At 44.4% G+C, this 576,716-nt stretch overlaps 4 protein-coding genes across 16 annotated transcripts; 2 read left to right on the top strand and 2 right to left on the bottom strand.

Moving 5' to 3' along the window:
- Positions 1-125,876: 125,876 nt before the first annotated feature.
- KCND3 (potassium voltage-gated channel subfamily D member 3) lies at positions 125,877-353,633 on the top strand. Of its 2 annotated transcripts, XM_059081789.2 has the most exons (8): positions 125,976-126,139; positions 132,860-134,037; positions 337,101-337,263; positions 348,772-348,873; positions 349,207-349,296; positions 350,733-350,789; positions 352,004-352,251; positions 352,987-353,633. In XM_059081789.2, exons 2-8 carry the CDS (start codon positions 132,932-132,934, stop codon positions 353,186-353,188), a joined length of 1,968 nt encoding a protein of 655 aa, XP_058937772.1. In that variant the 5' UTR covers positions 125,976-126,139; positions 132,860-132,931; the 3' UTR covers positions 353,189-353,633. The 2 variants fall into 2 exon arrangements, with proteins under 2 accessions (XP_066897972.1, XP_058937772.1); XM_067041871.1 differs by lacking the exon at positions 350,733-350,789 and having other exon boundaries at positions 125,877-126,139.
- Positions 353,634-361,907: 8,274 nt separating this feature from the next.
- On the bottom strand, positions 361,908-372,064 carry DDX20 (DEAD-box helicase 20). Its single transcript, XM_059081746.2, has 11 exons — positions 371,523-372,064; positions 370,690-370,784; positions 369,745-369,913; positions 369,056-369,170; positions 368,789-368,931; positions 368,519-368,657; positions 368,310-368,368; positions 366,967-367,049; positions 366,513-366,618; positions 366,279-366,380; positions 361,908-363,438 (listed from the first exon to the last, which is right to left on the bottom strand). The coding sequence occupies exons 1-11, from the start codon at positions 371,821-371,823 to the stop codon at positions 362,276-362,278; spliced, it is 2,475 nt and encodes an 824-aa protein (XP_058937729.1). The 5' UTR covers positions 371,824-372,064; the 3' UTR covers positions 361,908-362,275.
- A 12,736-nt stretch (positions 372,065-384,800) lies between these two features.
- INKA2 (inka box actin regulator 2) lies at positions 384,801-396,801 on the top strand. Its single transcript, XM_059081934.2, has 2 exons — positions 384,801-385,036; positions 395,499-396,801. Exons 1-2 carry the CDS (start codon positions 384,980-384,982, stop codon positions 396,339-396,341), a joined length of 900 nt encoding a protein of 299 aa, XP_058937917.1. The 5' UTR covers positions 384,801-384,979; the 3' UTR covers positions 396,342-396,801.
- Positions 396,802-406,039: 9,238 nt separating this feature from the next.
- On the bottom strand, positions 406,040-487,100 carry RAP1A (RAP1A, member of RAS oncogene family). 12 transcript variants are annotated; one of them, XM_067041768.1, is made up of 9 exons: positions 486,943-487,100; positions 478,865-478,958; positions 431,480-431,563; positions 428,175-428,243; positions 426,185-426,241; positions 423,247-423,387; positions 421,646-421,789; positions 416,532-416,647; positions 406,040-410,070 (listed from the first exon to the last, which is right to left on the bottom strand). In XM_067041768.1, exons 3-8 carry the CDS (start codon positions 431,534-431,536, stop codon positions 416,561-416,563), a joined length of 555 nt encoding a protein of 184 aa, XP_066897869.1. In that variant the 5' UTR covers positions 431,537-431,563; positions 478,865-478,958; positions 486,943-487,100; the 3' UTR covers positions 406,040-410,070; positions 416,532-416,560. The 12 variants fall into 12 exon arrangements, with proteins under 12 accessions (XP_066897869.1, XP_066897893.1, XP_066897936.1 ...); XM_067041792.1 differs by having other exon boundaries at positions 478,869-478,958; positions 486,943-487,095; XM_067041835.1 differs by having other exon boundaries at positions 431,533-431,563; positions 486,943-487,054.
- Positions 487,101-576,716: the final 89,616 nt, after the last annotated feature.

The raw sequence follows: 576,716 nt of genomic DNA, 5'->3' as shown, positions 1-576,716 counted from the left end.
GGGAGGATCAGCATCCTCCCGTATAGATGTCCAGCAGATTCCATTTTACCTGCTCCCTGGACCTCACCATTCATACCTAAATCTCAGTAAAATGATGGGCTTTCATTTTTATAACTACCATGCTGGTCACAGGTTAAGTGTTTGCATACAAGTATGACACGTAAGATCAGGTTAAAATATTAGGAATCTGTACATGTAACTATTTAAATGCTCAGGATACTAACCTCTCTCTATGCCTTTTTCCACCCTCAACCCCAAAAGCCCTTACACCAAGCAGCTGTTACTAATAACTGCTGTTTCCAGAGTTTTGAAAGGATAGGGCACTCTGCTAGGCATTTTACAGATAACATTTCATTTCACCTTCACAATAATCCTATTGGGTAAATTGTTTTTGTCAGTCACAAGAAGGAGATGTTTGAAGCCCAGAGGGCTGAGTGGTGATTTGCACCATGTCATTCAGTCAGAAAGTGACAAACTCAAGCTTCGATTCACGTCTGCAGATTTTATATCCCGTTCTCTTCCCACAACCACAACTCTACCTTTTAGGCAAATTAATAAATGAACAAATGCTAACTGAACACCAAATATGTACCAAGCTCTGAGCTAGGAAGTTTCACATAATATTCTCATCCACCTGAAAACAATCTTGTTTTACGAGGGAGGAAAATGAAATCCTGGTTTGTTAACAATGGACAGAACTGAGATTTGGATCCTGTTTGACTAAAAGATCTTTGTTTTTCTTTCCTTTTTTCTGTTTCTTTTCCCCCCTCCCTCCCTCCCTTCCTTCCTTCCTTCCCTCATTCCTCAATTCATCTTTTTTTTTTTTTTTTTTTTTTTGCGGTCCGCGGGCCTCTCACTGTTGTGCTCTCTGGTCTCTCCCGTTGCGGAGCACAGGCTCCAGACGCGCAGGATCAGCGGCCATGGCTCATGGGCCCAGCCGCTCTGCGGCATGTGGGATCTTCCCGGACCGGGGCACGAACCCGTGTCCCCTGCATCAGCCGGCGGACTCTCAACCACTGCGCCACAAGGGAAGCCCCCTCAATTAATCTTGTATCAATTTGGCTAAGGTTAGAATCTTATCTTAGTATTATTAAGAGATAACTTATGCATTGTGCCTAGCACAGTATTTGGCACAGGGAGGCACTTTAATGTTAATTCCCACCCCACCCAACCTTCACATCACCTAGAGAAGTTTTATCACTACTTCCTCTCTGCTCCTCAGCGAGTAGAAAAGGGACAGCTCTTTTCTAGCTGTACAAGGGACAGAGAGCTCTCTCCCCAACTTGGCTGGTATTTCCTCTGCCTGGAGAGCTAAGCCTTGCAGATGGTATAGCTGGGCCCTTTCAGGGACACTTAGAAGAGCTGAGGCATCTTGTCAGTACTGAACTCCTTTCTGCTACTTTCTGAAGGATTAATGAAAAGGGAAACTTTGCAGGATCTCCATACTCAGGCTTTGTTTTCCCTTCTTTCTTGTTTTGCAAAGAAAGGCCCCTGCTCGGCTTTTAAGCCCATGGAAAACTTAACAAACACTTGCTGCAAACCACCTTGCTTTTTACCCGCATTAAATAGCCTCTCCCACTCTGGAGATTTGCTTTCCAATCCCTGCAAACGAGCAGCAGAGGAGGCAGGATATTGCATCTCATTAAGTTTCTTTGCTGTGTCAGTCCTCTTTCCCAGAGGGGGATGTAATACTCTCTTCATAATATGCAGCCCCTCTCACAAGTTGGCAGCTTTCTTCTCTCAACTTATATTCTTGGCTAAGAATGTGTTCACAGGGATTTCAAAAAAGCCTAACCAAATACCTGTTTACCGACTTTCTCAGAGCATTTCTGAGATGCACCAGGATGTGTCTGCTTCCTCTTGCTAATGATGTTCAGGCTGAGCACCTTCTCCAGCACTTGGCAGTGGGGGAGTGCAGCTCTGCCCTACTTCATTTGCCCCGGCCTGACCCTCACTCTCTGGTCTGTGTCCTGTCCCCATCAGAGTTGGTGATTTCCACCAGTCTTTGGCCCAGATGCCTCCTATGAATCTCCTCCCCAGATCAAGACACAATGTGGGAGATAGCCTCATCCACCAGAGGGCAGACAGCAGAAGCAAGAAGAACTACAATCCTGCAGCCTATGGAACGAAAACCACATTCACAGGAAGATAGACAAGATGAAAAGGCAGAGGGCTATGTACCAGATGAAGGAACAAGATAAAACCCCAGAAAAACAACTAAATCAAGTGGAAATAGGCAACCTTCCAGAAAAATAATTCAGAATAATGATAGTGAAGATGATTCAGGGCCTTGGAAAAAGAATGGAGGCAAAGATTGAGAAGATGCAAGAAATGTTTAACAAAGATCTAGAAGAATTAAAGAACAAACAGAGATGAACAATACAAGAAATGAAATGAAAAATACACTACAAGGAATCAATAGCAGAATAACTGAGGCAGAAGAACGGATAAGTGACCTGGAAGACAGAATGGTGGAATTCACTGCTGTGGAACAGAATAAAGAAAAAAGAATGAAAAGAGATGAAGACAGCTTAAGAGACCTCTGGGACAACATTAAACACAACAACATTCACATTATAGGGGTCCCAGAAGGAGAAGAGAGAGAGAAAGGACTCAATAAAATATTTGAAGAGATTATAGTTGAAAACTTCCCTAACATGGGAATGGAAACAGCCACCCAAGTCCAGGAAGCACAGAGAGTCCCATACAGGATAAACCCAAGGAGAAGCATGCCGATGCACATAGTATGCAATTGGCAAAAGTTAAAGACAAAGAAAAATTATTGAATGCAGCAAGGGAAAAATGGCAAATAACATACAAGGGAACTCCCATTAGGTTAACAGCTGATTTCTCAGCAGAAACTATACAAGCCAGAAGGGAGTAGCATGACATACTAAAAGTGATGAAAAGAAAGAACCTACAACCAAGATTACTCTACTCAGCAAGGATCTCATTCAGATTCAATGGAGAAATCAAAAGCTTTACAGACAAGCAAAAGCTAAGAGAATTCAGCACCACAAAACCAGCTCTACAACAAATGCTAAGGGAATTTCTCTAAGTGGGAAACACAAGAGAAGAAAAGGACCTACAAAAACAAACCCAAAACAATTAAGAAAATGGTCATAGGAACATACATATCAATAATTACCTTAAAAGTGAATGGATTAAATGCTCCAACCAAAAGACACAGGCTTGCTGAATGGATACAACAACAAGAACCAAATATATGCTATCTACAAGAGACCCACTTCAGACCTAGGGACACATACAGACTGAAAGTGAGGGGATGGAAAAAGATATTCCATGAAAATGGAAATCAAAAGAAAGCTGGAGGAGCAATACTTGTATCAGATAAAATAGATTTTAAAATAAAGAATATTCCAAGAGACAAGGAAGGACACTACATAATGATCAAGGGATCATTCAAGAAGATATAATAATTATAAATATATATGTACTCAACATAGGAACACTTCATTACATAAGGCAAATGCTAACAGCTCTAAAAGAGGAAATCGACAGTAACACAATAATAGTGGGGGACTTTAACACCTCACTCACATCAATGGACAGATCATCCAAACAGAAAATTAACACAAACTTTAAATGACACAATAGACCAGATAGATTTAATTGATATTTATAGGACATTCCTCTGAAAACAGCAGATTACACTTTCTTCTCAAGTGCACATGGAACATTCTCCAGGATAGATCACATCTTGGGTCACAAATCAAGCCTCAGTAAATTTAAGAAAACTGAAATCATATCAAGCATCTTTTCTGACCACAACACTATGAGATTAGACATCAATTACAGGGAAAAAACGTAAAAGCACAAACACATGGAGGCTAAACAATACATTACTAAATAACCAAGAGATCACTGAAGAAATCAAAGAGGAAATCAAAAAATACCTAGAGAGAAATGACAATGAAAACATGATGACCCAAAACCTATGGGATGCAGCAAAAGCAGTTCTAAGAGGGAAGTTTATAGCAATACAAGCCTACCTTGAGAAACAAGAAAAATCTCAAATAAACAATCTAACCTTACACTTAAAGGAACTAGAGAAAGAAGAACAAACAAAACCCAAAGTTAGTAGAAGGAAAGAAATCATAAAGATCAGAGCAGAAATAAATGAAATAGAAACAAAGAAAACAATAGCAAAGATCAATAAAACTAAAAGCTGATAAAGATAAACCAGATTGATAAACCATTAGCCAGACTTATCAAGAAAAAGAGGGAGAGCACTCAAATCAATAAAATTAGAAATGAAAAAGGAGAAGTTACAACAGACACCGCAGAAATTCAAAGCATCCTAAGAGACTACTACAAGCAACTCTATGCCAATAAAATGGACAACGTGGAAGAAATGGACAAATTCTTAGAAAGATATAAACTTCCAAGTCTGAACCATGGAGAAATAGAAAATATCAGCAGACCAATCACAAGTAATGAAATTGAAACTGTGCTTAAAAATCTTCCAACAAACAAAAGTCCAGTGTCAGATGACTTCACAGGTGAATTCTATCAAACATTTAGAGAAGAGCTAACACCCATCCTTCTCAAACTCTTCCAAAAAATTGCAGAGGAAAGAACACTCCCAAACTCATTCTATGAGGCCACCATCACCCTGATACCAAAACCAGACAAAGAGACTACAAAAAAGGATTACAGACCAATATCACTGATGAATATAGATGCAAAAATCCTCAACAAATATTAGCAAACAGAATCCAACAACACATTAAAAGGATCATATACCATGATCAAGTGAGATTTATCTCCGGGATACAAGGATTCTTCAATACATGCAAATCAATGTGATACACCATATTAACAAAGTGAAGAATAAAAATCATATGATCATCTCAATAGATGCAAAAAAAAAGCTTTTGACAAAATTAAACACCCATTTATGATAAAAAACCCTCCAGAAGGTAAGCATAGAGGGAACTTACTTCAACATAATAAAGGCCATATATGACAAACCCACAGCCAACATAGTTCTCAATGGTGAAAAACTGAAACTATTTCCACTAAGATCAGGAACAAGACAAGGTTGCCCACTCTCACCACTATTATTCAACATAGTTTTGGAAGTCTTAGCCATGGCAATCAGAGAAGAAAAGAAATAAAAAGAATACAAATTGGAAAAGAAGAAGTAAAACTGTCACTGTTTGCAGATGACATGATACTATACTAGAGAATCCTAAAGATGCCACCAGAAAACTACTAGAGCTAATCAATGAATTTGGTAAAGTTGCAGGATACAAAATTAATGCACAGAAATCTCTTGCATTCCTATACACTAATGATGAAAAAATCTGAAAGATAAATTAAGGAAGCACTCCCATTTAACATTGCAACAAAAAGAATAAAATACCTAGGAATAAACCTACCTAGAGAGACAAAAGACCTGTATACAGAAAACTATAAGACACTGATGAAAGAAATTAAAGATGATACCAACAGATGGAGAGATATACTATGTTCTGGACTGGAAGAATCAATTCTGTGAAAATGAATATACTACCCAAAGCAATCTACAGATTCAGTGCAATCCCTATCAAATTACCAATAACATTTTTTACAGAACTAGAACAAAGAATCTCAAAACAGTCTTGAGGGAAAAAAACAGAGCTGGAGGAATCAGATTCCCTGACTTCAGACTATACTTCAAAGCTACAATAATGAAGACAATATGATACTGGCACAAAAACAGAAATATAGATCAATGGAACAGGATAGAAAGCCCAGAGATAAACCCATGCACCTATGGTCAACTAATCTATGACAAAGGAGGCAAAGATATACTATGGAGAAAAGACAGCCTCTTCAATAAATGGTGCTGGGAAAACTGGACAGCTACACATAAAATAATGAAATTAGAACACCCCCTAACACCATACACAAAAATAAACTCAAAATGGATTAAAGACCTAAATGTAAGACCAGACACTACAAAACTTGTAGAGGAAAACATAGGAAGAACACTCTTTGACATAAATCACAGCAAGATCTTTTTGATCCACCTCCTAGAGTAATGGAAATAAAAACAAAAATAAACAAATGGGACCTAATGAAACTTAGAAGCTTTTGCAAAGCAAAGGAAATTACAAACAAAGTGAAAAGACACCCCTCAGAATGGGAGAAAATATTTGCAAATGAATCAACGGACAAAGGATTAATCTCCAAAATATACAAACAGCTCATGCAGCTCAATATTAAAAAAACAAACAGCCCAATCCAAAAATGGGCAGAAGACCTAAATAGACATTTCTCCAAAGAAGACAAACAGATGGCCAAGAAGCACATGAAAAGCAACTCAACATCACTAATTATTAGAGAAATGCAAATCAAAAGCACAATGAGGTATCACTTCACACCAGTTAGAATGGGCATCATCAGAAAATCTACAAAGAACAAATGCTGGAGAGGGTGTGGAGAAAAGGGAACCCTCTTGCACTATTGGTGAGAGTGTAAATTGATATAGCTACTATGGAGAACAGTATGGAGATTCCTTAAAAAACTAAAAATAGAATTACCATATGACCCAGCAATCCCACTACTGGTCATATACCCAGAGAAAACCATAATTCAAAAAGACACATGCACCCCAATGTTCATTGCAGCACTATTTACAATAGCCAGGTCATGGAAGCAACTTAAATGCCTGTCGGTAGACGAATGGATAAAGAAGATGTGGTACATATATACAATGGAATATTACTCAGCCATAAAAAGGAACGAAATTGAGTCAGTTGTAGAGACGTGGATGAATCTAGAGACTGTCATACAGAGTGAAGTAAGTTAGAAAGAGAAAAACAAATATTGTATGTTAATGAATATATATGGAACCTAGAAAAATGGTACAGATGAACTGGTTTGCAGGGCAGAAATTGAGACACAGATGTAGAGAACAAACATATGGACACCAAGGGGAGAAAGTGGTGGGGGGTGAGGGTGGTGGTATGATGAATTGGGAGATTGGGATTGACATGTATACACTAATATGTATAAAATGGATAACTAATATGAACCTGCTGTATAAAAAGGTAAATAAAATAAAATTCAAAAATTCCAAAAAATAAAGACCCAATGTGGATCTCCACACTTGACTTTGGAATCTCACCAGCTCTTTGTCCAATCCTTTGGGCACCTCTGGCCTTGCCATTCCCCCAGCACTGTTCTATATGTCTTTGTTGAGAATGTAAAAAGGTCTTTTCTGATGTGGGTCTCCCAAGTTCTGAGACTGATCGGTTTTGATGAATTTTATGATGCTAAGTATTGGAATCTGGTTTTGGGATGTCCCCAGGAGTAATAAAATAATTCACTTATATAGCTCAGGCACTCTTCTAAGTGCTTTATTCATTTAATCCTATAATAACTCTATAATATAGGTAATATTATTCTCCCTATCTTAAAGATGAGGAAACTGAGACACAGAGAGATTAAATTACTTTCCCAATGCCACATAAACTAGGAAGTGATAAAGCTAAGACTATAATCCAGTCACTCTCATGCTTTTAACCATGATATCAAACTTCTCTGAGCCAGTGGGTACCTGAGGTTAAGCTGAGCATGGGTCCTGGAGAAGGCAGTCTCAGATTTGCTTTGCCTGGCCTTTAGGGCCCATGCATGAACCCCCTCCACTCTCATGTCAACATCCTCATTTTTCCTCACTCCCATTGCAGAGATTCTGCTCCTCATCCACCATTACAACTACACCACTCCCTCGGCCATTCTGTGTTTGTTAAACTGCCACCTCTTGCCTTGAATGCCTTCTTCCTCTACCCCAATTGAAATCCTACCTTGCTTTCCTTCCAAAATCATTTCTAAATCTTATCTGCCTCAGGAAGACATTCTTGTTTTACTCCATCCTTCCCATTTCCTGATTCAAATTCATTTGTTGCTCTTCTTGGGGGATCAAGAGGAAAGCCAACTGAGTGTTTTCTAAGTAGATGACACTGGAGACCTCACCAGAGAGAAGCTTGATCCAAGGTGGGACATCCTCTTTAAAGCCCCAGAAGTCTATTCTTCTACCACCTCATTCACTGCTCCATTCTTCTATGAATGAGGCATTGTGTTAAGATTGGGGGGATGCTAATTTAATAAGATTCAGTCTTTTCCCTAGACATACTTGCAGACTAGCATTGGGTTGATGTATAGATACATAAATAATTACAATGCAAGAAGCAAGTTGCCAGTGTCTCAACAGAGACATCTAGTGCTTGAAGGTCCTGAGATGGAAGAGACCACCTAGGTGGGAGCAGAGAAGGAAGGCCAAATGGCAGAGGTAGCATTTGAGTTTGACTTTGAGGGATGTGTTCGTTTTACAGACAAGATTTTCAAGGCTAAGGGACAATATAAAAATGGCAATGCAGTTGGAATATTTGGGATTGGATAAGGGAATCTATGTGAATTAACATGAAAAATAAGACTGGAAATTTAAATTGTGGTCAAAATAGAAAGAACTTTATGTATTAGAGAGCATACTTAAAAATCACAGCTATTAGAGAATAAAGAGTTGGGATTTTATACTGCACGCAAAGGTGGAGAGGGAAACAATCAGAAATCACCCTCTTAGCCATGTAGAAGAGTTGAGGTGTTATATAGCTATTGTAGAGACCAACAGGCCTTTGTAGAAATCTAGGAAGGGGATCATGGCCTAAGCAAAGGCAATGTCAGTGGGAATGGACAGGAAAGGATGAATGTGAGAGGCCTTTCACCAGTAGATTAAACAAGATTTTCCATCGGACTAGATACAGAAAGGAAAGGAGTAAAGAAGAGTCCAGGACAATAGCAGATTTAGGCAATTAGGAAGAAATGGAGATTTTGATAGATGAGAGTGGGATGGAAAAGACTGATAATGAGATCATTTGGCACCTGTTGAGATCTGTGCCAAAAGAACCTCTAGTAGAGTTGTTGGCACACAATTTGGGATTGTGACAAAAGTTGGGGCAGTGTAGTCTGGTGATATCTGTCAGAGAGGGGAACTTGGAGCCATTAAGGGTTTGTATGTCTGCTGCTACTTTCTACCCAAGCCAAGGACAGATAGTTCCTGATCTACTTCTTATTCAGGTGAAAGCCTATGTGGTCCACAAGCACCACTGCCTCAGTTTAATGATTTATCTTTTCTTCCAAGGTCAGCCTGACCTCTCTGTCAGGATTCTGGACCACAGGGGAAGATGCTCCTGGATAGAGGTACTGATACGTGGTCTTTCCTCCAGCTCCCATTCACACTGTTTTTCTTAATGTTACTCACAGAAAGACTTTTCCAATGTATCAGAAAAAAAAAATACCTGCCTAATTGCTCTCTGTTTTTTATTAACTAAATCCAGAACCCTGCCTCTTCACCAGAAAAAAAGTGTAGAATTAGGAAGATCTGTTTGTCTCTCCATTGACATTGCTGATCTCGACACTGATTGGAGTTAGTGAGAGACTTCATCTTTAAGCTATTGTCCCATAATAAGGTAAAAATAATATTGATTTTCTAAACTTGCTCTGTTGGGAATAAATTTTTGACAAATGTTCATCCTTGCTGAGCCTTACTCACTCCTCTGCCTTTCTAGAAGAGTCTTTCCATGTTTTTGGCAACTTTGAGGAGTGTCACTAAATTGTCTAGGAGTGGAGGAGAACCAGATTGGGAAAGAAAGAGGAAACATGGTGGGGGGAAACCTACCAATTTTCTTTTCAACAATAATTGTAAACATTTTAGAGTTAGCCATTATTCATGAAGAACACTCACAGATATTAGTTCTTTTGATCCTCAACCTATGAGGAGAAATGATCAGTTCAGTCCAAAAGAATTTACTGACCATCTACTATTAGAAGCCAGAAAATTAAAAGCTCAGGAAACATGAAAGCAAATAAGACACAGAATAAGACCCATAAAGAGCCCATAGCCCCAGTAGGAAAGACAGATAAGTAATAAGAAAAAAATGCAATCCCATGAGATAAATAAAATAGTTCAAATATGTACAAGGTTTAGAACTAGAACAAAGACTCATCTCTCTGGTATAAGGCAGAGAGTCCACAAAGGATGGGCTTCTTAGTAAGATTTCTTTTTTTAACATCTTTATTGGAGTATAATTGCTTTACAATGGTGTGTTTGTTTCTGCTTTATAACAAAGTGAATCAGCTATACATATACATATATCCCCATATCTCTTCCCTCTTGCATCTCCTTCCCTCCCACCCTCCCTATCCCACCCTCCTTATCCCAACCCTTCCTATCCCATCCCTCTAGGTGGTCACAAACCACCTAGCTGATCTCCCTGTGCTATGCAGCTGCTTCTGACTAGCTATATAATTTACATTTGGCAGTATGTATAAGTCCATGCTACTCTCTCACTTCATCCCAGCTTACCCTCCCCCCTCCCCTTGTCCTCAAGTCCATTCTCTGAGTGTTTATTCCTATCCTGCCCCTAGGTTCTTTTTTTTTAGATTCAATATGTATGTGTTAGCATACAGTATTTACTTTTCTCTTTCTGACATACTTCACTCAGTATGACAGTCTCTAGGTCCATCCACCTTACTACAAATAACTCAGTTTCATTCCTTTTTATGGCTGAGTAATATTCCATGGTATAGATGTACCACATCTTCTTTATCCATTCATCTGTTGAGGGACACTTAGGTTGCTTCCATGTCCTGGTTATTTTAAATAGTGCTTCAGTGAACATTGCGGTACATGAATCTTTTTGAATTATGGTTTTCTCAGGGTCTATGCCCAGTAGTGGGATTTCTGGGTCGAATGGTAGTTCTATTTTTAGTTTTTTAAGGAACATCCATACTGTTCTCCATAGTGGCTGTAACAATTTACATTCCAACCAACAGTGTAGGAGGGTTCCCTTTTCTCCACACCCTCTCCAGCATTTATTGTTTGTGAATTTTTTTGATGATGGCCATTCTGACCGGTGTGAGATGATACCTCATTGTAGTTTTGATTTGCATTTCCCTAATGATTAGTGACGTTGAGCAGCCTTTCAGGTGTTTGTTGGCAATCTGTTAGAAAGATTTTGAAAACAGAAAAGAAAAATTAGAGGAAATTCCAGACAGAGGATACACAGGTGCAAAGACATGTAACAGCATGGTGTATTTATAGGATTATGAAGAGTCTTGTCTTGCTGGAAGAAAAAAAGTTGGAGGGAAGTGTTTCAGGATGGGTAGGAGGGTCAAGTGGTTTTCAGGAGAGGTAGACAGGAGCTAACCATAATTCCATGAAGTACCTTGTAGGACAAACTAAAGAGCTTGGCTTTTATCTTGAGAGTCAAAGGAAAGACAATAGAGATGCTAAAAAGTGAAACCAATGTTACATTTGCAGGTTCTGGGAGGAAAATATGAGTTTTGTTTGAGATTATTAAATTTGAAGTTCTTATCTAAATTAATTATATATATATGTATATATTTGTGTGTGTGTGTAAATGTTAAAGTATACAAAAAGAATATTTGGGCTTGGGACTCAGAAGATGGTTTGGGGAGGAAATAGGGGAAACATCAATCACATGGATGGCAGCTGAAGCAAGTGTAGATGATGAGCTCCCCCATGGAGAGTGCATGGAGTCAAAGGTAGAGCTCTGGACAGCACCTGGGACATAAGCATTCAAAAGGTAGGCAGAGAAAGAGAAGTCCATGAGAGAGATCAAGAAGAAATGTCCCAAGCATTAGAGGATGACAAAGATAAAGTGGGGACAGGAAAGTCAAAGCAAATTTCAAGAAGAGCTGCAGTCATCGGAGTTGACTATAGAGAAGTCAAGCAAATTACAGACTGGAAAGAGTCCCCTGGATTTAGCAAATATAAGGATCTATCAATGGGAACAGTAAGAACCTCAGTGGAGGACTGGTAGGTGGAAACCCAAATGAGAGATGAGAAAATGGAGGTAGAAATCGGAGTCTACTCTTTGAAAAAACTGAACTGTGAAGAGAGGTGGAGGTGAGGGAAACAATGAATCAAGGGTGTTTTTATTTGTTTATTTTAAGGTATGAGAGACTTGACTATGACTTGATATGAGAGACTTGTTTGTGTGACTGTAGGAAGGAGCCAGTCTTAAAAGAGAAGATAAAGATAAAAGAAAGAGATGACTTAATTGAAGGAACAAGTCTCCTGTTTCCTGAGGAAACAAGGGAGTGTGGGTTGGGATAAGATGCAGAGCACAGAAGGAGGTATGGCCTTGGGCAGGAGGAAGGGCAGCTCTTCCTCCAAGGAAGGTGGGAAAGTGAGAAGGCCATTGACAAGACAAAAGCTAAGGAAGTGGAAGAAGAAACAGGAAAGGAAATGAAATCAATTGTTTTGAGGTTAACATGAGCTGATTGGGTGAAATCACAACTTTTTGACCCAGCATTACTATGATGGAAATCTCTGTACAACAAAATCTTTCCAAATTCTGGCTTGTAGCTTGCATATAAGACAAAACCAAATCCTGTGGTCAAAGAATATGGATGATTCTTGGAGGTAGTATCAAGGTAGCACTTCCATTATTGCCAATAATGGAAGTGCTTCAAAAGGAAAGTATGAATGATTTTCAAATAAGAGCTAGTTTGGTAATTATTGTGTAGGTAGATGACCCTAACACTGCATCTCTTAACTTTTCCCCAATCTCCTTCATAGCTCAGTTAAAAATTAACCCTGATTAAATATGTTACCCCAAAAGCCAATTGAACACAGTCTAACACTCCATGGATCAATAATTGGAAATTTCCCTCGCAACACACACACACACACACATTGTAGCTGTTCCCTGACCTTCACAGATCTCCTATTCCCAGTGGAGGCTCTTTCTAGAGATCAAATCTATTTTGAACAATGAGAAATTAATTTGGCACAACCAGAGGATATCTCAATTTATATTGATTTCCTTCCCAAAGGGTTAGGGGGGTTCTGTATCCTCCTGGAAAATGTCACCAATTCCAAGCCAGAGGGTGAAGTTAGTTTGACTTTGTTACCCTCTCTCACTGTTTCTTTTTTTGGCATCTAGATTCTCTTCTCTCCTTCAGGATGCTACCTCCTGATCTCTACCTTTCGCTTGCCATGAAAACTCACTTTCAGTATAGGATCTGAAATTACCTTAGTCATTTGCACCTTAATGTAAGTCTAAGGAACTGTGTTTACATTCTAGGGGACATGGTTACATAACGACTTCCTTTTAAATTGTAGGCCTTGATCTCTGTTAGAAGGATTGGACATTCAGAAGCAGGAGACAGTTCTGGGGACCAAAACTTTTCTTAGCACATGAGCATCTCCTCTAACTATGTTTATGGCTGATTTTGCCTGGAACTGTGGCTCCTACCTATGATGGGGCAAATGGAGGTCACTGGGGTCACTCACATCCCAACTGTAAACATGAAAGCTCAGCCACTGTGACCACTTGTCCTTCCTTTATCCTGCTCTTGTTCTGACCTCCCAAATCTTCCAGAACTAAGGCAGAGCTCCCACGCACTTTTCTGGGGTGAGAGCTCAGCAATGATCAGAACCTTTGAAGATTCCTCTCTCTATCATCTTGCTAGTTTTCCTTCTTCACAGTTCTTTGTTAATGGAAAATGGATGTAATATAGCATAAATACATGGAAACAAATACAATTCTTTGTTAGCAGAAACATGATCTTATTTTATTGCTTTCTCGAAAACCCTCATGAGCACCCTTTTCTTCTGTCTCCTCATGGAAGCCAGTGGCTATTGGATGACTCTGGCCCTTTAACTGTTCCTGAGCACCTCTGGATGCCTATAATTCAGGTGTTGGGACAGTGTCTTTGTGTAGACTGTTTTATTCAAGCTTCATCTTCAGGCAAACAACTGTGTCTTGGAAAAGTCCCTATCTCTAACCTTGTTCCATGCATACTTCACCAAAGGATGAGAAATTGGAGTTGGCACCATGTGGATTATGTATGTAGGTAAAATCCCACCAAGCTGCTCGTGTTGTACTACAAGCACTTCCTATTCTGCTACTCTGGCCCTAGGAAAACCAATTGCACTCGACACAAGAATCAGTTGCCCCTGAGAGCACGATTCCTTTAAAATTTTCAGAGACTCCAGTGGAAAGACCATGGATCTTTGAGGTCTGAGTCCAGCTCCTGGGATGTTGTGACTCAGCATTCCTCAGATAAAAGTTTCACCAAACACTAAAACCAACATTTGAAAGAGAATCTTGGTTATATTGAAACTTTACTTTGCCCTCAAATATTACTTGTGTCTGTTATTGAAGGAGACTCTAGCACTAGAGCAGCCAAAAATGATGGGGGAAGCTGCACCAAAAGGGGGGAACTTGGAGAAGGACACTCACACAGTGAAGTAAAGTTTTTTGTATATTTTTTCCTGATTATAGAAGCAGTGTATTGATATATGCCCACTGAGGAAATTTTGGAAGTAAAGAAAGACATGAAGAAGAAAATTAAAATTACTCATCATTCCATCTACCCAGAACATTCTGGTGTATTTCCTTTAATCCATTTGTATATTTTACAAAATGGAAGTATATCACATGTATAATTTTATATCCTGATTTTTACAAGTTATATTATATTATGAATTAACCAGTTTGATTATAAAGCCTCAAATTCATCAGGGTATAAACCTGGAATATTTTAATTGTTACTACCATGCTATGTCAGATTTTCTTCTCCCACTGGGGAGAAGGCAGCCTTGACAACAGCTTGATCTGACTCTATAACTTTCAGTCACATTTGGTTATTAAAACTGTCTAATTTCCATTATTAAGCCTAATATTTCACATTAAAAATTTCAATCTCATATTTGATTGATTCAAAACCCCTATCCCCAAGGGACTGGCTAGATGTGCAGTGTGTACTGGAAAGGATAGTACAGAGGGACAGAGGGCAGAGTCTGTTCCTTCCCATATATCCCCTCTCTCTTCTCTGCCCTTACGCCTCCTGTATAGGGATATATGCAGGGGAGAAAAAGGAAAAAAACTTCCTATGTGACTGCCTTTGGCAAGTTGCTGCCCCTTCCTACTGGTCATCAGCACTATTCCAGCTCTTTGTCATCTGGTCAATATAGATGGGCAGGGAACCCAACATTCCTATGAGGGGTCTATCCCCCATGGTACCCCTTTTGCCTCCAAGTTCAACATACCTACCATGCTCATACACCTTCCATGGTCCTACTGTGTGGTGTTTGAGCATAGGAGATATCTGGAGGGCACTCAAGGAAGTAGTTCTTTCCCCCTCATCCACTGGCAATACCACAATACTCACCCTCAACCCCACCCTCAGTGCTCTCCTCCCAGCTATGGCAGAACCTAGGACTGAGACGTCAGGCCCTCCTTCTTGGATATGTCTCCAATAGTTATAAACCATTCTCTTGGGACCCACTCTTTTAGCTTGAAGGTGGTGATGTTACATTTTCTCCATCTCTTCTTCCATGAGGAGGCAAAGAGTGGATAAACTCTCTGGACAAACTATACTCCTTAAAAAAGGTGACTCTTTTATTTTTCCATGATAAAAAGCCACCAAATCAGTTCAACTATTTTCAGTTCTGTCAGTATGGGGAGTCTCAAGATTAAGGATCAGATCTCCGTTAAATTCAGCCCCTATAATATTTAATTATTTTGTTTTCAACAGTTTTCTGTCTCTGCTTTAAACTGCACTATTCCCAAAGTAAAGTTCTCAATCAGTACCATCTTATCATTACAATGGCACTTTGTAAACATCTTTTTATGGCTGTGTTTCATTCCATTTTATGGATTACCACATACTTAAAACATTTAACTTGTGTGTATATGTGTGTGTGTGTGTGTAAATATAGTTGATACTTGAATAACACAGGCTTGAACTGTGCAAGTCCACTTATACATGATTTTTTTTTTCTATAGTAAATACTACAGTACTACAGGATTTGCGGTTGGTTGAATCTGCAATGTGGAACCTCAGATTCCAAGGAACTGCATATAAGGAGGACTGACTATAAGTTATGCATGGATTTTCAACTGTAAGGAGTATCTGCATGCCTAAACCCCCCTGCCTCCCACCCCCGTGTTGTTCAATGATCAACGTGTGCACACACACACATATTTGGAATGAGAAGATTAAGATTATAGGCCTGGCCACATAATTTACTGGTAGACCACAGAATTTATGAGCATTCTTAGTTGTAAGCAACAGAAACTAACTCTGGCTAATTAATCTAAAAAGATACTGAGTAATATACAACATCAAAGAGTTGAACAATTAGATCATAGGAAATTAGTTTAGATGCTGGGAAGCTTCAGGGATCTGGATAGCAGAAATGAATGGAGATATCTTTTTAGGGTACTGCCAGTACTATGACTCAGACCCAACTACTTTCAAGTCATATAGTACTCAACTCAAGATTTTGATTCCCAGGAAATAGAATCTGATTGACTTCACTTGGTTTCATATGATCAAACAGCAAGGACAGGAGGGCCGGTGAGGGACTTTGACTTACAGTACCAAAATGACAAAGGGGAGAGAAAGGGGATACTGATATTAAAATACATGGAAAGAGATCCTGAACAGGCCATATTTTTATAATACAGTATTTTTATATTATAAGCAATGCTATAATGAACATCTTTGTTCACATTTTGTATAATTTTCTTAGGATTATAGCTAACAGTTATTAAACACATTTTATATGTTGGCATTTTATTAAGCACTTTAAAAGCTTTATCTTATTTAGTTCTCATAGGATATAAGTACTATTACTATTGGTAGATTGATATACAGAGTTTATTTGTTTATTCAACAATAATGTTGAGCCCCTACATATGCTAGGCACTGTTCTCAGTGTTCTCATTCATCCCTACCTGCTCTGACAGTGGTGCACTGCATCAGTACTGACATTTGCCTTATGACAGTCGTGGCTGGCTGGAAGCAGGACAGGGCAATCTCCCCCTCTCCTCTGCAGGTTGAGCAAATCCCTAGGATGTCAATACACTAGACTCAGGCCCCAGGTGCTCTCTTCTTTCCAGGAATAGAGTAAAAAGTTAGGCTATGGCAAAAGTTATCAGAAAAAGATCCAAGAGCCTCTTGCATTGTGTCAACGTCCTTGAATAGCCAGAAAAATATAAGTACTTTCCAAAGTGCTGAAACTAGCAGCAGTCACATGTATGCACAAAGGATTAGTGACCCTGTATTTGATTATCACTTGATTTTCTGAAGAGTCAGCAGTATAGATGTATTATCTTCCAATCACAGTTTAATTAAAAGAGAAAACTGAGTTCCTGAATTTCCACCCTTTCTCTTGTCCCTGGGACAGGATGTTATTAAGCTGCAGAAGTAGCATTCATGTTATCTGTGGAGAGACTCATACTTCCTGGAGGAGGGGGGAGTAGGAAGTAGGAAAGGGCCCTTAAGATATCTGAATCCTTGGTTAGTATTGTGTTAGTCATAGGTGTGTTAGGGGTGAAAGAAAGTGGGAGGAATGACACAGGAACTAGATACTCTGGGTAATCTTTTCTTTCTATTTACTCAACAGCAATGCTTTGTCTTCTACTAGGAAAACAGTAGGATTTGGACAAGAGACAGACATAATAGCAATTAAAAACTTGGGTATAGAGTCTTATCATCTTTAGTTTGATTTCCATAACCCATATAGGGATCACCTAGGGTTGGGTGTGGCTCCAAGCAAAAGAAAACCAAACAGTCATGGGCTAACCAGGGGGTTCATTTTTCCTCACATAAGTCTAGAGGTAGGCAGTGCAGGGCTGATGATGCAGGGCTCAAGAATGTCATATAAGGCCCAGGTTCCTTTTATCTTCCTGATATGGTTCCTTATCATATGGTTTTCATCCTTGGGGTTGCAATATGGGTGCTGCAGCTCCAGGCTTCATATCTATGTTCCAGGCAGGAAGAATATGTGAGGGGCATGGTAGATAAATCTGTCTCTTAAAAAAATGTTTCCATAGGTTCACCCAGGAACTTTGACCTACATCTTTTTGAGCAGACTCTCTTACTGCAAGAGAAAGTAAAAGATGGTATTTTAGTTTTCTAATCTCTATAGTAGAGGAAGGCAAGGGAGGAGCTGGTTGTAAATGCCTCATTAACAGTGTGACCTAGAAAATCACTTTTAAGCATGCCTGTATGAAATGAGGATGATGTTTCCTACCTTGTAGAATGGAGATAATGTATGACAAATCCTTATCACAGTGCCTGGCATGTCATAAGCTCTCTACAAACTTTTAAGAAAGAAACAGTATGCTATATCTATGTTCATAGACCATGGAGAGAAAGAAATATACAATTCAGAATAGGGTCACAGCCTCTCACCCTAGGATTTCTCACTTAGCTCAGAGCTCAGCTGAATTCTGGGAACTTATAATCCCTGTTGATAGCAGCTAGCAAGGATGAAGAGACTACCAGCAATCTCAATCCCCTCTGCAGTGTTTGTTACTATACACAGAATATTTAAGAATGCACCCAATTTGGCATGATGTTTGTGCCGATCTATCTCACTATCATAATCGTGCCCCTGAAGAGCTGCAAGTAAATCAAAATTTGGTTAATGCCTATGGATGTGGAACTGGTGGATCTGGAGGTGTGATCTGGCTCTGCCACTGACTACCATTGTGACCTTGAGGTAAACCTCAAGGACTTCAGTTTACTTACCTGTAAATTGAGGACATAACAACTCTTACCCACTACAGAAGATTTTGGAGATCAAATGAGGCAATATATGCTAAATCCCTTTGTAAAATATAGGTATGCAAATAAAAAACAGCTTTAAAACGTATGGATGCAGCTGGAGTGTGCATGGAATAAGGCGGGGGCTTGGTGACTCTCATCTGTGAGAAGACTCTTTCTTCTGTTAGTATATTCATCAGAAGAGGCTCAACCATTCCCATCACCTCCAGACTCTGGGCGCAAGGGCCCAGACTCGGCGAAAACACCAAGTGGACAGTTTGTATTCAACCCCCTCCTCCCATTCTGTGACCACCCTTCTGCTGCCCCAGGACATCTGTGTTCTCCGACTCTCCCCAGCATACCAACCTCAGCTCCTGTGTGCTTGGCAAGAGGACAAGTATGGCTACAGGAACAGGTAAGAGAAAACTGATTTTGTTGAGCCCTAACATATGCTGGGCACTCTGCTGGGTGTTTTATATATCTTATATATTTTAAGTTTCAGTACCCTCTTTTCAAATATATATTTATACACATATACATAATTTTTTTAAATGAGAAAAATCAAGCTCTTTTTAGAAAAGGTTAAGCAACTTGCCCATGGTTACAAAGCTAGTAAGTGACCAAGTGAGATTGAAATCTAGCTCTTCAGCTAAAAAGATCAGAAAGCATAAACTGAGGAACAGTTTGCCCAGTTTGTTATTTTAGAGTTGCCGATTCTAAGGGTTAAAGCACTGAGGTGACTTGCCCAGGGTCACACAATGACATTAGCAGGGCTAGAACTGGATTCCAGATGGCTGAATGGCCAAACTAATAATTTTCCTACTGTGTGATCATGCAGTGCTGACATCAGCTGAGGGATGGGATTGGAGTCTCAAGGGCACCAGGGCCACTTACCCACCAGAAATCACAGGCTGGGAGGTGGTTCCTATCAGACTAAATATTGACAGAGACTCTTTTGCTCCCTTTGAAAATACATGTCTTCAGAGAGAGCCCTACTTAGCCTTGCTTCAGCTTTCAATGAGGATCTGGGGCAGGGGGTATGGGGGGAGGAGGTGGAGAGAAAGGGGACTAGAAGAGAAATGAAAAGCAAGAGAGAGCAAAACAAGGCAGGGAAAAAAATCAATGTCTGCTTGCAAGCAGGTGGGAGCTGTGGTTGTGATGAATATTTACTGGGTAGCGGTCTAATGATTTTAGAAATGTTTTTCTGACTGTACTGATTGCTTGTGGGATTGTTTTTCAAGAAATAAAATACATTAAAACTCAGTCATTAAGAGCTTAAAGGAGGAGGGAACACAGGCTCCAAGCACATTAGCACACCCTGTATTTAAGTAAGGGCCTCATTCCTAATGCATTTTTAATTTATTCTGTTTTGTAAAATAAAACTTTAAACTTCTCCTTGTACTATCAAATTTGTAATCACCTCCAGAGCCCGTCCCTAGCCACTGGAGCTCTAGTGAGCTGCGGGGTGGTCACAGCTGAGTTGAAGTCCAAGTGCCCTCCTGCCCTGAGCTTCCAGGTGGCTCTGCCCAGCTCAGCTCTTTGCAGGAGCTCAGCCCAGTTTCTTCTTGCAGGGGAAGTCGTCCAGCACTGTGGGGTTGCTGCCGGAGAGGGGAGGATAGAATTTCAGGCTGAAGATAGAGCACAAAAGCTTAGTCCATTAGAAAATCTGTGGGTATAGGGAGAAAGTGAGACCCCGGGTTGAGGGAACTCTAATGTAGGAATTCACCTTCTCTGAAGACTTTGGAGACCTAGGAGAGCTCCCTGCCTGAGAAGAAAGAAAGGGGGGCACAGACTCCAGAAACCTAAAATGCATTAGCTCATCTAGTCATCTCAACAGCCCTAGGAAGTAGGCATTCATTTCCTTATTAGCCTGATGGGAGAACACGGCTTGGAATAGCTAAGTCACTTGTTCAAGGTCAGACTGTCTGATAGGAGGTGACAGGGTTTACCTTCTGATTCGGGTTAGGTTGACTCCAGAGCCAGGCTTGGGGTAGGAGTGGGGGGGAGTGGAAGGAATAATAAGGATCAGATAAGGATCCCTTTCAGTTAATAGAGTGAATTTCGAGCTAGAGCTAAAACTTGCTTTACCTCCTAAAGAAGACAGGAAAGCTGCTTGCCTGAAGTACAGCTGACCAAGACAATTTGGACTTCTCTTTTTACCTTTCTTCCTTGCCTAGTTTCTTCCTATAAACCTGCTCCCTCTTTCTTTCAAGTCTTCTCAAATGTCTCCTTGTCAGTGAGGTCTTCTCGGACCACTCACACAAAAAAGCCTTCCTACCACCACCCTCCACAGAGGGTAAACAAGTAAAGCTGAATGCTATTGCCATCACAATCCCACTAAAGCAGGCCTGCTTCTTTAGCCTAAGGGAAGATGAGTCATTTCACAAAGATCCAAGTTTATTTTTCTAAATTACCACTTGTTTTGAGCCATTAAAGACAGCCCCTTGCTGCTCACTGTTTCCCAAACTGCACCCTGCTCCAGACGCTCTGGATTTTCTTCATCTTCATCACTGAGGCTGATGTTTCCCTTGATTCCAGAGGACTTCATCATGTGGTTCCCTAAATTATGTATTCAATCAACAAACAATTACTGAGAGCCTGTCATAAAATAAAATAAAGTCAAATAAAATATATCTTTGTACAAAAAAAAAATTACTTGTTTATTTGTTTATTTTCACTCTCCCCAATTAGACTGTGAGCTCTGTGTGGACAAAGATTTCATCTTTTTTGTTATGTCTAAGAGAGTGTCTGGCATCTAGTAAATGCTCAGTAAATAATTGCTGAATAAATAAATGAAATTCCTAACTCTTGGACCCATCTCTTTCACTACAAGAACTGGTGGCAATTTGTGGGTGACAGTAACTGAGCTGTACCAACTTGAGAAGATTGTACCAGAAGTTGATACTTCAAGGACAAACACCCTCAAAGTAATCATACGTTCTCTGAATTCACAAGATGCCTCAAGGATGAGCCAAACTAATTCTCTCAGTTTAGAAAGGAGGAAGCAGCCCAGAGAGGTAAAGCGATGAGCCCAAAGTCACACGGCTTGTCCACCCAGGGCTTCTTATGCCCAATCAGATTCTCTCTCTCAGATTCACCAAGCAAGTTGCCACTGGGGTTAGGACCCTAATCTCTGATGGCATCTGAGGCATTTTCAGAGATCTGCACATCCTCCAGTCTTTTTGGGAAGCCTGGGTCAGTTCTCCAGTTGAGATAGGTTGTCAGGTTACGAGGGGTGAGGGGCTGAGACCCTTGCTGAACCAGGCAAAAATATCCAGGCACTGCAGCTGTAGGCCTGCTCTTCATATCTGCTTGCTAACGCTACCTTACAGCTCACACACCTGGCTGGCTGTGACCACAGGTACCTAGGAAGCTGTCTTCTTGGTATGATTTCTAAGGCTCTTGGAAAGACCTCTTACTCCATAACTGCTTTTCCATAGAGGCTGAAGATCATTCAAGAGAATACAAATTCTGCTGCAACCATGATGAGAGCAAGGCACCTTCCTTCCTCTGGGAGAAGGAGGAACACACTGACTTGAAGTCACTCAAAGTGATTAGAAGATCACATAGTGATTCTCTAGGAAGGGACAGGTAAGCATGTTACACTGTAGAGGGACGGGAAGACACTTCTCTCCCACTACAAACCTGCTGCTCACCCTGGCTCCCCCGTGCTCCCTCTCCTGCCTCTCCAGACAGTCTGCTGCTCTATCTCCCCTCCCCACCTTGGTTGCCCAAGACAGGGTGGTGACCCAGGAGACACCTGGGAAGAGATTTCTGGATTTGCAATTAACTATGAGGAAGAAACACATTTATTAAACATTTACATGTGTCCAACATTATGTTGGCTGATTCCACATAGTTTTTCAACTACAGAAGGTAAATGAGATAATTCAAATTAAAAGATGAGAAATCGTAGGCTCGGAACAGTACATAAACTTGAGCTGGTGGACTCCGACCTGGCCAATCCAGGCAGCTCTGATCCTTAAGCAAAGAGACTGCCTCTTTACCAAACTGACCACAGTGACTGGGTGGTATGGTGGCCCAGTAGAGCCACTCTATTCTGGACAGTCTCCCAGGGAGTCACCCCAGTGAGCATCCTTCAAGGAGCCAATCTGCAGGCCACAGGGAGGAGCATTGCCAAGAAAATTCTCTGAAGCAAAAGCAATGACCACCCCCAGCTTGTTGCTGTCAGGGTGATGCATGAGGCCAGCTCAGGGCACTGCAAAACCACCCTCTGATCTGTGGAAGATGCATACAAATGGGTTAGATTACCAGGCTAAGTTAATTGCTGGGTTTTTAAAAAAAATCTTTATTGGAGTATAATTGCTTTACAATGGTGTGTTAGTTTCTGCTTTACAACAAAGTGAATCAGTTATACATATACATATGTTCCCATATCTCTTCCCTCTTGCATCTCCCTCCCTCCCACCCTCCCTATCCCACCCCTCTAGGTGGTCACAAACCACCTAGCTGATCTCCATGTGCCATGCAACTGCTTCCCACTAGCTATCCACCCTACATTTGGTAGTGTATATATATCCATGCCACTCTCTCACTTCATCACAGCTCACCTTTCCCCCTCCCCATATCCTCAAGTCCATGCTCTAGTAGGTCTATGTTTTATTTCCATCCTACCCCTAGTCTCTTCATGACATTTTTTTCCTTATATTCCATATATATGTGTTAGCATACGGTATTTGTTTTTCTCCTTCTGACTTACTTCACTCTGTATGACAGACTCCAGGTCCATCCACCTCACTAAAAATAACTCAGTTTCGTTTCTTTTTATGGCTGAGTAATATTCCATTGTATATATGTGCCACATCTTCTTTATCCATTCATCCAATGATGGACACTTAGGGTGCTTCCATGTCCTGGCTATTGTAAATAGCACTGCAATGAACATTGTGGTACATGACTCTTTTTGAATTATGGTTTTCTCGGGGTATATACCCAGTAGTGGGATTGCCGGGTCATATGGTAGTTCTATTTGTAGTTTTTTAATGAACCTCCGTACTGTTCTCCATAGTGGCGGTATCAATTTACATTCCCACCAACAGTGCAAGAGTGTTCCCTTTTCTCCACACCCTCTCCAGCATTTATTGTTTCTAGATTTTTTGATGTTGGCCATTCTGACTGGTGTGAGATGATATCTCATTGTAGTTTTGATTTGCATTTCTCTAGTGATTAATGATGTTGAGCATTCTTTCATGTGTTTGTTGGCAATCTGTATATCTTCTTTAGAGAAATGTCTATTTAGTTCTTCTGCCCATTTTTGGATTGGGTTGTTTGTTTTTTTGTTATTGAGGTGCATGAGTTGCTTATAAATTTTGGAGATTAATCCTTTGTCAGTTGCTTCATTTGCAAATATTTTCTCCCATTCTGAGGATTGTCTTTTGGTCTTGTTTATGGTTTCCTTTGCTGTGCAAAAGCTTTTAAGTTTCATTACGTCCCATTTGGTTTATTTTTGTTTTTATTTCCATTTCTCTAGGAGGTGGGTAAAAAAGGATCTTGCTGTGATTTATGTCATAGAGTGTTCTGCCTATGTTTTCCTCTAAGGGTTTGATAGTGTCTGGCCTTACATTTAGGTCTTTAACCCATTTTGAGTTTATTTTTGTGTATGGTGTTAGGGAGTGTTCTAATTTCACACTTTTACATGTACCTGTCGAGTTTCCCCAGCCCCACTTATTGAAGAGGCTGTCTTTTCTCCACTGCATACTCTTGCCTCCTTTATCAAAGATAAGGTGACCATATGTGTGTGGGTTTATCTCTGGGCTTTCTATCCTGTTCCATTGATCTATATTTCTGTTTTTGTACCAGCACCATACTCTCTTGATTACTGTAACTTTGTAGTATAGTCTGAAGTCAGGCAGCCTGATTCCTCCAGCTCCATTTTTCATTCTCAAGATTGCTTTGGCTATTCGGGGTCTCTTGTGTTTCCATGCAAATTGTGAAATTTTTTGTTCTAGTTCTGAAAAAAATGCCAGTGGTAGTTTGATAGGGATTGCATTGAATCTGTAGATTGCTTTGGGTAGTAGAGTCATTTTCACAATGTTGATTCTTCCAATCCAATGGAAATCAGGAGAAAGCTGGAGTAGCAATTCACATATCAGACAAAGTAGACTTTAAAATAAAGACTATTACAAGACACAAAGAAGGACACTACATAATGATCAAGGGATCGATCCATGAAGAAGATATAACAATTGTCAATATTTATGCACCTAACATAGGAGCACCTCAATATATAAGGCAAATACTAACAGCCATAAAAGGGGAAGTTGACAGTAACACAATCATAGTAGGGGACTTTAACACCCCACTTTCACCAATGGACATATCATCCAAAATGAAAATAAATAAGGAAACACAAGTTTTAAATGATACATTAAACAAGATAGACTTAATTGATATTTATAGGACATTCCATCTGAAAAGAACAGAATACACATTTTTCTCAAGTGCTGATGGAACGTTCTCCAGGATAGATCATATCTTGGGTCACAAATCTAGCCTTGGTAAATTTAAGAAAATTGAAATCATATCAATTATCTTTTCTGGCCACAACACTATGAGACTAGATATCAATTACAGGAAAAGGTCTGTAAAAAATACAAAAACATGGAGGCTAAATGATACACTACTTAATAACGAAGTGATCACTGAAGAAATCAAAGAGGAAATCAAAAAATACCTAGAAACAAATGACAATGGAGACACGATGACCCAAAACCTATGGGGTACAGCAAAAGCAGTTCTAAGAGGGAAGTTTATAGCAATACAATCCTACCTTAAGAAACAGGAAACATCTCAAATAAACAACCTAACCTGCACCTAAAACAGTTAGAGAAAGAAGAACAAAAAACCCCTAAATTTAGCGGAAGGAAAGAAATCATAAAGATCAGACCAGAAATAAATGAAAAAGAAATGAAGGAGGGCTTCCCTGGTGGCGCAGTGGTTGAGAGTCCGCCTGCCAATGCGGGGGACATGGGTTCGTGCCCCGGTCCGGGAGGATCCCACATGCCGCGGAGCGGCTGGGCCCGTGAGCCATGGCCGCGGAGCCTGTGCGTCCGGAGCCTGTGCTCCGCAACGGGAGAAGCCACAACAGTGAGAGGCCCGCGTACCACCAAAAAAAAAAAAAAAAAAAAAAAAAAAAAGAAATGAAGGAAATGGTAGCAAAGATAAGTAAAACTAAAAGCTGGTTTTTTGAGAAGATAAACAAAGATAAACCATTAGCCAGACTCATCAAGAAAAAAAGGGAGAAGACTCAAATCAACAGAAGTAGAAATGAAAAAGGCGAAGTAACAACTGATGCTGCAGAAATATAAGGGATCATGAGAGATTACTACAAGCAACTATATGCCAATAAAATGGACAACCTGGAAGAAATGGACAAATTCTTAGAAAAGCACAACCTTCCAAGACTGAACCAGGAAGAAATAGAAAATATAAACACCAATCACAAGCACTGAAATTGAGACTGTGATTAAAAATCTTCCAACAAACAAAAGCCCAGGACCAGATGGCTTCACAGTCGAATTCTATCAAACATTTAGAGAAGAACTAACACCTATCCTTCTCAAACTCTTTCAAAAGACAGCAGAGGGAGGAACACTCCCAAACTCATTCTATGAGGCCACCATCACCCTGATACCAAAACCAGACAAAGACGTCACAAAGAAAGAAAACTACAGGCCAATATCACTGATGAACATAGATGCAAAAATCCTCAACAAAATACTAGCAAACAGAATCCAACAGCACATTAAAAGGATCATACACCATGATCAAGTGGGGTTTATTCCAGGAATGCAAGGATTCTTCAATATACGCAAATCAATCAACGTGATACACCATATCAACAAACTGAAGGAGAAAAACCATATGATCATCTCAGTAGATGCAGAGAAAGCTTTTGACAAAATTCAACACCCATTTATGATCAAAACCCTGCAGAAAGTAGGCATAGAGGGAACTTTCCTCAACATAATAAAAGCCATATATGACAAACCCACAGCCAACATCGTCCTCAATGGTGAAAAACTGAAACCATTTCCACTAAGATCAGGAACAAGACAAGGTTGCCCACTCTCACCACTCTTTTTTTTTTTTTTTTTTTTTTTTGTGGTACGCGGGCCTCTCACTGTTGTGGCCTCTCCCGTTGCGGAGCACAGGCTCCGGATGCACACGCTAGTGGCCATGGCTCACGGGCCCAGCCGCTCCGCGGCATGTGGGATCTTCCCGGACCGGGGCACGAACCCGTGTCCCCTGCATCAGCAGGCGGATTCTCAACCACTGCGCCACCAGGGAAGCCCTCACCACTCTTATTCAACATAGTTTTGGAAGTTCTAGCCACAGCAATCATAGAAGAAAAAGGAATCCTAATAGGAAAAGAAGAAGTAAAGGTGTCACTGTTTGCAGATGATATGATACTATACATAGAGAATCCTAAAGATGCCACCAGAAAACTACTAGAGCTAATCAATGAATTTGGTAAAGTAGCAGGATACAAAATTAATGCACAGAAATCTCTGGCATTCTTATACACTAATGATGAAAAATCTGAGAGCAAAATTAAGAAAACACTCCCATTTACTTACCACTGTAACAAAAAGAATGAAATATCTAGGAATAAACCTACCTAAGGAGACAAAAGACCTGTATGCAGAAAATTATAAGACACTGATGAAAGAAATTAAAGATGACACAAATAGATGGAGAGATAATTGCTGTTTTTAATCTTCATTATTAAGGAGAAATCAGTGGGTAGACCCTCAGAGTTTCTTTTCCCCACACCAGGAGAGGAACATCAGACTCAATGGGGCTAAGTCCAGTACTAGTGGCCTTGTCCTCTTGCCTCAGCACCATCTGGACTTTTCTCCTAGGGTAAGGCAAGAAGCTTACTCCTCATTTTTCATGAAAAAAATCTTTTCTATTTCTCTTGATAGACCTCCCCTTCCCGCTACCTCTTGTATTTTTCATCTTGGCTCACTTTATTTTCAGGATACCGATACCAACAAATCACTTTTTATTTCCCAAGGCAACTTGCTGAACACAAGTTTGTTGATAAAATAACCCACAAGCACACGATGTTGATGGTAATTGGGTGAGGAAAAGAGCCTCCACTAACAGTCAGCTCTGGGACCTGTGCTGGCCCTCTGGGAAATGCAGCCTGTTAGAATGTCAGGCCTCTCAGATCGGGAGTCTAGCCTTGTTAGTCCAATTGCTCCACCAAAGGAAGAAAATCATAAATTTGGAAAAATACAACTTATAGTAGAGACAACCAGGGAAGGATGACTAGAGGACATTGTATGGCAATGAGTAAGGAAGTTCTGGGGTGTAGTAGGAAGTAGTTATGAGAGAATGAGGGACTTAATGAGATCAAAAAGAAAGTCCTTGATGAACTCAACTCAGATTGAAAAGTAATAATAGAATACCCAGGTCAAGTGAATCTATCTGTAAATCAGCTTGTCTATTTTTCGGGCTCTGTGTAATGTTACCTCTAATTCAGCAGAGTCAGCCAGGATTCCCCTTTATTCTGAGAGAGTACTGAGGAGGGGGATGTCCTGGAATCACAAGAAACTATCTGGTCTAATGGTCTAGTTCCTCTTGAGAGAAAATGAAGGTCCATGGAGACGAAGTGGTTTGTATGTCATAGAACTATCCTGTGGCAAAGATGGAGCTGGAGTCTGGGTTCCTGAACTTTAAGTTTGGATACGTTAAATGCATCCACCTATTCATGTACTCATCCATCCATCATCCATCCATCCTCCATCCATTCATCCTCCATCCATCAATCCACCCATCCACCTACCCATCCATCCATTCTTCTATCCATCCTTCCATCCACCCATCCATCCATCTATCCGTCCATCCATTCATCTATCCATCCATCCAACAACCCAAGAATCCTTTCCTAAACTTAAAGAGCTAGAGTTCTAATGTGCTCTGAATCAAGATTTATGATTGGATTGTTGTTATTTTATATTTGGCACTAAATTATGTTTATAATCTCCTGACCACTTATTCAGTGTGAGCCCAGGGCACCTCCCAAAAGGAACTTCTACCCATAAAAAGATTGGATAAATAAAATGTGGTCTATCCATACAATGAAATATTTCTTAGGCATAAAAAGGAATGAAGTTCTGATCCATGTTATAATGTGGGTGAACCTTGAAAACATTATGCTAAATGAAAGAAGTCAGATATGAAAGATTATATATTGTATGATTCCACTTATATGATATATTCAGAGTAGGTAAATCCATAGAGATAGAATACACATTGGTCGTTGCCAAGGGATAGGGGGAGAAGAGAATGAGGAAGGACTGTTTAATGGGTACAGGATTTTCTTTTGGGGTGATAAAACACATTCTGGAACTTACTGTAGCAGGTGGTTGCACAACATTGTGAGTGTACTGAATGCCACTGAAATGTACGCTTTAAAATGGTTAATCTTATGTTATGTGAGTTTCACCTCTAATTTTTAAAAAAGGACTTTTTATTCTTAGGCTCTGGGCTGGAGTGGGGAGCAGGCACGAGAAAGCAGTACGTCTCCCAGGCTACAACGAGGAAGCGTTATGTGACCACTTCTGTACCTCACAAACAGGGTCACTGATTTCCCTACAGAAAGGGCACCCTAAAACCAAAAAGGCCTGCCTCTACACGATCCTGACATCTGTGGGCCCTGTGGCCTAGACCCCAGCAGAGGGATTTTGTGGGCTCTTCCCAGCATGTGCCCAAAGCTCCCATCATAGCCTCACCAGAGGGAAGGCTGCAGTAAGCAAAGCGAGGAGGGGGCCACAGACCCTGAATTTAAAACAGAAATCTGAATTTTAAGACTCTCAACAGCTTTAGTTGCTGTCGCTATTTTAATAGATTTTTATCTCTTATGCATTCAGTTTTTATCATTGTCACCAGCACATGGGGAAAATTTCAACATGCCTGTTAAAAGTGTCAAGTTTATTAGACACTCACTCAAAGCTCAGTTAATTTTGTTGTTTGGCTCTCTACTCCGCCCTACTTTTATTTAATTAATTTATTTCTTGGTGCGTGTGCATGGCTAATCTAAACATATGGCCAAATTCTCCACTGGTTTTAAAATACTTTAATGAATTCTGCAGTGGCTTGTAACAGGAATCAGTGCTGATGGGGGGGGAGGGGATACCGGTTAGTACTGCCCAGGATGACATCTGCTGGGCCTGCTCCTGGTGAGAACAATTCTCTCCTCTCCAGTCCTATAAACGGCAAGGCTCTTGGCTTTGAGATTTTGGTTTCCATTTTCTTTTTGTTTGGGAGAATTACTTCCTCTTCCTGACAAATTGTCTCTTCAGAGAGTTCAAATGAGTCATTATTGACCTTGGGCCTCCAGAGAGGCTCTCTAATCTACACATTCATCCTCTTTGGATGGTGACTTCTTCCTCATTGTTTTCCCTGGTATAGGGTTAAAAAACAAAAACAAAAGCAAAAAAAAACCACTGAGAGTGAAGAGGCTCAGGAAGTGCTGTTTTCCTGCTTTGGCTCAACTGCCAAAGGATGCATTAAATACTTCTGGGTGCCAAAGGATCAGCCAGCTTGTGCAGGCATGGAAAAAGATCCAGTGGTCAGCTGTCACACCTGTCACTCCTTCACCAGTCAGGGTCAGAGACAGCTGGGGGTGCACCAGGCATCTTTCTCAAGAAGCTTTCTAAGCATTTAAGTCCGCCCACTGTAAGGCTGATAGCTCTGATATCTGCCCTGCATCCTGCAAAGGCCAAGCAATCCTTAGTGCATTAGTGTGGAATAGTGAACTCCCAAGACAAGCTACAGGAGAGGAAGTCGGTGACTTTAAGATGATTCATCAGATGCCAATTCTCTATTATAGGGTCTCCCTGGAAATCATGGTAAACACACTTATTTTATTTTATTTTTAAAGCTTTTTATTTTATATTGGAGTAGAGCCGATTAACAATGTTGTGATAGTTTCAGGTGCACAGCAAAGGGATTCCGTCATGCATATACATGTATCCATTCAAACACCTTATTTTATATTCCATGTCAGATAATGCTAATATCTGAAATATTTCAAGTTCTGACTCTGCTATCTATTGTTTATGCTGGATTTCACTCATAGTGCTCTGCTTCCTTGTATGTTTTATAATTTTTGATGGTAACTTTATATACCTTGAAACTTCATCTGGGGAAGTTCTGAAGCCTCAAGTGAAATTACCTTCTTCCAGAGAAAATTTGTGTTGGTATTTGCCAGGCTCTTGGGAGCTATACTAAACCAATGACATTTGAAATTAAAATTTCTGCCTAAAGATTTGGACCACAAACTCAAATGAATAGTTTTGAATCTCAGGGGAGAATTTTTTCCCTCTTATCAACATTAAGTTAAGACTTACAAGTCTCCTTACTTTTCTCTTCCATATAGTGGGTTTATTTTATTTTAAAATAATTTTTATTTTAAAATAGTTTTATATTTACAGAATAGTTTCAAAAACAATACAGAGAGTTCTCATATACCCTGTACCCGTTTTCCCTTTTTGTTAACATATTTGTATGGTAGGGACTTTTGTCAAAATTAATGAACCAATATTGATAGATTATTAATAACTAAAGTTCATGTTTTATTTATATTATCTTAGTTTTTACCTATTGTCCTTCTTTTGTTCCAGGATCTCATCCAGGATACCATATTACATTTAGTCATCAATGTCTCTTTAGCCTCCTTTGTCTGTGATGGTTTCTCAGATTTTCCTTGTTTTTGATGATCTTAACCTTTTTGAAGAGTACTGGTCAGGTATTTTGTAGAATGTTCCTCTATTGGGATTTGCCTGATGTTTTTTTTTCATGTTTAACCTGGAGTTTTGGGTTTGGAAGAGGAAGACCATGGAATGGTTTTATTTTTCATTCATTCTTTCACTTAGGCTATAGCCCTTTGTGGTCTCACTTTTATGCAGTCTTTCTAGGTAGATTGCTCACCATGGGTGAGTCCTAGACTGTATCTCCTGATTGCTGAGTCCTCAGCAGCCACCCAGACAGAAGCTTAGAGTCCCCACGGGGTGGCAGATATTCTGACTTAGGTTCTTGCTTCCCTCCCAGGAAGGTGATTTTCACTTTGGTTTTGGCCAAAGTGACCCTCAGAATCCTCACTTTTAAAAAACTAGTTCAGCAATTCACATAGTAAAGTGTTCTTATATAATTTATACAGGTTTTGATGCTGTTTTCACTGCGAGAGTTACTCAGGAGCTCATACTGCTGGAACTGAAAGTTGAGAGAAGTCTGATCCTACATAAAGCTTCAGCCTCATCTCTCAGCAATCTCACTTTCCATTTACTCAATGAAAGTCTACTGAGCGTGTATTAGGGGCCAGCAGTTTGTTAGGCACCAGAGAACAATTGATTTACAGCCTCTGTCTTTATGCAGCTGACAGTCTAGCAGGCAAGCAGCATGTGCTGGAGCAGCACAGTGGAGAAGCCATAGGGACAACGTGGGTGGAGAACAGAGAACAAGGCAGAGAATGCTGAGAGAGAGCACGCCAGAGCAATAGGGAGGGATCAGGCCAGGAAAGCCTTGTAGGCCATGCTAGAAATGTTAGATTTGGTCCTAAGAGCACTGGGAAGCCACTGAGGATGTTTGGATCCCATAGTGTGACAATGACTCAAGGGGCTTTTAAAAAGACCTCTCTGGGTTCTGGAGAGGGTATATTGGACTTTGGGTTGAAAGACTAGTGACAGGGCTGTTACAGCAGCCCAGATGACATAGTGGAAATGGTAAAAGTGGACTTGAAGAGAAATATTTAGGAAGTAGAATGTACAGGACTTGCTGATGGTTTGAAAGTGGGGAATCAAGAACAGAGAGGATCAAGGATGATGCCCAGGTCTCTGAATAGAGCAACTGGAAGGGCAGTGGCATCACTACTCAAGAAGAGAACTCTAGGGACAGGAGTGCAGGTTTGTTGGGGAACCAGGGTGTTCAGCTAGTAACACATTTACTCTAAGGTGCCTTTGAGGCATCTAGAAGGAGGCATGATATAGGTGGAGGTTGAGGTCAACAACGCAGAGACGTGGTCTGAGCCAGTCACAGAAATGTGTGAATCCTGCTGAGGTCCTGGGGCTGAGGGAATGGGAGGAGGAGAGACGGGTGAGTCAGAGTGAAGGGCAGGGGATGGAACACTCGCCCAGAGAGGGGGCACAGGGGACCGGGCTTCATAGGACTCTTCCTCATGGTCTCTCCAAATGCTGAGAGAGTGTGCATTTTTGTCTCAAATGTACATGACATGATATGACTTACAAAGCCCTTGCTGGGATGTGATCTTGCTGGAAGCTGGTCTTTTTTTCCTCCTGTTGGCACCAATCTTCTTTCTGCCTGGCTTTCTCTGCTATAGTCATAGTATTTCTCCTTTTAGTCCAATTCACCATAAACCTTCTTGCCTCAGGACCTGTGCCTTAGGAAACTAAGGCCACAAGAAATTAAGAGAGCTCCTCAGGCAGAGCCATGTAGCCTGGATCTGATGCCAAACCTTGTGGCCTTTCTATTATACCTGGGAGCACCCTTGAATACTCTTCCCTTTAGCAAGGTGAGCTGATCAACTGCTGAATTTAGACAATTGGCTCCTTCAGGGAGAGGCTGAGAACTGGTGTGGAGGGTTGGGTTGGGGGGATGGAGTGGGACCCCTGGCATTGCCAAAGTCTGGGCAAGGTGGGAGGGGTGATAGGAGGCCATGGGTCGGGCCTAGGGATGAAGAGTATGTATCTTCATGTGTGTGGGGAGTTGGCGGGTAGGGGTGGAGGAGGGGTGGGCTGGGTGATATAGGACAGATAGTCAGAGGTCTCCAGAGACAAAATTTGTCTCACTGATCCTTTCTCATGGACAGAGTGCACCAGGTCAGAAGGTACCTGTGCCATGAGTCAGGTCCAAGGACCTGGGAAGCAGCCTTGACTAGATAGGGTAGACACTCAAAGCAGGGAATCAAGGCCAAATGCTCTGCTGGAAGTGTTTCCCACATTGAATTCCACTCTGATGGAATCACGTGATCTACTTAAGCATTTAGGTGTATCACACCTGACAAAAGGCCTTCTGAGCAATTGTGGAAAGTGGGTCTGTATTCCCTGGGTGGTCCCCCCTGCAGCTCACAGAAGAGGCTGGGCAGGAAGTGAGCTCTGCAAACACAGGGCAAATGCCTGCCTCCATCCTATCCTCCCATCCTCATGAGACCCACCATTCTGACCCCTCAGAGTCTAGGCTGGTCCATTCACTCAAGAGATACTTGTTGAGCAGCTGTTATATGTCAGGCACTATGGGATACAGAGATGATCCAAACATGAGTCTTTCCCTCTGGGAGACCAGAAGAAGGAATAAGACAAGACCCCAGTGGAGGTCACAGAATAGAATGTGAGAGGCACCAAGAAAGGAGATACAGGGGAGCGCCAAAGAAGTTTCAGAAAATTTCAGACCCTCTCCCCCTCCCTCCTTTTGTTCAACAAGTAGTTCTTGTACTTTCTTGGGCACAAATGTATGGTGAACAAAAGTGTGGGCTTGGCCAGACTGCCTACAATTTATTCCTAGCTCCTTCTCCCACCACGTCTAGCTGAGTGACAACAGGTAAGTTACTTATTGTCCCCATGCCTCAGTCTTCTCATTTGGAAATTGAAGATAATAATAGGATCGACCCCATGGGATTAATGTGAGGATTAAATGAGTTAATACATGTCAAGTGTTTAGAATGTTTCCTGGCACATAGCCACCCTCAGAGCCTCATGTGAGCTAAGACGATGACAGCTGTGACAACAGTGATGCTGGTGGCGTGACAGGCATGACCACGGGTGCAGCCAGGAGCACAGTGGATAGATAGGTAAGGTCCACGTTCCCATTGTTTCCAGACTGAGGCAAAGGAAGGAGAGAGGAATGGGAAGCAGGGAAAGTCTTCACAGAGAATCTGGTTTTGAACTGAACAGGCTCTGGAGCCATATGATGGAGTCCCAGCATGTTTCAAGCCAGAGCAAATGTTTGGAGGTGGAAAGGAGGAAGTAATTGTACAGAGAGTGGTACCTGGGATCCTGTCAAAGTATCATGCAGAAATAGGCCAAGGTGTTAGGAACTTACTCCATAGCCCACGCCTGTCCCTTCCTTAGTCCCTTTTCACACAGCGGGGACAGACTATTAGTGATACAGTCAAAGAGCCAATTCTTCATCTGGGACAACTGGTTTAGGACTCACCCTCGTCCAAGTCAGCAAGCATCAGCTTAGCTTGGAGGTAACACACTCTGAAAGTGACTGACCCTGCACCCCACCCCGCCAAGCCCAACAAAGAAGGGAACCCGGAGCCCCTGCAGCAACTCCCCACACCCACACCCCCTTTCCTGCGGGCTGTCTGAGGCAAGAAGCCCCTCTTCTCCACGTGAACTGTCTGGCTCCACCTGGGCTGCCCCATCCAGCAGGAGAAGGCCTGGATTTCTCAACCTCTAAAGGCCTAGCCTCTCTACTGTGGCCTGGGTTTGGGATGGCAGCAGGCTGTGGGCTCACGCTGGACTGTATAGGCACCCTGGCTTCACCGTGTGCTGTCTTAAGCAAGCCTCTTTGAGCTTCAGTTGGCTCTGTAGAAAACAGAGATGATAATAACACCGCACAGGCCAGCTCTGAATGTCAAATGAATAAACACATATGGAGAACGTGGTGCTGAATAGATGCTCAGTCCATGCCACTTTCTTTCCCTTCCTCTGGGGTCTCAGCCTCCTGTAAGGCTAAACTTGCCACCTAAATCACCCTTCACTTTCAGACCTGGACATCAGTGGGGTTCTCGGTAAAGAAAGAAAACAGCCAGCCATTACATCATCTCTCCTTCTCCCTCCAGGAGGCCTGCCAGGGTGGTTGCGGAGGTGTGTCGGGGTAAGATCTACCTGGGGTGAAATGGCCAAGTGGGGAACACAGAGCCCTACCTCTCCCCTCTGGGGCCCAGGCCCAGGTTTGTTTGTTCTACTCTTCCTTGGAATCAGGAGGAGATCTAGATGGTTATTTAACCTTGAGGATTAGCTGATTGGAGGGTTTACTCTGCTACCCCTCCCAAGGGCACTTCCGTTCAATAGAGCAAACCATTCCAAGGTGAAGTAAACACCAGTGTGGGTTCTGAAGGCTTTCTTGTGGAAGGGCATTTGGGATCAGGAGGGCACAGAGGACTGTCTGGGTCTCCTGAGGGTCCCTGGGGTCGAGGACTTCCTACACCTGGAAAGGGGGCTGCCAAGTGTCCTGCCCTCTGACTTCCAGCCCCATCTCCTCCAGACCTACTTCCTGCCTCGAGGACCTCCCAGACCTCCCACCCCAGGGAAGTAGCTGCCCGGAGCCCAGCAGCTGCCCTCTGAAATTTACAGCCAACTTTGCATCCAGGCACATTGCTCACAGGCCGCTCCTGCCCAGGGGCCAAGCCCAGCAGAGATACTGAGGCAGACCCATTGCCGGGAGACAGGTGACTCCTTTATCAGTGGCTTCGGCTCAAGGACTCCCCAGTGGCTTTTCCAAACCATCCTTAGACTGCTTGGCAGTCCACCTGACCAGGTGGACTCTCTCTCTCTCTCATTCTCTTGAGGTCAGATTATATCACCATCTGAAAGCTCTCCTTAACTCACTCCACTATCACCATGGCTTTCTTTCATATAAGCATTTTCCCTAACAAAATCCTTCCACCTTTAATCTCAGGAGACCCAGACTAACACAAGCCCCCATCCCTTTTCCAGCAAAGTCCTGTTAATGCTGTATATCTAAACCCAACCATCTGGGCTTCCCTGGTGGCGCAGTGGTTGAGAGTCCGCCTGCCGATGCAGGGGATACGGGTTCGTGCCCCGGTACGGGAGGATCCCACATGCCGCGGAGCGGCTGGGCCCGTGGGCCATGGCCGCTGAGCCTGCGCGTCCGGAGCCTGTGCCCCGCAACGGGAGAGGCCACAACAGTGAGAGGCCCGCGTAACACAAAAAAAAAAAAAAAAAAAAAAAAAAAAAAAAAAAAAAAAGTAAACCCAACCATCTTTAAACACATCTGGACAACATTCACCAGTAGCTGGGCCTGATTGAAAGTCTCTGACCAGGTATAACTAGGAGGTAACATCTTCTAGAGTATTTGCAAGGGTCTCAGCCAAAAAACAGGTACAGTAGAAGAATGTTTATCCAGCATGTCCAGACCTCACCTACCTTTGATAAATAACATTTCAGCAGTTTAGAAATTTCTACAGCACACAATGCTCTAAAATCCCAAAGAAAAATAAAACCGAACATATTTTGGCCTATGTTATCTCATTTAAGATGTGATACAAAGTATGATGGGAAATAAAATAATTCGATGGGTGTATGTGCTTTGTCAAACCTATTACATAATATAAACATATGGTATAAGTGGATGAAACATCATTTGAGAATAATACCATGCTCCCAGTTGTGAGCCCCCAAGAGGCCTCCTGCTATATGGTTTCTTCCAAGGGAACCAGAGGTTGAGTCTAGAAGCAGTTGGAAGGTCAACATGAGTGAGGGTCAGGCTTCTAGGATGGAAGCCAGAGATGGTCTTGGGGAGGGCAGGGCAGTAGGCGGGGACATGTAACTGAGCCCAGAGCAGCCCCTAGACACAGAGCTGCAGCCCCAGCCCCTGTTTCTCTGGCTCCCGTGCTCTGTGGAGCAGCCAGCAGGTGAATAGATGCCTCCAGAGGCCAGACAGTAAAGACCAGAACCAAAGGCCATCTCTTCCTCAGAGCCCCTGATCTCCCAGCTATAGGTGCTCCAAGCTGCCCCCAGTTCACTACCTGGGCCTTGCATGTCAGGGGCCACTCTCTCTTGTTCTGTGGCTCTTTAGATCTGGCTTTTCTCTGATGCTCAACACCTCCTCAAGAGCCAGGACTATGACTGGGCCATCACTCAGGGCTCAGCACCATGACTCCTGGGGAGGGGCACACAGCACACAGGCAAGCCCAAACCTAGCACACAATGCAAAATCTTCGTGACAGCTCTCTCTGGATTTGCACCTGCTGCCACTGGCCCTTGTTCTGCATTTTGGAAACCCGGAGAAAACTTTAATATCATGAATAGAATGTTATTTGGTCTTATAAGTTGTATTTTTTTTCTTCCAGCTTTGTGTTGTAATATATTGTCTGGTGAATCCTTGGATATGGATGACATTCAGACCCATTCAGACTAATGAATTGTTGTTTGCAAATGATACAGTTGCATCTGGTTTAGTGAGTGGGTCCTATCTTAATAGACTCTTAAGATGGACATTTGATTCTTCAGCAGGGAGAATGGTACTGACAGCCTTCCATTTCTGTTTTTTGCTTTTGCTCCTGGAGGCTTCTTGGCCCTGTACCAAAGCTCAGGAAACTCAGTGATGAAGTCTGGCTTTGGGTAATTGTTGGAAAAGTCTGCCCTCCAGTTAGCACGCTGGCACTTGGGATGGAATCCTAAGAAAATGTACTCCCTCTCTCTCTCCTGCAACAACCTGGAGATGCAGATGGGTGATGAGCTGCCTATGCTTCTAAATGTTGAGATTCCATCAAGAACTTAAGTACAAGAACCTATTACTTTATGAAACAGGACTGCTCTAAAAAGTTACATATAAATCTGATTGTGTTCAGGAGGAGAGATGGGCAGATTTGGTCAAATTGGATTTTAAATGTATTAGAGGCTCTGAGTATTTGAGAGAACCCTAGGGTGATGCTTAGAAGAGAGAGGAATCTTACAGAGAGAAATAACCAACACTGAAAATTCTACTTGGTTCGTTTGCTCATTCATTTAACCACAAAATGAACCTTTGTAGGACACCAACTATGTGCTCGGCATTATTCCAGTGACTAGTGAGACAAAGACAAATGAGCCACCTGCTGTATTTTTTAAGGCAGGGAATGTGCTCAAGACACAGTAGAGCCTGAGTCCCAGAACGCTTATGTTTATGCCAGGCATGAGCATCCATTAGAACAGACCAAAGCACTGTCGTCAGGCTCGACCAGCTTGTCCCCCTGCTAGGCAACAGCCCACCGATAAGTCCCTGAACTGGCAATTCCTCCTCCTGAGGTCTGACGGAGCCGTGTCCCTCTCCTTCTGTTGACTTCACCTTGCCTTTATGATAGCAGTGACATAAAAAACGCATGGAGAAGAAGTACTAGGGAGGCCTTGATGCAAGAGAGACCACTGTGGCATCATTCAGTGGAAAGTTATTTCAAGCACAGGGGGCAGGAAGAGCTCACGTTCTTTTCAAAAGCACAGTCTTTTCTTTCAGCCCCTGAAGAGGTTTGTGTCCCTCTTCCTTACCTGCCCCTTCTCCCTATCACCTCTCCACTACTTCTTCCTACCGCCTCCAACCTGTGGCTCCAGGAAAATCAGGTGTCTCTGAGGTCAACTGTCCAGGGCCATGAAGAAAGCATATGAAAGTGATCCTACTGGGAATTACAGCTGGAGGCTGCTTGACATATGTCTGCCTCACAGCTCATGGGAGATAGCTGTGTTAAGCCATGACAACAGCGCTCCAGGCCACCGGGCAGCAAATGAATTTCGGTTCCGCTTTCATTTCTAACGAACGGCCATGCCTATGCCACATGCATCAGCAGGAGACGATTCTGCCACATTAACAGCCTTGCTTAATGGCTGCCTTCCTGCTTATCACACATCGTCCTGATTAAATTGTTATATAAAGAGAAATGTTTTTGCAAGAAATATCTGTCAGGAATTTCAATCAGGTTCCAAGGCCACCATTGCTGAGTCACGGTCCTTTCCTTTTCAGTTAATGAGGTTTTCGTAGGCCCTGGCAGCGGTGGCCTTTGGGGAGAAGAACTGATCGGTTTCAGGAGCACAGAGAGAAGGGAAGAATAGAAATGTAAACACCAGTGATCAGGTGGGAGGTTTCCAGGCTTAGCTGGGAGTCTGGGAACAAGTCAGAGGTCCCTCGAACTCTCCTGGCCTCATTCCTGGGTCTGTGAATGAAGTCCCTTCTCTGTGCTGGGAAGGGGGAGAAATATGTGAGCCATGGGGGGGCCCTGCTCTGCTCACTCTGTGTCCCCTCCAGCCTTTTCCCTTCACTGGCCAAGCCAGATGTGGGACGTTCAGAAGGAAGGCAGAGGCCCAGGGTCGGGGAGCCGGGCGCTGTGTGCTTGCAGGCATTCCAGATCTCCGTAAGCATGTATTCAGTGTTACTATGCATCGGGTCCTCTTCCAGGTACTTTATGAGTTGTAACCTGTGTAATCCTCACAAGGACCCAATGAGGCCGGCATTGTCATCTCCATTTTACAAACATGCAAAGGGAGGCAACAAAGGGGTGAAATGAGTTGACCGATTCACATAGCTGAGCAGGGACAGAGCTGGCATTTGCCCTGGAGCCACGCCCTGGACCTGGAGTGTCATGGGGTGGCGAGCACTTTTGAGCACCCACCTACTCAACTGTGTGCTGAGTACGTTACGGGGCATTGGAAGCTGAAGGTGATTAGACGTGGTTCTTGCCTGAAAAGAATTGATGATGCAGTTGGGGAAGGAAAACACACCTGCCAAGTGGCTCAAAAACAATTAAAAAGGATAACCTTAATAGTCAAGCAAACAAACCAAAAATAAAAATAAAAAAGAAAGAAATTATACACGTATCTGAGTACCTCTGATCTCAGAAAGCAAAAAGGCGTGCTCCTCTCCAGGCCAGACTTAAAAGGTGTCAAAAGCCTGATGTTGGGCTGTGGCTAGGGAAAGGGTTTGCACCAGCTTTGTGATGAGAAGGGATGTGCAGCTAATCCAGGGTGGCTTCCTGGGTGTGGTGAGTGCCTTGTCAAGCCCTGAAGACACTGATAGATGTGGATGGGCGTAGGAAAGGGAAGAGTTAGCTCATTGTCATCTCCTTCCAACCCCTCCCAGGAGCCAGGGGAAGCAGCTATAGACCAGGCTCACTGAAGGGGGATCATCCATGCCTGGTGGAGGCTCCACGGAGAGTGTCAGTGACAAGGCTGCAGAAGGAGGGGACCCCACCTAACTGCTCACTGGCTGTGATGGGTTATCAAGTTGATGATGTTATACTCTGGCCACATGGCATAGAAGCTGAGCATTTTGACTCAGTATGAAATATCCTATGCCTTCAGAAGGGGAAGAAGAGAAATGAATAAACTTTCTAAGAAACTAATTAACCCAAGGACAATTCATACTGTTGTTCTAATCCAGATATTGGACTTACCGGATATCGGACACCCAGTTTAGAGACAGCCCATCAGGACACAAAGTAGACCAATTTAATCATCTTTCTCTGGCAGATAATGAAGCTGTTTCATTTTATTTTAGTTTATATCATGTTGGGCTCTCCAGGCCCAGTGAGCAAAGGGCTGGCATCTTGCCAGACAGAAACGGGGTGTGGGGAATTCGTCTCTGGAAGCAAGGAGGCGTCTCACCACTCCTTGGTCACGGTATAAAAACTCCATGGTAAAAAATGTGTTGTAGCAGAGGGGGTGGGAGTGGGCTTACACAATCTTCAAAAGGCAAAGAGAAACTTGGGCTGAAGGGCAGCCCATAGCCTTGGTACCAGTCAGTAAGAAAGGAGATGACTTGCTGTGTCACTGGATCACATCCTCACTGGGCACAGTGTTTCCTCAGATAGCCTGACTCAACCGTTGAAGCCATTGTGGATTCTGGGAGGTTGCAGCCTCCCGCTGGGGAGGGCAAGTGGCTCTGTCTGTCGCACAAAAGGGTCCCGAGGTCCAGAGCTCAGGACCGGCCCTGCCGTTCTCTCACACTCCTGGCCCTTGAGCTGGACAGTCCCAGCACCCCGTCTCTGCATTGTCTCTTATATACCTCACCACGGAGCCCTGCCAGGTATCTCCGGCCCTCCCGACCTGCTGTCACTTCATAGTACCTCTGCAACCCCAGAGCTTGAAGCCTCAGTTTTCTTATCCAACAAATGGGAACAATAAAACCTATCTCATAGGCTGCTGGGAGAATTCCGTGAGATAGCGCCCAGCCTGCTCTGTAGGGAACCCACCACATGTGCTCAGGATCGGCTGGGCTTTTAGGTAGTGACCATGGTCATGCCCAGTGACATCTGCCTCCCACCTAGATCCCCGCCCTGCAAACTCCCTCATGCCAATGCCCGACTAACCTTCTCAAACCCTCACTTTTGTCGTTTGTGCTTAAGTAGCTACAACCCCTACTGAATGCCCATGAGATCAAGTCCAAATTCCCCCGCCTGGCATCCAACACTCCCATCCATTATCCCCACCTCACCTTGCCAGCCTCCTCTCTCACAACCACACAATTTGAGGCTGTTGCACTTATCAGCCTGGGTTGTTTACTGTTTTCCCCGCACACCAACCTATTCTTGCAATTTAAGAGGAAAGCAATTAATGCAGTAGGCTCTAAATTTTTACTGAATACATTGATAATGATAATGGAAAAAATAGATAATATTTGTATTTGACTTTACATTTAGTAGAATATCTATACACATATATGTATGTAGATATCTGTATACATATGTATAACTATATACAATTTCACAACTAGGTGGGTTCAGGTTAACTTTTACCGAGCATCTACCAGAATATGAATCTGAAATAGAAGGACATCAGGCTCTGTGGCAGGTCCAGATGTTCTGGGGTCAGCACTTCCTTCTGGTACATGACATCATTTCCCACGCATGAAACCATCTACTGGTCCCATGGGTTTGGCCAGCCCTGTCTGCTCACACAAAACACAGATGCCAAGACACAGACCGTTGCTCATGGAGGCCCAAGTGCACAGAGTTAATGTGGAATAAATTACTCCACCGAGGTGTGTAGCTTCCATGTGGCCTGTTCTATCCAGCCGGATTACAACTCCTTGAAGCTTTGCATCTATTACCCTTCACAGGCTGCCGGGCAGCTTCTAATGAAACACACGGTTGCTTTCCATTTGCCCTGATTCCTTGGCCCTCGTCCCCTCCGTGGCCATTGGGCTGTGCTCCTTTCAACCCAGGCCCCTCCCTTTGCCCTCCTTTTTAACTACCCCCAGGTCTCTGGCTCTTTCATCCTGGCATCACCTGCAGTCAGGGTTAGGAGGGAGCTTGGCTTGGTGTTCACAGCATCTGTTTCCACCTGGCAGCACTAGTTCAGAATATGTAGCTGTCAGGTTCAAGGGGAATTTGCCCAGTAGTCCACAGAGCGGTTCAATCTTTGGCAAGTTGGGGAGAGAGAAAAGACTGAACTACAGTGAACTGGCCTTAATGCAACAGTTCTCTTCTCCTAGGTGACTCGCCAGTATGGGCAGGGAAAGTGAAGGCCGCAGCTCCAGCAATTGTGCAGGTGGTTCCCTGGGAGTGCCATGGTGGGAACCACCTGCACAGCACACAGAGGGTCACGACTGCTATGTCAGAGCAAGCTAGAGAACAGAGATGCCCAGCATGGAGCCGGACGGACTCGAGGGTGACCTTGGACCTGTCCTCTAACCTCTCTGAGCTTCGGTTGCTTCTTCTGTAAAGTTAGAATGACTTCACAAGGCTGTTGTGAGGAAATGCATGTGAAAGAGCAGAGCTCAACACTGAGTACCCAACCATTGCTCAAAAGTTTTTATTTGTACCTTTGACAGTCCTTGCCCTGTCCATATCATGGGATTGTTGGGAGGATTTTAAAAGTGCTTTGTAAATTGCAAAGTGTATACAAACAGGAGGTACTGCTGTGTCAGGATGGGGTCTGCAAACTTATTCTGTGAAGGACCAGACAATAAATATTTTAGACTTTGTGGGCCCTGTTTTCCCTGTCACAACTACTCAGCTCTGCCAGTGTAGCACGAAAGCAGCCACAGACAATAGGTAAAAGTACCAATAAAACTTTATTTATAAAACAGGAAGCAAGTCTGTGTTAGCCTGTGGGCCATAGCTCAGCAGCCCTGTGTTAGAAGATGGGTTGGGGACCAGGCTCCCTTGGGCTATGTGATTGAGGCCCGCTCCTTACCTCTTTCTTTTGCTGTTCAATGTGGAGCATTTGATGTGGATCCATAGAGAATCCCAATCCTAAGGAGCCCCATCTCCCAGCAGGAAACTTGGATCTAGGAAAAGAGCACAAGAGTTACATTCCACCCACCTCCCCTTGTCTCGTGAGTCTGGGGGAGGGACTCCAGGGTCAAATGGTCCAGTCACTTGCCCTGGCAGGAGTCCTTCTGGAGCAGGGCTTGCACAGTCAAATGCCCACAAGCAAAGTGGGTAATAAAAATGAGTGAAGGCTCTGAGTGCCACTCAGTCTATCTTCTGCTTCCCCACTTCTGGTTGAAGTGTGGGATGGAAGTGTTTCTCTGCTATAAGAGAAAACAGCAGAGCAAGCATGATAATAAGTGGCCACTGACACTCAAGGTCAGAGGCCATGGGGAGTGTTGAAGACTCAGGTGAACTGACCAAGTAATGGCCCATGTGAAGGGCTATGGGAACTGCTCAGCTCCCACTAAACGTTGCCATTGAGGAATTGGGGGCCAGTGTTAACGCATCTTCCAGTTTTCAGGACAAGCTGTAAATCCAAATTTTTCTTGCAAAATCTCCCAATTTTGAATATTGAATGCATTAAAACAAACTATAGGGCCAAAGAAAACAGATCTGGAACATCTAAGGAGATCATTTTGTGCTTCTAAGTTTCTAGATCTGGAGAAATGAAAGCTTTAAGGCCTGCTCTAGAGAATGCAGGGCTGTGCAAGGAAAGGTTTCTGGAGAAGCCTAGACGTGTTCTATATCCAGGATTTCTTAGCCTCAGCAGTTGGATATTTGGGGCCAGATAATTCTTTTTTCTTGGGGACTGTCCTGTGTATTTTAGGATGTCTAGCAGCATCCCTGGCCTCTACACACTAATGCCAGTTGCACTTCCCATCCCAAGTAATAACAACCAAAACTGCGCCCAGACTTTTGTCCCCTGAGGGGCAAAATCACCTGGGTTGAAAACCACTCCAGAGAGATGGCAAGGGGACAGCACTAAGAGGCAGGCCTGCCAAGGGATAGCGCTTCAGCAGCGATTAGTGGGCAAATGTTTCTAAATTAGCAAATTATAATTTAGACCTGAATCTCCATTATTGCCTGAGGCTTGAGGAAAATTGTTGACCATTTAAAATTAATTGGAACCTGCTGTGAATCAGTGGAGGGTGAAAAGCAGAAAAGGTCTGAATAATGAACTGGGTTGGAGTGATGGGGCAGAGGGGCAGGGAAGGTGGGGCAACAGCTGGTGACAGAGGGCCGAGGAGCCACGGCTGGCTGGGAGCAGGGAGTTCTGCCAGGGAATCCTACGGCCACGCTATGGACCCTGAAGGGAGACCAGTGTTCAGGCTTCTAAGGCCTGGGGCCGAAGCCCAACCAAGTGCCATGGGGAACATGACCTGGCAGGGACAGACACAGGTAGAACAAACCCCTGAAAATAGGAAGGGATGGTTCTTGAGGTCGACGGCACTTTCCTAAAGTATTCAAACACCTTGGTGCTGTGCTTTACGAAAATGACTGGAGTGGGTGAATAAATTCCCTCTCCTTAGACTCAGAAAACCATAATAAATGCAGGTGATTCCTCGGACCAAAGACTAAAGGACAAAGTGTCATCAGGGTTAAGCCCTGGTTATAGGCAATGGAGGCCTAAACAACATGGGGGAAGAAATGCAAGCATTTGAGGGAGAGACCATGCTCTGATGGAGGTGGGGAGGGGTTGAGGGGGCAGGCCTGGAGGCGGAGGCAGGAGTGTCTTTGAGAAGGAGGAAGGGGCTGAGGAGGGTCCCCTGGAGAAAAAGTCAAGGGCAGAGGGAAGTCTTTAGTCAGAGGAGCAGGCCTGGGGAGTCTGGAAGGAAGGGCGGGGTTGGAGGAGGGCATTTCTATTAGGATGAGCTGTCATCTCAAGACTCCTCTGAATTTTGATCTTAAGTGAGCCCTTAGTAAATCAGGGTTTCTTTTTTTGAGTTTTTTTCATGGACACTTGAGGTCAAAAGAATACAGCCTAGGTTGCCAAACTAGAAACGTCCCTGAGATCCTGGCTGCGGGCCACCAAGGGCCCCCCAGGGAGAGGGGAGTGGTCTGAGCCCTGGCTGTGTTTCTGGGACCTCAGTAGCCAAGGCTGCCCTCAGAAGCGGGAGATGAAAACCCACATTCCAATGATCTTACCAGGCAGGGCAATGGTCAGCAGTCCCATTTTATGGATTAAAAAAAACCAAGGTGCTGAGAAGTACCGAGTCACTCAAAGCCACCCAACCAGGAAGTTGCAGGTCTGGAGAGGAGCCCCAGGGTCCCGACTCTTGCTCTAGGCTCCTTTGCACATTTCATGGTGGTTGTTTCAAGAGAATAGTGCCTGTGGATGCAGAGTTAGACGAGAGGAGAGGATCCGAGTTCAGGATTCTCTGTGTGGAGTAGCTTGGATGGTATGCGGGCCCGTGGTCTGCCTGGGACGCTTCAGCAGGAGGACATGAGCACTGCTCTGAATCTCAAGACAAGCCCCCACCCCCTGCCTATCTGCCCCAGCCTCCAATACTCACTTGCTGGCCCTGTTTGCTTCTGATGAGGTGGGCATGGTCTTCAATAATGCCACGGTGTGGCCACCACCTAACACAGAGGAGGCCTGTCACCCCAAAATAACCAGAAAAGCAGACAGAGGGAAGCAGATAAGCATTCAAAATCATTTATTTATAGCACGGAGCATGAAGCTGTCAAAGAGACTAGAGGCAAGAGACAGCCACAGCACCCTTTGAGGGGCAGCTGGGGGCCTCTCTCATCCCACGGGGCTGCCTCAGAACGTGTCTCTAGATCTGGCCTAGTCTGGTGGGTCTTCTGAGAAGCGGAAGACAAGGAGAGGTACCAGGGTGAGACACCATGACCTCAGTGAAGTGTTAGATTTAGAGGGCTTCAGCCGGAGCTTTTAGGGAGGTGCCAAGACCCCTATCACTGGAGGGGTTCATGCAGAGGCTGGAACCCCATTCTGGTTGTGCTGGTAGAATCCCTGCATGGGCCTGGGAGATTTGAGAGGATCAGTGATTTCTAACTCCTGGCTATAGTTGAGAAAGACAAATTTTCGCTGCCTCGTGCCCCATTCCTTCTGGGCGGGAGAGATACCTGTGTCTTGAGCCCTCTTTCTGCCCACTCTTTTCTCCTTAGCTGCACCCCTTGCATTCCACGGTGTAGAAGTCAGTCTAAAGTCTGGATCAGATACTGTGCACTAGACAACCTCTAAGTCCCCTTCCAACTCTGTCTGCGATTTCGGAATGTTCCAACCTAACACTACAGTCTTTAGAAAAGAAACATCCAAAAATTGTGTTGCGGAAACAATTATTTTAAAGAGACAAAGGGATGAGAAGCCAGAGAGTTTCAGACTTGTATAACAGAATTATTTCTGCAGGAATTTCAATAAGAAAGGTGCTTGTATAGCTCTAAGTGTGTATTTTCTGAACTGAAAACCAAAAATAATACACTGGCTGATCAAAACTGACAGCACCAGACTTAAAAGTCACTGAATCCTGAACAACATGCACAATCTGACCCAAATCAGCAAAATTCTATCTAGACCACCAAGTGAATGGTAGCCTGGTTGTCAGCCACAGAAAGTCAGCAAATGCCTCCAAGGCCGGTGGACTAGCTGGCTGCTGAGACAGAACAGTCATGCGATTCTGCACTGCTAACCACCGATTCCTTCCCTCACTCAGGATGATTGCTCCTGATGGCAATCAAGGTAAAACCGATAGTGGTTTGTGGAGGCAATTGCAATCCCTCATTCATCAGTCATGTTGCATCTGATTTATTCCATGAAAACTTGTAAAGTGGGGGAGCACGAACCCTGCAAAGACTGTGTGTTTACGCCATGGCCTGCCTGCCCACAGGTCTATGTCATGGACTCCCTGTGTGCCTGGAGCAGTGCCAAGGGAAACAACAGACTTTGAAGACAGAGACTTCTCAAGGAGCTGAAACTGCTTTGGGGAGGAAGGATGATTAGGTAACTCTTTTTCCCTGCATTAAAAAATGATTTGTTAGAACCTAGGGGCAGGACAGGAATAAAGATGCAGATGTAGAGAATGGACTTGAGGAGGAGGAAGAGTAAGCTGTGACGAAGTGAGAGAGTGGCATGGACATATATACACTACCAAATGTAAAATAGATAGCTAGTGGGAAGCAGCCACATAGCACAGGGAGATCAGCTCGGTGTTTTGTGACCAACTCGAGGAGTAGGATAGGGAGGGTGGGAGGGAGATGCAAGAGGGAGGAAATATGGGGATATATGTATATGTATAGCTGATTCACTTTGTTATACAGCAGAAACAAACAGCATTGTAAAGCAATTTTACTCCAATAAAGATGTTAAAAAAAACCCAAAAAACTAGCCCTTCATACAAAAGTGATGTCATTGGTATATTTGAATTCACTTCTTCATATATTAAATAAGAGCAAGTAAAAAAAAGATTTGTTTTGAAATAATTTCAAACTTACTGCAAAGCTATAAGTACAGCAGAATGAATTCCTGTATCATACACGTTCACCCAGATTCCATCGTTAACGCTTCACTGCATTTGTTCCTGTCCCACTCCCTGATTTATGGTATGTTGATTTAGGTGTTTTTCCAATCACTCGAAACTGAGCTGGAGACAGGATGTCCTATTGCTCTTAAATACCTCAGCATGTATTTCCCAAAACCCAGGACATTCTCCACATGACCACCATACAGCCTTGCAAATCAGAAAATCAGCATTGATACAATATCACCACCCAGTTCCCAGACTCAATTCTGATTTCCCCGACTGTCCCGACAACAACGATTTGCCTGCAGGTCCAGGTTGCCATCAAGGAGCAGGCAGTGCATTTGGTTGTCATTTCTCTTCAGTCTCCCCTATCTGGGACATTTCCTCAGGCTTCCTGGCTTTCATGTCCTCGATGATTTTAAAGTACAGGCTTTACATTCTCTAGGATATCCCACCTAAGTGATTTGATGTTTCTTTCTGGTAGAGTTTCTGGTCAGGATTTCCGGGCAGGAATATTGAGGAAATGACACCATGCTCTTTTCAGTGCATCACATAGGGGGGCACACGATGTCCATCTGTCTCAAGACTGGTTGACTCTCTGGTCATGCTGCCAAGTTCTCCACCTTAAAGTCACCATTTTCTCCTTTGCAATTCAGTAGTATTACCTATGACGTCAGTATCCTGTTCCTCATTTGAGCTCTGCCCACCAGCTGTAGCCTCCATTGATGACTCCCGTCTGAATCAAACATTATGGAGGTTGCCAAATGGTGATTTTCTATGTCCGTGATCCCATCCTCATTTATTTGGCATTATACTTCAATGAGCTTTTCCTTCTCTCTTATGTGTTTGTTTGTTTGTTTATTATTTATTTATATCTGTGTGGACTTACAGACTCCTATTTTGCTCAATGGGTTGTATATCTTACTATTATTAATTGTTTTGATGCTGGAATTGTCCCAGAATTAGCCAGTGGGCTGATCCATTTGTCCTTTTTATGTGTTCCAATCACTCTTTGAGCATCTCTTCACTCTCTGGCACAAAATATGCTGCAGGATCATCTTGTAATTTTGTCCCAGCCTAGAATCAATAGTTTCTCTAAAGAGTACTGATTCCTTTTAGTGGTGGATGGTATTTAGACACCACTAAAGATTTGACTATGTGATGTGCTCATTGCTGCTATACACACACACACACACACACACACACACACACACACACATCCATAACTATTTGTGTATTTGTATATAAAAAACATGAGCTCATACTCATTCTTCTAATTCCAACCGAAAGCTACAGTTTATTCTAGCCTCCTCCCTTTACATGTTTTTAGTGCCATCTCCAAAAGTGAGAAACCTGGTTCTCATTATTCTTAATATATGCATTTATGCACTCAATCAATTTACTTATTTGCTAAATGGATCCCATCTCCCAAATATGCTGACCATCTCTTGTGCCTGCTACTCACACCCAACCTACATTATTACTTCACATCCTTTGCATACTGAGGGGACACTGCCCAAGGTGCCTCTTCATGGCTGCCCTATCTGTCTGCCTCCACCCTAACCACCATGTGGCAGGCTCACCTCTAACTGTTCTGTGCTGCGAAGGGGAGGGACAAGGATAAAGGAAGGGAAAATGGGAAGGGCTGATTGTGCCTTTAAACTTGTCTAGTACTTGAGCTTGCAGAGCCTTGAAAACTTTACTGTTTACAAAGTCCTTTTATATACATTATGTCACCTAAACCTATTTCATAGTTAAGGAGACAAAAAATTGTCTCAAACGTTAACGACTATGTTGCACAATTTGTAAATGGCTGAACCAAACTAAAACCAGGATCTCTGATTCATTCCACCCCATAACAGAAGAGGTCATGACACCAGCATGCTAACCATCAAGTCCTAGAGTGTGTGGCATTAGTTTGTGTTTGTCGCCTGTTCCACAGTATGGATCGTCTGCTTCACTTGTTTTGGTTTTATTTTTTCATCACAAAATCTTGGCATCCATGAGTTGTGCAGAATACTGAATGCAGGTAATGGATGTAAGCATGAAAAACATGAAAGGGAACCAAGAAAGCTAACTGTGGCAGTAACATCCTAAGGAGATCCCCAGGGAGTTATGCATTTGCACAGCCCCCTCCCGTTGAGTGCAAGCAAGATGCGTGACCTGCTTCTAGCCACTTTAATATGGCAAAGGTGCTGGATGTCACTCCTGAGATCACATCTCTACCTATATAAAACAGACTGGAGTGAAGTACTCCTCTGCTGCCCTTGAGGAAGGAAGCCACCATTGTGAGAGGCTGTGAGAGGGCCATATGGCAAGGAACCATGGGCAGCATCTCGAAGCCAGCCTCTGATGACAGCCAGCAAGAAAACAAGGACTTCAGTATTACATCTGCAACGCCCTGAAGTCTGTCTGTCACATGAGCTTGGAAGAGGCTCCCAGCTTCAGAAAGGAACACAGCCCAGCTGATACCTTGATTGTATAACAAATTATCACAAACTGAGTGATATATATACACTACCATATGTTACATATATTTGTATACATCACTCAGTTTGTGGTAATTTGTCATGCAGCAATAGAAAACAAATATACTAACCACTTCTCACTGAATATTAATGACAAGATACAATTAGATACTTTATAGCTTCAGTGGTGAGGTTACGTGGGTTTAGGGATACGTTGGTGTATAAACTTGTTCCAAATGTATCTGGTAGGTAAGAATAGTTATTTGACCAGATCTGTGTCAAGGTTATCCTGGGGGGAAATCCCCTAGACTTTAGAATGTAATCACTTAATGGGTGCTTATTATATGTATCTCATGCATTAGAGGGGTAGTATAGTATAGTGGTTAAGAGCATAGATTGTGGAAACAGCCTGGATTTAAATCCCAGCTCAGCTACTTCCTGGTTGTGTTCTGGTTACCTATTGCTGCAGAGAAAACTACCCGAAAACTTAATGGCTTCAAATAGCTGCTATTTTATTTGCTTATAATTCTATGGATAAGAATTTGGGAAGGGTTCAGCTTGGTGGTTATTTTCTTCTGGGAAGTATTGGCTGAGGTTATATCTTAAGTAGCTTAGCCAGTAGCTAAGCTGAGTCAGAAGTTCCTAGAAAAATGTACTCATATGTCTGGCAGCTCAGTGCTCCTCCAGGGGTATCTCTTTCTACAGGTGGTGAGCTTGGGTTTCCTCACAGCCTGGTGATCTCAGTGTGGTTGGAATTCTACCAAGGCAGTTGGCTTCCATGAGGGAATGCTCCAAGAGGTCAAAAGTGAAAGCCCCAGATCTCTTAAAGGCTGGCCTCAGAGATCACCATTGCAGCTCATTCTATTGGTCAAAGCCATTCACAGGCTTTGGGTAGGGTGGTGGTGGGGAATAGGCTCCACCTTTCCATAGGGTGACTGGTAATGAATTTGTAGCCATCTTTAACCCAATACAATTTGGTTAAGCAAATTATTTTTCTCTTTTCCATAAATCATGTATTTACCTCATAAATTATTTTATGAGTATTTACCTCATAAAGTTGTGATAATTAAATGATGTAATATATACAAGTTGCTTATTACAGTGCCTGGACATAATAACTGCTAAATAAGTGATTGTTATTATTACTAGGTTTATACGAAAACATAGGCAACAGTAGGAAAAATAGACAAATGGGATGACATCAAACTAAAAAGTCTCTGTGTAGCCAAGGAAACAATCAATAGGATGAAAAGGCAACCTACAGAATGAGAGAAAATATTTGCAAACCATATATCTGATAAGGGGTTAGACTCCCAAATATACAAGGAACTCCTACAACTCAACAGCAAACACAAATAACGTTATTACAAAGTGGACAAAGGACTTTAACAGACATTTCTCTAAAGAAGACATACAAATGCCAACAAATATATGAAAAGATACTCAATGCCATGAATTAACAGGGAAACACAAATCAAAACTACAATGTGATATCATCTCACACCTGTTAGGATGGCTATTATTTAAAAAATAAAAGGTAACAAGTGTTGGAGGTTGTAGGGAGATTGGAACTCTTGTGTATTATTGATGGCAGTGTAAAATGGTGGAGCAGCTATGAAAAGCAGTATGGAGATTTCTCAAAAAATTAAAAATAGAACTACCATAAGATCCAACAATCCCACTTTGGTATATATCCAAAAGAACTGAAATCAGGATATTGAAGAGGTGGCTGCACTCCCGTGGTCATGTAGCACTATTCACTATAGCCAAGATAAGGAAACAACGTAAGTATCCAATGACAAATGGATAGATAAAGAAAATGTGGTGTATACATATGATGGACTATCATTCAGCCTTAAAAAAAGAAGAAAATCCTGCCTTTTATAACAGCATGGATGAACCTGGAGGACATTATGCTAAGTGAATAAGCTAGTCACAGGGGAACAAACACTGCATGATTTCACTCAGGTAGAGAGATCTAAAATAGTCAGTCATAGAGGAAGAGAATATGATAGTGGTTGCCAGAGGTGGGGGTGGGGATGGAAATGGGGAGTTGTCCAAGGAGGAATAAAGTTCCAGTTTTGCTAGGGGAACAAGTTTTAGAGATCTGCTGTGCAACATAGTGCCTGTAGTTAACAGTACGGTAACATGCACTTCAAAATATGTTAAGAGGATAGATCTTATGTTGAGTGTCCTTACAACAAACAAAAAAACAACCAAAGAGACACAGGGAAACTTTGGGAGGTGTTGCTTATGTCTATTACCTTGATTGTGGTGATGGTATCATGAGTGTTTGCATATGTCCAGATTTGTAAAATTATACACATTAAATATGTGCAGTTCTTTGCAAATCAATTATAGCTCAACAAAACTGTTAAAAATTGATTTACATAAAACTGCTATTTCCCAATACATCTTTATCCTTCACAGCCCTCATTTGGCATGGCACTTTGGATAACTTGAACTATATGAAGTTGGCTGATATTGGATCACCTTGACATACAAAGATGATATTTCATATGGCTCAACCTAATAGTATGTGCTCAATAAATGTTTATTGAATGAATGATAAGGACTTGTATTTATTTTTACATTTTTACTTAATCAGTTGAATTGACCAGCCTAGATCTCTCTTTGAAAACCAGACTTAAATATCCAATTCCCTTCTCAACATTTCCTCCTGGGTGTCTAATAGATTTCTCAAAGTTGATTGCCCAAAATGAAACTCTTACCCCAGTACCCATCTTGAACTCCTTCCTATTTCATCTCTTCTTCCTCATCTCATTAAATGGTATCAGTATTCTGGTAAAAAAAAATAGAGAGGTATTCTTGAATTTCTCTCTTTTCCTCACAGCCAATTCACAAGCAAGTCTTGTTGGGCTTCTTCTAAAGGATTCCTCAAATCTGCCACTGCCAGTTCCACTCTAGTACAAAGCTCCATCACTTCTTACCTGTCTCCCTATTGATTCTTCTGATTCCATTCTTGGTCCTCCAGCTCCTATAGTCTCTTCTACTCTCAGAACCCTAGGTGATGTTTAAAAATGAAAACCAGGTCATGACACTGCTCTCCCACGACCTGGTCCTGACCACATCTCCAGCCCCCTCTTCTACAGGCTCCCTCTCACCTACTCAAGTCTTGTCACACTGGCTTCCTGGTGTTCTTTAAACATGCCAGCTCCTTCCCTCTGCAGGGCTCTCCTGCCTGGGACACTCTTTCCCCATACAGTGCCATGGCTAATTACTCACTTCATCCATGTCTCTGCTCAGCTCTCAGCTCCCAGAGAGACCCCTCCAACCCTCAATAGCCTCCCTGACTACAGGGGGAGGAGACTTGCCTCTGACTTACTTATCACTCTCCCCTTGGTGTCCAGTGCATGCCTGGCACATGGTAGACACTCAATAAAAGATTAATGAATTAATTAATAAATTGCAAATGGATGAGAGACATGGGAAGCTGGGGATGGAGGAGGCGTTTCAAAAGCTATCAATATGTGATTTCCAAATGTGACACATTGTTAACAAGGAAAAAATAGAACCAGTCAGTCCCGTGGCAGCACAGAGGAGGGTGTTCTTGGAAAGCTTCATGGCAGAGGTGGCATTTGAGACGGTCCCTAAAGGGCCAGGCAGGGTTTCTATAGCCATGAAAGGGCAGGTAAGAAATCGGTGGGTGTGGAGGAACCCCAGAGCTTTGCTGTATGGCCTGAATGCAGTGTACCCAGTGGAAACCGGGCCAGCAGAGCGTCCTGGAGCACCAGTTAAGAAGTGGGGCACTTTGCTCTTTGATCAGTGGAGACCCCTGAATATCTAAAAATTTAAAAAGGAAACAAGCATTCATTGAGAACTTCCTAAGCAGCAGGCATCAAGCTAGGCAATTTCACATTTGATAGTCATCTCCTTGTATTATATTTAAAAAATGACCCAGGGGCTTCCCTGGTGGCGCAGTGGTTGAGAGTCCGCCTGCCGATGCAGGGGACGCGGGTTCGTGCCCCGGTCCGGGAAGATCCCACATGCCGCGAAGTGGCTGGGCCCGTGAGCCGTGGCCGCTGAGCCTGCGTGTCCGGAGCCTGTGCTCCGCAGCGGGAGAGGCCACAGCAGTGAGAGGCCTGCATACCGCAAAAAAAAAAAAAAAAAAAAAATGACCCAGAATCACATAAAATAGTATCTGTGAGAGGTAACTGTAGCAGCAGTGTGCAGGATTGGTTGGTAGGGAGAGGCTTGTAGAAAGGGAGATGCAAGAGGGAAGAGATATGGGAACATATGTATATGTATAACTGATTCACTTTGTTGTAAAGCAGAAACTAACGCACCATTGTAAAACAGTTATACTCCAATAAAGATGTTAAAAAAAAAGTCAGGTTAATTGAGATACAATTTATATACAATAAAATTTACCCTTTTATTTTTTTTATTTTTTTATTTATTTATTTTTTTGTGGTACGCGGGCCTCTCACTGTTGTGGCCTCTCCCATTGCGGGGCACAGGCTCCGGACGCACAGGCTCAGCGGCCATGGCTCACGGGCCCAGCCGCTCCGCGGCATGTGGGATCTTCCCGGACCGGGGCACGAACCCGTGTCCCCTGCATCGGCAGGCGGATTCTCAACCACTGCGCCACCAGGGAAGCCCAAAATTTACCCTTTTAAAGTAAAAACAAACAAACAAAAAACAACAACAAAAAAAGAAGAAAGAAAAATAGACCAGTCAGGAAGCAAAAAGTGATGGGGAACCTACCAGGAAACATCACAAAGGAGGTAGTTAATATACACAATTGATTATATGAATACATTGTGTGTGTTTACATACTTATTTTGATTATCTTTTTCATGTCCATTGACATCCAAGATGAGTAATTTAGCAAAAGTTTAGAAAATCAAACAGTATAGAAAGCTCTGAAATAAAAGTATTTTTCTCCCTCGGCCCCTCCTACCAGTTTCTCTTCCCAAGCTAAGCACAGTTATCACTTTCCAATGACTCTGTGATAAGAAGGAAGTGATGCTATGGCTGCTATGTGGTGACAGAGAATTGGGCAGGGTGAAGCAGAGTGAAAGATGCCTCTGAGATTTCCATCTTGAGTGACTTTGGGATGGCGTGCCTTTGTCTGAGCTAGAGAATCCATGGGCAGAGCTGCTCCCCTTGTGTGAGAGTCAGTGAAGGAATGCATTCTGCGCTGCTCATTCTTTCTCTTGGCATACGGACTCTCGCCCTGTAAAGCTGGCATGATCAGAAAAAGGGCCATTCCTTTCTCCTCACCGTGCCCAGCCGCCACACTCTGTGTCTCGAGAATCAAGACAGATTGGAATCTAGAGAAGGGACCAAGACCTCCAGGGAGTACGTGCCATCCTGCAGCCCACTCCCAACTCTCCTGCTTCTTGCATTCCTGTCCTATGGCAGCAGGAAAGCTGCTGGTAGACAAAAGGACCTCAGAAAAGTGAATGACAATGCCTTATTTCACTTTTTCTTTCTAAAGAAAGCCCCTTACATTAAGAAAGTCATAACTTCTGCCTACCCACAAATACCCCCTCAGCTATCAGCCATATATACAATATATACAATATATACAACTGACCCTTGAACAAAACGGGTTTGAACTGTGTGGGTCCACTTATATGCTACTTTTGTTCAATAAATATTAAAAATAGATGTGTAGAACATTATGTACAAGACTTGTATTGAAGTGGATAGCCTCAGCTTACATTGACATAAGTGAATGATATTTAATATAAATTAATAATGTTAGTTATCTTATAGTTTTATAAATTTGCTTTCAAAGAATTACATTACCATGCAGTCTCTCTCTCTCTCTCTCTCTCTCTCTCTCTCTCTCTCATGATTGGAGAGACTGAACATCAGCTTATCAACACAGGTAAGTGTTTTTTTTAAAAAAAATAATGTAACAATGTTTTCAATACTGTTTTATGAATATGACTGTAATACTGTATGCCATGAAAATTTTATATCTATTCAGTCATTAATGTAGATGCTAGGCTACCATGAAGCAATTTTATTGATCACACTAAAGCAATTATATCTCAGCTTCTTTATTATCAATGCATGAATTGTCTTACCTGTGAATAAATATGAATTTCTTTTTAACATTCTCTTTTCTTTTTTTTTGCAGTACACGGGCCTCTCACTGCTGTGGCCTCTCTCGCTGCGGAGCACAGACTCTGGACGCGCAGGCCCAGCAGCCACGGCCCACGGGCCCAGCCACTCCGCGGCATGCAGGATCCTCCCAGACCAGGGCACGAACCTGAGACCCCTGCACCGGCAGGCAGACCCCCAACCACTGTGCCACCAGGGAAGCCCTCTCTTTTCATTTTTAATGTCTAGTATTAGTAACATGTATAACATCTACAGCATTTTGTATCATGTGAGAGAATATTAATGAGGTACAGACAGATAATTCAGCTTTTTAAACAGAAGACATAAAATTATTGTATCAATAAATACAGTACAGTACTATAAATGTATTTTCTATTCCTTTCTTTTTTTTAACATCTTTATTGGAGTATAATTGCTTCACAATGTCACGTCAGTTTCTGCTGTATAACAAAGTGAATCAGCTATACGTATACATATATATCCCCATATCCCCTCCCTCTTGATCTCCCTCCCATCTTCCCTATCCCAGCCCTCTAGGTGGACACAAAGCACCAAGCTGATCTCCCTGTGCTATGTGGCTGCTTCCCACTAGCTATCTATTTTACATTTGGTAGTGTACATATGTCCATGCCACTGTCTCACTTTGTCCCATCTTACCCCTCCCCCTCCCCATGTCCTCAAATCCATTCTCTACGTCTGCATCTGACTTACTTCACTCTGTATAACAGACGTTAGGTCCATCTGCCTCACTACAAATAGCTTAGTTTCATTTCTTTTTATGGCTGAGTAATATTCCATTGTATATATGTGCCACATCTTCTTTATCCATTCATCTGTTGATGAACACTTAGGTTGCTTCCATGTCCTGGCTATTGTAAATAGTGCTGCAGTGAACACTGGGGTGCATGTGTTTTTTTGAATTATGGTTTTCTCAGGGTATATGTCCAGTAGTGGGATTGCTGGGTTGTATTTCTAAGAATTTGTCCATTTCTTCCAGGTTGTCCATTTTATTGGCATAGAGTTGCTTGTAGTAATCTCCCATGATCCTTTGTATTTCTGCAGTGTCAGTTATTACTTCTCCATTTTCATTTCTAATTCTGTTGATCTGAGTCTTCTCCCTTTTATTTTGATGAGTCTGTCTTATGGTTTATCAATTTTGTTTATCTCCTCAAAGAAACAGCTTTTGGTTTTATTGATCTGTGCTATTGTTTCCTTCATTTCTTTTTCATTTATTTCTGATCTGATCTTTATGATATCTTTCCTTCTGCTAACTTTGGGGTTTTTTGTCCTTCTTTCTCTAATTGCTTTAGGTGTAAGGTTAGGTTATTTGAGATGTTTCTTGTTTCTTAAGGTAGGATTGTATTGCTGTAAACTTCCCTCTTAGAACAGCTTTTGCTGCATCCCATAAGTTTTGGGTCATCGTGTTTTCATTATCATTTGTTTCTAGGTATTTTTTGATTTCCTCTTTGATTTATTCAGTGATCTCTTGGTTATTTAGTAGCGTATTGTTTAGTCTTCATGTGTTTGTATTTTTACATTTTTTCCCCTGTAATTGATATCTAGTCTCATAGCATTGTGGTCAGAAAAGATACTTGATATGATTTCAATTTCCTTAAATTTACCAAGGCTTGATTTGTGACCCAAGATATGATCTATCCTGGAGAATGTTCCATGAGCACTTGAGAAGAATGTGTATTCTGTTGTTTTTTGGATGGAATGTCCTATAAATATCAATTAAGTCCATCTTGTTTAATGTATCATTTAAAGCTTGTGTTTCCTTATTTATTTTCATTTTGGATGATCTGTCCATTGTTAAAAGTGGGGTGTTAAAGTCCCCTACTATTATTATGTTACTGTTGATTTCCCCTTTTATGGCTGTTAGCATTTGCCTTATGTGTTGTATGTATCTTGGGTACATAAATATTTACAATTGTTGTATCTTCTTCTTGGCTTGATCCCTTGATCATTATGTAGTGTCCTTCTTTGTGTCTTGTAATAGTCTTTACTTTAAAGCCTATTTTGTCTGATGTGAGAATTGAGTTGTATATGCCAGCTTTCTTTTGATTTCCATTTCTATGGAATATCTTTTTCCATCCCCTCACTTTCAGTCTGAATGTGTCCCTCGGACTGAAGTGGATGTCTTGTAGACAGCATATATACAGGTCTTCTTTTTGTATCCATTCAGCCAGTCTATGTCTTTTGGTTGGAGTATTTAATCCATTTACATTTAAGGTAGCTATTGATATGTATGTTCTTATTAACATTTTCTTAATTGTTTGGGGTTTGTTTTTGTAGGTCTTTTCCTCCTTTTGTGTTTCCTGCCTAGAGAAGTTCCTTTAGCATTTGTTGCAAAGTTGGTTTGGTGGTGCTGAATTCTCTTAACTTTTGCTTGTCTGTAAAGGTTTTAATTTCTCCGTAGAATCTGAATGAGATCCGTGCTGGGTAGAGTAATCTTGGTTGTAGGTTTTTCCCTTTCATCACTTTTTTTTTTTTTTTTAATTATTTATTTTTGTCTGTCTTCAGTCTTTGTTGCTGTGTGCTGGCTTTCTCTAGGTGCTGCAAGCAGGGGCTACTCTTTGTTGTGGTGCGCGGGCTTGTCATTGAGGTGGCTTCTTTTTTGAGGAGCACAGGCTCTAGGTGTGCGGGCTTCCATAGTTGCAGCATGCTGGCTCAGTAGTTGTGACTTGAGGGCTCTAGAGAGCAGACTCAATAGTTGTGGCACATGGACTTAGTTGCTCCACAGCATGTGGGATCTTCCTGGCCCAGGGCTCAAACCTGTGTCCCCTGCATTGGCAGGCAGATTCTTAACCACTGCACCACGAGGGAAGCCCTCTTTCATCACTTTAAATATGTCCTGCCACTCCCTTCTAGCTTGCAGAGTTTCTGCTGAAAGATCAGCTGTTAACCTTATGGGGATTCCCTTATATGTTATTTGTTGCTTTTCCCTTGTTGCTTTTAATATTTTTTCTTTGTATTTAATTTTTGATAGTTTGATTAATATGTGTCGTGGCATGTTTCTCCTTGGATTTATCTTGTAGGGACTCTCTGTCTGTGCTTCCTGGACTTGATTGACTCTTTCCTTTCCCATATTAGGGAAGTTTTCAACTATAATCTCTTCAAATATTTTCTCAGTCCCTTTCTTTTTATCTTCCTTTTCTGGGACCCCTATAATTTGAATGTTGGTGCATTTAATGTTGTCCCAGAGGTCTCTAAGACTGTCCTCAATTCTTTTCATTCTTTTTTCTTTATTCTGCTCTGTGCTAGTTATTTCCATTATTTTTATCTTCCAGGCCACTTATTCATTCTTCTGTCTCAGTTATTATGCTTTTGATTCCTTCTAGAGAAGTTTTAAGTTCATTTATTGTGTTGTTCATCATTGTTTGTTTGCTGTTTAATTCCTCTAGGCCCTTGTTAAACGTTTCTTTTATTTTCTTCATTCTATTTCCAAGATTATGGATCATCTTTACTATCATTATCCTGAATTCTTTTTCAGGTAGACTGCCTATTTCCTCTTCATTTGTTTGGTCTGGTGGGTTTTTATCTTGCTCCTTCATCTGCTGTGTATTTCTGTCTTCTCATTTTGCTTAACTTGCTCTGTTTGGGGTCTCCTTTTTGTAGGCTGCAGGTTCGTAGTTCCCATGTTTTGGTGTCTGCCCCCAGTGGGTAAGGTTGGTTCAGTGACTTGTGTTGGCTTCCTGGTGGAGGGGACTGTTGTTTGTGTTCTGGTGGATGAGGCTGGATTTTGTCTTTCTGATGGGCAGGACCACGTCCAGTGATGTGTTTTGGGGTGTCTGTGAACTTATTGTGATTTTAAGCAGCCTATCTTCTAATGGGTGGGGTTGTGTTTCTGTCTTGCTGGTTGTTTGGCATGGGGTGTCCAGCACTGGATCTTGCTGGTCTTTGAGTGGAACTGTGTCTTAGCATTGAGACGGACACCTCTGGGGAGAGCTCTTGCCGATTGATATTATGTGGGACCAGGAGGTCTCTGGTGGTCCAATGTCTTGAACTTGACTTTCCCACCTCAGAGGCACAGGCTTGACACTGAGCCAGATCACCAAAACCCTGTCAGCCACATGGCTGAGAAGAAAAGGGAGGAAAAAAAGAAAGAAAAAAAAAAAAACAGTAAAATAAAATAAATTAAATAAGTAAAATTAAAAAGGTATTTTTTAAAAAAAGAAGAGAGCAACCAAACCAATAAACAAATCCACCAATGATAACAAGTGCTGAAAACTAAGATAAACATAAAAATCAGAAACTAGTCAGTTGCATACAGCAAACCCCAAGTCTACAGTTGCTCCCACAGTCCACTGCCTCAATTTTGGGATGATTTGTTGTCTATTCAGGTATTCCACAGATGCAGGGTACATCAAGTTGATTGTGGAGATTTAATCCGCTGCTCCTGAGCCTACATGGAGAAATTTCCCTTTCTCTTATTCGTTCGCACAGCTCCCGGGGTTCAGCTTTGGATTTGGCCCCGCTTCTGGGTGTAGGTCTCCTGAGGGCATCTTTTCTTCACTCAGACAGGACAGAGTTAAAGGAGCAGCTGTTTAGGGGGCTCTGGCTCACTCAGGCTGGGGAGAGGGAGGGGTACGGAATGTGGGGTGAGCCTGCGGTGGCGGAGGCTGGTAACACGTTGCAACAGTCTGAGGCGTGCCATGTGTTTTCCTGGGGAAGTTGTCCCTGGATCACGGGACCCTGGCAGTGGCGGGCTGCACAGGCTCCTGGAAGGGGAGGTGTGGATAGTGACCTGTGCTTGCACACAGGCTTCCTGGTGGCTGCAGCAGTAGCCTTAGTGTTTCATGCCCATCTCTGGGGTCCTCGCTGATAGCCACAGTTCTCACCCATCTCTGGAGCTTGTTTAGGTGGTGCTCTGAATCTCCTCTCCTTGTGCACCCCAAAACAATGGTCTCTTGATTCTTCTGCAGGTCCAGACTTTTTCCCAGACTCCCTCCTGGTTAGTTGTGGTGCACTAGACCCTGTCAGGCTGTGTTCACACAGCCAACCCCAGTCGTCTCCCTGGGATCTGACCTCTTAAGCCCGAGCCTCAGCTCCCAGCCCCCACCCGCCCCGACGGGTGAGCAGACAAGCCTCTCGGGCTGGTGAGTGTTGGTCGGCACCGGTCATCTGTGCGGGAACCTCTCCGTTTTGCCCTCTGCACCCTTGTTGCTGCTCTGTCCTCTGTAGCTCCGAAGCTTCCCCTCTGCCCCCCCCCATCTCCACCAGTGAAGGGCCTTCCTAGTGTGTGGAAACTTTTCCTCCTTCACAGCTCCCTCCCAGAGGTGCAGGTCCCTTCCCTATTCTTTTGTCTCTGTTTTTTCTTTTTTCTTTTGCCCTACCCAGGTACCTGGGGAGTCTTGCCTTTTGGGAAGTCTGAGGTCTTCTGCCAGCATTCAGTATGAGTTCTGTAGGAGTTGTTCCACATGTAGATGTATTTTTGAAGTATTTGTGGGGAGGCAGGTGATTTCCATGCCTTACTCCTCTGCCATTTTGAAGGTCCACTCTCTATTCCTTTCTTAATAACATTTTCTTTTCTCTAGCTTACTTTATTGTAAGAATGCAGTATATAGTATATAAAACACACAAAATATGTGTTAATCAACTATGTTCTCAGTAAGGCTTCCAGTCAACAGTAGGTTATTAATAAAGTTTTTGGAGAGTCAAGTTATGTGTGGGTTTTCGACTGCATGTTGTTGAAGGGTCAACTGTATTTATAAAATACACACACACACACACACACACACACACACACACACACACACACATTATATTAGTCAGGGTTCTCCAGAGAAACAGAACAAATAGGATGTGTGTGCTTATTTATTTATTTAACATGAGGAATTGGCTCACTCATTCATGGAGGCTGACAAGTCCCCAGATCTGCAGTCAGCAAGCTGGGACCTAGGAGAGTCAATAGTGTAGTTCCAGTTTGAAGGCTGGCAAACTTGGGACCCAAGGAAAGCCAATGCTTCAGTTGGAGTCTGAAGGCAGGAAAAGACTGATGTCCCAGCTTAAACATTCAGGCAGGAAAAGTTTCAACTTACTTGAGGGAGTGTCAGCCTTTTTGGTCTATTCAGGCCTTCAACTGCTTGGACGAGACCCCCCCCACATTAGGAGAGCAATCTGCTTTACTCAGTCTACCAATAGCATGTTAATCACAACCAAAAACACCCTCACAGTCATACCCAGAATTATGTTTAAGTAAATATCTTGGCACCCCATGGCCCAGTCAAACTGACACATAAAATTAACCATCACACATATTCACACACACACACACACACACACACACATATGTATGTATGCATTCATATTTGTACTTTCTTTTCACATGGCCCATAGCAATGGAACATAAAAACCTTTGTTTTCTTATCAGTTTAGGCTGAAATTCTAGTTTGTCTTATGAAAACACTCTTTTATAAACACTGGTAGAATATCTTGTGTTCAGACTGGTTTCAAACTTATACCTTAAATTTTTGTTTTATCAAGGGATTCATTCTCATCAGGGATCTTAGCATGCTGAGTGGTATTTGCTCAGCTAAGTGTCCTTTTTCCTGATAGCAGTGAGATGCTCAGGGAATTGGAGGACCAAGAGGGACCATCTGTCCAGTAGTGGAGGTTGCTCCACCTTGCTGTCATGATCCCTTTGCCCAGGGATTGAGGATGTGGGAAGCCTAATTCATCCAAGATGTATTTATTGAGCACCTACTATGTGCCAGACATTGTTCTAGGCACTAAGGGTGCATGAGTGAACAAAACTAGGTCTCTGTCCTTTTGAAACATGTATTCTAGCTGGGATGGTGGTGAGGAGGTAACAATAGCAACTTAGACAAATGAATATGTAATGTTTCTAGTGGTGATAGACATAGTCAAAAATGGAGTATAAGGGGGATGGAGAGTAATGGCAGAGTGAGGGGAAGCTGATTTTCACAGGTAATCATGCTGATCTTTCTCTCATACAGAGAGAACTGAAGAAAATGAGCAAGAAAACCATGAGCTCATCCAGGATAAGAGTTTACTAGGCAGAAGGAACAGCAAGTGCAAATGCCCTGAGGCAGAGTTATGCTGGGCATGTCTGAGGATCATCAAAGAGGTCTATGTGGCTGGAATGAAGTGAGTGAGAGAGTGGTAGATGTGAGATCAGAGAGATGGTGGAGGATCAGATACATAGAGCCTTGTAAGCCTTGGTTAAAACACAGGATTCCACATTGAGTGAGATGGGAAACCATTGGAGAGTTTCAAGCACAGCCTAGACGTAACATGATTTGGAGTTTAAAAGGATTGCTGTTTGAGGGTACACTGAAGGTCAACAAGAGTGAGAGCAGGAAGACCAGATAGGAGGCTATCTCAATGACACAGATGAGAGATGATGGAGGCTTGGAACACGGGGAAGTAGTAACCGGGTGAGAAGTCAGTGAACTGTTGGAAACCAACTCTCCAGAAAAAGTAAAAAATAAAAGCTCTGATTTTTAGAATTGGCTGATTTCCATGTATAACTCTTCCCACCATGGCTGACTTCAGATAACTTATGACTTAACAGCCGTTTAAAAAATTGCATGAATATTTAGCAATCAGCTCTCGGCACATCACTATGGGAAGTGTTGGGTATTTTGAGGGTGGATGTAACAGGGTGGATGATAGATTCAATGTGCGTTGTGAAAAAAAAGGAGAGGTTCAGAATGGCTTCAGGATTTGGGGCCTGAACAACTGGAGGGGTAGAGCTGTTCTTTATGGAGCTGGAGAGGAATACAGGAGGTCAGGTTAAAGTAGGAATATCAGGAGATCTGTTTTGGATATGCTATGTTTAGATGCCGTCCAAATAAAGACGTGTAGCAGGCAGAGTCTAGGGGAGAAGTCTGGGCAGCATATGAAGGGAAATATACTCCCTTTTTGGAAAGGGCTCCCTGTGCCTGGTTTCTGCACAGTGGATTCCTATCCACAGCATATGCCTGCACTGGGAACCACCAGGATCTTTGGTTTGGAGTTTCCAGCTGTGCCTGGGAGTTCTATCAACGGACCACCGGAGAGAGTAGACAGCAAAAGCAGCAAATGCCTCAGTTCAGGGAGTGCCCAGCATGGGGCTAGAAACTATGCAAATCAGGGGCCCTCAACCCTCAGGCTGTGGACTGGTACCGGTCCTCCACCTGCTAGGAACCAGGCCGCACAGCGGGAGGTGGGCAGTGGGAAAAGCTTCATCTACTGCTCCCCATCGCTCCCCACCGCTCCCCATCACTTGCATTACCACCTGAATAAACCCCCTACATCCGTGGAAAAATCGTCTTCCATGAAACCGGTCCCTGGTGCCAAAGGTTGGGGACCGCTGATGTAAATGACACCCAGGTCCTGCCCTCACGAAGTTTAGTGTGTATTCGGGGAGATAAAAAAGAGCAGGATATAAGACATTCTATTAAAGGTCTAGGTTGTGCTGAACCTACTCTTAATTTTTTACACTATTAGAGGGTGAGGAGAGAGAGAGAGAGAGAGAGAGAGAGACAGAGACTGTGTAGTCATCTGGACTCAAACTGAGCCCCAAGGGATGGGAAGCATTTTCCCAGGGAGGTGAAGAAAGAGACCCTAGGCTGTGGGTCTATAGGAGCAAAGAAGGCCAGGCCAGTGGAGAATATACATGCTCAGGGATAATGGTAATACTCATAACAACAACATTTATTGAGCATTAAAAACATCCTGGGCATGTGTTTTTCTAATTACATTACATATATTAAACCATTTAATCCTCAGAATAACTTTAAGAGGTAGATACAATTATCATCCCCATTTTACAGATGAGAAAACTGAAGTATTAAGGTCCTAGTAAGTAATGGGGAGGGAATTCTAATCCAGGCAGACTGACTCCACAGCCCTCATTCTTAGCCAGTGGGTTAAATGGAAAATAGAGGTGGCCTGGATGGAGCCCCAAGTTTGGCTGTGCTCAGGGGCCAGATGGGGTGGGAGAGCAGAGGAGGCTGTCCAGGGTCCCCAGGGATTCCTCTCAAGGAGATTCATCTTCTCAAATCCATTCTATGACTTTGAGCTCGGAATCATCATTTTTTAAAAACCGCCCATTATTCAAAAGAAGAAATGAATTTGCTCAGTTTTATTCCTCATTCTTGGATAACATACAGAAGCCACTTAGAGATTAATATTAACACTGTACATCAATGTCGGCCCTGCTCTAAGTGGCGCACGTCACGGTTCAGCCGTCTGCAAACTCTAAATGTTAGATGAGCTTGATTCTTCTCATCAGTGGAAGTCAGAAAAGTCATTGAGAAGCCCTTCCCTCTTCAGCTCAGAATTTCTGCAAGAGGGTGAGTCTCAGGACTGTCTAGTTGTAGGGATGACAAAGAACCTATCCCCACCCCTGTCACCCTGTGTGGCCACAAACATTAGTCCTGCAGCCTGGCAAAATCTGTCGCATCTCTCATGTCTCGGCTCATCCCCCAGATGTGCCAGTCCTCCCTAGAACTCTCAGTCCTTAAAAAGATGAAGTAGTGGTTTCAAGGATCTTGAGGTCGACTGACATCTCTAGCCAAGCTGCCACTCCCCCGCCCCCCACCAAGCCCCGGCCATGCTGCCGATGCTGGTTGCTATACTCCCTCTTTTATCTTGCCCTCCTTTCCTGCTCTTTCCCTGTTGCTCTCTCTCTGACCTTCCAGTGGCTGCTACCTCTGGTCCATCCCTCTTATCGGTCCAGCTCTTCTTTGGGCTACTCATTTCCCACTCTGCCCCTACTTTTCTCTGCTTCGGGCATTGCTCTCCGTGGCCTAGAACCGCTTCTTCTCTCTTATGTTATAGATTTTTTTTTAAAAAATTGAGGTATAATTTACTACAGTAAAATACACAGATCTTAATGAACAGCTTGATGCATTTTCATATATGTATACACCTGTGTAACCACCACCCAGATCAAGATATAGAATATCTCCAGCAGGACAGCAGACTCCCCAGGACCTCTTCCATCATTGAATGGGTGACCACTGTTCTGATTCTTGTCACCTTTCTTACATTTCCTCTAAAAGGAATTGTATAAGATAATGTTTCTAGATCCTTAACCATGGCACTGCTGAAAGGAGGAAACATACAAGAGGGGACCTGGGTGGGGATCTGACTCACGCTGCCTCGTCCTTCTTCTTGGAAGCCCTCAAGAGGAACTTGTGTGTGGAGTTGCCCTGGCCCACACTGGCCTGGCTCATGCTGAGCCAGGAAGGGTGAGCTGGGTTCCTGAGCCTCTAGATACCCACCTCTGGTCCTCTGTGGGCTGGGTACTGCTCCAGGAAATGTTCTGTTACATCTCTGACAAAGCCCCATGGATCCGTGCCCATCCCAGATGGCCCCAGCTTCCCTTCTATGTCACCATAGAGTGTTAGGTATGGAAAGCAATCTAAAAGATCTTCCTTTTTTTTTTTTCTTTTTTTAAAAATGAGAAATTCAGACCCACAGAGAGGCTCAGCTGGGACTAGAAATCAGGTCTAAACCTGTCCTATGCTCCTTCTCCTACAACATTTTACCTCCAAGCTTTGTCACCTAGATTTTTAGGCAGTTCTGTTAAGCCCCCTCTTCCTCCCCTGGCACTTTCTGCTGATCTCCAGAGTGTATTTCCCACCATGGCCAGTTTAGCTGCTGTAGGTATACAGGTATATAGCTATACCTATTCTCAGGTAGGGCACAGGAATGATAGCTATACCTAGCGAAAAATTACTTTATTGTAGGGGAGCAATATTTACCACCCCAAAATGTGTCTCTTTGGCATGAGGATTATTTTGAGGTGAAAACAATCAAGGCTCAAAAGGCTCAAGAAGAACTTTGATCATCCCCTTAACTGCCTAAAAGAATTTAGATAGAGGACAGGTTCCAGGGAAGCTATCACCATAGATAACTATACAATTGACCCTTGAACAACACAGGTTTGAACTGTGTGGGCTCACTTGTATGCAGACTTTTTTCAGTAGTAAAAACTACAGTATGACATAATCCACGGTTGGTTGAATTCAAGGATGTGGAACCACTGACACGGAGGAAACACAGATGGGGAGGGCTGACTCTAAGTTATATGAGGACTTTCTACCACAAGGAGGATCAGCACCCCTAACCCCACTCATTGTTCAAGGGTCTACAGCAACATGAACTAGGTGTGTAGACAGGGAAGAACGTAGCAAGTCTGTTTGTTAGAATTCCTCTCTGTGTTCCATTATCTCTGCAGGGCCCAGCAAACATTTATTTACTGAACATTTGGTGTTCCATCCCCACTTGCCTTCCCCATCCTGAAGTCTCAAACCACTAACCCCAGCATCTTTTTTTGTCTTTAGCTGAAGATGGTATTTAAGGTGAGGATTTCAGCCATTTTGGTGAGTTACTCAGTTTTCCTGGATCTCTCCCTTGTGTACATGTTATTAAATTTTTGTTTGGTTTTCTCCTGTTAACCCATCTCATATCAATTCAGTTCGTAGGCCAGCCAGAAGGACCTAGAAGGGCAGAGGAAGCTTTCTTCCTCCCAACACCTTCCTATCATTGAAACCTGGACTTCCTTTTCTTAGGACCACGTCCTTTGCCCACAGGGAGAGAGCAGGCTCAGAGGCAAACATCCCTGGGAGGGGAAACACAGCCACTTCACACTATTGGCTAGTGATGGCCTTTCATTCACTTTTCTCCCCCCAAAAAAGATGTATAAGGCTTACTATTTGTTGACACAGAATCTTGACTCGGAGTGAGTTTGAAGAGGAGGGGAGGGACAAGCCAGATGGCCCTGGGGTCACATCATGAAAGGGGACAGAGGCACAGGCAGCATCCAGGCAGAGTTGCTCCCAGTGCCCAGAATAGGCCCTTTCCTACAGCCTCCTTCAGACCCGGATGAACAGAGTTATTGTCCTAGAGACCTGTAGACCCAGTGATGCACCGTGAGGGCTGGGGTCCAGGGTCTGCGAACAGGAACCCCACACAGAGCTGCCCTCCACCCAGCACCCCCTCCTCCCACCTGTCCTCTGGGATCTCCTGGTCTGATGGGGAAGATGATCTTGCCACCAAGGAGTGTCCACGTGGGAGTGAGAACCCTCATCCAAGAGTGAGCAACCTTGGGCCGTGTAGAGCAGGTGCACACAGCACAAACCAGCAGAGCCCCAAGCACTTGGGTGCATTAGCTCAAATGTGCCCAGGCGTGTGCTGGGGCCACAGGGTAGGAAAAGCCTGAAGGAGTGTTTTCTTCCACCCCCACTGGTATTCGAGTCAGGGGCTGGGCTGACAAGCCCGAGGCTAATCCAGCTATCTCCCTCTCGCAGAGAAAGCCTCCAGGGAAAAGCCCTGCCATGGTCCCTGTATGGCTGCTGAGATGAGATCAGGTGTGACCTGCTCCCCCATCTCTCCAGTGGCCTCCCCATCCCTGTCCCACCCCACCTTCACCATCTGGCTCTTCCTGCTCAGCAGAATCCTTGGCAGAAGTTTTGTCTATTCCGTCATGCCTACTCTGGTGGCCCCCAACTCCTGCAGGCATCTGGAGGATCATCACTTGTCCCTCGCTGGCTCCTGAGACTAACTCAGTGGGAATAAAAGGTGAAACAGCCCCCATACCTTTGGCTACCCCAGATCCCATGGTGATGAAGAAGTGGAGCTGAGGCTCCCATCTCCATCTCTGATTCTAAGTCTTGGGATCTTTCCTGGATGAAGAAGGTGGAGCCCTGGTGAGCAGTCAGGAGTGGGGGAGACACTCTGATCTAGAGCTTAGGGGGGCCCGCAAATGCCAAGACACTGTCCTCTGTGGACCTCAAGGTCATGTACCTGGCTCTGGGTATCGTCTTCTCTTTGGCTCCCTTTGGCCTCGCTGCATGGGGCAGCCAAGCTGATTTGGAGAGGTTTGTGTGTGAAAGGGAGTGGAGGTCAGTGGGACTGAAGGGAGCTGTGAGAAGAGAGGTTCAAGTGTAGATAAAAGTGAGCAAGGGAGAGATGAAGTAGCTCCTGCAGGGAGAGGAAATCTGGGGAAGGAGCAGAGGGAGGGGAAAGGAGGATGCTTGGGAAGTTTTGGCATATCACATGCCATGTAATCCCCTCTGTCTCCCCATCAAATTTTTTGGGGAAAACTACACTTCTCATCAATGTTTCTGGAGGTGCTTCTGTGGTGTGCATGTGTGTGTGTATTGGACTCATGTAGGGGCCACAGATGAGCAGGGTGGTCAGAGCAGGTCGGTCCAGGGCCACGTAAGTTTCCACGTGAGGCTGTCAGCTTCTCCTGTCCCCTGCCATAGTCCTGCCCCACACTCAGCCTCTACCCTCCTCCTGCCCAGGACTTGAGAAGACACCTGCCTGTGATCTTGTCCCTTGGGACAGCATCTGACACACTCCTCTGGAGGTTTCAAGGTGAGATGAGGCCTGGGAAGAAACCCGAAAGATGTTGCAAGTCACTTACAAGTACGGATTTTAAAGGAGGGGCAGGGCGTGCCACAGAGATGAGAAAGGAGGAAGACCGTTCCTGGACTTGGTTGGCTTTGCTGATTTCTCATCAGCTTTGAAGGTGAGGTGGAAGAAAAGAGGATTTTCTCCAGCCTCCTTTTTCCAATAAGCACTGGAACCACTCAGAGGTGAACCTTTATTGACCCCATCTCCGGGGGGGTAGGGGGGGTGGGGGGTGGGGCTGGAGGAGCATTCCCTGGGGCCAGGGCTTTAGCTTTCCATCTCTCAGAGGCCCAGGCCTGTGTCCTCACCCTCTCTGCTGCTCTCCCCTTAAACCTGGACTCCAACTGCCTGAGGTAGAGAAAGGAGTGGGAGTCAGGCTCCAGGGCCAGGTCTGAGGGGCTGTAAGTTGGAGGGACTCCCAGCTCCCGTTGTGTCTTCTCTCCGCCTTGGCCTGAGGCCAGAGAGGAAGCTAGGAGGGATCAAGAAAGCCCTGGAGCTGAGGGCGTCTCACAATGGTGGAAAAAGGAAACCACAGTTTTAATTATCCCCCCAATTAGGGGGTTTCTTTGTACTTTTATGTCTATTCTTAGCTCCAAAAGTTTGTTAAAGTTTTGGACAAAATGCAGAAGTGAGTCAAGGCTCTGTAGAAACTGCGAGACCAGTTTCTATATGCAGAGAGCTGCCTTGCTGGGCTCATCCTCTTCTGAGAGTGACCCCAACCAATGACTGATGGAGTTGGGCAGAAACGCCCAGACATTTCAGCCCAGCTGCAGGAGGTCTTATCTTCATGGCTTCCTGTGGGGTCAGCCAAGGAGATCATCAGTATGGTGTGAAGATCGACCTCTCCCTCCACTGCCTCCTGCTTGCTCCCTCCAAGCCCCGGGCCCTCCCACTGCTGTTGATCCCAAAAGGTCCCCCTTCAACACACATCCCGCACACTGAACTCCACCTCTGAGTTTGCTTCCCAGAGAGCCTAACCAGCCACATAATATCGTCGGGATTGATAATAAGTGCAAGAAAGGAAATGAACAAGGCTATGTGGGAGAGTGACCACAGGGGGAACTGAGTGGGGCTGGGGATCTACTGTGCGTAGGACGGCTGGGACGTGGAGGAACTGCCCTAGTGAAGAGCAGCAACAAAAGCTTCCAGGTAGAGGAGACAGAGACTCCAGGGTATCAGGTGCACACCCGGTGTTCTCCTACGTGAGAGTGTAGATGGAGGGGTTGTAGAGGGCTCCCCGGTACAGGGGATCTGTGAGTAGAGGCTTGAAGGTGAATTGGTTATTACTGGATGTAAAAGACAGGGGAAAACATGCTAGTCCAAGAAACAACATAGACAAAGCTGCTGAGGTGAGAAGACTCCATCATGGCTGGTAGGTGAGATGCATCAGCGAGACTGCAGGAAAATGGGGCTGGAAAAATAGGTTGGATCCAGAGTTCCTGACAGCTACCTCAGTGTGTGTGTGTGTGTGTGTGTGTGTGTGTGTGTGTGTGTGTGTGTGTGTGTGTGTGTGTTGAAGGACGTGTTCTGAGACAAAAACAGGGAGCCCTGTTGAGCTGGGATTGAATGAAGAGAGACTGGAGCCTGGGAGACCAGTTGGAGGGCCCAGCAGGAGTTTTGGTAAAATCCAATGACAGCTCGACTAGACAATGGCATGGGCCATGGAAAAGGAAATAGATTTGAAAAATGTTTTGCAGGACTCAGATAGAAGGTGGATGATTGGGGCTGAGGGGAGAAGGAGAAAATGAACACTGGTTTTTCTGGTTTGGGTGGTGGTTTACCTGATGGCTGCCAAGGCTGGAGGCACAGAAAAGGAAGCAGCTTTGAGTGGCAGAGGGGAGAAAGGGATGGTTAGAGGGGAACTCGGAGCAGAAAGGAGGGCTAGAGATAAGACCAGTGCTCCTTCATCTTAGTGACACGTGAGGCAGTGAAGGCAGGTGGGGTCCCTGGAAGAGCTGAGAAGAGAGAAGATCATGCAGACCTAGGGCGGGGAGCAGAAGAGCCAGCTAAGAAAGTCTGACCCATGGTGGTCAGTAGTGCCACAGGGGAAGCCTGGGGAGGAAAGCCAGGAGAAGGAGGCAGGGACAGTAAAATGCAGCTGCTGCAGAGGGGCAAGTAGCATCGAACAGGAAAGAAATTGCACTGGAGACAGCAAATAAGAAGTCACTGGTGACCTCAATGATAGTAGTGACAAAACAATAGGCTGGGGACGGGGGAGGCAGATTGTAAATAATTGAAGGTTGAATGGAAGGTAAAAAGTAGACATGATAAGATAAATTACTCTTCTGAATGAACATTAATTGAGCAGCTACAAAGTGCTGGAGAATGTGTTAGATACTTTTTATCCACATAAATTAACCCATCCTCACAATAAGCCTGCAAAGTGAGTAAGATTTTCATCCTCACCATTTTTCTGCTAGAAGAGACAAGCTCAGAGGGGTTAAGAAACTTGTTAAATGTCACTCAGCTCTAATACCTGGTTAAAACTCATTTCTTGACTCTCAGTCTTGTGTTCTTTTCACTGTACCAGGCTACCTTTCCTTTAAGACAAAAGGAAAGGAAGGCCATGAGTTGGTGGCTTGGGAGGAAAGCAGGATCAAAGAATGGTGTTTTGATTTTTAGGGTGGAAGATATTTAACATGTGAATAAGTTTTTGGGGAGGAGCCAGAGGTATAGTGACAAAAGAGCAGGAAACTGTCATTATTACTATTTCTATTAATATAACTCTAACTGTTACTATTACAGAGGCGGGAGGGAATGGAATCCAGTGCGTGGGGATAAGTGTGGAAAAGAGTCAGACCCATCCTTCTCCGAAATGGAGGGCAGCAGGCATGAGTGCAGGATACACAGATGTGCTTTGAGGCCCAAGGGTTGAAATCAGGGGAAGTTTGCTTCTGACGGTCTCGGCCTCCTTAGAGACGTAGGAGGTGAGGTCTCTTGCTGAGTCCTGGTCAGCAAATGCACTTGTTCAGGACAGGTAACTAACTATTCAGAGTAGCTTAAGCACAAGTGGGGATTTAGTGGGAGGTAAACAGCCCAGGAAGGACGGCTGGGCCTCTTGCGCAGGCCCTCATCATCTCTCCAGGACCACATGGAGTCCTGTCTCTACTTCTCTCTGCACCTGCCTCTCTCTGGTTTTCTCTGCTGCTCCACAATTGTTTAGCCCTGGAGTCCACCGTGGACTAATCAGAGCCTCTGTGTCCTGGCTCCAAATTTTCAGGAGGTGGAATCTAATCGGTTCTCAACTTTGGACAGGTATCCTTGGTCCAATCAGAGATGGACAGGGTTTGGGGTCTCCTGAACCCAGGAAATTTGCTAGACTCAAAGTGGTGAAGGATGAATGTAACCATAAAGGGCCCCAAACTAGAAAGAAGGATTGTCAAAGACGAAAAGGAGGTTGAAGGTCTAAAGCTGCCAACATGCTCCTCGCCAAAGTACTGCCAAGTAGCCATCCAAGCCAGCTGAAGGTGGAAAACCCTAACACAACAGAGCTTGTCAACATAGACGCGAGGTTTTTCTCTAGCAATTTTCAGAAGGTTGGGAGCAGAAGTGGAAAAATCTTTTTTTCTTTTCTTTTTTTTTGTTGTAGGCAGACCTCTCACTGCTGTAGCCTCTCCCGTTGCGGAGCACAGGCTCCGGACGCGCAGGCTCAGCGGCCATGGCTCACGGGCCCAGCCGCTCCGCGGCATGTGGGATCTTCCCAGACCGGCGCATTGGCAGGTGGACTCTCAACCACTGCACCACCAGGGAAGCCCAGAAGTGGGAAAATCTTGATGCTCCATTGTCTCACAGTTGGAGGACACTAGGGAGGGGATGGGCAGGAAAGGTAAGATGGCAAGAGAATTGGGGCTGGTGACAGAGTAGCAGGAATGGCCTAATCAGTGCTGGCTCTGTTGGGAGATGGGTGGGCTGGGGAAATAGGGGATGGTCTACGGCTGACATCAGGGAGATGGTGAAGAACAGGTCTGAGGAGCACAGGAGGTGGGAGAGAGGTCAGCTGGGTTCTATGTATCATCAGGACCCCCGGGACCTTTCTCCCAGTCTTCACTCTCCATTCTTACTCTCCACTCTAGACAAGAGGCTGATTTACTGGGCTCCCCTCCCTTGCTTTGAGAAGCATTGTTGATATACAGCTTGGACCCAATAAAGGATTCCTCCGGGCCCTGAGAGCTATGTAACACAAGGAGAGAGGAACAAGATCATTATCACTTTGTAATACCCTCAGCGGCACAGAGACAATCCATCACCCAGAGAAAACAGTCGCTTCCCTGCCCTCCTCCCATCAAGGAGAGTTGACACGATTTCCTGTTTGATGTCCTTACTCGCCTTCAGAAGAACAGCTCCAGGGCCCTGACTTTCTCCAACTGGCTGACACCGACCATCCGATTATGTCCCTCAGAGCGTGAGAGGCTGATGAATAGAAAGTTCCCCGGTTGAGGGAAAGTCAAAAGCATGGAGGCTGTAGAGCATGAGGCAGGAGCAACTGAGAGCAGCTCATGGAGGGAGAGGTCTGCTCTGGGCTCCTGACTCAGCCTCCAGGCTCCCATGGGAAGCAGGCTGATCCACAGCAAGAGGAGGGTATTAGAACTGACTGGACGGGCAAGCACAGCTAGCTCCGGAAGCCCATTCTCCAGAGATTTTGGAGGCAGGGAAAGGTCTAGACTCTCTTCTAGTAGATTCTAAGTTCCCTGAGGGCAGGGTTTGTGTCTGACACGTGCACCCTCCCTGGCAGGGGGCCGGCGCCTGCCCAAGTGGTGCTTAATGTTAACATGGAGCAAATGAATGAAGCATGGTCTCTTGGGCTGTGATGCTCTCAGTGGCAGATCTGCCTCAAAGGCAGGATAATAGACTAAAGGACCTCTGAATCCTCTCCCCATCCTCTGCTTTTGGGCTGAGGACTCTCCATCCTGTGCTAGAGACGTGCGTCGGAGGGAAAGGGTCTGTTCTATAGGCTAGGGCCATGGGCTTAGGGCTCCCAAGGTAAAACTCCTTGTCACTGGTCCGGAGTGCTCAACCCAAAGGACACCCTCTTGGAAGGAGTATCTACAGTGAAATTGCCCTTTCTTAGGGTTAAATGAGGAGCAATAGCCTAAGTCCAACTGGGACAAATTGGGCCTACTTTGGGAAGATAGTCCCTGACTAGGTCAAGGTTCTAGTGTTTTCCATTCCTTCACTCATCATACATTCATTCATTTCAAAAATTTTACTGAGGAGGTTTCTATGTGCCAAGTACTGTTCAGGGTATCAGAAAAACAATGATGAATAAGATACAAAGGGCTCCTTTCCTCAAGGAACTTTCAGTAAGGTCTTGAGACTTGTTTGGATACAAAACTAGAAACTCACTCAAAACTACATAAAATGATAAAAGGGAATTTGTTGGAATGATGCAGGTGTAACTTATGCCAGTTAAAGTTAAGTACAACTGAGATCCAAGAAAGGAACTAGGACATGCAGAATCAGCCCCCAGGGTTGCTCTGGAGGCTCTCAGGATGAATGAAGTCTCTTTTCTCTGTAGCCCTGCACACTCTGCTTCAGTACCGCCATGGCAGAAAGTGGTTGCCCCAGCCCTGCCCTTGCAAGATACTTCATTTCCAGAACCCAAAACCAGCCCCTTCAGTCTCAGTCCTAATATTTGGTCCCTTAAGTTCAGTTATCCACCTCTAGTTCAATCAACTATGGCTGGGGAGGCAAAGGACTGGTGGTTCCAAAGGGCAGGTGGAGTGGGTGTGGATAAAGGGGGTGGGGAGATCCATCTCCCCACTAGATCTCTAATTCAATCTATGTAAGTGGTGGGAGCGACTTTGCTGAGACTTGCTCACTCTCCCTGCTCCATCAGAGTAGAAGCCTGGGACCACCTAAACCAGATAAAGACACTGAGAAGGAAGCCCCACCAAAGCAAAATGAGGCCTCTTTCTCCTGCCTTTCAGCCTGGGGAACTGTTCCATAATTAAGGGGAAAAAATGATAAGGATGTCCTCATACTTCATCCTTATTGCAATTGAATTAACAGCATAACACATCATGTTTTATTATAACTTTATAATAATTACAGTTATTACTGAATTCATGTATATAGAAAAGGCAGAAATACCATCACTGTATTAATTCGTGAGGCCCTTCAGAGGGATTTATTGAGCAATAAGTGAATTCCAACCACTTGTCATGAAGCAGAAGCTTTTCCAAACACAGGACTCTATTAGCTACTGTAAAACTCAAACAGCTCACTTCTCATGGGACCAGACATTCTGCCCCAATTATTGTCTTCTCCTCCAGGCAGTCTGCCCTGATTCAGAGGTTGTATTTAGAACTTCTTTTTCTGAGTTGAACTAACAACCACACTCCCCTAGCATGTCTCAAAGGCTGCAAATGTCAGCCTGAAGGTTGAGATAAACCTTTTCCATTTGCACAGGGCTTTATAGTTTTCCAAATATGATTACAGATATGACCTTTCTGCTTAAAAGGTCAAACAGAAAACTCTTATGAAAATAGAGATATATGGGCATCAGGGTCAACAGTAGACTTTGTCCTTGGTGGCTTTTTTTTCAGTAAGGAGGGGACAGATTGATGTAATGCCAAAGCCCAGGCTATTTTTAAGAAATGAGTAAACCCTTGGCAATGACCACATGCAGTCAAGAGAAGCCTGTGGGCACTTGCTGGTTAAAGCTATAGAAATAAGTGGCAAAGGAGAGGCAGAGGTAGAGTTGGGGTGGTAGAAGGGGGTGGTGGTGAGGAGCCTAAAATTTGCTCAGAGGAAAGAAGACTTGGAAGAATTCAGAAGACCATCAACCATCAGAAAGTCTCTCTTGTGTCAGTAGAAATGGACTAGTGCTCTGGGCTCAGGAAGAAGGACCAGATGGGCCAGAGCTGGGATCTGAAAGGAGGAGACTCAGGGCAGATTCTTTTTGCCCCAAGGCACAACTTTCTGGTGGGGAGACCGGTCCAGCAGCCAACAGGGCAGCCTCAGTAGTGATGGGCTTCCTGAAGTCTGGGAGGCTGGTTCATAAGTCTACTCAGCTCTTACTTATGTAGTACTTATTATGTAAAGGCAGTGAGGACAACGCAGACCTCTGGGAGATCACAGTCAAGGGGGGGGGGATGTTGGATAAACATCCAACATCCAACATGTTGGATAAACAACAGCCCAAAGTGCAGTGACAAGATGTGAAACAGGCTACAAAAGGAGGGGAAAGGGGGATCATGGAAAGGAAGGGAGGAAAGAAGGAGGGACCTTGATACTGAGTGTCCACCAAGTGCCAGATGGGTTCAGACATCTCAGTCTAGCCTTAGGATTCTGAAGGTAGATGCTATTTCCCTCCATTTTTATAGATGAAGAAAACGAGGTTCAGTGAGGTTCAGTGGGTTATCCAAAGTCATTGGGTCAGCACATACTTTTGAATGCCTGCTTTGTAAGTGATCCCACAGGGAATGGAGCCCAGTCTGGCAGATGGAAGTGGATGGAGATGGTGCAGGGCTGTGGAGGACGTTCCCCTGCTGGATGGTGTTCAACCCACGTGGCCACTGAGGTTTCATCAGCCCTGAGATCCCACGCGTGTGTGTGCCTGGGTCAGTTCGATCGCACATGGACTCAGGATCCCAATGGCGAGAGAATTTTAAGGTACAGAAGATCAATCACTTATCCAAAGCTGGATTCCCTCTTCAACACCTTTGTGGAGCTGTCATGCAGCCTGCCCGTGAGCACCTTCAGTGATTGGGGTTCACTGTCTCCACAGAAGTCACCTTCCCTGGGCAACCCTCACAAGAGGAAGCCCTTTCTTACATCAAACCCAACTCTCTCTCATCTCGGAACACACCCACCATGCTGGGACTCTCTCCCACATGGCGCCCTTTCCATAGGCCTTCAAAACCAAAAAGCTCTCTGAATCCAAAAGAATGACTGGACTTTGTTGGTGTAATTTCAGGCCTAAGAAGTCCCTTTCTGGTTTACTCTTCTGAAATTCAAAGATAGAGAAACAGGGAACCCCTCACCTCACCCCACTATTCTGCTGAATGGGATCAGAAGCTGTCCTCTGTCTTCAGAGCCCAGTGGACCAGCCAGTCCTAGCAGGAAACATCAGCCCCAGGGTTGTCTGCGTTCCCACAGAGGCTCTTCCCATTGCCATCATGTCTGCTGGCTACTGGGTTTCATGGTTCTGCCTGGAATACCCTTCTGATCACAGCCCACTCATCACTAGGCTCTGGGTAATTAGCAGGTGACTGATGGAAGAGGTCCCCCTTTCATTGTGTGTGGTGCTAGAGAGCGATACCCCCTCTGACTCCTACCCCTGCTGCACGGCTAAATCTGCTCCTGCTGTAAATCCCTCTGTCAGAACAAGGGAAATGGACCCCACACCAGCTTGGGGCATCAAACTGCAGGTGTGCTAGCTCTTTCATGTGACCCCCTCCAAGGCCCTATGATCAGAGTGAAGTGGGAAGAGCACGAGTATAGGGTCCAGAGATCTGGCTTCTGTTGTTTTCTCTATCATTATCGGCTGTGTGTTTTGGGGCAAGTCTCTGCCCTCTCTGAGTCTCAGGTCTTTCATCTCTCAAATGAGGGTCTGGGGCTCTAAATAACCCTTAAAGTGCTTTCCGAGTCTAACGTGTGATGATTCTAGGGGTATCCCAGGATTATGCACAGATCAGGCTGAAGCTCCAGGCCTGTGTTGCAAAACCAGGGTATCACTCACACATCAGGAAGAGCTCAGACGTGATGACCTCCAGGCTTCTGCCAGTTCCAGAAGTCTGTAAAGCACTCCCCCAGAGCACTGGGAGACTACCAGAATGCCTGGTCCCTGGGCAGAGACCTGGGTTTCACTCCCCTTGTCTGCAGCACTCAATCCAACAGCGCCAACTTTGCTGGAGGGGCAGGTCTATGTACTGGCAGTAGATGGTACCACTGGGGTGCTGGGGTGTTTGCGGATGGGGGTTGTGGTGGTGGTGGTAGAACCAGGGTGATTGGTAATGAGGGAGGGATAATAATAGCAACAACAATAATCGCTAAGTATCTATGACATGTGTGATAATATTTTCCAAAAACCCTTCATAGAAGTTTCTTTTTCTTTCTTAGGCTCCGGACACGCAGGCTCAGTGCCCATGGCTCACGGGCCTAGCTGCTCTGCGGCACGTGGGATCTTCCCGGACCGGGGCACGAACCCGTGTCCCCTGTATCGGTAGGCGGACTCTCAACCACTGCGCCACCAGGGAAGCCCCACAGAAGTTTTTTTACTTACAGAGAGCACAAGTAATTTCTTCCAGATGCTTTGTTTCTTACTCTGGATGCTATTTGCAGAAGTGTGATCAATGTATGAAAATTCATTCAACTGAATACTTAGGACAGTAGAATTTCATATATACATATATATATATATTCAAAAATATATATATATATTTCTTGGAAAACGTTACTTTATTTAATCCTCACAGTTACGTATAATACAGACACTGCTATCCTCACTTTACAAAGGACAACCTTGAGGCAGGCACAGAACAGTTAAGGAACTTGTCCAAAGCCACACCATAGGACTCGGCAATGCTGGGCCTATGGTTGAGACCCACTGGCTTCAAAGCTGGCGCTCTCTCCACCATCCCACCCTGCTCCCCACTGAAGCGTGTTCTGGAAGGTGATTCCCCCTCACTCTCAACTGCCCCCCCAGCCACACCTGCACAGGCACCTGCGCACAAAACCAATCCTAAACCTGAGCTGGAGGGCAGGGGTGGGAGGAGGGGAGAGGGGGAGAGCTGGATGGTTCTAAAGATCAATAAGCACAACTCCGTCCTCAAAGAAGCCTCCACATCCCTGAGGAAGGCAGATAGGGCACAATAACAGGAAGCAGTGCGTGCAGGGGACGGGGTCAGCGTCAAGCACCAGCCTGGCACGGAACCCACCAGCCTCCGAGTTTTGACTGCTCTGAGGGGAAGCTGCTTCCACAGCCCCCTGGTGGAGGGAGGTCAGATCTGGGGCTTGGTCTCTTTTAACCTCTTTCTGCTCAGGGCTGCTGCCTAAGCGGCCGATGGGCTTTGCCTTCCTGCCAGCATCGCAGGCTGGAGTGACCGGATTAATTCGGCTTTATTAATAGGCGAGCACCTCATGAATTGTAATTAAGCTGATGCGCATCTGGTGGCAGCGGTGGCTGAGGGTGAGAAGAAGCGATTCCAAGAGGCTCTGAGGCACCGTTAAATACAAATTCCCGGCACTGGATCATTAGGACCCCGTTTGTGTGCCTTTGTTACACAGCCTGCCCTGTTAAACAGGTGCTCCAGTGCCTGAAATCCTGATTTACTAAATAACCATGTCTTGAGCCTGCTAGGTGCTCTCCTCTCTGAGTGACACATTTGTGGGTGAGAGTGCAGAGGGTAGGACAGCCCATTGCCCAGCTCTCCCAAGAAGCCAGGAGGCAAAAGGGTGCTGTAGGGGAAGGGACCGAAGTTTGGGGGACAATCACATAGAAAGGCTGCTTCTTGAAACAGTGAATGTCGTGCTGCAAACACACACACACACGAGCACACACACGCAGCATACCCTCTCTGTCTCTGTCCCTCCTCCTGGCCCCCTCCTGAGCTGAACAAGGCAAGAGGTCTTTTTGTACCAAGGGGCTACAGGGGCCTTGCTGGCAGACAGCCGACGAGGCAGAACAGACACAGTCAGAGCTGGGCCAAAACCCCACGCAGGGGAGATGGAGAAGACAGGTCACTCAGCAGAGAGAGAGGGCTCTGGAACCAAGTGTTTAGACAGGGGAAGGCATATTTAGCTTATGGGAAAACAGAGTGTGGAATGAAAAAGTGGATGATGGAAAAAGAGCTGAACAGTGAAACCCTACCCTGTTGCTTGCAGCCCTGGAAGAGCATGACAGAGGTGGAGATAAACTCTCCTTGGGCCTTTTCTAAACCCATTCTGATTTTCCGTTTGGCCTCAAAGAAATAACCCAGAATCACTCTTTTGCCTTTTGAAATTTTAGGATGTTTTAAGTTTACCTCCATTCTGCCCTGCTGTGTTTCTCTGTGTACCTGCAACACAGCCTGCCAGATGTGGCCGAGCGTGCACTATTCTGTGCACCTCCCTCTTTCCACAGGATCTCAGGGGTCTATGTAGCCAAGCAGTCACCCCAGGCAGAGAAAGAGTGAAGTGAAACGTTGGGGGTGGCATGAAAGTGTGTGCCAACCTCAAAGGCCAGTGTGTTTTAATTAGTATAATTAATGATGGCACTGGCTCATTACCTGATGGAATTAATGGGGATCATTTGTCTCCCTAAAACAGCCTTTCCATATGGTGGATACGCTCGGGGAGATGGGGAGATAGCGCACATTCTCCACCCTGGGGAAGGATTCCTGAGCCTCCACTGGGGTCTGGCTGTTCTCTGGGAGTCTTTCCCCTGTCTCTCCCTCCTGCCCAGGGGTTTTACCGCCATTCCAGAGCCTAGTTTCACTTCACTTCAGACTAAACAATTGATATCTAAGCACAGATATGTTCGGAGATTTAAAACATAACAGCTGTGGGGCCTCCTTCTGACCTAAGTCTCCCGTTTCTCCCTCATTGTCACATGACCAAAGGTCACACTGGACCCAGCTTCAGACTGGGCTGGTCACATCCAAACGGCCCTCCAGTAGCTCTCTGGGACCCATCTTAACAGTCTGTTGCTGCTAAGGCCAACTCAGGATTAAGCTAGAGGCAAAGCAATTAGACTCAGTGATGTCAGATCCCACTTGGAGACACACGGCTATCTCTCCCCCTCCAACCTTGATGCCTCAGTTCCAAGCACATCTCCCTTTGTGCTGTAAAGCATTACCTTCTATGGCCAGAATCTGAACTCTACCTTCCTTATCTGGGAGCAGAGTCAGAGTGCCTGGGCCTAGCTCCTTTCTGAGAAATCCAGAAAATACTATACTGCCTGGAATCCCTCACCTCTGGAGCTCACAGCTGTGTGCAGCCGTTCACAGGGAGATACTGAAACTCTTGACCTCTTCCAGGGAATGTGATGGGCAGATAGGAACAAGGGCCCTGTGGGAAGGCAGGCAAAGTCCGTAAGTCACCTACCAAAGCATTCAACTGGCCCTGCATATTTCAAGCCGTAAAAGGGTCGGCCACCCAGGAAGGAATGCCTACCACAGAGCTTGGCCACAAGGCTGTGGTCCTAAAATTATTCTGGCACATTGCAGGTCACATTTACAGCACAAAACATTGTCCATACGGATGCGTTTCTGGAGCTACCTTTCAGACTTTTGTGTTGTATGTGTTGATTTCCGTATGAATGTGTTTTCTGTGACAATGTGTGCCTTCTGGTACTACACGAGTCTGTGCCATGGGTACATCTGTGCACAGCGACATCTGACTGTCGCTGGAAATGTGTGTGCACCTATGGCTACTGCATGGCTTTCTGTGTTGATGGCTATTTTTGTCTTATTTTGAGTCTATGTGTGTGGCTTTCTGTCTGAGTCTCTGTGAGTGAGTGACAAATGCAAACAGCAAGGACAAGACATCTTGATGAGTCAAGAATAAATCCCCATTTTCCTTTCACTGCATTATAGAGTTCAGGAGATTGAACACTGATTCAATTCATCCACTAAAGGGATATCACCCCCTATGGAGTACAGTAACATACTATAGTAACATAGTAATATCCACTAATATAACAAAGTAATATCCACTGTGGAGTATTCACTAATACTCTCTAGTGCCATCATTCTGGAATCCTGGTTTATCCCAGCAGCGGTATTGTGATGGCAGAGGTAACCAGGGAGTACACTATGTATGTGCTTACGATGGAGTTGGGAAGGGTATGTTGTGGTGCTTATTAGAGCAGAAGTTGTCCCTGTGGACCATTTCATGCATGAACTGCAGAGAGCCTGGGGCCTGTAAGGTCCAGAGCAGCTCCAGGAGAAAGCAGAGGCACAGGGCCTGTGTGTGTGTGTGTTTGTGTGTATGTGTGGGTGTGTGTATGTGTGTTAAGATAATCAAGGCCACCACATTGTCCAACTCCAGGGGCACCATTTGCTGTGTCTTCTATGGACTTCTGAGAGGCACCATTCACACCACATGCAGTGCAAAAGATACCCCCTGGATCTGTGCAACCGAGAGGCCTGGGCAGGATGGTAGATGCAGGGTTCCTTCCCATCACACCCCTCTTCCCAGTCCTGGCATCTCAACTGGCTCAGCTCCCTCCCTGAGCCAGTATTGCTGCCCACCCCTGCCCCCAACCCCCAGCCCCTTCCTTGCTAGAGCTCTTTGAGCAGAAGCTGGGGCAGGAGAGGCCCAGACACATTCCCAATGGCTGGGCTCCCTGTGGGATGGGAGCACAGCCAGAAACCAAGTCTTCTTCCCTTGGAAAGTTGCAGTGACTTGTAAGCAAAAGTCTCTTGTTGCTCAATAAGGAAAGAAATCAGATGGAAAGGAGAGGGAAGAAGTCACCAAAAAACAAACAAACAAAAAAATTTAAGAACGGATTTTTGCTTTGAAAAGGTCAGCAGTGAAAACCTGCTTCCTTGCCAACACAAAGTGGGTTCTGGTGTTCAGCAGCCTTCTCTCAATCGATACGACACGGATCACCTCATAAAATGGTGTCAAGGCAACAGGGGCTGGGGTGAAGGCCACTGGAGGGAGGAGTGCCTGCCACCAGCTCCAAGCTCCCTCAGAGCAACATGTAGGCTGAGCCTCTGCTTCCCCAACCTGCCCCCATCCAAGCTCTTTCCCTGCCCCTTCAGAGCCAAAGGCCCCTCACTTCTCACTTTCAGGGGCACAGCTCCATGGATAGCCATCCTTGCTTATTGATTTGAGTTTGGGAGCGTCCTTTCTTGAGCAGCCTGGGTCCCTGTAGTCAGGCCACCCACCTCAGTCTCCCAAGATGCAGGCCACTGCTGAGTAGAGTGTAAGTGGCACGGTTGGCCCCCAAGAAGAACTGGAACTCCGGGGAAGGGGGGGAACGGAGCATTTCACAATTGGTCAATGGAACCACTGGCATGTTGCCTTCTTTCCATAAGACATAGAGGTGGAGCTGAGGGAGGGAGAAGTTGGGGGTGGGGATAGCTGTGACCTTCATCCTGACATCCTCTGTGCATATGCTGGGCCTGTACACGGGCCATCTGGTAAACCCTGTGCACCCTCAGAAGATATACAGCTTAGACATCTTCAGCCAGCCTTAGCCATAGGGTACAGGGCAGATGGTCCATGGGCTAGGGAGTGTGAGGGACAGGAAAGGGAAACAGTGACACTTTCAAAGAATGGAGGATGCTGTTAACATGTCAGTCCAATTATGGTAATGTGCTGGGGTAATTGGCCCTCCAAGGGTGCAGGAGATGCACACAAGTACAGTAATTGCAGGTTCACTTTGCTCTGCATTCTTCATCCTGCTTTGGTGACTAATTATTAGTATTTAGCAAGTGGATATTGTCATCTTCAAAGCAGGTACAGCTGTGGCTGAGGCACTGTAGCTGGGGCCAGCTAAAGGTCAGTTTCTGCTTGGGGATAATTAATTTGTCTTTTATGGATCTGAAATGTGCTCCAAGCTTGTCTCTTCTATTTTTGCTTCCAAACAAACAAACAAATGAACAAAGGGAAGGCGAATATACTTTGTGGTTATTTCAAGTGCCCTTTCCGTTAAAAGGCCAGAATTGACAAATAGGGGTGAACAACTGGAGGGAGTCAAGCACCTCTTTCCTCTCTAGAGAAAGAACCAGAAATTGATCCCCTAGGCAAAATCCACATGAATAAGGAAGCCAACTGGTCTGGGGTGAACATCAAGACGTATGTACTGTCTATAAGCTCTGATATCCTATTTGTTTGTTTGTTTATTATGGCTTATATATTGAACACTAGGACACTCTGTTCCTAAAAGGATTAATGTTTTGGAAACCCAGAAGGAAAAGGAATAAAACTAGTGAATAGCTATTGAGCACCTTCTGTATGTCAGATGCTCATTTTCCTCATGCATGTAAAATACTTTGTTTAATCTTCACAACAGCCCTAGGAAATATGTGCCATTATTATCACCATTTTACAGTTGAGAAAGTGAGGTTCAGAGAACTTAAGTATGTTACTCCAAGCTAAGTATCATCTGACACCTAATCTCTGGGCTGTCAGATGCCCAACAAAGCCCCGTTACCCAGTGTGGTGTTAGGTTTAGTTCTCTGGCCTCTGCAAGAGTAGCCTTCACTGACTTTGCTTTATGGAGGACCAAGAGCCTAGGCATTTTAATCTGCATCAGCAGAGCTTCTGGTATACCTCAGGAAGCCCAAAGTTCGATTGTGTTATTCCATTGATGTGATACATGGTAGAATTTCATCAGAGACAAAATAGAAATCAGTGTAGTTGGAGATGGAAAGGAAATGATCCATCCCTAAGTCCTACCTCTTCATTGAGTCTCCTCAACAACCCTGGCCTCAGAGCCCTTTCCCTATTTCAGCTGCCTCATGTCCCACTGGGGCACTGGTTCAGTTAGATTTCCACTCATTTTCATGAGCAATCTTGCATTGCTCTCAAATCGTATCATATCTATTTGTCTCTCCAACAAGGATCCAAATGTATTTAGGTCAGAGAACTGGCCAAATGTGCTTTTGTGCCTCCTGGGTCACTCGGCTCTGCCCTGGGCACAGGGTAGGTACTCAATAACTCTTGATTGAATCAAATTGAGAGGCAGGGGTGGACAAGGCTCCTCTGATAGTTTGGTTGGCAACGGAAGATCCCTCATTTTTTCACATTGGTTGGACAAATCGAGGATAATTTAGGAAAGGAAGGTGTGACCCTCTCAGATGCATATATTCTGAATTCGGAAAAGTGTATTAGATACTTTGGGAAATTTCTTTTCTTTTTTTTTTTAACACTTTTATTGGAGTATAATTGCTTTACATTGTTGTGTTAGTTTCTGCTGTATAACAAAGTGAATTAGCTAGATGTATACTTATATCCCCATATCCCCTCCCTCTTGCTTCTCTCTCCCACCCTCCCTACCCCACCCCTCTAAGTGGTCACAAAGCACCTAGCTGATCTCCCTGTGCTGTGAGGCTGCTTCCTGCTAGCTATCTATTTTACATTTGGCAGTATATATATGTCCATGCCACTCTCTCACCTCATCCCAGCTTACCCTTCCAACTCTCTGTGTCCTTAAGTCCACTCTCTACATCTGCATCTTTATTCCTGTCCTGTCCCTAGGTTCAGCAGAGCAATTTTTTTCTTTTAGATTCCATATATATGTGTTAGCATATGGTATTTGTTTTTCTCTTTCTGACTTACTTCACTCTGTGTGACAGTCTCTAGGTCCATCCACCTTACTACAAATAGCTCAATTTCATTTCTTTTTATGGCTGAGTAATATTCCACTGTATATATGTGCCACATCTTCTTTATCCATTCATCTTTCGATGGACACTTAGGTTGCTTCCATGTCCTGGCTATTGTAAATAATGCTGCAATGAACATTCTGGTACATGACTCTTTTTGAATGATGGTTTTCTCAGGGTATATGCCCAGTAGTGGGATTGCGGGGTCATATGGTAGTTCTATTTTTCATTTTTTAAGGAACCTCCATACTGTTCTCCATAGTGGCTCTATCCATTTACATTCCCACCAACAGTCCAAGAGGGTTCCCTTTTCTCCACACCCTCTCCAGCATTTATTGTTTGTAGATTTTTTTGATTATGGCCATTCTGACTAGTGTGAGGTGATATATCATTGTAGTTTTGATTTGCATTTCTCTGATGATTAGTGATGTTGAGCATCCTCTCATGTGTTTGTTGGCAATCTGTATATCTTCTTGGAGAAATGTGTATTTTTAGGGCTTCTGCCCATTTGGTTATTGGGTTTTTTGTTTTTTTGATATAGAGCTGCATGAGCTAGGAAGTTTCTTAAGATTCACTTGCCTTGCAAAATGGAATTCCAATCATATCATTCTAGGAAGAGGCTGGCAAGATGAAAGAAGCATATAGGAGGACTTGCAGGACACGGGAGTAGGTACTTTAGGAGTTCAGGTTTGTGTCCAGGGTTTGCAGCTATGGCAGGGCAACACAATTTTATTCTGTGGTTTTGCTGCAGCCTACATATTGATGCAGCCAAATGAAATTTCCCTCTCTGCAACCTGACCTCCTTCTTACTGTGAAATGATCTCATTTCAAGGCTAACCACAAGAGGTTTGGCTGGGCACCCAGCATGCCGTGTGCCTGGCATTTGCAAATCTTCATGCAAAGTGCAAAGTTTTTTTTTTTTTTTTAAGACAGTAAATAAATCCTGTCCAGAGAAATCTTGGAAAGGTCTGCTCCCAGCCACAAAGTGAAAAGAAAAGCAATCTCTCTCCCCACCCTCACAACCATTATCTGCCAATCTTCTCGAATGTTAAGGCTTAACTCACTTTTAATTTTAGATCAGGAACAATCTGATTTGGGGCCAAGGTCTTTTTTCACTGTCCTTCAAAATGTATTCAGCTGTGGTGTTTTTCCACCTCTGGCTGCTCTGTTTCAGTTTCTTGAGTGCCAAACACTGAAACCCCACCAAGAATTAGCCCTACTGTCATAATGCAGTGGGACTATACTCTGTAAAGAACATCTCCCTCCTGCCTGTAGCAGGAAGCCCAACAATTATGAGAGAGAGAGAGAGAGAGACAAAAAGAGAGAGAGAGAGAGAAGTGGTTCATCACCTGCCCAGGTTTGGGGGATGCTTATTGTCTCCTTGGCAAAATGTGGTAATGTCCACACCACCGCCCAGGAAAATGACCAACCAGGAGGCAGAGTTTCCAGACATTCAGGTCACTACTTCCCACTTCTTCTCAGCTTAATCTTTCTGTGCCTCCTTCCCCAATCCCTACAATCACCACAGAGAAGAGCAGCCCCCCTCACAGACTAAGCTCTTCCCTGGTCAGTGCCATCTTGCTCCAGTCACTGGTCCCAACAGTGGACCATGAGACATGCAGTGGACACATTCCTCCCAAGCACTGCAAAGGGACTAGGCATGGGGCAGGAGTAGATGCTGATACCTGGACTTTAGGTTCCATTGGCAGAAACCAAGTGTCCCACTCAGCCTGGTTTGTGAAAACTTAGCTCTGTCTCCTGAGGTGTTATGCTTCCAGATTGAAACTCCACCCAGGATGAGATGTGCAGACATGGTAGGAGATGAGACACATAAGACCCAGTTTTCCTAAGCTGACTGTACCTTCCTGTAGACATCAACATTCAACCTACTTGACAGGACCTCGAGCCTCTGATTTTGTTCCTTCCAGGTCTTCCCCAACTCAGTGGGTGGATCTGATTCTAGACTTTGACCCATTCCACACTCCTCCATCTGCAGTTATGTGACCAGAACCCAAAATATGATGATGGAAGGCTCCTGTTCAACAGCATGACCTGGGCACTGTCTTGGCCTCTCACACTGGATGGAGCCTTCTTGACAATAGAATTCTCTCTGGAGAAAAATTCCTAAAAGTTGGGTAAAAACAGATGAAATGGCTGTAGGAAACCTGATACTCACCATCAATGTGTTCTCTCTTCAAGCCTCTGACTAGGGGAATGTGTCAGAGGATGAGAGGAGGAGGGTGAGGAGTTAACAGGGAGAGGATGGAAGTCAGAAGAGCTTAATTCGAAGCCATTGGTGGGCCCCTTGGGATCCCAGGCTCTGAAAAGTCTAGCAAAGTGACAAAATATTTATGTTTTTCACTCCCCTTAGCCACAGCCTTCCTTGGGAACATCTGACACGGTTGTTGGTGAACAGGCATATCCGGTGTGCAGCCATACAGGCTGGCAAGGTGCTAAGGAGAGCAGCAGAGCAGCTGATGGAAGAAACTTCTCTTACAGATGAAGCACGTTCCTACCTGCATCCCTGCCTGGCACCGCACTGCTTGCAGAAGGGAGGATCCGCCTCTGGAAAGAGAGGAATGTCTCTGGGCTACATTAATGAAATGCCCTGAACCCAGCCTGCATGCTGTTTGGGAGGTGGGGCGGTGTGGGCAAAATGGGATTATAGGGGCAGGAGACTTGCTTTCCTAAAAATCTGACCATATTTGGGTTTGAATCAATGCAATGGAGTCTTTGGAGGAACCTCAGTAACTTGTCTTGCTTCAAAGAGGTGATTTAGGATTCAAGCCATAGGGGACCCTTGCTCCAGTCCTTATTGCAGGCCCACAGCCCTCTCCTCTGGAGACATTGTTGGGAGTGAAACAAAGTGATCGTCCTCAATCCTGATCTTCATTTGGACTGACATGTTATCCCACACAGACCCCTTCCTCTTTTCCCTCATCAAACTTCATTAGACTCAACATAAAGTAGTAGAAATGGCACCAGGACAAAAAGAGATGTGGAAAATTGCGTCTGTTCTAGCCCCTCACAGCTGACTGTAGGCAAGTTGCCCTTCTCTGCTGGATTAGACCTCCACCTCTGTTTCATGGTTCTGTGCTTTCCAAGACTCCATCCCTAAATCTTGATTCTGGGCTCAGCTGTAGTCAATATTCTACCTTCCAAAATATCTTCCAAAAATATCTTCTCTGGCTAGAACTTTGGTTAGGACACCTTACTTGATAGTGTGGCTCCAGAGTTCTTCCATGGGCCACAAAGCTTTATCCTGAGGTTTGCCCCAATGAATCTTTGGGTTCTTCTTTCCTCCTATGCCTTAGTCCACCCCTTCCTTTCTTCTTGGATATGAGATTCCAAGATCCCTAAGATACTCTTTACATTCTCTACCTTTTGCTTTTTTAAAGGAAAATGTTTCTTCCATGCATTTAACAAATATTTATTATGTGCATTTTATACAGTAGGTCATGCAATAGTCAGCTATTATTGCAATAATGCTATGTAAGAAAGTACCCCAAAATATCAGTGTCTCTCAACAAGAAGCACTTGTTTCTCTTGCTCAAAGAGCTAAAGGTTGGCTGGGAAGGCTTTTCTTCAGGATTCAGTGTTGGGTTCAGGTCTGCTTCACACATTCTTATTCCAGGTCTCAGGAAGAAAAACAACAGCTACATGGGGAAGATCTCCTCATGACAGGGAAAAGTGGCCCCAAGAAATCAAGCCAAATCACGCAAGCACATTTAAAGGCCCTGGTGAGACATAGTGCACTTTATTTCCACTGACACACCATTAGCCAAAGTGAGTCAGGGCCAAGTTGAAAAGTAGTGAGGTATGGAAACATACCCTAGTCACAATTTAGCCATGGCAAGTGCAGGAAAAGAAGGAATAATTGTAAGCAAACAATACAATATAATACAGAACAGTTTCCACTTCCATAAAGCTCCCAGTCTAATGTCGGAGACAGATATTAAACATGAAAACAAGTAAATGAGTATATAATAAACTGGGATAAATGCTCTAAAGAAAGTGAATAACATGAGGGGTCTACTTTTAGAGTGGGTGGTCTGAGAAGTCCTCTGTGAAGCGGTGGCCTTGAAACTGAGGTGTGAAGGATGAAAAGGAGTCTGTATGCAGAGAGGGCAGAGTTCTCCAGTGGGAGCGGCCTGTGCAAAGGCCCCGAGGAAGCAACCACCTGATGTGGTTGAAAAACTAGAGTTAGATCCAGTGTGGCTGGAGTGGAGGGAAGGAGGAGGAAATAGTGTGAGCTAAGACTGAAGATGCCTGCAGGGGCCAGACCCTGCGGGGCCCTGACTTGTTACCGCTCTCCCTCAAATCTACCAACTATTGCCTCACCATTTCTTTAATGCTCCTAAGGAAAACAGCAACACCTCCTCCTTGAAGCCTCCTTAAGTTGATCCATGTGGCTAAGTCATTTTATGTTTCACTGAACAAAACCAAAAACAACACAAGACAAAAACCCTTCAGTCTGCATGTTGCAGGGGCTTGTGCTGGGCCTAGATTTGAGGCTGGGGAACTGGTGAAATCTCCTGTCCTGAGCAAATGAGGATGGGATGAGTCTCTTGGGAAAATCCTCCCCCTAGGAAGAGAGAGCGGGGCCTGACAGGTGATACCTGACAATGTTATAAGAAGGTACATTTCTAAATCCAGCTTTTTAGCTAGCCCTCTAATCTGCCCCTGGCACAAGGGAACATTTTGGAGTGAAGGAGAAATTCTATATCATAATTAGGGTGGTATCACATAGGTTTGTCATTTGTCGAGACCCTTTGAACTATATACTTAAAACGGTTACATTTTATTGTAATGTAAATTATACCTCAGTAAGCAGATTTTAAAGGTAAAAAATAAAACAAAATGGAAATAATATATAGAAAACAAAACAAAGTAAAACCCTGATCCTGGCGCACCTCCATGTTTTCCTGCAGAGATGGCAGAAATAAAAAGAGAAAAAGCTTTCAAGGCACTCTATGATACTAGAGCACAAACAGCTTTCTCTACTTTGGGGCCTTTTAATAGGAACACCAAAGGGGAGGGGAGACACTCTCCCACCTTGTCACAGGGCCCTGGGCTACTTTAAGACCTTGAGGACTCAAGGTGGTGGCCCCCACAGAGTGGAGGTTGGGGGCACTGCAGAGGGTTGGTGGTCCCATCTGGTAGACGTTACAGGACCTACTGGAGGAGTAGAGATCCTGCCCAGCAGCAGTGACAGCGACATTCAGCAGTATGGAGATGGGCACGGTGGCAAATGTGGGCCCTGACCCAGAGGCGCCCGGGAGAAAAGGCCATATCCATGGCGGTGTTGTCCAGTAGGAGGACAACACCAGACACAAGTGTGAACCAGAGAGATAATGTTAAGTTTTCTAGTAACTACAGTTAAAAAACTAAAACAAACAACAAAAAAGGTGAAATTAATTTATAGTTAGTTTACAATTTAGTTGTAATTAATTTAACTCGGTATTTCCAAAATATGATAATTTCAACATGTAATCAGTATGAAAAAGATATTACTGAGACACTTTACATTTTATGTACTAAGTCTTTGAAATCCAGTGTGTATTTTGCGCTCAGTGCACCTCAGTTGGAATTGGCTGCGTTTCAAGTGCCCAACAGCCAGCTCTGGAAGGCGCTGGTCTATGTGAACAGCAGTGCCCGGGTGACCGAATTAATCGTGAGTGTGTGAGGGCTCTCCCCACCCCCACTCCATTCAAGAAGAAAGCCAGCAACTCTGAGAGACTCCAGCAATACCGGGCAGTAGGAAGCCACAGGGGCCGAGGTCCCCCCGTGAGCCTGAGAGAGCCGAGCTGTTTCTTGAAGGAGAGAGCACTTGGACCCATGGGCTTGATAGGCTCTGGGAGCTCAGATTACAAATGTATGTTTAAAAGTCATATTCTGGTATAAGCTTAAATTTGTTTTTAACTCTGAGCATCACAAATAACTCAGCTGCATCTTGCCAATCCTCTTGACCTTTGGGCTTCTGTTAACCTGTAGTATGAATGCTGCACATGGGGACCTCTTTTTCATTCAAGCCACCTGTCATTCTTTCTCATTCTGTTTGCTTTTTCCTCCCATCCTAGCCCAACTAGCAGAATAGACTATCTCAAAGCTTATTTCTGTAATTTGTATTATTAAAAAAATTGGTGTACTCAATCAGTTTCCAACTGTACATACCCTCCCGTCTCCTTTTAGCCCCTCCCCCCTCACCTTGTCCAGGACCAAGTTTCACCTGGTTGAGAACCACTTGCAAAATCAGAAAGTAGCATTTCACAGCTTAGAGGGGATCAAAACAGTCACTTAACTCTCTATTAAATGAGTTACATCTACAAAGCTTTAGAACAATGCCTGGCACAGAATAAGTTCTCAGAGAGTGTTGGCTACTAACTACTAGTAGTATCTTAGCAAATGAGCAGTTCTGTTCAACAGTTATTTCTTGGGTGCCTGTTCTGTTCCAGGCACTGTTCTAGGGTGCCTGGGAACAAAAGGGAACAAAATAGATCCCTACCCTCAGAGAACTGACATCCTAGCTGGGAAGATAAACAAAGAACAATAATCATCACAAATATGTAGATTGAATAGAACATAAGAGGGTAGTAATGTTGTGAATAAACATACCAAGTAGGGCAGGTTAAGGGGGTGGGAAGTACAGGGAAGGAGCAGGTGGTGTATCACATGGAGTCCATGCTAGTCAGTCCCCATAGAGAAAACATGACCCGAGCCAAGGCTTATCGTGTGGAACAACCAATAGAAAGGCTTTAAAGCTGGGGTGTCTGATGTATTTGAGGGAGAGCAAGTAGGCTGGTGTGGGTGGAGCACAGAGGGTGAGGGCAGAAGTAACGAGCAATAGAAAAAAATCAGAATTAACAAAGGGAGCAGGGGGTCCATCAGGCTGAGGGATGGGAGCCATTCCAGAGCTTGGGCTGAGGAGTGACAGGACTACATTTCCATCGAAATAGATCACCTTGGCTGCCTTTTTGAGAACAGATTGTAGGGGATGGAGGCAAGGGTAGGAGGAGGGTTACCAGCAAGGACGCTACTGTAGTAATCCAGGCAAGAGATGGTGTTGGCTTGGACCAAGGACTAGTAGTGGAGCAGCCAGAAGTGGTATCACATACAGACCTGGTCATCAACTCACCAGAGTTTCCAACTCATTCAGAGTTTCCCAACTCTGAATCTCACTGCCCAACAGGCACACAGGATGTTTCCCATTGTTTGTACTCTCCTGAGCAATAACTATTAGCCGTTGGCATCTAAACCAAGTTTGAGGTACAGCTTCAAGGAACTCATCAAGAAAACTTATCGGTTATATTCAGATTACTAGCAAATTTCAAGCAAATGTATCTGTAATGGAAGTGTTAATGGAGCAAGTAGAAATTTTGGAGGAAAGGAAATCACAGGTTTTCAGCAGAACAATAGCACTAGGAGAGGGAGGAGAGAAGGAGGGGGAGAGGGAGAGGAGAGCAGGGGGAGGGGAGGGAGGCAGAGAGAGAAAGGCAGGGAGGGGAGAGGGGACGGGAAGAGAGATGGAGAAGGAGGAAGGGAGACAGACTAGAGAACAAGATTCATGTAAGTGCTTCATCAGCCCAGGAGAGGAATAATCTGCTCGCGCCTGAGAAGTGTCTTAAGTCGGAAACTTGAATGGACATGGCAATCTTGGACCCAGTCTGGAACTGTGACTGAGAAATAATGAGTCAGGGTGAGCAGAAAGAAAGCTTTTACTCAAGCTTAAGGGAAAGAAATCAGGTTAGATGAAAATACATAGTTAAGCATTAATAAAGGTAATACATTGCACTTATTTTACTAGTATGTTTTTGAAGTATTCGTTTAAAGTTGAAAAGTTTACTTTTTGGTACTTCCCTGGTGGCGCAGTGGTTAAGAATCCGCCTGCCAATGCAGGGCACATGGGTTTGATCCCTTGTCCAAGAAGATCCCACATGCTGCGGAGCAGCTAAGCCCGTGCGCCACAACTGTTGAGCCTGAGCTCTAGAGCCCGCAAGCCATAGCTACTGAGCCCACGGGCCACAACCACTGAAGCCCGCGCGCCTAGAGCCTGTGCTCCACATCAAGAGAAGCCACCACAGTGAGAAGCCCGTGCACCACAACAAAGAGAGTCCCCTGCTAGCTGCATCTAGAGAAAGCCTGCGCACAGCAAAGGAGACCCAATGCAGTGGAAAAAAAAAAAAAAAGTTTACTTTTTAAGACACTCTTATTTCTTAACGCTATTGTTAAGCTTTTTTCAAAAAGAAGTTTTCTTTCAGGGGAGGAAGAAAGAAGCATAATTGTGGCATAGTGGAAGAGCACCTGACATCACATTTCTGGGTTTTTAGCTACTTTCTGTGATTAATTATTTGTGCGACCTCAGACAAGTCATTTCTACTCTCTGAGCCCCAGTTTTCTCTTCTGTGAAATGAGACCATAGGATTAAACAGTCATCTCTGGCTCTAAAATTGTGTATATTTTTAATTGAGTGGAAAATGCATTCATTTCCTCCTCAGTTAGCACCCTTAATGGGCTGCCTGACAGCATGAAGGCCAAGGTCAAGGTCTTAAGCAAAGCATTCCTCCTCATACTGACTGTGGGCAAGCAGTCAGAGGGGCTCTTGAGGGCTGGGTTTGCAAACCAAACCCAAAATATGACAATGAGTGGCCCAATCAGAGGGACAAGGAGTCAAACACACACTCTGCCTACCTTTCACAACTCAGGTGAGCCTGGCCAGGGCCCCTCCCCGGAAAGGTGTCCATCTCTCACTTAAATATTCATATAACTATTTGTGAGATCCTACCCTGTGACACCATGAGGAGGCCACACTGTGTCTTCAAGCTTTAATTGCACATTTAAAATCCCATCTCTCTCAATTGTCGACTGTCACTAACAGAGCACACACGTGTGCCAAGCCATGTGCTGCATGCCAGGACCCAGCTGTGAGCAAAGACTAGTGCAATCCCCGCCTGGTGATACTCACAGTCTCATGGGGAAAGCAGACGTTAAACAACAGCTATGAATAATTTATGACAAGATTCTGAGCATGCAAAGTGCTGCAAAAAGAAATATTGGAGATATAAAAGCATTTAGAGAGAAGCCTACTTTAGTCCCCTAGGCTGAAGAAGTGACATTTAAGTTGACCCCTCAAGGATGAGTTGGAGTTAGGTGACAAGAGAGAGGAGTATTCTGGACTGAGGGGCCAGCTGTGACAAAAGGAAACACCTCCCCTCTCTCGGACTATCCCCACTTCCCACCACAGTGTTTACCTGAGGTTCCAGCTGGGATTCAGAGGGATAATGACACTTATTCATTTTCATATTCATTCATTCTTAGCTATTATGATTCTGTTATATGCTGGGAGGTAACATTGAACAAGCAGACGCCCTCCAAAAAAAAAAAACCAGCTTCTCTAATGGCACTTATTTCCTGGAGCAGACAGACAAATGTATAAGTAAAATATAATGTTGATACACATGGAATAGAAAATATATGGAGTGTCAGTTCTGGGGGTAGAGGTACAGTGCTGTATAGGAGGTGGTCAGAGAAGGCTTTAGTGAAAAAGGCCTAAAAAAGTAGAGGGGGTGAACCTTATACTCAGGGGAAAAGCATTCCTTGCGGAGGGAATAGCAATTGCAAAGGCCTTGAGGTAAGACTGTGTCTAGCAGACCTGAGGAAAAGCAAGGAGGCCAGAGCAGCCAGAACAAGGTACCCAAGCAATGGGACGAGGCCAGAGAGGCCACGGGGCCAGGCTTTGTAGGGCCTTGGAGGTCGCTGTGAGGATTCGGGCTTTTCCCTGTGTGAGAACTTTAGCAGGGGAGTGACACGATCTGACACACATTTTAGAAGGATCACTCTGACTGCTGTTGAGAAAAGACTTTAGGGGCTGGTACAATGCGGACCCACTAAGAGACTGGTGGCAGGGACCAGGATAGGGGGACTGAGGTCCTGAGAAGTGTTGGGTTCGGGTTATAGGCTAGAACCAATAAGGTAGAGCCAATAATATTTAATGATGGATCAGATGTGGGGTATAAAAGAAAGAGGGAGTGAAGAGGACACCAAGGATTTTGGTCAGGGTATGTGGCAAAATGGAGTTGCCACTTACCAAGATGGAGAAACAGTAGAAGCAGCAGGCTTAGTGGGAGAAATGAGGAGTTTGGGGACAAGTGAAGTTTGCTATCTCCATTAGACATCACTGAGAGTTCAGGGAAGAGGTCTGGAAGGAAAGGAAAGCAAGGCAAGAGTTGTCAGATATTTAGAGCCAGAAGACTAGAGGAGATCACCTACAGAGTGAGGGTAGATTGGAGAAGAGAGGGGTCCCTGGAGCCCTCCAACACTGAGGAAGACCCTGCAAAGGAACACTGTAAAAGAAGCCATGACAAAGTTATCTTGAGTGGGTCGATCGTCGTTCTCTACCCAGCTCTTTCCCCAATCCCCCTGCCCCCAGCCTCCTCTACATTCAGTGCCTGACACGTGGACACACACACATTCACATACACTAAACACAATTTCCTGTCTCATTGTATTCCGTGCCTTTGAGAAGAGCTGGAAGAATGTGGACCGCCTTTCCCAGCTGTGTGGCATGAGGGTCAGGTTTGGACACAGGCAGGAAAGCTGTCTCTCAGGAGGTCAGCGCTGTGTACTGCTATTTTCAAATCCCTTTCCTATTGTTGATTCTACTGATCACTGATAACACTGCTATGTCCATGGGAACATTTCAAAGAGAAGACATTTCCTGTGTAAACTCATAGCAATATGAACTTGAAATATAGTGTTTGATTTTGAAAACCAGAAAAACTATGGAACCCTCACATCAAAAGGATGAGTCATCTTATCCATGCTCGCACCTCTGGGGACACCTGAGCCTATCCCAGGTGAGCAGGTTGCTGTCTACTCTGTTCTTGGGATCTCAAGGAGGGGTCAAGCAGGAAATCCCTGGTGGACTTGATCATGTGCCACATCCCAGCCATTGACCATAGTCATAGCCATCTTCAATTTCATGGAATTCTTCCTTATCTTTCAGCTAAGGTTTTTTGTTGTGGGTTAAGGACAATTTCGCTTGCCTTGTCCTCTAATAAGAAGAACCTGTTGAATGGTGACTGGCCATTCAGTCATCTTCCCACCTGGCAGGCTGGCCATCCACGGTGGGACATTATATAGGACATCACCTGCTCTCTTGTGTCCCGAGGTCCTCAGGGTCCCAGCAGCACACATAGTAGGCAGGTTAAAGGGCTACTGGCAGTTTTGCCCTCAGTGGTCTTATTTGCTGATATGGTGAGGATTGCCCAAGGCAATAGCAAGTGGGGCCGTTCCTTAAGAAAGCTGGGGAGGACTGGGAAGGGGAGGGGGGATGCCTAACCCATTGTGGAGAAGCCACAAACATATGTGCCCCAGATGAACCCCAGAGGGTGGAGAAGCCAAATAAATACAATCTATTATTAGATGAAAGTCAGACACAGCAAAAAAGGGCAGCCAGTTTGCTAACAAGGACTCCTCATTCTGAGGTTCTATTAGAGCCCCCATTTTGTATAACCACCATATGTCTATATAAAGCAGGGGATTTGGGAAGCAGTGAACAGCTGATGGAAGTGTCAATAACCCAATTTGTGGTACGTTAGAATGTTACACTTGTTTATCGGCTTTTAACAAGACGAGACATTGATGTTAACACAATGGGAGGGAAGTTGCCTGGACCAATAGTATCCCTTGCTGAAAATTAATTTAAACCTTCTTTTCTTTATGCCAGAAATGGTGGAAGTAATTCATTTCCAAAGTGTTGAAATGCCACTGAAAATGAGCTAGGGTAATAGGGAAGAGTCATCAGCAGCTGAACAAAATCCCAATTTAGCTTTCTTTTGGTAACCTCTCGTAAATGAGACACCATGAAATAATATGCTTTATGGCAGGGAAGAAAACAACAGGGCCTATTTAATTTGGGGGATGGGGAGGGTTGCAGGGCTGGAAAGGGAAAGTTTCATAGACGGATTTTTGGAAAACCATGACAGCTGCTGTCGCCATCGCCAAGTTCATAGCCACTCTGTGCTGGCGGAAAAATAACAGTTTGTGTTTTGGACCTGTTGGCTTGAAGAGTCCAGGGTCTTGGAAAAACCAACTCTTTTATCAAGGTTCAGTGAAATCAGGGTTCAGATCATTTACAAGATTTCTGATCCCTGCCCTGGTATCTGGTTGAAGGTGGGCCCAGCATTATTCACCTCTCTGGTTCCTGCTTCCCATTTAGTTGTCACGTGGAACATATGACCTGAAATCATAGTGCTTTCCATTTTCTACTCCTTGCTGTGTGTTCCTTCAGCCTCTTTATTTTCCCAGGAAAAAATATCAGATGTGACAACTACAACTCATGAGGACATAACCTCATGAAATTAATCATTTGGTTCAGAGCAAACTTTGTCTTTCCAGTCGTTACGTGCCCACATTCTACCCAGGGGAAGATGGAGAGGGAGTCAGGGGGCTAAGTTACTCTGGGCTGACTAGGTCCTCCTTCAGAGGGTCCTGTATCATCTCATCCATCCCCCAAATCCCAGGCAGAACGCTCTGAACCCACCCTGAGATAGGGAGAGGAAGACATCTGCAAAAGCTCCAAGGGCCAGAGCACAATTCTGACATCTGGCTGGGTTTATGCAGGCTGGGTCACTAGCTCCTCTCTATTCAGGTGCTTTGTGACTTTGCAGTTCTTCCCATAAAGAAGTGGAGTATGTTTCCCCACTACTTAACTTTGTCTTTGGCCATGTGGCAATGTGCCAGTTCTGAGCCTAGGTTTTCAGAGGCATTGAATGGTTCTACTTACCTTCAGGCGCCTCTGCCATCTCCACTGGTCCAAGAAGGAGGATGAGAGATACATGTTGCAGAGCTGAATCCCAGCTGCCCAGCCAAGTCTGGCCAAGATCAGCTGACTGCAGATCTCCCACACATCTATGAGCTAAACAACCGCTTGCTATTGTACACCGCTGAGTTTTGGAATAGCCTTTTATACAGCAATAGCAAATAATAATGTCCCATTAAACCAGAAAAGAGATTCTTATATACAAGTAGACTAATTCCCTGGAGGGAAAGACTGACCTTTACTTGAGGAATTATAACATTGAGAACATCAGTGTATGTTTCCCAGGTTGATGGCCTTCTCGGAGTGGAGGGCCACTGCACAATCACCAAGGCCTCTATCAGTCTCTGGACCACTAGTCAAAAGCCTCAGCTTCAATGGAGAAGCCCTGGATGTTCCCCATCCCCTTCTAGGGTCCTAGTACCATTTGTCCCATCCTCCCACTATCTCAAATGAGAGAAACAACCTTCTATCTATTAGGGACCCATTCCAAGCAATGGTTTCAGAACCTCCCTTAGACTCCTAATGACATTCATGATAGGGGCAGGCTTCCAGATTAAAACTTCCAGGACCCAAGGGCCAGAGGTATATGAGATTCCTTGTTTAGGGACAGCCAGCTGCCCAGAGAACCTCCTTCCATGCCATCCAACACACTGACAAAGCTGAGAGCTCAGGTCAGCATTCCCACTGGTCCTGGAGAGGTGATATATCTCTGTCAAAGCCTTCACAATGTAAGCACAGGTGCCAGCATCTTGGATGTGAGCTGTCTGGGGATAAAATACCTGGATTATTTATTTTTCTGCTCATGAAAGGCCAGTGATTCTTATGTTTCCTCTAAGCAAGGTTGGCATAGAGCACAGAGCCTCGTTTTTCCTGCTGTTTATATAAATGGACTTACCCTGCTCAGGCTCCCTGCTGCAAATGTGTGATAAAGGATTATAAAGGTGATGGAAATAGTAATCACGTCTGTTTTCAGACAGAGCCTTCCCCCAGGGGGTCCTAAATAGCTGTGTTCTTATTCATACCTACAAGGAAAGGGAACCCAGGGGGCACTTTCATAGATGGGGCAATAGGCCCCCAGAAAGGGTCAGATAGCAAGTTGCCTCGGGGTTACCCAGCTCATCAGCTTCCAGCTTTGATGCGGGCTTGGGGGCAGGGGGAGGTCTGTCAAAACAGAGCTCACAGCCCGTGGACAAACACGTCACCGCATCACCCAGACTGGGCTTGAAATTGGGATATATCCATTGTGGGTGAGCAGCTTAGGGGCAAACCTAGCTGTTGGCTACGGGAGGGGGCAGCCCAGAAAGCAGAGAATTATTCGGAAAAGATGCCATAGGAGCTAGACAGCCATCCTAACTGGTGCTTGGCATCAGGGAGGTCCAGCGGATGGTTTCTAGTTGAACAGAGCACAGCAGAGAGGACCTAGAAACAGGCGATGTGTGATGGTTCAGGCTGGAAGTGCTGGGATCTCAGCCTTAGGTAGGGCTCTAGGACAGGGCTGGACTCCCAGAGAGGAAGGACCCGGAAGAGCACGGCAGGGCCCAGGCCCAGAAGACCTAGGGGCGGGGCAGGGTATCACGAGAGTCGAGCCTGGAGCTCAAACTGGGCAGAAGTCTCACCACAGCTGAGTCAAAGGCCGAGCAGCCAGCTCAATTGGCGCCGAGTCACCAAAACCACTTGTTAGGCTCATTCTGTGGAAGTAAAGGTCTGGTTTCAGTGACCAGGGAAAGAGCGTGGATGCTCGGAGGGTGGTGAGGGAGGTGGGACAGCACCTCGAAAGGTCATTCAAGTTCAGGCTTCTGGGGGTCATGCAGACTTTAGACCAATTCCAACCAGAATTTTACCTTCCATATGGAATCACAGGATAGAACCAGTTAGGTGTCAGGACAGAAGACTGAGCAAGTTCTAGCCCAGGTTGCACCACTGCCGCACCCTGGGATGTGAGCTGAAAAGCTTCCCTTGCCTGGCCTCAGTTCCCCCTCCTCCAGTAGAGACTCGTACCTGCCCGTCTCCCTCCCTCACAACACTGTGCTGAAGAGCACATGAAATAGCATATAAAGTCACCTTGGAAAAATAGAATAGTAAGAGGTCGTCAGTATTATTATTAATCTGACATGTGTAGTATCTTCTCTCAAAATCAAATTTCCCAAGGCTGATTTGCCGGTTTGTGAACTAGCCAGTCCTTTCACTCCTTTGCCCTAGTCCCCCACTCCCAGATACTTCCTCATCCATCATTCCGCAGCAGAGGTTTCATCGATCTTAGAGCCATAGCACTTCAGAACGTTGGGGAGCTAGGGATCATCTGATGAACCATGTATTTTAGAGATGTGGGCACTAATGCACACCTGGGAGATGTCACCTGCTCCAGGGCATGTGGCTAGTTAATGGCTGAGTCAGAAAGCACAGTGTCTGGCACAAAGTGGGAACTCAGTTTACAGTAGCCTTTATTGTTATTCCAACTATATCATGCTTTCAGTAAGCAACACATTTGCTACTCATCAATCACTTTGACGAAAAGTTTGGGACAGGAAATAGTGATGGTTGAAGAAGAGGGATGTCATAATTAATATTACTGAGGGCATTTTTAGATTATTTAAGGTCACCTTGCATGCCTCCTCTTCCAGGAAGCCAAAGCTTCCTGGAGCTCTTCCCATGTTCTCATGGTACCTCCTTACATCTTGTCCTTACTTCATATGCCTAAATCAAAAGAGCTTCTTTACTTGTCTCTATCTCCTTCTAGACTGCTGGTTCCTTGAAGTTAGGAACTGTGGCTTTCTCGAAGCTGAATCCACAATGTTTAATGTACAATATGTGAAGTTGTGGATTTTATTATAGTTCAGGAGTCTGATGTTTCTTAGGTGTTTCTGATTTCTCTGGGCTCATGGGCCCAGAGAGTCTTGGACCAAGAACCAAAAAAATATTGTTCTCATCTTGGTTGTTTTATTTACAGTTTATATGACTTTAGTTAAGTCACGTATTCTCTTTAAGCTCCAGTTTTGTCATCTCTAAAATAAACGGGCTATCTATGAAAAGTAATTTGTCAATAACTATCAAATTTACAAATGGATAAAGCCTTTGGCCAAACAATTCATCTTCTAGAAACTTAAGATATACTCACATATATCTTACAGATATACTTTCCCACAGGTTATTCATTCCAGCATTATTTTTAAAATTAAAGATTGGAAAGACTTAAATGGGCTTGTTAAATAAATTAATTTATAGAATAGAATACTATGCAGCCACAAAAAGAATGATGTAAGTCTAATATATACTGATATTAAGTAATCTCCAAAATATATTATTAAATGAAAAAAAAATGCTAGGGGCTTAACAGTGTGTAAAGCAAGCTTTCCATTTGTGTAAAGGAGGGAGATTATACATGTGCATTTGCTTGTCTGTCTGTAAAATACCTCTGGTTTTTCAGAGAACCATTTCTCTGAAGGTCCTTCAGAGAACTGGTGACCATTGGTTGTACCAGGGGAGGAATGTGGATGACTATGGAGAGAGGGGAGGGGCTTTCCTTGCAGTGGTTGCGAGTCCACCTGCCGATGCAGGGGTCGCGGGTTCGTGCCGCGGTCCGGGAAGATCCCACATGCCGCTGAGCGGCTGGGCCCGTGAGCCATGGCCGCTGAGCCTGCGCGTCCGGAGCCTGTGCTCCGCAACGGGAGAGGCCACAGCGGTAAGAGGCCCGCGTACCACAAAAAAAAAAAAAAAAAAAAAAAAAAAAAAGAATATCAAAAGAATGAAAAAAGAATAAAGGTCCCAACCGATTCACGTAACTGTTGTGAGAAGCATATGGTGGTACTCTTGCTCCCAAGCCTGGTTGACCCCTCGCCTCTGAATTTGAAATGGATGTTTTCCAACCAAGATCTTGCTCTGATCACCCATGGCAGATTCACAGCACAGCCTTCCAGTAACATTTAGGTAAAATATTTCTACTCTGCATTACCAGAACTCTGGTGAGGTATAGAAGGGGCAAGGCTCTCCCAGGAGGGTCTAGGACCAGAGTCTAGGAGCCCCGGCATACCAGGGTCTGAGGTCAGCTGGGCTGCAACTCTCTCCTTCCTATCTCATAGTGAACAAACCCATATGGGCTTTATAGCCTCAAAACATACACAGGTTATGGCAACCTGGAGCTCAGGAAGGACCCAGGACATATTGTTTCTGTGGCTAGAAGGGTTTCCTTTGTCTCTTTTATCTTGTTGCTGGTTCTCTTTCTAAGGTTTTATTGCTTTTAGAGTTGGGAGGGAGATTCCACCTGAGGCAAGGTAACTGTGAGCTACTGACCAGAACCAGCTATATTGCTGGTAACTGACTATCTGACTATGATCAGACATATGAAGGACAGTGAAAAGAACCATTGACTCTAAATCCCTTCCCCAGGGACGCCTGGAATCGCACCATTAGCCATTTACATATTAATCGTGGTCATCAATGCGCAGATCCTCTCCTTAAACTGAAATTTTCCTGGCAAGGGTAATATCTTTGGAAGAATTCACTTAAAAGAACATTCATTCGTTGATCCAATGATTTTTGAATGTTTATTCATGCCAGACCTTATATCAAGTACCTTCTATCAAGTACAATGATAACACTGTCTGAGTGCTTATTACATGGCAGGCACTCTTCTAAGCTCTTTGTATGAATTTGCATTGAATTCTTGTAACAAATTTGAGGAAGGTAATGTTGCTATCTCCATTTGTTGGATGAGGAAATGGAAGAGATAAGTAACTTGTCTGAGATCCCAGAGCAGGTGAGTGAACTGGCATGTAAACTTTCTATCTAACAGACATGTTTCTAAGGAGAGTCAATAGCTAGGAGTTGAGCTGTCTCCCTGTGGGGTGGAGGGTGGAGAGAGATGATACAGATGAGGTACCTGACAGTCTTCAGGCTAATTCCTTCCTGGTGACGTTGGCAAGAACTTAAGGGGAGACTAATCAAAAGAGCAGTAAATTGCATGGACACCAGCCAGGGTGACTGGTGAGCCCAGTAAACAGAAGAGGCTAGCTTAGGGCAAGGGCCTGGGCTGAATTAAGATCCGCGGGCTGCACCTCTGCACAAGTTTTACCTCAAACCAACGTGAGACCTAGGGCCCAAGCATCCCAGGAACCAAGGGAAATGAGGGATATAAATCTATCTCTGGCAGCAGTGTGGAAGTTGAGAGAGCTAGCAAGGAATGCCACCTGATCCAAGGGATCCAGCTACACAAGAAGACAGCCAGCGTGGGCTGCAAAGTCACAACAAGATTGGCCTGCAAAATCCTGAACCGTATTCCAAAGTTGAGCTCAGCCATGCGGAGCGGCGTGGGGAACAGGAGGCCTTGGGGCCTAGCTGAGTGTCCCCAGTCTCTTCCTAAGTGGCTCTGAGCTGGGTTGACTTCCAGGCCAGAGACTCACCCAGCACATTGAATTCAGGCTGGTCTTGGTCTCCAGACTTGCTCCCTTCTCATGCAGATTCAGGATATGCTACCGGAAGCAGCAGCGGAGAGGGTCCCTGCCTGAAGCGCTCCCTGGGACACAGAACTGAGTCCTGAATAATAACTTAATTCACTTTCCAAATTCTCTGCCTGCTCCCCACCCCCCAAAGAGGAAGCCGTGTGCTTACAAGGAAAGTCAGTCTCCCTCCCTCTGGACAGGATCTTCTAGGAATTGGGAGGCCGGAACCATGGAAGCGGGAAGAGGGTGGACTGCGGCTAAAACAGAGTCACCTGTCACCAAGTCTCACCATCAGAACCCGGCCACTCATCTGGGATCTGGGAGCGGAGGGGGAAGACGAGCTGTAGTCTGTTCTTGAGGAAAATGAAGTCTGTTTTTTTCCTCCCTGATTAGCATTTTTATTGCGTCCCTCCTATTTGCTCTGCCTGCTCATAATTAAATACTGCCCATGGTATCTCGTCTATCTTGATAATATTCTCCTGGACACCGATGAATCGGATTTTCATTATGGACTGCTCCACTGATAGAAAATAAGACTTCAATTCTGTATGTCCCTTGGCAGGATGGGTCAGCCCCGGGGGGTGCCTAGCATTGAGGTCAGGAGCCTCCTTGTAGTACCTCAGGGTCTTGCTCTGAGATCTTGGAAGGAAAATGAAAAAAGCACCAGGTGCTCTTGTCCTCAGAGCAGCCCTCATGGGAAATGAGGCGGGGCATAAGGCAGCTGCTGTTGTTCTGCTTAGGAAAGCATGAGGTCCGGAGGCTGGCAATGACTCTGGAAGGTTAGAAGGGAGGGATGGGGGAGACGGATGAGGCTTTCTAGGAGGGAGACTAGACTTTGGCCAGGACTCCAAACAAATCCCTGAGGCTTATCCTAATCCCTATACTCCTCTCGTCCCCTTCGTGTGACCCATAGTCTTGGTTACAGTTGTGGTCCTTCAGGCCACCCTCCTCTGTGTCATCACACCCCGAGCCTTCCTTGGCCTCCCTTCTTTTGTCAGCCCTCTAGTTTCCCTCCTTTTCCCCATCCCTGTGTCCTCAGTAACGTCCATCCCATTTCCAAGGAGCTTCCTGACATTCTCCACTTTTTTCTCCACCTCTGTTCTTTAACCAAAGGTCTGTTTCTCCTCCTGTCCAATTGGGGCCATGATCAGGAGTGGATGAATTTGCATTTGAACCTTCTCAAGCGTAGAGCTATCAATCTAGACCAGAGATTCCATGGATCTCAAAGTGTGGTCCCCAGACCAGCAGCAGCAATTTGCTTTTCGGGTCCTGTTAGAAATGCAAATTCCCAGGGCTCAGACCTCAGACCTAGTGAATTAGAAACCCTGGGGGTGGAGCCCAGCGATCCCTGGTTTTTTTTTTTTTTTAACATCTTTATTGGAGTATAATTGATTTACGATGGTGTGTTAGTTTCTGCTTTATAACAAAGTGAATCAGTTATACATATACATATGTTCCCATATCTCTTCCCTCTTGCATCACCCTCCCTCCCACCCTCCCTATCCCACCCCTCTAGGTGGTCACAAAGCACCGAGCTGATCTCCCTGTGCTATGCGGCTGCTTCCCACTAGCTATCCACCCTACGTTTGGTAGTGTGTATATGTCCATGCCATTCTCACACCCCGTCACAGCTTACCCTTCCCCCTCCCCATATCCTCAAGTCCTTGCTCTAGTAGGTCTGTGTCTTTATTCCCGTCTTACCCCTAGGTTCTTCATGACCTTTTTTTTTCCCCTTAGATTCCATATATATGTGTTAGCATACGGTATTTGTTTTTCTCTTTCTGTTTTAATCAGCCCTCTGTGCCACACTCAAGTTTGAGAGCCACTGCTCTAGACCAACTTTCTCTCAGCAGCGTGTTCTCTGAAACCCACGCCATCTTTGTACTTGCCTTCCACCAACCGTGGACTCCAGGTGACTCCGCCGCCGTCCAGAGGATACTGCTGCCCTGCCTCTGACCGCGCTCCTGCGAGCTGTGTTCACCTTCTCTCACATCCTCGCTGCTCTGCGCCTTCTCCCTGAGCAATGTCATCTTCCCTCGCAACTTCAGCTGTCAGCTCCGTGCTGATGATTCCCACATGCACATTTCTAATGAGTAGCTCTCTCCCAAGTGCTAGAAATATACTTCCTTTTGCCTATCAGGCATTGACCTTCACCCTACCAAACACCTTACCCACTCGTCCCAGACAGAGCTCCTCCAAACTGATGTCTTGGGTTCCTTATTTCAGTCTATTCCCTACCCGACTCTACACACAGAGACGTCTCTGACTCTTCCATTTCCTTCAGCACTCGTCCCTCCCTCCAACTCCCCCCGCAAGCAATCAGTCACTGGGGCCCACAGGTTCTGCTGCTAGGCCTTCTTGGCTGGGTCTGTCTCCATGGCTAGTTCAACAGCCCAGTTCAGGCTCCACCCCCCACCCACCCCCCCAGCTCCCACTTCTTCCTTCCCTTCTCACTGCTGCCGGAGCTGTTTTGCTAAAACACAAGACTCACCATGATGGTCCCTCCTGGCCTACAGGATGCAACCTGACTGGGCTTTCCACCATCCGGCTCCTCCTGCTGGGCTCCCTGCTGCTCTCCCAGCTCAGCCTGCACTCCCACCACTAGACGTTGCTCATTTTCACACCTCTGTGCATTTGCTCACGCTCTTGTCTTTGCATGGAATGACTTTCCGTCTCCAGAGCTTCTTCTCACCCGTAAACTTGCAACTCAACGCACCCACTTTGTGTGCACTCTTCCCAGACACCCCTTGCCTCTTCCCCCTGCTCTGGTCTCCAGAGCATATTACTCTTGACCTTCTGATAGCCACACCCTTTGCATTGCTCATTTGTCATCCTCCCTGGACTGTGATCCTTTCCCCCAAAATCTCTGCTGTACCTCAGTCATCATCGTCTTTCTAGTCCAGAGCATGATTCCCGGCACATAGTTGGAGCTACATCAATATTTGTTTTGCTTGCTTGATCCAGCTATTACTTAAAAGACTGAGACCTGCAAACACACGATCACACATCATCCATTCCAACCTTTTTGCCCCACTCCCCTATCATCCAAGCAGAGTGGAGGGGTCACGGGCAGGGTCTGTCATTCCCACACACTCCCCAGGCAGCTCTGTGACATTGGTTTCTGCCCTTTTCATTTATCTTCTATGTCAAAATTTCTCCTGCATGAGAATGGTGGAGAAAATGAGCACCATTTACCCCTCAGGTTCCACCTAGGGATGGTCCCATTCTGCTTTCAGCTCAGTCTGATGAACTTTCTCCAGCAGAGAAAGGAGGAAATGAGTATCTCCCACAATCCTGACCTGGCTGGCCATTCTTCTGAAATCTCAGAGTGGTAGCCACATGGAAATGTGCTGTCAGGGGGCATTTCCCATGACTCTGGATTTTAAGCTACACCCAGAAAGACCCCCATGCCCAGAGACAAGCAGCAGTGCCTAGAATATAGTCAGCACTCAGGAGTTGTTTGTTGAATGAGTAATAAAAAGCAGAGGAACAGAATATGCTCTCAGAGTCCTTCCTCCCCGCACCCCCAGGGTTGCCAGCTCCTGCCTTTGCAGCCTGTCTAATTCCAGAGTATTTATGCAGAAATGAGTGAGGTAGCAAAGAGGAAGATGGAAAGAGACTTGAAAAGAACATTTTCCCAAGATTCTCTCCTCTGTTCACCTCTGAGGAGGACCTCTGGATCAGGAAAAACACACAGGTTCCCAGGTCACCAAGCCCTCTTCATTCTTGGCCTCAGCGCTGGGCTGGTGCCCTTCCAGGCTACAGGCAGAAAGAGGTAGACAGACTAGCTTGGAGACAACTTTAAGTGAATTCAATTACCATAGCAACCAAAACCACCAGAATGGAGATTAGGCTCCAGAGAGCAGTGATCCAAGCATCCAAGACAGGCAGCAATCCAAAGGCCATTGCTTGTGAGACCAGGGGCCAGGGTTGGGGGGAAGGGACACCCCAGCTCATCTACCCAATACCTCCTATTCACCTGCACTTTCTGGGACTCCTCAGAGCTCTAACCTCCCAAGGAGCAGGCATTCATCCCTGCTGGGAGCTGGAGAGACCTGGAAGGGGTGTGTGGTTAGAGGAATGAGCAGGTGCTGGCCTTCTGCAAGCCTCTTATTTTCTACTGTGTCCTTCCATGGATGGGCAGGGTGCCAGCCTCACTTCTGTACTTCTCTGCAGAGTAAGATTTAAGAGTAGGAGCTCTGAAGTCAGACTATTTGGTTTTAAGTCCCAGCTCAGCTAACGATCTTGAGCAAATTGCTGAACTTTTCTGTGCCTTGTTCTTTTCATCTGATAAATGGGCACGACAGCAGCTGCTCACAGGAATGCTATAAGGACTAAAAAACAAGAATGCTTATAAAGTGTTAGCACAGTGTGTAACACATATTAAACACCAGGTAAGAGTTTGTTGTCATTGTGTCATTGCTGTTATCAATTTCATGATGATGATGATGATGCCGGCTCCAGTCCCTCCTGGCCCTTGTTTATTTTCTTGCTATGAGCACTTTGCCAGTTCGAGGGACCAGCCTGAGGCAGGGAGAGAAGATTTCCAGGATGCTGACAAACTGGGTCATAGTGGTTAGTTCCCTCTTGCTCCAAAAGCCATCAGAAACCCAGAGGGATTGTATGGGCTGCCTGGCAAATGACCAAAGGGCTTGCTCTCTGGGGAATTTATCTGGGCCCATCAGCTGTGGTCAGCCAGTTGTGGTCAGCCTGGAAAATCTCGGTTAGGACAGAACCACAGGTGGTCTCATTCACCTACTCATTTGGCCCCAAAGATGTTTAACCAGTCTGTGATCTTCAGCCCAAAAGAATTGTTGCCTTTCCTGAAGGTGGAACCCTCATCTATAAAATAGGAATAAAAATAAAGGCCGATTTCAGAGAAATAGCAGACCTGTTCCCCAATAGCTGAGGGCAGATGTAGGCACTGCCTTTATGCCCCTCACCGCACGTGTGCATGGACTTTATTTCCCATATGTCCAGAGGGCAGAGATGATCCTCTTCAGTGATGCAAAGAATTTGGGACCCGGCTGGGGAAGGTGTGTCTAGTCCACCTCCAGGGATGTGCCCGTTCATTCCACAAGCATTTTTGAGCACTAGTGATGGTCAGACCTTGGGAAGCCAAGATGAATAAGACTCAGGAGTTCAGCTTGGTGGTGAAGAAAGACCTCCAAGAAACATACCAGGAGGTGCTGCTGGACAGCGGAAGAGTGGTGAGGATGTTCAGGGCAGTGCGGCTGAGCATCAGAGAGGACTGGCATCTGGATCGGACTGGAAGGAGGAATACATTTTGCCCAGTGGAGAAGGAGGAAGGACTCTGCAGGCAGAGAGAACAGCAGGTGCAAAGAGGGAGTGTGAAAGGGCCTGGTGTGTCTGGGGGAGGTGAGAAGTTTAGGGATGATAAAGCGTATGCGTGTGTGTGTGTGTGTGTGTGTGTGTGTTTTGCGTGCATGCGTGTTAGGAAACGATAAGGGGGTGGAAAGAAGTATGCCAGGAGATGAGACCCAAGAGTTCATCTCTCCTCTTATCTCTCAAGAGATCAGCAGTTCTGTCAACCCCTAGGTACTGTGGCCTGCTGTGCTGGGCTTTGTTCAGCCTTATTCTGAAAACGAATTCCCCTACAACCAAAGGAGCTGTTGAGCTTGTTTTGGGGAAACCCCAGCCTGTTTTTTAGGGTCTGCATTGCTCAAAGGTCTTCAATGGCCCCAGTTGTCAGCTTCCTCCAGCCCAGCATAAACAGTGCTGTCTGGAAAGAACCCTGAGAGAGAACTCTGACCTCCCTCTCCCTCCAGGAAGGGCTGCACCTACACCCTCAGCTGGTTCTGCTTTGCATCCCCCTGCCCCAGACTGGCACAATAATCTGGCCAGGCAGCACAGCCTGTTCTGGGGCCCTCTTTTGCTGCTCCACATCCAACCAATCAGAGTCCTGATAATTTTTACCTCCAGCATATTTCTCTCATGCCCCCTCTTCTCCATCCATCCACTGCTGCCCTAGCCAAGGCCCTCATCATCTCTCTCCTGGAATACTGTAATTGCCGGCTAATTGGTCCCCCTGCTTCCCATCTGGTCTTCCTCAAATCCATCCTCCACACTGCTAGGCCAAAGTAGATTTTTCTAACATAGATCTGACTGTACTATGCCTCTGCCTGGAGCCCTTCACTGGCTCCCTGCAGCCTGCAGGATAGAGTCCAGCTGAGCTTGTTCACATCCTGGTGTCTTTGCTGCCCGGTGTTTGCTTCCTCCTCTCGGTCATTTGGCTGATTCCTTGTCCTCTTTCCAGACTCAGCTCAGATGTCATCTCCTCCAAAGCATCTTCTCTGAGCCCTCAGGCTGGACCAACTGCTTCCCTAGTTCTCCGTGCACATCCCAGTCACACCACATACTAGCTCTCTCACTAGGCAGCTTTGTGAAGCTCACCTCCAATTCTTCATCTGAGAGATGGGAATAGTAATAGACTTATCGCATGAGATTGCTTTGAGAGTTTGCAAATCTAGCTTCTCTTCACCCCTCAGGCTTCAGTGATCACCACATGAGGTTTAGTAAGCCTAAATATGAGTGCAGAGCTCACACCCACTGTTCATCTTTCTCTTTAAACCATGAGCTCTGAGAAGATAGAGACTGTGCCTACTTTGCTCACCACCATATGCCCAGACAGTAATTAGTACGTGTTAAATGAAGTGATTGAGGAGCCTGATTCCTCCAGCTCCGTTTTTCTTTCTCAAGATTGCTTTGGCTATTCGGGGTCTTTTGTGTTTCCATACAAATTGTAAAATTTTTTGTTCTAATTCTGTGAAGAATGCCATTGGTAATTCGATAGGTATTGCATTGAATCCTTAGATGGCTTTGAGTAGTATAGTCGTTTTCCAATATTGATTCTTCCAATCCAAGAACATGGTATATCTCTCCATCTATTTGTGTCATCTTTGATTTCTCTCATCAGTGTCTTATAGTTTTCTGAGTACAGATCTTTTGCCTCTTTAGGTAGGTTTATTCCTAGGTATTTTATTCTTTTTGTTGCGATGGTAAATGGAATTGTTTCATTAATTTCTCTTTCTGATCTTTTGTTGTTAGTGTATAGGAATGTAAGAGGTTTCTGTGCATTACTTAATTTTGTATCCTTCAACTTTACCAAATTCATTGATTAGCTCTAGTAGTTTTCTGGTGGCCTCTTTAGGATTTTCTATGTATAGTATCATGTCATCTGCAAACAGTGACAGCTTTATTTCTTCTTTTCCAATTTGTATTCCTTTTATTTATTTTACTTCAGATTGCTGTGGCTAAGACTTCCAAAACTACGTTGAATGAGTGGTGAGAGTGGATATGCTTGTTTTGTTCCTGATCTTAGAGGAAATGCTTTCAGTTTTTCACCATTGAGGATGATGGTTGCTGTGGGTTTGTTGTATATGGTCTCTATTATGTTGAGGTTGGTTCCCTCTATGCTCATTTTCTGGAGAGTTTTTATCATAAATGGGTGCTGGATTGTGTCAAAAGCTTTTTCTGCATCTATTGAGATGACCATATGGTTTTCATTCTTTAATTTGTTGATATGGTGTATCACATTGATTTCTGTATATTGAAGAATCCTTGCATTCCTGGAATAAACCCCACTTGACCATGGTGTATGATCCTTTTAATGTGCTGTTGGATTCTCTCTACTAGTATTTTGTTGAGGATCTTTGCATCTATGTTCATCATTGATATTGGTCTGTAATTGTCTTTTTTTGTGATATCTTGGTCTGGTTTTGGTATCAGGGTGATGGTGGCCTTGTAGAATGAATTTGTGAGTATTCCTCCCTCTGCAATTTTTTTGGAAGAGTTTGAGAAGGATGGGTGTTAGCTCTTCTCTATACGTTTGATAGAATTTGCCTGTGAAGCCATCTGGTCTTTGACTTTTGTTTGTTGGAAGATTTTTCATTACAGTTTCAAATTCATTACTTGTGATTGGTCTGTTTATATTTTCTAATTCTTCCTGGTTCAATCTTGGAAAATTGTACCTTTCCAAGAATTTGTCCGTTTCTTCCAGGTTGTCCATTTTATTGGCATATAGTTGCTTGTAGTAATCTCTTCTGAAGTGTCAGCTGTCCCTGACTTCAAACTATACTACAAAGCTAGAGTAATCAAGACAGTATGGTACTGGCACAAAAACAGAAATATAGATCAATTGTACAGAATAGAAAGCCCAGAGATAAACCCATGCACCTATGGTCACCTAATCTATGACAAAGGAGGCAAGAATATACAATGGAGAAAAGACAGCCTCTTCAACAAGTGGTGATGGGAAAACTGGACAGCTACATATGAAAGAATGAAATTAGAATGCTTCCTAACACCATACACAAAAATAAACTCAAAATGGATTAAAGACCTAAATGTAAGACCAGACACTACAAAACCCTTAGAGGAAAACATAGGAAAAACACTCTGACATAAACCACAGCAAGATCTTTTTTGACCCACCTCCTAGAGTAATGAAAATAAAACCAAAAATAAACAAATAGGACCCAATGAAACTTAAAAGCTTTTGCACAACAAAGGAAATCATAAATAAGATGAAAAGACAACCCTCAGAATGGGAGAAAATATTTGCATATGAAGCAACAGACAAAGGATTAATCTCCAAAATATGCAAACAGCTCATGCAGCTCAATATCAAAAAACCAAACAACCCAATCAAAAAATGGGCAGAAGACCTAAATAGACATCTCTCCAAAGAAGATATACAGATGGCCAAGAGGCACATGAAAAGATGATCAACATCACTAATTATTAGAGAAATGCAAATTAAAACTATAGTGAGGTATCACCTCACACCAGTCACAATGGCCATCATCAAAAAATCTGTAAACAATAAATGCTGGAGAGGGTGTGGAAAAAAGGAAACTCTCTTGCACTGTTGGTGGGAATGTAAATTGATACAGCTACTGTGGAGAACAGTATGGAGGTTCCTTAAAAAACTAAAAATGGAACTACCATATGACCCAACAATCCCACTACTGGGCATATACCTTAAGAAAACCATAATTCAAATGGACCCATGTACCCCAATGTTCATTGCAGCACTATTTACAATAGCCAGGACATGGAAACAACCTAAATGTCTGAAGGCAGATGAATGGATAAAGAAGATATGGTATATATATACAGTGGAATAGTACTCAGTTATAAAAAGGGATGAAATTGGGTCATTTGTAGAGTTGTTGATGGACCTAGAATCTGTCATACAGAGTGAAGTAAGTCAGAAAGAGAAAAACAAATATCGTATATTAACGTATCTTCGTGGAATCTAGAAAAATGGTACAGATAAACCTATTTGCAGGGCGAGAATAGAGGTGCAGATGTAGAGAATGAACATGTGGACACCAAGGGGAAGGGGAGATGGGACAAACTGGGAGATTAGGATTGACATACATACACTGCCATGTGTAAAATAGATAGCTAGTGGGAACCTAGTATAAAGCACAGGAAGCTCAGCTCGGTGCTCTGTGATGGCCCAGATGGGTGGGATTGCAGGCGGGGGTGGGGGGGGGGGAGGTCCAAGAGGGAGGGGATATATGTATACATGTAGCTGATTCACTTCATTTGTACAGCAGAAACTAACACAACATTGTAAAGCAATTATATTCCAATTTAAAAAAATTGAAGTTTTTGTTGAACTAATGTCAGTGGATAAAGACCTATCAGTTCAATTAAAATGTCTATTGAATGCCAAGCTCTAGGCTAGGGCTCCCCTCTTAATACTTAGGTGGGACGGGGGTGCAGATAAGCACACTCACCCCATGTGTCCTGGGCAAGATTGCACCTTGAGTTGGGAGTTCAACTCAACTCATTAACATTTGACGTGGGTGGAATGGGAAGTAAAAGGAATTTCCTAGGGAAAACCAGTCCGTAACTCGCATCTCCTCACTTCCCTCAACACCATCCCACTGCTGAAAGCAGCACTGTAACCCGCTAAGAAGGCTGTCCTGTGTTTCCTATTTTGTCCATTTCAAGAATTTGTAGCTAAGAGAGAGCCGTCTAATACTGAACCTGGCTGGCAAAACGGAGGCAGGCATGCGATGTTGACAGCTTACCACTCTGGGGATTCCAGTTGGTCTGGATGGGAGAAGTGTCCCAGGAAGAAAGGGTATTCACTCTTTGGTCAACAAAGGACAAGGAGTTTTGTAATTTTTTAAAGCGTGTGTGTGTGTGTGTGTGTGTGTGTGTGTGTGTGTGTGTGTGTGTGTGGTTTTGTTTTGTTTTGTTTTGTTTTGTTCTGTTTTTTGTTTTTTTCACCCTGAGCCCGTCCGTCTCCATTCTTTATGACTCCGGGCAGGATTTAACACATACACTTAAAAAAATGGAAGAATAACTTCTTAAATTTTCAGTAAATGTATTGTTCAATAGATTTGATTTACTAGTTATGAGCCATAGAAGAGCCGCTATGGCGATTTATCGTGACGTCTCAGCTGTTGGAGTCCACTGCTTCTATCCGCTCTAATCCCCATAAAAATAATCCAGTGAAGGGAAGACCCACGGTGCATCTTGGCACCAGCTTGGATTTTAACTGCCAACCCTAGTAGTGTATCAGGGTCCCCTTCCAGATGATGAGACCATGACAGGTGGGGGAGGGGTGGGGCATGTCCCATGGATTTAGTGTCATTTGTTCTGAGTCGTTAGTTGGGGTCAAGGAGCAGAGGTCTCCGGGCATTGCAGCTTGTGAGAGATTTATAGGGCTCCACTTGCCTCCCTGGTGACTCTGCAGAGGAATTAAATGGAGGGAAAACCTGTGTGTGTGTGTGTGTGTGTGTGTGTGTGTGTGTGTGTGTGCGCGCGCGCGCGCTGAGGAAAAGGAAGGACCAAGACTCATAATTCAGAGGGATTCAGAAGGGTCAGCCTCTTGGGGAAAAGCTCTGCAAGACAGTCTCTGCTTTGGATTCCTAAAGCATCTGAAAGCATTTCCTTCCTGTTCTCCAGGGAAGACTTGGAAAGGTGGGAGGTTCTATAGCTGGTCGGGGGCGGGGGTGGGGGGTGGGGGGGAGGGTTGGCCAAGGGAGAGAGACAGGGGAAGACTGTTCCAGGCTGAGGGGCAGGTAAGGCCTCCAGGGAGAAGTGTTTCCAAGCTTAGCCCTCCACGTAGGCTCAGCTAAGCATAGGTGGGGAAGCAGGATAGAGTTCCCGCGGGAGGAATAGTCTGAGCAAACACTGGGGTTTAGAGAGCTGTCGCACTTCCAAAACAGCGGGAATACAAGTGCAAAGGGTCCAGGAGCAGAAAGTGGAAAAGCGGAAAACACGAGGCCTCGACAACAACATCAGACAGATGAAGCTATGTCTGCTTAATTCAGAGGGCAACGGGGATTCCTAGAAGGATTTCAACCAAAGGGCAACGTGTTTGGACTTGTGTTTAGAAAAAAATCACTCTGACTGCTGTGAGGACAATGGATTAAAGAACTAGCCTCCTTGGTTGGGCTTCCATTTCTGGAAAACTCCCTGCCTATCCTTAGCCTAGGCCAAGAAGCACATCCCTGGGTCGCCTGCTAGTCTCCTGGTGTCTGATGCTCAGCAGCTGCTCGGGTGCTGGGCTGAGAATGAGATGCTACCCCTGCTCTCAGAAGACACAGTCCAATGAGACAGGCAGGGCTCATCCTGTTTGAGGAAGTCAGAGCAAAGCATGTTACCGTTGAGTACAGGAGGGTCACAGATTTAGCCGGTGGGTTAACTGGGGGGAGGCAGGAGCAAACAAACGCCCAAGGTCTGGGTGAGGAGAGAAGCCTGTCATTCCTGAGGAAACCTGCTTTCTGGCTAGACCACACTCTGTCGTCTCATGAGCAGCACCCCTAGCTTTTCTGTGGGGGTCTGGGGAGAGATGCATTGTGAAAGCTGAGTGTATCTAAGACCAGAACTTTCTGTGACAATGGAAATCTTCTCTATCTGTACTGTCCAGTGTGGTAGCCATTAGTTACATGTGGCTGTGGAGCACTTGAAATGTGACCAATACTATGAAAAAACAGATTTTTAAATTTTAATTAATTTTAGTTTTAATTTAAATAGCCCCACATGTTTAATGGCTACCATATTAGCAGAGATCTAAGATGTGAGATCCTTGTAGACAGTTCCACCAGACGCTGAGCACGTGAGAGAATTCTTGTAAGCGAGTCTTGTTTCTTGTGTCTGGGGGCAGTGTGGTAGAACTCAGGGCCTTGAATGCTGGCATAGTCAGACTTAATGTTTAAATCCTATCTGTTCCACTGTATCGGTCAGGGTAGGCTTACTACTTTAACATACAAACCCAAGGTTCAGTGGCTTAACATAATAAAAGTTTTTTTTTTCACTCATTTCATAGACAAATGAAGGCTAGGAAGGCTCTCTACCCCACACAGTCATCCAGAGACCCAAGATCCTTCCTTCTGGTGGCTCCACCCTCCTCTAGGTCCTTAATATTCTCTGCATTCAGCCAGTGGGTGGAGAAAGGAAGAGCGCACGTAGGATTGCTCTGGATGCTTTTTATGGGTCTGACTTATACTACTTTGGCCAGAACTTAGTTACACAGCCAAACCTAACTTCAAGGGATCCTGGGAAATGTAAGGTAGCTACGCCTATGAAAAAGAGGAACTGAATTTGATTAGCATCTAGTCAGTCTCTGCCACAGGTAACTACTAGATGTGTGACCTTAGGCCTTAGTTTTCTTATCTGTAAGATGAGAGTAAAGTAAAAATTGGTGAAGGCAAAATGAAATAATCCATGTGAAAAATGTTAAATCCATTTGGGATTCATGACTATAATTCTTGCCTCTCAGTTTGGGTCTCATTTTAGTTATTGAGCAGCAGCTCTGCTGACACCTAAAAGCTTGCACATGGAAGCATCACTGCAAGGCATTTTATGCATGCTCCTTTCTCCCCAAGGAGCAGGTCAGACTTTGGAGAGAATTCAGTGGCCCTTGTGCTTGTCAAACCCAAGGACTACCCCTCAGACACAGATGCAAGTACTGGCCAAACGATCTTAGCATCATGGGGGTAGGAGGAAGAGATCTTATCCCCTGGAGAGATGGATTTTGATGGCTGTAGGAGGGTGCAATTACTGAAATATTTATAGATGGAACTACATGACATCTGGAATTTGCTTCAAAATTATTAAGGAGTGGTGATGAGTAGGGGTATAGATAAAACGTGATTGGCCTTGAGTTGGTAATTATCAAAGCTAAGTGGTGGGTTCATGGGAGATATATTATACAATTCTCTCTTCTTTTGTGTATGTCTGAAATTTTCCATAATGAAGAACATTTTAAGGGCCATGAAGATCCTTCTTTAACAGGCTTTGCAGAGAAATCCAGAAACCTCTTATGACCTTGCAGTATGGGGACAGTAGCTGGACTGTGTTTATTTATTTGTTGACTCATCAAAGCAATTACCAGTTTTGCACCTGGGTCTCCCACAAACCCAGTGAGGCAGAAACACCCAGCCCCAGCCTTGAGCTCTGAAGAAGAAATGAACTTGAGCCTGAGTATCATAGATATGCAGAGCTGCAAGGGCTTTGGCACTCATGAACTGTGTCTGTTTACCAAGAAGATGTTGGTATAAAAAACTGGTATACAGATCCTCTCATCAGAACACTTGCAAAGGCTACAGATTTGATTTTCTAGCTGCAAAATTCAGAAACAGCCCACCTGGTTGCTTATAGTTGTATCAATGTGGCCCATTTTATGAATGGACAGTGATTCTGTGGAGTTGGGAAGCCTCCTGTCCCTCCAAAACATACCCCATTACTTGGATGGAGCCTCAAATCCCACTCACTCTATTTCATGACCTTGGCTTTCATAATCCTGTTAAAATGTGAATACTGTATCTCTGGACAGGATAGTCAATTACACATTAGTTTAAATGATTTATCAGTTCTTGCTGATGATGAGGGAATGGAGAGAAATAGGCACTTGAAACTCAAGGCTGAAGAAATGGGGTGCCGCAGAATGGAAGGAGAAGCCAATAGAAAAAAGTGTTTAGAAAGAAATTTCTCTGATTTCATACATTTCCTGGAGTCTTGGTATGAAGAATAACCACATGGAAAGAACCTGAGTGACCTGTCTGAACGTCTTCACAAACAAGCACTGGAGAGAGCTGTGCCTTAGACTTAAAAGCTCTAGTTTCAAACATGTGTAAAGTCAACTACAAGATTATTATAACAGCCAATACTTTACTTATAAATGCATATGAAACATGTTATATGAATTATCGAACTCAATCCTCATGAATGCTGTGAGTCAAGATGATCACTATAGTCCATTTTACAGGTGAGGTAACTGAGGATCAGAGAAGTAAAGTAACTTGACCAGGGTCACACAGCTTGTAAATTAGAGCCAAGATTTGAAGCCAGATCTATCCTGAGCCCATGTTCTCACCTTCATTGTCATAGGTTTCCTGAGGTGGTTTACACACAATTTTATACTTAAAGTTCAGCAAGCTTTGGTCTTGGCATCTCTTTGTGCCAAGCCTAGGTTTTGGCCATCGGGTTTTTGTTAAAGTTATTTATTTATTTATTGGCTGCGTTGGGTCTTCGCTGCTGTGCGCGGAGGCTTTCTCTAGTTGCGGCAAGTGGGGGCTACTCTTCGTTGCGGTGCACGGGCTTCTCATTGCAGTGGCTTCTCTTGTTGCGGAGCATGGGCTCTAGGCACGCGGGCTTTAGTAGCTGTGGTGCGCGGGCTTAGTTGCTCAGCGGCATGTGGTATCTTCCCGGACCAGGGATCGAACCTGTGTCCCCTGCATTGGCAGGCGGATTCTTAACCACTGTACCATCAGGAAAACCCTGGCTAACGGGTTTTTTTTTTTTTTTTGTGGTACGCGGGCCTCTCACTGTTGTGGCCTCTCCCATTGCGGAGCGTAGGCTCCGGACGCGCAGGCTCAGCGGCCATGGCTCACGGGCCCAGCCGCTCTGCGGCATGTGGGATCTTCCCAGACCGGGGCACGAACCCGCGTCCCCTGCATCGGCAGGCGGATTCTCAACCACTGCGCCACCAGGGAAGCCCTCTAACGGGTTTTTGACAAGCCTTCTCGCCGAGTTTTATGGTGAGCACAGTCACAGCTGCAGGCAACCCAGATACATTTCCAACTGATGGCATCTTGGCTGTTCCCAAGGTGGTGATATTCTAGGGATGTGATTGACATTCTTCCAGAAAGGAAAGAAAAGACTTCCCTAAAAACCAATCTGGTTCAAGAGCAGAACACTGGCCTGGTCTCTGCGGACAGCGTCGACTGAGGTTCTCTTTGTAGATCTGAAAAGGCTGGAGGAGGGGGGCTTTGGGGCTCTTTTCATCTAGGACCAGTCAAAAATCGAACACCCTCATGCTTTCTCTCTGTCCTCATGACAGTGCTTCAGCTCAATCAGATAGAATCTGGAGACTGAGCAGTTGACAAATTTATCACATATTCTCAGTTACACACAATCAAGGGAACCATGGGAATGAAAGTTAAAATAAATCCCTAATGCAAAGTTCTTGAGCATCTGCAATGTGCCAAGCACTGAGCTAGCACATTCAGAGATGGCTAAGATGTGGTCCTTCCTTAAACAGCTTAAAAGTCAGAGAGGGAGGCCACCATGCAAACAATCAAGGTAATAAGATAATAAGAACTACATTTGAAGTATGCAGGAAGGACTGTGGGAGCCCAAATGGGGAATGCTTAGTTCCTTCTGAGGTGTGGAGCTGAAATTTACCAATACGTCTTATGTGACCTTTGGGCTGGTTATTGAAGGTCTGGGGCTGAGTGGAAGTTTGCTAGGAAGACAATAGGAAATAGGAAGCGGTGGACGGCATCTATGGAAGACAGTACAGCATGTACGAAGGCACGAGAGTGTGAAAAGATGTGATTTGGTCAAGTAGCAGAGAAAAGGGCTGCATGCTGGAAAGAAAAATGTGAGCAGAAGAAGGTAAGACCAGAAAGGAAGAGCAGGAGATGACAGGGTCAGAACAGGGTTTTTTAGAGGAAACGATCTTTTGCAGAAGGCTGAAGGGGAGTGGTGAAATGAAGCTGAGGGGTGCCTGTGCACAAGGATGGAGATGCACAGTAGATAGTTAGGGGTCAGGGAGAGCTCAGGAAGCAACGTTCAGCACCTGAATGAGCTTGAAACCAGGGCCTCCTGTCAACTCTCCAGGGAAATGGGCAGATGGAGATGCAGAGAAGGTGAAGGACAGAACTGTGGGAAACATCAGCACACAAGCCAAAGGAGCCACCAGGGAAGAAGAGAACAGTCCCTGCACCTATGATCTGCACCTTCAGCCTCTACCAAACCTCCTCCAAATTGTCACCAGCAAGAAACTGAACAGATGAGTAGTACTTTTTTCCTTCCAGTGCCTGTGTCCCCTTCTCCTATTTGCTTTTCTTCTCCCCTCCCTTCCTCTTCCTTCGTGTAGCATCTCCCTCTGAGGGAGGTCCTGATGAGCAGAAGCCCTCCCCGCCGGGCTATGCCCCACCACGATCTGCCTGGGTCGGAGCTGGTCCCCTGGAAGGACTGACTTGTCGAGCCAACTTTGACGACTTCTCATTTGCCATCACTGGTCTAAGCATCTTGGCTAATGCGATGACCACCCAGGCAACTGCTGGCCTCCCAAATGGGGTTAGTGCTGCAGGGAGTAAGGCTCCCTCCACTCCCTCAGGAAGGACCAGAAGCATCGACGGTTGTAGGAGTTCAGCCATCAGGCCCACCAGTGTTGACAGTACATCCTGGCCTGGCCAAGCTGGGCAATCTGGGCTGATACCCACAGGTGAAGCCCTGGTGTTCTGAGACCGGGCAAAACTCCTCAGCATTTATGCCACCACCACCCAACTCACCTTGGAAAATGAGAGAAAGCCAAGACATTACCAGCCTTTGGCATTCCTCAGGAAGATTTTACCCTGAAGAAAACTCAGAGGGTCCAACCCTAGCCTGGACACACTGAGCCCCTACCCCATACCCAACCTACAGAGGACATGGTGGAAGAGGCCAACAGAGCCAGGTCAAAGGCGTCCTCTTAGGGCAGACCCTCTATCTGACTGAGGGGGCCACTCTGCTCTCAGAGGAGCAAAAATGCAGCAGTCTGGGGAGTGGCAAGAGGGAGGGTTCAGAGCTTCACGCTAGGTGTGCGGCCTGAGATGCATGTTCAGTTTTCCCATCTATAAAATGGCGATAATATCTACGGTACGGGATTATTGGAGAACTAGCAAGGAGTCCAGAATATGGCGGCTCCTCAACTTAATGCTGATATGTTAAGCCTGATACAATCCAAGGATTTGCAATGCTGCTTTGGATCCCTTGGACAGCCTTCCTATGCTTGGTCCTTTAGAACTCCCCCTCCTGTTAGTGGCTTCCTGAATCCCCAGCTGTGGGACCTTGAGGAAGCCACTTAACCTCTCTGTACCTTGATTAGCTGCCCAGGAACTGAGGCAAAATAAACTCTGATGGCCACTGAGTAAATGCTCATATGCCCAGCTGTGGGAATAGGGGGTAGGAGTCAATGGCAGAATCAAAGCCAGAGCACCCCAAGCCCAAGGGAGACTCAGAATGAAGGGCCACCCCTACTAAGTCCCTCACTGCAGCTCCGGTTTCAGAAAGTTTTGCTTTACATAGTTAGGTAAATAAGGGAGGCTGCATCCATATGGGTACCAAGGGTCCTTACTTACTTCTCCAGCATAAAATTTCCCCCGGGAAATGCCCCATGGGCTTCTGACATGATCCAGCCCCTTCCTTATTCCCATTCCTGTGGTTCTTCCTCTATTCCTCATCAGAGGTCTCCCTCTTTGGGGCTGGGAATCAACTACCTCAACCAGGTGAACTTGACCCATCCTGGGCTGTGGCCTGGCATCGTTATTATTATATGCACGGAGGTGTGTGTCTTCCTGTGTCTGTGTGTCCCGTACAGCAGTTCTACCTTCCTCTCCAGGCAGATTTCTTCACACTTCCTGTTGGCACCACTCCCGCCTTAAACAGCAACAACAACCAACAGTTATATTGTACTTCCTATGTTCCGGGCACCGTTCTAAGTGCTTTACCCGTGATAATTAGTTATCTTCACCAGACCCTATAACGTAGATAGTACTATTTATTGCTATTTTAGAGATGAGGAAATCAAGGCACAGAGAGGTTAAGTAGCTTCCCCAAGATCACACAGCTAGTAAATAACAGAGGCAGGTTCAAACCCAGGCAGTCTGACTTCAAAGTCTGTTTTTTACCTCCAAGATCCACAGCACCCTGAATACAGAAAGCCGGCAACCCTCAGAGGTGCAGTCCCACCCTCCAAATTCCTACCTCATCATGGGGCAAATTGGTGTAGTAGTCTAGCCACAAGCAGTGAGGATAGGGACAACCCTTACGGACACTCTGAGGCACAGCTTCTAAGAGCGAGCCTGAGCGGAGCAGCCCTGGGAAATCCCCGAACAGACACACCAGCCCCGGCAAGTCAGCAAACTTGGAGGCTGCGGACTTGGCATTGGGCTACCTCTTACCCCCACAGTCCACACGGTGACAAGCTCTGCAAATAGCGGCCAGAGCCACGGGACTAAAGAAGAATCCTCATGTGTGCACAGCTTGGAAAGGACACACACACACAGAGCACAGTCATCCATAGGAGCACCATCTTTAAATAGAAAAGATAGCCTGAAATACACCCTGAGCTCACGTGTGTGCGCTCTCTCTCTCTCTCTCTCTCTCTCTCTGTCTCTCTCTCTGTCTCTCTCTGTCTCTCTCTCTCTCTCTCTCTCCAACACACACACAGCCAGGGCCAGCAGATTGACTGAACAAATGCCTTAGCTGTACTGGTGGCAAGGGAAAGAATTCTAGTGCCCTGGCAGCTCCTAACTTTCAGTTCCTATTTAAAATATCTGAATTGGGAGCATCGACAAGCTCCCAAATTAGCTTTTTAAATAGAAGCTGAGAGTTAAAGGAAAAGCGGCCGTGTCATGGGGGAAAAGCAATTGAGAATCCTGGCCAGGCCAGAGGCAGAGAGGGGAAAGGCGAGGCCAGGCAGTGCTGGAAAGATGCAGTGGAGGGCAGGGAGCCCATGGGAGGGCAGCATCTCCAGGCAGTGGCTCCTTCAGCCGCCAGAGTCAAGGGGCCTCCCTTACTGCCCATCACTTGCTCTCGCTCTGATTTTCCAAGTCACCTGGTTGTGAGAAGAGATGGTAAATAAAAGCCACACGGGCCTAGACTAGAAATTTAAGTCTTTCATATTTTCCTTCTAGATCTTCTCAACAGAAAGAAGCGTAGAGTCTATAGCTACTTTACTTAAATGATGAGATGTGAGCCTGGGAGGAATGGGGCCAGGTGTGTGTGTGTGTTGGGGGAGGGGGAGGGGGATTCTGAATCAATGCCCCGTCTTCAAACAGGGCTGACCAGGCACAGGAGAGAGCACAATTGTCCCGTAAGTATACCTCTCTGGAGGAGGACGATGCCCCCCAGTCTAACTGTTCCTGGAAACCTCCAAGCTTTGGGGCAGACTCAGCCCTTGAGCTACCTGCAAGATGCAAAACAAAGATGGAAATGCACAAGAGTTCAAACCTGGGCAGAAATAAAGTACCAGGTTTTAACTCTCCCAAGTTGGACATGGGGGTGGAGGGCTGAAGGAAACTGCCCTTCCCGGGACCTGTCCACCCAGAGCCTGAGGAACTCCCAGGGGTCAGAGCAGTTGTGAGAAAATGAGCTCTTCCTCGAGGGATGGGAGCAGGGAGGTGGGAGCAGTGCCAAGGCCTTCCCTGAATTCTTCCCCTGTCTGCCAGGGAGCGGCACTGTTGTTAATCATTATTACTGTATGCAAATCAGTATGCAAATCCCACACCACTCCGGGACTCCTGGCAAATGCTAATAGAGCCCACGCCCAGCTCTTGAAGGGCCAGTGTACACCTTTCAGAACGACTAGCTGAAGGGGGTTTTGGGGAGAGTGGGTGAATGAGGGGCTCAGGCCACACTGACTCACCCCCCACCCCTTAATCTAGAAAAGGGCCAAGGGTTCTCAAAAGCCAGAAGCCCCGTTTGGACTCGGAGATGTTCTTTCCCAGCCCCCTTCAAGAACACCCTTCCCTTCACCGCACACTTTGCTTTTCCCTCGGTCTCTGTCTCACACCCAGAACTGTGGTCGCTCAAGCCCTGCGTTCCGGTCCCTGCTGAGGCACACAGCCGCCTCACCTCCGGAGCGCCCGGCGATTCCGGGTACCCAGGCCGAGATCTCTGGATTCCGGACACAATGAAAGCTGGAGTCACGCGGATTGGCAAGGTTCGCGGGGACTGAACCCTCTGCGTACATTGGCCGAGAGTGTAGGAGTCTGGGCCGTATACCACTCTCTCCGGATGCTCCAGGGCTCCATCCGCCCGGCCCTCTAGGCACGTGCCGACTGCCGGCTCCCCATCCTGGGCCAAGGCATCGGGCAGTGGGGAATCCATGGGTTTCGGAGAGGGACCGAGGGACTGAGCGGACTTGGGTTGAGAGTTCACGCTCCCAAGGCCAGACTTTTGGGTCTGGGTACTGAGTACACGTGGAAGGATAAGAGGGCAAATCCCTACCTTCGGGTCGTGCCCTTCGCGCTCTGGAAGGAAAGCGGCTCTTACATGGGGCAAGGGCATTGTGTGTCCCCCCGAGACCTCTCCAGCCCCGGCCACGGAGCTCCGAGCCGCGGCGAGCCACGAAGCTTGCGCGGTGTCGGACTCCACCTCCCCAGGTGGCAGGGCTCGGCCGCAAGCAAGTGCTGGTGTCGCGTGGACAGTCGGTGAGAGACACCCAGCTGGGTCCACACACACCCCACGCGCGCACACACTGGGGCTCCCTTCCACCTCTCCCCGGGTCCCCAGCACACACGCCCCCGAGCTCACACTCACGCCTTCTCCCCGCTCCGCCCCCACCCCCAGGCCGCGCTCACCTTGCCACGCTCACCCCCGGCCCACCCTCGCTGGCACACGCGGTAACACCCGCGTCGGCACACTCCACCACCTCCAGGCACACCCTAGGATTCCTCCAGTGGCCTGGGGAGACGCACCAGGCTCTGCCTCGTCTCCCTGCCCCCCACCCTCGCTTACGCGCGCCCCTCTACACACACACACACGCACACACACACACACACACCCTCTCACGGGGAGTCACTCCCCCTAGCACGCCCTCGCCCTGGGCACCCTCCCGCGGCGAGCCTCCGGGTCCTCCTCATCTCTCCCTCCGCTGCCTGGCGGCCCCGCGCTCTCGAGCTCGGCCTGGAGCCGGTCGGCCGCCGGGAATCGGTAGCGAGACGAGGGCGCAGCCTCGCCGCCTCCCCCGGACTCTCCTCTCCGCCCCGCCCGCGCCGCGCCCCCACCGCCTCCCGCTTCGGGAGAGGGACCTCGCCAGGCAGCCGGTGGCCCGCCGGGCTCCTCTCCGCGCGGCGCCAGCAGCGGCGGGGGCAGGGCGCGAGCGAGGGAGCCCGCGAGCCCGCGAGCCCGAGAGCGGAGCGGCGAGGCGGGGAGGGAACGCGCTGCTGAGCCGGGGCTGGAGCGGCGGCGGCGGCGGAGGGAGGGCCCCACGGACAGACAGACGCACGAGCGGACCGAGCCAGGGAGGGAGCGAGAGAGACTTCGCCGACGAGGAGGAGCGGCGCGAGCCGCGGCTGCTGGGCGCTTCCCCGCGCTGCTGGGTGCTCGGCGTCTCCGCGGCCCCCGGCTCCCGGCCTCAGCTTCCTCACGCGCGCGAGGCGCGGGGTGCGGGGCCCGGGGCTCGCTTCGCCGAAGGTAAGAGGGACGCGACCGAGCCTTCAGGAGCCAGGAAGTGCGAGGAGCGCTGCTCCCACGCCTGTTGCTCCGGCTGCCCACGCGGCACCCTCCCACTCCTGCACCCGGGTGGGTGGGCGCTGGGGCGCCGGAAGGATTGGGGGTGGGGCTGGCTGGGGGAGCAGGCAGCCGGCCCGGGGGCGTCGGTTCCCTTGGGCTGCGGAGCCACCTCCGGGGCAGCTAGGCGCTGTGAGGTTTGGAGGTGGGGTTGCGAACCTCTGCCCTCCTTCCACTGGCCTGCCTTCCCTCGGGGGTGCCAGAGGCAGCGCCACTGGATCCGGCGGCAGGTGGCGACGGCTCGCTCGGTCCCCCGTTCCTTGTGAGGGGAGAAGGAGAGAAATGGCTGAGGGTGGAAGCAGGGAGCAGTTTGGGGCGCTTCAGAAAGTTCTCCAGCCGGGCGATCCGGCGGTGTGCCTACCAGAGGCTGGGGGCCCGCACATCTGGTCCTGTCCGACGCTGCTTCCACCTTGCGAGCTCGGGGAAGGGTCTCTGAGTGACACCGTGGGCCAACGCGGCCCGGGGGAGGCCGTTCCGAAAGACTCACTTTGCGAGATGTTTACACTGGGGATGAGGCTCTGAAGGGACTGGGCAGAGAAGTTACCTGGAATCAACTAAATTCCTGCACTTGCTTAGTGTTGACATTTGAACCGAGTCCAAGATGTTCTGCTTTTATCCCGGGCAGCCGTGATATGTCAGCAACAGGCTGAGGTTCTGGACCTGGAATCTGATAGCAAAGAGAAGGCTCGGTTGTATTTCTTAGGAGAGGGTGCCTGAACTTTCTCGCGATCCTAGGTGCAATGCGATCTATTTAAGACCTGGTTGCTATGTGGTGCATGGTGTATTTTGCATCAATTTACAGTGACGGTTAGGTTTACGCCTTTTTAAACCATTACTTCAAGGAAACCTGGATATTTAATGTCTGTAGAAAGGGAGCCTGGGCCAGCACAAATTCAGTGCAAAACATGTGTATCTTTTCCCTTGTGGACATGTTGGCACAGGGGTGGGAATAGATGTGTTTATTTTTCCTTGTCTCTACTTGAATGCAATAAAATGCAAGTACACAAGGGACCCCCAGAGGAAGAAAGATTAGTGGCTTGTTCCCTTTCGCTGTTGAAGAGGCTGGAGGAAAACACAAGACTTCAGGAAAGTGCCCTGGCCAGCCTAGGAGTGGCAGTGCAGGAAAAGAGGAGCTCTGTGTGTGTCCCAGGCCTGTACCCCAAGATCCCCAGCTTGGCACTCTGTCAATTTCATGCCTGCTTATGCAAACCCTGTGGGCACAGGAGAATGCCCCCTGGATTGTCAGGACCTTGTCCTCCCCCAGACTGGCCCTATTCTGGGCTGAGCGATGTCGTAAAATTGTGGAAAGTAAAAGTTTCCAGAGCCTCTCCACACCCAGCTCTCTGCCGAGGTCACTGAAGGGCAGACCTTGGTGACATGACGTTTTTGTTGCTTTTGCCTGTGCTCAGGTTAGGTGTCAATCCCCAGGACAGGCTTCCTGGTCACTTTGCCCATGCTTGGCCCTCTACCTCCTCCAGAGAAGTTGGTTAACAGGGCTGCCTTTTTATAGCAGGTGAATGTGTTTCCCTTTTCCAGGATTTTTTTTTTTTTTGCCTGTGTCATTTCAGCACTCACCTGTTTTAAATGTCTCTTCCCCATCCTCTCCCCACCCCCATCTTTCCCACTGTCAAACTCTTCTGCCAAAAACAAAAATAGCTTCAGATTTTTCATTTGTAAGGCATCCACGTCCTAGTAAAACCTTGGCATTTGAGGCCTGTGCAGTGCCATTGGCTGGAAATGGGGCCGCACTGTTATGCCTGTTGCAGGAATTCATACCCAGGTCGGCTCCAGGAAATGTTGGTGCCCATCAGGGGGTGAGCGCTGTGGTGATGGCCTTGGAGAAGCCCTGCTTGAGCCGGGTCACGCTGACAGGGTTTGTGTGGAGGGTATGGCTGGTATGGCCGTAGGCATGGTATCTGGTGGGGACACTTTTCCTCCACTTCAAAACTCACACACACACACACACACACACACACACACACACACATACACACTCACACAGAAAGTAGTAATGGGGTAATTCCTCCCTTTTTGGTACCTTTTACCAGGGGAACAGGGCTCGAAGCTCTGGAGACAGCCTAGCTCTTCCCTGGCCTTCTTTGGGAAGATTGTCCTGGATTAATGCATGGCGTCAAAGTTTGGCCTTGGGACCAGAGGCTTTTATGATAGATAGAGGGGGATTGTTCTTCCTACCCCAGCTCTCAATTATTCATCTGAGAGCAGTTTGTAAAATACCCAGGGCCCTTGGAGAAGAGGAGATTGGCATGGGGTGGAGAGCGTAAGGTGATGGGGCTCCGCTCGGTAGAGGAAGGTAGCAGGCAGTGAGGCTTGGGAGTCAGGGTGAAACAGCACTGGACACCACCCTCTCAGGGTGTACAGCTGCATATATGGCCCAAGCAGGGTGCTACAGGGTACCTCTTGGCTCAGTGGTCTCTTACTCTTTGCCACTGGAACCCCTCAAGTTCCTGCCATTCTGAACTCCATTCTGGGATAAAGCGGGAATGTTAAGAGTCAGAGGTCCAGGGCCCAGGGTCTGGAGCCTGGCCCTCTTTACCCTCCAGGGGGGTGGCCAGGGGTTCTGTGGATGAACTGGCCCTTTGATTGCCTTGAGTTCTAAGCAGTGCAGGTTGTGTGCCCTTTTCTGGGCACTAGCCTCATCAGGCAGTCCCAGAACGGCCCTCTAAAAGGAGGCTCAGACTAACTCTGTCCCCACAGCAACAAACCCAGATGCTCTACTTCTTGCTTTGCAGGGGCGACTGCCATGGAGAGGTCTCAGCGAGACCTGAGCTACAAGCTTGATGTCCTGGATCCAGTAGAATCAAGGGTTATTTGAACTAAAGATCTCCTTGTCACTTTCTTGTCCAGTTATCTCATTTGAGAGATGAGGGTTGTGAGGCCCAGAGGGTAATGGTGGCTTGCTTCCACAAGTTCAGGAGAGAATTGGAACTGGAGGGCAGGGCATCCAGACCCCATGCTTTCTGCTGCCTGGGGACAGGGTGAGGGGAGTATACATCCTGCTCTCTTCCATGGGAACATCAGTATCTGACTACACCTAGGTCAAGAAAGCCATGTGGCAGTGAGCTGATTGGTGGCCTATTGGAAAATCGTCAACTCCCATACACATGGAGCATAGTCACTTTGAAGGAGTCTCAGCTCCTTCTCTGAAACTTGTCAGCATAAATGCCCATGTCATAGGATTTTTGTGGCATTAATTAACTGTTGCTGTAAAAGTGCTTAAACCAGTGCCCACTGCATGGTCAGTGATCAGTAAATGTTGGCTAAATCTGAATTGGAATTATCTTGTCACCAATGTTTAAATTGTAGGCTTGCTTCCCAAACTCCCCTTGCTCCTTAGAAAACCTAGCTAAGTGTGTGCTTAGGGACCAGAAATTCTCCCAGTAACCTAAAGGAAATACAGGGCGTTATAAGGGTAAATTTCTTGAAGAAAGATATAAAATGCACAGGATGTGTTCCCAAGTCTTCTATCAGCAGCATCAGTGGCCTGCGGATTACTCACTGCCATGGATGAATGATCCCCGTGTTCTTTCCTCAGTTCCCATAATCAAGAACTCATCAGGCCTGTGTTGTTTTACTCTTCTCTGAGTGGTGACATTTAGAGGAATGTCATTGTCATTCCTGATGTCTACTGTGACACCTGAATCAACCTCCCTTTATGAGGAAGCAGAGGGACCTGTGAATATGCTCCTTAGCATGAAGAGGGGGAAACTGAGGCAGAGATTGGCTCCTTGGGAAAACTTCACTGAGAGCCACAGGGAGTCAGAGGCACTTAAATTGGGTTCATTTTATTCAGATCTATCTTCAGAGTTTACTGAGTGTTTGGAGAGAGAATGCCCACCCTTGAAAACTCCTGATAGGCACGGCATGGAGTAAAATCGATGGACTGCAAATGACATCTATATAATCTGGGTTCCCACCTACCATCAGTAGGTTGAGCACTGACTACACTACCTCCTGAGTTGTCATGTAAATGTTGAGGTATCATGGCCTTTACCCTTAAGGAGCTTAGTGTGGGATGGGGAAAGCAGGGAAGAGACATGGCTATACCCTTGAACTCCACGTTGAAACTGCCTGGGTTTAAATCTCTCTGCCTAATTATTACATCCTTTAGCCAGTTATACCTCCTCATCCTTCATCTTCCTCACCTGCAAAATGGGGACGACAGTGGTGTCTGCCCCCTAGGGGTGTTGATGGGGTGGGCTGAGGTGGTCCATGTAAGCATGCAGTACTGGGCTGGCTGGCAGTCAGCCCTCAGTAAACATCAGCTGCTATTCTTCTTACAGGAAGACCTTGAGAAGCGGTGTAGCACAGCACATGGCGTGGGGTCATACTGCCAGCGGTGGGACCCCCATTCTGCCCCTTTCCAGCTGGCAGACTGCTGAATTTCAGACTTCTTCCTGGGGTTGCTGTGAGGATTACATGAGATGATCCACAGGAGACAGTGCAGTGCCTGGCATAGAGTCAGTGCTCAATTAGTGTTGGCCATGATGATTAATAAGACACGCAGAGAGTGTCTGTAATCCAGGCGAGAGGGTGATAGGTGCTAGGGAAGAGGGGCAAACAAAGTGCCGAGAGCCCAAAGGAGGAGAGAATTTCAGAGTGGGGAGAGGAAGGCGCGTCACAGAGAGAGTGAGGCACAGGTGGGATTCTCACAGGAGGGCTGGGTGAAGGGGAAGGATATTCCCAACAGAAGGGAAGAGTGCCCACAGACAGAACCCACAAGGGCTGTGCATGAGCCCGTCTGTGGTCTAGGATGGGTGCACGGGACATGGGGCTGGAATGATAAACCAGGATCCGTTTTTGGAAATGCCAGAATGCCGCCAAAGAGTTCGGACTTGATTTTGTAGGCTGTGGGGAAATCTTGCTTAAGGAGATTACCCTGAGCAGAATGGATTTACTGGGAATGGGAGAAACAGGGTCGGGGAGGTGGGGAGATGAGAGACAGGCAGGCCAGTGGGAAGGAGGCCTGAGGGAAGTGAGGCCTTAATGAGGGCAGTAGAGCTCCTGTCTCATCTGGCAACTCTTTGGGTGGAACAGTGAGGAAGATGGCCAAGGCGACAGGCCCGGGCTTAGGGATGCTGTGAACAAAAGGTGAAGAGCAGCTTTTTTGCAGGGAGGTAGACTCAGCTGACACCTGTCCAGTTTTGGAGGCATCCAGGTGGGAAAGTCCGCGGTGGCTCAGGTATGAGAGGGGGTAGAGATCTGGAAAACCTAGAAGAGTTGGGAGTCAGGAGAAGCAAGCAGGGTTACAAGGAAAATTGAAGATCAAATCCCATTACAAGACTCACCCTCTGCCTCATTTCTTTAAACCAGCTGAATTCCAGAGGGTCCAAATAATTCTGAGTCAGGATTCGTTCTGCGTGATCAGTTTAGGATTTGGGAAAATGAGTGTCAACCCCAAACAATTTGCCGTTGCTGTTACGTGTGTTTCTGTGTCACCACATGTCTCCCCACAGATGGTATACATTTGGGATTGCAGAGTCATTTCACTATCATCTTTAAAAAGCCAGATTTGGGAAGGTAAATCTGTTTCCCAAAGCCAAATATAATTCTCTGCGCCACTGTTCCCTCCATCCACGCAGGTGATGGGGAAGTGTGTACTCAGCGTGGCTCAGAGAGCGGTGAGTGAAGGGCCGAGGTGGCCCAGCTCTGGAGGAATCTCTGAGGGTGGAGAGAGGCCAGGTGAAAGAGGCTGGCTTGGGAAAGAGTATTGTTATATAACCCGAGGGAGTTATGGCTGGTGGACAGATGGAGACGGGAGGCGAGGAGTCTGGAGATGGCAATAAGCATGGATCAGCTTCCTCTGGGAGGGAGAGGGACAATGCATGGAAGGCAGGTGAACCAAGAATCCAAGAGTCCTTTGCAAGGTGGGGGAGGAACCCCAGCCTCACAACCTCTGCCACACCTTTCTATTATGGCTCTGAGGGCGTGGTTGGACACGAGGTTGCTGGATGTCCCGGAGTAGCACTCCACCAGAGTCAGCCTTCTCCATGGGACTCGGGGACAGAACTCCACCAAATCCTGGGTCTACTGTGGTCACCTGCCATCTCAGAGAATTGTCCAGACCTGGGCAGCCCCAGCCTCCTCACCCACGAAGAGTGGAAAGAATGTGTTTACCTGATCTCCCTCATCCACATGCCATTCCTGATTACCCTAGTAGGTGAAGAGAGAAATAAAAATTAGCATGTTTATCCCACTTTTAAATTCATTTAATGAGAACTCATTTACCCTCTCCCAATTTAAATTCATAATAATGGCATAACCTTTCAGAGCTAATGATTACCCACGTCTTCCCAGATCTTTCTGCTAAAGACGCTTTCCCTCCAAATGCTCCTGAACCCTCTTGGAACTTGACAATTTGTCAGGCCGTCCACAAATTCCAGTGATCCCACACTGCTGCATGGCCCGGTGGGTGCTAGGTGCTCTCCCGGCGAAGGGAGGGGAAAGAATCAAGGCCCCTCTCTTTGGTGGTGACTTCAGTTCCATTAATTTGCCTTCCAGACTTCTGCTCTTTCACTTACTGATGACCCTTCCCTGTGTCCCATTTCCCACCCGGGGGGCCAATCAGGGACTCACTGGTTCTCCGCTCTCTCCTCCTGTCTCCAGGGGTCGCTGAAGTAACTCTCAAGCTGGTGTGCGGGGTGGCGGAGCAGTGGCCGCCCAAGAGCTGGAGTCACCATGGCGGCCGGAGTCGCAGCCTGGCTGCCTTTCGCGCGGGCTGCGGCCATCGGGTGGATGCCGGTGGCCAACTGCCCCATGCCCCTCGCCCCGGCAGACAAGAACAAGCGGCAGGATGAACTGATCGTCCTCAACGTGAGCGGGCGGAGGTTCCAGACGTGGCGGACCACGCTGGAGCGCTACCCGGACACACTGCTGGGCAGCACGGAGAAGGAGTTCTTCTTCAACGAGGACACCAAGGAGTACTTCTTCGACCGGGACCCAGAAGTGTTCCGCTGCGTCCTCAACTTCTATCGCACAGGCAAGCTGCACTACCCCCGCTACGAGTGCATCTCCGCCTACGACGACGAGCTGGCTTTCTATGGCATCCTGCCCGAGATCATTGGCGACTGCTGTTACGAGGAGTACAAGGACCGCAAGAGGGAGAACGCCGAGCGGCTCATGGACGACAACGACTCGGAGAACAACCAGGAGTCCATGCCCTCCCTCAGCTTCCGCCAGACCATGTGGCGGGCCTTCGAGAACCCGCACACCAGCACGCTGGCCTTGGTCTTCTACTACGTGACTGGCTTCTTCATTGCCGTCTCGGTCATCACCAACGTGGTGGAGACGGTGCCGTGTGGCACGGTGCCCGGGAGCAAGGAGCTGCCGTGTGGCGAGCGCTACTCGGTGGCCTTCTTTTGTCTGGACACCGCCTGCGTCATGATCTTCACGGTGGAGTACCTCCTCCGGCTCTTCGCGGCGCCCAGCCGCTACCGCTTCATCCGCAGCGTGATGAGCATCATCGACGTGGTGGCCATCATGCCCTACTACATCGGCCTGGTAATGACCAACAATGAGGACGTGTCGGGCGCCTTCGTCACGCTTCGGGTCTTCCGCGTCTTCAGGATCTTCAAGTTCTCCCGCCACTCCCAGGGCTTGCGGATCCTGGGCTACACCCTGAAGAGCTGTGCCTCTGAGCTCGGCTTCCTCCTCTTCTCCCTCACCATGGCCATCATCATCTTTGCCACTGTGATGTTTTATGCCGAGAAGGGCTCCTCCGCCAGCAAGTTCACGAGCATCCCGGCCTCTTTTTGGTACACCATCGTCACCATGACCACACTGGGGTAAGTCCTGCTCTGTTGGCCTGGAGAAGGGCGGAGGTTGGATTGACGATGACGCTTTGGATGGTATCAGGATTGGGCAGAGGAGGATGGAGTCGCTTCTCCAAGTTGTAAGAGCAAGGGAAGCCCCTCCTCAGAAGAGGAAGGCACGTGAATGATTTGTTTGGGGAGGACAGAAGTCTCGGAATTGAGTTTTCTTTTTGGGGGGGCAAGTATTTTACAAAAACATGGAAAATTAAATCACCATTTATTTTTTTCAGCCATGCCTTCTGTGTATGTGTGTGTGGTGAGGGAGAGGTGAGTGGTGATTGCTGCATGCTTATATGCATCTTGTGCTTGCAAGGGCTGCCTTGAGGAGAAAAACAGCGTAGCAGGAAGGAAGAAGACAGTGAGAAGTTCAGCGAGTGTTGTCAGGAGGGTACAGATTTCCATTAACAGGAGACACCTAGAACACTCTTATTGGATCCTTCCTGCATTTCTCCTTTGTCGTGTGTTTGCAGGCTGTTTTCTCTTTTGCCTTACTTTTCTTCTCTGCTGCTACAGATGCTCAAGGGTTCAGTAGCTCTGAACAGACTTTCTCTAAGGGACTCTGAACTTGGCTTTTCTGCAAAGTGGGGCACCTGGTTTGTTTTTTCTCACTGAAGGAACGGCAGTCTTGCTTTCTCAGCCTGACTCTGTGATGGAATGATCCGGCCTTCCTGGGAGGTTGTGAGATGGTCTGAATGGATCATGTGGTCAGTCACAGTGGCAGCAGTATCATCGGGGGAGGGAGTGGCACGCAGCGAGGTCCCAGGTGACTGTCTCTTCCATCTCCCCGAGGTCCCCTCTGCAGCTGAGGTCACCAAAATGTATTTGCGGTACTGGGATGTGAAGATTTCCATCAGAGGATGGGGAGTGAGGAAGCAGATTACAATCTTCACCCTAACAGGAGTGGGGCCAATGAAAGCAGCTTTACGGAGACGTGTATTTCTTAGGGGTTGCTGCTTCAGCCATTGCAACTCGTTGAGGCTAATGCAGAACCCCTTCACGATTCATATGCTGAGTCTATATTTGCTTAGGCCAGGAAGCGTTATATTGCTGATGGAGAATTCATGAAGCTTTTTATTTGGTGTTTGACAATTCGGTTCGTGGCGTCTTGGTGATTTGATTTTTTTTTTTTTTTTTCCTGGCTGAAACCCTGTGGCACTGGTATCGGTTTTTCCGTAGCACTGCATGTGCTTATTGGAAATGACTGAGCAGGTGATGGGACCTTTTAAAATGATTACATTTGTCATTCTGCCACATGGGAGGGAGTAGCAAGGGGGAGGGCGAGCGGTGTCACTGTCCACGATGGGGGCATTCCATTCACCTCTGTCCGTCTGACAGAGGCCACCCTGCCCCTTCCTCCCTTTCCAACACACACGCAGCCTCCAAATAGCTGCTTCCACCCAGATGGGCAAGAAAGTCTGGTCCTTTGACCTTGCCTCTCTTGGCTCAGGGGGCGGATGTGGCTTCCTGGCACAGTGGAATATTTAGGGATTAAAATGGGCTAGAGAGCTGGCCACGTGTCAGGAGAAGGAGGCACATTTGCTGCTTCTCTGCTAACCTGGCCATCCCTTCGTTTTCCTGAAAGGGACCGCTCCCACGGCCAGGACCTCCATGGTCTCGCTCTGACATGGCTCTGACTGTCCAGTGCCCTCAAGCGCCCCTTGGTGGGACTCATGGCACCAGAGTGATGCCTCAGGACCACCAAGGGGAGAAAACAGGACAGACGGATGGGTGTCAGAGTTACAGTGCAACCATTTCAGAGGAGGTCAGTGGAAACTTCAGTGACCACCTGCCCATTACTTTTTATTAGTATAACAACATATGTGTGTCAACGTATGTGTCAGCAGTGTGCTGAGCACTTTGCATATGTTATCTCTTTAAGTCTTCACAATAGCCTTGCAAGGTAGGAAAAATTCTATATGACTTTGAAGATGCAGCAGGTGAGGCTCAGAGAGGTTAAATAAATACCTGTAGTCACACAGCTGCTCAGGGGCAGTGCTGCTTTGCAAATACCAGTCTGGCTGTATCCAGGACCCTTTCTGTTCTCATTCCCCCCTCTACTTGTTTCCATACCATCAGGGCCCGTAGGTGGAAATCAGCCCTTCAGAGTTATTTTTTTTTATTATGGCCTCAGGGTGTCACAGTCTCTTCTAGTCATATCACTATTGAAGAAAGAAAGCATCAGTGCCGTGAGTAACTACAGACACCTCACTAGGCACACAGGGAATTTATAAATAAAACATTCCCTTCTGGCCAATTTAAGTTCTGCCTTGGAAATTAATGGCTGCTTTCATGGCAAAATCCAGTGTTTTACTGTCATTGGGGAGACCAGTGATTTCCTTTAGCCTTCACTCTGTAGAATCAAGGTCGAGTCCAATGTCAGGGGGTGGACAGTCATGGCCTCACATTTATTTTCGGGAATGCAGGAGGGGCAAAGCAAGAAGACTCCGCCAGAGAGTGAGACAAAGAGGAAGGGCAGGATACCTGCGTGGGAGGAAGCATGCTCCCCCTGACCATGGGCACTGTGGACTCCTCACCTTTCCCTTCCCCATGCGTCAAGACGTCTAGCCTCGGCGAGGAAAGACTCACGGGCAAGAACAAGAAAAGAAGCCTTTTAGTTATAGCTTCCTTAACCTCAGTTAAGTAACGGGAAAGCAGGCTTTTTCTTCCCTCCACCCTGGCTCATGTGGCCCAATGCTGGATTGGGCTGCTTTGACTTTGACCTGAGCTGTCAGTGGGAACCATCACCAGGCTCACTGCTCGGCCATACACAGCAGGTGTTTGGCAGAATACTTTTAAATGGATGGGTCAATGCGAATGGGGCTCCTTTTCCATTTGCTTTGTCTGATACTGTTCTCAGTCCCTTCCAGACCCCCCTGTCCTCTCTCTAGGGTGGACCCAAGATTTGTGTCTGCCCCAGCCCTGGCCCCAGGGAGAGAGGACGGCAGCCTTCACCTGGTGTGTGGTCCCCCCGACTGGGGTGCTCTGCTGCATTGTGGGGTTCTTCTTGCCCTTATTGGAGGTCTTACGCACCAGAACCTGGAAACCTTTCCTCTCCTCAACTGGTTTCTGTCCTGAGCTCATTTACTGGCTAGTTGTAAGCTTGTTCGACCACTCCAGAAAGCCTGTCTTTTGCTTACTCTTCACTGGCATTTGAGCCCCAAGTGGCTGTGCAATACCAAGGGCCAGTGTTCTGCCACATTCCATGTTCTGTCCGGCCGCTTCCAACAATTCCCAGCAGACTCCTAGTTCTTCCAGCCTCCAGACCTTCCCCGCCCAAACCTTCCCTTGCTTCCTATTTCCAGTCTGGAGAGACTGTCTTGAGTTCCTTTGCAGAGCACGGCTGACTGACTGGCCGGGGGCTGATGTGTGGAGTGAAGGAGTTCGCTCTTCTTGGCTCTGGTTGCCATCTCTGCCTGCTTTCCCAGGACCCGCTGATGAGTTACTCAGGTGTCCTCCAGGGAGGGATCTCCTGGAGCCAATTATTCCTATTTATTTAATTTCTCAAAATATCTTAAGCACACAGAACAATAACAGCCCAGCTGCCATCAATGCTTGAGGATGGCTTTCCTTTGCCACCTCCTTTGCTAGTGGGAAAGACACCTGTGCCCAGCCCAGGGTTCCCTTGTGCCCCCTTGACAGCTGAGCTCCCAAATTCACCATTAAAGGATTAATTTCCGTGCTCATAATGGATGCTATAAATAAAATAAATCCTCAATTATCTCAGTTAACAGAGGGAAGGGATAATACAGAACTCCCAATGTTAAATAAGACCAGCATATCTAGTTTGGGAATGTATTATACGCCATAGACTTTTTCAAAGCAGATTTTCCCTCTTCATTTTATTTGACTTTGCTTGACATCACCATTGGGCGGACTGCCTGAGCCAGTCTGTGGGTGAAGCTCACATGGGACGTGGGGAAGAGGGGAGGAAAGCTTTGTGAGCAAGCATCCACAGGGCCATAGAGGACCAGCTCCAGGCCTGGATGGGGTGAGGCCACTCTCGGATATCTTAGGGAGGGGGAGTTTGACCTGGGAAGGGCAGGGAGCAGTGGCACAGCGGAGCAGCGTCACTCTTGATGAGGTGGCCCGCTGCTGCCCGGTTGGCTTGGCTATGTAACTGAGACCGGCAGCCTGTCTTCACCCCGTGTCCTGAGATGAGAGAGCTTTTGACAGTGTCCAAAAATCACTTTAACGAAAACAGAATCGATTTTTTACTTCTTCCAAGCAAAAGCAGCCTCCAGGTGATTTGCATTTCCCTTTAAAGCATAATCCTGGAAGGGTCCTTCCTGAAGTTTCTGGAGACTGGGAGCCGGCCCTTGGAGAGCAATACAGGCACTCCACAGAGTGGGGTACTTGATCAGTCTCCCCCAGTGGAGACAACCAGAGGTGTGGTTTTGTTAACCCTTCAATTCCTGAAATTCTGGCTGCACCATCATCCACTGCCTCTGGGGGACCCGCAACCCTCCTCCCACCTTCCAAATGCCTTGGTGTGGGACACTGGCCAAACGGTGCCCACCTCTGATGGTGGTGGGTCCCTGCCCAGGGAGATCTGATCAGAGTGCACTTACTGGGAATAAATGACCTCCGGGTCTTTTCTTGGTTTGACATTTCTTAACCAAAAGTTTTCTGGTACTGAAATTCCTAAGAGTAGAAACCCTCATCCCAACAAGGAATCGTTCATTCATTCAACATTTACTGAGTGGCTACTGTGTACCGGGCAGCATGGAGGCTCTGAGAATACACAGGCACTATGATGGCATGTCAGCCCTACATAAGGTACAGACAAAATGAACTGAATGAGACTCAGTTCTCTTCCTTTGAACCCAAACAGGAGACGGTGGGAAGGGCAGTAGACCAAGGATCAGAAAAGAGGCTTTTACTCACACTCTTTCCGTCAGCCAGAGACTACCCCTCACTCTGCTCTGTGTCTGGCTAACCCCTGGCATCCTTCGGGACAGCCCACATCGTCTCCTCCAGGAGAACTTCCCAGCCCTCCAGGAGCTCCATGCCCCTCCTCCTGCCTCCCACTGCAGCCCCTGCATACTTCTGTCTTGCCAGTTGCCACATTTTATTCACTTTATTTGTTTATGTGTCTTTCCCCCGGGATATGAGCTCCTCAAGGGCAGGTCTCTATTCCAAAGATCATGGTATGATCCATGCCTAGCACAGGGTCTGATATGTATTAGGCCTCAATATATACCTGTTCAACCAAACAGGTTTGTACCCCAGCTTACCCATCTTCAACGTTCTCACCTGTTAACCATCTCCTGTCCATTGTGAGAACCAATGAAAGTGCTATCTGAATGTTGGTTATATGGTCATGTCCGACAGGATATTTGTGGGTGGGCGGAGATGGGGAGACCAAACAGAGCATTCTCTTGTTCTGACGTCAGCCTAGCAGAGGTGGGGCTTTCCTGCAAGGGAAGTTTAGGCCTTTGTCTTTCACTATTGGCTACTTGGCCAGGCTTCCCGCTGCAGACTCTGGCGCAGGGAGGAGCACAAAGAGAGCCATAGATAAGCCCCCCTACCCATGAAGTATCCCTCCATTCGATTATTTGAGTAGCTACTAGGCTCTGGGGATACAGCATCAAAGAAAACAACCCCTGACCCAGTGGAGCTTACATTCTAATGGAGGCAAACAGACAGTAAATAGAAAAATACATACATACATATGTGTATCCTATCAGGCAGCAATTCATCCTGCAGAGAAAAATAAAGCATGATGTGAGAAATTGGGGGTGCTGAGTGTGAGACGGGGTGGAGCAAGGGAGAGTTGCTATTTTAGATGAGGAGGTTAAGGCAGGCCTCTCAGATGAGGTTACATTTGAGCAGAGATCTGAAGGAATGTGGGTTTCTTGGGGAAGAGCATTCCAGGCAGAGGGAATAGCAAATGCAAAGGCCATTAGGCAGGAGAGGCCTTGGTGCACTCTTCTTGGAAGGGCAAGAAGGCGCTTATGGTCCAGCCCCAAGAGCAGGTAGCAGGAAGCAGCTCATGCAGGGCCCTTATGATCACCTCAAGGACTTGGCCCTTTGCCTTTCACGAATCTGCTTAGAATGGGAAGCCACTGGAGAGTTTTGAGTAGACCTGACTCATGTCTTAAAAGGATCACTCTGGGTACTGGGTAGTGAAAATATTCTATGGGAGAAGCTACCACGATAATCCGGGCAGGAGATGTTGGTGGCTGCGATCTAGGGTGGTGGTGGCAGCAGAGAGGGGAGAAGGGAGAGATTCCACATTTATTTGAAGGTAGAGGCCACAGGACACACATGCTGGTCCTGCTGTCAGCCTGCCAGCTGAAAGCTTCACCAGCTCCCATGGCAGAGAACTGGCCTGAAGACACATTCCTAAAGACCTCCACCGCTGGGAGAAACATTTCACAAGAAGAGGCCTCAAGGGCCTGCAGGATAGCTCCCAGACTCTGGCGCAGAACGGACAGGCCCCATGGGCCGAGCTGGAGCCTATGGCCAGCTGAGAGCAGGGCTGGACTGGACTGGCAGCTAGCATGAGCCTCTGCACCTGATTGAGGTTGTCTTCAACCCAGGCAGAATTTCCCTAGCACCTGCCAAGGGCTGGGCACCACCATGCGGGGACAATGTTGGCTCAGAAACTGAAAGGGGGAGGCCAGTCTCAGAGTCAGCAGCTGTGGTAGCTGCCGGCACAGAGGGGCAAGCAGAGGGCTTCAGGGCTACGGAGGAGGGAGAGATGAATTCCCACGGGTGGGATGTGAGCTTTGACGTTCTTCACACCAGAGTCACCACATTAGATTTGTTCTTCCGATCCAACAGTTCAAATTGCTGCCATTTTCGGAAAGGGATTTCCACGCTGATGCCCATTTCACAGCTCTCTTTGGAATCTCTCAAAATCGATCTCTCTCTCTCTCTGCTTGGTTTTGTTTGGGTTTCCCTCTTTAAACATACCCATAAACACAAACATGATTCTTCCTGAGGAGCAGCAATTATTCTGCCTGAAAATAGTGTAAATAAAAGGCGTCCTGGCCCTCCCTCTCTCCAGGGGAGGGGCAGAACCTCTTGGTAACTACATGAGGATTTTTGTCTCTCTCACCCGGGCAGGAGCGCCTGTCCCAGGCCACGCAGGGCTCTTGGCCACATGCCATCATGGCCGGGAGCTACTCCCGGGCAAGGAGAGGAACGGAGACTTCTCTGTGTGTCCCCCCATGCCCTCCCTGTCCTCACACAGGTGGTCCCCTCCAGGAAGCTGACACTCTAGTCACATCTTAAGTGTTCATCCTTTGTGATGACCAAGTCAGTTTTTCTTTCCTGGGAAGTGGGGACCAGGCCCTTAGCAATCTCTTTTGGAAGGAGTGTATAGTCGTGAATTCAAACCAACTTTGAATGGGGACTTGTTTGTGACGAGGAGGAAGGAGTTACCACAATGCCTTCAAGAACCCATAGTTCTCGACCAGAAGGCTCACGTACTGTGGCCTCCAGGTCAAGGCCAGTGCTCCTGCCTCTGTCCAGCCTGCTTTTCTCAGACCAGAACGTAGGCCTCTTCTCCCCAGCCCCAGCTCTCTCCACCCAGCTCAATGCAAATGATGGGTTGGTGGGAAGGGGCTTGCTGGGGAGGGAAGATAACTCAGCCTTCGCTGACCATGGTTGGATAGAGGGAGATTGCATCTAGCTCATGTAATCATATTCCGGGTGTCAGGACTCGAATGCGTGTCATTCAACTGAATCAGAAAAATCGTTTTAATATAAGTGCCACCTCACACACAAGCTAGTTGATGGAGAAATGGATGGGGCTGGGGACGCCTCCTTTGTAATGCGATGCCGTAAAATCCCATCACCTTCATTATTTCCCACCGAGCCAACACATCATAATGCCCATGAGTGGCAGAACAGCTTGAATTTAATATACAGAAAGTCCAATCAAACAATAAATGGATGGAACTATATAAAGAAACCATTTTCTGGGAGGCTGGCTCCATTCTCTGGGATTCAGCTCCCTGACACATGAAATGTGCATCAATTTTCCCCAACTAATGCAGCTGCTGAATCACCACATTTGATATTTGTTTGCTTCAGGAGGAGAAGAGGGGAACTTTCCCCCCTACATTATCTAACTATCAATGCAAAATTGCAAATCTCATTTTCTTTGATTTGCATCCAGTGGTTCCCGGTGGCACAGCAAGGCACCCTCCTGTTACCAGCAAGACTGGAAGCACAGCCCTCCCTCCATCCCAGAACATTACTCAGTCCCAGGGGCACTTTGTCATCATCTTTAAACAAAATCCAACTCCGGACCCAGAGTGGGCTGTTAGGGGGCTGGGACGTCTCTACCCTTGCAATCATCTGAAAGAAACTGGCCAAACCCCTGGCCATGCTGACAGACCCCAAGTTCCTGTGATGCCCTAATCGTCCAGTCTTGCCTTCAAGGTTGTATAGAGCAGATGTTTCCTTCTGGACCAGATTCCTCCCACCAGCACAGTCCTCCATCTCCCCTTCCATCCCTGTTACCCAGCCAGTTATTGAGAGGCTGTAAACGCAAATAGCAACCCGATCAGCCAAACAAAATTAAAAAGGCAAATCAGCTCCTTAAAAATCATACAGTACATGTCAAAGACTGATGGAAATCATGTTTTTATGCTTCTGGTGTGGGATTCTCTCCAACGCTGTTTTTCCAATGGGATGGATAACTGAGAGTTAACCATAATTACAGGCTTATAGCTGCTGAGAAGTATCATTAGTTTATTTTTACTTCTTCCTGGGCACGCATATTTAAACAGGAAAAAAAAAAAAACCTTAGGAGGATTCAAGTAAACTGAATGATATCCAAACCATGGACAGCATAAATCTCGATTCAGTTCAACAAACATTACTGAGCACCTAGTGTCTGTGAAGCACCCTATTAGGCAGTGTTGAGGATACCAAAATAAATGAGACCGAGGGGCACTGTTCCCAAGAAGTTTACAATATAGGAGGGGATTGGAGTATGTTTCTGACTGTACAGGAGAGGATGGGGCATGTGTTGAAATGATCAAGAAATGTTCGGCACAGAAGAAAAGCTAAATAAGTATTTGTTGATGAACAAATGATTGGCTTCACGGAAAGGTGAAGTTTCAGCTGGACTGACAGTAGGCAGGATTTTGATATGTGGAAATGGGAATTCCAACTAAGTTGCAAAAGGACATGGTGCTTAGGGAGCTTAACTAATGTGCTGGTTTGCTAGTGTTTAGGGTATATGAGGAGCATGGCTAGAGACAAGCAGGAATAAAAGTTTTGCTGAAGGCACAGAGGATCTAAAATACTAGGCTAAAGGATTTATTTGGTAGGCATAGGGAGCAACTAAAGGCATCACATTGATTAGGAAGGTTTATCCAGCAGCTGACTTCTTGATGAACGTGGAGCCCTTAGACAGGGTGCTGTCAGCCAGGAGACGGATCCAGGGAAGAGGTAAAGAAGGCCTGCCCTAGGACAGTCACGGTGGAAAAGGAGAGAAAAGACATCCAGGAGAAGGTGAAGTCCAAAGTAACTCTGGAACCGTAAGACTGGACAAGTAGAAATAAGGAGTTGGCAAACATTTAGGAGGAACAGGTGGGCGGGAGGTCAAGGGCAAGGCAGAGACAATGAGCTTGCCTGTGGGTCTGTGGTGTTTGCAGGTAACCCTGAGTGTCCTTGAAGTGGCCGGCAGGCAGGTGGAAATGTGGGTCTGAAGCCGAGCAGAGAGAAGCGGGCTAAAGCAGGTTTCGAAATCATCAGCTGAAGCAGGAAAAATAGATGAGATTGCCCGGGAAAACATGAAAGGAAGGAATAGGACAGGGCCTGGGGAACACTTCCTGCCCCAGGCCCTGCTTCTCTGGCACCTGCCCCCTTTAGGAGTGGTGGTGCGACCTGTGAGCAGCTTTGCCGATGCTTCCATTCAGCCTCTCTCTTTGGCCCGTGGAAGTTCCCTTTCACACCGGGTTTCTGCTGGAGCTAAAAGGTCATATTGGTTTCCTGAGTAAAACAAGGCTTTTCTTTTTAGTCTCCTACCATGGTAATTAAAATAAACAGCACCGACCCAGGAAATCGAAATTGGTTTACGGGCTTTGCTAAAAAATAATAAAAACAGGATCCTTACATTGGCATGTGGATGGGAGATGGGGTCTAAATGGTCACAGACCAACAAACATCCCTTGCCTGGCCAAGGAGGATGTTGACTCCGAGTGGTGCAACCTCCATGGGTGACACTGTCTGGCCTTGCAGTGCCAGGCCCCCGGGCGGAATTTCCAGGCACTGCAGACACTGTTTGTCCCACCCATTCCCTCCTTCTTCTTAGAGAGAAACATCCGACGCACTCCTGGCATCACTGGGTGTGTCCTCTGGCCTGCTGCCTCTTGGAGACATCTCTCTTGGGCCCTTGGTAAGCACACAGGGAAAGCGATGGTTCAGGAATTCGGCAAATTTGTATTGGGCTGTCTTTGTGAGCATGGCATATTCCTGGTTGCCAGGAGGGGCTACAAAGAAAGAAAGGGGACGAGGATTAAATCCTAGGAGATGGGAGTTAGGTTCCCTTCCTATATATGAGAAGACTGAGACGTTGAGAGTGTAGGCCACTGGCCCGAGCTCCCACGGTATAGTAGCATTACTAGATTCAAACCAAGGTCTTCTGACTCCTTCGGAGCCTGCTGCTTCATAAGAAGCTTCAGTCTAGTAACAGAGGTGACTTGTGTGCACACAGAGCTGTATTTCTGGGTTCAACAAGGTGAGCGGTATGAGTAAAGGGCAGAAAAGTGTGAGGGAAAGGTAGAGGAGGCAGGAACCAGGGAAGGCTTCTTGGAGGAGGTGGCATTTCAGCTGGTCCTTGGAAGCTTGTGGTGGAAAAGTTCAGTGCGTTCCTTCATTTGATCATTTATTGAACAAATATTGTGAGTCTCCACGTGCCAGGCAGTGTGCTTGGGCCGAGGCTGTATTCACGAACAGAACAGGCAAATTCTCAGGGGCTGGCACTCTAGTAGGAGCAGCAAACAATAGTCAAATGAATGTATAAAGTGAGAATGAAATAAAGTAAAAACCAGGAAAAAAAGAGATGAGCCTGGTAAGGGGAGAGAGAATGAGGCCATCAGCCTGACCCCAAGGAGAGACGAGGGGTCCCAACATGAGGGTAGAGGAGCAGTGACTCTAGCCTCTCCTAAAGTGAAAGCTCTGTCCACAGTTGATTAGGAGTCAGTGAGAGGCTGGCCCCAGGACAGAAATCATGATTCAAGAGCTGTGTTTGAGTCTCTTTAGGGTTGTTATCCAGAAGGTGAGGAGACAAAAATGAATAGCAATAGAGTCACCCTGACACGTGAGAGACCACTGTCCCTCATCATCAACAACAACAACAATGATCATAGCTAATATTATCAAGCTTTTATGACGTTCCAGGTATGGTGCTAACTATAAGTCATTTACATGGGCTTCCTCATTTAACCCTTCCTGATAACCTCCCCTTAACCACAGCAGAGCGAGATTACTGTTATCTGTGTTCTGTCCCTGAGAAAAGCGAGGCCTGCTCTCTGGTGAATGGAGAAGCCAGGTTTCAGACCTGAGCTGCTCTGACCAGCGTCTGCTCTTAACCTATCACTAACCACCCATATTTCCATCGGAGAGGCGTTTGAGACCTCTCCCTCCCCAGGCTCCGTCTTGGGTAGAGGGAGGTAGACACAGCGTCCCCAGCCTCCTAATGTGCCAGCACCAAAGACCCTTGGTCCTGTTGGCAAAGGTCATAAGAGTGAAGAGTGGACACAGGATGGTGAGGAAGGAGAGGTGAGAGTCACAGAGATGGGGCCAGCAGGATCGAGGGGATCCAGGCTGGTCTGAATCAACAGAGACAGGAACAGCGCATGCATGGGCAGGGGGTGAGTTCATCAACAGGCAACAGGCATCAACAGCATACTGGTGGAAAGGAGGGAAGACAAAAAAAGAAGGAGGTGGGAAATTTTAGTGTTGCAGCAGAGTCTGTGCAAAAGAAGAAATATGTAAGGGAGAGGGAAAGTTGTAAATATGCATACTGTGTAAATTTCCTATGTAAATATCTCAGAATAAAAGTCTAAAAGTCTCACGCCATCTCCCTCTCGGTGGAGATTCTGGTCCCTGGTGCCTTTGTTGCCCACGTCCTACGTCTGGAAGTTGGCAGCATTCCCTCTCTCCAACCGCAGACCTTGGGGCATAACTCAGCCTTTCAGCTGGCCGCCTCCGCAGCCCACTAGAGAGATCACAGCTCAGCGCAGCAGGGAGCTGGAGTCCAGTCCCCACAGTTTTGGAATGGAGGGAAGCAGCGCTGTTAGGGGAGCCTGTCAGAACCCGGTGACAGAGCGCAGGCTGCCCTGTCCTCCAGGCCCCTCACAGTGATCTGTGGCCAGGAGCTGGGGCAGGTGGGGAATCGGGTGAGGAGCCTCCGGAGGCCCATCATCCCTGGAGGGGTCATGGGCGCTCCCTCGCCCCCGCCGACCCTGAGGAATCGCAGTACCAGGTGTGACTCTTCCTTTGTCATCTCTGACCCTCCCTCCCCGCTCTGTTGGCTCGTCTGATGTTGTGGTGTTGCACTCCTTCAGCCTTTTTCATGCTTTCTCTGCACCAGATATGGAGAAGAGCAGTTTGCCATATGTGACCCTACATTTGTTTTTTTTTTTTCTTTTTTCCCTTCATCCCTGGCCTGTTTCTCTTCTGCCTCCAGAAGCTGCTAGACATTTTCCCGAGACTTCTGTACCTGAGGGCTTGCATCTCTGTCTTCTGAGCCAAAGCCCCCTCCCCTCTTCGGCAGAAGCGTCTCTCCAGGCTGGCAAAAGGCCAGTGTGTTGATTAATAAAACATTTTCCTGCAGCCTGACAGGCAGGCTCTGAGTTTGGGCAGGGCTTAGAGAGAGATGATGAAGAGTTATACCCACCACCAATTCCACATACTGTGTTTGACTTCCTTAATATTTCCATATAAGGTCAGCTTCTCATCTAAGGAGCAGAGACTGCTGTGTCCAGGCTCTGATTTAGGTGTTTACGCTGGTTCACGTGGATTAACCGGACCCTTCTGCTGGGATTGGGCTCTATAGAACAATGGGACGACCACTGAACTAGGAGTCAGGAGATGTGGGTTTGGGGGCCAGCTTCAGCAGGCTGTGTGATCTTGGGCAAGTCACTTCCTCCCTCTGGTCCTCAGCATCCTCTTCTCAATTCTGAAGGGTTGGATTTAGTGAGTTCTCACCTCCTAACCAGTTTCACAAGCTGTCAGTCTCTCCCAAATCAAAGGAAAACTGATTGTTAGCCCAGTGGCCTGGATGATCCACAGCCCGGAGAACCAGCCCCTCGATGCTAGGGCACTGGGGACCTTCCCATTTCCATTTCTTCATCTCCAAAGAGGGCGAAGTGAAAAGAGTCCTTGGCCAGAGTGACCACCAGAAATGCAAGTCTGCAGAGGGACCTGGGAGGTTCTGCTTGGAGATTCCCCCATAGGGCTCCAGGGTTCCTGATGAGAAGCACAGATCCAGGTCAGCAGCCCTCGGCCACACAGCATTGTGTTTAGAGAGAGCAGGGAATCGTGAATTCAGATCCCTGGATAGGCTCGATAAGTTGAATGAGGGGAAGGTGTAAGACATTAACCCTGGGACGTCAGAGAGCTACATAAGCCCCACGAATCCTAGTTTGCTGTCCCTCTTCAGAGCCGGATTCCCTTCAACAGCCTCCCCAGCAGATGGCAACGAATCTGCCTGAACATTCAGGGATGGGAGTTTACCCTTTTGACTGGTGCGCATTCCGTTTTGGGGAGGGTCAGTGATCACAACCCTCCTCTGTGTATTAAACCCAAGACTACTTCCTCTATGCCCCCAAATGATGAGGGCTTTTGAGAACCCAGAAGATTCTGTTAGGAAATAGTTCTGGAAGGCAAGTATACTTATGATCAGGGACGCCACCATGGGACTTGGTGGCAAGAAGACCCTGGGACATCTGTCCTGGCACAGACTTAGGATGACTCAGGCACAGCCCTGGCAGATCCAAGCCCTTGGGGAGAGGTGGAGGCTTCCTGGGTGAGTCAGCTCCTCACCAGCCCCTTGGAGAGCCTGCACAGCATGGATGGGCAGGTTCTGGGGCAAATAGAGTCCCCATCCCTTCTCTGGTCTCCCACCACCCCATCCCTACTGACACTCCACCAGGGGCTGGTTTCCTACATGCCGCATCCCCACCCCCAACTTCTTTCTTCCCTGTTATCCCGTTGGCCTGTAAATGATCCTTCCCTTCTCCAATCCCATTATTTTATAATATGAGTTCCCCAGAGGAATGCAGGGGAATCTCAGTATTGCTAGTAGCATCCGTGTGGGCAGCGTGGCTTACATTACTTTGAGTTATTTGAATGAGACCAACCATTAAGTGATCACAGAGGACTGGGGAGAGGGTGAGCCTATGGACTCTCTCCAGCTGTGGGCATCTCACTGGCTGGCTTTCCGACGTGCAGAGAGGATGAGGATGGAAGGGCCGACCAGCGGTAGGGTGCTGGCCCTGAAGGGAAGTTTGGTGGAAATGGGCCAGGTTAGTGAGTATTCTTCTAGGGAGGCTTCCTCACTTCTGTCACCAGCCTCTGAAAGCATAGGCGGCCCTTGCTCGTCAGAGTTAAGCGCCGTGGTCCAGGTCCCAGCTCCCAGCAGAGTGCCAGGGACACAGAAGGGGCTCAGCGGTCAGGTTCTGGCCCATCGCTGTCCCTTCACGTCCTGCCCGTTCACTCACACGGAGTGAGAAGCACCCGCACACATGTGGCTCAAACAACCTGAAGGACTGGACAGTGAGTCAAGTGCGGGGGTTGCGTGTTTCACGGCATGTAGTGAGAGAGGATGTGCTCAAACTTGGGGTGGGGTCTGTAGCTCTGGGACATTTCCTATCCGGATAGGGCAGAGCCGAGAGGATCATAAGATCTGTTTGACCTGGAGATATCATGGAAGAGATAGAACTTCCAGGAGTGTGTAAATCACGTGAGAAAGTTGGCTTGGAGGGCTGGAAAGGGAAAGCATTCCAGGCAAACAGTGAAAGTTGGAGGAGAGACTCAGAAACAGACTCTATGCTCATGCTGTGTGTGTGTGTGTGTGTGTGTACGTGTGTGTGTGTGTGAGCACACCCTTCTGTGCCTGAAAGCCTGCTGGCAGTGAGGGGTGGGGAGGGAGGAGGGCGTCCTCAGTGTAACCCTGGGCCATTGCAGAGATGGGGGAACCTCCAGGTCCTTGTTCTCTGTTTGCCATCCAGAATCCCTCCATTTTTAGAAAGTTTGCCTGCTGAAAGGTGACCCTTTCCCGCACATCAGAAGCATCAGCCTGGACCAGGACTGGGGCTTCTGGTCCTTAGATGAGGCCCTCACCCACAGCTTTTCCCTAAAAAGCAACTCTGTACCTGGAGAAATCCAGAGACAATTGATGGAGTTCTTGTCTCAATGAATTTGACTACCCTGGGGACCTCATATAATAGTGAAGGCGTTTGATCATTAACTTTAAAAAAATTGTGAAATACATCAAACGTGCAAAGAACAAAAATCTTGCCATCTTTCAAGCAGCATCTATAAAACTTCCTTATGTCCATTGATGTGAGTGCCTCTCATTGGTATGGCAGCATTATTTAATGAAACTTAAGTAATAAAGGTAACTTTATTTTAAAGGGGGAGGGTTGTGTCTTCACATAGGTATATATATTTTCATTGTAAAAAAAAAAAAGAGTTTAAGATCTTTTTTTTCATGTTAATTATTTAAAATTAAACCAGAGACCAGAGACCCGTTTGTTTAAAATTAAACCTGAACCAGAGCGAGTCAGCAGTCCTGGATTTATAGTTCTGTTTACACAAAAATGTGTTGGGGGCAGTGGGGAGCGCAAGCCTCCAACTGCAGATGCCGGTTTGAATCTGCTATTGCCCATTTCCTTTCTTCATTCAACAAATGTTCCTGTTGTGCTGACCGTGTGTGCCTGTTCTCGGGGTGATGAAAAGCTCACCAGGCATGGTCACCAGGCACAGAAAATGAATCAGACGGGCTGCAATGGCACCTATAATTATGCTCCTTGGCACAGTTAAGGCCCATGCACTTTGGGCATTGGGGGGAAATGTGAAGGAAGCAGCCGTCTCCAGGACTTGACACAAGGGGTTCCTCTCTCAGTAGTGGCAGTCCCACCCCATCCCAGAGAATCAGGGATGGGGTGGGACTTTTCCCAACTTTACAAGAGCAAGAGTCTGTCCTGTTCTCAATCCTAGGCCTGTGTCCACCTCCTAATGACAGCTAGAAGTTTTTTAAAAATTTAATTTATTTTTTATACATCAGGTTCTCATTAGTTATCCATTTTATACATATTAGTTTATATAGGCCAAGCCCAATCTCCCAATTCATCACACCACCATCACCACCCCCCTGCCTCTTTCCCCCCTTGGTGTCCATATGTTTACTCTCTGCATCTCTGTGTCAATTTCTGCCCTGCAAACTGCTTCATCTGTACCATTTTTCTAGGTTCCACATATATGCGTTAATATACGATATTTATTTTTCTCTTTCTGACTTACTTCACTCTGTATGATAGTCTCTAGATCCATCCACATCTCTACAAATGACCCAATTTCATTCCTTTTTATGGCTGAGTAATATTCCATGGTATATATGTACCACATCTTGTTTATCCATTCGTCTCTTTTTTTTTTTTTTGCGGTATGCGGGCCTCTCACTTTTGTGGCCTCTCCCGTTGCGGAGCACAGGCTCCGGACACGCAGGCTCAGTGGCCATGTCTCACGGGCCTAGCTGCTCTGCAGCATGTGGGATCTCCCTGGACTGGGGCACAAACCAGTGTCCCCTGCATCGGCAGGCGGACTCTCAACCACTGTGCCACCAGGGAAGCCCTATCCATTCGTCTATTGATGGGCATTTAGGTTGCTTCCATTTCCTGGCTATTATAAATAGTGCTGCAATGAATATTGGGGTGCATGTTTCTTTTTAAATTATGGTTTTCTCTGGGTATATGCCCAGTAGTGGGATTGCTGGGTCATATGGTAATTCTATTTTTAGTATTTTAAGGAACCTCCATACTGTTCTCCATAGTGGCTGTATCAATTTACATTCCCACCAACAGTGCAAGAGCGTTCCCTTTTCTCCACACCCTCTCCAGCATTTGTTGTTTGTAGATTTTCTGATGATGCCCATTCTAACTGGTGTGAGGTGATACCTCATTGTAGTTTTGATTTGCATTTCTCTAATAATTAGTGATGTTGAGCAGCTTATCATGTGCTTCTTGGCCATCTGTATATCTTCTTTGGAGAAATGTCTATTTAGGTCTTCTGCCCATTTTGGGGTTGGGTTGGTTGTTTTTTTAATATTGAGCTGCATGAGCTGTTTATATATTTTGGAGATTAATCCTTTGTCCATTGATTCATTTGCAAATATTTTCTCCCATTCTGTGGGTTGCTTTTCCATCTTGTTTATGGTTTCCTTTGCTTTGCAAAAGGTTTGAAGTTTCATTAGGTCCCATTTGTTTATTTTTGTTTTTATTTCCATTACTCTAGGAGGTGGATCAAAAAAGATCTTGCTGTGATTTATGTCAAAGTGTGTTCTTCCTATGTTTTCCTCTAAGAGTTTGATAGTGTATGGTGTACATTTAGGTATTTAATCTATTTTGAATTTATTTTTGTGTATGGTGTTAGGGAGTGTTCTAATTTCATTCTTTTACATGTAGCTCTCCAGTTTTCCCAGCACCACTTATTGAAGAGACTGCCATTTCTCCATTGTATATCCTTACCTCCTTTGTCATAGATTAGTTGACCATATATGCATGGGTTTATCTCTGGACTTTCTATCCAGTTCCATTGATCTATAATTCTGTTTTTGTGCCAGTACCATATTGTCTTGATTACTGTAGCTTTGTAGTATAGTCTGAAGTCAGGGAGTCTGGTTCCTCCAGCACCGTTTTTATCCCTCAAGACAGCTTTGGATGTTCAGGGTCTTTTGTGTCTCCATTCAAATTTTAAGATATTTTGTTCTAGTTCTGTAAAAAATGCCATTGGTAATATGATAGGGATTGCATTGAATCTGTAGATTGCTTTGGTAGTATAATCATTTTCACAATATTGATTCTTCCAATCCAAGAACATGGTATATCTCTCCATCTGTTTGTATCATCTTTAATTTCTTTCATCAGTGTCTTATAGTTTTCTGAGTACAGGTCTTTTATCTCCCTAGGTAGGCTAATTCCTAGGTATTTTACTCTTTTTGTTGCAATGGTAAATGGGAGTGTTTCCTTAATTTCTCCTTCAGATTTTTCATCATTAGTGTATAGGAATGCAAGAGACTTCTGGGCATTAATTTTGTATCCTACAACTTTACCAAATTCACTGATTAGCTCTAGTAGTTTTCTGGTGGCATCTTTAGGGTTCTCTATGCATAGTGTCATGTCATCTGCAAACAGTGACAGGTTTACTTCTTCTTTTCCAATTTGTATTCCTTTTATTTCTTTTTCTTCTCTGATTGCCATGGCTAGGACTTCCAAAATTATGTTGAATAATAGTAGTGAGAGTGGACATCCTTGTCTTGTTCCTGACCTTAGAGGAAGTGCATTCAGTTTTTCACCATTGAGAATGATATTTGCTGTGGGTTTGTCATATATGGCCTTTATTATGTTGAGATAGGTTCCCTCTCTGCCCACTTTCTGGAGAGTTTTTATCATAAATGGGTGTTGAATTTTGTCAAAAGCTTTTTCTGCATCCATGGAGATGTTCATATGGTTTTTATTCTTCAGTTTGTTAATTTGGTGTATCACATTGGTTGATTTGCGTATATTGAAGAATCCTTGCATCCCTGGGATAAATCCCACTTGATCCTGTTGTATGATCCTTTTAATGTGTTGTTGGATTCTGTTTGCTAGTATTTTGTTGAGGATTTTTGCATCTATATTCATGAGGGATATTGGTCTGCAATTTTCTTTTTTTTGTAATATCTTTGTTTGGTTTTGGTATCAGGGTGATGTTGGCCTCATAGAATGAGTTTGGGAGTCTTCCTTCCTCTGCAATTTTTTGGAAGAGTTTGAGAAGGATGGGTGTTAGCTTTTCTCTAAATGTTTGATAGAATTCACCTGTGAAGCCATCTGACACTGGACTTTTGTTTGTTGGAAGATTTTTAATCACAGTTTCAATTTCATTACTTGTGATTGGTCTGCTGATATTTTCTATTTCTCCATGGTTCAGTCTTGGAAGTTTATATCTTTCTAAGAATTTGTCCATTTCTTCCAGGTTGTCCATTTTAGTGGCATAGAGCTGCTTGTAGTAGCCTCTTCGAATACTTTGTATTTCTGCGGTGTCTGTTGTAACTTCTCCTTTTTCATTTCTAATTTTATTGATTTGAATTCTCTCCCTCTTTTTCTTGATGAGTCTGGCTAAAGGTTTATCAATTTTGTTTATCTTCTCAAAGAACCAGCTTTTAGTTTTATTGATCTTTGCTATTGTTTTCTTTGTTTCTATTTCTGCTCTGATCTTTATGATTTCTTTCCTTCTACTAACTTTGGGTTTTGTTTGTTCTTCTTTCTCTAGTTCCTTTAGGTGTAATGTTAGATTGTTTATTTGAGATATTTCTTATTTCTTGAGGTAGGCTTGTATTGCTATAAACTTCCCTCTTAGAAATGCTTTTGCTGCATCCCATAGGTTTTGGATCATCGTGTTTTCATTGTCATTTGTCTCTAGGTATTTTTTGATTTCTTCTTTGATTTCTTCACTGATCTCTTGGTTATTTAGTAATGTATTGTTTAGCTTCCATGTGTTTGTGTTTTTTTACATTTTTTTCCCTGTAATTGATTTCTAATTTCATAGCGTTGTGGTCAGAAAAGATGCTTGATATGATTTCAATTTCCTTAAATTTACTGAGGCTTGATTTGTGGCTCAAGATGTGATCTAGCCTGGAGAATGTTCCATGTACACTTGAGAAGAAAGTGTAATCTGCTGTTTTGGGATGGAATGTCCTATAAATATCAATTAAATCTCTGTGGTCTATTGTGTCATTTAAAACTTGTGTTAATTTTCTGTTTGGATGATCTGTCCATTGGTGTAAGTGAGGCTTTAAAGTGCCCCATTATCATTGTGTTACTGTAGATTTCCTCTTTTATAGCTGTTAGCCATTGCCTTATGTATTGGGCCGCTCCTATGTTGGGTGCATATATATTTATAATTGTTATATCTTCTTCTTGGATTGATCCTTTGACCATTATGCAGTGTCCTTCCTTGTCTTTTGTAACATTCTTTACTTTAAAGTCTATTTTATCTGATATGAGTATTGCTACTCCAGCTTTCTTTTGATTTCCATTTGCATGGAATATCTTTTTCCATCCCCTCACTTTCAGTCTGTATGTGTCCCTAGTTCTGAGGTGGGTCTCTTGTAGACAGCATATATATGGGTCTTGTTTTTGTATCCATTTAGCGAGCCTGTGTCTTTTTGTTGGAACATGTTAGGGAAGTTTTCAACTATAATCTCTTCAAATATTTTCTCGGGTCCTTCTCTCTCTTTTCTCCTTTTGGGACCCCTATAATGTGAATGTTGTTGCATTTAATGTTGTCCTAGAGGTCTCTTCGGCTATCTTCATTTCTTTTCATTCTTTTTTCTTTACTCTGTTCCACAGCAGTGAATTCCACCATTCTGTCTTCCAGGTCACTTATCCATTCTTCTGCCTCAATTGTTCTGCTATTGATTCCTTCTAGTGTAGTTTTCATTTCAGTTATTGTATTGTTCATCTCTGTTTGTTTGTTCTTTAATTCTTCTAGGTCTTTGTTAAACATTTCTTGCATCTTCTCGATCTTTGCCTCCGTTCTTTTTCTGAGGTCCTGGATCATCTTCACTATCATTATTCTGAATTCTTTTTCTGGAAGTTTGCCTATCTCCACTGCATTTAGTTGTTTTTCTGGGGTTTTATCTTGTTCCTTCATCTGATACATAACCCTCTGCCTTTTCATCTCATCTATCTTTCTGTGAATGTGGTTTTAGTTCCACAGGCTGCAACACTGTAGTTCTTGCTTCTGCTGTCTGCCCTCTGGTGGATGAGGCTATCTAAGAGGCTTGTGCAAGTTTCCTGATGGGAGGGACTGGTGGTGGGTAGAGCTGGCTGTTGCTCTGGTGGGCAGAGCTCAGTAAAACTTTAATCCACTTGTCTTCTGATGGGTATGGCTGGGTTCCCTTCCTGTTGGTTGTTTGGCCTGAGGTGACCCAACATTGGAGCCTACCCGGGGTCTTTCGTGGGGCTAATGGAGGCCTCTGGGGTGGCTCACACCAAGAAGTACTTCCCAGAACTTCTGCTGACAGTGTCCTTGTCCTAATGGTGAGACACAGCCCCCCACCCCCCCCGCAGGAGACTCTCCAGCACTAGCAGGTAGGTCTGGTTCAGTCTCCCTGGGGTCACTGCTCCTTCCCCTGGGTCCCAATGTGCACACTACTTTGTGTGTGCCCTTCAAGAGTGGAGTCTCTGTTTTCCCCAGTCCTGTCGAAGTCCTGCAGTCAAATCCCACTAGCCTTCAAAGTCTGATTCTCTAGGAATTCCTCCTCCCATTGCCGACACCCAGGTTGGGAAGCCTGACATGGGGCTCAGAAACTTCACGCCAGTGGGTGGACTTCTGCGGTATAAGTGTTCTACAGTCTGTGAGTCACCCACCCAGCAGTTATGAGATTTGATTTTATTGTGATTGCTCCCCTCCTACCGTCTCATTGTGGCTTCTTCTTTGTCTTTGGATGTGGGGTATCTTTCTGGGTAAGTTCCAGTGTCTTCCTGTCAATGATTGTTCAGCAGTTAACTGTGATCAACAGCTAGAATTTTGACAATATAATCTTCAATTCTGTCTCAGAAAAACCCCACTCAATTTGTGCCTCCTTCCTTGCTCCAGGTTTTAGATTCTTTTCCTTTAGATCTGTTCTTCCCAGTGTGGTCACCTGGCCGTGCCTTTGACCTTGCTCCACTGGGGCTGGCCAGGCTGCTTCAGAAAGGAGGTTACTCACCAGCGTCTCTTCTCCCACCCACCTCACCTGACCGCCCTGGGGCCTGAGGAGATCTGCACCTGCCTGCGTGCAGGTAACCCATTCTTTCCCACCTGTGTACCATGGCGCCCAGGCTGGGAAACTCTACTTTAGCATCCTTAGTTTCACCTCCACCTGGGGCCGTCGGGGTCCCAGCTGGGCCCAACCCCAGTGAGGCCTTTATGCTCTGAGCAGCCCTGTCACCCCCATCAGGCTCAGCTGGCATGATGTTTCCTGGTCTTTGTTGAATGTGTCCCCAGCTCGGCCACTTTCTTAGGGCATGACCAAACAGCAGTCTGCCTGTGAACCTCAATGTCTTGTTTTGGCAAATGAGGATTGCTGTGAGGTTGAAAACCAATGACATTTATGCAGTACCTAGGTCAGTGCCTGGAATGTGTAAGTGCCCAGTATTAACCATCACCAGGGCTTGGAGGGGCTCTTCTGCACTTGCTCCTGGGCAGGGATGGCCAGATGAACAGAGCTGTCACTGGTAAACAGCTCTTGGCTCGCCGAGGAATACCAGATGGTACACCAGCAACTCTAGCCAGGGAAACTCAGGGCAGAAGCTGCAGGGAGGATAGAAGTGGGACTGTAGCTGCCCAAGGGTTCGGCTCTGTGGGCACCACTCACACAGGCAAGGAGCGCTCTGTGGACCCCAGTGTCTTGGAAACAAGAAAGCTGAGATCACAGCCCCAGTATCGGCCAAGCAGCAGCCAAAGGGGGCCTGGAACCCGGATCACTTTCTTTCCCGGCCGATGCCCTTCCCTTCATGCCATGAGGTCTTTAGTGCCTCCCTCTGACTTCCCTTCAAATACCCATTTCCCTAGATCAGCACCGTAGCAGATTCTTGTCTGGTCTCCATGCCGAGATGCAGAGTTTCAGCGTAAGGGAGGGGGAGAGAAGATGCAGAGGAGGTGCCCAAGGCAGCAGCAAGGAGGGAGCTCGGCGACTGCTGGCTGCTGCTGAGGATGAAACAGGCCTTTGCAGAGCAGCCGGCGCCCCCTGCTCTAAGCAGAGTTCAACCCTGGCTCTCAGACACGGACGAAACAAAAGAAAGAGCATCCCCATCAAGGCAGCCTCTGCCCTTCCCTCGCTTGGAGCTGCCTGGAGTGAACGAGGAAATGATTATTTATCAGGGAGTTGGTCAGGAAATTGGACACATTCAACAAAGACCAGGAAACATTGTGCCAACTGAGTCTGATGGGGGTGACGGGGCTGCTTGGAGTACAATGGCCTCGCTGGCATCAGTGTTTGCTTTTGGAGGGGCAGCTGAGGACGCCCACTGTGTGTGTGACGAGTGCAGGTGGACAGGCCCTCTGTGACCAGCCGAGATCCTGGCTGCCGGCCCCTGGCAGGTGGGCCAGGAAGGAGCAAAGTAGGCCGGGCTGTAGCCCAGGTCCCCAGGCAGAATGAGCATCACCCTCCACAGGACCTCCCTCCTCCCCAGGACAAGGCACAGAGTCCAGGCTGCCTTATCTGTGCCCCCTCCCCAGGCTCCCAGGCTAATACCCCATTACTCTGGCGGGAAGAGGGAGGCAAGGCATGACCTGGGGGGCTTCCCTAGAGTGGGAAGCAGGAGTTTGGATGGGGTTCCCCCAATCACTCACTAACCTGCTCCACCGCTGAGGCCCCAGGCTCCCCTCGGGCTCCTCATTAAGAAATAAAGAGATGAGTGCTGATGGAAAAGAGCTCTGGAAACAGTCTGTTCTGTTCTCTCCCCATCCTCAGGATGTAAGCTCATTCCCATCTTCATATGAGAAGGGGTTTGAGAGCCCATGTCTCCCCTGGAGTTGAGACAGTTTTGCATATGTGACTATAGCATTGATGCTTCAAGATTCTCCCCCTGTCTCAGCCTGGGGGGGTGGTCAACATGGGATTTCTCCCCCACCCCACCTCTTGCCCCAGGTTTCCCCAAGGACCTTCCATTGTGTTTCTACCTGACAACTTTCTGGGCTAAGGGAGGGAGCTACAGAGGTCCATGTTCTGACCAGTCCTCTGGGGAGGGGAGGAAGCAGTGCCTAGCCTTGGCTGGTCTTTGCCTCCTGTAGTGTCCCCACGCCAGGGGGGATCCTGTTTCTCTGTTTGGAAGGTAACTGAGGACCATGAACTATCCCCTTCAAGGTTGCTAAGTGGGGCTTTTTCAAGCACTTTGAGCATCAGCATCCTTAGCAAGAAAGGATCTTTGGCTTTTGGATATTTTCCTTCTTTCCTCTGGGCCCAGATTTTAAGCCCTAAATAGCTATGGACTGCAGGGTACTGGAGGATTTGTTTGGGGTCTGCTGAGAAGCCAGCTTGGGAAGAGGATGCAGGTCCTAGCAGTGGGGCATGGAGGGGTTTGGTCCAAGGTGGGTAAGGGAGACATTGCTAGGACCGTGAGACCCTTTGACCGCGGGGACCTCACACCCAACCATTTCTACCCCTCAGGGCTCTCTGTGTTCTACTTCGTACCTGCCGCAGAGCACCTGACAGGGACAGTGTTGGCCCAGAAGATGCTCTGGTTCGTTTGTCACAGCTGCCGTCTCTTGGGTTTACCCACCTTCCCAGCAGTGGGCAGGGAGAGAATATAGATATTCCCACCCCTACTGGCCCCAGGACGCAGGAGTCAGTAAGTGAAGTTAGCATGTCTGCAGCTCAGTTTTCGGAGGCCCCTGGGAGCTTCCCACCCTCGTGACCTTTAGGAATGACGGAGGCCCCACCTGCTGAGGGTAGGAAGTGGTGGATGGGGTGAGCCTCCTGGAGCAATGGGAGTCCAAGGAAGACCTAGGGTGGCAGGAACAGAGGGCTGTTCACTTTAGGGTGCTCAAGGTGGAGTGTTTAAATACAGAGGAATAACTATCTCTCCCTCTGTTTATAGTTGCCTTTTGCTCCTGGAAAGAAATCTTCATCCCTTGGGTAATTATAGCCGAGGAGGCTGACGGTTTTGTGGAAAGTTTAGAGGGAGCAGGGTGAACATGGGAACGTGCTTCTAGAAGCATGGGCCAGGCAGTCCACCACTGGCTGCCTCACCTCGCTTTGATGAGCGAAAGCAATCACAGCGAATGCAACACATTCTCTATTTAGGCAAGAGGACAGAGTCTAGCTCTTGGAATTTTGGAACAATCCCTCTGCCTAACCGTTATGCAGTCTGGCTTCATCTATGAGGGTGTGTGTGTGTGAGTGTGTTTCCCTTCCCCTCTATGGATCTGTCATTGGGTGATAAAATAGAACCCGATGAGTGTCATTCTAAAGCAATTACAAGCAAGATGCATAATGGCAGAGCTGGAGAACACAGCATATGGCCTCGGGCGGCCGCATGTGAGAACTAATCGGGAGATTTTGTTTGCCTGCCATCGCCCTGAAAAACCAGATCAGCTTCATGTTGAGGAACAGAAGACCATCAAAGCCCCCCACAGCCTGCCAGATGGATGCTGGAGGCTCTGGGGTGGAGATCAAAGGCTGCTGTGAAATGCTGGCCTCCAGGACAGGGCTAGACAGAGGGGGCCTACCAGCTCCAGAGGGTAGAGGAGAATGGGAAGCACCCCAAACCCCAAGCTGAGCAGCCCAAGACTGGACCGCTTTGGGGAGCACAGAGAGTACAGGCTAACCGGCAGTGTGTTTTTATTTCAGCAGTGCTGATTCTACTCAATGTCTCTGTGCCCTCCCTCCAGCCGCTTCCTGCCCCCCCAGTTCCCTGGCAGCTCGCTGCTCTGTTCATACGTCATATTGCTAAGTGAAGCTCACAGGGCCTCCAGCCCGCTCTGTTCGTTGGTGACCAACTTTTCCCACTCTTCCCAGGGAATGGCTCTACTCCTGGGCACTGCCAATTAGGCCCCAGGCTCTCTCCTACTCCAACCTCAGCTCGGGGCTCTGCAGGGGACTGGAGAGGTTTCTGGAGCAGATTAGCCATGGGACACTGGCAGGGATGAACACAGCCTGGTCAGGTTGGATGCCTGTATACAAGATGGATTAGGACCCTCTCTCTGTCACACGCTCAGGATGAAAGTATCTCTCTGCCCCAACCTAGGTACCCCAACCTAGCTACCCCAGCCACGTGTGTGTGTGTGTGTGTGTGTGTGTGTGCAGGTGTGTGCACATACACACGCACCTGCACAACTGGGTATCTCTGTGTGGATATGTGTTGGGTGGTTTGGGGAGAGCCTATCTCCGGGCTGCCAGGTCACTGGGCAGAGCCCCCAGGGACTCAAGGGTCCTTATCCATGTGCCCTGCTAAAACTTGATTCGCAGGACAGTAGGGAGTAGGCAGCCTGCACTGCCCAGGATCTCCCCGGGTTTGTATTCCTGACCTCCACTGAGCAAGTCCTTTTCTTCCTCCTCCCCACTCACAGACATGCCCTAGCAGAAATCAACAAACTTATTTTGTAAAGAGCCAGAAAATAAATATTTTGGGCTTTGTGGACCATACTTTCTCTGTTTCAGCTACTCAGCTCTGCTGTTGTAGCACAAAAGCAGCCATAGACAGTAGGTAAATGAATGAGCATGATTTTGTTCCAATTTTATTTATAAAAACAGGAGATGGAACAGATTTGGTCCAAGAGCTGTGGTTTGCCGTAAAGAGGACAGGAGCCTGACACTAGCACTGGCCTTCTGCAGATGCTCTCTTTGGGGGCCTAAGCAACATCTTGCTTTAAAATGAAAACTTAGCATCAGCACTTCCACGCTCCTTTCCTGGTGCATGTGTGTACATACCCTTTTTGTACTTAGAATTACACTTTATAGAACTGACATGTATACACTGCAATCTTTAAAATGGATAACCAACAAGGACCTACTGTATAGGACAGGGAACTCTGCTCAATATTATGTAACAACATAAATGGGAAAGGAATTTGAAAAAGAATAGATACATGTACATGTATAACTGAATCACTTTGCTGTACACCTGAAACTATCACAACATTGTTAATCAACTATACTCCAATGTAAAATAAAAAGTAAAAAAAAAAAAGAACTGGGAGTTGAAAGGTGATTTCATTCTATCCACTTATTTTATAGATGACCATAGCACTAGTTGGTGGCAGAGGTGGGATCATGCAAATCCTGGCAATTTCAGCCAGACCTTTCCTCTCTACCGTACTGTCTCATCCCTAGCCCATTATGTCCCTAGACTGGGGCAGAACAAAACAGGGCTAGGCAGTAGCACTGTGTTTGTGTTTAGTGATTACGGGGGCGTCTAGGGTATTGGCAGAAGTCCTGGAGAAAGAACCTTGTTGCTTTCTGGGAAGTGACTCTGGTGGGCATCTAGTTGGGGAGAAGGAGAGAGTTCCACTGGCACTTTTTTTAAAAAAAATTATTTATTTTATTTATTTTTATTTTTGGCTGTGCTGGGTCTTTGTTGCTGTGCACGGGATTTCTCTAGTTGCAGCAAGCAGGGGCTACTCTTCGTTGCAGTGTGTGGGCTTCTCGTGGTGGCTTCTCTTGTTGCAGAGCACGGGCTCTAGGCATTTGGGCTTCAGTAGTTGCGGCACGCAGGCTCAGTAGTTGTGGCTCGTGGGCTCTAGAGCACAGGCTCAGTAGTTGTGGCGCACGGGCTTAGTTGCTCCGTGGCATGTGGGATCTTCCTGGACCAGGGCTCGAACCCGTGTCCCCTGCATTGGCAGGTGGATTCTTAACCACTGCACCACCAGGGAAGCCCCACTGGCACTTTTTTCACCACTATATGTCGGCCGGCATCGTAATCAGTTTGCTTTGTTCTGGATGCCTCCCTCCCTCACTATAGTGACCCTGGGATTTGAAGGCCCTAAGCCCCTCCTCTCATCTTCTCTTAGACATTGCACTGAGTACAGAAAAACAAGATTGGTTTTATTTTAAGAAGAGAAGGAGGAAGAGACAACCTAGTTGTGAGTTTATTTTTCCTCTATAGACTTTGAGTGGGATCTTCACTTGTCTGGGCCTCAGTTTCCCTGTTGGTATAATAGGGAGGTGTCCAGGCAGGGCAGAGAGGGCCAGGGATATTGTCTGCATTGCTGAGAGAGGGGAAAGCCCAGGTCCTGAGGGGCCAGGAGGAGACGTCAGGTGTCCTGCATACTGAGGTCTCTGTCTAGCAAGCCAAGTAACCCGGTGAGTGAACCCTGGCTTCAGCTAGAATGGCAGTGGAGGGTAGAGGAGGGTTGAAAAAATGAGCCGAACCCAAGCCTGGTGTCTGGCTGCACCTGCCCTTGAATTTAGGAATGCTGCGTGTCAGGAAGAGAAAAGTGGGACTCGAGAGCCCAGGCCAAGCCTGGAAAGGCTCCCGGAGGATGCTGAGCTCACAGCCCAGACCCTCCAATCAATAGGGCATGGCTATTTATAGCATGAGCCAGAGAGAAACTTAATTATGATCAAAAGGAGCTATTTAATACCGTGCTTGCCGAAGACGCAACCTCTTGTCAGTGGAAATTAATCAGCAGCTGCTGTGGGTTTCTGCCCCCTCGGGCTCCAGAACTGGGGAGGCGCCTGGCAGGAGCTGGGGCACCGGCCGCCCCAGGAGTGCTAATGATATGAGTGTCCTCACAAAGTCATCTAACGTTCAGTGGTCTCCCCCAGGGCTCCAGATGCATGGGGATGAGGGTCCTGGGCCCCGGAAGGGTGGGAAAAAAGGTTTGGGGGATGGGAATTCATGACTCAGCTCAGATCCTGCATCTCCCTCAAAGCGTTCCCTGACTACTCCTGCCCACAAGTATCTCCCTCTTCCCTTTATTCCTGTGCAACCTTTGCAGTCTGTCCTATACGTGTGGAACTCAGTATGGCCCCTCCTAGCTGGTGGAGGGGAGGGGGCTATAAGCTGTAGTTTTCTCATCCATAAATTAGAGATAATAACAGCACCTTCTTCGTAGGTTATGAGGGTTAAGATGAGTTATCACCTGGTGACTCACTTAGAAGAGCCCTGGCACAGGGCAAGCACTCCATAAGTGCCAGTTGCTGTTACTACCACGCTACTACTACGTGTGTGTTAATTTCCTTTGTCTCCCTGGCCAGATTGTTTCTCAAGGGAAGAAATGGTTCCTTTATCCTTGAGGTGACCTCCCCCAGTGCCTAGCACAGTGATGGCCATGTAGAGGGTGTTTAATGAACATTGGCTGTTTAGTTCATTTGATTCAAAAGCTAAAGGAATTCATTCTCTCACTGATTCATTCATTCATGTATTCTCAAAACCTTTATTGAGCCTTCACATGTCAGACTTCATACTGGACACTGAAGATGTGAAAACTGTTAAATACAGATGAACTTTCTGTTGAGCCGCTCACTGCCTAGTGAGGGAGACAAGTGTGTAGATGGATCATTACGACACAGTGTAAGAGTGGTAATAGAAGTGTGGCTGAGGTCTTGCAGAGGAGATCACAGAGGAGGGAGTAAGTTACCCTTCCACGGATGCAGTGGAGGATTCTTGGAGTGGATGGTATTTAGGGAAGGCCCTGGAGGGTCACAACAGGACATGAAGGGAATATAGAGAGTCTAGGTAGAGGGAAGAAAGTCCTGGAGTTGGGAAAGCTGGCATTCACATCATTCGGGAGCATATTGACCAAGCTGAGGATAATGCCAGGGCCACTGCCAGACACTGCTCTCCAGGTTGACATCAAAGGCAAAACTGCTGGTATTAAGCTGTGGGAGAGGAGGAAGGCCCATCTCACAAACACTCTATACAAGTACTTTGGCTCAAAGGTCACTTTCCTCCCTAGAGAAACCAAAGGAAATGCCCCCAAAAGATGGGCTTAGATTAGAAATCCAGAAGCGAGGCATGGAATTCTGAAGGAAGGAGCTGGAGATGTCTAGATGTCTAGGTCTCCTGCGTGGGACAGTCATTAAAAATTAAAGAAATTCTCACATCTACAAGGACCAGCCCTGCAGGAAACTGTACAGGAGTTAGGACACAGGCTCTGGAGTTGGACCACCTGGGCTGGAATTCCCAGCTCCAGTGCTTGTGAGAATAGCTGGGCCTTGACCAAGTGCAACCCCCGGTGCGATGAGAAAGCAGCTTTACTTTGTCTCCACTGTCCCTGTGAATTTATTCAGTGGAGCTGATTCTTCTGCTGCCCTGGATGAAATCTGGGCCAGATCCCATGACTTTCCAGGTCATTTTTAGGTAACACAAACAGCCTCAGTTCCATCATTACTGTGTCCAGCCCAGTCCAATCATCACAACTTTAAAGCCCACCCAGTGACGTCACCTCCCGCCCCCGATCTGAGTGCCGCTGGTAGCAATAGGGTGGTGGATGTGACTGGCTTTTTTCTCTTTCCCTGCTGTCAGTCCAGGTCTGACAGGCTCTCAAAAGCAGGAAAGTGGAGGGGAGTTTCATAAAGGGACTATTTCCAAAGGTGTCGGCAGGGCCTGCAGGTGCCAGGGGAAGAAGTTACGGGAACTAAGAGAAGGAGCCTTACGGATAGGGCCACCCGAGGGGAGGAGCAGAGGGCCTGGCATCCCCCAGGCTTGTTAGCCCACAGTGCCTCCTGCTGGAACGCACGGAGCCTGCTGATTCAGTCCACAGAGGTCGGCCTCCAGCTGGAGCCAGGAAAGGGTAGACGGTGGGTCTGGGGGGGCAGAGGAAACCCCCTCCTGGGTCCTCTCCTTCTCTCTCCCCAGGTTAGGGCAGTTGAAAAGGGAGGTCCAGAGGGCTGGGCATGGAAGTTCTTATGAGTTCTTTGTGCCCAGTAGCTGTGTAAAGCTGACTTTTCTCCCCTGGGGAGCATTTTCAAGGTTCTTTGGAGACCCTTGCCCCACTCAGTCACTAGGAAGCACCCTCAGTTCCCCTCTTGTATGAGATGCCCTCTCCCTGATGGGCGCTCAACTCCTTTCTCAACATTGAGTGTTGGGGGCCCCACCACGTCCCTGAGGGGCCCACCGTGCTCTAGGCAGGCTCTCTCCCTGCTGGTGTCCACCCCCGACCACAGGAAGTGCTCCTTTGCCTGGAAACCTGGGATACCTGTGAGGCCACTTTCCTTTGCTCCACCGTCCAAGCTACTAGTGAGCACATCCATCACTTTCCCTGTAGATGATTCAGGCATGAATTAGACGCCAGTGTTCCATGTCTCCCAAGTTCAGAGGACCCATGTAAAACTCCCTGAGAGGTTCCCTTGAAGCCCCTCACTCTTGGCTTGACCTGAACGGGGAGTAGGCAGAGTGCACCACCTACTCTCTTCAGCACCCCTCTTCCATCTTCAACAGCACCATTGTTCTTACTCTCCCTGACTCACCCATGGCCGGGGTGGGTGGACAGCTTGGATCCTGCATGTTCATCTTGCACTTCACTGGAGATGTAGAGTTTCATCTGAAGCCGAGATTAAAGAAGTCCACCATACTGTTACACCAGATTTGAGTAAGTTAATTAGCCTCTCTGTGCCTCGGTTCCCTCTTGTATACAGTGGGGATAGGTTACCTTATCAGGTTTCCTAAGGATTTAATGCGTTTGTTCCTATAAAGCATTTAGAATAATGCCTGGAATGTAGTAAGTGCTCAATCAAGCGCTCTTGTTGCTATTGTTATTATTTTCTTTTACATTGGAACATGGCTTAAGGGGAGGATCTCCTTCTAAAAGAAGAAGAGCTGAGGGGAGACTTCTCTCTCTGTCTCTCTGTCTCTGTGTCCCTGTCTGTCTGTCTGTCTCTCTCCCTCTGGCCTTTTAACCCTCCTGAGGGTGGTTAGGAGGCACTGGTTGCCAAGAGAAGGAGGCAAGCTTGAAGTTTCTGGTTTCTCTCTTAGCATTAAGCATGGCCTCGGGCAGGCTTTGATCCTGCATTCAGCATCTCCCTCTGGGAAGGAGGGACGTGTGAATGGGAGAAGCCAAGTGGGATGCTCCCTCCTTTTCCAGCCACCTTGGCTGTGAGGGGAGAAGGAAGGCAAGGAAATGGTAGCCAGGCTCCGGAAACGTCTTACCCTTATAGGGATGCCAGGAGCTGCAAACTCTGATGAGAGATGGTGAAGCATGGGCTCGGGTAGGATGAGTCACCCTGTCGGCCAGCCCCAGGGTTTCCTTCTCTTCTTAGACCCTACATGGGAGAGTGAGAGGCAGGGGAAGGGGAAAAGGACATCCAGGTTTGTGGAAGAGGCTTCAAAGTCAGCCCTGCCCTTGCAAGGGTGGGGTGGGACCCTTTCAAAAGCAGAGATTCCCAGACACACCACAAGTAGCCTCCTCCTAAGAGGCTTCAAGAGGGCAGTGATTCCCCAGTTCAGGCTGAGAACAGCTCTCTCCTCCTCGCCGTGACTCCTGACCCCTGTGACCAACTCCCAGAGGCTGGAGACAGTGGCTGTGCCCTGCTGATGGACCAGGCATGCTCCTGGAATATCCCACGATTCCCAGGGCCGGGGCTGTGGGCCTGGATGCAGGTGTGCCCTGGCCGATTGCAGCACTGGCTTGGCAGTGTTTTGTCAATAATCTCAGTGTTTCACTGAGGACACTCATGTCATCCGTGCTGTTCCTGGCTCCTGAAACCTTCTCTCCTCTCTACCAAACCCCCTGCTGTCTTTCTGGAGGCTCCCCTGCTCTTTCATGGGTTTTCTTTGACTCTCCTTGCTGTTGCTTCTTCATCTTCCCTCCCTGCAACTGTGGATGTTCCTGTGGAGCTTTTCCCTCGGTCTCTGTTCAACTGTCACCTCCTCAAGAGACCTCCCCAGACTGCCCTGTTGGCAGTGGCCTAATTCCAACCCTGCTTCACCTGTCTCTCAGCACCCATTGTCTCCTGGCACAATTTTCTATATCTATTTGATAATCATCTGGCTCCCTGCTTCTCTAGAATGTGAACTCCACAAGGGCAGGAACTTCATTCTTCATCGTACCTTTAGCACCTTGGCCAGTGCCTGGCACATAGTAGGCACTCAATAAATGTTTGTTGAAAGAGTGAAAGAATGAATGTATGAATGCCCTGCTCTCATCCCTTGGACGTTCCCACACTTAAGGTGTTCAACACAGAGACCGTGTCCACCACACCTCCCCCATCCAACCCTCCACCATACACCTATCTACTCTTCTCTTGATTACACGTGATTCCCAATTTTAAAGAAATCAAGGGCTCCTAGGCTGTGTCAGCCATAGAAACTGATGAACAGGAGGCAGAGGTAAGAACTGGGGTGTGGACAAGGTGGTGCATGGGAAAGCGTGTGCACCGTGGACTCGGACTGATCCCCCTTGAGTCCTGGCTGGGCCACTCACCAGCTGTGTGACCTTGGGCGGGTTACTCGGGTCTGTGGTTGTAAATAGTGGGTGTATGCAAAGCATCTGGTACAGTTTCTGCACGTGATAGGTGGTCAAGAAACATAAGCTGTGACTGTGGGTCTTTACTAAGCTGTAGTGATCGGGCAGGACAGCTATCGCAAGGCATCTTGCCGCCAGGCTAGAGACTTGGGGTCCTCTTTGCCACTTCTTCTCGGCCACACCTGGAGCTCTCTGCCTTAAAGCCTTGTCACCTCTCCCTTCAAATGGCTGCAAGGATGGGCCCTTCCTCGTGGCCCCTGCAGCCAGCGCCCTCCTCCTCTCCAGCCTGGGACTGCTGCCCTGCTGCCCTCACATGTTCTCTTAAAATTCACCTTCATCTGCCCACTTTTCAAGGCCCTCATTCTGTTCCACTCTCATTTTATTCTCTTCTGCTCTGGCCAGATATCCCTCCATTCAATAACTAATCCATTCAGTGTCTTTTTTGTTGTTGTTTGTTTTGTTTTGTTTTGTTTTTTGTGGTACGCGGCACTCTCACTGTTGTGGCCTCTCCCGTTGCGGAGCACAGGCTCCGGGCGCTCAGGCTCAGTGGCCATGGCTCACAGGCCCAGCCGCTCCGCGGCATGTGGAATCTTCCCGGACCGGAGCATGAACCCCGTGTCCCCTGCATCGGCAGGCGGACTCTCAACCACTGCGCCACCAGGGAAGCCCCCACTCAGTGTTTTTAAAGTACCTCCTGGGCATCAGGCATGGAGCTGCGGCTGGGTCCAGGAGATACCATGAGGAAATGCCTGTCCTCGGGGGGGTTTGCAGTCAGGCAGGGGCTGCAGATGTGCGTGTTGATCCAGGGCATGAATGCAGTACGGGAGAGAAGGAGGAAGGCAGTGTTGTCAAACAGCGGGTGACCAGCCCATTAGTGGGTCATGAAATTAACTTAGTGGGTCACAACCAGCATTTTTTAAAAAATTAAATAGAGCAGAAGAAAAATATCACAGAATGATATTATGGGATCACAGCCATAATGAGGGGAAAATGTTTCTTTAAAATTTTGTTTCCACTTTATATATTGATACGTGTGTGTGTGTGGTAATGTAAAATGTATTTCTTATTTTGGGTCATAGTAAAAATGTTTAGAACTAAACACTAACTTAAGGTATATTGGAGCACCCATCCTTGGGAATCAGGAAGACCTTTTTGGGGAATGACATCTTAAAAAACCTGAAATCTTAGTAAGAGTTCATCAAAAAAAAGGGTAGGAGGATAGGAGCCTATTCAAGGCAGAAAGAGTCACCTAAAATTAGCAGGGTGGAGAAGGAAGGCAGAGAGAGCAAGTAAAAGAACCAAACAGAGAACTATTTGTTAATTGCCCCACAAATGCAAGTATATTCCCACCTCATGCCTTTCATCTGGTGTCCTCTCCCCTGCCTTCACCAGCCTCCCTTTTCTCTTTTAAAACTGGTTGTTTCTCTTTCCCAGCCCAGCCCAATGCTCTGGCCTCCAGGACTCTGACCACCCTCTGAGTGGCCTCAGTGCCTCAGTATCCAGCCCTTGATTGCTCTGTGTTTCCTGCATTTCAGTCCAGCTTTAGAATTTACTTTAGAATTTATTTTCACCCACAGGGTCTCCTTTGAGGGGCCCCATGGCCATGTAAGGGCATCAAGACATGTATCATCTCCACTTTACAGAAGGGAAACTGAGGCACAGGGAGGTCCAGTGCTGGTCCAGACTCACCCTGCTGTGCAGGCCCAGACTCACCCCAATGTGAGCGATGGTGACTCCAGTTCTGAGTGTCACCAGATTTTCCAGCTTCCCGATGAAAACGTTTTTATTTGTATCAAGTTGGACCTTGAACATGTGATGCTCAGACCGACCCTTCCGCCTGATCATAAACCCCTCTGGGGTGTAGGCTGCGTTTCACACTTGCGCATCTCCCTCAGTGCTAGATGCCCAGAATGAGGCTTCAGAAATGCTTGTTGTGATTTTCTGCCTACATTGCAATACGACATTAAGTCCCCAAGGCACAGATCACCGAAATAGCACAAACCCTTCTCCTCTTTGTTTTCTTCTCCACGTGTACTTGCCTTTCTTCTGTGTTTGCTCCTCTCCTCCTCCTCTTGCCTTCCAGAAGCCCTTTCTCTCATCTCTTCCCCCTTTCTCTTCCTCACACCCCACGCTTCCCCTCTCCTGCATGCACAGTAAACCTGGACTGGCCGTAGGGAGGCCCATTCCCAGAGGGAAGAGGTCTGCTGGCTGAGAAGGGAGAGTAAAAAAGACCCTGGTTACAGACTTCCAGCTAATTGGTCTGAGGGTCTTTAAGCCTCTGTGGGGAAATGCCCTGCACAGCTGGGATGGAAACTCTCTCCAACCCTGGGGAAAAATAATAAGTGGAAGAACTAGCAGAATAGCCCGACAAGCTATGCAGAGGAGAAGAAATAAATTCTATCCTTAAGTGTGGGCCAGAGCTCCGTGCCCCTCCCTGGCACCTCCCAGGGCTGCTGCCTCCCTGCCCCTGGGAGGCTGGCTCTCTGCCCTGGTGAATCACAGGCTCCGTGGGGAGTGATCTGTTTGCTGCTAAGCTCTCATCTGTGGCTGCTTTTCCAGAAGCTGGAGCCATTTACAGATGGGAACAGCACTCATCTCTGGCACGGGAGCCCCATGCCCAGCACCAGGCCAGTGCCTTGAAATAGATCTTTCTGTAGAGGCTGAGCAGGTGCCCTCAGCCTCTGCCCTCACCTGCCCTCACCTCAGCAGGTGTCTGAGAGCACCTGGTCAGCCACCAGACACATGGCAGTGACACAGGCAAACCCATGTGTAAAGCGGGCCTGGTAGGCAGCCTCCTCAGAGCAGGAGGACAAGCTTTGCCTTGTGCTTTCTCGACACCAGGGCACACTGGGAACTTGCTCGATGTTAGTGGAAGGAGTGAGTGGTGGCTGAACAAGGTTCCTTGGAGGTCAGGCCATTACCCTCTGTCTTTCCTCACTTCTCCCTGTCTGCTTACCTGCCTCTCCCATACATACATACACAGTCTCCACTGGAGAAATGTCATCATATACAAAACAAGGATTGTCATAACAAAATAATACAAGCAAATAAACAAAAAACTAATCAAACAACAAGTATTATTCCAGCCCAGGATTTCACAGGTCCCTGTGATTTCTTAGACATCTGGTCTACCGTAGGTCATTAGTCAGCCATTATGAGAATAAGCAGAGTTTTTCCAAACCTCAGTATCCTCCTTGGAAGTCCCAGATAGCTGAAGGAAAGCCCCCACTATAAATACCCCTTCTCCCTTTAGCTCTTCTGGTAACACCATTGTCCCGCCAGAGTATTGCCTAAAGAACACATCATCTCATGTGTCTGAAAACTGGGGTTTGAGTCCTGGTCTCACTGATTATTAGCTGTGTAATTTAGGGTGAGTCACTTAACCTCTCTGAGTCTTCATTTCTTCATCTATTAAATGAGAATAACAAAAATACAGTTATCACAGAACTGAAGCAAGAACGGGGATGATGTTGGAGAAAGTGTGTTATAAACTTTAAAGTGTTGGACAAATGTTTTGTTTATGCATTGCTTGTCTCCCCTGCTGGAATGTAAGCTCCATGAGGGCAGGAACCTTGTTTTTTTCACTGCTGAATCCTCAGCACCTAGAACAGCTCATGACATATGGCAATCACTCACATGTTGAATGAATTAACAAATGATTGAATGGTTATCCAGAACACAGAAACTGGGCAAGTCATGTCACTTATCTGCAATACAGCCTCAGTGCCTCTGGGAGAAAGGGACTTGTCCTCAATTTGCCATTGTATCCACGGAGCCTAACAGAGTTCCTGACTCATACAGCCCTATCTTACGTACTTGTTATGGATTGGTTAAGTAAAGTATGCATCTGCCAGTAAACAGCTGTCTCCTCAGCCTTGCCTGTCCACTGGGGTCCCCGTGACTTGTTTCCCATGCAGGGTGGGGTGTAGGGACAAACGACAGCTCTGCCAGGGTGTAGATAAGCCCTTTACAAATACAAAGAGCAGCATAACCTTCTGAATTCTCACTTCTTGGTATTTAATAATGATCTACCTACCAGTCTATGGAGGAGTATTACAAGGAAGTTAGATAAGGAGGAAACAGGCATGCGCTAAACCAGAGGGTCCTGGAGACTGGAGGGTGAGTCCCAGCAGGCCTGGACTGGGGACCTCTACCAGTCATCAAGAAGAGTCTGGCTGCCTTCTTCCATTGAAGGCGAGAAGGATGCAGACAGCATCTCTCCCATCTTGTTTACATGGCAAGTACCACGGAGAGCACCAATCTGCTCCCAGCCCTGGGCTCAGTGCCACGGGATACATGGAATGGTGGCTCTCTGCCCTGTTCAGTTTCTGTCTGGAAACACCTTCCGCCTGTCCACCACCTGAAACCAGCTCACACCAGGGGGGGTTTGGGAGCCCTTCTTGACCCTCCCCAAGACTCCCCGCCATTTCTCTCTCACACATATACATTACCATTCCCTTCGTCCTTGGTGTCCCCACTGCACTGGGCATGGGTCCACCATCGCCCCCATAGCACTTTGCTGCTATTTGTGTCTGTTCTTTCACTGCTGTGCCTAGAACAGTGCCTGCCACATAGTAGACACTCAATAAATATGTATTTGAATGAATGAGCAGATTAAAAAGAATAATGCACATAACATTCTTAGCCTAGGATCCAACTTGTGGTAAGCATCCAATCAACATTCACTGTTTCCATGATCAAGTTAAGTGAGCCTGGCTTTTGCCCTCTGTGGTCCAGGTGCGCAGAGGGCAGAGGCATTTTTCTCTCACACTTCCGAGCCCCCAGGGCAGATGAGCCGACAGATGCAGGGGCTTGTGAAGAGCATCAGGCCGATGCCAGGCAAGGTGAGCTGATGATTCCTGGTAGTAGGTCGAGGCTCTGGTCAGGACGACCCACCATCCACATGACCCCTGATGGTCTGACTGATGGAGCTTTTGGGTCCCGCCCCGGGGAACACTTGTCATTGCTAATTGTGTATCAGAGGAAATCTGCTACCTATGTCAAAGGCAGTTTCTGTTCTGCTGTCAGAACTCAAAGACCATATTCCACTTGCAGTCAGGGAGAGGGGTGCCTAGAGGTCCCTGTTTCCGGAGCTGGGGTTGGGGTCTCCCAGGCTGGCTCCCTCCAGCTCAGGCTGTCAGAGACGGCCTGCCCCTGGCTGCCTGTCATCTGCTGGGGATTACAATGCCATTTGTTCTAATTCTTGTTGACATTTCATTTCACACGCTATTAAATGAACCTCTCCAGAAGGGATGGGAGAGAAGTTTGCTTTAGCGGGAGAGGAAAAGTAATGTGTATTCTGGTGTTAAACAGGGTCCTGATTTGTTTCCATGCAGAAACCTGAGTGAATCTGGAGCCAGGATCCCAGCCCTTGGGAGCTGGGTCGAGGGTTTGGGCCCAGGTGCATCCCAAGTCATCTTACGTAGAGGACCTGTGTCACACCACTGTGTGCAGGAGTGGTTAGGACAGAAGGGTCCTCGAAGGGAACCCCACAGACAGCAGGCACCAGGCCTCCTCTTCCCCTCTCCATGCTGAGAGTCTTCATTCTTAACTGCTCCCTCTGGTGAGAGGCAGAACCAATACCCAGATGGGCTGTTTGCTTTCCTGGGCTCCTGTAGTGAGTGAGAAGGGGCGGCACATGGTTGGGTGTTATGAGTGAAGTTGGTCAGCATCTGAGCGGCGACTCTGCTCTTCTTTTATCCCAGAAATAGCGGCAGCTGTTGCTCTTCCGAGATAAGTTTGTCAGATGAGGATACCCTTCCCTCCTCCTCCCCCTCCTCCTTCCTGCTTTCCTTTGAGAAGTTTTCATTGAGCACCTCCTTTGTGCCAGGTACTGTTCTAGAAGCTGAGAACAGCAGTAAATGGGGCAGATGTAAGCCCTGCTCTCCTGGGACTTTTCTCAAAGGAGAGAGACACGAAGTATTTGGTTACATCAAGGGTTCAAAGACTTGATCGTACAATGGAAACACTGAGGCACTGGGGGTGAGGGGACATAAAAAACGTACTACCTCAGTTCTGATCTCATTGTCCAGGGGGGCAGCTGACCCTCCGAGTATTTCACTCTCCCCAGATAATTACGATGTACAGCAACTTTGAGGACAATTGAATGACAATGTGGTCAGTGCTACGAAGGAGGGCTTGAAGCTGCTTTGAGAGAATAAAATTGTAGGTTGAGATCTTGTGGGGTGGGGGACCATCAGAGCAGGATTTCTTGAAATCATGTTTGGCCTGAGACCAGAGCAGGGCTTCACAAATTTTAATGGGTCTACAAGAAATCTCCTGAGGATCTTGCTGAAATGCAGATTCTGAATCAGGAGGTCTGGGCGAGGGCCTGATGTTCTGCTTTTCTGGTGAGCTCCCTGGTGATGCCAGTGCTGTGCTCTTGTCACTCTGCAGGTGTCTATCTGACTCTTCCCTCCTTCGCCCAAGTCAGCTCACATCCCTCCACCGCTCAGAACCTCATCTCACTTCAAGTAAGCGCCAAAGTCCTTACCTTGGCTGGAGTACTCCACACTTCTCTGAGGTCGTCGGTGGCGTCCTTATTCATTTTGCGCCTACCTCCCAATTCACCGAGGTTCTGCTGCTTCAGGGCCTTTGTGATTGCTGCTCCCTCTCCCTGAAACACTCTTCCTCCAGGGGAACCTCACTTCTTTCAGGTTTCTGCTCAAACACCCACTTCCGTTAGCATCCTCAGTGAAATGTGCCTCTCTGCCATCGCTTTCTGTCCCCTTCCCTTCGTTGTTCCTTTTCATAGCACTCATCACCGCCTGTCATATATCTTTATTGATTGTGTAGCTGCCTGTCATACATCTTTATTGATTGTGTAGCTCCCCAGCTCTCCAAGGATGCAGGACTTCTCCGTTCTGTTTGCTGTTGCATCTTGCACCCGGCCTGGCACATAGAAGGTGCCTAATAAACATTTGCTAAATAAATGACTAAAGGTGGGTTCCACGTTCTTATGTGAACCAGAACAGTGTCTGGCAGGGAATGGGCATTTAGTACACGTTGAATACATGAATGAACGAGCATCCTTAGACTTGGCTCTGACCCTGGCCTGAGGCAAATCACTTACCTTCTCTGGGCCTTGCCCTAACTGTCCACGATTCTGTCTTTTTCTGAGACCTCAAGTCAGTGAGGAGACCGTCTGGGCTGCCGCGAAGTGCCCTCGTGCGGGGAGGGAGAGAGTGAATTGAAATGTTGGGAAGGTGAGTTGAGGTCAGACTAAAGGGGTCTTTGAATGCTGGGCTTTGGACTTCAGCTTCATCCCAAAGGCAACGAGGAGCCCCTGAAGGTTGTTGAGTAGGAGAGTGGCAAGATCAACTGTGGAACTTCAGAAAGACTGACTCGGTGGAATGAGCAGGCTGGGTGGGGTCAGAGCGATTGCTCTAGACCCCATCCAGCCCTCCTCTGCTGCGCTTGCACGCGCGCGCGCGTGTGTGTGTGTGTGTGTGTTCAGTCCGGCCCAGGGCATGGAAGATGGCCAGAGGGGTCAGAGGGTCTGCTTCCAGGAAAGGGATGCCCTGAACGTCTGGGAACTCAGGCTCACCATGGCAGTGAGGTACTCATCCAACCCCTTCTCTCCCCCAGACCTGCTCCTTCTCCCTTCTTCCTCACCTCGGCAGATGGCCCAGCAACTGTCCTATCCAGGAAGTAAGCCCAACCTGGGACTTATCCAGACAACTTCCCCCTCCCCCGACACCTAGATCCAGCAACACCGGCCTGCTGTTCTGCCTTCCCACCAGGTTGACGTACTTCAGACCCTTATCATCTTTCAGGCAAAGTTATTCCACTAGCCTTCCAGCTGGTCTCCAGTTTCGCCCCCTCCCAGCCATCCCACAATGAGTTAATGAGAACCATTCATTCATTTAGTAAGCATTTATTGAGTGACTCATATGTACCAGGAACCGTGCAAGGCACTGGGTGAAGAGAAAACTCACAGTGTCTAGTCGGGGAGACAGTGACCCCAAATCACAGGATAATTCTATGATTCCAGTTGGAGCCAGAAGCACCATGATGGAAAGGGAAGGAGGGCCGAGAGTGCTGGCGAGGGCTCTAATCTAGTCGAGGCAGGGAGTAGGGAAGGTTTACCTTGAGTAGGTGACACTTCAGCAGACCTTAGGCAGTGGCCAAGTGGTAATGTCACTTGGCAAGGTGGCCGGGGCCTTCCCTTCCTTTCTGGCTGCCTCTCAGCGCTCCAGCCCCAGCTCTTGCCTGCCCTACTGTGTGCCTTGGTGATACCAAACTAACGGTCCACCCTCCATTTCCTGGTTCCCAGGGCCTTTGTTCTGGCTGTTCCCTCTACCAAGAATGCCACCCTCACTCTCCTACCCTGGCCACCATGCTCATCCTTCAAGACTCAGACCCCTCCTCCTAGGAGCCCAACTGATCCACCAGTTCAGCATCACGGTCATACCTACCTGGTCCTGTTTTTATCTGTTCAGGGGTCTGCTTCCTCCATGGGACTCTCACTCCTCTCTGTGACCCCTTTTGCTCCGCAGGTGTGGCCATGTAATGGCGACTTGCTAAAGATTATGGAGCTGAACAGTCTGAACTGGAAGACAAGCCCGGGCTGCCAGAAAGTGGTCTCCAGTCCAGCCACTCAGGTTCCCAGTCCTCAGCTGACAGCTCCCCCAGGGCACAGCTAGTCTTCAGACTTGGGATCTCCTCATGTCCTTATCAAAATACAAGCCATACAGAGGCACTCTGTGCATGCGTGCGAGCATGCATGTGTGTGTGTGTATAATCAGCAAATTCACAAAAGGCACAGTTTTATCAGAATAAGTTGTTTCGAAGTTTCCTGCATGAATTATACAGAGAAGGCCCTTGCTGTGCATTTTGCTATTTTTATAAGACAGTCTTGCAGCGTTTATTTTCCTTTAGCACATTTGTTGGGATAATTACATAGGGGGCATGTGTGTGTCTGGATGATTGAAAAGTGGATTGGGGGTGTTCCATGCCAAGGGCAGGCTCACCGTTCTCCCCGTGGATTGGAATGAAGTTGGGATTCCAGGAGGATATGCTCTCTGGATCTGCAGCCAGGGCTTCTGGACACACCTCTTCCACACATCTGAACGGGCAGTTTGCCCATTTGCAAAGTTGCTCAGTTTGCAGCAAAGAGGCAGTTCTGCTCCTGTGCCCAAATTAGATGAGCTAATGCCAGTGAAGGATGGAGCCTAGTGCCTGGTATATGTAAGTGTCCAGCAAAAGACAGAGGCTGTCCCAGCTTCCTCATTATCATCATTAGTATTGTTGCCAATGTAATTATTATTTAGTATTTCATTATTATTATCACCAATTGTTATCACAAAATCCTCTGCGCATTGTACCCATCATACTAAAGATTTGCATCTCCCAGGAGGAAAGGACATGTTTTTCTTTCTCTGAGCAATTACAACCAAATAAAGAGAAGATATTAAAATGATTTCATTTATATAGATATCTCTCTACATAAATGAGTGAAAACAGGCAATTCATTTATCTGGGAGTAAGGGAAACAGGTGGTTGCACAAATAATCCAAAAGCTAAAGCTGTGGGCTCTACAATCGACTCAACCATCTATCTGCAGTCAAGCCGTGGAGAGCATGAGATGGGTCGGTTGGACCAGTTTTAAAGGTTTTGGCTGATGATGTATCTGAAGGACCTTGTTATAAGGTGGTGGAATGTATAAAAGGGTCCCATTGACATGGACTCTAGGAATGGCATGTCGATGAAAGTCCTTCTTGTGTGCTGGAGCATTGACCTAAAGGCACAGGTCTTGTGTACATGCTCTGTATTAAATACATACTGAATGTATGGATGGATTTGGTTTAAGTCTGGTGACCTTCAGGGCTTCCTGCTTACCTTGATTTGAAGTCGAGAAGAGGTGACCTTTTTCAGCCAGGTGACCTGGATAAATAAACAAAAATCAGAAGAGTAGCTAACAGTTATTGAGTGAAACTCATATACCAAGAGTTATGTGTTCTCTACATATTAACTCATTTAATAAACAATTGCATGCGTTATATACTATTAGTATCTACATTTTAGGGATGAGGAAGCTAAGGTATAGCAGGTTGAGGCACTTGCCCAAGTTCATCAACGTTGATGAACCAAGTTCATCAAAGGTGAGCAAACAAGGACAGAGACTCTGAGTCCAGAGCCCATGCATCCAGCTGCATCCTTGCATGCAGTGTTCACACACAGGCCCAGGCAGGCACACACACAAACACACACACACGTTCATGCACACATGCACGCATACACACATGCTCATACACACACACACACACACACACACACACATGCTCACGTTTTGGCAGATTTACATTCTTTATTCTTTCTTTCTAAGAATGATATTGGGGCTTCCCTGGTGGCGCAGTGGTTGAGAGTCCGCCTGCCGATGCAGGGGACACGGGTTCGTGCCCCGGTCCGGGAGGATCCCGCATGCCGCTGAGCGGCTGGGCCCGTGAGCCATGGCCGCTGGGCCTGCGCGTCCGGAGCCTGTGCTCGGCAATGGGAGAGGCCACAACAGTGAGAGGCCCGCAAAAAAAAAAAAAAAAAAAAAAAAAAGAATGATATTGGCATTTCCAGAACACACACAAGTCTGGTAGGGTAGCAGTCTGGGATTAATTTACACACTCCCTGTGGTTTAGACAATTGCGTTCACCAGGTCTGTCCAGGCCTCCCATGCCCGAGGCTGAAGTTCCTTGCTGTGGGCAGCATCTCCCAGCTCTGGTTTCCCTGATATTGTTGGTCATCAGCTGTCCTGACCCCTTGGCAGCCCATGGCTTTTAAGGAACAATAAAACATGTGCCTGGGCCAGGCCTTTGACTCAGATGCCCCTCACCAGGCCAGAGACGGATGGAATGGGCTTGGGGGCTGGGGAGTAATGCGGGATGGGTGGGAGTCAGCCTTGCAATGCCGGGAAAATAGCCCTCCCTCTTGTGTTCCTCGAGTCACTTCCAAATTGTCCTCTCTCCCCAGCGGTGGCCCAATTACAGGGCTGGAAAGCACTGGTTACTTGGGAAGATAGCTGTGATTATAGCATGTTCTCACCAGGACAAAAGATGATTCCACCTGGGGAAAGTGGTCCAGGGCACCACCACACTGTTTTCACAGCTCCCCAGCCTTGTCGGTCTCTCTGAGTGGCAGGGAGGGGTGTGAGCAGAGATGGAGGAATTTTCCACCTACTCTCGTCCTGCCCAGGGCCACCTGGCCAGTCCGCACCAGCCAGCTTCCAGGAGCAGCCAGGGCAGCCTTGACCTCAGAACCTGTTTTCCCTCCTCCCTTTGACGCTGGTGTTGCTAACTCTCCACTGCCGTGGGAGGATACTCTGTAGCCTATTTGGTCCTGACCAGCTCCCCACATGCTCAGGGGGGCGTGGTCCAGAATAAAAATTCATCTTAGTAGCTGCCTTCAGAAGTGTATAATCAAAAGGGTAAATCTGCCTGTAAAAAAATCATACATGCGTCATGAACATCAGAGCCAAACAGAAAGAGATTTGGGTGATCCACACCTCTCCAATGACATGATAACTGTCATAGTTGACTGTGTTTTTTGGAACTGGGGCTCCTTAGTCTTGGGTGGTCAGGGCAGCTGCCTCTATGGAGGGGAAGTCTAGTAAAAGTTACTAGAGTTCTGTGGGTTTAATCCTGGAAGGCTCCCTGGGGAGGAGATTAAAATAAAACAAACCAGAATTGGGAAAGCCCATCAGCTTTAAAAGGTGAACCTTGGCCTCCCTGCCTCCTTTCCCACATGCATGTCACTCTTGACTTGATCCTGCTTCCTGGCCTACCTTTAAAGGTTTATCCCCAGAGCAGCCTCTCCTGACATCTTAGGAAACACTGCTATAATTTTGTGTATGCTCTTCTGCCAGGATTCAGAGCAAATCCCGACAACTCCCCGAGGCTCCAAACGGAAAGCTCATGTGGAACCCTAGGGGTTCTCCACTTGACTCTGCCCCTGCCTCAACCCCCGTTTTGAACTAGCGTTCACTGAGCACTTACTATGTGGTTGGCCCTGTGCTGGGCAGCTTCTGTGCCCCATGTGTCTCCATGATGACTGACACATCACAGGTGCTCCATGAGTGCTGGCTGGTGATTAGAAGTCATGTAGCCAACAACTAGCTGGGCATGGATTGGAGCCCAGTGCCCAGTGACTCCAGAGCAGCACTCTGAACTACATCAGCACCATCACACCACACTGCACTGTGTTCTTTTTAAACCTCTAGGCCACCCGTCTGCAAACTTTTAGCCTGAAATGCCACTCCTGATGGGGACCTCCTGCCGGGCCAACTTTGTGGTGGATGAGTGGAGCATGGCACAGGAGCATGGCATTGTGACAAAACCAAGAGACCAACATGCGACCACATAGATGAACTTTGAGGACGTGTGCTAAATGAAAGAAGTCAGTACCTAAAGTTGTCAAATTCATAGAGACGAAAAGTAGAATGGTGGGCAGTTATTGCTTAATGGTTACAGAGTTTCAGTTTTGCAAGAAGAAAAATGTTCTGGAGAATGGATGGAGGTGATGGTTGTACAACCATGTGGATGTACTTAATGCCACTGAACTGTACACTTAACAATGGTTAAAATGGTGAAAAAACAAAAACAAACCAAAGATACCAAGCCCTGAGCGCAAGTGAAGAGGCTGAAGCACATCAGGAGTTGGTCCTTGCCGTAGACAAAATAATGGCCCCATGATGTCCATGTCCTAATCCCCAGAACCTGTGAATATGTTGCAAAGCGAATTAAGGCAGCAGATGGGATTTACAGCAGTTCTTAATCAGCTGACCTTAAGACAGGGAGAGTGTCCAGGGTTATCCAGGTAGGTCCAAGGTAACAGCAAGGGTCCTTAAAAATGGAAGAGGGAGACAGAAGAAGAGGCTGGAGGGATGCCGTATGAGGACTTACCCTCTGTTGCTGCCTTTGAAGGGGAGGAAGGGACTGTAAGCCAAGGATTTTAGCCCAGTGAGACCCATTTCAGACCTCTTTCCTCCAGAACTGTAAGGTGATACAGTTGTGTTGTTTAAGCCAGTGAGTCTCTGCTAATTAGTTACAACAGCAATAGGAAAGGACTGTAGTCTCAGAGCAGCGATTCAGAGCTCAGCAGTCCTGCCACCGCAGTAAGCCTGCCACTGGAAGATCTGTGTCAGGCTGGCCCATTCACAATGCTTGAGAGATGTTCTAGGGGAAGAAGGGAGCCCTTATCCCATAAGGCAGAAGATGGGTCACTGCGACTGTCCCTAACCGTCAAGCCCCGAAACTGTGATAATCATAATAGCAAGCAATTCCACAGCCCTGTACCAAGCACTGTCCTCAGCCCTTGTCTCGTACCAACGCATACACTCCTCATAACAATTATGCGAGGTAGTAACCATTTTACCCCATTTTACAGATGAGGAAACTGAAGTCCAGAGAGGTTAAGTGACTTGTTCAAAGTCACACTGCCTATGAGTGGTATAGCTGGAATTTGAACCTAACCTCTAGAATCTTTGCTTTCAGCTGCTACACTGTGAAAAGAATAGGCTCTCCTTTCTGTGGGACACATTCCTTGAGGAAGAGAGTCTGTTTTTAGGAGGAACTCTGTGGGTTTTGGTGGAGGGGGTGTCCCCCCACATCCTGTTGGGCTGCTTGTTTATTTGCAGGGGGGGTGTTAAGGCTCTGTGAAGCATTACTAAAGCTCTGGGAGTCAGAGCCAAATGGAAAGTTATCCTCAGAGAAGTGCCCCTCTCTCCTCACCTCTGCTGCCCGTTCCCATTCCCCTTTTTCCCCTGCTTTCTCATCCACCTCTGGTAGGTAACCAACCTAAGTGTGTGTATTCCTTCTGCACCAATGGACAAGATACCTGTGTACCTTCTTCCATCCCTTTCTTCCTTATGTGAGGGATGGCACACTGTAGATAGTCTTGTGCTTTGCCTTTTTTTTTTAAACATCTTTATTGGAGTATAATTGCTTTACAATGGTGTGTTAGTTTCTGCTTTATAACAAAGTGAATCAGCCATACGTATACATATACCCCCATATCTCCTCCCTCTTGAGTCTCCCTCCCTTCCTCCCTATCTCACCCCTCTAGGTGTTCACAAAGCACCGAGCTGATCTCCCTGTGCTATGTGGCTCCTTCCCACTAGCTATCTATGTTACATATATGTCCATGCCACTCTCTCACTTCGCCCCAGCCATTTAACTTGGCAGTATGTTCAGGAGGAAGCTGGAAAACTCAGTAATAGTATGCTGGGCTCAGCCTCCTTCATCACAAAGACAGGGGTCGGGGTGGGCCCTGGATAAAGAGGCCACTCCCCCCAACACACTCACACTTTGGTTAAAACAAAACAAACCCATAATGTCACGACCTTTCTTGCCTGGATGTGTGCCCTGCCGTGGCCCTCTCCCTTGACACGTCCAGCTTGGCACACCCAGGTTTTGCCGGACCTTTGTCATGCTAATAAATGAAGGGAGAGACCTGAATCCTTATGTTGCTGGTGGAGAAATTGAGGCTCAGAGGAGTTTTTGCATCATTTACTCGATCGCATGATGATTCAGCACAGAGTCAAGCCAAGACTCCTAGTTCTTTGTTACACTTGGGCACAGTCAGTGATGCTTTGTAGAGATCAGTTGACTGGGTGAGGGTGGAGCCTCAGCCAACATCCGAGAACCCGAGGAGGTAGGCCAGGGCCCCAGGGACAGGGTGGGCAGGAGCCTGAAGCCCCTCGCCCAGGTCTAGGGCCGGCAGGTTTCAAGGTTCATCTACTTGGTCACTGATTCAGTTATCCATGCCACCAGCACTCCCCGAGCTGCTAGCACCATGTGCCTTCCTGCAGAGAGACCTGAGTGAACGCTTCCCGTCCAAGGATGGAGAATGCCAGTTTAGGTGCCCTGTTAAACAGTGAAGGCCCTCTGCCCCTGGTGGGTTTGGGTCCAGCAGTCAGTGGAGTTAGAAAGTGGACGAGACCTTCTTTCAGGGTCCCCTCCAGCCCCAGGAATCATCGACTACTAACACGGGGACATTTTCTGTTCATTGTCACCTCGGTTTTCAAGCCTATTTGCTGTGAATCCAAAACCCAAGCCCAACACAACTTACTGTTTAAAAAAAAAACATCAAATCGCATCAAATCACCTCTCTTTGTCCCGCATTCCGGCAGCCTTTCTAAATCTGCCTACCTAATTAGCTTCTTCTCCTAACCCAAAATATGATTAAATCTGTATTAAAAATATCTGTGCAGAGTAGGATCAGACACACCTGAGCATTTTCTAAATTTAGCAAAGGACAATAGGCTCTGGGTTACTTTAATTGGGTGCGGGATTGCTGCAGGAATACATTTTAATTTGGATTTCCAGAGCATTTCTCTCTGTCTCCTGCCTTTAAATTGCGTAGCAGAGGAAGGGGGAGCGTAATGGGGCCCGTTCATAACTGCCCTCCCTCCCGACTTATCTCGGAGCTGAATGAACAATGCGCGGCTGGTGGAGGAGGGGACATGTGGGAAAGGGGTATTCCTGTCTGCTTAGCATGGCTTTGACAGGTAGCCAGGTACAAGCGGGATGGGCCCGGCTCTGCAGAGAGAGGTAACTGTGGGATGCTAGCAGCATCTTCCTTGTCACCCCGCTTTTCCTGGGAGCCCCCAGTCGTTCCCTCTGCTTTCTGGTGCTGGTGGGAGGAGGCGCTTTGCTCAGAGCTAAGTAGCCATGCGGTTGGGACAAGCACTAGACATGAACGATTTCAACCAGGACATGCGTCTCCAAGGCACCTGCCAGTTCCTTTGCTGAAAGATGAAATAATGCCACTATGGTATCATATGATGGCATCCCACCTCCCCTCCCCCAGGAGATGCCAAGGCAGGCTTCTTACAGTGGGCTTGAATGACTTCCCTGATTGTACCTATCACCCTCCATTGTTGGTGAAAGAAAGAAGCCTGGGAGTCCCAGCATCTGGAAACCACTGGGGTGCAGTCAGTCTTGCTTTGTGAGAGCCCTTCACTGAGGAGGTGGGGCGGGGGTGGAACCCAGCACGTGGTGGAGGAGGCCTGGCTGCCCAAGAACCAGAGGTGGGCAAGGTTGGGGAGTGGCTGGCTTCCTCTCAGCGTTCTCTACTCCCTGCTGGAATTCTTACACCAGGTGCTTGCAACTGATTTTCAATTTGCAAAGCAAAACAAATTTGCATTAATCGGAAAAATCCACAGGAAAGACTGTTTAGATTTTAATGCAGCTGCCAGGAGCCTGTTGGATTCCAAGTTTGCAGGAGGCTCTGTTAACCCTGATGCCATCAGAGGCTTGTTATCTTTCCTCTGAAACAGTCCCGTCTGTGAGCAGAGCTTTCCTCCCCTGGCCCCAAGCTGTGTGGCCTTTTCCCACACACTGGAAGCCAGGGAGGGAAAAGCTGCCACACCCCATATCCCATAGCCCACTGTGACATTGCTCCCAGGAAGAGTTGTGACGGGAGCATTATGAGGTCTATGTGGGACTGCCCTGAGCCCTGGGGCCAGGACACTTGGGGGGGGCCTGTGAGCTAGACTCAGCCCCTCTTCTGAGATGTCATTCCCGGCTAGCCCCTGCCTGCTGCCTGCTCTGCCTGGGGGCTTCCTGCTCCATGTCCGCACGTGGTATCCAGACAATGAGAACTCATCTTCATCTCAGCTTCCACAGGTGCAGTCAGGGTGGTGAATTTGTCCCCAAACCAATTGTGCGATGCCTTCTCCAGCCATACAGGAGTGGACCCCACAGCCCGGTGCCCTGCTTGGGTGCAGCTTCACTACTTCTCCTCTCTGCGGAGGCTGAGCGTTAGGCACTGACGATTCCGTGTGTCTGTGCAAAGGAGAGAAGGCACTTAGAGAGGAGCTGTCCTGGAGATCTTTAAGGGCAGGGAGAGCCCAGCCAGCTCAGCCTCAGGGGCAGGAGGTGAGCCACATTCCAGGGCCCATTCTCCTTCCTGGGCATCATAGCCCCCTCCCTCTGGGCTATTCATACAGTTAACAGATATTTTTTAAGCTCCTATGTGACAGGCACTATTCTAATCATGAACAAAGTAGAATAAAGTTCTTACCTTCATGGAGCTTATATTCTAGTGGGGGTTGATAACCTAGAGATACAGAAACCAAAAAAAAAAAAAAAAAGAATCCATCGTCAGGTGGTTGTCAGAGCTGGATGAAGGAAAGTAAGTAGAGTTAGAGGGCAGAGCCTGGTAGGCACCTGATAGTTTTCCCACGCAGCAGGCAGGAAAGACCCCTTGAGAGGAAGCAGTAATTAGTAGGTAGTGAGCCATGCAGGTGTCTGGGAGGAGGAACATTCCAGGAGCAGAAGTGCAAAGCAGGACCAATCTTTGGGCTCAAAATACTTGGCTGTTTGCTTTGGCTTCCTAGCAAAGAAAAATGCAGTGCCAGCCTGGCAGCCGGCAGATCGATATTAAGAAAGATTATGCTGTGCGTTGACCTAAGAGTGGAGGCTTTGGAGTCGGATACACCTAGCCCTGGATCTGTGCACTGACATTGCCAGCTGTGTGACTCTGAGCACATCACTTAACCTCTCTGGGCCCCAGAGTCCTTAGCTGGAAAATAGGGAGATCATGATAGTTTCCATCCCAGAGAGGTATTGTGACAATTAAATAGGAAAAGAGATGTAGAGCACTTAGTGTAATAACCAGCCCATATAGTAACTCTCTAAATGCTATTTGTTGCCTTTGAGGAAACATAAATGGAGTGAAGGGAGATGCATGTTTAGAAAAGAGAGGATGGAAGGGGAAGAGACCAGGCATCTTCGAAAGGGAACACTTCCTAAAACAGGTCAGCTCTTAAGAATCAGAGCAAATGAACGCTGTTCCTGACCCGGGTGACGATCCAGCGGTGGGGCGCGCATCGCTGCCTGCGTCAGCCCCAAGCGATGAGCGGAATTCAGGAATGCCGATTCTGTTCCCAGGACAGCTCCCTCCTAGAGCAGCAGGGGGAAAGCCAAGTGCCAGGAGAACTGGGCCTTGTCCAGGTCTAGCCTGGCTGGCCAAGCCACTTACGCACTCTGGCCTCAGTTTTCTCTTCGGGAGAACGAGGGGAGTGGGATGGCCTCCCAGGTCCCCCCAGGGCTCTCCCTGGACCTTTCCAGGGGACAGGCACCTGTGAGGTGGTAAAAGGGTCGGGCTCTGGACCACACACGTCTGGTTTTTAACCCAGACCGGCTAGTTCCCAGCTGTGTGACCTTGAATGTATTACTTGCCTCATCTTTAAAAATAGGAGGGCCTTGAAGTTTAAATGATACAATGTGTATCAAGTGCTAACAGTGCCTGGTGTCTGGCACTTAACGGCTCAATAAATTGTAACTGTTACAACTACTCCTTCTCCTCCTACTCTTGTTATTGTTCCTATGCAGCATCACAGAGCAGTGGGGCCCACCCTGATGTTCTCCCTGCCCCAACTCACTTTAGGGAAATTTCTGCTATGGGAACCACGTGAACCACTCCGTACTGACATTAAATAAAATTCAGTGCAAAGTTACCCTGATACATTGTTAATGGTATGTGCAATTGTTTCAGAGCTGTACAATAATGAGGCAAAAATGGTAAGCTAGGCATGTAAATGAAAATAATTAGTATACCGTAACAATTAGGCAAAGAAGGCATTTTTTGTGATCAGCTGGGAGGAGGGAAGATACTAGGGCTGGAGAAGACGATAGAATGGGGGAAGGATGCCCAGGCCCCATCCTTTTATCCCAAATGGGAGGGCTGGTTCCTTTCCAGGTCATATCTGGGCCAAACCCCATCAGACACTGCTGCCTGCCCCCCGTTCCAATATTAGGCCCTGACACAAACCACTTAGCCAGGCACTCTTCAAACCCTGGACTTGAGACAAGCAAAGAAAGAACACAACTCATTGCCCCTGGGAGTTTCTGGGTGCCCAGGTGGGAAGGGACTCCTTTCTCTATTAGAAGAGTCAGTGCCTAAAACAATACCTGGTGCTTCCAACACATCTGTTGAATGAATGAATGTGTGCTTAGACATGCCTTTGGGTGAGATGTTTGCAACTGAGAAGTAATGGGAAGAAAGGGAAATTGGGGCTGGGGGAGAAGAAGAGAGGAGGCTAGCAGTGAAACTTTGGGAGGCCCAAGGGCAAAGTGGTTAGGAGAGTGGGCTTCATTCCCCATGCAATTAGCTGTTCTGTGCCTTGCTTTTCTGCCCTGTAAACTGGAGACAGACTATGATACAGATTAAATGAGTTAAAGTAGTTAATACATGTAAAGTGCTCAGCCCAGGGCAGGGTACACCGTCAGAGCGAACTAAAGCCATTTATTAGCCATTTTTATGTACTTTTCTGTAAATATGGGTGTCTTCCCTGCAACTTAGTGGCAGAGAGGTAGGCAGTTCTGACACATGGGGGCCCTTGGAGGAGAGAAAGGACATGGAGTTGCACACCTCCCATTCATCCTTCTCTTCACTGAGCACACATTTACATTACCAAGCACCACGTGCCAGGCCCTATCCCAGGAGCTAGCAATCCAGCAAGGAACAAGACAGGCAAGGTCCCTGCCCTCTTGGAGTTTACAATATAGGAGGGGCAGGTGGTTCATAAACGTGAATAAAATACACAGTGTGTCACTTAGTGCTAAGTGCTATGGAGAGAAATTAGCAGGGAGAGGGATTAAAAGGAGCCGAGTGTGGGCCTTGGAACCAAATTGGCTAAAAACAGTGGAAAGGCCACAATCTTTATGCATCTGCATAAGTGTGTGTGTGTATGTTTACCATGTGGATTTTCTGTGAGGATGTTTTAAATCCCAGGCCAGCCGGAAACCTCTTTCTCCCCACCGCCCAGCCTGGGTTTGCTGGGGAATGCATTATACAGTTCCAGTGTCTTACGGATGGAAAACCAGTGCCAAGTGACCTGCCCAAGGTTACATACCTTGTAATTAAGTATTGGGCAGATCACCTTTGTCAATCTAAGAAAACACATTTGTAGAATGATAATTGTTGACTTTGGGGAGTGTTTACTGGTGAAAGGCCCTGTGCTAAGTGCATTATTACATTTTTACTTCCTTTAAGGCAGGTGTTCCTATCCCTTTTGCAGATGGAGAAACTGAGGCCCAGAGAGGTTTTGTCACCTTCCAAAGTTCACACTGTTAGAACCCAGGTCTGCTTGTGTTTGACTCCAGAGCCAGACCCTCTCCACCACTAAAACTGCTAGTATAAAAAAAAAACAAAAAAAACCACTGTGATCCCTCCGGTGTTAAATGAGGAATTTGAGTGAGTAATATAGTGGGTAAGAACACAGGGTCTAAATTCATATTCCTGGGATTTAAATCCTGGCCTATCTGCTTACTGGCTGTGTGAACTTGAGCAAGCCTTGGAGCCTCTTGGTACCTCGTCTGTGCAGTAGGGGTAGTAATAGTAACCTGTCATACTGCTGTGTGAGCATTGAATGAGTTAACCCCTGTAAAAGCACTTAGCACTGTGCCCCGCACAGTAAACACGGCATGTGTCAGCTGTTATTATCAAGAAATGTAGTCACGACTTCCTGGTGCCCAGCCCCTCCTGCTGGTGGCATAGCCAGCTGACCTGTTTGTGGAGTGTGAGGTGAGCCCAGGCAGGGGAGGTGTGGCTTAGCTGGGGTTTACTCTGATGGGGGCGCCTTACACAGGCAGGACCTGGGGCTGCGATCCTGTCTCTGGACTGCGGCTGACAGCACCCCCTCTGGATCATCTGGGTCCTCTTGCCTCTCCCGCTCAGCACCAGAACATCACTCAGATGCCCAGTTCGAAGCCTGCCACTGTGAAGGGAGAGACAACATCATTCCCCAGAGAAACCTATCAGTACTGCCAGGGCAGAGATCCTGTTTGCGACTGCTCTTGTTCCGCATGTCTCAGTATCGGGCATAATGTGGGCACACATTCTGGTGGTGCTGAATACCAGCCTATGCCAGTGGCAAGGGGCATGGGCAGCCCTGGAAGGGAGGAGTGAGGCTGGCCAGTGCCTTCCTTGCTCCACCCAATTCCCCACCAGTCGGCCAACTACAGAATCAAGGGGGCATTTGATGTGAGGTCTGAAGCATCACCTGAACCTTTCATGCTGGCCCCTGGACATGTGGGGTAGCCCAGGATGTGGAGACAAGATCAGTGAAGGCCTCGGTTTCAAGAGGCTCCACTCGTCTCTGCCTCAGAGGTGTTCAGGTACCAAGTGCATCTGTGTGTCAGGTCTGACTCCTCTGTCAGTAGGAGACAACGGTCAGGAAGGAGGATGCTGCTGTCCCTCTCCGGGTCATAGCCAGAAGCAATATGTTTTTTCCTCAAGGGAAATTAAAGAGTCAGGTGCAAGGGAGCCTGTGTCTGGAGGGAAGACAGGTCAGCCTGTTATTTCTCAAGTACATCGTGTCCCGATATAGCCCAGAGCTGTGGCAGCCCCAACTTTTCCTCCTAAACTAAGATGGCCCTTGCCCTAGCCCTTCAGGTTGGCGAAGTCCTCATGGGGAGGCATTTTCTAAGCACAAGGGCCCTCGGTTGCTCTGCTGGGATGGCTGGGCCACTGGGCAGCAGCCCCAGAGCTGAGCTTCCAGCCAAAGGCTTGGTTTCCTACGCACATGTTAACAGGCAGAAAAGAAAAACTCTGGTGCTGAAGTGTGAACTGGAAATGCTTTTGAACAATCTGTTCAGGCCTGATTGAACCCTGGTCTCTGCCTCTCTTAAGTGAGTGATCTGCAGAGTCTAATGTTCCCCAGAATCTTCCATGCTCCCTGGGCACCACATTTATTGCTTTATTATAGCATTTAGCACGTGCTATTGTAATTATTTGTTTATGTGTCCATAGTCATCTCTTCTAGGCTGTCAGCTCTGCAGAGGGACAGCTTGCATTATTCACCTCTGTTTCTGCAGCCCCACGGTCACAGCCTGGCGCTTGGGGCTCGGTGACTATTTGTGGAATGGGAAGGAGGAAGAGAGGGAGGGAGATGGGAGGCACAGCCCTCTGTGGTCGGGAGCCACTTCCTGTGACCACTCACCTGCCAAGGGAAGCCTGCTTAGGGCTGTGCTGGTGGTCCTTGCCTATTGGAATGTCCCTTGCCCAAGCGACAGCTCGTGGATCCCTCCATGGTTTGAAATGGCAAACTCTGGGCGTCTGCCTGGCAGCCTCCCACACCTCTGACCAGCTGCCTCTGGCCAATGGTGCTCATAGCAGCACTTCTGTCCTCCACTGCCTTCAGGAGGATCAAAGCAAGAAGGGGGCAGGTACCCACCTGTGCAACAAGCCCAGCATCTCTACTGAGGGGCTTGGCACTTCCGAGGAGGTATTAAGGCCCCCACTGGTTTTTCACTGACACAGAAACATGTGCCGCCTCCTTCACTGGAGATACAGAAATATATTTCCAAGATGTTGACCCAGGTGTTATAACACCGGAGATTAGAATCCTGGAGATGAAAGTGGAAAGGTCACGCACACACACATACACCACACACACACACACACACACACACACTCACTCCTCTGAGGCTGGTGCTCACTCCCCTCCCTCCCACCAGCCGGGGTTGGATCCCAGCTGAGGGCCAACTATACATCAAGGTCCTGGCCTGGAAGCCTCAGTGGGACAGCCACCTGGAGCTTGTCGGAGAACCAGAGGAAGGCGGTTTGGGTAAGCGGGACACAGAAAGGGGGAGGAATATGGAACGATCTGGGGGCTCATCCTAGCTTTAAAGGACTCAGCCCTTTATTGTGGACTCAGACGGTGATGCCTGTGCTGGGCCAGGAAGCAGACAGGAGACCACCTTGGAATGCACGCTGGGTGTTTGACGCCAGGCTAGACTTTCATGCACCCTCGTCTACCCCCATGAGCCCACCCTCTCCACTCTACCACGTTGATTCTCGAGACTGGGCCTGGGCCAGAGGTCTAAGGGAGTCCTGGAGAAGGTGCCTTGACTCTTGGGATAGTTGAGCTGTCAGGGGCCCTAGAGGCCATACATTCCAACCCCTTATCCTGCTGATGGGAAACTAAGGCTGAGAGGTCAGGCAATTTGAACGTGGTCACCCAGCTAGTGTGGGCAGAGCCAGGACAGAACCAGGCCTGTTGACTTTTGGTTCTGAGTCCATTTGGAGCTTGCGGGGATGATCAGACCTGAGTGTGTGTGCCTGGCTTATCCCCAGTCATAGGCCTTAAAGGCTAGGCCCATTATTTCTGTTTCTATTTCTTGCAGAGGAGATACTCAAAAAACATTGATTAGATACTTTACATCACTATCTCATTGAATCTTCACAACTTCCATATAAAACAGGGATTGTGCTCCTCCATAGATGAGAAATTTGTAGCTCAGAGAGGTCAGGTAACTTGCCTGAAGTCACATAGCTACTAACAGCTAAAAACAGAACTTACAGCCAGATCTGACTTCAGAGCCAAAATATATCTAGCAAATCCTTCCTATATGCCGGATACTGTTCTGAGCCCTTGTATGTTCCAACTTAACTAATGCTCCTAACGACTTATGAGATAAATGCTGTTACTCTCCCCCTTTAAAGGCACAGAGAGGTGAAGTATCTTTGCCAAAGTCACATAGCCAGTAATCTTTCTGACTCAGAAGAACTCACTATTAGTAGTGTTCTACATATACTCAGTCACCATTTGTTGGATGAATGAATAGAAGTACTGCCGGGAGATCTTCAGCTATGCTCTTAGCACATGGGGGCTGGTTCATCAGAAGAATCTCTCCTCTCCCAACCGTGACCAGCACCATATCAGCTCTCCTCAGAACACAAATTGAAAACCACTTAGCTGTGCTGGAACCAACTGGAATCTCAATTTTACCTGACCTCAAGGCAGAGATGCAAGGCAGTTCTTCCTTTCCTCCTGCCAATGCTACCCTGCTCATGAATTACAGATGCTGCCTGTGTCCATGGCTTCGTAATGGCATCACCTGCTCTGTGTTCATCTCCAACAAATTAGGGCTGCCTAGAAGCACTCTTGGGCTTCAAGGCAACAAATAGTTGGAGACAGAAATGTCTACAGAGTGAGTTTTTCAGCTGCCTTGAGAACAGAACACCCATGACTGTTGCAGTAACTTTGAATTGTTTTGAATCATTGTTTACCCACAGCACTTTCCTGCTGTGATTACCACCATAAAGCCTTATATTTAGGCATCTACCTTATCTCCCTGGGAGCTCAGAGCCCTGGTTTATCCTGTTGATCTTCCCAACAGCTCTGGGAGAGGAGAGGCCAGTATGCTCTTTCAGCTCTTACGCGAGAAGGAAAAGTCAGCTCTGAAAATAAGCAGTAACTCCTCCTATCCAAGGCCTCAGACACGTTAGGGGGTTGATGGTGCTGTAGAGGGAAAACATCACTGGGAACAGTTGAGAGACATGTACTCCTCTCAACCTTCGCTCGGCCATTAACTAGCTGTGTTACCTTGGGCAAGTCACTCACTCTCTCTGGACTTCAGTGTAGTGAGAAGTTAGGACTAAAGTGAGTTCTGAATTAAGATGTGGCAGATGTGGGTGGTTAGGAACACTTTATTCAGAAACTGGGGCTTGACTTGTAACTGTGCCATCTCCTACCTGTGTGGCCTTGGACAGCGTTCTACACCTGGCTGATCGAAGCCCGAGTTCAAACCAGAGAAACAGTGGGGGAATTTAATGCAGAGGAGTGGTGACCAGGTGATGAAGAGTGAAGAGCCAGACTGGGAGTGGAGAGGTAACCAGAGATTAGCAGGAAGCCACCCCTCTTAGGGGGAGGCTGTATCACAGGAGGTCTCCCCTTGGCATCACTCAACAGAAAGTGAAATTATGGTGCCCTGTCTGGAGGGAGACATCATGCACAGCAGAGAAAGAAGAGAGAAATACCCTGACTCTGGCTTCCTCTCACCCTCCAGTTTTCTGCCAGGGCCTCTCTTTGGCTGAATCCAGCTGGAAACCAATTGGTACAGGAACCCAAGAAATGTAGCTTATGAGGGAATGCAAGGCATGGATCTGAGGACCAAAAGGTGCAGGACCAGCACACTCTCCTTGCCTGAGTTTCTTCACCTGTAAAATGGCCTATCTCGCTGTGTTGTTGGGAGGACTACATGAGATAATGCATGTCAAGTCCTGGGTGCTTTATGTTAACAATCAGTTGATGAGAACTCTGAATTATCAAGAGTTCATTCCTTTGTAATGGACTAGGTTTGTCTGTGTGTGTTGAGTGCTGTGCTTCCCATGGGTAGAGGTTGTATTTTCAGAACCAAATGACAAGGAGATACATGGGGAAAGATCTTTCACTCATTCAACGAACTAAATAACAGAGACTGTGCTAGGCCCAAGGGATACAGAGATGCATAAATAAATAAATAAATAAATAAATAAGATCCAGGCATAAACTGTGGGTTAAGTGGTAGTTTTTGCAGTCAAATGATTTTTAAAATAATTTTTAAATCATTTGCAAAATGAAGGGTTTTGTCCAAAGAGCCCCGGACGAGAGTTCATGTTTCCCAGCTCTCCTGTTTATCCCTCTCTTCATTCTTCTCCTTTTAGTCCACACAGTCCCTACCTTCCCTGCCTTATCTGCACTCTGGCTTAATGAGCCCTGAGCATCAAGGATGAGTTTGTTCTTTCATGAACAGGTCATTCTGTTTGTTCCCTGCAGATCCATGTGTATGCTTTGCAGCCTGCCCTGTACCCTGGGCTGCATCCCCAGTGCTCCCTTGACATGTGGCATCCAGGTGAGTTACTGCAGGTGGCAGGACAGAGAGGCTGGGGTAGTTCCTCCGCTTCCTCACTGCTCTGGGCACCAACCACTCCACAATTAGTGCACGTGCCCGGCAGCCCCTCCTCCCTGGCTTAGCTCTCCAGGCTTGCTCCTCTTTCCCTTGGGCCTGGCAATAGTGACAGCCTCTGGCCATTGCTAGTCCCCCGGTACCTCAGCAGCCCTTTTTGGTCCCAGTAATCCTGCCCTCACCTCTGTAAATGGTTTTTTCATCAGAGCCTCTGGAACCAGGTGAGATGGGGTCTGTTAACTGCTTGGCCCTCACTGAGCTCCTTTGAGCTTCTTGAAGATATGCTGTGGTTTAATGGCAGTTATGAAGGCCTTTATGCCATAGGGCTGGAATACAAAATAGATCTTTAAAACATTTAAACAATAAAAAATAAAAGCGAATTCCAGGGAAACTTTTTTTAGCTGTAGCCTTGGGCAAGTTACTCAACCCATCTGAGCTTCTTTCTTCAATTGGTTCAGAGAGTTAAGAATAAGAATAGTGATAAAAAGATGATAAGAGATACGACTCCTTACATCGTGGGGTCATTATAGAGGCTGAATGAGAAATAAATGAGACAACTTGTGAACAGAACTTAAGCAGAGTGGCATAGAACAAGAGCTTAGTCGTGTTTGTTTTCCTGGCTCCTGGGGGCATGGATCCTGTCTTTTCCCTCCTGGAATCCCCACTGCTGGGTATGCCAGCGCAGAACCTGGCACCGAGTCAGCATCACCAACATGCAGGGTTTGGGGAATGAAGGAGCTTAGCTAGGAAGATGCTTTACAGTCTCCTTCCTGGGGCCAGAAGAAGGATGGGGTCAAAGTGAGAAATGTCTGGACTGTGACCTTTCCCCCAGGAGATGAGCCCCAGGGCAGGAATGCCAGGGCAGCTGCATGTGATCACAAAGAGGGAAGCCGTCTGCTGCCTGGGAAGGGGTCAGGGCACACACGCAGCTGCGGGTGGCAACGGGGTGGACCTTCCGTGTGAGTGCGGCGTGGTAGAGGGCACAGGCGTACGTGACTGAGGTAGCAGGAGCCCAGCAGAACGCACCAGCCCCGAGCAGGGTGCACTCTAGGGGCTCCAGTGGCCCCTCCAGCTCACACCTGGGCTGGGGTGTTCAGCAACCAGAGACTGTTTCAGAAACAGGAGAGGGAAGAGGAGGGAGCGCCCAGCACGGGTAGGCTCAAGTGCTGCCAAGCAAGCTGGTACTGGAATTATTTGCAGTCCATATGCCAATTTGCTTTGTCATTGCTTGGTTATTTTTAGAAGCCACTGGCGTATCTAGGAAACCAGAATCTGTTGACTGTGTTTCTTCAGTGTGGAGAGTGTGATTATTTCCCAGAGATGCTGAAGGAATGTGTGAGGTCGGGCGGTGGGAAGACGACCTCTCCTTGCCCCCCACCCGCCCCACTGCCCACCCATCCCATCCCGGTCAGGACTCACGTGAGGTTCTTGCCCACGCGGCTGCACACACTGCCCTTTCACAGGGTTTTTTTTTGCCCACGGTTGTGAGTCCAGGGTCCGGGTGACCTTTCCCAGATGGAACATAGGCAGGGAGTGGAGGCCTCCGTTTGGGCTCCCAGCTGTCAGGGGCGGTGGGGTCCTCTGCTCCCTCATGCTCCCCAGGGCATCAGATAGGTAGTGGTCCGGTGGCCTGGGGGCAAAGCTTTCCTTGGTTCCCTATTCCCCAGGAGGAGTAGGAAGCAGAGAGAGGGGATGATGGTACAGCACCAACCTGAGCTCCTAACTGGAACCTTGGAATATTCTCCATCGCCCTCCATCTAGGCTGGCTCCTTCAAGGACACTGTCATTCATTCAGACACTGCCCTAGGGTCCAGAGAAAAGAGTGGCACTTGTTTCAAATCAAGTCCTAATGGTCCAAAGATGCCATCTCAGGAGGGAGAGGGCACCAGCTTGGCGGGGTTAATCCTTTCATAAGACTGTGGTTGAGGGGACTCCAGCATAGGTTTGACTAGAAGAACTTTAAACTGTGGGACTTTGATTTGATAATGTGTAAATTTGCCCAGCCTGCTGCAGGGACAATGTCTAATCAGGATTAGGACCACTTTGGTGAGTGACAAAATGAGGTGCTTAGAATAAAATCCAAACCTTTACAGTGGCTTTCCAGGCCTTATCTGATGAGACCCCTGTCTTCTCTCCTAACCCATCCCCTACCACGCCCCCTTGTCCTCAAGGCTTTAGCCCCTCTGGCCTCTTTCCTGTCCTTGCACATGCCGATCTCATTCTTGCCTCAGGACCTTTGCACTGGTCGTTGCTTCTGTTTCCCCCAGATCTTCACAGGACTGCCTCTTCTCATCATTCAGGTCTCGTCCATCATTCAGGCAAATATCATGTCCTTGGAGAGGGCCTCCCTGAACACCACCCAGCCGTAAGCCCACCATCAGCCTCTATTTGGTCTCATTACCCTCTCTTCCCTCATTCATAGCATCTATCATTACCTACATTTATCTTATTCATTATTCGTATACTCATCTACTGTCTGTCTCTCCCATCTAGAATGTAAGCATATTGAGGGCAAGACATCTGTTTTGTTTACTGCTCCCTCCCCTGCGTCTGGACCAGTGCCTGGCACTTGGTGGGGGCTCAAGAGATTTTTGCTGAATGAATTAATGAATGAATGGGACCTTATGGTCCAATGATTCCCTGAGCTCAGGCTCTGAGGCTAGTACAACTCAACACTAGGTGCTCCCATTTGATTTATCATCTCTGCTACCTTGCACAACTCCCCTTTTCACCCCGCAGCTGCCTCACCCCTGCAGTGCCTTCTACACACACAGCCACTTAAAATGCAGAAACCGTTTTAACATTAGGTGGCAAAATCTTCAGAGTGTAACCCATACACAGAGGAATAATCTCAGGGCTCTGATAAACCTGTTCCCCCATCGCTAGTTGTGTTTTCCGGTTTCTCATTCAGTGCCTGCTGCCTGCAAAAGTACCTCCCATTAGTTCCCTTTGGCAGCAAGGGAGCTTAAGTTTTTGTTTTTGTTTCATTTTCGCCTGGGCCCCATTCAGCCCCCCAGTTTCCTAGTAAAGTGACTCTTTCTGTCTCCACTCTTCCCTGATCTCAGGAGCAGCTTCCCTCGGCCTCTCCCAGAGTTCCTGTGCTCCCCGCACCCCGCTCCCCCGCAAGGTGCGGGCCCCAGCACTTACCGTAATGTATGCAATCTGCCCTGTAAGGCCATACGCTCTTCCGTGGCGAGGGCTGTGTCTTTCATCTCAGTCTGCCCAACACTGAGTACAGTGTCTCTAAGTCCCCAAGAGATGCCAAGGAAACTTCTCCTCTCCCCAAGCCCCATTCCAATCATTCCTTTTACCACATGCTCTTTGCACCTTGTATTTCTCAACGGTTCCAAATCTCTTCCCAGCTCTATTCCCACACTCACCCAAATGACAGTTTACTCAGGTCTTCGTTTTTGGTCTCATCGTCTTCTCAGACAGTTGCTAGCATTGACATCAGCATTTGCACAGCGCTTTACAGTTTCCAAAGTGGTTTCCTGATGCATGATAATTTTGTCATATCCAAGCCACTTGTATCTCCTCTGGGCTCCTGTCTGGTCAGAGTCTCTAAGTAAACATTTACTGAGCGCTGATTACATGTCATGATTGGATTGGGGTATTTTTTCTCCCATTGCGGAGCACGGGCTCTGGACGCACAGGCTCAGCGGCCATGGCTTACGGGCCCAGCCGCTCCATGGCATGTGGGATCTTCCCGGACCGGGGCACGAACCCGTGTCCCCTGCATCGGCAGGCAGGCTCTCAATCACTGCGCCACCAGGGAAGCCCTGGGGTATTTTCTGAGCCTCCTTGTGGAAACCTGCCAACTGTTCAGAGTAGGACAACCTCACAAAAGCAGGGAAAACTATCCTCAAGGCCCCTTATTCCTGGGGCCTCAGCCCACCATACCATTTTAAGGCCCACTTGCTTCCCAGGCCAGCCTTCTCATAAATGTGCCCACCCAAGTGTGTCAACATTCAGACCCCCTCTGCAGCAGCAGAAAGCACGCTGTGTTGTGACCTGTCAGGCAGGAAGGAAGGAGGGTACTGTGGAAGGTCCAGTGGTCTGGGTCTGTGCTTTCTCCACCTTAGCTCTCTCATCCTTTGGATGAAGAGAATTCACCTGCCCTGTCCCTTCCCAAGGTCATTAAAGGATATAGAAGACTTTGTATCCCAGAGGCCTTTATGAAGAGAAATACCAGTAGGAGGGCTCCTTTTTTCCCTTTCCTGCAGGGACCTCCCCAGCCCTCCACCTGTGTGAGCGTCTGCTGCCTCAGAGGCAAGCAGGCATTTTCTCACAACCCCTCCTCCAACCAGGCTAGACCCCATCACATGGCCTCAGTTCTGCTCTGTCATCGTTTGAATTAACAATAACAGTGAACATTTACTGAGCATTTCTTAGGTGCCAGGAGCTATTCTAAGCACTCTGCATGGATTAACTCAATCATGACAACTTCCCTAGGAAGTGGGTACTTTTATGTAGATGAGTGTGCAGTCTGTGAATAAAGACAGTGTTGCTTCTTCATTTCCAATCTAGATGCTTTTATGTTTCTTGTTCTTGCCTTATTGTACCAGCTCCGACTTTCAGTACAATGTTGAATGAAATGTTGAATAGCAATGGTGAAAGCAGACATCCTTGCCTTGTTACCAGTCTGAGGACATCCAGTCTTCCACAGTAAGACCAGGATCTGGTCTTTTCACTGATAGGTATGAGGTTACTGTAGGTTTTTCATAGATGCCTTTTTTCCAGTTGAGGACATCTGCTGAGATTTTTTGAAAAATCATAAGTTGGTATTATATTATGTTAAAAGGTCTTTATGTATCTATTGAGATGATCATATGGGCTTCCTTTTTTGTATATTGATATGGTGAATTATACACTGAAGAGTTTGTGTAGAATTGATATTATTTCTTTCCTAAATGTTTGGTAGAATTTATCAGTGAAGCCATCTGTACCTGAAATTTTATTTGTGGAAATATTTTAAACTAAGAATTCAATGTATTTAATAGATATAAGGCTATTCAGGTTATCTGTTTCTTTTTGAGCAAATTTTGGGAGTTTGATAGTTGATGTCTTTCAAGGAATTTCTCCATTTCATCTAAATTTTTGAATTTTTTGGCATGAAGTCATTTATAATATTATCTTTTTGAAGTGTATAGAATCTATAGTAAAGTTCAATCTTTTGTGCCTGATATTGGTGATTTCTTTTTTTTTCTTGATCAGAATGATAGTTTTTCAATTATATTCGTCTTTGTAAAGAAAGAGCTTTTGGTTTCATTGAATCTATTTTTGCTTTTGTTTTGTATTTTATTGATTTATGTTCTTTTCTTTTTGTTTCTTTCCTTCTGTTTACTGTGGTTTTAATTGTCTTTTGTTCCCTAGTTTCTTACGTGGAAACTTAGATTATTGATTTGAGACTTTTCTCTTTTTTTTAGTATAAACATTCAATGCTATAAATTTCCCTTTAAGCACTGCTTTAGCTACTACATACCACTAAGTTTGGTATGTTGTGTTCAGTTTTATTCAGTTCAAAATTTTCTAATTTCCCTTGTGATGTTTTTTCTTTGGCCTATGGATTATTTAGAAGTGCACTGTTTAATCTCCTAATATTTGAAGATTTTTCAGATATCTTTTTTAAAGTTTCTAGTTTAATTCTATTATGGTCAAAGAAAAGACTTTATATGATTTCAATACATTACAATATACTGAGACCCAGAATATGGTCTATCTTGGTAAGTTATTTATATGCACCTGAAGGCAGTGTATATCGTGCTGTTGTTGGGTGGAGTGTTCTAATTATGTCAGGTCAAGAAGTTTGATGGGATTGAGTGTCCTTTTTTTTGTTTTGTTTTGTTTTTTTGCGGTACGCGGGCCTCTCACCGCTGTGGCCCCTCCCGCCACGGAGCACAGGCTCCGGACGCGCAGGCCCAGCGGCCATGGCTCACGGGCCCAGCCACTCTGCGGCACGTGGGATCCTCCCAGACTGGGGCACGAACCCACATCCCCCGCACTGGCAGGCGGACCCTCAACCACTGCGCCACCAGGGAAGCCCTTGAGTGTTTTATATCCCTACTGATTTTGTCTATTTTTTCTATCAATTGCTGAGAAAAGAATGTTTGAACTTCCAACTATAGTTGTGGATTTGTCTATTTCTCCTTTTACATATCAAGTTTTGCTTATATCATATGTGTTGAAGCTCTATTAATAGGTGCATATACATTTAGGATTGTTATATCCTTTTGATGAGTTTACTCCTTTATCATTATAAAGTATCCCTCTTTATCTCTGGTAAGAGTCCTTGTTCTAAAGTCTACTTTGGGTGATGTCATCACCCCAGTTTGTTTTGATCAGTGTTTGCTTGGTATATCTTTTTCTACCCTTTTACCTTTAACCTACCTGTGTCTTCATATTTGAAGTTTGTTTCTTATAGATAGCATACAGTTAAGTCTTGCTTTTTAAAATCCAATATGACAATCTCTGCTTTTTAATCAAAGTTTGTAGATCCTTTTTATTTAATTTAATTATTGATTTGGTTGAATTTATTTTCTAATTGTCCCATCGGTACTTCGTTTCTGTTTTCTTCTTTCTCTGCCTTATTATGTTTTAATTGAGTATTTTTATGATTCCATTTCATCTCCATTGTTGGCTTACTAGCCATATCCCTGTTTTATTTTTAATTATTGCTCTATGATTTACAATGTATTTTATTGTAAATATAAATATATTTTATTGATTTTAACATATCAAAGTCTATCTTCAAATAATATACTGCTTCACATATAGTGTAAAGAATTTTATGGCTATGTATTCTATTTTCTGATTCTTGTCCTTTGTGATATCATTGCCATACATTTTATTTCGACATTATATAAACCCCATAATACAGTGAAAAATGTTTGCTCTAAACAGTCAATATTTTTAAAGAGATTTCAAAATGAGTAAGAATGTATTTCAATTTACTCACATATCTACTATTCTCAGTGCTTTTCATTCCCTTGGGCAGATCCAGATTTTCATCTAGTATCATTTTCTTTTATCCTGGGGAGCTTCCTTTAACATTTCTTATAGGCAGGACTGCTGGCAATGAATTATCTCAGCTTTAATCTGAAAAAGTATTCTGCTTTCATTTTTGAAAGATATTTTTGCTGAATATAGAATTCTAGGTTGACAGTTTTTCCTTTCAGTGCTTACAGCTGTCACTGTATTCCGGTTTGCATCTTTATGACAAGAGGTCTGCCACTTTGCCTTTGTTCTTCTGTGTATAATGTCCTTTTCTCCATTGGCTGCTTTTAAGGTTTTCTCTTTATCACTGGTTTTTAGCAATTTGGTTATGCTGTGCCTTGGTGTAGTTTTTTTGTTTGTTTATTGGTTTTTTACATTTACTCTGCTTTGAGTTCAGTGAGCCTCTTGGATCTGTGGGTTTATAAGTTTCATGAAATTTTGAAAATTTTTAACCATTTCTTCAAATATTTTTTTTCTGTGCTCCCTTTCTTTTTGGAGGGATTCCATTTACCCATATGTTAGGTCACTTGATGCTGTCCTATAGGTCACTGATGCTATGTTCATTTTTTTTTTTTCAGTCCTTTTCCTCTCTTTGCTTTATTTTGGATATTTTCTATTGCTATATCTTCAAATTCACTGACTTTCTGATGTGTCTGGTTGGCTGTTAATGTCATTAATTATATTTTTCATTTCAGTATTGCATGTTTTCATTTCTAGAACTTTCATTTGGGTCATTTTTATATCTTCCAATTCTCTCCTCAACACATTCATATTTTCTTATACATCCCTAAGCATATGTAGTATATTTGTTAGAGTAGTTTTAATATTCTTCTATACTATTTCATCATCTCTGTCATTTCTGAGTCATTTTGTACTGATCAGTTTTTCTCCTGGTTATTGGTCATCTTTTCTGCCTTTTTGGTTGCCTTGGGTTTTTTTATTTGTTTGTTTAATTAGATGCCAAACATTGTGAACTTTACTTTGTTGGGTGATGATTTTTTTTTTTCTTTTTGCATTCCTTTAAATAGTGTTGGACTTTGTTCTAGCATAAAGTTTAGTTACTTGGGATCAGTTTGACCCTTCCAAGGCTTGTTTTTTAAGCTCTCTTAGGGTGAGTCTGGAGCTCACTACTTTCTGTCAGGATACTACCTGACACCTTGTGCATTTATTATAAGGTCTGTTTACTCTGGCTTATGGGAACATGAACACTACCCAGCCCCATTTAGCTCTGGAAATTGTTTGGCCTGATTCTTCATGATGGTTCTTTCCCCAGCCTCATGGAGTTTCATTCCTTGCTTGTGCAAATTAGTATTTAGCCAAAGATTTAAGAGGATCCTTTTCAGCTCTCCAGAACTCTTTCTGTTATTCTGCTCTGAACATTCTAGCTGCCTCAGCCTCCTCGGAGTCTAAGAGACTGGCTTCTGTTTGGATTCCCATTCCCTGTGCTGCAGCCTAGGAACTGAGTTCAGGCAGTAAGGTGGGGAAATTGTAGCCCTCTCCCCACCCCCATTTGGTTCCTTTCTCTCAGGGAATCCTGTACTGCTTGTTGTCCAATGTCTGGAATTATTTGCTTCATACATTTTATATGATTTTCTAGTTGTTTAAAACAGGAAGGTAAATCCACTCACTGTTACTGTATCATGGCTGGAAGCACAAGTGGTAGTATGTAACTTCATTATGCTTATTTTAAAGGTAAGGACTATGGTTACCAAAGGGGAAAGGTGGAGGAAAGGGATAAATTAGGAGTTGGGGATTAACATATACACACTACTATACATAAAATAGATAATCACAGCAAGGACCTACTGTATAGCACAGGAAAATCTACTCAGTATTCTGTAATAACCAATATGAGAAAAGAATGGATATATGTATATGTATAACCAAATCACTTTGCTGCATACCTGAAACTAACACAACGTTGTAAATCAGCTATACTCCAATATAAAATAAAAATTGAATTTTAAAAAAGATAAGGAAACTGAGGCACAGAGATATTTAACAACTTGCCCAAGATAACATTATTCTTAGGTGGCAGAGTCCAGATTTTAGTCCTGGTCAGCAGTCTCTACTAAACTATCAGTTCCTTGGGGGTCAAGGACCTTGCCTGTCTTGTTCACTGCTGTGTACTAGGCACCTAGAACAGCACCTGGTACACAGTGTTGGTACTCAGTAGATGCTGTTAAATAAAATGAATAATTGATTGACCAATCTGGGACTGAATGAAGCATTTCCCAGGAAGGAGAGAGAAGTTACTTTCTCTTATAATATACCCAGGTTGTGTTGATGTAATACCACCTGAATGGGCCATGCTGATTATCATGTCCTGAGGTCTCCAAGCCTCAGTAAATACTTCTTCACCTACCCTTGCATGCACCTTGCATATACTCCTGTGTGTAAGCAGCAGCTGCTGCTCAAATCTTCTGTCTGGCTTCTGCATTGAAACATACCATTTTAATCATGCACTTTCAAGCCAGAAAGCCACTCTGCATTTTAAAAAATCAAATTCCTTTCCTCAGTGGTGGCCATGCACAAGAGTTGGCCTCTTTTTCACTGTTGTCCAGCATGGAAATCCCGGACAACTAGGAACCCATCTTGGTCTGAGTTAGGCCACATAAAGAGAAAAGAAGTTCATCTGGCATAGCATACCTTCCTCCAAATACCCTGTTCCTCACCCTACATTTTTTGGGAAAGTGGAAGAAAGAGAGCCAGAATTCTCTCTCAGTGGTCCCCTTATCCAGACTGTAGGTCTGTTTCGGATGACGGCAGAGCAATTGATTGAAAACTGTATGCCCATTTCTACATCCGCATAATTTTGCATATTTATTTTATGGCCAAATAAACTCATTTGGATTATATCTCTCCCTCTCTCTCCCTCCTGCTTTTGCTTTTGTTGTGTCATAAAAGTCTGGCTCAGCCTGGAAAAATGACCAGTTCTTCTGGTCTTTGTTTCTACAGGGGAAATGGGTTCTTCTCAGAAGACCTCTATGCTGGTCCTGATCCAACCTGCTAGAATTCACTCTTTGCTCCATAACCCCAGCACTGGGGCCTGGGTGATATCCTGGTCAGCTGAGGCCTGTGCCCAGCTGGGGCATATGGAGGAAGCGGAAGGGGTGGGAGACTGCTCGTCAGGAAGTTTTCAAGTGGGCAGGTTGTCGGTCTGCCCTGCAGACAAGTGTGTCCCTGGGGACCAAGCTGCTGTCACTGTGGGTAATTGGATTCCTGCTCCCCGGCAGGACAGGCTCCAGTAACCTTTAGGATTAATTGCTCCAGTAGACCTCAGCTGCCTCCTCCAGCTGGCTGTCTTTGCCAGTCTTGATCAGAAAGCCCCAGGGGCTCAGTGTTGGGCACTGGGCATTGGGACAGGAGTATGAACCAGACACTTGTTGATCTGAGGCTTGAGAGATTTCCTACAAGCACTAGCAGTGGCATCCATGGAGGATGCTGTGCTTTATCTGTAAGGCGAGGTCTGTTCCTTATCGTAGACCTGCCCAAGGTGGAGTTAAAGGAACTCTTCAGTTGATGGTGTGAAGTCAACAATCATTCTAAAGAGGAACGCCAAGCTGTCAGCCTCCTATCTTCCCAGGAGAAAATGACAATGGCTCTCTCCCCCCTAGGGGCCTAAAGAGGGTTTGGAAGCTTCTTTGAAAGCCTAGCCTAGTGAAAAGCTATGGCTGTGGTTCGTGGGTCACTGAAAATTCATCCTGCTGTGTTTATTCACCAGAACCTAGAACCTCAGGTAGAGAGACAGGAGACACTGCAGGGGCCGCATCTTTGACGGCGCTGAGCATCTGTGAGTAGAGTACTCATAAAAACAATGGCTAACATGTATTGGGTACTTAGCCCTGCATTACCGCATTTAATCCTCACAACGACTCTGTTTCTCCCCATCTGGTAAAGGAGGAAACAAGCCTGAGAGATGTTAACAGCAGAGAGGCCAGACAGCTGCTCACTGGCAGATCCTTCAAAGCAATGTGTTAACTGGAGCCAGTGCTTCACCCACTCTCGTCTTTGGAGATCTTGACAATAGGACTTTTCCTTTTCTTTCTGGGGTTGGCAGTGACCATGGTGTCACTAAGATTCTGTAATCTTCCACGCACTTTGGCACAGAAAAGATTTTGCCTCCATGTATTTTTCATACAAACACGGGACAGTTACATTGAAGGGCCTTTTGCTTTCCTCAGTACTGTTCGCTAGTTCTATCTCCCTTCTCACACTGATCAATAATCCATCAATCGGCAAATGCACCTTAACATGGGCGCAACGTGCCTCAGTCAATGCGGGGGTGGGTGTCCAGCACTGTGCCCCATCAATAGGGTCCTCGTACACTAACCTTTTCCCGCGAGGCTCCTGCAGTTGGCAATGACAGTGTGTCATTATGAGACTTTCCTGGAAAGGCTGATTGGCCAGTCATTTGTTTCCGCTGCCACCTCCCCACCCCCAGATGGCAATGGATGTTGCCATGACAACATAATGAGAAGCAATCACGCCTATTGTGGGGCAGGAATGTTGACTTGCATGAAAGAGCATGTGCGGGGCTGAGCAGAAGATAAGAGAAACGTAGACCTGCTTGTGCCCAGGAAAAAAGAAGTTAATTCAGAATTGAGAAGCCAGCCTTCTGAATGTTCAGTCCCCACCTGATGCCTGTGGAAACTTTATTACTTGCCAGGTCACATTATTTGCCTACTGACAGAGTCTTATGCAAAAAAAGGCATAGGACCAGTGCTTTAGATTCATTTTGAACCAAAACTTCACCTCAAGGATGAGAAACTCCTTGTTGCTCTAGTTTTTAAAAAAATTCCTTTCTTGTCTTCCCTGCTTCCTTTCCTTTTCTGCACACACAACAGCACAACCTCCAAAAAGCTGGGAAAGCAATGGGTGGCATTTCCATCACATAGGAGAAGAGCTCTGATTTCTTTATTTTTGAGGCAAAAAAAAAAAAAGTTTTGAATTAAGTCAAAGACTCAAGCGAAACCCCTGTCAAATCAGAGAGTCACTGGAAGAAGGGAGCGAGCTGAAGTTGGGTGGGTGCTGGGAAGCCTGGGCAGGAGGCAGGAAAGAGCAAATGGGGGAGGGGACAGTGGGGACGACGGGAGATGGACTCAGAGCCAGAAGACCTAACTTGGAGTTTCAGTTCTGCTGCGACCGTTAGTGTAGTTAAGAGTAAGTGTTCTATTGCATATATGTGCCACATCTTCCTTATCCATTCATCTGTTGATGGACATTTAGGTTGCTTCCATGTCCTGGCTATCGTAAATAGAGCTGCAATAAACATTTTGGTACATGACTCTTTCTGAATTATGGTTTTCTCAGGGTATATGCCTAGTAGTGGGATTGTGGGGTCATATGGTAGTTCTATTTGTAGTTTTTTAAGGAACCTCCATACTGTTCTCCATAGTGGCTGTATCAATTTACATTCCCACCAGCAGTGCAAGAGGGTTCCCTTTTCTCCACATCCTCTCCAGCATTTATTGTTTCTAGAGTTTTTGATGATGGCCAATCTGACCGGTGTGAGATGATATCTCATTGTAGTTTTGATTTGCATTTCTCTAATGATTAATGATGTTGAGCAATGGAATATTACTCAGCCATAAAAAGAAATGAAACTGAGTTATTTGTAATGAGGTGGATAGACCTGGAGTCTGTCATACAGAGTGAAGTAAGTCAGAAGGAGAAAAACAAATACCGTATGCTAACACATATATATGGAATCTAAGAAAAAAAAATGTCATGAAGAGATTAGTGGTAGGACCGGAACAAAACACAGACCTACTAGAGCATGGACTTGAGGATATGGGGAGGGGGAAGGGTAAGCGGTGACGATGTGAGAGAGTGGCAGGGACATATACACGCTACCAAATGTAAATTAGATAGCTAGTGGGAAGCTGCCGCATAGCACAGGGAGTTCACCTCTGTGCTTTGTGACCACCTAGAGTGGTGGGATAGGGAGGGTGGGAGGGAGGGTGATGCAAGAGGGAAGTAATATGGGAACATATGTATATGTATAACTGATTCACTTTATTGTAAAGGAGAAACTAACACACTATTGTAAAACAATTATACTCAAATAAAGATGTTAAAAAAAAAAAAAAAGAGTAAGTGTTCTAGCGTCTAACTCCCAGGTTCCATCGCTGGCTCTGACACTTACCAGCTTACCAGTGTAAACTTGGGCAAGTTAACCTAATACTTACTTGTGTCAGTCTGGACTGAAAGAGGATAGATGAGCTAACTAGGGACATGCCATGAGTGGTAGCTGTTAATTTTACTGTGCAATGTGAACAAGTTATCTTACCTCTCTGAGCCTTGATTTACTCATTAGTAAAATGGGAATTATTTTTGCCTCACAGGCAAATATTTGTGAAGATTAAATAAGTTAATATGTCAGAGAGTGCATAGCTGCTGCTTTCCACACATGCAGTAGGTGCTAAATAAATGTCAGTCAAACCTTGATCTATTATTCCAAAGTAAGAAGGGAGGAGACAAGACCTTAAAACTCTCAACCATCCATTCTTCTGTCCCATCTCACACAAACATATACCTTTCAAATGCCTGTGGCAGGCAATTCTTCATTTTCTCCTCCTGAATCATCAAATATTTGCAGAGTGCTGAACTGGGATGGGTGCTGTGGAGAGTTTGAAAGTGCAGAGAGAGCATCCTGCCTCAAGGTGCTTTACCCTTGAGGGAGGAGAGTGTCAACAGCCGAGAGAAAAGAAACAGTGCAGGTAAGACAGTGCCGTGTGCACTGTGAACCGCAGAATCCCCTGCACCGTGAGCAGTGCACAGTCCATGGTAGGTATTCTATGTGCGGAATAAATGAATGAGTGAATTTTAAGTAGAATGACAATGAAATACTAAGACAGACAGTATGTGCTGGAGACATTACAGAGGGGCAGAATCCAGTGAGTGCTAGAGTGGTTAGTAAGGTGGGTAGAGGAGCTAGCATGTGAGCAGGGTGGAAAGAACACCTCTGCTTGCTTGTCTTCATCAGGACCTGGCATCTGAGCTCTGAGGCCCCAGAGGGCAGGAATCCAAAGCTCTCCCACCCGCCACTGCCCCCCCCCGCCCCCAGTCCACTGGCCTGCCCTGAGCCCCATTGGGTGTCGCTTACCCTTGCCGTGCCCATGCATATGTGCGCATTGGAGGAATACAAAGGATATGTACTGGTTATCTACTGCAGCAGATCAAAGGACCCCAAAACTTAGCTACTTAGAACAACAAACATTTATTATCTCACACGCTCTGTGGGCTGAGGATCCAGGTATGGCTTAGTTGGGTACCTCTGGCTCCAGGACTCACGGGGTGACAGTCAAGATGTCAGCCGGAGCTGCAGGCATCTGAAGTCTGACTCCGGCGGTTACTGGCCCATCTCAGTCCCTCACCATGTGGCCTGCCTCTGGACATGGCTGATGATTTCCCCCAGAACAAATGATCTAAGAGATGGAGAGAGCCCAAGATGGACACCACAGTCTTTCTATAATCTTGGAAGTGAGATCCCATCACTTCTACCACATTCTCTTAAGTAGAAACAAGTCATGAAGTCTAGCCCAGGCACAAAGGAGGTGCACAAGGAGGCAGGGATCACTGGGGGGCATCTTAAACGCTGCCAACTGTAGGACATAGGATGCTTTTTCTTCTAAGCCCAACAACCAGAAAGGAGAACCCCAGCATACTGAACTAAAGGGCCTTTTCACGTGTGTTTCGTTTGTTACTTTGCACATGAATAAAGGAGATGCCGTCTTCTAGGTCTTCTGGGTCTGAGAACAACATCTGGGACTTCCCCAGCACACCCCAGTGACAAGTCTCTTCCCTTGTGGAGAAAAGTTCAGTTCATCAGTCTTCACTGACCACTTGTGTCCTATGTGGTGGGTACCATGACAGATGGCTGAATACTAGGGGACAGGAGCCAGTGTGGGGTGGGGAGGTAGAGAGCAGAGAGGGAACGAGGTCAGGGAGGTCACCCCATAGATGAGCCTAAACTGCCCTGAAGGACAGGGAGGTGTTAGCCAGGAGTAGGGAGTGGGTGTTTCAGTCGGTGGGCCAGTGGAAGCAGGACTTCAGAGGGAAGAAAGGCGTCATGGGTGGGGAGGCGACAAGCTTTGGGGCTGTTAGAGAGTATGGCAGAGTTTGGGGCATGTGGGAAGCTTTGGAAGCACAGCTTCCAAAGGCCCAGCAGTTAAGTAGGCAGCTGATTCTCTAGTTCCCTTTGGATCCATCTTGATAGTCTTGGTCAGACTGTGTTAAGGAGTGGATGCCCTGAGCACAGGTAGATGTGGACTAAAGAAGGAAGGAATGATCAGCAGGATCCAATGCCCCAAGCCCACCAGCTCGGATTGAGGGGCTGTCCCTGAGCCTGGGGTAGAGCAGAGAAGCAGGTGCAGGAAGCAGCATCTTGAGAGAGAACCAGGTCAAGGCTGGGGCCACATTCACAAACCAAGTTTGCTTCGCTAAGACAGGAAAAGAGTTATGTTTGTTCGGGTTTTTTTTTTTTTTTTTAAATACAGTGATATACCAGGTGTCACAAGCCACAAGCAAATGACCAACCGCCAAATAAGGGATGCTGACACTAAGTCGGGTAAAGTCAGAGAGGCTGAAGTTCCCTCTTCCGGAGCAGTCTGGACAGGGTGGCACTGCACGTGGGCCTTACTGCACGGCGGGATGCCTGCTGGGTGAGATGCTGTGCCATGCCCCAGGCAGGGAGAGCAACGCAGGTATTTAGGTGTGCCCACCATCACAGGTGCTGGGCCAGAGGAACTGATAGGGTGGGCTCCTGAGCCCCACGGGCACTTCAGAGCAGGGACTTCCATGTCTGTCACCACCTGCTTGTCTAGCTTGATAGCTCTTTTTTCAAACTCATGAATCTAGGAAAGGAAAAGTAGCATCCTCGCCAGGCACGGCCACTTGAGTACGGGACTCCCATGGCCACTTCTGGGATCACAGCCCCAAGAACGCAGAGCTTGGAGTGCAGAGAAACCTGTTTCTCCTGGTTGTCTACCCATCTAGTAATGACTGCCGACAGCTCACACCAGAGCTGTGGGGTCCTCATCTGTAAAACCAAGGGGCCTCAAAAACGGTTCTCTGGGCTTCCCTGGTGGCGCAGTGGTTGAGAGTCCGCCTGCCGACGCAGGGGACGCGGGTTCGTGCCCCGGTCCGGGAAGATCCCACATGCCGCGGAGCGGCTGGGCCCGTGAGCCATGGCTGCTGAGCCTGCGCGTCCGGAGCCTGTGCTCCGCAACGGGAGAGGCCACAGCAGTGAGAGGCCCGAGTACTGCAAAACAAACAAACAAAAAAAACAAAAAACAAAACAAAACAAAACAAAAAACGGTTCTCTGCCCTGGCTGTTCATTAGCACCGGCCAGGGAGCTTTCTGAAGTGGGTGACGACCCGGCCTCCCCATGAGTGATTCCAATTGAAGGGCCTGGGCCGAGGCCAGGGCATTACTGTTCCTTTCAACAGACCTGGAGTCTGACTCGAGGCTGGGGCTCTTGAAGCTGTGCCAGTTTCCTGTGTGACTCCCAGCGGGCTGTACTCCACAGCCACCTGGGGACTGATTCACACTCCCTGTGCCTCCTGACGCAGGATCTCTAGGTCAGGGGGAGGCCCAGTACTCTGCATTGAAGGATGTCCCCTGGTGTCTCTCATGCTGCAGGCTCACAGGTACCACGGGGTGTCTTTACCTAGCACTGGAGCACGAAAACTCGAGTGTGGCCGTTCTGTCACTACTGCGAGTCCTTCTGAAAGGCACCGATCCCCTCTGTCTTCGCATCAAATAGACTTATAGCAATACTTCACAGGGCTGTGATGATCAGCGGAGATGCTGGTACAAATGCTACTGCTGTTTTTAGGATTTTCCTGCTGCCTGAGTGTCCTGGGTATGGGTTTCTACGTTGGTGTGTCCTGCTCCGTGTCTCTTCGGGTATAGCCCCGGGCCCCCAGTGCCATGCGGCCACAGATGCTTAATCAGAGGGCATGGATGGGGAGACTGAAGGCCCGGGCCTGCTCTGGAGTGTGCCTGCCTCAGAACTTCACTGAAAGCACGAGACCATGCAGTTTCTAAATCAGTCATCTCGGCTAGTTTAGCGTGAAAGGCCCCAACGAGCCGGGACTGATTCATCCATTCTCGGCGTTCTGGGGAGGCATGCGGCAGAGGTCCCTGAGAAGCCATGGGCTTCCACATGGACAGTGCTGTCTGCTTCCCCTCCGTCGCCAGCAGGGCAGCCCTCTCTGCAGGTGGCCCGGACAGAAGACCGCCAGCCTATGTGGCCAGGGCAAAGGGACAAGGCCACGAGGTTGGGCCGAGCATGGGTCCTGGGTCTGCCTTCCACAGCCAAGCACCCCCCCCCACCGACCGCCCAGGCTGTGCGAGGTCGCCATGGTGACTTCCTGTCCCCAGTATGTCTGGGCTCTATCAGAGCCACTGGGCGGCAGGTGCAGATAAGGGTCTCTAAGCAGCGGCGGCTGTCACGCAGCCTGCAGCGGCCAAGCACGGCATCGATTCTCGCCTGTGTGCTGCCCACAGAGGATAAGGGAGGCTGGGGGAGGAGGGAGCCCTTTCTATATTTAGCTCCCACAGTGGTAGAGGCTGACTTCCAGTCCAGCATGGGAAGGTTTAACATTCCTCAGTTAGGCACACTCTATGGGGGCTGTGTTTTGCCCATTGAGAGGGTTTTTAAAAAATAAGTAAAAAGGAAATCAAGAGGGAAGAGAAAAACAAAGCTAAACTGATTTAGAGCAATGAGGGAAACTGCCCCCGAACGTCTCCTCCGCTCAGCCATCCACAACTCCATCCCTGGACCTACTGGACATGGAAGGGGGGCTGGCCGGGGCAGGCATTGGAACAGGAGCGTCGGAGAACAGGATTCTCTGGATTGCTGAGAAGTATGGCCCCTGAGGTGCTGCCCAGGGCAGAGGCATAGCAATTGAGTATTTGCCCAGGGTCTTAGATCATGACCCTTTGGAGGGGCTCTTGTTTGGGAGGGGGCACAGGAGAGACTTGGGTCATTGGAAATTCCAGTTAATAGCCTGAGGACCTGGGGATTTGCTCTAAGCTCCCCCTCTCTCCTCCAAAGCCCTCCAAGATGCATGAACGGGAGGCAGCACACCGGGGGAGCCAGAGCGCTGACAAATTTTTATTTGCCTGAATTCACCAGGTAATTGCATGTCCCTCACTTTGCTTCGGCTGCTCAGGCCGTAGCCCATTCAGTGGCCTGGATTGAGCTCCCTCAGCCCAGGGTCTTAGGGAGATAAGCACAAGAAAGATTGAGGCTCTGGTGTCCTGAGGTCCCTGAGCCCCCAGGAACACAGGAATAAAAAGGAGACTGGAGAACAGACCCAGAGGACAGATGCTGGTACAAATGAGCATAATGTGAACTGGTGCAGGGCCTGTGGGAGGAGCAGTCGGGGGGTCTGGAGAATGGGGACTAAAGGCAGGAGACCCACCTGGCTCGGGCCTTGTGCCTTTCCCAGCCGGCCTTGTGTAGAGAGTATCTAGCCAACCTGGCATCTTCAGGGATGTTAGTGATGCCAGGTGAAGAGTTCCATGCCAAGTTCATTATCATTGTTCAAGTTTTTTACAAATGACCCCGCTGCTTAATGAGCAAGTTAAAAGACACATCAGAAATTGATGGCTTCTTCACTTGGCAGAAGTGAATCTTCACCCTGGAATCTTGGAATCTTCACTCTGTCACTCTGAGCCTTGGAGAGAAGGGCTTTCAGAGGCTTGAACCACGGTTGGCCAGGGAAGCACTGAATGGGTGCCATCTCCAGGCAGCTGGGTTTTAAGTGAGCTGGGATGTTTGGAATATCTTTCCTCCCCCACTATATTCATGTTGAATGTTGCATGACCCTTCCCTTTCCATCTACTACCTACTCAGCTTCTCCTGCCCTAACTCTTACCTGGTGTAATAAGTAGGCACCAAGGAAGGCCACAGAAACTAGCACTTCCCTTCCGCTCACCATGATCTGATGGCCAGCAGACTCCCAGGGACAGTGAACCAGGCTGAGTGTATGTCACAATCCAAAGTCAAAGAGAAAGGGTCCCACCTTCCTCTCCGGACAGTCCAGCCCAGCCCCAAAGCATTCTGCATGGAAGAATTCCTTCTGACTTTCAGGGTCTGTTTCTGAGCTTCTGCAGCCTGTACTTATGTATGTGTATAAGCATTTATACATATATGTGAATATATTTATTATGAATCCTTATTTCTGTATACAAGTAAATATGTACCTTTAACAAATTTATTGAGCACTGTAAGGAAGCACTATGCTACTCTCTGAAGTGCATTGAAAATGTGCAGGGGAATATGTAAAAATTATATGAAAATAATTATATTATCTGCTGAGAGCTAGTATAGTCCAGGCACTGTATTAGGTGCTTGACACCAGTGCCTTTCATTTATGCCTTACGACATCCTTGAAGTGTTAACCCCATCTTGCAGATGGGAAGACTAAGGATCAGAGAGGGTCAACTCACCCAGGGGCACAACACAGGAAAGCAGCTGGCAAACCTCAGGCTTGAGTCCAGAGGATCTGCTGGCCCCCGAGCTCTGAACCACTAGCCGTGAATTACACATGGCCCTGCCTTCGGCAGCCATCACCCTGGTGCTCGGTGTGCACAGGCAGGCACACCCACAAACCGCTGTAATTACAAAGCAGGGAAGAGGCAGAGGGGAGTGCAGTCGGCTTGTGTCTGAACAGGAGTGCAATGCTAGGTCCAGGGTCCCGCCCAGGAGCTGTGAAGTTTAGCCACACTTTATTGTCTCCTGTCCATACTTACCTTTGTCCCATGGTGCCTTTTCTCCCACCAAATTGTCCTCAGTTGCTACAGGGCCCCCTCGAAGCACAGGGCAGGTGCTGTTGGAAACAGGTGTTTTATTAAGTCACTCGCCCCTCATCTGCTCTTTCCTCCACCCCTTTATTCCCTGCACCCTAGATTCATTGACTTGCAGTACAAGGTGCCCACGTATTAGATACCCAGAGGCCCGGGCCCACCCCGGGACCAGCCTCCACCTCACTGCTAATGTGTACCCCATGCCTGCCTCAGGTGCACTGGCGAGGCACTGGTAGCAGCGCCATTCCTCCGTCACCTGCTGCACCTGACAGGTGCTACGGGACGTCTTAGGCTCCTGAGTAAGGCTAGGCGGGGACTCTGGGAGATTCTGAATCCTCAAGCATCTTAGTGCTTTAGAAACTCAGGCACTGGCGAGGGCATCAGGGCACGTGGAATCTTACTCGGCTTTGTCACTGCCTAACGGAGTGGTTTGGGGTCCTTATCTTCTGTGGGTCTCCACCTTCATTTGGATGGTCTCTAAGTTCCCTTATAGTGCTGATACTCTGGGGTTCTCGAAGGGCACAGAACCCCTGGGAACCCGAGGGGTAAGGGCCATCGTGGGAGATGCTGCTCTGAGGGTCCAAATGGGGTGCCTGGATGGAGAGCCTGGTTCTCCAGCCTCCAATCAAGATGAGCTCAGTCTGAGGCTTTGGGGCCCCAGGCAGGAGGTTTGGGCCTGGGTCTGCGTAAGCATGTCTCCCAAGAAAAAGAAAGCATTCTTCCTAACCCTTTCCCTGGAAGTATTGGGAATGAGCATCTTCCCCCCTCTCCCCCCACTACATACACACACACACACTCACTCACTCACTGACACACACACAGAAGTTCTGTGCTCTGGTTTAGCATTTATTGTCCTGACCTATTTCTATTAGATCTCGTTCCCTAGTCTGGGAGCTGCTCCTCTAATTCAGTGTATTTATTTCAGTGTCCCCAGTGCCTAGCTAGGGGCCTGCCGCTGCATAGCAAGTGAGCTGTGAATATTTGTGGTAGAAATAAAGTTTGGCACTGGCCTTTAGAATGCAGTCTGAGTCTTTGGCTCAAGCTGGAAGGCATTTATGCTAATGAGTGTTGATCTTGCCTCTCCAACCAGAAAGTAACTCCTGGATGAGGGGAGCTTGACTTAATTCTGTATCTCGCAAAGGATCTCACCCATTCTGGGCTCAGTATAAACTTGTTAAAATAAATGGGTTGGAATACATCATATCACCCTTTGGACTCCAGGGGCAACTGCTTAGATTCTTTGGGGCATGTCACTATTTAGCTTTAATTACCTAATTTTATATTAGCTCTGGGAACCGGTCTGACTGAATGATAAGATTTGGCTCCTGGATAATAGCTAACAATAATAACTAACTTATATCGCATGCTTAATAGGTGACATTGCTGTGATAAATGCTTTGCTTCTCTCATCTCATTTAATCCTAATAACACTCCTTCTATATTCATCTATTCGGCCAGTACTTTTTGAACGTTCACTGTTTGAAAGGCACTGGACATCTAGTTGTGTACAAGATAAACGTGGTTTTATTTTCCCCGTTTTACAGATGAGGATATGGATTCAGGGACTCTCAGTGACTTGCCTGTGATCACCAGGCTCGTAAGTGGCAAAACTGCGTCTAAATCACCTTTTTCCTTCACTGCGTCAGGGGAATGATGCCTGTGGTGGAAACTCAAGTTTGTAGCCCTTTTCAGGATGGAGATTGCTGTCTGGTTCCTCTAGAAACTGACATAACCTTATGCAAATGGATGTTTAGCTGGTAAAAGCACTTGCCAGGAGTCCCTGAAATGCTCTCTGGGGTGGGGACCGGTGAAGGTATTGGGGAAATGTCCCGGCAACCTCCTCTGGACACAACATCATCGGGCTTTCAAGGGGACATAAAGAGGTTCTCTTTCCTGCCAGAGGTGACCCAGACAAATGGGAGAAGGCCTGAGGGAGGGAAGTGAAGGCTTGGGTGCGGGGGATCTCTGAGGAGAGACTCAGGGGAGGCATGGGTAAGGTGACCAGAAGCACTGCTGGTGGCCCTCATCATCCCCTGCTCCAGGCCACACTGGACAGTGTCTCTGGGAGGCATTGCCTGGATGTGGTGGTTCCCCCTGGGACTCCTACGGAGGCTGTGAAGGAGTTCCAGACTCTCCTTCGTAAGCACTCCTTCTCCTCCTCATCCCCAGGGCACGCCCACACCTAAGTGCCCACTCACACATACACCCACATGGGCAGGTGGCTCCCATGGGAGTGTCCAGCTGTTCCAGTTTCTCTGTTCCCTTTTGCCACCACCCTACTCTCATACATGCACATGTGTGTCCACACCCTTCCCAGGTCGGTACAGCTAATGGAGTTCAATCTTCTGCCATGGTGGACCCACTGTGCCACCCAGTCCTCCCCGACCCCAGTCCCAGCCTCAGGCCAAGAAACAGAACATAGAGGCCTTTTCAAATGGATGTTGATCAGAAAATAAGGAAGGGAGGTAAAGGATGGAAGGGAAAGGGGCTAACATTTGCAGAGGTCTTCCTGCGGACTAGACCTTGGCCTTTATCCTCATGCTTTATTTCATCCTCACAAGAGGGAGTATCCCTCTTCTACAGATGGGGCAGGCAGGGCTCAGTGGAGTAGTGGTTGGAGCAATGATAAACTAGGGATTGGGCCAAGAGCAGGGGAGAGACTGAACAAAGGTTTGATGCTGACCTCTGTGGGGCAAGTCAGCAGCTAGAAACCCTTTGGGATGAGAATGGAGCACTCCGCCCCTAGTGCTGGGAGGCTGGGAGAGGGGAAAAGAGAGCACCCCTGCCACAGCTACCAGGAGGGAGACACTGATTGCGCCACCCCTTCCGGCACCGGTGTGACCACGGAGAAGGGAGTGGCGGAGATGGTGTGGAGCCCCCAGGCAAGTCCTGATGCTCATTAGAGGGGCCAGGGCATCGCTCTATCCGGCTGGCGATGGTCCCGCAGCCCCGAGGGTTGGAGGCGCCTGTGGTGGCACGAGGGGGACTGTGTCTCCTGGGAGGCCTGGAGCACGTCCCTACCCCGACCTGTGCTTCCTGCTCTCTGCTCCCGTGGCCTCAGTTTGGACCTGCTTCCTCTGCAGAGCTGTCCCCAACCCCACACTGCGTGACTTCTGCTCTTTCCCTGTCTGTCCCCTCCCCTGGGACTCTGAGCTCCTGGAGGGCAAGGCCTGTGCTTTGTTTACCGTTAAAGCCCCACACTCAGTAAATAACTAAGTACAAAACACTTGTACTCTTTCACAGTGCCACTCAGTTCTCTTACTGTAAGTCACCTTGTGCCTGTCCCCAGAGGCCCGGTCCTGGCCCTCAGGAAGCTCACAGTCTCCCAGGGGAGAGGACCACACACTCCCCAACTGCAATCCTGTGTAGCCAATGTCAGACAGCAATCCTAATAATAGCCACACTTTTCACGTAGTTCCTATGTGCCAGGCACGTGGAGGCTTTGAGCAGTGAGAAAGCCACTGAATGAACAATTAACCCTGCTGGTGGATTCAAGGAAGGCTTCTCGGAGCAGGTGGCTGGGCTTTTTAAAATTCATTTTTATTTCCCACCCCAGGGGTATAATCAAGGTAAAGACCAAGAAAATAAGAGTTAAAACAACTAGGGTCCTTCACTGTCTAAGCACTCCACATGGATTAATTTATTCATCTTCACAAACCCCTGAGGAGTGCTATTGTGAATCCTATTTAACAGATGAGGAAACAGAGGCAGGGAGGGTAAAAAAGACACCTAGGGCCACAGGTAAAACACGGGGCTGGGATACAAACCCAGGCAGTCCTGTTTCTCGGCTGATCTCCTAAGGATGCCCAAGGACTGATGAGGCTGGTCTGGAGGGAGATTATGTTTCATGGAAGGAGGGCTGCATTTGGAGGTGGAAGACCTCTGATGTCCCAAAGTATCTGGCAGTCTAAGGCATATTTGGAAACAAAAAGTGTTTTCTCCTTTACAGCTCACCTGTATTTATCCATCCTTTATATTCCTTATGGAAATAAAATACTAGGTGCATTTCTCTGTCTTGAGACCTGGTTCTGGGGACCAGGACCCAATGCCCTTTTCACTCCTGTCCCCTCCTCTCCGTATATATACCTAAACCCACAAGCCTGCACCTACATCTGACCTCCTTCGCCTACATATAGATGATGGACCCAGACACCTACACATGGGCCCATCTGCCTTTGTCTCATCCCAGTGCACACCTCCTAGACCTGCGTGCCCAGCCCCTCACGATTCCACATCTGCAGGCCCACCTGTACCTGGCCGCACCCTCTCCCACCCCTCTGCTCTCAGATAGGCCCTCACATTCACATAGGCACGTACACAAGCCACACACCACACACCCACCCGCCTGTACACACACAGATGAGGTCTGTGTGCCCAACTACCGCACTGTAGTACCCAGGGACCCCCACCACTACAGAGGAGGAAGCCACAGAAGCAGGAGCAAAGTTCAAAAGGACATTTGGGACTGACGTCCAGGCACCCTGCCAGGGACTCAGGGTCAGCAGTGTTCTGGGGTGAGGAGAATAAGGAGAGAGCAAATCACCTGCCTAGGCTGTGAGGACCACAAGGGAACAGGCAGCCAGGCCCTAGTGCTGGGGGCTTTGGTGCAGTGGAGCTGTTTGATCGTCACAGCTGAGAAGGTGGAGGTCCAGGGAAACCCCACAAATACCAGATGCTGGCAAGGACTTCATAAAGTCTTCCAGAGTTGGAGGGCAGGTCAAAGAGCAAAGAAGGGCCGACGCTGTGCGCACGCCTTCACGCTTTCACTGAACCGGTGTGCATGGAACCCCTGCCCTGGGTCTGCCAGCGTGCTCGGCTTTGGGAATGAAACGGCAGATGAGACAGATCTGCCCCTCCTCGTGGAGCGTAGTCTGGTCATAGTAGCAGTCTGGTGATGAGGGTAATAAGAGTAGTTACTAGACCTCACTGTGTGTCAGAATCCTCTTACCACTGACACGTGTTAATGCATTGACGTCCTATAACAACCCATAAGGAAGCTGCTGACAGCATGCCCGCTTTACAGATGGTGAGACTGAGGCACAGAGAGGTTAAGTAACTTGTCCAAGATTTCACAGCTTATAAATTAATGAAGGAGCCAGTACTGGAACCCAGGCAGTCTGAGAGCCCATGCCGGGAGCCAGGGTTTGATGATGATCCCCAGGAGGGAGAAGGATGCTGCCTCCCATCTGGTGGGACACTTAGAGTTTACAAAGCCGTTTACACATACTTTATTTAGCCCATTGAACCTCTCAGCTGGCCTCTGAGGTGGATCTCCTTACTCCCACTGTATAGATGAGGGAAATGGAGGTCAAATATTTCAATAAGGAGATATTTTCCAGACAGCTAGTAGGTAAGAGGTAGAACTCCAGCCCAGCTGTGTCGGGTCCAGGTGGCACTGTACAGTTTCTGTCAGAACCAGGCCCACTCACCTCCTCATTCTGGGCCTCAGTTTCCCCATGTGTAAAACAAGGAAGAACGAACACCTGCTGCCCCCTGATTTCCAGGGACTATGTCCGTGTGGTATTAAGTGAACGGAATTAAAACTAAAATAGTAGCTCGAGAGAGTGGCGATCTTCTGGGTGAAGCACCAGGAATAGGTCCCCTTCTGGTGTCCCTGTCATGGACTTTCCCCACATCCCACTCAGAGGAGGAGTGAGCTCTTGACCACCCCGCTGTGCAGGCAAAGCAGCTGGACTCCGGAATCCCGCAGATCTGGGTTCAGGCTCTGACCTGACAAGGAGCAGCCAAACTCTTGGAGAAGTCCCTCTACCTCCCATCTGCCCCCCGGGCCCTGGAGGCGGAAGCATCTGTCTCCAGGGCTGTGGTGCGGAGGACCGAGACGTGCCTGCAGTCAGCACTCACATCCTAGTGGCAGTCACTTAAAATTATCCTCCTTATTTTTATCTATCGTCCTGGAAGTGCTCGTGCCGGAGGGGATGGCAGCTCTGTTTCCTGAACTCCTTCCTCCTGGCACTTAACCAAGTCTGCCTTCGAAGAAATCCTTTTTCAGCCTTGCCGTGACCCCAGGTGGGGGACCAGTCACACCCTCGTTCCTGGGAGTTCTCGGGGAGGTGCGTGGTGGGGGGTGGGAAGCTGGCAGGATCTCCTCCCAAGCTTCCTGCCCACCCACCGGCCCGGCCTGCTCCCCATTCAGCCACCCCTCAAGGAGGACAGCTAGCACATCCTGAGCATATGGAAAAGGGGTTACTCCACAGCCCCCTGACTCATCGAGCTGCTGAATAATCCAGGAGGGGAGGTGACTGATTTAGGGAACATGCCAATTTGATATCAGGGCCTGATCGCTGGAACGCGGCTCCCCGGGGAAGAGAAAATGAAAAATATGACTAAACTGTCCTCCCACACGGGCTGTCATTAAAACAGTGCTTGGTGTGTCACAGATATTTTTTGCTTCATCTCCAAATAATTTGTTCTTCCAACTTTAAAAAACTTTAAAAAATTTTATTACCCCTTCTCCCACCTCCCCATTTGGTGTGGACTTTGCTCTGTGAGTCCAAGGGAAGGTCAAAGGTGTGTCCTCCCAGCTGCCGGTTACCCTCAAAGGAAAGACAGAGAAGCCCACAGGCAACCTGGTCTACAGCCTGTCTCACAGCTGAGGCAGGCTCCTCCCTCATGCTCCTCCTCTTTTCTCTCCGTCCTCCCATCTCCCCTCTTTTTCTTCCTTCTCCTTCTCCCCCCTCCTCCCCCTCCTTCCCTCCTTCCTCCTCCTCTCCCTCCCTCCTTCCTCCTCCTCTCCCTCCCCCTTCTTCTCCCACCTTTCCTTCCTCTCCACCCCCCACCAGCTGCTGTGTCTCTTTGTCAAAGAACACATCACGAACTGAGGTCTCCAAGGCCCCCCATGGCCTGTGCAGGCCCCTCTGCTCTGCTGAGTTTTGGAAGAGGAGCTTCTGGGAATTGTTTAGGAGAAAGAAACCCTCAGGGAGGTCGGGCCGGACCAGGCCCAGAGCCCTGCCCTGCAAGCTCAGTCTCAGCCAGGGAGCATTTCCCTCCCCACACTCTCAGGCCAGGTGGCTCCTGGCCCGGTGACCCCGGGCCAGCCCTTTGCCAGGACCTCCACCAACCCCAACTGGGAGCTGCCCGCATTGCCACCGTGCAACCCAGTCTGGTAACATTCATTCCTGCCATCTTTAGCCCCCAGGGAGAGAGTCAGTCAGTGTTTATTACGTGCCAGTTACTGTGCTGGCGTCTGGGGGCAGAGCCCATAAATGAGGCCTATTTCCTGCCCCTGCATTCTGGTGATGGGTAGGTAGGTAGAGGGAGGGGAACATACAAAAACGTGTAAACATGGGCTTCCCTGGTGGCGCAGTGGTTGAGAATCCGCCTGCCGATGCAGGGGATACGGGTTCGTGCCCCGGTCCGGGAAGATCCCACATGCCGCGGAGCAGCTGGGCCCGTGAGCCATGGCCGCTGAGCCTGCGCATCCGGAGCCTGTGCCCCGCAACGGGAGAGGCCACAACAGTGAGAGGCCCGCATACCACAAAAAAAAAAAAAAAACAAAAAAAACGTGTAAACAGATAAACACACAGATGACTAAGACGACCTCAGACAGAGTGTGGTGGAGGAGATGGAACAGGGTAGGGTGAAAGAGACAGCTTTAGTGTCCATATGCCCCAGCTGAGGGCTGGGGCCCTGAGGCGCAGGACCTCACTCTGCAAAGATCCAGGGAGGAAGCTTCCAGGTGGAAAGCGAACACACAGACCAGCAAAGGCCAGTAGCAGAACGGTCTTGGCATATCTGAGAGGCGGGGGGCAGGCATATGGCCGGCGCGGGGGCAGGCAGTGAACAAGCTGGGCCGTTGGGAGGCAGCCAGCCACAGAGCACGGGCCCTCACTCACCCTAGGCCAAGGGAAGATTTGGAACACATTTTAGGTGTTATGGAAAGCCTTTGGAGGGCTTGAAGCAGTGGGTGATGTGATCTGGTTTATGCTTTAAAAGCTAACTCTGACGGATGTGTGAAGCATGGATTGTGGGTAGCAAGAGGGACCCGGGTGCCGAGTGAGAAGGCCGATGGCAGAGGCCAGTGATGGGGGCTTCGACCTAGCTGGTCTGCCCTGCCCCCTCGCCTGAGCTGCAGACTCCTCACACCTCGCATGTCCAGATCCTCCCTGTACTTGCCTGCCTGTCGCAGCAGTCATCACACTGCATAGTAATTATTTATTTGCCTGCCTGCCTTTGAGCAGGACTGTGAACCCCCAGAGGGCTGGGACTGCCTTCTTTCGCCACCTTCCTGTCCTCAGCCAGCTCGGCCCAGGGCAGCTACTCACCAAGCATCTGTTGACACAGAACCCTCCCTTTCGGTCATCATTTCAGCTAAAAGTCAAGCTGTCCCATCACGTTTGAAGATCTAATGCTCACCACTCACGCTAAGTCCTGAGTAAAACTCACCTCCTCCAGGAAGTCTTCTTTGATTTTAGAGGATACTTTGCCATATCCTCTCAACCTGTGGGCTCCCTGGTTCAAATCCATACCTCCCTAGAATGTGGTTTTCTGAAGGCCCTCCTGCCTGTTCTGCTTCTCTTCAGTAGTTGGTTCAGTAGATAATTATCATTCAGTCTTGGCTTAAATATCAGAGACATCTTTCCTGATGACGGTGTAGAGGATCCCCCGCCCACTACCCACTGTTATTCTGTTTGTGATACTCTATTATCTTTCATTTACATGCTTGTTTATTTATTTATTGTATAATCTTCCCAAATACAGTGTAAGTTCCAGGAAGCAGGACCTGGTCTATCCTGCTCACAGCTGCATCCCAAGTGCCCAGAACAGTGCCTGGCATGTGGTAGGCCCTCGGGAATTCTTTTGTGAGCAAATGACTCCTGAGCTCTTCCTATGTATAAACTGTTGCTATAGGCACCATGGCCCTTCCCTCCAAAGGCAAACCGTCTGCCTGAGGTCCTGAGACTCACACCTTGGATGGTTGGCTCACAGGTCGGAGCAATGCCCAAAAAATGATACAACAGGTGCTGTCAGGGTGGGAGCAGAGGGGAGTCAGGGGGCCAGGTGAGCTTCATGGAGGGCATGAGGGCTGAGACGAGCTTTGGACACTCATTCCCACTGCCAGACCCGTGCTGGTGGGTGTTTCTCCTCCACCTGAAACACTGGACCCCACCCCCTTTGTCCCACTTTGCTGACTGGTTCACACTTCCGGTTTGAAGCCCCTTCTCCAGGAAGCTTTTCCTGTCTCACATGGCCAAGGCAGCAGGAGCCTGGACATCCCTCTCTCGTAAGGCTTCTCACACAGCTTTGGAATGGCCTTTTATTTCTTAGGCTCCCCCAACATACACCCACACACAGCCATGCACATGCACAAGAAAGCTGACTCAGTGTGGGCAAGGCGGGCGTTTGATTCACTTCTGATTCCCTAGAACCTAATACAATTCCCAGAATGTAGTAGATGTTCAGAAAGTATGTGTAAAATATATGAAGAAGGGAGTTTATTCTCTTCCCTGATGGGTAAGGAGCTCCCAAAATACTGGTACCAATTCATCTGTTTCTTCAGCAAATACTTATGGAGTGCTTATTCTGTACCAGGCACTGTTCTAGGCTCTGGAGATACGACTGTCAACAAGACAGACAAGACTGCCTGCATTCAGGGAGCTTACACACTAGCTGAGGGACAGGCGAAACAGGAGAAGTAACCGAACTAATAAGTTCGATGGTGACCGATGCTATGCGGAACAATAAAACAGAGAAGGGGGCAGGGAGTGTTGGGGATGCGATACTTAGCAGATTAGTCAAGAATGGTCCCTGAGGAAGTGTCGCTGGGGATGCCTCCAGGGAGGTGAGGGGTGCCACGTGGAGTTGATGCATTTGGACGCTCGGTCCCATCCCTCCTGCAGAACATCCCTCCAGCAAGTCTCCTCTCTTTCTTCTGAATCCCTGAATTCTCCTCTTTAATGGACCGTTCTTATCGGCATTCAGACATCTTGTTACTTCTTCCTTCTTAAAAATACCTTCCTTTCCTCCCCCCACCTCCCTGCTAACAAACCCTCTCCATTTCTTTGCTTCTCTTTGCAGCAAAACTCCCTGAAGGAATGTTGTGATTCATCTCTTCCCATTCTCTTTTTTCTTTTCCTTTCAACTTGATAAACATTCACTGTGCTGCCCCTGTGCCTGGCACTGTACAAACACTAACTGATTTAACCCTCTTAACAGCCCTTTGAAGTAGGTGGTCTCAGATTAGGAAATGGAGGCAAAGAGAGGTTAAATAATTTGCCTACAGTCACACAGCCAAAAAGAGGCAGAGCTGGGACTTGAACCCTGGAAGGCTGGGGCCCAGATCTGTGCTCTGAATCACTCTGCTACACACCCCCTGTGTCACATCCCCTGAAACCCACCCCGCTCGGGATTCTCAAGCCCCACTCTCTTGAAACTCTTCCTGTCTTGGTCACCCGTGACCTCCCTGTTGCTAGATCCCATGGTCATTTCTCACCCTTCATCTTTCCTGACGTCTCGAGACAGCAGTATTTAGCACAGGTGGGCACTCTTGTCCTTCTCACAGTTTCCTCTCCAGGCTTCTTGGGCCCCACCCTCGCCTGGTCCTGCCACCTTGCTTTCACTCCCTATCAGTCTCCTTTGCCTGCTTCTCTTCTTCTCCCTAACCTGTGGATTTGGTAAAGCCCACAACTGGGTCCTTCATCCTTTTCTCCATCTATATTCACTCTCTGGTCATCTCGTCTAATCTCCTGGCTTTAATAACTACATGCTAAGACTCCTGTATTTATAATTCCAGTGCATACCTTGTCCCTAACTCCAGGCTTATTTATCCACCCGAGTTCTTCACATCTCCACTCAGGTATGTAATAGATAATTCAAATTCAACCTGTCCAACTGAACTGATTTCTTCCCCCCTCCCTCCCCAAACCTGCTCCACCCATGTATCTTTGTTGATGGAAATCTCCATCCTTGCAGGTGCTCAAGCCAAAAGCCTTAGCATCCTCCTTGACTCCTCTGTTTATCTCACACCCCACATTCCATCTGTCAAGAAATCTTGCTGACTCTTCTTCCTTCGAGCCCACACAGGACCTGACCACTTCTCACCATCTCCCCTCCCGCCGTGCCGGCGCATGCCACCATCATCTCTGGATTATGTAATGTCTTCCTAGCTGGTCCCCCACTTGCATCCCTGACCCCTTATCTACTCTCATCACAGTGGCCAATGCAACCCTTTTAAGACTTAAGTCAGAGCATGTTTTCCTCTGCTCACAATCCTCTGATGGCTTCCCATTTCATCCAGAGGCACAGCCTTTATGGTGTCCTCCAAGACCTTCTACGATCCGGTGCGCATAGCCTCTCAGAGTTCATATTGCTCCCCTTCTGGGACACTCCGTACCCGCCATTCTGTTTGCTGGACTCCCACCTTAGGACCTTGCCCTTGGCTATTTCCATCTCCTGAGATGCTCACCCGCCAGGTGCCCTCACAGCCAACTCCCTCAGAGTCAGCTTTTGGATGGAACCTGCCCTGACTTCCCCAGGCTCCCCACTTCCTCTTCCTCTGCACTGTTTTTTCCTCCATAGAACTTTTCACCTTCTAACATATGGTAAGCTTTACTTATGCAGGTAAACCTCCCCTCACTGCAATGTGAGCTCCAGGGGAGCGGGAATCTTTGCCTTTTTCAGGGGTATTCTAAGCAACTAGGACAGAACCATGCTCTGTAGACACCTATTCAGTGATGATCTGGATGAAGGCCTTCCAGGCTGGGGACCGATGGTTGCTAGGGGACTGCTGTATCCTCCCTCCCTGCTAGAGCAGGGTTAGGGACCATCAGTCTGTCCACGGGGCAGACCCCCTGGCAAGGCCGCGGCAACTGCCCCACACTTCTGAGCAGACCCCCGTTCCTGTGTGGGGTGACGTTTGTGGCCCCGGTGGAGGAGCAGGGCACTACGCACAGCCCAGCAAACTCCAGCGCAGTGACCACATTGCCTCCGTTTACCCAGACAGACCTGTTACATGGAGATAAACACACAGCCCTGGTCTAAAGAGTGATCAACTGACCTCTGCATGCCTCCCGCTTCCCTCGCAGACACAACCAGAGAAGAGGCCCTTACCAGCAAGGCTGCTGCCAGCCAGTGATGGCAAATGGGTGTGATGGGACCTGAGACAGCGGACGGGCTTGGCTCCTGCCACCTGCAGCCCCCAGGGTTCTTCGGTCTGTCTGCTGGTTTCTTTTCTTCTTTCTCTAAATGTGTGTTTGCCCTCTTTCTCTTCTGCTTCTCCCTTGTCCCTTCTCTCTGTAGCCCCTGCACATGTTTCTGTCTGTGGCTTTGAGTTTCTCTCTGTCTGGCTCTCTGCCTCATCGTCTGTGTTTTTCTCTGTGTGTCCATTGCCTCTGTCTGTCTCTAATCTTTGCCCTCCTGCATTCCACCTTTCTTTTGCACAACCTCTCTTTCTGTTTTCCTCTCCATCCGAATCCTCCCCTTCCTCTCCCGGCATCATCTCCCTCCCCCCATTCTGCTCCTTCTCTCGGCCTCTGGCCTTTGGGGGGCAGTGCTCCGCCTCCTCTCACCGGGTCCACTGGGAATTCCTGCATCCCTTCCCTCCTAACCCTACACTTAGGATTTCCGTCCATGACCCTGGTATGTAACCTGAGCAGAGCCTACAGTCAGCCCCTGCCCTCCCACCTCCTCTGCTTTCTTTGCCAAAGCTCTGGCCCACCTACCAGGGGCAACCTTATCTCAGCTGCACTGCGTTGGCTTGTCTGGTAGCCCACGGCCTTTGCCAGGACCTGAGATTTTCCCCCTTTCACCAGGGTTACCCTGCAGTTGGGTCTAAGGCACGAGGTTGGTTCCCTGGGAAAGCTCCCTCCAAATCACAAATCCGTCTCTGCAGCTCCTTCCCACTGACCATGAATTTTCCATCCCTGGCACTCCAAAGTGATTCCTTGTCAGATTTAATCCCACCCATCTTTCTCTTTTACAGCCAGCATGTCAGATAACTTTATAAAACTTAGCACCAGCCTCTGGTTTATTTGCTTTGATTTGGCCAATTTTAAATCTGGCTTCCTTGCTGGCTCTTCCTTTTCCCAGCCAGTGAATGTTCACCCCCGCTACTCCGTGGCAGAGAAATCACGGAGCACTTGAGCGGTCCTTTGTCTTTGGGGGTTTTGTTTCAGTTGGAAGTATTAAGTACTTGGAGGCAGCAAGCAGGTCTGCCTGAGCCCCGATGAGGTTGGGAAGATGTATATTTTTCTCTCCTCTCTCCCCTTCCTCTCTAATTCCTTCTCTAGCATGACCACCACTATGTTCTGTTCTCTATTTTCCTCATTCTCCCCTTCTGTCTCTGGAGACAGTCTTCCCAGCCCTCCTCACACCCACCTTCCAGAAGGGTATTTTCATAGAAAGTTGTGGAATACTGCAATGGCCTCATGTCCGTGAAGGGGCCTTGTAAAACGGAAAGCATAATAACTCATGTTTTTTTTTTTTGTGTGTGTGTGTGTGTGTGTGTGTGTGTGTGTGTGTTGTGGTACGCGGGCCTCTCACTGTTGTGGCCTCTCCCGTTGCGGAGCACAGGCTCCAGACGCGCAGGCTCAGCGGCCATGGCTCACGGGCCCAGCCGCTCCGCGGCATGTGGGATCTTCCCGGACCGGGGCACGAACCCGTGTCCCCTGCATCGGCAGGCAGACTCTCAATCACTGCGCCACCAGGGAAGCCCCATAACTCATGTTTGATAAGTGATTCCTGGCCTCCTTGCACAGGAGAACGAGCCCTTTAGTGCCCAGGGAGTGTTTCTCCTTGGCTCTTACCTCTGACTCCTAACTGACACCACCCCCACTAAAAACTCTAATTACTTCCCAAGACAGATGTGAACAGGAGCCCGCTGGCCTCTCTTCCCACATGCCTCCCCATCCCTGGCTTTCTCACACGTGCAGAACTTTCTTCTTAGTGGACTGTAGTGCATTAGGCATGGAGCAGGCCTCTGCTAAATGCTGCAGTAATCCTCACAGCACCATGCCCAGGCAGTGTTTACATCTCTTTTTTTTTTTTTTTGCGGTACGCGGGCCTCTCACTGTTGTGGCCTCTCCCGTTGTGGAGCACAGGCTCCGGACGCGCAGGCTCAGCGGCCATGGCTCACGGGCCCAGGCGCTCCACGGCACGTGGGATCTTCCCGGACCGGGGCACGAACCTGTGTCCCCTGCATCGGCAGGCGGACTCTAAACCACTGTACCACCAGGGAAGCCTTACATCTCTTTTGAATGCTGGTCGTGATGGACAGCTCACTACCCTTAGGTAGTAGGCTTAGTGGTCAATAATACATGTGTTGGGGGTCACACTGATCCACCAGCTACTGGTTGTGTCACATGAGGCACATTTACTTAACCTGTCAGTTTTCTCCTTTGTTAAAATGACAACAAAAAAAATCTTTGTCAGGGTGTTGTGTAATGCAGGGAAAGCACTTATCACAGAGTGATGCTTTGTATATGCTCAGTAAGTGTTAGCTATTTTATTATTAACTCACAAGGCGGCCTTTGCATGTTCTGAACTGAAATGGCCTCCCAATAAATTGAAGAAGGCCCGGTTCTGTGGTCTGGAGCTACACAAAAGGCACCTAATCCCTCTTGCATGGGGTAACCCTTCAAATGTTTGAAGACAGCTTTCATGTTCCTTTTGAATCTTTTCTCCACTTTAGGTATCCTTAGTTTCGTCACCTAGTCCTCATATTTTTTCATGCTTTTCAGGCCCCTTGCCATCTGGTTCACTGTCCTTTGTACACACTTGTCAATGTTCTTCCAAAAATACACCATATAGAAGTGAAGGTATGACTACAAATTTGTCCTGACCTGCCAAGGGTGCAAATGGGACTGTATTGCCCTTGACCTGGATGCTGTAAACAGTCAAAGCCTTATTAGTGTATGTTGGTGTGTCTCTTTGTTGATTGGTTGACTTGGCGACCTGTGACCAACTAAAAACTCATGATTTTCACGTGAACCTCTCAAGCCCGCACTCATCATACTTGCCACATTAATTTTCTTTCTGAATTTTAGAATTTTATTTATTTTTTTATACAGCAAGTTCTTATTAGTTATCCATTTTATACATATTAGTGTATACATGTCAATCCCAATCTCCCAGCTCCTCACACCACACCACCCCCTGCTCTGCCACTTTCCCCCCTCGGTGTCCGTACATTTGTTCTCTACATATATGTCTCTATTTCTGCCCTGCAAACTGGTTCATCTGTACCATTTTTCTAGGTTCCACATATATGCATTAATATATGATATTTGTTTTTCTCTTTCTGACTTACTTCACTCTGTATGACAGTCTCTAGATCCATCCACGTCTCTACAAATGACCCAATTTTATTCCTTTTTATGGCTGAGTAATATTCCATTGTATATATATGTACCACATCTTCTTTATCCATTCATCTGTTGATGGGCATTTAGGTTGCCCAATACTAGCAAACATAATCCAACAACACATTAAAAGGATCATATACCATGATCAAGTGGGATTTATCCCAGGGATGCAAGGATTCTTCAATATATGCAAATCAATCAATGTGATACACCATATTAACAAATTGAAGAATATAAACCATATGATCACCTCAATAGATGCAGAAAAAGCTTTTGACAAAATTCAACACCTATTTATGATAAAAACTCTCCAGAAAGTGGGCATAGAGGGACCCTACCTCAACATAATAAAGGCCATATATGACAAACTTACAGCAACATCACTCTCAATGGTGAAAAACTGAAAGCATTTCCTCTAAGATCAGGAACAAGACAAGGATGTCCACTCTCGCCACTATTATGCAACATAGTTTTGGAAGTCCTAGCCATGACAATCAGAGAAGAAAAAGAAATAAAAGGAATACAAATTGGAAAAGAAGAAGTAAACCTGTCACTGTTTGCAGATGACATGATACTCTACATAGAGAACCCTAAAGAAGCCACCAGAAAACTACTAGAGCTAATCAATGAATTTGGTAAAGTTGCAGGATACAAAATTAGTGCACAGAAATGTCTTGCATTCCTATACACTAATGATGAAAAACCTGAAAGAGAAATTAAGGAAACACTCCCATTTACCACTGCCACAAAAAGAATAAAATACCTAGGAATAAACCTACCTAGAGAGACAAAAGACCTGTATGCAGAAAACTATAAGACACTGATGAAAGAAATTAAAGACGATACAGACAGATGGAGAGATATACCATGTTCTTGAATTGGAAGAATCATTGTGAAAATGACTATGCTAGCCACATTAATTTTTGAACTAATGCAGGGTGGACGTTGTGTCTGTTCACTTGCATTGTATTTATTTTGACCTCTACTGTAGGTTGAAGTTCTATTTTTAATTTCATTATTTGAATAGATAATACACTTTCATATTTAAAAATCAAAAAATATAGGAGGGTAAACTGTGAAAAGTTCCCAGGCCACCCCATCTGCCCAAACTTCTTTCTCCCCACATAGATAGTGAGCGCATTCTTAGTTTCTTATGTATCCTTCTGGAGTTTCTTTATGCAGCTACAAGCCAATACCAATATTGGTTCTTATATTTCACCTGCTTTTTACACAAACAGAAGCATATGGAACACACTGCTCTAAAGCTTGGTTTTTTCACCTGATAATGTCTGGGATCCTTTTGAATCTTCAGTCCTTCATCTGACATAATGTCATGCCTACCAGACTTGTGACATCTGTACACAAAGTAAGCATGTCATCGATGTCTTTATCCAAGTTGTTGATAGAAATGTGTAGAGCCCGGAAACCTGTCATCATGGATGTGCCCCAAGCTGATGCCCATCCATAAATCAACACTGCCATGCACAGTCTTCCAGTGGTACAACTAACTAGGCTGATTCTCAACCCATTTTCTCCTTCTTCTCAAGGAATGTGCACAAATATATGAAATACCTCACTAAAGAACTGGGTATATAGAAGCTTCCTGATTTATCAGTCTAGAACAGTGGTTCTTAACTAGGGAGGATTTTTCCCTAGGGGACATGTGGCAATGTCGGAGACATTCTTGGTTGGCATGACCAAATGTGTGAACTGAGGGTAGAAGGGCCTTCTACTGTCATCCAGTGGGTAGAGGCCAGGGTGCAGCTAAACATCCTACAATGGACAGGGCAATGCCCTTCCCCCTACCCACACACACAGCAAAGAATTGTCAGGTCTATATGTCAAAGTTGAGAAACCCTAATCTAGAATGTTACCAAAATTTTTTAAAAAATTTTGAAGATTGATTTGACATCTCTTGGTTTTGATAAATCCTTGTTGGTTCTTAATAGTCACCACTTTCCAAATGTTACATTAACATAAATTTATTTTTGGCAAGAGAGAATCCTCTGATTGAAAAGTCATCTAGACTCTCTAGTCTCATGTAGAGAGTCCCCAGATTTGGGTGACTGCTCCTCTCATGGGCAGTAAGTTCCTCCAGGGATGCCCTGCTCCTTGGAGATATCTCAGTGAAGGAGTTTCCTCTCTAGTGATTTCTGTCCGGTTTCCCAGGACTGCTCACGTTCCTAGTGATGACTTCAGTTCTGCCTTCTCACCCTCCATGCCTCTTGTCCCAGTCAGGAATGGTTCAGAATCTATGGAAAGTTAGGAAGTCATATGGAAATGTCTTTCCCTCTTTAAATGTGCCCATTTCCCACTTAGGGAGGTATCAATTGTCCCCAAAAGAACAATTCATAAACCTTGACAAATGGAAACATAAATAAATAAAACAATTTCCCACACCTCTTTAGAGGACTAAGTCTAACGAGCATTGAGCTGAGGCATTAAAGGAGTTGTTGGTGTCCAGCCGGGCTGCCAGCCAGGAATGATCCATCTCCATATTCACTGAGCTCCTACTGTATCCAAAATGCTGTTAGGGCCCTATCCGTTCAGGGATAAAGAAATCATGGACCCAGCTCTTGGAGAACTGATGCCTGTGTAGTGCAAAACAAGAACTTGGAACACATCTGCATCTGAATCCCACAGAGACAGTGAGATTGTGTTAATTAGACATAGTCCTTAATGCCTTGAAGTGTTAGTTTCTCCTCTGTAAGAATGGAGATAGCGATAGCCATCTCATGGTCATGAAAACAAAATGAGAATAAGCATCTGTAATGCCTTGTGCACCTAGTAAGAAGCCAATATTGTAGTTACTATTAAATACTCTAATATCCTAGTACAGATATGCGACATGCAGAATCTGATAAGCCCTCAAAAATGGCAAAAAGGACTGGACACATAAAGGAAGAGCCATTGCTGTCACTGAAAGTGTTGTGAAGAACACTGAACTTGGGATCACTGGAAGACCTGGCTTTGAATCCCTCCTCTGTCACTCAGTAGTTGTGTAAACATGGATGCTTTGCTTCATTTCTCTAAGCTTCTGTTTTTTAATCTAAAAAAATGGTTATAATAAAATCTGACCTACCTAAACCACTCAGATGCTTGTTGAATCCATGGTTAAGTTTTAACCTAGGAGACTTCTTGAAATAGATGGCATTTGAGCCAAGCCCTGAGGAACGAGGAGGATGTTCGTAAGGGCAAAAAGGACCAAGAGGACCTCTCAGGGTGTAAGAGCTGAGCTAAGAAGGGAATCATGAATATTTGTGAAACTCTCCAGGAAGTGAAGAACATAAGCTTGGGGTATCAGACAGACCTTGGTCAAGTCATGTAAGCTCTCTAAGCCTCAGTTTCTTCATCTGTAAAAAATAACCTGCAGGGTCGATGTGAGTGTTCAGTGAGTAACATACGAAAGCATTTAGCTCAGTGCCAGGCACGTGGTAAGTGCTTAATGGACCATCACTGTTGGACCTGTGGCTCGGGGCTTGATCTTGAGGCTGGAATGTCTGGATGGGCCAGTCCTCAAGGGCCTTGTATACCAGGTCAAGGAGGAGGCCAGTTGTTTGGACACCAGGAAGCCAGTCCCAGCTTTGGAGAGTGACAGGACAGAGTTTTAGGATAACTCTGGGTAACGCTGTGGAGGGTAGGCTGGCGAGGAGGGTGTGTAGAGGCAGGGAGACCAGTTGGCCCAGAAGGCTGGGCTGCAGTTTAGTTTTTCCCATGTCTTTTCTTTGGACTGTGGAGCAAGCCCCAGAGATCCAGCAAAGCCCCAGGCTTACAGCTGGGCTGGGCCGAGGTCCTGGGGGGAGTGCAGAGTTCTGGCCCCTCCCCGCCGGACACTCCTCCACCACCCTCACCAGCCTCCCCGTGACAGCTGCCGCTCCCACACCCCCGGTCCCTGTTTGGAGCAGTGATTAATACAGGTTTAAAATAATCTTTGTCTTCTCCCTTTGTCCGCCCCCAGCACAGCCGCTGCTCTCCTCCCATCCCCCCACCCCTCGCCGGCCACACCTCGGAAACCAGCCTCAGGGCAGCTTGGGCCTGGGGCCTGGCCTGGGCTCCTTCCCACATCGTCATCCCCACGCACACTCCAGACCCAAAGCGGACAACATACCTTCCCTTCTGGGCTCCTCCTTGGCCCTGGACCCCCCACCACCACCCCCACCACCCCCGTGCTCTGCCCCAGCGTTCTGGGCTGGGGCAGGGAGAGGCCCGGTGAACTGCCAACTGGATGCAGCAGGCCCTGCCTCACTTCGGTGTGGAATGCTGGTCACTTCTTCCAGACATGTGTGGAGCTCTCCATGCCTCGATTTCGCCACTGGTCCTCTGGCTTCTTTCCCTTCCCAAAGAACTTTTTTTTCATTTCCTCATTGATGCTCCTCAATTGGGGGCATGGATAATGCCATCCCATTAAACCAATGTGGAAAACCAAAGCTCAGAGAGGCTAAGTGGCTTCCCCAAAGGTCAGAGCGGGCTCCAAAGCACACCTCGTCTGTCCTGAAGAGGCCATCCACCTGCCTCACTCCGAAGCTACCGGGTCTCCATTCCTAGTCCTTCAGTCCACCAGGGCACCAGTGACAGTCCTCAGGCTCCTCCTCTCCCTGGAATAAATTTGTAATTAACAGACACTTGCCCCTCGAAGCCAGGCAACTCGAGGCTAGCACAGCACTTCTGTCTGGCTCCAGCCATGGAAGTTGAGGCTCAGGGGAGGACAGGTGGGCATGGATAAGGCAAAACAGCAGATAGTGGATCGAAATGGATAAGACTGAAATGTCAAATCGTGGGGTATTATAGTTCAAAGGGATGTAAAGATATCTAGTCTACCTCTCTTATTTACCAGAGAGGGAAACTGAGGCCCAGAAAAGGGAAGGGGGAACTCGGAGCCACACAGCTGCAGGACCATGGGCTGACCTCTGAGGCCCTGCCCTCTGCCCTGCTGTGGAGGCTATTCTGGGCTGCCACTGTGTCACGTGAGGTGTAGAGCCTGCCCGCACCATTTCTCCCCTCTGTGACGTTGGAGGTGATGGCATAAAGAGAATTTGTTTTCCCAGCACAAGTAGCCAGAGTCAGAAGGGGTTAGGAAAGAAAGCATCGTGTCAGATGACAGGGAAGCTGACCTGGAGTTAAACCTGAGAAAGCGGAGGAGAGAAGCCACGTGGGGGCAGCTGGTGGGGACTTGAGCTGCCGCAGCCTTGGGCAGGTGCTCCCTTGGCTGCCAGGCTGAACTGTGCATCTGAGAGCACAAAAGGCACTTTCTCCACTCTGTCTGGTGGGAGAGCCAATGAGCTCACGCCTGTGCTCAGACAGAGCTGACAAATGCCGAGTTAATACCAGATCACTTGCTTAGTATTCAAAAAAAAAGATGGGATGGAGATGGGGAAATGTGTCACTTTGGGTAGGAAAGGACTATGTTTGATGGCCTGGATGGAGTCAGATTAAATATTTAATGTTCTTGACAGAGACCTGGAGGGGGCCGTTTCTCTCTCTAAACAGTGATGAGCAAGGTTCCCGGGCTGGGAGACAGAGGCACCGGCAGCTGGAGAGCTGCTTCCAGCTGCCTCTTAGAGGAAAGGCGGGAGAGAGAGGAGGCCAAGTGAAGGATGCAACAGAGGATGTGGGAGCAAAGGGCCAGTGCAGCCGGAGGCTGGGGGGCAGAGGAGGCCGGGACCCACCGAGAGCTCCCTTTATTAAAAAAATAACAGTTCTTTACGTTTGGAATACAAACCTGTTGTAATTACCTAGCAGTGGGAAAGCAATTTCCAAGCAGCTTTCTTTTTCTGCTCCCCAACCAAATGTGCAACGAAACATCCACCCGGGAATAGCAGGAGCGAAGACACACGGCAGTAACTATGATATTTAAATGTTTCCGCAGTAGAAATTTCAATAAGGTTTAAATGAACCATAAGCTGATTTCTCTCTGGATTATTTTTTTTCTCCTCCTCCTTTATTACTTAAGACATTGTGCTCCTACACCGTATTTCTATGGCACTAGCAAAGAAGTCCCAGCAGGAAACTTCAAAACTTTGTTACCACTCTAAGCACCTCTCTCCCAATCTATTCCCCAGAGGAGATAGGCACCCCTCCATCCACCCAAGACATTAGCTGGGTGAGCCTGACGCCACAGGGTCTCACCTCAGATCCCAAAGCTGCTCTGGGTAGATTCCACCCAGGCTGGCAAACACTCTTTGGCCCCCACGTCCTTAGTTGCACCTCCTGCAGCAGTGGTTGCCAATATTTAACCGGGTGAGAGTAGATAAGCTTGATCAAGGCCTTGTCTCAAGAATCCCTCTGCTGAGTCTAGGCTGAGCTGGGGTCCTGGCAATGGATAATGTCTAAAATCAGAAAATTTAGCATCTTCCTATATTACTGTCATACGTATGATTTTTTGAATACTGGGTAAGTTCTAGGCTTAGAGAGGGATACAATGAAGGGTAAATTATTACACCAACCTATAAATGTCTAATGATAGCTAAAATGTATACAGTGCTACAACAGGCAGTTAATTTACTAAAAGTTACATATATGCACCTATATATATATATATATATATAATATATATTTTATATATATTATATATATATAAGCGGCAACCACTCAAGGCTGTTGTGAGGATTAAATGAACTAATATATTAGTTCATTTAATCCTCACAACAGCCTTGAGTGGTTGCCGCTATCATCATCCCAGGTTTCAGATGAGGAAACTGAGGTACAAGGAGCTTAAATAACTCACCCAAGATCTCATAGGCAGTAACATCAGAGCTGTGATTGACCCAGAGAATTTAGCTCCAGCATAAGTGTGACCCTTCACTATACCCTGCCTAGCCAGCCTGCCCCCAGATTCACCTCCTTGGGTCTGCATTGCAGAAACATTGACCTCTCTTGGAATTAAATAAAGTATTTGAAATCTTCTGGATGAGTCAACACTGGAATGAGTGGTGAAGTTTACAGTGCTACCTTCCTCGGAGACCTTGAAGAACTGCAGAGACCAACGTCTGGATGAGAGCCCTTCCTTTTGGAGGCAGGAAACTGGAAAAGGCAACCCCCTTGAATTCAATCATTGTCTTCCCAGCACAGTTCTTGCATATGGACACCCAAGCAAGTTTCTCTTTGCAAGGTTGAGATAAAGCATGTTCAAACTTTCACACCACATGGTTCTTTTCAGCCCTGTAGCACATACAGAGCTGGGGAAGAATGAAAAGCTCTGCGTATGGACTTTAATTTCAAGCTATGAAAAACAGGCCATATCTAGGAATATTTGGCTGGAGAAGTGCCTTCATGCTGAGTTTCCTTCTCAAGGCAGCATTTCAGGGGCCATTAGAGTATCCGCTGGAAGCTGAGAGGCCAACATGCAAATGCATTGACTCAGAACCTTCCCTCACAGGCAGAAACCCAGCCCACCACATTCCAAGCCAGGTCCCCACCAATGAATATTTATGGTGCTGGGATAGTCAGGGTTCTCCAGAGAAACAGAACCAGTAGGAGATAAATATTCCATATAAGGAATTGGCTTACACAATTATAGAGGCTGAGAAGTCCCAAGACTGCAGCTGATGAGCTGGAGACCCAGGAGAGCCAATGTGTAGTTCCAGTATGAGTCCGAAGGCCCAAGGACCAGGAGAACCAATGGTACAAGTTCAAGGAGTAGAGCTGATGTTTCAGTTGGAGTCCAAAAGCTGAAAAAGACCCATGTCCCAGCTCAAGCCATCAGGCAGGAGTTTCCCCATAATTTGTGGAAGGGTCGACTTTTGCTTCTATTCAGGCCTTCAGCTGATTGGATGAGGCCCACCCAAATCAGGGAGGGCAATGTGCTTTTCTCAGTCTACCAACCACATATTAATCTCAACCAAGGACACTCCACAGACTTACCCAGAATAGTGTTTGACCAAATATCTGGGCACCCCACGGCCCAGTCAAATCGACACACAAAAGTAGCCATCACAGCACCTCTGCATTCTCTACTCCTTGCCCTCCAACTATTTTTCTAGGAGGCGGGAATGTGGGGAGAGTGCTTAGAACACCCTAGTAGCTCCACTAGTGGGGCTGCCTTTTCTGCTGGACTCCTACATCCGTGGCCTTTGGAAGCCAGCTGTGCAGGTTAAAGTACCAATACCTGACAATGAGAGTGCCTCTCTTCACTCCTTACCCCCTTCGTTTCCTCCCAGGACCCCATACGACCAGAGAAATGGAGCAGAGAAGCCAGGGATGGGGAGAGAGGTCCACACATGGGTCCTGTCTTGTCTGTGACCTTGGGCCTCAGACCCAGGCACCCTGGATGGCCAGATGGTAGAGTGGAAGCAGAGTCCCTGTATCTCCCCTTTGCTCAGCATCTGAGCTCATGCCGACTAGCAAGCCTCGTATCTTATTAGGAATAATAAGGCCATGTTGTGGTTGGCAGGAGGGAAGCTCATTTCACACTCTGGAAAGTGGGATTCGGCAAAGAGACATGAAGAGGTTTCACGTACATGCTTCTCTGCCTGCTAGTCTGAAAGCTGGCAGTGGCAACAGGCCAGAGGAGATGAGTACAGACTTCCCTTTCCAGTAACCCAGAGGCGAGATAGCACTGAGGTTCACGTGGGGGCTTTCGTCCCTGGTATACCTCATCCTCCATCTACCAGCTGGGTGACCTTGGGCAAGTCACTTAACCTTCCCATGCCTCAGCTTCCTCACTTGAAAGAAAAAAAAAAGAGAGAATAATAACACCCACTCCATAAGATTGTTTTTGTGAGGATTAGATGAATTCATCTATTTATAGATGAATATATATATATATGGCTTTAAAAACGCCTGGCTTTTTTGCAGCAACGTGGATGGCCCTAGAGATTCTCATACTAAGTGAAGTAAGTCAGGCAGAGAAAGGCAAATACCATATGATATCATTTATATGTGGAATCTAAAAAAAAAATGAAACAAATGAACTTACATACAAAACAAAAACAGACTCACAGATATAGTAAACAGACTTATGGTTACCAAAGATGAAGGGGGGGAGGGATAAATTAGGAGTTTGGGATTAGCAGATACAAACTACTATATACAAAAGAGATAAACAACAAGGACCTACTGTAGAGCACAGGAAACTATATTCAATATCTTGTAATAAACTATAATGGAAAAGAAGCTGAAAAAGAATATATGTGTGTGTCTGTGTGTGTGTGTGTGTGTGTGTGTGTGTGTGTGTGTGTGTGATTGAATCACTTTGCTGTACACCAGAAACTAACACAACATTGTCAATCAGCTATACTTCAATTAAAAATAAAGCCTGGCTCTAGGTAGGGCCCCAGTACATGTTAGCTATTATTAATACCCATCAGCCTCCTTTTGCTTCCTGAGATTTGGAGAATCCGTTTTCTCCTAGTGGAATATCCACAGCAAATTTAAAGTTCTAGCTGGCTCCCTGCACAGCTAAATGTGTGCCCTGGGGGAATGAACTTACTCTAATTTTTAAAGGTCAAGAACTCTTTCCCACTGCTCCACTACATGTCATGAGGCTGAAGGTCAACAATGGGTTTAGTGAGTTTGGGGATAATCCATAAGATCCTCCATTATCACGCTTCTCTCCTGGTGTGGATAATTGAAGAATGGTTGTGGATCTCTGATACACAAGATAGAGCTACATCTGTGTCTTCCTAATAGTTCCCCACTTCCTCCATGCCCCTCCCAGCCCCGAAGCCGTGCATAGTCTTCTTGGGCCTTCCTTACTGGTTATGATCATGTGAGAAGTGAATGATCTACTCCCCTCCTGCAGGCAACTCAAAGTGTCTTCTCCCTGCTTCCCCATCCCCAGGCTCCACCCCCACTTCTCCAGTGTGTGCACGTAGGTGTACAAGAGCTGAAAGTGTTAGGGACACTGGTTTGATGCAGTTTCAAGCATTTTTTGGATATAGGCAAAGCTGAGATTTAGGGAAACCTCTTCTCTAGATCTCCACTAGAGATTGGTAATACTCTAAACAAAGACAACTTGTCAGCCAAACACACTGCCTGGCACATAGTAGGTGCTTTACTAAATGCATTTGAATGAGACAGGATCCCAATCAGTCCATGTAGATGTGGAGCCATCCTACCTGGAGACAGAAAGATGGCAAGGAGCCTTGGGAGCCAGGCTTGCTGGGGGAGTCAGGACCAGGGAATGGCTCTCCTCATCTTCATCTCCTCCCCGACTTCCAGGCAGGAAACACAGCTCCAGATCCTCTTCCCTCTTCCTCCCCTTTTCTTGCCTCTTCTACCTTGGGAAGAGCATGGTCGGAAGAGGGGGAACAAACTCTATCTCTTTCTCTACCCCTAGGTTGTCTGAAAATAGCAACATTTCCAAAAATCACCTTCTTTGACCTCAGAATAAGTCCAGTGAGTGTTCTGGAGCAGATTGAACCTGCTTGGTTTTGTTTTGCTAGAGCTGGAATTAAAATCCACTCAGAGTTCCTGGGGCTCCTCCAGGTAAAATCAGGGCAGGTAGCCTGGAGTCAGAGGTGCCAGATGGAGTGGGGTTGCATCGTGGGATTAAAATTTGTCTAAAGAGGGCCTAGGAGGTGGATTAGCCACACACTGGGCCAGGGCCAGAGAAGCAGCGTGGAGTATTCCATAGGCACTCAGCAAATACACGGTGTGATTGCTTTGGACCTCTGCCCACTCATGCAGCTTGTCTTGAATCAATTCCACATAGTGGCTCCTGGAATTATGGAATGTCCTAGCTGAAAAGGACCATTTTACAGGTATGGAAACTGAGGCCCAGACTGCTGAAGGGACTTGTCCAAGGGCACAGAACAAGTCAGGTGAAGGACAACTGGTGCACTTGGAAATGTCAGCTTAGTGGATTTAGCTCATGGGCTATCAATTTGACCTAAGGAAGAACCAGACCCTTGGGGGCTACTTTCCCTGCCCGTTGAATAGTGAACTGCCTGAGTCTGTGTGTTCCTGAGCTTTTCCGCCACCTCTGGTACCAACATCCTGAACAAGAGAAGGCGAGCAGCAGACAAGCCCACCGGCCCTGTTTCTCTGCTCCCTCCATGAGCATCCACTAGCCACAATTTCATGTTGAATGGGGCTGTAAGGAATTTCAAGGCCAAGATGATTACATTTTGTACATTACCCTTCTGCCAGAGAGCTAAAAATACCCTCCTGGTGGTTGCTAAGTGCAGGTCTAATGGTTTTCCTTAGAGGAAAGAATGGGATTCTAGTTTCTCTGAATCTGGAGGCTCCGTGTCCAGGGAATGAAGATGTGGAAATTGTTGTAGCTGGTTGTAGAGCATCCCTGAGCGAGGAGAAGCTAGGGACAGCCCCAGAATTCACTGCTCCCTGGTGTCAGGGAGAATCTCCAGAGACTGGTGCTGGCAAAGTTTGCGGATCCCCGGAAGCAATACAGCAGGGGCTGTAGCTTCCGTGGAGAATTCTCCCTGATCTGTGGCCTCCCCTCCCCTTGGAGTGTGGCTTTCTGAATTTTCATTCCTGGAAACCTCACTCTTTCACTGGCACAGAATGGCCAGTCCCTAAAGTAGCACCTACAATCTAGATATTTTAAAGGTGAAGAGATTGATTTAGGGATATGGAACAGGGTCTTGGGAACAGCTCACCTGCCTTGCTAGAGACCTGATGATGGATCTAGGGTGTTTCTCACTTGATAAATTAAAAGCAGACTTACAAGCATATAGTCACCCCAAGACTGTCCACCTTCTCTCACCTGGCCTAGCACTCCCTCTGACTACAAACATAAACATCTGAATTTTTTTAAGTTTTTTTAAAAGATAAATTTATTTATTTTATTTATTTTTGGCTGCATTGGGTCTTCGTTGCTGCTCATGGGCTTTCCCTAGTTGCGGCGAGCAGGGCTACTCTTCACTGCGGCGCGCGGGCTTCTCATTGCGGTGGCTTCTCTTGTCGCGGAGCACGGGCTCTAGGCACGTGGGCTTCAGTAGTTGCAGCACGTGGGCTCAGTAGTTGTGGTGCACGGGCTTAGTTGCTCCGCGGCATGTGGGATCTTCCTGGACCAAGGATCGAACCCGTGTTCCCTGCATTGGCAGGTGGTTTTTCAACCACTGTGCCACCAGGGAAGCCCTTGAATTAATTTTTTTTTAACCAATATGTCAGAAGTCCTAAATTCAACTAGGAGCCTTGATCTCCCTTAAGAGATCCCCTGGGAGACCTGTGCATTATAGCCACATCTCCTGGGACAGCTTCAGTGTTTTCCTTTGGAAAGGTATCCAGCCCCAGGTCTCTGCAAGCCCACATTGCCCCTCTGGAATCAGAATGTCGTTCTCTGGAGGCTGTTGCCATGGTTTCATCCTCCTGATTACCTTGGACATTGACATTCACATAAATGTGCCTTTCCTGGCACAGGCTGATGAGTGGCCCTGGGCGGTGGGTGAGGATTTGGTTGCCTGAGAGGGAAGCTGGCCTGGAGCAAGATGTTTGAAGCCAGTGTTTCAGCAGCTCAGGAAGGAGAGGCCCTGGGGGCTAGTTAGGTGGTGTTGTGCCGCATGGCGGTCAGCGGGCACCTGGCTGAGGGCTGTGTGCTCAGGAGAAGAGAAGGTCCCTGTGCCATTGTTGGGGGCAGGGGGTGGTTTCTCATGCTCATTTTGCTCAGGGGAACACTGTTGAGCTCACCCCTTGCTTAGGCAATGCTCACAGAGGCAAAGTTCACCTTAAACTACTTTCCCGGAAAAAGAAAAAAAAAAAAAGGAAGTGGGAAAACAAATCTTTATTAAGAACTATAAGACTGTAATTGACTCACTACGCTTTGCTCCAGAATACTTTCTGCTGTCACTAAAAATCAGTCCTGTCCTCCCAAGATGAAGATCTGCGCCCTCCGTAGAAGACAGGCACTTTAAAGAATGTGCAAGAAGCTGCAAAGGCAATTCCCATCCCAAAAAAGAACTTCCAGAAGTGTCTTAAGTAAGGCAGCAACTCAGTCCCAAGGTGACGATTTTGAAAGAACAACACACTTGAATGTGTATGTTCTCAGACGTTTGTTAAAACAGCCTTGTGGCCTGCAGCTCCTCCTCATTGGTTCACGCTGACGGAGCGGGGAAAGCAGTGGGGTGATTAACTCAAAACGACGATAACCGAAGACTCACTGTTGTTTGACTTCAAATGTGTGGTATGATATATGGACAGTGTACATATCTTACAGCGTGTTTGCCTTCCTAATTATGTTTTGCTTCAAACAATATGGAAATGAGTTGGCTGGCTTTGAGTGCACACCAATTAATGGCTGGGTCAGGCTGCTTGGAAGCTTTTTGGGTGTGTGGAGCAAGGTCAAAACTCTCAAGGGATTTAACATTTTCTACAGACAACTTGCCCAGTGTGTAATCCACCTGGGTATAATTGAGTGTTGGCTGCAATCAGATTCATTAGTAGCTCAAGAATTAACGTAGCCTCCCATCCCCGCCCCCGTCCAGTCATTCTCCATTTTCCCCTGCTCCTGCCAGATATTTCATGAATCTTGAGTACCAGAGACTGCCAAGCGGGCAGCTTTGCATCAGTGGCAAGGGGGCTAATCTATATTCTCATGTTAACCATACTTCCCGGTGAATTTCAATAACTTGGAAATGGGCATTTGGCAGCTGGGAAAGACAAGACATGGTAGGTGCTCAGAACAAGTCCATAATAAGCATCTGTTTAAAAGAGACCTCTCCAGCCAGATGCCCTGGGCCTGATGGGGGCCCCAGGCTAGGGCTGCAGTTGCACATTAAAATACACTTAGTCTGTCTTCTCAGGTGGAGGGAGCAGCATTTCTTTCCCTGTGGAATGGATTTAGCCCAAACAGGCAGTTTCTTATTCATAAAGCAGAATTTCCAAGCCAAACTTCCTTCTGCCTACAATCCCCTGCCCCCAAGTGGGGCCACTGGTTTAAGATGCTTTCTTCCAGAAGTCTTTACCCAGTCATTGCTGCCACCTGTCATGTCACGCATGCCTGCTTTATATGCTACTGGCAGGTCCTCCTTAGGAGAGCATTGCCACCTCTGCCCTGGCTAGGCTTGTGTCTCCTTGAAGACAGGGTCTGTTCTTATCTGAGCGCTCTCATCCTTTGCACCCCTAGCCCACCCCCTAATGAACACAGCAGAGGGCAGGGACAGTTCGAGGCAGGACAAGCTGGGACACTGCACAAGGGGACAGTGTCAGGGGTGGATGACCCAGGACTGGATCAGCGTTCTTACCTGAAGCTTCATGGGACACTGGGACCCAAAGAGGGATAAGCCAGAGACTAGTGGGAAAACTAGGAAAACCAAGCACAGCTTCAAGTCCAAAGGCTCGGAGGCAGGACCAAAATCCAGGCTGCAGAACCAAGAGCTGAGAGTTCGGAAGACATAGCATCAGAGGAAGAGCAATGCCTAACACTGCTCCTGGCCCAGAGGAAGTCCAGTCTGTATTTTTTGAATGAATTAATGAAACAATGAATGGGGACGAGGATTCAGAATAATCTGATTGCTCCCTAAAGCTATAGGAGCAGCTCCCCGTATGAAGCTGGTGAGCGTGCTCAGTGGGTCCATGGGAGTGGACAGGCCAATTTTCTGAAGTGCATTTGGTCATAATGTGCTCTCTTGTGGTCTCTTTTCCAAGAACCCCAGCTCAAAGCTCTATAAATGTGTTGTTGACTTATTGTCCAACACTAAGATTCCTTGTTTCCCATTATCTCTCACCCTCACTTCCTTTAGCTCACCCTAAAATTTTGCTCCCCTATCACAAAAAACAAACACCCTTCCCTCTCAAAAAAGAAGAACAGGACTCCACAGCCTCCTAGAGTTTCTGTCTATAATGTTATAAAAGACTCTTCACATCAGCATTTTCCAAATTGTGCCTTGTAGAACATTGTCCCATAGAATGGTAATGGTAAAAGGTTTATAGGTCAAATAAATCTAGAAAACATTGGATTTCACAAAACCAAACCAGTTTCTTCGTGCAGGGCTTCTCAGTCTTTAATATACTCATCTGCATTCCTAAAAGAGGAAATGCCCAATTTACTTAACCTCAGAGCCCTTTTATGCAGTGCTTCTGGCAAGACTGGGGTTCTGCACTTTGGAGATCTACAGTCTTTTCCTTTCTTCTTATTTTCTTCAGTTGCCTGGTTCCCTTGTCTGTAAAGTGGGAGGTAATAATAGTACCTCATGGAGTAGTTGTGAAGATTAAGTGAATTCATTCATGTAAAGTGTTTAGAAAGCGCTTGGCCCTTAGTAAGCATCAAATGCAAGGTTTCGCTGTTTTTACTAGTGTTTATATGATGATTACTTCTGGCTCTTTATAAGCGAGCTCTTACCTTCACTACTCTACCCAGCTCGCTCCCCTGATAGTCACCGATCACTTCTCAGCCCCACAAGCCCAGTGGCCTTTTTCCATTCCTCGCTCCTGGCCTTTGGAGCGCTGGCATCCTATTCTCCGCTCCCTAACGCTTCACCCTCCCTCCTTGCGCTTCTTTCCAGCCACTCTCTTCTGTTGTGCTTCTGCTCTTCTGGCCATCGACCCTTTGATTTCTCCTTTCTTCCACTTTACAAACTGAGGTTTTACACAAGAATGGCTCTGGTTTATTTATTTATTTATTTATTTATTTATTTATTTATTTATTATCTGTGTTGGGTCTCTGCTGCTGCACATGGGCTTTTCTCTAGTTGCGGCGGAGGGCGGGGGGGCACTCTTCATTGTGGTGCACAGGCTTCTCACTGGGTGGCCTCTCCTGCTGCAGAGCACGGGCTCTAGGCACGCGGGCTTCAGTAGTTGTGGCTCGCGGGCTCTAGAGCCCAGGCTCAGTAGTTGTGGCGCACGGGCTTAACTGCTCCTCAGCACGTGGGAGCTTCCCAGACCAGGGCTCGAACCCGTGTTCCCTGCATTGGAAGGAGGATTCTTAACCACTGCGCCACCAGGGAAGCCCAAGAATGGCTCTTTTTTGCTCTTTCTCAATACTCTGTCCTTAGGAGATCACGTCCAATTTCAGAGCTTCATCTGCTAACCTTGGTGAAGGCAGATGGTACTCCAACTAATTTCCCATCCATCCCCACCTTCTCTCCTGAACTCCATGCTATCCATCTTTTCCAACTATGTGCTGGACATCTCAGCCTTAATTTCCTCCAAACCCTCAAACTCAGTGTGTTCAGAGCCAAACTCATAGACTGACACCTTTAACATTGGTCTTTCTTTCATGCTCCCTGTTTCTCTTGGAGACACATTTGTCCTCTTCACCACCCAAGCTGACTCCTCCCTACCTCTTGCCACGTCCTACCAAGTGGGTTACCATCTTGCTCTGAACTCTGTTTCTTTGTCTGTATTTTCTCTGCCTCTCCTATGATTCACTCCTTCATTATGTCTTCAGTGCCTTGACCATCATAACAATTCCTTAACTGGTGTCTCAATCACAGTCCATTTTACACTGTGCTTCTAGGATACTCTGCTATGAACCGATTTTCATCATCTCGTATCCTGCTTTAAAACATTCAGTTCCTCCCTACTACCGACAGAACGAAGTCGAGATCCAAAGCCTCTAATGATATAGTCTCAGCTCTCTTTCTGATCTTGCTGCCATGACATCTCTTCACAAAACCTTCACTATATTACCTACCAGATTTCTCAACATGCTCACATGTGCCCCGTACTTTCCTCCCCATCTCAGTTGCTACTTCCTTCATGAAGCCACAGTTACTCCTGCTATAGATGGTACCTTTCCTTCTTCCGCTCTCCCCTACTGGAGGTTCTATTCCTTCAGGATGGGATCCATGTCTGACTCATCACTGTCTCCCATCCCACATACACTTTGCATAGGATAGTAGCCCAATAGATGTTTGTTAAATGAATGAGTAAATTGGTGCATTGATGATTGGATGGATGGTTAAGTAGTCAGATAGAGGCCACCTCTTTCCTCTCTTGTGTCCTTTTTTTTCTTTCACTAAGTGCAATTCTGTGTACCATCTTACACAAGAGACCCTGTAGCAACATAATCATTGGCTTACACGACTGCCATTCCAAATCTTGGATGTGGTGCCCCTCCCTGCCCCATCCCCTGATCAAAGCCCTCTTAACAAGGTGCCCTAACTGAAAGCTCTCCAAGTAGTGCGTCTTTGAATGCCTGATACCCATGTCTTCAAAATGGTACTGACACCAGCTGGCCCTCTAATTAAAGCCATAAGCTTTTATTATCCCCAGTAATTTCCTTCAGTGTCAAAGTGACCATCTCTCCTCTTAATTCCATCTCAGTCTGACTCTGGCAGGATGACATTAGTGCCCAGCATCAGAATGAGGGGAGTCAAAATCAGGCTGGCAGTTCTCAGTGTCCACCATGCCCAGGGTCCCTCAACCAGGATTCCCATAGCTGAGAATCTTCACAGTGAAACCTGTGACCATGGTCTGCTAGGAATTTGAAAATGTTTGTTTCTGAGAAGTGAATTTAGCGTCTGGTAAAAAATATGAAATCATAAAAGTGACTTCTGTGATCCTGCCAGCTGGGGTTTGAAATTCCCACAGCTACCAAGAGACAGGTAAGACACTAGTAGTTAAGAGAACATGCTCTGGAAACAAGCTACCAGATCCAAGTACTATAGTAGTCAGGGTCCAGTCAGAAATAAATAAGCCACCCTAGGTATTTCAAACAGAGTAGATTTAATACAGGGAACTGGTGGGAGAGCTGGAAGAACAAATAGGGAACGCTGAAGTGACCTAGAGATAATGAAGGCAAGAAACAACTTCCATCTCTAGGACTGGGAGGCAAGAGGGAAGAGTTACCAGAACCTGGAGCTCAGAAGAGCTGGTGTTCAAACCTCTGAGTTGAGGGTGCCCGCTGGTTGCTGCTGGTCCCCAAGGGAGCAATAAAGGCTGGTTCTGAAATGCCCAAAAGAGTTAGTGACTGGAGCCAAGAGCCACTGCTAAGGCTACACTAACAGGAGCAGGAAAAATCAGGAAATAAGTCCCCTCCTCCTTTCCTCCTGCTTTCCAGTCTCCTTCTAAACGCCTGCTATCAGTAAGCCTCCTAGCAAGCCAGATATCAAGGGAGGCCATGGAGTCCAGCTTAGAATAAAGAAGAGCAAATGGCTGAAGGTGTAGCAGTAGCTAAATCACTGGCACAACTCTTTGCCAGTTTGGTAACCTTGACCAAATGGCTTATCTTCTCTGTGCTTCAGTCTTCTCATGTTTAAAATGGGAATAACGGTCATACCTCCTTCATAGGATCTTTCTGAGGTTTACATGAGCTAACACATAGAAAGCACTTAGAATAGGGCTTAGCACATAGCAAGTGCTCAAAATTTTTACCTGTTATTATTCTGCCAGTATGTATCTCAGTGAATTCCTTTGCTTCTCATCCTACTTGCCCCAATAACACATATTATACAGTTATCCTTGATGATGATTTGATACAAGCACTTTATTTCAGTGCCTGGCTCTGTGTGTGTCTGTGTTTTCATTCTTTGGGGAGAAAGTTTCAAAAAAAAAAAAAAAGTACAGACTTCGTCAGATGTGAATTCCAAACCTAAACCCATCAGTTACTGTCTGTAGGTTAATCTCTAGGAATTCCAATTTTCTCATCTCTAAGAGCAGGCTATCACTACCTCCCTGCAGTATTATGACATGATATATGTGGAACTGCCTGGCAAAGATCCGGCACACAGTGGATGTTCATTGTGTTGTTTACACTCCTCTCTTCCTTCCTGGCTGAGCACATAAGGCCATATGTTGCTTAGAGCCTTGAGCTTTGAACCCTCTGTTCACTGCCAATGTTGTGTGCAGGCAGACCCTCACAGGAACCATCGTGCAGATTATGGACCAGGGTGAAAGAGATCTAAGAGCGGTCAGGATAAGACTTGGCTTTGTAAAATTCAAGCTCTGGTCCCATGTCTGCCTCCTGACCACTCAATGATCCTCGTTCATTTTAAATCTTAGCTTCTATTTCTCTGTTTTCAGTCTGTAAACAGGGACTACAACATCCCTGGAAGAATATGTGGACTAGTATACGTAATGTGGCCATAGCCCCAACTCATTCAAGATCCTGTAGTGACACTGCAGATGGAAGAAGGTGAGGCTGGGACAAAAGGAGAGAGTTCAGGCTGGTGGACAATTTTGGAATGATTAGGGGTCCTAGGGGCTGGGCCAGGAGCTCTAGAAACTCTATTTCTGTCTGATCATTCTAACAGCTTGGATATTTCTGTGTCTCATGAGCTCACTTTAAAAGGTCTGCACTCTATGAATGCTAAGCAGACTTTTTTGAGAAGAAAGACTATAATAAGGAAAAGGAAAGGGGGAAAGGAGGGTTCTGATTTCAATCAGGTACAGTGGGTATCCCGGCTGTGCGAGGGCCTGCAGGTGAATGGCTGGCTTATGGACGGGGACCAGCATAGGGCTTAAGAGCATGGGCTTTGTGGTCAAGGAATCCTGGGTTTAAATCCTGGCTCCCTGCTTAATATGTTTGACTCTGGAATAAAACCACCTAAATTCCCTGGCCTCAGTCTCCTCAACTGTAAAGTGGGAATGACCCTCAACGGGTTATTGCAAAGTTTAACAAAATAATGTGCATTAAGCACTTTAGCAGAATGTTTGGCTTAAAGTAAGTGCTCAATAAATGAGAGCTGTTATTATAATCAGCCACTTAAAATAATAAGAGCGACGATGACTTACAGAGAGCTTCCTGCACCAGGCACCCTGCTAAGTGCTTTAGGGACCTTACTCGTGGAGATCTTGTAACAGCTCAATGAGGTGGATGCTGGGATTGTCCCTATTTGACACATGAGGCTCCGTGGCACGGAACAAAGAGCAGCTTCCTCAAGGTCACACAGCTTGTGTTATGTTGGAGCCAGAACTGAAACCGAGGTCTGTCTTTCACCATAGCCTGTGCTCTTACCGCTAAAACGGTGTCTGTTACAGTGCTAAGGTCTGCCCTGTGCTCAGAAGGGTTTTCTTCAAAGTTCCTTACAAAATATCCAGAATTCTCCTATTCACCTTTATCAAGGTGCCGACAGTGCTGTCACTGGCAAATCTGTTCTCTGAGTTTTTTTTAAGTTTTTTGCTCCTAGAGGTGCATATTACTCCGGCAGAGGGGGAAATAAGTCTCAAAAACTAATACTTTAGCAAGTTCTCCTTTTCAATATGACAAGAAATAGCATTGCTCAGCTTCTCAGCCACAGTGTGTGTGTGTGTTGTGTGTGTGTGTTTAAAGAAACAAACAAAATTAGAGTAACAACATAGAAAAATAAAATGGTATCCTCTCAATTTTGCCATGAACCTAAAACTGCTCTAAAAAATAAAATATATTTAAAAATTTTTAAACAAAAATAAAATGGTCAAAAGTATTTTATTCAAAAAATAATTTGTACCCACAAAATGAAGAATTTTTACAGTTGAAAACATATAAATAATGTCTTTAGAAAACCTCCAAGAAAAGAGCCCAAAACTCTTTAATAATAGCAACATAATTAGAATGGGTCAGAGCTGCTAGAATCTCTACTATGAAGGAATCTTTTCTGGATACATCATTTCTATGTTATTTTAAAGATACTCATTTACAATAGCACCTAAAATTCCCTAGGACCCTGCCACTGTTAGCACAGACAGGCAGTGTTCTAGTGTGACACATCCTTGACAAAACCCACGTTGGCTCTCTCTCTTTGTGTAACTCTGACCCCTTTGGTTATCACTGAAATATAACCAGAGACCAGCTCTCTCCCTTCCTCCCTTGCCTTTCTTCAAGGTCCTTATAACAAAGTAAGATATTCTTTTTTGTGTGTGTGTGGTACGCGGGCCTCTCACTATTGTGGCCTCTCCCGTTGCGGAGCACAGGCTCCGGACGCGCGGGCCCAGCGGCCATGGCTCACGGGGCCAGCCGCTCCGCGGCATGTGGGATCTTCTTGGACCGGGGCACGAACCCGCGTCCCCTGCATCGGCAGGTGGACTCCCAACCACTGCACCACCAGGGAAGCCCTGAAGTAAGATATTCTTAATCAGTACCCACTCCCAACTATGGTTTGGTTTGAATAACTTAAGGCAAGACTTTGGCAGTTCTTTGAATTATTTTGTTAGGAAGTTATTATGTGATTAAATGAGATAATATGTATGAAAGAAAGGGGCAGAGTATCTGGCATACAGTGGGAACTCAATAACAAATTGAGTTTATTATTCCTGTAATAAGGAATTTGTGTCTATAACAGCTTAAAGTTATAGCATGGTTCACTGGTGTCTACCTGTTAGGGCCTTAGAATTCAGCACCGTGGCCAAGGACACTTTAAGATCAAGATGAGGGCACTTTAAGACCAAGAGGGTTGTCGAATTTCTGGCTGTCCCTGACACATCATCACTACCACCCCGTATCTGTCTCCTATTTCTCCTACTTCCTGTCCCCTATTTTCTCCTCTTTTCACCACTCCCTATCTGTCTACAATTTCACATTGTGCTTCTATTGCATGTGAGCATTCTCTCTGACCATCTTTGTTTCCTACGTCCTTCTCTGCTTTCCCTTCCCTTTCCCCATCTCCTCCCCACAAACACACAAACAGACATGCACACTATTCTATTACTCCTTGGAAAATCCTTTCCCTTCCTCCTGATGAGCCCTTCTCGGAGGTCAGGGCTGGGAACTACAGTGAGTCATTCTGAAGGTCATGGTTTGGGCAACTGCCTGAACTTGCTGAGTCAGGAGTTCCTCCTGAGATGCCTCCCATGGTCCCAGAAGCTGTCCTAGCAGAGGCAAATGCTGCAGCAGCCAAGGAGGATTTGGACTTGGGCGGATGGGGAGAGTTAGGCAAATACTTTCAAAACTACATGAAAGGAACTCTGGGAACAAGGAAGGTCTCCATTTGTTCATCTTTGCTAAGCCCTTAAAAAGCAGATAAGTGGGTCCTACCATGACAACAGAATTTACATTTTAGTGAAATACAAACAAGTGAAAAAGAAAAAAAAAAAGGAAAGTTGTCTACACCAAACCAGTTTCCTAAGAAAGGAGGATTCCCACCTGTGGTTTCTCCCACTAAAAGACCCTTCCCGAAAGCAACATGTGGAGAATACGCCACAGAAACTTTGAGGTACCCTCCACTGAGCCCCTAAAATTGGTTATCTGGGCCTGACAAAAGTGCTGTTTCTCAGCTCTTATCAGTGAGTCCCACATGGCACTGGAAGAGGAATGCGTGTCCTCTTCCCCCCCCATCCAACTGTCTGACACCCACACCCTCCACCACAACTGACTCCCATGCTACCCATCCTCTTGTCTAAAGTGGTCCTCTTTCTGTAAGGTCCTTTTTTCCTTCAGTTCCCCAGAGCAGTCAAGGTTGTACCCATTCCTCTCATCACCCACGGCTCCAAGTCACCCTAGACTCCATTCTTTCTTCCCCACCTCACCCCTAATTTCAATCAACATCAAATCCCACCAACCTCAATTCCTCAATATCTTCCAGACCAGGCTTATCCTCCCTAGACACACTGCCACTTTTTAGCTAACCCCCTCATCATTTTTCCCCTGGATTATTTTGGTTGTGTTTCAGACGGCCTTCCTGTTTCCTGCCCCATTCACCTTCCAGACCAACCTTCATTATTATTATTATTTTTTTTTTTTTTGCGGTACGCGGGCCTCTCACTGTAGTGGCCTCTCTCGTTGCGGAGCACAGGCTCCGGACGCACAGGCTCAGCGGCCATGGCTCACGGGCCCAGCTGCTTTGCGGCATGTGGGATCCTCCCGGACCGGGGCACGGACCCGTGTCCCCTGTGTCGGCAGGCGGCCTCTCAACCACTGCGCCACCAGGGAAGCCCCAACCTTCATTATTTATTTCTAAAATATAATTTGGTTCTGTTGCTGCCCTGCTTAAAACCCTTTAGATGCCCCCCCGCCCCCTGCATTGCATGAAGACCAAGTTCAAACTCTCCCTCATGACCCACAAGGGCGTCCCTGAACCCCTTGGGACTTGCCTCTCCAACCTCTTTGCCCACTGCTTGCCCTGGCAACCCTCCAGAGCAATGAATGTCTGTTCTCCAAAGAACCATGTTACTTAATGCCTGTGTGTTTGCATATGATGTTATTTCTCCTTGTCCTCCCGGTAGACTCCCATTCATCCTTAAGACTCAGTTTGAGTACCTCCTCCTTGGTGAAGACTTTCTGTTTCCCCAAACTTTCCTTTGCAAACAAATCCACCTTAATGATTGATTTGAATTCTCATCTCCCCCGTCTCGACCATGAGCTGGTTTTATCTATCTCTGTTTCACAAATTATGTCTGTCTGACATATAGTTGCTGAAAAAGCAATATTTGACGAAAGAATAAACTTGTAATTAGGCAGTCTGTGTGACCTTGACCATGTCACATAACCTTTCTGAGACTTAATTTTCTTTGTCTGTAAAACAAGGACACAAACGTCTACCTCGCAGGGTTGTTGTGTGGATTTTATGAAATAAAATGTGTAAAGCACTTAACCCTGCCCAGCCCACTGTAGCAACTCAATAAATGTAGTTTCCATGTCCTTTTTCTTCTCCTCCTTGTTATAATTCTATTCTAATAAAAATAGTCAAAGGCAAAAGAGAAATCCCAATGCCAAGGTACCTGGATGAGGAAGGTCACCTATTGCCCATCTAACAGGAACAGTGTCCTCACACCTCAACCTCTCACATCACCGAAGATTAGCCAGCCCTGGGCAGTGTTTAGTGAAGGATCTGGATCAGTTCTAGGATCTGGCAACATCTGAGGACTGACCATGAGCCAGGCATAGTGCATTACCTGTAATAACTCATTCAGCTCCACCATGATCCTGCGAGGGTGAATTGTTTTTGTCCCTATTGTACAGAAGAGGAAACTGAGACAAGTGGGGTTAAGGTCATACAGTTAGTAGTAGAATAAGGATTGATAGACTGCAGTGCCTGTTCTCTGAACTCATATACACTCCTGTCCAACACTGATTAAAGATGTTGCAAGAGATAATAGCCCCAAATCCACAAAAAAGCAGACCCCTTGGTTTCTGAGACTTGGTGAGACAGTGCATAGGCTCCCTGTATTAGAATTTAGGGTAAACCCCAGGGGCCTCATTTCTTGATTTCCAGCTTTTCATTGTAAAATTTATCATGATAATTATTAGTTGATATGTCTTACTAAGAAGGGGAAGGCTCTCCAAATTCCTAAGAGTTTGAGACATTTGCATAGGGCCAGTCACCTGTTTTTTATAAATAAAGTTTTATTGGAATGCGGCTACTTGATTTTTATTTTTATTTATTTATATATTGTCTATGGCTGCTTTTGCACTACAGTGGCAGAGCTGAGAGGTTGTGACAGAGGCCTTATGGTCTGCAAGCTTACAATATTCACTGTCTGGCCCTTTATAGGAAAAGTTTGCCAACCCCTTCAGCTAACAATACTTTCACCCAACACCCTCTTGTCAAAGCAGGCTGGGAAAATCCCAATGAGCCCGGACACCTGGGCAGAGTCTCCAGGGGCTGCTTCCTTCCCAGCCAGTGCAGTGCACTGAGAGAAGCCCCTTGTTCCCTGCAGTCCCCAAGGAAATACATCATGTCCTTTGGGGAGTCTGTGCAGCCCAGGGTGGGAGCAGACAGGTGCAGTTTATAAGGTACTATCTTTGTGGACAACCTTTAGGTTTGATTCATTCTGCTGGTTTGGGGGTCTCTGGCATGGCTTGAGCCATGGGAGCACAAGTAAAGTGGCAGAGCAGTGCAGTCAAGACAAATGTCCTGACCCCACGGAGGCCGCCGGAGGTGGCCAGCTGATGGATGGCAGAGAGAGAATTTCTCAGTTGCCGTCTAATCTGTGTGCCCAGGAAATAAATTGCTCTTGTCACTGGTGTCTGCCCTGGCCCTGCAGGCCCCCCTTCCCTGCAGAGCCTTCTCTGCACTCCACCCTGCTCTGCCAGCCTGAAAATACTGCCTCAGGAAGTAGAGAAGGAGAGGACAGGGGAGGAATGAGAGGCACGACGCGTTCTGTCCTGTCCCCGAGGCCCCTTCCTGCCGCCACCCTCCCTCCATGAACATGGGGGGGCGTGAGCTGCCTACAGGGAGGAACCCACTGCGGGCCTGATGCAACACTTGGGGCCTCGGTTTTCTAATCTGTAAAATGAGAAGGCTTTTAACGTGATCTCAGAAACTCATTATTCCAAGTTCCTGAGACTGCGCTGAGGGAGGGAAAGGGATTTGCACAGCTGAAGTCTGGAAGAATCCCAAAATCTAAACATAAAGTGCCTCCGTGTGCCGAAATCTCTGAGCCTGGAGTTACGGCACATCTTCATTGGAACCCGGGGTGCAGACTCTGGTTGTTTCGGGTTATCCAGTGACCCTCAACAGAACTTCCCCTAGGGAACGTTCCCTCTCTCCTTTTAAAGGAGGCTTTTACGCCCCAGATTCTTTCTCTCTCTGTCTCTCTCTCTCTCCTACCTGCTCCCTTCTGCCCCTTCACTTTGTCCAAAACACCCTCGACTACTGGGTTTACCCCGTGAGGCCCTTTGGAAATGGAAGCTGGTGAATTCGGCTCTGCCAGACAGCTCCTGCTTGCAAGAGGGTTTCGCTCGGGATCAATGGGGAGACCTCCTTGCTGGGAGCTAAACCTTCACAGAGACGTCCCGTCAATAATCCAAGAAGAGAGGGACAGACTCTGGCTGAGATCTGGGTCCAAAGCTTTCTCTGGGTGGATGGAAGGACTTCTGTCAGCTGACAGCCGACATTTTAGTCAAGTCAGGAAGACTTGATGGAGGAGGTGGTGTGTTGGGATTACCTGAATGAGAACGAGAGCTCATTTGTCACAGGGCAAGGATGGAGAAGGGTTCACCTCCCTGCTGAGGCAGACATAATCACAGGCTCATCCTGGGAACTAAACCGGATTTGTCACTACAATTTCACAGCTGCAGCTCAGGGATGCGCAGGGCTTGGGGGGAAGTTGGGAGCGTGGGTCGTCCATTAGCAGAGTGGATAGGGCTAAATTGAAAGCCAGGGGGCTGGGGGTGGGCAAAGCTAAGAAACCAAGCAGTAGCCATGTTCCAGATCCTCTCCCACCGCCAGAACGCATCTTCCCAAGGGGCTGGATGCACGATGTTGGTGTTTTTATCCCAGGCAGAGCTGTCAGTGGCCCAGTTTTGATTTGCCGCCTAACAAGTATTAATCAAGCACCTAAGCTGTTAGAGGCAAGTCAAACAGTCCTAGGGACAAATCTCAGCTTCAACGTTTATTAGTTGTTTGGCTTCAGTTAAGCTACTTATTCTCCCTGAGCTGCTATTTCCTCGTCTGTTAAATAGAATTCACAATAGCTACTTAGGGGTTTGTGTGTGGCTTAAATGAGACGAGGTGTGCAAATTATCTTCTCGAGCACTGCACTAAGTAGATGCTCAATAAATTCACTTATTCACCGCATATTCTTTAAATGCCCACCATAATCCAGGCACCATTCTGATAGCTACTGTTGGTCGTGCCTCAGATTGTGAAACTTGTGTCAACTCCAGCTGTATCTATAGCAGAATAGCACCAGAGAGGTGGTCTCCGCAGGATTGCCCCTGATTGTCTTTAGGGTGCTTTCCAGGAGAATGCAGAGGCTTCCACTCCAAAAGGGGTTAGAGGTGGGGAAAGGCTTTCCCACTCCTCCTGCCACCCTGGCAGAGCAGGCTCAGGGAGATAGGAGCTCCAAACCCTCAACTCATCAATACCCTCTCCAAGGACTATCGTGAACAATAAATTACTTTAGGGATTAAAGCGCTGAGGATGGTTGGTACACGATAAAGGGTTGATAAATATTCATTTGTATTGTTTTCGTAGCTCTCACGAGCACAAAGGGCTTTGTGGTGGGAGGATCTCCAGGTTCTCCATTTCCATGGAGGAGGGAAATTGTAGCATGCAGCATGTAGGGAAGGCAAGAGGCTTCCTAACTGTAGCCTGTAAATTCCCTATTCTGTGGCTTCTGGAAAGCACTGTCCAGCATCAAACAATGTCCAGAAGTAAAAGAATATGAAAATTTCCAAGCAAAATCCTCTCCCTGCTTCCCTTGCCAAGTGGAGCCCAGTGTCCTTCAGCATCTCCCCAGAGATTCTAGCTGGGCTGGGGAGAAAGTAATACCCCAGACTTGCCAAGCCTCTTGGAGTCATCCTATCCATCTATTTCCTTCCCACCTGCACCAATCCCAAGCCTTCCCTTGACACACTGAGGTGTCCTCTCTTCTCAGATGAGGTGATGCTGAGGCTCAGGTGCCCCAGAGAGCTTCTTACAAGGTGATCAACACAGGCCATGCACTGGGAGGGCCTTGGGAGAAGAACTTCAAAAGGGTCAGCACTACAGCTCCTGACTGGACTATCTCCCCGCAGAAGCCTGGAGTGTGTAGCATCAGCTCATCAGGGTCTTGTAGGTCAGGCGAGGGAGTTTAGATCTTCTAAATGAAATGAGAACCAAGAAACTTTTTTTTTTTTTTTTTTGGTCAGGAGACAGACATGATCAATTTTCCTTACTGAAAGGTCACTCTGACTGCTGTGTGGAGAAAAGAGTGGACATGAGTAGGAGGGAGGAAGGGAGACCATGAGAGGGCTACTGCCCTGGTGGTCACAGAGGGCTACCCTGACAAGGTGACTTTTGAGCCCAGATCTTAATGAAGTTAACCAAATGTTTATGTCAGGCAGAGGGGGGGGGGTAAGTGCAAAGGCCCTGAGGCAGGAGTATGCCCAGTTTGTTCAAGGACCAGCAGAGGAGCCAGTATGTCTGGAGTAGAACTAGCCAAGGAAGTAGACATTGAGGTCAGAGAGGCAGTGGGGAACCGGATCATGGTGGGCCTCATGGTAGAGTGATCAACGGTCCCAGTTTGCCCGGGACTGAGGGGTTTCCTGTGATGTGGGACTTTTGGTGCTAAAACCAACAGAACCAACCTATCCATAAGGCACAACAGATACAGTACCTAGGGCACACCATACTTTTAGGGGCCCATGAAAATGTTTTAATTTTAATTTTTTTTAATCAGGAGAAAAAAAGAATATAATGATAATGAATATATAATAATAAATCCAACGTGAATTGTATTTGTTTTTATATACCAATGTAAAGGATCATTTTTAGTTTTCAGGTTTTTTTTTTTTAATGGAGGAAGAAGCCAAGGTCAAAGCCTATGAAGGCAAAGGGCCCACAAATATCATAAAACAGGACATAAACTAGGACACTTAGTCATCCTACTTGGGTGGGCTTTGGAGGGACTTTGACTCAGAGTTGGTTGAACTTACCCCCATTGTACAGAGAAAAAACTAAGACCTTGAAGGGTCAGGGTAAGGCAGCCCTGAGAAAATGATGGTAGGTTGGCCTGGGCAAACAGCAAGGGAGAAAGGATTAGATGGAGTCAAGAAATATTCCAGTGGTGGAGTTGACAAGACTTGATGATTGTTTGTATGTGTGTTGTGGGGTGGGGAGGGGTGAGGAGGTGAAGGAGGTGTGACTCTGGTCCACTAACTTGGGCAGCAGCGTGTTCGATGGTGCTTTTTGCTGTGATGAGGACAGGGCAGCTGGTGTGTGACCCTGGGCAAGTCATGGAGCCCTTCTGATCATCAGTTTCCTTATCTCCAAAACAGGGGGTACCAAAAACGATCTCCTGGCATCACTGTAAGAATCAAAAGATTAAAAAAGTAGCCCAAATAAAAGTGCCTGGTGCATAGTAGATGCTCATAAATATGAACTGAACCTTCCCAAAGGCCCAGTATAATTCTTTCATTCATTTACATATTCAGTCACCTAATATTTAGTCCTCTTCCCTCAAGAAACTTGTATGCTAGTGGAAGCAACAGAGAGTAAAGAAATGAAAGTTCTAGATTGTCAGGGTGAATAAGTGCTGTTAAGAAAAACTGTGTGAGAAGATGGGGAGTCAGGGAGGGGCTCTTTAGATAGGGTGGTGAGAGAAAGCCTTCTGGAAAAGGCACGTGTGGACAAGTGAGTTCCCCTGGAGCCGGGGCGGCCCTTCCCCTGAGAAAGGGGGCATGCTCTGGGTATCCTGAACGGAGCAGAGCAGAGAAGGCAGCTGGAGTGCCCCGGAGCCCGGGTCCAAGCAGCTGTCAGAGGTGTAGGTTTGCTGAGGCAGCAACAATTACCACACTGTTCAGCCAGCGGAGGGTTGCCGCACCCCCCACCCCCACCCCCGCAATAAGTGATGGGTATTTACTTTTCCCTGCTGCACGGTTGGCAGAGGAGCCCCCGGAGCTCAGCCAGGAGAGGGGAGGAAGGTGGTCCCCGCATCAGCCCACAGGAACGCTTTGTCTCACATCCGCACTCCCTGGGTGAGCAAAACCAGCCGAGGCACCCAGTGAGCAGGCGAAGAATAGTGCAGTCGGCTCTCTTCTCCTGGGTGCCTGCAGAGACCCCACGGAGACCCAGGGCTGCACCAGCAGACTGCCTGTCGCTGCTGGGGGCGTGGAGCCCCAGGCAGGGCGGATCATCTGTAAAATGGGGACGATGGTAATAACAGAAATTGTGCAGGGCTGCTGTGATACTTACACGGAGTAATGGATGTGGAAAGTGCTTTGTAAACTGTAAGACATTATACAGATGTTCATTTACAGTTTGTAAATGAGTTGATGAGAGCAGGCACAGGATGCTTGCCCACGAACTAGGTGGAGGCAGAGAAAGTTAAAGAAGGGGGAGTGACCGCAAAGCGCCCCTGGAACTGTGACTGACACAGGAAGACAGTGTGTGAAAGGTACATGAATAAACATGAGACATCCTCTGACTCCTAACTGCCTTAATTGTGCTCCAGTTAACAAGGTAGACAGGCAGCTGCTGGTTTCTCCCAGGCAGGGAGGGCCCTCCCCTCTCTTCCCGCCCTGCTTAGCTGCCCGTCCAGAGTACTGGGGACCGGAGCCTGCAGGGAGGATCTCCCCTCCCTCCTGTGCCCCAGCCTGGTCCCCTGCCCCTTCCTACTCACCTCTGTGCACAGCAGCACAGTGCAGTCCCTCGGGGCATGGAGCCAATACTCGCAATCAAACAGGGACCGGTGCTGGGGAGAGCTCAGTGCCTGGCAAGTGTCGCCGTGGAAACTGGCAGGTGGGGCTAGCAGCCGGCTTCCTGGAGCTGACCCCCGGGCCGGGCAGAGGCTCGGGATCCACACGTGCGAGGGAGGCCTGCACGGAGGGAGGCTGGGAGAAATGCCAGGCAGGAGGCCCGGGAATGGAGGAGAAGCGCAAGTCATCAGGCAACCTTCTGCAGATATTTAGATTGACTTATGCTTAGTGTACACCTACCATAGGCCAGCACTGCACTGAGAGTTTTCGCTCACGTTATCCTGTGTAAACCTCACAACAGGCCTGGGTGGTCCATATCATACTTTACAGATAAGACGCAGACTCGAAGAAGGTAAGTGACTTCACCAAGGTCACACACACAGTTCAAGGTCCTGAGGCTTCTGAGAGCAACTTGTGTGTTCCTTTTCCTGAAACTTCTAAACGCATCTACCCACACCACATCAGTGCCCTCACAGTCTCTAAGGTGGGCAACAGACACCCTCTGCCCTGCCCCTCCTGTTTCTCCTCCTGGGTGGCGTGGAGGGAGAAGAAACATCTCCTTAGTTGTTCTTCCTGAGAGGCTGGGACAGCAGTCTCCCTCCATCTGTCTCTCCTCCCTGCTCTCTGCTTCTGGCTGGGTTTGCCAACGGGGAGTCCTGGCAACAGCTTGGAGAGAAGGAGGAAAGTAAAGTGGAGATGTCCTCTGCAGGTCACAACTGAAAGCCAGAGCTCCTCTCAAGGGGGTCCTTTCTACATGCCTCTCTTTCCCGGTGTTGGTACCACTTTCTCCCTTCATCCCTTCAGTTGGTAACAGCCCTGCTTTACTTGCTCTGGCTATACTGTGCTATCCCCCGTGGTTTCAGCAGACCCAACCCACACCTCTGTAGGGAGAACCTTTAGCGACCTTCCCAGTTACCCTCATTTGAGTGTGCCATCTATCAGCAGTGGGGGTGTGGAAGGAGGTCAGGAAAGGTCTAAGGTGAGATATATGGTCCTCCTGGAGCCAGCTGTATAGAAGGATGCTGACTCTGTCTCATTCCACCCGGATACGTAGCTCAAAGCTTCCCCAGATTCCAGCAGTCTGGAAGAAGGTCCAGACAGCCTCCTTGATCTTGTGTGATTCCTCCTTGGCTCTCCCTCACTTGCCTGGTATGTGATCATTAGCGTAAGACGCAGACTCTTTGCTCAAAGAGTATTGTCAAGATGCAGCTCTGGTGTGAAAAGTAATTATAGGCTGGTGATTAGAATCACCCCTGGGTCTCACTTGCTAGAACATGCCTCTCTGACCCTGGCAGGGTGGGTGAGATTAGTTAGCTTTTGGCTAGCAGGCACCAGGAACTCTAACCCTCGGGAGGGAGACCAGTGGACTTGCCCTGATGAGAGGGATGGAGTGGACTGGGGAGGTCTGGAGGCTGCCCAATCGGACATCCTGGGGCCCCGAAGGATGAGGAGCAGCCCAGGCCTTGGAACCCCAGAACACAGTGGTAGGCGAGGGGGAGGCAGTGGTGTGGGCTGTATCTCTGGTTCTGAGGTTTCAGTCTGGGTTTGACCTCAGCCTACCTTCCCCCATGGGCCTAAGGACCTCAGCTTCACACAGTGGCCCCCAAAGGTAATGAGAGCAGCCCACTAGGCTAGCATGGACACTCGGCACAGTGGAGTGGGAACCACGGCTATAGGACTGACCTCACCACGGAGTCGCAAGCACCCAACTCTGCTTATGACATGGTGTTGGGTACATAACAGGCTCCCGAGAAATGTTTGCGGGATTCTCCAGGTGCTTCAGAGCTCAGTCATGGCACAAACTAGGCAGTGTGATGTAGTTTCACCCCTTCTCAAACAGGAGGCCAGCATCGGGAGGCCAGGGTCCGAGCACAGCTCAGCAACTAGCTAGCTGGCTAACATAGGCAGTGCTTCTGGTGGCTCGAGGCCTTCATTCCCTCATCTGTGAAGTGGAGGAGACACCTACTCTGAGATTAACGGGTGGAGGCATTTGCAGATGGGGGAGGGGTTTTCGTAGCCAACAGCAGCTAAGAGCAGGGATGTCTGTGTCCCAAGGGAGATCCCTGTATTCTCACCCTTTCACACCCACTCCCCAGAGAACCAGCCTCTGCCCAGTGGCAGAGGTCAGTGTCTCACCCTTTCCATGCCCCTCTGGCCCCTTCTCCTGCCTCTCTCTCTGCCTCTGAGCTCATAAAGCTCCTGCCTAAGCACCCCAGACACAGCCTAGGAGGAGATATGGTTGTCGCCAAGGGGAATCTTCCTGATGCCTCCATCTTCTCAGGGGACCTCGAAAACACTTCCTCCAGATAAGGATGCCAGATTTAGCAAATGAAAATAAAGGACTATGCGTAATTATCTTCAGTACAAGTGTGTCCCAAATATCGCACGGGACATACCTATACTAAAAAATTATCTGTGTTTATCTGACATTCACATTTAACTGGGCGTCCTGTATTTTATCTGGCAACCCTTTACCCGCAGCCAACAAGGATCCCAAATAGTCAGCTGCCTGGTGCCTGCTATGGCGAGTGGCCATGCTCTCAGCAATACCCCATCCTCAGCTATGAGCCTCTGGGAGCCATAAGCTGTCCTTTCATGTAGGGGACATCAGGGGACCTCATGCTCTAACAGACCTCCTAACAGACCTTTTCAGATTCAAAGAACTTTCAAACAATAAGAATCCATTCAACAGATGTTTAGTGAACATCTATCTTGTACCACTTGCTCTCTTGAGCACTGAGGTTACAGTTGTGAACAGAAAATAAACATAACCATCATGTCTGGAGCAGGTACCAAATGTCAAGCTCTGGGTTAAGCACTCTAGAAGCTATGTCAGGTAATCCTCACAAAAACTTGAGTGTGGTAGTTTACAGATGAGGAAACTGAGGATTATTGAGGTTAATCATTTGTTCATTCATTCACCAAATATTTATAGAGCCCCTACTAAGTGTCAGGCACTGTTTTTGGTGCTGGGAATACAACAGTGAGCAAAACAGATTGCACACCCCTGCCCTCATGGAGCTTGCACTCTAGTGGGGAGCGGGGGTAGGGGAGACAGGAATAAACGCAATATAAAGTGTAGTATGTGAAAAAGTGGCAAGTGTTATGAGAAAAATACAGCAGAGAACGAGGTTATGGAACGTCTGTGGTGGGAGCTGTAACTCAAATTCGGGCGGTCAGGGAAAGCCCCGGACACGGACCCATTTGAGCAAAGCCGTGAAGGAAGTGAGGATAATTTAGAAAGAAACGGAGAAGAAATTCATCCCCCGCACCCTCCAGCCCAGAGCGCTGATTCTTGCTGCTGGGTTCCTAATCACTATGCATTCCTGCCCACCAGACCTTGATCGAGGCTTCCTGCCTATCCCTTTCACATACATGATTTCCTTTAATCCCCACATCAGAACAACCCTGAAGGTAAGTTTTATTATCACACTTTTCCAGAGAGGAAAGATGAAATGACTCAAAAAGATGAAATGACTTGCCTGAAGTGTGGATGCTGAGATCCAAGCCTGGTTCTTCCAAGTCCATCACCTAGCAGAATGGGAAGCACTCCGGTCAGGCTGGGCGGATGGCCTTGACAGCTTATTTCACTTCCTAAGCCTCAATTTCCCCATCTGAAAAGTGGGGTTAATATTATCTACCTCATAGCATTGCTGGGAGGATTAGTAGATAATACACGTTAAGTGCCAAACTCAGCACATTCATGCTGTTACTGTCGTCCCAAGAATCATGCCCTACTCATCGAATCCCCCTGGAGGACCCGAGTTAAGCGATGTGGTTCGTAGGACTTGGGGAAGGAAAGGGTGCCTTGGGAGAGCAGAGGACGCGGAAACGGAGGCAGCGCCGGGCAGGACGAAGGTGGACAGAGAACCACCTCAGGCAAGGCCACCTGTGTGGGAGCGGATGAGTAAACGTTGCTTGAACCTAAGTGGCGCGACTCAGTGATTGTCATCACACTGGTTTGAGGTTATGACTTAAGCGATTTTATTTTTCTTTCGGAGGCGCCGGCTCATTTTTTTATGCATGCGCAGGAGCTAACTGCGTCCCAGAGAGCGCTCTCCGCCTGCTGGCCTGGAGGTGCGCTGCCCGCCATATGCTCGGCGCGAGCGTAATTAACCCACAGCAGCTGCACTCCCCTCTGTCTGGATTATGGATTCGTTTTCAGTTTCACTCGCAGGCAAGAGGCCCACAGTTCATATCTATTAAAATGATTACCCTAAAGCGAGGTGCTGAGGACAGAGCCCAGCACCAGGCTGGAAGCAGAGGCCGGACGCCCAGTGCGGAGCAAGCGCGGCCCAGTCTTTGCCAGCTCCCAGGAAGGGCTCCCAGCAGCCTCGCGGAGAGCTTTGGGCTGCCCTGCAGGTGCTGAAGCTGTTTTCCTGGCATCTGAAATTTATTGTTCCTGGACTTTCCTTGCTGGTCTAGCCCTCACCCCATCTTCTCCCTGCCAGCCTTCCTCCATCTATGACAGCCACTGACCACTCAGGCTTTCTTTCCAGAAGTGCTTTCAGCACCTGGAACAGGGACTCAGACAGAGTGGGCACCTTATTAATATTGAGCGTGAGAGTTCCAATGGGAAGAGGACAAAGGGATGCTCCGTTAATCCTCCAGGATGGAAACCTGAGCCTGGGCCCACGTTCCCTGGCCTCCACAAATAGTCACTTATCCAGACGCGACAGCTATAAAGACTGATGGATCAGGTGCTCTTGGGGACTTAGGGGCAGGGACAAGAGCCAAGCCAAGGAACTGGCCATCTTTCTAAACTTCCCTCACACTTTACTGCCCTCAGCTAGGAATAGTGTCTCTTGGCAAGGCTGTCCTGTGAGGATCCAGAGCCATATCAGTCTCATTCCAGGGTCTCCAGCAAGCTGGGAGCCACTCTTCCACAGCTACAGCCCCCCTCACGGTGGTGATTCACTCTGTATGCAGGCACTGAGCATCCACAGTGCCAGACGCCCTGCTAGGTGCTGGGAGAGGGAATATAAAGAAAAATGAGAAACACATTTAGTCCCCAAGGAGCTCATGTCTAGTGGGGAAGACGGATATGTAAACAAATGGTCGCAATACAGGGGGATAAATACCACAATGCAGGCGTGTTTACAGAGGTTTGAACACAGAGAAGGGAGTGACTAAATTTGCCAGGAGTCGGTGATGAGATTGTTGAGATTTTCATTGAGTACAGATGAGTTTGGGGGCAGAACCAGAGCAATAACATTTCCTTTGTTGCAGAGAGGTATGTGTATACTTCTGCACTAAGCATTATGCTGGCTTGTAGAAGATGTGTGGTTCCTAGACTCAAAGAGCCTGCACTCCAGGTGGCAAGACTCACATTGCATTCATTTACTCAACAAGCATTTACTCAGCACCTACTGTATACCAGAGCCTGTACTAGGCTCAAGATACCAAGAAGATTAGACACCGTCGCTGCCCTGTTTTAGAGGGAAACAGACAAACAAAATTCCAATTCTGGCACTCCACAGCTGTGTGATTTCGTGCAAATCTTTTTTGTGTTTTTTCCCATCAGAGCCTCAGTTTCCTTATCTGTAAACTGGGGATAAAAGAACCTATTTTTCAAGCCACTATGAAGAATAAATGAAACATGACAAATGAAACAACAACAACAACAAAATATGTGCTATGCTCAAGATTGGGTATGCAAGGGGGTATGAATTGAAATTTTGTACAGCATAGGTAAAATAATACCCTACTTAATTTTTCCATTATTCATAAATTACCAAAAGGGATGAATTTTTTAAAAATACACTATAAGTCAATGGAATATGTCCATTATGAGAAGAGTCTTTTCAAGGTATAGAGACAAAGGGACAATTACTTATGTGGAGAGGAGGGAATAGCAGCTCAGGGAAGACTTTCTAGGAATGGATATGTACAAGTTGGAAGAGTGATTAGGAGTTTCCAGGTTAAGAGTAGCAGATTATAAAGTCAGTGGGAATGATTATAAGGACGTAAACAGTGGGCAGTATAAGAGCTCAACAGTAATACAAATGAAACATAACACAGGCTTCCCAACATTGAAGACTAGATGACTATCGTGTAGAATAAACCCTATGCAGGCTTCTTTGCATGTGAGAAATACACGCAGTTCAGTCTTAGCGACTGTGGTTTGAGCCTTACATGGATGTGTCATGGGGACATTTGAACATGGAGCCAGCCTTCTTCTGCCCCCAGTGACATCACTGGTCATTGTCGCATCCCTGGGCTTCCTATTATTTGAAAACAAACATGGAAAAGTCACCTGGTGCAGTGGCTCCCAGAAGCCAGTGACTGAAGCAGCCACGTCAGAATCTGGGCACCCAGGCTGCGACTCAGGGCCTGTGCATTTTAAGCTCCCCAGAGTGGTTGAGATGAGACCCACTGATCACGTCTTCCTCCCTTGGTTGTCCTCCCTTTCACAAGGAGGGGTATGTTCCATGGGGAAATGATGCCTGTGAATTGGCTGCAAGGGGTCCCGAGATAGTGCTGCAGCCTCCAAGGATTCCTGAGGGAGCAGAGGCCCAGGAGACGTGTCCCCAAGCACACTGGGCAGGGGAGAGTGCGGGTTGCTGTTTGTCAGGTTGTTTAGTCACTGATGAAGATGCTATTCTTAGCACTCAGGCAATTTGGGCTTCCCTAATCAGGGAGCAGGGAACAGGCCAACTGAGGGTGCCAGGGGATTTGAAATTCCATGCAGAGCCTGTTAGGACCGGACCAGGAAAGATGACAGTCTTGGGCAGGGATTGATTGGAGGAGAATCAGATACTTTCCAGCCCCACAAAGAAAAGGATGAGAGGAAAAGGTGCTAAGATTGAGAAGGAAGGAACATGATAAGATGGCCAACGAGTTACAGGGGGGTAACGGGTGGGTTCCCTAGGAGAGAAGGTGGACTCTCGTTTGCCTTAACAAGGCAAGCTCAATCAGCCAGGAAGTTCTGATGGCAACTACAAGCCAGGTCTGATGGAAAATAGGAAGGCCCAGGTTGAGGAGACTGGGGCAGGATCAGGAATCCTGTAATGAGGAGGCTGGAGCACCCAATAGGAAATCTGGTCCCTAAAAGAACAGACAGAGGGACCAAAGAAGGAGCTTTAGTCACAGAAGAAATGTGTCCAAGCAAGGAAGCAGGCCACCGAGCTCTGAGGAGAGCCAACAGAGAGCCTCTGGGTTGAGCAGGGCCCAAGCAGGCTAAATGGCATCTTCTTATGAATGAGAAAAAGTGCCTTCTGCCACCCGCCCCTACTCCCCGCAGATGCAGCACGCAGATGGCTGCCCCTCGGCCATGAGCTGCATAGTGGGACCCATGGCCCTGAGGCTGAGCTCCTAAATGGTGTACCTTGGACTCCTCCACTGCCCCACCTAGAAATAGGAGAGTTCCCAGAGCTTGGCCTGCACTGCCCTTACAGATGGCACCACGCGCAAGAGGAGAGGGTCTCAGGGGCTCCTTGCCAGGCCTAAAGCCAGGGGTTCCTTTCTGAGAAGTGGGGTTCCATGAGTCCTCAAGGAGCAGAAGGCCCCCGTCAGGGCTGATGAGAGAAAGACAGGCTGGGATGGGGACCCCGAGCTGGGTGCTCACTGCTCGCCCCACCACTCCCACCCCCACCACACACACTCACACACACTCACACACACTCACACTCACACACACTCTCACACACTCACACTCACACACACACACTCTGGTAGCTGGAGGCTGCCTGTGCGGCACAGCAGGTGACTCGCCAGCTCACATCCTGTCTTCTGCCCGGCCGCCAAGGGCAGGGGAAGCCAAGGGCAGGGGAAGTACGTGTCGAGAGTCATCGAGGAGTTTTTGGTGCTATTGTAACAAGCGTCCACTTCAGGAGGTTTGCCCTGTCTAGACGGTGTTCTGACCCGATCAATAGGACGTCAGTCTCTGAGGGCCGCCTGTGCCTGGCCAGGAATAGACACAGGCAGGAGCTCAAGTGTGCGTCTGTCCTTCCTATGGCCTCTGCTCGAGAAGCAGGGAGCCTGGAGAGGCTGAGGGTGAGGGGCTGGGCAGGGAGCGGAGAGTAGGAAAGGGGACAGAGCGAGGGGTGCAGACCAGAACCGGGGACTCGACTCAGGGGACAGGAAGGAGCAGAGCCTGCGGGAGAGCGCTGGCAGCCTCTCTGGATGGGGCAGCCGGCACCGCCCGTGGGAAGTACTTCCTGTGTCCCTGGCATCATTGTTAGCGTACATGTGTCTCCCTCATCTCATTCTCAGCCTCACCCCGCCAGGTAGGACTCATTATCCACGTCTTACAGACAGAAGCTGCGGCATGAGAGGTGCAGTAATCCCCCCCACATGTTCTCAGAACTAAGAAGGGGATGCCAGGCCGGTTCCAGGGCCACACCTGGTGACCAAGCATATGTGGCAGTTTGGGCGCAGGCCTCCTGGGCTGGTGCAGTGCCCAGGGAACGGAAGCCAGGGTTCTTGAAGCCTCTGGGTTGGGTCTGAGACTGTGTGAGCCTATTTCTCACAGGGAAATACACACACACACACACACACACACACACAGACACATCTTCATTGCTGCTGAATTACTGTCTATGCTCATCTAAGACCCATGGTGTTTTGAGCTGCCTTCCTGCAGTTTTTCCAAGAAAAGAAGATGGAAATGGTTGAAAGAGTTTTCTTTTCTTTGGGCAGGGAGAAGCAGGCAACTCGCAAAGTTCTTACTCTGCGAAGTTTCCACTGGACCACCACTCCCACCCACAACTGCGCCCCTCTGAGGGCACCCCGGGGCCCCGGGTCAGGAACCCCAACAGTCTACAGGGCAGACTGCGCCGGCCCAAGCTGTGACCTTGGTGCTGAGACTCAGACAGCTTCTGCCTGTCAAGGACCCATAGGACGTAGCCCCCTACCCCCCGTGGAGTGTCCTCTGCCAGGGGATGCAGTCACAGAGGACTGGGCTGCTTGAGACCAGGAGTGCCTGGGTCTGTAACCTGCACCCTCATACAGCACGTGAGGGGTGTCGGACAGAACAGGGCAGCTGCTGAGGAGGGCGTCACAGGAGGGAGGAAGGCTGGGCAAGGGCTCTCAAGGCAGAGCGGAGCCATGGGGACACCACGCCATGCCAGCAGCTCAGGGCATCCAGGACGAAGCATGTGAGCTTCTCCTGGCCTCTCTCTACCTCCACTTTCCCTCCACGGGCCCTGGGGGGCCTGCCCACAGCTCTGGGACACCCTGCCCTGCTAGAGGGAAACGGGAGGACTCTCCCACACGAGCCCCTCCCCAACTGCTACGTGCGAACAGTTAAGCCCAGGACAGCCATTAGCTAGTGCTGAAGGGCCTATATTGATTAAGGATAATTATGTTTACTCTTTAGCAGTGTGGGGCCTGGTAGGAATATTTTTTGTTAATTTGCTGCTGCTTAGCTTCAGGAACGGGGACTGATATGCCAAACTCCACCTGGATCACCCACTACACACACACACACACACACACACACACACACACACACATCTTCCTTGTTGCTGAATTACTGTCTATGCTCATCTAAGACCCATGGTGTTCTGGGCTGCCTTCCCGCAGCTTTTTCCAAGAAAAGAAGATGGAAATGGTTGAAGGAGTCTTCTATTCTTTGGGCAGTTTTTACCTTGGATGAGAGGCACAGAGGAGCCCAAACTGCAGCAGAACACAAATATACACACAAACAAATACACACACAAACACACTTATACACTCTTTTCCTTCCTACTCAGAATAAATATATTTTTAAAACCTAAATTCTTGGAGGAAAGGAGAGACAGAGGGGTCTCTTCTCTCTGCCTCTGAGATATAAAACCCAAATCCCATGAGAAGATGGCCCCGTGCTGCTCCATCACCTGGTGGAAAGCATCCTTCCCACCTCAGCTCATCTGGCCCCTTGGCCCCGTCTCCCTGACTACACACCTCACCCTTGGTGTTTCCTTTCGGCAGGATCACGCCTTCTCCTGGTCACCTGTAAGTGTGTTCCTCCCTTCCTTCAGGAAGCACTTACAGGATTGGGCCAGACACCGTGCCTGGGCTGAGGATCCAGGGGCCACAGGTCCCACCTCTGCACTCAGGTGGCTCACAGTCAGTCTAGTGAGGAAAGCACAGGTACCACCTGTGCTGCGGGTTCAGAGAGCCTGGGTACAAACCTGGAGGCCAGCACTTACCAGAGTTGCTTTATTACCTCGGGCAAGGAACTTCTTTAAGACTCAGTTTCCCCGGTTGTAAAATTAAGATGATAACAATACCTACTTCACAAAACCATTGTGACAGACAGCTCAGGAGACGCTGCAGGTGAAGCGCTCACCCATGCCTGGCACACAGCAAGTACTCAGTAAACAATAGTAGCCGTGCTTAGTGGGCGCTTACTACGTACGGGGCAGATTTCCTGTGCACTGTCTCCTACAAGCCTCATGAGAGCCTCCTGAGGAGATGGAGCTGTGGAGAGGCTTGATAACTTAATAGGGGTCGCGCTGTGAGCTGAGATTCGACCCCCGGCTGTCCGGCTCCCTTGACCAGATGCTTAACCACTGTGCTACTGTGTTCCTCACCCAACTCCTCACCCCAGGTAACACTGGCTCCCGGTCTTTTCCTGGCGGCAGCAACAGCAGCAGAGAGTATGTTGGACGCACAGAGGAAAGCTGCCTTACGTAACCTGGAGAAGTGACATCGGGGAAGAGCTCCTGAAAGAGGATAAATGGCCTTTTTCTGGTAGAGGGAACTGTGTGTTCCGAGGTCCAGAGATGAAAGAACACAGTGTGTTCAGAGAACAGAAAATATTTCCATCTAAGTGGATGATACTTAGGGTGACCATATATTCTAGATTGCCTGGGACTGTCCCGGTTTATACCTGTTGTCCCAGCTTAATTATAAATAGTCCCTGTTCCCTCTCAGACAACCTCAGTTAGGATGATAAATTACATGGTCACCATAATTCTAGCGTGTGGGTCCTGGAGAAGTGGAAACAGGGCTTTGCTAGCCCGCAATCAAGGACTCGGATTTTATCCTGAAGGATGTGGAGACCCACTGGGGCCTGAATTATAGGAAACAAGCCCGAGGCCAACCAGAACTTTAGGATGCAGTGGTCCAGGTGGACAGTGATGTTGGATTATTAAGGAAGTAGAATCCACAGACTTTGGTTACAGAGAGGCCATGGGGTTAGTGGGTAAGGGCATGAACTCTGGCACCAGGCTCTCTGGGTTCAAATCCCAGGTCGGCCACTTATTAACTACATGACCTTGGGTAAATTATTTAATCTCTCCATATCTCACTTTCTCTGTCTCTGAATGAAGTATCATAATGGCATCACCTCCCAGGGTGGCTGTGAGCATTACATAGAGTTAATATATAAGGCAGTGGTAAGCAGTAACGAGTCAGGAATGACTCGGTCTCTGGCGTCGGTCACTGGAACAGAAGCATTCCTTGAGCTTGAGAAAAAGAGGAGATGCAGCGGGGGAAGACACAGAGGTGGCGAGGCCTGTTTGGGATATGCTGGGTTCGACGTGTCAGAGGTGAGGAGATACCACTTAGGTAGCTGGGCATGCCACGTCGAGCGTGCAAAGAAGATTTGGGCTGAGGATTCCAACCTTGGCATCATCTGCACCTCACCAGCAGGGGATGGAGTAGGAGACAAGCCTCCAGAAAACCCTGCGAGCACCAGCCTTTAAGTTGCTGGAGGAGGAGAGGAACCCGGGAAAGCATCTGAGGCACGATCAGAAAGGCAGGAGAAAAAACAGGCGAGAATTATTTCCCAGAAGCCAAGGGAGAAATGAATTTCAACAAGGAGGGAGTTTTCAACAGCGGCAGAGGCTACAGCGAGGCCGGGCAGTTCAGAGAGGAAGAACGCCTGCTGGATTTAGCTGTGGAGGCCATGAGTGGCCTTGGTGGGCGTGTTTCACCATAGATGGCAAGGATTATAGTGTGAATGGAAGACAAGGATATGGAGGGAACATGTGTGGACCGCTTTTAAGAAGCTGGGCTACGAAGGAAAGGGACAATGTCCACAGCGAGGTGCACGGTCAAGAGAGGTGTGTTTGTCTTTAGGGAGAAGAGCCTTGAACTCTGGAGAGAACAGTAGAGATGGAGAGGTTGAAGCAGTTGTCAGATAAAGGCATAACTGATGGAACAAAGTCCTTGAGTAGGCAGGAGGGGATGAGGTGCTGGACGTACCAGCAGGATTAGCCCTGACAGGAGGAAGCCTGCCTTCTATTGTGAGATGAGGGGAGAGGCAAGGATACGGATAACTTGCCAGCCGAGTGGGCAGCTGGCACCATTTTCTCTGGGCCATTGGAGGCAAGACCTCCTATGAAGGGAAGAAATGGGGTAAGGAGGCTTGAAGAAAGGGTGATCATGTGAGACGGCTGTGTGGGGAGTGAAACAAGTGCCTCCTGTGGGCAGATAGAGGACAGCTAGGGACTGAGAGGAGCACTGCTGCTGAGGTACCCACAGGATCCTTGTGGGATGATGGCCGGGCTTGGACTGGAGTGAGAGTCGATGCCACGGTTTTCAGTGAGCAGAAAGCTGATGAAATGACAGAGACCAATGAAATGGTGGAAGAAGTGTGTAGCTAGCATCAAAGAGGCAGGATGCTTTTTAAAAAATTTGACAACAGAAAAGAGAGGAATAATCTTGAAGTGGCATCAGTTACAAGGCAAGGGGTCCCCACCTCCTGGAAAAATTGAGCATCTCTTTTCAGAGAGGTCTGCAGGGATATGGTGAACATGAAGGCAGAATCTGTGCCCAATTTGCCTTCGTCCCATTTTCCTACCCACCTGGCTTAGTTAATAGGTCATTTAAAAATGTTGGCTGGTTGAGAGTGAATGAATGAATGAATGCCTGAATGCCTTGCTCCCATCCTGAGAGATGCCTCCACCTGTACCCATGTTTCTTGCTCTGAACATTGCCTCTTCCTGTCCCTGAGAAGCGCCTGCCCAGCCTGTGTGTGCAGGTTGCTCCCCTCTCAGGGGCCATATGGGGGACTGGAAGGTGGAGAAAGGGGAGGAAGGGGTGTTTGCTGTCATTCTCATAGTCAGCTGTAGTCCTCGAGAGTGTGAGACCTGCCCCCCAATCATTTCATGCCAACATGGAATGATTGCTACATGATCTACCAGGTAACTCTTGGGTTTTCAGTAACTCTAATACTGCAGTGTGTAGCCAAAGGAGCAATGGTGACACGGTGTGGGGAGAAACACAGCATCAAATGCGAGGGGCCTTGTTTTTTTGCAACCATGGTTCTAGTTTTCCGATGGGACTCATTTTATCCCCATCGCTACCTTCTTCCTTGCTTCCCAGCCTGGCACTAATGGCTTGATCAGAGAACCCTGAAATGCAGGGCAGAAGGTGCTTCACTGGCTCCCGAGGGCAAAATGAAGCAAGATGTCACCAAGGCAGGAGGACCACAGCTCATCCAACCCCAGTGGCCACCCAGACTCCCACCAAGGGAGTAGAAACAGACTGGCTTTATTTTTAGCCCCCTTGTGGGCCCCTGAGCCCTGCCCCACTTTCTCAAAGCAGAGGGCTTGGGGCCTACACCATCTGGCCTTAGTGGGAGGATGGGGCAGGCTGTGACTTCTCCTGCCACTCATAAGGAAAAACCCAGGGAACACAGCCCTCTCTGTGTCCACATTTTCCAGGCCAGGAAATCCACACAGTTGGACCTCCAATGGAACTGGAGTCTACTGGAACCACAGTGGTCAGTCCTGTGCCCAGGGCCTCCAAGGACCTTGCTCTGGGAACCCCAAACTCTAGGCGCTGTTCTGACTCTGCAGAACAGAACCCTCCCCAGACCCCAGCTAACATTTTTCTGAGCTCAGCTTGAGCTTCCTATAGGACTGGGAGCAAATTTGTAACTCGGAGGGTAAAGGACAATGAAAGCAATAAAGGGGCTCCCAGTTGAGCTCAACACAAACAATGTAATAAAGAGCATCTTTTATTCATTCACTCAGCCACGGGTGGACCGCGTGCCTGTAAAGATGCTAAGGATGCCAGAAATGAACATAACATTAATCTTTGCCCTCAAGATGTGATACTGTTGTTCTCTATCCCCTAACTGATCACAGGAGTTGCCAGGATCCAGGGACCAAAAGCAGAGGAGCTGGGGCATGGGGCTGGGAGACCTGGCATTTCTTCTTCCTGAGCTGAATCCCAGCGCTTTCAGTTTCTCCCCACTTTTTCTCTTCTCTGGCAATTCCCCTTGGTTCATTGGGTCTGCCACATGTGCCCAGCCCCTGCATCCAACTGAATTGCGAGGACACCTGCCAGACAGACCCAGTCCTACAGATGGAGGTAGCTGTCACTCATCTGGGCAGAGATCTGCGGCTTTAACTGGCTGCTCCATGGAACCCCTGATGGTTACTGTCCAGAGTGAAGACCCTTCTTGGAATCATTTTCTACTCTTGCTCTCTTGTTGTCCAGGCCTAGGCTGGAATCTTTTTTCCAGACTCAGCTGGGTCTTTTGCAGCCTGAACACCTCTCAGTGGCATTTGCTCCCTGGTCAGAGCCTTGCTGGACCTCTCTCCATGGATAATGGTACCCGGTTTCCCACTCTTGGTCCCTAGCATCTGTAGAGTCCCTCCTGCCCCCAAACCTACTCCTCAGAGGGACACAAAAATGGGGCAGCTGGACCAAAGGACAGGCAGTCATCTGGCCAGGGAGGGCTACTGGGGTCGGGTGGAGAGTCTGGACAGCTGAGGCCTAATTGGAGCTCAGCACTGGCTCACCTTCGCCATGGCACTTCTGCCTGGAGTTCTACCAAGCCCCAAGTGCCCTATGAGTGCCCAGCTTAGTGGGAACAATCTTGAACCCAGGATACCTGGGCCCCTTCCTGGCTGGCATTTGGGACCCAGACGAATGCCTCTGTAGCCTCTCAGGTGCTTCACTTCCCAGCTGCCCTCCCTCTCTCCAGATGTGTTTCCACACTGCAAAGCCCCAAGGTGCACTGGCCTAGACCCAGGGGCTGGGAATCCGGAACTGTTGGAAATGGCATATCTGAGCCAAGAGTTATCCCCTGGCTCCCAGGGCGCATTGGACATAACCCACTGCCACCCGGACCATTTTAGGGTGTACTTCTCCGTTCTTTCTTCTCTCCTAAAGAGGGTCCCAAACAAGCAGGCACTGAAATAAGGCTTTAAGGGGAAAGCAGAGGGAGTAAAATGCCCAGAAGGGGCCAAAATACCCTAAAGGAAGTCAGGCATGACAGACCCGGACCAGCAAGGGAACAGATATGCATTTTGCCCTTATGTAGGGGCCTCATTTGGCCACTGGCATCGTAGCTGCTTACCGCTGTCTCACTCACGCTTCACGTCAGCATCATGAGATAAGTATTATCATCCTTGCTATAGAAATGGAGAAACTTCAGAGAATTGAACCTGCCCAAAGTTGCATGCAGAGGAAATTGAGCACACTGATTCTAGAGGAAGGAGAACTTTTCTGGAAGAGGGGTGCAGGAAGCCTCAGGAAGTGACAGCTGAAGAGTCAGGAGCAAGGAGGTTCTCTGATATCTGTGTGGGAGTGGGGGAACGAGTTAACTTGTAGTCTAGAGGCCCTGAAGCCTGTTGGGTGGAACTCATGCCTGGAGAGTAGAGCAAGGTAAGTTGTGACAACACGGGGAGAAGGAAACACTACGTGCCAGGAAGGTACCTGCATATCTGAAACCTGTGAGCCAGAGGGGGCAGCCCAGGTGAGAGGATTTCAGTGGGAATAGACCACTAACTGCCTGCCAGATGCGAACCCGGCACGATTCTCCAATAGCACAGGACAGAAAAAAATAGTGATGGCGCTTCTGACTAATTAGACGACTGCGAATATCATTCTGCTAAAGGCAGAAGAGCTGATAAATTTTTTACTTGACTTGCTAATAATTTTATCCCTTAAAAGGTAGAACAGGCAAATAGGGGAACTGAGTCTAGACTGAACTGTGATCCACAGAAAAGATTTATTTGTTGCTGTGAAGAGTACTGGTTCCCCAGGGACAAGGACTTTGTTTTGTCCCCTCTGCCTAGAACAATGCCTGGCACATTGTAGTTGAGGAATTATTTGTTTGGTGAACAAAAAGAACAGGGATGGGAACCTGGAGGAGATGGCCACGCCATCTCAGCACAATGGATTCCCGGGGAAGGGAACACTGGCGTTTTCCAACATAAGCCTGAGGTTTTATAAAGGGTGAGTCTAGGGAGTGCAATGGAGCAGTCAGTTCAGTTCCATGACCAGGGATGCCAAAGGGAACACAGCTTAGGATGGTTGGGGAGATTATAAAAATGGAATGTCTATATGACAGTCACAAACTGTCTCTAAGAAAGAAGAGAGACATCAAAAGCAATGACATACATTTTTGAATGAAAGGATGGAAAATAAGTCACTCTGAGAATCTAATGAAAACTATAGACCTTTCTCACAGAAGAAAAAAAAAAGAAAACACTTCTATACACCATTTTGTGTATAACTTTAGGACACGGTGGAGACCTCGTGTTAAGATCTACTTATGTAAGATTATTAAATTGATCATTTTGGTGATTTCTAGTTTTTAGCTACTAAAAATATCTCTGTTATGACTATTCTTTAGAAAAAAAAAGTTGTAATGTACAGGAACCAATGAAAATACAGAGAATACTTCTGAGGAGTTCTGGCTTGGCAACAGTGTAGGGCACATTGGAAGGTGGGAGGGCTGCATAACAAGGAAGGGTTACCAGAGGACCCTGCACCCTGTAAAGAGCTGTGTAGGGAAGTCTAAGCTCAGAATAAATCATTTTTTAGAATCTGGTCAATAAAAAGGCACTTTGGATATTTCTGTAATTATTGTGCCAAGAGCAAGCATTCAGGAATCAGACCCACCTCGTTTAAATCTCAGCTTTGTGACCTTGGACAAGCCCTTTAACCTCACCAAGCCTCCGTTTCCTTATCTGTAAAGTGGGGGCCATATCTATTCCCAAAGGTGTATGATAACTAATAAATTCAATAATACCCGTTAAGTACTTGGCCTGGTGCCAGGCAGATTTGGTTCAATCCATCTTTACCATCATTATTATTATCATTATTCTCTGCTTGTAATGCCCTTGCTCTCCTTTTCTGACTACCAAACCCTTCAATGAAGATTAGTTTTTAGTGGGTTTCGTTATTTTAAAGTAATGCCTAAAGCAGGAAAATGAACAAGATAAAGGACTGCTCCTTGGGGAAGATGATGTCATATTAACTTTGTTGGAAAGAAATATCTGACAAAAGGGAATCGGACTAGCACGGAAGGGCAGGAAAGGAATACAACACATATGCCTGTGTGGCCCCTGGAGAAGAGACAAAAATAGAACTGCCTACCTCTTGTTTTGCTTCCATCTTCGTCACCAAAGGAAACAATTTTTGATCTGATGTGTCAGGAAGAGCATCTTTCGTCCTTAAAAGAGGCCAAGACTCCAGACCCAGATGCTCAATGTCCCGGGACTGAAATAATTTGCAGATACAATGGCAGAAACGTTGCTGGTAATTGTTGAAGAACCACATAGAACAGAGAAGATGCTCAAAGACTGTGCATAGCTCACTTTTCTAAAATCAAGATTCTAGAAGTTCTGGATTAATCAGCCTGATATCAAACTGATGATATTCTACAAAGATAGCGTGGTAAGTGGATTGTTTGTGTGCACTTAGAAAAGAAATAGAGACCCAGGAGCCAGCATGGGATTACTATAAATAAATCATGTGAAATTAAAATGATTTGTTTAGTAGGTGTTTTTTCTAGACTATCAGAGGAAGACGACTGTCATATAGTTTGATTTCAGGAAAGCATTTAATGAAGTTGCTCCTTATCACATTGAGGATAAAGTGGAGAATGTGATCTGAGCAATAGTGCAATGATATGACTTCAAAAATATCCCCCCTCAGGACTTGCTGGCGGTCCAGTGGTTAAGTCTCCACACTCCCAATGCAGGGGGCACGGGCTCAATCCCTGGTTGGGGAACTAAGATTCCTCATGCTGCAAGGCATGGCCAAAAAAAAAAAAAGTCCCCCTACTATGCCAGTTGCTCTCCCCAAGTGTCAAGAGAATCTCTTAAAAAGTGGTCTTTTCAATGTTTGTACAAGTGATCCAGAAATCATGCTGATAGATACCTAGATACCACCTACAGGGGAAGTTAAATTACCAGATGGATATGGTACCAGGATCCAAAGAGATCTCCACCACCTGAAATGATGAGCTTACACTGAATAAAATCTAATAGAAAACTAAAAATAGAGTTACCCTATGATGCAGCAATTCCACTCCTGGGCATATATCTGGAAAAGATGAAAACTCTAATTTGAAAAGATACATGCACCATAGTGTTCACAGCAGCACTATTTACATTAACCAAGATGTGGAAGCAGGCTAAAAGTTCATCAACAGATGAATGGGTAAAGAAGATGTGGTGTATATATATACAATAGAATATTACTCACCAATAAAAAGGATGAAATAATGGTGTTTGCAACAACATGGATGGACTCAGAGATTATTATACTAAGTGAAATAAGTCAGACAAAGACAAATATCTGATGACATCACTTATATGTGGAATCTAAAAAAATGATAAAAATGAACTTAATTTACAAAACAGAAATAGACTCACAGACATAGAAAACAAACTTTTGGTTACCAAAGGGGAAGGGGGAGAGGGAGGAATAAATTAGGAGTTTGGGATTAATAGATATACACCACTATATATAAAATAGATAGGCAACAAGGATTTACATAGCACAGGGAACTATATTCAATATCTTGTAATAACCTATAATGGAAAAGAATCTGAAAAAGAATATACATGTGTATATATATGTGTGTGTGTGTATATATATATATATATATATATATATATGTGTGTATAACTGAATCATTTTGCTGTGCACCTGAAACTAACACAACATTGTAAATCAACTACACTTCAATAAAAATAAATAAATAAATAAAAACAAAAGCACACAAAAATGTAATGGAGACATGCAGAAGAATAGCAAGTAGTTTCTGCAGATACTCTGCCTTCAAGGAGGTGGGACATAACTCTCCACTCCTTCAGTGTCGGCTGTGCATGATGACCTCCTTCCAAAAGTACAGTAGGAAGCGGGTGGGGAGAATAACTTTAATTTTACAGCAGAGAAACCTAGAAAACACTACCTCAACCGGGTGATCAAGGTCAACAGCAACAGCAATAAGTCATGTTGATAGCATGATAGGATACCTTGATGTGATGTGATGAGAATGACACTTTACCTCTGTGGTCTTCCTCCCAAAAGCCTATAGCCTGAATCTCATTATGAGAAAAATAGTAGGCAAATCCCAATTGAGGGACATTCTACAAAATACCTGGAGAGTACTCTTCAAAACTGTCAAGATTGTCAAAAACAAAGAAATTCTAAGAAACTTTCATGGTCTAGAGGAGCCTAAGGAGACTTGAGAACTAAATGTAATGTGTTACCTTAGGTGGGATCCTAAGTAAAAACTAAGGAAATCTGAGTGCAGTGTGGACTTTAGATAATAATATATCAATAATGATTCATTAATCATGGGAAAATCTACTATATTAACATGTGAGATGCTAATAATAGAAGAAACTGGATGTGAATATGTGGACACTCTCTGTACTAACTTCACCATTTTTCTGTAAATCTAAAACTATTCCAAAAATGTTTAAGCTTATTTAAAATATATAGTGGATATGAGTATAAACTCCTGCGTTTAGCATAAAAATGACTTATTATGTAAGTGTGTCTTGGGGACATCCAAAGTAAATACAGCTTATAGGAAAGACATCTCAGGCTTTTAATGGACCAAATCTCAATGCCTGGCACTGAGCAACATGGTTGTGGAACGAAGAGTAATCCTCTGCTGCTCCAACAGCATCTCAGCTTTCAGGTCAGGCATCCTGGCAGGATTCCACTGCTCAGACCACATGAGGAGTCTCAACTTGGAGCCCAGACTTCCTGGGTTCAAGCCCAGGCTCTGCCTAACCTAGTCAAGTCATTTAACCTCTCCAGTTCTTGGTTTCCTCATCTGCAAGGAGGGCAAATAACGGTAATGACCTCATAGAGCCATTGGGTGGTGCAAAGCCCCTGGCCCACAATAACTACTTAGGAAGTGGATCTTTATGGGCAAAGGTCTGATGGGGGCAGCACGGGCCCCACACCTTATTTTTTAGAGTAAGTCCTATTTCAAAGGGGTCTTCAGCATCTCAGAGAATAGTATTAGATGAGGGAGTCATGGGGAACTCATGATGTTTACCTTGGAGAAAAGACTGGACCCAGGAGCTATTGTTTCAATTCAGAGAGAGAGCCAGCGTAGAAGTGATAATCTTTGTCATTCATTTACCTAAGAAGCCCTGAGTAAGTCCCAAAGCCTGTCTGGATTTTTCCTTCCTTATCCCCAAAATACAGATAAGGACACCTTTTGGTCAATCTTGCAGGGAGGCTGAGAGGATCAATGAGTTAATAAATATGGAAGTGCACGGAAAAAAATGAAACTGTTGTTAATAAGCATATGTTGTGATTAAAACTAACTCGATACCTAGACATTTGTATATTTCCTACTGTGCTGGTTCACAGGGGTGGGGAAAGCACAAGAAAATGCTGTTTGAAATGTTTCCCTTTTTCAACTGCAGAGCCATCGGGGGCAAATCAAGGACACAGACTTCTCTTCAGGGATGGAGTCTGATGTCATGAGCTCACGGAGGAGTAGGGGCTGGACTTTAGAGAATGCACAGGCTTTGGAAATTTACCCAAATTCTGTGAACCTCAGTGTCCTCTTCTGTAAAATGCTGATCATCGTATGAACCTCACAGGGTTGCTGTGGGATTGCGTGCACGAATGGGTCGGCATACAGTCAGCATTTAGCCAGTGGTGGCTGCTATGGTAATCTGCCCCTCCAGCAGCTCTGGGGAAGTGGTCGTGTTCTGAGTACCCCATCCATAGGGCCTGTCAGGTGGAATGGTCACTGCCCTTGGAGGCTCTGGGTTGGGGAGGTTGGTCAGCGAGGAAGAGCCACTCTCATGGGAGCCAAGTCGAGAACAGCAATGGAGTTCACATCAATGGAGGGCAGACTGAGAATCATAATCTATCCCAGACACTTTTTTTTTTTTTTTTTTTTTTTTTTTGCGGTATGCGGGCCTCTCACTGTTGTGGCCTCTCCCGTTGCGGAGCACAGGCTCCGGACGCACAGGCTCAGCGGCCATGGCTCACGGGCTTAGTTGCTCCACGGCATGTGGGATCTTCCCGGACCAGGGCACGAACCCGTGTCTCCTGCACCCGCAGGCGGATTCTCAACCACTGCGCCACCAGGGAAGCCCCCCAGACACTTTAGAACCAATTTTTGTGGAGCTCTGAACAGTCAAGGAGGTTCCAGGTAAAATCAGAGCCCAGAGGGTGTCAGATTACTGGGAAAGAGGGGAATTGGATTGGTGAGAGAGATAGGAAGTCACTGCAGAACTACTCAGCAGTAACTATGGATTAGAAGGAAAAAAGGGAGAAGGCAAGAGGCGCAGACAGGCAGTGCCCAGTCTCAGAGGCAGCACGGTGACAGGAACACAGCAGAGGGAGTATGAGTGACTTGGTCCCTCAGGATTCCTGTTGACTTGTCACGTGTCTCAGATGACCAGAAGTCTTATCCAGCATCCACCATGTGAATTTCAACACCTTTCAGGGCCTGAAGCCATGCCTTATGCCAAAATTTCCTTATCACCAGAGATTTCTAAAGATGTTACCACACGCCTTTGGAGAAAAACAACAATGCATTAAAAAAAAATTTTTTACACTGCCTGGAGGTACAATAGACGGTGACAGATGGATCTGGATTTACATAAAATGACACAGACACTGATTTTCTAAATATTTTCTGATGAAATCAACAACTAAAATGGATCACCCACACACACAGCCCCCCACCACCGCTCCCAGGAGGGGCCAAACCAAAGATGTGAATGCAGAGTGCCCGAAGGTCAGGAGTTAACCTCCCACTGGGCTTGGCCGATTCCCTGGCAGACCTCCTGCCAGCACGGCCTCCACCTCTGCGGGTTGCTTTGGAGGATGATCAGCCTAGAGTTTCTCTAAAAAACAGCTCTAGCTTAACTCTTAGATGGACTGAGAACCCTCCAAGCCACTGGGATCCAGGTTGCCGTCTGTCCCTCCAAAGTGGTTCGAACCCACTGGATGCAGATGAGTTGAATTATCTGTCCTGAGAACAAGGCCTCACATTTTAAGAAAGATATTGACAAACTAAAGCATGTCCAGGGTTGGGCAATCTGGCTGGTGGGGGGCCTGAGCCACGTCCTGCTGGGGAAGTTGAAGGAAGATGGTTGTCTTCAAATATCTGTAGAGTTGTCATATAAAAGATATAATAAACCTCCTCTGTGTATCCTCAGAAGGCAGAATTAGGACCCAGGTATGCAAGTTAGAGGGAAGCAGATTTTGGCTCCATCTTGAGAAAGACTCTCACGGTTGGGGTCTCTGATAATCTGATTGCATGGAAAAGTAATCAAGTTCTTCCTTGTGGCCAGAGTTCAAAGTCTGGATGGCCTCCCGTCAAGGTTACTGTTGCGGGATTCTACTTTACCTGAAAGATTGGATGAGAAGATCTCTAAATTCTTTTCCAAGCTTCAGATTATGTTCTCATTCAGTAGAGAGAGCACAAACTGAGGATCATGACAACTTAGCCAGAAAGAACTGAGATGAGTATGTAAAGCTGGGAGAAAATCTTTAAGTTTGGTAAGTCTCAAGTTCTGGTTTTAACCTCTTGGGTTTTGTTTTTCAAGCTCTTTTTAACAGAAGGAGCAATAAATCTGAGTCTGAGCTCCAGGACCAGAACTCGCTTCTGTTGGAGTATTTAAAGATATCTGCTCCCCATAGAAATGGTCTCTCCAAGTTCCAGTGGGCATCAGTGGCTACTTTTGTTTCCCAGGCCTTTTCCTCTTTTCTGACTTTCAGGCAGTCACAGAAACAGGGAGAGAGCTGGATGAAGATACCTAAACCCCTCCATGGCTTAAATTCTTGATCTGATCCCATGTAAAATGGCAGAGTAGTTAAGTGGAGTTAGACCCACCCAAGTGGCCATCTCAAATAACTCAGAGCCGTAGTTCCTATGTTGTCAAGGATGCATCTGTGGGTGACCAGTCTTCTTCCCATTCCTAGCCTGTGTGTCTGGGCCCTTCACCCATACCCTGGACAGTCCATTTCCCTCCTGAAATAAGCCCTGGTCAGTGCCACTTCTTGATGGGTTTTCCTCACTCTTTCTGTTTCACTTTAGTCCGATTAGTTTGTTCTTAAAGGTTTTCAGCTCCCACTGCTTACCACCACCTTCCCTGAACACCTATGTATATGCCATTTATCAGCTCTATATTTGGGGAAATGTTCCCCTGGATTAAGAAACTGATAAAGAAAGTGACATTAAGAGACTCTGTTTTAGACTCCTGGCCTTCGTCAGCACCGCCAACATTTGGACAACAGTCCACTTAATTTGTTCTTGTCCTCATCCAAAAAATTCTGGCTGGCTTGCTGCTCTTGCCTCAACCTGTTTGAATTTCTTATTTTGAGCATGATTCCTAAGGAACTGAGGACTTGTTACAAGCTTGAGGAATCATTTCAGGCAAGTCACCTTTCCTTTCTGGGCCTCAGGCTCCTTGTCATTGAGCCTTTGACTGCCCCTCTGGGCCACCTTGGGGAAGGCCACTTATTAAGGATGCATTGGATGCTGACAGAACAGGTGCAAGTGTTCCAAGCTGCTTGCAAACAAGGGAAAGGTCTGCACTAATTATCCCAGAGTCTAAAAGGTTTCCAGCATCTGTTAAGATCCAAGTGTAAATTGGGCACCATAATTGGGCTTTAGTATCTCCAGCAAGTTTGCTTGACACCTCCACGGAGCAGTGGATGGAACAGACATGGTGTCGAATGGCGAGCCTCTTAATGTGCAAAGCAGAGAGGTGTCAAAACTGGCAAAAAGCGAAGCCTCCATTTCTTCTCAATCTCCATAAAAATGAGTGAATGTGGAAGCTCAGCTGTCACCAGGAACCAGGGACCAAGGCCAATTTGACAACCCTGCCAATGTTTGGTCCTACTGCTTTCCTGGCTCTCTCCCCTCTTGCCTCCCACCTGCCCCTGAAAGTTTAATTATTTTCTGGACCCAGTATAATGTCTCTTTGCTGGTGATGAGCTGGAGGAGGGAAGAGAGATGGCTCCCGTAGAAATACAAAAGCCCGTTAGCCTTCCCAGCAACCACGGGGAACAGAGTGGCTATGTTTAGTTATGAAGACATCTTGGGAATGTCTTTACTTGTGACACCTTGGGACATCTTTACTTGTGAGTCTAAGTAAAGCAGAACTTGAGAACCCCTCCAAGGTCACCTTTCCCAGCAGTGATCTTGGAAATAGTTATAGCTGCCCTAACCTTTAGGGAAGGGAGATGAGTTTGGAGACATTTTCCAAAAAGAGGAAAAGAGTTCAGAGAGTGGAGAGATATAAAATTATAGAAGAGATGATTGGAGAATTGCATTAATGTTACCTTTGATTGACAAAACCCTCCCTGGAAGCTTTTCTGGAACTTAGAAAGTCTCCGGAAAAAGAACAAAAAGAGAATTGCCAGATCCGAGCTGCATTGTCACTCAGCATCCCAGGCTAGTCTCAGAGTTAAAAGCCTCTTTATGTCTGTGTGCTTTGCACATGTGCATGCTTGAGACTACATCTGCTTGTCATGGGCCCTTGACCATTAGCCAGAGAGGTATAGAGCCTGTGTGCATGAAGGTAGAGCTTGCTGAGTCTGTGCCTTTGGTTCCCTGATACCCCCTGAGAAGGGGAGATGGGCGGGGTGGGCTTCAGGATAGGAGGTGAGGTTAGAGGGGTGTAGTCACTGTGTTGACAATCCCGGCTCAGTGGGATTCCGTCACCACACTCTGAGCTCTGTGCACAGCTCTATGCTCATTGTTCTGGGGATATAAAGGGAGGAGACACTCTGAGCCCTGCACTCCTGGATATTACAGCCTTCTTGAAGGAAGAATTTTGAGATAGTGCCACTTACATACTCAGTGGTTCCCATCCCTGGCTACAGGGGTCTCCTACAGAGAATTTTTAAAAATACTTATCCCTGGAGCCTGTGAATCAGTATCTCTGGGAGTGGGCTGGACTTATGGTCTTTAATTGCTTCCCAGGTGATCCTCATGGGGCCAGCCTAGCACAGATCTGCCGACACACATTTGGGAACTTTGGGACTATGGCAGCCAGTGACATCCCGGAGTAGGTGAGACCTGAGTTGTACCATGAAGGGAAAAATACAATGGGCGGCAGGCAATATACAGGATGAGCAAAAATGAGGAAGTATGAGTGAATTGGGGCAAGAGATTTCCACCTGATATAAGGGAGAAACTTAACCCATCACTTTCCTTCTTCTCTGAGGATGAAAAGGGGAGTTAGCACAGCCCACATTAAAAAAAAAAAAAAAAAAAAAAGTCTTCCCTGGTGTCGCAGTGGTTGCGAGTCCGCCTGCTGATGCAGGGGACACGGGTTTGTGCCCCGGTCCGGGAAGATCCCACATGCCGCGCAGCGGCTGAGCCTGTGAGCCATGGCCGCTGAGCCTGCGCGTCCGGAGCCTGTGCTCCGCAACGGGAGAGGCCACAACAGTGAGAGGCCCGCGTACCGAAAAAAAAAAAGATTGCAAACCTTGAGGCCAGCAGGGGTGCTGCCTAAATTGATCTACCTCAGTTTGTCTGAAGTCCTATTTAATTATAAAATTCATGCAAACCATGTTTACTTTTAACATAAAAAGAGTGTTTCCCCACATCTTCTAGTTTAACAGAGCAGTTCTCAACCTTTCTGATCTCAGAAAAATTATTGAGGACCCTAAAGAGCTTTATTTTTGTGAGATGTGTGTGGTATTAGAAATTAAAACTGTGGAATTTTCTGCGCATTTAAAAATATGTGTTTATTAATTTATTTTAAAATAAATCCATTACATGTTAACGTAATTGTTATAAAAATAACTATATTTTCTAGAATAAAACTAGTGAGAAGAGTAGCGTTATTTTATATGTTTGCAAATCTCTTTAAGGTCTGGCTTAATAGAAAACAGCTGGATTCTCACATCTACATCTGCTTTCAATCTGTTTTTCTGTGTGGTTTTAGCTGAGGTATCTGAAGAAAACCCAGACCCACACAGCAAGGCCATGACTGAGGTGGGACAAGCAAGGCACTTAGGACACAAAATTTAAGGAGGCACCCTCACTCAGTGTCATGCCATCACAGGGTTGGCCCTGAGAGTGTGGGCCTCCTTAAGTTTGGCATTCTAGGAACTTCACTCGCCTCACTTTAATCCCAACCCTGTCACACAGATAAGGAGTTGGAAAGGCAAGAAGTATTTTGATAGCCTTGTCAGGTAATGGTGGATATTTTTTTGATACCACACCAAAACACAAGTAGTGGGTTAGTTGCATTGTGGAATCTGAACCATACAATGTACTTTTTCATACCACGTTGACACTAAAATCTGTTGGTCATTGTTGCACTCTGAATGGACCTCAACCCATATTCACTGACTCTTTGAAACGGTCTCAAGACTCCCAGGGCTCTGCAGACCGTACTTTGAAAATTGCTGGCTTCAGAGATGCTCCAGGAACTGCTGGGAGGTGGTCATAGCTGGAACGTAGGCAGATACTAAGAGTCATGCATGAGTACAAGAGGCTTAAGAACCGAGCTAGGGCTAGACCTGAGCAAGGAAGCTGGCTTGTATCTTGAGGGCTCTAAGGAACCGTACAAGATCTTAAGCAGGGGAGTGATGGCATGAGATTTGCATTTTTAGATTCATTTATTCATTTGTTCAACTGATATCTATTGAACTCCTATTGTGTGCCAGGCACTGGGGATAACAGTGAACAGAGAAGGTTTCTGCCTTCATGGAGCTATCAATATATATAAATATTAAGAAAATAAATAAATATAAGACCGAGATCCACCCTGCTGGTGATAGAGGATGCACTGGTAGAGAATTAGACTGAGGGGAGAACAGTGCAGACAGTTGTAATGCTAGTCGATAGTCGGAAGAGATGATGGGGGCCTGGGGGGGGGGGGACAGCAGTAGAGATGGGGGAGGGAGCATTAGCGAGCAGGAGTGGCATGAAGGATGTGCTAAGCCACGCTCCTGTGGGGAGAGGCTAGGACGGCGCCCCGCGTGCTAACTCAGGCCGTGAGATGCACTGCCCCTGAGATGGTGCATCCATGAGGAGAAGCATTTGGCTTTGGATAATCAGCTCAGTTCACAGCATGCTGAGTCTGAGGTGCCTGGGAGAGGGGGGTCATTCAGATGGAGATGTCCAATGAGATGTTGTATTTTATGGGTCTGATCTCAGAATGGAGGACTCGATTGGGATTGAGATGTAAGTGTTGTCACTTATTCTGGTGGTGAACGGATAATGTCACCCAGGGACAGTGCTCAAAGCTAGGAGAGAAGACAGCCAAGGAACACCAACATATCCACCTGTTCCTGCCACCTGCCTCAAATTTCACATGTCTCAAGGCAGATATGTCGTCTCCCCACCCCTGAAGACTGTTTTCTTCATTAATGACGCTGATAACCTCGTCATTCTCAGAAGCTCCCTCTTGCTCAGCCCTCACCTACCATGGCGTCACGATCTGCCCAGCTCTCCCTCGCTTACCCTCTGCACCCCTAAATTGCTTCTTTACTCTTCCACTCTGTTCCATCTGGAAAGCCTAATTGCATTGCCACCTCCCATGCTCATCAGAAGCTTGTCCTACTAGAGAATTCCTACTCATCCTTCAAGACCTGCTCAAGCCTCCTCTTTCATTTCAGGTCTTCCCTCCCGCTCCACCTCTGACGACACACAACCACATACCATCAGACATAGCTGGTTACCTTCTCCCTTAGTTTCCAATCTGCCTCACCATGGCTGTGTTCTAGTACTCATAACACGGTTGTGCAACTATTTGTTCACATGACTTTCTCCCCACTAAAGTGGAAGCCACATGACAGCAGGAAATAAACTGACTTGTCTTTTTCGCCTTGGTTTCTGGGGTAGTTCCTGAATGAATGCTGAGACCTCAACCTAATGGGTTTAATGCTGAAGAGACACTGCCAAGCACCAGGGCTAGGGAAGTGGCTCTACCAGCCAGTGGACCCAGCATCGAGGCCAAAGGGAATACTCTCTGGGGTCTGAGCAAGGCTGCAGAGGGCTGTAAGCATCACGAAACTGAAGGGCAGCCGGGAGGTAGTGCCTTAGTTCCAAGTGCCTCATTTGTTCAGAGAAACACCCCAGCAGTGGCTGGTGTGGTGAAGGGGGCTGACAACAGCAAAGAGCAAAGCCAAGTGTCCAGACGAGAGGACGGAAAGCTGAGCAGAGTTTGTAGGTGGGCTCCCTCCAGACCCCAGCCCACCAGGTTTGTGGCACCTAAGAGATCTCAGGGCTCACCCAGAGCTAACAGTGATGATTCATCCTCTCAGGACAGACCTAGGAACTGGGGATTACTGAGCGTTCTCGGGACCTAAATAAATACCTCGGAGCATTCCAACCAGAGGGCTTATCAAGGCAGCCACGGACAGCACCTGAGGCGCACAGATGACATCTGTTGCTTGAGCAGATGGTGAGAGCTGGCCCAGCCAGGAAAGAGAGTTCGCATTGTGACTAATAGGAGATGGAGCTGAAGATTATAAGTGCACTCTTCTTTGTCTATTCAAACAAGAGCAGTAACAAGCTAAAAGCTGAGACAGAAGCCCATAAAGTGAGACAATTATTATGAGACAGCTGCAGGTACATGGAAGGAAAGGCTGGGTCCCATCTTTGTTCATAAAGCCACAGAACATTGTGTGAATGCCAAGCTCTGTAAGGGAGGGAAAAAGCCTTTGTCACATCTTGCTGCCGGCCCCAGACACAGCCCTGACCCAGTGAATGTGGCTGGAACCATGGTCACTGGGCTTTCCAGGCCCAGATGTGCCCCATCAGGACACGTTGCTTGTGGCAGAGGGGTGGAGGGACGAGCCTCAGACTCCACTCTGCTCCTTTAAAGAAGCTGCTTCCAGTGCCCCTGAGCAGGAGGGGAAGGAGATGGAATAGAATAACCTAGAAACTGCAAATCTTCTCTCTTTTTTTAAGATTTTTTTGATGTGGACCATTTTTTAAGTCTTTATTGAATTCATTACAACATTGCTTCTGTTTTATGTGTTAGTTTTTTTGGCCACGAGCCATGTGAGATCTTAGCTTCCCAACCAGGGATCCAACCCATACCCCCTGCATTGGAAGGTGAAGTCTTAACCACTGGACCACCAGGGAAGTCCCTGCAAATCTTGTTTCTTACTTGCTCTCTATCCCAGGGCTCTAGAGAAAGAATGGCAAGGTCCCCTGCTGGATTCCGTGGAGCTCCATTTCTTCTTCCTCTGCGCAGCCCTGGCTTATCATCAGGGTGTCCAGAGCAGGAGGGAGGGAGGAGCTAGACGGTACCAGTGCCACCTACCTGGGGAAAAGGGTGGCAGAGGGGAGTGGAGACAATATATAGACTTTGGAGCCATGCAGGCTCTGCCAGTTAGAGTTTTGTAATCTCTCTGAACCTCAGTTTCCTCATATATAAAATGGGTATAATAATAGTTCCAGTCTCATAGGATTGGTATCAGGAGTGCATAAGCAAATGCATGTATAGTTCTTAGCTCGGTGCTTGGCATGTTCTAAGTGCTCACTGCAAGTTAGCTATTGCCGCTGTGATTATCTGTCCCCGGCCCTCACTGAGCTTAGGAATCCCAGTACTTGACTTGCAATGTCAGCAGGTATTGAAATTCTGCCTGCTCAGTGTCCTGGGGCCCCTGGGGGAGTACTGTGATTCCTGTGAAAGAGTGAACCTACGGAGGGTCAGGGGGTGCAGTGGGGGTCACAGGATGCAGTGAGCTCTCACTCCGTTTCTTCCCGGCCAGCACATCCCCTGCTGCCTTTCCCTCTCCTCTTGGCGCTTCCCACTTCCTGCCTCGCTTCTCTCCCACTCCACTCGGGGAAATTCACACTGTCATCTGCATGCACATCTGCTCTCTTAGGAACGCACACTACGTGCACGTCTTCCCATTCTGCTACACATTTGGGCAAATTACTCAACTGCTCTGTGCCTTAGTTTCCTCATCTGAAAACTGGCAATAATAATAGTGCCAGCCTCTTAGAGTTGTTGGAGATTCAACCAGGTAATTCATGTGAAGCGCTTAGAATAATGATTGGCCTATTTGAAGTGATCATTCAGTGTTAGCTGTCATTATTATTATTATTATAGAAAGTCCATGTCTCCCATGAATAAGGATTTTGCTCTGAGATGCCACTGTCCTAAGAAAACCCTGAATGAATTCTTCAGCCTTAGGAACTTTTCAGAAACCATGAATTCATGAACATAATAACCCACCTGTGAGCAACCTTCTGCCTCAAACAAGCATTAACAATAGAGTGAAAACCCTGAATCACACCTGAAGGCCTGAGACCCAAATGTCTCTATATGTCCCTAATAAGGGATGGGGTTGTGGGGGGAGGGTTGTGCATGCTGTGGATGAGCGTGTTGGATGACAGCAGACACTATCCTAGACTTTGAAATTAGAAGTAAAGTTACTATGGTCCCATGGCTGCTAAAAGAAAATATAGCTCACAAGGAGAGACTCTTAAAATGGAATTATAACAAAAAAAAATCATGTATAATTCCAACAAGGAAGAAAATAGGTTATCTAAAGAAATTGATGTGGCTACATGAGAAACCTCTAATGAACCTAGAGTTTAAAAGTCAAAGCTGGAGGGACTTCCCTGGTGGCACAGTGGTTAAGAGTCCGCCTGCCAGTGTAGGGGACATGGATTCAATCCCTGGTCCAGGAAGATCCCACATGCCACGGAGCAGCCAGACTCGTGCACCACAACTACTGAGCCTGCGCTCTAGAGACCGCGAGCCACAACTACTGAGCCTGCGTGCCACAACTACTGAAGCCCGTGAGCCTAGAGCCCGTGCTCTGCAACAAGAGAAGCCACCACAATGAGAAGCCTGCATGCTGCAACAAAGAGTAACCCCTCTTGCCACAACTAGAGGAAGCCTGCATGCAACAATGAAGGCCCAATGCAGCCAAAAGTGAATAAATAAATAAACAAATTTATTTTTTTTAAAAATTAGCTCGCTTTAAAAAAAAAGTCAAACTGGGAAAAATATATTTGCAGCAAATATTGGATAAATGGTTAATATCTTTTACATATAAAGAGCTCACAAAATCAATAATAAAACCCCTAAGGCACAATGGGGACGTGAGCCAAAGATGTGATAATTCACTAAAGAAGAAAGAAAGCCAGCTTTCCAAAAGATAGAAATTCTTCAATCCACTAGACAACAAGATAGCTACTTTTGCCTTGTACCTTTGCAAAGATTTCTGTTTTTTTAATGAATAACCAAAACTGGTAAGAGGGCAGCAAATAGTCCCATTCGAATATTGCAGGTGGGATATGATACCCAGGAGAGTCACTCCTTAGATCTATCGTATGGAAATAGCTCTAGCTCAGAAGTCTTGTTATTAATAGTGCTATTTGTACAAGCAAAAATTAGAAGTAATTGAAATGCAACCATGTAGAATGATGTTTATGATGAGTTCATGGTGGTATGGGAAAATGCAGGAGACAAGATTGCACAGATATTATGTTAACAACTATGATTTTTAAAACAACAGCAACAAAGACTGGTAGAAAACAAAATACTAATGATGGTATCTTTGGGTGTTGGAACAATGGACGATTGGCTCTTTCTGCATTTCTGCTTGGTGATTGGATTTTCCACAATGACCATGCATTACTTTTATTATGGAAAAAAAAAGAAACGTTATTTAAAAGTTTAGAAGGTACAAAAAGACTGGAAGAAAGTTGCATAATTAAAGACAAATCCAACAGACGAGTGCGATCATGTGGCCGATGTCACCTTAGCTTCAAGTAGGTCTGGCTTGTGGGAAGTGCTGTGATCCACTGGAGGAACTTGTACTGTGTTCTCTCAAGAACATGTACACGGCGAGGAAGCGTGTACAGAGTTAACAGGAAAAACTGAGCAAAATGGGCTGTTGTGCTAGAAAGTGAAAAGGATCCTGGACCACAGACCTATGGGTCAAAAAATCCTAAGAGTATTGGGACTTCAGTGATTCCCAGTGTAGTGTACTGCTTCCCGTTGTGTGGCCCCTGGACCACTGGGGGTCCTCAAAATGACTCTAAATGAAGCTTGAGGCAATTTAGGTGGTATATGGATGTGGAATTATTTTTGTAAGATTTTTCTTTTCAATTTTCTTTCCATTTTCCAATTATACCAAGGAGAAAGTCTTCGTTTGATGACTTGGATTAGCCTTGTTACATCAACATTGCAAGTCTGTCTTCCTAACAGAACATGAGTAAGCTGTGGGCTCTGTACCTTAAGCAGGCAACAGCATCTGGCTGGCATTTAATAATGCAGGTGGTGTGTGGACAAAGCAGAATGGCCAGGGCAGGAGAAGGAGGAGTGAAGTGTAGTAAACACTTGGGCATCTGGAACATGAGGGGGCAGGAAAGAGGGGTGCCTTGCTGTGAGTCACCCAGCTGGCCAATGGCAGCCCAAGCCTGAACACGCCCCACTTCCCCTACACTCCCACTCCCTTCAGCTAGGAACTCTCCCCCCATGCTCTCCTGCCTCCCAAGGAGCTGTCTTGTCTAGGTCAGTATTTCTCCACTTTCCTCTAAGCAGCAGATTTACCCTGTCTTGTTCTTTGCTGTGATAGTCATTTCTTATTTGGTTTTGTTATGTTTGTTGTTGAGTTTTATTTTTTTCTTCGAGTTGGGGAGGGCATCGGATCTTGCTATCAGCACAACTAAAAAAGTTTTTACTTTGCCTCTGTGCCTTTCCTAAAAAGCCAGCATCTTCCACATCCTTCTCTGGGAACCACGCTACTCCCCAGTGCTGGGCTTTCTCTATTGACAACTAAAGCAGTCTTTTTCTTTTATTTTCGGTTTTGGTTTTCAAATGTGAATTTGTCCAAGAGTCCCCAGCGTGGCCACATTAGTGGCTTTAGATGCCTCCTGATTGGGATTATTTGTGCTTGCGTAGTCAATTTCCTCTGGCCATGGGTTGGTACCTCCCGGTCTTGCCTGGGATGGTAACTAGCTGAGGGACCTTGTGCGAGTCATTCAGCCTCGCTGACTGGGTAATAACACTGCCCCACTTCGCTGTCAGGGTCGCACAGGAGGACCAAATGAGCTGCTAGTCATGAAGTGCTTTGTAGGGCAAAACACACCCCCCAATGAAATGTGTTATTCAGCTCCTATTTTTCTTTTGCTTTTCCCATCAAGGAAAATGTTCTTCAGATTGGAAAGCATAAAACCAGCACCATTAAAAAGAGAACCAAAGCTCAAAATAGGAGCAAAGAGAGAGAGTAGTTCAGTCTTTAAATGAGCTCCATCCCTAGATGCCTTAGAACCATCAGGCCTGATCTGCAGGCTGCGATGATGTGACACGCAGGCCATGTTGTGCTGGTGACCAGAGTATGTTCAATGGAGGGAGAATAAGAAGGACAGTGGGGACTTCGGCCACTGTCACATGTGAGAAACCATTGAAAGAAACTGGGAGATGTAGACAAGAAAAAACCTGAAGGATGACACACACACCACACCTTGTTTAGAGTAGGGATACCTCCAACAACCTCAGTTACCCTGCCGCGCTCCCCCCACCCCACCGGACACTCTTTGGGATCTTTGAGGGAAGTTCATCACCTCCCCAGCAGCCCCCTTGGCAGTACTCAGGAGAAAGTGGAGAGACCATGGAGCAGTGAGACCCCCGACTTCTGTGATTCCACCCACAGCTCAGCCACCGAGTCTGGGTGCAGATTGTGGCTCCACACTTATAAACCATATGACCTTGAGTCTTGGCTTTCCCATCTATAAAATGGAAATGGTATCTCACTCATAGGCTTGTTGTGAAGTTTAGAAAAGATGACATGAAATTCTTAGCACAAAGTGCGTTCAAGAGATGTTAATTCTTTTCCCTTCTCCACTCCTCATATCCCTATTTCTGATTATAAAAAGAATTGCTTCTACAAAACAATTCAACATAGACTTCCATATGATCCAGCAATTCCATTTCTGGGTATATACTCAAAAGAATTGGAAGCGGGGACTCATACAAATATTTGTACACCCTACTCATAGCAGCGTTATTCACAACAGCTAAAAGGTGGAAGCAACGCAAATATCCATCCACAGATGAATGGGTAGACAAAACTCAGCACACACCTACAATGGAATATTATTCAGCCTTTCTTTAAAATTTAATTTTATTTATTTTTTATACAACAGGTTCTTATTAGTTATCTATTTTATACATATTAGTGTACATACACCAATCCCAATCTCCCAATTCATCCAACCACACCACCTCACCCCCGCTTTAAGTCTCTTTCTGACTTACTTCACTTTGTTTCATAGTCTCTAGGTCCATCCACGTCTCTGCAAATGTCCCAATTTCGTTTCTTTTTATGGCTGAGTAATATTCCATTGTATATATGTACCACATCTTCTTTATCTATTCATATGTTGATTGGCATTTAGGTTGCTTCCATGACCTGTCTATTGTAAATAGTGCTGCAATGCACGTTGGGGTGCATGTGTCTTTTCGAATTATGGTTTTCTCTGGTTATACGCCCAGTAGTGGGATTTCTAGTTTTTTTGAGGAACCTCCATATTGTTCTCCATAATGACTGTATCAATTTACATTCCCACCAACAGTGCAGGAGGGTTCCCTTTTCTCCACACCCTCTCCAGCATTTATTGTTTGTAGATTTTCTGATGATGCCCATTCTCACCTGTGTGTGGAGATACCTCGTTGTAGTTTTAGTTTGCATTTCTGTAATAATCAGTGATATTGAGCAGCTTTTCATGTGCTTCTTGGCCATCTGTATGTCTTCTTTGGAGAAATGTCTATTTAGCTCTTCTGCCTCTTTTTGGATTGGGTTGTTTGTTTTTTTAATATTGAGCTGCATGAGCTGTTTATATATTTTGGAGATTAATCCTTTGTTGATTTGTTTGCAAATATTTTCTCCCATTCTGAAGGCTTTTTGTCTTGTTTACAGTTTCCTTTGCTGTGCAAAAGCTTTTAAGTTTCATTAGGTCCCATTTGTTTATTTTTGTTTTAATTTCCATTACTCTAGGAGGTGTGTCAGAAAAGATCTTGCTATGATTTATGTCAATGAGTGTTCTTCCTATGTTTTCCTCTAAGAGTTTTGTAGTATCTGGTCTTACATTTAGGTCTTTAATCCATTTTGACTTTATTTTTGTATATGGTGTTAGGGAGTGTTCTAATTTCATTCTTTTACATGTAGCTGTCCAGTTTTACCAGTACCACTTATTGAAGAGGCTGTCTTTTCTCCAGTGCATATCTTACCTCCTTTGTCATAGATTATTTGACCATAGGTGTGGGGGTTTACCTCTGGGCTTTCTATCCTGTTCCACTAATCTATTTTTCTCTTTTTATGCCAGTACCATATTGTCTTGATTACTGTAGCTTTGTAGTATAGTCTGAAGTCAGGGAGTCTCATTCCTCCATCTTTGTTTTTTTCCCTCAAGATTACTTTGGCTATTTGGGGTCTTTTTTGTCTCCATTCAAATTTTAAGATTTTTTGTTCTAGTTCTGTAAAAAATGCCACTGGTAATTTGATAGAGATTGCACTGAATCTGTAGATTGCTTTGGGTAGTATAGTCATTTTCACAATATTGATTCTTCCAGTCCAAGAACATGGTATATCTCTCCATCTGTTTGTGTCATCTTTGATTTCTTTCACCAGTGTCTTATAGTTTTCTGAGTACAGGTCTTTTGTCTCCTTAGGTAGGTTTATTCCTAGGTATTTTATTCTTTTTGTTGCAACGGTGAATGGGATTGTTTCCTTAATTTCTCTTTCTGATCTTTTGTTGTTAGTGTATAGGAATGCAAGGGATTTCTGTGCATTAATTTTGTATCCTGCACCTTACCAAATTCATTGATCAGCTCTAGTAATTTTCTGGTGGCATTAGTAGGATTCTCTATGCATAGTATCATATCATCTGCAAACAATGACAGTTTTACTTCTTGTTTTCCAATTTGGATTCCTTTTATTTCTTTTTCTTCTCTGATTGCCATGGTTAGGACTTCCAAAACTATGTTGCATAATAGTGGTGAGAGTGGACATCCTTGTCTTGTTCCTGATCTCAGAGGAAATGCTTTCAGTTTTTCACCATTGAGAATGATGTTTGCTGTGGGTTTGTCATATATGGCCTTATTATGTTGAAGTAGGTTCCCTCTCTGCCCACTTTCTGGAGAGTTTTTATCATAAATGGGTGTTGAATTTTGTCAAAAGCATTTTTGCATCCATTGAGATGATCGTATGGTTTTTATTCTTCAGTTTGTTAATTTGGTGTATCACATTGGGTAATTTGCATATATTGAAGAATCCTTGCATCCCTGGGATAAATCCCACTTGATCCTGGTGTAGGATCTTTTTAATGTGTTGTTGGATTCTGTCTGCTAGTATTTTGTTGAGGATTTTTGCATCTATGTTCATCAGTGATACTGGTCTGTAATTTTCTTTTTTTTTTTTTAGTATCTTTGTCTGGTTTTGGTATCAGGGTGATGGTGGCCTCATAGAATGAGTCTGGGAGTGTTCCTTCCTCTGCAATTTTTTGGAACAGTTTGAGGAGAATGGGTGTTATCTTTTCTCTACATGTTTGATAGAATTTACCTGTGAAGCCATCTGGTCCCGGGCTTTTGTTTGTTGGAAGATTTTTATCACAGTTTCAATTTCATTACTTGTGATTGGTCTGTTCATATTTTCTATTTCTTCCTGGTTCAGTTTTGGAAGGTTATACGTTTCTAAGAATTTGACCATTTCTCCCAGGTAGTCCATTTTATTGGCATAGATTTGCTTGTAGTAGTCTCTTAGGATGCTTTGTATTTCTGCGGTGTCTGTTGTAACTTCTCCTTTTTCGTTTCTAATTGTATGGATTTGAGTCCTCTCCCTCTTTTTCTTGATGAGTCTGGCTAATGGTTTATCAATTTTGTTTATCTTCTCAAAGAACCAGCTTTTAGTTTTATTGATCTTTGCTATTGTTTTCTTTGTTTTTATTTCATTTATTTCTGCTCTGATCTTTATGATTTCTTTCCCTCTGCTAACTTTGGGTTTTGTTTGTTCTTCTTTCTCTAGTTCCTTAGGTGTAAGGTTAGATTGTTCATTTGAGACTTTTCTTGTTTCTTGAGGTAGGCTTGTACTGCTATAAACTTCCCTCTTAGAACTGCTTTTGCTACATCCCATAGGTTTTGAATTGTCATGTTTTCATTGTCATTTTTCTTTAGGTAATTTTTGATTTCCTCTTTGATTTCTTCAATGATCTCTTGGTTATTTAGTAATGTATTGTTTAGCCTCCATATGGTTGTGTTTTTTATGTTTTTTCCCCTGTAATTTATTTCTAATCTCATAGCATTGGGGTAGGAAAAGATGCTTGGTATGATTTCAGTTTTCTTAAATTTACTGAAGCTTGATTTGTGACCCAAGATGTGATCTATCCTGGAGAATGTTCCATGTGCACTTGAGAATAAAGTGTAATCTGCTGTTTTCAGATGGAATGTCCTATAAATATCAATTGAATCTATCTGGTCTCTTGTGTCATTTAGCGCTTGTGTTTCCTGATTAATTTGTTGTCTGGATGATCTGTGCATTGGTGTAAGTGAGGTGTTAAAGTCCCCCACTAATATTGTGTTACTGTTGATTTCCTCTTTTATAACTGTTAACATTTGCCTTATGTATTGAGGTGCTCCTATGTTGGGTGCATATATATTTATAATTGTTATATCTCCTTGGATTGATCACTTGATCATTATGTAGTGCCCTTCCTTGTCTCTTGTAGCATTCTTTATTTTGAAGTCTGTTTTATCTGATATGAATATTGCTACTCCAACTTTCCTTTGATTTCCATTTGCATGGAATATCTTTTTCCATCCCCTCACTTTCAGTCTGTATGTGTCCCTAGGTCTGAAGTGGGTCTCTTGTAGGCAACATATATATGGGTCTTGTTTTTGTATCCATTCAGTGAACCTGTGTCTTTTGGTTGTAACATTTAATCCATTCACATTTAAGGTAATTATCGATATGTATGTTCCTATGACCATTTTCTTAATTGTTTTGGGTTTGTTTTTGTAGGTCCTTTTCTTCTCTTGTGTTTCCTCTAAGAGAAGTTCCTCTAGCATTTGTTGTAAAGCTGGTTTGGTCATGCTGAATTCTCTCAGCTTTTGCTTGTCTGTAAAGCTTTTGATTTCTCTATTGAATCTGAATGAGTTCCTTGCTGGGTAGAGTAATCTTGGTTGTAGGTTCTTCCCTTTCATCACTTTAAGTATATCATGCCACTCCCTTCTGGCTTGTAGAGTTTCTGCTGAGAAATCAGCTGTTAACCTTATGGGAGTTTCCTTGTATGTTATCTGCCATTTTTCCCTTGTTTCTTTTAATAATTTTTCTTTGTCTTTAATTTTTGTCAATTTGATTAATATGTGTCTCAACGTGTTTCTGCTTGGGTTTATCCTGCCTGGGACTGTCTGCACTTCCTGGACTTGGGTGGCTATTTCCTTTCCCACGTTAGGGAAGTTTTCACCTATAATCTCTTCAAATATTTTCTCGGGTCCTTTCTCTCTCTCTTCTCCTTTTGGGACCCCTATAATGCGAATGTTGGTGCATTTGATGTTGTTCCAGAAGTCTCTTAGGCTGTCTTCATTTCTTTTCATTCTTTTTTCATTATTCTGTTCCACAGCAGTGAATTCCACCATTCTGTCTTCCAGGTCACTTATCCGTCCTTCTGCCTCAGTTTTTCTGCTATTGAGTCCTTCTAATGTATTTTTCATTTCAGTTATTGTATTGTTCATCTCTGTTTGTTTGTTCTTTAAATATTCTAGGTATTTGTACTTTAGTTCTTCTAGGTCTTTGTTAAACATTTCTTGCATCTTCTCCATCTTTGCCTCCAATCTTTTTCTGAGCTCCTGGATCATCTTCACTATCATTATTCTGAATTCTTTTTCTGGAAGGTTGCCTATCTCCACTTCATTTAATTTTTTTTCTGGGGTTTTATCTTGTTCCTTCATCTGATACATAGTCCTCTGCGTCTTCATTTTGTCCGTCTTTCTGAGAATGTGGTTTTCATTCCACAGGCTGCAGGATTGTAGTTCTTCTTGCTTCTGCTGTCTGCGGATGAGGCTATCTAAGAGGCTTGTGCAAGTTTCCTGTTGGGAGGGGCTGGTGGTGGGTAGAGCTGGCTGTTGCTCTGGTGGGCAGGGACTGAGTTCCCTCCCTGTTGGTTGTTTGTCTTGAGGTGACCCAGCACTGGAGCCTACCCCACTCTTTGGTGGGAATAATGGTGGACTCTGGGAGGGCTCACGCCAAGGAGTACTTCCCAGAACTTCTGCTGCCAGTGTCCTTGTCCGCATGTTGCAGGAGACCCTGCAACACTAGCAGGTAGGTCTGGTTCAGTCTCCCCTGGGGTCACTGCTCCTTCCCCTGGGTCCCGATGCACACACTACTTTGTGTGTGCCCTCCAAGAGTGGAGTCTCTGTTTCCCCCAGTCCTGTCGAAGTGCTGTAATCAAATCCCTCTAGGCTTCAAAGTCTGACTCTCTGGGAAATCCTCTTCCAATTGCCGAACCCCCAGGCTGGGAAGCCTGATGTGGGGCTCAGAACCTTCACTCCAGGGCATGGACTTCTGTGGTATAAGTGTTCTCCAGTTTGTGAGTCACCCACCCAGTGATCATGGGATTTGATTTTATTGTGATTGTGCCCCTCGTACCATCTCACTGTGACTTCTCCTTTGTCTTTGGATGTGGGGTATGTTTTTTGCTGAATTCCAGTGTCTTCCTGTCAATGATTGTTCAGCAGTTAGTTCTATTCAGCCCTAGAAAGGAAGGAAATATGGGCACATGCTGCAGTATTGATGAATCTTGAGGACATTATGCCAAGTGAAATAAGCCAGTCACAGAAGGACAAATACTGTACAATTCCACTCATATGAGGTACTTAGAGTAGTCAGATTCAAAGAGACAGAAAGTGGAATGGTGGTTGCCAGGGACTGGGGGCAGGGGCGAATGGGGAATTAGTATTTAATAAGCATAAAGTCTCAGTTTGGGAAGACTAGAAAGTTCTGGAGATGGATGGTGTTGACCGTTTCACAGTATAAATGTATTTAATGCCACTGAACTGTACACACCTAAAAATGGTCAAAATGGTGAATTTTATGTTATTTATATTTTACTCCAATAAGAAAAATGCCTACATAACAACAAAAATTATGCCTTAATTTTAGGCCATGACACTATTTCAGAAATATTAAAATGTAAAAATAATATAAATCTTAAAATAAAGAGAATATGATTTTTAATACCAAAAAAAAAAAAGAAGAAGATGAAGAAAAATAAGACACACAAAGAAGGAAGTAGAAATACCATCCATCATGGCACCTTGTCAAGGGCACAGAGAAACCAGGTCTTAGCAGGGGAAATCTCAGAGTGTTGCTTACAATTCCTGAAAATAATCGGAGGGTGGGGTAAACAACACAGGAGATGAAGCCCACTCCCTGCCTTCTGTGACATCAGCACACACGCACCCCTCAGAGCCAGCTATGCTCACCATCCCCCTTCCAAATAGCAGTGGGGCTACAGGATGCTCCCTGGCCCAGTGACTGCTCCAAGTCCCCCACCCAGAAGCCCACTGTCTGCTAATAGAGATCACAGGAGCCCAGGGTGAGGGGACACCTGGGGTACCTGACTGCCGGCACTGCAGGAGGAGAGGACGCTGGCTGAACTTCCAGTTGGCTTGCTATTGGGTGCCTCCAGGTGTCCGGAGCCCCACAACCTTCAAGGTGCCCCCTGGAAAATCTGAATCCCAGAATGACTCTGAGGCCCAGGACCAGAGCTGGACAACCTGGGCTTCCTGAGCAGACAGGTAAACAGGCCTCCCCGAGTCCTCTCTCCAGCACCACCATGGACCCAGGACATGTTAAATGGCCCATAGATGAGGGCATCAAAGAAACCCATATGCACTTTCAGGCCCTGGGCTGGGCTGACCTCACACTTGGATACAAGTCACACCAGGTACCACATTGCCTAGCTGCTGAGACCCAGGGCTCCTGTCCAGGAGCAGCTCCACTGCCAGCTAGCTGTAAGGTAACTGACCTCTCCGGACCTCTAACACCCGTCAATGAAACACTGAATCTGTTCCTAGCCCTAGGACCTTTGCAGACAGGGAGGGGAAATCTCCATTCCACTCCATAGGCCTTCCTGGGCACCTATCACAGGAAGATAGGATGCCAGTCGAAAAGGACAATGAAGAGAGTAAACAGATCCTGCCCTTCGGGAAGGTATTCATTTCCTAGGGCTGCTGTAACAAAGTACCACCACCTCAGTGCTTAGGACAGCATAAAGGTGTTCTCTCGCAGTTCTGGAGGCTGGAAGTCAAAAATCAAGGTGTCAGCAAGCTGTTCCTTTTCAGAGGCTTTGAGGGAGAACCTGCTCCCTACCTCTCTGCTGGCTTCTCTGGTTGCCAGCAGTCCTTGACTTGTAGCTGCGTTACTGCAATCTCTGCCTCCATCTTCACATGTGTGTCCACAGCTCCCTCTTCTTCTAAGGACACCAGTCACTGGATTAAGGGCCACTCCAATGGAGTATGTTCCCATCTTAACTTGATTAAGTTAATCAAGTGGATTACATCCACAAAGACCCTCTTCCAAATAAGGGCATGTTCACAGGTTCCAGGGGTTAGGACTTGTATATATTAGGAAGGCACAATTCAACCCAGGGAGCTTGCAACAGTAAGAGTGAAACAATGTAGCAAAAAAGATAGAGCAAAAACTTGAGAGCCAGTTAGAGTTGGTCTTCTTACCCTCACAGAGCCTCAGTGTACTCAACTGTAAAATGAGATAACAGAATCTACCTTGCAAGATATAATATGTGCAAGGCAACTGGCACATGATAGTCACTCAGTAAACAGTAACAATATTGTTATAACAATTATTATCAGTATTATTATTAGCTGAACTGCAGAGATGTAGGCAACTGTAGCATAGGAGAGGTTCAAGCAAAATACCCTGGAGGGAGACTAGATCAGACTGTGGGAAACAAGATTAGTTTAATAGAAGAGATGATATGAAACAGGCCTGGGAAAGATGGTTGGGATTTTTGCAGTGCAACCTGCAGGGGAGGGAAATCCAGGAAATAGGAGCTACACAAACAAGCCTTGGAAGCAGGGAAGTATCAAGCATGTCTGAAGAAGAGCTCCAAGTTCATTTGGCTGGAACATTGGGAAATGAATGAAGAGTAATGGTAATTAAGGTTGTAAAGGAGCATTTGGACCACAGAACATGAGGAGTTTGCACTTAATTCATAGTCAGTGGGGAGCCCATGAATGTTTTTTGGAAGGAGTGAATGTTTTTTGGAAGGAGTGAGGCAATTAAACCTGCATTTAGAAAATTACTCTGGCTGCAATGTGCAGAATCAGAAAGCCCTGGAGCAGGGAGAGATCAGGGAGGAACCCAGAAGAGATCCCTGTGGGAGGTGAGAGCTTTCCTTGTCCTGGCTAAAGGCTGAAGGTGGGTTGTAAAAAATGCCTGGGGACTCAGTCACAGCTTGGAGTGGCCACCTTAGAGAGGTCACACACCCACTCTGGTTACCTCATTATGAGTTGGGTGGCTGAGTGAAATAAGCCAGACAGAGAAAGACAAGTCCTGCATGGTATCACTTATAAGTGGAATCTAAAAAGAAAAAAACAACTCAAAGAAACAGAGAGTAGAATGGTGATTGCCAGGTTGTGGGGTGGGGGAAATAGGGAGAGGTTGGTAAAAGGGTACAAACCTTCAGTTGTAAAGTAAATGAGGTCTGAGGATCGAATATAGAACATGGTGACTGTAGTTGATAACACTGTATTGTGCAATTGAAATTTGCTAAGAGAGTAGAACGCAAATGTTCTCACTAAAAAAGAAAAGATAAATATATGAGGTAATGAATATGTTAATTAACTAGATGGGGGAATCCTTTCACAGTGTATATGTATATCAAATCATCATGATATACACTTTAAATATCTTACAATTTTATTTGTCACTTATACCTCAATAAAGCTAAAATTTAAAAAAAGGAACAGATAGGGTGGCCAGTGATGGGCATTCTGCGATCTCTAAGACCCTCCCACAGGTAGGGTGCTCTCAGAGTAAGAAGACACCAGCAGGGCCTTCAGGTGAGCTGTTTTCACAAGGGCACCTGGAAGTGTCAGTGGGGATAGCCTCTGCCCCAGCCCCACCCCCCTCTCCTGCCCTGCTGGGCGACCAGCAGCTTGCCTCATCTCTGGCCGCTTTGGGGAGGCCAGAGCCCGGTCAGGCTGCTCGAGAGCTGTGAGCTGGCTTAATTGTTGCCCATTAACTTTCACCTTGGTCTTACTTTAGAATTCTGTGAATATTTATGAGTGCACTCTTGCTTAATGAGGAGGGGAAGAGAGACATTAATGAGCTTCTTTTCCTGGTTGGGCTTGGGGATTTTTTTTTTTGTTTCATATCTCTAATCTGAATTCCAGCTCTGCTGTACCTTTTTTCCTCTTGGATCATCAGAGGTGAGACCTGCGGGACACTTTTCACGGCCACCATCCGGGCAGAATCTAAGCACACAAAGGTGGAGGGTGTGTGTGTGTGTGTGTGTGTGTGTGTGTGTGTGTGTGTGTACCTGTGTGTGCACACTTGTGAATGTGTGCAAGTGAGAGGCTGTATGTGCACACGTATGGCCACACATGGGGATGTATGAACTCTCCTGGAAGCAAAGAAAGCCTGTCCGGGTTCAAATGGAACCGGAAGTTGCTTCTCCTCTTGAGTTGGGCCTCACAGAGATGAGAGGAAAAATAAGGCAGGGGACTCTTTCTTTGGGTCTTCTTTGCAGGAGCTGAGGTGTGGGGCTGGGCCTCCCCCTGGGCCCGGCGTCTCGGGGGCCTGCCCCGGGACCTCCTCAAAATGGGACAGAACCTGAGACCTGTGCACCAGCCCATGTGAGCCTGGAAGGCTCTGCAGAGAGCGTAGCCCAGACCTGCCCTGCAGACCCAGGGGAGGGAGCAAGGGGACTGCTTGGAACAGTGAGCCCGGGGCTTGGAGCCGGAAGGCAAACTTAGGGGGACAATACACATTCTCACCTGCACCCAGGAAGTTTGGAGAACATCAGTCCTGTTCCCCTGGGGTCTTAGCCCAGTCTCTAAGGGATGTGAAAAGCCTGGCCATCGCATATTTGATAAATCAGTAGGAGAAAAGCAGAGGAGGCCCCAGAATGGTGAAAACCCCTTCCTGCTAAAACGTCAGGCTGTTTCTCCCTGGCCTTCCTTGGCCTTTCAGCCGCTGGGGACCCTCCACCTCTCTCTGCCTGAGAAGAAAGATGATGGATAGAGTAGGAGGAAGAAAGTAACCATAACTTCTGATCACTGAAACCCAACCACTCTTAACGTTTTTGTATTTTTACATATGGCTTCCTTTGTTCCCTTTGCCTAGCTTAACGGGCTAACCCCCTAGTATAAGTCATTGGGTCAGTATCAAGTTTGTGCTATGATGAACGATGCTGAGTTGAACATTTTTATGCATTTACTTCTGAATGACGCTCAGGTGAAATTATTGGACCAATGGTCTTGGACACTTTTACATCTCTTGATGGATACTGCCAAGTCATTTTCCAAAAGAGTTGTACCAATCAGCGGTATATGAAAGTGCCCATTTCAATGCATCCTCATCAGGACTATTTTCTCATTTGTTTTTTCTAACTTTTGCTAATTTGATGGGCTAAAATGACAGTACTTCCTTGCTGCCTTAATTCACATTTTTTAGTATATAGTGAGGTTGGATATTTTTCTGTGTGCTTATTGACTAGTTGTAGTGTTCACAACATTCAAAAGTTAGGGAAAAAACATTGATTTGTGCATAAACCATGCACGGGGACACGGGGAATGCACTGTGTGTGTGTGTGTGTGTGTGTGTGTGTGTGTGTGTGTGTGTGTATGTGTGTGTGTGTATGTGTGTGTGTATGAGAGAGAGAGACTTTGCAGGCTGTATGAGCATCTCAGAGATCAGATGCTTCCATTTGTACATTTGTAAGTGTGAGTGCATGTAGTTGATGTATGGTTATTTTCACCTTCTATGAGAGAGACAGGGAGGTGAAGAGGGAAGATTGCAAGCTTTGGAATCTTTCAGGCTCAGGTTCAGTGTTACCAAGTGGGTAGTTGTATGAGTTGGGGCCAGTTACTTGGCCTTTTGCTTTTAAGTCTTTGTTTCCTCATCTGTAAAATGGGGCTAATAATTTCTATGATGTAGAATTGTGGACACTAGTACATGAACCAATGAAGGTACAATGGAAGGCCTCCCGCCCAGAGTTCCCCTTGTCTCTCCTCATTTTGAGGTGTAAAGGTGGACATGCTTGGACTCTGGCCTAGACCCATGAGGTGACAACGTCCTGGGGAGCCATGCCAGCCTCTTCTCTGTCCTGCAGTCACTAGCAAAGAGCCCAAGTCACTCTTCAGGTTCTGCAAATGTTTGTGTGGAATGAAGGGATGAACCTCTATATGAGCACATGTGGGGCTTTATTGGAAGAAACAATAGGATCTGAGTTAATTCTACTCCAATCATCCTTCTCTTCCCCAAGTTCTTGAGGGCACGCCAGGTCTGGGGGTGGCCCTTTCAACCTGACATGTTCCATGGATAAGACACATATGCCCGAGAGAGAGGGAGGAGGCTGAGTGCTAACAGGAGGGCATGTGGGAAACCCCCCTCAGAGTCAGCGTGGCCAGCAGACAGGTGGAGATGGCACCCAAAGGGTGTCCTCAGGAGAAAGGCTGGAGTACATGGACTCACCCCCTTCCCGGGGAGGCAGCAGCAGCCAAGTGCAGGCTCTGGGGCCAGGTGCGTGGGTTCATATCCTAGCCCCACCCTGCTGAGCTATGGACAAGTCATTCAAGCTCTCTCTGCCTCAGCTTCTTCATCTATAGAATGGGTGTATGATAATACCTGCCTCATAGACTGTCGTGAGGATTAAGGGAGATCATTCATGAAAACACAGGAAGGTGAGCTGCTCTTGTTTCCACTATAACCCCAGACTCCCTTGTTTCCCCTCACTTTCTCTCTGGGTCCTGGGAGGCACGGCTGGCAGTAGAGGAGGCAGCTGGGCAGTATTCCAGACAGGAAGATTTTTCTGTGTGCCAATATTCAGGAGAGCCCAGAAATTTCTTCCCACCTTCTGTCGGAACTCTCTGAAGAATGGAGCACTGATCAAAATGACTGACCAAAAAGAGAAGAGGAAGGAAGGGGAGGGAAAGAGGGGAAGGGAGGGAAGAGAGGGAACATCACTGTGCTATTTGGTGACTGAAATTTACCAAGGTGCGAAGGGACTGGTCTGAAAGTCAGCTTGGCCCACAGAGAGCTGGAGATGGCACACCGAGGGCAGGACCGTTTCCCTGAATGCAGTCTGGACACCCCCACCCCCTCAGACTCTAGTCCAGGTTCTGCCACCAAGGGCCTGAGGGTTCAGATGCATCCCTGGGCCTCAGCGGCCCCTTCTGCCAAAGAGAGAAAATTGATTGTTCCTCTCAGAAGCAGGAGGAAGCTAAACTGACCAAAAGTCTGCCCGTTGCTTTGTGTTCTTTGGAATAAAAGCACCCCATGAGTCAGGGTACAAATATAGTCAGGTACTACACTATTTGATAAAGTACTAGGGCACTGGGCCTTCCTCATATGGCTGACCAGACACATCCTAGGGACTCAGGCAGAGAAGATAAATACGCACGTGGCTTAGACAGCAAAGCTGTGGGCTGCAGAGGTAGGTAAACACAAGGGGAAAGGCAGCCAGCATCTTGGCAACTGGGCCTGGGTCCCCTCTACCAGGAGGACATCCAAAGAAACGGGGGCCTGGATGTTATCATCCGTTCTCTGGCAATACCTCCCAGCTCCCAAAGCAGACCTTTATCCTGGCAATAGGGGTTTCTCTAGTAATAAATTCTCTGCTCTTAGCACTTGGTAAAGCCAGATTAATCGGAGAGATAAGAAAATAAGAAGATGACAGAAGCACCTCAATTACTCATTACTCAGCTAATCTCTCATGGAGCACCCGCTGTATGCAGAACTCAGGCTCCATCAAGTCAGACACAATTCTTGTCCTCAAGACATACTCATGTCTTGTTCCCATGCATGTTCATAGTGGAGGCCCAATAAATGTTGTTTTCTCTTATCACAGTGTGGAATCTGCAGTGGTCTCCAGTGTGGAGGTTGCTACCTCCAGGCCCCATTGCGGTTTGTGGGACCTTTATTTTGGAAATTACCCTGCTGCAGCATAATGGATCAGGTGATAGGTTGGGCTCTTACGCTAGTCAGCACCTTCCTAGGATGAGCACCGTGCTTACTGCTCCATCTTGCTGTGCCCAGCATCTAGACAACGCCCGGCATGAGGCAATTGTGGATAAATGCCCATTCGTGTCACGTGGCTACAGATCTGTCTCAGATAGTGGACTCCCCGTGCGCAGGCCCATTTCCTTTGTTTACCTCTGTACTGGAGACCTACCCCAGGGCCCAGCACATCATCAGTGCTCTTCATTTGATGAGTGACTGGTACATTCAGCAAATTCTGTAAAAGCTCAGCTCACCAGCGTGGAGGTGGGGTAGGGCCCCTCAACAGAGGGAGAGGACGTGTACCAAGCATTCAGCACAGAGCCTGATAAAGCATAAGCACTCACCGAATACTGTTACTGTTACCTGGAGCAAGACACCGAATGTCTCTGAGCCTCAGTTTCCTCATCTATAAAGTGGGAGAGGAATCCCAGCTGCCACAGGATTCTGGTGGGTGAATCCTAACAGGTCCTAGCCAGTGTCAGCTGAACCCATCTGCACCCTTTGACCCAGCTACAGAGCCAGCACCTGGCTGGGGGAGATGCCCATAACAGAGCCCCTTCACCTGGCACAGGCGTGTGAGACATGGGCCCCTCTGCCCTTGAGGGCTGCTCACCCCAGCTACAGACAGCCGCCCCTGCTGACCCCAGTGACCTGGACAAATACTACCGCTTTGCATTGTGCAGTGATGTGAAGATAGTCGAGAGGTTCTGTCCTGGAAGATCAGGTGCCCCAGCAGAGGGAAAAAAGGCCTGGCCTTGGCTCTCATGCTCAGCTTCATCGTTGCCATGGCTCCTTTCCGACTCTTCATGTATTTTTTAAAAATATGTAATTTCCTAAAGGGAAACTAAATTGGATTGTGCATTAATTTGAGAGACTGTAGTCTGATACGGCTGGCATCAGAACTGCTGGCTTCTCATCCTTGCTAGGATTCAGAGGGTGGTCTGGGGACCCCCCCGGGCCCTGGTGTGACCCATTCCCCACACCTACCCCACGCAGAGGGCACTCCCACCTGGTGGGCCTGCAGATGAGCACCCTTGCTCTTCTCCAGCCGGATTCCCAGGAGCCTGAGGTGACTTCACCTGACTGGGGGAGCACCCTCTCCTCCCCGCTTCTTCACCTGGGAACCTGAACCAGCTGCCCCTGCCTCCATGGATCTAGATGGCAGGCCCTGTCCTGGTGGGGCCTGAGGGGCAGAAGATGCTGCGAGAACACGTGTCTGAATGCCCTAGAGGCCAAGCCAGAGAAATCCGAGGGGTTGGAGTGCAGGCGTGTGTTCCACAGGGTATCAGGCTCGCCTTCTGCTAGCCTGTGCAGCCAGCATGTTGGGGGTTTGGTTCAGACACAGGTGTGAAGCAGGACCAGGTTTGAGACCTGGTTCTACTGCTTACGAGCTGGGTGACCTCAGTGAAGTTGTTAAATGAGTCCTAGTTTCAACACCTGTGAAATGGGCATGATAAGAAAACCTACTTCGCTGAGCCCTTGTGCAGATTAAAATGTAAAATGTCCAAGGGGAGAAAGTGCTGGCACAGTGCTAGCATACAGTAAGCACTCAATAAGTGTTCACTGCTGTTATTTTTATAGCTTGTCTATTTCATGCAGGGGTCCTGCCCCGGCTCACCCTGGAGAAAAGCCACATTGCGGTCTGATGGCTCCTGAACTCAGACCCTCAGCGCTTAAGCCCTCTGGCTGCTCCATGTGGGACAGTGGTGGGTGCCCAGGGACCCCAATGTCATTTCTGCATTTTCCAGAATGCCCGCTGCAGGTTGTGCGTAGGGACAAAACCAGCTGAGTAGCTGACATTAGGGGTGTGAAAACCAGCTCCCCCAGTGCTCCCAGCAGAGCCAGGGAGCCAGTCCTGACATCCTCTTCCCTCCTCTGCCCTCCCCAGCCAGCACAGCTCTGCTCAGGGAGCATTTACCAGGTGCCAGCACTGCAGGAACATCACCCTGCCCAGGAATTAACATCATACCCAGTTGTCAGATGAGGAGACCGAAACTCAAAGAGACTGGCCCAAGTGACACTGCAGGTAACAGCCAGAGCTGTTCCTGCCTGTTCTTAGTCACCACGCTGCACTGTACTGCCTCTCAGTCTCTTGGAATCCCTCTGTGCTGGGCCCGGGAGGCAGGCAGGGGGGAGAAAGGAAAAGAGGTGTCCAAGTCCAAATTCTCTAGACCCCGAACTCTCAAGGAAAAATGCCAGTGTTATTCGCCTATTCCCGGTGAGTAATGTCTCTCCAGGGGAATTTTAGAATAGAAACTTTAGTCATACCTTAATGGAGCCGAATGATTTCTAAAAACAATCAAGCCTTAGTCCTCTGCATCCAAAACTGCCTGCTGGGAGCTCATGGAGCAGACAGAGGCACATCAGTCCCCAGAGAGGATGGTCCTAAGAGTGCATTTGGCTCGGGAGCTCCATTATGGCATTTACCCAGGGACCCAGAAACACACACCAAAGCCCCGAGGATCTGTTCACCCTCCCATCCTTCCATCTCCCATCACTCAGTCAGTCCCCCTTAGCTGAGCCCAGTAGGCAGATAAGGCAAAGATGGACTCCTCCCAGATAAACCAGGGTTCTTTCATTCAGCATGTTTCCTGAGCACCTATTATATGCCAGGTACAGTCAGGGTTGCCTGGGTCAAGGCAGCAAACAGGAAAAAGATACTGGCTCCCGTGTTTGTATAGCATTTTCTGGTTTTGTCCAAAGTCCTTGACATCTCTTATCCGTTTGATCCTCACCATAACGTTGGCAATGGAACAAGGTGTATAAAACAAGTGGCCCTGGATCTAGCACAGTTGTCCCACTCCGTGAGCATGAATCCTCTTTATTTCCTGTGTACAGGTAACACAAGGGTCACCAAACTTACTGAGCAAAGGAGGAAAAGTAAAGCACAGAGAGGAATAGGACATGCTGAAATACAAGTCACAGAACAGTGAGAGAAGGACCACTTCCCCCATGAATTATGCTGTCCAGAGGCCCTCTCTTCTTATGCAACAGTTTTATACAGATAAAATCTGCTTGAATTGAATATTGATTGTGGTGTCAGGAAAGTGTGTGTCAGCCTGCCTGAGGCCCATGCAGGTGCTCGCTGGAGGGAGAGCACATACTGAGACCAATTATTTTAGGCCCCGTCATTAGCTTGCCTGCTTTTACAGCTGCCAAACCCCGTCACAGCAAAGACCCCAATTTGTTAGACCCAGGGAGAGTCCCTGCTCTTTGCGCACGCGCACACACACACACACACACACACACACACACACACAAAAAAAAAAAAAAAAAAAAAAAACACCCAGACACAGTCTGGAAAAGATATGGCCAAGTTTTACTATTTTTTTTAAGCTACTCAGTGGAGTGTTCCTTTGCCTTTTCTGTTATTAAAGCCTTGGGCTGATAGCCGCAAACCACCCCCCAGGGTCCTGGGGGGGGGTTACCCCAACATTGCCCTTCACAGAGATGTCTGCAGGAAACATTGGATTTTCTGTTAGCTCTGAGGCTGGAAAGTGGCATTTTCCACCTTCCTGGGCACAGCTAATCGGCTGTAGATCATCAGTGAGAAGAGAAGGGACAGTTCTCAAACACCTGCTTTCTCTCCAGCCAGGATGGATGCTTGGAGAGAAATTCAGGGCATGTCAGCCTGTGCCCAGTGTGGACCATTGGGTGCAGCCTTTGGGCAAAGTGGGTGGATGGAGCCCCAGAGCACGGCTTCTTCCTCTGGCCCCCATGGGTCTCAGGGCAGCTAGGAGCTGCTCCTTTCAAGATGTTTGGTCTCAGCATGAGGGGGCTGCCCTCCCCCAGCAAGGTAAAGCCCATTTTGGACAGAGAACGGGAAGAGACTAAACAGTCACTGAGTCCAGGCACCTAACCCAACCTTGAATCAGAAGTAGGAAATAAAATCTAGAGGGGGGAGCTAAAGACACACCACTCACCCAGTTTATTCAAGATAGAGCCACGAATCAATTCAGGAGGCCCCTCCCATGCTGACCTCCGGGTTATCTCCTACTCCATGATCCAGGGCAGAAAGGCAGACAATAGCCCAGGCATCTCATCCATCCTTGATCTCAGTAATATCCTGTCGACACTGGATGATGCTGGATCAGGAAGCGACTTCTTGCTTGAAATTTCCGGTGCTGCCTTTGGAGCCCAGGAGGGGCTTGAAAAAGCATTTTGGCTGGACCAGATACCAATCAGTGAATAAAGAGAGCCCTAGAGCAGGCTGCGCACAGCAAGGCAACATCTAGAGTGCCTGTGTCTCCCTGGAGCCCATAAACAACCCAAGTGCAGGGCAGGGACCCTGTCTTGATCATTTTTGAGTTCCCAGCACTCAGCCCAGTACCTGACACACAAAGGCCATCAATCAATATTGTTTTAACTGAGACATGGGCCCTTATTCTTGGAGAATCCTTGGTCAAATGAGTAGGTCAGTACATGTGTGTGCAGCACACACACACCCCACACACATACACCACATAGAGGAAGTGTGACACAATTTTTTCTAACTCTAGAAAAATAATTTTCTGCTGTTGAAACAGAACAGGTGAGGCCAAGGCATTGGATTCTGTAGTCCCCTTGGACTCTTACTAATCAAAGCACAATGTTTCTCCTCGGCACCTACGCAAAGTACTTCCCTGGCCTCCCACCCCAAGGCCCCTGCATAGCTCCTCCACCAACCTCCCTCAAACCCAACATAGCCCAGCGGCCAAAACCCCAAAACCTCCCTCCTGTCGTTCTCTCCCAGAGACTTTCCAGTCCTGTTCCCTTACATTACAGCCTGTTGAGGGGGAGACAGGACTTTGGCCCTGCTTCTGCCTCAGTTCTGTATGCTTGTGCCTTGAGGTTTGGGGTTATTCAAGGCATCTCTGTCCCTGTTGCTCCAGTGAAGAGCAGCCACTTTAAGTCAACATGCAGGGGGCATCTCTGGCAAGGCCCACGTGTGATTTTCAAAGTGCCCTGAAAACCAGGGGCTGCAGAACAGAAATATTGCTTGCAGAGTTGACAAGTTCCTCTTTAGGGCTGGTGATTTTGTTGATCTTATTAATGGCAACCTATAGCCACTCCCACTCACTGACTGCTCATTTGAATTTCCAGAATGAGCTTAGACAAGAAGCAATGCTGGAAGAGGACAGCAGGGCCCAAGAGACCTTGTGCATATTCCCTGTTGACCCTGAACCTGGGAGCATTAATGGCTGCTCTTGGGTCAGCAGGTGCCTTGACACAGCATTGATTGGGGAACAGGGTCAGGAAGTAGAACATACTCTGGAATTCAACTGACTCCTTTTCCTTGGAGCAGTACCTCTAATAAGGAAGCCCTTGTATTCATACAACATCATGGCAAAGAGGCAGAAGAGGTTTATGGACCAGGAAACATTGGACCGAGGGACTTAAGTTTTGGGTGTCACTTAGTTCTTATATTCACTGATCTCAAGAAATGAGTTCCTGTCAATTTGAATAAACAAGTACAAAGATGCTGAGAAAATTCAGAATAATGGAGTGATGGATGTCAGGTCAAATGAATCAGAAAAGGTTTCCTGGAGACCTTCAAGATGGCGAAGGAGTAAGACGTGGAGATCACCTTTCTCCCCACAAATACATCAGAACTACAACTACATGTGGAACAACTCCTACAGAACACCTACTGAACACTGGCAGAAGACCTCAGACTTCCCAAAAGGCAAGAAAATCCCCATGTACCTGGCCATGTGGCTGACAGGGTCTTGGTGCTCTGGCCAGGGATGAGACCTGTGCCTCTGAGGTGAGACAGCCAAGTTTAGGACATTAGTCCACCAGAGACCTTCCGGCTCCACATAATGTCAAACAGTGAAAGGTCTCCCACAGATCTCCATCACAACACTAAGACCCAGGTCCACTCAACAACCAGCAAGCTCCAGTGCTGGACATCCTATGCCAAACAACTTGCAAGACAGGAACACAACCCCACCCATTAGCAGAGAGGCTCCCTAAAATAATAATAATGTCACAGACACCCAAAACACACCACTGGATGCGGTCCTGCCCACCAGAAAGACAAAATCCATCCTCATCCACCATAACACAGTCACCAGTCCCCTCCACCAGGAAGCCTACACAACCCATTGAACCAACCATAGCCACTGGGGGCAGACACCATAAAAATAGGAACTATGAACATGCAGCCTGCAAAAAGGAGACCCCAAACATAGTAAGTTAAGCAAAATGAGAAGACAGAGAAACACATAGCAGATGAAGGAGCCAGGTAAACACCCACCAGACCAAACAAATGAAGAGGAAATAGGCAGTCTACCTGAAGAAGAATTCAGAGTAATGATAGTAAAGATGATCCAAAATCTTGGAAATAGAATGGAGAAAATACAAGAAACCTTTAACAAGGACCTAGAAGAACTAAAGAGCAAACAAATAATGATGAACAGCACAATAAATGAAATTTAAAATTCTCTAGAAGGAATCAATAGCAGAATAACTGAGAAAGAAGAATGGATAAGTGACCTGGAAGACAAAGTAGTGGAATAACTACTGCAGAGCAGAATAAAGAAAAAAGAATGAAAATAATTGAGGACAGTCTCAGAGACCTCTGGGACAGCATTAAATGCACCAACATTCAAATTATAGGGGTCCCAGGAGAAGAAGAGAAAAAGAAAGGGACTGAGGAAATATTTAAAGAGATTATATTTGAAAACTTCCCTAATATAGGAAAGGAAATAGTCAATCAAGTCCAGGAAACGCAGAGAGTCCCATACAGGAAATATCCAAGGAGAAACATGGCAAGACACGATTTAATCAAACTATCAAAAATTAAATACAAAGAAAAAATATTAAAAGTAACAAGGGAAAAGCAACAAATAACATACAAGGGAATCCCCATAAGGTTAACAGCTGATCTTTCAGCAGAAACTCTGCAAGCCAGAAGGGAGTGGTAGGACATATTTAAAGTGATGAAAGGGAAAAACCTACAACCAAGATTACTCTACCCAGCAAGGATCTCATTCAGATTTGATGGAGATATTAAAACTTTACAGACAAGCAAACGCTAAGAGAATTCAGCACCACCAAACAAGCTTTACAACAAATGCTAAAGGAACTTCTCTAGGCAGGAAACATAAGAGAAGGAAAAGACCTACAATAATAAACCCAAAACAATTAAGAAAATAGTAATAGGAACATACGTATCCATAACTACCTTAAATGTAAATGGATTAAAAGCTCCAACCAAAAGACATAGGCTGGCTGAATGGATACAAACACAAGACCCATATATATGCTGTCAGCAAGAGACCAACTTCAGACCTAGGGACACATACAGACTGAAAGTGAGGGGATGGAAAAAGATATTCCATGCAAATGGAAATCAAAGGAAAGGTGGAGTAGCAATTCTCATATCAGACAAAACAGACTTTAAAATAAAGACTATTACAAGAGACAAAGAAGGATACTACATAATGATCAAGGGATCAATCCAAGAAGAAGATATAACAATTGTAAATATTTATGCACCTAACATAGGAGCACCTCAATATATAAGGCAAATGCTAACAGCCATAAAAGGGGAAAATGACAGTAAACAATCACAGTAGGGGACTTTAACACCCCACTTTCACCAATGGACAGATGAAAATAAATAAGGAAACACAAACTTTAAATGATACATTAAACAAGATGGACTTAATTGATATTTAGAGGATATTCTGTCCAAAAACCACAGAATACATTTTCTTCTCAAGTGCTCATGGAACATTCTCCAGGATAGATCATATCTTGATTCACAAATCAAGCCTTGGTAAATTTAAGAAAATTGAAATCATATCAAGTATCTTTTCTGACCACAACACTATGAGACTAGATATCAATTACACAAAAAAATACAAATACATGGAGGCTAAACAATACACTACTAAATAACCAACAGATCACTGAAAAAAAAAAAATCAAAGAGGAAATTTAAAAATACCTAGAAACAAATGACAATGAAAACATGACAATCCAAACCTATGGGATGCAGCAAAAGCAGTTCTAAAAGGGAAGTTTATAGCAATACAATCCTACCTCAAGAAACAAGAGAGATCTCAAATAAACAACCTAACCTTACACCTAAGGAAGTAGAGAAAGAATAACAGAAAAAAACCCCAAAGTTAGCAGAAGGAAAGATATCATAAAGATCAGAGCAGAAAGAAATGAAAAAGAAATTAAGGAAACAATAACAAAGATCAATAAAACTAAAAGCTCATTCTTTGAGAAGGTAAACAAAATTGATAAACCATTAGCCAGACTCATCAAGAAAAACAGGGGGAAAATTCAAATCAATAGAATTAGAAATGAAAAAGAATAAGCAACAGCTGACACTGCAGATATACAACAAATCATGAAGGATTACTACAAGCAACTCTATGCCAAAAAAATGGACAACCTGGAAGTAATGGACAAATTCTTAGAAAAGCACAATCTTCTGAGACTGAACCAGGAAGAAATAGAAAATATAAACAGCCCAATCACAAGTAATAAAATTGAAACTGTGATGAAAAATCTTTCAACAAACAAGACCAGGGCCAGATGGCTTCACAAGTGAATTCTATCAAACATTTAGAGAAGAGCTAACACCTATCCTTCTCAAGCTCTTCCAAACTACAGCAGAGGGAGGAACACTCCCAAACTCATTCTACAAGGCCACCATCACCCTGATACCAAAACAAGACAAAGATGTCACAAAGAAAGAAAACTACAGGCTGATATCACTGATGAACATAGATGCAAAAATCCTCAACAAAATATCAGCAAACAGAATCCAACAGCACATTAAAAGGATCATGCATCAGGATCAAGTGGGGTTTATCCCAGGAATGCAAGGATTCTCCAATATATGCAAATCAATTAATGTGATAAATCATATTAACAAATTGAAGGAGAAAAACCATATGATCATCTCAATAGATGCAGAAAAAGCTTTCAACGAAATTCAACCCCATTTATGATAAAAACCATCTGGAAAGTAGGCATAGAGGAAACTTACCTCAACATAGTAAAGGCCATATATGACAAATGCGCAGCCAATGTCTTTGTCAATGGTGAAAAACTGAAACCATTTCCTCTAAGATCAGGAGCAAGACAAGGTTGTCCACTCTCACCACTATTATTCAACATAGTTTTGGAAGTCCTAGCTACAGCAATCAGAGAAGAAAAAGAAATAAAGAGAATCCAAATCGGAAAAGAAGAAGTAAACCTGTCACTGTTTGCAGATGACATGATACTATACATAGAGAATCCTAAAGATACTACCAGAAGACTATTAGAGCTAATCAATGAATTTCAGGATACAAAATTAATACACAGAAATCTCTTGCATTCCGATACACTAATGACGAAAAATCTGAAAGAGAAATTAAAGAAACACTCCCATTTACCATTGCAGCAAAAAGAATAAAATACCCAGGAATAAATCTACCTAAGGAGAAAAAACTTGTATGCAGAAAACTATAAGATACTGATGAAAGAAATTAAAGATGATACAAACAGATGGAGAGATATACTGTGTTCTTAGATTGGAAGAATCAACACTGTGAAAATGACTATACTACCCAAAGCAATCTACAGATTCAATGCAATCCCTATCAAACTAGAGATTTGTCATTTTTCACAGAACTAGAACAAAAAATTTCACAATTTGTATGAAAACACAAAAGACCCTGAATAGCCAAAGCAACCTTGAGAAAGAAAAACGGAGCTGGAGGAATCAGGCTCCCAGACTTCAGACTATACTACAAAGCTACAGTAATCAAGACAGCATGGTACTGGCACAAAAACAGAAATATAGATCAATGAAACAGGATAGAAAGCCCAGAGATAAACCCATGCACATATGGTCACCTTATTTTTGATAAAGGAGGCAAGAATATACAATGGAGAAAAGACATCCTCTTCAATAAGTGGTGCTGGGAAAACTGGACAGCTACATGTAAAAGAATGAAATTAGAACACTCCCTAACACCATACACAAAAATAAACTCAAAATGAATTAAATACCTAAATGTACACCAGACACTCTCAAACTCTTAGAGGAAAACATAGGCAGAACACTCTATGACATCAATCACAACAAGATCCTTTTTGACCCACCTCCTAGAGTAATGGAAATAAAAACCAAAAATAAACAAATGGGACCTAATGAAGCAAAAGCTTTTGCACAGCAACGGAAACCATAAACAAGACCAAAAGACAACCCTCAGAATGGGAGAAAATATTTGCAAATGAAGTAAGTGACAAAGGATTAATCTCCAAAATTTACAAGCAGCTCATGCAGCTCAATATCAAAAAACAAACAGCCAAATCCAAAAATGGGCAGAAGATCTAAACAGACATTTCTCCAAAGAAGATATACAGATTGCCAACAAACACATGAAAGGATGCTCAATATCACTAATCATTAGAGAAATGCAAATCAAAACTACAATAAGGTATCACCTCACACCTGTCAGTATGGCCATCATCAAAAAATCTACAAACAATAAATGCTGGAGAGGGTGTCAAGAAAAGCGAACCCTCTTGCACTGTTGGTGAGAATGTAAATTGATACAGCCACTATGGAGAACAGTATGGAGGTTCCTTAAAAAACTAAAAGTAGAACTACTTTTACTTTTTAAAAAAAGTAGAACTACTCTACTATGACCCAGCAATCCCACTACTGGGCATATACCCTGAGAAAACCATAATTCAAAAAGAGTCATGTACCACAATGTTCATGGCAGCTCTATTTACAATAGCCAGGACATGGAAGCAACGTAAGTGTCCATCAACAGATGAATGTATAAAGAAGATGTGGCTTGGCACATAATATACAATGGAATATTACTCAGCCATAAAAAGAAGCAAAATTGAGCTATTTGTAGTGAGGTGGCTGGACCTAGAGTCTGTCATACAGAGTGAAGTAATTCAGAAAGAGAAAAACAAATACCATATGCTAACACATATATATGGACTCTAAAAAAGAAAAAATGGTTCTGAAGAACCTAGGGGCAGGACAGGAATAAAGAACACAGACGTAGAGAATGGACTTGAGGACACAGGGAGGGGGAACGGTAAGCTGGAATGAAGTGAGATAGTGGCATGGACACATATACACTACCAAATGTAAAATAGATAGTTAATGGGAAGCAGACGCATAGCACAGGGAGATCAGCTCGGTGCTTTGTGACCACCTAGAGGGGTGGGATAGGGAGGGTGGGAGGGAGACACAAGAGGGAGGAGATATGGGGATATATGTATATGTATAGCTGCTTCACTTTGTTATAAAGCAGAAACTAACACACCATTGTAAAGCAATTATACTCCAATAAAGATGTTAAAAAAAAAAGACAGAAAAGGTTTCCTAAAACAAGAAATATTTTTTAGTACCTGAAAGAGGAAAAGGGATGAAAATAACATTTATTGAATTCCCACTTTTATATGTGAGGCATTCAACAAGGCACGTGTACTTTCTCATGTGTTTCTATGGGCTACATTCTGGATAGCTCCTTCCAACTTGCAGTGCACTAATTTTCTCTTCTCCTGTGTTTAATATACATGCAAATCCATCAATCAAGTACTTCCTTTTGGTTGTTGTGGTTTTTTTAGTTCTAGAATTTCTATTTGGCTTTCTTCAAAATAACTAGATCACTTTTTAGTTTCCATTCCCTTATAACGTTTTCAATCTTGCCTTTTATTCCTTTTAATTGTAAGCATAGCTGTCTGAGGGTGATAATTCCAATATTTCAAGCATTTGTGAATCTTTTTGTTATCTTGTTTCTTCTGGTTCTCATTCATAGTGTTTTCTTTCCTTGTGTACTTGGTTACCTTTAACTCTTTGCTAGTCAATGTATTTGAACAGGGGCTTCCCTGGTGGCGCAGTGGTTGAGAGTCTGCCTGAGGATGCAGGGGACGCGGGTTTGTGCCCCGGTCCGGGAAGATCCCACATGCCGCGCAGCGGCTGGGCCCGTGAGCCATGGCCACCGAGCCTGCGCGTCCGGAGCCTGTGCTCCGCAACGGGAGAGGCCACAATAGCAAGAGGCCCGCGTACGGAAAAAAAAAAAAAAAAAAAAAAGTATTTGAAGGAATAATCTGAGATTTAAGGTGATAGTATTTTTCCTCCAGAGAGGATTTTAGTTTGCTTTTGCCAGACACCTGGGAATGCTGCCAGTCCAGGACTACCTTCATCTGAATTCCTCAGCCAGAATTCAAGGCAGCACATCCATGAGAGAGAATATTTACTTCCAGTTCATCTTTATCCTGAGGGTGGAGCCCTTCAGGATCCCAACTCTGAGAGAGGTGGAGAGTATTTATTCATGCCTCCCGCCCTGGGATGGGCGTGGGAACTGCAAAAATCAGAGATCCTTTTTTTTAAAGCCCAGTTCTTTTTCTTTAAAGGAACATTTATTTATTTATTTATTTAGCCTGGATTGGGTCTTTATTGCTCTGTGCGGGCTTTTCTCTAGTTGCGGCGAGCGGGGGCTACTCTTTGTTGTGGTGCGCAGGCTTCTTATTGTAGTGGCTTCTCTTGTTGTGGAGCATGGGCTCTAGGCGCACGGGCTTCAGTAGTTGTGGCACGTGGGCTCAATAGTTGTGGCTCGTGGGCTCTAGAGTGCACGCTAAATAGTTGTGGCGTACGGGCTTATTTGCTCGGCAGCTTGTGGGCTGTTCCCGGGCCAGGACTCGAACCCATCCATGTCCTCTGCATCGGCAGGTGGATTCTTAACCACTGCACCACCAGGGAAGTCCCCAGAGATCCTTTTTGTCACTGTTACTTCTGGATTAATTTATTTTTCAAAAGCAAGGGTATACTGGGCTATACCTGTCTGAGCTCTCACTTCCTCAGAGATTATGGCCCAGTGATTCTTCATTATGTTGTTACCTCTTTGATGATCCTAAGAAAATGTTGTTGTATTTCATCCAGCTTTTTATTTGTCCTCAGCAGAAGGGTTTATTCAAATTGGTTTGCTTTTCATTACTGCAAGTAGATGTCCTTCTCTCATTTTTCCTTACAATGATTCAGCAAGGTGAGTAGATATGAATATTCCCATTTTACAGATGAGAAAGTGAGTGTTAGAAACTTTGCCTAAGTCAGTGGTCCCCAAGTGGAGGATTCGAAGGTTGAATCAAGACTGTTCCAAGCCTAAAGCCCATTGTTTTCTCACTATACCATGCTTAGGAATGGAAAGAGGAGCAGGAAGCTATTTAAATTGTCCCTGAGGGACTTCCCTGGTGGTCCAGTGGTTAAGACTTCGCCTTCCAGTTCAGGAGGTGTGGGTTTGATCCCTGGTCAGACTAAGATCCAACATGCCTCATGGCCAAAAAACCAAAACATAAAACAGAAGCAATATCGTAACAAATTCAATAAAGACTTAAAATTGGTCCACATCCAAAAAAAAATCTTTTAAAGCCACCAAGGGGGTGGTACAATTTGGGAGACTCTGGGACTTCCCTTACTCATCAATGTCCAATATTTCATACTTGGAAAATTCTTGTCTCAGAAAGGTGTGTACTCCCGCTAGAGTGTAAATACCCCTGGGGAAATAAAAAAGTAAAAAAATATAAATCTTTTAATGAATAAATAAAGTGTCCGTGAAAGGCCTGTGCAAGAAGTCAGAGGAAAATGGGAGACCTGGGCAGTGAGTTTCACGAGCAGATACATCCACAGAGCAGAGCTTCTGTGTCAAAAGAAAAATTCTCAAAGGCAAAGGGCAGGCCAGGCTGTGCAGGTGCCCTCCGCTGGAGCGGGAGTCCCTGTTGAAACACATGTGCCCCCTCGAGTGGCCCTGATCCAGTGAGGACACAGATGCTCCCCACTGGAGCTGGAGTGTACAGAGGGCAGGAGAGTGTCCCAGCAGCTGGGAGCCCAGGTTGGAGCAGATGTGCCCCACAGAGCAGAATGCCCAGTGGGTGCCACGAGATTGCCACTAGATGGAAGGGCCTGGGAGGAGGGCCAGCCCAGGGCTTTAGGATTTGACTTGACCTGATGAGAACTACACATTGCTTGCTAACTCACACTCCTCTCTCTTCTCTTCCTGCCCTCCTTGTCTTCTTTCTGCCACCGGGAAGCCACCCTGCAGCCTGTCTGGAACACCTTGGTCCCGGACCTCTGAGTTTAGGAGAACATAAACACATTCTGGAATTACTTATCCGCCACAAGCCGGTCGCTGCATCTCTGACTGTAGCAGCAGGGGAATTTTCTATGGGCACTTTCCCCCAGCCAGGCGAACAGCAGGCTCAAGCCCTCCACATCCCTACCCTCCCGACTCTGATCTTGCTCTCAAGTAAAGTTTACTTCTTCCCTAAAGTTTAGGGCCTCTGCTGAACCAAGCTCTTTAAAGGGGGTGGCAGGATTGGGGGGGATGGATTTACACCCCTCCAGGACTTTCCTTTTTCACTCGGCAATATTTCTCAGCTTAATTGTCACACCATCCACACAGGAGGCTCAGGAACACACACAGATATGCAGACTCAGTGGGGATCCCACCAGCTGGGAGCCAGTGAGGGTGGACCAGGGAGGGCAGGGAGGAGGGGAGAGGGGACTGAGCCTGGAGCTGGGTGCGCACCCAGGTAGTGGCCGTGAATCTTTGTCGGGACCTGGAAAATGTACTCCTGCAGTGTCCCCACGTGTCCCCTCTCCAGTGGACTGAGGCTGAGACGTACGCCTTCTCCTCTTGCAGACTTTCTAACTCTTTTTCTCCCTGTTGGGGTTGATGTTTCACCAAGATTAATAGTCTATTGAATCATTTTTAAAGGGGCCCTGTGATGAAGAGAAAGCACATAAATAAGCCCTGCCTGTCAGCTCAGGCCGTCCTTTCCTCATGCCACCGGTTCTGCTTTGTAGCCAAGAAGCCCTCTGCCCTTACTTGGATACACCGTCCCCCTGCAGCAGGCTCACCCGCCAGCCAGCCATGTGCACAGGGCCCTGGAGGGGCCAAGGGGGCAGCTCTGTGCAGGGAGGTGGGGGAGGGGAAGGCGGGGGAGCTTCTCAGCCTGGACAGCTGTGCCTGATTGTTCTGGGCCCAGCCTTCTTCCCTCGCTGAAAGGTTGTGGTCAAGAGCGTAGGCTCTGGGGGGAGACCACCTGGGCTCAAACACTAGCTCGACTGTTTATTACTTATATGATTGGGGATTACTACTCGACCTCTCTGAGCCTTAGTTTCCTAGTCTGCACAATGGGGATAATCATAGATCCTGTGTCCTGGGGTTGCTGGGAGAATTAAATAGACAAATACTTGAAAATTACTTGGGCCAGTGCCTAGCACATACTAAGCATTCATACGTTAGAGTTAGTCACATTACATCACCTTCCCTTGGAGCTGCAGTTGTGTTTCCCGCAGAGGCTGCCAGTGTCGTGGAGGCCACGTGGGGCCGTGGGACTGACCTGGCATGCTCCCTTCCCCGCATGCAGCAGTCACATGGGGCCCGCAGCTCTGGAGGTTAAATGAACTGCAGAGGGCAGAAATGTTACAAAGGAGGACTCAGAGTACAGAGGCTCGGTTACAACGTAATGTGTGTGGTCACGTGGGAATTTGGGGGAGCCTGGGAGACCAGCCCTGCCAAGCTTGTAGCAACCCCCAAGCCCACCTGCCTTCCTCCATTTAGATTTCATTAAATTAGATATTGACAATGAGAAGAGCGTGCTGCCAGGGCTGAATGTAGGCTCTGATTAACAAGGAAACCGGGCTGCCCTTGACCAAAGCATCCCCTGTCACCTTGGCAAAAGCCAGAGAGGAGCTGGGAATGGGGTGAGGGTGGAGAAGGAGTGAAATGCCATGGACGTGGGGATATGAAAGGAGACCTTGGTCCAAGGGGCAAGGGCCAGGCAGCTCACCCCACCGAATATTCATTGAGTACTTTCCCATATGCCCAGCCCTATTTTAAGCTCTATAGGAGGATAAAAAATAGCAAAGGACACAGCCCTGCCCTCAAGAAGCAAGAATCTAGTTGGCAACATGAGCCTCACACAAATGAAACATTAAATAAGCAACAAGGGATTTCCATACGTGACAAATGAGCAGTGGTTTCAGACGACTCTGAAAATGAGGGGGTTGAAGAAGATGGTTCTTCTTTTAATTTAGTCAGTTCCCCCCTCTACCCTCGGCTTTTTATTCTGGAAAATTTCAAGAGTATACAAAAAGGGAGAGAGTGGTAACTGAAACTTCATGCACCTACCTGGCTTTATCTTTTTTCTCCTCACTCGCCCTTTTTTCCTGGAGTATTTTACAGCACATTCCAGATATGTGTCATTTCACCTATAAATATTTCAGTATGCATGAAACAGATGGTTTTTAAGGTTTCTTCCATCTCTGACCTGGTGTGAGTATATATGTGCTTGTGAATGTCAGAGGAGTTCTCTGATGGGATGAGGAGGAAGTGATATGTCTATTTGGGGTTTGGTGTATGTGGGTAATGCTATTTTACACACACACACACACAAAACCAGCTGCCCTAAGGACCACCTCTAATCATTTCAAAACTATCTTTACTGATCCTAGCAGATCTCAGCCCAGAAAAGGCTGGCTGGAACAGCTTGGACATGAGGATCCTAAAGAGGTAGAGACAAAGAGAATCAGCTAAATATCCATTTCTCCATAAAAATACATAATGAACCCTACTACTTGGCAGGCAACATGCTTACTAAACACTGACGAAGCGGAGGTGACCCAGGCAGGCAAAGCCCCTTCTGTCACCAGCTTACATGGGAGTGTGGGGTTTGGGGGCAGAGAGCAAACCAGCTACATGGGGGTGTGGGGTTTGGGGGCAGAGAGCAAATGGGCCGGTGTGTATTGTAGGAGTGCTGTTCTGGGGTGTCACACTTCAGAGGCCTCTCACAGAAGCGAGCGTAAGACACACAGAGAGAGAGGCAAAGGCTCAGAGACCCAGAGATTAAAGATCGAGGCCAAAGGGGCCAAGGCTCCAGGCCCCTCCAGGCAGGCTTCAGAGGCCAGGTGCCTGACAAGGGCCAGGTGAGACAGAGTCCAGCCCGCGGCTCATTTCCGCCTTCTAAAGCAAAAGAAACCCTGCAGGGGGATGATCAAGGCTCAGCAAATGCACCGAGCTGAACCAGACCAAACCCAGAAGCTGTGAGCCCAGGGCTGGTAGCATGTAAGATGCAGAAAGATGCTTCTGGGTTTTCCATAGCTCAGCGGAAACTGAAATTGGCCTCAGGCCCTGGAGCAGGATTTCAAGTGCCTGAGATGAGGTTAGAGGTAATAGTTAAGTGTCTTGGGGACCCAGGAATTTAGTCCTGGTACAGGCTCAAGGGGAAACCTGCCTAAAGAATGATGACTGAATTTAGTCCACCACGCCTAAAAGTAACTTTGAACAGCCCACCATGTGTCCGCTATGGCAGAAGTGCTGCAGTAACGCAGAAGTAAAACCCTATCTTCAAGATGGTGATGTTAGATGTGAGGCACCTACCATGTGCCCAGCACTGTGCCAGGCCTGCTGTCATGGAGTTTCCCATCTAATGAGTAGAAAGATGTGCAGTTCAGATAAGGCTTAATGGGAGAGAGAGAATGTCTTCTGGCCCTTAGAGGGTGGGGATGGGTGAGGAGGGGAAGGGAGAACACACAAGATGAGGGAGGGTGGCACTAGAAAGTACAGGGTGGAGGGGAGGAGAGCCAGAAAAGACTTGGGAAAGACAGTTGGAATAGACTGGATTTACCCGATGGGCCATGGAAGGCAGAGCTCTGTGATGAGTAGGGATGCCTGGTGACCGTATATAGGGTCAAGCGGCCACATCACTCAGCACCTCAATCTGTCCTGGCCTGGGGCTAAGATTCCTCTCAGCGCTGAGGTCCTTGCCTCTTGCCCACTCCTTCCCCTGACACCATGCCAGCCGGAGCTACAGGAGAAGGAATCAGGGGTGTGCTGGCAGAGACAAGACTGGACCTTCAGAGAAGGTCTACACAACCGTACACACTCTGTGCACAAGAATTTGTCTGCTTTACCTAGAGCCCACCCCAGCTTCTGCATCCTAGCGCTCCATCACCTCCGTGGACTTTGACCTCAATGCTCATGCCCTCTGGGAGTGCCCTCCGGTGTCCGACCTGGCCACAACCCCACCTCTGCTGTGCACTTTGTGGCCCTTCCCCCTTCCTCCCAAGGTCAGACCGACTTTCTGCCATAAAGGCCCACCCTGGTGCCAAGCAAAGCTTATTGTGCTAGGGGTCCCCTTTGTAGGGGAGACAGCTCATCCCTTCCTGAGAAACGCTTGCCAGGGCTTCCCTGGTGGCGCAGTGGTTGAGAATCCGCCTGCCGATGCAGGGGACACGGGTTCGTGCCCCGGTCCGGGAAGATCCCACGTGCCGCGGAGCGGCTGGGCCCGTGAGCCATGGCCGCTGAGCCTGTGCGTCCGGAGCCTGCGCTCCGCAACGGGAGAGGCCACAACAGTGAGAGGCCCGCGTACCACAAAAAAAAAAAAAAGAAACGCTTGCCAGCCCAGGGGGGCAGAAGGCCGAGAAGCCGCCCCCTCCGGGGAGAAGGGCTGTTTGATGGGCATGTGGAGAAAGAGAAGCCGGTGGTGTGGGCCTGCGGGACAGGGTCTCTGAGGGAGCACCGTGGTTGGATGAGACGCATGTGCTACTCTTTCTTGTCAACCTCTGCTCCCAAGGGTGCAGAGGGGGTAAACAGGGACAAGTCTCTGGGGCGCTGAGACTGCGGAGAATGGACGAGCAAGGCCTGATTTCCAGAAGAGCGTGCCCGTCAAGATTGGGGCTAGTACTTTTTTTTTTTTTTTGCGGTATGCGGGCCTCTCACTGTTGTGGCCTCTCCCGTTGCGGAGCACAGGCTCCGGACGCGCAGGCCCAGCGGCCATGGCTCACGGGCTTAGTTGCTCCGCGGCATGTGGGATCTTCCCAGACCAGGGCACGAACCCGTGTCTCCTGCATCGGCAGGCGGATTCTCAACCACTGCGCCACCAGGGAAGCCCTGGGGCTAGTACTTTGACTGTGCCAAGATGACTCCTGGCCCACGGGCGTCCTGAGTCAGGGCATGGGCCCCCTTCAGGTCTGATGAGGCTCGTCCCCAGAGCTGGGTGCAGTCAGGGCAGGGTGGTCCCTCGACTTCTTCCTTCCACAGGATACATGTCCTTGCAGAACATGCTCGGAGCAAGCCCACCCAGAGAGCAGGGAACCACTGACTGCGTATTTAGGAAATGCCACCAGAAATAACCAAATTCCGATTTTCATTTGAATATTTTCCCATTGACAGGAGACCAGTTAGTGAATGTGATTACATCTCCTTCCCTGGTTTTTATACGAAGGTGGCTGGCACCATTCCTGTCTAGTTATAACATTGGTTTACTGTCCGCTTATCCTCTGCATTTTCATCCGTGTTCGCGTCTCTTTCCCGGGAGCTGTGTGAGCTAAAGGGATTGTGCCTTTACAGGAATCCAGCTTCACTCAGCACCGTGATGTGACTACAGCGATCACCTCTTTTGGTGACATGGCCGCTGCAGGACGCTCCTTGGTCTTTACTGTCCTCCTATTAGCCATGATAGGAATAGACTCCGCTAGGAGGGCTATTTGGAGCAAGTGACAACATGAGGGTGCTTAAGGATTAGGTAGAGGAGACGAGGTCTGCTCCAGAAGCTGAACTCATTAGGGGTCACCAGTCGGTTTAAGGCATTATGTTCAGTCATAGTGAATTTTAGCATTTCACTTTTTCAGTTCTAGAAGCTCCATTTGATTCTTTTTCATATCTGCTTGGTGGTTCCCGATACTGGGCTATTGTAGTTCATCTTTGTGATTCCATCCTTTATTTTGAAAATATATATATATATATTTCCATATGTAACTCTTCTGCATCTAACAATTCCAGTACCTGAATTTCTTTGGTTGTGGTGGGAGAGTCTGTATCTACTGTTTGTTTTTTTGTTGTTGACTCTCACTCATGGTTGCTTGCTTCCTTGTGATTTTTTTTAAGCAAACTCACATTTACATGATTTTAATCTGTAGGAATCCTGAAGGCCCCAGTTAAAGGTGTTTTCCTCCGGACAGGATTTAAATCGGGCTTGCCCATAAGCTAGGTAGTACTACCATCTTGGGAGCACTTCAGCCCATGTGCTGGGCCTGGCTTCAGTGGAAAACTCTGAGAAAGTTTCTTTTTGCCATTGGGCCAAGGTTCAGTTTCCCAGTGACGGTTCTGGGTCACCGGGCTGTCGTTGACACATGCCCTCAGAGCAACAGTGTCCCTACCTCTGCTTTCTGTGCCCTCCTCCCAGCTGTGATTTTCCCTTGTGGTTTCTTCCTTTTTATTAGGGGTAAAGTACACTTCCCCTACTTTGAGTGAACTCAACAATGCCTCAAAAAGTGTATTTTCTTCAGGATTTAGATGTTTTGCAGCCGAAGGGCTCCCTGATGGTCTGATCCCCTGGGGTCAGCAGTTCCACTACTAATCGGTTCATAGTTCATCCACTCATTCATCAAATACCCTGAGTGCCTACCATGTGCCAGGCGCGGTTCCAGGTACGGAGGGTACAGCCTCCGCCCTCCTGGAGCCTGCAGTCTGATCCCAGGAGTCAGTCCCGGAGGCCCCTACAGTCCATGGAACACATACCAGAGTTGCTGCTTTCTCTCTTATTCACTCTGAGTGTTGAGTCCCTGTTGTGCACATTGCAACGTGCCAGCCTCCGGGGATGCAGAGATAGAGAGCCCTGTGCTCAGACTGCACTTTTGCCAATGGCAAAAACAGCCATTTCGAGAGGTAGAGCAAGGCATAAAGGCGTAAGGGGTCTGATGGAGATGGAAAGACACAGGAACGAGTGAAACTCGAGAGCCTGAGGGAGGTGACATTTGAACAGCATCTGGAAAGATGGGTAGCTGTTGCCTGGGAAAGCGAAAGAGTTCCCAGGAGAGAGAAGGGCCTGGCTAAAGGCTTGAAGTCAAGGAGGACCCTGATGCCTCCGGGAGCAGAGATAAGTTCAGTGTGCAGAGTGTAGACAGCAGGAGCAAGGAAGGGTGGGAGCTTGGCTGAGATGTACACAGGGTTCTGCTTCCTAAATGATCCATGTCTATCTCCTCCGTCCCATCCCCACTGCCATTGCCTTGGTTCTGGAATCATTATTTCCTGCCTGGACTGGTGCAGTAGCCTCTTAACTGGTGTCCCTTCATCCCCATCCAACCCATCCTCCACTCTGCTTCAGAGTGCTCTTTCAAAGATGAATATTTAATCATCTTACTGTAGGAGAAAGTTCAGATTCCTCAGATTAACCCAGGAGAAAGTTCATGTGACCACCTCTCCAGCCTAACCTCCTCATCTTCCTCCAGCCAGTAATTCTTTATAGTTCCCGTAATTCCTTACAGTAGGCAAGCCCTACTGCTTTACGGTTCAGGAAACTGGCCTGTGCCACTGCCTCCGGGAGGTCCTCTGACCACCCTCCAGCTTGATTTAGAGGTCCCTCCTTAGTGCTCACACAGGACCCTGTATACAACCTTCCTGTAGTGTAAGGACACTGAACCATCAGCCTGATTTGCTTGTCTGTCTTCCCTATGAGATCATAAGCTCCTTAAGGGCAAGGGACATGTCTATCTGGCTTTGTATCCCCAGCACCTAGCAGTGACAGATACAAGGCAGACACCCAGCAGGGGTTTGATGAATCAATCAACCCAGAGGGATGGGATAGAAGCTGTGGGTCCATGCAGGTTGGTGTGTGTGGAGTACACACGAAGGGCAGGGCATTCCTCCAGTGATCAGGCCAGCTCTCAACTGATTTATGACCTTGGACTCTCAGTTTCCTCATAGGTTCAGTGACTGGTCTGAGTCTGGTTGCTGCCACCATTTTCTGGCTCTGACATTCTGTGCATCTAAAGATCTGCGACTGGGCTTCCCTGGTGGCGCAGTGGTTGAGAATCCGCCTGCCGATGCAGGAGACACGGGTTCGTGCCCCGGTCCGGGAAGATCCCACATGCCGCGGAGCAACTAAGCCCGTGAGCCATGGCCGCTGGGCCTGTGCGTCCGGAGCCTGTGCTCTGCAACGGGAGATGCCACAACAGTGAGAGGCCCGCATACCGCAAAAAAATAAATAAATAAATAAATAAAGATCTGCGACCTCCAGAGAGGGGATGGTTGAGGGCAGTGGTCCTCAAAGTGTGGTCCCAGATCACCAGCATCAGTGTCACTTAGGAACTTGGTTAGAATGCAGATTCTCAGGTCTTCCCCAGACCTACACAATCAGAAGTCTGAGGTTGGGGCCTAGCAGTCTATGTTTTAACAAGCCTTCCACACAATTCTGATGCACACTAAAGTTTGAGAAGGCTGGATTAGAAGAACAGCTTTGTCACCCAGCACAATTGCTATTGAGGTGGCAAAATAAGGAGGTTATCGCCACAGACTCCCAGTGGCCAAGAGCCTGCAGCTGTGACCGGCTGTGCCCCGGAAGTCAGGCCAACCACAGCAAAGTCCTGGAGAGGTCACACATGCCCCTTGCCCAGGATTCTTTGCTGGCAGAACCCAGAACTCCTCCCTTAGCACCTGAGAGCTTCCCAGCAGGGAGTCTGGGCTCACACCACTTTGAAAGTGTCTCCGTTTTCCTGAAGCTGCTTTCTCCTGTGGACTAGCCAAGTCCTCTGGCTCATCTCTCTCCTCCTGCAGGAGGGCATAGTAAGAAAGAAGGTGCTCTGCAGTCAGACAAGCCCAATTTGGAATACTGGCTTGGATTGGCTGATGATCCTGAGCATGTTAACTTCTCGGAACTTCAGTTTCCTCATCTCAAAAAGGGGGCTAATTATACCTCACAAGGGTGTTATGAAGATTGAATGGCACATATTGATGCTAAGTAAAAATAAACTATTACTGAATTGTCACTGTGATTGTTAATAAATTCCCCTGCTCTGAGCCTCAGCTCTCCTCTCTGGGTCCACCCCGCAAGGTCTTCAGAGGAGCCTCAAGGTTCCAAAATGCCAACCCATCCTTTTGGCTCCTGGCTTGCTGCTGGGGCTTACTTTGCAGATGAGCCCAGGAGAGTGTCTAGCTGTAGGGTGGTGATCAGAGATGTGGTGGTTTTATTTCGGGGGAGGAGGGACGTGTTGTAGGAAGGAGGAGTAATACGGGGCTTTCATTTCATTTCCCAAGTCCCCCTCCTCGAGAATCAGCAGCACAGGGGTGTGGTTAGGCGGCTGCCCTAGATCCAGACACGTCTGAAGTGCCCCCTTGCTCTTTAACCAGACTGCTGCCCACGATATTGGCCCCTCAGGAACCATGGCTTTGGGCTGTTGTAACTAGTAGTGTGTGTAGGGACTTTGAAATTGGAGAGGCTTGATCCATGTCCTGGTTCTGCAGCTGGCTAGCCAAGTTACTTAATTACTCTGTGCCTCAGTTTCCTCACCTGTAAAATGAAGGTAATCATTGCATCTATTGCTTAGGGTTGCTGGGAGGAACAAATGAGATCATGTATTTGCAGTACCTGACATGATTTAAGAGCTAAAAAAAAAAAAAAAAAAAAAAGATTACAGCAGTGCTGCTCTGTAGGAGGGGATTTGGACATGAAAAGGGGCTGACCAGATGTTCCCCATGGGATGAACTTATCAGACAGGCTGGTGTCTTTTGTGTCCTCCAGGGTGGTCAACCATTGTCCTTTGCCTCCGGACAAGGAGGCAACCACAGGGTTCTGAGTACTGGAACCGCTGTGGTGCCTAGGCTGCCCTAACTCCCCTCCTCACCCTGACCCCAGCCATGAGGACAGCTTTCATCCTCATCTGCATCTCCAACACTGGAGGTTCTAGGAGCAAAGGCAGAAGCCCAGTTCAGGGGCATCTCAGTGGAGAAGGTGGGTATAGAAGTGGGTATAGCAGTGAGGCGGAGACCTCCTCCCTGCAGAAACTCATCGAGGACGTGCCTCCATGTCAGAGCTCCCAGCAGCTGGACCCCGAATGGGCGGTGGCCGGGCCTCCAGTAAAGAATGCACTCCCCACCAGCTGGGCAGCCTTACCCCTACCTGAGAGGAAGACAGAATCAGACAGGGGAACTTGGCTTGCACTTATCTCTCAGCCCCTGGAGGAGGGAATGAGGCAGCAATTAATTGTACAAGGCCGGTGGTTTGTGCAGCTTAAGTTCAGATAAAAAGTTTAATTATCCCTAATTAAATTTATTTAAATACAAAAAATACAAAAAAAATTTGTATCCCTAATACAAATTAATTAGCCTTCCATATTAGGAGGGTGAGCTTCCCTGCTCTTGCCATAGCCCAGACTTCACTGTGGGTTACCGAGGATATGCTGGGAGAGAGGCAGGGAGCCCCTGAGCCCCAACCAGTCAGGAGCAGACAGCTGGCTCCACGCTGGCCCCAGTTTAGGGCTGCATGTGAGTCCTAGGTCTGGGCTGAGCACCACAGCTCACCTATACGTGGCATGTCATCTCCAGGAGAGGCTTTCTTGTCCCTTACGTTTCTCCACCCTCAGAGCTGGGATGGGAGGTGGGGGAGGGGAGTCCTTATTTGCCTGAAACGAGGAAGACAGAAAGGAAATAAGGCTATGGCTTAAAAAATTTTTTTTCTAGGCCACGACATTTTCTGTTTTTTCTTTCCTCACCCCTTTCCTTCCTCAAAATTCCACGGAGAAAATAGGCCATAGAGGCCACAAGGACTTAGAGGATCACTGTCAGCTCCAGCACCTCAGTGTTCCTGCCCAGGTGGGCCCAGGAGGGGCCATGGGACAAAGGGCACTGACCCTCACAGTCATTGCAATCCTAACAGCTTCTGTCTAATGAGCGTTTACCGTGTAACGGGAATTTAGTCTTTGCAAAAACATTACGAAAAGGTATGTTTTCTTCATTAACTCACACATTCGACCAACATTTATTGAAGTGATTTGAGCAAGGGAATGATGTGCTTGGATTTACACTCTAAGACTATGGTTCCTTGTGAATTAAAGGGAAACAAAAGTGCTAGTGACGTGTCTGGTTAAGGGGCTTTTGCAGAAGTCCAGTCGAGAAGCGACAGTGGTCTGGGCCTAGGATTTATTTAATAAACATTTATCATAAGTTCTTAGTATGTGCCAGAATTGAGCCTTTTACAAATAGTAACTCATCTGATCCCTCACAACAACTCTGTGATGTAGGTACTATTATTTTATCAGTCCCAGGAAACTGAGGACAAAGAAGTAACTTGCACAAGAGTCACCCAGCTAACAAGTGGTAGAACCAGGACTTGCCCCAGAGAGTCTGCTGCCCAGAGTCCACACTCTTAACCACTATGCTGTACTGCTACCACTGAGCGGGCAGAGATGCTGAGAAGGGGGTGAGTGCCAGCTGACTCCTCTGAGCCCTCTCCCATGACCACCCACTCCCCTGGAGAAGCAGGATGTGAGGGACAGAGCAGGACAATGGAAACAGACTGACCTGGGTTTTAACCCATTCAGTTCTGCCTCTTACTACTTGAGGACCTTGAACAAGTCACTGTCCTCTCAGGATCGGCTCCTCAGTCCTATCTGACAGGGCTTTTGTGAGACCCAGTGATGCCAAAGTTCCTAGCACAGTCTCCAGTACATTGTTCCCTTTCATCCTTCCATTCTCCATCCCCTCTTCTTAGGCCAAACGATCCTGTCCCTTTGATCGTTTCCCCTGTGAGAGGATTTCCAGACGATTCACCATTCCACCCTCCCTTCTCTGGACATGACCCAGTTAATCATATCCTATACAATATGTAGTGCCCAGAACTCCACACAGTGACCTAGAAGAAGTCTGCACCAAGGATCACAGTCTGAACACCCACTCCCTTTTTCTGGACAATGTACTCCTATCAGTCCAGCCTAAGGCGGCATTGCGTTACACTGGTGGCTATGTTAAACTTAATTCCCCCCAGTGATTTTTAACTTGGATAGCTTTTAAGCTGGTCTCTCTCATCAGCTATATAAGTCATTGATTATTTGAATCAAAATGCTGGTGTTGTCATTTATCTTTGTTAAAATTAATCTGGTTGATTTCACCCACGATTACAACCTGTTAAAAATCCTTTTGACTTCGAAAGACGTCAATTCATAGTAGTGCTGTCATTTAGAAATTTGAAGAGCTTGATTAAAACTAATCAGTCATAGCCTCATCATCACCAGCACCATCACCATCATCACCACCATTATCATTGTTGTCATTGTCATAGGAACCAAATGGAAGAAGGTTAAACAAAAGCAATAATTTGTTAGTATGCAGAGTCAAAAGAAGGCTTGCACAACCAAGCCACAGGAAAGTCAAAAGTAAAGCTGGTCATCAGTAAGAATTAGGACAGGAACTCGAACCTCCATCGGATTTCCCTTTTCACCTCTCATCTCTTTCTACTGTCAGCCTGCTCCCTTTCTAACTACAATCTGGCTTTTCCCCATGGCAGAAAGCATGGCTGCCAACAGCTCCAGAGCTTTATTAGTTGCAGTTTCCACTTCTGTGAAAGAGATCGGGACTTCCCTGGTGGCGCAGTGGTTAAGAATCCACCTGCCAATGCAGGCAACGTGGGTTCGAGCCCTGGTCCGGGAAGATCTTACATGCCACGGAGCAACTAAGCCCGTGCACCACAACTTCTGAGCCTGCACTCTAGAGCCCGTGAGCAACAACTATTGAGCTCGCGTGCCACAAATACTGAAGCCCGCACGTCTAGAGCCCGTGCTCTGCAACAAGAGAAGCTACCACAATGAGAAGCCTGAGCACCGCAACGAAGAGTAGCCCCTGCTCACCACAACTAGAGAAAGCCCGCGCCCAGCAATGAAGACCCAATGCAGCCAAAAAATAAATTTAATTAATTAATTAATTTTTAAAAAATAAAGAAAGAAAGAGATTGATCTGATCTCAAGGATAAAAATCCAGGGGAGGAGAAAAAAACTGACTGACATCATTAGCCAACAGTGTAAATGCAAATCAAACCCACAATGAGAAATTCAAAATAGAGTTACCGTATGATCCTGCAATTCCACTCCTGGGCATATATCTGGAGAAAACTCTAATTCAAAAAGATACATGCACCCCAGTCACTATTCACAATAGCCAAGACATGGAAGCAACCTAAATGTCCATTGACAGACGAATGGGTAAAGAAGATGTGGTATATATATATACAGTGGAATACTACCCAGCCATAAAAATGAATGAAATAATGCCATTTGCAGCAACACAGATGGACCTAGAAATTATCATGTTAAGTGAAGTAAGACAGACAAAGACAAATGTCATATGATGTCACTTATATGTAAAATCTAAAAAAAAATGATACAAAAGAACTTATTAACAAAACAGAAGTAGACTCACAGACATAGAAAACAAACTTATGACTACCAAATGGGATAGTGGAGGTGGGAGGGAGAGAGACAGTTTAGGGATTTGGGATTAGATCCACGCTACTATATATAAAATAAATAAACAACAAGGACCTCCTATATAGCACAGGGAACTATTTTCAATATCCTGTAATAACCTTTAAGGGAAAAGAATCTGAAAAAGAATATACATATTATATATAATATATATTATATATATAACTGAATCACTTTGCTGTACACCTGAAATTAACACAACATTCTAAACATTCTAATTTATAGCTAGTGGGATCGTAAAGTGACACAATCACTTTAGAAAACAGTTCACAAGTTCCTCAAACTGGTAAACATAGAGTTACCACATGACTCCCAGAGAAATGAAAACGTATATCCCCACCAAAACTTGTACACAAATTTTCATAGCAGAGTTTATTCATAATAGCCAAAAAGTAGAAACAATCCAAATGTCTCTCAACTGATGAATGAGTAAACAAAATGTGGTCTATCCATACGATGAGATATTAGTCAGCCGTAAGAAAGGAATGAAGTACTGATACATGCTACAACATGGGCGAAACTTGAACCCTTAGCACATTATGCTAAGTGAAAGAAGTCAGGTGCAAGAGGCCACATACTGTATGATTCCATTTATATTAAATGTCCAAAAGAAAGAAATCCATAGAGGGTGAAGGGTGAGGTGTACAATGGTCACTGACTGCTGATGGGTGCTAGATTTCTACTGGGGGTGATGACAGTACTCTAAAATTAGACTCTGGTGATGGTAACACAACTTTGTAAATACAGTAAAAACCATTGAATTGTACGATTTAAGTAGATGAATTTTATGGTATTTAAATTGTATCTCCATAAAGCTGTTTAAAAATGAATCCAGGAAAGAACTCATTGACCCAGCTTGAGTCAGATGCCTATTCTGAATTTACTACCTGTGACCAGCAGGAGCAGGGGCATCGGGGAAGGCTTGTAAGAATACGGCAGCTCCTCTGAGACCCAGTTCCTCTGGACAGAGTTTATGTCATAATGGGGAGGGGAGGGGTTCAGTTCCTAGGAGGGGGTAGGTTATTAGCAGACAAAACAATCAATGCCTACCACACTAGCTATTTTTATAGAGAATTTACATTTACCCAGATACAGCATCAAGTGGTACTTCTGAATTATCTCATTAATTATCACAACAACCTTATAAGTTAGGTTTGTAAAACCCATTTATATTGGTAGAGGCTCAGGTTACATAACTTCCCTAAGGACACTTAACTATTTAGTAAGTAACGCTGGGCTCGGGTTCAACCCAGATCTGATTCCTCTCTCAATCATTAGGCCACACTGCCTCCTTCTGGCCTTACATGAGTTGTTAAAAAAAATTCTGGAATGCACCACTGGAGACCTAACCTTAGATCCCTTCTTTATTTCGTTTGCTCATTTACTCTTTCATTGAAGGAGACCCTTCTAACATGAAAACCGGGAACTTCCTTTGCTGTCCCGGGACCATTGTTGTTTATCTTTGAGAAGGGCCGGAAGACTCGAGATGGCTGTTCAGCCCCTGCCAGCCACACTGCTGTCCCCTCCACATTCCTCCAGCTTGTCCAGGGTACAGAGAACGAGGGCAAGAACACACCTTGCTGCAACAATGATGCAGTAGGTCTGTAGCGGACTCCTGAGCCACCAGCCAGTTAACCCTTCCAAACAGGAAATAAGGGTCATCTGGCAAGATGGGTGTTTAGCGAACCAGTGCAGCTTATTTTCCAAGTGTTCGCATACTGTCTGCTTAACAATCCACTCTCAAATTCTGCCCGCAACTGGATGGCAGAATTGATGGAGGCCAAGCCTGCTGGTCTGTGGTTCCTCAGACCTCCTTTCCTTTTCTTTAAATATATTGATACAGTAGTTTTCCATCTCTAGTCTCCTGGTATTTCTCTGCCGCATCATGATTTCTCAGCCATCATGGGAAGTGGTTCTATAATGCCATCTGCACATTCCTCCTGTCTCCTGGGGTAGGATCCAGGTGGGCCTGTGACAGGAATCCACTGAAGACAGCCGGCCACTCACCTGCTCTCCCCTCCCCTACCTTAAGCTCTGGATCTTTGTTTTTCCACGTTTGTCCTGGCCTTCCCAAGATACAGCATGTTCTTCTTGGTGGAGAAGGCAGAGAGCACATGGGAGTTGCGTTGTTCAGCTTTTCTCTCTGTCATCTGTTTCCAGGAGACCATCTGCCTAGCAGTAGGCACAGCTTTCCTTCCAGTGGATGAAACAACATTCTTGTTGTCCTTAACATTTTTCACCACCTCAATCACTGAAATGTAGCCTTCCTGACGCTATTCTTACATACTCCCGCCACGCTTTCTTTTCACCCATGGTCATATAGCCAATGTCCACCTTTCAATCATGTCATCTGAAAACCCCAGCTAACATGATTCACTTCCAGGGAAGCCCCCTTTTCTTCATCACTGGGATGATTTGAACTTGGAATAATCAGCTTCTCGGCAACAGAGACCATGGTTTTCAGACTGTCTAGGGAAAAGTAATAGTATTGGGGCTTCCCTGGTGGCCTAGTGGTTGAGAATCTGCCTGCCAATGCAGGGGACACGGGTTCGAGTCCTGGTCTGGGAAGATCCCACATGCCGCAGAGCAACTGGGCCCGTGAGCCACAACTACTGAGCCTGCGCGTCCGGAGCCTGTGCTCCGCAACAAGAGAGGCCACGATAGTGAGAGGCCCGCGCACCGCGAAGAAGAGTGGCCCCCGCTCACTGCAACTAGAGAAAGCCCTCGCACAGAAACGAAGATCCAACACAGCCAAAAATAAATAAATAAATAAATTTGTTTTTAAAAGAAGGGAAAAAAAGTAATAGTATTTATTGTTTGTAGAGCTGTATGCGTCACAATAGGATTGTGACCCAGGTTACTCTTATTATCTTCATTTTAGAGACAAAGAAACTGAGGCCTAAAGGTCACACAGTTATTTTAGGGTGGAGATGGGTGAGTCTTGAACCAATATTGTCCAACTTCGGAAGCCAAATTCTCGACCACTTCACTGGAAGCCACTCCTGAGCATCATGGCAGAGAAGGCAAACCTAGCATCAAAGTTCCCAGAAGGAGCTCTCGCAGGCCTTACTGTCAGTGGCGTGACTGAGACAGCTTGAGCCAGAACAAAGGGCCTGGACACAAGGAGAAGGAAGGTGGTCCTCAAAACAGGAGCCAACTTCATAGGGTGTTGAGAGGCTTAAATGAGATCATTCATCCACTCGCCAAGTATGTGTCAATCACTGCACATCCTCCACAAAGCCCTTAGTGTTAGGAGGTGAGGACTTCATAGTTCTGAAATGGCTCCCCCATCCCTTTCCACAGCCTCTCTGGACCCCAGGACACCTAGGTCCCTCAGGACAAGTGACTTGGAGCCTGACAATCTCAGTAGCAACAATTCCTGGTCACCCTAAGCCAGTTTCTGCTCCAGACACCCAGAGGGCACAGAGGCAGGGGAGACGGTGTTTCTGGCTTTGGCCAAAGGAGTCATCACAGTTCTTTTCTTAACTTGGCCTTTAAATTATCTCAATAAAGAAGAGGCTAAACACTTAACCGCTGTGGAGTGTATCTTATTGATTGGAGGAGAGAGGCTCTGGCCTGCTTGCCTGGGGCTGAGCAGGAACCAGGGCAGGCTGGTCCCAGGGGGCAGCTGCCAAGGTGTGAAGTTTCTCTGAGCTCTGAGAGTAGCTGGCACTGTTCCAAAGTGGCTTCACGGCTTAAGGGGTTGCGATTTGGAGCTAATGGTCTGCTCTAAGACAGCGTGTCTAGTAGAAAAGAGATGAGAGCAAGAGGAGTGTGTTTTACTTCCAGGTGTACCTAAATGTGGACAACCCACTTCATGCTTCTGAGCCTTGGTTCCTGCATCTGTACAGTGGGGATCAGGGTTCCAAGCTCCCAGAGTTCACAGAGCTTATGTGAGGCAAATGTGTAAAAGTGTTTTGGAAATTATAAATCTCCACATGAATAGAAGGCGGTTTATTATTCATCGTTTTTGTTATCAAAAATGAAACTGTGTTCTTCTGCTTCAAAATCATCCATGGCTCCTCTTTGCACTTGGATGAAACCCACGCTCCTCGTCGTGGCCCACTAGACTCTGCATGGTCTGGACCCCACCTGCTGCCTCAGTTTCCTCTTCTAGAACCTGCTCCCCACCCTGTGCGCCAGCCCCGCTAGCCCTTTCACTGTTCCTAGAACAGGCTGAGCCCCTTCCTACCTCAGGGCCTCCGTCCTTTCTGTTCCCGTTGCCTGGCACACTCTCTCTTCCCCAAGACTGTTGCCTGGCTGGATTCTTTGCCTTCAGATTTTAGCTTAAATGTTACCTCCTCAGAGAGGCCTTTCCTGACCACACTCCCCCAACCCGGCACAGCACCCATCTCTGGTCTCTTCATAGAAAGAGCCAGAAGTCACAATGTTTTTATATATATATTTACGGTCTTCCCCTGGTAGGATGTTGGCTCCGTGAACATAAGGATCTTGTCTATTTTGTTCACTCCCGGGTCGTATCACAGTACCTGGCACACAGTAGGCACTCTAAACAATTGTTGAGTGAGGGAGTGAATGACTGGCAGGGAAGCCTGACTTGTTTCCCAAATGGCCCTTCTTCCTTACACCCATTTCTCTTTCTGTCTCTCAGATATGGAGATATGGTGCCCAAGACGATTGCAGGGAAGATCTTTGGCTCCATCTGTTCCCTGAGCGGTGTCCTCGTCATTGCCCTGCCGGTCCCTGTGATCGTTTCCAACTTCAGCCGGATTTACCACCAGAATCAGAGAGCTGATAAACGCAGGGCACAAAAGGTAAGCCCCAGACCCGGGAAGGGGGCAGGCAGCACCAGAGAGGGTGCTCTTGGCCTTGTGCCGCTGTCACAAAGAGCTCCTGGGAGAATCACTGCACAGATGGCCTCTGGCTTTGGAAGGTAAAGCAGCGCCAGGTGCCTTCCTACCTACCAGTAACCTGCATTACAGCCCCAGACAGCTGCACAAGGCAGCAAACCCTCAATTATCCACAAGCTGGTGTTCTCCCTTTCGGAAGATATTCTGTGCAGTTTCCTTGGGCCCTGGCTCCTCTTCCAAGATATCAGCCATCAACTCTGAGTAGTGCCCGGACTCTTCCCTTTCCCAGCCAAGACCTTACTGGGGAACATAATTGCTTTCCAGTACTCTGTAACAGCCTATACAAAACAAAGTGACAAAAATAAGTTTGCTAAAAAGAAAAATGAATACTCTGAAAGGAGAACATTCTGAGACCATTGAGTTCAGGGACAAATGGCACAGCAGGCTTTAGTCACCTCATGGTATCATAGGATAAGGCACAGAACTGCAGTTGACGGTCAGGAGATTAACCATGGGTCCTGGAAAAGTTTTCAGTGATGTCCAGTGAACACAGCTTAGGAAGGCAGGGCAGGGTGAGCGCCCTCTCACCACAGGATGACAAAAGATGTCTGAAGGCTTTGGTGCCAAGACAGAAGCCTCCTTTCATGACTGGCCGCCACCTTCTACTCAGAATACCTCATCCTCTCAGCTAAATGTCATTTCTATGCATTTTTAGGGCATCTGGCTGGTGAAGGTTCTTGGACCCAGGGGGCAGCTTTTCCTTTTTCTTCTTCTTTTTTTAAGTATTCAGCTTTTTGGGGGGAATTTTTAAATTTTATTATTTTTTTATACAGTAGGTTCTTATTAGTCATCAATTTTATACACATCAGTGTATACATGTCAATCCCAATCGCCCAATTCATCACACCACCACCATCACCACCCAGCCGCTTTCCCCCCTTGGGGTCCATACGTTTGTTCTCTACATCTGTGTCTCAACTTCTGCCCTGCAAACTGGTTCATCTGTACCATTTTTCTAGGTTCCACATATATGCATTAATATACGATATGTTTATCTCTTTCTGACTTACTTCACTCTGTATGACAGTCTCTAGATCCATCCACGTCTCAACAAATGACCCAATTTCGTTCCTTTTTATGGCTGAGTAATATTCCATTGTATATATGTACCATGTCTTCTTTATCCATTCGTCTGTCAATGGGCATTTAGATTGCTTCCATGACCTGGCTATTGTAAATAGTGCTGCAATGAACATTGGGGTGCATGTGTCTTCTTGAATTGTGGTTTTCTCTGGGTATATGCCCAGTAGTGAGATTGCTGGGTTATTTGGTAATTTTATTTTTAGTTTTTTAAGGAACCTCCATACTGTTCTCCATAGTGGCTGTATCAATTTACATTCCCACCAACAGTACAAGAGGGTTCCTTTTTCTCCACACCCTCTCCAGCATTTGTTGTTTGTAGATTTTTCTGATGACGCCCATTCTAACTGGTGTGAGGTGATACCTCACTGTAGTTTTGATTTGCATTTCTCTAATAATTAGTGATGTTGAGCAGCTTTTCATGTGCTTCTTGACCATCTGTATATCTTCTTTGGAGAAATGTCTATTTAGGTCTTCTGCCCATTTTTGGATTGGGTTGTTTGTTTTTTTAATATTGAGCTGCATGAGCTGTATATATTTTGGAGATTAATCCTTTGTCCATTGATTCCTTTGCAAATATTTTCTCACATTCTGAGGGTTATCTTTTCGTCTTGCTTATGGTTTCCTTGGCTGTGCAAAAGCTTTTAAGTTTCATTAGGTCCCATTTGTTTATTTTTGTTTTTATTTCCATTACTCTAAGAGGTGGATCAAAAAAGATCTTGCAAGGAGAAAAAAAAAAAGATCTTGCTGTGATTTATGTCAAAGAGTGTTCTGCCTATGTTTTCCTCTAAGAGTTTTACAGTGTCTGGTCTTACATTTAGGTCTCTAATCCATTTTGAGTTTATTTTTGTGTATGGTGTTAGGGAGTGTTCTAATTTCATTCTTTTACATGTAGCTGTCCAGTTTTCCCAACACCACTTATTGAAGAGACTCTCTTTTCTCCATTGTATATCCTTGCCTCCTTTGTCATAGACTAGTTGACCATAGGTGCATGGGTTTACCTCTGGACTTTCTATCTTGTTCCATGGATCTGTTTCTGTTTTTGTGCCAGTACCATATTGTCTTGATTACTGTAGCTTTGTAGTATAGTCTGAAGTCAGGGAGTCCGATTCCTCTAGCTCCGTTTTTTTCCCTCAACACTGCTTTGGCTATTCGGGGTCTTTTGTGTCTCCATACAAATTTTAAGATTTTTTGTTCTAGTTTCATAAAAAATGTCACTGGTAATTTGATAGTGATTGCATTGAATCTGTAGATTGCTTTGGGTAGTATAGTCATTTTCACAATATTGATTCTTCCAATCCAAGAACATGGCATATCTCTCCATCTGTTGGTATCATCTTTAATTTCTTTCATCAATGTCTTATAGTTTTCTGCATACAGGTCTTTTGTCTCCCTAGGTAGGTTTATTCCTAGGTAGTTTACTCTTTCTGTTGCAATGGTAAATGGGAGTGTTTCCTTAATTTCTCTTTCAGATTTTTCATCATTAGTGTATAGGAATGCAAGAGACTTCTGTGCATTAATTTTGTAACCTGAAACTTTACCAAATTCATTGATTAGCTCTAATAGTTTTCTGGTGGCATCTTTAGGATTCCCTATGTAGAGTATCATGTCATCTGCAAAGAGTGACAGTTTTACTTCTTTTCCAATTTGGATTCCTTTTATTTCTTTTTCTTCTCTGATTGCCATAGCTAGGACGTCCAAAACTATGTTGAATAATACTGGCAAGAGTGGACACCCTTATCTTGTTCCTGATCTTAGAGGAAATGCTTTCAGTTTTTCACCATTGAGAATGATGTTTGCTGTGGGTTTGTCATATATGGACTTTATTATGTTGAGGTAGGTTCCCTCTCTGCCCACTTTCTGGAGAGTTTTTATCATAAATGGGTGTTGAATTTTGTCAAAAGCTTTTTTGCATCCATTGAGATGATCATATGGTTTTTATTCTTCAGTTTGTTAATTTGGTGCATCACATTGGTTGATTTGCATATATTGAAGAATACTTGCATCCCAGGGATAAATCCCACTTGATCATGGTGTATGATCCTTTTAATGTGTTGTTGGATTCTGTTTGCTAGTATTTTGTTTAGGATTTTTGCATCTATATTCATGAGGGATATTGGTCTGTAAATTTTTTTTATTGGTAGTATCTTTGTCTGGTTTTGGTATCAGGGTGATGGTGGCCTCATAGAATGAGTTTGGGAGTGTTCCTTCCTCTGCAATTTTTTGGAAGAGTTTGAGAAGAATGGTTATCTTTTCTCTAAATGTTTGATGGAATTCACCTGTGAAGCCATCTGGTCCTGGACTTTTGTTTGTTGGAAGATTTTTTTTTTTTTTTTTTTTTTTTTGTGGTATGCGGGCCTCTCATTGTTGTGGCCTCTCCCGTTGCAGAGCACAGGCTCTGGACGCACAGGCTCAGCGGCCATGGCTCACAGGCCCAGCCACTCCGTGGCTTGTGGGATCTTCCTGGACCAGGGCACGAACCCGCGTCCCCTGCATCGGCAGGTGGATTCTCAACCACTGCGCCACCAGGGAAGCCCTTTTGGAAGATTTTTAATCACAGTTTCAATTTCATTACTTGTGATTGGTTTGTTCATATTTTCTATTTCTTCCTGGTTCAGTCTTGGAAGGTTATACCTTTATAAGAATGTGTCCAGGGCTTCCCTGGTGGCGCAGTGGTTGAGAATCCGCCTGCCGATGCAGGAGACACGGGTTCGTGCCCTGGTCCGGGAAGATCCCACGTGCCGCGGAGCAACTAAGCCCGTGAGCTATGGCCGCTGAGCCTGTGCGTCCGGAGCCTGTGCTCCGCAACGGGAGAGGCCACAACAGTGAGAGGCCCGCATACCGCAAAAAAAAAAAAAAAAAAAAAGAATGTGTCCATTTCTTCCAGGTTGTCCATTTTATTGGCATAGAGTTGCTTGTAGTAGTCTCTTAGGATGCTTTGTGTTTCTGCAGTGTCTGTTGTAACCTCTCCATTTTCCTTTCTAATTGTATGCATTTGAATCCTCTCCCTTTTTCTTCATGAGTCTGGCTAATGGTTTATCAATTTTGTTTAGCTTCTCAAAGAACCAGATTTTAGTTTTATTTATCTTTGCTATTGTTTTCTTTGTTTCTATTTCATTTATTTCTGCTCTGATCTTTATGATTTCTTTTCTTCTGCTAACTTTGGGTTTTGTTTGTTCTTCTTTCTCTAGTTCCTTCAGGTGTAAGTTTAGATTGTTTACTTGAGATTTTTCTTGTTTCTTGAGGTAGGCTTGTATAGCTATAAACTTCCCTCTTAGAACTGCTTTTACTGCATCCCATAGGTTTCGGATCATCGTGTTCTCATTGTCATTTGTCTCTAGGTATTTTTTGATTTCTTCAAAACATTTCTTGCATCTTCTTGATCTTTGCCTCCATTCTTTTTCTGAGGTCCTGGATCATCTTCACTATCATTATTCTGAATTCTTTTTCTGGAAAGTTGCCTATCTCCACTTCATTTAGTTGTTTCTCTGGGGTTTTATCTTGTTCCTTCATCTGGTCCATAGCCCTCTGCCTTTTCATCTTGTCTGTCTTTCTGTGAATGTGGTTTTTGTTCCACAGGCTTCAGGATTGTAGTTCTTCTTGCTTCTGCTGTCTGCCCTCTGGTGGATGAGGCTATCTAAGAGGCTTGTGCAAGTTTCCTGATGAGAGGGACTGGTGATGGGTAGAGCTGGCTGTTGCTCTGGTGGGCAGAGCTCAGTAAAACTTTAATCTGCTTGACTGCTCATGGGTGGGTCTGCGTTCCCTCTCTGTTGGTTGTTTTGTCCCGAGGCAACCCAACACTGGAGCCTACCTGGCCTCTTTGATAGGGCTAATGGCGGACTCTGGGAGGGCTCACACCAAGGAGTACTTCCCAGAACTTCTACTGCCAGTGTCCTTGTCCCCATGGTGAGCCACAGCCACCCCCCGCCTCTGCAGGAGAACCTCCAACGCTAGCTGGTAGGTCTGGTTCAGTCTCCTATGGGGTCACTGCTGCTTCCCCTGGGTCCTGATGCACACACAGCTTTGTGTGTGCCCTCCAAAAGTGGAGTCTCTGTTTCCCCCAGTCCTGTTGAAGTCCTGCAATCAAATCCCACTAGCCTTCAAAGTCTGATTCTCTTTGAATTCCTTCTCTCATTGCTGGACCTCCATGTTGGGAAGCCTGACATTGGGCTCAGAACCTTCACTCCAGTGGGTGGACTTCTGTGGTATAAGTGTTCTCAAGTCTGTGAGTCACCCACCCAGCAGTTATGGGATTTGATTTTACTGTGATTGCGCCCCTCCTACCATCTCATTGTGGCTTCTCCTTTATCTTTGGATGTGGGTTATCTTTTTTGGTGAGTTCCAGTGTCCTCCTGTCGATGATTATCCAGCAGCTAGTTGTGATTCTGGTGTTCTCACAAAAAGGAGTGAGAGCACGTCCTTCTACTCTGCCATCTTGGTTCAGGGCCCTGCCTTCCTTTCTCTTCTGTTCTGGGCTGAAATACTCCCCCTTCAGCTGCATCTCAACCTCCAGGGGGTACGATCAAAGCCTTTCTGGGTACAATGGACAGGGGGACCTGAAAGAGTTGCTTATGGAGGCCTGAAACATTATGTCCTTATTTTATTCTTTCTTTTATTCATTCATTCCACACACATTTACTGAGCACCAACTATGTGCCAGGCCCTATGCATTGCAGCTGGGTTACTTCCTCACCACATGATCCTGTCTCCTGACCTTCCATTTGCAGGGATAACTCCCAAGTGGCAGGGCTTCTGTGACATATCAGAGGAATCCAGGACTTCAGAACAAATCTGTGTATGCTGACTGAAACAAAGTCTCAAAGTTCATGAAAGTTAGCTCTGAAATGTATAATAATTTACATGTAACAATACTTAATAATATAATATATATCACATAGTTATATAATAAATCCAGTTGGCCCCCACTTCCAGTATCTCCCCTTTTGTGTGCCTTTGTCACCTCCTCTTTGCCCCACTGTCTCCCTCCGCCTGTGTGGAAATATATTTTGACTTATATTGACCTGGGTTTTTAATGTTGTCAGCCTGCCTGTCAGCTGTCCTCTCCATCCCCTCCAGAACCATTTCCTACCTCTTCACACAAGGTCAGGGCTTCCCCACCCCCATCCCCTGCTAGCCAGCTCAGAAATAGAAGTTTTATCTCTTTCCCCGTTCAAGTCAGCTGGCAAACGTAAACAATATCTAAATTCATTATGCTGTCCTAAAGAAAGGGGCAGGGAGAAACTGGGATCTCCTTTCCAAATCAAGGAGCCTAAAGCCCTGAAGGGTCAGGAGTCCTATAGCAACCTCAACCTCCCACTCCCCCCGCCCCCCAGCACTGGGCAAGGACTGACACAGGGGGTTTTTTGGTTTTGTTTTTAACATCTTTATTGGAGTATAATTGCTTTACGATGGTGTGTTAGTTTCTGCTGTATAACAAAGTGAATCAGCTATACGTATACATATATCCCCATATCCCCTCCCTCTCGCGTCTCCCTCCCACCCTCCCTATCCCACCCCTCCAGGTGGTCACAAGGCAGGAGCTGATCTCCCTGTGCTATGCGGCTGCTTCCCACTAGCTATCTATTTTACATTTGGTAGTGTATATATGTCCATGCCACTATCTCACTTCATCCCAGCTTATCCTTCCCCCTCCCCGTGTCCTCAAGTCCATTCTCTACGTCTGTCTTTATTCCTGTCCTGCCCCAAGGCTCTTCAGAACCTTTTTTTTTTTTTTTTTTTTTTTTAAGATTCCATATATATGTGTTAGCATACGGTATTTGTTTTTCTCTTTCTGACTTACTTCACTCTGGAGAGGGTGTGGAGAAAAGGGAACCCTCTTGCACTGTGGGTGGGAATGTAAATTGATACAGCCACTCTGGAGAACAGTATGGAGGTTCCTTAAAAAAATAAAAATAGAACTACCCAGCAATCCCACTACTGGGCATATACCCGGAGAAAACCATAATTCAAAAAGAGTCATGTACCACAATGTTCATTGCAGCTCTATTTACAATAGCCATGACATGACACAGGGTTTTTGAAGAGCAGTTGGGATCCAAGGTATCCTCATCTCACACACTAGCCCACAACAGCCCCACTCAAACTGTGCTTCAGCCACTCCTGCGCTCCCTTCCCCTCCGGGCTCACACCCTTACTTACTTCTTAGGGCATCGCATCCGCTGTCGTTTTGCCCCTGCAAAGAATACGACAGGGACCATTTCTCTGCAGAACTTTACAAAGCTCATCCTGTGTGATTAAGATCCAGAAGGAATCAGCTTAGGCTTCTTCCTCCCTCTAGACCCTCAGGATGAGACTCCCTCCCTTCTGCCTCCCTTCCCGCCCTCCTCCCTCTCCCTCTTTGCTCTCCCTTGAAATCAGAGTAAATATTTGCAGTGTTTTCACCTCCTCTGGATACTGTCTTTCCTCACAGTATGCTCAGCCCTGCCTCTTTCACCTTAGGCTTCCAGTGAGAGGAAAAAAAAAAAAAAAAGAACACAAGAATACTGCCTGCTTCCAGCACTGGGTCTGTCACAGCGAGGCAAGGAAAGCAGGTTGGGGAACTTAGTGGGGAATGGAGAGGTGGGACAGGAAGGGGGTTAAGGGAGCTGATGACAGTTCTCAGCCCAAACCACATACTCAGGAACTGTGAAGGTAAGCTCTAGCGCATGTGCCTCGGGTGGAAAGGAAAGGCTCCAAAAGTTGTCATCCTTTCCCATCGTGATTGATTTGCTTGGGATTATTACTGAAATAATTCCACGACTCTTTGCTGCAGAGACTGGGTTTTCTAAGCCAAGTGAACTGGAGATCAAGTAAGGAGGTCTAGCAGTGGACAGAGAGAGGGGAACATTTTTAATGGAAATTTTAATAGGAATAATTGTAGATTCACATGTAGTTATAAAATTTCATATCCAGCGTATGGACATTGCTGCAATCCACCAATCCTATTTAGACTTCCCCAGTTTTCATTGTACCCGTGTGTGTGTGTGTGTATTTATGTGTGTGTGTGTGTGTGTGTGTGTGTGTGTGTGAAGTTTTATACAGTTTTATCACCTATGCAGGTTCACATCCCCCATCTCAGTCAAGGTACTGCACAGTTCCGACACCATAAGGGTCCCTCCCACCATATCTTTTATAACCACACCCCCCTCACTCTACCTCTACACCGTCTCTAACCTCTGGCAACTATTTATCTGTCCTCCCTTTATAAAACGTTTTCATTTTTTTTAATAATATATCAATGGGCTTATACAGTAGGCAACCTTTGGAGATTGGCTCTTTCCATTTCATGTAATTCCTGGAGATTCATCCAAGTCGTGTGTATCAATAGTCCATTCCTTTTCCTTGCTGAGCAGTATTCCCTGGTATGGATGCATCCCAGTTGTGATTAACAGTTTGCCTGCTGAGGGACATCGGGTTATTATAAATAAAGTTGCTGTTAACAGCCACGTGCAGGTTTTTGTGTGAACGTAAGTTTTCATTTCTCTGGGATAAATGCCTAAGAGTGCAATTGCCCATGCTCTCTTTTGCCTTTTCCATTTCTCCCTCTTTTTCCTTCTTCTGCCTCTCCCAGGGTAGAGATGTCAATACTCATGGTCCAAGGGCACCTGCCAGCCAGATAGCTAGGAAGTGCTTCATCGTGAAACCCTTCTCGGGGCTGACAGAATTCTTGAGCTTATTAGCCTGAACCTGGAACTGTGCTCAGGGTGGCAGAATCCTCCATCCAAACCTTTCCTCCAGCCCTGGAATGTCTACAGCTGTTGAAAATGTGATTTCCTGGGCTTTACTCATCAGGTTAAAAACTTGTCTGAGTGGAGTTGAAATTCAGGGAAGGAGGAGAGGGGTGTTATGGAAGTAGCACTGGGAGGTTGGGAGACCTGAGCTGAAATCTTGCCCTGGATGTCACTTCCTCTCACATCCTCCATTTCCTTGTCTTTAAAATAGCCTAGATGATCCTTACATTCTTCGAACTCTTACACTGTACTCATGTTCATGGAAGAGAAGGAGGCTGACCAGTCCACACAAGGACGGAGCCCATCACAAGGGCTTTATTAACATGGGTTTCTGACCGACTGTGTAGGATCATCTTCCTTCCTGGGCCATCACAAGCCTTGCTTGAGCAAATACTCAGTGCAAAGCTCTGTGCTAGGTCCTAAAGATAAAAATATGCATAAGTCACAGACTCTGGCCCTCAGGAGCTCAAAGTCAAGCCAAAAGTCCTCAGCAAATTACATATGCTGACTATGGTTCTGTAAATACATTGTAAACCTCTTTATCCTATGTGGGAAATGATTAAATGATACAGTGCATTCGTTATGACAATCTGTTGCTTTAATAGCACCCAGGGTAAGATAAGATTAAAAGGAGTGCCACAAAGGAGAGCAGGAGAATCTTTCATCTCTAGAAAGTAATGAAGACAGACCCCAGATACAAGAATGGTCTGGCTGTAATAAGTGGTGCAATCAAATTATATCAGGCTAAAATGAGCTTGACACAACTGGATTTCCATATGCAGCTCTCAACACCCAGTACTCACCCAAAGCAATAATAGCCTCAAATGATGAAGAACTTGCTTGAATGTAGACATTGAGCTGAGGGGAGGGCTGGAGGAGGATCCCCAGGAAGGAGAACTGTCCTGCACCTGGAATGCATGTTCTTTGCTCAGAGAGAAGAGGAATGGTAGGGCTTACTTACCATCCTTTCTCTCCCTGCTTCCTCTTTTTATTCTCCATCTAGAGGAGAGTTCTTCCTCAGTTTTACAGACAGATCTTCTAGGCTCAAGTGCTGACCTCTTCGCCATATTTAGAAACCAGGGGAGGTCGTTGAATTGTCCCTGCAAGGACACAGTGGTCACAGGGGGACTTCCCAGGGAACAATAGCTATCGTGTGTTCTTTGTGCTTCTGTTGACAGCCTAAATCCAAGTCCCTGGCCTCCTTTTAGCAGATGAGCCAGCCCAGTAGGACACTTGGAGGGGACACTTCCCCATGCTGGGGAGGAGGTGACAAGAAATGAAAATTGCCACAATTTTCCAAGGACTCCTCTGTTCAGAGTCCATGCTGAAGTTAAATGTGGATTTTCCCAGAGGCAGAAGGAAGGACCCCTCTGCCCCGGAATAGGTTTGTGAGGCCTTGTGGGCTCTTCTTCCTGCAGCTGGGTCTAGATCCACAAGAGCCCAAATGTGAAGCTGCATTTTTTTTAAACCAGCAGGAAGCCCTCTACCCGTCCCTTCTCCCTCTCTCCCAGAGCCTCTTTCCTCTTAGTTCTCACACTGTGGCTGTGCTGCTGTCATGGTGACACTGATTATGGTTATTAGGAAGGAGAAGAGAAGTCAGCCTGTGCAGTGTGTCCAGCCTCTCCCACTGCCTCTGCAAGCAAGAGAGATGAGCTTGTGTGGTTGAGGTACCACGCGACCCTTGCACAGGATACTGCCGAAGGCTTCCAAGGAGCTGGGAGATTCTCAGTCGCCGCAGCTCACGCCAGGGTGGTGTATGGAAATGTGCTCCATCCTCTCCTCTCTCACACCCACATTGGGCCCCTTGTCACACGCAAGTGCACCTACACTCGTTCCCACAGACATGCACAGCAAAATATACATATATAGACACATCCCAAAGACAGACATGCAATTGTAAATTCTTCTATTGATTTACAAGTTACTGAGCACTGGGGATATATCAGTGAACAAAATAAAAACTGCTGCCCTCAAGGAGTTTACATTCCTGTGGGGAAAGAGAGACAGTAGCAAGATAAATACGTAAAACATATACTACCTTAGTAATGAATGCTAAGGAAAAAATAGAAAGAGGGGAAGGAGTTGAGGGGCACATATACACACTCCTTGCTTTTCTTATAATTAATTGGTATTTGGGCACCTGCTGTATGCAGGGAATTGTACTGGGCCCTAGGAGAGAATCAGGAGAGCTATAACATGGGCTCCTTTAAAGAACTTGCAGTCTGAGATGAGAAATACCCCAATGCATTCAGTAGAATGGATAAAGGTCATGAAATCTGAGGAAGGAGGCAGGAATTTGATGAGTGATATTTCCCTGGCCAGGATCACACCCAGGCTGGAGAGACAAGTGGAAACCCCTAGGCACTCTGACCATGACCACGCTCACTCTGTACAGGGGGGTCACAGCCTCTCTGACCCAGTCTCTGGTCTATAAACAGAGATCCCTGCATCAGGGAAGAAGCACCTTCCTCCCCTTCATCAGACATCAACTGGGAACCCAACCTCACTGGGACAGCCAGCCCACTGTCGCTGGCTTGGCCAGGCTCACTGTCTTTTTGTCTCTCAGTCTCCCTCACTCTTTTATTCTCTCTGCCAATCACAGAAGGCCCGCCTTGCCAGGATCCGTGTGGCCAAAACAGGGAGCTCCAATGCCTACCTGCACAGCAAGCGCAACGGACTCCTCAACGAGGCACTGGAGCTGATGGTAGGTGCCTGGGGGACTTGGGGTGGGGAGATGGAGGGGAGGATGGCCTTGCTTTTTCTTCCTGGGGGCATCAGCGCTCCTACCCCAAAGCCCCAAAGTTTCCTCAGGTAGCAGCCACCCTCCACATACATCTTCCATAGGGTTCTCATCATCACCCCTAAACCCCCTTTAGCTCAAGGGCTCCCAGCCAAAGGCTAGCATGGTCTAGGGTGGCCCTAAAATTTGGTTCATCCAGATTTTTCCAGTCCCCCCTCCCTTCTGTGGAGAGATGAAGGAGATGGAGAGAAGGAGAGCCAGCAGCTTTATACTCAGCCTCTCCTCTTTTCCTCCTAGGGCAACCCAGAAGAGGAGCACATGGGCAAGACCACGTCACTCATCGAGAGCCAGCACCACCACCTGCTGCACTGCCTGGAAAAAACCACTGTGAGTCCCAGCCCAGTGCCACCTCCCTTCTCATCCCTGACCCCTGACCCTTTTCTGAGGTCAGAACTTACAAGAGTGAGAACTCTGTCCTCAATTCCTCACCCCAAGCTTCAGAAGTCAAAGTTTGTCCCCTTAGATCCAAACAGTAGCAATGAGGTCTCTATCAGCCCTCAGGAGGAAGACCCCAAGGAGTGGGGTCAGGAGGGCCGCAGCACAGAGGAGGCCATTTCCCCAGTCTTTCCACACACATCCTACATCTGTTCTCACAGCCCATTTCTTAGTTACTGAGGCCTAAGGGCTCTGCCTATCAGTTTCTCAGTTCTGATGGGCATCCCTCTTCAGAGCTAGGGCTAAATGTATACTAGATTACTACAGGACAGCAGAGAAGAATGTCAATTTTTGTCCTATCCCTGGGGCTAGGTTGATGCAATCTGTGGATCCCTTTTCTCGTTCCATTCCACTTGGAACAGGCAGTGCATATATTTCTCTAGCCAGGGATTTTACCAGTACCACCCCATCTCAGTCACCCTGCAATTCCCAGGGAATTCAGATTCTGAAAGGCTGATTGCTAAAAATGAGTCATGGCTTAGGATGCCCCAGCTGGAATGTGGAATGATGCTTGTGCCTCACCAACAGACTGAAAGGAAGGGCAGTGGGTCAACCCTGGAGCCTTGGCAAAAAGTGTTAGGAATAGTAGGGAGGGAGGGGAAGTTAGGCTGGACAACCAAAGAGAGACAAAGAGAAACTCCTTCTTGTTCTTTTCTAGGACCTCCTTCCCCAAAAAGCCTATAGTCAGGGCTCAGCACACTAAGGAAGGAACTTTCTAATTCTCAGTGTTCCATATCCTGGCCTCCCAGATGTGGGGGAAGTAGACGCTAGATGACTCTTAGTACGGACACCTGTGGACACTGTGGATGGCAGCTGAACCCAGTGAGGGCTTCCAATGTGGGAAGGTACTCTGAAAACCCTAGTTTCCAGGACTTATCCAATGTTTCTTAGTGTCAAGAACCATATCTAGAATTTCTCTCAAAGACTCAGCTTGCCAAAGAAATAGGCCTGGACCCAACTGCCCTTTCCAAGTTGCATGTGCTGGGTGGAATGTGTAAGTTGAAAGGATATGGGTGAAAATATTTGGGTTTGAAGAGATGGAATGTTGGCATTGAAGGGGTGGAATGCTGAATTTGAAGGAAAGAATGTCGGATTGTGGGGATATTGGGATTAAAGAGATGGAATGCTGGATTTTAGGCAAGGAATGTTGGACTCAAGGGGTGGAATGTTGGGACAAAGGAGGAAGAATGCTGGGAGCAAGGGATGGAATGTCGGACTGGAAGGGTGGAATGCTGGGATTGAGAGATCGAATGTCAAAACTGAGCCTGGGAATGCTGGAATGTACAATCAATGGTGTTTTTATCTTCTGTTGGCATGTTGTCCTGTAGGGGTTGTCCTATCTTGTGGATGATCCCCTGTTATCTGTACGAACCTCCACCATCAAGGTATAACTTTTAAAAATTTCAATTAATGTTTTTCTCTCTGATTCTTCTGAGTCTGTGGAGTCTCCTCTTCTTACCCCCTGGTCTGGTTCTCTGCATGTGCTCTTGATTCTTCCTGGGCTTATCCTACCTCTGCTGTCACACCCAGTACCAGCTCAGGCTTCCAGTTTTTTTGTGCCTTTCTGATTCCCTTTTTTGACCTCCCCAGGGGCTTGGAGGGGTGGTGGAACATGGCACCAATGTTGGTATCTTATGAGTGTCCATGTGCCACATCTGTCTCTGCCACCCACCCAGCTCTATGGGGACTCCTGGTATTGGCTGTCAGGGCTGGTCTCTCTCTGAACTCTGTTCTCACAATACTTCTCCTCAGACTTTCTCCTCACTCTGGCAGCCTTGGCCAGACCACTCATGGCATAGATGTTTAGTCACCTTGGCTAAACAGCCATATTTTAGTTATCCTGGGCTCCACTCCACCCCATCCTGGTGGCCTCCATCAGGAGTCTGTTAGCATCCCCTTCCCATGCTTACATTTGACTTAGGGAATCCTGTGCCTTTAGGTATTTTAAGGAGCCATACCCCATAACCAGGTGGAAAAAAACCAGTAATCAAAAGCAATCATAACCCTGAGCGTGTGACCGCGTTGGCCTTCAAGAGCAAAGCTCTCCCAATACTGTGAATAATCCAGTGCCTTTAAAAACTTATGTCTCACACTTGCCCAGGATTCATAAGGATCTCACCCAGTAAATCCAGAAAAGACCACCCAGCGTACCCACTACCCATAGTTAGTGACTCCTTACCTGCCGCTCCCTGCCCCCCCCCCCCCCCCCCCCGCTCCACCAGAAGATCCTGTCAAAGCCTGCAAAGTCAGTCAAGTCTTTGCTTCTAGCTCTGAGGATGCCACTAAGTCCCTCCACGTCCTCCGTATCCCTTCAGCCAAAGCTGTAGATGAAGTGAATGTCACATCATGATTTCACAACCGCAGTCTCCGCCCTCCGGTCTGCTGACCAGGGCTGTCAATGGGAATCTCTTCCTTCCTTAATTTGATGCCTGTGGGATATCCCCCATGTCCTGAATGCTTACCTGTGCTCCAGGCAGCTGGGAGCCCTTCTCCCAAGGCCCAGAACAGAGACAGGCAGCTATACAGAGTACGGGGGCTCGTCCCCCTCCCCCTCCTTCCTATCTCCTTCTCCTACCTCTTCTCTCTCTGCTTCCCACAGAACCACGAGTTTATAGATGAACAGATGTTTGAGCAGAACTGCATGGAGAGCTCAATGCAGAACTACCCATCCACACGGAGTCCCTCACTGTCCAGCCACCCGGGCCTCACGACCACCTGCTGCTCCCGTCGTAGTAAGAAAACCACACACCTGCCCAATTCCAACCTGCCGGCCACCCGCCTGCGCAGCATGCAAGAGCTCAGCACCATCCACATCCAGGGCAGCGAGCAGCCCTCCCTCACTACCAGGTGGGTGGCTCCCATCCCCAATCACTCCCTAAGGCTTGAGACGCTCCCTTCACACAGTGAAAGGCTCTCAGCATTAGGAGACCCCTGAGGGTCCTCAGCCTTCCCTCCTCCTTATCTAATGCATGAGTCCCTCACCTCACCTTCCCCCCCCACCCACCTTCCTTCTCATCCTTGCAAGTTAACCCAAAGGCCCCTCATATGCTTTGGAGGATACTACAGCAGGTGTAGGCCCAATGTGGGGTTAGATACCAGAAAAAATAAGAACAACAACAACAAAAATCCATAAATGACCTACCCTAGTGCAAAGAATGGACTGTTTTCTCAAGACAATAATTTTCAAAATCGTGAAATTATACGAAATTTCAGCTTATCCCAGGCTGATTTTGAATCACAGACTGACTCTCTACTTATATGTAGGCCACTTCCCACTACCTCCAATGAGTGGCAAGGAATTCAGGGAAACCAAAATCAAATGCCACAAGTGATAGGAAAAAAATCCACTGGAGGGAAAAACGTATACTCTGAATTCCAAAGCCCAGTATACATGACTTTTGCAATTCGGGGTAGTTTACGAGTAATAATCAGAATGGATAATTACAGGCCGATTACCAAAAGCAGAGATGGAGGGACACCCCAATCACCTCCCAGTTACTGTGAGCTAGACAGGTAGAGGGTCAAGGAGGCTTTGGGACACTAGCAAGACGAACCATCATCAACTCACTTTTTTTATCCTAGTCGTTCCAGCCTTAATTTGAAAGCAGACGACGGACTGAGACCAAACTGCAAAACATCGCAGATCACCACAGCCATCATCAGCATTCCTACTCCCCCAGCGCTAACCCCAGAGGGGGAAGGTCGGCCACCTCCTGCCAGCCCAGGCTCCAACACGAACATTCCTGCCATAGCCAGCAATGTTGTCAAGGTCTCTGCCTTGTAAAACCACTGGACAGAGGGCCAGTGCAGGTAGTGGGAGTGAAGGGGGCTGGCATGTTGGTGGGTGGCCACTGTGACCACTCCCTCCCCCTCCCCCACTATTTCTGCCCACCCTGTTGCACCCCCAACACTGAAACCTGTGCCTGGAAGGAGAAAGAGGCAGCAAAGGGGCACCTGAGGTTCACTGCTGCTAGCGTGGACATAGCCCTGTGCCACTGCATCTCACAGGGGCCAGAGGAAAGGGAGGGCGGGGGCGGGGGGGTAGGGATGGGACTGTGCGGGTATTAGCTGCGAGCCAGGACAGGGCCCAGAGGGGGGAGCCTCAGACCAAATAACCATTGTTTCTGGAGACCCCAGTGAGGAAAATACAAGACCAAGAGCAGCACAGAGGCCGAGTTGTCACATGCAAAACAGGAAGAAAATATAACACTGTGTATTTAAGCACCTTTTTCAAGGCTCTTAATGGATAATATTTATTCATGGGAAAAGGTGGAAAACAAAAACACCAACGGAGTTTTGTGAAATGTTTTTCTCCATGGACCCAATACCTTTGAACCAAAACAATGCATTTTGTGAGGGGGTTTGGTTTTTTTTTTTTTCTCTCCTTTTATAGCAAAAGCTTTTAGGCTAAGAAGTCAGTTACTGCTGAGTTCTCTCTCCGTTCCCCCGGGTAGGTGAGGTCGACTGAGCCTGGGCCCCACTGCCCAGCTGACCTGCACAGAGCTGCCACGTGACCACACAGCAACACTCACCCTCTGTCTGCCCCTGTCTCCTTTGTCTCTGTACCTCTCTGCTTCACCTCCTGGCTGTTTTTCTCTGTGTCCAGCCATCTGTCTCCACATGGACCCCAGTGATCCTGAGACATGTTAGTAAAGACTTCTCCACTGCCAAGCACCTGCAGACTCGTGCCAAGGACGTGAAAGCAGTGGTGGAAGAGAAAAGAATAAAGCAAAAATGGGCATTTAGGGAATGAGGGAAGTCCACCTTAAAGAACAGAGTGCTTCCCTTGTGGTGGGAACCACTGGTGTTGTTTGAAGTTTCCATTTCTGGGGAAGAAAGGGAATGACCACATTTATCTCACTGGGATCTTGGAAAAGGAAATAGCCAGGACCTGAGAGGCACAGGCAATGCCAGTGTGTGCCAGTGAAGAGAGAACAGAAGAACCCAGGGCTCCCAGCTGTTCTTCAGCTCCCAGCTGAAGAACCCAGGGCTCCCAGCTCCCCTGTGGCACCTTGCTCTGTACCCTTCTTTCAGGACCCACCATAAAGCCCATCCAGAGCTCTGACAAGAGGCCCCATGAGCAGTTTCCCGCAGAGAAGGCAGCAGTACGGGGACCAAGCTTCTGACTTATCTCACACATGAGGCAACTCCCACGGAGGCTGCAGAAGGTTAAGCCTGTGTGCCTCACGAAGGATGCTCCAAAGAGTGAAATCAAGGAAGAGATTATAGATGATTCTTATCTGGTCTGAATGATGCCTTGAGATCTGAAGAGTCTTCAGGCCTGATGTCCCTGAAGATAATTGAAATGGGGGAGAAGGCTGATCACCTCCTTGCAAGTGAGGAAGTGAATATTATTTTTGGAAAACCTGGACACATTTCTGTGCAAGTGGTTTGCATCCTGATGGGGCTGGGAACAGCATTTCTGAAATCCAATCAATTTTCACCGCTTTTAGCAGAGCAGGTGGGCCTCGGGGTTAGTGACCAGGCCCTTTCCGCCTTCCCCAATCTCTAACTACCCTATTGCAGTCTCTCTAGCTTGGACTCTGAGACACAGGAGCTCCTTGGGAACTCTTTATCCATTCAACAGCTTAGTGGTTAGCTGTTTAGTGGTAGGCCAAGAATTTTTCTGCCCACCTCAGCCATCCAGAAGAGTTTCACTAGCTGGGAACCTAAAAACACCTTCAATGGGCTTCCCTATGACCCCAGCTCTACTGACCCTGTAGAAGGAGAAAGTCAAAGGGTTGCGAGGTGGCACCTAAGCAGAAGGTGAGCAGAAGGGCAGAGGAGACGGAGCCTTCCCCTTTACGCTATCCTCATTGACCACTGACTGCGTCCCTTCTCTGGGTCTGGCCTCAAGGATTTCCCCCTAACCCGAGAATGGGGTGGTCTGGCCCTCTGAGCTTATGGTGTAAGTAGGCAGAAAAGCTTTACAATTACAGAGGAATACCTGTGTACACACAAACACACAACAACCTAAACACACTTGCATACTTAATCTCATTCACATCATCCACATATCTCACTCATTAGGGAAGGCAGAGGACTGGGCTGGACTCCATTTAGAGGGCAGGCAAAGGACTAGAAAAGGAATTTTTATTTTGAAAGAATGGGTAATGGAACAAAGTTAAACAAGGTTTAAGTTTCTAAGTATATATCATAGGAACTGAATGGGGTAAAGGATAAAGAGGTAAATAGGAACATGGTTACACACACATATGAAAAAAAGAAGAACAGGTCATCACAGAGTTAGAATAATGACTGCTCCAACCCAGGACCTGTTTGGTAGTGCACCAGGGGAGCTTACTAGTGGTTCCCACAAAAATTAATGAAATTTTAAAAAATCATGTCCCAAATAATTTCCCTTTTTTTTTACCCTAATGAACTGAATGTTTTGTATTTCTTCAATTTCATTTCCAAATCCCACATTACGCCAGTTCCTAAACCACCATTATTAGACTAACCCCTTCATCTCCATCCCCCAATGTAACCTTAGCCAAAGATGAGAGACCCAGTTCACACAAGAAAATGGCTCATCTACACAACAGAATAGAGCAAGGCTACACTGCTAAAGGGCATTTGTAAGTAAAAAGAAGGTCCAAAGTGTGCCAAATCAGTTGAATGTCTAACTCATTGGCCAGTGACTGAAGAACCAGGATATTATCAGGGTTTTCAGGGGGCAATGGCTTTCTGGTGAAATGACTAGAGCTTTCATAGTTCGTGAACCATTTCAGCATAATAGATTTACAAAACTACCTATCCCATTCAATCCTACTCAACATTAGGGAGGGTTAAAAACCAACCAACCAACCAACCAACCAACCAACCAATAAGCTACATTGAAATGAATGGAAACTTAGAAAACATGGAATAGACTGAATCAGAACTAGAAGAGATTAAAAAATATCTAAGTCATTTTACAGTATAGAAGGCTGAGGTCCAGAGAAATTAAGTGACCTACTCAAGGTCGTGCAGTTATTTAATGACAGGACTGGCACCAGAACCCAAGTCCCTTGGCTATTAGTCTAATGCTTTTCCCTACACCCACTGCCTCTCAGAGTAACGATGCTTCAGAGAAGACTCATCAGAGATTACTTGTTATAACTAGAGACATAGTCTTATGTGAATGTCAATTATTACTTGGACACAGCCCTTGGAAACCACTGACTGTACTAATACAAACCATACTTTGGAAACCACCATTCACTAGATACAACTAGCTATGGACTATCAATTCTGTCAAAAATAGGTAAGTGAATAGTCAGGTTTCTTTCAGTGAAATGCTGTCTCTCCTCGATGAAGAGGGGGCTAGGACAACATTTTAAAGCATACCTTCTATAGTCCTTTTAATCCTTTCCACAACCTCTGGTGGTAGTAAATCAAGTAATCTAAATCCTTGACTCACAGAGAAGAAAACAGGCAGAAGCTGAGTGACATTCAAGTTCACATGGCAAGTTAGTGGCAGAACTATGTTTGCAATCCAGGGCTTAGACATCTTGTTCCGGGACTTTTTCCTCTACATCATGTTGCATTACTCTGAGGATTGCTTATATATTTTAATATCTGGATTTCAAGGCTGGTGATTAGGGAGAGGAAGCAGTATACTCAAAACCACCCTGAACCAGGACCTCCAGAAGCAAACTCTGTACTATTTCTCCTTCATCCCCTCTTTTTGTGTCAAGCTCAAGACTAACTGCATAGAATCCTGTTCAAAAGACTAGATAGTCTCAATGATAGGTGAACACGAGTCTAGTCATACAGGAGTATAAAGTCAGCAAGTAGAAAAGTGAAATTAAGAAAAATAATTTGAGCAGAAATTAAAGTGGATAGTTAATGCTGATCGACAAAAAAGTCAACTTGTGGATATGTTGAGGAATTTACCCAGTTTTCAAACTATGATTCCTACAGTTCGGGATCATGTCACTTGTTAGAATATTGGCAAGGAAAGTACATTGAAAGATGAACCTAGATTTTTTTCCTTATCTTTTTTTTTTAACTTTGCAGAGGTAGTGGTTGAAATTTATCAAAACCTAGATGTTTAGGTTATTAATGAATTCTAGTGATCCAGGTTCCCTCATTTCAATTGCCAGGTAACTACAAGGCAGAAAGATCCTAATGCTGTTAATCTAAGGCAATATTTGTTTCCCTTCTAATCTAGTTGGCATGGTAACCATGACAAACAGTAACCAAAAAGACTTTTCCCTTTCTGATGTCCTTATGAAATCTCAGCATTTGCAACGCTTTAAAATGACTGAAGGAAAAGCGTTGTTATGACCCATCACCCTTGGAGCCCAAAGAGCATCATGAAGAGCATCATTAGAACTAAGAGAAAGTGGATCAGAAAAAGAAACAGCTTTAAAGGGGTTCCTTTTGAGTCTTGTTTTCTACTCAGAATGTTCTATGTTTTTCTCATCAAGTGTGGGAATGAATTTATCTTAGCAGGTTACTTAACTACACTGGATGATGTCACACTAACCAGTGTAGGGCACTGACCCAAGTCCTGGGGGGCTCCTTGGACCAACAGACTATTTTACAAACCTGGGTGGTGGGAGGGATGGTATATTTTTGATAATCAGACATTCCAATGTAATGTTTTCCTTAGAGGTCACCCTCCCCCATTAATGTTATCGTGAAAAACATCAAGTGTGTTCTTTTCTATTTTCATATAATAAATGGGCTTTGCTTACCAACATCACAATGGCAAAGAAGAAATACTGTACAAAACTGCAGGAAGATAAACATGTGAAAACTTTCTATGGGGAAAAAAAAAACTCTTGAGTTTCCTGTCGTCTTCTTTTGAAACTGTAGTGCATATGTTAAAATGTATATCATTTACAGTATTGAGTCATGTGCCACTGCTGTACCTGATGTATCCAATCTGGATTAAACAAACTATGTGCCGCAAACCCTAACATGATTACGATTGTTTATTTTAATACCAGTTCTCCTGCTATACATTAGAAAATAGGGTAATTTTGTTTTGGGATTGTTTTGTTTTTTAAAACATCTTTATTGGAGTATAATTGCTTTACGAGGTGTTAGTTTCTGCTGTATAACAAGGTGAATTAGCTATACATATACATATATCCCCATATCTCCTCCCTCTTGTGTCTCCCTCCCACCCTCCCTATCACACCCTTCTAGGTGGTCACAAAGCACCAAGCTGATCTCCCTGTGCTATGCAGCTGCTTCCCACTAGCTATCTATTTCACATTGGTAATGTATATATGTCCATGCCACTCACTCACTTCGTCCCAGCTTCCCCTTCCTCCTCCCGGTGTCCTCAAGTCCATTCTCTATGTCTGTCTTTATTCCTGCCCTGCCACTAGGTTTATCAGTACCTTTTTTAAGATTCCATATATTTGAACAGAGACTTTCTTCCTCGCCAGAAGACTCACAGAATCTCAGAAGGGTACTTAAGGTCTAGTCTCATCTTCCCTTCCCCGCCCTCCCTCAATGCAAGAAACTCCTCTATGACATCTGAGATGGTTCTTGCCTGCTTGTATGCTTTAGTCATGGATGTTCACTAACAGGGAAAGCATTTGATTGCATTTGCCAACAGCTCTATTTTGAGACACAGCCATGTATTACTGAAAGAAAATATGCTTTTAATCTGCACTAGTTCTGCTGAGAGTACACTGAAAATCCACTCCTTCATCTAAACCGTCTCAAACTAAAAGCTCAAAATTAAATGCTATACAGGGTGTAGCAGAAAGCTTGGAAATCGGATGACAGAGGCCCTTAGGTTCTATCACTTACTTATATGGCTTCACATCAGTCTCTTCTCTCTTGGCTTCAGTTTGTTTCCTCCTCTTAAAAATGAGGGGATTGGATTAGATATCCTGAAGATCTGTTCTAATCTTAATAATTCTGGTTTAGGTACTGAGAGCAAAAGGCATTTTCATTTCACCATAATGCGGCAAGAACAACGGGGATTCTTTTGATTTCCCCACAACAACCACATCCCAATAGATGAAAACTGAAATAGAAATGGAAGGTTAAGGCCAATACGTGATGCCAGAAGGCCCTAGAAGTTGGCTGTGAAATTCATTTCAATCACTAATGTTCATATCCTTATCACCCACTAGGTGTCACTACAGAGTCACAGCTCAAATAATCTGGAGCAAAGTAACTGGAAACCAGATGTGAGCAATACGTGCTTTTTCATTAAAAAGCACTAAATGTTAACTGGGATATATGTGCTTGTTCACAGCGGCATAAAATAATAAACATATTCTTCCAAAATAAGAGAACAACCTTGTCATAGAGTTCCAATGTCAGCTATGACTATCAAAAATATAATTTTATCTTTTAAGATTAACATAGGTTTATTCATATTTGGGGGAGAAAAAAACCCCTAAAACTTCAAACTACTTACTCCCTTGTCTCATGAGTTGATCTGTAACTACTATAATTTCTGTTCAATTATTTTTAGTATTCAGGGGCTGAAGTTTACCTTTAAACCTTTTTTTTTTTAAGGTTAGGTTATGTTTAAAAGGTTAGCAATTATTATTGCAATACTTAAGCTACTTTAGAAAATATTACTTTTAATTACCCCAAATAACTTACATCCTCTAAGTCAGAATTATCCAAAGCAACAGGTTTCCCAAACATTTCTCTACATGTTAATACTGCTAGCCTAATTTAAAGCATAACTTGAACAGCTGTAATAAGTGTATTGATTTAGTATTCTAGAATTCAGACATTAAACCAATTCACACTAGCCCTCATCCAAATTAAGTGAATGTATAAAGGCTCTCTATACTCATAAAAAGATTATTTTCTCTAACTAGAAATTATCTTCTCTTACTAGTCATGTATTAGTTAAATCTTAGAACTAGAAGGGACCCTAAAAATCTAGTCCAACTGCCTCCTTTTATTGATGAGAAAATTGGACCCCGAGAGGTTAAATGACTAGTACAAAGTAAAAAATAGGTAGTAACAGAGTCAACCAAGACAACTGCTCCTTCTACTACACAACAAAACACTCTCAAGTGAATCTGCCTAAAACCTATCTATAGTCCCCAACAGATTAAGGGGATATGTACCTAGAATGACAATTCCAAATTAAAATTCCACACAAACACAGTAACACACAAATGCCAGCAGATTCCTTCCACAGCCACAATAACTACATCCCTTATTTGGGAAGGTAACTGCTGAAATTTTCCTAGCAAATGCTTATGAAAAATGAAGCAGTATTTTCATGTTATGTATATGCTTACCTCCAGCTTATTCTTCTATTTAAAAAAAAAAAAAAGCGATCACAAGACAATCCTAAAAGAGAATCCAATTAATTTCAAGACTAGTGGGTACCCTCATCTCTAATTAAGATGCAGGAGTATCCTGATTAAAATCCCCTAGCAATGACAAACTCTGAACTTGGCTGTATTGTGGGGGAAAGGGTAGGAAAAAAAAAAAAGAGGAAAGTTCAATTATATAGCAGTGACAAGATGTTATTTAAACATGTAATTAGTCTTTTTAATGACATTCTGGACCTAATTATGGATTTGCTATTTACAGTGTTAATTAATTCACTCTAACTTGGCAATACATGTACAGTACTGATACATATAAATAAAGCATATCATTGCCCAACCCAAATGACAGGAACCTAAGTTAAACAATTTAGGGCTGTGTTATGTGAGTGTCAAGACAGTAAATGACAATGGCTGTGGATGTTTGCTGACGGCCGTGGGAGAAAGTGTTTTTATTGCCTAGACAAGTATGCACACAGGAAAGGAGAGCTTCCCTTCCCTTTTAAAAAGTAAATACACATCTCTATTCATACTCGGTTCTCTCACCACAAATCCGTTCACAGAGAAGTTTGGGAACCAATCGTATATTCATAAAAGAACTGCTACCGAGAAGAAATTAAAGAATATGTAACTTCCAATTACATTTATCTAAATCATAATTTACAGATACAGCATCTCAGAAAAATGCTAGAAACTTCCCTTAGCCTACCAGCAGAATAGGGCAGTTCTTAACCTGGGTTCCACAGATGGGCTTCAAAGGATCTATGAACCCTTTGAAATTACATATACAATTCTTGTTTATAAAATGAGACATTTTCTGGGACAAATCTATTAGTTTTCATCAGATTCATAAAAGGATCCAAAAATCAACAAGGATTAAGAGCTGCTCCTTTTCCTGAGAAACAAAAACAACACAGCCACTGATGATCCTTAGCTATTTAATGCACATCAAAAACAGACAGCTTCCACAATTCTAAAGATAAAAGGTATTCAAAAGATGAACAATAAACATGTCAACACACTTGGCTAAGTTTCTATTTTTACTGGTAATAAATATTTTTACTGGAAGCAAACAGCATCAAGTCAAGGACCTTCGGCAAAGTCTGAAGCAACGTTTATTCCTTCCTGCCTAAACCTAAAAGGAAAGGGGGCTTTCTGATCTACCATACTACAAATTTCTACAAGAACACACCTCTATGGAAATGTAGCCCAAGACTTTTGGAAAGAACTCCACAGCATAAACTAGCATTATTTTTCAAATCTCAACTGTTTTTATTTCTTTTAAGTAAGCAGTGGTATAAGTCTTTTTAAGTGTTTCTATTTGGAATGGCTTATAGGAAATGGCACCCTGGGACCTTTAGCTCTATGTCCCCCAAATTTTCTTTCAAGAATCTCATCCAGGAAGTTTCTTTAAAGAAGATAATTCATCTGACCTGAATCAGGTTGATTTAGGTCAAAACAATCTGAAAACTAGATGTGTCCCAGTGGAAAGCCTCAAAACTTCTCCAGTTCCTCAAAAATGCCACTATATGCCACGTTACTACAGGTCAAGGAGGATGGCAATCCAAAGGTATCACTTGTTGACATTCCCAGATGGCGTGGTATACAGCCTATAATCACTGGTTGCCACGCATCATTTCTTGTAGATAAATGGTATTCATGTGATAGGCTGCCATCCAACTTGGATGCCTTTGAGCATTCCAATAATACGACTGAGAAGCAGCAGTATAGTATTCCTGCCACGCCCTGTAGTAAGCTCTCCAGTACTCCTCATAGTCCTCATAGGTATTAAAAAAACTCACATGTGTTTCCCTATGGCGGTCATACCAACCATCTTCCTGGGGTTCTGTATGCAATTGATAGGAAGACCGCCTGGAAAGGTTTCTCCGGCTCTGCTTAGCTCTCTGTTTATGGTTAGCTCCCTCTTTATGCCTTGCCTTTATTTGGATTTCAGGTGATTCTTGATACTCTACTAGATGAGGGGTGTCATTTCCATTCAGAGGTTGTTCCAAAGAGATATGGCCACCCACAGGAATAGATTCCAAGTCTTCCAGCTGAGTATCAGAAGAACCTTCCAAGTATGACTGACTTCCTTTGCTCTGGGAAGAAGTCCTTGAACTGTAAGAATCACTGTCACTCTCAGAGTCTCCAGATCGGCTACTACTTGCCAATATCTGCACGCACTCTTCAGTAATTCTATTTCTCACGAAACCATTTTGAGGATTTACAGTCTGATCCCCAGGACCTGTGTAGTGTCTGATGACTTCCACAGGTTTCTCTAACCCCTCTTTAATATAGTGTTCATAATCCTCCATCAATTCTGCAAAAGTCAAAGTACATGGCAGATGGGTTTTAAAGGAAGACAGACAAGGAATTTTGGGGAGTGACACAGAAGCTTCTTTGACTTGGTGCTGACTGTTAGTAGAGTTTTCAACAGAGGTCTGAATAGAATTCTTCATTTGCTCTTCCAATTGTACGGCACAGCCCAGTTCTTTTGGTGACATGCCTTTTTCTACAATTCCACACTCTGAGTGGCTTTTCACAGGAAGCTTTTGTTTGGTATTATTTTTTGATTTGACTGATAGTGCAGATACAGAAGTATTTCTAGATGAAGCCATGTGGTTACCATGAGCTTTCTGAGTTTGAAAGGTGTTCTCTATTTTTTGAATTTGTTTTAGTGTCTGTGTAGGTATACTTGCTAAGCCATATGTATGCATGGAAGCTTCAACCTCCACATCCCAATCCAAACATTCTTCCATCAGACCAGGAGGAATAGGATCTACATAAAAGGAATTTAAAAAGTATTAAATTCTTAAGCTGTTCTAGACCAGCATTTTCTGAATGGATTAATAAAGCTTTCCACGGTCAAATAAGATTAAGAAACAAAATATACTAACACTATACTAAGAAGCTTAATACATTACTATTTTAAAAGACCTAAGTAAAACTTGCAGTAAAGAAATTTGCCCCAAAATATAAAAGACCCATCCCATACCCGGCTCACTCGAAAAGAGCTTATTCTAGGAGAGAGGTTATGTCTCTACAGCAATTCTCCCATCTTTCCTCGTCTCCCTCTCCCCAACTCCTCCCCATTATCTCACTACTGATAACAGCAAAACAAGATATTAGAAAATGGATTGTGCTCCCCAAAGCTTACCAACTTGGAAATATTACAACTGCAACTCTGTACCCAAGTAAATCTGCCACCCTATATTCTACCGGGGAGAAATCACTGCCCTCAAAGGTGGAGGAAAAAAACCTCCACAGGGAAAAAAGCCAGATGACTGTGAAAAGATCTGTGGTACCAATGGCACTTGTAAGTTTAAAAAAATTTGCTATCCCATCCAGGCATGACAATTTGCTTCCACCTGCACTCAGATCTCTTTCCAAAGTGTGACCAATTTTCATCTTAGGCAGACTAAGTACACAGAGGCCCTGCTTTACAAAGACCTCACCTGTCTGTTGCTGCTAGTGGTGTTCCATGTATGTGTACCCACTACTCATTTCCTCAGATCTGGATTCTTCAGCTGGGGCTCTTGATCCTTCACTGAAGAGACCCTCTAACTAAACTTGGATTCCTACTAAGGTGACATCCCTTGCTTGCAGAGACCTATCATTCAGGCCAATTTCCCTCCTAATCCTGCTCCAGACAACTCACCTAAACAGTCTGTTGTCACACAAGTGCCTAGTCCAGTATAGCTCTAACACTATAAATATCATTTTCTCATCATTTTGGGGCTCTGTTAACTTTTCATAAAGATCCAAATATGTCATTTTCCAGTAACCAAAGGCAAATCTTATTTTTATCACTAGATGTTATGATACTGAGTCCTAACTCTCTTGTACCAATTTTCAATTTATTTTTTCCATTATTTATAACTATAAAGATCACCAATAGACTTATACATAGAGAGAATTAACAAAATATAGTCTTAGAACTGATAGAGACCTAAAGACCATCTACTCTAAAAACAAATATTTTGTAAATCAGGACATAAGCTTAGAGCAATTTTAAAAATCTGTGAAAATGAGTTACAAAGCCAAAACTACTAAAATCCACAGTACTCCCAAACCTGTGCACCTGTGCTTCATCTAGCTTTGTAAAAATCACTAAAGGAGTTAAAGTTGGTAAAATATTCAGTTATACTTATTCAATAACTACATATTCCATCTTCTAGAAGGTCATGTATACACTATATAAGTATACATTTGTGTATCTATACAACGTATATATACACACACTAACATGCATACATATACAGTTGACCTTTGAATAACACAGATTTGAACTGCGGGTATGAACTGTGCAGGTCCAGTTATACGCAGATTTTTTCCAATACGTACAACAGTACTACACAATCTGCTGTTGGCTGAATCAGAGGATGCGGAAAGGCAGATATGGAGGGCTGACTATAAGCTATACAGGGATTTATGCTGCGTGGAGGCTTGGCGCCTCTAACCCCCCCATTGTTGTTCAAGGGTCAGTTGTATAGCATATAAACCATATTTCCACCCAGGAGTTGCTTTTTTTAAAAAATAAGTTTGTTTATTGATTGACTGATTGATTGATTGGCTGTATTGGGTCTTCATTGCTGCGCACGGGCTTTCTCTAGTTGCGGTGAGCGGGGGCTACTCTTCGTTGTGGCACACGGGCTTCTCACTGCAGTGGCTTCTTATTGTGGAGCATGGGCTCTAGGCTCGTGGGCTTCAGTAGTTGTGGCTCGTGGGCTCTAGAGTGCAGGCTCATTAGTTGTGGCACATGGGCTAGCTGCTCTGCGGCATGCGGGATCTTCCCGAAACAGGGATCGAACCCATGTCCCCTGCACTGGCAGGTGGATTCCTAACCATTGCACCACCAGGGAAGCCCCAAGCTGCTTTTTAAAACTGCTGTCTTGGAAACAATGCATATTTGAAACTATAAATGATCTCTTGAAAACTTTTTTAGAAACCCTAAAAAACTGGGTGGGGACTTCCAGGAGCCACAATTACTGAGCCCACGTGTCACAACTACTAAAGCCCGTGTGCCTAGAGCCAGTGTTCCATCACAAAAGAAGTCACTGCAATAAGAGGCCCACGCACCACAACGAAGAGTAGCCCCTGCTTGCCGCAACAAGAGAAAGCCCACGTGCAGCAACGAAGACCCAACACAGCCAAAAATAAATAAATAGTGTTCAAATTAAAGATACTATTCCTTCCCCCTGGTGACAAAGGAGAATATGGCAAGAATTACCTTCATAGCAACATAAGAGGTAAAATACATCCCTTGATATAAAAGAATATAATCAAATTGCAGGGCTACAAAGTAAAATATGGAGTTAATACAGTAGGAAAATATTTTTCATTTTTCATGTGTCATTAGTTACCTTGCAATCTTCTCCCTGCTACTTATTAGCTGTAAGACCTTAGGCAAATATTTAACCTCTCTATGCCTCAATATCCTCATCTAAAAAAGGTAGATAATAATAGCACATACGTCACGTAATTGTGGTGAGAATTAAATGAGTTAACATATATACTTAGAACAGTATCCAACACATCATAAGTACTCTATGTTAGCTATTATTTTTATTAGGCCTATCATCATTATTTTGACAACAAAATGAAACAGACAAAATATACCTGGTAAAGGCAGAAGATTGATCTTACATTTCTGGGCAATTTTCATCACCATATTTTCTTCTTCTCCCCTACAGCAGTAGGTCACTGTCAATCCCAAAGTACCTAAAGCACAGAAGGAATGTTAAGTAGTAAATCATTTTCACATAAATGACACTTCAAGTCCACCTGTCACATTATAGCTTCCTCCCCTTAAAGAAAGTACCCAAACTTTTTTCTTTCCTTTTTTTTTTTTACCAAAACGGCCAGCTCTGCCAATCCGATGCATATATGTCTCCCAATCCAATGGTACATCCAGGTTTACAACCAGATTCACATTCTCAGCATCAATTCCACGGGAAGTCTTGAATTGAAGAGGAGAACAATTGTGTGCATTAGCCATTGCATGGCACACACTATTATTCAGTATAACCAAGAACCAAATTAAGAATAGGAGAATATTTAAGAGCAAGGGGGATATTTAGGAGCAAAGGAAAAGAAAATTCATTTCTAATGACTAATTTCAACAATAAAGATAAAAATATAAAAGACATTTTTAGAAGAAAGCATATTCCCCAGCACTGGAAAGACAATTATCTTCTGGTATTCTTGTCAGATACACCCCACCTAAAATAATAGATGAAATCTGTACATTTGATAACAGAACATATGTCCAGATGGATTAGTCACCCAAACTGAACAGGAAATTTACCAAATCTGTGGAAACGAGGACTCTGCAATGAAACTGCTTCAATTTAGCCATAGCGTCAAGACGCTGATTCTGATTCATGTTGCCTAAAAAGACCCAGAAAGAAAGTCATACAAAAACAAGTGAACATACATTTATCAAATCCACAAAAATCAGAAATCATAATTGCCAGTCTTAACACTTTTTTAAAAAAAATATTTATTTATTTATTTATCTTTGGCTGCATTGGGTCTTTGCTGCTGTGCGCGGGCTTTCTCTAGTTGCGGCGAGCGGGGGCTACTCTTCACTGCGGTCTGTGGGCTTCTCTTGTTGCTGAGCACGGGCTTTAGGCACACGGGCTTCAGTAGTTGTGGCACACAGGCTCGATAGTTGTGGCTCGCGGGCTCTAGAGCGCAGGTTCAATAGTTGTGGTGCACGGGCTTAATTGCTCCGTGGCATGTGGGATCTTCCCGGACCAGGGCTCGAACCCATGTCCCCTGCATTGGCAGGCGGATTCTTAACCACTACGCCACGTGGGAAGCCCCCAGTCTTAACACTTTTAACAACCAAAGTTAATTCTGTCCTTATATGCAAATCTAGGTTAAGAACTAAAGTCAGGAAAAAAAAAAAAAAAAAACCCCTAAAGTCAGAATCTTCTAAAATATGGTTAGGCAATCAACTCGAAATTCAATTTTAAATGGTGACTAGGCTATGCCTGCAGATATAACATTATATCTACAAAGTGCCATATGAGGTTTAACATTTCTTAGGAAAATAAAATTGCTTTAACCAGCTGTTTACCAATTTGGTGTTGAAGTGTGATCTATCATCCAAATACTGGTCCATGAGAAGTCTCCCCAGTATCTCATGATATACCATGACTAAATGAGCTTATGCTAACAGGTTAAAAACTAAGCTGAGATAGCAATCAAAACTCTAAAAAGGATCTCACTTATCAAAAATTCCCTTTAAATTTTTCATTCCTAGGTCAACAGTAATAATTTAGCTTTGTGTCAAAAATGAATCAGTTTTGCCTTCCACGAGACTGTAAAAGTCAATTTAGTTAGCAATTCTTTGCATTTTTTACAATGATTATCTTAAGATAACAAAGACAGACTCTATTTTGTAAAGTTATTAAGTTCTTTGTGGATATAACTCCAGTTTCCTAGTTTTTTAGTATATACCATGTTACTTCTTAAAAAGACAAACCCCAGTGAAAAATAAACCTAAAATTCCTTTTACTCTGAGGACTCAGTGTAACCTCACACTCACAAGACAACTCAGGAAGTGGTATCTCTTCCTCCTGACTTTGGAGAAGCTTCAAGTCAGGATACTAAACAAAGATTAAAGTTAAGAGATGAACTTACCTGAAATGCACTCTGCAGGAAAGCCTTTAGAAGAAAGGATATCAGCCAAGTGTTGTGCTCTATGAAAAATAACACAGAGGGTTATAACTTTACAAATACTGCCCCACACCTATCCTTTTATTTCACAAGTTCCCCAGATGACTTTTTAAGGTACATTACCTGCTGTGTAAATTCACAAGTCCCCCAAATGACTTTTTAAGGTACATTACCTGCTGTGTAAATTAGAAAAGACTAAGGCTTGATTAAATGGAATTTTGCTGAACAATTCTTGTAAATGCTGAGTCTTTTCCTCAAAAATCTTATGGGCCAAAGGGTATGAACTGACAACTTTGTAGTACTGCTTCAAACCTACAAAGAAGAGTCTTCTGTTTAAATGAACATATTTTCTATAGCAAATATGAAAGCAAAAGCCAACTGAGCAAAGGAAAGCTCCAGAATAGCACAAACAAACCCACTAAATATCCAATATCTGTACACACCTATGAGACTCGGATCACTGGAATTTAGTCTTACAAAAGTGGGCTCTCTCATGTACTTTGTCAAAGCATTAGCCAAAAATTCAGGGTAAGTAGCTGACACTGCCAACATCTGTTTACTGGCAGGCAAGGAAGAATAAATCCAACTGCAAAATAGAAGAAAAACACACACACCATGGAAACTATTCAGATGATAATCACCGCCTAGAAAAGCAAAAGATAGATACTTTGGGGCACCATTTTAATAGTCAAGTTAGTTATTTTTCTTACTTTATTTGCTCCTGGAAGCTGCCTTCTTCTAAAAGCTTATCTGCTTCATCAAGAATAAAGAGACGTATACTGCCTGGATTCAAGTAGTCAAGTTCTATCAGTTGTTTAATTCTGCCTAAAGTCCAGAAAAAAACATATTCAAATATTCACATGCACCAAATCTGTGCAAATTTCAGCCAATGTTGTTATTCTTACAGGTTGAATTGCTGACTTTCCTGACCCAACCCTCATTATTCTTTACACATTAAACCACAAATTAAAAATCTTGAGTTCTGATCTTCCCTAAATCCATATTTTTTCCCTCACATTTCAAATAAACACTTCCTGTCAAAAGACTTGTAAGGCACTGAATGCTAAATTATGATTCTGAGTGATTCATGACTGAAGGACTAATACGGAAGCAAAGAATAATCCCAATCCATGGCTTAGAAGGGCGTTCTGAAATCATCTCATTCCTCTTCTTCGCAGAAGCCTATCCCATACTTGTTCTTAAACATCCTTAGAAACAGAAATTTCATAAATTCTGTTGGTAATCCAGTCATGTGTTTATATCTCACTAATCTAATGCTCTTCATTTTTAATCCTCAAAATAATTATCATAATTATCAAAGATTGCCATATTCTTATTGTTAAATAGAAGTGTTCAGTTACTTAAAAGCCCCACTTATTAACAGGCATTGATATCTTACCAGGAGAACCAACAGCAATATGACACTTTTTCAGTCTGGTTTTGTCGTGTGATAATGGAGTCCCTCCAATAAACACATGACACTCTAAGCCTTCCATTTTTATTCCAATGGCTGTGATAACAGAATGTATCTGTACAGCAATTTCTCTTGTAGGAGCCAAGATCAAAATCTAAAAAAAACATAAAATATACCTTTAACAAGTCGGTAGAATAAATACATAAGGCAAGACACAAAAAGCTTTACAGTGTTTCTTAACCCAGATACTCATATCTGGGTTAAAAAACACTGTTGAAGAGTCATCATCAGATATACATGACTGAGAACTTGAAATATAGCCTGCTGTAACTACTAAACCACAAAGTAAGACTACTAGGATCATACCTGATTCATCTTTATATCCCCAATGCCTGGCACACTGTTTAAACATAACATGGGCTCAACAAATCTTTGCTGAAGAAATGATCTCCAAACCCAAATCTCCTGTGAATTTGGGTAAGGCCCTCTTAGACCTACTCTAAGAGAAGCCAGAAGATGGGACATCAGTATAATACATTCACTGCAAGAACCACATGCAGTTACCTACAATAGCCAAACACCTCATTACTGTGAATCAGGTCAAATGCTCAACCTCACCACAATCCAGTGAGCAAATAAAAGAATAAAGAAACCCTACCTGTATTCTCAAGTAATGACAAAATTGACACACTTGGCAGACTTATTTTATTTAACACGCAGTAATAATAGAAATCTCTAAATTTCTAACACTAATAATGTGTATTTGGTCACCAACACCACTCAACAGCCTTAATGTCTACTTTACTTGTATACTTTTCATGTCTTAACACAATCATTCACTTCTACCTCTGAGGAGCTACTGGTATTTCATCTGACCTGTAGTAAATCCACATAACATACCCTCCTTTGGGTCCTCTGAGCTGAACTCACCTGGGTACTTAGGTTTTCAAGAACAAGAGAGTCCAGAGCAATGGTGGAGAATACACACGTTTTCCCAGTGCCAGACTTAGCTTGAACAATTAAATCTGAGAAGGAAAAAAAAAAAAAAATTATCATTAGCCAGGACTGACTGAAGAAGCTTAGGTACCAACATGAAATCCCAGAACTAGACAGGTCTCCAGAGATCACATCCTTAACCACCTTTGTTTTTAAGTTAACTCTAAAACAAGCATGTGGCCATATCCAGAAACAGGCCTCCTCCCTGAACCTCCACCGTCTCTATTCTTTTTTTGGCTTAGAAAGCAGAAATTTATTTTCTTAAAGTTCTGGAGGACAGAAATATGAAATCCAGGTATCAGCCAGGCCACATTCCCTCCTAAGGCTCTATGGTACAATCCTTCCTTTCCTCCAGCTTCTGACGGCTGAGACATTTCTTGGCTTGGAGCTGTGTAACTCCAATCTCTGCCTCCATTTTCACATGGCTTTCTACTCTGCCTTTCTCCCTTCTCTTATAAGGACTCTTGTCACTGGATTTAGGGCCTACCCTAATCCAGGCTGATCTCATCTGAGACCTTTCCTGCCGTATATATTCCCAAACGTAGAACCACTTGACAGGGTGGAATGGACCTCAACTATGTCCAAATTCAATATTGAGCCTCCGTTTGACAGAGGAGGAAACTGAGGCTCGCGTGCGTGCGGCGTCTTGCCCCGGGCCGAACCCTGCAAGACGGCCGCTCTGGGCCCTACCCGGCCCTCGCCACGGGCTTGGCCGCCGCCATCCCCTCCTCCGGCCCTTCTGGCCCCTCCAGGGCCCCAGCCCTCACCGAGTCCGCACCGCCCCAGCGGTATGGCCTTGAGCTGCACAGGCGACGGCCGCTCGAAGCCAACCGCCCGCAGCCCCTCCAACACCGGCCGCGACAGCAGCAGCGACTCGAAGTCCCCCGGCTCCGCCAGCAGCACGTCCCCGGTGCGGGTCCGCGGGCCGTTGATGTCGTGAGCCGTCCGCAGACTCCGCACTGGCCGGGTGGCTGGCTCCGGGTCCGCGAGTTGCGCGGCCACGCGCTCCGCCGGCATAGTGGTTTCCACGGTCTTTAAGGCCGCCGCGGCTTCAAACGCCGCCGCCATGCTAGCCGCGCCGCCGGATCTCGCGCTACTTGGGGCGAGGCGGGGAGCCTGAGAACGAGAAGAGGAAAAACTTTATTGGCAGTGTTCCTGCGAAGACACTGACACTCCCGGCCTCGAAGAGGAGGGGTACGGGAGGGAAGTCGGAGGCTTAGAGAGACTCGGAAACAGCTATAACAACAAAAATAACGTGGCCTGAGGAAGGCGGGAAAAGGGAGGGGAGGAAAGCTGAGGCTACCGGTGTGTCGCCGCCTGAGGCCTGCAGAGGGCGCCGCGCGCTCACGATGGGAGCGCTGCCCCGCCTTGCGCCCGCGTTGCCGACCTCACAATGCTGCCTTTGTGAAGAGCCCAGTGCGTCACGCTCCTAGCCTCCGGGCTTCGGCTCGGCGGTCAACTCCTCCGGCTCCCCACCGTGTCCCGCCCCAACTCGCTGCGTCCTCCTGTGCTCGCAGAGAGCGCCCGAAGTACAGCGAGATTTAGGATTGACCACGTTGCCAGGTATATATCTGTGTGCTTTCATCTTTGCGTTCCCAGCCTCTAGCACAGTACCTGGCAGCACACGCTGAGCTCTGATAAAAGCAAATCGAATTGGAACCAGCAACTGGACTGACAACTCCCACATTAGTATCTACACCTCCAACCTTCCTCTGAACTCCAGACTTGTACATCCATCTCCCTTCTCGACACCTCCACTTTATGTCTAATAGCTCAAATTTAACGTTTTCTATGTGTTGCTCCTATCCCTCCCCACCACCATCTCATGGATGACAACAGTCTTTACCACTTTATTTTAGGTCTCTGCTCATATACCACCTTTTCAAAGAGGACTTTCCTGAACACTCTATCTGAGATAGCTCCCCCATCCTGGCAGCTCCCCGGCCTTTCCCATCACTCTCTGTTCCCTTGTTCTGCTTTATTTCTCTTCATGGTACTTATTACTAGGTGAAATCATATGTTTATTGTCTGTCTCCTCCACTCTATGAGGACAGGGACCTATTCTCTTTTGTTCTCTGCAGTATCCCTAATCGGAAAAAACAATCTGACAGAGGAAGTGCTCAATATTTATTGAATAATTGAGCTCCTATAACAAAGTCTGAGTCATAATTCCAAATGTAAGTATTTTTGGAACCTAATATTCACAATTAAAAATCTAAAGATTATATCATAATTCTGGTCGTTATCTCTCACCAGCCTCACACTTCCCTACACACACACACACACACACACACACACACACACACACACACAGTGATGATTCAGATTCCAAAGGAGGTAGGAGGACTTTGGCAAGGTAATCCCACTGGTAAGGTATTCTCAGATGCATTTTTCTTAGAAATTTACAAAACACTGAGAAAATGTCAACTGTTCATATGAAAGAAGGGAGCCTGTTGGGAGTGGGCAGTAAAGGTTCCAGACTTCCTCTTAGTACCCCACCTCTTTCATCCACTTAATCCCTAAATCCCAAACCTGGGAATTAATTATTCTTGACTCCACCTTCCATTATCCCTCTCCACTTTCTTTTTTTTGGGGGGGTGGATTTGGGTTGACCAGGGATTGAACGCGGGGCCATGGCAGACAGTGAAAGCACTGAGTCCTAACCACTGCACCGCCAGGGAAGTCCCTCCCCTTTCTAACAATTACTTGAGGGCAAGTAATTTTGCTTCCAAATATCCATATTTCTTCTCCAGTCTCCATAGCATCTGTCCTATTTTAGGTCCCTTTTAAGGGTCCTATTTTAGGACCTTTTAGGTCCTAACTATCACAACAACCTCCTGAATGGTTCCCCTGCCCAAATATTGCAGTTATGTTACTAGGCATAAATTATATTGCTATAGCTAAAAACAAATCAATACAGTTTTTTTCCTCAGTAGTTAAAAACTGTAATAATGCTGTTGATCGTAATTTTTAGTGCCATAAAAATAAAACATAAAGGTAAGAGACCATTTAATAACCAGGTAAGGTATGAGAATAACACACAGAAACCAGTTGGACTGTTGTCTGCCTGCTGGCCTCCTTCAGGATAAAATCACAATGGGACCCCAGCCTCTTTGTATGCTGTTCTGTCTACTTGGAAAATCTTTCCTCACCTTATGTACCTGGAAGCTAGAGGGGGGAAGGATTCCTGTGAACTGAAGAAGTAGGAGTAAAAGGTAGACTCATAATGGATTTTCAGGTTCAAATGGACCCAGGCAGTGATTTCACAATGGAAGTTTCTGCACCCAGAGGAAAGGAAAATAATGTAAACAAAAACATAGACATAAGGTTCCCCCCCCCCAAATGCAAGGATCCGTGGGTATATGTGGAAAGAAGGGAAGGCACTAAGATTTTTATAGCCACTTTTTCTCATTTGATCCTCAAAGCAACAAAGGGTAGGCAACCTTATTATTTGCATTCAATCTGCAGACATCTCTTTATTCATTCTTTCAACAGAAATCTTCTAAACGCCTAATACGAATCAGCCAGATGCTGGAGATACAAAACTGGGACAAAATAAGCAGAGCACTTGCCCTCAAGAAGAAAGATACATGCAAACAGAGCTCTGACCAAGGAGGAAATATGCAAGTAGCACAAGGTGGTGTAAAATTACATGCAGTACTGACATTTTTCAGGGCCTTAGCTGCTCAAAGTGTGGCTGTCATGTGGGAGAGCGTGAGAACATCTGAAAATATGAGAAAAACAGCTTTTGGTATTCAGAGACCAATAGCTTTCTTCTCTATGCTCTTCTCTCCCCATCCCAAATCAAAGTGGTTTAAAGCATGCATGGAACTATAAGAAAACCTCCATGCCCAGGTCACTCTTTTCCCAATCCCTGGAGTCTAGCACTTCTGCCAAGATAGCTGCACCAGGAGACAAAGCTCAAGTCCCTTGAAGCACTGGGGGGTGATTTTCTGAGCTGATCCTGAAGGATAGATGTGGAGTTCATCAGGCAGCGGGGGTGGAAGGAAAGCTCACCAGGCAGACAAGTTAGAAAGATATTCTGGGCAAAAGGAACAGTTTGTGCAAAGGCGTAGAAGCATGAGAAACCATAGTAGTTATGGTAAGGTATGAGCTTTAGCATGAACGGAGGCAAGTATGGCAGCACTTACCAGGAAACAAGGTTGCAGAGATGTATTGGTCCCTTAGTATGGAGGACCTTGTCTGCCACCATAAGGAATATACAATTAATGTGTTATGCTCGCCCAAAGGAGGATAGTGTTATGTAGCAATAGAGACAAGTACAACTGGAAATATAGACTAGGGCTTGATCAATGACAAAGCTGAGGAGTTTGGATTGTAACTTGCAGAGCATCGAGCATCATCTCAGCTTGGGATCTAATATGAGGTAGTAATTGCAAGGCCCACTTTATATGCTGTTTTTCACACCTAACAACCCCTGGGTCTTTTGGGTGTTGTCCACTGCCTTCTGAGTGTCAGTGCTTAACCTGTGTGCTGCTTAGCCAGCAAATAGTGACTGAGCACATGTTTCCTAGTTCTGTCTCCCAGGCAAGGGGAACATTCCCTCCTGTATTCTTCAGTTCATCTGCTCAGTGGATGAGCACCATCAATAAACTTCAGTTATATCAAGTTTATTAAGTAACAATATCTGGCCTTCTGGACAATTTTTCACGACCCTGCTCTGTCCTATGCAGCTACCTTTCAACGTGGAGAATAACTATTTTCATATGTGCCCCTTGGCCTATGGGGTGACTATGTCTTCAGTACCTTTTCAAACAGGAATGAGGAGAGGGGAAGAAGCAGCAAAGGCCTAGGTTCGTATACTCTGCGTGGCCACCTCCCACCATGGGGACTTGCTTAGCTGGCTTTCAGTAAAGGACCCCAGGCCATCCTCCCTCTCTCTAGACCAGACTCCCCTCTGCCCAAGGCCCACGTTGATTAATTGCCCCATTTAATACCACAGCCTCAGTCTTTAGGGAGGAAGGCGTCACGTTTGCTCTTCTTCTGAGAATGGGGCCCAATTCATTCTTGTCCAGGCAGCATAATAAATAACCTGCCCCTGTTGGCAGGGAGTTTATTAGAGACTGATGGGACATTTAACAATAACTGGGGGCCTGTGATTTATTAGGTAGGGAGGTTTGTGGTGTCTCCGAAGACTGGGAATGTGGAATTTAATTGATAAAGCGGCTGTCAGCAGCAATGAGATGCACTCAATAGAATACGCATTTGAGGGCTTCTCTTTGGAGCTGTCAGGAAGGGTTTCTGCTAATCACACGCAGCTCCTGCGGATCCTGGTGTCTGCTGGTTATTTGGGTAAGACACAAATGGCAGGGAGGGGACTCTGAAAGGGGCCCGGGGAAGGGTGCACCTGTCAGTTGCCCGGCCTGATGGAAGAATGTGACACAAATGAGCAAAAGGAAAGATTTCCGTCACCCCAAGAGAGGGCTCCCCTTCAAGAGGACTTTGTTTCTCTCCTGTGAGCTGCTCAAGAGAACAAGAGGTGCCAATCACCCACTTACTGGAGAAGGAGGGAAAGGAAAGAGTTAATTGGCAAGAGAGATTTGTTCTGGAATTCTAAACTCCTTAAACCTGACCTATCTGCACCAGAGACCCCCCTGCCTGGCTCCCCAGCCACAGACACTCATATACACCTCACACCCCCACACACACCACCGTTACCTGCCTCCCCCCAACACATTAGTTACCCACATCCACACAGCCTCCTCCTGTCACTGCTGCTTTCATGCCGAGAACAGAGCCACAGAGACTCAGATGGATGGAGCCTCACCTTTTTTCTATTGTTGTCTCCAGGCTCTGGAGACCCCAGAATCCAGGCTGAGAAACTGGAAATAAATTCTTGTGGTCTGGAGCGTGCAGAGCATACCGTACCTCACCTCCTTGGCCCGCCCTCCACCCAGTTTCCCGACAGCAAGGGAGCTTGGTTTTATCTCTGAGGCCATCCATGATGGCACTGATGATGGCACAGCTCTGTCCTCAGGCAGCCCTGAGCCTTTCCAGGCAGCTCTGCTCACATTTGCTGCTCCCCTCATCCCTCAGGAGGTGCTCAGACTTAAACAAGGCCATGTAAGGCACGAGAGGGGCTTTCTGAGGCCAGTCTGTTTCCCTCCTATGATCCTCCCCGCATCTATTCTTAGGTCCCAGGAGACTGATCTGCTTCCGTGTTCCCTCCAGGAAGAGAAAGGGAGGGGGAGGCAAAGCCAGGGAAGAAGAAGTAATTGTCACTGTCTAATCTGAGCCTCAGTGGTGACACTGAGGGACCTCTGAGCAGAATGGATACAGCAACTGGTTTGATTAAATCAAACCTCTCCCGCAACCTTGTTAAATTAAACTGACAGGCCGGGAGCACAGAGGGATCATCACCTGCGCTGGAGTCGGGGAGGCCGGGAGCTGGGGCTGGGAGCAAATTCAGGTGGCAGAAGAGCAGCGGCCTGCGCTTTCCCTTATTTGCTGACTATAGATAGGAGATGAGATTTATGGATGTGAGGTGCCTAAGTACCTGTCTGAACACAGGCTGTGAAAGTGACGCAGAGGCAGGCTGCCGCCTCTCAGGAGGCTCTGCAGATTCCCTTGGCACTGTCCAATGACAGTGTTCTTGACGCTTCAAAGGGCCTTTACACCTTACCTTCACAACAGGCAGGTAGCAGTGAGATTATTTTCCTCACTTTACCGTCAGAGAAACTGAGGCACAGGGGAATTACAGGGCCAACTAGCAGGCAGAGATGGGCAGCAGAGCCAGTCTAAGACCCCCAGGTCTCCCACCTGCCCGTCCTGGCTCACTTCACCTCCAGCTTATGCCATTTGGCGGAACTTCCCAGGACTTAGTCCCTGGACTGCCATCTTTTCTCCCACCCACCAGAGAAATGTAAACTACACAGCTTGCTTCGTGGGCCATCAGGAAAATGCCAGTTTCCACCTGGCTTGGGGCAGCCCACCTGCAAAGCACACGGCTGGCTTCCAAAGGCCACGAGGCCATTCTGATGTACTCATATCACTCTCCCACCTGCCCAAGCCCTCCCGAGTCATTTCCACTCCACCTAATTACAAGTTAGGGGAGGGGAAGGGGGTGGGCGAGATATTGTTAGCAACACCAGCAAACAGCAACAGGAGACAGATAACACCGATACCCTGCTGGCTTCCTCACCTGTCACCCAGTTCCTCACCTGCCAAAGCTAATTTTCCACTCACCAGTGGGTGAGAGTTCATTTCAGAGTGTGTGAGCCACACACACACACACACACACACACACATGCATGGGTACCCAGTGCCATTGTGAATAGAGTAATGCCTCACCCAGGATCCCCTTGTTCTCACTTTCCATGCACTCCAATGATTTCTTTATTGACACCTCCACCCTTTTCCAATCTGTTTTCCGCAGGGAAGACACTGGGATGGGGAGGCTGGCAAAGACGGTGCATAGTGATTACTGGAGACCCTGTTGACCCCCACCTCCTCCAAGGCACACTCATGACTCGCCAATTAATGATCAGAACCTGGGACAGGGAGAACAAAGGACAGAGGGAAGGGGAGAGAGGAGCAGACTTTCAACCACTGCCACCATGAAGGAAGCTGGGAGAGAGAGCCGGCACAAGGTGGTAACATTTGCTTGATGAGGACAAACAGCTGGAAACAGCACCCACCGGGGGAGAGTATGTATGGGCCACACCAGACATGGCATTGCCATGCTCTTCCCTCATGGTTTTCATCACCACTCTTGACCTGAAAAAGATAGCAAAGAGCAGGCAGGCAGATAGGTCGAAGGTACCTGGACAAATATCACCAGCTTCCTGAACTCACCGTTGGTGTTGTGACTGGCCGCACCCAAACCCAACATGTCCAACCTATCGATCTGAAATCATAGAAGAGATCTCTCAAAGGCAAGGAGTTGGATTCCTCTAGAAACACCGACCAAAGTGTGATGAAAGGGAAAGAGGTCTTGGCGGGGAGGAGGGGGAGGGTGGGAGGGACAGGGGAGGGAAGATCACTGGATCTGAGTTCCCTTGCTGATTCTGCCATTAGCAACCTGGGTGGCTTAGGGCAAATCACTTAATATTTCTGGGCTGCACTCTCCTAACTTGTAAGGTCATATGCTTGGGTGTGAAATGCAGACTGCCAGACTTAGAGATCACAGAGGAGAAAACTGAGACACAACAAGGTTAAATTACTTGTTCAAGTCCACATGGTGAGGCCTTGGAGTGACAGAAGGCATGGGTTCTGAAGCCAGAGCCTCTGTGTGAACCGAGGGGAGTTCTGGCTCCTCATCCCTTCCTCATCTGCAGAACAGAGGCAATAGGAGCCCTGCCTCCGAGGGTCTGGGGAGAACAGATGAGTGCCTAACACAAGGAAAGCCTTCAATAAATGTTAGCTAGCTCTATTTTCAGTGACAGACTGGAGGTTCAGACCCACAGAGCTTGACTTCTAGTCTTTCCATGAGGTCACAATTCCCTGATTATCTATAAGGTCCTTTACAGCTCCCAAATTCTATGATTCTAAGTCAGAGGGATTAAAATGCAAGTTATTTCCAAAACCCTCCAGGCAGAGACACAAAAGACCATTTGGGGGATTCATTATTCACTCTCCATTGCCTCAGTCACTTTCTATGGATGATGATTCATGAGGAATAATCACAGCAGAGAAAACCTGTCCAAATGCAGGGAGGAGGGAGGGCAGTAAAAATCCCAAACTCCTTTGCGTGTTCAGCTCCTGTTCTGCAATGTGCATCTTCATTTGTTAAATGATGGCAGTGTTTCTTGGCCTCATTGCCTTTCTGCTCTGGGAACCGGAGGCTGTCTCTTGGTACAGACTGCTGCTGCTGCGAGTCACTACCCACCCCACTCACACCCTACAAAACCCCAGGGCTCTGGTCAAGCAGAAGCCCTCACAGAAGCAGCTGTCACCCTCAGCACTGGCTCCCCTCAGGGTCTCCAGGCTGAAACCTCAACTGTGCCCCAGGGCTGGTGTCTGATCAGGGTAAGGACAATTCTCTGGCACCTGCAAAAGACCAAGAAGAGGCTTAGGAGCCAGCCTGGTGGAAGCAAATATGCACAGTAAGCCAAACCTGAAACTGACCTCTTTTTCTACTTACCCGATGGCCTCAGTGGGAGAAGCAAGTAGCCTTCTTTCTCTCTTGCTGACAACTCTCCCCCTGGCAGGCTGCCAATGCCTGGTACTTGTTTACAGATACCAGAAGCTGGTGGAGATGACCAAATAGTGTGTAATAAAATCAGCTTTTGCCCTGAGTTGCAGGCCATGGTGATGTTACAGGGAAGTCAGCGCTGGGCCTCCAGGGAGCCAGATGTGGCAGGATATCCCCAGGAGAGTGCAGGGAGCAAGTCACTTTCCTTCTCAGTGCAGTTTGTGTCAACCAGCATTAATTTGCACAAATTCCATAAGTATATCCCCTAGCTGTGCCCTGACATTCTTCAGGTGTTCTTTGCAGTTGGAAAATACTTGCTTTTCCAGCAAATGTTTGCAAAATGGAAATGTTTACTTCCCAGTAGCAATGAGACCATCGCTTAGGCACCATAAGCACAGGCCCATAGCTGCAAATAATTCCAAACAGGGGTTGGTAGCAGCCCATAGACTAACTGTTCATTATTCAGACTAGTCTAATTTTGCACTTACAATTCCTCTGAATTGTTCAGGTGAAATAATTCATTCATTCATGAAGTTTTCTTAGACGACTATCCTGCTACTGCTTCCTCCAACACCTACCTTCTCTCCCTCTCCAAAAAGTTTTAGCACCTGCATAACTGGTCTTGCAGCCCAGGGACTTTGTAAAGAAGTGACGGCTGTGACTGTGGCATCTAAGTTAACACAGTATGCAAGAGTGATGGCCATTCTGCAGATGGGGAAGTACTGGGATGCTCTCCTTCAATGGCTCATCATCTCAGTAATCCACATGCCTGCTGCTTTCCGCAGAGGAGGGCAGTAGAAAGAGGTTACCTTGGAAACAGGGAGACTTTATTATATCACCTTTCAGACCCATCTCCTTGGACCTCAGTTGCTGTATCTGAAAGTGAGGAGAATGATACTCTCTGTTTGAAGACACCAAAAGTTAACGAGCTTCCTATGACTGAGTCTTTGATTCCACCACCCGGTCAGAAGAGTGTTCCCTTAAACACCAAAGTGAATCTTTCTTTTGGAACCGAGAGGGCTCCTAACATGTAGACCACTTCATCTCTCTGCTGCCTCTCTTGGTGTTGGGATTGTAAGAAGCAGAGGAGCCCAGGCCTCTGTCTAAGGTGGACAGAGGAAGATATCATGAAAACTGAGAGATGATTCTAAGAAGAGTTAGGCTTCTGTCCAGTTCCTCCCCCACCATCCCGGTGTTTCACACCAGCCACGCAGTCTCTGCTCAGCACCTCTGGGCCTGCCTGCCAGGAGAGGTCCTCTGCCTGGAGAGAAACAGTTCTGCGGTGATATCTGAACACATTCCAACAGCACGTGTTTATCTCTAGGGTCAGCCTTTCCTTTTGATGCTCAGGAGGTGTGGGGGGAGCAGGGACGGGGATTGGGATAATGGCTGTTGGCAGCCACAAGCGGGGGGAGGCATGAGGGCAATGGGGACACGGACCCACCCTTGGGAGGGTGATGTTATGGGGTTTCCAGACCGTGTGTGGCTGCATATCTCTTTCCTCACATCAGGTTATCAGGATGAGCTCCTCAGCTCTTCTGTTGCCAGTGAAGATGAGATGGTCATTGCCTTAGCCAGGGCTGCCTCATCCAGAGCTGGCTAGGACTTGGTGGGTTGGGATGTCCAGGTGGGAACCATAGGATCTGGAGCCAGTAGAATGGCAGTGTTTCCATTGTTTAGTTTAGGATCTGAGTTCCGTTGGGATACAACTTTGAGCTCAGTCATGGGTGCCAGGACCTTCAGGCTCTGGCAGTAGAGCAGAGGGGACCACCTTCCCTGACTAGGCTGGGCAAACTACAAGAGTCTGACACCTTTAGGCACCGTTTCCAGGAGTTGCTCCTCAAGAAAAGTACCCACAATACACTTATCCCCGCCAGCAAGGGGCAAAGCTGAGATGCTTCTGAGGGTTCCACTCCAGCTCTGGACGGCTTTGAGAAAGTAAGTTCACATCCAATCTCAAGACCTTTGTTTTATTCTTTATTTTCAAATGAGGTAATCTCATCTTCTGCCCAGGCTGAGTGTTAGGGGGCAGGAGGGAGGAGGCTGAACCATTTGATTCCTCTTCAGCAAAAATGAATCGTCCCCTAACCCCCACCCCCATCCTCAGCCCAAGAATATTTATCCCTGTTTATACAACCATGGCAACAGGCTTTATTCTCTACCACTTAAGAAAAAGAAAAGGTGGAAGACAGAGCTACCTCTTCAGAAACCAGGTAAGAGAGAGGGCTCCACACACCCTGGTGTAATGTTGGCCTTCTCAGAGGCAGGGGAGCAAGAAAGTTGTGGTGGCCCAGCATTATAAAAGCACTCCAGAGTTTGACAGTAATTGTCCTCCAAAGTCCTGTGGGAACCACACGGTAATAGCACTTCTGACTTGACTGGGACCTGTCTCTTTTGAGCATTGCACTGAGATTACGGTCATCAGTTTTTTTTCTTGCCATATCCTTGACCTTAGACGTGGGTAGAATGCAATCTTTGGCTTTGCTAACAATATATTCTTCATCTGTAAGATGGATTCCCCTTGTCCTGACTACTTCAGAGATCCTTGTCAAAATAGAGTTTTGTAAGGCATATTAAAGTGTTAAGATTCACATAGGTTTAAACTATAGCAAGGGAAACTGAGGCCAGTAAAAGGAAAGCATCTGTGCAAGGTCATACCATGTTGTCAATAATCTAGAAGGCCTAATCACCCGGTCCTAAATTCTTGTGAAGACATCATCCTGCATCTCTGGGAGTTTTAACCATAGCTGCTCTCCTACTAACTTCCAAGAGGATTCCAGTCCTTGAGCTTGCAGGCATGGAGAAAATTAGGCCTGAAACTTGACTCCCAATACTATTTCAACCACACACCCGCAGACTCAGTGCCTCCTATACCTGCCACTGCTGTTGGGTGCTGGACAGCAAAGCACCGGCCCTCCGGGTTGAGGAGATCTTTTGTGGTGTTTCTCCCCACATAAAACTTTCTCCGTGAACTATATGTTAACGGGCAGTCCTAGAGTATTCAACTCAAAAACTGGGTCACCTGGGCTGGAGACCTCAGCCCCACCCTTGGGAATGGCTCCCACTCTGAACTCTCCTCGTGTCCTACCCAAAGGGGCCTCTTGGGGATCTCGATTCACAACTGCCAGGAAGCCGGGGGCCGGGCTCTGCAACACTGAGTGGACCAGCGGGCCGGACTCGCCAGGGCGGTGGCCGGCCTGGGAGAGCAGCAGGAAATGCATTTTCGGGCTCTCCCAGCGGGCGTTGGAAACGCAGGAGCAGATTCTCAGCCCCATTCCACGGCCATCGGCTTTTCTGACCAACGCGGGATCCTGTGCCGCGATCTCGAAGGGAGCGAGGCCACCTGAGTTGGCGAGCGGCCACCGAGACACAGGCTTCGGACTGGGTTCTGACCCACCTGTGTGCCTTTTCCTTTTCTCTATCCAGCGGCTACCGCTGCCCAGCTTCCTCCAAAGGGGGCAGTCAGGGCTAGGCCGAGAGCCCTAGGCAAGGTCCACTATAATTGAGAACCCGGGGCTAAGTGGAGGCCATCCGACTGGACTCTGCAAAGTCTTCATTTCTCAAGACGTTCATTTTTATCCTCCCTCCCTCCTTCGCTCTCACCTTTCCATGGTAAACAGAGGTGGCGCTCTTTGCTGACACGAATCGGAATGGCCGAAGTTTCTGCCTTCTTTCTTTGCCTCTTCTCTCGCGTCTTCACGGTTGTCTCATTTGGAGATCCCTAAATTCTGCCTGGGGTAAACTTTCCCCCGTTAATTACCTTGAAACAACAAGTCGCTAATTGCGCTAATTACTCTCGGGCCCTGCAACACCGCCCCCCCGCGGGCCAGGCCGTGTTGCAGGGAGCCTGGGCACCGGGTGGGAACCGCAGCCCCGACGCACGCGGAGGCCGGCGTTGGGGGTCCTGGGTTCGGCTGGGAGGAGCGCCCGGGCAGGCCTGCGGCCCCTCTCGGGTCCATCGCCCAGGACCTGGCTGGAGTTCGCACACCTCCGGGGCATGGGCCGCGTCTGTTGAACAGAATGTTAGCATCTTTGAGTCCTCTCTCCCTCCCCCGACCTTACAGAGAGCTTCGCAAGTGGCCAGGGCAAGAATTAGGATAACTGACGCCGCCGGAATACTGGGGGAGAGAAAGGCCTGCTCCTCCACCCTTGCCCACCCTACTGAAGGCAGCCCCCATCCCATTACCCTTTTTTATGTTTTCATGAAAAATCATTACCTGAAATTATGGTGTCTAATTTTTATTTTTTTACCTGTCTGTCTTATCCCCTTCCCTTCCGCTGCCCCTTGTACGTTCTTGAGACCAGAGACCTAATAACCGTAATAACAGTAACCGCAGACCTATAACCCTGCAGGGAGTACAGTAGAGCCTCCATTGCTTTGTGTTAAATACGTGAACGTACCGAGCGGCGGCTCCTCCGCTCCAGGGGTGAAGAGTAGACTGGAAGGTGAGGTAGACCCACACTTCCAGAGTCCACTTTTTTGAACACTTCAGAATTCAAAAGAGCTGTCGAGTGGCATTTGGGGTGGAGGGTGTTCCTTTTCTGATCCGAGTTTGGGAACAGTGTTGACACTGAGGCACTCAGCTTCTTCCGAGACCGCTACCCAGTTCCCATCCGTAAGACGGGGCTCTCTCTGGGGGTCACGTGCTTTGTTGGGGGACGTCGGTACAGTCTGGCGTCACGATGTCCCCCGCCGCAACGGCCAGGACCAGGTAGGTGTCCCCTATGTCAGCCCCCCAGGAGCGGAGGCCCTCGCCTGGTGCACACACCCGCTCCAGGGCCCACCCACTGCAGCCCAGCCCGCGCCCCCCGTACGTTCTTCTCATTGGCTGAAGGCATCCCTCCTGCATTCTCATAGGCTGTCCCACTTTTCCCTCCGCCCCCAGCACGGACTGCGCGCCGCGAGTAGCCGGGAAGCGGCTCCAAGTGCGGACCTGTGAGCAGAGGCTCGGCTCGGCGCTGCGAGGGGCGCAGAGCGCGGGGCCCGCTAGCCGGCCGAGCGCGGTTTTGGTGGGACCGGTGTTCCCATCCTGGGACTCTCTCGTGGAGCCGAGCCTGGCCAATAGGCGCATGAGGAAGAAGAGCAGGGAAATGGACTGCTATTTGCGCCGCCTCAAACAGGAGCTGGTAAGAGCGGAGCGGAGCGGGCGCCTGGGGCTGGGAGGGCTGCTCCGCCACGACGGGTACCTGGCCTCCGCCAGGACCCCGGGACCGCGACGGGCGCGGGGCGGGGGCCCAGAGAGGAGAGGAGGGCACACGGAGAGCAGGCGGAGGACAGGGCCTGTCCTGAGGGAAAGGGGCCCCGGGGAAACTTGGAGCAGAGACTTGTGTGAGAGGGAGGCAGGCACGAACGAGTGAGAGAGATGGAGGGAGCTAAGTAAGCCCAGACCGAAATGTGCCCAGAGACCTTAGGGAGCAAAGAGGGCTCACCCGAGACGCGGTGGGACCCGGGCGCCCGCACGGAAAGAGCGGGACGCGGCTGCCGGGCAGCTGGGGCTGCGCGGCGCGCCGGGAGGAGGGTGCGTGGCCCCAACCCTGCCCGGGGCAGGAGGTCAGCCAGGGATTGCTCGCTCGAGGGGAGCTGGCACCTCCGGGCACCCCCCCAGACGTGGCGGCCGGGCTTGGCAGGGCTGGCGCGGCTGCAGGGGCAGGCCCTGCCGGCTGTCTGCCCGGACTTGCCTGCCAGCGGGGAGGGGGCTGGCAGCTGGACCGGCGGGGGCGGGCCTGGCGCGGGAGGACAGGCGCCGCCTGGCAGCTCGCGAGCGGGAGTGCGGAGGCCCAGCCAGATGTCAGGGGTCTGGGCTGGGGGAACGAGGAGGGAGCGTGCAGAGGCCGGGGTGTGGGGATCGGGAGAAGTGGCACAGTCTCGGGGTCGGGGGGTGGGCGGCGGGGCGTGGAAATCTCCCAGGTTGGGAGAGCGGCGCCTGCCGAAACTCTGTTGTGGGAGGCGCAATTGCTCCTTACTGACTTAATATCCCCCCCCTCCCACCTGCCACCTTTCTTGTTCTATCCACCACCAGAATTCAGACAGATATTATGCACGCCCCCCACCTGGGCCGCCACAGCCGTCTCTGTCAACCAGGCTCTCCTGGGGCTTTGCCTCCGCCTCTTTTTGTCCCTTTTAGTTTGTTTCTCTTGGAGTCGACCTCTTTTCGGTCTCACTTTTCTCCCCTCTTTCTTCTTACTTTTCAGGGCCAGGGGCACCCAGGCTGACAACAGCAGACCTGGATCCAAAAAGTGCCAGCCCATGGCTCTCCAGATTCCATGACAGCCTCTCCCACTCCTGCCTGCAAACTCTCCACTCTTCCCGCTGGGGAGGGAACTTGGCAGCTTTAACAGGGGCCAGCTTGGGGGCCCGGGGAGCTTGTAGCAGCAGGTGTTCTCATTGATGCTTACTGGTCAAGTGACCCAGGCACTCTTTCTGTCTGTCCTGCTCCAGGGCCTGCCTTCTCAGGTCAATGATCACTTCTCTGGGACTTCCTCCCCAAGCCCTTTTGGTGGTGACACTCAGATGGGAACGTTACCCAGATGAATGCTTCTTAGATAAGGGACAGAAGAGTCTCCATCATGTCCTTCCCCATACTCATTTTCTTATGCTTTCCATGTCAGTTTGGGATGGCTGGCCCCAGCTCACACATAATTCTGACTTGTGCCATTCACTTGTCCAATACCAGAAAGAAAGGTCAAGGTTGCCACAGATAATGTCTGAAGTCCAAGGGCCATGTTGAGAAAAGAATCTAACAGAATCCTCTTTTTTTTTTTGCTTGGAATCTGGGACCACACCACCCACCTCAGTATCTGCCTTAATAGAGGGTTTGTGGGTGTTCCTGGCACAGGCTTGAATTTTAAAATCCTACTGATTTGCATTTTTTACAGCACCTTAGGTGGGAGGTGGTGAGGGGGGGCGAAGACAGTCTGTGGACGCCAGGAAAATAAAAAAGGCAATAGGAATCTGCATGGAGCTGAGCTCCAGGTCTTGATGTGCACGCTCTCCTGCCAAGGACTTGAGCCCCAGTCCCCGGAAGGAGGAAGGGGAGAGGCTGAAGTCACCCAGCTCCCCATTAGCTTTCATTTGGCCCTTTGTCTGAACAGCTTCAGCCTTTGACTCTCTTGGAGAGGAAGCCAAATGCCTGGCCTGGGGCCCAGAATGACACTCAGATGGGAGAGCTCTGCACTCTCCCTCCACCCATGGTGTTCCGCCCCCTCCCCAGTGCCAGTCTGCCCAGAAAGGAGACAGAGCAGAGTGACAGGCAGAGCTATTAGAGCCTTGTTCACTCCCTGACACCTCAGCACAGTGCTTAGGCAGAGCCAGATCTCAGTGATTCTGTTTTCCCAATGGAGTGAAGGAGAAAGTGGAGCTGAGTTAGCTCAGGCTCAGCCTTTTGGCTCCTCTAAGGACTTTGGGGTTTGAATTCAATGCAGCTTGGTTGTGCCTGGGTTAGGAAGGTGTTGGCTTGTTTATCCCCTGGGTCTGCAGGGGGTGGGAAAGGCTTATAGTCAGTATGTGTCATGACCTTGAAGTGTGTGTGTGTGTTCATCCCAGGCAGAATCTTCCCTGCCACCCAGGAGGACTGTGTGTTGCTTGGCTTTGCCTTAAGTTAGTGTGTGTCCAGGAATGGCACTCATGTAATACTAGTCAAGTTCTACATTCATTTATGCCGTTAAATTCCCTTCAAGAAGCATACGTCCTACAGATACTGTGGGTTAAAGCTGCTAGAAAAAGAAACATTAAGGAGTTGTGAAATTATCTTTGTCGAGGGTGTTGTGCACTCCTCCCCTGCCTCCTGGTCCTGCCCTTGGCCCAGAAAATCTAGACAAGAAGAGTCTGATCTTGAAAACCAAAGTAGCAGAATTTCCCAATTTCCTGAAGCAGAAAATTTGCATTGTAACAAGTGAGCACTGGAGGGAGGCTGAGAACTTGGGGATCCTGGCTCAGTTAGGTTGATGTCTGGAGAACTGGCCCTTCTCCCCTGTTTGGAAGAGGACAGAGATCTGGTTTCAGGGCTGAAATGTAGCAGGAGAGTAGCAGCAGCTGACACACTTTTTCCTAAGGATGAGGGGGTCAGGGCTGCAACTACTCAGTAGGGAATATATCTCTCCCCGCTCCAGCTGCCAAAGAGGGGCCCTGCCTGAACACCACAGGCCTTGGGACCAGCTGTTCCTTATACACTGCTCCCTTGAAGGCTTCCCAAAAATGGGGTAGACATAGGCACACAGAGGAAGCAGATGTAAGATGCGCACAGGGTGTGGCTCATGAGTTCAGATCAGTGTAGAGCAAACAGAGTGCATAAAGGCTGAGTAAAGTACAGCCAGGGTGGGAAGGCTTCCTGGAGGAGGAGGAGGTTGATGGAACCAGCTCCTTTAATGTCGATCCTAGCTGAGGCATGGTGAAGCAGCAGAGAGACTTCTCTCAGGCTGGGGAAGGTCCTTCTAGAACAGCTTGGTGTTCCTAGAAGGCAATTATCTACCCACTAGTGGCCACAAGTTCAGGAGATTCTGGTACATGGAAGAGGACCAGAGCATAAAGGCAAAATAAGGAGGAGATAAGAAGGTGATAGAGGAGGTACATTAGGAACAGCCTTCACCTCTTGGGGCAAAAAAGCAAGTTTCCTGAGGCAGAAAAAAGCTTCTGCAAAGGATCTCATAATGTGGTCTCCCTTGATGTTTAGAGCTAGAGTGAAGAGGACTTTGCCCTAGACAATGTGGGGTGCTGTAGTCAGTGGGAAGAGCATGGAGCACAGGATTTGGGGTCAGGCCAACTTGAACTCAAAACCTGGCTGTGTGTGACCCTGGCAGATTATTTGACGTCTCTGTGCCTTAGCTTTCTCATCTGTAAAATGGGGTTTTAAAAATACCTACTTTATACAGCTACTGTGAAGATTATGTCAAGTGCCTCCCCAGCTGTATGTCCCTAGCACATGACACAGTACCTGATGTGTTGTAAGCACTTGTAAACTTGTAAACTTGTAAACTCACAGTGATGAACTGATCTGACTGGTGTGAATGTGTCATTCGTTCACAGAACACACTTATTGAGTTGATATTATGTTTAAAGCACTTTGCCAGGCACTAGTACTGTGGTTACAAATATAAACAGACACTGATCCTGCCTTCAGGGAACTTAGAGTTTAATAGGAGTGATAATAATAACAACATATATTGATGTTAACAGTTATTGATATGCCAGATATCTCAAGTATTATGTCAGTTGCCAAAGCAACACTAACAAGTTGTACTTCCGTTATTCCCATTTTATAAATGAGACATGGGGAGGTTAAGTGACTTGGCCAAGGTATAGAGCTGATAAGTGGCAGAGCTATGATTCAAACCCAGCCAGTCTGACTGCAGATCTCACACTCTTAGCCAGTATATGCATGCAAATGTCTTGTATAGAAACGGAGGATACATACTAGATGAGAGGCACACATTCAGTGCTCTGAGAGGGAGGAATTACCTCCAGCTAGGGGATCAGGGAAGGCTTCTTGGAAGTGGTAGCATTTGAACCACACCTCAAGGGATAAATAGGGATGGGAACAGGAGAAAAAGAGCATTTCAGGCAGATGATGAAACGATATGACCAAAACGTGCAGAGATGGAAGTAATGGGGGTGTTTGAAGACTGTCTAGAGGGGACATTTGAAGACTCACTGGATTATGGCTAGAACATAGGGTATATGCAGAAAAGGAGTGGGCAACAGGGCTGAAAGAGCTGTTGAGAGCAGAAGAGGGGGCGGGGTTGAATGCCATGCTAAAGAGTCTGACCTTTTCCATATGCATTGCCGAGCAGCGTGAGCAGCGTGGTTAGAGACGTGCCCTGGGATCTAGGAGGGGGTGGGGGTGGGGATGGGGGAGGGAGGAAATTGAGGCGGGAAGATGAGGTAGAAGGTTATTACAAGAGTCCACACAGGAGAGTGTGAAGGCCTGAATCAGAAAGGAGAAAAAGAAGGTAACTCTTTGAGGTCCCTTGGATGCCCAAGGAACTTGGTTGACTGGCTGCATTGGAGAGGGGCTAAAGCTGGACAGGGGAGAGGTGAGGCTGAGAGGCAAGCTCCCTGCAGGGGCGAGACTGGGCCCCTCTCTCTCTGTCTGTCTGCATGTTGCCCAAGCACATGGACCCCAGTAGATTGTTCAGTTGGGAGAGTGGGCTCATCCATTTCACACTTCCTCCTTTCTTTACCCTCCTCCCTCCTCCGGCTCTTGGCACAGTTTCTACCTTACCTTCCTGTTGAGAGTTCCAGCCAAGAGCAGGGGGCTGTGAAGGTCCCTATTCACGGAGCTGGAGAATGGGCCACTTGGCAAAAGCTGGGCTTTTCCCATTTCCGGCCCTGAACCTCCTTCTAGCTTCCAGAGGGGCTGAAAGGAACTGTGTGGGGATCTTGTGAGTAATGGGGGTGGGGGGAGCGAGGCAGGGCACACTGCCAGGTCCATGGGCAAAACTGGAGCCTGTGTCAAAGGATTCTGGCTGAGCTGGGAGAGGGCGTGAGATGGATGGACGGAGGGCACAGCTGTGGGATCAGTCAGGGGCCTAGGAGAGGGCTTGGGAAGGTTGCCGAGGATGCTGGTGTCACATTTTCCCATCCTACTCCTCCCAAACCACAAAGGGCCCAGCAAGTGCCATGGAGGGGAGCTGTCCATGGGCAGCTGAGCCCTCACCACCCCCCGGAGGGCTCAGGGCTGGAGGGCCAGGATGGTGGGGTTTGGCTTCCCAGCAGCATCTTCCCCCTTCAGATGAGTCAGTGAAGAAACACCTTCAGTGGAAGTGAACTGAATTGGGTCTTGGAGTCCCTCCAATACTTCATGTTCTTTCTCCCTATGTGATAATTGCCCTCGCACGTCCCACTGACTATCCTGGTTTCTTCTCACAACAATCCCATGAGGCTGAAGAGTCAGGGATTATGATGACATGGAAAGCTCACTGGCTTGGAGTAAGAGGGCCAGGCATGGGGTCCCAGTCCTCCCACTAATCCACCTTGGAACCTCAGGCAATAGATCCATGTTCCCACTGGAGGTGCTCAAGATGACATCAGGTGATACTCAGATGAAAAACTTAGTTTTCGATAGATAGATGCATAGATAGATAGATAGGAAGCGTTACCATCTGTTTATGGCAAGTGATATACATTTCATATAAGTTTCCATATAAATCCATTTATTTACATAAACAGATTTAAGTAAAGTATTAAGTAGGAGACTAGGTCATATATAGATATGGTGAAATCATGAAGGAAAGTCTAGGGAAGCGTGTTTAGGAGATACTGAGGGAGAAAACGAACCTCTCAGATCCCTAGCTTCCTAATCCATTAAATGGGGATAACTCCAACTGCCTTGTCAGCCTCCCGGAGCAATTGTGGGGATCAGACAAGATCACGTAGAAGACAGAGCAAGTGCTACACACGTGTGAGGGGTTATCAGTTCACAGTCGGAATCCGAAGCACAAAAGGTTGGTGAATCTGCCCCATGCAGAGTGGCCGAGTTAGTCAGCTGGAGTGGGCCAGGTCCCCACAGGACAGCATGGGGCTCTTTACAAACCCTAGGAGGGTGCCCGGGGGGCATCCAGCTCCACCACAGGGAGGAAGCCACGGGCTGGTTTAGACTGCAGTGGGAGAGACTAAAGTTTGACAGGAAGAAAATGTTTAGAATGAGACATTTGGAGGCCCAGAAGATGCTGCGGGGTGGGAGATGGGCTGTGGGGTGGGGTGGATGCAAGGAGGGTGGGGAGACCTTTCTCAGAAAGGGTTCGCACAGCCGTCTCTAGGATACGCTTATCACGGGTGTTGTGCTTGGTGGTGGAGCAGGCTAGCTCTGTGCCTGTGTGCACACGTGTGTGTACAAGCGTGTGTGAGCGTGTGTGAGCTGGAGAAAGAGGGTAGTGCCTGTTAGAGCCATTCCCACTCAAACTAATCAGAACTAATTAGGCCTTCTTGTGACTTTTCCACCTGAGCCCTGAGGGCAAGTTGGGTATGACTTGGCGCCGTCCTGAGGCTCTGAGACACTGGGAGGCCAGAGAGGAACTCATCACCTACAGCCTGGCATTTAGTGTTCGTTTCTAGCTTGGGATTTTCTCAGGTTTGGCGCCTCTCCTTTGTGCCCACCCCACGTTGCTCTCTCTTCTCCGTCTCGGCAAGAGAAACCTTGGGATCTGAGCAGGTCCCACGCTCTGGGGAAGACAGCAGCCTGCCCTCTGGCTCTTTCTCCTTGGGTGACATCACTCCCCCAGGGCTGGGAAAGGCAGCTCGCTTCTCCATCAGGCTCCAGCCGATGCTCCTGCCTCCCCACTCCCTGGCCTCCCTGTTTCCCACACTCGGGCTTCCTTCTTCCATCCTCAGCCCCCTCACAGCTGCCTTCTTGCCCTCCAAGGTCAGCGCTCTGTGGTCGGCTGACCGAATCTGGCTGGACTGTGGGCAGGAGGATGCGAGGCTTCCCTTTCCTTCCTCTGTGTGGTGCCAGGGTGGGAAAAGGACCAGACGAGACGTTTCTCCTCAGTCAGACCAGACAGGTGAACAGAATCCTATCACTACTGCGTGTTCAGGTTCACTGAGGAAGAAATGTTCTAGAAGTTCTCAGGAAGTCTTAAGATAACAGCCAAAATTCACCTGGAGGCCACGCATAAACACACATTACCTCGTCTCATCTGTCCAAAGTTGGACCAGGCAGGAACTCTTATTCCCATTTTAAAGACGGAAGAAATTGGAGTTCCCTGGTGATCTAGTGGTTCGTAGGATGCAGCACGTTCACTGCAGTGGCCCAGATTCAATCCCTGGTGGGGGAACTAAGATCCCGCAAGCCGTGCAGGGCGGCCAAAAAAAGCAAGAATGGAGAAATTAGAAAACAGAATTTAAATAGCTTGCTCAGATCACACAGCTATTACATGGCAGAGCTGGGATTTGAACCCTGTTCCGTTTGTCTCCAGAACCCAAGATCTTAACCAATGCACTATCATTTTCCATAGGGCTGCAATTTCAGCTCTTATTTACTTAAATGGGGCCTCTGTTTTATGGGCATCCCTGAATTCATACATACCCACACATTCATTCTCACTTTAAAAAGGTACAAAATGTCAGCATTATTTCTTAAGGATTTTTCCATACTGGAAGGGATTGAATGGGGTCATTTCATTCCTCCCACCGCCTCTGACCTGGACTGTGTTTAGCCTTCTGGAAGGAAGCTGGCAAGCTCCGACTCTGTGCCTCTTGGTGAAATGAAACCTTGAGAAACGTTCCTGACCCTTTCTCCCTGGGAAGTGACTTACTGAGGGCAGCAAGCAATTTGGGGTGCTCAGTGGTACTCAGTGTATATTTTATGGATATGTAGTAAGTGCAGAGGTGCTAGCTGGGTTCTGGGGCAACACACTGATGTGTAGATCTCAGTCCCTGCCCCCAAGAAGTAGATGCTCAATGAATGTTTCATCAGTGACCCAGCACTTAAATGCACAGAGGAGCTGTGAGTGTTTTAAGTATCACAGAAGAGGTTCTGATGGGAGCGTGGGGTGTATATGGGAGTAGATGATGCTTCTGAGCGGCCAGTGACAGGGTCGGAGGTGTGTGTCGGGAAGACCGATTTGGTGGCCTGCAAGAAGGCTTCTGCAGCATTGCAGGGGGCAGAAGGGCAGATGTGCAGCATCGGGGGACAGGAACAGGCAGTGGGGTGGGAGAGCCAAATGTGACCCTGAGGTTCCAGGTTGGGGTGAGTGGTATGAGGCAGGGGGCAGAAATGGGAGAGTCAGTGCAGCAGTTCGCCGGGAAGGGACCTTGAGGAGTTTGGTCTGGGGCTCGGAGTCTCCTGACTCTGCTCTGGGTCTTCCAGTTGTGGCTGAGCTGCCTCCAGAAGGAAGGGGTCAGGAAGGTAGAAGCCAAAGAGGCCAGAGCAGGGGGCCATCAGCAAGCACGGCCACCCCACAGGCCGTGTCTCCTGTTGCTGCCGCCACTCAAATGGAGCATGCTTGCCCAGCAGCCTGGCAAATCCCAGGCTGTCAGGCCCCGGACCACCACTTCTTCTTGCTCTTTCTTGGGGAAGCTGCAGAGTGCGGGCAATCCTACACTCAGCATCGGCTTCCTTGCCCTCAGGGACAGTCAGTCCTCCACTGTCTGTTAGCACTACTGGCTCGGGAGAGCCTGGCCTGGCCCCTAACCCCCACCAAAGCCCGAGTTGGCAGGGGAGGGTGTGACCCTAAAGCCTGAGAGGGTCAGCTGCCAGCACAGTGCTGCAGAGCCTCTGCGCCTGCCCTCCCAGTCCCTCCACCCACTCCACCCTGTGGGCTTAGCTCTGTGCGTTAGGACAAGGCTGGGAGGTAAGATGATCCCGGTGGGTCTCTGGGGGGCTTAAGAAACAGATGGTCCCCTTGCCTGAGGTTTGCCGTTGTAACATGAGCAGATCTGGGGAGGGAGCTGGCGGAACCAAGGCAGCTTGGGCCCAGGGACAGGAACCTTGTGAATGTTATCAGACGAAGCATCCCCTGCCCAGCCTCCAAACTCGGCCCTCGCCCAAGTCAATCTCTTAGCCCCTTCCAGCTGGCACCTGGGACTCGGGCCTTAGACACCCACAGAGGGGCTGGGGAACTGGCCCCCAGTGTCCCCACTCTTGGCTAGGACAGCGGAGCCAATTGGGCCAAGAAGGCAGGAAGAGCACTGGAGCCAAGTTTGAGAGCAGCTGAGAGGGGACAGGTGTTTGGAAGGGAGAGAAGGGCTGGGCAGAGCTGGGCAGGGGTCTCAGCAACCAGGAGCTTCGTGGCTCCTTATCTGTCTCCTGACCTGCCAGATGTGAACAGCAGTGAAGGGAAACCCCAGGCCTACCCTCCCTTTCTTTTAGGGAATCTGAGCTCCTCCTCTTCCCTAACGTCCCTCTCAACCTTCCTCCACTGCCCAGCCATCCTGAGGCAGTGCTTGGTGGTTAGGACTCTAGCATTTGGAGTGAGATGTCCTCTGTTTGACTCCCAGCAACGTGAGCTGTGTGACCTTAGGCAAGTTACTTCACCCTCACCGTGGTTAACTCATATGTTAACATGAGAATTATAATACCAACCTCCTAGGGTTTATATAAAGATGAAATGAGATGCTCTGCACAGAATACTTAGCTCAACTCCTGTTACACAGTAACTGCTCACAAATTGTTATTGTCTTCATCATCCTCATCTCAGGGAGGCTCAGGAGAAGAAGAGGGCACAGACACAAAGGACACAGATGGCTACCGGAACTTTCCGTACCGTCAAACTGATCTCAGTGCCACCTCTTACTCTCTATGTAATCTTGAGCAAGTTACTTATGTGCCTCAGTTTACTCATCTGTAAAATAGTAACACTACTACCTCATAGAGTAGTTGGGGAGATTAAATATAGATTAATTTATACATATGCATATATGTATACATATATGTAGCTTAGGACGGTACTTGTCTTAGCAAGTCAGCTGGCATTAATAGTATTTCCTTTATCCAGCCATATCCATGTCAAAATTCCTCCTCTCCCAGCCCTGACCTGCACTGTACTAGGCTGTATAGAGATGCGGTCAGTGGCAGGCTGGAATGACCCTGGAGGTGTGTGTTTGGGGAACAGCCCTGCCCCCTGGCTCACAGGCCCTGTGCTCTCTCCCCTGCAGATGTCCATGAAGGAAGTGGGTGATGGCTTGCAGGATCAGATGAACTGCATGATGGGGGCGCTGCAAGAACTGAAGCTCCTGCAGGTGCAGACAGCACTGGAGCAGCTGGAGATCTCTGGAGGGGGTCCTGCTCCAGGCTGCCCTGAAAGCCCCCGGACGCAGCTCGAGCCCCCTCAGTGGGAGGGTGGCAGGGGTCCTGCCGGGCCTGCGGGCTGCCCCCCCTCCAGTCAACCCTCTCTGGGCAGCAGCGCCAAGCTTCCATCTCCTAGGAGTGTGTGTGGGAGGGATCTGGCTCCCCCGCCCAGGACACGGCTGCCAGAGCACCAAAGCTGTGCCCAGCGGGGGCCAGAGCTGGTGGAACCGGATGACTGGACCTCCACGTTGATGTCCCGGGGCCGGAATCGACAGCCTCTGGTGTTAGGTGACAACGTTTTTGCGGACCTGGTGGGCAACTGGCTGGACTTGCCGGAACTGGAGAAGGGTGGGGAGAAGGGTGAGACCCGGGAGGCAGGAACCCCCAAAGGAGGGAGGGGCCAGCCGCGGGAGCTGGGCCGCAGGTTTGCCCTAACAGCAAACGTCTTTAGGAAGTTCTTGCGTAGTGTGCGGCCTGACCGGGACCGGCTGCTGAAGGAGAAACCAGGCTGGGTGACACCCACGGCCTCTGAGCCCAGAGCCGGACGCTTGCAGAAGGGCAAGAAGCGGGGCCATTCCAAGGGCTCTGGACATTTCCCCTTCCCAGGTGCCTCGGAGCCCAGACGAGGGGAGAATCCTTCCACCAGCTGCCCCAAGGCCCTGGAATCCTCACCCTCTGGCTTTGATGTTAACACAGCGGTTTGGGTCTGAATCCTAGAGATAGAAATTTGACTGACCCAGAAAGGCTGGGTCCCAGTGCTGGGCCCCTGGGAAAGAGGCCGGGTGGTATGGCTTTCAAAAGCCTAACTCCAAGTCCCTTCCGCCGAGAAGGGAAGGAGACGGAGCAGAGCGTCTGGAGCAGAGCTGACAGGGCTGTAGTTGGGCGAGGCTGTGCTAGGGGCTGGCTGGTGGGGGAGGCGAGAGTTCCTGGACAGACAGAGAGAGAGAGAGAGAGAGAGAGAGAGAGAGAGAGAGAGGATGTGTGTGTGTGTTGCTTTGGGGCTGGAGGTGGCAGTAGGAGGGGGGAGGGGGCAGGGGGAGACGACCAGGAAATCCTTGTGACATTCCTTCACTGCCCCCAAAGACCTCAGTGTAACATCCTGCATGGATCGGGCACTGGGGCCGCAGGTTCCCCAGAGATGCCGCCAATAAAGACCTTGTTTCTCGTGTCCCCAGCCTCATAACTGTTCGCTTCCTTGGCAAAGCGCTGCTCCAGTCACAGGGAGTAAAGCCTGGCCCTCTTGGGAATGGGAGCAGAGAGGCAAATTCCCACCCCCTTCTGTTGCCCTTGAGATTTCAGCCCATCCCTGGACCCTGAGAAACGGCTCAATAAGGAGTGTGTGTATAAGGAGTGCTTGGAGAAGCCCCCAGCCTTTCCAGAAGCACAGGAAAGGAAAGCTACTATTTGTATAGCACATTAAAGTCTGAAAGCCTTTTCATATCCATTATCTCCTTCATAAATGGGCGAGAAAGGCAGGTATTATCCCCATTTTCCAGATGAGGAAGTAAGCCTGGATGTGCTACCTGTCCAAGTACAGGCCACAGGCAGAGGCTGACTGAAGAACAGACGCCGGGCCCTGGAATCACACACACCTTCCCCAACACCCTGTCTCCAGCTCAGAACCTCCACGCAGGGCACAAGAACATGTGAATTCACCAGTGAGGCGAGGTGAGCCAAGAAGAAATGCGCACTCATTTTAAAATGCCTTTGGCCTCATCTTCCCACCTCATCCAGGACAACCCAGGGTGAAGGGGCAGCAGCTCAGCTCCAGCACCGGTAGCTACACCTAAAGCGTGCTTGGGCATGTGGCCCGGAGAGCAACGTTGCCAGATCCAGGGCCTGCCTGCCTGTCCCTCCCACCCTGGCAGGGAACGCCCACTGGCTGGGAAAAGACAATGTGGGTCCCTGTTTGGGCTGAGCCTGACCAGGAGGGCACTCCGTTTCTCCTCCCTCGCCTCCGCCTGGCTGAACTCCCCTCTGCCTGATGGGGACTGACAGCTGCAATTAGAGGCAAGACGCCTTCCTGCCCTCAGAGCATTTAATACCAAATTGTAGAGGAAAAAATAACAAGAAAGTCTCTTCCTGCATCCTGGACCCCTGGGGGCAGAGATGGAGGGAGGGGGCTTAGAGTGAACAGCCCCACAGCTCTAGTTGGGAAGTGATTAGGGTCACCCTCAAATTCCCACGCAGTCAAATGGTAGATGTGTAGTTTTCGGTGGCAGAAGCTACAAGAGGAAAGGTGCTTAATTTTTTTATGTGTGTGTGAGCGTGCTGGCTATTGGCCAGGCAGTGTGCACATGTCTTTCAAACTTCAAAACGACCCTAGAAGGTATTGTTAATACCTGATAATTCAATGGAGGCTCTTAGGGGTCATGTAAGCTGCCCATATGAGGTTACTAGCAAATGAAAGAACCAGGATTTGAAACACAGGGATGTCTGGCTCCAAAGCCTGTTCCTTCCTTGTGTCTCCCTGGAGTTTACCAACCGAGCTAGCCCTTTCTGGAGGAGGAAGCCCCTGCCCATCCTTCCTGTCTCCCCACAGAAATCTGAAATCCATCCTGGGTGAAGGCCCATTGGCTGTGGCTGCCTTGGGTGGTGGAGGTGATGTGTGCGTGCGCACACGTGTAGAATGTGTGTGTGTGAAGATTCCACCTACTGAATTGCTGAGTCCGGAGAGGACGGAGCCATGGGCTGCTGGATGGGGGAGAAGCTATCCAGCAGTTATTCAGGAAGGCACCAGCTCCGAGTCAGGAATGATCCTACAGGAAACCAGGTCACCTCTTGGCCATTCATCTGTGACGCATCAGTTTTGTGGACCAGTCATTCCGATTCAGACCAACTGAACAAAACTTTCTGAACAATTCCCAGTGCCAGGCATTGTGATAGGAACTAAGAACAGAGCAAGGACAAGGACCCAGTTCCTGTGTCAAGGGGTCCAGTAGGAAGAAAGAAGAAACTCTTAACCCAAAGGTTAGCCAGAAGGGATCCAAGGGAATGAAAACTCACTGTAACTTGGGCCAGAACAAAACAATTAGTGACATATGCTGCCACAAAGCACAGGTGTTGGGCACTGTCTTCTTCGTGCTCTTATTTCCTTCTTACCACATTCTGGAAATGGCTGCTGTTACTCCTATTTCACATGGAGAGGCTCCGAGAAGTTTAGCAACTTGCTGAGGGTCCCAGTGCCAGAGCTGGGATTGCAATAGTTCCAGCTGACTTGCAGGCTTGCGCTTTTCACACAGCCCCACAAACTGTCCATATTTACTCCAAAGCCAAGTCAAGAGGAACAACAACAAAACCCATCCTCCCCGCATTATCCACGCATGGAGAATAAATGGAATGCTGGCTGCCTGTGGCGGAATTTTGCCCGGGTCTTGACAGGGCTGATGTAGTGCCCCGTCCGGTGCTTTGCTGATGAAAGATTAGGGCCGATTCATATGTGTCCCCCGGCCCCCATTATTTTTCCTTCTCCGTCCTCTTTTGGGCTCCTGCCGGGAAAATGATGGAGACTGTATTTTACTGACGCTGAGGGAAGAGGTGAATGGGAATGCGTGCAGCCTAAGTGATACAGGAATGTGGGGGGGGGGGAGCCACGTGTGAGGGGAAGTAGTGGAAGGAAGCGGAGGGGAAGTAGTGGAAGGAAGCAGAGAGAAATTGACAGCTTAATGCTGCCCCGGGGCTCATTTTATGGTTAATTGGGACATGCAAATAAGCTGGAAGCTCATTTAGTACCCTCCCTGGCATGGGGTCCACCTCACACCTGGCCCACTTCCCTGGCAGGTACCGGGGTCCCCTGATTGGCTCAGGCATCTGTTCAGGACCCCACCTGCTTCTCTGTGGCCCTGAGACCAGAGTATGTCTGTAGATGATCCCTGGCCACAAGCAGGAAGCTAGAAGAGTCCCTGTGGCCAGAGCACCTGCCTAGTCCCCTTCCTTTCTCTTCCCATCCCTTCAGCCCCGGGACGCCTCTTTCCCAGAAGGTCCCTCCCTCTTCCTCAAGCACTTCCACTGCACCACCCCTCAGGTGGAGATCCGAACTCAAACTTGCCCCGAGGACCAGAGACCTGGCTCAGCTCTGTCCCCACCACGTGGCCCTGTTCCGCAGAGCCCTGTGGCAAGCGGGGCGCCTTCATCTTTCCCGAGTCACAGCAACATTTCCTACAGGGCCTCCATAAAGCAGGAGCACAGCTTGTCTCTCGGTGGGTATCTGGCTTTCAGTGCCCGCCAGGTGCCTTCCCCAGCCAGGGCAGTCACGGCACTTCTGCCGGTACCCGGGCATGGGCACTGGATTCCGGAGTCTTGCAGGATAGGAGACCCACTTGCCCGTCACTGTGTAAGCTTGAGTGGGTGGCTTAACCTCCCTGAGCCTCATTGTTCTTGGTGTGAAACGGCAAAAACGCAGGGCTGCTGTGAGATGTGAAGGACATGAGGCACCTCGGGCTCTAGAACCCAGCAGAAGCTCAGTATGTATCAGATGAGCGACCGTCACTTCAGGCGCAGACCAAATGACCCAGGGCAAAAAACACTGAAAGATCAAGAACAGCTTTCTCAGAGCCTTGGTCTCCTCTTCTGGCCCTATTACCTCACAGAATTGTAACAAGGATCAGAGAAGACAATAAGTGTGAACATGTTTTTGTACATTGTAAGAATATTACCCGGATGGGCTACTTGCCAAACGGCAAACAATTTACACTTTTCCGTGGAAGGATATGTGTGTGCATGTGTGTAGGGGGTTGGGTACGGAGGGGCAGCAGCATAGGCTGAGCTCAGGAATGGTGCTTCAAGACCCCCCACTGCCTGAGGATGTGCTCTATGGAGCACAACCACCCCCGTCTGCAACCAGCGCTCCCTCACAGTAAACCCTCAGGGCCCGCACATTCCTGGCAAGGACTTAGAGAGGTGGACGAGCCAAGTACTGATGGTTTTGAGGAGTCAGGCCCCCATCTGTGCTGTCTCTCCTCTTTAAGGCCTTCATTGCTAGTCCCTGAGAGGCCCCCCAGTTCTCCTCTCCTCCCTTCCCCAGCCCCCTGGGGGGGGTGTTAATGGTCTAAAGGTGCTTGTGGCTGCCCTCAAAGAATCCACTCCCTCTGGACAGGGAGGGAGTGAATCCTGCCCGTCATGAGAGGCTCAGGCTGGTGCCCAGGGGAAGGGGGAAGGCCCAGAAGGGCCTAGCAGACCCTGGGGGTACAGAGCAGGGGCACAGGACCTCAGACTGCAGTCACCTCTTTTGTACTATTACTAGGATGTCCCCTGCCTCCCCTTTGCCTCCTCTACCCAACCCTTAAAACAAACAGGACGATGAAACCTCTTTCCCAGATTCCCTCTGGGGCTGACAGAGGGCTTATTTCCTGCTCCTCTCCCTATATGCCCTTCAATGAGTCCGGACACATCCCTCCACCTCCTGGCCCCAGAGGCACAGCCCCGAATCCCAGCACGCGCGCACACACACACATGCACGCGAGGGCAGCACAAGTGAGTCAGTCTTGCCAATGTCCCTAAAACAAAGTCTACATTCTTGTCTCCCACTGGAACCCTCCTCTTTCTTCTCGCGCCTCTAAGTGTCCCCACCCCACACTCTCACTCCCATCGCTCTCTGAAAGCATCTTTGTGTTACTGGTCAGAGAGAGGCCTCCAAGGAACAGAGGGAGGGAGCCATTCTCGGGCACCTATTCCTCACCACAGCACTTGGGGCAAGGATAATCTGGCAGGGAGCCATGACTGCACCTCACACTCCGCCTTTTCCCTGCATCATGGCCAGGCTGGGCCCTGGGTCGGGCAGGGAGCAGGATCTCTGACTCTCCACCAGGTCTCAGGCCACAGCTGCCGTGCTCCCGCTCCCTGGCTTCCACTCCACTGAATCCATTCCCTGTACGCCCCTCTGGACCCATCCCTCAAAACAGCCGCCCTCTTCCGGGACATAGGAATCACTGCCAAAAATGCTCTCCTGCGTGTTCTGCACCTCCAGCAGAAGCCCACCACGACCAAGCTCTGGGCTCTCTGCCCTGCCCCCTAGTTCTTCCCACTGGCCGAGGGGAGGGGGGCGGGTTCAGGCACAGCAGATGCCACCTGGTTTTCAGGGGAGGTGCCCCCATCCAAGGGAAGAATCAGGTTTTGTTTTCCGGTTTCCCCCACTCTGCACATGTTACTCCCCTGGCTGCTTTTCCTTTCTTCCTGTGCCTCCCCCTCAGGCCCCTTCCTCACCGCCCCCTGCTGACCGGGGGCTGGAGCCCGCAGCTGCAAGGAAACGCTGCCTGGGCTCTGGGAGGACGGAGGAGGTGAAGGAAGTGTCTTCAAGATCCTGTGACTTCATCCTCATTTGGCCTGTCTTCCGTGGGTATCTGGAGGCCCAGCCCTTCCCAACAGACCCCAGTGGACTTTCTCAGCCTTACTTCTGGGCACTTCCCACCCCCCAACTTGACGCTCCAGGGAGGTGAGCACTTTGCTCCAAGCCTGGGGTTTTTATGCCTCTAGGTCTTTGCACTGCTGTTTCCCCACTGCCTCTGACTGGCTGACCTGTTAACGCACCTTTCACTCTGCAGTTTAAAGGGCACCTCCTCTGCGAAGCCCTCCCCAGGGGCTTCCTCTGTGCCTGTACCTAACCACAGGACTTACTTTGTAAGCCACCCTAGCAACTCCTGTCCCACCACTCCTGTATCTCCAGCACCACGGAGCACAGGGCTCTCTATGTGACCTCAACGCCTCAAAGTGAACCCTCTGCTGAGCCCGGCTCCTGCATCTCCTGCTTGAGGCAAGACCAGCAGTCAAGGCCCCTCAGCTGCCTCCCCAGGCCCACCTCTCACTCCACTCCTCAGTCCACTCCCCAGGAGAGGGGAGCTGGGGCCAACATCACTTTCAAGAGAGTAAACTCCCCATCTTGAGCCCCCCCTCCCCAAGCTGTTGGGTGGTGCCCTCTGTCCCTGGCCTGTTGCTCTGGTGTCTCCACCCTAGCTTTCCAGGCCAATTCTACGGTAACACAGGCTGTCTGAGGAGCCCTGGCCCTCCCCCTCCCACCCAGCTCCCTGCCCCTGTCACCCGGCTGCCCAGAGCTCAGGTCCTGCACATGACCGCAGCCACCTCTCTGCCATCGATCCCAGTGGCTCACTCTTTCCATCCTGGAGGACATCGCTTTCACCCCAGCCTCCAAGTTTTAGCCGCTTCTACCTGCTCCCTCTCAACAGGTTGCCCTGACCTGGCTCATCTCCTTGTCCTTTCTGGAAACATCTGGCCCCAGACTTCCCCTACCGTTAGGAGTTTTTCTTAATTCTTAACCTGCGTTGCCAGGGATCCCCGCCCCTACTGGGGACATCGAGTCTGCTAGATTCTCCTTCCCTCATTGTGATTGTGGAGGGTCAGGGTGGGGCAAGGGGGAAGGAAGTTGAGAGTTGGGTGCTCAGCGCCTTCCCTCCCTCCAGCCCCACTACTGGCCACACTCCAGACATTGTCTCCCAGCAAGGCAGCAAGCATATCAGTCGTTTGTGTAGAAGCGGTGGGAAAGGGGAGGGTATCAGGCATAACAAGTTTTCTAAAAGCAAGAAGCAGCAACAGAGGTTCCTCCAAATGGTGTTCAAGTTCAGCAACTGAAATCCCTGCACAGACTCTGCTCCTCAAGCAGAGGTGCCAAGGCTGGCAACTTCATCCCAGACGGCCACCAAGTAGTCACTCAACGCCTCCTACGTGCACTGCCTATAGGGACGGGCCTAGGGAGCTTGCTCCTTATCACAGGGAGCACCGGGCAGACTGACACAAGCAGCTGTTAGAATCCCTGATCTGAGGTTCGAAGCATCTGTTCAAATAAGTCCATTTATATTCCAGAAAATAAGGGGTTAGGGACTGTATCAGTGATTTCAAAGGCCCGAAGAATTCCAAAGTTCCTGGTCTTGGCTTTGGGACCCTACAGGGAACATAGGGATCAAATATCTTCTTTAAACTTCTCCATTAAATGTATCCCTTCCCAGGGAAGGCAGGCAGGGCCCAGTGCCTAGTCCCACAATTCCAAGTCCTACTCTCCATAATGGAAGACTGCACGCTTCGCATCCCTTAATGCCGGTGGCTCCTTCAAACTCCCCAACCCACCCAACTAGAGAGATACTAGTGATGCAAAGGGCAAGGGAGACGAGGGCTACAGAAGTGTGGCTTGTGGCTTTGCTTTCACCCGCAAAGGAAGGCCTGAATGACGGGGCCTTGGTGGGAAAGTTGGCACCTACCCAATAGGAGTGGATTAAGGAAAAGAGGCTTCTTAATCAAAATGGTAGATCCCCAGGGAAAGGAAGGGTCTGAAGGGCCAGAGGGGCTGCTGTCTCCTGCTGTGAAGTAACAGTAAAGAAAGGAAAACTTGGGAGCGTGTGAAGGTGGAAACTAATTACCCACCCTGTAGGTACCAAAGGGTCTGAGGGGAGAATTATGTCAAGTGAAGCAGAGGAATACAGAGCAAAAAAAAAAGACTTTTCTCTTCAATCCTCCCTAACGTCTTTGAGTGCCAAAGTGTTAATGCTGGTTCCCTTCTAAACGAAGCTTTTGTTTGGGAATGACCACAACTATAAGCCTCAGAGATCATCGTCATTAGAGAAAGAGGGAAAATGAAGTGCGATGGGAAGACCTCCTCTTCACTTCTGAAATCCCCCCATCCCTGTCCTCTCCAAGAGGACATCTCCAGATGATGCTATGCGCTTGTTATTTGCTTAGCTCAACCTACTAGTTGCTGACTTCTTGTTTCAAGGCCTGTCATGATACGGCTCCAGCCTCTTCTCTCCACATTAACACCAACTGAAACTAGATCACTCGTGGTTCCTGTTTTCTGCATTTGCTTTTTCCTGCAATCTGCCTGTAACACCTGTTGAAAATTCCACCCTTTAGAGCCTGGTTCAACTCCCCTCTCTGGAAGCATTTCAGATCTCCCAGCACAGAAAGCATCTGTCTCTTCTGTCTCATGCTACTTTGCTTAAAACTTCTTTATGGTACCTTTCATTAGTTCTTTGTAACCTACCAGTTTCTATACCACATACTGTTTGCCTTCTGCCACTATACCTGCCCATGCTCCTATCTGGGTCAGCTTCTTCCCTTACATGCCTCCTCAGTGGACCACTCCTATTAGCACATAAGCATGCACTGTTTCATCCAGCTCAACAGTAATGCATGCCTGACATCTCCACTGTCTTTCTTTCCGTTTTCTCCTACACCTACTCCAGACACTGTCCTCTACCACTCCACTGACAGCCCATCAAGGTCACCAGTGACCTCCGTGTTCTCCCCTTTGCTAATTCTTCATCTCCCAACCTCATGACAGAATCTTTGGATCACTTCTGTCTATACTCGACCCTAGTGATCCTATTCAGCTTCATGTTCTTAAATATGAAATGTAAGTCTCCTGTCCAGACCTCTTCCTGTGAAATCCAGACTCATCCAACCACCTAGTGTACAACTCTAGAATGTGACACACTTCTCACACTTAGTATGTTCAAAATTGAACTCCTGACCCCCTCCCTCTTCCCCTTCCAAACACGCTCCTGTCATAATCTTCTCTCACACACACATACACACACTCTCTCTCTCTCTCTCTCTCTCTCTCTCTCTCCCTCCATGTGTCAGCATTTCCTGTTGGCTCCACTTTCATACTTGATTACTCAGTATCCTAACTGGCCTCTCTGCTTCCATCCTGGGCCCTCTATAGGCTATTCTCAAATAGTATTCCTTATGGTAGGCCGAGTCAGACCATGTTTTATCCTTTGCCAAAAGCTCTTTCATGGATTCCACGCGGTAAGTGTGGAAGGAAATGTGTCCTCCCCCATCCCACTACCTCTGTCATCTCCTATTACTCTCCTCCTTGCTCCCTCTACTCCAGCCACATCGGCCTCCTTGCTGATCCTCCAACACACCAGGCATATGTCCACCTTATGGCATCTGCAGACCCTCCCCACTGCATGGAAGGCTGTGCTTTCCCCCAGGCAGGTGTACAGGCTACATATCTCAAATACATATGCAAGAGAAACTGCAGTGAAACCTAAACCTGTGACCCACTACCACCACATTCCCTCTGTCCAGCGCTCCTGCCCCTTTACACTGCTTAACTCTTCTCCAAAGTACTCATCTCTCACTCTCTCTCTCTCTCTCTCTCTCTCTCACACACACACACACACAGAGCTTTTGCCACCTGCCAGAAATTCCACGAGGGAAGGGATGAAGGGATTTTGGTTTGTATTATTCCCTGATGTAGCCCCAACACGCAGATCAGCACCTGGCATACAGTAGAGGCACAATAAATATTTGCTGGTAGGTCTATAAGGATCATGCCTTGTTCTGCTTTATAAGCCCTACAAGAACTTTTACATGGTTAAAAGTAGGCACAAGAACTTGCATTTGGTTAAGCTTAAAAAATGCACTGAAAACAACAGCTCAAAATAAGAGTCACATCACTGCTTAAAATGGGAAGGTTTATTAAGGTTTTTCCTCAAAACGAACAGCCAAGCCCATGCTTCTTAAGAGAAGCGATTAGCAGGAAATGTATGTCACACCTTGGGCCCAGAACCACAGGAAGCTTCTTAACAAGCCAAAGAACTTGCATCCTCAATTCACTTTTAAAGCTCTTGTTGATGTATGCAAAACAGAATCCATGTTGCCTCCCAGAAAACAGAACTAGGCACCCAGTTCAAAGTCTCCAGCTGTTCTCAACAAGAATATTTAAGCAACATATGGCATTAAATAAGTGCACTACACATTCAACACATTCAACAAACCCAAGATGAAGTTATAGTAAGAAAAATCCATGTTCAATGCAATGTCTATGCTACATTTTCAAGAATAACTTGCATTTTTTTACATTTTTGGGGAATAGAAATGCTAAAAGCTGGGTGGTTAGACTGCCTCAAAGCTCACATTCATTTCCTTCCCGGCAAGATGGGCTCTTTCCAGATCCTGGACAAGCACCCAAACCACTCTGCCCTTTTAAGTTTGGAGCTGAGTCAAGAGGGGCTATTTTAACACACATTTAAGTAGCACCTTAAATAAGTACAAGACCCAAATAAAACAAAAGGTTATTTTACAAGTTATTTTCCTCCTCCGAATACCTGACAATTTCTTCACACTTTGGTTTCACTACACACATATTTCTGAGTGTATTTTATGCCCTCTAACATTCTACTATGATTGCTTACAAAGGAAAATACTGAGGTAATCTTTGTATCTTTCTGTCCCTCAGTCCTGAAAACAAAAGTCAGATACATGAACTGACAAACGTATGTGTACCTATGAGGATAATGAGGCAAAATATTTGAAATTGGGCAGGTCCAGAAAATGCAGAATGTTCATATGTGGAGAAAAATAGCCTCAGACCAAGTAACTTATTTTAATAAAGTTGGTAATAAAGATCAGTATCTTCCCAAGGATTAACTTTTTCCAAGTACATTCTAACTCCAAAGACGCACACTTTCACCAAGGAGTAAAAGGCAGCCAGCCATGATGGCAAACCAAGCTGCCAAATACAGGTTAGTTCAAAGTTGTAGGAGAAGAGAAAAACGCGCCAATATCCATCTCTCTCTAAACATTCCTAAGAGAATTTGCCCTGTGGCCACCGTTCAATGAATTACAATGCTATTCATATTTTTGACGAATTTCTTGTATCTTCTCTGCCCAATTAAATTGCAAACTCTTGAGGGAAGGCCTTCACACCTCTTTGTGAGGCACACAGTATTTATAGAATAGATGGCTTGAATATATACTTTTAATTCAATGGGAGAAGTCTTAACTGATACTGAAGCTCCCCCTGGTGGAGGGTAAAATTATAGATTATGTATTAACTTATTTTCTAAAACTAAGATTGTTTGGGGACACTATTAAGCCATTAAAGTTGTTCGTATTCTAGTGGAAAAAAGCAAACTACCGACTGTGACATCAAGCCTCCTTTAAATTAGATATTACTCATATAACCGAAGTTAATATACTTTAAATAGACATAAATACTAATATGGCGTCAGTTCTTGAATATTCACCATATGAGATTCATATAATATCCTTGAGGACTTCTTGATATTTCTGCTATAAAAATACATCGTATTTTCAGGCACCCTCCCCTCTGGAACCAAGACTAAGGACTTCACGTAGGGACAATATAAAAGCACACCTATCTCACTTTCTGACAGGATACCTTTCCATCTTGCTCAGCAATGGCAGACTTCTTTGAGATAGCAATGCATGTCTCTGATTTCAGCTGGTCCTGCTCTGCACACTACTGTGTGCCACAAGGGCATTTTTCTTCACAGTTCTACCTTTATTCCAAGTAGACTGTGTAAGATGTAACAAAGAAATCCAGTACCTGTCATCTTTTCCTACCATGTCCTAAAACAGAGGACATCGAGTTTATGCTACTAGTCAAGCAGATTGTAACTTGGGAGTTATTCTTATTTAAAATAATTCCTACTTAATCTGGCAAATAACGACACAATCTATGTAACAGGTAATATTTAGAAATGTTTGCTCACTTATGAGATGTTTATCTATGACTTTAAGTCCAAAGGAATGTTTGAGAGGTGAGTTTCAAAGCAGAATGACTTTAGAGGACCTTAAAATATGCTACACTGACCTGGACAGACTGGCCCTAATGCTTCACTTATTATTTTTTAAAATTTATTGCATTTATGAGATTTTTGGCCCCTCAGTCCCAGACATATATGTATATCTGAATCAGTAGAAGGTAAGTATTAGGTAACTAAGTTTATTAGAAACTTAAAAGAATACAATTTCCAAATTTTCTTTTTACAATATTTTAACATTTTCTCAGGTTGGTCAGAGCTTACATTTGAAATCTGATCTTTAAATTTCAATTTAGTAACTGATGGGGCTGACCACACTCCTAGGAAGTCTCAACAAGGCATGAACACTACTTCACACCTAGTTGCAACGAGACAGCATCTAGATCCCTGAGCAATGATTTAGACTTTCTAGGATTGGTCTCCTCCTCAACATTCAGGGACAAGGCACAGGGTTTCCTAAGCTTGTTTCTTTCCTTCTCTAGCACTCAAGTGGCTACCAAGCTGTTTTGCTCTTCCTCTATGGTGTACATAAGTCATATCTAGGTCCATGTACTACTTAAGCCCCACTTTTTGTAAAAAATAGAAAAAAAAAACTGGGAAGGAAAGGAAAAGCACCACTATATAGCCCGCTAAAAATTTAACTTAGCAATCTTTTCCATATGACTACCACTACACTACTTCATATACAGTTGAAGAAAAAGCAACTGACACATCCTTTATATGCTTTTTCACTTTTACCCACTTCTCTTAGATTCTTCGATCTATTATAAAGCAAACTTGAAAATTTTTACATAACATTTCATTGGTGGACTTATACTCAACAAATTAACAATGGCAAAATGATTCCCTTGAAATTACAACCTGTGGAAGATTTGAAGTAGTAAAAGTTAAACCCTGATACAGTATTAAACTTATCTTTTTACATATAAAAATAATACACAGTGGGATATTTTATTCAATAAGATACAATCTTTAAGATCAAGAGAGAATATACAAAACTATTGTATGTAGTCTGATGTATTTTACTGTATAATAGGAATAAATATATATAGAACAGAAAGTGCGAGGTCTGTTTGTAGAGAAATCACCATTTACTTAGGGGTTTAAAGCCAAGTGTTCTGCAGGTACCAGCCAGGAAGGAGCTACTGCTGCATTTAAAACAATGTGATCATTATAAAATAAAGGCCTTAAATCTATAAACAATAACAAAAACACACAAACCAAATGAAAATGTACTAAAATTTAATCATCCATAAAAGCTGTAATTTAATCTGACAGTAAAACACAAGAAGCAATATTAGAGTTGGTTTAGTATATTATATATTTTAGCTTTGAAAGCCATAGAAATCAGTTATCCCAGTTTTTTTTCTATAAAAGACCCATTTTTCCAAAGCATTATGCACAAACAATTTTAATTAGAATATAATGACAGAATGATATTTCATAATTTTTTAAATATAAAATGAAGTCAATGACTCAAAAAAGTTATCTGCTGCAATGAGTCTGAGGGGAAATTTTCATAATCTATATCATTACAGATATAAAGTATAATGGTTCAACTTTTTAGTGCTTGACAGGGAGGAAACATGATAAAAAGGTCAATATGAAATCATCTGATTATAGTAGCAATACCTAACATTTGAAATGCATCCATGCTCTTTTGTATAATCATATTAGAGTCAAGTATATTTATTTTCACATCTGTTATAACTGCTATTGCAAAGGAGAAATACTATTGTCTTATTTTCCAAGAGATATACACAGAGCAATTCTTTTCTCCAGGGAACTTGTGCAAACCAATATAAGATCTAAATTCTTCACATAATATATAAAACAGGAGAAGCCTCTTCAGATTTATTTTTTGAAGTCTGGAATGCTGGCACTTTCCAATTAGGCAACAGTTCTTCATTCCTGTAATCTAGAACATTGAATAGATATAGATATATATATACTGATATATATGGTTAACCTTGATGTCAGAAGATGATAGTAAATAAGTAGATATCTAATAATACAGAGAGAAATAATGATTTTGGCTGATCATTATTAGATAACTAAATTATATTAAACATACCTAGTAACAAGGCTATTTTAAACTCCCTTTAAAAATGTTTAAAAAATAGTTTTATTGTACTTAGTATTTCACAATGTATCTGGCAGTCCTGTCTGTAAACAGGAAAACAGTGATTATTTCATTTCTACCCCATTATCATCTTATTTTTAAAGGTTCCTTTTCCACTAAGGAAACAACTCATGCCTGCATCAACTTCCCAATGGAAATTCTTTATTCAACCATTTTATGATTATTTATATTAGGGTTACCTATTCCAATTCAGGCTAGGACAAGAAGAAATGATACAGAAAGAGCTGATGCCCATTTTCAAGGGCAGAAGACTCAAAGTTAGGTTTACTGCTCAGCAGAAAAGAATTAGGTTAAAGGAATAATTTCCTGAAGATGAATTTCTTTCCTCAGTTTTCAAAAGTAGGACATATTAGAAAGAGACTAACATGTTTCAGTATGATTTTGCCTAACGGCTAAGGCTAGGTAAGCTGCCCTTAAGGTTTACCTACTCTTACTAAAAACATTTATAGTGGCTATTTAAATTTATTCCATATCTCAGTACTTTTTAAATGGGATCAACATGGCAATTCAAGTCTATAATCACAGCAAAATGCTCTGCAAAGTATTCTGATTACTAAATGACCTATTATTTGGTATTATCAAATATGCACAGAGATCTCAGGTAACATTAAATATATTGTAAGCTGAATTACCTATCAGAGCCTAAGAATTTATGCAACCAGGATGAAAGTCTTATTTCTAGATTTAGGTCAAGATTTCTCTCCTCTAAGGTAAAACTCATAGTAGTACACTGTAGGGTGTACGTGAATGAATTTTCCCAATAGGCCAGGAGATGGCACCTCTTCCTTTAAACATAAGCTAAAAGGACATTTTCTGAGAACTGGAAATTAAACGAGGGTCAGCTAAGTAATGATAAAAATGAGTCAGTCAGGGGCTTCCCTGGTGGTGCAGTGGTTAAGAATCCACTGCATGGATTCTTAACCATACAGGGGACATGGGTTTGAGCCCTGGTCCAGGAAGATCCCACATGCCGTGGAGCAACAAAGCCCATGCACCACAACTACTGAGCCTGCACTCTAGAGCCTGCAAGCCACAAGTACTGAGCCCATGTGCCACAACTACTGAAGCCCACGTGCCTAGAGCCCATGCTCCACAACAAGAGAAGCCACCGCAATGAGAAGCCTGCACACCGCAACGAAGAGTAGCCCTTGTTTGCCACAACTAGACAAAGCTGTGCACAGCAAAGAAGAACCAAAGCAGCCAAACAAAACAAAACAAAACAAAACAAACCCAACAGCCAGACAACTAACTATAGAAGAGTTAAATACATTTCAGAACAGGAACTGGAGTTCTCATTTTTTCTACCTTTGTACCCTTACCTAAAGAAACACAAATACCATCAACTTTAACAATAATCACCTTCAAGGAGCTGATGATTTATAGTTACTGACTCAAGATTTCACTAAAAGCCTAAGCAAGCATTTGGCCAGAAGCTGTTTTTCGGAAATATCACTACCAGAGGCAATCTGTGACCTTTACTCCTTTCTATTTTCCCTCTACTTCATTTCAAAAAAGGGTACAATTACTCAGTTGTTTCCCCTAAGAGAGATTGATTCATTCTCTAAGGAAGCACATATTAGTTAATTTGGTGCTCTAGAAGATGTAATCTACTAAACAGACCCAAGAGACTTCCAAGAGTTTTAGCACAACCAACTTTCCTCTAAGCACCCAGTTTAGTAACAGTCCCATAATTGGCAGCAAATTACATCATAAATCCACTCCATGAAAGTATTCTTTTATGGTAATGTTTATAGAGTTGATAAACATAAGTAGGAACTGTTCAGGGGATTTAAATATATAATTAAAGGAAAACAAATGGTCCCACATGGCCTGGTTGCTTATGTGATAGGCAGCTTCAATAAGGCCACTAATTTCTCTCCAATTGGTTCACTTAATGAAAACTTAAGTGGTACTTAAAGTTGACTACTACCTACAGACCTACAGAAGAAACATTTGAAAGTAGTCAACCCACACCTGAGAGGAAATGACTTCTAAAACTACAATGACATACCACCACACATCCAGCAGAATGGCTCAAGTTACAAAGACTAACAATACCAAATTTGGGGAGGATGTGGAACTGGTAAACTGCTAGTACGTGTGTAAACTGGTACAACTACTTCGAAAAACTTCTTAGCAGTATCCACCAAAGCTACCACATATATAGAGTAGAGTACAGTCTGGCCATTTCATTCACACACACACACACCAAACAGAAATGCATGCACATGTGCATAAAGACTTGTACAAGAAAGTGCACAGGATAACTTCATTTACCACAGGGCAGACAGCAGAAGCAAGAAGAACTACAATCCTGAAGCCTGTGGAAGAAAAACCATATTCACAGAAAGACAGACAAGATGAATAGGCAGAGGGCTATGTACCAGATGAAGGAACAAGATAAAACCCCAGAAAAACAACTAAATGAAGTGGAGATAGGCAACCCTCCAGAAAAAGAATTCAGAATAATGATAGTGAAGATGATCCAGGACCTCAGAAAAAGAATGGAGGCAAAGAACGAGAAGATGCAAGAAATGTTTAACAAAGACCTAGAAGAATTAAAGAACAAACAAACAGAGATGAACAATACAATAACTGAAATGAAAACTATACTAGAAGGAATCAATAGCATATTAACTGAGGCAGAAGAACAGATAAGTGCCTGGAAGACAGAATGGTGGAATTCATTGCTGTGGAACAGAATAAAGAAAAAAGAATGAAAAGAAATGAAGACAGCCTAAGAGACCTCTAGGACAACATTAAACGCAACAACATTCGCTTTATAGGGGTCCCAGAAGGAGAAGAGAGAGAGAAAGGGCCAGAGAAAATATTTGAAGAGATCATAGTTGAAAACTTCCCTAACATGGGAAAGGAAATAGCCACCCAAGTACAGGAAGCACAGCGACTCCCATACAGGATAAACCCAAGGAGAAACATGCTGAGATACACAGTAATCAAATTGGCAAAAATTAAAGACAAAGAAAAATTATTGAAAGCAGCAAGGGAAAAATGACAAATAACATACAAGGGAACTCCCATAAGGTTAACGGCTGATTTCTCAGCAGAAACTCTACAAGCCAGAAGGGAGTGGCATGATATACTTAAAGTGATGAAAGTGAAGAACCTACAACCAAGATTACTCTACCTGGAAAGGATCTCATTCAGATTTAATGGAGAAATCAAAAGCTTTACAGACAAGCAAAAGCTAAGAGAATTCAGCACCACCAAACCAGCTCTACAACAAATGCTAAAGGAATTTCTCTAAGTCAGAAACACAAGAGAAGAAAAGGAGCTACAAACCCCAAACAATTAAGAAAATTGTCATAGGAACATACATATTGATAATTACCTTAAACGTGAATGGATTAAATGCTCCAACCAAAAGACACAGGCTTGCTGAATGGATACAAAAACAAGACCCATATATATGCTGTCTACAAGAGACCCACTTCAGACCTAGGGACACATACAGACTGAAAGTGAGGGGATGGAAAAAGATATTTCATGCAAGTGGAAATCAAAAGAAAGCTGGAGTAGCAACACTCACTATCAGATAAAATAGACTTTAAAATAAAGAATGTTACAAGAGACAAGGAAGGACACTACATAATGATCAAGGGATCAATCTAAGGAGAATCTATAACAATTATAAATATATATGCACCCAACATGAGCACCTCAATACATAAGGCAACTACTAACAGCTATAAAAGAGGAAATCAACAGTAACACAATAATAGTGGGGGACTTTAACACCTCACTTACACCAATGGACAGATCATTCAAACAGAAAATTAATAAGTAAACAGAAGCTTTAAATGATACAATAGACCAGACAGGTTTAATTGTTATTTATAGGACATTCCATCCAAAAACAGCAGATTACACTCTCTTCTCAAGTGTGCATGGAACATTCTCCAGGATAGATCACATCTTGGATCACACATCAAGCCTCAGTAAATTTAAGAAAACTGAAATCATATCAAGCATCTTTTCTGACCACAATGCTATGAGATTAGAAATCAATTACAGGAGGAAAAAAAAAACACAAACACAGGGCTTCCCTTGTGGCACAGTGGTTGAGAGTCTGCCTGCCGATGTAGGGGACATGCGGTCGTGCCCCAGTCTGGGAAGATCCCACATGCCACGGAGTGCCTAGGCCCATGAGCCATGGCCGCTGGGCCTGTGCGTCCAAAGCCTGTGCTCCGCAATGGGAGAGGCCACAACAGTGAGAGGCCTGCGTACCGCAAAAAAAAAAAAAAAAAAAAACCACACACACAAAAACACAAACACATGGAGGCTAAACAATACGTTACTAAATAACCAAGAGATCACTGAAGAAATCAAAGAGGAAATCAAAAAATACCTAGAGACAAAAGACAATGAAAACACGACAATCCAAAACCTATGGGATACAGCAAAAGCAGTTCTAAGAGGGAAGTTTATAGCCATGCAAGCCTACCTCAAGAAACAAGAAAAATCTCAAATAAACAATCTAAACTTACACCTAAAGGAACTAGAGAAAGAAGAACAAACAGAACCCAAAGTTAGCAGAAGGAAAGAAATCATAAAGATTCAGAGCAGAAATAAATGAAATAGGGCTTCCCTGGTGGCGCAGTGGTTGCGAGTCCACCTGCCAATGCAGGAGACACGGGTTCGTGCCCCGGTCCGGGAGGATCCCACGTGCCGTGGAGCGGCATCCGGAGCCTGTGCTCCGCGACGGGAGAGGCCACAACAGTGAGAGGCCCGTGTATCGCAAAAAAAAAAAAAAAAAAAAAAAAGAAATAAATGAAATAGAAACAAAGAAAACAATAGCAAAGATCAATAAAACTAAAAGATGGTTCTTTGAGAAGATAAACAAAATTGATAAACCATTAGCCAGACTCATCAAGAAAAAGAGGGAGAGGACTCAAGTCAATAAAATTAGAAATGAAAAAGAAGTTACAACAGACACCAAAGAAATACAAAGCATTCTAAGGGACTACTACAAGCAACTCTATGCCAGTAAAATGGACAACCTGGAAGAAATGGACAAATTCTTAGAAAGCTATAACCTTCCAAAACTGAACCAGGAAGAAATAGAAAATATGAACAGACCAATCACAAGTAATGAAATTGAAACTGTGATTAAAAATATTCCAACAAACAAAAGCTCAGGACCAGATGGCTTCACAGGTGAATTCTATCAAACATTTAGATAAGAGCTAACACCCATCCTTTTCAAATTCTTCCAAAAAATTGCAGAGGGAGGCACACTCCCAAACTCATTCTATGAGGCCACCATCACCCTGATACTAAAACCAGACAAAGATACTACAAAAAGAGAAAATTACAGACCAATATCACTGATGAATATAGATGCAAAAATCCTCAACAAAATACTAGCAAACAGAATCCAACAATACATTAGAAGGATCATACTCCATGATCAAGTGGGATTTATCCCAGGGATGCAAGGATTCTTCAATATACGCAAATCAATCAATGTGATACACTATATTAACAAATTGAAGGATAAAAAAATATGATCATCTCAAAAAAAAAAACCAAATAGACAGTGCACAGGCATCATACTTGTTCCTGAAAAGAACCCAAATGTCCATCAACAGCAGAATACATAAATATATTGCTAGTAAAGTCATACAATAAAAATAAACTACTGCTATATGCAACAAGGATTATTCTCAAAAACATTTTTGAGTGAAAGAAGCCACACATAAAATAACACATTAAGTGTTTTTGTTTCTGTTAAGTTCAGAGAGGCAAAACTAATCCATTGTGTCAGGAATCAGGGCTGGGATTACTTCTAAGGAGGAATGACTATTACTGATATATATGAGTGTGCTCACTTTGAAATATTTCATCAAAAAAAAATTTTTTTTTTTTTCAGATAAACCACTGTTCCACTTCAATTCAGCATGAATTTCGGTGTGACCTTGGAAGGCTTTCTATTCATTCAACCACTATTTTTTGAACACCCATTCTGTAACCAGGCACTGGGGATGTACTGGTGAGCAAAACAGACATGATCCTTGCCCTCCCTCAGACAGCTTAGAATCTCATGGAAAAAGAGACAAATTATCCAGTAGATGAACATATCTATAAGTTATGTAAAACATTTAAAAATTACAGAAGCCTGGAAATACCCTAAGAGGTGAAATGGGAAGTGGTTAATGTTGGGGAAAGCCCAAAATAAGAGGATGAGAAAGGTATTTGCTCTGCTTTTAGCATCTTACCTGGCTCAGAGCTGCTGCTTATTGTGGGTCTAAAGCAGCAGACATGATTTCTTTTTAGGCTTCTTCTTTTCCACTGGCGTTTTTCTATTTATCTGTCTGACCAGGTCATAAAATATCTAAATAAAAACAAGAAAAAGGTACTTATTCAACCAATATTTGAGACCTTGTTCCACAAAACAATCTTGATTCTGTGAAATATTATTCTACTCTTGGATCTGTATTTTGCTGCTTTGTTTTAACAGCCGGTTTCTTAGAAGTCTCAGCCGATTTTCAGTCAGGGTAAAGCACAACTTACCTACTTACAATGAGGGAAATACACTTGCTCTTAGAGATATTCAATAACAAATTAATAAATTAATAAAAAGAATTAGTAATGAAAAAAATAAGATAGTGAAGTGGAATCTTCGATGCTTCAAAAACCTAATTATTAAGAGAATAGTTAATGCTTCACTTATATCTTCATACTTTCTTTATTTTTAAAAAACTTCAAACTTACAGAAAAGCTGCAGGTACCAAGAACTTATGTATTTTCTTCACCCATATTCACCAGTTAGTAACATTTTGCCAAATGTACATTTTTCTAAAGAAGAAACGCAGACGGCCAACAGGCACATAAAAAGACACTCAACATCGCTCATCATCGGGGGAAATGCAAATCAAAACAGCAGTGAGATATCACCTCACACCTGTTAGAATGGCAATTATCAAAAAGAACACAAATAACAAATGTTGATGAAGATGTGAAGAAAAGGGAACCCTCCTACACTGTTGGTGGGAATGTAAATGGACGCAGCCACTGTGGAAAACAGTATGGAGGTTTCTCAAGAAAACTAAAAATAGAGCTACCATATGACCCAGCAATTCCACTCCTGGGTATATATCAAAAAAAAACCCCAAAACACTAATTTGAAAAGATACATGCACCCCATGGGACTTCCCTGGTGGTCCAGTGGGTAACAAACACTCCATGCTCCCAATTCAGGGGGCCTGGGTTCAATCCCTAGTCAGGGAACTAGATCCCACATGCGTGTTGCAACTAAGAGGTCCTCATACTGCAACTAAAAAAAAAAGAACCCTAGTGCCACAACTAAGACCTGGCACAGCCAAAGTAAGTAAGTAAGTAAAGAAGTAAATAAATAAATAAATATTTTTTTAAAAAAGATACATGCACCCCAATGTTCATAGCAGCATTATTTGCAACTGTCAAGATATGGAAGTGTCCATCAACAGATGAATGGATAAAGAAGATGTGGTGTATATATACAATGGAATACTACTCTGTTATAAAGAATGAAATTTTGCCATTTGCAGCAACATGGATGGACTTAGAAGGCATTATGCTAAGTGAAGTAAGTCAGACAGAGAAAGACAAATATTGTGTGATATCATTTATATGCGCAATCTAAAAAATACAACAAACGAGTGAATATAACAAAAAAGAAGCAGACTCACAGATACAGAGAACAAACTAGTGGTTACCAGTGGGGAGAGGAAGTGGGCAGTGGCAATATAGGGGTAGGGGTTAAGAGGTACAAACTATTAGGTATAAAATAAGCTACAACAATATACTGTACAACATGGGGAATATAGCCAATATTTTATAATAACTATAAATGGAGTAAAATCTTTAAAAATTATGAATACACTGTAAACCTATAACATATAATATTGTACAGCAAACTATATACTTCAATTAAAAAAATAATGGTCCTAAGATTACAAGCCTAAATTAATTGTTGAAGGGGGCACCACTACCAAATGATTTATCCCAAAGCTACTAATTCATTTATATTCTTTTCTTTCTGGTCCATCCTACCCACTCTCCCATTTTCTTTAAACCATTTAATTCTATTATCTTATTTCTAAGAAAGTTGAAATCATAAGAGTTTATGAACAAAATGATAGTTTCTGTTTCACAACTCCAAAGCCCTTCAAGAACTTAACAATCATAAGCCATAAACAAAATCTCATTAGTTCCCCAGCCTCAGTGCATAATGTATAAGTGAAAAATAACAAAAGGATAAACTAAAATAGTAAATTAATCAAAACAACATGTTTCTTCATGGTAGCCATGGGTTTCTGGTACTAAACAAAATGGTAACTGGTTTTGTGGTATTACCCTTAAGGATTTCCTTGGCAAACAGTGCCTACCTCACAGCAGCAGTGATGAGGGCAAGTTCAAACTATAGTTATTTGGTTAGATATGCTGAAAGCCCTCAGTCTAGGTTCTTCCTCATCCTTCTGAACTACAGAAAAATCTAAAGGGAACACAGAATAATTTCTCAATCCCTCTATCATTCCTTAATTGGGATGTTTTGATTCCAATTATTATTCCAGCATCAGCAAAGAACAATTAATTCTTGATTAAGACTGATGTGATTCTGATACAACTATGTACTACTTTCAAAACACAACAAAAATGATGAGTTTTTTTACTTTTAAAAAATTATTTATATTTATTTAGGCTGTGGGTCTTAGCTGTGGCACGCAGGATCTTCGCTGCAGCATGTGGTATCTTTTTTTTTTTTTTTTTTTTTTTTAGTTGAGGCATGCGGACTTCTTACTTGCGGCGTGCATGCGAGATCTAGTTCCCCGACCAGGGATCAAACCTGGGCCCCCTGCATTGGGAGCATGAAGTCTTACCCACTGGAGCTCCAGGGAAGTCCCAAGAGTTTTTTTAAAAAAATTATATATTATATATTCTCTGATATAGTAGAGAATTAGAGGGCAATTTAGTTAAGCAGGATGTCCCTGTATGATTTCAAACTTGAGTCCAAGAGTTCAATCGTGTGAAAGTATGATTCCTCTATCTTCAGGCACTCAGAAATCACACGCTTATTTTCAAGGCATTAGCTATCTGAGGAACTATTAACTACCGCGTAGTTGGATTATTAGGCTATCAAGAGAGAAATATTAAAAGAAATTATTAAACTCTCAAGAATTTCTAGCATAAGGTTTGTATGTTTTCCAAAAGAGTAAACAACCTTAAATAGCTAATGTATTTCATTTTGTTGTATTTTTTTTCTATTTTTGTTTTATAAACCTTCATGTCAACAGTTGATTTCAACGAGGCTACTGTGAAAAAGTACCTCTGCTGCGTGGGAAACCGAAACCCAGAGGAGGGAGATTTAGTAGCATGTAAGTTCCCACACACAGGTAATGCTTGAAAGGTAAGGAATACCTCCGGTCCACTGTGCTCACTGGACCCTGGCCCAACTCAACCTCGGCTGAGCCCTATGAACTTGGTGGTCGGGTACCAGTGAGGGTGATGACAGGACAGCAGGAACTAGATCTCTAAGGCCAATCATCCTGCAGATGGTGACCATGCACTACTACTCCCCTAGCCAAGCTCATTGTTTTAACTCATGTGTTTATGTGTTTTACCTCAAAGTTCTCTCTCTTTTCTTTTTTGGTGGTGGTGGTGGGGAGACTAAGCCAAAATTTAACATTTTATGATCAGCCATGTTTTTCAGGATAACATCTATGAAACTGTAATTCCACAACAGAGAAAGTTGAAACTGGAAGCATTTCATACTTCCTTTCATTTACTTGGCAGTGAATTAGAAATAACTGTTGTTGAAGATCTCAGCAGGACTTGTTCCCCATTTGGATGTAAACTTCTTGAGGGCAGGAATAGTGTCTGTCTAAATGACTGTTACCCTGGTGCCTAACACAGTGGAACATAGGAACACAATGAATATTTGCTGAATAAATAAAATTTATGAATTTCTTATTTTTATGTATTTATTAAAACTGGTTTTACCTGAAAGGCAAGTTTTGACTTATTATTTGTAAAACTTATTTATTTATTTATGGCTGCGTTGGGTCTTCGTTGTGTGCGCGGGCTTCTCTTTGCGGTGGCTTCTCTTTGCTGTGGAGCACGGGCTCTAGGGCGTGGTGGGTTCAGCTGCTCTGTGGCATGTGAGATCTTCCCGGACTGGGGCTCGAACCCGTGTCCCCTGCATTGGCTGGCGGGTTCTTAACCACCTCGCCACCAGCGAAGTCCCGCAACCTTAAATTTTTTCGTGCCACATGTTTAAAGTAATTTGGTCATTTAAAAAGTCAAATAATAGTCTACAACCATAATTATCAGTGAAGGAAAAGTGACCAAAAGAACCAAAAGCCAGAGAGGAATCATAAGCAAAAACACACCAGAGGACTCTGATAATCTAAACCAGTCTTAACTCTCATCTATGTTGTAAGTGTGCTGAACTCTGACTGATTACCTGTGATGCTACAAATGGCAAGCACACTGGCAAATGAAGACTTTTGTACTACTGGGAAAGGAAAGAAGCCTATTCTGCTCTTTTTTTTTTTTTTTTTTAAGAAAATAAAAGCCTTATGTTAAAATTAACAAAAGCAAAGGAACCTCTTAAGATTTTGCTTGGATGTAGTGGTCACAGTTGGGGATTGCACTAATCTTTTAGGGATCCAGTAAACTATTGGCCCTTTACATCCAGGCAGGCAAGCTTACTTGTTAAGCATTCCTGTCCCCAGCTATGTTCTCAGGATAGTGGAGTAGTTAAGTCCTGGACAAAAAAAGCCTTGTGCACCTGCTGTATCAGGCCTAAAAGACCGAGTGAATTATAGTTCTGTATCCATCCACACTCACAAAGATTCTTCCCTTTGAGTCATGCACCAAAGGGAAGCAGGACTCAAAACACCAAATTCCATAATATCTTTGTGTACGACATAAGTTCATTACAGTTAACTACTTTGATTTTTTTAGTTTTCTACTTGACTTTACAACCTTTTTACACACATCTGCATAGGTAATTGTTATAATACAAGGGTGATGTGACAATTTTCACACACCACTTTCTGGCATATCATTTAGAGGCTTAGCAGGACTTTAAAAAACATATTCTTTAACTTAAACTACCTCTTTGCCAACAGGTAAATATAAGCGTCCTCATCACAGCCATCAAACTGATTTCATATAAGAGAAGGAATATGGTTTCTAGGAATTACTTAGTGTTTTCCATAAATTGATAGATAAAGACTACTTAAAAGAACACCACTTTTTCTTTTTAAAAAAATGTTTTTGGCTGTTAACTTGAAAGAAAGGAAACTAAAAAGGCACTTATTTGTGCTGCTTAGCAGCTGTAGTTTACCTCATTAACGTTGATCTTCGACTTTGCAGAAGATTCTAAAAAGGCACAGTTACACCACTGTCTTGCTAAATTCTGACCCTGTTCTTTGCCAACTACTCGCTCATCTTCCAGGTCACATTTATTACCAACCAAAATCATTGGAACCTGCGGGAAGGAAAAAATCGTATAATAAGCCCTAACATACTTGTTACTCAGCCTTTTATAAGTAAGCAACTACCAGCCACCAACTGAAATGTGTTAGTTAGGACTATAATCGTCATCAAGTGATTAAAAAAGGTATATGTACATGTGTTGAGGGGAAAATGGAGGGGGAAGAGACAGAAAAAATATGGACAAGATTCTATAACACTGATCTGCTAAATTATTTTAAGACTATAATCCCAAAATTCTCAGGTGGACTAATGCTAATGGCTGAATTCCAAGTAGAAAAATATGAAGGAAAAGGAACCTCCTGCAATACTCATTGTCTTGGTGTGTTTTAAGTGCCTTATCTCACAGGACCAAAAAATGCCAATAGTAGCAGCAAGACCAACACGTTAATAAGTTTTACTTCTACAACTGACATCTAGATCTGAAAACTAGCTTAGGTGAGATATTAAGGAAAAGTAAGAATAAAAATACAGCCACCGAGTAGCTATGTCTTCATCTACAACTCAATCTTTAGTTTATTACATGGGATAAAGAGATTAACATTACCAGAGTTCAGTGATTTGCATGTAATTGCCTATGAAAGGAGAACTCTCTTAGATGAATTAGTCATGGGAAGAAAGAGAACTATTCATTAGGTTATGGTTGGTCATGAGTCATATGGTGCAAATTCCTCCCGCCTACAGTATTACCCAAAGTTGAGGTCCTAAGCAGGTGCCTATGTTCCCATTAATAATGAGAGAGAACACACAAAAACTGAAAAGAAGGTACAAATGAAATTTTATATCCTAATTTATACAACTTTTGAAAAGGAACTTTCTGTAGCTCAAAACTGAGACAAATGTAAAATATACTTTTAATCTTTGCAAAAAGGCACAACAACAATGATGCTATTCATCAAATAAGACAAGAATTCTAAAACAGTATATTTTACCACAATAAAAAAAGAATTCTAAAAAAAAACAAACAAAATTAAAAAAATATAAAAATGCAAGTTAATTAAAATCTTTAACATAATTCAAAGGAAAAAACTAAGTAAAAACTGTACCAACAGAATTTTAGAAATAGGAACATAGCATTACGGTTCTTAATAATGTTCTCTGAACACTGTTTCTGACATAACTACCAACTTTCCAAGCCCAAATGGAGTCCCCCTTCTTCTACCAAGTACTCTTTGATTCTTCTTTCTCCACTGCTCTTATGACCCACATAGCACCATGTAGGTCCTAAGTGCAGTAGAGAAAGAAGAACTTTACATACGTGTCCTTCTTTTCTAACCATCTCAGCATATTATCTGTAGGTAAATTTAGAAAGCTTAAAAGTGTTTTTGGTCACCAGGGCTCTTAGGCGCATGGTAAATACCCTCTAAATCCTCTACTGATAAGAGAAAATGGACACTTTTTATTTGGCCACAGAGAGATGGCAGTATGCTATATATAGAGAGAAATACTTACATCTTCTGTGTCCTTAACCCGTAAAATCTGTTCCCTCAGGTCTTGTAAGTCATTAAACGTGGACTGAGCTGTAATAGAATATACTAGTGCAAACCCTTGGCCATTCTTCATATACAAATCCCTCATCGCTGTAAATTGCTCCTATAATAAAAAACATGCAATTATAAATATGACTTCTTAAATGTACACTGAAACAATTTAAATCAGAATAATCACAAGTGAGGTACTGAATTTTTTTTTTAATGTATGTATGTATGTATTTTTTTTTTTTTTTTTTGGCTGCATTAGGTCTTCGTTGCTGCACGTGGGCTTTCTTTAGTTGTGAGCGGGGGCTGCTCTTCGTTGTGGTGCATGGGCTTCTCATTGCAGTGGCTTCTCTTGTTGCGGAGCATGGGCTCTAGGCACACAGGCTTCAGTAGTTGCATCACGCAGGCTCAGTAGCTCCGCGGCATGTGGGATCTTCCCGGACCAAGGCTCAAACCTGTGTCCCCTGCATTGGCAGGCGGATTCTTAACCACTGTGCCACCAGGGAAGCCCTGAATTCTTTATTACATGTTATCATGACAGGAAACATAAGACATGATACACGGTTTCTGGAAAGTTTGAGATGAATGTTCCTGTCCCCTACGTACATGACTAGAAACAACTACAGAATTAGAAGGGAAATCTTAACCACTTTGTTTCTGTGTGATTTAGAAAAACTGCATATAGTTCCTTTTTATATATAGATTTTAATTATTTTGGTGCTACAAAAGTTGATATCCAAAGTAGTGTTTCTGGAAAAGAGAAGTCCAAGTACTGAACCCTGAGGCCCTCCAACATTAAGAGGTTGGGGAAATGAAGACAAATCAGGAAAGGAGACTTAGGAGTAACGAATCATACAGGGAGAAAACCAAGTGCTGTTTCCTAGAAGTCAAATGAATAAAATTTTTACAGATAAGGATAATGATCTACTGAGTCAAAGGTTGCTGAAAAGTCAAGGAAGTTGAGGATATATCCGAGGGATTGATTATGAATGACAGACCATGGACTTGAAGCTGTGTAAAGAGGGGGTTGAGGATATGATGGATAATCAAAGATGTTAGATTAACAGACTGCAGATTACAGTCAGGTTGAAGGGTATGAAAGGAAGTGAGATGGAGAAACAAGGGATGGTTAGTAGAGAGTAGGACACTTGAAAATGAGATTTAAGATGGTATTATGTTACTGGTAATCATATAGTCTAGGGTAAAGACCACACACATGAATGACTGAAGCAGGGTGGAGGTCAAGGAACTGAGAGGCCAAGTTACTGGATCATCTATATTACCCGTAAAGATTCTATTTGGATGCTTAAATCACCAAGAATTCGGACTAAAGCAGCGTTGGAGAAAGTAAGCAAAAATCTCAAGGAGTAAGGAGTGATCTAGAACAAGATCAAAGAGCATCAACTACTTGCCAAATGTTATGCAAGGCACTGGGGACAGAGAAGTAAACAGAAAATTACAACACAGCATGCTGAGTGCTAAGGATGGTAGAAATACAAGATATTTGAGAGCACAAGCGAAAGATCTCTGCAGAAGGGGAAAATTTTCTTAATTTGGACAAGAGGAGGAAGAAACAATGCCCTCACACTTGTGGAGGCTGTGAAAGGAAGAAATAGAAAGTTTTTGTTTTTTTTTTTAACTGTTGGGGTCTTTGGGAACAAAGGAGAATTATTGCTGATTCAGAAGCTAGGAAATTTGGGGGTTGGGCCAAGTGGCAAGAGGGGGAGATCTCAATTCAGCTGATATAAGAAAGAAGGAGTTCCAGTGATCCAAAGCTTCCTGTTGGAATCAAGATCCATTTTCCCACAAAAGAATAGAAAAATATGGTATAATTCGTACTCTAATTGCTCCAGTCGGCTTAAGTTTTTTTGATCTGAAGCTTTCTCACCATTTATAAAACTATAGTGGGAATATTTGTGCTGAATTTTAAAACAACTTAAAACATTTACGAATACCATCATCCACTTTGCGCAAGAGGGAAGAGATATGGGAACATATGTATATGTATAACTGATTCACTTTGTTGTAAAGCAGAAACTAACACACCATTGTAAAACAGTTATACTCCAAAAAAGATGTTAAAAAAAAAAAAAAAGAATACCATCCATTTTAAAGCTAGGAATTGCCTAATAGGTAAAGTCTATGTATATGGAGAAAAAAAAAAGAAAAGAGAATCATTTAATGTATACATTTTTTGTGGTAGTATAATTGTGGCAGAATAAAACTATCATTAATTAAACAATTAAAAAGGTGATGACAAATGAAGACAATGAAAATAAAAGCAAACACACAGAGCTCATACTATATAAAAGACATTTTGTGCCAAGTGATTTATAATCACTATCTCATTTGATCATTATAAGCACCCTATAATGTACTAAAGGTCATTATACTCATTTAAGCATGTGAAAAATGAGGCTCAGAATAATCCTAAAGATTTTTGTCAGAACACACGTATCTGTCACCAGTCCCTTGAGATGTTAAAATGCTAATAAAAAGCAAACAAAGTTTTTTAAATAAATGAATGACCATGTGTCAAGAGTTAGTCTTATTTAAACCCAGAGAAATACCTATTTTAACTAAAATTCTGTATTTAAAATACTTTCCTTTTGTTTGTTTGTTTAAAGCACTAAGAGCATAATCCTTACCTCAATACAGGGAAAAGAAACTCAACACACGGATTCTGTAGGTGAACGCAACATACAATTTAATAGTGATATGTGGGCATTAAGTACATCATAGATAGTTTCACACACATAAGAAAATTTAAGAAGCCCTACATTTAGAGACTTAACATTCTTAATCAGAACAAATGCTTTTACTCACAGGAATCATTCAGGTGACCAAATACTGTTCACAAATGAAAATCTGTCCCCCCACCCCCACCAAAAAAAAAGAGAAAACATCCTTACTGTTCCTGCTGTATCCAGGATTTCAAGCATACACTGTTGGCAGTCTACTTCAACTTGCTGTTAGGATAGGGGCGGGGGTGGAGGGGGATGAAAAAGTAACATCAAAATGTCAGTCTGTTTTCCTCCCACCTCTTCACTCAAAGTCCTTATTAACAACTACAAAGCCTTTCTCTAGCAGTTTGCTGTATTGGTGGAGAGCAACTTGGTACTACAGTAAAGAACAGGAGGTCTCAAACACATTCTATTAATAATACAGAAGCTAGGACTGTTAATCCTGAGTTTGGATATTTTTCTGACTACTATGAACTCTGAGTAATGATTTTTGTTATTATTAGAAGTCAATGGTCATATTCTGCAATTTAAGAAAAACTGCAACAAACAGGTATAGTTCTAACAGGGAAAAAATGTATAAAGTATGTATATTTATATTATCTTCAAAACAAAGCACAAAAATGTATAAAGTATGTATATTTATATTATCTTCAAAACAAAGCACAAAAGCAGCTCAAAACACAGCCAATATCTGGGGGTAAAGAAAACTTTGCCAACTTACCAGATTCAAGTTGTCAAAGTTTTACTAAAATATGCCCCAAATTTAATATAAAGGAAATTTTTAAGAGATAAAGGGAACACAATAACACTGAACCCATATAGTTCTCAAGACTTTAAAAAAAGGTACTTCTTTGGAAAAGCTGTGTGTATAAGGTGAAATTACCAGCAACTTATTTGGGGAAAATTTCAGTAATGCAACATGGTCTTCTAAAAATAAACATATTAACCTAAGGACTATTTTAAACTCTGCTTCTGTGTCAGATCAGGAATTGATGAGGAGATCCACCACAGGTGGATCTACAAACTCACTGTCTACCACTTATGGGACAAATGTGATAATAATCTGCACAATCTGCGAATGGGCATGTTCAATGAACAATGAATTAGGTCTGTAGTTTCTCAATATATATCACAATTTTGTTTCCAATTTACAGATAATGAAACTGCTCTGCCAGTAGGCTTGATGAACTTAATTCAGCAAAAGTTATAGCACTATTTAAAGGTAAATTCTAAAACATCTACCAAAGCAATCCTTTCTTATTTGTTGAAAGGCAGGTTAATCTTTTTGGGGGGTAGTGGGGTATACCGTTGGTTGCTAGGCTTTCTTACAACACTGGTTCTTCCCCCCCATAACATACTTGGGAAATAAAATCATGAAAATTCTCCACATTTCTAGCTAGTCTTATAGTTAAATAAAATAGTATTTTTTGTCAAGACCAACTATTAAAATTTTTTTCCTTTTAAATAAGCTTTGCTTTTTAGAAAGCAGCTTTTGGTTCACAGGAACACTGAGCAGAAAGTACAGAGTTCCCATACACCCTTTTCCTGCTCCCTGCTAGCCTCCCCCACTATCAGCATCCTGCATCAGAGTGGTACATTTGTGAGAATCAATGAAGCTTCCTGTATCAACACATCATTATCATGCAAAGTCCACAGTTAGCAGTTTTACTCTTGGTGTTACATTTTCTATGGGTTGGGACAAATGTACAATGTCATGTATCTACCCTTATAGTATTATACAGAATCCAACTCTTTTTAACTTTTTACAGTTTAAAGGTGAAATATTTTTAAAGTTATTATACAACTAAACAAAGATAACTTTCAGTTACTGTATAACTTCAAGCATAAAGTGTTCTTAATTTTAGTTCACAAAAAGAGTAATCAAAAATATACCTATTTTCTACATTAAAAGAATGCCCGCCAGGAAAATGTGTACACTAAAGAACAGATTACTAATCAGTAACAGAACATGGAGCTCTCTATAGCTAATAAGCAGTGTTCTATGAAAAGTATTTTGTCTTGGTGAAACTTTTAAAAACAAATACAGAACATCTGTATCATTTCTCAAAACTATTTTCAAAAAAGCAATTCCATGGATCAAGTTTTAAAGTCATAAAAAACTACTTGTAAGCATGTGTATACAAGTTTCACATTTTACCTTTCTGTAGGAATCTTCTATCGTTGGGTCATATTTTTCAACAAAAATTCCCTGAACAAATTGAACTGTCTAGAAATTTAAAAAAAGCAGACAAAAGTTAAGGACTTAAAAGAAAAATCAGCCCCTCTTAAATGTTACTTAACTTTGCAAAGTGGTAAAGGTTAAATGTAATTATATGAAAACTCTGTGTAAACATGAAAATGTGAAGTGTTATTATTTTTCAATATAAGGATACATTCATAATTAAGAGTACACTTATGAAAAGAGGTGGTCATGTTAAAAGCTGTCAGCAATGCTGCTGCTGATATTACACTGTTAAAATAATTACTATATTAAGTTTTAAAATACAACGAAGATACAAATAAGGACATGGATTCTAATTTACTAAAATGTGAAAATTTATCAGTATTTAAACTCCTATTACCCCTCTATGTATCTACAGCAAGTTTTATCTCATACCCTCAAAGGAGAGAGACAAAACAGTCTTTCTAATGGTGGGGGAAAACAGAAGAGGGAATTAAAATTTATTGAGTTTATTAAATTTATAATCACATTCAAATTTCATATTCACCCCAGAAGTAATTATTTTTCTGATTTGCCAGCTGAGATTCAAACATATGCCTTCCTGATTCCAAAGCCTTACTCTTTGTATAGGAAAACATTACCTACTCATCTTTTTCAGATCATCTACTTTTATCTCTAAAATTTCTATAAGCAAAGATGGGAAGCTAGGTATTTTACCATTCAGTAAATGAAAAGAAGTACAGAAGATGGTTGTGAAATATTTCCTAGATAGCTTTAGAACGGGGTCTGGTACATCACTGCCTAAAAGCAAGGGTAAGAATGTGGACTGAGGTCATTCACACTTCAATTAGCCAGAGGAATATTTTATACACTATTTTAGCTTGAATTAAATAGATTAATTCGAATATAATAAACTTCTTCAACTATCTATAATGGTGGTTCCATTCCTCAGCTCTCATTTACTCTTCAACCCACCCCAGGATGGTTATGGCATCATCACCTTACTGTAGCTGCTTTTATCACATCCAGCTACTATGCTATGACTTCTGAGCAGTCAAGTAAAGGTACATTATTTACATTCAAGTACAAGATACATTCTTCTATGCTGGATCCTCCAATCCTACCTACTCTTTGAAGGTTGAGAGGTACTCAGAGCCCAGTCCTGAGTTCTCTTCTCTCTCTAGTCTCTCCCTAGACAACCTCGTTAATTCCTATGGATTTTTAATTAATTTATTTATTTTAAAAAGGTAATTCATGGACATAGGACAAAATGCAAAAGACACAAAACATATGTAATGGTAACTAATTCTATTTACCATCTTTTACAATTCCACTCCTAACGAAGTAATTGATATGTTATCTGTAGCTTATTGAACCTTGCAAAAATAGCCTCTGTTCTTTTATAGTATCTCCCCCCTCATTCTTCCTTTCTTATAAAACACATATGGTACTCTACACTGCTTGGTATCTTTTCCCTCCTAAGTAATAGAGCTTAGATATCATTAATTATCAGTATATACAGAGCTGCTGTATTCTTTTTAATGGTTTATAGTATTCTACTCAAAATACGTATTAAAAACTTATTTAGCCCCTACTGGTAGACATTTAGGTTGTTTCCAAACTCTTGCCACTGTAAAGAATGTTGTAATAGACATCCTTGACCATGTCATTTTGTATATGTGTACTTATGTGTGGGATACATTTCCAGAAAGGGACTTGCTGAATTGAAAGTTACATGCGTTTAAAATAACAGATACCAAGAGGGAAGAGATATGGGGACATATGTATATGTATAACTGATTCACTTTGTTATAAAGCAGAAACTGACACACCATTGTAAAGCAATTATACTTTAATAAAGATGTTAAAAAATTAAAAAAAATTTTTTAAATAATAATAAAATAACAGATACTCGCAAACATTCACCACAGAGGTACTAAATTATACTCCTAACAGTAATGAAATTCCCATGAAATAAATACCATAGATATATTCATGGCAACCCAAATCATACCACAAGTCTCTCTTTTAAGCTATTGTCTTGAGGATCTGATGTTTATTTGATGTATTTACTCGAACATCTCACAAGCACATGACATTTGACATGACTCTTGATTTTCACTCTCAAATCTGCTCATTCTCCAGTGCTTTCCTTCTACTTCTTTAATGGTCCATTCATAAAATCAGTAGCTCGATTGTGATATTTGGGAGTCACCCTCGACAGCTCCTTCTCTCCTAGTCCCCATATCAACATAGCACTAAGTTAATAGTCAATTCTACCTCCTATTTAACTCTCAAAACATCTACTTTTCTCTTCTTCACTGCTAATATAAGTTTCCTCAAACAATAATGTGGTGTATTGCATTAACTCCCAACTTGTTTCCCACATCTTCTCTGCCTGTCTTCTAAATTACTCTTTATAGAACAAAGTGCTCTCTTTAAAACATATACCCAATTCTGTCACCACCACCACCCTCCAAAAACCCCACCTTCAACAGCTTCTCATTGTCATTAGGAATAAATTCCAAGTTCTTACAAGGTCTTCAAGTCATGGTCTGGCCCCTGCTTATCTCTCACCTCATTTCCCTCTACTTTCTTCCCGGTTCACTCCTATCCCAACAACTGTGACCCTTCTCAGTTGTTCAAATGCTAATTTAGTTTCCCTTGTCATAGGGGTCTCTTAACAATATATACTTTTCTTTCAAAGTATCTCTCTCACAATTATAATCAAGTAGTTCTTTGATTAATTGTGTATCTATTAAATCTCCTCCACTATAATGTAAGCTCTGTGAGGGAGACTATGACTGTTTTAACTGTTCACTGTTGTAACTTTAGAGTCTGACGTTGTAGAAGCTCAATGAACACTTACTAAATAAATACAGCATGTGTACAAAAAAAATGACCTTTATTCCACTTAAGTCTGGGATGGGGGTAGGGTAGGACTTAATCCATTGGTACTTGTAATAATCAGTCTCCCACACTAGAATGTAAGTTCCATAACAATGAAAACAATTTTATTCCTCTTTGAATCACAAACACTACTACTTAACATAAAATAGGGAGCCAATAAATATTTGATAAATGAAAGAATGAATGAGCCACCATTATAAAACTACACATCCATGGTTACTGAATGAGTCCTTGTACCCTGGTAGGCCAGATATTAGGCATATAAAACATACTGCCACCTTTTCTCTCAGTGACTAGAAATTGTAAAACAAGAAAATATCACCGTTCTTCTTGTATTATATTAATTAATTATAGTTAGGTGGCTAACTTACCAGAGCAGACTTCCCCACGCCTCCTGAACCAAGGACCACTAGCTTGTACTCACGCATGATGTGGTCTTTTTAAATACTGACAATCTGGGAAAAAAAAAAATCAAAGATTAATAAACATGCTAAGAATAGCCTAAGAATGTACAACTGTCACATGAAAAACATGACATTTTGTTTTTTGTTTGTTTTTTCCCTTAAAACTATCAAGAGGAAGACAGAGGCTATACAACAAAGCCATGAATATTTTAATATAAATTTATAGGACCACTGCCAGGCATTTTAATTCATTACAGATTATCATTGACTAGTCAACAATCATTAGCCTGTTCATGTTACTTCGTATTTGATCAGAAAATAAGATGATTAAAACTAGTAGTTATAGCTACAATCACGAGCCCGACTCTTTACGAAGCTACCACTTAAACATACACTTTTTTGAAAAGTTCACTCATGAGCTTGAATATAATGAAAATGCTATTTTATTTGCTTCAAATATCATATGTAATTCTATACTGTTTTGTTCATTATTGTATTATTGGCGAACCACGTAAACTGTTACCTCAAATATTATTATGATACAAACGGGAAAATGTAGATGAAATTGTTAAAACTCTGTAGGTAGGTACTGCTGGTTTATTTCATAAGGCCCAAACTGCTGGGATGGGGGAAGAAATACAAACTTTATTTTTTATCTCCATGATTATCTTAAAAAGATACAAAAGAATTTCCAATGACCATGATGATGTAAATAGGAATGAACTTTCCATCCCACAATAAACAGCTAAAACACCAAACAAAATATATGAAACAACTGTCTGCAGACATTGTTGGACAATAAGCAGTATAGCACTGTGATCTCTAAGAGATGGGAAGGAAATGAAGTGAGACCTACACCCGCCCTGGCTTTCTGCCTAGAGGTACTTTTCAGCTTGTGATGCACGGAGAAAAAACTCAAGCAGAGAAGTTACCAGAGAAGTGGGAGTTATGCACAGAAAACTCCAGAAATCTGCACAGGGGTCCACCTGAGTCTGCGGCCAAACACTAAGCCAGGCATGCAGGATGAAACTCCATGAGGTAAGGCAAAGAATAAATAGGAATCTGTAAGCTGAGCAATTCCCAGAGTGCTGGGAAATATTGACATTCTGACCAGAAGAGTCTTCTTTGTTGAAAAATAGGCAATTCACTTGAAACCCCAGAATATTCATAGTTAGTACAGGAGTAAACAAACCCAAGAGTAAAAAATACTCTACATGCTTCCTAAAAAGGCTTAAAAATACGCCTCAAAAGGATTGAGTCAATCCATAGATAAAAGCTGCCTGTCAGAACAAGTCCAAGATTTTTTTAAAGAAAAAAAAAATTCTACCGTTCAACAATATGAAATTTTCAACGTCCACAGCATCCAATAAAAATTAATAGAAATGGGGCTTCCCTGGTGGCGCAGTGGTTGAGAGTCCGCCTGCCGATGCAGGGGACACGGGTTCGTGCCCCGGTCTGGGAAGATCCCACATGCCGCAGAGCAGCTGGGCCCGTGAGCCATGGCCGCTGAGCCTGCGCGTCCAGAGCACAGGAGAGGCCACAACACTGAGAGGCCCATGTACCGCAAAAAAAAAAAAAAAAAAAAAAATTAAAACATGTAAGAAAATATGACCTGACACTAGGGTGGAATGAGTCAACTGAAACAGTCCCAGAAGTGAGATAATGGAATTAGCCAATGAGGACTCTAAAACTGCTATGATAAATATGCTCAAGGATTTAAGGAAAATATGAGGAGAGAAATGGTAGACATAAAAGAACCAAAATGAACTTCTAGTGTTCAAAAACAGTATCTGAAATGGAAATATAACCAGATGGGATTAACATTATATTAAATACTGCAGAAGGAAATTTCAGAGAAACTGAGAAGAAGACAGAAAAAAGCTGATGAGGAGGGTAAAGAGTGGGGAGATGGAAGGAGAGGGAGAGAGAAAAGAAAAGGAAGAAGAAAAATAAAAGAAGAAAGAAGAGGAAAAGCAGAGCTATCAAGTATATGTGTGTAACTGGAATGGGGTGGGGGGGTTGAATAATAAAATAAATAATAAAATACTTCAAAATTTGATAAAAACTATAAATCCATAGACCCAAGAAACTCAATGAGCCCTCTTCTTAGTATAAATACAAAGAAAAGAACAAGACACAATAATCAAATTCCTGAAAAACTGTCAAAGAGAGAAAATCTTACAAGGAGCCAAAGGAAAAAGTTTAGCTACAGAGGAACAAAGTTAAGAAAATATATACTTTCTCGAGAAGCTATGCAAGACAGAGGAAAATACATCTTCCAAATGCTTAAAGAAAAATATGGTCAACCTAGAATGCTAAATACAATGAATGTATCCTTCAAAAATGAAAGTGAAAAATTTTTTTTTCAGATCCCAAAAAAGAAAGGAAAAAGTTCACCAGCCTGTGCTTAAAAAAAGCAAAAAAAATTCTTCAGGTGGAAGAAAATGATAACAGATGGAAATGTGGATCTACATAAAGAAATGACAATTGGGGCTTCCCTGGTGGCACAGTGGTTAAGAATCCACCTGCCTATGCAGGGGACATGGGTTCGAGCCCTGGTCTGGGAAGATCCCATATGCCGCAGAGCAACTAAGCCCATGCGCCACAACTACTGAGCCTGCATGCCACAACTCCTGAAGTCCGCGCACCTAGAGCCCATGCTCCACAACAAGAGAAGCCACCACAATGAGAAGTCAGTACACAATGAAGAGTTGCCCCCGCGTGCCACAACTAGAGAAAGTCGGTGCACAGCAACAAACACCCAACGCAGTCACAAATAAATAATTAATTAATTAATTTTAAAAAAGAAAAAGAAAAAGAAATGACATTACTAAAGAAATAAAAAGTACCAGAAACGGTGAGAGTAAATCTACAAGACTTTTTTGGCCTCTTAAAGCAAAAATAACAACATACCACAGGGTTTACAACATACGTAGAAGTAAAATATATTACAATAATAGCACAAGAAAGGGAAGGGAACTTGGAAGTATAATGTTCAAGGTTCTTACATTATATCTGGAGTAGTATATTATTTGAAGGTAAATAATTATATGTTAAAGATGCATACTGTATATCCCAAAGCAACCACGGGGGTGGGGGATGGGGGAGAAGAGGCATAGCTAATAAGCCAGTAGCTGAGATAAAATGGAATACTAAAGAAAAACAAAAATCAACTCATCCACAAAATAGCAGGAATAATACAAACGAGCAGAAAAGAACAAAGAAAAGATGGGAGAAATACAAAACAAATAGGATAGAATTAAAAGGCAACCAAATCATTACATTAAATGTAAGTCATCTATTCTAATACCCAACATTCAAATTCAAAGGTAAGATAAAAAAGCAAGACCTAATTATATGTTGTCCTCAAGAAACAAATACAAGAAAAGTTAAAAGTAACACTTAGTGGGGACAAAGTCACAGTTGGTGCTTATATTACCACTGTGGTATGTTGCCTGCATTCAAAATAGAAACAAATACTCAATTTCATTTAGAGGTTAGTAAAAGAAGTATCTTGGGAATTCCCTGGCAGTCCTGTGGTTGGGACTCAGCACTTCCAATGCAGGGGGCACATCCCACAAGCTGTGTGGACGGGCCAATAAATATAGGGTTGGCCCAAAAGTTCCTTCGGTTTTTAGGTAAAAATAAAAGATACATTTTTCATTTTCACCAAGAACTTTATTGAACAATGAATGTATTCACCGTTTTGTTTCACTACCTTTTGCCATTTTTCAGGCAACTTCATAATTCCATCTTCCCAAAACTTTTAAACTTTTTGAGCAAAGAACTGTTCCAGGTACCTTTTACAGTCTTCCAGGGAATTGAAATGTTTTCTATTAAGAGAATTTTGTAAAGACCGAAATAAATGGAAATCTGAAGGTGCAATGTCTGGTGAATACAGCGGATGAATCATAACTTCCCAGCTAAGCTGTAACAGCTTTTGCCTGGTCATCAAAGAAACATGCGGTCTTGCATTATCCTGATGGAAGATTATGCGTTTTCTGTTGACTAATTCCGGATGCTTTTTGTTGAATGCTGCTTTCATTTGATATAATTGGGAGCAGTTCTTGTGGGAATTAATCCTCTGGCTTTCCGGAAGGAGTTCATAATAGAGGACTCCCTTCCAATCCCACCGTATACACAACATCACCTTCTTTGGATGAAGACCAGACTTTAGTAAGTGGTTGGTGGTGGTTCATTTCGCTTGCCCCACGATCTCTTCCATTCCACATTATTGAACAGTATCCACTTTTCATCGCCCATCACAATTTGTTTTAAATAATGGAACGTTTTCGTTACGTTTAAGTAGAGAATCACATGCGGAAATAAATACTGTCAAGAAGGTTTTTTTCGCTCAACTTATGTGGAACCCAAACATCAAAGCAATTAACATAACTAAGCTGGTGCAAATGATTTTCAACACTTGATTTGGATATTTTGAGTATGTTGGCTGTCTCCTACGTGTTGTAACATTGATTGTTCTCAATTAATGTCTTGATTTTATTGCTATCAACTTCAACTGGTCTACCTGACCGTGCAGCATCGTCCAGCGAGAAATCTCCAGCACAAAAACTTCTTTCGACACGTTTGATCAGTCTCAGCACCTTCTCCATACACTGCACAAATCTTTTTTTGCGTTTCAGTTGTGTTTTTACCTTTCTTCAAATAATAAAGCATGATATGCCAAAAATGTTTTCCTTCCATCTTCAATATTAAAATGGCTACAAAAAAATTCACCAATTTTGATGTCTTTTTTCAAGTGCATGCTGATATGACAGTTGTCACAATACAATCTAACAAAATTGTTTCAAATGAAGTTAAAGACAACTAAGTGTTACTAGAGCCATCTTATGGAAAACACCGAACAAACTTTTTGGCCAACTCAATCAATCAATCAATCAAGATGTATTCCCCACCCCATACAAATGCCGGGGACCTTAAATTATGAATCCTTACCTATTCTAAGCAGTTAGCATTTTAGGTTACTCTAGTCAGACTGTTCTCAAACTTTTTAGTTTCAGGTCTTCTTTACACTCTTAAGAGCTTTTGTTTATATGGGTTCTCAGGAATGGATGTTAGATTTTTTTCAAATACTTTTCCTGCATCTATTGATATTATATGGTTTTTCTTTTTCTTCTAGAATATGACCACTCTTACTGCTTCTGTTCAACACTGTACTAAGCTATGTATAGTAGGTTCTAGACTATGCAAAAGGAAGAAGTGAAACTTTTTTCATAGATGACATGGTCCTGTATGTAGAAAATTCTAAGGAATATACAAAAAAGCTACCAGACTAATAAGTGTCTTCAGGATAAAAGACTGATACAAAAAAAAAGCAACTGTATTTCCATATACTGGAAAAGAACTGGCAATAAAATTTTTAAAATTCCATTTACAATAGCATCCAATAAGAAATAAATACTTATAAATAAATACAGGATAGCTTTTCAATGGAAGTTACATAAAAGATAAGTGAAAAACTGAAGAGGAATGTTATAGGTGTATAGGAAAGGGCATGCTAAGCAGAGGAACAGCTTGAGCAAATACTCCAAATTATTAAATACAGAAGATTGAGGGAATACCACATAGCTCAGCATGGGTAAAACACAGGGCTTAAAAATAAGGTATGGAAAATGAAGCCGGGTATGGAGACTGGGTTATGCTTGCAAAGGCATTTGCCACATTAAGGAGTTTACTTTTTATCTAGTAAGCAATAAGGAGAGTAAACAATGATTTTTTTGTTTTGTTTTATAAAAGTCAAGTTTTATTACTTTTTAAAAAATATTTGAATTTTATTTATTTTTTTAAACAGCAGGTTCTTATTAGTTATCTATTTTATACATATTAGTGTTATATATGTCAATTCCAATCTCCCAATTCATCATCACAAATGTAGAGAACAAACGTATGGATACCATGGGGGGAAAGTGGCAGGCGGAGTGGGGTGGTGGTGGTGTGATGAATTGGGAACAATGATGTTTTTAAAAATTACATATAGATATTCTGGAAAGATAACTGATAACAGTATATAAAATAGACTGAAGGAAAGAGAAACTAGAGGGGCAGGGAGAATAGTTAGGAAGCTACTGTAATAGCTCAGGTGGAAAATGACACAGGCCTGTATAGTAGCACTAGAGCTGAAGAGGGGACAGTGGTTTACTGAAGGTAAAACTGACAAAAGACTCCATAGCTGACTAGAGGTTATTATTAAGGGGAATGAAGAACAGTCATGGATAAGTCTTAGATATCTACATTGAGTAAATTAGGTGGCTGGTGGCATACCTCCAATTAAGACTGGAAATATAAAAAGGTTTAAAAAGAAAGTTAATGCCTTCTGCCAAAAATTAAGCGTGAGATTCCTATGGCAAAAGCAGGTAGATATCTGATAGATACATCTGATAGATATTAAAAATCCAAGTCTGGAAGCTCAGTAGAAACCAATGGGTTGGTACGACTTAGGAGTTGATGTTATAAAAGATGGTAGTAGTTGAAACCATAGCAGATGAGATCAACCAAAGAGAATTTATTTATTCAGTGAAAACAGAAGAAAGCTAAGAACTGAGCGCTGAAAAACAACCACATTTTACTACATAGATGGACAGAAAACCTGAGGAAAAAGTGACGTGGGAGAGGTTTGTGCTGGATACTAGTAATCCTATACCTCTATCTGTATCAAATAATTCTTTCATTTCTATGGGGAAAAAAAAAGTTGTTAAACACAAGAGCATGTATTTCAACCAGACAGATCCCCATATCCGTAACCCCCTTTCGAGGCCCCCAGTGATTCTTAGTCTGGGGACTGCTGTCATTTTAAGGAGATGTGAATTCATCACCTCTCTCATCCAAAAATGTGTACCTTTCGAGAGGGAATCCTAATATAGTAAGGCTTATTTATGCTCCCCAAATTGCCTCCTAGGGCAACAGAATTTGGGGAAAAGCACTCAGACACTGCCAAATTATTTTGGGTACTGTGTAAGAACAAAATATTTGTCCCCTGTTCCTCAACTCGAGAGGTAAGAGAGTCGACTTCCAAAGTCATTTTTCATACATACTGTATGCATACAAAATTATTTTCTTTACACCTAACAAGTACCATGGATTATAAATGTATATACATATGCACAAATGCAGATACAAGAATAATATACCTCAGATAAGAAAACACAAACCCAATGAGGAATAACGTAGATTAATATTTTCTTTTTAAAGGGGGTTAGTTCTAACTCATTACTGCCAAGTTAGAAAACTACTATATTCTTCCAAGCAAATCCCATGCCTTTTTATGGAAATCTCTTGTGCCGTGCACTCCCAACACAGCACCAGAAAATTTCTCACTCTGGTTAAGATTCCCTGACAAATAAGGAGGACAAGAATAAACATTACACTATGTTTACATTTTAAGTCAATCTTGAATCCCTAACACTATGGTCCAAGATATAACATTTTTTCACTCTTCAAACTTCAGCAAAACTACTTCTAAATTTCATAAAGTAACATAACTTGATTTCCTTGTGATGCAAATAGATCCCAACTTTGCTGTTTCTGTTTTTAAATATTTAAACTAATTAAAAGATGAAATAGTTTCTCCTGAACAACTGAACCTATGAAACAAAATTCATTAAAGGAAATTTAGTTGTGACAAGAAATTTTGGAGAAAAAATTTTTTACATTAAGGAACACTGAAGCTTAACAAGCAGTTATACTGTTGGTTATATTTAAATATTTACAGAAGCTGTGAATATTTTAAATGTGACAACTGACCACAACATGTTGGGGATGGGTGGGGATGGTGGTGAATAAACATGGAAATGATGGTAAGACTTAAGTTTCTAAAATAAAGAACAATGTTCCTCTTGGTACATCATAATGCAACATCAACTGTTTTTATAACATAAAATCACATTATTTCATTGACAGAAAATCTTCCTTGATACCTTCTCCTCTTACTCTTCTCAAGATTAGTATTTTGGGGATAGGATGTATATAGGGATAAAGTGATCAGACATAATGTACTTATAAATGAAGTTTATAAATTAATCTTCACACTCTAAAACCAGGTATACTCAGCCCAATAGCACTTCCTACCCCTTCCCAAATGAAAGAAGGTAAGCTCCTGTAAATAGAAGAGGCCAGGAGGGATTCTCAAAAAGAGCAGACAATAATCACAGATTTGAGGAAAACAACTTGACAGAGGCAATAAATTCAACAAACAGAAGAACAAAAACCAAAGAAAACAGAGTTAAAAGGGCCTATAAAACGCTATAAAATAAATGTAATATCCTTAAAGAAACCTGTGAAGTTATTAAATCTATGTAAAAGACACTTTGGAAACCTAGAAAATAAAAATATGAGCATCAAAAAACAGTTCAGTAGATGGGCTGAAGAGAAAAATGGATAGAGCTGAAAAAAGCAGGTTAGTGAACCAATATACTGAACCCACTCAAACAGAGCAGAACAAAAGGATGGGGAGATGGAAAGTGTGAAAGAGGTAAGAAGGATAAATCTCATTCTAAAAAACTTCTAGAGAAAAACATATTCCTCTCCCCTTGAATATGGGCAGATTCAACAAAATATAGCAAAAGTGGTGTTGTCTGACTTTTGAAGCTAGAAAGGGTGCCAGAATTTCCTCCTGGATCTTTCTCTTTGCAGCCATGCGTTTGGGCCCAGGCTATAAGGCTGCCCTGAAGCTGCCACTTCGGAGAGACCACAGAGATGGGACAAAGTTGCTCCAGGAACCCCAGCTGTGAGTCCTCCCAGACCTGTGAATGAAGAAGATGATCCCAGACAGCCACCATTTGACTGCAACACCCAGAGGAGAGACCTTAGGCCAGATCTACATAGCTGAGCCACTCCCTAATTCCATACTCAAGAAACTACGGGTGATAACACAAGGTTATTGTTTTAAGCCACTACATTTTGAATGTTTCGATAACTAAAAACAGAAGGAATAAAGGAATAAAAGGAAGGAACAAAGAACAGATGGACAAATTGAAAATAATGGATAATCCAAATATCACTAATTACATGAGTAAATGTTCAATAGGAAAAATTAAAATTAAAATACAAGACAAAATACATACAGCAGAAGTTGACAGAACTAAAGGAAAAACTAACTAGTCAAATACACAATCATGATTAGATTTTAACATAACTCAGTATCTGATAAAAAAGGAAGATAAAAATCAGTAAGGATATATAAAAGATTTGACCAAATAATAACTTACTCCAGTAGACATATATAGAACACCACACCCAACAACTGCAAATTACACATTTTTCTAAATTGCACACAGATTATTTACTAGAAGAGACAATGCTGGGCCATAAATCAGGTCTCAACAAATTTCAAAGGACTGAAATCATACAAAGCCTACATTCTAACTACAATACAATTAAACTAGGAACCAATACAAAAACATAACTACATAATCTCAAAATGTAAGTTAAACAACATAATTCTAAATAATACATGGGTCAAAGAAGAAATCAAGATGGAAAGTAAACAATTAGAACGAAATGATAATAAAAATACATATCAAAAATTACTAGAAAAACAAATACTATATGCTAACACATATATATGGAATTAAAAAAATGGTTCTGAAGAACCTAGGGGCAGGACAGGAATAAAGATGCAGATGTAGAGAATGGACTTGAGGATGCAGGGAGGAGGAAGGGTAAGCTGTGACGAAGTGAGAGAGTGGCATGGACATATATACACTACCAAATGTAAAATAGATAGCTAGTGGGAAGCAGCCACATAGCACAGGGAGATCAGCTTGGTGCTTTGTGACCACCTAGAGGGGTGGGATAGGGAGGGTGGGAGGGAGACGCAAGAGGGAAGAGATATGGGAACATATGTATACGTATAACTGATTCACTTTGTTATAAAGCAGAAACTAACACACCATTGTAAAGCAATTATACTCCAATAAAGATGTTAAAAAAAAAATTACTGGAGTTGATACTCCAACACATAAAAGGAAAATGATTCAAGAAACAGAAAGGTGTAAGAACAAGAAATATGCCAAGCAAATAAATCAGTAAAAATTATAGTTAGGTATCTAATTATCACTGTAAAATATATACAAAAATCTGGAAATAAAACTGATTATCTCAACCTTTTTGTTTGGGAGGAGATAGGAAGAAAGGCATGTTAAAGGTTTTCTCTTCTTGGGAAAAGGATAGATACTGAATCTCTCTTTTTCTATACATTAAAAAAAATATAAATCTAAACATGTGAAAAATGTAATGTCAACAACTAAATCATATAACTTAAAAATCACTAGAGGAAAAATGAGCAAAGAAAACTTGACCAACTCAAGCAGAGTCAGAATATGAAAAATAAACAACAGGAAAGAATGGTAAAGAAGAGATAATAGGAAGAAGACAAAATAGATCAGTAGTCCCAATAAAAAGAAATCTTCCTAAATCCTAATTTTGCAAACCACAAATGATAAAAGCTTATTCTATGAAGACTATGATGACAATCTTAGAAAATAATACATTTAATTTACATGTAGCAAATCTTATAACATAAATAGCTGGTTTTGTCTTTTCTTGTTTTAAATACTGAAGTCAGTATTTAACAACAGAATGCTTGAACCATAGTAAGTGTTTCTTTTGTTGTAATTCACTCTAAAAACATCTCCAGATATGGTCATCTAACCCTTTGAATTCTATGCTCACACAACAGTCCATTCCTTTTCTGGATAACCTAATTGTTAGAACGTTCTTTACACTGCTGTTTCTTTGTAGTGGCCACTTACTGGGTCTCTGTCTCTGATGCCAAACAGAAAAAAGAGAACTCCTCTTCCAGTCTACGCTCCTTCAAATATGTGAAGACAGTTATTCCACCCGCCATATCTTCTTTTTCAATAAGCAGTCCTATATTTCATTTTTCAGACGATAGTTTCAAATTCTGTAATCATTCTTTCTCCTACACAAAAGCTTTAGGTCTTACACTCTCTTAAACTAAAAGTAATATATGCTAATTAGTACTACAAGCAGGCATTACGAAAAGGCTTATAACAAAAAAGAGCAGTAACTATATCCCCTTAACCTACTTCAAACTTCTAGCTCTTTCTTTGAGTGTTCTCCATACTTCTAAATAAGGTATTTATACTCCTATCTCTTGGTTTTTAGTTTTACATATTGCTCTTATGGTAGATGAGAATTTTAGCTCTCTTAAATAACACATAGCAAATATGTTGATTACATTTCCTTTTTCGTATAACTTGTGTTTATTCTGGAATTGTCTACCAACATGTTTTCCACCCAAACCTGCCAGATAATCTATGAATTTCATTCCCTTCTCCCCACCCTCCACCCCACAAAAAAAACCCTTCCTGGAGCTTACTGTAATCTGTACCAGCTGCTCTCCAGGCCCACAGATGTCTGTCAGCCTAGACTTTCTTATGTACTGGTGTGCTTCAGAGTGCCTATCCACAGAGGTTACCACTACTATTTCTACTGCTCCTCCAGAAAATAAGGCACTTGTCCCCATAAGTCAACATCTTCTCTAAGCGCACTGTTTAAATCAACAGAACAGTGTGAATATGAACTATTGGGCTGGTGACAATGTTTTTTTAAAAGAGAAAGAAAGAAAAGAAAACACTAAATTATAGATCATTTTCAGTATTGTGCCGTCACTTTTTGGTATAAGTATCTAAAACTTAAAAAAAAAAAACTTTTAAAAGCACAAGGTTTCCACAATTTCTTAGGTTCTTACATTTCCTTACTAAATGACACTTCCCTACTTCTTTATGTATCAAAAAAGGAACACAAATTCTACCGCTTTAGAAGACATTGACCCATCAATTATCCCCAAACAAATTTTTACTAAAACCTTTAGTAAATTATGACTGAGGCAGTTATCCCATTCACTGTACCCTTGACATTCTCTTAAGAATTCAGGTAAAGGATTAAAATATTTAATCCAACCATCTTACTTTTTCAGGAGTAAAAATTTTTGGCAAATTTGACAAGCGGTCTTGAAAGGCTTATTATACTATTATGATAACTCATGCAATAATCTACCATTTGAAATTATTCCTTAAAAAAATGTATTAGCGAGTACATTTTTCTTTTATAATAATCTCTGTAGCATCTGTAGTTACATCTCCTTTTTCATACTTATTGTTTATTATGGCTTCTCTCCCTTTTGATCAATCTTACCAGATTTGTTAACTCTATTAGTCTTTTTCTAAGAATCAACTTCAGCTATGTTGATCCTTCATTGTTCACTTGTTTTATATTTCTTTATTTCTACTTTTATGTCTATTATTTCCTTCCTTTCTTTATTCTGTCCTGTTTCTAATTTAGATTGAATTCCTGGCTCATTAATTTTCAGCCTTTCTTCTTTTCCAACAAATATCTCAGACCCTCCATCAGGGATCTTTTTCCTTCTACCTAAAGTGTATCTTTCTGAATTTGTCTTAATGATATTCTACTGGAGATAAAAATCTGTTTTAATTTTTCTGAAAACTTTATTATGTACCTACACTCTTGAAAGGTATTTTAGCTTTAATAGTAATTTCTTTTCAGCACACTGTAGTTATTCTTTTCTTCTGGTTTCAAGTTTCAATTTTTCCTTTCAATAAACCAGTCTAATAGTAGATCTTTTGAAGGTAATCAGTCTTCTCCCTCTGGCTATTTATTTATTTATTTTATTCATTTAATTTTTGGCTGTGTTGGGTCTTTGCTGCTGTGCGCAGGCTTTCTCTAGTTGCAGCGAGCAGAGGCTTCTCTTTGTTGCGGTGCACGGGCTTCTCATTGCGGTGGTTTCTCTTATTGTGAAGCACGGGATCTAAGCACATGGGCTTCAGTAGTTGTGGCTCGTGGGCTCTAGAGCGCAGGCTCAGTAGTTGTGGCGCATGGGCTTAGTTGCTCCGCAGCATGTGGGATCTTCCCTGACCAGGGCTCAAACTCGTGTTCCCTGCACTGGCAGGTGGATTCTTAACCAATGCGCCACCAGAAGCCCATCCCTTTGGCTATTTTTAAGGTCCCTGACTATATGTAAATTTAACTATGAAGTGCTTAGGTTTAATTTTTTCTCTCCTCTTTGGGATTTGACTTCTTGAATTTGTGCCATTTGCAATTTTAGAAATTCTTAATTATAAACTCCTCAAATATTATTTCTACTTGACTTTTCTTCACATCTATATTCTGGTTCAATAACTGGTAGATCTTCTCATGCTCTTCTTGTATTAGTTAAGACTAATACAAGACTAGGCTGATGCAATAAGAGACTCTACAATGGCCTGAACAAAATTCAAGGTTTTTTTCTCCCTTACATGACAGTAGAAAGGGACAGTCCAGGGCTGGTTTGGCAGCTTAGTAGTCTGAGAGACCTAAGCTCTTACATCTTGTTGTTGCTCTGTCATCCTTACAGTATTGCCCTCTTCTACCTAGCTAAAAATAGTTAATCACTGTGTCCACATTCCAGTCTATGGGAAGGAAGGAGGAGGTGGGAAATGGAGTATTTCATTCCTCTTATAGGCATAAACCGTAAGGCTAAAACCTATGCACACATAACTTCCACTTGCATCCAAATTGCTGAAACTTTGACACAGAGTCAAATCTCACTATCAGAAAGGCAGTGAAATGGAAGCTGTAGCTGGATAGCAAAGCATCCAACTAATAGTTACTGCTTAAAAGGAGAAAAAAAAAAATCAAGGAAGTCTAGCAATTTCTTCCCCAATTTTCTAATTCTCATTTCTTCTCTTACATGTTGTCCATCTGTGTCTCTTTATTTTGGTTAATTTATTTTTCAGGTCATCTTCCAGCTCATGAATTCTAATCTACTGTTAAACCTATCTATTGAATTAAAATTTTTTAATTTATATTTTTCATTTCCAGAAGTTTTTATTTTTTTGTCAAAGCTATTGGTAATTGTTCATAGTCTCATTCTGTTTCTCACAGCATTATAGTGAAATGTTTAAAAGCCTGAACTTAGGATCCATACTGCCTGACTAGAATCCTGCTCTACCACTTACTTACCTCTGTCTACAACTTTTCCTCCTAAACGCTGAATATTGGGAATGCCTCTATTAAATAGAAGATGGGAAACTATCACATTACCCAAAAGTATTCCTTACTCTGTGCCTTTGAGCAGGACATGTGCTCCATGAGTTGTAAAAAAAAAAAAAAGTGAGCACCTATCCTTTTTTAGCAACAGAGTAAATCATCGAAAACTACATCAAAGCAGACTGCTTTTTATATGTAGTACAATCTACTTAGTAAGATGAATACTCTTTAGTAATCTTTATCATCGCAGGCAAATAAAACATTTGTAAACCATGAAGAAAATTCTATAGGTTGTGACTAATACTTTCTATGTTGACAAAAAATTTTTTTCCTTAAAAGATAAGGCTTACTAAATTAATAAGTTTACTAATTTATGCTAAGTATATCAATTCTAGAATCCTGATGGATACACTTCCATAAAAAGAGGTATTTACTCTAACTTTACTCCCTTAAGGGCATTGCCACATAAATTATATAATCACAATTTTAAAATTTAAGACTAACACTAAAGCAAGCCTTAAATGCCACTCTCTTTCAATGTATTATGCTTTGTTACATAACAATAACAAACAATACTAATAGCATACATTTACTGAGAGCTTACCACATGCCAGGCACTGCTGTGAGAAATCCTCACAAAAATCTTATGAGGTAGGTACTAGTAATTTGCCCAAACCACACATCTAGGAAGAGAATCCACAATTCAAACTTCGGCAGCCTGGTTCCCGAGTTCACACTCTAACATGCTAACTTGCCTCTACTCATATATGTGCATAGAAACTTGAATACACATAGAATACCTTTGGAAGGGAACTGAGGAATGAGGGGACAAGGAAAGAAGGGAGATTTTTCACCGTATGCCTTACATATATTTCTTGAAGGTCAGGCAGAGGAAGGGGAGTGGGGTAGGAGTATTACAGACATGGAATTCCATGGAAAAAACGCACAGATTCAAGAGAATGAAAAGTCTAATTAAGAAAAAAACTATTAAAAAAAAGTCTAGGTGGCTTGAGCATTTACAGTGAAAGCTTGGGGGAAAGGTAGGGGGAAAGGAATGAGTACAGATGTGATTTAAACAGTAAGCAGGCTAGAAAGCTACCAAAGTCCCTGTATGATAGCTAAAGAACTTGAAACTTTCCTATCAGAGGAGTAAAGTCACCTAACTTTTTTGAATAGATAATTTGAGGGGAAAAAAGGAAAAAAACCCCACAAACTTCTATGAGAACTGTGGATGTAGGAACAAAGGGAATGAGAAACTGGAGCAGGGAGTCCAGTTAGAAGGGCAAGGAATGGGGCTGGGACTTGAGACATAGAGAGGGTTAGTCTTAAAGTAAGGGACATAGTTCAGCAACTTTGCTGTGAACACCAAGTGAGATAATGCATACATAGATCTTAGCACAGTGCCTGGCTAAAAAACAACTTCTACTACTATCACTGCTTTACTACTGTAACTACAATGTTACTGGTATCAATATTTTGAGAAGAATTATGGAAAGGTAATGTAAGACAAGAGTGGATAGTACTGTCAGATTAGGAACCCCAAATCAGGAGGCAGCATAATAAAGTTTATTGATTCTGAACCTTATTTAATTGAAGGGTCATCAGTTCTTTGAAAACTGTAAACACATAGGGAGAAGTGGAGACTAAGGAACCCAAACTAATAACCCCTGATAGAAAGGAACCCCTGGCATATCTGGATCTCTGTGTGAGCCTGGGCAAGTTATTTGTTAATATGTAATTTCCTTATTAATGAAACAAAGCTGGATTAAGGTACCTCACTGGTTCCTGATAATTAAACAATATAACATATTTTAGGTACCTATATAATGCTTAAAACATGGGAGAAGTTAAATGCTTTCCCCTCCTAAAGTGAAAACAGAGGATCAACATTTTGGTTTGATGAAAACACTGCCACATTAGAAAACTACTGCCAGGACCCTAGTTTATTAACCTGTTTGCTTTACGAACTTCAAATCTATCTTAGCATGGCCAGATAGTCATGAGTTTCTGATTCTCAGAAACTCTGAAGGTTCCTGTTGCCAGAGAGTACTGGTTTTGTGACAAGAAATAATACAGGCATAGACACTTTCGTCTTTAAAATATCCTGTTCAGGACAATCTTAGTTCTAATCAAGTTCTTAATATTTGAGATGAGAGGAGGTCAGAAAAACATAATAAGAAAATTATTTAAAGCTTGCTTTCATGAGACAAATCAATTTGATCAGGTCTAAAAATTGGTCATTAAATGAGAATTAAACTTAATCAGGGATCTTGGATTCTGTGCCTAATGCTAAGAAATATACAAAAAAAAATGTGACTTGATTTATAGAATTTCTAGGATTTATTTTCAAGAAGAATAACACTGGGTGAGAGATTTTTATTTTCTCATAATGGAACTAAATGGAGATTCTATAAATGGGAGATCTTAATTTAGCAATTAAGAGTTATGAATTGCTGACCACATATGTTTATATTATAAATGGATTTCTTGATAAGAATCAGTCCCAAACATTCTTTTTTGGATGGCCATCAACCCCCCCAGTAGACTAAGCTATCATAAGTTTATACCTAGAGATCACTGCAATAGCCCCTCCTCAGGTCCCTTCACATCTAATTCCTCTCACCCCCCCCAATCTTTTTCCCATAGTGAAGCTAGAAATGATCTTTAACAAATACATATTTAATCATGATAGTGACCCTCTTCCCAAATCTCTCCAGTTAAGATACCTCAGTGATTTGCCACTACCCTTAAGGATAAAGCCAAAAAATGTTAACATGGCCTACAAGAGTCTGCACAGTTTGGTCCCTAATTCCCACTCTAGCTTCATTTCACAATGTTCTCCCTCTCGTTCTCAATGCTCCAGCCAAACTGGCTTTATTCCACTTTCTCCACTGTGCCATGCTCTCTCCTGCCAGACACAGGTCAGTTGGTAAAGTGTTCTGGAGAAAAATAAAGCAGGAAAGGGGGTACAGGGAGTTCACAGGGCAGGAAGATTTGTAGTTTGAAACAAAGTGATACTCAAGTAAAGACCTAAAGGCAATGGTAAGTAAGAGAACAGTTATGCAGACATCTAAAGGAAATCGAAAAGCCTTGAGATGTCTGGTGACTTCTATAAAGAGAAAGGATGGCACTCTAATTGGAGGGAAGTAATGAGATGATTAGTAGGAGGTAAGGTAAGTGATGAAACAGACAGCTTAAAGATGGCTTTTAGGTCATAGTAAGGACTTTGGCTTTTACTTGGTATGAGATGGGAACTCACTGGATGGTTCTGATCAAAGGATGACAAGTTCCCACTGAACTTTTAGACAGATCTCTCTAGCTGTTGTGTGGTGAAAGGAAGGAAGAGGTCAAGGGCAGAGGCAGGGAGAACTATTTGAAGGCAAATGAAACCCAAAAGATGGCAATATGGACCAAAGCAGTAGCAGTGGAAGTGGTAAGAATTCGTTATCTTCCAGATACATTTAAAGATAGGGCCAAAAGGAGTGAAGAGTTGGGAGAAAAAAGGCACTAAATAATAAACAGAAGACAGACGCCAGAGAACACTGAGCTGGATAAATACCAAAAAATCTACACCTAGGAATATATTCAAACTGCAGAAAATCAAAGACAAATATTGAAAGAAGCCAGAGAGGGAAAAAACACCCAACTTCTAGAGGAGCAAGAATGAGAATTACCTGAGACTTCTCTTCAGAAATTACACAAAAATAAGAGAATGAAGTGAAATATTTAACTGTTGAAAGAAAAAACCCCACCAAGCTACAATTCTGCAAATCCAGCAAAGTTAGCCTTCAAATGACAGAGAAATACAGACTTTCTCAAACAAAAATTCAGTGGAATTTGTTGCCATAGATCTGCTCTGCAAGAAATATTAAAAGAAGTTCTTTAAAAGAAGGGAAATGATTTACGTCAGAAACTTGGACCTAAATATGAATATATGAAGGTAAAGTAAAATCTTTTATTTTTCTAATTAATTGATCTAACAGACAACAATTTTAAATAATAGCAATAATGTATTAGATGATTATAGTTTATGGATAAGTAAAATGAATGACAGCACGTTATAAGGGATTTTAGGAATTGGAAACTGTTATAAAGTACTTGTATTATCTGTGAAGTGGTATAGTGTTATATGACACTGGGCTTGGATTAGTGGTAAATGTATATGTCAAATTCAAGTGCAACCACTAAAAATATATATATAATTGATATGGTAAGAGAAAAGAAAAAATGAAATCATATAAAATGCTCAGTTAAAACCTGAAGGTAGCAGAAAGAGTACAAGACAAAAAGGAAACAAGGGCAATGAACAGAAAACAGTAACACCTACAGGAGCTATTAATCCAACTACATTAAAAATCACTAGTTGGGCTTCCCTGGTGGCGCAGTGGTTGAGAGTCTGCCTGCCAATGCAGGGGACACGGGTTTGATCCCTGGTCCGGGAAGATCCCACATGCCGCAGAGCAACTAAGCCCATGCGCCACAGTTACTGAGCCTGCGCTCTAGAGCCCGGCTCTAGAACAACAAGAAAACAGATAAACAACAAGGAAAAACTGCTGAATCTACCATTACACCCAGAGACTCCAACACCCCTTTATCAGTAACTGATAGATACAGCAGGCAGAAAATCAGAAAGGACATAGCTGAACTGAACATTACCACCAATCAATTGGATATAATTGATACTTTTACAATATTTCATGAATAACAACAAAATATATATTATTTTTAAGGGCATATGGAACATTTAAAAAGATAGACCATAGTCTGGACTATAAATAAGTCTCAGTAAATTTAAAGAAATTTAAATCATACAAGTATGTTTTCTGATCACACTGGAATCAATAATAGAAAGACATCAAGAAAATCCCCAAGTATCTGGAAACTATAATAACATACCTCTAAATAATCCTTGATTCAAGAAAAAAAATCAAAAGGGAAATTAGTATTTTCAACAAAATGAAAACAAACACACCATATCAAAATTTGTAGAATAAGAGCCCAGAAATAAACCTTTCCATAAATGGTAAAATGATTTCTGACAAGGGTATTAACACCATTCAATGAGGAAAGGGCAGTCTTTTCAACATATGGTATTGGGAAAACTGGATATTCACATGAAAAAGAATTAAGTTGGACCCTGACCTTACGCTATATACAAAAATTAATTCAAAATGGATCAAAGACATAAACGTAAGAGCAAAAATACAGAACTTAGAAGAAAACACAGGGAAAAGTTCGATGACATTGGATTTGGCAATGATTTCTTAGATATTGCATAAAAAGTACAGGCAACAAAAGCAAAAATAGATGAACTGGACTACATCAAAATTTAAAATTCTGTGCATCAAAGGACACAACCAATGGTGTAAAATGGCAACAGATGGAATGGGAGAAAATATTTGTAAATCATATATCCGATAAGGGGTTAATATTCAGAATAAAGAACTGCTAAACCTCAAGGACAACAAAAAAAAACCCCAAACAAAATGAGCAAAGGACTTGAATAGACACTTCTCCAAAGAAGATATAGGAATGGCCAATAAGCACATGAAAAGATACTCGATATCAGTAACCATTAGGGAAATGTAAATCAAAACCACAATGAAATACCACTTTACATCCATTAGGATGCCTATTAACAAAACAAAACAAAACAAATTTAGAAACCAGAAAATAACAAGTGTTGGTGAGGATGTGGAAAAATTAGAACCTTTGTGCACTGCTGGTGGGAATGTGGAAAAACGTATGGCAATTCCTCAAAAAAATTAAAAATATAATCTAGCAATTCCACTTCTGGGTATATACCCAAGAGAGCTGAAAGCAGGGATTCAACCGCATATTTGTAGTACACCCATGTTCACAGCAGTATTATTCACAATAGGCCAAAAGTGGAAGCAACCCAAGTGTCCATCAACAGATGAATGGATAAACAAAGTGTAGTATGTACATACAATGGAATATTATTCAAAATGGAAATTGTGATACCTGCTACAAGAAGCATCAACTTCGAGGACATAATAAGTGAAATAAGCCAGTCACAAAAGGACAAATACTGTATGATTCCACATTCATGAAGTACCTACAGTAGTTAATAATTAAATTTAAAAAAAAAAGTAGAATGGTGGTTGCCAGGGGCGGGGAGATTGGGAGTTAGTGTTTAACAGGTATGGAGTTTCAGTTTGGGAAGATGAAAAAAAAATTCTGGAGATGGATGGTGTTAACAGTTTCACAAAAATGTACATATACTTAATGCCACTAAACTGTACACTTAAAAATGGTTACAATGGTAAATTTTATGTTATGTGTATTTTATCACAATTTTTAAAATAATGTAATTCACCATACTAACTTAAAGTAAATCATGGGTAGAGGTGCCAGCAAAGGAAGACCAGATGCAGCAGCCAGTAAGGTAAGGGTAAAACCAAATATGTGGTTTCTTGGAACAAAGAGAAGAAGACATTTCAAAGAAAAGGAAGTGATGCTGCTGACAAGTCAAGTAAGATGAAGACTGAGAACTGACCACTGGAGGTCACTGGAGACTCGATGAACTCATTTCAGTGGACTAAGCTAGGTGCAAAAGACTGACAGGGTTCAAGACTGAGAGATGACAAACTGGAAATAGCATTAGACGATTTTTTCTGAGGAGTTTACTTAAAGAATAGAAAAATGGGGTGGTCACTAAGACAAGGGAAAGAGTATTTGGGTTCAAAAGGGGTTTTGTTTATACTATTTCCACAGTAGGCCGAAGTTCAGTACATCAAACATTCAAGAGCTACTTAGCAAATCTTTGTCCACAATGAACTATTCTCAAGATTAGGTTTACTGCTTGACACTAGAGGGTACAGGGCTGCAATTGTGAATGCTTCTTCCCTCCACCTCCCAAACATACGTTATCTCATCATCTTTTTCCAAGGTCACGGAAATTTTTAATAAAACTCTTTATCAGATAATATTGCAATAAGTATATAATAATTTAACTTTTTGTTGGATATGTCCAAACATTCTGTTATAATAGATAACCCTGCAATGAATCTATGCATACATTTTTATCCAGAATTATTATTTTTTCTTTGGGTTACATTTTCAGATGGATCATTACCAGATTTAAGGTTAGGAACTTTTTGAAGGTTCTTCATGGAGATTAATAGTTTTATCAATTTACATTCCCATATCAAGAATATGTGGGTCTCGGGAATTCCCTGGTGGTCCAGTGGTTAGGACTCGGAGCTTCCACTGCAGGGGGTATGGATGGGTTCAATCCCTGGTCGGGGAACTAAGATCCCACATGGTCAAAAAAAAAAAAAAAAAGAATATGTGGGTCCCTTTTTACCACATCCCCAATAACAGAGTTTCAACTTAAATTTGCTTATTACAATTTAAATGTTCTTATTTTGTTAATCGTATCATCAAAGGTGTATTACCCTGCTTTAGTTTAAATTTCTTTGATTAACTGATAAGGTTAAACTGTTTTCCAAATACTTATCAGTCACATCTTTTTTATCTTGTGAACTGCCTATTCTTTTCTCATTTGTTTTGAAAAAAGTTATTTTTCCTATCTATCAGTCTAGTATGTTTATTAATTAAGGACAGTCACCCTTTTGATTACTGCAAGTTTTCCCTGCAGGTGTTATTTACTTTTAATTGTTTATCATATTCAAGCTAATTTTTAAAAATTATGTTAAAACTGTATTTTCCTTTGTCATTTTCCCTTTTCATAATTTGGTTTATAACTACTAAGGAGTGGCTATCAGAGGACTGAAGCAAAAGACTGGGTTTAGGAATTAAAGTTCTGTTGTAAGGAAGTTAGAAAGTTTCTTGTGCTATTAATATCTGGTTTATTATCTAGTCTCCATTTAAATGAAGGTTTATAAATGTATGAGCAATACATAAGTACATAATAAAATCTGGTAAAAGCAATTAAAGAAATGGTACTTGAATTTAGAACACCTGTAATTAGGTGCTGGCTCTACCACTTATCAGCTAGAAGACTTTGGACTTCTTAACCTCATTCAACTCTCAGCATCTATAAATAACAGTATTTTTGAGGGCTTACTATGTGCCAAGCATGCCTCTAGGAATTTTACTTTTGTCACTTATTTAAATATAACTCTATGATATTATAATTACCACTTTACACAAGAGAAAACATATAACCTAGAGAGGTTAAATAACTCATCAAAATTCAATCACAATTAGTAAATGGCAGAACCAGGATTTGAATCTAGGCTTTCTGACTCCAGGGCCTCCATCCTGGCTCCTAATCACTCTATTATATGGCCTCTTTCATCTTTAAAATGGGAATGATACCATTTATCTCATAGGTGTGGTAAGAGGATTAAATAAGGCAATACACATGAATGAATTTTACAGTGTAAAGTGGCAAGCATAAGGAACAGTATTATCAAAGATTTTTGTTCTGAATGTCAACAAAAAATCAGAGAGATACTTTGTATGACTTAATAAAACAAAACAAAAAAGATGATGGCAAATTCTTCAACACATATACTGGGAACTAAAATCCTGACAGTAACCTGTTAAAAGTACCATGGAGACAGCCCTTAGGCTCTTGCTTTGTGGCTGGAAAAAAAAAAGCCTGTCTCAGGCTAGAAGAATATGCAATTTATTCCATGAAAATGACAGCACAAAGCATCATCCCAAATCAGTTAAATATGCACGTTTAGAAGCCCCATGAAAACAAGGGACTCAGTTTGTCTTTTTCCCTCTTAGTCTAGCCACTTCTTCCTCTTCTGTGTAACACAAATACCTTGGTTTATACCCCTGTCGGTGTTATGCCATACCCACTTCCTCTTTTTCTATCAAAATCCTCCAAGCCCTTCAGGGTGCATTTCAAGCCCCAACTTCAAAGTTATATCCATTAATTCATGCCAGTAGCCTTCTTTACCTGACCTCTCATTACTTCTTTTATAAAAACTACTTAGTCTCTGGTTACATTTTCTTTTGTTGAGATATAATTCACATAACCATAAAATTTACCATTTTAAAGTATATAATTCAGTGGTTTAAATTACATTCACAAGGTTGTACAACAATCACCACTATCTAATTCCAGAACATTTTTACCACTCTAAAAAGAAACCCCCATATCCATTAGCAGTCACTTTCCCATTTCCCCCTCCCCCTAGCCTTTGGGCAACCACTAATCTACTTTCGGTCTCTATGGATTTGACTATTTTAGTTATATCTATAAATGAAGTAACAGAGTATGTGACCTTTTGTGTCTGGCTTCTTTCACTTAAAATGTTTTTCAAGGTTCATCCATGTTGTAGCATGTACCAGTACTCCATTTCTTTTTAAGGCTGAATATTACACTATATGGCTATACCACATTTTGTTTATCCATTCAATGGATATTTGAGTTTTTTTCACTTCTTGGCTATTATGACCAATAATGTTATGAACATATTGCACAAGTGTTAATTGTGAACCTGTTTACAATTCTCTTGGGTGTACACCTAGAAGGGAATTGCTTGGGTCATATGATAACTCTATGTTTAACTTACTGAGGAACTGCCAAACTGTTTTCTACAGTGGCTGTACCATTTTACATTCTCACCACATCCTTGTCAACAGTTGCTATCGCTCATTTTTTTGATTACAGCTATCCTAGTTGGTGTGAAATGGTATCTCACTGTGGTTTTGATTTGCATCCCCTAATGTCTCTGGTTATATTTTATTTTATGTGACATATTCCTCTAATTCATAGGCACCAAGCTTTTTCTGTAAAGGACCAGACAGAAATGTTTTATGCTTTGAGGGCCAGGGATGGTCTATGTTACATATTCTCCTCTGGTTTTTGTTTGTTTTTTAAACAACAAAAGCAAAAGCCATTCTTAGCTTGAGGGCCAAACAAAAATGGGCCTCAGACTATAGTTTGGCAACCTCTACTCAGATTGTTTCATAATTAGCCTGGCTTCCCTATCAATGTCAACTTCGTTGAAAGCAAGGTAAGGACTATTTTATATTCCTTCACAGTGATATGCACAGAGCCCATAAATACAAAAGCAGAGGTTTTAAAAATACTTGAACTGAACGTCTTGCACAAAGAAATGTCCCCAATTAAAAAAATACATATGTATCTTCCCATAGGTATTTACACAATATAAATAAAGCATGCTAGTTTTTAAAATGAGTACTAAAAGTAAAACATAATTTTTCTTTTGAAATTGGGCAGCTTGACTACAAATATACTAAGAATCAGAGAAAAAAAAATTTATAAATGCCCTTTGAATCAAAATTATATTTATAGGCAATTAACTTTCTAGCACCAAATGTATTTTAAGGGCATACTTCTGACTCAACTACCTCTAAATCCTAAAGCTACAAATAACATTGAAATTATACTAATATGCTATGGCAGAACTTGATATCTGTTCCTCTAACTTGATTACTGGACAAAAAACAAACGAGCAAACAAACCAAAACAAAACAAAAGGTATATACTTCTGGCAAATGTGAAAATCCAGTAATTTCAACAATTTGAGTTTTACATTCTGGAAATTATAGGTTGATCTCAAAGAAGGAATTGATTCTACATAGAAACTCTTGGACACAGAATGAAAACTAATGTATCAGAGAGCAGACAACTAGCTATTTATCTCTGGGAGTCACTGAACTTCTTCCAAGTCCAGATTTCTCATCTTTAAAAGTAGGAGTGATTCCATCTGTCCTACCTTTTCCACAGAATTGTGATGATCAAATGAGACAAAGTTTATAAAATTTTATAAAAAGCACCCTACAAATAATATGACTCATATATTGTTAGAAGAATTCTAAGGCAAAACCAAGTTTTCACTGCTAAAATAAGTATAAACAAGAGTTCTCTGGGTCTTTAGAGGTATAACAAGTATTTTTCCTAACGGTCCAAATGACATCAATGAATACTATGGTGATTCTTTTTTTTAAGTCTTTCTAAAAGAATGGAAATCAGCACAAACTGGTCTTACATTCTGAGTGGCACAAAGGTTAACCAAGTGTGTAAAAGCATTCAGACCAGTTCCCCAGGTCTTAGGAATCTAAGACAACATTCATTCTTTTGCATCTTTAGCTTATTCTAGCTAAAAGGAATAATGTACTAAATATTCCTTTAAATACCATGCTGCCTGCTAAAAATTCAATGGGAACCACAGTAACCTCAAAGATGAAGCCAGAATCAGCAGTAAGGTTTTGATCAGTAGAAAAGAAGGAATAATAAAGCAATGATAATATATAATATTCCATGCTAAGTACTTTATACAGACCATACCATTTGATTTTTATGACCATAAAGTAGGGCTACTATTATTATTCATATTATAGCTAAAGAAAGTGAGGCTAAGAAAAATATTTTACCAAAGCTCACAGTAATCTGCATAGCAGGGATTAGAATTCAGACAACCTGACTCTAGCGCCCACATTCTTAACCTAAAGTAAGATAAACTATGTTTAACAGACTTCATTTTCTATAGCAAAAGCAAACCAAAAACGAAATCCAAGAAAAAGGCAAAACTTCCAAATGTGTGCTTGAACTCATTTTCTTTCCATATCCAAGTACTCAAAATTGATAAAAAGTAGTTAATGACCGAAAGACCACATAACAAAATAAGGTGATGGGTGAAGGGTTGAGATAACATATCCTACACATACGCATTCTGACATTGGCTTCTAATTTTTTTAAGTTCAAAATTAAGCCTTGTTTCAGTAGGTTTTTTCCCTCACAATGGATGAATTCTTTTAAGAAAGCCCATTCCAATGACTTTAAATCTGTAGTCACTGTGTTTGAAAATGCACTAGATTACTTGCTACAGAGGAGGAGTACATTAAATATTTGAAATTCTGTTGGCAGAAATGATCACCAGGAAATATTTGTAACCCAGGTCCACCCACTTTCCATCAGCATAACCAACTAACTTTACCCTCCACTTTCCATAAGCCCATTTTTACTTCTATGTAAGGTCTGGTACACAATGAGGCTGCATGTTTGCAGAAACCAATATATTATAAGAGTCTCCTTGAAAATGCAATTCTGATCAAAATTTGTTGTTGTTGTTGTTTTTGTTTTTTTGCAGTACGCGGGCCTCTCACTGTTCTGGCCTCTCCCGCTGCGGAGCACAGGCTCCGGACGCACAGGCGCTCTGCAGCATGTGGGATCTTCCTGGACCAGGGCAAGAACCTGTGTCCCCTGCATCGGCAGGCGGACTCTCAACCACTGCGCCACCAGGGAAGCCCTGATCAAAATTTTTTAAGTTATTAATTCTGATCAATTTTTTTAAAGTCATATCTAAATGAATTTTATTTTTCTTTTATCTAAAGAACATAGTATGGGGGGAAAAAAAAACCCAAATCTTGCACCTGACATCAGTCTGTTGAAGGGCAATGATGAAGGGACACAAACATGGAAATATTTAAGGATATTAAAAGAGTTGCCAAAGAAATAACATTTAATAAAATAACTCAAATTACAAAAACAAAATGTAGGAGTATGGGAACAATCTTTAAATTGTCAAAAAAGGAAATATTCCCATTATATATGATAAAATTTCTGAACAATCACACACACACAAAATACCACAAGAGAAATTATATCACAGCTGAACAGTGATTTTGCTATATACACCTGAAAATATAATGATTATACAGCAATTTCTATGTAGAATTAGTTCTAGACACCTAGTATACCAGCAATTTTCACTGAACAACAGAATTCTCAATACAGTACAGACTAAAAGACTAATAATGTTATCTAAAACATCCGTACACATTCACATTGATAAGGAGAAATTTCTCAGTATCTAGACCTATCTTAATCCTTCGTCATGTATGAAAGTGTCAGAACATATACAAGTTGTGAAATTTAAAAAATGCTACATACAAATAAACGACGAAATCACCAACTGCTAACACTGTGTTTGCGTCTAATACTTTTGGACTCACATGATTCTCAAGGGTCTTCAAAAATGAATTACTACAATCTTTTGTTGTTATAGTATAATAAAAAACAATAAATAACTTCACATTAGTTAAAAGATATCAATCAATAAGAAATAAGTATTAAAATTCTCTCTACAAGCATATAAAGGGCTAACTTTGAGGCCTATCTCTGGACTAAGCTTGTTATCTGGGAGAAAGTATTTACAGTCAAATCAAAAACCTGAATATGGAGACACCTTTAGTACTACTAAAGCCTTGAGGGGCAGGGTTCAAAGGGAGACACTACAATTAAATATCTATAATTAAAATTTCTATAAGTTACAATCTTAGATCTAGAGCCCTGTTTCTAACAATGCCTTTCGCTGGCTGGAAGCGAATAATTGAAATATTAGCCTGAATCAATCTGTAAGGCACACCAAGCAGAGCAAACCTCAAACTTACTTCACTATCTAGATTGATACAGAAAAAACAATACTGCAATGGTCCCTAATGCCACAAATACCTATTATGTTTATCTACTGAAAATGAGACAATGAAAGATAAAGGAAGATAAAGCCAGTTACCCAAATTTAACAAGAAAAAAATACTATAATCCCATTTCTCAAAGTGTTGGTTTGATTAACTTATCAACTATATAGTCTGTAGGTAACGAAAACTGTTGGAAAAAGCCAAACACTTTTCAAAAAAGCAAACTGGTTCTGTGTTGAGAAGATGCTCCACTCTAAGGGATGCATTCATTTTTTAATTCCCTAAGTCTACATTTGCTGAAATTTATTTACAAATTGGGCACCAAGTTTTTTTTTAAAAAAAGGAAAGAAAAGGAAATATCATGGAGAACTTAAAAGACAGAGCAACACATGCTGTCTTTCCAAATTAGAAAAAAACACCTCTAGCTCTAACTGGCAGAGCTCCTCTACTAAGTAGCCAGAAGTATACTAGTGGATACAAACAGACAAAAATGAAAAAGTCTGCCAAGTTAACGTTATGAGAGAAAAGAGAAAGAGTAGAAAAAATGTGGTCATTTACTAGGGTTCTGTCAAAACTAGGTGGTGGAGCATACAAAAGGAAACAGAGAGGCTGACTTTTACAAGGATATCTTACTATTAGCACACAAAAATGGAGCAAAAACTATTGTGCAGTCCAAATATGACCATGAAAAAAGCTACTCATCATTAAGAATTATTGGAAACTGTCTAAATAAATATCCTTTTTTTCAATACGTGGCCTGGCATAATCATACTTGTGTGTGCGTGAGTGTGTGTGTGTGCATGTGTGTATGTGTGTGTGTTTTGAGGAAACCCCCACAGCAGTTTTTCCACTTCACTGAAACTTCTGACACTGTGATCCCTTTGTCATCTCACAGACTATCATCTTTCTTTCCCTCCTAAACCTGGACTCCAAGAGTGATCATCGGTGTAACTTAATAGTAGCTAAGCACAGACTTTGAACCTAAGTTCCTGGATTTGAAGTCCAGCTCTGACACTTGCACTGTCATATAAGGCAATGTCTTAACCTCTCTGTGCCTCAGTTTCATCACTGGGAAAACAGTGCCTACTTCACAGGGTTATTCTGAGTAAATGAGTTAGTATCTTTAAAGCAAACATAACTGTGCCTAGCACAGAGTAAGGACTCTGGAAGTGTTTGCTCTTTATCATCATCACCATTTTTGTCTGAGTTATTCTTTGCCCAGCACCCTCTGTGTCATGTATTCCTCTTTCCCCCCAAATCAGCTGGTAACATCAACCATGAATGAATCTTAAAATCTCTCCTCATTGCTGGAGAAAATACCATTACGTAAGTGATGTCACTACTACAAATTTCTGATATGAAATCTCACCTGGGCCCTCAGTACCGCATATCAATCCTTTTACCAATCTCTGCTCTACTTCCTCTCTCATTCTCTCCCCTCACTGATAAACTTACCAAGTCCAGTCACTATCATCTTTTCCCCTCAAGTCCCACTCAGTGGATAAAGTTGTCCCTCCTCACATTTAAGGTTATTTTTGCATGTCTAGTAACCCTTCCTCCTCTTTTTGGTTATCCTGACACTCTGTGGGGAAATAACCTGTTTCCCGCACAGCAGTTTTGGTGGGAACGTCAGTCAAAGTGTTCCACCCACCACTAGGCAAGGGAGATATCGCACCAAGGGATGTCGAGGGATGCCAATTAGGCTGAATTTCTTACGATGCTGAATCTTGAGCAGAATGATGTGAAGATGGAAAATGGTTAGAGTTGATTCATTCTGACTGTGGTACACTACTGAAGACACTGTTCGTTGTTGCTACCTAGGTCCTGACCCCTGCAAACTGTCCTGGTTCTTCTTGGGGTTTCCTGAGGCCTGCATACTTTTTTCTTACGTAAATTCTGTTATTCAACATCCATCATATAAACATCTTTTTTTCTGCTTAAATTAACCATTTCAGTCATTTGTTCATCCTTTAATTGGAAAAATATTTATTGAACTATGTGATGGTTAGCTGTGTCAACCTTGTTAAGCTATAGTAGCCAGTTATTCAAACAAACACTAATCTAGGTGCTGCTGTGAAGGTGTTATGTAACTGTTGTTAACATCAAGGAGATTACTAATAATGTGAGGAGGCCTTCTTTAACCAACTGAAAGCCCATAAGGGCAAAAATGAGGTTTCACTAAAGAAGAAATTCCGTCGTGAGAATTTCTGCCAAAGCTTCCAGCTGGTCTGCCCTATAGATTTGGACTTGCCAGCCCCCACAACCATAGAAGCCAATTCCTTGAAATAAACCTCTTTATTTTTACACACACACACAAAATGTATATGTGTATATGTATAATGCGTGTGTGCGCACGCACACGCTGTAATCCTACTGGTCTGTTTCTCTGGAGAACCCTGACTAATACAAACATCTGCTGTATACTGGTGCTGAGAACAAGACAAAGTCTGTTTCTGTTGCTTGCAACCAAAGAAAGCCCAGTACAGTTATATATGTCACTGTTTGAGAAAGAGAGTCCACAAAGATTTCACTGTTTGACACATGTGCTGATAGTTTAAGATCAAAGCTGTGAGTAGAATTTTTAAATTCTAAACCTATTAGCAATAAAACTAATTTTCTAGATTCCTCCAAAATACAGGGAAATTAAATAATGATGGCATCCTTAAGAAAGAAAGGGTGTCTAAAACAGCTGTCAGAATGTGCGGGTTCCTTTACTCTATCTAGTTCAGGGATCAGCAAACTATGACCCATAGGCCAAATCCAGTCCACTGCCTGTTTCTGTGTGGCCTATAAACTAAGAATGGTTTTCGCATTCTTAAATAATTTTTTTTAAATCAAAAGAAAAACAGTACTTTGTGATATGTGAAAATTACATGATATTCAAATTTCAGTGTTCATAATAAAGTGGACACAGCCATGCACATCTGTTTACATATAGTCTACGGCTGCTTTTGCCCTACAACAGAACTGAATATTGCAACACAGACAACATGACCCTAAAAACCTGAAATATTTATCATCTGTCTCTTTAGAAAAAAGTTTGTTGACCCCAGTCTAGTTTATCAAAGAAAAGCATTAACCTATCTTCAGGAGGAATGGGTAGCAAAAGGGAGGAAATGTTAGAAAGGAGGATACAAGAAAAGGAATAAATTAATTGTAGCTATTATTCTTTGAATCCTCACCATGTATGTACAAAACACTGTTTGGAGCACTTTACATATATTAATATTTTTAATCCTTACAACATTCTTATGAGTTGGAGACCATTATCTTGATTTTATAGATGAGGCAGAGAGGCTAAAACAAACCTGCCCAAGCGCAACAGACATAAATTACAGAACCAGGATTACAACCCAGGCTGTTTGCCTCTAGCGTCTGTGTGGTTAACCACATCATACTGCTTTATCACTCATCTTCTTGTCTATCTAATCTGCACAGCATTAGTGATGTTGGTTTTCCTTAAAGTATTACAAACTTTGTAGATGAACCAACAATGGAATAAATGAAGAAGTTTGTGGCAGTGTATTCCTCAGAGAACTTGAGGGATGACAAAGACCTATGCCTATCTTCCTGCTTGAAGACAGAAAACTCAGGAAGATGCCCCACTGGATTCAATCAGTGCCTCCCCCAAACCATACCTGAACTCAGAAGCTCAGGCAAGCTTCTATATGAAGGCTAAGATAAAGCATGTTCTCCTTCCAAATGTCTTGCCTCATGATCAATTAAATAAGAATCTGGATGGTGGAGCTGTGATGTGGATATTTCTTAAAACTCCTCAGTGAATTCTAATATACAGCCAATCCTGGGTTGAGACCTACCACAGTGTTATTTCTCTCCTTTCAAGGAGAGTGGTGATCAAAAGAAAAGAATACAGGGGAGGGGAGGGGCAAAGGTAGAGATGGGGAAACTTGACAAACTTATCTTCCAAGAATGGAATTTTCATTTAGCACCATTGCATGCTAGTAAAGTGCATTTCTAGTCTTCATGTCTCAGCTCTACATCTAAAAACTTAAAAAAAAAAAAGCAGGTATAAAAACAAAGCTAAATATTTTTACATATACAAGTATATATGTTTACACAAGAAATTTCTATAAGATACATAGTGAACTGATAACTATTATTTTTGCCTTATCTGTATTTTTTACTAAAACTGTTTTTCTGTCACATGTATTTCTTTTTATAATGTATTACTTGTTTAATTAAAAATAATTAATTTTTTTAAAACAGTATGGCTAAAAGGATTTTCAAGGATTACTTTAATTATACTTTGACACCATGTTCTTGGATTGGAAGAATCAACATTGTGAAAATGACTATACTACCCAAAGCAATCTACCGATTCAATGCAATCCCTATCAAATTACCACTGGCATTTTTTACAGAACTAGAACAAAAAATTTCACAATTTGTATGGAAACACAAAAGATCCCGAATAGCCAAAGCAATCTTGAGAACGAGAAATGGAGCTGGAGGAATTAGGCTCCCTGACTTCAGACTCTACTACAAGGCTACAGTAATCAAGACAATATGGTACTGGCACAAAAACAGAAATATAGATCAATGGAACAGGATAGAGAGCCCAGAGATAAACCCACACACATATGGTCACCTTATCTTTGATAAAGGAGGGAAGGATATACAGTGGAGAAAAGACAGCCTCTTCAATAAGTGGTGCTGGGAAAACTGGACAGCTACATGTAAAAGTATGAAATTAGAACAATCCCTAACACCACACACAAAAATAAACTCAAAATGGGTTAAAGACCTAAATGTAAGGCCAGACACTATCAAACTCTTAGAGGAAAACATAGGCAGAACACTATACGACATAAATCACAGCAAGATCCTTTTTGACCCATCTCCTACAGAAATGGAAATAAAAACACAAATAAATAAATGGGACCTAATGAAACTTAAAAGCTTTTGCACAGCAAAGGATACCATAAACAAGACCAAAAGACAACCCTCAGAATGGGAGAGAATATTTGCAAATGAAGCAACTGACAAAGGATTAATTTCCAAAATTTATAAGCAACTCATGCAGCTCAATAACAAAAAAACAAACAACCCAATCCAAAAATGGGCAGAAGAACTAAATAGACATTTCTCCAAAGAAGATATACAGATTGCTAACAAATACATGAAAGAATGCTCAACCTCATTAATCATTAGAGAAATGCAAATCAAAACTACAATGAGATATCATCTCACACCGGTCAGATTGGCCATCATCAAAAACTCTAGAAACAATAAATGCTGGAGAGGGTGTGGAGAAAAGGGAACCCTCTTGCACTGCTGGTGGGAATGTAAATTGATACAGCCGCTATGGAGAACAGTATGGAGGTTCCTTAAAAAACTACAAATAGAACTACCATACGACCCAGCAATCCCACTACTGAGAAAACCATAATTCAGAAAGACTCATGTACCAAAATGTTCATTGCAGCTCTATTTACAATAGCCAGGACACGGAAGCAACCTAAGTGTCCATCAACAGATGAATGGATAAAGAAGATGTGGCACATATATACAATGGAATATTACTCAGCCATAAAAAGAAATGAAACTGAGTTATTTATAATGAGGTGGATGGACCTGGAGTCTGTCATACAGAGTGAAGTAAGTCAGAAGGAGAAAAACAAATACCGTATGCTAACACATATATAGGGACTCTAAGGGAAAAAAATGTCATGAAGAGATTAGTGGTAGGACGGGAATAAAACACAGACTTACTCGAGCATGGACTTGAGGATATGGGGAGGGGGAGGGGTGGGCTGTGACGAAGTGGGGGAGTGGCAGGGACATATATACACTGTCAAATGTAAATTAGATAGCTGGTGGGAAGCTGCTGCATAGCACAGGGAGATCACCTCTGTGCTTTGTGACCGCCTGGGGGGGTGGGATAGGGAGGGTGGGAGAGAGGGTGATGCAAGAGGGAGGAGATGTGGGAGCATGTGTGTATGTATAACTGATTCAGTTTGTTGTAGAGGGAAAACTAACACACTATTGTAAAACAATTATACTCCAATAAAGATAAAAAAAAAAATTATACTTTGACTAGCAAAATAATTATGTAAAGAGCTAGTAAAAATTATTTGATTCCTTCCTAGAAAGCAGTTTACTTTTTGTCAGAGCACAAGACATAAAATCCCCTCAACCTTTATGTGCAGCAGAGATGTATATTCTAACAAATCTATTAAAGAATCTTTTCCACCAGATGACTATTCCACCAGTACCTGAAGTTTTACTGGTACTAATTTATCAAAATACTTAAACATGAGGGGAAATATTTTAAATAATAAAAAATAAAATGGAAATATTTCAAAGGTTTATGAACACAAATGTCTATTTTACATTCTAATTTTTATAATCATTTATAACGATCTCACATTATGTTTAAATAAAATCAAATATCCTCCTTATATGGACAATTCATTTAAATAAATCTGAAGTTTTTAATATGGCTTCAGGCTTCAGAAAAGAAAGTAGGCAATGGGGGTGGTTAAAACATTATCCAAGCAATCACACAAGCTCGGCCAAATGTCTAGGGTCATAGTGAGTTAATGCTCAAGCATGGCTTGTCATTTTCTTGCTACTGTGAGTCTGATTAAAAGATTCAGCTTCGTGTACATTAACAAAGTGTTTAAGTTAAAGTTTGCACCAAAGAATAAAATCTCAAACCTGGTTAAACGGTAAGCCTCAAGAGACAAAAATCACATTTGAGATGTCAATTTTTTAAACATAACTCGCAAGAAAGACCATACCACAAGGGAAAATGGTTGGTTTTTCACTTGGCTAGATGAAGAACCATGACCCAAAGCAATGTGAGCCTCTGTAATGAGCCTAAGCTAGCTGTGGTAGCAACTCAACTCCAAGAGAGACTACTCTTAGAAAACAGTCCTGTCTGAATTGCCTAGGTACTGAATATCATTTATTCTATTTATTATGATTAGTTTTTAACCTGGGTGAACATAGTACTCTCAGGAGAGATTTTTCATTACAAAGGTAAACTAAGTCTTCCAGAACACTAAGAGCATTTGAAAGTCTCACTCAAAAGTGTGTCTTAGGGAGTTCCCTGGCGATCCAGCGGTTAGACTCCACGCTTTCACTGCCAGGGGGCACAGGTTCAATCCCTGGTCCAGGAACTAATATCTCACAAGCCATGTGGCACAGCCAGAAACAAATAAATAAATACATAAATAAAATTTAAAAACAAAAGTGTGTCTTAAGAAAAAAGTTAGGTCATAGATAGAATCATAGTAAGTAGGGTCAGAATCAACATTTAAAGATTTTAGTAATGGTGTGAGCAGTTAAATTTAAATTTAAAGGAGAAACTGTCTCAGAAAAAAATTAGTGCCTTAAAAAAAGAGCCTAAAAACACTTCTACTTTGAAAACCAAAGCATAGGGGCTTCCCTGGTGGCGTAGTGGTTAAGAATCTGCCCGCCAATGCAGGGGACACGGGTTCAAGCCCTGGTCCGGAAAGATCTCACATGCCGCGGAACAACTAAGCCCGTGTACCACAACTACTGAGCCCGCGCGCCACAACTACTGAAGTCTGCATGCCTAGAGCCCATGCTCCGCAACAAGAGAAGCCACCTCAATGAGAAGCCCACGTGCCACAAGGAAGAGTAGCCCCCACTTGCCGCAACTAAAGAAAGCCCACGTGCAAAGACCCAAAGCAGCCGAAAATAAATAAATTAAATAAATTTATTTTTTAAAAAAAGAAAACCAAAGCATAAAATTCTTCTGCAACGTTTAATAGATCTATTCTATTTTGAACTTTATGAACTCTAAACCTCAGAAAAATGTATGAATAACTCTGAAGACAATAATATAAAGAAACTGTGTAAAAATTAGCAGAAACAGCATATTATGATATCTAAAATAAGTACATTACCAAAAATGTACAAAGAGAGAGAGAATATATCTCCTTTTAAAAGGAATAAAAGTTAGATAGCAGAGAGAGTATATATCCAAGAAACTTCAATCAAAAAACCAAAGATTAAAAGACATACTGGACAGAAATGTTGTGGTTCCACGTATTTCCACAGAACTCGCAGCTCAACAACTTGTTTGTCTACTTTGCAACTTAGAGGTACTTTTAGAGTTCTGAATTACTGCCAGGCACTAAAAGTTCTCAAGCCTAAAAATGTCAATCCTCAAAAATCTGTATTATTCTAATCTAGTTAAAATACATATATCAATACTTGTGTTTTAGAAAACAAAAGAAACAAAACCTAGCCAAATTTAAATTTGTAATCTGAAAAATATACAAAAGCACATCTGCCTACTTAACAGAACTTTTTATATTTCCAGATATAAAAGTACAACACTGGGCTTCCCTGGTGGCACAGTGGTTGAGAGTCTGCCTGCTGATGAGGGGACACGGGTTCATGCCCCAGTCCGGGAGGATCCCACATGCCACGGAGCGGCTGGACCCGTGAGACATGGCCACTGAGCCAGAGCGTCCAGAGCCTGTGCTCCGCAACGGGAGAGGCCACAGCAGTGAGAAGCCAGCGTACCACAAAAAAAAAAAAAAAAAAAAAAAAAAAGTACAACACTACAGTAATGAAAATCTAGTACCAACATCAGAGTAGCCAGGTAAAGGAATGAAAAAGAAGTGAAAGCCTAAAAAGAGACTCAAGCATATAATGCAATTCCAATTCTTAAATAATCCAGCAATTCCACCATAAATGGGAATTTATGATACAGAAAAACACAAGCAAACAAAGATATATGCCAAAAACAAAAATAAAAAACAGGAAACAAAAGGCCCTCCAATAAAAGAATGGATAAATGTACATCAGTTCAGTAGAACATTGCTAAAAAGAAATGGGATAAGTTACATATAGTGATATGAAAAGATGACCAAAATGCCTTGGGCAAAAAAGCAATTTGCCATAGTTTAAGTTCAGTCTATTATTCTTTTTTAAAAGATAGGGACTTCCCTGGTGGTCTAGTGGTTGGGACTCTGTGCTTCCAATGCAGGGGGTGTGGGTTCAATTGCTGGTGGGGGAACTAGGATCCCAAATGTGGTGTGGTGCAGCCAAAATTAATAAATTTTTTAAAATAAAATAAATTTTTTAAAAAGATAGATACAGGTTTATAAAACTACTTATGTTAGAAATACACAGGAAAAAGCTGGACAAATATTCACATTAATAGTGGCTGTCCTTGGGGAAAGGGACTTTCGATAAGTTATACATATCAAAAATATTAAGATACACAGAATAAAATAATTCTGCTTCTTGGAATTCATCCTAAGGAAATAATTTAGAATGCTTGGAAAAATTCAACTACAATGATATTCATAGCAGAGCTTTTATAATAAAAAATTGAGGGACTTCCCTGGTGGTGCAGTGGTTAAGACTGAACTCCGGATGCAGGGGGCCCAGGTTCGATCCCTAGCCAGGGAACTAGATCCCACATGCCGCAACTAAGGAGCCCACGTGCCACAACTAAGGAGCCCTTGAGCCTTAACTAAGGAGCCCACCTGTCACAACTAAGACCCAGTGCAACCAAAAAAAAAAAAAAAATTGAAAACTATAGGGAATAATTTTTTAAAATGATTGCAAATTCACATAACAGAATACACCTATTGATATTATTTATCCATTAGATATATTAAAATATATTCATTTTCACAAAAAATTCACAATAATTTTTTTAAAAGGAGCATGAACTATTATGCATCCAATCTCATTTTCTGCAGGAAAATAGATATGCATTGAAAACCACTGGGCAAGAAGTATACCAAAATGTAAACAGACTGGGAGGTAAAACTAAGAGTGATTTTTCTTTTAGCTTATTGTATTCATTCTCAACAGGGGCAATATCGATCCTAAGGGGGTAAAAAAACCTTAACTCTTTTAGTGTACAAAGCACAGATTAATGTACAATAAGTAAACAAATATACAGTATAATACCTGTGGTATTAAAATTTAATTAGGGGGACAATTAGAAATATATATATATAAAGACTGGAGTGAGGGGAGCAAGTGATAACGGTAAAAAGGCTGAGAAACACTGCCTCATTGGTACTCTCATTTTTTCTACAATGAACTTGGTATTATTTGGGTCTGAATAAGTAATATATGCACATGAGCTACTTAAAGTTAAGACATAACATTAATTTTCATTATTAAATATAAAGTTTACTCCTATAGTCTTAAGGCTTTAAAAATACAATATTTAAAAAAAAATAATACTAAAATGAAAATGTATAGAGTAAGAAATTGAAAAAGTACTGCATCAGAATTATCTGGGATCCACTGGCAGAGTAAACTACAGATTCCTTGACCCTACTGCAGATATAATAAAATCAACATATCTATGGATGGGACTAGTAGCTTTTATTAAATGAGGCACACTTATATCATCATACCACTCCATGGAAATATGAAATCCAGACAGATATATATTTTAATCTGGTCTAAGAAATTTTTTAAGTTATGTACTTACGTGATAAAAATAAAAATAACCTAAAAGCCCGGAAATCTAGGAATTCCTGCTAACCTCCTCCCTTTCCTTTAAGGAACCTGGAGATTCAAATTTCTTCACAAACTATAAAACACACCCTATTATCCATTATCTCTACTGGGTACAAGGCACTGTGAAGAATATAAAAGAAATAAGCAAAATTCATAAATTTTGCCACTAAAATAAACTCACTTCAGTTAAATCTGCAAAATCCAGTATTAACTACTGGCCTTCTCAGGGCATCGTTCACAAAGAAACACAAGTTTTTAATCCCATGGTGAAAATTAAACAAGTAGGGAACAAAAGTCACTGTTAGGTAATAATAACTGGGATGTTGTCAGCTACATTCAATTTGCTAGTTAATAAACGTGTTTGGCATGTCAGCCTTGAAATATGCAAGATTCAAAATTCTGCCTACCCCAAATTACAAACCTCCCATGTTAAGGACTCTGAGTTTAAAACGTTAAACCACAAATGCCAAGATTTACTGTGTACATAAATAATGAATCTACCTAAGTGTACAGGTAGTAGTAGTCCCACTTAACTAAAAGAGAATACACTGGGTTAGTCAAAATGGATACAAAGGATTAAGACGTTGCTTCAGTCCCTAGTGATCTTCTCCATTTCGTATAGACATCTATGCCAACTTTTGGTGGTAGTAATAATAACGGCAGCAATGATATTTAAGTGCTTTTTGTACACCAGGCATACTTATTCAATCCTCAAACATGTCTTTTTCCATCTTACAGATGAAAACAACTGGGAAATAAAGAGGTGAAGGAACAGCTGGTAGATACTATATACAAACTTTCATAGTGTTTTGCCTGCTGACCACAAATACAGTATCAAATAACCAAATATTCAATGTGAGATTTGGTGTATCATTTATATAAATACATTTATATCTTGTAATTAAACAATTATCTATAAAACAGTATACAAATGAATGTAACTGAGGCAAACCTGAGTTAGAAGAATTAAAAGTTTTCCAAGTCATCATATCAATAGTACACTTTTCCCATTTCTCTCACTTGCTACACCAAGAAAACGAACTTAATTTTGATTGTTTTTGTTTTAAAGTACAGATTTTATCATTATATATAATTCCATTTCAGGAATGCATTTGTTTAATTCATCTGTAAAGCCTTTAACTCATTTTATCCCCAAAGAATCTTCATCTTTAAAAGCTTTATTAAATTTAATTTCATATTCTATAATGAACTCATCTTAGAATCTTCATTTTCTAATTATAAAATATATGAACATTGTATAAAATTCAGAAAGTTTAAATTTAAAAAGGAAAATAAAAATCACCTGTAATCCCAACTTCATGATAACAACTTTGATCCTACTGATGTTTCCTTTTTGCCTATATTCTACATACAAATAGAAACTTGTAAAAAATAAGAACTGAAATCAGGGGGCTTCCCTGGTGGCACAGTGGTTGAGAGTCTGCCTGCCGATGCAGGGGACAGGGGTTCGTGCCCTGGTCCGGGAAGATCCCACATGCCGCGGAGCGGCTGGGCCCGTTAGCCATGGCCGCTGAGCCTGCGTGTCCGGAGCCTGTGCTCCGCAACAGGAGAGGCCACAACAGTGAGAGGCCCGCATACCGCAAAAAAAAAAAAAAAAAAACAAACGACGAAAATAAGAACTGAAATCATACTATATAAACACTGTTAATAAACTTTTTCTCTCTTAACAATAGAGCATTTCTTTAAATGGTGCAGACAAAAGCAATAACATGATTGATTTTCTACAAAACACTTTGGTTTACAGGACTAAAAAAAATAGTCTCTTATACTGTGAAAATTAACCACAAGGTGGAGAGAGGATGGTTGGTCCTTCATATAGAGCCATCTCTCTTTTGCAAGTATTTGAACGCTTAAAAAAAAAATCATTGAAAAACTTTACTGATTAAATAGGCATTCTCTCTGTACTATTAAAAAACTTCACATGTCCACCTTCAGCACATCAACACACAGAAAACTTTAAATACATGGTTATGGAAATGTTATAGCTGCAAAAGATAAAAAATGTGACCATTCACTACAGACACAACTCAACCCAGTACAGCTGAACCTAAGCAGAGCCAGTTTGGAACACCACAAAGGAATGATTCTTTATATCCAGTGTTAAGGCCTACTGCTTACATACACACACAAGCAGATGGCACTGAGTGGTGACACAATCTCCAGCTTGTTCTGATGACAGTAGTACAAGTCTAAAGCATAATGGAAATAAGAGAATGACTACATCACCTAAAACCCTTCTACCCATAGTTTCAACTGTACTTGAGTTATAATGCTGTCATATTTTAAAGTAAAAATTATGACATTTGACTACTAGTGAGAAGTTACCAAACATTTATTTAAAATTCAAAAGAATGTCTTACAATGGAGTTTGTCCCAAGTGTGAAACTCAATATTCAAAAGGCACAGGAACTTTTTTTAAAGTTCCAGACTTATCATCTGGATGTAAAAGACACAACATCAAAATAACCTAATATCTGAAGATCTAAACAAATAAAGGTGGGTCTGAAGACATAAGATTCACCTTCCAACTGACTTGCCCATGTTTTTTCTTAAATTAATCTAATATTTTTAAATAATTAAATTTATAAAAGTGTTGCTTACATCAACTTTTAGATATACACATCAACAGGGCAAATTGATACTTGTACTTTATATGCAAAACAATTTTCTGAAGCATGAAAATCTCATGCCAGGGGGTTATGTATGTCATTACTAAACTGATTATATGATTAGAATAAAGAGCAGCAGGATACAACAGTTGAGCAGTTGAACGCTGTCATACAGAAAACTAGCCCTAAAAACCCCCAAAAACAAAAAAAGCACTTTGAGGATACCAAGAACCAAATATCACCTAAAGTTATCTTTTATAGACCCGTCATATTATAACCTTAGTCTCAGACAACTAGAGACAAGTTTAAAAATATGTTCCTTCTTCACAAAAACAACGCTCTTCATTCTGTCTAGGTTTATCGTACTTTGAACACAAATCAACAAGACAGATCCCATCCTTCATGAAGTAGTGATACTGCCATAAATGATGAGATTCATCATATCCTGTCAGAAGGTCCCTGTAGGCCACCATATCTAACCTAAAGTGTTCTTTCTACCCTTCAATGTTAATTTATCTCCTTTTAGCCCTCATTTCATCAATTTCATTTCTCTTTTGGTGAAGATAAATTTCTTTTCACAGTCTAGCATAGCAACTTCCGTGTGTCATCCATTTCCTTATGGTAAATCCTGTATTATAATCCCTCCCCTTTTGCAACCTTCCACTAAAATAGTTTCTTTCAATCTCTCGATTATCTGCATCTATTTTCATCTCTTAGGCATTCATTCCTATTAAGTATTCATTTAAAAGTACTCTAAACTTGGGCTTCCCTGGTGGCGCAGTGGTTGACAGTCCACCTGCCGATGCAGGGGACACGGGTTCTTGCCCCGGTCTGGGAAGATCCCACATGCCGCGGAGCGGCTGGGTCCGTGAGCCATGGACACTGAGCCTGTGCATCTGGGGCCTGTGCTCCGCAACGGGAGAGGCCACAACAGTGAGAGGCCCGCATACCGCAAAAAAAAAAAAAAAAAAAAAAAAGAAAAAAAGTACTCTAAACTTAATTTATTAAGATATTAATTCATTTGGGGCTTACCCTGGTGGCGAAGTGGTTAAGAATCTGCCTGCCAATGTAGGGAACACGGGTTTGAGCCCTGGTGCGGGAAAACCCCACATGCCGCGGAGAAACTAAGCCCGTGCGCCACAACTACTCAGCCTGCGCTCTAGAGCCCGCGAGCCACAACTACTGAAGCCCTCGTGCCACAAATACTGAAGCCCGTGTGCCTAGAGCCCATGCTCTGCAACAAGTGAAGCCACGGAAGTGAGAAGCCTGCGTACTGCAATGAAGAGTAGCCCCCGCTTGCCGCAACTAGAGAAAGCCTGCGCGCAGCAACGAAGACCCAACTCAGCCAAAAAAAAATTAATAGATTTATATTTAAAAAGATATTAATTCATTTGAAGGATTAGAAACTTTATAAATATGAAGTTTAGAGAGATCTCATACTGCTATTCTGCCTGAGTATTAACATCAGTAGAGGATAAAAAAAGCCCCCATTATGTATGTTTTTAACCCTACTAACCATTAAATGCCCCGGAATTATTAGTTCATATTTCTGAACAATAAATCACACACTATGGTGTACTAATAGAAGACAGAAATAAACACCCCGCCACACTGAAACAGTTAGAGATTACGTGGACAACTAATGTTGGCTGCATAAACATTTTGATTACTGTTGTTCCACCACCTCACTTCAAAAAAGTACAGTAAATTTTTAAACAATTATAAACAATTTAAGAGATACAAGCAGAACCAAAAGAAGATAATATCTTGAATGTGATTGCAAGGGTCTAAAGCAGATTTCTTTTAAAGCTGAAAACATTAGGGACTACTCAGGTAGTTAAAATCTTAGTGAAAATTATACTTTCTGAGTTTCTGGTCTTCATATCTCTCCTTAGAATTTTTACTGTGTGATTTATTTAAAGTAATTTAAGCTACATGGGGGGAGGAATTTTGCAGAGAAAAAGATAGGTGAAGTCTATTTCTGAAGAGTTTTTGAGACTCATCTAATAGAAGAAAAAGGGTGTGCTGCACTGAAAAAAAGATTAGAGGGATAGAGGCAGTATTCCGTCATTCACCTACTCATTCATTCATTCATTCACTCATTCATTCATTCATGTTTGCATGCAAGCAAAACACAAATATTTACTTATCATTTATTTTGTGCTTTGTACTGCAGTAGTCCTTTCCTCTGAAAGTTTGCAGTCAGCATTAACTTCTACAATTATGAGTCTGTGGCCTTCCCTGGTGGTGCAGTGGTTAAGAATCTGCCTGCCAACACCGGGGACACGGGTTCAAGCCCTCGTCCGGAAGATCCCACACGCCGCAACTAAGCCCGTGTGCCACAACTACTGAAGCCCGTGCACTCTAGGGCCTGCGTGCTACTACTACTGAGACTGCATGCTGCAACTACTGAAGCCCGTGCACCTAGAGCCCATGCTCTGCAACAAGAGAAGCCACCGCAATGAGAAACCCGCGCACCGCAATGAAGAGTACCTCCCACTCGCCGCAACTAGAAAAAGCCCATGCGCCGCAACGAAGACCCAGCACAGCCAAAAATAAATTTAAAAAAAAAAAGACTTTAATAAAAAGTTTGTGAATTTTCATAAATTATATAATTACCTTGGGTTTCATCATCTGCAAATAATGAACTATACCTATTTCACAGATCTGCTGTGCAGATGAAATGTGATATAAGGGTTTTACCTTCCCCCTCAAAAATACCAGTTCCCCACCCCCCGCAAAAAAAAAAAACAAAACTAGTTCCCTTTTCCCTATAAGTCCCTCTAGAGATTGGGACATTTATCTGTGGTTCTCAACCTAACTATGAAAAATCCTTTATTCTCCACAGATTCCATGTCTTTAAAGACTTTTGTCTATCAAATGCACTCACATTTTATTAATCAGTTATAATGGCTAATTAGAACTCTCAAACTGTCAGACATAAAAACTAATGAAACTCAATGCTGTGTTTCTGAGGTGTAAGCACAATGTTTTATTTAATTAACAGCCTGCAAATCACCACAATGTATGATAATGATAATGTGGTAATTAGCCTCAAAGATTTGAGTCAATATAATTATTGGTCAAAGCAAATATACATAATATTTCACCTGTATAAATCTATTGAGAGCAAACACAATTTTCATTAGGCTCTTTGCAATACTAAAAGAATTCATTCCTATTTCTGCAGACCCCTGGAAAAACATAATTTATGTACCATAAATTAGTGATTTTCTATGTCTGGAAAAACTACTGGTTACCCTACAGATTTGTTTTAAGCCAGTATCATTAGTAACGCCATCTTCAAATTCAAAAGTTACACATATTTATCCATAAAGGTAGGTAGTGATATCCTGCGTCTTCCCTTTGTATGTATAAGAACAAAATCCAAACCCTTCACCACAGACTTCTGTGATCTGTCCCTTGCCAACTTCATCTACCAGTCTCCCCTCAGCTTACCACAACGGCCTTCTCAATCATGACTAGCTGCTTCCCACTTAGGGCTTTTGCACCAACTGGCCCTCTTGTCTGGTTCACTCTTATTGCAGATCGTCACATGTCTGGCTTTTTGTCATTCAGGTGTCAGATTAAATATCATCAGGGAATTTTTCCTCAACACTCATTCTAAACCCTTTCATCACTATCATTTCCTCCTGTTACAGCTTCTTCATAGCATTTGTGACCTCTGAAATTATCTGTTCCCTTATTTGTTTGTTTACTGTTTCTCTCCACAATCACCAAACCCCACAGGTATAAAGAACTCCAGAGAGCAGTCTATTCACGGCCCTATCTTCAGTTCCTCAAATAGCACCAGGTACCCAATAATCACTCAATAAATATTTGTTGGCTAACTAGCCAAACTGCTTAAGATTATTTTGGGGAAGGACTCTGATTTCTTAGTCAAGAACTTACATTTAGCATTCAAAATTGCTTATTCATAAGGAGTAAGAAAAAATGTTTTCAATGAAAAAAAGTAAGAAAAATGTACACAATAATCTATTCAACCAGTGGGCTTTATTTTCTTTTATTTCAATCTTTTGGGATAGAAAAATATGGAAGTCTACTCATGTTTCACATACCTCATATGTTGTCTCATGTAAAAATTGAATAAATTTTCTTTTTTAAATTTTAGCTTTATTGAGGTCTAATTGACATTTAAAATTGTGAATTTTCTTATAAAAGTATACCATGAGCTGCTAGCCACTCAATCTAATAACTTATTTTTCCTGCCAAGAAGCAAGCAGGCTTCAAAGAATGTAGAAGTACAGACTGGGAAGGCTGTATCTGACATCATAGTGACAGTGCCAGCATGGCCCAAATCAGGGAAGTTTCTGTTCTCAGCTATGCTTGGAGAGAAGGAGGGAAGGGTAAGAGTGATCAGTCCTAGGGAATGAATTGTAGTTCTGATTTCTGTTGATAAACAGGAATATCTTCAAATCAATTCAAATAGACTCAACTGGAATCTCATAGTTTGAGACATTAAATCCCTGTTTTGAATATCTGAGGTCTCTAGTAAATGAAATACTCAGTTGACCAGATCTGGGCTTTTGCAGTTTCACATTAAATAAACAGTGTTTGTAAAAAAATAACACATATACAATCCTCAATACTATGTGCTACATTTGCTTATTAATTTAAAAAGATTTTCAAGGATACTTTTAAAGGGGAGAGATGTGAATAAAAATAATAATAAAGACTATTTCTGAGTTTAGAAAATATTTGAAAACTAAAAAAAACATTAAGAAAGGTATAAAACTCAATGGTTTAAAAAATGCAAACACCTTGAACGTAGCACAAAGCTGTATTTACTTTTTTAAAATTGGGGGTTGCTTCTTTTTTCAACTGGTAACATAAAAGGGAGACAGCAAGCAGATAATTCACAGCTCATGTGAGTTTACTTGTCGGTCAAAAAGAAACATTAATATAAATCTTTAGGCTAACTTGCTTACATATTATTCAGCCAAGTGGAAAATACAATTAGCGTGGAGCTAGAACCAGGTACCAGAATGACTAAGAATGGCATTTGCTAACTCATTTTTTTTTTACTTAAGAAATTAAGAGAGAAGTACTGAAAGTGATATTTTTTCTAAAGAGCACATCCTCGGTTTCTTATTTTTTATTGCTCCATATTTCACTGCCTTCAACAATCTAAGCTGCTTAACAAGACGTCTATACTCCACTTTTCATCACTTCTCCTCACAAAACTGATATTTCTAAAGTCCAGTTGCATTCATAAAAGCTGGAAAAAACACACAGAGAAGAATTTCACCTTACAGTGAAGTATTTTAAGATAATATCTTCAGAAATACAATGTCTAAAAGTGAGATTCCTTGTTAGCTAAGAACTCAAAATGTTAGATAAGTAAATTTCTACAAGAGACTATACATTTGTCAAAGAAATAGCATAAACATGATTTTTATTGATGAAAAACAGGAATCTTTTACCCTTCAATTTTTAAAAAAAAGGTAGCAACAACCAAAGTGTACACAGAGTCTTATCTTCTCTTAGAGGTTACCTAATTCCATGTAACCTATTCAATAGACTCAGACTCTCTCTTTTGAACTTCATCTCCAAACTGGGTATACTTGAAGATCCAGAGCTCTTCACAACAGTGACTCCTAGCAACTCCCCCCAAAACCTTCCCTCTTGTTTTCTGTTAAACCCTCAGATCTTGCCTTACCTATGTGTTTAAACCAGTCTCCCTATCTTCAGCCTCTTTCTTCCTCAATTCATTCTGTACTCTGTAGCTAGATTCATCTTCCAAAAGATGAATGCTCTGATCGGATCATTTTCCTCATATCAAAACTTCTTGTGCTCCCACATAAAGCCTATACTTCTCAACCAAGCATTCAATGACTTCCAAAGTCTAGTCCCAATCAATCTCTATGCCCTTATTGCCATTATTTTCTAATTATACAAGCCTAGGCTTCTGTCAAATCAATCTCCTGTCCTCCAACTTGTCCTGAACTTTCTATCTTGGCTCATGCCATTCCTACCACAAAGAATGTCTACCACTCCCTTCCAGCTGCCACTGCTCAAGGCCCCTTTGCATCTCTGCATTTATTTATGTAAATAAGGACACATGAAAGATATGTCCTGCCCCACCCTACAAAACTGGCCCAAAACTTCCAAACCCAACAACTGCCAGCTTTTATTAAACACCTATTATGTGCTCAGCAGTCTTAAACAGTATTTCTAATTCTCTCAACAATCCTATAAAGTAGGTATTATTATTTATTCTCCTTTTAAAGATGAGAAACCCAAAGCTCAGAAACATCAAATTATATATTTAGTAGGTTACCTTAAATTGTACACTCAGTAAGTTGCCTCAAATGATATACTTAGTAAGTGGCAAAACAAGGATTTGAACACAGGCTGCTTAACTCTACAGCCATTGCTCTAAACACTAAGTTGTGTGGTGTTTTTTTAAAAGTCTGAATCATGTGACTATCCCTCTCATCTATCTGAAATAATTTAGTTTTACATTATAGTTCTACTTACTACATACTATAAAATAAGCTTTCTCATGTTTATTTTAGTAAAGAGAGATTAAAATGCTATTTCTTTCCAATATAAGAACAATACACAATTGCAATGTCAAGGAATATCTTTTTTGTTACAAAGATTACTTTTACCTAAAATATTTTCAAAGAAAATCATTCCAACCAACTTTTTCAAAGACAACTGCAAATTAATAATAATACACTCTGATGGTTTCACAGATTATTAATAATATGAGGATTTTGTGATTACCACCCAAGAATTTTAACAGATATCTATCAAATTGGCAAAGATTGTAAAAACTGACCTACTCAATGCCATTGAAGGTGCAGTGAGACACACACTCTTATACACAGGGTAACCACCCTCTGATCCAGTTATCCCACTTCTGGGAATCTACCCTAAAGGAAAAAAAAAAAACAGAGATGTAATCAAAGATAAATGTACAAAAATGTTTGTCCCAGTGTTATTTAAAATAGTAGTATTATAAAGATCAACCTAAGAGTCCCATACTAGGAGAACAATACCCTGTTCAGAGAAAAAAGTAGGAGCAAAACTGTATGTCTAGAAATATAATTCCAATTTTTTTTAAAAATTAAAAGAATCTGTACACATGAGGAAAGAACTAGAAAAATGTACATTAAAATGTTAGTAAAAATTATCTCTGGGTGATAGGTTTATGGGTAATCTTCAATTTCTTCTTTACATTTATGTTCTTTTCAAAATTTGCCACAATGGAACATGAATTAGTTTAAACAAGAAAAAAATGTTCAAGCAGTTATAACCCCTGAAAATGGTCCTGATCCTAACAAGGGCATATTTCTTGTACTAGAAACTACACTTCCTACTGCAAAGAAAACATCAGGGCTTCCCTTCCCTGGTGGCGCAGTGGTTGAGAGTCTGCCTGCCGATTAAGGGGACACAGGTTCGTGCCCAGGTCCAGGAAGATCCCACATGCTGTGGAGCAGCTGGGCCCGTAAGCCATGGCCGCTGAGCCTGCGCGTCCAGAGCACAGGAGAGGCCACAACACTGAGAGGCCCATGTACCGCAAAACAAAAAAACAAAAAACCAGAAAACATCAACTTTGTTTTGTTTCCAGCTTCTGTAAGGCTCAGGGGTACTTTCAGATTGTGTAAAGAATGTCATCCAAAACTCAGTAGTACTAATGAAACTGCACAAGGCTCACTATCTAAAAGTCAGCCAATGCTCCAACAGAAAGCACCACAGTTAAATGAACTGTTTTACCGTATGCCTGTTGAGAATAATAAATGTCCAATTAATCCTAACTCAAAACATGCAAAATGGAAAAACCAGAAAAGGTATTCTCGTTTTGCAAATTAACTAAATATACTGTTGTTGCCTTATAAGCACATCAGAGGTCTGGGAGGAACTTGAAAATAAAGCTGGCAAGCTACCAACAACATTCACTAAAAACGCACACAAATGCATTTTCTCTATATGCACGTTTCTGTTCTATTGAATAGTTAACTTTAGTGGCACAGGTTGATTTTAATCAGTGTAGAAAAAATATTAAGCTGTTCTTCAAAAGAAAAAAAAATCCAAAACTTCTCACATTAAACACAGAATTAAAACTGTTAGCTGAACCAGGAAAAAACTTCCCTACAATGTGGAATATATGCAGAAAAGCAATTTGGAAAAAAAAAAAAAAGGAAAGAAAAGACCTTTGACGGAAGTAAAATAGGCGGTTGAGCAAGCAATTCTTATTTTACTACATTTTAACCAATGGGAAACTGGTTTGCTTTAATACTAAAAAGCTGTTAGAAAATAAGACCACAGAAATAGTTGTTCAGCAACTAAGAGAGAATTAAAATATCACATAGATTTTACTTAGAAAATGAGTATCATTCTATTTTTACTCAACCATAAAAATACAACATTTATTGAAAAGACATATGTCAGGTTCTGGGAAACAAAATAAATTACTAGACTATATATGTAGACTATACACTTAGAGTAGAAACTACAGACTCACATCTCAGTATCTGTCAAACTGCCAAATACTGGGTCACCCAAACTTCTGTTCAATGACTGAATCTGAAATCTAATAATCAAGTTATGCAATATTTTCACAGCTAGAATTTAAAAGGTAGTTCGGGGGCTTCCCTGGTGGCACAGTGGTTAAGAATCCGCCTGCCAATGCAGGGGACACGGGTTCGAGCCCTTGTCCAGGAAGATCCCACATGCCGCGGAGCAACTAAGCCCGTGCGCCACAACTACTGATCCTGCATTCTAGAGCCGGCGAGCCACAACTGCTGAGCACACATGCCACAAGTACTGAAGCGTCGGCGCCAGGAGCCCGTGATCCGCAAGAAGAGAAGCCACCACAATGAGAAGACAGCGCACCGCAATGAAGAGTAGCCCCCGCTCACCACAACTAGAAAAATCTTGCCCATAGCAACAAAGACCTGATGCAGCCAAAAATAAATAAATAAATGCATTATAAATAAATAAATAAATAAAAGGTAGTTCAGGGACTTATCCGGTGGCTCAGTGGTTAAGAATCCGCTTGCCAATGCAGGGGACACAGGTTTGAGCCTTGGTCCGGGAAGATCCCACATGCCATGGAGCAACTAAGCCCGTGCGCCACAACTACTGAGCCTACGCTCTAGAGCCCACGAGCCACAACTACCGAGCCTGCGTGCCACAGCTACTGAAGCCCCCACGCCTAGAGCCTGTGATCCGCAACAAGAGAAGCCACCGCAATGAGAAGCCCGCACACCGCAATGAAGAGCAGCCCCCGTTCACCACAACTAGAGAAAGCTTGCACACAGCAACAAAGACCCAATGCAGCCAAAAATAAATAAATTTTAAAAATAAATTTAAAAAAAGGTAGTGCAGGGACTTCCCTGGTGGTCCAGTAGTTAAGACTGTGAGCTCCCAATGCAGGGGGTCCGGGTTCAATCCCTGGTCAGGGAACTAGATCTCGCATGATGCAACTAAGAGCCTGCATGCTGCAACTAAAAGAGCCCACATACCGCAACTAGGACCCGGTTCAGCCAAACAAACAAACAAACAAACAAATAAATAAATAAATAAGGTAGTCCAAAAGAGATCAATGATTTGGAATAGATACTGAAAACTACATAAAATCCAAAGATTAGTGTTAAATGTCAGCTGCTAAAATAATTAAGTTATGGTTGCTTGCTTAATGTCCTATAAAACAGCCAACTTGTCTAGAACAGAATGATCCTATTTATAAATGAATTTTAAAATATCACTGAAAACAGAGTGAATGAATTTACTCTCTGGATCACACATCTGACAGATTTGAAATGTTCAGTCTGCAATAAGAGAATTCTTACTACTACTAACTTAGAATCTTACAAGCGGCATTTGGGCTTTGTCCAAAGAAACAGTTGTACCCAGTTCTTTGTGTCTCTCCAACTTTACACTTTTGTCATTGATAACTAAGCCACAGTTCTAGCCTAAGCAAAGTTATTTTTTACAACCAAAATGAGTGCGTATAACACAGCATTGCAAACAACCATGCGTGTTATAGGTATACATGTATACTTGTGAATTTAAAGTAAATCAACTTAAGTTTTAATTAATCCAACAGTGTCTTTTATCAGTTATGTGTTGTACATTCCTATCCTTATGAGATATGGCCTAATTTAAATATATTCTGAAACCAAACACAGAATTACATATTTAAGTCCAAATTTGGTTAGTTTTACCATTCCACACTTTGAACCACTCTCTATCAATGTGAACTAAATAAATACGCTGAAGATAGGAAACGTATCTCTATCTCTGGGAAAACTGGATATGCAAAGAAATCTTTTCCAGATTTACCTAACCTAAATTTATGTAGCCTAAGTAAGTCATCAGAACTTTAAAAAAAAAAGCCATTATAAAAGTATACTATTTCTTATTTCAACTCCACCTGAATCATCATACACAATTTCCTTTTTTTATTCGTGCATACCTGTACCTTCTACCTCTAAAAGGCCTATTTTCAAGCAAAAATGACAGAATGGCATAGTTCTCTAAACTGCTTAACTGATCAGAACATCATGGTAAGTTTATAGGTTCAAATTTCACACACAGAAAAAAAGGGGAAAAATGGATGTTTCATCTGTCTCAGTAACATAAGAAAGCTTAAATATCTTTATTTTTAACATTAATCATTTCCATAAGATATGAATTTGGCATTAAGTCATGCAGCAGTATATGACATCAAAACGAGCAGAAAATACTTGGCAATATGCCATAACTTTTAAAAACTGATGAGTTCAATTTGAAAGGAACATTAGGAGGAAGTAAGTTTATGTTCACAATTTTAAACTCACCACAACATTAAAATATAAATACTTTATACAAGATATTTTTATTGACCTTCTAAAATAAGATAATTTTAGAACTGGGAGCTTAGAGGTTATCGGAGGTTCAATGAACATTTGCTGAGTCCCTAGCTTGTGTCAGACACAGTGCTAGATGCTTGCAGGTAACTCTATTAGTTCAACCCACTCACTTCATAGATATTGGAGTTTCCGCTCATGCCAAATCAAGCCATGTGGATGCCCAGTGGTATGATTCTATCAAAACAGACTGTTATCATCCTCCTTTATAATCTAAATAAAATTTCAAAGATGCAGAGCTGACCTTATTTAACAGAAACAACAGTCTCTGTGTTTTGAATAACTTATAAAGAATTACAACAATTTAAAAATTCAACTGTGAAAGTCCTCAACTAAGTACTAGCTGCGTAATTTACCGCGAAGAACAAAACATGGGGCTATCAGAGACGTAAGATTCTAAAGACATACAAAACAGAAATTAAACAAATTGCAGATGCCATTTAAAAATCCTTTTGCAAAAAAAAAAGAATTATCAATATGAAAAATTAGGTGCTTGATTGGAATGTCCATTCTATATAAAAGGTCATCAACCATACACTAACAAAGTTCTTGAGTAACAGACACTGGCAAGATCTGAAGTTATTTAACTATCACATTACAAATTACAACAGAATGTAAAACTCCCTGAGGGCAGAGACCCTTTCTAATTCAACTATGTATCCCTAACAGTTAGCAGGCTGCTGTTAAATGTTAAAGAGAGAGGTGAGCTAACTAATGAACTCACGTGAGCTACTGGAAAGTTCAACCTAACAATCTAAAAGGTCTCTTTTTTATAACTCAAATTATTTTTAAGTATTAAATAATAATATTCAATGCAAGTGACACTGCATGAAACTTCAGATCAACAACTGTCACTTTTAACTAGTATAATCTACTCTCTGAAGAAATTAATAGACACACCAAGAAGACAAGTATATTTATATACTTTGATTCAGCAGTACTTCTGGAAATCAATTCCAAGGAAATATTTGAAAAGAAAGAAAATGTTGCAAATACAAAAGTGTTCATTTCAAAAAAAAAAAAAAAGTGTTCATTTCACTGTTATTTTCAATAGGGGGAAAAGGAAACTACCTATACGCCCAAGAGCAGGTAGATGGACTATTCTGCAACCACGGAAAAAGGTTTAAAATGAAGATTAACCTCCTAAGGTCCTCCTGCTTCCACTCCCCCCGCCCAAGTTGATTTCCACACAGCAGCCAGAACATTTCCCACAAACGTAGTCAGAACAGGTCTCTCCTCTACTCGAAACCCTCCAGTGGTTTCCCATCTCATTCAAAGTAAAATCCAAAGTTCTGACCATTGCCTAAAAGGCTTTATAGTGGCCTCGGCTACTTCTCTAACCTCAAGCTCTCTCACTTTCCCTCTTGCTTACTGGCCTTCTCCAAAAGGCAAAGGCAAAGGCTGAGCAGTCTTTGCACTTAACAGTCCTCTCTGCCTGTAACCTTCTTCCCCAAGAGAGCATATATCCCTCACTCACGTCTTCCCTGACTACCCTTCCTTGCTACTGTTTCTCTTTATCCTCTTACCCTACTTTACTCTTCTGCATACCTCTTATCATCTGACTTATTCTATATTTATCTGGTTATGGCCCATCTCTCCTGATTAGTATATAAGCTCTATGACAGCAAGGACTTTGTTTTATTCACATAATAGGCATTTAAAAAGCACTTGTTAGATTAATACTGAATGTTGATAACTGTTGTACAATAATTATTAACTACATGAAAAACCATGCATATAAACAAGCTTGGAAGAGAACAGGAAAAATAATCTATGAACAGTTTCAAGTGCTGATCATATTGCTAAGGAGTTTGCACAATAAAAATCATGTCAGTCGTGAATATGATTTTAAGCTGTCAAAAGTGACTATAACAATCTTATTTCCTTCAAAGCCATTTGTTTAAAATTACTAGTTTAAAATTGGTAAAAGTTATTAATGAGAACTCTTCCACATAAAATTGTAGTAACAATCACTCTTAAATCTTGTTCTCAAAGACCCAAAGTTTAGTCTGTAAGGGCAGACACTGTCATTCCTGAGGTCACACAGAAGGTGAACAAAGGTTTCTGAACAGTTTTAATATGGAACTGAATAATACTCAGGATTCCAGTTTACATTTAAGACAAGCACCCATGGTTGGTTTCAGAGGGTCCCTGAAACTGAATGTGAAATTTTGTGCATAAATGTCTATTACTTTTTTCCTGAGGAGAGAGTCTATACGTTTATTTCACTATATTCTCAAAGGTGCCAGTGGCCCAGAAAAGTTAATAATTACTATTTTGTATATTGGAAGTGAAATGCAATCTTCTAATTTGAGCTACCTCTCAAAAAGACAGATGATATGTAAAACCTAGACACATCTTTGTAATCAAACAATTCATTCAAGAAATACCAAGTGCCTAAAATGTGCCGTCGGGCACAGTGTGATGCTCAGTACCTTACAACTAAGTATATTTTGTTGTACATAATTCAAAATGCGGAGTAAAACAAGATTCATTGAAACACCAGACTAAAAAGAATTTCAACCAACACAAATATAATTTCAAACAGAAAGTGTTATAGGAAATCATAATAAAGACAGACAGAGGCTCAGGGCCTGATTTAGTGCTTATTATGGCAAAATATCACAGATATCAGTTACATCAAAAGAAAAAAAAAACTACTCACACGTGTGCCCACCCCCACACACTCTGACAGGAAACCAAAATAAAGTTTCCAAATCCTGTTTCCAGCAGCATCCCTTTTGAGACCGCCCTTTCAGCATGCTTTTGAAGGTAGGAGCCTCACTTTAAAACTAAGAGCTGATCCTTCATTTTTACTGTGATAAAAACAGGAAAAATCATCATCTCACACCCAGGAAGCAGAAAACTGTGGCCACCTGTACGGCTGTGACCCAATAACCTCCTGCCCTGTTATTCCCTTCCTTCTTATAGCCACCTCCCTTCAAAGCAGTGACAAAACGATTTTCCCTCCCAAAACGGAATACATTAACTCCTCAACGCTAGTTCTTTTACCAAGAGGTCAAAAGGTCCCTTAAACTGGTTCTTAGCCCTGTGAGTTGATGTCTTCCCCTCATCTTTCCCCCATAGCAGTAAATTACACAATTTACCCGAAGACACTGTCCTTAACTTCCTGAACGAGGGGTCAAAAGACACTCCTATCAGTCCCAGTTTGAAGGAAGACAAGAACACGGTGACCTCTTCCCTAACAAAATTCAGGGAAAAAGCAGAGATCCAAGAAAGGCAACGCTGAAAAGGAGAACACATGGCATGCTACGGAAGACGTGGGGGAGAGAGGGCGGGAAAGGAGCTGAGAGGTGGAGTGGGGTGTAGAGATGTCAGCCCTGTGCACTGAGGGAATGAAGGAAGGAACGGGAGACCCCGAACCCTAACAAGTGAACACAGAAAGGACACCGCTCCCGTCTACCCGCACCTCTCCAAGCAGCCGAGGGAGGACAGAAAATTCACGCAACCCTGCAACCCCCTTTTACGCGTGCCCCCGCAAAGGGTGAGCTGGGTTTGAAAGAAGATCTGACCCTAGTCTGGGGACAAGCAAGAAGAAAAAAAATGCAGCGATGTCTAATCTTCTACCTCTCTCAGGCAGCGAGGGGCGAGGGCACTGTGTCCGGGGAGATGGCGAGGAAAATGGGCTTGTGCCATGACACCTCGGGGAGTTGGAGGGTGGGGGACACAATGTCCTCTTTCTCTCCCACACCCGGCCCGGGCCCCTCCCGTCCCTCTCCCGCAGGCCCAACCACAGTCGACCGGCTCGGTCCGCGGGCGTGGTTGGCTCTGGCCCCGGGAGGCAGCGGCCGGGCCTCCCCGAGCCCTGGCCCCTCCCGCCGGCCAGGCCCCCGGGCCGCCGCCCCGGACACCGAGGGAACGCGGAGAAGGAAGGGGGAGCCAGGGGACTGACCGGCGACAGGAGCCGCCTCAGACTGGGCTCGGCCGACCCGCGCCCCCTGCTCCCCCTGGGGCCGGCTCCGGCTCCCCGCCCCTCACTCACCCCCACGGTCCGGCGCCTCCTCCACCTCCTCCTCCTCCTCCTCCCTCCTCTTGGCCGTGGCTCCTGCTCCGGCTGTGCGCGGCGACGGCGGCCTCGAGAGCGGCGGCGGCGGCGCCTCCAGAACGCGCACGCACGCAGCACGCAGGCCCCGCCCCCCTAGTTCCGCCCCGCCCCTCCGAGTCAGTGTCTGCGAGGTTTCGACCCCTCCTTCCCCGCGGCTTTCCGGAGTCCGCTTAAAGGGGCCGCGCTGGAAGTCGGTGGAAGAGCTGAGAACGCGGAGGAAGGAGCGGGGGGTTGCAGCTTTGCCTTGCGCGGGTTGGTGGTGTGGGAGGCTGGAAAGGAAATGAGGAAGGGTCCGAAGATTCGGGAGAATAGAATTTTGGAGGGAATGCAACCATTTGACAAGTACTAATTGAGCATCTAGTAGGTGCTAGGCACTCTCCTAGGTGCAGGGAATAATGCCGTTGGCAAGCAAAGACCCCCTGGAGCTTTCATTCTAGTGGGAGAGAGGAGACACAACAAACAAGTAAACAAAAATTTCGGGAAGTGATGTGGTGTGAAGAAATATAAAGCCAGGAATGGGGTGACTTTATAGATGGCCAGGTATTGCCCCTCAGAGGAGACCTTTGAGCACAGACATGTATGATATGAAGGGATAAGCCTAACAAATAACTCGGGAGGGGAGGGGTAGGGGGGTCTTTCCAAGCTGAAAGAACATCGGCCATAAACTCAGAAGTGGGAATAGCCTGGCATGTTGCAGGACCAACAAAAGGCCAGTATGGCTGAGTGTAGTCAGTTACCAGAGAGCAGTAGTAGTTAGGCTGAGAGAGGTGGGGAAGAGGTCAGATCCTATGGAGGCTTATGGGCTGTTAATAAGAGCAACAGAAAGCCATGGGAGGGTGAGCAGAGGAATGACCGCATCTGATTCACATTTGAAAAACTTACTCTTGTTAATGTGTGTAAAATACACAACCGGGAAGCACAGATGTCCTCAGGGCGACCAGTAAGGAAGCTGTTTATGGTAGCTTGGACTAGGATGGCAGCAGAGAATGGGTGAGAAGGGATGTATCGGGATGTACTCAGATACATTTAGATTTGGAATGGATTTGGCAGAGAGTGTGTGAAGGAACAAAAAATCATAAATGATTCTTAGGTTCAGGGCATAAAGGATAGGTTAATGGTGATACTATTTAATGAGATGGGGAAGATTTAAAGAGGAAAAAATCTGAGGTGGGGGAAATCAGGAATTCTGTTTTGCACATGTTACATAAGGTGCTTGTTCTACATCCAAGTGGAGATGCAAAACAGTTGGATGGATATATGAGTCTGAAGATATGAATTTGGGAGTCATCATCACATAGATTCTTTTTAAAGCCTTAGGTCTACATAAAATCACTTAGGAGGAAGAGTAGCTAGAGGGGAGGAGGAAGATGAACTTCAACCTTTGGAAATTCTGTAGAAAAGGAGAAGGAGCTACCAGGTAGGAGGAACACCAGGAGAGGGTGGCGTGTTGGACGATAAGAGAATTGTTTCAGGAGTGATCAGTCTTATCAAATACCATTGAAATAAGTAAGATGAGGACTGAGAGTTTGAACACTGCATTTGACCTGATGAAGGTTGCTGATGTCCTTGACGAAAGCAGTTTCAACGGAGTCATTGGGCAGAAAGTCTGATTAGTGTGAACAAGAGATGGGAGGTGAGGAAGAGAAAGTGTTTATAGCAAGTCTAAACAGCTCTTGAGGAGCTTTGCTGTAAAGAACGAGGGAGACAGAGGAGTACTTGGGGTTAAGGGAAGATATTTTAAAGATGGGGGATGTTTCCTCATGTTGGTATGCTGGAATGATCCTTTAGAGAAGTAAAGGTGATGACGCAGAAGATAAGAGAAGACAGCTGGAGAAAGCTTGTCCTCCAGTAGGTGAGAAACAATGAGACCTAGCGTAGAAGTGGAGGACTTGGCCTTGGATAGGAGCAAGGACAGTATGTTCACACACTCTTTTTGGAGAGAAGGCAGAGTCCGTGTGTGCAAATGCAGGTAGGTCAGGTAGTACCTTTGGTGGCCTGTTCAGGCCACTGACGTGCAGGAGGCAGGTGGGAGCTGAAATCCAGCCCCTGTTCTGCCAACCAAGTTTGAGGCCAAATCAACCTGGAGGAAGGGGCACCTTTTCTAATTGCTCCAACTGCAGAGGTGGTGCCTTTTAGCAAATCCTCCACATCACACACACACACACACACACACACACACACACGTCTGTGTGCACCTTTTCCCAGTTTGCACCGAATATTCTTTGTTGTGCGGTTGCCTCAGTGGGTTTGATGAGGTAGATTAGGGCTATGAGCTTTCTTTTATTCTAAGCAGTAGAAAGCTGTGAGTGGGGAGGGGCTGTTGGCTATTTAAGGAGATAGAAGAAGGTAAGAAGGAATTCCCTCAGAGTGGAAGAGTTACTGGAGAAGTGTAGTATGGACAAGGCTGAGGGCCCTCTTGAGTCAGTGGTCCTGTATCTAAAGTGAGACCACTCAGCAAGGTTGTGTGGTTTTTATCCAGCCACATTCCTTTGCTTCCAGGGTTGAAGGAGAGGTGGATTTGGCCAGGGCTGGGTTTTGCTGATGAAAGTCATTAGAGCGGGGAAGGTACAAGCCAGGGTGTGGTTATAATGATAAACCTTAGAATCTAAGCTGAGGGGGAAGACAGGGCAAGTAAAAAAGCAGTGGGGTCAATGGTTTCGTGGTTCTTGTAGAGAAGAGTTCAAAAGGAGGCAGTCAAATAAGTGGGGTCAAGGGGACTTTCCAAGGATCGAGCATAGGGAAGGGTGAGTCAGGCAGTTGGGAGAGAGGAAGCGAAGGTATCTGTGAGAAATGAGGATCCAGGCAGGCGCCTTGGAGCTGAGGAAACAGTAGGCTCTCGGGCTTCTGCCTCATCACAGTTCTTGTGAGCCGCTGATATGGGGGAGGTTGAGGGAGCCGCCCTAGCTGGGGAGAAACTGAGCCCAGTAGGGGATAAGCCAACTCAGTACTGCAGGGAAGGGGAAGTTGGAGGACGGGGAATCATGTGGCTTTACAAGGCCTGGGAGAGCCCACTCATGCCCTGCTTTACCCACCTGAGCTTTTGTGTAGATGCTTTATCCTGCCTGGTGTTTGACAGAAACTAAACGACATCTTTCCTCCTTACTTCCCCTTTCCTGCTGTTGGCACTGTCTTTCTCAGTTACTCATCCACCCAAGCTCAGCCACCTTTAATCCATCTTCCCCATTCCTGTACCCAATTGGTCCTCCAAGTGTATCCATCATCACCGTCCAACAGAACATTCTGCTGTGATGGTAATGTTCTTTAGCTGTATATTTAATACAGTAGTCACATGTGGCTATCAAGCATTGATTGAGGAACTAGATTTTAAATTTTATTTAACTTTAAGGTATTTAAATTAGATTTAAATGGCCACGTGTGGCTGGGGGCTACCATATTTGACAGACACGTATAGACCTTTCCTACCCAATGTCTCTTCCATCTGCCCCCTCCTCTCTATCACCATTGCCACTGCCCTAGGTCAGGTACTGATTACCTCTTCTCTAGACTTTTGTTGTAGTTTCCTATTTGGTCTCCTGCTTAGTTGCTTTCCCTTCAATACATTTTGTGTTCTTTCCAGAACCATCTCCCTAAAGCAGTGGCCAGATCACAGCTCCACCCTATTTTAAAAATTATTTTCCCTGTCAAATTAGGTAAAACTGCTTAATCTGGCATGTGTCCAGTTATATGTCTCCATTCCCCTTTTCCAGCCTTATCCTGCACTGCCCCTTTACATAATATAGAGTTGGTTCTCAAGCAAAATTGAACTGCTTGCTATAATTTCTACCAACTTTTTACAAAGCAGTCAACGCGTTTGCCTAAATTGTCTTTGCTTGGAACAGAGACAATTGCCTCTAGGCCCCAAATTTGTTGAAATTCTAGAAGGCCTGTCTCGCATAGCAGTTTATATCTGGAAACTTTTCTTTTTTGGCAGGATGGGGGTGGGTGCCACATGTGGTATGTGGGATCTTGGTTCCCGGACCAGGGGTCACACCCGCATCCCCTGCAGTGGAAGCATGGAGTCTTAACCACTGGACTGACAGGGAATCCCCCCTGGAAACTTTTCTGATTTTTCATCTCCTCTGAAATACCGTTTCTGTGGGGTTTTTTGTTTGTTTTGTTTTGGGGTTTTTTTGGCTGCACTGCACGGCTTGTGGAGATGCTAGTTCCCTGACCAGGGATTGAACCTGGACCCCAGCAGTGAAAGCACCAAGTCCTAACCACTGGACCACCAGGGAATTCCCTGCAGTTTCTGTTTTTACCTCACCTGTGGCACTTATATGCTGCCTTGTCATGTATTTTATGTATTCATTGCATTTCCGTTACGAAATATTCCTCCTTGCAGATCACTCTGTTCTAATTGTGTTAGTGCCCCTTGCAGTGTCAGTCTTGCACCTTATATATATGAGGTACTCCTCAACTAGCCACTGAATTGACTTCTACAAGAGCATTTGTGCCTCTCTCTGCCTCTAAGAGTAATATCTCTAACCCTGAAAGAGAATGTCTGTATACCCTGGGAGAAACAAAAAGAAAAAGAAGCAGAAGTCAAAAAGTACTCCTGTTACAGTTGAGAATTTCTTAAGTTGGAAGGCCAAGTTTGATGCAAAATTCTTGGAAATTAAAAAGAAATGAATGAGGGCTTCCCTGGTGGCGCAGTGGTTGAGAGTCCGCCTGCCGATGCAGGGGACGCGGGTTCGTGCCCCGGTCCGGGAAGATCCCACGTGCCGCGGAGCGGCTGGGCCCGTGAGCCATGGCCGCTGGGCCTGTGAGTCCGAAGCCTGCGCTCCGCAATGGGAGAGGCCACAACAGTGAGAGGCCCACGTACCAAAAAAAAAAAAAAGAAAAAAAAAAAAAAAAGAAATGAATGAAAGAGGAAGAACAAGCAGGAAAAAATAAAGTGAGAAACAGTCATTTGAAACAGAGTGTAATTTTGACACATCTGATATCCAGTTGTTGGAGGATTCTAGAAACAATGTGGAGGTAGATGATTCTTTGTTCCAGGATCTGGAGGAGGAGGAGGAGCATCCAGACTACAATCCTGCTGACCCTGTGAGTGACTTGACCAACTGATGGGCTGCCCCCATCCACAGAGAGGTCTGACTGCCACGGCATCTGTGGCTATGCTGAGAGGGTGGTAACTTTCCTTTCTCTTCTTCTAAGAAAAAATCATTTTCAGGAAAATATTCTTCTGATAGCTTTCATCATTGAACTTAATAAACTGACCTTAAAATTAAAAACAAAACTAATATGAGATTCCAATTTTTGAAAAGAAGCAACCTGACTATATTTCTTTTCATGTTACCATTTGCTGAGAGTTTCTTCGAAATGCTTCCCAACTTTTACAGGGTACTTTTACAACTCAGTTTTATCTCATAACCCTAGAGAGCAAGGGCATGCTTAGAACTGGAAGGACCAGCATAGCTACTCCTAGGGTCAATTTATGGAAAAGACCTTTAAGAAGCATTCAGATGGTGATACAAATCCATAAAAAGAAGTTTCCATCTAATAAATGTTCAGAATATGTATTTTTAGGCCTCAGACTCTTAGAAACCTGTAACCTGAGAATAGAATTACATGTGCCATGCTCTGCAGTGCCAAATATACTTTTCCTGTTGGTGCAGTGGTTTTAAGGATTTGAAGAGCAGTTATAACATTTTACACAAAAACCATAACTCAGATGTATAGGACCTTAACATCTATTTATTCAGCAAACCTTCACCGAGTGCTTGTTACTTCCCAAGCAGTTATGCTTGTTGCCTGGGATACAAAGACAGGAAAGATATGGTCCCTGGCTTCAAGAAGGACACATGGTAAAACTGACCTGACGTTGGTATATAATTTTAAAGTTTTCAAAATGTTTCCACAGTACCTAATTTAATCCTACCAACAATGTCATTAAGGTAGGTATCAGGCTTATTTTGCACTAGGGGAAACTTGTTCAGGGGGATTACATGAATTGTACAGAAGCACAGAGCTGTTAACTGGCAAGATCTTGAGCTGGAACCCAGATCTTTTGGTGTCAAAACATTGGTTGAATTAGAACGTAAGTTCCCTGAGGACAGGCACTTGATCTGTTTTGTTCATCGCTATATCCCCAGAGCCTAGAAAAGTACCAGGCATATAGTAGGTTCTCAATAAATATTTCAGGATTGTGTGTGTGTGTGCGTGTGTTGTTGAGAGAGAGTCGGGGGGGGGGCAGTGGGTGAGGGAGGGAGAGAGAGTATAGCCAACCATCTAAATCATTAGCATATTTGTATATTTTAGTTATGTGCTAAGCTGATCTTTTCTATATTAGTGCTGTTCAAAGTGTGGTCCACAGACTGGTTCTGGTCCATAGAATTGTTTAATACCAATTGTTGTAGTTCGTTGGGGCTGCTATAACAAAATATCACAGATTGGGTAACTTATAAACAACAGAAATGTATTTCTCACAGTTCTGGAGTCTGAAACTGAGATCACAATGCCAGCATGCTCATCTTCTGGTTAGGGCCTTCTTTCTGATTCGTAGCAGCACCTTCTTGCTGTGTCCTCACCTGGTGAGAGGGGCTAGGGATCTCTCTGGCATGTGTTTTATAAGGGCACTAATCCCATCCATGAGGGCTCTATCCTCATGATATAAGTACCTCCCAGGTGTCAACCTCCTAATACCATCATCTTTGGGAGTTAGGATTTCAACATATGAATGCAGGGGTGGACACAAACATTCAGACTATAGCCCCAGTTGACCTTAAGATGAGTACAGAAAATGAGAGTAAGAATTTAGAATCTTTTGTGGCTACTTATATTGCTGTGACATACAAGTGAGTGGTCAGTAGACCTGTCTGCTTGAGCAGGGCATAGACCAGTGCAGGTGTTGCCCAGCTTGTATAGTGAGTCACATGAGGTATGAGCTGTATAGTAGTCAGACAACATCTAATTTTTTTAACCTTTTGACCCCCTTCACCCATTTCTCTTACCCCCTCCACCTCCCACATCTGGCAATCACCAATCTGTTCTAGATATCTATGAGCTTGTTTGTTTTTTCGTTTTTTTTAGATTCCAAGTATAAGAGAGATCATACAGTATTTGCCTTTCTCTCACCTATTTCACATAGCATAATGCCCTCAAGGTCTATCCACGTGTCACAAATGGCAAGATTTCCTTCTTTTTATAGCTGAATAATGTTCCATTTTATATACATATACCAGATTTTCTTTATCTATTCATCCATCGGTGGACACTTAGGATGCTTCCATGTCTTGGCTATTGTAAATAATGCTGCAACAAACATGGGGGTGCATAAATCTTTTCAAGTTAGTTTTTCATTTTCTTCAGATAAATATCAAGAAGTGGAATTGCTGGATCATATGGTAGTTCTATTTTTAATTTTTTGAGGAGCCTCCATACCATTTTCCATAGTGGCTTCACCAATTTATAACCCTACCAACAGTGCATGAGGGTTCCCTTTTCTCCACAACACTTGTTATTTGTTGTCTTTAATAGCTATTCTAACAGGTGTGAGGTGATAGCTCATTGTAGTTTTGATTTGCCTAATTACTGATGTTGAACACCTTTTCATGTTTGTGTTGGCCATCTGTATATCTTTGGGAAAACGTCTATTCAGATCTTCTGCCCATTTTTTATTCAGGTTGTTGGTTTTTTGCTATTAAGTTGCTTGAGTTCTTTATATATTTTAGATACTAACCCCTTACCAGATATATAATTTGCAAATATTTTCTTCCATTCAATGGATTCCCTTTTTATTTTGTTGAAGGATTGGTTCTTCTTCGAATGTTTGGTAGAATTCACCAGTGAAGCCATCTGGTCCTGGACTTTTGTTTGTTGGAGGCTTTTGATTACTGATTTGATTTCATTACTGGTAATTGGTCTGTTCAGATTTTCTGTTTCTTCATGATTCAGTCTTGGTAGGTTGCGTTTCTAGGAATTTAATCATATAAATTAATACTAACCACTTTGGCTATTTGCCATCCACCTTCTTTTCCGCCTGGATATTCTTTACTTTTTCAGAAAGAAAGCATTTCATGCCTTTGGAGTGAAAGGGTCAGCAACAGTTTGGAAATTTTTTTAAAACTTCTTTTTCACCACAGAAGCTGTACCTACCGATCTTATGCTGTGGAGGCATTATTGCTCAGTAATTAAGAATATGGTCTTTAGAGTGAGACTATATAGGTTTATTTTTAAATGTATTATTATTATTTTTTTTAATGCCTAACTTACTTTTTAATTTTTTTGGCTGCGTTGGGTCTGTTGCTGCGCGCGGGCATTCTCTAGTTGCGGCGAGTGGGGGCTACCCTTTGTTGCGGTGCACGGTCTTCTCATTGCGGTGGCTTCTCGTTGCGGAGCACGGGCTCTAGGTGTGCGGGCTTCAGTAGTTGTGGCACGTGGGCTCAGTAGTTGTGGCTCACGGGCTCTAGAGCACATGCTCAGTAGTTGTGGCGCACGGGCTTAGTTGCTCCGCAGCATGTGGGATCTTCCCGGACCAGGGTTCGAACCCATGTCTCCTGCGCTGGCAGGCAGATTCTTAACCACTGCGTCACCAGGGAAGTCCTATATAGGTTTAAATGCAGGTTTAGCCACTTACCAACTGTGCCACCTTGGGCAAACTACTTAACCCCTTTCAGCCTCAGTGTGCTCTTTTGTGATATCGTACTAATAAAAGTACAAAATATCATAGGGTTTTGGTAAAAATTTTAGCAATCAGGCATCTAAAATACTATTTTTAGAACCTGGCACATAATGGCAAAATGTTGGTTTTATGTTATCATAAATATTATCTATCATTATTATTTTATTCTAAGTTCATAAAAATTCATGCTGTTTAAAAGACTTAAAAAATCTTGACTATAGCGGTAATTCTGTAACCATCCAAGCCTGTAAATGGATGGTCACTTTTCAATTATCCATATTATTGAAAGATAATAAAGATAAGCTAATTCAAAAGTCCTTTATTTTTTTTAATGCATTGTGTGATCTAGGGACAATATATTTGTCTTCTAAGTGGCCATTAAAAAGAGTTTCTATTTCCAAGGAGAACTTTTTTTTTTTTGGCTGCGCAGCATGTGGGATCTTCGTCCCTGACCAGGGATCAAACCTGTGCCCCCTGCAGTGGAAGCCTGGAGTCTTAACCACTGGACCGCCAGGGAAGTCCCTGCATGATGTACATTAGAGTGGAGAGTACACACACTGATAAACATGAGTGTTTTGTGTGGTGGTGTGTGGATTGCCTATTTATATGTTTTATACAACAGACTTTATATGCAAGGTCCCTTTCTGCTAAGCCAGCTCATTCTTTTCCATTTCTTTCTGTGAACATTGTCATTTGGGAGGAAGCAGCTACTCAACCATGCAGCTCTGAAACTCCAAGAAAAAATCAAAGATTTCTGCAGCAAGGAAGTTGGATAAGGATGAGCACCAGGCAGAAAACTTCTGGCCACTGAAGAGAAAGCTCAATATAGGCAGGAGGCCAGAATGTGCCAACAGTAAGCAAAGTCTTCTCTTATCAAAAGAGAAAAGCTTGCACTTAACTGCCATATCAAGGGTAAGACTGGCCCCAGACAAACCCAGCCTTCAATAAGTGGAGGGTAAAGGAATCCAAGAGGGCTTGCTCTAGCTTTGTGGATATGAGTTAACATCATTTCCTATTCTGTAACAAAACTCAAGCATATGTAAACCACAAATTAAGCAACCCGCGTAGATATAGACATATGTATGCATTTTTAGAAGGCAGAATAGTGTGGTTAGGGTTGCTAGGTTTAGCAAATAAAAATACAAGATGTCCAGTTAAATCTGAATTTCAGATAAACAATGAATATATTTTTAGTATAAATATGTTCCACACAATACTTGGGTTTTGCTTATCTGAAATTCAGATTTAACTTGGCACCCTGTATTTTATCTGGCAACCCTAAGTGTGATTAAACATGTAGGCTCTGGAGTCACACAGTGTGACTTCAAATTCTGACCCTGCCACTGTGTGACCTTAGACATATTAGTTAACCTGTTGGAGCCTCAGTTTCTGTATATGTAAAATGAGGATGGCATTTACCTCATAGAGTTTTGTGAAGATTGAATAGTACATAAAATTTATAATGTTAACTAACATATAGTGAATGCTGAAAAAATACTAGTTGCCTGTATAGGAAAGGTAAATGGTTATTTGCTAACCAAACATCTTCAAAAACCTGACATTATGATTTCAAGTACCTTTTAAAATATTTATTTATAGCTGTGCTGGGTCTTTGTTACTACATGAGGGCTTTCTCTAGTTGAGGCTAGCGGGGCTACTCTTCGTTGCGGTGCGTGGGTGTCTCATTGTGGTGGCTTCTCTTGTTGTGGAGCACAGGCTATAGGTGCGCAGGCTTCAGTAGTTGTGGCATGTGGGCTGAGTAGTTGTGGTTTGAAGGCTCAGTAGTTGTGGCGCACGGGCTTTGCTGCTCCGCGGCATGTGGGATTTTCCTGGACCAGGGCTCGAACCCACGTCCCCTGTATTGGCAGGCGGATTCTCAACCACTGCGCCACCAAGGAAGTCCTCAAATACCTTTTTAAAAAGAAACTTAGGGCTTCCCTGGTGGCGCAGTGGTTGAGAATCCGCCTGCCGATGAAGGGGACGCGGGTTCGTGCCCCCTTCTGGGAGGATCCCACATGCCGTGGAGCGGCTGGGCCCGTGAGCCTGTTCTCCGCAACAGGAGAGGCCACAGCAGTGAGAAGCCCACGTACCACAAAAAAATAAATAAATAAACAGAAATTTAGGCAGAGATTTTTTTTTTCCCCCTATTTTCATCCTACTCAATTTTGTTTACAACAAATTAATACAACTTTTAGACCCATTATCTATGGCATAAAGGAACACACAACCAGCATCTTACAGTATCATCAGGCTTTCTGTTCCTTCCCTTGATGCATAATGCTTGGACCCAATCTTGGAGATGTCCTAAGCTCCCAATTTCCAGTGAGAAATTTGTGTAAATCTTTATAAAGTATTGCTTGAGTATTTACTAGATGGGTATTTACCCAGAAGCCAATGCCAGCTCTAGAATGGGGTTTCATCAGAATGGTACATACTCTTAAGTAACATACAGATGTCCATGCTCTGTATGATACTTAAGAGCAACTACCTTATACAGAGCGTTCCATTTCTTACACATAGGATTTTATTAGCACAAAGTTAAAAAATCAGACAAGAGAAAACATGGTGAAATGTGAAGAACAGTAGACATGGAATCCAAAACTCTGGTTCTACCATCCAGCAAAAGCCACCTAATATTTTTCAACATTTGCTTCCTCATTTATGAAATGAAAATATCATTAAAGGGCAAGAATTAAGTTAAATGAGATAATATAATGAACAATACAGTACTGGGAACAAAATAAGTACTTGGTAAATATTAGTTAACATGAATCTGCTTATTCACTAGAAAGAAGACCATATCCCAGAGCAGCCTTACAGAAAGATTAAAGCCTGGGGTATGTGCTACTTTATATGGCTAAGCTAAAACAGTAACTCTTTACTCTGTCCCTGTCTGCTTCTGGATGAGAACCAATCATTTCCAGACAGTGATACAACCTAAGGGGAATTCAAGCAAGGACTCCATCTTTCCCATCTCCAGTGACTTGTATGTCTCTGTGTGTGTGTGTGTGTGTGTGTGTGTGTGTGTGTATGTGTGTATATTGGTGGCAGGCAGTGGTGACATAGAGGAAAAGCCAGAAAAGGAGTTGGGAATTTCCTTTCCATTTTCATAATTAGTTGAGCCAGATCCTAAACTGTGTGTGTAAAAAATATAACTTTGAGGCCAGAAAATGGAAAACACACTTCTAGTACATTTAAAATATTAATTTTGAGTTGAGGGAGCAAATCCCAAATTCAAACCAGATTCAGAAATTATGACCTCAGCTTTTCCAGAGTTTATACTGATTAGGCTTGTTACAGATTAACAAGAGGTAGACTGTATTAGGGGGAAAACATATGAGAAAAAAATAGAATTCATGAGATTACTCAAACTCAGAGAATGAAATTTCCTGTCTTAGTGCTTGCTGCTAATAAATGAGATTCAAGCAAAGGAGTGTAGTATTTTCTAAGGAGGACTGAAGGGGTGAGAGTATTAGGGTTTTGCCAAGGGGATTACCAAGGGCGTCAGTTGTTTTGGGCTGGAAGGTCACGGGGAATGCATAGTTTTGCAGGGTAAAACAGAGATGATGGTAAACTAGGGAAACAGAGCTGGTAGTTGTAGAATGAGCCATATATGACTCTTTTGAAAATCAGTTAATTACCATTTATATATTGAGTATCAATTATGTACTCAAGAGCTTAATAAACATTCAGGGGATCCAATGGCACATAAAGCAGAGCATCAGCACCCAGTATGCCTAGTTTAGGGGAAAGTAGCCTATTAGCCTAGTGAAACAGAAGAAAAAGATAAATGGAAGGCCCTGGAACCAGAGGGTTAAGAAGTCTTGGATGACTAACAATTTGAATTTCAAAAGTAAAGGCTAAATTCTAAAAGAATAGAAATAGATTTCCTACCAACGAGGAGCACTCTTGACAAAAAAAAATCATTAAGGGTAAGGTATTCTGGGGACATGATTAAAGGCCTTGGCCTGGACTTTGAACTTGGCAAAGGATAGAGGGGAAGCATTTCTCAAGCCCTTCCCTTGTCTCTTGCAGAACCGAGGTGCATGGTGTAAAGGAAGAAAAGCCAGGGCATGTGCATCACTGGACAGGCACCTGAAATGCATCATAATCTTCCTGCTGGGAGTCGTAGGGTTTCTCACCTCCCCTCTCTTCACCCTTTGCGCCATAATTGCCAAAATGGACAGATTATCACAATTTCAGCCTATGCAACTATCTCACTAATGCTCATCTGCTGACTTTAATGAGTTCCAGAACCAATTTGTGTGATCTTACAATCAGCTCAGGTTTATCACCGAAAGAAAGCACTGTAAGTCTTGGTAGAGAGATCAGCTTTGCAGAACGCAGATCTACTGATATGAAAATGAATTCTTGGGGCATTGTAAGGCATCAAAGTTCCCCAACACCATTAAACACAGAAATGTTAGATGCTCACTGTCCTGATGAGCTGCCTTTTGTCCAATACCTGTCTTGCAAACTACATTCAAGTATCCTTTTGTTCTCTCTTCAAATTTCACTGCTTCCTCTGCTCTGCCTAAAAAGGAAAACGCACATCTTCAAGCTGTTACAATAAAACTATTGGCAGCGTGTAAAGTGAGAACAGATCCTTGCCTTAATTTATTGCACCATGCAGATTTATTACACATCAGGCTAATAATAACAATACCTAACAACACTGTGACTTGCTGCCTGGTAATCTCCTCCCCTGCTCCAGTAGGAGTGTGGTGGAGGGAGCTTGGAGGGCCCCCATAGACTCCCTGTATGGTGCTAAGTGCTGCCGGGCACACTCTTGGCTCAGTGCCAAGATATGATGTGGTACTAGTGGGCTGCGCAGTGCCAAGATGTAATGCAGAGCTGGTGAGGGGACGCAGTGTTTGGACAGAAAACACTGAAATCCATCTGCCCGGTCTAGAGAGGAGTGCTTCCACAATTGCTCATTGCTGGGGGAATAAGCATTCTCCTTCTTCCCATAAGAGAATCCTCTACCTGAAGTGTAATGAGAACACAGTTTGAGAATTGTAGAGGTGAGGGAGTCCTGCATAGGGCATTTGACCTGCCTTTAGGCAGCACCACACTTAAAAGAGTCTGGGACCTTCAAAGTGAAATCTGCTCAGAGTTTCTGAGGAGCAACTAACAAAATGTGGGGTTAAAGATAGTCACCCCTCAGGCCCAGGGTCTCCTTCAGGACGCCAGTGTCACTTCTGGGCTGCTTCTCTGTCTCTTCCTTGTGGCTTCTGAGTCCTGGGGTGCCCCATCAGTCTTGGCTGCTTCCAGGGAAACTGCTCTGATGCACTTGGGCACTCAGCTTGCCCACGGCGACAGTGGCATCCTCACAGAAGACAGCATGCATCAGACGTGCCCTCCTGCTGCTGTGTTCACTCTGGAAGCCTCTCATTAGGGTTTCTAAGTTTTCAGACAATAGGAACTTAATGGGGATTATTTTGATTTTCTCTCACCAGGGCTTTGTATGCAAAGCCCTGCTGCCCACAGCTGCACTGCTTGAGCAAACTGCATTGTGAGCAAGCAAAAGCGTGGCCCAGGAGACTGCTGACGTGACCTCAGAAACACACAGTCTAATCCTATTGCCCAATTTTCTTTTCTCTTATGCCAAGAATTTTGCCTGTCATAGCATTTGGATTTCTGGCCACCTTGGTGACCACGTTGGACCCTCCTTCTCCCCCCGACCAAGTTTTAGAGAGAAACATCTTTAACAGATCATCAATGACCCCAATCAATTAATTCTAAGCATTTGGGAGGCTCAGCCTCCTGCCACTCCTCTCCTCTTTACCACGTTTTAGTTTTTTTTTTACTTCTGATTTCATTCATGTCTTTTTTTGTTTGTTTTGTTTTTAACATCTTTATTGGAGTATAACTGTTTTACAATGGTGTGTTAGTTTCTGCTTTACAACAAAGTGAATCAGTTATACATATACATATGTTCCCATATCTCTTCCCTCTTGCGTCACCCTCCCTCCCACCCTCCCTATCCCATTTTACGACGTTTTATAAAAATTAAGAAATTAGTCTGGCCACAATCCATTACCTGATTGTACTCTAAGACAAAGATTTACCTTCCAAGGGTAGTTTCAGGACTGGAATGATTGGAAAACTATGTATGATGAACCCTCACAGGAATCAAATGACCTCAGTAAATATATTTTGAGACCATTAGGCCCTGGGGATCCAAAGACATCGTCCCTGTCTTCTCTCCAAAGCTTTGGTTTTCTTCTCAATAAACAAACCTAAGTTTTGTTGTTTTTTGTTTTGTTTGTTCATTTTTTAATTGTTAAGTGGCAGTCAGTGGGGTAAATTAGCCCTTGGGGGTTTCATCCTGCCAAAATAATGGCAAAACACAAAAATGGGCAAACCACCATCCTTAGTGGAATGACTGTGCCCAACAGTTCACAGGGTAGGCTGGCTGGGTTTGGGCATCCCCTTCCTCTGTTGGCTGTTAGCAATTAGGACCACTCAGCAAATCCTGAATCTTGAAAATCACTTCAGTCCTGTGGTTGCTTATTCCTGGCAGGTAAGAAACCATGTCAATCTTCTGTCTGAGGTTCAGTGTAGTATTATGACTACCAACTTGAATTTTGCTCTAGGTCTTCACCTCACAACTAACCCCAAAGCAATCTAATAGTATGGAAACCAGAGAGTCAGAGAGGTTGTTGAGTCATAGAAATGGAGAGAAACATGGCCCTAGGTATGTTCAGACATGCGACAGGCTTAGACGTTTCAAAGAACATTGCTGATCTTTTTTGATGGAGGGCCCAAGAGTATTTTAACTGAACAATTGTTTAGAGGATGAATTTGTAAGACAGGCAATTCACCGTCCAGCCATTCTGTGGGATGGTTGTCAATGGGTTGGCCCAAAGGGAAGAAGAAGGAAAAGGCCCCAAAGAAGGCAAATGACGATGCAAGATGGGAAGTAGGTAGAAATTGTCACATGGTAAACAAATCAAAAAATCAAAAGTGTCAGAAAGTGGAGACTCATTTTTATTTATTTTAGTGATGATTATTTTTTTCACCTTTGTTTTGAAGGCTATAAGCTAAACTGTGGACATCCTGGCCACCAGGGATTGATTTCAAGTAGAACCTAGGGACCCTGAGAAGAATTTGGATCAAAGTGTGGTGGTGAAGGGGGCACATGTAGGAGATGAGAATGAGGCAGAGGGTTCAGCTCCACAAGAAACTGTCTGTTGAGTTCACAGGATGCCTGTGTTACCGACAGCATGTAGGAGTGCAGACAGTGTGCAGAAACTCGGCTCGACAGCCCCTGATGTGGCCCGATAGGGCAGTTGCGTGGTGGGGCACCAGGCACAGACCTGTTTGCTACCTCTGTCAGCCTGTAGGTGCTGACTTTGCTGATAGAGTCTCCACCGCAGCCCCGGGGCCTCTTCCCACTTCCTTCTCTTCTGGCAGAGAAGCCAAGGCCCACTCTAGCCTACTTTGCATCTCTTACATCAGAGGTTTGGGATGGCAAGTTGCACATGATCATTGCAATCTTTTCCTTTTGTGCTCCTGACATTTGAACAGAGAGGCAAAGAGTAAGTGGCCTAGGAGCAAATAAATGTCTACATTTCCAAAATGAGTCTGAAATGAAGCTCATCTGAAAATGTAGGGGGATGCAAAGACAGCTGTCAGGGCAGAAGCTGAACAGGATCTCATAGACTCTCAATCTGAGAAATTTTACTTGTTTTGTTGGAAAGAGAAAGAAACAACCAAAAAGCTAGATACTAGCCCCTTTGCATGGCATGGTATGAAGAAGAATCTAAGAGATGTTCAACTATTTTTTAAATTGCAGTCCTGAGCAGTTCAACTGGGAGGAGTGGTTTTGTATTCCAACACAATTCTTCATGCCTCAGACTTGGAAGGAGAAATGTAAAAGTATTTTACAAAGGAAAAAATAAAGTAATTGTTACCGAAAAATTTCTACCACGGCAAAAATTAAAGTTCAGTCTACAAGCCAAGGGAACATGCTGTCAAATCTTCACTGCACCCCAGCTGACACCCTACTGCTTGACTCAGCTCTGCCTAATTCTGGAACCTTTCATCTCAGAAAACACAGTAAATACTAATTACTTTTCACAGCATCTGAAGTCGGTTGAGTCATTCAAACTTATAGTGATGACAACGTGGGCAGTAGGTAGCAATTTTCCTTTGTTGTCATTACCCTTCCCACATGCTGGAAAACTGAGGCATGGAAGGCTTCAAGTTTCTGGACCACATCAGTGGTGTTCCAGGAACCAAGCCTTGAGGACTTCCGCCATCTCTAGGAAGTGGCTTTTTGATTCAGTAGTGGTACTTTCCAATGTCAGCACTTGTGTGTGTCAACAGCTAAGATGACTCCTGTCCAAGGGGCCCCAGATTCTTGGCCTCTGCTTCATCTTAGAAAAGTTCTCTGGCAGTTGAAGAAAACAGAGTGGGTGGGGAATTATGGTGAGGCCTTGGTGAGTTTGATGGTTGGGTGCTTGAATGGATGTTAGCAGGGAAGAGAAGGGCTCTGTGACTATGACTTGGTATAACTGGAGGGGATTGGACTGGACACTCAGCTTTGTCCTTAGAACTCCGATAAGAAGCTGGCAGGACTTGCAGTACCTCCTCTATTGATAATGAAGCATCTCAATGCTCTGGCCACTTGTCCTGCCCCCTTGGGTGTTGCAGACATCCTGTGAACTCTGGAAAGGGGCCATATTAGGATGGATTTGCTTGAGGTCTTATTTGTTTCCACCTTCAATAGCAATCAACAGGACACTTACTCCTTGGTTGACCGAGGCTGTCTTAGAGTAGCTAGATCATTCAGTATCAGCTGGACTTTGATCATTGTCTAAAGTGCTAGAGGAGGAAAATGGGCAATTTCCACTGGGTAGAAAAGATTAGACCAATCTTTTCTTGATGGGTGATTGTTTCTTCCCATCTTCATGATCCCTTGCCTCAAAAAAGTGGGAGAAAAATAAACTGACACATCATTTGATGAATGCCCCCTTCCCACAGAGTAGTCCAACTCTGTATCTCAGCAGGAAAGGGGGAAAGAAGAAGCAGGAACTGACATTTGAGTGCCTTCTTTATACTGGTCACTTTAATTTAATTTAATCCTCCTTCACAAGACCCTACTCTGTAGGTATTATCTTCATTTTTAGAAACAACCCTTTTAGGCTCTCACAGTTAGGAAGCTAGGAGACCAAAATGGAAAACCCAGGACTTCCTAACTCCACATTCTTTCCATGAGTATTGTTTTTTTTTTTTGTTTTTTTTTTTTGTGATATGCGGGCCTCTCACTGTTGTGGCCTCTCCCATTGCGGAGCACAGGCTCCGGACGCGCAGGCTCAGCGGCCATGGCTCACGGGCCCAGCCGCTCCGCGGCATGTGGGATCTTCCCAGACCGGGGCACGAACCCGTGTCCCCTGCATCGGCAGGCGGATTCTCAACCACTGCGCCACCAGGGAAGCCCCCATGAGTATTGTTTTCATGCTGAAGTGCCCATTTTGAATGAAGGCTGACTTGATCCTGAACTCAGCCTATAGGAGGAAAAGGACAGTAGTTGGGTACTGTCTTCTTATATAACATGATTATCAGAACATCCTTAATGATAGGAAGTGTCAGGATGTCAGTCTTGTTTCAAAATCCTATTTGGCTGAAGGCTGATTCATTGAATAAATACCTTTCTTTCCAGGGTGTGGGGTACCGTTCCTTGCAAAAGGTGATTGGCCTATGGAGGGAGAGACTCTGATTTTGTTGAAAAATTCAATTAGAGTTTACCCTTAATCACTTGTCAGTAAATTTAAGGATTCGTTAAACTAGAAAGACCTTCAAAATCATACTGCTATTACCCTTGTCATAAAAGTAATTATAGCCAAATTTATTGAGGGCTTATTATGTACCAGGAACTGTTCTTTAGGCTTTATATATGTTATTTAATCCTCCAACAATCCTTTGAGGAAGGTATTATTTTCTCCATTTGACAGATGAAAGGCACAGAGAGGTTAAGTAACGTGCCCAAAGTTACATAGGAAAGAAGTGGCACAGCTGGGATTTGAACTTCCAAACCTGGGCACCTATCAACTACACTTTTTGCTGCTTGTCATCAGGGAAGATTGTACATAGATAAGGGTCGGTTCTGTACTTGGAAAAGAGTCTTTCTCATTTTCTGTTTCTAGCAGAAAAGCAACCTTCTGCCACATGAAGTGCTAGGACCCTCTGCCACATTCATGTTAACCTGCCGGAGAAGCCTGCTGAGTTCAGGTCCTCATCCTTCATTGCAGAGCTTGGCTCCTAGTTTTCTTTTCCTCAGCTGGTCTTCAGCATCTTCCTAATGTGATGGGAGTGAGGGGCGACTGCAGACGAGGATCTTCTTTCTCAGCTGTGGGTCACCACCCTCTGGTGTGGTCATTGTCCTGGACACCCACAGGCAGTAAAAAGTGGACGACATCCCATTCCTTGGACACAAAGGACCCCACCATCATCATGGGCCTCAGCAGAGAGAGGTCGGCAGTTTACCTGCACTGAACATTGTGGGTGAGGTTCATGAACGTGTCCTCATGTTGTCTAAATACAAGCACGTGGACCTCACTGGGGAGAGAACAGGTCTTCAAAGAAAGGTCTTGGGGATCCTACCCCTGCTGCTGTGGAGAGGGAGTGAGGGGGACTGCAGCTGCCTCAGCTCTGATTCTGACTACTGAAACTCATACCCGCCTCCCCTTTCCTGTGTAAACCAGGATTGCAAAATTACTCACCTCCACTCAGATGTGTAAAGAAAACACATTTTCTTTTTTCTCTAAGTCACTCTGCTATCCCTGTGAGCCTCCACTTCCTGGGTAGCAAGAGGGAAAAAACTAATTTTAGTTCCATAAGTTTTAAAACTTCGTCATTCAGTTATTGAAACACTTTCTTTAGGCTTAACTCTGTGTCTTTGAGTTAAGGCTCCATCTTTCAGATTCTTCTCTTCTGCTTGCTTCTCTGTAAATGGTAGTACTCAGGCTTCTGAGACCAGGCCCCTGGCTCCCTCCCCACATTGCTATGCCTTCTTAAACATGGTGCCTTAACAAAGGCCTTTACGGGAAAGGGAAACAGCTCTCTTGCCCTGGATGTTCTTTTAATTTATTTCATTCTCTTCAGGAAGACACCTGGAGAGGAGGGTGAGGAGGGGACAGGGGGACCTGGGCCTGGCGTGCGGCCATCCACTCTGTCTCCTTCTAGCATCAGGCTGCACGGGGAGACCTGCTAACCTTTATTGCAAGCAGAATAGTATTCTCTTTATACTAAGGGGGAAACTCTAAACTGCTTGGTTCTTGAACTTCTAAAGAGTATAGATTATCCAATTCTTTTTTTCCAGGCTTGTTGCAAGTGACTGTCCTGGCCTGCCTGAGGCATTACATCTCCAGGCAAGGACCCTGGGATGTGGGCTGCAAGAAGAGAGATTTTGAGAGGAATTGAAATACAGTCTTTCCTCAATAACAGCAGGGGATTTGTTCCAGGACCCCCTACGGATACCAAACTCCAGGGATGCTCAAGTCCCGTATATAAAATGGTGTCATATTTGCATAAAACCTATGCACCTCCTCCTGTATACTTTAAATCATCTCTAGATTTCTTAATACCTAGTACAATGTAAATGCTATGTAAACAGTTGCCAGGGATGCAAACTCGTTTTTGCTTTTGGGAACTTTCTGTTTGTTTGGTTTCGTCCTGAATATTTTCCATCCATGGTTGGTTGTATCCCTGAATGTGGAACCTGTGGATATGGAGGACTTACTGTACTGTGTTTACTGAATATTGTCCCCGTTAAATCAATGTAGGCTTGGGGTGGCTGAAGGGGAGACAGGATTCTGGAATGTGTTTAAAAGCGCTCCTCAGAGGAGAGGCAGTGTGGTGCAGTGCTTAGAAGCATGGCTTCGGGATCCAGACTGGGCTCTGCTATTTCCTTGTGATTTGGACAACTTTATTTATACGTAAATTCAATTTCTCCATCCTTAAAATGGGATAAGGGTAGTATCCACCTCCTAGAGTGATTACAAAGTTTAAATCTGTTAACATATATAAAGAACTTAAACTTTTGCCTTAAACACTCAACCAATGTCAGCTATTTGTTTATTTTATTTTTTTATTATTTTGCCACGCCACTCGATCTGTGAGGTCTTAGTTCCCCGACCAGGGATTGAACCCAGGCCCAGCAGTGAAAGCGCCGAGTCCTAACCACTAGACTGCCAGGGAACTCCCTGATGTTAGCTATTTAGATTCCAAACACATATAACATTGGATTTTAAGCCTTAGAAGCTCCTTATTTATGATATAGGGGGAAAAGCATGGATTTTCAAAATAGACAGTCTAAGTTATATGACGTTGAACAAGTTATACGGCCACCGTGAGGCTGGGTCTGAAGGATGAGGATGACAGTATCATAGGATAGCTTTCAGAACTAAATACTGAAATACTGTGTGTGAAACACTCAGCAAAAAGTTAAGCGGATAATTGAGGCTCAACCAATGTTTCTTCCCCTTTCTCCTTAGGTCAGTAACATGCTCTTTTATAATTGTTTACTGTTATATCCTTAACCAGGAATCTTAAGCTTTTATAATTCCCTAACTGGCTAGTACACAGGAGAAGCCCAACAGATTCACTGACAGATGAAAATAAGCCTCCAAATCTGGAGCTCAAGACCCAGAACTTCTCCCTGTCAAGTGCAGCTGGTCAGAGGACAGTTTCTGTCTTCTGCTCTTCAGATCTTATAAGGTAGATATATGTATTTCTCCCTTCTCTTTATTACAGTTTCATTGAGGTCCATTGGAGGCATTTGCATCTGCTTTCCTCATATTGCTCAACCCACACTTGGAGAGGATTGTGTTTGCATAAATACTAGCAGATGAATTTTTAAAATATCACTTTTTCTCTCCTGGCACTCTGTGAGAGAAATGAGCAAATATAAACAGAAGAGTATCAGACTAGAAATATAGCAGATGGGTTCCTACTGGGGATCTGGACTTTCCTGGAGTTTACACATTTGGGATATACAGGATTATGACAAAAACCACTTGTAACGCTCTTGCTTTTTGTTTCTTGAGCACAATATTAATTGCTTAATATTAATGCACACTTAATTAAGTGGGCTTAATGTACACTTTCACCCTGACTTTTGCCTTTGGGGAACAAGCTGGATGCTGTAAGCACTCTCTGTAGGAGGGTTTCTCTTTGTAAGCCTAGCATAAATCCAACTTGATTGAGGAATCAAGGAGACAAGGAAAAAAAGTTTATCTTCAGTTCACGATGCAAGGGCAGGGGAAAAAAGGAAACACTTCATTTCCCATGTCAAATGGCCTCAGGCTTGTGACCAAGAGTTTATTATGGATATTAAAAAATGGAAACAGATTGCACAGGCTTGCTGACCAATCCTGATTTGGGCCACCTCAGTTTAGACTACACATCCTGAGAAACACATCTATATCCGGGGAGTTGATCATAAGCCATCCTTAACTCCAGCCTACACCTTTGGCCCACACTTGATTAGATATTATTTTCATTCATTCATTCAACAAATTTCATTGAGCATCTATTATTGACTAAGCACTGCATTAAGGGTGGGAATGTAGCAATGAAGAAAATAAGTATAGTCCCTTACTTCACAAAATTCAAGTCTAGTGGGAAAACAGACACTTTTCTTATGATAAAGTCATCCTATTACACAAGTATTAAAGAGCACAGTAAATCAATAGTTTCTATTCAGTAATATGTCCCAAGGACTGGCCTTGGAGAAAATGGGACATGGAAGCTCCCTGTGGCCTTCTGTTGTCAGAACCTCCATGGGGTCTCTAAGACCACCCCATGAAAGAGCTCCTTATACATTGTTGGACCCCTAGTCTTAGGGTCTCTCAAGAGAATGCTGTGAATGACTTCTGGATCTCAGAGAAAGCCCCACCTTTAATCAATAAGTATTAGCTCATTTTTAATTACAAGCATGTTTATCAATAGATAAGCAAGGCTGGGCTTCCCTGGTGGCCCAGTGGTTAAGAACCCACCTGCCAAGGCAGGGGACACGGGTTCGAGCCTTGGTCTGGGAGGATACCACATCCCGCGGAGCAACTACACCCATGGGCCACAACTGCTGAGCCCGTGAGCCACAACTACTGAAGTCCACGTGCCTAGAGCCCGTGCTCCACAAGAGAAGCCACCGCAATGAGAAACCCATGCAACAAAGAGTGGCCCCCACTCGCCACAACTGGAGAAAGCCTGCATACAGCAACGAAGACTCAACGTAGCCAAAAATAAATAAATATTAAAAAAAAAAAATACGGGCTTCCCTGGTGGCGCAGTGGTTGGGAGATCCGCCTGCCAATGTAGGGGATACGGGTTCATGCCCCGGTCCAGGAGGATCCCACATGCCGCAGAGCAGTTGGGCCTGTGAGCCTGCGCTTCCGGAGCCTGTGCTCCTCAGCAGGAGGGGCCACAGCAGTGAGAGGCCCGGTACCACCAAAAAGAAAAAAAAGAAAAAGATAAGCAAGACTAAACAAGGGAGGCAGCATGATGTAGGGCAAAGACCACAGGCTTTGAAAACAGCCCTGGGTTCTAATCCTGACTCAAACATTTATTAGCCATGTCCCCTTAGGTGACTTATTTTTCTTTTCTATGGTCTAATGACCTCATATATGAAATAAGGAAAAGAGCACTTGACTGGATTGTTGAGTTTCTTAAATGAAATAATCACTAAAAAGTACTTGGCATGAAGCACATTCTCCTCCATTGTGCTCAGGAACTGTGTTCTATATGATGCAGGACTTGCCTTTGAAAGAAAACAGCATTTGCATGAAATGTTTAAAGATAACCATACAACTATGAGCTATTTGGTAAATGATAAATTATACCCACAGCTGACTCTGCCTATCCTGACTCGTGCCAGCTCTTTCTGCTTCTGCTGCCCTAGTTCTGCAGCTCAAAACATATCTCTCCAGCAAGCAACCCAACCAGGGAAGCCCACAAGAAATCAAAATGCTCCACTAGGGAATCAGAAGAAGAAGAAGATGCTTTATAAATGTTTTAAAAGGAGAGCCTCAGCCTTGTCACACTGAGTGTAGCCCCTGTCCTTCATTTTACTGTTCTTTTCACTCACTGAAAATATTATCTGTTATCTTCAGGATGCTTGAAAATGTGGGGCTGGAGATGGAACTGTGGGCCACATTTGGCAGGAAATACACAGCTAGATGCTGGTGACATTGCCTTAAGCAATTTCTATTTCCTTCAGGACTCCTGTACCAGAAATCCATGAGACTTACAGTTGAAGAGGGGCTAGATCCCCGAAGAAGACTGACTGGCAGCTCCCTTTGATTATCTGTCCTATAGATTCCTCCCAAAGCCCTCGGGTTACCAACTGGGATATTATTATGATTTACCACATGGCTAAGTGATGGGGCTAATGTGAAAATCTCCAAATTTTGTACATTAATTAAAAATAGGCATAGTTTTAAAAAACTGGAAGCACATAATAATGTCCAAAACATAATCTATGGATTATATGTCAACCATTAATAATTATGTTTACATATTTTCCATGGGATACCAGAAAAAGATATGTTTAGCAAAAAGTAGTGTACAAAATTCTATATACAGAATGAGAACAATGTGAAAGAATAGACCAATGCCTATGAAAGGACTGGAAGGAAACATACTAAAAAGTTAACATTCTGAGAGTAGGAAATATGGCTGGCTTTTTTGTTTCTACTTTTATTTTTATAACAAGCTTAATTGCTTATGTCATCTTAAGAAAATGATATTGTTCATTTTGAAATGAAGACTTCTGAGGCCAAGAATACGGACTTCCCTGAGATGATGTTCACAAATCATTTCCAAAGAAGATTTTCAGTAATTCACCTGTTGGCGCAGCTGAGGGTGAGTTGAACTGAGCAGAGGCAGCCGTTTTCAGGCACTTAATAGGGATCAGAAAGTTTGCCTTGATCAGATCTTGGGTTCTGGTCTTTCTTCACAGGGGCTGTAATTGTTCTCTTTCTAGCTGTGCAGCCTTGTTAGCGTTAAGTCCTCCACTTCCTCTCAAGATCAAACTTTGCTCTTCCCAAGTCATGGCATCTACTTGTGCTCTTCTGCAGGGTGGGGTGGGGGCGGGGTCTGTGGGAGACGAAACCAAAGGCTGAGTCCAGCCCCCATTGCAGGGTCAAGTGGAGCGGAAAGTGGCTGCAGACTTAAAAACCCAAAGCAGCTTACGTTGTTTTCCTCTCTTTCTAAGGTAGTCCCCAACCTTCCAAACAGCTTGTGAGCAAACCCTGTCATCCTCTTGATCTGAGACAGCCTATCTCAAGGAACATTTTATATATTTTTTTTCTTCAAAAGGTTCTCCTGGCAGCCATGACACATTAACGGTCCTAGTTTCATCCTAGCCCTTGTCCCTTGCACATGTGGCTTTTCCTTCTGGCTCCTTGTGACAGTTTAAAAGTCTTCGGGAAGGACTGTGGGCTGGCCAGGCAGATTCCCATGAAATCAGACCATTAGACATGTTCCAAGGGCTCAGACTACTCCATTCCCTTTTTTACTTAGAAAAGTAGAAAAAGTAGGAGTCATGTCCTAAGCTTCCAGGACACATGCCCTGTGGATTCTAAGCCAAGCTGATCCTGATGGGACAATGTTCCCGGATCTCTCAGCAGTCACAGCCTTAGCTGCCCATAGTGTTCACGCCCAGGGCAGCCTGGAGCCTTGGCCTTGAGCTGGCCATCCAGCTCTACTATTATGCTTCAAGATAAGATTTTGGGAAAATGATGCATTCTAAAAAACCCCAACAAACAGAAAAGTACAAAGAAGCAATTTAAATTATGTCTTGACTCTTGTCACCCAGATAACTTATGACCAAAAAGGGAATGGCCCTAGAGCAATATCACTGGGTCCCTGATAAAGCAGACTTGCAGCAACCTGGACAAAGAGTTCCAAGCCCTGGGGCACAGAACTCGTAAACCAGAGAGGACAGCAGTCAGATGACTTGTCCAGCTAGGTTTTACTAGACAGTCCAGTGTTAGCAGGTCCAGAGGGGGCTGCACTTAGCTTGAGTCAACCAGAGTGTGACAAGCCACGGTGCCGATCTCACCTTTGCAAGCCAACCAAGTTCCCCGCCCCCTCCACCCGCTCAGCTGCTGTCAGCCACCTCAGCCAACTTGTTCATTTTGTTTCTGTTTTTCTCCCTCTCCCTCTCTCTCTGGGCAGCCACCTCTTCTGCTATTCAGCCCCCAACACACCCGCTGATCTTCAGAACTCTGCTGTTGAGTGTGGTGACTCATTTGTTGCTTAGGTATTTTGGGTTCATTACTCTTCAGCCACATTACCGAGAAGAACCACACAGAGCCAAAACAGAGAAGAGAGGAAATGGGGGTGTGCAGATGGGAGGAGATGGGGCAAAAATCCAAGAGCTGCTATGGAAAAATTCAGCGAGGTGCTGTTGTCAAAACTCAGACTCAGAGAACAAGGCCATTCCAAAAGCAACAACGGGGAGGAAACAGTGCTTTGATTAAAACTTCATTGAGAGTCCTGGACACACACCCCAGAGCTCTCCCACAGGGACATGGCGTGTTCAGGAATCCAAAAGAATCGTCATTGCTCTTTGGGAATATTTACGAGCAACCACACCCAAACTGTGTTGACTTGGCCAAAGCAAGGTGGAAGGGTGCAGTTACAGGACAGCCAAGCACCACCTACAAAATACAATGCCCTAAACTTCGTCTCCCACTCCCCAGTAACCATGTGCCTTTGGCTCAACTATCTAGATTGGCTTTGTGGACAATATTTGGTGTGGAGTTGCTGCTGTCCTGAATAGACAGACACTGCTTATGTTGTAAACAATGGGAAAATTATATGTGATAGTTCAGCCAGAAAATTCATGAATATATATATTTCAGAGGCTCCCAGAAAGTTGTTGTTTCAAAATTAATTTTCCTGAAATTGTTCCCCCAAGACTGTGCAGTCCATGATGCTTCTTCTTACACTGTAAGCCTGCCTTGTTCTAGTTCCAATCTCTTTAGTAAGTGTATCGAATTACTGTTTGTGACATTTGCCATCCATTCCTAGCTTGGGACTTGCAAGATTAACATGCTGGGAGATATTCATTCCTTTCTAATTATGTATTCTTTAATTTGACAAATATTTCCTAAATGCCTAACTTTGGAGGCAGCTCTTCAGGTCCAGAGCCGGGGAATGAGATGGAGCAATTCCAGAACAGGATTCTGAACTCTGTCTGAGAGAAAGAAGCTGATGAGGATAGAAGAAGGACTGACTCATGACAAATCTCCTGATTATTGAGTTTGGGCTGTTAATTCCTTCTTATGCAGCATGGTATGTTAAATGAGATCATTGTACCTAACAGCTGCTATATGAAAACCATTTTCCTGGAAACAGTAAGAAATTTTAAAAAGGTATATTATGGAAGTCACGTATTGGGATGATGGAGCAGAAAGATAGAAGGATCTAGGTCTCTGATGGCACCATGCCACCATCGTAGCCCAAACAACAACAAATCAGTAATCACATAGACCACATTCTCTGATCTATAAAACAAAACAAAACTTAACTTTAAAACTTACTTTAAAAAATTTACTTATTTCCATGAATTAAAAAATCTAAAGATTCTTCTAAAAAACATTGGGAATAAATCATAACTGAATAGGCCAAAGGAAAAAAATCATAACTAAAATCAAATAGTATAGAGAGCTAAATAATAAAGTATATTTCAAAACTTATGTGATACAGTAAGAACTGCAGAGAAATTCACAAAAGCTTTAAAATGCTTATTTAGAAGAGAAGAAAAACTAGAAATTAATGAGCCATGTGTCCAACTCAGGACGCTGGAAAAAGGGACAACAGAATACACACAAAAAATAAAGATGAAAAGAACTACTGTAGAGGATAAATTAATTAAACAGAAAACAAAGTTTCAGTAGAAATGATCAAGTAAACAAAAAGCTGGTGGTTTGAAAAGACTAATAAAATCCACAGATTAAAAAAGAAAATCACTACATATATATAGACTTTTTTAAAAATAAGAGAATTTTATAAACTTCATGCAACTAAATTTGAAAACTTATATGAAATGGCCAGTTCCCTAGAAAAAGGAACTTACAAAAACTGACTCAAGAAGAAAAAGAAAATCTAATTAGACAGCTATAGCTATTTTTTAAAAGTTGAATTGGTAGTTTACAAATGAAAATGAAAACACAACTATTCAAAACCCATGGGACACAACAAAAGCAGTTCTAAGACGAAAGTTTATAGTGATACAAGCTTACCTCAGGAAACAAGACAAATCTCAAATAAATAACCTAACCTTACATCTAAAGGAACTAGAGAAAGAAGAAAAAAGAAACCCATAAGTTAGTAGAAGGAAAGAAATCATAAAGATGAGAGCAGAAATAAATGAAATAGAGATGAAGAAAACAATAGAAAAGATCAATGAAACTAAAAGCTGGTTCTTTGAAAAAATAAACAAAATTGATAAACCTTTAGCCAAACTCATCAAGAAAAAAAAGGGAGAGGGCCCAAATCAATAAAATCAGAAATGAAACAGGCAAAGTTACAACTGACACCACAGAAATACAAAGGATCATAAGAGACTACTACAAGCAACTAAATAAAATGGACAACCTAGAAGAAATGGACAAATTCTTAGAAAGGTGCAATCTCCCAATACTGAATCAGGAAGAGATAGAAAATATGAAGAGACCAATTACCAGTAATGAAAGTGGATCAATAGTTAAAAAGTTTCCAACAAACAAAAATTCAGGACCAGATAGATTCACAGATGAATTCTACCAAACATTTAGAGAAGAGTTAACACCTATCTTTCTGCAACTATTCCAAAAAATTGCAGAGGAGGGAATACTTCTGAATTCCTTCTATGAGGCCACCATTACCCTGATAGCAAAATCAGACACAGATATCACAAAAAAAGAAAATTATAGGTCAATATCACTGACAAACATAGATGCAAAAATCCTCAACAAAATACTAGCAAACTGAATCCAACAATACATTAAAAGGATCATAACACATGATCAAGTGGGATTTATCCCAGTGATGCAAGGATTTTTCAATATCCACAAATTAGTCAATGTGATACACCACATTAACAAACAGAAGAATAAAAACCATACGATTATCTCAATAGATGTAGAAAAAGCTTTTGACAAAATTCAACATTCATTTTTGATAAAAACTCTCCAGAAAGTAGGTGTAAGGGAACATGCTTCAACATCATAAGGGCCATATATGACAAACCCACAGCTAACATCATACTCAACAGTGAAAAGCTGAAAGCGTTTCCTCTAAGATCAGGGACAAGGCAAGGATGCCCACTCTTGCCACTTTTATTCAACATAGTATTGGAAATCCTAGCCACAGCAATGAGAGAAGAAAAAGAAATAAAGGAATCCAAGTTGGAAAGGAAGAAGTAAACCTGTAACTGTTTGCAGATGCCATGATACTACACACAGAAAAATCCTAAAGACACCACCAGAAAACTACTAAAGCTCATCAATGAATTCTGTAAAGTTGCAGGATACAAAATTAATATATAGAAATCTCTTGCATTTCTATACACTAAAATGAAGTATCAGAATGAGAAATTAAGGAAACAATCCCCTTTACCATGACATCAAAAAGAATAAAATACCTAGAAATAAACATACCTAAGGAGGTAAAAGACCTGTACTCAGAAAACTGTGAGACACTGATGAAGGAAATTGAAGATGACACAAAGAGATGGAAAGATATACCTTGTTCTTGGATTGGAAGAATTAATACTGTTAAAATGACCATACTACCCAAGGCCATCTACAGATTCAATGCAACCCCTATAAAAATACCAATGCCATTTTTCACAGAACTAGAACAAATAATTTTAAAATTTGTATGGAAACACAAAAGACTCTGACTGGCCAAAACAGTCTTGAGAAAGAAGAACAGAGCTGGAGGACTCACACTCCCTGACTTCAGACTATACTACAAAGCTACAGTAACAAAACAGTATGGTACTGGCACAAAAATGGACACATAGATCAGTGCAACAGAATAGAGAGCCCAGATATAAACCCATAAGCTTATGGTCAGTTAATCTATAACAAAGGGGGCAAGAATATACAGTGGAGAAAAGACAGTCTCTTCAATAAGTGGTGATGGGAAAACTGCACAGGTACATGTAAAATAATGAAATTAGAACATTCTTTAACATCTCACACAAAAATAAACTCAAAATGGATTAAAGATCTAAATGTAAGAGCAGAAACCATAAACCTTCTAGAGGAAAACACAGGCAGAACACTTTTTGGCATAAATTGTAGCAATATTTTTTTGGATCTGTCTACTAAAGCAAAGGAAATAAAGGCAAAAATAAACAAATGGAACCTAATTAAATTTAAAAGCTTTTGCACAGCAAAGGAAACCATTGACAAGATAAAAAGACAACCTACTGAATGGGAGAAAATATTTGCAAATGATATGAATGATAAGGGGTTAATATCCAACATATATAAAGAGCTCATACAACTCAACATCAAAAAAACAAACAACCTAATTTTAAAAATGGGCAGAAGAACTGAATAGACATTTTTCTGAAGAGGAAATGCAGATGCCCAACAGGCACATGAAAAGATGCTCAGCATCACTAATCTTCAGGGAAATGCAAATCAGAATCACAATGAGATATCACGTTACACCTATCAGAAGAGCTCTCATCAAAAAGAACACATATGGGCTTCCCTGGTGGTGCAGTGGTTAAGAACCTGCCTGCCAATGCAGGTGACACTGGTTCAAGCCCTGGTCCAGGAAGATCCCACATGCCGTGGAGCAACTAGGCCCGTGCGCCACAACTGCTGATCCTGCACTCTAGAGCCCACGTGCCACAACTACTGAAGCCCACACGCCTAGAGCCCATGGTCCACAACAAGAGAAGCCCCCACAATGAGAAGCCCGTGCACTGCAACCAAGAGTAGCTCCCCTCCTCAAAACTAGAGAAAGCCTGCATGCAGCAATGAAGACCCAATGCAGCCAAAAATAAAAACAAAATAAAAACACAAATAACAAATGTTGGTGAGGATGTGGAGAAAAGGGAACTCTTTTATACTGTTGGTCAGAATGTAAATTGGTACAGGAGGTTTGGAGGTCTCTCAAAAAACTAAAAAACTAAAAATAGAACTTCCATATGACCCAGAAATTCCACTCCTGGGTATATATATCTGGAAAAAACAAAAACACGAATTCAAAAAGCTACGTGCACTCCAATGTTCATAGAAGCATTATTTACAATTGTCAAGGTATGAAAGCAATCTGTGTCCATCAACAGATGAATGGATAAAGAAGATGCGGTGTATATATATAGACAATGGAATACTACTCAGCCATAAAAGAAATGAAAATTTGCCATTTGCAGCAACATGGGTAGACTTAGAGGGTATTATGGTAAGTGAACTAAGACAGATAGAGAAAGAAAAATACTATATATCACTTATATGTGGAATTTAAAAAATACAAAAAACTAGTGAATATAACAAAAAAGAAGCAGCTTCACAGATACAGAGAACAAGCTAGTGGTTACCAGTTGGGGGAGGGAAGGAGGAAGCAGCAATATATGGGTAGGGAATTAAGAGGTACAAACTATTATATATAAAATAAGGGACTTCCCTGGTGGCACAGTGGTTAAGACTCCACACTCCTAAGGTGGGGGGCCAGGTTCAATCCCTGGTCAGGGAGCTAGATCATACATACATGCCACAACTAAGAGTTTGCATGCCACAACTAAGGAGCCAGCGAGCCACAACTAAAGAGTCCACCTGCCACAACTAAGGAGCCTGCCTGTTGCAACTAAGACCCAGAGCAACTAAATAAATAAGTAAATAAATAAAATAAAATAAGCTACAAGGATATATTGTACAACACGAGGAATATAACCAATATTTTATAATAACTATAAGTGGAGTATAACCTTTAAAAATTGTGAATCGCTATATTGTACACCTGTAACTTATAAAATATTGTACATCAACTATACTTCATTAAAAAAATTAATTAAAAAAAAGTTGAACTGGTAGTTTAAAATCTATCTACAGAAACAAAACAAAATACACAAGGGCCAGAGGAGTTTGCAGACAAATTCTGACAAACAGTTAAGAAAAAGAGAACCATGATCTTGCACAATCTATTTCAGAGAACAACAACAAAAGGAAAGAATGACTACAAATCATTTTATGAAGCTGACAGAATTTTCATGTCAAAACCAGACAAGGATAGATAGGAAAAGAAATTATAGACCACCCCTCATCAATACAGAAGTAAAAATCCTAAACAAAATAGTAAAAAATTAAATCCAGCAATGCATTAGAATTAAGATTCATGATCTGTTAGGGTTTATTCTAGAATTCAATACTAGAACATTAGAAAATTTATCAATATAATTCATTATATTTATATATTACTACATTACTATATGTAAGGAGAAAAAATAATTATCCCAATGTCTGCAGAGAAAATTCACGGTAAAAATTCTTAGCAAATAGAAGGACCTTCCTTAACTTGATAAAGGGTGTCCACCCAAAATTTACAGCAAATAACACATTTAATATACTTAATGATTAATTTTCTAGAAGCATTTCTTTTAAAGTCAAGAATAAGACAATGATGCTTATCATCACTACTTCTATTAAAATGAGTACTGAAGGGCCCAGCAAGCAACCATGAGATCAAAAGAAATTAAATGTATAAGGATTTGAAAGGAAGAAACAAACTGTTATTCACAATTAATGTGATTATATAAAAAAATTCAAGACAATCTACAAACTATTAAAATAAAATAGTTCGGCAAAACCCATAGACACAAAATCAAAATGCAAAAATCAGCTGTATTCGTATATAAGAGAAACAAATAATTAGAAATTGTAATAATAAAAACAATGATGATGTTTCCTAGCAGCAAAAAATTAGAAAAAAAAAAAGAATATAACTAAAGATGTGTAACACAGTTGTGGAAATAGTTATATAACCATATTGGAACACATAAAATAATACCTAAACAACTACTGAGAGGTACTGTATTTTGGGAAAGGAAGACTCAATAAAGATGTCAATTCTTCACAAGGTAATTTAAGTTCAGTGCAATTCCAATCAAAATCTCCAAGTGTTCTGTTGTTTTGTTTTATTTATTTATTTATTTATTGAGTGGCAGTTGATAAGCTCAACCTAAATTCAAAATGTAGAGCATTCAGAAGACCATACATAGACAACATATTTTCAAAGAAAAACAAGATTGGGAGAATTTGTGCTGCTATATATCAAGTCAATTTATTTATTTATTTATTGTGGTACGTGGGCCTCTCACTGTTGTGGCCTCTCCCGTTGCGGAGCACAGGCTCCGGACGCGCAGGCTCAGCGGCCATGGCTCACGGGCCCAGCTGCTCCGCGGCATGTGGGATCTTCCTGGACCGGGGCATGAACCCATGTCCCCTGCATTGGCAGGCAGACTCTCAACCACTGCGCCACCAGGGAAGCCCTATCAAGTCAATTTAAATCAATAACCATGAAGAGAGTGTGTGATAGTGACCAGGGAATAGGCAAATAACCAATGAAACAGAATGGAGAGCCCAGAAACTGTCCCAAACACACATGGAAGCTTACTCTATGGCCAATGTGTGGTGTTACAAATCAGTCAAGGCGTGGAGGCTAAGATAATTGGTTTCTACATAGAAAAATAAAATAAAATTACATGGTTACCTCAGACCATGAACAAAAATTAATTCTAGGTGGATTAGAATTCTAAATGTCAAAGTCAAACTTTAAATTTTTTTTATGTGCTTTATTTATTTATTTATTTTAACATCTTTATTGGAGTATAATTGCTTTACAATGGTGTGTTAGTTTCTGCTTTATAACAAAGTGAATCAGTTATACATATATACACATTCCTATATCTCTTCCCTCTTACATGTCCCTCCCTCCCACCCTCCCTATCCCACCCCTCTAGGTGGTCACAAACCACCTAGCTGATCTCCCTGTGCTATGCAGCTGCTTCCCACTAGCTATCTATTTTACGTTTGGTAGTGTGTATATGTCCATGCCACTCTCTCACTTTGCCACAGCTTACCATTCCCCCTCCCCATATCCTCAAGTCCATTCTCTAGTAGGTCTGTGTCTTTATTCCCGTCTTACCCTTAGGTTCTTCATGACCTTTTTTTTTCCCTTAGATTCCATATATATGTGTTAGCATACGGTATTTGTTTTTCTCTTTCTGACTTACTTCACTCTGTATGACAGACTCTAGGTTCATCCACCTCACTACAAATAACTCAATTTTGTTTCTTTTTATGGCTGAGTAATATTCCATTGTATATACGCACCACATCTTCTTTACAAACTTTAAAATTTTAAGAAGAAAATGTGGAAGAATATTTTTTGACCTTGGGAAAGGACATTGTTTTTAAAATAAGATACAAAAAGCACAAATCATAAAGGTACAGACTGATACATTTCATTATATTAAAACTGAAACTTCTTTATAACAAGAAGACTCAAAGTGAGAAGTCAAGCCAGCAGCTAGCAGTGTATATTTATTTATTTATTTATTTATTTATTTTTTTTGTGGTATGCGGGCCTCTCACTGTTGTGGCCTCTCCCGTTGCGGGGCACAGGCTCCGGATGCGCAGGCTCAGCGGCCATGGCTCACGGGCCCAGCCGCTCCGCGGCATGTGGGATCTTCCCGGACCGGGGCACGAACCCGTATCCCCTGCATCGGCAGGCGGATTCTCAACCACTGTGCCACCAGGGAAGCCCAAGCAGTGTATATTTATAATGCATAGACCCCCCAAATTAACATTATGAACAATATACCCCATAAGTTATTAAGAATAAGGCAACTCAACAGGAGAAAAAAGGGCAAGAGATATGAAGAGATGCTTCACAAAAAGGAACACTAAAACTAGAGAATAAACATAAGAAAATAAAGGTCAAGTGTACTAGTAATTGAAGATCTATTAAAACAATCAGACATCACTTTATACCTATCAGATTAGTAAAATTAACAAAAAATGTCTGAGTGTTGGTGAAGATGTGGGAGTTTGTATGCCTATAGCAGCTTACTATTTGTACCTTCTGCCCCCACCCAGAATGTAAGTTCCATGAGGACATGGACTTCTTTTTGTTCACAGGCATAATCTCCAGTGCCCAAAAGAATGCCTGCACTGCAGGGTAGCGAGGGCAGGAACTGGTAAAGTTGAAGATGCATAAAAACTACTTCTCCATTCATAAGAATGTGATTCACAAGAAGGTATCCTACAAAAATTCTTTAACACATGCACAAGAAATCATGTCCAAGAGTTTATCATTTCAAAATAGCAACAAATTGGAAGTAAGAGAATAGATAAATAGATTGTGAAATATTTATGCAATAGAATAATATACACCAGTTAAAATGCGTGATTTAGAACTAAGGTGTATCAATGTGGTTAGAACATTATATTTTTCTCTGTACTTAAAATATATTTCCTTGAAAATTGTCATTAAGAGAGTTATACTCTGTCTTTAAGAGGTTGAAAAATGTTGGATAAACAAAAACTTCAATATAAAATGAAATATGAAACTGTATAGTAATTTTTGCTACACAAAAGTTAAAAAAATAAGTCTGGATATGGTAAGAGGTACAAAATGATATGGGAGTCCTACAAGAGGAGAATTAATCTCTCCAGAAAAAAATCAGAGAAATGTTTATGTATGAAGTTGCACTTAATATTTAATAGTTGGAAATGGAGCAAAGAGATTCTTGGTGGAGGGAATAAAGGTGCAGAGAGAGGGAATAAAGCACTGGAGAAAAGTGGGGCATTTTCAGGGAATGTTTGGAAGTTCACTTTGACTGGAATATAAGATGAATGGTGAAAGATGGATTGGTATAAAATCTTGGAGAAATTTAAATGCCAAGTGAAAGTGTTGGTTGAGAAAACCCAAACCGCCTAAGGTATACTGTGGTGCCTGGATCTGAGTTTCAAGTACTTAGGCTCCACTTGAATTTCCCTTGGGAGTTCAGCTTAAGATATATTCCTAATGAATTGGGTTTTTAAATTTTTTTTCAATTAAAAATTAGAATATCAGGGCTTCCCTGGTGGCGCAGTAGTTGAGAGGCCGCCTGCCAATACAGGGGACACGGGTTCGTGCCCCTATCCGGGAGGATCCCACATGCTGCGGAGCGGCTGGGCCTGTGAGCCATGGCCGCTGAGCCTGCGCGTCCGAATCCTGTGCTCCGCAACAGGAGAAGCCACAACAGTGAGAGGCCCGCGTACCGCAAAAAAAAAAAATTAGAATATCAGCAAGACACCAAAATATTAATAACTTTATTAATATACTTATTTAAGAGAATAATACCATTTAGAGAAAGATGCAAGTAAACAAAGATATCTAATTTCATGAAGTGTTTTTTTTCATACTTCTTTCACTGTTATCACTACTTAGTTTATCCACAATTTCTCCTCTGTCTTGAGTATAAAACAACTTTTTAAAATTGAAATATAGTTGATTTACAGTGTCGTGTTAATTTCTGCTGTACAGCAAAGTGATTCAGTTATACATATATATACTTTCTGTTTTTAAATATTCTTTTCCATATGGTTTATCATAGAATATTGATATAGTTCTCTGTGCTATACAGTGGGACCTTGTTGTTTATCCATTCCACATATAATAGTTTGCATCTGCTAACCCCAAACTCCCACTCCATCCCTCTCCACCTACCTCCCTTTTGGCAACCACAAGTCTTTGTCTTTCTCTTTGTCTTTCTGACTTACTTCACTTAGTATGATAATCTCTAGGTCCATCCATGTTGCTGCAAATGGCATTATTTCATTCTCTTTTATGGCTGAGTAGTACTTTACTGTCTATATGTACCACATCTTTATCCATTCATCTGTCAATGGACATTTAAGTTGTTTCCCTGTTTTGGTTATTGTGAATAGTGCTGCTATGAACATAGGGGTGCATGTATCTTTTAGAGTTATAGTTTTGTTTGGATATATGCCCAGGAGTGGGATTGCTGGATCATATGGCAGCTCTATTTTTAGTTTTTTGAGGAAACTCCATACTGTAAAACAACTTTTTATTCATTTATTTTTAGACTTGAAGGCTCAGTGATTCATTTGTTAATTCATTCATTCTACTAATATTTATAACAGCCTAAGCCAAGTAACACATGGTCCTTACTTTCTTGGAGCATAAATTCTGGGACAAGACTTATATATAAACCAGCAATGACAATAAAGGTGATAGAGGTGTGCACAGGCTGTCTTGTAGAACAGAGGAACAGCAGCTAATCAGGGAGTTAAGGAAGGCTTAAGAGAAGGAGAGATATTCAAGAAGGATGTTCAGCAGTTAGTTAGGTGGACCAAAGAGGAGAGCATAGGAGAGCATCTGAGGAGGAGGCTCAGGGGCATGAAACATCCTGTGCATATAGTTAAGTGTGACCAAAAAAAAGAAAGTATTAGGGTATTTAGCTGAATAAGGGCCAGATATGTAGTCAGGGGCACATCCCGAAGGATTAGTTGTTAAGGTGTTTTAATGTTGTCTTGAAAGCTCCTGGGGACCCATCTAAGTAATTTAAGCAGGGAAATGTGGTTTGATTTCTATTTTCAGAAGATTATTCTGGCAGTCGTGTGGCAGGTAGATTGGAGAACAAGCAATTAGCAGACCACTATAATGATGCAATTGACAGATGACAAAGGCCTCATTAAAGTAGATGCATTGGAAATGGATCAACAGATGCTAGGATGCAGACTTTAGAAGCCTAAGTAACTGATCAGATGTGCAGATGACAGATGGGCAAGTCCGGGGGGATGGCCCCACTTCTGGCTTGACAACTGTGGGGATGGTGACCCTCATCACTGAGGCAGGAGGAGAAACAGGTTTATGGGAGAAGATGATGAGTTTAACTGAGACCTGTTATCATCAATGTGGAGAGAAGTTTGAGTTGAACACATTTGGGACAGATTTGGCGCTAAGGGTCATATGTGGAAGCTGAAGCAGTGTATTTGATAGAAGACCACCAAAGAGCTTTCATCAGTAGATCGGAAGAGCAAACGGCTGAAGACAGAGACTTCTTCTGTTTGATCAAAGAATAAAACAGAGAAAATATGAAAAAGGAGGAGAGAATGGTGTCATAAAAACCAAAGGGGAGGAAATGTCAAGGAAGAAGATTCCATAGTTTTAATGTCTGCGGAGAGGTAAGGTGAGATACTGTTGGCCACATGGCAGTCACTGGTAAGCTTAGAGAACAATTTTATTGGTATAGGAAGGTGTTTCCCAGATTGCAGATTGCAGTAGACTTTCAAGTGACTAGGAGATGAACGTGCAGACAACAATAACAGGTAGACTTTACAAAGTTGGCTTTGAAGGAAAGAGAAAAGGCTAGAGCTAGGAGAGAGGAGGAGTGTGTGGATGAGTAAAAGTTGTTTTTTAAGAGAGAAGAGATGAAAATATTTATATGCTGTCAGGAAAGATCAAGTGAAGGGGAAGCTTAGAATAAATGAGATGAAAGTGATGATTAACAGAGTAAGAGTTTCCTGAGGGGGAGGCAGAGACCAGATGGAGGGATTAGCCTTGAACTGGAGAAGGAGTCACCCTGAAATAGGAGAGAAGGAGGAAAGGGCAGAATAAGTGTTTTTAGTTTTTAGGTTCTGGGGAGGGAGCTCAGTGAGTTCCAACCTGATGGCTTTTAATTTTCTCATAGGATGGAAAGTAAGATGATTTGCTGAAAGTGAAGATCTTGAGGGTTTGGGAAAAACAAAGAAAGGGTGAAAGAACTGTTGAGAAGAATGACAGATTGAATAGAATAAGTAGAATGTTATAGAATGGTTGAAATACACGGATCAGGAAAAGAGGGCTGGGAGGAGGCTGCTGGAGAGGATAGGAAGGCAAGGCCACTGGTATTGAGGAGTCAAGGGCGTGTAAGATCACGTGACACCAGTCTTCCACGTGAACATTAGAATGTCACAGTTTAATAGAGATGTAAGAGGTGGTAGGGGAAAAAAAAGGAATGTGAACCAGATTCCAAGTCCTAGGTGAAGGTTGGGAGATTCACGATCCCAGCCAGCTCTGGTGATTCAGAGCAAAAATTACTATAAATTATCATATGTGGTTTGATATTGAAGTTTTTGTTTATTTAACATGGTAACAAGGTTTCAACTCCTTAAGGATAGTGTATAACTTTTTTTTAAAAATGAATTTATTTATTTTGGGCCGCGTTGGGTCTTCGTTGCTGCGTGTGGGCTTTCTCTAGTTGTGGCGAGCAGGGGCTACTCTTTGTCGTGGTGTGCAAGCTTCTCATTGCGGTGGCTTCTTTTGTTGCGGAGCATGGGATCTAGGTGCACGGGTTTCAGTAGTTGCAGCACATGGGCTCAGTAGTTGTGGCTCGCAGGCTCTAGAGCGCAGGCTCTGTAGTAGTGGTGCACCGGCTTAGTTGCTCCGTGTCACGTGGGATCTTCCCGAACCAGGGCTCGAACCCGTGTCCCCTGCCTTGGCAGGCGGATTCTCAACCACTGCGCCACCAGGGGAGCCCAGTATATAACTCTTTTAATGATGTATTTCAAGCAAATATATTTTAAGTACAGAGAATAATACATTGGTGGTAGTTTGCCACCAAACAAAAAACAATCTGAAAGAGGGCAGTAAGTGAGGTGCCTTTGCAGCATTCCCAATTAGATACTTGTTTGTTCATTCCTCCTTTCATTCCAATCTTTCAACAACCAAACAATATTTATTGAACATTTACTCTGTTCCAGATCCCCATCACCGGGGTGAACAGGACATATCTCAATTCATCAGTTCTGAAACACACTTTTCCCGCCCTCCTCCCAATTGTTTAATATCTCTGAAATCAATTGGGATACTTCTTGCACTGATGTCAGCCAGGCTGTAGCCATGATGTAGCCATCGTCTGCCCAGGCTCAAACTTACTCATAGCTGTTCATGTTGTCAGTACCTCAGTTAAGTACACTGTTGGTAATAACATGTCGAGCTTGGTGGCTGTTTAAATTACAAAAAATTACACTTTCATTTGACATTGAAATGAAAAGTGATTATATTTGCAGAAGGCATGCAAATAGTGGGACATGAATCTGACATTAGTGAAGCAGATATTTATCATTGGAGAAATTACCACAATTTCATATGTTATTGCAAAAAAAAAAGAACCAAGTGTTTTATGGGACCCATGAAAGAAAAAAATACCCACAAGCAAATAAAATTGTGTTATGTTTTGTTACTGGTATACACACAAAAGAATTGCCTAGAATAAGCCAAGCAATACAATCGAGAGCAGGGAGAATTGTTCCATATTGCAAAGTCATGAGAGCCTGGTGTGACAGATTCCTGGTCATAGGGTTATGGTTAAGGCATTGTGTCAGAATTCAGCTGGCAAGATTTTTTTTTTCTTAATGAAACACAAAATGATGATGTGTCTTAAATTAAATGTGTCTTAGAATGAATGTCCTAGAACTATCTAAACATTTTGTTTTAGAGAAACAGCATGTCAGACCTATAAGAACCAATTCCCTCCTTTCCAAATGAGGAAACTGAGTCTCGAGAGGTAAGTAGCTGGCCCGGGATTGCACCACACAGCTTGTTAGAGGCAGAGGAAATTTATTTACTACAGGGGATATTATTGAGTCTTCTGGCAAAGGAGCAAGAAAAGATAAAAATTACATAATGCCTTAATGGCCCAGACCTCCATTAAAAACCCTATGATTGCTTTATTTTTTTTTTCCTATTGGAACGAGGATAAACAGGTTTAGTAACTACTAATCTTTGACAACACGCTTCTGATTTATGCCCTTCATCTGTATCAATTTAATCCCCTTAATCACTGGCCTTGCTGGTTTTATGGTTTAACTATTTCATAGAGCACACAATCTCAGTGTCCCTTTTTCTTTTTGTCAAGAAAATTTCAAGACATATAAGGCAGTTTTAAAGTAGATTTAGATAGCAGTCTATTATTTGATGTGACATATTTTTCAATACCTAAAAAACTAAGTTGCTTACTGTTAGTCCTCCCCTGGAGCTGGGATAGTTAAGGAAAGCAGGTGTCCAAACTTGAAAGGCACAATTAAACCAAGAACACTGGTGGTATCCATCCTGTCCAACTGATGAAAGCACCGTGGAGTAACTAGAGAGTTATCACTTCCTTCCCCTTCCTTCAGCTCCATGCTGTCAGAAAAGCCAGCTCGTTGTTTACCATCCACAGTTCCTAGTATTGGTAAGAAAATATAGTACGGAGTGTGAAAATAAAGATGAAAGGTACTTAACTTTCTAGTTGTGCAGTGGAAAACTGCAGACTCTTATGGTGAGAATATTATGGCCAGGAGTTGGAGTACTTTAACCAAATAAGATTCTCAAAAAAATATTTTTGTTTGTTTGTTTTGGTTATAATAGCTGCTACTGTTTCTATTCTTACTAAATAATGGCATTCTGGTCACCAGTCACACTAGTCAGTTATAAATTATTCCCTATTTATAAATGAGTCACTCTAAAGGCATTAGGAGGATGCAGAGACAGTAGGAGAGACCCTATTCCTCTCTCCTCCCCTCTTTGAGGCTCCTTTTATCTTTAAGAGTTTCCAGTGTAGGGAAGATTTGCCCTTTTTTCGTAGTAAAATCAATCCATAGTGTATCTTGCTATTCATCCTTCTGATCTTTCTTTTTTGTAAATAAAAACCTTACAAGTTGTAAGCAGCCAATGGCTGGTTATATTTTTAGAAAACAGGATTAGATTAATTCATTAATGGTGGCTTCAAGTTTTTCCTTATTAGCTCCAGATAATTCACCCACCTTTGGTCCCTTTTAAACAACTGGTGGGCATGCATATGACTTCACACCCTGAAGCAACATCTGACAGTCATCCATATCTATGTCAAGTTCAAGGGACACGACATCAGAATACTTTTTACAGAGGGAATGAAAGGAAAGCTTGATCAGTTTGCAAGGCCCACACCACGTGGCTAAGAAGTCAACTACTCTGAGTTTATCTCCTGCATGTTGATGGCTTCCTGAAAAGCATACTTTCTCTCCATCTGCTTCGCCACTTTGACTGCTGGGGTCTGAACAAGCAACTATAAGAACTGATGGAAGTGGGAACGACCCTGGAGGTACAGTAGTTAAGACTCCGTGCTTTCAGTGCAGGGGTATAGGTTTGATCCCTGGTTGGGGAACTAAGATCCCACATGCCGTGAGGCCAATGAATAAATAAATAAAAATCAAATAAATTTTTTTAAAAATAAAAAGGAACGGATGGAAGTGGATCCAAAGCACTGGACCAACCTTCCCAATCCTTTCTCTATGCATGTTTTTCTCAATTAAAATACCAGTTGTGGAAACAATTGCTTATTCAACATTATTATATAAGCATTTTCTCATGTTATGAACACTCTTAAGTATAATTATAAATAATTGTATAATATCTCACTGTGAATATATCATACTTTTTTTTAAAACCTATTCTGTGATTATAGATTTAGGGTGTTTTCAGGTCCTTGCAATTGTAAATAATGCTGCAATGAACATCTTTATGAATTCACCTCTTTCTGTGTGAAATGAGATTCACTTCTTTCAGGCTGGCTAGGTATTTTTTACTGAAATGGTAATTAGTGAATTAGTGGACTAAAAGTAAAAAATGTGTTTAAATTGACTATTTAAAGAAGAATTTTTTTTCTTTTTGTAAGCATGTACATTTACCTGTCACCAGTGGACTCATTGTCCCAGAGAATAATTGGGCATGTGTTAAGCAGCCTGGGACAAAAACTGCCCTTTTGCACTTTTCCAGAGCGGGGAAGGACATTGGGGATGGGTGAGAGAGGGAGAGTTTAGACGACCAGCAGTGACCTATGCCTCGAAACCTCTTCTCTGTGACTGGGAAACACAGGAATCTCTGAAAAATACTTGTGAATATCATTTTTTTCCCCTGCCTTTCCAATTAAATGATACATTCCATGAAGACAGAGTAAACTCCAGACCTCCATGCACCCTTCATCCCCTTGCCGTCATTACAGGACTATATGACTGTAGGAGCCAGGAACCCAGCACTGCCAGGATCGGGGCCAGTAGACCAGGCTCTGGCCTGGGTGGGAGTAATCCCCTAGCTTGGCATCTAGTAGCTTCAAAGGATAATTTGATCCAAAAGCCCTTAGGTCACACTTTCTAACACAGCTGCTACAACACACACCCTGTAAACAGGAAATGCCTTAGGAAGTACAACTGAGTACTTATTTTTATTTTTTAAGAAACTATTAAAAAGCCTGAGCCGAGGATGACATTTATCTGGCATTACAGTTAACAAGATGGAGGTGCTCCCTGACAGCCTTGGATTTACGTTCTGGGCAATTGTGTACCCACTGCTGTTTAACAGGTGCTAAAATTCCCCCAGTTAATCTATAAATCATTTTTCCTTGTAAAATGAGTGTCTCGTCAAGGGATTTGTAAGTTGCATAGTTCATTTTTGCTGTCATAGAAAATGAAAAGATTTACTAAACATTAAACCAATATATAGATACCTCTGTGCTTGGAATAAGGAAAATTTAGTCCTGGGAAAAAGGAAAACCATGTAAAACAGAGAATGAGGAGTCTCTAGGTGGTTGAATAGCATCAGGAAAGACTAAAATTAAGAACTGCCTACTTCTGGAAATGACTTAGCTGTGTGGTGGCCACACTACTCATCTACCCCTTGTGCCAGTTTTCACCATTTCCCTGGCTGTGTTCCATTTATTTCAGTCACATGGCCTCACCATCTAGGCTGTTTCACACCACAGGCACTTTACACATGCTCCACAACACCTGGAATGCCCGTATTCATCTCTTCTCCTCTCTTTGTTTCCTCTCCTGCTCATCCTGGAAGGCTAAGATGTCACTTGATTTGGTTATAGCATGAAGACAGCATAGCGTGGTGGAGAGAACTTGGACTTTAGAGTGAGACATAACTGGGTTTAAATCTTGGTACCCTTTTTATTAGAGTGGTGACCTTGGACAAGTTAACTTGATCTCTGTGAGTCTGTTTCCTCCTTAGTTAATGGAGTTATTACCTCACTCACTGGAGTGTAGTAAATATTAAGTCATAAAACTATATACAGTGCTTGGCATATAGCAGACAATAAATGTCAATGTCCTTCTGCCGTGCCCATCTTCTAAGCCTTCCTTTGTTCTCTAGGCAGCATCATTTTACTCAAAACTTAGACTATGAGCCTATATCTTATCTCTGAGTCCACAGAGATACATAGTATTCAAATTCTTCATGCCCTGTTTAAGTTATAGGGCTTCCAGATGGAATTTTTAATTCATTTATTTATTCAATAAATATTTATTTGATGAAATCAGATGGCAGCTTGTCCTACTGCTTGTGTTCTTAATATGTTTTTTCTCCTTTTAGAATAGGGTTTCTTGGACTTCCCTGGTGGCGCAGTGGTTAAGAACCTGACTGCCAACGCAGGCGACACAGGTTTGAGCCCTGGTCCTGGAAGATCCCCCATGCCACAGAGCAACTAAGCCTGTGAGCCACAACTACTGAAGCCCTCACGCCTAGAGCCCATGCTCTGCAACAAGAGAAGCCACCACAATGAAAAGCCCACACACCGCAACAAAGAGTAGTCCCTGCTGGCCACAACTAGAGAAAGCCCGTGCGCAGCAACGAAGACCCAACGCAGCCATAAATAAATAAATAAACAAACAAACAAATTTTTAAAAAAATAGGATTTCTCAACTTTGACACTATTGAGATTTGGGCCAGATAATTCTTTGTTTTATGGGGGGTTGTTCTGTATATTGTGGGCCGTTGAGCAGCATCCCTGGCCTCTATGAACTAGAAGCTGGTACCAACTCCTCACCCTGGACGTGACAACCCCAAATGTCTCCAGACATTGACTGCTCTTGGTTGAGGAAAACTGCTCTAGAACTTTGCTCCCTTGGCTATCCCTCCTCTCCAGGATCTGCATTCAGCCTCTATTGGCACTTTTCTCTCATAAAAATATGCTGTATTCTCCAGTCTTTCAAAACAAAACAAATCATTCCAACAAAAAGTCCTCTCCCTTCACAATCAAGCTCTCCAAAAGCATAATCTGCACTCATGGTCCCTTTCCACCCATTCTTCCACCTGCTTCACTCAGGCTCCCCCACCCCCTTCATGAGATGCTTTCGCCAAGTTCCTGCTGATAAATGGCTAAAGCCTGTGTCATCTTTCCATTGCTCACCTTGCTTGGCCTCTGTGACATTAGATGCTCTATAAATTCCAGGACGTTTTTCTTTCCTGTTCTTCTTTGACCTTCTTTCACAAACCCTAGTGGGGTCTCGTTTGCTCTGCCTCTTAAATTTTGTCATTCCCTAGGCCTCTGTTCTTGGTCTTCTCTCTTCTCTCTCCCTGGCACATGTTCATCTATTCTCAAGGCTTTAGTTCCCATTTAAGCATCGATTACCAAAATGTTTAGTTCCAGCCCAGATTTCTCTCCTGTGGGTCTCATAGACATCTCAAAGAGAACTTAATCTCCTCATCTCCTCTTCCCAAAGTTGCTTCTCCTCCTACCCTCTCATGCCCCATCTTGTCTGCCCAATGGAGTACAGTTTGTACTTTGGGCTCTGGTGATGCAGATATTAGATGGGCACTTCAGTAAAGATGTTCATCTTAGGTAACCTAGTCATGCATGGTTGAGCCAGTTCCTCAGTGGCCCTTCTTACAACCCTCTATCTCTAGCCAACATGGAACAGGGAACCTTAGTATTACATTAAATGAGATAACTTCCAGAAAGCACCTGGCACACAGTAGGTACTCAGTTCATGTTAGCTCCCTTTCCCTGTTATTTTCTTCTAGAAGACACACTCTAGAACATTAAGAGTTGTGTATGGGTAGTCAGATTATAAGTGATTTTTTTTCTCATGTGCTCTAATTTTTTTCCCATTGAAAAGAAATTATTTTTGCAACTAAAGAAAAAAGTTTTGCTAAAACAAACACTCTTATACAGACAACTGATTATGCCACTTGCTTTTATTGGCTGTTCATTGCTCCTTGGTCAAGTCCAAACCTCTAAGCATGAATTACAAGATGTGCTGTGATTTGGCCTTGACCTAGTTATGTAACCTTATTTCATGCTCTACCAACCCTCCCTTTCCCCCATTACACACTCTGGCAAGTCCAAACCTCTTCCAGATCCCTGAACAAGCCAGGCTCTCACCTGTTTCTGCATAGGGTTCTCCCTCTGCTTGGTGGCTGACCCAAGCCCTCCATCCCTTCCCTTCCATCCCACATCCATACACAAGTCCACACTTAGACACTTAGAAGCATATCCTTGGACATCCGACCTATTCTCTTTTCTCAAAACTCAGTTCAAACACATCCTTGGGCTTCCCTGGTGGCGCAGTGGTTGAGAGTCCGCCTGCCAATGCAGGGGACAAGGGTTTGTGCCCCGGTCCAGGAAGATCCCACATGCCATGGAGCGGCTGGGCCCGTGAGCCATGGCCGCTGAGCCTGCGCGTCCGGAGCCTCTGCTCCACAACAGGAGAGGCCACAACAGTGAGAGGCCCACATACCGCAAAAAAAAAAACCAAAAAACCCCCCCCAAAACAAACACATCCTTGCTGAACGCTTTTTCTTTTTCTTCTTTCTTTCTTTTTCTCTCCTTTTTTTTTTTTTTTTTTTGTTTTTTAGCATGCATACTCCTCAGCTTTATTTCATCTGGGTACTGGAGTCATTTTGCCGGCTAGACAAAATTGGTTCCATTTCTTAATTTTCAGTAGTGGTTCTGTGCCTTCTTGCTTATGATAGTTGTTCACATGTCTGTTGAGTTCCACTCAATCAACCTCTCTAGGAGTTCTGACTCCAATACCTTCCTTTATTTTTGTTAAAGAGAGGAGATTGGACTTAGACCCTCCTTTCCACAGGGCTGCAACAGATACTGGTGCATAAGCTTGTCCCTGAAAGTCCTGGCAAGCTTGATTTCATTCTTGATCAGTGCAGGCTGATAATAAAAAGTGTAATGGATCCACAAACACAGTTGTGGTGGTGGTGGTTTGTGCAGTGAGCGTAAGTCCTTAGTTTGTCCTGGCTCACTCGGACTGTCTGTCGCTTCTGCCAGAGCCCAGGCACATGAACGGCCAAGACTCTGGGGCCAATCAGGTGCTTATAAAGGAGAGAGAGCCCAGTTTATTAACAGCCAGATGGAAGAGATGCATATGGCAAGGTGTGGGGAAAGGGCAAGGTGCTTCCATACCCTCTCCAAGGGTGTTACTCTCCCCAAATCTCCATGCATTCACCAACCCGGAAGCTTCTGAACCCTTTTCTTATCTCTTAAGTCTCCAAGCTGAAAGTAAACATGCTCTGCTTCATTGCTCTTTGCCCATTTAGACTTTTGTCAGGGAGCCTAGGATACTTGATTATATTTATTTGTTGACTCCTCTGTTTCCCTCTAGGAGACTGTGTTATTCCTTAAGGGCAAGGACTGTGTCTTTTGTTTGGCTAATAGAAGAAGCTTATTTAGATTTTATCTCACTGAAAAGCACTGTAGTAGACTTTAGGATTGGAGGAGAGAAGGGAAGTAAGCCACAGCTCCTACACATTTATGGGGCTTGTGATGGGATCATGGAAATGAATGTGATTAAGTGGGGGTAAAGAAAGAAGAAATTAGGGCTTCCCTGGTGGCGCAGTGGTTGAGAGTCCGCCTGCTGATGCAGGGAACACGGGTTTGTGCCCCGCTCCGAGAAGATCCCACATGCCGCGGAGCGGCTGGGCCCGTGAGCCATGGCCGCTGGGCCTGCGTGTCCGGAGCCTGTGCTCCGCAACGGGAGAGGCCACAACAGAGAGAGGCCCGCGTACTGGAAAAAAAAAAAAAAAAAAAAAAAGAAAGAAGAAATTATAATAAAAGCTAAGAATTTAGGTGCTTTATCTCTCACTTAATCCATGATTTACTTGGAAATAAGTACTATTATTTTGTAAATATGAAGAATTGAGACTTTAATGAAGTTAAGTGACTTGATCAAGTAGCTGGTCAGCTTCCAAAATCCAAGGTCCTAATCTAAACACAATAATGTACTTGATTCTACAATTTGAATGAAGTCCTCAAAAATCTATTCAGGGGGAAATTGCCATCAGGGGTCATTTTGACCACTTACCCTACAAGAAACCTGGATTCCTGCAAAAGAACACCCAGATGTCAGTTGATTAATCCAAGTTTCCAGGGGCTGAGATCTCTGCTGCTTCTTCTTAATCCATCCTCCCACCTCCAACTCTAGAAAAACATTAAAAACAGAAGCTTCCTCAAGTTGCTGGATCCACATCTCCTTACCCTAGGGAAACTCCTGGGTCTTAGGGGGACTCAGAAGACAAGGAAAATCTGACCTGTGTGTGGTCATGTACCTGGAAGGGATTGCTTCTTGGGGCACAGTTAGAGCAATAAGCCCTGATGAATGCAGATTTGGGGGCTCTACTAAAGTCGTTCATCTTAGGTTACCCCGTAACCCAAGGTGGAGTCTGTTTGTCCTCCTCCCCAGGCCCTCTTCCTAAAGCTCTGGCTGCAGGCTCACGTGGAGGCCTACCTACTGATAGCTTTGTTAATGACTTTAGAGTCTGATTGAGATCAGGTAGCCTCCAAGCTGGCACCAACACCCATTATACTCTCCAAAGATAAGGAAACCAAACATTAGCTAGCTGGTGGCAAACAGAGCCAGAAATGTGCCCACGCCTTCCTCCCCTTACCCTTTCAAAGGAGCAGCAAAATGTCACTCCTGGCCTTATTTGGATAGGGAAATAAAGTACCGAATACGACCTCAGGTGGACTATTTAATGTGGCTTTAGTCCAGAGAGGTTCTCCTACAGAGAAAGTTTTCATTTCCTCTGGAATCAAGTGCCTTCCTTCCTTCCCCTAAGGATTCTCCAAATAACTTCACCTGCCTGAGCACCTTCACTCTCTGGCCCTGGATTATACATTCACTTAAATGGTACTGAGAGCTCTAATCATTATACGTAGATATAGGATGCAGTTTAGAAAGTATTTTCTACTCTCTTGGTGTATTTTGGTTTTCGTCTTGGCTATCCAAATAGTTCATATCCCCTTGTGTTCTCGGGTGGCCTCGGCCTGCAAGTGGCTTGAAGCAGGATTTCAGTTCCCTGACCAGAGGTTGAAGTCAGGCCGCAGCAGTAAGCACGCTGAATCCTAGCCACTAGACCAGTGGCCAGTGACAAGGCCCTGGCCTGTCGGCTTTGTAGAAATGAATTCCCACAAAGAGATGGAAAGTAGTGAAACAAGTGAAGTGTTTATTGCGAGGAAAAAAGGTACATGTGAATAGACTCACATGGGTGGACTCAGAGAGAGAGATGTGCCCTCACGGTAGTTTGAACCACTTATACTGGGCATTTCTCCTGGGTTTCCTTTGGCCAATCATCTTGCTGTGCCTGATTCTGAGTCCATATTTGGTATGTCTCAGAGTCCTCCCATGTGTGTGCATATGTCTTAGCCAAGATGGATTCTAGCAAAGAGGTCTATGGGTACGTTGACATCACTTACTATGGGGTGACACCCCCTCCCTTTCGACCTCTGAGGAGCCTTTCTGTGCATGTGTAGTCAGGAAGGTCTCTTTGGCCTTGAGAATGAGAAATATGTGGTCTCTCTATCTCTTATCTGGGCAGGGCTCAGCTCCTCTCTTGCTCCTGTGCCTCCTACAGGGGACAAACTCCAGCTGCTCAGCCGGGGGCCCATCTATCTCTTGCTTCACTTGGGACCAAACAACCTGTTTCTTCAGTGTTGCCTGGTGTGGTCTTCAACAGCAGGCTGAGAATCACTCCAAGCTTATTAGAAATGCAGACTTGCAGGCCCCACCCTAGACCCACAAGATCCTCAGGTGGTTCACATGCACCTTAAAGTCTGAGAAGCTCTGGGCTAGAATGTTGTTTACTGACACACAAACTCTTCTGTGATCCCAGCATAGTGGTCATTATGCAGGGCAGGGGCAGTTTTCTATGTCTGCCCCCCCAAGATCCTCCAGTGTGGACAACAATTCTACTGATCATTTTTGTATGGTTTTCTACATGCTATATATTTTTTCAGTGCCCTGCACGGATATTTTTTTTTTTAAGGAACTAATTTTTTTAAAAAATTTATTTATTTTTGGCTGCATTGGATCATCGGGCTTTCTCTCTAGTTGCGGCAAGCGGGGGCTTCTCTTGTTGCAGAGCACGGGCTCTAGGCCTGCGAGCTTCAGTAGTTGTGTCGCGCGGGCTCAGTAGTTGTGGCTCGTGGGCTCTAGAGTGCAGTCATAGTAGTGTGACGCACGGGCTTAGTTGCTCCGTGGCATGAGGGATCGTCCTGGACCAAGGCTTGAACCCGTGTCTCCTGCATTAGCAGGCGGATTCTTAACCACTGCGCCACCAGGGAAGTCCTAGATATTTTTATTAATAGTAAAGAGTAATGAGAACAAGAAAGTTTATTGAGCATTCATGTGCTAGGTGATTTATGTGTATTATTCTTTTAATCATTATTGTCACTAGGGTTGCTATAACAAAGTACCATAGATTGGGTGGCTTAAACAACAGAAATTAATTTTCCCACAGTACTGGAGGCTAGAAGTCCAAGATCAAGGTGCCAGCAGGTTTGGTTTCTACTGAGACCTCTCTCCTTGGCTGTCTTCTTATTGTGTCCTCACATGGTCTTTCCTCTGTGTGTGCGTGTCTGGTGTCTCTCTCCATGTATTCAAACTTCCTCTTCTTATAAATCAGATTGGATTAGGCCCTATCCTAATGACTTCATTTTAACTTAATTACCTCTTTAAAGACCTTATCTCCAAGCAACTTTATATTCTGAGGTACTGGGAGTTAGGACTTCAATATATGAATTTTGAAGGGATACAGTTGAGCTCATAACAACTATAAAGTGGCTAATTATTATCATCCCCATTTTATAGATGAAGAAACAGAGGCTTAAAAAAGTCTATTAACTTGGTTAATGCCACACACCTAGTAATGATAGAGCCAGAACTGGACCTTTTTGTTTACTCATGATTTACTCACTTATTTAGCAAATATATATTGGATATCTACTATGTCCTATGTAAGTGATAAGGATACAGAAATCATGGTTCTTGCTCTCATAAACCTTATATGTTTGTGGATTATTTTTTATTCTGGAGTCTCTATGCTTGCCCTCTCAAATGCTATAGAGAATAATTTTTGTGTAACTCCACACCATTATTTATTTCCACATTCAAGAAAATAGTATAACAACCTTGCAAACAAAACCAGGCTCTGAATCTAGCCTCTGGGACTATATTTCTTTCAGGTCAGTCCTGACCATTTCCTAGGGTAACAAACTCATCATCGCAGTTTGCCTAGAACTTGGGCTCTCCTGGTCTTAGCACCGAAAGTCCTGTGCTCCAGGAACTTCAGTCCCAGGCAAACCATCATAGTTGGTCCCCCTAATGTTTCCTGACTTGTGCTTTGACAGGACAGAGGATGAGGAAGGAGCAGACATCACATAAATCGAGCCCAATTTCAGAATCTAAATGGACTAATGGGTTGATGAAACTTCAGCTTCACGCAGGCCTCTCTACTGCTGAGGCAGAAATAGTAGGTCAGCCTGATGTCCCCCCTAGATGGGAACTGAATCAGGGGTTAATGGACCATCTCCAGCATTGGCTATTCTTGAAGTAAGCATGAACGCTGTGGGTGACCAAGATATCTCTTGAGGTTCCTCAGCTGACCATTCAGGGATTCCTGAGTTCCAAATATCCAACTGTCCTCCCTTAGATAATCTCAGCTTCAGGTAACAGCAGGTGAGAGGCTCTAACCACGGGGGCATCAAGCAGCCATCTTGGGGAGCATGGAGCCTGCCGTGCTCTGTAACGCTAGAGCCATTGGAACGTGGAGAAAGGAGCAAGGCAGCCAAATCCTACTGCATATTGATGACTTCAGCAGAGCCCTGCTGACCTGCCCTGGTACTTCCCTGGTGCTGAGGCATTTCCACTGCCCACTGTCTCTGAGATGCAGCTTCTGAGAAGCTCCTGCCTGTGGAAATGGCAGGCTTCTCAGCGGCAGAGATGACAAGTGCACTGTACACCAGCCTCTGCTTTTTGTCATCCTGTTAGTGCTCAAGGCGTCAATGAAAGGGTCAGGGAATAAGGAATAGTCAGAGAGCCTTATAATTAGTTAAATCTTTGGAAACTCCTAAATTAAAAATTTAGCTTTTTAACAACAACAAAAGTGGCCAAAACGTATACTGTCTTATCTGTTCTTTCACCAAATTCAAGTTGATGTATGGAACTGGCACCATACATTCTGGCAGGATGGCCTGTCACAAAAACAAGGGTCCTCCAGAAACTTTCTGATTTCAGAGAAAGGGGATTCCTTAGCCATATTCAGTTCTTAATTATGCTTCTTGTACTCCAAGTTAGTCAAGGAATTAACTGACACATGTTTCACTAAGAACATGTGTGCAATTTTGGTATAATAAAAAATATATGTTTAGCCTTTGTCTCAGATTCCTGACATAGAGATCTTAAAACCCTTGGAATTTCCTGATAAGAGCATCTTTTGTTATTTATAAAGAGCCCCTTTTGATCACACCTGAGTTTTTGCTAATGAAGTGACTCAGGGTGGGATGCCTAGAGGGTCTCAAGATGGAGATTGGTCACCAGAAAGACCAAACGTTCAGCCTCACCCTCTGACTCCCAGGAAGGGGAGGGGCCTGGAGACAGTTTACAAAAACAAGGGGACCCAGGGAGCTTCCAGGTTGGTGAACACACTGATGAGCTGGGAGGGTCCTGTACCCAGAAAGGACATAAAAAACTCTATGTACTCCCCCACCCCCTACCTCATACTTTGCCTTATGTATTTCTTCCATGTGGTTGTTTCTGAGTATCCCTTATAATAAGCTGGTAAGCAGAGTGTTTTTCCTGAATTGTATGAGTCATTCTAGCCAATTATGGAACCTGAGGGGGGTGGTTGTGGGAACCCTCAAATTTGCATTTAGCCAAGCAGAGGTGTGGGTAACCCCGGCACCTCATTTGTGTCTGGCGTCTGAAGTGGAGACAGATGTGCGGGACATGAACTTCAGGAGCTAGTGTCAGAATTGAATCAAATTGTTGGTGTTGGAAAATTGGAGCATAAATGTGAAGAACTCCCACACCTCTGATATCAGAAAACATACTTTGCAATGAACATACTGAGTACCAGGGAGGAGACACAAAAATAGTAGATGGTCATTCAGAGCTTACCATCAATTGGGAGTTTGGATGCACATGAAAAAATGCACAATTCAAAGTCACTTTGGAAAGTGTCCAACAAGTGAATGGCTCTATCTCCTTAATTTGACCTTGAAGTCTCTTTCAACCTCAATATCATTTCAGTTTATAAATATTCTAAGGCAAACAAGCCGTAGGTTTATAAGAAGCAAGAGGTGGTTCCCACCTCCACATGGCCTCAAAGACCCTGGGTTTTGGACCCTGATTCTGAGACGGTCTGCCACCTTGACCAGAAGAAACGCTAGCATGGCAGTGAGAACTGGGTGCCAGTCATAGTTAGCTCATATAGCATTTGAGTCCCCAAGCCAAAATGAAGTTTAGGTTGGCAAACTTTTGCATGTTCTTTGGGAAATTAAGAAGCTTCCCTGCACCACATGCCCAGGACGCAGCACTCAGCAGTTTCTTCCCTGACTATGCTTTATTTTTATTTTTTTCCAAGTGGAAGGAATACCACAGAGGTTCCTCCTGTAGCTGGGAAAAGACTTTTTAGATTTCTTGCTAGTCAGAACCTTCCAGGGAAACCTCTGAATTCCAATACATTTGTGGCTTCAAAAGTACTAAAAAGCAGGAGACTCTAAGACTTCTGAGTAAGTAGTACAGTTGCCTGTGCACCCAAGGCTGATTTGAAGACCACTGGGAAGGCTCCCTGGCCAGAAGTACCTCCCCATCTCAGAGAAAGATTCCTTCTTGTGGGACCTGGAAGCATTTCTGTACTCAGAGGCCCGTGAAAGTGACAGAAGTTTAGAATCCTAGAATCCCTGAGGTAGAAGGGATCTTAGGGATGATTTAGCCCATCCCCCTCATTTCACAGTTCAGAGACAGGACTTGATTTTCCTGGGGCCTTGTACCCAGGACAGTGGCAAAGCCAAGCTCTTTCTAAATATTACCAGGACTCATTCAGCCATATCAGGCTAGCTGCTTCATCCACAAGCAGAGAATCATTTGCTAACTATGAATGTGACCTTTGGGAGGATGACTCCAAGGGAGAGTAGCCTGGTGGGACTAAGGCATCAGGAAGAAGGAGGGCCCAAGAAGATAAGGGGACACCAGTCACGGTTCTTGTGTCTCCCCTGGAAATATGGAGGGAGGCCAAGAACTGCCCCACTGCTCCTGGCTCTTCTGCCCAGGGGCAGGTGTAGTGAGAAACTGACCGCATTGTGCTGGAGGTTTGTCTTGTCCGTGCAGCTGCCATAACAAAGTACCACAGGCTGAGTGCCTTAAACCACAGAAACATATTTTCTTCAAGTTCTGGAGACTACGAGTCCAAGAACAAGGTGTCAGAAAATTTGGTTTCTAGTGAGGCCTGTCTTCCTGGTTTGCCAGGGACAGAGGCAGGAGAAAGGAAGGAAGAGAAGGAGAGAGGGAGAGGACAAAGGAAGGGAGAGAGGGAAAGAGAGAAAGAGATCTACGTATCTCTTCCTTTTCTTATAAGGATAACAGTCCTGTTGGCTCAGGGCCCCACCCTTTTGACCTCATTTAACCTTAATTACCTCCTTAAAGTCCCTGTCTTCAAATACAGTCAAAAGGAGGGGTAGGGCTTCAATGTACGAATTTTGAGAGGACACAGTTCAGTCCCCAGCAGGTTGTCATTTTACCCTGGGGAGGATCTCAAGGTATTAGTAAGCCTTTCATCTTGGCCGTGATGAGACTTTTTGCAAGAACTGGATTTGCCATTCCAGGCACTTCTACTTTCAGTGGACAGATGTTTCAGCTTCATGGGACACAAAATGTTTTGCACCCCCAGTCAGGAAGCCACCCCAGCCAGCCTGCCCTCCAGTGAGCCAGGGGCTCCTCTTCCCTGCACCCACAGCACCTGCGGAGAAAGCCCACATCTTATCCCATTCATATGTCTGTCCCAAGCACCCTGCTCAGTGCCCTTAACCTTTAGACGTTTGGTAAATGTTTGAGGGATGAACAAAATGGTCTCCTAAAACTGTTGGTACCAAGGCAGACATACAGTGAAGCTAATGAAGCTTAAGCATCAGGGCCCCTCATTTACATGAGGACCTATCTAAGCAATTTCAAAGTCACAATTTGGTATTCTTTTCCTTAAAGAGATTGTTAATCCCACCCTCCCTCCAAAAACAAAACAAAACAAACAAGACAAGACAAAACAAAAACTATATAAATTCTGGCTCCATAAAACCTGGGTATGGCCCTGGGTTGCTGAGGTAGGGTGTGGCTCTCTACTATATTTAATATTTCTTCCCTAACCTGTTTGACCCTGGAGGGGAGGGATGCACCTCAAATACATTTCTCTTTCCTGAGGCTATTTTTGAGAGATATAATCTTTTCACTAAGCCATCGTTTTATTATTTAAATTTTAAAATTTTTATTTTTATGCAATTTTAAAAAGTTACACTCCATTTACAGTTATTACAAAAGATTGGCTATATTCCCCATATTGTATCCTTGTAGCCTACCTTACACCCAATAGTTTGTACCTCTCACTCCCCTACCTCTATATTTCCCCTCTCCTCCCCCTCCCCACTGGTAACCACCAGTTTGTTCTCTATATCTGTGTCTACTAAGCCATCTTTTGATCAAAGGAAATGAAAATAGTGGAGCTGTGTGCCTGGCATCATGGAATACACTGACTTCCAAAAATCATTAATTAAAGACAAAATAATATGCCCAAGCATGATCCCAAGAGAGTTTTCTTCCCACCAACTATTACTCAGAGCCTTTACAGAAAGGGGAAGCACAGCCGTGTGGGGCAGCCCTAGCACCCTGAGTTCGTTTAGGAGATTAGTTGTCTGCCTGGCTTCAGAGGGCAGGAGTCCTCACACCCACTCAGTGGAAAGTCTAGTCAACCTGCCCTCCCATTACTGTCTCATGTTAGCCCACTTCTCTCTTTGCCTCCAGTGTCACTGCCATGCTCTCTCGCCTGGTTATTGCACTAACTTGCCCTCTTCAATTCATCCTTCATACGATAGCCAGAGAGAACTTTTCAGCAATTCCAAGCTGATCATAGCTCTTGTGCTCGAATCCCTCGGTGGCCCCCTATTCTACTAAGATAAAGCTCATTCCGTGGTGTTACATGCAAAGCCCTCAGGACCTGGCTGCTGTTTACCTTTCCCTCCTGTCTCCCCACACCTGGCTGGCATTTCAGGGCTCATTACACTGAGTTACTTGTAATTCCTGGAAGGTGCCGAGCTCGCTCCATCATCTGGGTTTTCCTGCTCTGCCTAGAGGCTTCCCTCCTACTTTGCCCTGAATCATCTCCTCCACTTTCGGTTTAGATTAGTGGTATCCACCGAGTACATTAGCCACCTATTTATTTAATTATAAAATTTCTAGGAGCCATGTTTTTAAAAGTAAAAAGCACATGAGTACTACAGCACAACAATATCTTACATGATGCCATGGCAAAGGAATGTAATCCTACCAAAACCAGAAAGTTGTGTTTAATGGAAAAATATTTCACACTGCTTCAGTTTTAAACTCATGAAAATTACAAGTTCTGTTCCTCAGTCATACTAGTCACATTTCAAGTGCTTAATCACCCCTTGTGGTTGGTGACCACCGTACGGACATCACAGGTTTGGTCGTCACTTTCTTGGACATGCCCAGGCTGCACTGGGTGCCCTCCCAGATGCTACGACAGTATTTTGTGGTTAACCCGATTATAGTGCTTTATCACACGATGACAGAGTTGCCTGCTTACTTGTCTCTGTTTTTCATTAGACTCTAACCTTCTTGACAGTTAGGACTTTGTCTTACAAATCTTTGTATTTTCAACATCGGACAATCCTGGCTAAGATAGTTGCTCAGTTTGTTTGAAGGTGATTGAATACCTGAACAGCAGCAATCTTCTCTGGGCTTTCAAGGCACTACAAAATCTAGTCCCTGATTTGCCCTTGACTTTGTCTCCTACCACCCTCCCCTCGTTCACCCTGTGGCAGCCACACCAGCGCCTTATCATTCCTTGAATGCTCTGTGTATGTGCTAACCTCAGGCCCTCAGCACAATGTTCTCTGTGCCTGGAAAGCCCTTCCCCTGGAGAGCCTGTCAACTTTGCTTGCTCCCTCATTGCATTTAGGTGTCTCTTTACAGCTGCCTTCCCGGGCCAACCTTTAGAAAACAAGCCCCATTCTGCCAGTCATTTTCTTTTTTTTTCTTTTTTTTTTGCGGTACGCAGGCCTCTCACTGTTGTGGCCTCTCCCGTTGCGGAGCACAGGCTCCGGACGCGCAGGCTCAGGGGCCATGGCTCACAGGCCCAGCCGCTCTGCGGCATGTGGGATCTTCCCGGACCAGGGCACGAACCCGTGTCCCCTGCATCGGCAGGCGGACTCGCAACCACTGCGCCACCAGGGAAGCCCTGCCAGTCATTTTCTACCACTTAACTTTATTTTTCATCATGGTGCCCATCACCACCTGACTCTCCATACTAGAATTAATTATTATTTACTTATAATTGTTTACTTTATATTTACGTATATAATTTACTTATTTACTTACTAATTACTCCTAGAACACAAGTTTCATGAGAGTAGGCACTTTTCTGTGATGTCCAGTGCTGTTTTTCCAGAACCTAGAACTGTCCCTGGCACCTAATAGGTGCTCATTAAATATGTATTGACTGCAAGAAGGTTAAACCCTCTATCACAGGGGAGCTTAGGGAAATGGAAAAGGTAATAAGCACTCAGAAGCAGAGTTCCAGAAATTTCAGTACTTCTCCCACTTCAAATTTTAAAATGTCCAAACGGCTTGAAAGTTACCCAAATTTCAGCTTTTCTTTGACTTACGGTGCAAAAGTTGCTGCAGGAGAAAAAAGGATAATTGTGAGTTTTAGGAGGTAAAGTCTTCATGAGTAAGTCCAGTTCTCTGTCCCCAGAACAAGGGGACCCCTGATCCTCTAAAGGCAGAGGGGTTGGAGGGACGGAATGTAGCTGTTGGAAGCCTCCACGGCAGTTGGTAAGGGACACCATCAGTTGGACTGATGCAGGGACTCCAGCAAGTTGCTTGGGACAGAAAGGGACGAGGTAGGAAAGATCCTGGGAACGCTGGGCTGTCGGAGTCCTGAGTGGCAGCGAGTCAGAAGAGAAATAAGAGCCGGAGGCAAAGATCTCGGTCTGAGTCTGCATACTGACCACTTTGGAACACGACTCAGTGACGTGGGGCAAGCCACTCAATCAATACTTTGTCCTCACTTGTGAAAGAGAGATAATTTGTATTTCACAGGGTTGTTGTGAAGGTGACAATGACATGGTATGTATGAAAGTGCTCTATAAGCTGAGAAATACAAGTTTTTAGCGCTGTAGGTATTTTCCCATGAGTTTTCTTGTCTGCCCACACTACACATTCAATCATTGAATTTCCTGATTGTATATAACTCAGGGCTCTTGTAAACTTTTATTTTGTTATAAAATTCAGCCCTTTCCTCTTGAATGTCCCTCAGCGTGCAGAAAAACAAATATCAGTGTGGCTTGGAGAACCACCATAGTTTGTGACTTAAGGAGCTATACTTCGGCATTTCACCAAATACTGTTTTCCATTGATTTCATATGTGAATTTCTTATATCCCCAGATAGATTGTAAGCTGCTTGGTGCTGAGAACACAGACTTCAGAGTCACTTACTCTTGGGTTTAAATCTTGGCTTTGCTTCTTACTTGCTCTGTAGGACTTTGGGTAGGGTTACTTAATCTGTTAAAGCATTAGTCTTCTCATCCACAATATTGACATTATAATAATATCATTTGTAAAGTGTTTTTGTGAGAATTGAAAGAGATAATGCATCTAAAGTTCTAAACTCAATACCTAGTACCTAGTAAGAGCCTAATCAATATTCTGAACGATAGTTGCCAGCACAACACTTGGCACATACTAGTACTGGGTTTTCTCAAAATACTTGTCTGAGAACTGGAAGTGAAGCAAAGAAAGCAAACCATAATTCAAGACCAGTTTTGGTTTTAATCTTCCAGCCTATCAACAGAAACTGAAAGGGTTATGGCTTCCTGACCCAGGCAGAGACTTACACAGTAATATTAAGGCAATTTATTTTCTTGGGTTGACAACTGATAAATCTCACTTGAAACATGACAGTGGGTTTGGGTCAAGGAAGGGGACATTGGCAATATTAGTACTGAGACGTTGATGGAATGGTTGTGGGATATACGTATGAGGCAGCATATTTTCGAGTATATTTTCCAATTGCAAATCATCTGCCCCATTTCCAGACCATGCATCTTGATTTTTGTTCAGAAATTTTGATGGACACAAATGTAGATGTGTTATTATACATCACCAAAAAAATGATTAGCACTGTGTTTGCTTGTTTGGCTATTTGTTTAATTTATCCACACAATGAAGAGTTTTTAAACTAATGAGCTCTGTACTAGGTTTTAGGAATCAAAAACAAGGCACAGATTTTAACCTCGTATTCTGGTGCAGGAGAGAGACACAAAACCCATGGAATTAAAATGCTGTACAAAATTACATGGGGTATATTTTCCATTTATTTCTGTAAATTTAAAAAGATAAGGTATACATTTTTTTTTTTTTTTTTGTGGTATGCGGGCCTCACTGTTGTGGCCTCTCCCGTTGCGGAGCACAGGCTCCGGACGCACAGGCTCAGCGGCCATGGCTCACGGGCCCAGCCGCTCCGCGGCATGTGGGATCTTCCCGGACCGGGGCACGAACCCGCGTCCCCTGCATCGGCAGGCGGACTCTCAACCACTGCGCCACCAGGGAAGCCCAAGGTATACATTTTTATGTAGAATTATTTTTCATCTCAGTTTTTGGAAGACATTATATTTCTCTATTCTGGCTTCCATTGTGGTGTTGAGAAATCAGTTGTCAGGCTCAATATCATTCCTCCATAGGTGATATCTTTTCGCTTTGACAGGTCTTAACATGTTCTCTTTGTTAATCTGTGGTTTTACTCCAATGTGTCTAGACATGTATTTACTTTACTGGGGAGTCACTGTGATTTCTTAAGTTGAACACTTCTGTCCTTTATCTTTCTGGAAAATTATAAGCCATTAACCTTTTTTTAAGTTTTTTAAAAACTGTGGTAAAATATACATAACAAAATTTACCATTTTAACATTTTTTAAGTGTACAATTCAGCAGCATTAGGTACATTCATTTTGTTGCACCACCATCACCGCCTGTCTCCGGAACATTTCTTTATCTTCTAAAACTTTAATTCTGTACTCATTAAACACTAACTCTCCCTTACCCCAGTTCCTGGCAATCACCATTCTACTTTCTGTCTCTGTGAATTTGACTACAGTATTCTAGGTACCTTATGTAACTGGAATCAAATAGTATTTGTCCTTTCATGACTGTGTTATTTCACATAATTTCCTCAAGGTTCATTGGTATTATAGTACGTGTCTTTCCTTTCTAAGACTGAACAATATTTCATTGTATGATTATACCACATTCTGTTTATCCATTCATCCAGGTTAGCTTGTATTTCCATCTTTGGGCTATTGTGAATAATGCTGCTATGAACATGGGTATACCAATATCTGAGTCCCTGCTTTCAATTCTTTTGGCTATATAACCAGAAGTATCATACAATAATTCCATTTTTAATCTTTTGGAACCACCATACTATTTTCCATAGTGACTGACTGCATCATATTACATTCCTACCAGCAGTGTACAAAAGTTCCAATTACTCCACATCCTCATCAACACTTGTTGTTTTCTGCTTGGTTTGGTTTGGTTTTGGTTTTCTTTTTTTGATAAAAGCCATCTTAGTGGGTGTGAAATGGTTTCTTATTGTGGTTTTGATTTGCATTTCCCTAATGATTAATGATATTGAGCATCTTTTCATGTGCTTTTTGATCATTTGTATATCTTCTTTGGAGAAATGTCTACTCGAGCCCTTTGCCCATTTTCTAATTGGGTTTTTTTGTTGTTGTTGAGTTGCAGGTTCCTTATCTATTCTAGATATTAATTCCTTATTAGATATATGACTTGCAATTATTTTCTCCCATTCCATGAGTTGCCTTTTTACTACGTTAGTAGTATCCTTTGATGCACAAAAAGTTTTAAGTTTTGATATAGTCCAATTTTTTTTCTTTTGTTACCTATGTCTTTTTTTTTTTTTTTTGGCTGCAGCCTGTGGGAATCTTAGTTCCCCAACCAGGGATGGAACCCTTGCCCCCTGCAATGGAAGCTTAACCCTGGAGTCCTAACCAGTGGACTGCCAGGGAATTCCCTGTTACCTATGGTTTTGCTGTCATATCTAAGAAATCATTGCCCAATCCAATGGCATGAAAGTTTTTCCTTATATTTTCTTCTAAGATTTTTATACTTTTAGTATAAAAGTATAAAATATACTCTTATACTTTTATACTTTTAGTATAAAAGTTCCATTTAGGTTTTTATCCATTTTAAATTAATTTTTGTATATGGTATAAAATTTCATTTTTTTTTGCATGTGAATATCCAGTTTTCCAAACACTATTTGTTGAAAAGACCATTGTCTCTTTAAATATTGCCTCTCCTTTTTTCATTTCTAGTCTCATTTTTGGAAAGCTAAATATACAGATTTCTCATTTCATCTTCCATGTTTCTTATTTCTTAATCTTAGTTTCTTTTATCTTTGTAATATTAATTCTGTTTAATTTCTTCAGCTTTTTTTTTTTTTTTTTTTTTTTTTTTTTTTTTTTTTTTTTGCGGTATGCGGGCCTCTCACTGTTGTGGCCTCTCCCGTTGCGGAGCACAGGCTCCGGACGCACAGGCTCCGCGGCCATGGCTCACGGGCTTAGTTGCTCCGCGGCATGTGGGATCTTCCCGGACCAGGGCACGAACCCGTGTCTCCTGCATCCGCAGGCGGATTCTCAACCACTGCGCCACCAGGGAAGCCCCAGCTTTGTTTTTTAACTTACTAATTCTTCTTCTGGGTTAGTCTACTATTTAACCTGTCTACTGAGTTTTAAATTCAATTACTACATTTAAAAATTTTTTTCTAGAAGTTCCATTTAGTTCTTTTCCAAATATGTCTTGTCATTTTTGATAGTCTCTTATTCTTTGCTCATATTTTCAATTAATACTCATACCTTATAAACATACTATACATACTTATTTAATATTCTGTAACCATTAATACTTATATTTAAAATCTTGGCTGGTGACTTTTTCCCTGCATGTTTCTGCTGTCTCTTATGCAGGGAATTTTGTGTACTCATGTATTTTGTGATTTTTGATTGTGAGCTAACATCCTTTGGAGCTTTGTGGGAACTCTTAGAGACCTGAGTGGAGAGAATTTGTGTTTGCTTTTACCAGAGGCTAGGGTACTACCAATCTAGGACCACTTTGAACTAAATTTTTGATTTGGGTTTTTTGGAACATGAAGGAAATCTGAATTCAGGCCCCAAACTTATTTGAGATGTCACATGTGCTTAAAAATTCACACAGCTGCCTTTGACCCTGTAGTAAATGGCATGACTGATATATTAATTGTGTTTCTTTTTTACTATATTCCTTTAAGGGGTATGTGTGTGTCTCTTTTAATTATTTACTTTGTGTATAGTCCTTTGCAACTCTTGGATAAATGTTTGGGTCTCTCCTGTTACTCTTTTTTTTTTTTGCGGTATGCGGGCCTCTCACTGTTGTGGCCTCTCCCATTGCGGAGCACAGGCTCCGGACGCGCAGGCTCAGCGGCCGTGGCTCACGGGCCCAGCCGCTCCGCGGCACGTGGGATCTTCCCGGACCGGGGCACGAACCCGTGTCTCCTGCATCGGCAGGCGGATTCTCAACCACTGCGCCACCAGGGAAGCCCTCTCCTGTTACTCTTGAACTTATATGGACTTGAGACTTATTGTGCTGCCTCCAAGTGGCCATTAAAACAAATGCTCTAGATTATCTTGGATCAACAAATGCCCTAGAACAGTCCCCAGCTTCAGCATTCACCCTCTTCTCTAGATTTGTGCAATGGTTTCATCTTTGACCTTTGAATATTTCCTTTATTTTCTTGCCAAACAGAAGATTTTTGTTATATTTTATCTGGTGGTTTTGAGAGATTCATAGCAAGAAGTCTTTTCAGATATGAAATCCTCTACAGTATTTACACCACACACATCCATAGGTTCTCATAACTAAATTCTGTGATGTTTTTAACTTGATCTTTGGTGTATGCTTTCTTATGTTTTGTTTTGTTTTCCCAGTATGTGGGCTTTGGACGTGCAGGCTCAGCAGCCACGGCTCATGGGCCCAGCTGCTCTGCGACATGTGAGATCTTCCCAGACCAGGGCACGAACCTGTGTCCCCTGCATCAGCAGGCGGACTCTTAACCACTGTGCCACCAGGGAAGCCCCTTTCTTATGTTTTTATTATCTTTAGTGTATGGTGTATTATTTTAATTCTTACAACAGGTTTGTGAGATAACTATTATTATTATCATCATTGCAATTTTAAAGATGAAGAAACTGAGACATAGAAAAGTTAAATAATATGCCCAAGTTCGCACAGCCAATAAGTGGTAGATATTTGAATCTGGGAACTCTGGCTTCAGTGCACATGCACTTAACCACTCCAATCAATCATATTCAGACTATTCTTTGTTCCCAGCACTCTTCCTTCCTGCTTATAATCAGAATGAGGAAGTAATGCATCCCCAAATGGAATTTTTTTTTCACACACACACACACTGTATTTTATTTTTACAAGAGATAAATAAACTGACACCAAGCATTCCCATATAGAACTATTAAAAAACAATATAAGATAATGTTATGTGTACAGGTTCTTAATCACTGTACATGTTTTCAGAAAAGGTAATCAATGGGGAAGTTTTCTGCCAGTTTTTGGACTTGAAATAGGTCTTGAGAAATGGATACGAATCAACAAAGTAGGAGAAAAGGGAACAAGGAAGAAATTCCAAAAGGGACAGGGGTTGGGGGGAGATATGCACCCAATGTCAGAAGTAGAAATGAGCATGATAATATATTTCTGAAAACCCTGGCCTATGAAGAAGAAGATCTTAAAGAAGAAATGGGCAATTCAGTTGGATAGATATAAGGAGCCTGGAAGTCAGATAAAAAAATTTAGGTGTAATAGGTAGAACTCAGGTTTAAGGAAGGCACCTTTGTAATAGCATACTAGATGGAAGTCATCAAAAACCATGATGAGTCTGACATTTTACCCTACCTGAAAGCAAAAAAAATTTAGCCTGTTGCATAGATGCTGGCAGAAGACACAAGGCTCCTGAGCAGAGACAAAGGACTTTATTATTCACGGCATAGCAAGCAGCATGAGTTTCAGTTTCACATCCACTCTCCTTGTTCCTAGAGTCCCACAGAAGTGATGTAGAATGAATGCTGTATGTGCAAGGGGTTTGTATCACAGCTGAAGACCTTCAAGCCTAATGAACTAAATCTTTTATAATGGACTAGAAGAACATCTACCTGATTTCTGCTTGGAGGTAGGCATCATCTTTATTATACTAGGCAGTAAAAAAACCTGTTCTCTGCTCTAGAGGGAGATAGTCCAGTAAGGCCACCAGTGCCTCTGCTTGCAAGATGGGAAGCAACATGAGAAACCCACAAAAAAATTGTTTCCGATCAGAAGGAATCTGAAAAATAGCAATCTGAGTATGAAGCATTTGCAACATTTCATATAAGCTCCATGAGAGCAGGGCTTTTACCTGTTGCTATGGACTGAATGTTTGTGTCTGTGTCAAATTCATATGTTGAAATTCTAATCCCCATGTGATGATATTTAGAGGTGGGACATTTGGGAGGTAATTAGGTCATGAGAGTAGAGCACTCATGCATGGATTAGTGCCTTTATAAGAAAAGACACCAGAAAGATGATCTTTCTTTCTCTCTGCCATGTGAGGATACAGCAAGAAGGAGGCCATCTGAAAACAAGGAAGAGGGCCCTTGACAGACACCAAATCTGCTGACACCTTGATCTTGGGCTTCCCAGTCTCCAGCACTGTGAGAAATAAATGTTTATTATTTAAGCCACCCAATCTATGGTAATTTGTTATAGCAACCCAGGATAAGACACTGACTGTTGTTAGTCTTGTTCACTGTAATAGTCCTACAGATAAGTATATAACAGGCCATCAATAAATATTTGCTGAATGCATTTAGTGTGTAACAATTTTTTAGTGTTTATCGTATCACAGGCCCAGCACTAATCACTTGACAAGTGTTAACTCATCTAATCCTCCTAACAATAGGTTCTTTTATTACTCCATTTTACAGATGGTAAACTTGAGGCACAGAAAGTTTTGATTAACTTACTTCAGGTCATACATGTATGAAGTGGTAGAGATGGGATTCAAACACCAACATGTGATTCCAGAATCTGTGCTTTTAGTTATTATGATAAACTGTCTTTCAATGCTTGCCTGGTGGTGGTAATAGGGAAAAACAGAAAAAAAGGAGTTTTAAAGGAAGAATAGAATGGCTTTGCTGATTTCGTGGATATAGAGGATGAATAAAAAAGGATGAGTTTTTGTTTTGTTTTGTGGTACGCGGGCCTCTCACTGTTGTGGCCTCTTCCGCTGCGGAGCACAGGCTCTGGATGCGCAGGCTCAGCGGCCATGGCTCACGGGCCCAGCCGCTCCGCGGCATGCAGGACCCCCCCCGGACCGGGGCACGAACCCACGTCCCCTGCATCAGCAGGCAGACCCCCAACCACTGCGCCACGAGGGAAGCCCAAGGGATGAGTATTGATCTTAGTGACAAGGGTGGAGTGGGATACTTCAAAAGTCCACCCCTTCATAAAAGCAGCTAAAAACCTGGCAAAACTGTCAGAATAAACTTTTTATCAGAACTCTGGAAACCAACCAGATGCTTGCAGCAAATCATGGATCACGAATTCCAGGAAAAAAGCTGGATCTTGGTAAGAACAACAAGCTTTGTGGCATTGTAACTTGCCCTTGTCCTGTCTCCAGCCCCCCAGGTCAGTGGTGGCCTTGAAAATAGCCACCTGTATTCTAGTACCAGTGCCAGAGGGAGTAGAATAAATGTCATTTGGAAATATTTGTCTTTGGTTGATTTGTCTGGTAACTCCCTAGAAGACCAGCTCAAAAGGCATATTTTACCTCACTTAATGCAGAAGTTGCCCAACCTTAAAGCCATTGCCTGGGGTCATTCGTTGAAAACACTTGGAGGCAAATGTTTTAGCCTTTGTTGCTAAGGCAATGGATAATAGTTGGGGTAAACAATAGATTAATCAAATACCTTAAAAGAAAGTCTAGGGAATAAGGGCTTTGAAAAGTTCTGACATATTTCTGGAAATCTAGAAGGCCCAGGGCTGTTCCCATGCTCAAGAAAGGTCAAGAAGTTCCTAAGCTCTGACCTCTAGTTGTCCTGAACAAGCAGGAAGCAAAGGTCAAGGCAGAGTGGTAAATTGCCTGGCTGAGTGTTGAAGGCATGCTACAATAAACACACAGAATCTCTCTGCAAAGACTGGGAGGTTTTGTTGTTGTTGTTGTTGTTCCAGGTGCTTAAGGAAATCTCTGTACAATCATTAGTTGTCCACTAAGTTAACAATCAGAAATTTCAGTGGTTGCACATGATGAAGAATACAGCCTTTACACAACTGGTTCAGAGAATTCAATTAACAAACAAGTTACAGCAAGCAGCAACAACAAAGCCTGTGGAGGGAGTAGAATCTGATTTCAGAGTTGCCAAATTGTAATATCCAAAATGTTGAGTTTTCAATAAAAAATTATGAGGCATGAACAAAAACAAGAAATTATGGCCCATTTACATGAAAAAAAGCAATCAATAGAAAGTGTTTCTGAGGAAGCCCAGGTATTAGTCTTAATAGACAAAGACTTAACATTAGCCATTTTAATATGCTTAAAGACCTAAAGGAAACCATATGTAAAGCATTAAAGAAGAGCATGAAAATAATGCCTCACCAAATAGAGAATATCAATAAGGAGGTAGAGATTATACAAATAAACCAAACAGAAATTCTGGAGTTGAAGAGTACAATAACTTAAATGAAAAAATCACTAGAGGGGCTTAACAACAGGTCTGAGGAAGTAGAAGAAAGAATCAGCAACTTGAAGATAGGTTAATTGAAATTATACCATGTAGGGAACAGAAAGAAGAAAGAGTGAAGAAAAATGGCAGAGCCGAGGAAACTTGTGTGACACCATTAAGTGAACTAAAACATACATAATGAGAGTTCCTGTAGGAAAAGAGAAAAGGGCAGAAAAAAATGATTGAGGAAATAACGCCCCCAAATTCCCAGATTTTCTGAAAAATATGAATCTACACCTCCATGGAGCTCAGTAAACTCCAAGAAGGATAAACTCAAAGAAATCCACACCAAGATACATTATAATCAAACTGTTGAAAGCTCAAGACAGAGAGTCTTGAAAGTGACAAGAAGCAATTCATCACATATAGCTAACTTCTCATCAGAAACCATAGAGGCCAGATGGTGGTGGGGAAATATATTTAAGTGCTGAAGAAAAAAACATGTCAACCAAAAATTCTCTATTCAGCAAAAATATCCTTCTGAAATGAAGGAGAAACTAAGATATTCTCAGATAAACAAAAACTGAGAGAGTTTGTTTCTAGCAAACCTGCCCTACAAGAGATGCTGAAGGGAATCGTTTAGGTTAAAATGAAAGGATACTAGATAGTAACTCAAATCCATTGTTAATGGTAACTACATAGATAAATATAAAAGATAGTATTAGTGGATTTGTGTTTGTAACTCCTCTTTTTTCCTAAGATTTAAAAGACAACTAAAACAATAATTATAAATCTATGTTAATGGGCAAGCAATGTTTAAAGGTATAATTTGTGATGATTATAGAATAAAGGGAGGGAGAAACTGAGCTATATAGGAGCAAAATTCTGTATATTATAAAATTAAGTTGGTATTAATATGAACTAGATTGCTATAAATTAAGATGTTAATTGTAATTCTCAGGTAAACCACTAAGAAAATAACTGAAAAGTATATAGAAATGATAGGGAATTAGAATAGTACCCTAGAAAGTAACTATTTAACATAAAAGAAAGTTGTAATGGAGGAACTGAGAAAAATAAAGATAGATGATATAGATAATAACAAAATGGCAGAAATGAGTCCTTTCCACTGGAAATTACATTAAATATAATTAATTAATTATGGATTAAACTCTCAATTAACAGAGAGATTGGCAGAATGGACTTTTTAAAAACATGATCCAAGTACATGTTGTCTACAAGGGACTCACTTTAGATTTAAAAACATACTAGGGTAAAAAAAAAGAATGGGAAAAGACATTCCACATGAACAATAAAGAAAAGAGAGCTGGCGTAGCTATTCTAACATCAGAGAAATATATCAGATTTTGAGACAAAAATTGTCACTGAAACAAAGAAGGGTATTTTATAATGATAAATGGATCAATAAGATATGACAGTTACAAACATGTATGCATCTTACAACAGAACTGACCAAAGCTGACAGAACTGATGGGAGAAATAGACAATTCTATAGTAATAGCTAGAAACTTTAATATCCCACTTTCAATAATATATAAAACAAATAGGCTTAAGTCCATCAAGGATGTAAAAGACTTTACAACGCTATAAACCAACTATACCAAGTAGATACCTCTAGAACTCTCCACCTAATAACAACAGAATAAACATTATTATCAAGTGTACATGGAATATTCTCTAGGTTAGACTATATGCTAGGCCACAAGAAAATTTCAATAGATTTTAAAAGACTGAAATCAGACAAAGTATGCTCTCATACCACTATAAAGTGAAGTTAGAAATCAATAACAGAAGTAAATCTAGAACATTCACAAATATGTGAAAATACACTCAAATAATCAGTGGGTGAAAGAAGAAATCAAAAGGGAAATTAGAAAATACTTTGTGATAAATGAAAACAAAAACACAACATAATAAAACTTATGGGATACAGAGAATGTTGGAAAAATACTCAGAGGGAAATTTATAGTTGTAAACACCTTCATTACAAAAGAAGAAAGATCTCAAGCCAATAACATAATCTTCCATCTGAAGAAACTAGAGAAGAGCAAACTAAGCCCAAATCAACAAGGAAGGAAATAATGAAGATCAAAATGGAAATAAATGAAATAGAGAATAGAAAAATAATAGAGGAAGTCAATAAAACCAAAAGGTATTTTCAAAAGAGCAACAAAATTGCAAACCTTTATCTAGACCAGTGGTCCCCAACATTTTTGGCACCAGGGACCGATTTTGTGGAAGACAATTTTTCCACAGACCCAGGGGAGTGGGAGATGGTTCAAGCAGTAATGCAAGTGATGGGAGGGATGGTTCAGGAGGTAATGTGAGCAATGGGGAGCTATGGGAGCAGCAGATGAAGCTTTGCTCGCTCACCTGCTGCTCACCTCCTGCTATGTGGCCCAGGGGCTGGGGACCCCTGATCTAGACTGACCAGAAAAATTGGGAGAAGGCTCAAATTACTAAAATCAGGAATGAAAGCAGGCACTCTACCACTGACCTTAGAGAAATGAAAAGAATTATAAGAGAATACTATGAACAATTATATGCCAACAAATCAGAAAACTCAGATGAAATGGACGAATTTCTAGAAACATGTGAACTACCAAAACTGACTGAAGAAGAAATGGAAAATCTAAATAGACCTATAAAAAGTAAAGAAATTTAGTCAACAATGAAAAAACTTCCAATAAAGAAAAACCTGGTACTAGAAGGCTTCACTGGTTATTTCTACCAAGTGCTCAAAGAATTAGCACCAATCCTATAAACACTTCCAAAAAATAAAAAACATCAAAGACTTCCTAACTTGTTCAAGAGGACAGTATTACCATGATACCAAAACCAGACAAAGACATCAAAAGAAAAGAAAACTACAGGTCAATATCCCTTATAAACATAGGTGTGAAAATCCTCAATAAAATACTAGCAAACTGAACTCAGCAGCATATAAAGAAATATTGTACGTCATGACCAAGTAGAATTTATCCCAGAAATGAAAGATTGGTTTGATATACAAAAATCAATGTAGTAAAAAAAAAATGATCATTTTAATAGACATAGAAAAAACGTTTGACAAAATCCAACGTTATTTCACAAAAAAAGCTGTCAACAAAATCAGAAATAGAAGGGAAATTCCTCAGTTGGATAAAAGGTACCTATGAAAAATCCACAGGTAACATCAGACTTAATGGTGAAAGACTGAAATCTTTCCCCCTAAAATCAGGAAAAAGACAAAAATGACCACTTTCACCACTCCTACTCAACACTCTATTGGAAGTTCTAGCCAGAGCAATTAGGAAAGAAAAGAAATAGCAGGCGTTGAATTTGGAAAGAAAGAAGTAAAAGTATCTTTATTCACAGATGACATGATTTGGGTACAATTTAAATATAAAAAACCCTTTAGGTTTTGTTTAGAATACATACGCATGCACTCACACACTGTTAGAGCTAGAAAATGAGTTCAACAGAGTTGAAAGATAAAATTTCTATGCATGGGGCTTCCCTGGTGGCGCAGTGGTTGAGAATCTGCCTGCTAATGCAGGGGACACGGGTTCAAGCCCTGGTCTGGGAGGATCCCACATGCCGCGGAGCAACTAGGCCAGTGAGCCACAACTACTGAGCCTGCACGTCTGGAGCCTCTGCTCCACAACAAGAGAGGCTGCGGTAGTGAGAGGCCCGTGCACCGCGATGAAGAGTGGCCCCCACTTGCCACAACTAGAGAAAGCCTTCACACAGAAATGAAGACCCAACACAGCAAAAATAAATAAATAAAATTAATAAACTCCTACACCCAACATAAAAAATTGTCTATGCATTAGCAATAAACAATCCAAAAATTAAATTAAAAAAACAATTTCAGGCTTCCCTGGTGGCGCAGTGGTTGAGAGCCTGCCTGCTGATGCGGGGGACATGGGTTAGTGCCCTGGTCTGGGAAGATCCCACATGCCACGGAGTGGCTGGGCCCATGAGCCATGGCCTCTAAGCCTGCGCGTCCAGGGCCTGTGCTCCTCAACGGGAGAGGCCACAACAGTGAGAGGCCCACGTACCGCAAAACAAAAACAAAAACAATTTCATTTATGATACCATCAAAAAGAATAAAATACTGAGGAATAAATTATTGTTAAGATGGCATTATTCCATTTCAAACCCATTAGTATGACTACTAGCAAAAAAGAAAACTAACGTATACTAAAACAAAAAAACCCAGAAATTAGGAATCTTTGGGAATCTTCAGCATAGGATTTAGTAGCTATTGGGAGAATGAAGCCCTCTCCAAGAAAAGGACCCCATCCTTGCAGATCATAGCCTATGATCTGCCATCTCTTTCTGAGAAGGCCTGGTGCTTTAAAACAAGCAAAACCCCACCAACTTGAAAAATGGCTCACTCTGGGTTGGCAAGATAAATATAAGAATAGGGTAATTCTATTTTTATATGAAGCTTTCAATTTGCAGTAGGGCTGTTTCCCTCCTCCTCTTCAAGGTAGGGGATGGTCTTTCAAAGAGGGAAATTCACTTTTCATTTCCTCAAAGCACTGACACATCAAGAAGTGATTGCGCTAACATTTTGGGGAACACTCTCCATTGTGAGTTTCAAGCAGAAGAGTGATGTTATCCAATTATATTTCTCAGATCACTTTGGTTGCTGTGTGTGGAATGGATGGTAGACAGTATTCAGGGAGACCAAACAGATAGTTTTTCCCTGTGGGCAGTGAATCTCCTCAAAAATGAAATTCGTCGATTTTTCTTTCAAAATCAAACTCTTCTCTAATTGTACGCTTCAAAATATATGTACACCTGAGTTCACACAGCATAAATTTAGTTTGATCTTTTTTGGTTCATCAGTAAAAATACCCATAAAAACTCCATTTCACAGTTGGGTTACCAAAGAACTCTTAACCTATGCTGTGTGTGTGTATTTAGCAGAAAGAATTTCTTTAGAATTGTTCTAGATATTATAACCCAACAGGGGAAATCTGCAAATAGACTTTTGATTTCAGTTTCCCATCACATTCCAAATTATATCTTTTATGTTTTATGAGGAGGAAACTGAGTCTGTGAAGGAATAGCCATACGAAGTTACTCATCTGGCACTTCAGCAGGGCTGGTTGCAGGTCTCCTAGAGCAAATGAAATAAACAGAAATCTGCAAGTAATACTTTGGTAAGATATGGTGGGAGTCAATACTGTGAATCAATGCAGGTCTGTTTAGCTCTTCTCTGTGAGTGTTCAGAGAATTAGGAATTTAAAAGGATGCTCTCAGAGTTGCTAGAGATCAGGGAAATTCTTTTTTGTTCTTTCATTATCCATGGTTACTGAAAAAGAAAACCACTCATGATAAATTTTGGATCTAGGAACTGGTCTGGATGTGGTCAAACATTCCAGTATTGTTAAGCTGATCATAAGAGAAATGCTCCCTTCACATTGTAAGTCACATATGAAAGGGCATTCATATAACGGTGCTGCATGAAGTCTGCACTTCTTTAAATAAAATTTTCCCACCCTCGGGGGACTTTTCCCAAACTTCACTTCTCCCTTCAAACTCTCTACACAGCCCTCGACTTCCTTTCTCAATGACTGTGCCTAGTACTTCATCAGATAAATGGAGGATACCAGGCAGCTTCCTGGGGCTCCTACCTCTCATCCAGCATGGTCCTTTCCACTCCTGTGGAAGGAAGGAGCTGCACAGCCATTTCTCCTGTATCTAACCTCTGCATCGCCCCCCAAGTTAAATGGCTATTTAAAGAAGGGGATTCCACAATGTTCATTGCAGCACTATTTACAATAGCCAAGACATGGAAACAACCTAAATGTCCACTGACAGATGAATGGATAAAGAAGTGGTGGTATACACACACACACACACACACACACACACACACACACACACACACACACACACACAACGGAATACTACTCAGCCATAAAAGAATGAAATAATGCCATTTGCAGAAACATGGATGGACCTAGAGATTATCTTAAGTGAAGTAAGTCAGAAAGAGAAAGACAAATACCATATCATATCACTTATATGTGGAATCTAAAATATGACACGAATGAGCTTATCTATGAAAGAGAAACAGACTCAGACATAGAAAACAATCTTGTGGTTGCAAAAGGCCAGGGGGAGGGATGCAGTGGGAGTTTGGGATCAGCAGATGCAAACTATTATATGTAGAATGGATAACAACAAGGTCCTACTGTATAGCACAGGGAACTATATTCAATATCCTGTGATAAACCATAATGGAAAAGAATATGAAAAATAATGTGTATATATATATATATATATATATATATATACCTATATATACATACACATATGTATAATTGAAACACTTTGCTGTACAGCAGAAATTAACACATTATAAATCAACTATACTTCAATAAAATAGATTAAAAAATAATAAAGAAGGAAATGCTAGTAGAATGACTGTGCTCTGGTGACACAGACCTCATAAAAATTCACATCTTGCTTCTCCTCTTTAAATGTTTCCTTTGAAGGCACTGGCCATGTTCCTGTCTCTTTCGATTCTGACTTACCAAATTTCTCCAGCTAAGCCAGAACCAGTTTTATTGCAGTCACTCCCAGCGTCTTGAGACTTTCCATTTCCTTGGCCTCTTTTCCTGGAGTCTTACGCATCTCAGGCTCTTTTATGGGCTCCTCATCTCCTTGGCTCAGGGCAGCATCCAGTCCTGCAGCTGCTCTACCTCCTCCTGGATCTTCCTTCAACTTTTTTGACTCTTCATTCAGGTAAATATTTAACGCCATGACAAAGTGTGCCAGCTCCTCCTGAGCCCCCAGATAAGAGACAAAGTGCATGAGCTCCATCAGTGCCTCTTGCTCCTGCACCAACCTTTTGCGCATCCAAACATTATGGCTTCTGCTTCCCTTCCACCTTCCAAAGCTCACACAAAATGTCCCTATGGTCCACCCTAAACAGAAACATGCAGGGAAGAGAGTTCTGGGAAATAGTTATTTTAACCAAGTTAACAAAATACAAACCACTACAATCACATTCCCAATTATTAAATTTTTAATTAAACGATTTAAAGTTCTAATTAAATTATATTACATTTTAGTTAAATTATTTAAAAATTTACATTATATTACATTTTAAATTATTTAATTAAATTATATTGCATTTTAGTTATTTAAATTTAATTTAAATTAATTAAATTATTCTTTTTTTTCTGCATATGTAGTCTTAAGTAATGGTGCCCTATTCACTAAATTTCTGAAATTTCTGAAATTGGATATCTTCCTCTCCATCCTCGTCACTGGTCACTCATCAAATCTTGCTCATTTCAGGTTTTAAATATATTTCTAATAATGTCTATTCCTCTATAGCAGTGATCTACCACTTCCCCAGTTCAGGCCTTCCTTATCTTTTGCCTTATTTCTATCACTACCTAACCAATCTTCCTGCCTTTCATTTTGTCCTGCTTAAAGCCATCCTCCTTTCTACAGTTGGAGGAAACTACCTCAAACACAAATCGAACCACATCATGTATGCTCCCATTCACCACTCCAGAGTGTTACATATAATTGGTACTGGAGATTGGGAATATTGTGTAAGCTTATGAGTAACTTTGTTGCTTTCTGGGTTCTTAGGGGTGGTGAAATTTAAATAACATAAAATTTACTATATTAACCATTTTAAGTAGCAGTTCAGTAGCATTAAAGACATTTACATTGTTGTCATATTGTTACCATCATCCATCTACAAATTTTTTTCATCTTCCCAAACTGAGACTCCATATACTTTCAACACTAACTCTCTATTTCTCCCTCTGCCCACCTCCTGGCAACCACCATTCTACTTTCCGTCTCTGTGGATTTGACTATTGACTACTCTCAGTATTTCACATCAGTGAAATCATACAGTATTTGACCTTTTGTGAATGCCTTAGTTCACTCAGCATAATATTCTCAAGTTTCAGTCATGTTGTAGCATGTATCAGAATTTCCTTTTTAAAGGGTAAATAATATTCCATTATATTGCGTATGCAGCATTTTTTAATCCATTTATTTGTTGATGGACATATGGGTTGCTTCTATCTTCTGGCCATTGTAAGCAATGCTGCTATGAACATGAGGGTACAAATATTTGTTTGAGTCTCTGCTTTCAATTCCTTTGGAGATATACCCAGAAGTAGAATTGCTGGATGATACAGTAATTCTGTTTTTAATCTTTTGATGAACTGCCATACTGTTTTTCACATTCCCAGCAGCAGTGCACAAGGATTCTAATTTCTCTGTATCCTCACCAACACTTGTCATTTTCTGATTTCTTCATTTGTTTGCTTGTTTTGTTTTGTTTTGGTAATAGCCATCCTACTGGGTGTGAAGTTGTATCTCACTGTGGTTTTGATTTTCATTTCCCTAATGATTAGTGATGTTGAGCATCCTTTTATGTGTTCATTGGGCATTTGTATATCTTTTTGGAGAAATGTCTATTCAACTCAGTTTACCCATTTTTTAATTTGGTTGTTTGTTTTTATGTTGTTGTATTGTAGGATTTCTTTATATATTTATATATAAACCTCTTATCAGCTATATAATTTGCAAAAATTTTCTCCAGTTTTGTGGGTTGCCTTTTTACTCTGTTGACAGTGTCCTTTGATGCACAAAAGTTTTAATTTTGATGTAGTACAATTTAGCCATTTTTTCTTTTATTGCCTATGCTTTTGTGTCATATTCAAGAAATCATTGCCAAATCCAATGTCACGAAACTTTCCCCTGTTTATAGTTTTAGTTCTTATGTTTAAATCTTTGGTTCATTTTGAGTTAATTTTTGTTTTATAGTGTAGGGTAAGTGTCCAACTTAATTCTTTTGTATGTGAATATCTAGTTTTTCCCATCACCATTTGCTGAAAATACTGTCCTTTCCTCATTGAATAGTCTCTACAGCTTTTCATTTGACCATATATGTGGGGGTTTACTGCTGGCTCTCCATTCCATCCCATTGATCTATATGTCTGTTTTTATGCTAGTACCACACTGTTTTGATTACTGTAGCTTTGTATTAAGTTTTGAAATCAAGAAGTGTGAAATCTCCAACATTTTAATTTTTTTTTTCAAGATTGCTTTGCCTATTTGGGCTTGTTGTTCCTAGTCTTTTTTTAAAATAAAATGAATGCTAATTTTATTGATTATAAAACATTAAAAGATAAATTTTAAAAATACTATCCACCCAAACAACTCCCTACATAAGCAAAACAAAACTCACCAATGGGTACCCATTATGTACTGAATAAAGTCCAAAATCTTTAGCAGGTCAACCAAGGTTCTCTGTATCCTATCTTCTATAAATCTACTCTCCCTTGTATCACCTCTGTCCCCACCTTCTACCTTGTAGTTCTTTTATAACTTCTTAACTAGTGCCTAACTATGTGTACAGCCCATTCTCTTTATGCTTCTGTACGTCTGCTTATACTGTTTCCTCTGCCAAGAACACCCTTCCCTTTTTATGATTGATACCCTCTAATTCTTCCTTTAAGAATATCATCTTATTTGTCATCTTCTCCAAGAAGCATTTCCCAAGCCCCCATGTTGGGCTATGATTCTCTTTTCTGAATTCCAATGCCCCCCACCCACACCTGGTCTGTGTTGTTTGGTTAAGACATTATATTGTATAGTAATTGTTTATAAGCTCTTCAAGATCAGGAACCAGATCTTCTTCTTTTAACTTCCAGTGGCTAAGCACAATTTTTGGCACATAGATAACATATGTTAAAATTAATTTAACAGAACCAAAGGGAATTTTGTATCTTCAGGGCAAGGGCCTGCTGCTAAGAGTGGGATAGCTCTGCCATTGGCAAGTGGCTCAAGTGGGAGAAATCCTCAAGCGTTGGTCTTCAGGATCAGGCTCACTAGGGTGTAGAATATATGGATCCTTGCAGAGGAATATGAGTATCACTTGGCTTCTGAATCATAGACTGGGAAAATGATCCTGCTGCCAGGTCACCATGCAAGGCATCTATTTGAAAAAATATATAAATTTCAGGTCATTCCAAAGACCACTAGGCAAAAGTCCAATTCCTCTGTGGTGTGGTAGTCCTTTCCTGGAGGAAAGCCAGAGGTCCTGGGAAGATTTTTTATTCTCCAGTGCATTTAGAATGAAAAATGTTTTTGTGAAACTTCAGTTCTTTAATTCTTGAGAATGTTTCTCAATATGCATTTCAATGACTGTAGATGTTGCAATTATTTTGTAGACAATATTGTTCTAAACCCAAAGGAGATGCAGTGAACTTGGTTCCTGGGATCAAAAATGGGCCAGTGCGTTGAAGACAAAATGTGAATTAGTAGTAGCTGTCGCCCAGTACGCAGGCTCAGATGCTGGGAGCTGATCAATTCAGCAGCCCCAGTGAAACAGAGACATCCTCACTGAGAACCTCCTTCTCACAGCCTTCTCAGATTCATTAGTTACACACAGACATGTGGCGTGTCTGAACAATGAACCTGGTAATGGAAAGACCTTGCAATTTCTGTAGACACGTGAAGAGTTTTGAGTGATGAACTTCCCAACTCAAATCCTCCTCCTGTATTTGGTAAACTTGAGAGCAAGGAGTTGCTCAGGTACAGCTTGGTTTTCTGCACAGCATTTTGTCCATAATATGTACTTGATAATGTCTGTAACAAGACCTAATTCCAGAAGCACAAATTGTATTTTCCAGTGAAATTGCTCTAGTTTTCTGCATATCATGGGAAGTGTACTTTTAATGGCTAGTATTATCCATGATATCATCCTAATATGTTCAATTTTCTGATGTAATCATTCTTTTAAAAATTGTGAAAATGCATATGAGCTGACAAATAGCAAACAAGTCATTGATAATCTTAAATGCTTAGGTATTTAAGGAAAATATTTTAAAAAAATAGTAAGAGGGTCGTTCTTGTAGTAAAGTCATGGGGATCACACCCTCTTGAATAAACATCCTCTTGAATAAATAAATAGTAATTAAAGTGGTTCAATAAAAAGGATCACATCTATTTTCATCCTGGTTATCATAGCTCCCATGTGTCTCATGTTGCTAACTATACTGTTTTAATTTTTTCTTAAAATGTATTAATTCCAGATTAGGTATGCCTTCCTTAGGCTTGGTGAAGGGAGATAGTTTCCCTCAGAAATATAATATTTTTATTCCTTAGCATTTACGAGTGAGTTCAGTCTCCCTTCTTTCTAATTCTTTAAAATCATGTGTCAAAAGGGAAGCTTCCCTTTGAAAGGAGAACTCTCCGGTGTTCTAGGACAGTTTGCCCTGGGGATAACTTTCAAAGTGCTGCTTGGACTTTGAGTCTCTTTGGTCTAGGTTACCCAAAAAGGGACATTTCCCTTTAGCAGCGATGCTTTTATGAGCATAGTTTTGTGTCACAATTGCTATTCACATCCTTGCCTGCATCACTGGATGTTGAGCTCTGATGTCAGGTTACCTTCAGGTGCTCAGCAAGTCTCCATTGAGCACCTGCAGAGAACTCAGTCCTGTGCCAGGAGCTATTCATTCATTCCATGCAGGACATTTACTGAGCACCTATGTATGCTCTGCTGGACATAGGAATAGGACATCAAAAGGATGGTCTCTGTGTTCCAAGAGCTCAGAGTCCAGGTGAGGAGATAGACGATGAACAAATAACCTTACAGCAATCTGAGCAGTCTTGTACTAGAGGTGAGTGCCCAGGGAGGTCTAAGAGGGAGTGACTACTGTGGTGCTGGGTAAGAGGAACTTTTCAGAGAGTAGATGAAACCTGACCCCAGGCCTTGAAGGATGAGTGAAATTTCACCAGTTAAAGTAAAGAATAGTTAGGCAAGAATAAAGGGGAAATAAATTTGGGTAGATAAAGTGATTGCAGGAAAATTTGAAAACCAAGGGGGAAGAATTTGGACCCAAATTGATTGGTAATAGGAAGCAAGCAACTGTAGGCTGAGGGGCAGCAGCACGATGTGACCAGTGACTGTTCAGGGAAGATTCATCAAACTTGACCTGTTGCAGACAGAGAGGTTGGGCCTGGAGGCAGCCAGGTAGTTCTTGTACATACCAGTCAATTGGAAGTTGATAAAGCCTGGGATTGGGGTGATAGCAGAGGAACAGAGAGAAAAATAATGTACGCCAGTGGAAAGGGACAGTGGTTGGCTCATGGTAGGGGATGATAAATGTCTGTTGAGAGAAAGATGGAATATTTACATGAATAATTAATAGCACTTGGTATATCAAAAAGGAGTGAACACGAGACATGTCTATGACTCTAAAAATTTGAACCAAAGGGACAAGAAGAATGGTTTATTACATCATTGACAGGAATGAGAAATATGAGAGATGAAGTGAATTCAAAGAAAAGAAAATGAACTAATCACTGTAAACTCCTGCAGGGTGGAGTTTTGCTTCCTTCTCCTGAGCACAGGACTCAGTATATAACAATTTATCAGTAAGTATTAGTAGGAAGTTAATAATGCAAGTAAATGGGGAAATGAGGGCATGGCTTTCAGCGTCTCTGGTGTCCTAAGATGGCTTGTCCTGGGGCTACCTCTCAAAGTGCTGCTCGGGTTGTTAACCTCTTTGGCTTCGGTTTCTCATCTGCAAAAAGGGGAGTTGATTGGTGGCTAGCTAACATCCTTCCAGCATTAAGAATCAGTGACTGCTCTTTTTGCTGGTACCTTTTTCCTTAAAAAACAACTCAGAAAATGAGCCTCAACTCTTCAGATCCATCCTTTCCCTCTGAAGTGAGCAGAGGAAACGAGTGTATGAGGCGCAGAATCTAACAGGCCTGCGAACTGAAGGGCTATTTCTCACTGTTTGAAGGATCCCATTGCCAAAAATGGACATGGTGTTTGGAGTGTTGTTTTTGCCATGTCCCCTGGACTTAAAAGGAACTAAATTCTCTTACAAAGATGGAAAGGAGAGGGGAGAAGAGGAGGGGGCCTGGGCTGGGAGCTGGCTACTAATCTATGCACTGGAGGTCCAAGTTCAAAAATGCTTGCAGGAAAGCTTCAGTTCAATTTTTTTCCTCCATACACAATGAAGCCGTTGTGTGTCCAGAAGCTGGGAGAAGGCAGCTGGATTTCTAGAGCTCAACAGCCAGCATCTTTTTTATTCCCCTTTGATGCTCCTCTTTTGGAGATACCCCACAGGACACATTGGTCTGGAGAATAAAATTCTAGTCAGTCCCATGTTGTAAAGTCTAGAAAACAAGAAGCACATCATGAGCAGGAGTTATCAGCTCTCATAAGCGTGAGGCCTCAGTGAATATGTGAATAATGACTTTCAGTAAAGCAATGAACATTAAACACTTTCCACTCGCCTGAACATTTGCCCTGCCTCCGATGGCCATTTTAGGTGGGTAAGTTTCTGCAGTGCTGGGTCCTTTTGCTGTGTTAGCTTAATTTTGTAAACTACCCTGTACAGGAATGTGTTGAATAAATGCCCATCTGATTTAAAAAGTCTGGAGGGATTTCTGTGCCTACTGCTTTATGGGATTTAATCAGATGGTCCTTGAAATGGCTCTGACCCCCTCTTTGGGAAACATTTCTAAAATGATAAATTATTTCTTCTGCTAAACCTCTGTGATAAATTTTCTGTGATTTCTCTTTAAACAGATGAAGCCTAAGGAGATGACACAAAAGGAAACTGGGGTTTAGAGATGGGGGTAGTAGAATACATTTAGATACAATGATAATAATAGTTGACATTCTGAGCTTACCCTGGTGGGGGTATTTTAGGAAGTTAATTCATTTAATCCTCAAAGTGACTCTATGGAATAGATATTATTGTCTTTGTCACTTTAAAAAATGAGGAAGCCGGGGCATAGAGAGGTTAAATCATGAAGCTGAGCCAGGCTCCCAAATGTGGTCCTCAGAGTGAGACATTTTACTAATTTCCTGTGAGCAGGGTGTTTCCCTAATTTTCATGCCTCTTGGTTTCCTGACAGCTATGTTGTATTTTCATTCTAGATACAAGTCTTGACTATTCATTGTCTTTATACTCTGGTTCCCCAACATAAGATGAGCAGAAAGTCATGGGTGAGTCAATAGGGGTGGAGAGGAAGGGAATAAATCATGGCATCGAGGCCACACACACACGCACGCACACACACATGCCCACACGCTCACAATAAAATTTATTTATTTTATCCTCACATCACTCATGTGCTCTCAGAGGCTCCTTTCCTGCCAGGTTATACATAGTGTTTCCCTGAGGGCTCAGTCCTTTCCACTCCAGGTCATGGGAAGGGGCGGGAAGGAGATGACTTCCTTTCCAGGGGCCTGCTGGAAAACCATGTTTGGAGAGACACGCTTGTAAGATTTGATCAATAAGAATAGCAACTGTGGGCTTCCCTCGTGGCACAGTGGTTAAGAATCTGCCTGCCAATGCAAGGGACACAGGTTCGAGCCCTGGCCCGGGAAGATTCCACATGCCGTGGAGCAACTAAGCCCACACGCCACAACTACTGAGCCTGCACTCTAGAGCCTGCAAGCCACAACTACTGAGCCCACGTACCACAACTACTGAAGCCTGCGCACCTAGAGCCCGTGCTCCGCAACGAGAAGCCACGACAGTGAGAAGCCCGTACACCGCAACGAAGAGTAGCCCCCACTCACCGCAACTAGAAAAAGCCCGCGCGCAACAACAAAGACCCAACACAGCCAAAAAATAAATAAATAAATTTATTTTTAAATAAATAAATAAATATTAAAAAAAAAAAAAGAATAGCAACTGTGAAGGACTAACCTCTATGAGTGAGACGGTGCAATCACCAGCTCTCTGAGCATAGAAGGAAATCAGTCCTGCCCTTGAGGAGCTCAGCACTGACAAAAGCAAACTCCAGTTCTGATGTGTCATCGCCCACAACAAAAAAGGGAAAGGAGTGGAAATCAGTGCATGGAAGTGTGGCGAGGAACTTGGGCATCTCGCCCTGCTGACTTTAATAATCCACACTAAATACAAGGTCTCAGCAGAGGGAAAAACCTGTGTTCTCCATGTATAGAAATGAAATATTTTACACACTTTACAAGTTAACCAGTCCTTTTGCGGGATGATCCGGAGGGTCCCAAGAAGAATTCCAAGCATAGTGCAGTTGTCTCCATCCTGAGATCTAGTGTCCTGGTTTAGAGGAAAGTTTGCTGTTTTAAAGCAGGAGTGGGCTTCCAGTCTCTGAAAAATGCAAACGCAGATTGATCCTCCCCTCTACAGAGCAGTTCAGGTAAACGGGGCCACCCAAAACCACACCAGTGTGAGAGGGAAGGGATCAGGTTTCAGCTGCTGGGACACCTTGCTGGCCTGGTGACAGGCCTCTGTGAGGTGGCCCTGTTCCAGCAGACCCCAGCAGCTTCTTTGCCAGGTCTGCTATCAGCTCCACCACCTTTACCCTTGAGCTAAAACCAAGGTCTCTGGAGGAAGGAGTGTGCTATTGCCTTTCATATCAGGGCCTTCCTGATGCACAGTGGACAGGCAGTGCTCAGCCCTGAGAGGCTCCCAGGGTCTCATGAGTTGGGCACTGTCATAAGAAAGACTGAGTCTCTGGAAAAGGTATCCTCTAAAGGACCGTCAGTCAGGGCCAAGAAAAATTATCCTCACTTGAGATAATTCTGACAATTTAGAGTTTGGGGAGTACAAACGAGATTTTCTTAGTTTTTTTCCCTAGGCTTGGATGGACTTCTACTTACAGCATGGCATGTTTTCATCTTGACTAGTATGAAGAGGTCCCACCTTCCTATTTTCTTCCTGTTTCATCCCCAGATAGCTACCATAACTGTAATTATAGCCATATTTACTGAATGAATATTATATGCCAGGAATCATACTTGTACACTTCTCACAACAAAATGCTGCAATAGGGAATATTATCACCATTTTACAAGTGGATGAAACTGATCATCAGAGAAGTTAACAGTCTTATCCAGGGCCACTCATTTGTGGCAGAGGTGGGATTTGAACCCAGGTCTGTTCAACTCCAAAGCTGGCAAATTTATACATTAAATGTGTACATTATGCATTATGGTAAATTGCTCTTTCAAGTGTAAATAGAAACTTTTTAAAGTAAGTAGCTCCTTAATAAACAGGTTGCCAGAGCTGCAGCATAAATGCAGAGTTGTACCTTGCCTGACACCTCAGATTCTCCTCTAACTTACTAGGTATGACTGGCACTTTCATATGGAATCTTTGGAAGCTATATTTACTCAGCTACTAAATACCATGAGGTCCTAGAAAAGGGTTACTGTATCCCCAAAGTTCCTCATTTCTGATGAGGATATAACTCTGTCACTAAGGAGGATATGCTCTGATTGTGTTTAGAAGCCTGTAGAATAAGTCAAGCTGGTGCATCCCTCTCCCATTCCAAGGCCAATGGCTTGCTCTCTGAGCACATCACTGCCCACAGGAGAGGCAGGAACTACTGCCCCAGTACTTTTGAGTAGGTCTCCAAGGAAGAATCACTGATTATCTTTAAGGGCTAACTGGCATCTGAGAGTTGCTTCTCTGCTCATGGTATCTCCTCATGGTGAAGCTGTTCTGGCGGTTTGTTAGGGCTGGCATTGATTTCCCATTGTCTCCTGTACATGATCTGAATGATTATTTACACTACTTGAATTTAAGTTCTCAACCTTTATATAAGCTACTGAGTGCCTTTACAAAGGCAACTTGGAAGCATTCTGTTAAAGAGGTGATTTTCTAAAGCTGGTTGACCTTTGCATGACTGAACTCTGCAATGGATGGAATTTTCATTATTCATGGAAATGTATCTTCAAAGACAGCATTTTTTACACTTCCCCCCACCCCACAACCCATACAAAAAAAAAAAATGCATGTTAGACTTTTAATTACAGGCAAGATGAAGTAAAAGGAATCAGATTTAGTTTTCTGTCAGAAATAAGTAATACACTGAACAAAATATATGAAACAACAATATTTGAACACTGAAAACAAATGAAGTTAGCTCCACAATTACTCCCAGCTTATTTCTGGGAGAGTTTCTGAGTTGCAAAGCAGGGAAGAGAAAGCCAGGCAGAGCGTGGTGATTGAGGAGATAGGGGTGGGAGCCTAGGGAGGGCAAGGTGGCTAGAGTCTGCAGAAGAGAGCACGGAACAGGAGAGATCTTCACAGAGAGAAAGCGCTGGAAATCTGCAGAGGGTTTCCCTCTAGTCTTTGGCTGAATATTGGTCAGCACATGCATATGAGGAAACTGCCTAAAGCTGGAGAAAACCACCCAAAAGGAGAGAGGACAGGACCAGAATAGTTCATGTTTCTTCTAGCCAGAGAGGAAATCTTCAAATTAATGGGGTTTTGGTTAGAATTCTTATAAAGATACTGCCTTGGCATAGGACAAAATTAGTCCTAGACTAAAAGCATCTCTGGTCTTACTGAACAAAGTTTAAAAGCAAGCCTGGAAGGGATAAAACTGGTTCCAAGTAACTTAACTGTGCTCCAGAACAAAGCTCAAGGAGGACAAAATTATCTAGCACTAACAAGGTAAAATTAACAAGGCCTGGTATACAATCAAAAATTACCTAGGATGTAAAGAAACAGGAACATGACCAGTAATGAGGTATAAAGTCAAAAGAAACAGACCCAGAAATAACACATATGATAGAATTAGTAGACAAAGTTTAAAATAGTAGTTATAATATATCCTATATGTTCAAGAAGGTGAAGATTGAGCATGTTAAGTAGAGATGTGGAAAATATTAAAAAGGCCCAAATAGAATTCTAGTGAGGAAATGACAATATCTGATATGAAAAATATACTGGGTGAGATTAACAGATTAGACACTGAAGTATAAAAGATTAGTAAATCTGAAGGCTTAGCAGTAGAAATGATGCCAAATGAAACTGAGAGAAATGAATTTTTAAAAATCTAAGAACATCAGTAAGCTGTGGTAAAACCTCAAGCAGCCCAATGTGCATGTAAGTAGAGATCCTGAAGGAGAGAAGAAAGAAGAATGAACAGTGAAAATGTTTGAAGAAGTAATGGTTGAAAATTTCCAAATTTGATATCTACTATAATGCCATCGGCCCAAGAAGCTTAATGAATCCCATGCAAAAAAACCAAGAATAATTACACCAAGAGACAATCAAATTTCTCAAAACCAGAGATAAAGATAAAATCTTAAAAACTGCCAGAAAGGGAAAAAAAGAAGACACATTACATACTGAGGAACAAAGAATGAAAGAAGACATCATGTCAGGAACAGTGTGAGACACAAGACCATAGAGCAACATCTTCATAATGTGGAAAGAAAAGAAAATCTGTCAAAACCCAGCAAAAACAGTTTTCAAAAATAACTTTTGCAGATAATTCAAAAATAGCTTTTCCAGGCATACAAAAACTGAAGGAATTCATCACCAGCAGACCTGCACAAGAAATGTTAAAGGGATTTCTACAGGGAGAAGGAGAATGATATGAGATAGAAATCAAAGGAACAATGAGCACTAGAAATGGTAAATATGTAAGTAAATATAAAAGACTTTTTTATTATTAAAAAACTCTTTAAAATAATAGACTTTGGAAAGCAAAAATAATAACAATGTATTGAAAGGTTTATGACATACGTAGAAGTAAAATGTATGGCAATAGCACAAAGTCCGGGAAGGGGTTAAATGGATATATATTGTTTTAAAGTCCTTATACTATGTGTTAAATGGTATATTATTTGAAGGTAGGCTGTATATTGCAAACCTTTGTTATAAAATAATAAAGAGTACAGCTAATGAGCTAACAAAGGATATAAAATGGAATCATTAGAATTATAATTTTAATAATTAAAGAGGACAAGGATGTCCCCTCTCATTATTCCTTTTCCACATTGTACTGGAAGTCCTAGCTAATGCAATAAGACAAAAGGAAATAAAAGGTATACAGATTGGGAAGGAAGAAATAAAACTGTCAATTTTTGAAGGTGAAATGATTATCTATGTAAAAAATTCCAAAGAATCAACAAAAAGCTCCTGGAATTAATATACAATTATAGCAAGGTTGCAAGATACAAGGTCAATATACAAAACTCAATTGCTTTCCTATATATTAGTAATAAACAGAATTTGAAATTAAAAACATAATATCATTTGCATTAGCACCTTAAAAATATTAAATACTTGAGAGTAAATCTAAAAAAATATATACAAGATTTATGTGAGGAAAACTACAAAAACTCTGATGAAAGAAATAAAAAAAAAGAACTAAATTAGTGGAAAGATATTTCATGTTCATGAATAGGAAGACTCAGTATTGTCAAGATATCAGTTCTTCCTACCTAGGACTATAGATTCAACATAATCCCAATCAAAATCCCAGCAAGATTTTTTGTCAGCATTCTAATTCTAAAGTTTATATGGAAATGCAAAAACCCAGAATAGACAACATGACATTGAAAGAGAAGAGCAAAGTTGGAAGACATACTACCTAACTTACTGTAGTGTTATAATAATTGAGACAGCATGGTATTAGCAAAAGAGCAGATGAATAGATCAATGGAACAGGATAGAGAGACCAGAAAAAGACCTACATAAATATAGTCAACTGATCTTTGACAAAGGAGCAAACGCAATACAATAGAGGACAGTCTTTTCAACAAATGGTGCTAGAACAACTTGGACACATGCAAAAAGTAAATTTAAACATAGATCATATACCCTTCACAAAAATTTACTCAAAGTGGCTCATAGACCTAAATGTAAAATGCAAAATTATAAAACTTCCAGAAGATAACATAGGAGGAAATCTAGATGACATTTGGTGTGGTAGATGGCTTTTTAGATGCAATAGCAAAGGCACAGTCCATGAAGGAAATAATTAATAAGCTGGACTTGTTAAATTGAAAAGGTTCTGCTCTGCAAAAGACACAGTCAAGAGAATGAGAAGACAAACCACAGACTGGGAGAAAGAACTATTCTGATAAAGTTCTGATAAAGAACTATTAACAAAAATATGCAAAGAACTCAAAATTCAGCAGTGAGAATGAGACTAAAAATGGGCAAAAACGCCTCATCAAAGAAAATATGCAGATTTTCAAATAAGCATATGAAAATATGCTCTACATCATATGTCATCAGGAAAATGCAAATTAAATCAACAGTGAGGTACCACTGCATACCTAGTAGAATGGCCAAAATCTAAAACACTGACAACACCAAATGCTGGCAAGGATGTAGAGCAACAGAAATTCTCATTCATTGCTGGTGGGAATGTAAAATGGTACAGTCCCTTTGAAATGCAGTTTGGCAGTTTCTTGTAAAACTAAACATACTCTTACCCTAGGATCCAGCTATTGTGTTCCTTGGTCTTTTCTCAGATGAGTTGAAAAACTTATGTCTACATAATAACCTACATATGGATTTTTATGGTAGAATTATTCAGATTTGCCAAAACATGGAAGCAACCAAGATGAATTTCAGTAGATGAATGGATAAATAAACTGTGGTACATTCAGATAATGGAATATTATTCAGCACTAAAAATAAATGAGCTATCAAACCATGAAAAGATAAGAAGGAACCTAAAATGCATATTACTAAGTGAAAGAAGCCAATCTGAAAAGACAACTACAATTCCAACCATATGACATTCTGGAAAAGGCAAAACTATGGAGACAGTAAAAAGATCAGAGGTTGCCAGGGGTTGGGAGGGGAGCTTAATAGGTGGAACACAAAGGATTTTTAGGGCAGTGAAACTATTTTGCATGATACTATAATGGTAGATACATATTGTTATACATTTGTTAAAACCCATTGAATGTACAACACAAAGAGTGAACCCTATTGTAAAGTATGAACTTGGGTGATGATTATGTGTCAATGTAGGTTCTTCAATTATAACAAATTGTAACAATAACAACTACAAAAAACACCCTACACTGTGGTTGTTAATAATGGTGGAGGCTGTATATATGTGGGGCAGGGGATATATGTGAACTTTTTGTACTTCCTGCTCAATTTTGCTGTGAATTTAAAACTGTTCTAAAAAGTAAAGTCTATTTTTAAAAACTTTCTAAAAAATAGTCCAAAAGAAGGCATAAAAAGAGGAAAAAAGGGAATTAAGAACAATGGAACAAATAGGAAACATATAGCAAAATAGTAGATTTAAATCCAACCTTATCAATAATTACATTAAATGTTCATTAAAAGGCAGAGATTGTCAGATTATATACAAAAGCAAGAATGAACTATATACTGTCTCCAAAGAAATCCACTTTAAATGTAAAGATAAAACTAGGATAAAAGTAAAAAGATGGAAAATAATACAGCATGGAAACACTAATCAAAAGAAAGCTGAAGAGGCTCCATTAATATCAAACAAAGTAGATTTCAGAACAGAGAATATAATTAGGGATAAAGAGAGTTATTTCATAGTGATAAAAGGGTCAGTTCATCAAGAGGACACAGTAATCCTAAACATTTATGCACTTAATAATAGAGCTTCAAAATACATGAAACAAAACTGATAGAACTGGAAGAGGAAATGGACAAATCCACAATTATAGTTGGAATTTTTAACACCCCTCACTCAGTAGTTATTAGAATAAATAGAAAGTCAGGCAGTATATAGAAAAACTGAATAACAGCCATCAATTAAGTAGGCCTAATTGGCATTTATAGAACTATCCATGCAACAACAGTAGAATACATACTCTTTCTAAGTACACATAGAACATTTACCAAGAAAACATAAAACAAATCCCAATAAACTCAAAAGAATTTAAGTCATACAAACTGTTTTCTGCCCACATGGAATTAAATTAGAAATAAATAATAGAAAGATATTAGGAAAATCCCCAAATATTTAGAAATTAACATACTTCTAAATAATGTATGCCATAGAAGAAATCAAAAGGTAAATTAGAAGGTATATTGAAATAAATAAGAATAAAAATATAACATCAAAATTTGTAGACACAGCTAAAGCAGTGTTGAAAAGGAAATTTATAGAATGAAACACCTCTATTAGAAAAGAAGAAAGGTCTCAAATCAATGACCTCAGCTTCTCCCTTAAGAAACTAGGAAAAGAAGAATAAATTAAACCCAAAGCAAGCAGAAGAAAGAAAATAATAAAATAACAGCAGAAATCGATGAAATAGAAAACAGAAAAATAATCAAGAAAATTAATCAAGAAAAAGCTGGTTCTTTAAACATATCAATAAAATTGACAAACCTCTAGTTTGACTAATCAAGAAAAAAGGAGAAGACAAAGTTACAGGGGACATCACCACAGGTCCCACACACATTAAAATAATACGTGAAATTATTTATAACTTTGCTGATAAATTCAACAATTGAGATGAAATTTAAAAAAATTTTTGAAACTACCAAAGCTAAATAAATTTTATTTTTAGTTAAAAAAATCTTCCCATAAAGAAAACTCTAGGGCCAGATGACTTCAGGAGAAAATTTTATCAAACATTTAAGGATGAAATATCATCAATTTCATCAAAACTCTTCCAGCAAAATGAAGAGAATAGTTCCTAAGTGAGTCTGTAAAACTGGTGCTGTTTTGATACTGAAATCAGACTGCACTACAAGAAAACTATAGGCCTTCATGAAATTAATACAAAAAAATTTCTTAATAATTTTAGTAAAGTGAATTGAACAATACATGAAAAGATAACATATATGTCCAGCGGGATTTATCCCAGAACCTAATCTATAAGTCAAAACCCAATCTGTAATTCATAGTTTAAGAGACTAAAAAATAAAAATCTTATCATTATGTCAATAGATGCATAAAAATATTTGACAAAAATCTACTATCCATGATATAAATTCTTAGTAAGATAGGGTGGGAACTTCCTCGATCTGATATAAGGCAACTATGAAAAACCTACAACAAATATCATATCAGAAGACTAAAGTCTTTCTCCTATGATCAGAAACAAGGCAAGGATGGCCACTCCCATTATTTCTATCCAACATTGTATTGGAGTTTCCAGCCAGTGG

Source organism: Kogia breviceps, chromosome 1 (genome assembly GCF_026419965.1).
Source record: "Kogia breviceps isolate mKogBre1 chromosome 1, mKogBre1 haplotype 1, whole genome shotgun sequence".
Classification (NCBI taxonomy): Eukaryota; Metazoa; Chordata; class Mammalia; order Artiodactyla; family Physeteridae; genus Kogia; species Kogia breviceps.
The sequence above is the reverse complement of the archived record's forward strand: the minus strand, read 5'-3'. Positions and strand labels throughout refer to the sequence as shown.

What these genes read in the sequence shown, in the direction of transcription:
- KCND3 (XM_059081789.2), top strand. Translation starts at nt 132,932, where the DNA reads ATGGCGGCCGGAGTCGCAGCCTGGCTGCCTTTCGCGCGGGCTGCGGCC. An exon ending in ATAAACGCAGGGCACAAAAG is followed by an intron (nt 337,264 to 348,771) that starts GTAAGCCCCAGA and finishes TGCCAATCACAG; the next exon opens with AAGGCCCGCCTTGCCAGGAT. An exon ending in ACTGCCTGGAAAAAACCACT is followed by an intron (nt 349,297 to 350,732) that starts GTGAGTCCCAGC and finishes GTTGTCCTGTAG; the next exon opens with GGGTTGTCCTATCTTGTGGA.
- DDX20 (XM_059081746.2), bottom strand. Translation starts at nt 371,823, where the DNA reads ATGGCGGCGGCGTTTGAAGCCGCGGCGGCCTTAAAGACCGTGGAAACC. An exon ending in GCTGGGGCGGTGCGGACTCG is followed by an intron (nt 370,785 to 371,522) that starts GTGAGGGCTGGG and finishes TTTCCTTCTCAG; the next exon opens with ATTTAATTGTTCAAGCTAAG. An exon ending in TTTTCTAATTTACACAGCAG is followed by an intron (nt 368,369 to 368,518) that starts GTAATGTACCTT and finishes TATTTTTCATAG; the next exon opens with AGCACAACACTTGGCTGATA.
- INKA2 (XM_059081934.2), top strand. Translation starts at nt 384,980, where the DNA reads ATGAGGAAGAAGAGCAGGGAAATGGACTGCTATTTGCGCCGCCTCAAA. An exon ending in GCCGCCTCAAACAGGAGCTG is followed by an intron (nt 385,037 to 395,498) that starts GTAAGAGCGGAG and finishes TCTCCCCTGCAG; the next exon opens with ATGTCCATGAAGGAAGTGGG.
- RAP1A (XM_067041760.1), bottom strand. Translation starts at nt 485,675, where the DNA reads ATGCTGCTGGAAACAGGATTTGGAAACTTTATTTTGGTTTCCTGTCAG. An exon ending in TTAAAAAGACCACATCATGC is followed by an intron (nt 428,244 to 431,532) that starts GTGAGTACAAGC and finishes TTAAATTTCTAG; the next exon opens with ACAGTTCAATTTGTTCAGGG. An exon ending in GGGTTAAGGACACAGAAGAT is followed by an intron (nt 421,790 to 423,246) that starts GTAAGTATTTCT and finishes TCCTTCCCGCAG; the next exon opens with GTTCCAATGATTTTGGTTGG.